Raw genomic sequence first — 576,716 nt, 5'->3', positions numbered from 1 at the left:
TCCACATGCATGTTTTAGCTGAAGGAAGAATCCCTTAAACCTGCAGAGTTGAGACCCATGGAATGGGTACCATGCAATGTCACTTCATAGGGTCTGCATGTGTTCACCGAACCTCACCAAACCTATCACTGCTGCATTTATGCCGCTGTACACACGCTAGATTCTCTTTCGGAGACATATAAATCGATAGGTTTTAATATTCTTACTAGTCAGGTATATTCTTAGGCGTTTAATATGGGGTGTAGAGTCCAGTTCGTTGAGCAAGGAGTAGCTCTTGTCTATTACATATTTGGCTTATGGAACGATATCTGTGCTAATTTCAATCTCTGGTTTTATGCAGCACCCCAACTCACCTTTCCCCTTAAGCAAGCATAAGTTGCTTTTCTACATTTGAGACCCTCTTCTGTTTTGTAATTCAGTTCCTTTGTAGCCAAGTTTACAAGCCGTGTATTAGTGATATCTTATGGTGTTTCTTTTTCTGTGTAACTTATCTCACTTAGAATCATCGTACCTTAATCCACTCATTATGCTGCTATGGGCCTGATGACATAGATTTCATTGCTGAGTGACATTGCATTGTACGTAAGTACCACAACTTCTTTATCCATTTTTCGCTTTCTGTGATATTGAACATGTACCGTAAACGAGGTTTTTGTAAACAGAGCCGTCCCAAACTTTGGGGTGGCTGTGTCTTTTTGATTTTAATTTCCCTAAGCTATAGGACCATAAGTGGAAGTGCCCTAGGCTCTGATGCTTTGTTTTTTAGATGTTTCAGGAAACACCATACACTTCTCCAGAGTGGCTGTTGGCAATTTACATCCCGCCCATCAGCATAACAAGGCTCCAAGTTCTCCATGGCCTGTCCTGCCTTTCTGGATTTTACACTTTTCTCAGATGGCCCTTTTGACCGGGGGGCAGTGAGACTTCATTGTAGTGCAGATTTCCTTTGCAAGCTTGCTTGGTTGGCCAAAAAGGGCGTATGCGTTTTTTCCTGAGGAAAAAACGCATATGCCATTTTTGGCCAAGTGCATCATTGTGGACGTTCTGCCTCTTTTCCTATGCTTTACATGCAATTCCAGTCTACCTCCTGAAATCGGTTTCCTGCAATTCTGCCCCACTTTCAAGTCCTCTTGGCAGCCTTACTTCAATATATTTTTGGACGATAGCTGTCATTTATAACTCTGCAGGCTTGTGAATGACAGTGCCCATGAGCTCCTTTCTTCAACTCGCTTTCTTGTGAGCTGGCCGCAACACCGCAGCATTGCTTCAGGCCCTAGTGTGGTTCCGGCATGGCACACTGAGCCTTTGTTTAATTACTCTTCCTGGTGGGAAATGAGAGTTAAATTTGCCCGTCCAGACACCTCCAGCTAGTCTCTCATTGGTTCTCCCTATTCCTGTTCATTTTCCGCAGAAATTGCAAACTGGGCCAAAGAGGAGGTTAAAGGCACTGACTCTCCAAGTGGGGAGAGTGTTAGTAAAGCGTCTGGAATGTGTCACCCGAGTACCAGGGGATGAAAACTGACACAACTGAACACGTTTCCCGATCACATGGTGGATCATACTCTGGGTTCCACATGCATGTTTTAGCTGAAGGAAGAATCCCTTAAACCTGGAGAGTTGAGACCCATGGAATGGGTACCATGCAATATGACTTCAAAGGGTCTGCATTTGCTCACCGAACCTCACCAATCCTATCACTGCTGCGTTTATGCCGCTGTACACACGATTGATTCTCTTTCGGAGACATAGAAATCCATAGGTTTTAAGATTCTTACTAGTCAGGTATATTCTTAGGCGTTTAATATGGGGTGTAGAGTCCACTTCGTTGAGCAAGGAGTAGCTCTTGTCCATTACATATTTGGCTTATGGAACGGTATGTGTGCTAATTTCAATCTCTGGTTTTATGCAGCACCCCAACTCACCTTTCCCCTTAAGCAAGCATAAGTCGGTTTTCTACATTTGAGACCCTTTTCTGTTTTGTAATTCAGTTCCTGTGTAGCCAAGTTTACATTCCATGTGGTAGAGATATCTTATGATGTTTCTTTTTCTGTGTGACTTATTTCACTTAGAATCATCGTACCTGAATCCACTCATTATGCTGCTACGGGCCTGATGACATAGATTTCATTGCTGAGTGATATTGCATTGTACGTAAGTACCACAACTTCTTTATCCATTTTGCGCTTTCTGTGATATTGAACTTGTACCGTAAACGAGGTTCTTGTAAACAGAGCTGTCCCAAACATTTGGGTGGTTGTGTCTTTTTGATTTTAATTTCCCTAAGCTATAGGACCATAAGTGGAAGTGCCCTAGGCTCTGTTGCTTTGTTTTTTAGATGTTTCAGGAAACACCATACACTTCTCCAGAGTGGCTGTTGGCAATTTACATCCCGCCCATCAGCATAACAAGGCTCCCAGTTCTCCATGGCCTGTCCTGTCTTTCTGGATTTTACACTTTTTTCAGATGGCCCTTTTGACCGGGGGGCAGTGAGACTTCATTGTAGTGCAGATTTCCTTTGCAAGCTTGCTTGGTTGGCCAAAAAGGGTGTATGCGTTTTTTCCTGAATATATTAAGGAAAAAACGCATATGCCCTTTTTGGCCAAGTGCATCATTGTGGACGTTCTGCCTCTTTTCCTATGCTTTACATGCAATTCCAGTCTACCTCCTGAAATCGGTTTCCTGCAATTCTGCCCCGCTTTCAAGTCCTCTTGGCAGCCTTACTTCAATATATTTTTGGACGATAGCTGTCATTTATAACTCTGCAGGTTTGTGAATGACAGTGCCCCTGAGCTCCTTTCTTCAACTCGCTTTCATGTGAGCTGGCCGAAACACCGCAGCATTGCTTCAGGCCCTAGTGTGGTTCTGGCATGGCACGCTGAGCCTTTGGTTAATTCCTCTTCCTGGTGGGAAATGAGAGTTAAATTTGCCCGTCCAGACACCTCCAGCTAGTCTCTCATTGGTTCTCCCTATTCCTGTTCATTTTCCGTAGAAATTGCAAACTGGGCCAAACAGGAGGTTACAGGCACTGACTCACCAAGTGGGGAGAGTGTTAGTAAAGCGTCTGGAATGTTGCCCCCGAGTACCGGGGGACGAAACCTGAGACACCTTTGAACATGTTTCCCGATCACACGGTGGATCATACTCTGGGTTCCACATACATGTTTTAGCTGAAGGAAGAATCCCTTAAACCTGGAGAGTTGAGACCCATGGAATGGGTACCATACAATATGATTTCAAAGGGTCTGCATTTGCTCACCGAACCTCACCAATCCTATCACTGCTGCGTTTATGCCGCTGAATATATTCAGGAAAAAACACATACGCCCTTTTTGGCCAAGTGCATCATTGTGGACGTTCTGCCTCTTTTCCTATGCTTTACATGCAATTCCAGTCTACCTCCTGCAATCGGTTTCCTGCAATTCTGCCCCGCTTTCAACTCCACTTGGCGGCATTACTTCAATATATTTTTGGACGATAGCTGTCATTTATAACTCTGCAGGTTTGTGAATGACAGTGCCCCTGAGCTCCTTTCTTCAACTCGCTTTCTTGTGAGCTGGCCGCAACACCGCAGCATTGCTTCAGGCCCTAGTGTGGTTCCGGCATGGCACGCTGAGCCTTTGGTTAATTCCTCTTCCTGGTGGGAAATGAGAGTTAAATTTGCCCGTCCAGACACCTCCAGCTAGTCTCTCATTGGTTCTCCCTATTCCTGTTCATTTTCCGCAGAAATTGCAAACTGGGCCAAACAGGAGGTTAAAGGCACTGACTCTCCAAGTGGGGAGAGTGTTAGTAAAGCGTCTGGAATGTTGCACCCGAGTACCGGGGGACGAAACCTGACACCTTTGAACACGTTTCCTGATCACACGGTGGATCATACTCTGGGTTCCACATGCATGTTTTAGCTGAAGGAAGAATCCCTTAAACCTGGAGAGTTGAGACCCATGGAATGGGTACCATGCAATATGACTTCAAAGGGTCTGCATTTGCTCACCGATCCTCACCAATCCTATCACTGCTGCGTTTATGCCGCTGTACACACGCTTGATTCTCTTTCGGAGACATATAAATCCATAAGTTTTAAGATTCTTACTAGTCAGTTATATTCTTAGGCGTTTAATATGGGGTGTTGAGTCCACTTCGTTGAGCAAGGAGTAGCTCTTGTCTATTACATATTTGGCTTATGGAACGGTATCTGTGCTAATTTCAATCTCTGGTTTTATGCAGCACCCCAACTCACATTTCCCCTTAAGCAAGCATAAGTTGGTTTTCTACATTTGAGACACTGTTCTGTTTTATAATCCAGTTCCTGTGTAGCCAAGTTTACATTCCGTGTAGTAGTGATATCTTATGATGTTTCTTTTTCTCTGTGACTTATTTCACTTAGAATCATCGTACCTGAATCCACTCGTTATGCTTCTCCGGGCCTGACGACATAGATTTCATTGCTGAGTGATATTGCATTGTACGTAAGTACCACAACTTCTTTATCCATTTTTCGCTTTCTGTGATATTGAACTTCTACCGTAAACGAGGTTCTTGTAAACAGAACCGTCCCAAACTTTGGGGTGGCTGTCTTTTTGAATTTAATTTCCCTAAGCTATAGGACCATAAGTGGAATTGCCCTAGGCTCTGTTGCTTTGTTTTTTAGATGTTTCAGGAAACACCATACACTTCTCCAGAGTGGCTGTTGGCAATATACATCCTGCCCATGAGCATAACAAGGCTCCCAGTTCTCCATGGCCTGTCCTGTCTTTCTGGATTTTACACTTTTTTCAGATGGCCCTTTTGACCGGGGGGCAGTGAGACTTCATTGTAGTGAAGATTTCCTTTGCAAGCTTGCTTGGTTGGCCAAAAAGGGCGTATGCGTTTTTTCCTGAATATATTCAGGAAAAAACGCATACACCCTTTTTGGCCAAGTGCATCATTGTGGACGTTCTGCCTCTTTTCCTGTGGTTTACATGCAAATCCAGTCTACCTCCTGAAATCGGTTTCCTGCAATTCTGCCCCGCTTTCAAGTCCTCTTGGCAGCCTTACTTCAATATATTTTTGGACGATAGCTGTCAATTTTAACTCTGCAGGTTTGTGAATGACAGTGCCCCTGAGCTCCTTTCTTCAACTCGCTTTCTTGTGAGCTGGCCGCAACACCGCAGGATTGCTTCAGGTCCCAGTGTGGTTCCGGCATGGCACGCTGAGCCTTTGGTTAATTCCTCTTCCTGGTGGGAAATGAGAGTTAAATTTGCCCGTCCAGACACCTCCAGCTAGTCTCTCATTGGTTCTCCCTATTCCTGTTCATTTTCCGCAGAAATTGCAAACTGGGCCAAAGAGGAGGTTAAAGGCACTGACTCTCCAAGTGGGGAGAGTGTTAGTAAAGCTTCTGGAATGTTGCATCCGAGTACCAGGGGACGAAAACTGAGACACATTTGAACACGTTTCCCGATCACATGGTGGATCATACTCTGGGTTCCACATGCATGTTTTAGCTGAAGGAAGAATCCCTTAAACCTGGAGAGTTGAGACCCCTGCAATGGGTACCATGCAATATGACTTCAAAGGGTCTGCATTTGCTCACCGAACCTCACCAATCCTATCACTGCTGCATTTATGCCACTGTACACACGCTTGATTCTCTTTCTGAGACATATAAATCCATAGGTTTTAAGATTCTTACTAGTCAGGTATATTCTTAGGCGTTTAATATGGGGTGTAGAGTCCACTTCGTTGAGCAAGGAGTAGCTCTTGTCTATTACATATTTGGCTTATGGAACGGTATCTGTGCTAATTTCAATCTCTGGTTTTATGCAGCACCCCAACTCACCTTTCCCCTTAAGCAAGCATAAGTCGGTTTTCTACATTTGAGACCCTGTTCTGTTTTGTAATTCAGTTCCTGTGTAGCCAAGTTTACATTCCATGTGGTAGAGATATCTTATGATGTTTCTTTTTCTGTGTGACTTATTTCACTTAGAATCATCGTACCTCAATCCACTCATTATGCTGCTATGGGCCTGATGACATAGATTTCATTGCTGAGTGATATTGCATTGTACGTAAGTACCACAACTTCTTTATCCATTTTTCACTTTCTGTGATTTTGAACTTATACTGTAAACGAGGTTCCTGTAAACAGAGCCTTCCCAAACTTTGGGGTGGCTGTGTCTTTTTGATTTTAATTTCCCTAAGCTATAGGACCATAAGTGGAAGTGCCCTAGGCTCTGTTGCTTTGTTTTGTAGATGTTTCAGGAAACACCATACACTTCTCCAGAGTGGCTGTTCGCAATTTACATCCCGCCCATCAGCATAACAAGGCTCCCAGTTCTCCATGGCCTGTCCTGCCTTTCTGGATTTTACAATTTTTTCAGATGGCCCTTTTGACCGGGGGGCAGTGAGACTTCATTGTAGTGCAGATTTGATTTGCAAGCTTGCTTGGTTGGCCAAAAAGGGCGTATGCATTTTTTCCTGAATATATTAAGGAAAAAACGCATACGCCCTTTTTGGCCAAGTGCATCATTGTGGACGTTCTGCCTCTTTTCCTATGCTTTACATGCAATTCCAGTCTACCTCCTGAAATCGGTTTCCTGCAATTCTGCCCCGCTTTCAAGTCCTCTTGGCAGGCTTACTTCAATGTATTTTTGGACGATAGCTATCATTTATAACTCTGCAGGTTTGTGAATGACAGTGCCCCTGAGCTCCTTTCTTCAACTTGCTTTCTTGTGAGCTGGCCGCAACACCGAAGGATTGCTTCAGGCCCTAGTGTGGTTCCGGCATGGCACGCTGAGCCTTTGTTTAATTCCTCTTCCTGGTGGGAAATGAGAGTTAAATTTGCCCGTCCAGACACCTCCAGCTAGTCTCTCATTGGTTCTCCCTATTCCTGTTCATTTTCCGCAAAAATTGCAAACTGGGCCAAACAGGAGGTTAAAGGCACTGACTCTCCAAGTGGGGAGAGTGTTAGTAAAGCGTCTGGAATGTTGCACCCGAGTACCAGGGGACGAAAACTGAGACACATTTGAACACGTTTCCCGATCACATGGTGGATCATACTCTGGGTCCCACATGCATGTTTTAGCTGAAGGAAGAATCCCTTAAACCTGGAGAGTTGAGTCCCCTGCAATGGGTACCATGCAATATGACTTCAAAGGGTCTGCATTTGCTCACCGAACCTCACCAATCCTATCACTGCTGCATTTATGCCACTGTACACACGCTTGATTCTCTTTCTGAGACATATAAATCCATAGGTTTTAAGATTCTTACTAGTCAGGTATATTCTTAGGCGTTTAATATGGGGTGTAGAGTCCACTTCGTTGAGCAAGGAGTAGCTCTTGTCTATTACATATTTGGCTTATGGAACGGTATCTGTGCTAATTTCAATCTCTGGTTTTATGCAGCACCCCAACTCACCTTTCCCCTTAAGCAAGCATAAGTCGGTTTTCTACATTTGAGACCCTGTTCTGTTTTGTAATTCAGTTCCTGTGTAGCCAAGTTTACATTCCATGTGGTAGAGATATCTTATGATGTTTCTTTTTCTGTGTGACTTATTTCACTTAGAATCATCGTACCTCAATCCACTCATTATGCTGCTATGGGCCTGATGACATAGATTTCATTGCTGAGTGATATTGCATTGTACGTAAGTACCACAACTTCTTTATCCATTTTTCACTTTCTGTGATTTTGAACTTATACTGTAAACGAGGTTCCTGTAAACAGAGCCTTCCCAAACTTTGGGGTGGCTGTGTCTTTTTGATTTTAATTTCCCTAAGCTATAGGACCATAAGTGGAAGTGCCCTAGGCTCTGTTGCTTTGTTTTTTAGATGTTTCAGGAAACACCATACACTTCTCCAGAGTGGCTGTTCGCAATTTACATCCCGCCCATCAGCATAACAAGGCTCCCAGTTCTCCATGGCCTGTCCTGCCTTTCTGGATTTTACAATTTTTTCAGATGGCCCTTTTGACCGGGGGGCAGTGAGACTTCATTGTAGTGCAGATTTCCTTTGCAAGCTTGCTTGGTTGGCCAAAAAGGGCGTATGCATTTTTTCCTGAATATATTAAGGAAAAAACGCATACGCCCTTTTTGGCCAAGTGCATCATTGTGGACGTTCTGCCTCTTTTCCTATGCTTTACATGCAATTCCAGTCTACCTCCTGCAATCGGTTTCCTGCAATTCTGCCCCGCTTTCAAGTCCTCTTGGCAGGCTTACTTCAATGTATTTTTGGACGATAGCTATCATTTATAACTCTGCAGGTTTGTGAATGACAGTGCCCCTGAGCTCCTTTCTTCAACTCGCTTTCTTGTGAGCTGGCCGCAACACCGAAGGATTGCTTCAGGCCCTAGTGTGGTTCCGGCATGGCACGCTGAGCCTTTGTTTAATTCCTCTTCCTGGTGGGAAATGAGAGTTAAATTTGCCCGTCCAGACACCTCCAGCTAGTCTCTCATTGGTTCTCCCTATTCCTGTTCATTTTCCGCAGAAAGTGCAAACTGGGCCAAACAGGAGGTTAAAGGCACTGACTCTCCAAGTGGGGAGAGTGTTAGTAAAGCGTCTGGAATGTTGCACCCGAGTACCAGGGGACGAAAACTGAGACACATTTGAACACGTTTCCCGATCACATGGTGGATCATACTCTGGGTTCCACATGCATGTTTTAGCTGAAGGAAGAATCCCTTAAACCTGGAGAGTTGAGTCCCCTGCAATGGGTACCATGCAATATGACTTCAAAGGGTCTGCATTTGCTCACCGAACCTCACCAATCCTATCACTGCTGCATTTATGCCACTGTACACACGCTTGATTCTCTTTCTGAGACATATAAATCCATAGGTTTTAAGATTCTTACTAGTCAGGTATATTCTTAGGCGTTTAATATGGGGTGTAGAGTCCACTTCGTTGAGCAAGGAGTAGCTCTTGTCTATTACATATTTGGCTTATGGAACGGTATCTGTGCTAATTTCAATCTCTGGTTTTATGCAGCACCCCAACTCACCTTTCCCCTTAAGCAAGCATAAGTCGGTTTTCTACATTTGAGACCCTGTTCTGTTTTGTAATTCAGTTCCTGTGTAGCCAAGTTTACATTCCATGTGGTAGAGATATCTTATGATGTTTCTTTTTCTGTGTGACTTATTTCACTTAGAATCATCGTACCTGAATCCACTCATTATGCTGCTATGGGCCTGATGACATAGATTTCATTGCTGAGTGATATTGCATTGTACGTAAGTACCACAACTTCTTTATCCATTTTTCACTTTCTGTGATTTTGAACTTATGCTGTAAACGAGGTTCTTGTAAACAGAGCCTTCCCAAACTTTGGGGTGGCTGTGTCTTTTTGATTTTAATTTCCCTAAGCTATAGGACCATAAGTGGAAGTGCCCTAGGCTCTGTTGCTTTGTTTTTTAGATGTTTCAGGAAACACCATACACTTCTCCAGAGTGGCTGTTGGCAATTTACATCCCGCCCATCAGCATAACAAGGCTCCCAGTTCTCCATGGCCTGTCCTGCCTTTGTGGATTTTACACTTTTTTCAGATGGCCCTTTTGACTGGGGGGCAGTGAGACTTCATTGTAGTGCAGATTTCCTTTGCAAGCTTGCTTGGTTGGCCAAAAAGGGCGTATGCGTTTATTCCTGAATATATTCAGGAAAAAACGCATACGCCCTTTTTGGCCAAGTGCATCATTGTGGACGTTCTGCCTCTTTTCCTATGCTTTACATGCAATTCCAGTCTACCTCCTGAAATCCGTTTCCTGCAATTCTGCCCCGCTTTCAAGTCCTCTTGGCAGCCTTACTTCAATATATTTTTGGACGATAGCTGTCATTTATAACTCTGCAGGTGTGTGAATGACAGTGCCCCTGAGCTCCTTTCTTCAACTCGCTTTCTTGTGAGCTGGCCGCAACACCGCATGATTGCTTCAGGCCCTAGTGTGGTTCTGGCATGTCACGCTGAGCCTTTGTTTAATTCCTCTTCCTGGTGGGAAATGAGAGTTAAATTTGCCCGTCCAGACACCTCCAGCTAGTCTCTCATTGGTTCTCCCTATTCCTGTTCATTTTCCGCAGAAATTGCAAACTGGGCCAAACAGGAGGTTAAAGGCACTGACTCTCCAAGTGGGGAGAGTGTTAGTAAAGCGTCTGGAATGTTGCACCCGAGTACCAGGGGACGAAAACTGAGACACATTTGAACACGTTTCCCGATCACATGGTGGATCATACTCTGGGTTCCACATGCATGTTTTAGCTGAAGGAAGAATCCCTTAAACCTGGAGAGTTGAGACCCCTGCAATGGGTACCATGCAATATGACTTCAAAGGGTCTGCATTTGCTCACCGAACCTCACCAATCCTATCACTGCTGCATTTATGCCACTGTACACACGCTTGATTCTCTTTCTGAGACATATAAATCCATAGGTTTTAAGATTCTTACTAGTCAGGTGTATTCTTAGGCGTTTAATATGGGGTGTAGAGTCCACTTCGTTGAGCAAGGAGTAGCTATTGTCTATTACATATTTGGCTTATGGAACGGTATCTGTGCTAATTTCAATCTCTGGTTTTATGCAGCACCCCAACTCACCTTTCCCCTTAAGCAAGCATAAGTCGGTTTTCTACATTTGAGACCTTGTTCTGTTTTGTAATTCAGTTCCTGTGTAGCCAAGTTTACATTCCATGTGGTAGAGATATCTTATGATGTTTCTTTTTCTGTGTGACTTATTTCACTTAGAATCATCGTACCTCAATCCACTCATTATGCTGCTATGGGCCTGATGACATAGATTTCATTGCTGAGTGATATTGCATTGTACGTAAGTACCACAACTTCTTTATCCATTTTTCACTTTCTGTGATTTTGAACTTGTACTGTAAACGAGGTTCTTGTAAACAGAGCCTTCCCAAACTTTGGGGTGGCTGTGTCTTTTTGATTTTAATTTCCCTAAGCTATAGGACCATAAGTGGAAGAGCCCTAGGCTCTGTTGCTTTGTTTTTTAGATGTTTCAGGAAACACCATACACTTCTCCAGAGTGGCTGTTGGCAATTTACATCCCACCCATCAGCATAACAAGGCTCCCAGTTCTCCATGGCCTGTCCTGCCTTTCTGGATTTTACAATTTTTTCAGATGGCCCTTTTGACCGGGGGGCAGTGAGACTTCATTGTAGTGCAGATTTCCTTTGCAAGCTTGCTTGGTTGGCCAAAAAGGGCGTATGCATTTTTTCCTGAATATATTAAGGAAAAAACGCATACGCCCTTTTTGGCCAAGTGCATCATTGTGGACGTTCTGCCTCTTTTCCTATGCTTTACATGCAATTCCAGTCTACCTCCTGCAATCGGTTTCCTGCAATTCTGCCCCGCTTTCAAGTCCTCTTGGCAGGCTTACTTCAATGTATTTTTGGACGATAGCTATCATTTATAACTCTGCAGGTTTGTGAATGACAGTGCCCCTGAGCTCCTTTCTTCAACTCGCTTTCTTGTGAGCTGGCCGCAACACCGAAGGATTGCTTCAGGCCCTAGTGTGGTTCCGGCATGGCACGCTGAGCCTTTGTTTAATTCCTCTTCCTGGTGGGAAATGAGAGTTAAATTTGCCCGTCCAGACACCTCCAGCTAGTCTCTCATTGGTTCTCCCTATTCCTGTTCATTTTCCGCAGAAAGTGCAAACTGGGCCAAACAGGAGGTTAAAGGCACTGACTCTCCAAGTGGGGAGAGTGTTAGTAAAGCGTCTGGAATGTTGCACCCGAGTACCAGGGGACGAAAACTGAGACACATTTGAACACGTTTCCCGATCACATGGTGGATCATACTCTGGGTTCCACATGCATGTTTTAGCTGAAGGAAGAATCCCTTAAACCTGGAGAGTTGAGTCCCCTGCAATGGGTACCATGCAATATGACTTCAAAGGGTCTGCATTTGCTCACCGAACCTCACCAATCCTATCACTGCTGCATTTATGCCACTGTACACACGCTTGATTCTCTTTCTGAGACATATAAATCCATAGGTTTTAAGATTCTTACTAGTCAGGTATATTCTTAGGCGTTTAATATGGGGTGTAGAGTCCACTTCGTTGAGCAAGGAGTAGCTCTTGTCTATTACATATTTGGCTTATGGAACGGTATCTGTGCTAATTTCAATCTCTGGTTTTATGCAGCACCCCAACTCACCTTTCCCCTTAAGCAAGCATAAGTCGGTTTTCTACATTTGAGAACCTGTTCTGTTTTGTAATTCAGTTCCTGTGTAGCCAAGTTTACATTCCATGTGGTAGAGATATCTTATGATGTTTCTTTTTCTGTGTGACTTATTTCACTTAGAATCATCGTACCTGAATCCACTCATTATGCTGCTATGGGCCTGATGACATAGATTTCATTGCTGAGTGATATTGCATTGTACGTAAGTACCACAACTTCTTTATCCATTTTTCACTTTCTGTGATTTTGAACTTATGCTGTAAACGAGGTTCTTGTAAACAGAGCCTTCCCAAACTTTGGGGTGGCTGTGTCTTTTTGATTTTAATTTCCCTAAGCTATAGGACCATAAGTGGAAGTGCCCTAGGCTCTGTTGCTTTGTTTTTTAGATGTTTCAGGAAACACCATACACTTCTCCAGAGTGGCTGTTGGCAATTTACATCCCGCCCATCAGCATAACAAGGCTCCCAGTTCTCCATGGCCTGTCCTGCCTTTGTGGATTTTACACTTTTTTCAGATGGCCCTTTTGACTGGGGGGCAGTGAGACTTCATTGTAGTGCAGATTTCCTTTGCAAGCTTGCTTGGTTGGCCAAAAAGGGCGTATGCGTTTATTCCTGAATATATTCAGGAAAAAACGCATACGCCCTTTTTGGCCAAGTGCATCATTGTGGACGTTCTGCCTCTTTTCCTATGCTTTACATGCAATTCCAGTCTACCTCCTGAAATCCGTTTCCTGCAATTCTGCCCCGCTTTCAAGTCCTCTTGGCAGCCTTACTTCAATATATTTTTGGACGATAGCTGTCATTTATAACTCTGCAGGTGTGTGAATGACAGTGCCCCTGAGCTCCTTTCTTCAACTCGCTTTCTTGTGAGCTGGCCGCAACACCGCATGATTGCTTCAGGCCCTAGTGTGGTTCCGGCATGTCACGCTGAGCCTTTGTTTAATTCCTCTTCCTGGTGGGAAATGAGAGTTAAATTTGCCCGTCCAGACACCTCCAGCTAGTCTCTCATTGGTTCTCCCTATTCCTGTTCATTTTCCGCAGAAATTGCAAACTGGGCCAAACAGGAGGTTAAAGGCACTGACTCTCCAAGTGGGGAGAGTGTTAGTAAAGCGTCTGGAATGTTGCACCCGAGTACCAGGGGACGAAAACTGAGACACATTTGAACACGTTTCCCGATCACATGGTGGATCATACTCTGGGTTCCACATGCATGTTTTAGCTGAAGGAAGAATCCCTTAAACCTGGAGAGTTGAGACCCCTGCAATGGGTACCATGCAATATGACTTCAAAGGGTCTGCATTTGCTCACCGAACCTCACCAATCCTATCACTGCTGCATTTATGCCACTGTACACACGCTTGATTCTCTTTCTGAGACATATAAATCCATAGGTTTTAAGATTCTTACTAGTCAGGTGTATTCTTAGGCGTTTAATATGGGGTGTAGAGTCCACTTCGTTGAGCAAGGAGTAGCTATTGTCTATTACATATTTGGCTTATGGAACGGTATCTGTGCTAATTTCAATCTCTGGTTTTATGCAGCACCCCAACTCACCTTTCCCCTTAAGCAAGCATAAGTCGGTTTTCTACATTTGAGACCTTGTTCTGTTTTGTAATTCAGTTCCTGTGTAGCCAAGTTTACATTCCATGTGGTAGAGATATCTTATGATGTTTCTTTTTCTGTGTGACTTATTTCACTTAGAATCATCGTACCTGAATCCACTCATTATGCTGCTATGGGCCTGATGACATAGATTTCATTGCTGAGTGATATTGCATTGTACGTAAGTACCACAACTTCTTTATCCATTTTTCACTTTCTGTGATTTTGAACTTGTACTGTAAACGAGGTTCTTGTAAACAGAGCCTTCCCAAACTTTGGGGTGGCTGTGTCTTTTTGATTTTAATTTCCCTAAGCTATAGGACCATAAATGGAAGAGCCCTAGGCTCTGTTGCTTTGTTTTTTAGATGTTTCAGGAAACACCATACACTTCTCCAGAGTGGCTGTTGGCAATTTACATCCCACCCATCAGCATAACAAGGCTCCCAGTTCTCCATGGCCTGTCCTGACTTTCTGGATTTTACACTTTTTTCAGATGGCCCTTTTGACCGGGAGGCAGTGAGACTTCATTGTAGTGCAGATTTCCTTTGCAAGCTTGCTTGGTTGGCCAAAAAGGGCGTATGCGTTTTTTCCTGAATATATTCAGGAAAAAACGCATACGCCCTTTTTGGCCAAGTGCATCATTGTGGACGTTCTGCCTCTTTTCCTTTGCTTTACATGCAATTCCAGTCTACCTCCTGAAATCGGTTTCCTGCAATTCTGCCCAGCGTTCAAGTCCTCTTGGCAGCCTTACTTCAATATATTTTTGGACGATAGCTGTCATTTTTAACTCTGCAGGTTTGTGAATGACAGTTCCCCTGAGCTCCTTTCTTCAACTCGCTTTCTTGTGAGCTGGCCGCAATACCGCAGCATTGCTTCAGGCCCTAGTGTGGTTCCGGCATGACATGCTGAGCCTTTGGTTAATTCCTCTTCCTGGTGGGAAATGAGAGTTAAATTTGCCCGTCCAGACACCTCCAGCTAGTCTCTCATTGGTTCTCCCTATTCCTCTACATTTTCCGCAGAAATTGCAAACTGGGCCAAACAAGAGGTTAAAGGCACTGACTCTCCAAGTGGGGAGAGTGTTAGTAAAGCGTCTGGAATGTTGCACCCGAGGACCAGGGGATGAAAACTGACACAATTAAACACGTTTCCCGATCACACGGTGGATCATACTCTGGGTTCCACATGCATGTTTTAGCTGAAGGAAGAATCCCTTAAACCTGGAGAGTTGAGACCCATGGAATGGGTACCATGCAATATGACTTCAAAGGTTCTGCATTTGCTCACCGAACCTCACCAATCCTATCACTGCTGCGTTTATGACACTGTACACACGCTTGATTCTCTTTCGGAGACATATAAATCCATAGGTTTTAAGATTCTTTCTAGTCAGGTATATTCTTACGCGTTTAATATGGGGTGTAGAGTCCACTTCGTTGAGCAAGGAGTAGCTCTTGTCTATTAAATATTTGGCTTATGGAACGGTATCTGTTCTAATTTCAATCTCTGGTTTTATGCAGCACCCCAACTCACCTTTCGCCTTAAGCAAGCATAAGTTGGTTTTCTACATTTGAGACCCTGTTCTGTTTTGTAATTCAGTTCCTGTGTAGCCAAGTTTACATTCCTTGTAGTAGTGATATCTTATGATGTTTGTTTTTCTGTGTGACTTATTTCACTTAGAATCATCGTACCTGAATCCAGTCATTATGCTGCTACGGGCCTGATGACATAGATTTCATTGCTGAGTGATATTTCATTGTACGTAAGTACCACAACTTCTTTATCCATTTTTCGCTTTCTGTGATATTGAACTTGGACCATAAATGAGGTTCTTGTAAACAGAGCTGTCCCTAACTTTGGGGTGGCTGAGTCTTTTTGATTTTAATTTCCCTAAGCTATAGGACCATAAGTGGAAGTGCCCTAGGCTCTGTTGCTTTGTTTTTTAGATGTTTCAGGAAACACCATACACTTCTCCAGAGTGGCTGTTGGCAATTTACATCCCGCCCATCAGCATAACAAGGCTCCCAGTTCTCCATGGCCTGTCCTGCCTTTCTGGATTTTACACTTTTTTCAGATGGCCCTTTTGACCGGGGAGCAGTGAGACTTCATTGTAGTGCAGATTTCCTTTGCAAGCTTGCTTGGTTGGCCAAAAAGTGCGTATGCGTTTTTTCCTGAATATATTCAGGAAAAAACGCATACGCCCTTTTTGGCCAAGTGCATCATTGTGGACGTTCTGCCTCTTTTCCTATGCTTTACATGCAATTCCAGTCTACCTCCTGAAATCGGTTTCCTGCAATTCTGCCCCGCTTTCAAGTCCTCTTGGCAGCCTTACTTCAATATATTTTTGGACGATAGCTATCATTTATAACTCTGCAGGTATGTGAATGACAGTGTCCCTGAGCTCCTTTCTTCAACTCGCTTTCTTGTGAGCTGGCCGCAACACCGCAGGATTGCTTCAGGCCCTAGTGTGGTTCCGGCATGGCACGCTGAGCCTTTGGTTAATTCCTCTTCCTGGTGGGAAATGAGAGTTAAATTTGCCCGTCCAGACACCTCCAGCTAGTCTCTCATTGGTTCTCCCTATTCCTGTTCATTTTCCGCAGAAATTGCAAACTGGGCCAAACAGGAGGTTAAAGGCACTGACTCTCCAAGTGGGGAGAGTGTTAGTAAAGCGTCTGGAATGTTGCACCCGAGTACCAGGGGACGAAAACTGAGACACATTTGAACACGTTTCCCGATCACATGGTGGATCATACTCTGGATTCCACATGCATGTTTTAGCTGAAGGAAGAATCCCTTAAACCTGGAGAGTTGCGACCCCTGCAATGGGTACCATGCAATATGACTTCAAAGGGTCTGCATTTGCTCACCGAACCTCACCAATCCTAGCACTGCTGCATTTATGCCACTGTACACACGTTTGATTCTCTTTCGGAGACATATAAATCCATAGGTTTAAAGATTCTTACTAGTCAGGTATATTCTTAGGCGTTTAATATGGGGTGTAGAGTCCACTTCGTTGAGCAAGGAGTAGCTCTTGTCTATTACATATTTGGCTTATGGAACGGTATCTGTGCTAATTTCAATCTCTGGTTTTATGCAGCACCCCAACTCACCTTTCGCCTTAAGCAAGCATAAGTTGGTTTTCTACATTTGAGACCCTGTTCTGTTTTGTAATTCAGTTCCTGTGTAGCCAAGTTTACATTTCGTGTAGTAGTGATATCTTATGATGTTTCTTTTTCTGTGTGACTTATTTCACTTAGAATCATCGTACCTGAATCCACTCATTATGCTGCTATGGGCCTGATGACATAGATTTCATTGCTGCGTGATATTGCATTGTACGTAAGTACCACAACTTCATTATCCATTTTTCACTTTCTGTGATTTTGAACTTGTACTGTAAACGAGGTTCTTGTAAACAGAGCCTTCCCAAACTTTGGGGTGGCTGTGTCTTTTTGATTTTAATTTCCCTAAGCTATAGGACCATAAGTGGAAGTGCCCTAGGCTCTGTTGCTTTGTTTTTTAGATGTTTCAGGAAACACCATACACTTCTCCAGAGTGGCTGTTGGCAATTTACATCCCGCCCATCAGCATAACAAGGCTCCCAGTTCTCCATGGCCTGTCCTGCCTTTCTGGATTTTACACTTTTTTCAGATGGCCCTTTTGACCGGGGGGCAGTGAGACTTCATTGTAGTGCAGATTTCCTTTGCAAGCTTGCTTGGTTGGCCAAAAAGGGCGTATTTGTTTTTTCCTGTATATATTCAGGAAAAAACGCATACGCCCTTTTTGGCCAAGTGCATCATTGTGGACGTTCTGCCTCTTTTCCTTTGCTTTACATGCAATTCCAGTCTACCTCCTGAAATTGGTTTCCTGCAATTCTGACCAGCGTTCAAGTCCTCTTGGCAGCCTTACTTCAATATATTTTTGGACGATAGCTGTCATTTATAACTCTGCAGGTTTGTGAATGACAGTGCCCCTGAGCTCCTTTCTTCAACTCGCTTTCTTGTGAGCTGGCCGCAACACCGCAGCATTGCTTCAGGCCCTAGTGTGGTTCCGGCATGACATGCTGAGCCTTTGGTTAATTCCTCTTCCTGGTGGGAAATGAGAGTTAAATTTGCCCGTCCAGACACCTCCAGCTAGTCTCTCATTGGTTCTCCGTATTCCTGTTCATTTTCCGCAGAAATTGCAAACTGGGCCAAACAAGAGGTTAAAGGCACTGACTCTCCAAGTGGGGAGAGTGTTAGTAAAGCGTCTGGAATGTTGCACCCGAGTACCGGGGGATGAAAACTGACACAATTAAACACATTTCCCGATCACACGGTGGATCATACACTGGGTTCCACATGCATGTTTTAGCTGAAGGAAGAATCCCTTAAACCTGGAGAGTTGAGACCCATGGAATGGGTACCATGCAATATGACTTCAAAGGGTCTGCATTTGCTCACCGAACCTCACCAATCCTATCACTGCTGCGTTTATGACACTGTACACACGCTTGATTCTCTTTCGGAGACATATAAATCCATAGGTTTTAAGATTCTTTCTAGTCAGGTATATTCTTAGGCGTTTAATATGGGGTGTAGAGTCCACTTCGTTGAGCAAGGAGTAGCTCTTGTCTATTACATATTTGGCTTATGGAACGGTATCTGTGCTAATTTCAATCTCTGGTTTTATGCAGCACCCCAACTCACCTTTCCCCTTAAGCAAGCATAAGTCGGTTTTCTACATTTGAGACCCTGTTCTGTTTTGTAATTCAGTTCCTGTGTAGCCAAGTTTACATTCCATGTGGTAGAGATATCTTATGATGTTTCTTTTTCTGTGTGACTTATTTCACTTAGAATCATCGTACCTGAATCCACTCATTATGCTGCTATGGGCCTGATGACATAGATTTCATTGCTGAGTGATATTGCATTGTACGTAAGTACCACAACTTCTTTATCCATTTTTCACTTTCTGTGATTTTGAACTTGTACTGTAAACGAGGTTCTTGTAAACAGAGCCTTCCCAAACTTTGGGGTGGCTGTGTCTTTTTGATTTTAATTTCCCTAAGCTATAGGACCATAAGTGGAAGTGCCCTAGGCTCTGTTGCTTTGTTTTTTAGATGTTTCAGGAAACACCATACACTTCTCCAGAGTGGCTGTTGGCAATTTACATCCCACCCATCAGCATAACAAGGCTCCCAGTTCTCCATGGCCTGTCCTGCCTTTCTGGATTTTACACTTTTTTCAGATGGCCCTTTTGACCGGGGGGCAGTGAGACTTCATTGTAGTGCAGATTTCCTTTGCAAGCTTGCTTGGTTGGCTAAAAAGGGCGTATGCGTTTTTTCCTGAATATATTCAGGAAAAAACGCATACGCCCTTTTTGGCCAAGTGCATCATTGTGGACGTTCTGCCTCTTTTCCTTTGCTTTACATGCAATTCCAGTCTACCTCCTGAAATCGGTTTCCTGCAATTCTGCCCAGCGTTCAAGTCCTCTTGGCAGCCTTACTTCAATATATTTTTGGACGATAGCTGTCATTTATAACTCTGCAGGTTTGTGAATGACAGTGCCCCTGAGCTCCTTTCTTCAACTCGTTTTCTTGTGAGCTGGCCGCAACACCGCAGCATTGCTTCAGGCCCTAGTGTGGTTCCGGCATGACATGCTGAGCCTTTGGTTAATTCCTCTTCCTGGTGGAAAATGAGAGTTAAATTTGCCCGTCCAGACACCTCCAGCTAGTCTCTCATTGGTTCTCCCTATTCCTGTTCATTTTCCGCAGAAATTGCAAACTGGGCCAAACAAGAGGTTAAAGGCACTGACTCTCCAAGTGGGGAGAGTGTTAGTAAAGCGTCTGGAATGTTGCACCCGAGTACCAGGGGACGAAAACTGAGACACATTTGACCACGTTTCCCGATCACATGGTGGATCATACTCTGCGTTCCACATGCATGTTTTAGCTGAAGGGAGAATCCCTTAAACCTGGAGAGTTGAGACCCCTGCAATGGGTACCATGCAATATGACTTCAAAGGGTCTGCATTTGCTCACCGAACCTCACCAATCCTAGCACTGCTGCATTTATGTCACTGTACACACGCTTGATTCTCTTTCGGAGACATATAAATCCATAGGTTTTAAGATTCTTACTAGTCAGGTATATTCTTAGGCGTTTAATATGGGGTGTAGAGTCCACTTCGTTGAGCAAGGAGTAGCTCTTGTCTATTACATATTTGGCTTATGGAACCGTATCTGTGCTAATTTCAATCTTTGGTTTATGCAGCACCCCAACTCACCTTTACTCTTAAGCAAGCATAAGTCGGTTTTCTACATTTGAGACACTGTTCTGTTTTGTAATTCAGTTCCTGTGTAGCCAAGTTTACATTCCATGTGGTAGAGATATCTTATGATGTTTCTTTCTCTGTGTGACTTATTTCACTTAGAATCATCGTACCTGAATCCACTCATTATGCTGCTACGGGCCTGATGACACAGATTTCATTGCTGAGTGATATTGCATTGTACGTAAGTACCACAACTTCTTTATCCATTTTTCACTTTCTGTGATTTTGAACTTATGCTGTAAACGAGGTTCTTGTAAACAGAGCCTTCCCAAATTTTGGGGTGGCTGTGTCTTTTTGATTTTAATTTCCCTAAGCTATAGGACCATAAGTGGAAGTGCCCTAAGCTCTGTTGCTTTGTTTTTCAGATGTTTCAGGAAACACCATACACTTCTCCAGAGTGGCTGTTGGCAATTTACATCCCGCCCATCAGCATAACAAGGCTCCCAGTTCTCCATGGCCTGTCCTGCCTTTCTGGATTTTACACTTTTTTCAGATGGCCCTTTTGACCGGGGGGCAGTGAGACTTCATTGTAGTGCAGATTTCCTTTGCAAGCTTGCTTGGTTGGCCAAAAAGGGCGTATGCGTTTTTTCCTGAATATATTCAGGAAAAAACGCATACGCCCTTTTTGGCCAAGTGCATCATTGTGGACGTTCTGCCTCTTTTCCTATGCTTTACATGCAATTCCAGTCTACCTCCTGAAATCGGTTTCCTGCAATTCTGCCCGGCATTCAAGTCCTCTTGGCAGCCTTACTTCAATATCTTTTTGGACGATAGCTGTCATTTATAACTCTGCAGGTATGTGAATGACAGTGCCCCTGAGCTCCTTTCTTCAACTCGCTTTCTTATGAGCTGGCCGCAACACCGCTGCATTGCTTCAGGCCCTAGTGTGGTTCCGGCATGGCACACTGAGCCTTTGTTTAATTCCTCTTCCTGGTGGGAAATGAGAGTTAAATTTGCCCGTCCAGACACCTCCAGCTAGTCTCTCATTGGTTCTCCCTATTCCTGTTCATTTTCCGCAGAAATTGCAAACTGGTCCAAACAGGAGGTTAAAGGCACTGACTCTCCAAGTGGGGAGAGTGTTAGTAAAGCGTCTGGAATGTTGCACCCGAGTACCGGGGGATGAAAACTGACACAATTAAACACATTTCCCGATCACACGGTGGATCATACTCTGGGTTCCACATGCATGTTTTAGCTGAAGGAAGAATCCCTTAAACCTGGAGAGTTGAGACCCATGGAATGGGTACCATGCAATATGACTTCAAAGGGTCTGCATTTGCTCACCGAACCTCACCAATCCTATCACTGCTGCGTTTATGACACTGTACACACGCTTGATTCTCTTTCAGAGACATATAAATCCATAGGTTTTAAGATTCTTTCTAGTCAGGTATATTCTTACGCGTTTAATATGGGGTATAGAGTCCACTTCGTTGAGCAAGGAGTAGCTCTTGTCTATTACATATTTGGCTTATGGAACGGTATCTGTGCTAATTTCAATCTCTGGTTTTATGCAGCACCCCAACTCACCTTTCCCCTTAAGCAAGCATAAGTCGGTTTTCTACATTTGAGACCCTGTTCTGTTTTGTAATTCAGTTCCTGTGTAGCCAAGTTTACATTCCATGTGGTAGAGATATCTTATGATGTTTCTTTTTCTGTGTGACTTATTTCACTTAGAATCATCGTACCTGAATCCACTCATTATGCTGCTACGGGCCTGATGACATAGATTTCATTGCTGAGTGATATTGCATTGTACGTAAGTACCACAACTTCTTTATCCATTTTTCACTTTCTGTGATTTTGAACTTATACTGTAAACGAGGTTCTTGTAAACAGAGCCTTCCCAAATTTTGGGGTGGCTGTGTCTTTTTGATTTTAATTTCCCTAAGCTATAGGACCATAAGTGGAAGTGCCCTAAGCTCTGTTGCTTTGTTTTTCAGATGTTTCAGGAAACACCATACACTTCTCCAGAGTGGCTGTTGGCAATTTACATCCCGCCCATCAGCATAACAAGGCTCCCAGTTCTCCATGGCCTGTCCTGCCTTTCTGGATTTTACACTTTTTTCAGATGGCCCTTTTGACCGGGGGGCAGTGAGACTTCATTGTAGTGCAGATTTCCTTTGCAAGCTTTCTTGGTTGGCCAAAAAGGGCGTATGCGTTTTTTCCTGAATATATTCAGGAAAAAACGCATACGCCCTTTTTGGCCAAGTGCATCATTGTGGACGTTCTGCCTCTTTTCCTATGCTTTACATGCAATTCCAGTCTACCTCCTGAAATCGGTTTCCTGCAATTCTGCCCCGCATTCAAGTCCTCTTGGCAGCCTTACTTCAATATCTTTTTGGACGATAGCTGTCATTTATAACTCTGCAGTTTTGTGAATTACAGTGCCCCTGAGCTCCTTTCTTCAACTCGCTTTCTTGTGAGCTGGCCGCAACACCGCTGCATTGCTTCAGGCCCTAGTGTGGTTCCGGCATGGCACACTGAGCCTTTGTTTAATTCCTCTTCCTGGTGGGAAATGAGAGTTAAATTTGCCCGTCCAGACACCTCCAGCTAGTCTCTCATTGGTTCTCCCTATTCCTGTTCATTTTCCGCAGAAATTGCAAACTGGGCCAAACAGGAGGTTAAAGGCACTGACTCTCCAAGTGGGGAGAGTGTTAGTAAAGCGTCTGGAATGTTGCACCCGAGTACCGGGGGATGAAAACTGACACAATTAAACACATTTCCCGATCACACGGTGGATCATACTCTGGGTTCCACATGCATGTTTTAGCTGAAGGAAGAATCCCTTAAACCTGGAGAGTTGAGACCCATGGAATGGGTACCATGCAATATGACTTCAAAGGGTCTGCATTTGCTCACCGAACCTCACCAATCCTATCACTGCTGCGTTTATGACACTGTACACACGCTTGATTCTCTTTCGGAGACATATAAATCCATAGGTTTTAAGATTCTTTCTAGTCAGGTATATTCTTACGCGTTTAATATGGGGTGTAGAGTCCACTTCGTTGAGCAAGGAGTAGCTCTTGTCTATTACATATTTGGCTTATGGAACGGTATCTGTGCTAATTTCAATCTCTGGTTTTATGCAGCACCCCAACTCACCTTTCCCCTTAAGCAAGCATAAGTCGGTTTTCTACATTTGAGACCCTGTTCTGTTTTGTAATTCAGTTCCTGTGTAGCCAAGTTTACATTCCATGTGGTAGAGATATCTTATGATGTTTCTTTTTCTGTGTGACTTATTTCACTTAGAATCATCGTACCTGAATCCACTCATTATGCTGCTACGGGCCTGATGACATAGATTTCATTGCTGAGTGATATTGCATTGTACGTAAGTACCACAACTTCTTTATCCATTTTTCACTTTCTGTGATTTTGAACTTATACTGTAAACGAGGTTCTTGTAAACAGAGCCTTCCCAAATTTTGGGGTGGCTGTGTCTTTTTGATTTTAATTTCCCTAAGCTATAGGACCATAAGTGGAAGTGCCCTAAGCTCTGTTGCTTTGTTTTTCAGATGTTTCAGGAAACACCATACACTTCTCCAGAGTGGCTGTTGGCAATTTACATCCCGCCCATCAGCATAACAAGGCTCCCAGTTCTCCATGGCCTGTCCTGCCTTTCTGGATTTTACACTTTTTTCAGATGGCCCTTTTGACCGGGGGGCAGTGAGACTTCATTGTAGTGCAGATTTCCTTTGCAAGCTTTCTTGGTTGGCCAAAAAGGGCGTATGCGTTTTTTCCTGAATATATTCAGGAAAAAACGCATACGCCCTTTTTGGCCAAGTGCATCATTGTGGACGTTCTGCCTCTTTTCCTATGCTTTACATGCAATTCCAGTCTACCTCCTGAAATCGGTTTCCTGCAATTCTGCCCCGCATTCAAGTCCTCTTGGCAGCCTTACTTCAATATCTTTTTGGACGATAGCTGTCATTTATAACTCTGCAGTTTTGTGAATTACAGTGCCCCTGAGCTCCTTTCTTCAACTCGCTTTCTTGTGAGCTGGCCGCAACACCGCTGCATTGCTTCAGGCCCTAGTGTGGTTCCGGCATGGCACACTGAGCCTTTGTTTAATTCCTCTTCCTGGTGGGAAATGAGAGTTAAATTTGCCCGTCCAGACACCTCCAGCTAGTCTCTCATTGGTTCTCCCTATTCCTGTTCATTTTCCGCAGAAATTGCAAACTGGGCCAAACAGGAGGTTAAAGGCACTGACTCTCCAAGTGGGGAGAGTGTTAGTAAAGCGTCTGGAATGTTGCACCCGAGTACCGGGGGATGAAAACTGACACAATTAAACACATTTCCCGATCACACGGTGGATCATACTCTGGGTTCCACATGCATGTTTTAGCTGAAGGAAGAATCCCTTAAACCTGGAGAGTTGAGACCCATGGAATGGGTACCATGCAATATGACTTCAAAGGGTCTGCATTTGCTCACCGAACCTCACCAATCCTATCACTGCTGCGTTTATGACACTGTACACACGCTTGATTCTCTTTCGGAGACATATAAATCCATAGGTTTTAAGATTCTTTCTAGTCAGGTATATTCTTACGCGTTTAATATGGGGTGTAGAGTCCACTTCGTTGAGCAAGGAGTAGCTCTTGTCTATTACATATTTGGCTTATGGAACGGTATCTGTGCTAATTTCAATCTCTGGTTTTATGCAGCACCCCAACTCACCTTTCCCCTTAAGCAAGCATAAGTCGGTTTTCTACATTTGAGACCCTGTTCTGTTTTGTAATTCAGTTCCTGTGTAGCCAAGTTTACATTCCATGTGGTAGAGATATCTTATGATGTTTCTTTTTCTGTGTGACTTATTTCACTTAGAATCATCGTACCTGAATCCACTCATTATGCTGCTACGGGCCTGATGACATAGATTTCATTGCTGAGTGATATTGCATTGTACGTAAGTACCACAACTTCTTTATCCATTTTTCACTTTCTGTGATTTTGAACTTATACTGTAAACGAGGTTCTTGTAAACAGAGCCTTCCCAAATTTTGGGGTGGCTGTGTCTTTTTGATTTTAATTTCCCTAAGCTATAGGACCATAAGTGGAAGTGCCCTAAGCTCTGTTGCTTTGTTTTTCAGATGTTTCAGGAAACACCATACACTTCTCCAGAGTGGCTGTTGGCAATTTACATCCCGCCCATCAGCATAACAAGGCTCCCAGTTCTCCATGGCCTGTCCTGCCTTTCTGGATTTTACACTTTTTTCAGATGGCCCTTTTGACCGGGGGGCAGTGAGACTTCATTGTAGTGCAGATTTCCTTTGCAAGCTTTCTTGGTTGGCCAAAAAGGGCGTATGCGTTTTTTCCTGAATATATTCAGGAAAAAACGCATACGCCCTTTTTGGCCAAGTGCATCATTGTGGACGTTCTGCCTCTTTTCCTATGCTTTACATGCAATTCCAGTCTACCTCCTGAAATCGGTTTCCTGCAATTCTGCCCCGCATTCAAGTCCTCTTGGCAGCCTTACTTCAATATCTTTTTGGACGATAGCTGTCATTTATAACTCTGCAGTTTTGTGAATTACAGTGCCCCTGAGCTCCTTTCTTCAACTCGCTTTCTTGTGAGCTGGCCGCAACACCGCTGCATTGCTTCAGGCCCTAGTGTGGTTCCGGCATGGCACACTGAGCCTTTGTTTAATTCCTCTTCCTGGTGGGAAATGAGAGTTAAATTTGCCCGTCCAGACACCTCCAGCTAGTCTCTCATTGGTTCTCCCTATTCCTGTTCATTTTCCGCAGAAATTGCAAACTGGGCCAAACAGGAGGTTAAAGGCACTGACTCTCCAAGTGGGGAGAGTGTTAGTAAAGCGTCTGGAATGTTGCACCCGAGTACCGGGGGATGAAAACTGACACAATTAAACACATTTCCCGATCACACGGTGGATCATACTCTGGGTTCCACATGCATGTTTTAGCTGAAGGAAGAATCCCTTAAACCTGGAGAGTTGAGACCCATGGAATGGGTACCATGCAATATGACTTCAAAGGGTCTGCATTTGCTCACCGAACCTCACCAATCCTATCACTGCTGCGTTTATGACACTGTACACACGCTTGATTCTCTTTCGGAGACATATAAATCCATAGGTTTTAAGATTCTTTCTAGTCAGGTATATTCTTACGCGTTTAATATGGGGTGTAGAGTCCACTTCGTTGAGCAAGGAGTAGCTCTTGTCTATTACATATTTGGCTTATGGAACGGTATCTGTGCTAATTTCAATCTCTGGTTTTATGCAGCACCCCAACTCACCTTTCCCCTTAAGCAAGCATAAGTCGGTTTTCTACATTTGAGACCCTGTTCTGTTTTGTAATTCAGTTCCTGTGTAGCCAAGTTTACATTCCATGTGGTAGAGATATCTTATGATGTTTCTTTTTCTGTGTGACTTATTTCACTTAGAATCATCGTACCTGAATCCACTCATTATGCTGCTACGGGCCTGATGACATAGATTTCATTGCTGAGTGATATTGCATTGTACGTAAGTACCACAACTTCTTTATCCATTTTTCACTTTCTGTGATTTTGAACTTATACTGTAAACGAGGTTCTTGTAAACAGAGCCTTCCCAAATTTTGGGGTGGCTGTGTCTTTTTGATTTTAATTTCCCTAAGCTATAGGACCATAAGTGGAAGTGCCCTAAGCTCTGTTGCTTTGTTTTTCAGATGTTTCAGGAAACACCATACACTTCTCCAGAGTGGCTGTTGGCAATTTACATCCCGCCCATCAGCATAACAAGGCTCCCAGTTCTCCATGGCCTGTCCTGCCTTTCTGGATTTTACACTTTTTTCAGATGGCCCTTTTGACCGGGGGGCAGTGAGACTTCATTGTAGTGCAGATTTCCTTTGCAAGCTTGCTTGGTTGGCCACAAAGGGCGTATGCGTTTTTTCCTGAATATATTCAGGAAAAAACGCATACGCCCTTTTTGGCCAAGTGCATCATTGTGGACGTTCTGCCTCTTTTCCTATGCTTTACATGCAATTCCAGTCTACCTCCTGAAATCGGTTTCCTGCAATTCTGCCCCGCTTTCAAGTCCTCTTGGCAGCCTTACTTCAATATATTTTTGGACGATAGCTATCATTTATAACTCTGCAGGTATGTGAATGACAGTGTCCCTGAGCTCCTTTCTTCAACTCGCTTTCTTGTGAGCTGGCCGCAACACCGCAGGATTGCTTCAGGCCCTAGTGTGGTTCCGGCATGGCACGCTGAGCCTTTGTTTAATTACTCTTCCTGGTGGGAAGTGAGAGTTAAATTTGCCCATCCAGACACCTCCAGTTAGTCTCTCATTGGTTCTCTCTATTCCTGTTCATTTTCCTCAGAAATTGCAAACTGGGCCAAACAGGAGGTTAAAGGCACTGACTCTCCAATTGGGGAGAGTGTTAGTAAAGCGTCTGGAATGTTGCACCCGAGTACCAGGGGACGAAAACTGAGACACATTTGAACACGTTTCCCGATCACATGGTGGATCATACTCTGGGTTCCACATGCATGTTTTAGCTGAAGGAAGAATCCCTTAAACCTGGAGAGTTGAGACCCCTGCAATGGGTACCATGCAATATGACTTCAAAGGGTCTGCATTTGCTCACCGAACCTCACCAATCCTATCACTGCTGCATTTATGCCACTGTACACACGCTTGATTCTCTTTCTGAGACATATAAATCCATAGGTTTTAAGATTCTTACTAGTCAGGTATATTCTTAGGCGTTTAATATGGGGTGTAGAGTCCACTTCGTTGAGCAAGGAGTAGCTCTTGTCTATTACATATTTGGCTTATGGAACGGTATCTGTGCTAATTTCAATCTCTGGTTTTATGCAGCACCCCAACTCACCTTTCCCCTTAAGCAAGCATAAGTCGGTTTTGTACATTTGAGAACCTGTTCTGTTTTGTAATTCAGTTCCTGTGTAGCCAAGTTTACATTCCATGTGGTAGAGATATCTTATGATGTTTCTTTTTCTGTGTGACTTATTTCACTTAGAATCATCGTACCTGAATCCACTCATTATGCTGCTATGGGCCTGATGACATAGATTTCATTGCTGAGTGATATTGCATTGTACGTAAGTACCACAACTTCTTTATCCATTTTTCACTTTCTGTGATTTTGAACTTGTACTGTAAACGAGGTTCTTGTAAACAGAGCCTTCCCAAACTTTGGGGTGGCTGTGTCTTTTTGATTTTAATTTCCCTAAGCTATAGGACCATAAGTGGAAGTGCCCTAGGCTCTGTTGCTTTGTTTTTTAGATGTTTCAGGAAACACCATACACTTCTCCAGAGTGGCTGTTGGCAATTTTCATCCCGCCCATGAGCATAACAAGGCTCCCAGTTCTCCATGGCCTGTCCTGCCTTTCTGGATTTTACACTTTTTTCAGATGGCCCTTTTGACCGGGGGGCAGTGAGACTTCATTGTAGTGCAGATTTCCTTTGCAAGCTTGCTTGGTTGGCCACAAAGGGCGTATGCGTTTTTTCCTGAATATATTCAGGAAAAAACGCATACGCCCTTTTTGGCCAAGTGCATCATTGTGGACGTTCTGCCTCTTTTCCTATGCTTTACATGCAATTCCAGTCTACCTCCTGAAATCGGTTTCCTGCAATTCTGCCCCGCTTTCAAGTCCTCTTGGCAGCCTTACTTCAATATATTTTTGGACGATAGCTATCATTTATAACTCTGCAGGTATGTGAATGACAGTGTCCCTGAGCTCCTTTCTTCAACTCGCTTTCTTGTGAGCTGGCCGCAACACCGCAGGATTGCTTCAGGCCCTAGTGTGGTTCCGGCATGGCACGCTGAGCCTTTGTTTAATTACTCTTCCTGGTGGGAAGTGAGAGTTAAATTTGCCCATCCAGACACCTCCAGTTAGTCTCTCATTGGTTCTCTCTATTCCTGTTCATTTTCCTCAGAAATTGCAAACTGGGCCAAACAGGAGGTTAAAGGCACTGACTCTCCAATTGGGGAGAGTGTTAGTAAAGCGTCTGGAATGTTGCACCCGAGTACCAGGGGACGAAAACTGAGACACATTTGAACACGTTTCCCGATCACATGGTGGATCATACTCTGGGTTCCACATGCATGTTTTAGCTGAAGGAAGAATCCCTTAAACCTGGAGAGTTGAGACCCCTGCAATGGGTACCATGCAATATGACTTCAAAGGGTCTGCATTTGCTCACCGAACCTCACCAATCCTATCACTGCTGCATTTATGCCACTGTACACACGCTTGATTCTCTTTCTGAGACATATAAATCCATAGGTTTTAAGATTCTTACTAGTCAGGTATATTCTTAGGCGTTTAATATGGGGTGTAGAGTCCACTTCGTTGAGCAAGGAGTAGCTCTTGTCTATTACATATTTGGCTTATGGAACGGTATCTGTGCTAATTTCAATCTCTGGTTTTATGCAGCACCCCAACTCACCTTTCCCCTTAAGCAAGCATAAGTCGGTTTTGTACATTTGAGAACCTGTTCTGTTTTGTAATTCAGTTCCTGTGTAGCCAAGTTTACATTCCATGTGGTAGAGATATCTTATGATGTTTCTTTTTCTGTGTGACTTATTTCACTTAGAATCATCGTACCTGAATCCACTCATTATGCTGCTATGGGCCTGATGACATAGATTTCATTGCTGAGTGATATTGCATTGTACGTAAGTACCACAACTTCTTTATCCATTTTTCACTTTCTGTGATTTTGAACTTGTACTGTAAACGAGGTTCTTGTAAACAGAGCCTTCCCAAACTTTGGGGTGGCTGTGTCTTTTTGATTTTAATTTCCCTAAGCTATAGGACCATAAGTGGAAGTGCCCTAGGCTCTGTTGCTTTGTTTTTTAGATGTTTCAGGAAACACCATACACTTCTCCAGAGTGGCTGTTGGCAATTTTCATCCCGCCCATGAGCATAACAAGGCTCCCAGTTCTCCATGGCCTGTCCTGCCTTTCTGGATTTTACACTTTTTTCAGATGGCCCTTTTGACCGGGGGGCAGTGAGACTTCATTGTAGTGCAGATTTCCTTTGCAAGCTTGCTTGGTTGGCCACAAAGGGCGTATGCGTTTTTTCCTGAATATATTCAGGAAAAAACGCATACGCCCTTTTTGGCCAAGTGCATCATTGTGGACGTTCTGCCTCTTTTCCTATGCTTTACATGCAATTCCAGTCTACCTCCTGAAATCGGTTTCCTGCAATTCTGCCCCGCTTTCAAGTCCTCTTGGCAGCCTTACTTCAATATATTTTTGGACGATAGCTATCATTTATAACTCTGCAGGTATGTGAATGACAGTGCCCCTGAGCTCCTTTATTCAACTCGCTTTCTTGTGAGCTGGCCGCAACACCGCAGGATCGCTTCAGGCCCTAGTGTGGTTCCGGCATGGCACGCTGAGCCTTTGTTTAATTCCTCTTCCTGGTGGGAAATGAGAGTTAAATTTGCCCGTCCAGACACCTCCAGCTAGTCTCTCATTGGTTCTCCCTATTCCTGTTCATTTTCCGCAGAAATTGCAAACTGGGCCAAACAGGAGGTTAAAGGCACTGACTCTCCAAGTGGGGAGAGTGTTAGTAAAGCATCTGTAATGTTGCACCCGAGTACCGGGGGACGAAAACTGAGTCACATTTGAACACGTTTCCCGATCACATGGTGGATCATACTCTGGGTTCCACATGCATGTTTTAGCTGAAGGAAGAATCCCTTAAACCTGGAGAGTTGAGACCCATGGAATGGGTACCATGCAATATGACTTCAAAGGGTCTGCATTTGCTCACCGAACCTCACCAATCCTATCACTGCTGCGTTTATGCCACTGTACACACGCTTGATTCTCTTTTGGAGACATATAAATCCATAGGTTTTAAGATTCTTTCTAGTCAGGTATACTCTTAGGCGTTTAATATGGGGTGTAGAGTCCACTTCGTTGAGCAAGGAGTAGCTCTTGTCTATTACATATTTGGCTTATGGAACCGTATCTGTGCTAATTTCAATCTTTGGTTTTATGCAGCACCCCAACTCACCTTTACTCTTAAGCAAGCATAAGTCGGTTTTCTACATTTGAGACCCTGTTCTGTTTTGTAATTCAGTTCTTGTGTAGCCAAGTTTACATTCCATGTGGTAGAGATATCTTATGATGTTTCTTTCTCTGTGTGACTTATTTCACTTACAATCATCGTACCTGAATCCACTCATTATGCTGCTACGGGCCTGATGACACAGATTTCATTGCTGAGTGATATTGCATTGTACGTAAGTACCACAACTTCTTTATCCATTTTGCGCTTTCTGTGATATTGAACTTGTACCGTAAACGAGGTTCTTGTAAACAGAGCTGTCCCAAAGATTGGGGTGGTTGTGTCTTTTTGATTTTAATTTCCCTAAGCTATAGGACCATAAGTGGAAGTGCCCTAGGCTCTGTTACTTTGTTTTTTAGATGTTTCAGGAAACACCATACACTTCTCCAGAGTGACTGTGGGCAATTTACATCCCGCCCATCAGCATAACAAGGCTCCCAGTTCTCCATGGCCTGTCCTGCCTTTCTGGATTTTACACTTTTTTCAGATGGCCCTTTTGACCGGGGGGCAGTGAGACTTCATTGTAGTGCAGATTTCCTTTGCAAGCTTGCTTGGTTGGCCAAAGAGGGCGTATGCGTTTATTCCTGAATATATTCAGGAAAAAACGCATACGCCCTTTTTGGCCAAGTGCATCATTGTGGACGTTCTGCCTCTTTTCCTATGCTTTACATGCAATTCCAGTCTACCTCCTGAAATCGGTTTCCTGCAATTCTGCCCCGCTTTCAAGTCCTCTTGGCAGCCTTACTTCAATATATTTTTGGACGATAGCTGTCATTTATAACTCTGCAGTTTTGTGAATTACAGTGCCCCTGAGCTCCTTTCTTCAACTTGCTTTCTTGTGAGCTGGCCGCAACACCGCAGCATCGCTTCAGGCCCTAGTGTTGTTCCGGCATGGCACGCTGAGCCTTTGTTTAATTCCTCTTCCTGGTGGGAAATGAGAGTTAAATTTGCCCGTCCAGACACCTCCAGCTAGTCTCTCATTGGTTCTCCCTATTCCTGTTCATTTTCCGCAGAAATTGCAAACTGGGCCAAACAGGAGGTTAAAGTCACTGACTCTCCAAGTGGGGAGAGTGTTAGTAAAGCGTCTGGAATGTTGCACCCGAGTACCAGGGGACGAAAACTGACACATTTGAACACGTTTCCCGATCACACGGTGGATCATACTCTGGGTTCCACATGCATGTTTTAGCTGAAGGAAGAATCCCTTAAACCTGGAGAGTTGAGACCCATGGAATGGGTACCATGCAATATGACTTCAAAGGGTCTGCATTTGCTCACCGAACCTCATCAATCCTATCACTGCTGCGTTTATGCCGCTATACACACGCTTGATTCTCTTTCGGAGATATATAAATCCATAGGTTTTAAGATTCTTACTAGTCAGGTATATTCTTAGGCGTTTAATATGGGGTGTTGAGTCCACTTCGTTGAGCAAGGTGTAGCTCTTGTCTATTACATATTTGGCTTATGGAACGATATCTGTGCTAATTTCAATGTCTGGTTTTATACAGCACCCCAACTCACCTTTCCCCTTAAGGAAGCATAAGTTGGTTTTCTACATTTGAGACCCTGTTCTGTTTTGTAATTCAGTTCCTGTGTAGCCAAGTTTATATTCCGTGTAGTAGTGATATCTTATGATGTTTCTTTTTCTGTGTGACTTATTTCACTTAGAATCATCGTACCTGAATCCACTCATTATGCTGCTATGGGCCTGATGACATAGATTTCATTGCTGAGTGATATTGCATTGTAGGTAAGTACCACAACTTCTTTATCCATTTTTCACTTTCTGTGATATTGAACTTGTACCGTAAACGAGGTTCCTGTAAACAGAACCGTCCCAAACTTTGGGGTGGCTGTGTCTTTTTGATTTTAATTTCCCTAAGCTATAGGACCATAAGTGGAAGTGCCCTAGGCTCTGTTGTTTTGTTTTTTAGATGTTTCAGGAAACACCATACACTTCTCCAGAGTGGCTGTTGGCAATTTACATCCCGCCCATCAGCATAACAAGGCTCCCAGTTCTCCATGGCCTGTCCTGCTTTGCTGGATTTTATACTTTTTTCAGATGGCCCTTTTGCCCGCGGGGTAGTGAGACTTCATTGTAGTGCAGATTCCCTTTGCAAGCTTGCTTGGTTGGCCAAAAAGGGCGTATGCGTTTTTTTCTGAATATATTCAGGAAAAAACGCATACGCCCTTTTTGGCCAAGTGCATCATTGTGGACGTTCTGCCTCTTTTCCTATGCTTTACATGCAATTCCAGTCTACCTCCTGAAATCGGTTTCCTGCAATTCTGCCCCGCTTTCAAGTCCTCTTGGCAGCCTTACTTCAATATATTTTTGGACGATAGCTGTCATTTATAACTCTGCAGGATTGTGAATTACAGTGCCCCTGAGCTCCTTTCTTCAACTCGTTTTCTTGTGAGCTGGCCGCAACACCGCAGCATTGCTTCAGGCCCTAGTGTGGTTCCAGAATGGCACGCTGAGCCTTTGGTTAATTCCTCTTCCTGGTGGGCAATGAGAGTTAAATTTGCCCGTCCAGACACCTCCAGCTAGTCTCTCTTGGTTCTCCCTATTTCTGTTCATTTTCCGCAGAAATTGCAAACTGGGCCAAACAGGAGGTTAAAGGCACTGACTCACCAAGTGGGGAGAGTGTTAGTAAAGCGTCTGGAATGTTGCACCCGAGTACCGGGGGACGAAAACTGAGACACATTTGAACACGTTTCCCGATCACACGGTGGATCATACTCTGGGTTCCACATGCATGTTTTAGCTGAAGGAAGAATCCCTTAAACCTGGAGAGTTGAGACCCATGGAATGGGTACCATGCAATATGACTTCAAAGGGTCTGCATTTGCTCACCGATCCTCACCAATCCTATCACTGCTGCATTTATGCCGCTGTAAACACGCTTGATTCTCTTGCAGAGACATATAAATCCATAGGTTTTAAGATTCTTACTAGTCAGTTATATTCTTAGGCGTTTAATATGTGGTGTTGAGTCCACTTCGTTGAGCAAGGAGAAGCTCTTGTCTATTACATATTTGGCTTATGGAACGGTATCTGTGCTAATTTCAATATCTGGTTTTATGCAGCACCCCAACTCACCTTTCCCCTTAAGGAAGCATAAGTTGGTTTTCTACATTTGAGACCCTGTTCTGTTTTGTAATTCAGTTCCTGTGTAGCCAAGTTTACATTCCGTGTAGTAGTGATATCTTATGATGTTTCTTTTTTTCTGTGACTTATTTCACTTAGAATCATCGTACCTGAATCCACTCATTATGCTGCTACGGGCCTGATGACATAGATTTCATTGCTGAGTGATATTGCATTGTACGTAAGTACCACAACTTCTTTATCCATTTTTCGCTTTCTGTGATATTGAACTTGTACCGTAAATGAGGTTCTTGTAAACAGAGCCGTCCCAAACTTTGGGGTGGCTGTGTCTTTTTGATTTTAATTTCCCTAAGCTATAGGACCATAAGTGGAAGTGCCCTAGGCTCTGTTGCTTTGTTTTTTAGATGTTTCGGGAAACACCATACACTTCTCCATTGTCGCTGTTGGCAATTTACATCCCGCCCATCAGCATAACAAGGCTCTCACGTCTCCATGGCCTGTCCTGCCTTTCTGGATTTTACACTTTTATCAGATGGCCCTTTTGACTGGGGGCCAGTGAGACTTCATTGTAGTGCAGATTTCGTTTGCAAGCTTGCTTGCTTGGCCAAAAAGGGCGTATGCGTTTTTTCTTGAATATATTCAGGAAAAAACGCATACACCACTTTTGGCCAAGTGCATCATTGTGGACGTTCTGCCTCTTTTCCTATGCTTTACATGCAATTCCAGTCTACCTCCTGAAATCGGTTTCCTGCAATTCTGCCCCGCTTTCAAGTCCTCTTGGCAGCCTTACTTCAATATATTTTTGGACGATAGCTGTCATTTATAACTCTGCAGGTTTGTGAATTACAGTGCCCCTGAGCTCCTTTCTTCAACTCGCTTTCTTGTGAGCTGGCCGCAACACCGCAGGATTGCTTCAGTCCCTAGTGTGGTTCCGGCATGGCACGCTCAGCATTTGTTTAATTCCTCTTCCTGGTGGGAAATGAGAGTTAAATTTGCCCATCCAGACACCTCCAGCTAGTCTCTCATTTGTTCTCTCTATTCCTGTTCATTTTCCGCAGAAATTGCAAACTGGGCCAAACAGGAGGTTAAAGGCACTGACTCTCCAAGTGGGGAGAGTGTTAGTAAAGCGTCTGGAATGTTGCACCCGAGTACCAGGGGACGAAAACTGAGACACATTTGAACACGTTTCCCGATCACATGGTGGATCATACTCTAGGTTCCACATGCATGTTTTAGCTGAAGGAAGAATCCCTTAAACCTGGAGAGTTGAGACCCATGGAATGGGTACCATGCAATATGACTTCAAAGGGTCTGCATTTGCTCACCGAACCTCACCAATCCTATCACTGCTGCATTTATGCCACTGTACACACGCTTGATTCTCTTTCTGAGCCATATAAATCCATAGGTTTTAAGATTCTTACTAGTCAGGTATATTCTTAGGCGTTTAATATGGGGTGTAGAGTCCACTTCGTTGAGCAAGGAGTAGCTCTTGTCTATTAAATATTTGGCTTATGGAATGGTATCTGTTCTAATTTCAATTTCTGGTTTTATGCAGCACCCCAACTCACCTTTCGCCTTAAGCAAGCATAAGTTGGATTTCTACATTTGAGACCCTGTGCTGTTTTGTAATTCAGTTCCTGTGTAGCCAAGTTTACATTCCTTGTAGTAGTGATATCTTATGATGTTTCTTTTTCTGTGTGACTTATTTCACTTAGAATCATCGTACCTGAATCCACTCATTATGCTGCTACGGGCCTGATGACATAGATTTCATTGCTGAGTGATATTGCATTGTACGTAAGTACCACAACTTCTTTATCCATTTTTCGCTTTCTGTGATATTGAACTTGTACCATAAATGAGGTTCTTGTAAACAGAGCTGTCCCTAACTTTGGGGTGGCTGAGTCTTTTTGATTTTAATTTCCCTAAGCTATAGGACCATAAGTGGAAGTGCCCTAGGCTCTGTTGCTTTGTTTTTTAGATGTTTCAGGAAACACCATACACTTCTCCAGAGTGGCTGTTGGCAATTTACATCCCGCCCATCAGCATAACAAGGCTCCCAGTTCTCCATGGCCTGTCCTGCCTTTCTGGATTTTACACTTTTTTCAGATGGCCCTTTTGACCGGGGGGCAGTGAGACTTCATTGTAGTGCAGATTTCGTTTGCAAGCTTGCTTGCTTGGCCAAAAAGGGCGTATGCGTTTTTTCTTGAATATATTCAGGAAAAAACGCATACGCCACTTTTGGCCAAGTGCATCATTGTGGACGTTCTGCCTCTTTTCCTATGCTTTACATGCAATTCCAGTCTACCTCCTGAAATCGGTTTCCTGCAATTCTGCCCCGCTTTCAAGTCCTCTTGGCAGCCTTACTTCAATATATTTTTGGACGATAGCTGTCATTTATAACTCTGCAGGTTTGTGAATTACAGTGCCCCTGAGCTCCTTTCTTCAACTCGCTTTCTTGTGAGCTGGCCGCAACACCGCAGGATTGCTTCAGGCCCTAGTGTGGTTCCGGCATGGCACGCTCAGCCTTTGTTTAATTCCTCCTCCTGGTGGGAAATGAGAGTTAAATTTGCCCATCCAGACACCTCCAGCTAGTCTCTCATTTGTTCTCTCTATTCCTGTTCATTTTCCGCAGAAATTGCAAACTGGGCCAAACAGGAGGTTAAAGGCACTGACTCTCCAAGTGGGGAGAGTGTTAGTAAAGCGTCTGGAATGTTGCACCCGAGTACCAGGGGACGAAAACTGAGACACATTTGAACACGTTTCCCGATCACATGGTGGATCATACTCTGGGTTCCACATGCATGTTTTAGCTGAAGGAAGAATCCCTTAAACCTGGAGAGTTGAGACCCATGGAATGGGTACCATACAATATGACTTCAAAGGGTCTGCATTTGCTCACCGAACCTCACCAATCCTATCACTGCTGCATTTATGCCACTGTACACACGCTTGATTCTCTTTCTGAGCCATATAAATCCATAGGTTTTAAGATTCTTACTAGTCAGGTATATTCTTAGGCGTTTAATATGGGGTGTAGAGTCCACTTCGTTGAGCAAGGAGTAGCTCTTGTCTATTACATATTTGGCTTATGGAACGGTATCTGTGCTAATTTCAATCTCTGGTTTTATGCAGCACCCCAACTCACCTTTCCCCTTAAGCAAGCATAAGTCGGTTTTGTACATTTGAGAACCTGTTCTGTTTTGTAATTCAGTTCCTGTGTAGCCAAGTTTACATTCCATGTGGTAGAGATATCTTATGATGTTTCTTTTTCTGTGTGACTTATTTCACTTAGAATCATCGTACCTGAATCCACTCATTATGCTGCTATGGGCCTGATGACATAGATTTCATTGCTGAGTGATATTGCATTGTACGTAAGTACCACAACTTCTTTATCCATTTTTCACTTTCTGTGATTTTGAACTTGTACTGCAAACGAGGTTCTTGTAAACAGAGCGTTCCCAAACTTTGGGGTGGCTGTGTCTTTTTGATTTTAATTTCCCTAAGCTATAGGACCATAAGTGGAAGTGCCCTAGGCTCTGTTGCTTTGTTTTTTAGATGTTTCAGGAAACACCATACACTTCTCCAGAGTGGCTGTTGGCAATTTACATCCCGCCCATGAGCATAACAAGGCTCCCAGTTCTCCATGGCCTGTCCTGCCTTTCTGGATTTTACACTTTTTTCAGATGGCCCTTTTGACCGGGGGGCAGTGAGACTTCATTGTAGTGCAGATTTCCTTTGCAAGCTTGCTTGGTTGGCCACAAAGGGCGTATGCGTTTTTTCCTGAATATATTCAGGAAAAAACGCATACGCCCTTTTTGGCCAAGTGCATCATTGTGGACGTTCTGCCTCTTTTCCTATGCTTTACATGCAATTCCAGTCTACCTCCTGAAATCGGTTTCCTGCAATTCTGCCCCGCTTTCAAGTCCTCTTGGCAGCCTTACTTCAATATATTTTTGGACGATAGCTATCATTTATAACTCTGCAGGTATGTGAATGACAGTGCCCCTGAGCTCCTTTATTCAACTCGCTTTCTTGTGAGCTGGCCGCAACACCGCAGGATCGCTTCAGGCCCTAGTGTGGTTCCGGCATGGCACGCTGAGCCTTTGTTTAATTCCTCTTCCTGGTGGGAAATGAGAGTTAAATTTGCCCGTCCAGACACCTCCAGCTAGTCTCTCATTGGTTCTCCCTATTCCTGTTCATTTTCCGCAGAAATTGCAAACTGGGCCAAACAGGAGGTTAAAGGCACTGACTCTCCAAGTGGGGAGAGTGTTAGTAAAGCGTCTGGAATGTTGCACCCGAGTACCAGGGGACGAAAACTGAGACACATTTGAACACGTTTCCCGATCACATGGTGGATCATACTCTGGGTTCCACATGCATGTTTTAGCTGAAGGAAGAATCCCTTAAACCTGGAGAGTTGAGACCCCTGCAATGGGTACCATGCAATATGACTTCAAAGGGTCTGCATTTGCTCACCGAACCTCACCAATCCTATCACTGCTGCATTTATGCCACTGTACACACGCTTGATTCTCTTTCTGAGACATATAAATCCATAGGTTTTAAGATTCTTACTAGTCAGGTATATTCTTAGGCGTTTAATATGGGGTGTAGAGTCAACTTCGTTGAGCAAGGAGTAGCTCTTGTCTATTACATATTTGGCTTATGGAACGGTATCTGTGCTAATTTCAATCTCTGGTTTTATGCAGCACCCCAACTCACCTTTCCCCTTAAGCAAGCATAAGTCGGTTTTCTACATTTGAGACCCTGTTCTGTTTTGTAATTCAGTTCCTGTGTAGCCAAGTTTACATTCCATGTGGTAGAGATATGTTATGATGTTTCCTTCTCTGTGTGACTTATTTCACTTACAATCATCGTACCTGAATCCACTCATTATGCTGCTACGGGCCTGATGACACAGATTTCATTGCTGAGTGATATTGCATTGTACGTAAGTACCACAACTTCTTTACCCATTTTTCACTTTCTGTGATTTTGAACTTATACTGTAAACGAGGTTCTTGTAAACAGAGCCTTCCCAAATTTTGGGGTGGCTGTGTCTTTTTGATTTTAATTTCCCTAAGCTATAGGACCATAAGTGGAAGTGCCCTAAGCTCTGTTGCTTTGTTTTTCAGATGTTTCAGGAAACACCATACACTTCTCCAGAGTGGCTGTTGGCAATTTACATCCCGCCCATCAGCATAACAAGGCTCCCAGTTCTCCATGGCCTGTCCTGCCTTTCTGGATTTTACACTTTTTTCAGATGGCCCTTTTGACCGGGGGGCAGTGAGACTTCATTGTAGTGCAGATTTCCTTTGCAAGCTTGCTTGGTTGGCCAAAAAGGGCGTATGCGTTTTTTCCTGAATATATTCAGGAAAAAACGCATACGCCCTTTTTGGCCAAGTGCATCATTGTGGACGTTCTGCCTCTTTTCCTTTGCTTTACATGCAATTCCAGTCTACCTCCTGAAATCGGTTTCCTGCAATTCTGCCCAGCGTTCAAGTCCTCTTGGCAGCCTTACTTCAATATATTTTTGGACGATAGCTGTCATTTATAACTCTGCAGGTTTGTGAATGACAGTGCCCCTGATCTCCTTTCTTCAACTCGCTTTCTTGTGAGCTGGCCGCAACACCGCAGCATTGCTTCAGGCCCTAGTGTGGTTCCGGCATGACATGCTGAGCCTTTGGTTAATTCCTCTTCCTGGTGGGAAATGAGAGTTAAATTTGCCCGTCCAGACACCTCCAGCTAGTCTCTCATTGGTTCTCCCTATTCCTGTTCATTTTCCGCAGAAATGGCAAACTGGGCCAAACAGGAGGTTAAAGGCACTGACTCTCCAAGTGGGGAGAGTGTTAGTAAAGCATCTGTAATGTTGCCCCCGAGTACCGGGGGACGAAAACTGAGTCACATTTGAACACGTTTCCCGATCACATGGTGGATCATACTCTGGGTTCCACATGCATGTTTTAGCTGAAGGAAGAATCCCTTAAACCTGGAGAGTTGAGACCCATGGAATGGGTACCATGCAATATGACTTCAAAGGGTCTGCATTTGCTCACCGAACCTCACCAATCCTATCACTGCTGCGTTTATGCCACTGTACACACGCTTGATTCTCTTTTGGAGACATATAAATCCATAGGTTTTAAGATTCTTTCTAGTCAGGTATACTCTTAGGCGTTTAATATGGGGTGTAGAGTCCACTTCGTTGAGCAAGGAGTAGCTCTTGTCTATTACATATTTGGCTTATGGAACCGTATCTGTGCTAATTTCAATCTTTGGTTTTATGCAGCACCCCAACTCACCTTTACTCTTAAGCAAGCATAAGTCGGTTTTCTACATTTGAGACCCTGTTCTGTTTTGTAATTCAGTTCTTGTGTAGCCAAGTTTACATTCCATGTGGTAGAGATATCTTATGATGTTTCTTTCTCTGTGTGACTTATTTCACTTACAATCATCGTACCTGAATCCACTCATTATGCTGCTACGGGCCTGATGACACAGATTTCATTGCTGAGTGATATTGCATTGTACGTAAGTACCACAACTTCTTTATCCATTTTGCGCTTTCTGTGATATTGAACTTGTACCGTAAACGAGGTTCTTGTAAACAGAGCTGTCCCAAAGATTGGGGTGGTTGTGTCTTTTTGATTTTAATTTCCCTAAGCTATAGGACCATAAGTGGAAGTGCCCTAGGCTCTGTTACTTTGTTTTTTAGATGTTTCAGGAAACACCATACACTTCTCCAGAGTGACTGTGGGCAATTTACATCCCGCCCATCAGCATAACAAGGCTCCCAGTTCTCCATGGCCTGTCCTGCCTTTCTGGATTTTACACTTTTTTCAGATGGCCCTTTTGACCGGGGGGCAGTGAGACTTCATTGTAGTGCAGATTTCCTTTGCAAGCTTGCTTGGTTGGCCAAAAAGGGCGTATGCGTTTATTCCTGAATATATTCAGGAAAAAACGCATACGCCCTTTTTGGCCAAGTGCATCATTGTGGACGTTCTGCCTCTTTTCCTATGCTTTACATGCAATTCCAGTCTACCTCCTGAAATCGGTTTCCTGCAATTCTGCCCTGCTTTCAAGTCCTCTTGGCAGCCTTACTTCAATATATTTTTGGACGATAGCTGTCATTTATAACTCTGCAGGTATGTGAATGACAGTGCCCCTGAGCTCCTTTCTTCAACTCGCTTTCTTGTGAGCTGGCCGCAACACCGCTACATTGCTTCAGGCCCTAGTGTTGTTCCGGCATGGCACACTGAGCCTTTGGTTAATTCCTCTTCCTGGTGGGAAATGAGAGTTAAATTTGCCCGTCCAGACACCTCCAGCTAGTCTCTCATTGGTTCTCCCTATTACTGTTCAATTTCCACAGAAATTGCAAACTGGGCCAAACAGGAGGTTAAAGGCACTGACTCTCCAAGTGGGGAGAGTGTTAGTAAACCATCTGGAATATTGCACCCGAGTACCAGGGGACGAAACCTGACACAATTGAACACGTTTCCCGATCACACGGTGGATCATACTCTGGGTTCCACATGCATGTTTTAGCTGAAGGAAGAATCCCTTAAACCTGGAGAGTTGAGACCCATGGAATGGGTACCATGCAATATGACTTCAAAGGGTCTGCATTTGTCCACCGAACCTCACCAATCCTATCACTGCTGCGTTTATGCCGCTGTACACACGCTTGATTCTCTTTCGGAGACATATAAATCCATAGGTTTTAAGATTCTTCCTAGTCAGGTATATTCTTAGGCGTTTATTATGGGGTGTAGAGTCCACTTCGTTGAGCAAGGAGTAGCTCTTGTCTATTACATATTTGGCTTATGGAACGGTATCTGTGCTAATTTCAATCTCTGGTTTTATGCAGCACCCCAACTCACCTTTCGCCTTAAGCAAGCATAAGTTGGTTTTCTACATTTGAGACCCTGTTCTGTTTTGTAATTCAGTTCCTGTGTAGCCAAGTTTACATTCCGTGTAGTAGTGATATCTTATGATGTTTCTTTTTCTGTGTGACTTATTTCACTTAGAATCATCGTACCTGAATCCACTCATTATGCTGCTATGGGCCTGATGACATAGATTTCATTGCTGCGTGATATTGCATTGTACGTAATTACCACAACTGCTTTATCCATTTTTCACTTTCTGTGATATTGAACTTGTACCGTAAATGAGGTTCTTGTAAACAGAGCCGTCCCAAACTTTGGGGTGGCTGTGTCTTTTTGATTTTAATTTCCCTAAGCTATAGGACCATAAGTGGAAGTGCCCTAGGCTCTGTTGCTTTGCTTTTTAGATGTTTCAGGAAACACCATACAGTTCTCCAGAGTGGCTGTTCACAATTTACATCCCGCACATCAGCATAACAAGGTTCCCAATTCTCCATGGCCTGTCCTGCCTTTCTGGATTTTACACTTTTTCCAGATGGCCCTTTTGACCGGGGGCAGTGAGACTTCATTTTAGTGCAGATTTCCTTTGCAAGCTTGCTTGGTTGGCCAAAAAGGGCGTATGCGTTTTTTCCTGAATATATTCAGGAAAAAACGCATACGCCCTTTTTGGCCAAGTGCATCATTGTGGACGTTCTGCCTCTTTTCCTATGCTTTACATGCTATTCCAGTCTACCTCCTGAAATCGGTTTCCTGCAATTCTGCCCCGCTTTCAAGTCCTCTTGGCAGCCTTACTTCAATATATTTTTGGACGATAGCTGTCATTTATAACTCTGCAGGTATGTGAATGACAGTGCCCCTGAGCTCCTTTCTTCAACTCGTTTTCTTGTGAGCTGGCCGCAACACCGCAGCATTGCTTCAGGCCCTAGTGTGGTTCCGGCATGGCACGCTGAGCCTTTGGTTAATTCCTCTTCCTGGTGGGAAATGAGAGTTAAATTTGCCCGTCCAGACACCTCCAGCTAGTCTCTCATTGGTTCTCCCTATTCCTGTTCATTTTCCGCAGAAATTGCAAACTGGGCCAAACAGGAGGTTAAAGGCACTGACTCTCCAAGTGGGGAGAGTGTTAGTAAAGCGTCTGGAATGTTGCACCCGAGTACCGGGGGACGAAAAGTGAGTCACATTTGAACACGTTTCCCGATCACACGGTGGATCATACTCTGGGTTCCACATGCATGTTTTAGCTGAAGGAGGAATCCCTTAAACCTCGAGAGTTGAGACCCATGGAATGGGTACCATGCAATATGACTTGAAAGGGTCTGTATTTGCTCACCGAACCTCACCAATCCTAACACTGCTGCGTTTATGCCGCTGTACACACGCTTGATTCTCTTTCGGAGACATATAAATCCATAGGTTTTAAGATTCTTGCTAGTCAGGTATATTCTTAGGCGTTTAATATGGGGTGTTGAGTCCACTTCGTTGAGCCAGGAGTAGCTCTTGTCTATTACATATTTGGCTTATGGAACGGTATGTGTGCTAATTTCAATCTCTGGTTTTATGCAGCACCCCAACTCACCTTTCCCCTTAAGCAAGCATAAGTTGGTTTTCTATATTTGAGACCCTGTTCTGTTTTGTAATTCAGTTCCTTTGTAGCAAAGTTTACATTCCGTGTAGTAGTGATATCTTATGATGTTTCTTTTTCTGTGTGACTTATTTCACTTAGAATCATCATACCTGAATCCACTCATTATGCTGCTACGGGCCTGATGACATAGATTTCATTGCTGAGTGATATTGCATTGTACGTAAGTACCACAACTTCTTTATCCATTTTTTGCTTTCTGCGATATTGAACTTGTACCGTAAACGAGGTTCTTGTAAACAGAGCCATACCAAACTTTGGGGTGGCTGTGTCTTTTTCGTTTTAATTTCCCTAAGCTATAGGACCATAAGTGGAAGTGCCCTAGGCTCTGTTGCTTTGTTTTTTAGATGTTTCAGGAAGCACCATACACTTCTTCAGAGTGGCTGTTGGCAATATACATCCCGCCCATCAGCATAACAAGGCTCCCAGTTCTCCATGGCCTATCCTGCCTTTCTGGATTTTACACTTTTTTCAGATGGCCCTTTTGACCAGGGGGCGGTGAGACTTCATTGTAGTGCAGATTTCCTTTGCAAGCTTGCTTGGTTGGCCAAAAAGGGCGTATGCGTTTTTTCCTGAATATATTCAGGAAAAAACGCATATGCCCTTTTTGGCCATGTGCATCATTGTGGACGTTCTCCCTCTTTTCCTATGCTTTACATGCAATTCCAGTCTACCTCCTGAAATCGGTTTCCTGCAATTCTGCCCCGCTTTCAAGTCCTCTTGGCAGCCTTACTTCAATATATTTTTGGACGGTAGCTGTCATTTATAACTCTGCAGGTATGTGAATTACAGTGCCCCTGAGCTCCTTTCTTCAACTCGCTTTCTTGTGAGCTGGCCGCAACACCGCAGCATTGCTTCAGGCCCTAGTGTGGTTCCGGCATGGTACACTGAGCCTTTGGTTAATTCCTCTTCCTGGTGGGAAATGAGAGTTAAATTTGCCCGTCCAGACACCTCCAGCTAGTCTCTCATTGGTTCTCCCTATTCCTGTTCATTTTCCGCAGAAATTGCAAACTGGGCCAAACAGGAGGTTAAAGGCACTGACTCTCCAAGTGGGGAGAGTGTTAGTAAAGCGTCTGGAATGTTGCACCCGAGTACCAGGGGACGAAAACTGACACAATTGAACACGTTTCCCTATCACACGGTGGATCATACTCTGGGTTCCACATGCATGTTTTAGCTGAAGGAAGAATCCCTTAAACCTGGAGAGTTGAGACCCATGGAATGGGTACCATGCAATATGACTTCAAAGGGTCTGCATTTGTCCACCGAACCTCACCAATAATATCACTGCTGCGTTTATGCCACTGTACACATGCTTGATTCTCTTTCGGAGACATATAAATCCATAGGTTTTAAGATTCTTACTAGTCAGGTATATTCTTAGGCGTTTAATATGGGGTGTAGAGTCCACTTCGTTGAGCAAGGAGTAGCTCTTGTCTATTACATATTTGGCTTATGGAATGGTATCTGTGCTAATTTCAATCTTTGGTTTTATGTAGCACCCCAACTCAACTTTCCTCTTAAGCAAGCATAAGTCGGTTTTCTACATTTGAGGCCCTGTTCTGTTTTGTAATTCAGTTCCTGTGTAGCCAGGTTTACATTCCATGTGGTAGAGATATCTTATGATGTTTCTTTTTCTGTGTGACTTATTTCACTTAGAATCATCGTACCTGAATCCACTCATTATGCTGCTATGGGCCTGATGACATAGATTTCATTGCTGAGTGATATTGCATTGTACGTAAGTACCACAACTTCTTGATCCATTTTTCGCTTTCTGTGATATTGAACTTGTACCGTAAACGAGGTTCTTGTAAACAGAGCTGTCCCTAACTTTGGGGTGGCTGAGTCTTTTTGATTTTAATTTCCCTAAGCTATAGGACCATAAGTGGAAGTGCCCTAGGCTCTGTTGCTTTGTTTTTTAGATGTTTCAGGAAACACCATACACTTCTCCAGATTGGCTGTTGGCAATTTACATCCCGCCCATCAGCATAACAAGGCTCCCAGTTCTCCATGGCCTGTCCTGCCTTTCTGGATTTTACACTTTTTTCAGATGGCCCTTTTGACCGGGGGGCAGTGAGACTTCATTGTAGTGCAGATTTCCTTTGCAAGCTTGCTTGTTTGGCCAAAAAGGGCGTAGGCTTTTTTTCTTGAGGAAAAATCGCATATGCCCTTTTTGGCCAAGTGCATCATTGTGGACGTTCTGCCTCTTTTCCTATGCTTTACATGCAATTCCAGTCTACCTCCTGAAATCGGTTTCCTGCAATTCTGCCCCGCTTTCAAGTCCTCTTGGCAGCCTTACTTCAATATATTTTTGGACGATAGCTGTCATTTATAACTCTGCAGTTTTGTGAATTACAGTGCCCCTGAGCTCCTTTCTTCAACTTGCTTTCTTGTGAGCTGGCCGCAACACCGCAGCATCGCTTCAGGCCCTAGTGTTGTTCCGGCATGGCACGCTGAGCCTTTGGTTAATTCCTCTTCCTGGTGGGAAATGAGAGTTAAATTTGCCCGTCCAGACACCTCCAGCTAGTCTCTCATTGGTTCTCCCTATTCCTGTTCATTTTCCGCAGAAATTGCAAACTGGGCCAAACAGGAGGTTAAAGTCACTGACCCTCCAAGTGGGGAGAGTGTTAGTAAAGCGTCTGGAATGTTGCACCCGAGTACCAGGGGACGAAAACTGACACATTTGAACACGTTTCCCGATCACACGGTGGATCATACTCTGGGTTCCACATGCATGTTTTAGCTGAAGGAAGAAACCCTTAAACCTGGAGAGTTGAGACCCATGGAATGGGTACCATGCAATATGACTTCAAAGGGTCTGTATTTGCTCACCGAACCTCATCAATCCTATCACTGCTGCGTTTATGCCGCTATACACACGCTTGATTCTCTTTCGGAGATATATAAATCCATAGGTTTTAAGATTCTTACTAGTCAGGTATATTCTTAGGCGTTTAATATGGGGTGTTGAGTCCACTTCGTTGAGCAAGGTGTAGCTCTTGTCTATTACATATTTGGCTTATGGAACGATATCTGTGCTAATTTCAATGTCTGGTTTTATACAGCACCCCAACTCACCTTTCCCCTTAAGGAAGCATAAGTTGGTTTTCTACATTTGAGACCCTGTTCTGTTTTGTAATTCAGTTCCTGTGTAGCCAAGTTTATATTCCGTGTAGTAGTGATATCTTATGATGTTTCTTTTTCTCTGTGACTTATTTCACTTAGAATCATCGTACCTGAATCCACTCATTATGCTGCTATGGGCCTGATGACATAGATTTCATTGCTGAGTGATATTGCATTGTAGGTAAGTACCACAACTTCTTTATCCATTTTTCACTTTCTGTGATATTGAACTTGTACCGTAAACGAGGTTCCTGTAAACAGAACCGTCCCAAACTTTGGGGTGGCTGTGTCTTTTTGATTTTAATTTCCCTAAGCTATAGGACCATAAGTGGAAGTGCCCTAGGCTCTGTTGTTTTGTTTTTTAGATGTTTCAGGAAACACCATACACTTCTCCAGAGTGGCTGTTGGCAATTTACATCCCGCCCATCAGCATAACAAGGCTCCCAGTTCTCCATGGCCTGTCCTGCTTTGCTGGATTTTATACTTTTTTCAGATGGCCCTTTTGCCCGCGGGGTAGTGAGACTTCATTGTAGTGCAGATTCCCTTTGCAAGCTTGCTTGGTTGGCCAAAAAGGGCGTATGCGTTTTTTTCTGAATATATTCAGGAAAAAACGCATACGCCCTTTTTGGCCAAGTGCATCATTGTGGACGTTCTGCCTCTTTTCCTATGCTTTACATGCAATTCCAGTCTACCTCCTGAAATCGGTTTCCTGCAATTCTGCCCCGCTTTCAAGTCCTCTTGGCAGCCTTACTTCAATATATTTTTGGACAATAGCTGTCATTTATAACTCTGCAGGATTGTGAATTACAGTGCCCCTGAGCTCCTTTCTTCAACTCGTTTTCTTGTGAGCTGGCCGCAACACCGCAGCATTGCTTCAGGACCTAGTGTGGTTCCAGAATGGCACGCTGAGCCTTTGGTTAATTCCTCTTCCTGGTGGGCAATGAGAGTTAAATTTGCCCGTCCAGACACCTCCAGCTAGTCTCTCTTGGTTCTCCCTATTTCTGTTCATTTTCCGCAGAAATTGCAAACTGGGCCAAACAGGAGGTTAAAGGCACTGACTCACCAAGTGGGGAGAGTGTTAGTAAAGCGTCTGGAATGTTGCACCCGAGTACCGGGGGACGAAAACTGAGACACATTTGAACACGTTTCCCGATCACACGGTGGATCATACTCTGGGTTCCACATGCATGTTTTAGCTGAAGGAAGAATCCCTTAAACCTGGAGAGTTGAGACCCATGGAATGGGTACCATGCAATATGACTTCAAAGGGTCTGCATTTGCTCACCGATCCTCACCAATCCTATCACTGCTGCATTTATGCCGCTGTAAACACGCTTGATTCTCTTGCAGAGACATATAAATCCATAGGTTTTAAGATTCTTACTAGTCAGTTATATTCTTAGGCGTTTAATATGTGGTGTTGAGTCCACTTCGTTGAGCAAGGAGAAGCTCTTGTCTATTACATATTTGGCTTATGGAACGGTATCTGTGCTAATTTCAATATCTGGTTTTATGCAGCACCCCAACTCACCTTTCCCCTTAAGGAAGCATAAGTTGGTTTTCTACATTTGAGACCCTGTTCTGTTTTGTAATTCAGTTCCTGTGTAGCCAAGTTTACATTCCGTGTAGTAGTGATATCTTATGATGTTTCTTTTTTTCTGTGACTTATTTCACTTAGAATCATCGTACCTGAATCCACTCATTATGCTGCTACGGGCCTGATGACATAGATTTCATTGCTGAGTGATATTGCATTGTACGTAAGTACCACAACTTCTTTATCCATTTTTCGCTTTCTGTGATATTGAACTTGTACCGTAAATGAGGTTCTTGTAAACAGAGCCCTCCCAAACTTTGGGGTGGCTGTGTCTTTTTGATTTTAATTTCCCTAAGCTATAGGACCATAAGTGGAAGTGCCCTAGGCTCTGTTGCTTTGTTTTTTAGATGTTTCGGGAAACACCATACACTTCTCCATTGTCGCTGTTGGCAATTTACATCCCGCCCATCAGCATAACAAGGCTCTCACGTCTCCATGGCCTGTCCTGCCTTTCTGGATTTTACACTTTTATCAGATGGCCCTTTTGACTGGGGGCCAGTGAGACTTCATTGTAGTGCAGATTTCGTTTGCAAGCTTGCTTGCTTGGCCAAAAAGGGCGTATGCGTTTTTTCTTGAATATATTCAGGAAAAAACGCATACACCACTTTTGGCCAAGTGCATCATTGTGGACGTTCTGCCTCTTTTCCTATGCTTTACATGCAATTCCAGTCTACCTCCTGAAATCGGTTTCCTGCAATTCTGCCCCGCTTTCAAGTCCTCTTGGCAGCCTTACTTCAATATATTTTTGGACGATAGCTGTCATTTATAACTCTGCAGGTTTGTGAATTACAGTGCCCCTGAGCTCCTTTCTTCAACTCGCTTTCTTGTGAGCTGGCCGCAACACCGCAGGATTGCTTCAGGCCCTAGTGTGGTTCCGGCATGGCACGCTCAGCATTTGTTTAATTCCTCTTCCTGGTGGGAAATGAGAGTTAAATTTGCCCATCCAGACACCTCCAGCTAGTCTCTCATTTGTTCTCTCTATTCCTGTTCATTTTCCGCAGAAATTGCAAACTGGGCCAAACAGGAGGTTAAAGGCACTGACTCTCCAAGTGGGGAGAGTGTTAGTAAAGCGTCTGGAATGTTGCACCCGAGTACCAGGGGACGAAAACTGAGACACATTTGAACACGTTTCCCGATCACATGGTGGATCATACTCTAGGTTCCACATGCATGTTTTAGCTGAAGGAAGAATCCCTTAAACCTGGAGAGTTGAGACCCATGGAATGGGTACCATGCAATATGACTTCAAAGGGTCTGCATTTGCTCACCGAACCTCACCAATCCTATCACTGCTGCATTTATGCCACTGTACACACGCTTGATTCTCTTTCTGAGCCATATAAATCCATAGGTTTTAAGATTCTTCCTAGTCAGGTATATTCTTAGGCGTTTAATATGGGGTGTAGAGTCCACTTCGTTGAGCAAGGAGTAGCTCTTGTCTATTAAATATTTGGCTTATGGAATGGTATCTGTTCTAATTTCAATTTCTGGTTTTATGCAGCACCCCAACTCACCTTTCGCCTTAAGCAAGCATAAGTTGGATTTCTACATTTGAGACCCTGTGCTGTTTTGTAATTCAGTTCCTGTGTAGCCAAGTTTACATTCCTTGTAGTAGTGATATCTTATGATGTTTGTTTTTCTGTGTGACTTATTTCACTTAGAATCATCATACCTGAATCCACTCATTATGCTGCTATGGGCCTGATGACATAGATTTCATTGCTGAGTGATATTGCATTGTACGTAAGTACCACAACTTCTTTATCCATTTTTCGCTTTCTGTGATATTGAACTTGTACCGTAAATGAGGTTCTTGTAAACAGAGCTGTCCCTAACTTTGGGGTGGCTGAGTCTTTTTGATTTTAATTTCCCTAAGCTATAGGACCATAAGTGGAAGTGCCCTAGGCTCTGTTGCTTTGTTTTTTAGATGTTTCAGGAAACACCATACACTTCTCCAGAGTGGCTGTTGGCAATTTACATCCCGCCCATCAGCATAACAAGGCTCCCAGTTCTCCATGGCCTGTCCTGCCTTTCTGGATTTTACACTTTTTTCAGATGGCCCTTTTGACCGGGGGGCAGTGAGACTTCATTGTAGTGCAGATTTCGTTTGCAAGCTTGCTTGCTTGGCCAAAAAGGGCGTATGCGTTTTTTCTTGAATATATTCAGGAAAAAACGCATACACCACTTTTGGCCAAGTGCATCATTGTGGACGTTCTGCCTCTTTTCCTATGCTTTACATGCAATTCCAGTCTACCTCCTGAAATCGGTTTCCTGCAATTCTGCCCCGCTTTCAAGTCCTCTTGGCAGCCTTACTTCAATATATTTTTGGACGATAGCTGTCATTTATAACTCTGCAGGTTTGTGAATTACAGTGCCCCTGAGCTCCTTTCTTCAACTCGCTTTCTTGTGAGCTGGCCGCAACACCGCAGCCTTGCTTCAGGCCCTAGTGTGGTTCCGGCATGGCACGCTCAGCCTTTGTTTAATTCCTCTTCCTGGTGGGAAATGAGAGTTAAATTTGCCCATCCAGACACCTCCAGCTAGTCTCTCATTTGTTCTCTCTATTCCTGTTCATTTTCCGCAGAAATTGCAAACTGGGCCAAACAGGAGGTTAAAGGCACTGACTCTCCAAGTGGGGAGAGTGTTAGTAAAGCGTCTGGAATGTTGCACCCGAGTACCAGGGGACGAAAACTGAGACACATTTGAACACGTTTCCCGATCACATGGTGGATCATACTCTGGGTTCCACATGCATGTTTTAGCTGAAGGAAGAATCCCTTAAACCTGGAGAGTTGAGACCCATGGAATGGGTACCATACAATATGACTTCAAAGGGTCTGCATTTGCTCACCGAACCTCACCAATCCTATCACTGCTGCATTTATGCCACTGTACACACGCTTGATTCTCTTTCTGAGCCATATAAATCCATAGGTTTTAAGATTCTTACTAGTCAGGTATATTCTTAGGCGTTTAATATGGGGTGTAGAGTCCACTTCGTTGAGCAAGGAGTAGCTCTTGTCTATTAAATATTTGGCTTATGGAATGGTATCTGTTCTAATTTCAATTTCTGGTTTTATGCAGCACCCCAACTCACCTTTCGCCTTAAGCAAGCATAAGTTGGATTTCTACATTTGAGACCCTGTGCTGTTTTGTAATTCAGTTCCTGTGTAGCCAAGTTTACATTCCTTGTAGTAGTGATATCTTATGATGTTTGTTTTTCTGTGTGACTTATTTCACTTAGAATCATCGTACCTGAATCCACTCATTATGCTGCTACGGGCCTGATGACATAGATTTCATTGCTGAGTGATATTGCATTGTACGTAAGTACCACAACTTCTTTATCCATTTTTCGCTTTCTGTGATATTGAACTTGTACCGTAAATGAGGTTCTTGTAAACAGAGCTGTCCCTAACTTTGGGGTGGCTGAGTCTTTTTGATTTTAATTTCCCTAAGCTATAGGACCATAAGTGGAAGTGCCCTAGGCTCTGTTGCTTTGTTTTTTAGATGTTTCAGGAAACACCATACACTTCTCCAGAGTGGCTGTTGGCAATTTACATCCCGCCCATCAGCATAACAAGGCTCCCAGTTCTCCATGGCCTGTCCTGCCTTTCTGGATTTTACACTTTTTTCAGATGGCCCTTTTGACCGGGGGGCAGTGAGACTTCATTGTAGTGCAGATTTCCTTTGCAAGCTTGCTTGGTTGGCCAAAAAGGGCGTATGCATTTTTTCCTGAATATATTCAGGAAAAAACGCATACGCCCTTTTTGGCCAAGTGCATCATTGTGGACGTTCTGCCTCTTTTCCTTTGCTTTACATGCAATTCCAGTCTACCTCCTGAAATCAGTTTCCTGCAATTCTTCCCAGCGTTCAAGTCCTCTTGGCAGCCTTACTTCAATATATTTTTGGACGATAGCTGTCATTTATAACTCTGCAGGTCTGTGAATGACAGTGCCCCAGAGCTCCTTTCTTCAACTCGCTTTCTTGTGAGATGGCCGCAACACCGCAGCATTGCTTCAGGCCCTAGTGTGGTTCCGGCATGACATGCTGAGCCTTTGGTTAATTCCTCTTCCTGGTGGGAAATGAGAGTTAACTTTGCCCGTCCAGACACCTCCAGCTAGTCTCTCATTGGTTCTCCCTATTCCTGTTCATTTTCCGCAGAAATTGCAAACTGGGCCAAACAAGAGGTTAAAGGCACTGACTCTCCAAGTGGGGAGAGTGTTAGTAAAGCGTCTGGAATGTTGCACCCGAGTACCGGGGGACGAAAACTGAGACACATTTGAACACATTTCCCAATCACACGGTGGATCATACTCTGGGTTCCACATGCATGTTTTAGCTGAAGGAAGAATCCCTTAAACCTGGAGAGTTGAGACCCATGGAATGGGTACTATGCAATATGACTTCAAAGGGTCTGCATTTGCTCACCGATCCTCAACAATCCTATCACTGCTGCGTTTATGCCGCTCTACACATGCTTGATTCTCTTTCGGAGACATATAAATCCATAGGTTTTAAGATTCTTACTAGTCAGGTATATTCTTAGGTGTTTAATATGGGGTGTTGAGTCTACTTCGTTGAGCAAGGTGTAGCTCTTGTCTATTACATATTTGTCTTATTGAACGGTATCTGTGCTAATTTCAATCTCTGGTTTTATGCAGCACCCCAACTCACCTTTCCCCTTAAGCAAGCATAAGTTGGTTTTCTACATTTGAGACCCTGTTCTGTTTTGTAATTCAGTTCCTGTGTAGCCAACTTTACATTCCGTGTACTAGTGATACCTTATGATGTTTCTTTTTCTCTGTGACTTATTTCACTTAGAATCATCGTACCTGGATCCACTCATTAGGCTGCTGCGGGCCTGATGACATAGATTTCATTGCTGAGTGATATTGCATTGTACGTAAGTACCACAACTTCTTTATCCATTTTTCGCTTTCTGCGATTTTGAACTTGTACCGTAAACGAGGTTCTTGTAAACAGAACCGTCCCAAACATTGGGGTGGCTGTGTCTTTTTGATTTTAATTTCCCTAAGCTATAGGACCATAAGTGGAAGTGCCCTAGGCTCTGTTGCTTTGTTTTTTAGATGTTTCAGGAATCACCATACACTTCTCCAGAGTGGCTGGTGGCAATTTACATCCCGCCCATCAGCATAACAAGGCTCCCAGTTCTCCATGGCCTGTCCTGCCTTTCTGGATTTTACACTTTTTTCAGATGACCCTTTTGACTGGGGGGCAGTGAGACTTCATTGTAGTGCAGATTTCCTTTGCAAGCTTGCTTGGTTGGCCAAAAAGGGTGTATGCTTTTTTTCCTGAATATATTCAGGAAAAAACGCATACGCCCTTTTTGGCCAAGTGCATCATTGTGGACGTTCTGCCTCTTTTCCTATGCTTTACATGCAATTCCAGTCTACCTCCTGAAATCGGTTTCCTGCAATTCTGCCCCGCTTTCAAGTCCACTTGGCAGCCTACTTCAATATATTTTTGGACGATAGCTGTCATTTATAACTCTGCAGGTTTGTGAATGACAGTGCCCCTGAGCTCCTTTCTTCAACTCGCTTTCTTGTGAGCTGGCCGCAACACCGCAGGATTGCTTCAGGCCCCAGTGTGGTTCTGTAACGGCACGCTGAGCCTTTGTTTAATTCCTCTTATTGGTGGGAAATGAGAGTTAAATTTGCCCGTCCAGACACCTCCAGCTAGTCTCTCATTGGTTCTCCCTATTCCTGTTCATTTTCCGCAGAAATTGCAAACTGGGCCAAACAGGAGGTTAAAGGCACTGACTCTCCAAGTGGGGAGAGTGTTAGTAAAGCGTCTGGAATGTTGCACCCGAGTACCAAGGGATGAAAACTGAGTCACATTTGAACACGTTTCCCGATCACACGGTGGATCATACTCTGGGTTCCACATGCATGTTTTAGCTGAAGGAAGAATCCCTTAAACCTGGAGAGTTGAGACCCATGGAATGGGTACCATGCAATATGACTTCAAAGGGTCTGCATTTGCTCACCGATCCTCACCAATCCTATCACTGCTGCGTTTATGCCGCTGTACACACGCTTGATTCTCTTTCGGAGACATATAAATCCATAGGTTTTAAGATTCTTGCTAGTCAGGTATATTCTTAGGCGTTTAATATGGGGTGTTGAGTCCACTTCGTTGAGCCAGGAGTAGCTCTTGTCTATTACATATTTGGCTTATGGAACGGTATGTGTGCTAATTTCAATCTCTGGTTTTATGCAGCACCCCAACTCACCTTTCCCCTTAAGCAAGCATAAGTTGGTTTTCTACATTTGAGACCCTGTTCTGTTTTGTAATTCAGTTCCTTTGTAGCAAAGTTTACATTCCGTGTAGTAGTGATATCTTATGAAGTTTCTTTTTCTGTGTGACTTATTTCACTTAGAATCATCATACCTGAATCCACTCATTATGCTGCTATGGGCCTGATGACATAGATTTCATTGCTGAGTGATATTGCATTGTACGTAAGTACCACAAGTTCTTTATCCATTTTTCGCTTTCTGCGATATTGAACTTGTACCGTAAACGAGGTTCTTGTAAACACAGCCATACCAAACTTTGGGGTTGCTGTGTCTTTTTCGTTTTAATTTCCCTAAGCTATAGGACCATAAGTGGAAGTGCCCTAGGCTCTGTTGCTTTGTTTTTTAGATGTTTCAGGAAGCACCATACACTTCTTCAGAGTGGCTGTTGGCAATTTACATCCCGCCCATCAGCATAACAAGGCTCCCAGTTCTCCATGGCCTATCCTGCCTTTCTGGATTTTACACTTTTTTCAGATGGCCCTTTTGACCAGGGGGCGGTGAGACTTCATTGTAGTGCAGATTTCCTTTGCAAGCTTGCTTGGTTGGCCAAAAAGGGCGTATGCGTTTTTTCCTGAATATATTCAGGAAAAAACGCATACGTCCTTTTTGGCCAAGTTCATCATTGTGGACGTTCTGCCTCTTTTCCTATGCTTTACATGCAATTCCAGTCTACCTCCTGAAATCGGTTTCCTGCAATTCTGCCCCGCTTTCAAGTCCTCTTGGCAGCCTTACTTCAATATATTTTTGGACGATAGCTGTCATTTATAACTCTGCAGGTATGTGAATTACAGTGCCCCTGAGCTCCTTTGTTTAACTCGTTTTCGTGTGAGCTGGCCGCAACACCGCAGCATTGCTTCAGGCCCTAGTGTGGTTCCGGCATGTCATGCTGAGCCTTTGATTAATTCCTCTTACTGGTGGGCAATGAGAGTTAAATTTGCCCGTCCAGACACCTCCAGCTAGTCTCTCATTGGTTCTCCCTATTCCTGTTCATTTTCCGCAGAAATTGCAAACTGGGCCAAACAGGAGGTTAAAGGCACTGACTCTCCAAGTGGGGAGAGTGTTAGTAAAGCGTCTGGAATGTTGTACCCGTGTACCAGGGGACGAAAACTGACTCATTTGTACACGTTTTCCGATCACACGGTGGATCATACTCTGGGTTCCACATGCATGTTTTAGCTGAAGGAAGAATCCCTTAAACCTGGAGAGTTGTGACCCATGGAATGTGTACCATGCAATATGACTTCAAAGGGTCTGCATTTGCTCACCGAACCTCACCAATCCTATCACTGCTGCGTTTATGCTGCTGTACACACGCTTGATTCTCTTTCGGAGACATATATATCCATAGATTTTAAGATTCTTACTAGTCAGGTATATTCTTAGGCGTTTAATATGGGGTGTTGAGTCCACTTCGTTGAGCAAGGAGTAGCTCTTTTCTATTACATATTTGGCTTATGGAACGGTATCTGTGCTAATTTCAATCTCTGGTTTTATGCAGCACCCCAACTCACCTTTCGCCTTAAGCAAGCATAAGTTGGTTTTCTACATTTGAGACCCTGTTCTGTTTTGTAATTCAGTTCCTGTGTAGCCAAGTTTACATTCCGTGTAGTAGTGATATCTTACGATGTTTCTTTTTCTTTGTGACTTATTTCACTTAGAATCATCGTACCTGAATCCACTCATTATGCTGCTATGGGCCTGATGACATAGATTTCATTGCTGAGTGATATTGCATTGTACGTAAGTACCACAACTTCTTTATCCATTTTTAGCTTTCTGCGATATTGAACTTGTACCATAAACGAGGTTCTTGTAAACAGAGCCTTCCCAAACTTTGGGGTGGCTGTGTCTTTTTGATTTTAATTTCCCTAAGCTATAGGACCATAAGTGGAAGTGCCCTAGGCTCTGTTGCTTTGTTTTTTAGATGTTTCAGGAAACACCATACACTTCTTCAGAGTGGCTGTTGCCAATTTACATCCCGCCCACCAGCATAACAAGGCCCCCAGTTCTCCATGGCCTGTCCTGCCTTTCTGGATTTTACACTTTTTCAGATGGCCCTTTTGACCTGGGGGAAGTGAGGCTTCATTGTAGTGCAGATTTCCTTTGCAAGCTTGCTTGGTTGGCCAGAAAGGGCATATGCGTTTCTTCATGAATATATTCAGGAAAAAACGCATGCGCCCTTTTTGGCCAAGTGCATCATTGTCGACGTTCTGAGTCTTTTCATATGTTGTCAATGCAATTCTAGTCTACCTCTTGAAATCGGTTTCCTGCAATTCTACCTTGCTGTCAGTGCCTCTTCATAGCCTTACCTCAATATACTTTTGGAAAATAGTTGGCCTTTATAACTCTGCAGGTTTTTGAATTGCAGTGGCCCTTAGCTCCATTTTTCAGCTCTTATTTTTGTGATCTTGCCTCATATCCACAGGATTTTTTCATGCCCTATTCTTCTTCTGGGGCGCCTTGCTCTGCCTTTGGTTAATTCTTCTTCCTGATGTGAAATTAGAGTGACATGTGCCCATTGAAACCGCTACAGCTATTTTCTCACTGGTTCCCCCTATTCCCATTCATCCTCCGCACTAACTGCAGACTGTGCGATACCAGAACTTAAAGGCATTGACTCTCCGTGTGGGGATGTTGTTAGTAAAGTGGCTGGAATGTTGATCCGGAGCCCCAGGAGAGGAAAATGAGGTGCGTTTTAGAAACCTTTCCCGATCATATGGTATACCATCCGCTGGATTTCCCATGCATGGTTTAGCTGTAGGAAGATTTCCTTCAACCTGGAGGGTTGGGACCCTTGGAATGAGTAGCATGAAGTATTGCATTAAACTTTCGGCAGTTGCTCACCAAAGCTCACCAATCCTCTCAGCCCCAAGTGTCCAGCCTTATGTCTTATCCAGCTGTGGGGTTTATATGTGGTCATTCCATGTTGCATCACAGCCCCTGAGCGAATTTTGTAAGAATTTTTCTCTCTTTCATTGTTTCTGCGTTTTGGTTTTAAAATTTATTTCTATAATGGGGTTTAGCTCATTTTCACTGCTGTGTTTGGCCACTCTGCACACACTTGATTCCCTTATGGAGATATATCAATACATGGGTTTTAAGATTCTTATTACTCAGATATATTTCTCTGCAGTGTATAGGGTGTGTTGAGGTCAGTTCATTGAGCAAGGTGTAGATCTTGTCTAATACCTATTTGGTTTATTGAACGGTATCTGTGCTAATTTCAAACTCTGGTTTTATGCATCACCCCACCTCTCCTTTCCCCTTAAGCTGACATAAGTGTGTTTTCTAAATGTGAGACACTGTTCTGTTTTGTAATTCATTTTTTGTGCAGCCATATTTATCCTCCCTCTATAAGTGATATCTTATGATATGTTTCTTTTTCTGTTTGACTTATTTCAAGTAGTATTATCGGACCTAAATCCACTCTTTATCCTTCTACTAGCCTTATTACATTGATTTCATGGTGAAGAGATATTCCATTGTACATAAGTACCACATTTTCTTTATCCATTGTTCTCTTTCCTGGGATATTTAAGGTGTACTGAAGTTGAGGTTCTTGTAAACAGAGTAGCCCTAAACTGTGGTGTGCTTGTGTCTTGTTGATTTTTAGACTTCCCTAGATATACTTCCATGATTGGAAGTGCCCTATGCTCTGTAGCTCTGTTTTTTAGATGATTTAGGAACCACCATACACTTCTCCAGAGTGGCTCTCGGCAGTTCACACACTGTCCATCAGCGTATAAAGGCTCCCTGTTCTCCATGGCCTGTCCTGCATTTCTGGTTTTTACAATTTTTTCGGATGGCCCTTTTGACCGGTGGGAAATGAGACTTCTTTGTTGTGCACATTTGCATTGCTTGCTTGCTTGGTTGCCCATAAAGTGCGTATGCGTTTTTTCCTGGATATATTCAGGAAAAAACGCATACTCCTTTTTGGGCCAACTGCATCATTGTCGAAATTCTGCCGCTTTTCATGTGCTTTAAAGACGAGTCCAATCTATCTCTTGAAATCTGTTTCTTGCAATTCTGTCTTGCATTCAGATCCTCTTCTTTGCCTTACCTCAACATATTTTTGGACGTTAGTTTTCATTTATAACTCTGCAGGTTTGTGAATTGCAGTGACCCTGAGCTCCATTTTTTAAGTTGCTCTTTTGTGAGCTGGCCTCAAAGCCGCAGGATTGCTTCAGGCCCTATTTTGGCTCCAGCGAGGCGGGCTGAGCCTTTTTTTAATTCTTATTCTTAATTGGAAATTAGAGTGACATATGCCCGTCCAAACCCCTACAACTATTCTCTCATTGGTTCCCCCTCTTCCCGTTCATCCTCCTCACAATTTGCAAAATGTGTGAAACAGAAGTTTAAATGTGCTGATTCTCTAAGTGGGGAGATTCTAAGTAACGTGGCTGGAATGATGAACAGGAGCACGAGGAGAGGATAAATGAGGTGCATTTTAGACACATCTCCCCATCACATGGTGTACAGTCCTCTGGGTTTTCCATGCATGTTTTAGCTGTAGGAAGATCCCTTGAACCTGCAGATTTGGGACCCATTGAATGGGTACCAGGTAGTATTACTTTAAAGGGTGTGCATTTCCTCACCCAACCTCACATTTCTCTTAGCACGAACAGTTTCCAGCCTTATGTGTCATCCTGCTGTGGGTCTAGATGTGTTCAATCCATGTTGCATCACCGTCCCTGAGGAAAAGTTGTAAGAGGTTTTCTCTGTCTCTCTGTCGTTTATTTTTTTCAATTTATTACTATATTGGTTACAGCTGATTTTCAAAGCTCTGTTTCTTGCTGCTGTACATCCACTTGATTCACATACAGAGAGACATCAATAAATTCTTTTTCAGATTCTTACCAGTCATATATATTCTTTTCCGGTGACTTGAGTGTGCTGAGTGCAGTTCTTTTAGCTACCGTGTAGGCCTTGTTGATTATCAGTTTGGTATTTGGAATGGTATCTTTGCTAATTTCAACCTCCTGGATGATGCCTCACCCCTCCCCACCTTTCCCGTTTAGCAGCCTTACGCGTGTTTTCTACATACTTGACTATGTTTTTCTTTTGTAATTTATTTCATGTGTAGCCATTTTGGATTCCACCTTTAAGTGATATCTTATGATATGTGTCTTTTTCTTTTTGAATTATGTCACTTAGAATGATCATACGTAACTCCTCCGGAGTTGTTACAACTGGCCATATTTCATTGATTTCCAGGCTGAGTAATATTCCACTCTACATAAGTACCACATCTCTATCCATTTTTTCCCTCCAGAGACATTTAAGTTATATCCTAGTCGAGGATCTTTTAAACAGAGAGGCAGTAAACATTGGGGTGCCTGTGTCCTCTCGATTTTTGTTTTTCCCAAGACATACGCCCATAAGTGCAAGTGCCCTATGCTCTGTAGCTCATTTTTTAGATGCTTTAGTAAACACAATACACTTCTCCAGAATGGCCGTTGGCAATATACATTTCCACTATAAGCCTCACAGGGCTCCCTCTTCTCCTTGCCCTGTCCTGCATTTCTGGTGTTTACACTTTATGAGGATGGCTCTTCTGACTGATGCGAAGTGATATCTTTTGTAGTATTGATTTCCAGTGCCCACCTGTTTGGTTGGCTAAAAAAGTGTATGCCCTTTTCTTGAATATATACAGAAAAAAACGCATACAGCCTTTTTGGCCAACTGCAATGTTGGCAATGTTCAGCCCCTTTTCTTGTGCTTAATGGCGAGTCCTTCCTACCTCCTCAAATCCCTTTCCTGCCATTCTCCCTTGCTTACCAATCCTTTTCTCTGACTTTCCTCAAGACATTTTTCAGTGATAGATATTTTCAACTCTGCAGTTTCATGAATTTTACTGCCCCTGAGTTCCATTGTTCAACTTGTGTTTATGGGAACTGGCCACAAAGCAGTGGGATTTCCTCAAGCCCTATACTGTTTCCATGGGCAACCCTAGCCTTTGGTCAATTCGTCTTCCTGATTGGAAATTAGAGTGACATGTGCCTGTCTGAACACCTAGGACTTGTCTCTCATTGTTCCTCATCCTTCCGCTTCATCCTCTGGACAAATTCCAAACTGTACGCAACAGGATGTTGACAGTGCTGACATCTCCAAGTGGGGAGACTGTTAGTAAAGACGCTGGAGGGGTGAACCCGAGCACCAGGAGATGAGGAGATGAGATGCCTTTTCCAAACTCTTCCCGATCAGACGGTATACCATCCTCTGGGTGTGACAGACATGTTTTAGCAGTAGGAAGAGTCCCATTCATGTAAGGAGAACACCAGGGCTTTTTCAAAATCAGTGTCTCCCCGAAACCCAAACTGGGGAATTTTTTAAGCTACGGCTACACATATGTTCATTAAGGGCCTTGGGAAGTAGGCAGAGTCCAAACTTTAGATGATTGAAGTCTTCAGGGTCAGAAGCACTCACCACCGGCTTCCCTTAGGTTACACTTTAACTGTCATTGATAGATGATGTCAATAAAAATATCTATTCTTTTTCCGATTATTTCCCCTTATAGGTTATTGCAAAATATTGAGTGTAGTTCCCTGTGCTATACAGTAGTTCCTTGTTGATGATCTATTTTATACATAGCAGTGTGTATGTGTTAATTCCAAACTGTTAATTTATCCCTCCTCCCACCTTTCCCCTTTGGTAATAATAAATTATAAGATTTTATACTTCTCAGAAATGGGGGAGCTGAAAGAGAGGTATCATTTTCAATGGAAAAGCATTTAAAACAAGATTGAAGCTTTAACCAAGATTATTAGGTGTACATCCTTGGAAAGAAATCACTTCATTTCTCTAATATTGACCTGACAAATAAGACAAACCTTTTCACTGAACTTGCTTATAATAAAGTGATGGAAATATCAAATGGAAGTGTTAGAAACATCTTATTTTACCCGAGCCTTATAAACTGTTCTATGTTAACTACAGTTTGGCTCACACATCTGTTCATTGAAGTTACAATAGTCTCAATTTCTGTTACTGATCCTCCAGAGTGGACCCCAACAAGTGTCCCCCTGCCCAGTGTCATTGGGGCCAACAGATCGAGACTGAGTTTGGTTCACAAGCAAAGGAAACTTTATATTTTAAACAGAGAATGGAGAGGTGAGAGCACGCACTACCCCGTGGGCTGTGGGCTGGGCTGCTGTGTAGAGATCCTGTCAGAGTCAGTGGGAGGGAGGGGGCGGAGCACTCGAGAGCCGGGTTGGCTGCAGCTCAGCCTCTATATCTCGGAGTCTGCACTGGGCCCCAGGAGCTGAGGTGTCGACCCAGCCATTCTGCACTAGGAAATCTGGTCTGAAGTGCCGGGTGTGGAACCTCTGCATGCGGGACCCTAGGAGCACGTGAAATTAGACAAAGCACAAAGGATAAAAAAGGTCAGACTTGACTTTATTGCCCAGATTCTATTTTTATCTCCCAGGGATTTTTAATGGGCTTTGCTGGGGACAAACCCCTCCTCTGCCTTTTGTCCCGTTCCTCATTCTTGGAGTGCTGAGGGTGCAGACCCTTCTTCTGTAACTGCTGAGTGCTGAGTTGGGAGCCCTCATACCAGGGGATGAGGGTCAGAACTTCTCCCCAGCAGCCTCCAGGTGACGTTGATTGGCCCCAGGACCCCTGCCTCCCTGCTCGTCCGCCTGAGCACCAGCATTGGAAGTGTTATAGATTCTAATGACCTTTAAGGGTCCAGGAAAGAGATGTGCAGAGACGCTGTGGGGGCCGGTTTCACCCCGCCCCACATTTGTTCGGCCACCTTAGGCTGACCGTTTCTGCCAGCCTAGATGCTCTGACCAGTAGTCTGCTCTTTCTTCAATTAGGCCCCTGAATTAACGTAAAAACAGCACCAGGTGTCAGAGCCCTGCCCGCTCAACTCCCAGACAGTCCAGGGTCAATGGTGATCAAGGACCATGATGGCCACTGAGTCAACAGCCTTTTGAAGTAAACAGGAGTCCAGCCGGTCTTATTGGCCACCATCATCACGGTGTCTGTAGGCTTTTCTATGGTGACAGTGTGATATACGTTTCCCCCGCCAAGATTATTAGCTCCCCTCCGGGTGCAGTAAGTCCTGCAAGCAGTAGTCTACTCCTTCGGGACACACTATTGTTGTTTTATGAGAGAAACTCCAGGTCAAGTGATGTTCACACGAGTCGTCATGGTGCCCTGTTGCCCCTGGTTATCTCTCTGGATGTTGGAGTTGGAGGGCCTCCTCACTCGAGGTCGGTGTGCCCACGGAGCGAACCCTGCAACTTCAGGGCATGGTTGGTGATTAGGATCACCACGTGGGGTCCTTTTCCCTTAGGAGAGAGGTGGCCTTTTGGGCTGCTGATTTTCAGGTTTTTAGATACCGCCAGTATCTTGGCCAGATGTGGCAGTGGGCCAAGCCCCTTGGTGACTGTAGTTTATCCTACCTGGATGGCATTCTTGTGTTGTTCCATTTCAAGTGGTCCCAGTTTTTGCACTAATTCTCCAATGGTGACTCACCTTTCACCGGGAATGGAAAGGTCAAAGGGTTTAGCTCAATTAGGGAGTTCCAGGGCAAGGGTCTGAATTGACTGCTCTTTCCATTCTTGAAAGGCCACTTCTGGATTCTGTTCAAAAGGATCATCATCTTTTCCTTTCAGTGTTTCATATAGAGGCCCAGCTAGTAGACTGTAGTTAGGGATCCAGAAGCAGCAAACCCTGGCCTCCCCAGGAACCCCTAAGCTGTCTTCTAGTTTTAGAAAGGGGTAAGGCTGCAAATGGTTTCTTCCCTTTCCTGGGATGGGCTTCTCCGACCTTCTGTGAGAATGAAGCCCAGGCAGGTCACCGCAGTCTGTGATATTTGAGCTTTTTCTTGGACAACTTCTATCCTTTATTGGCTTGGTAGTTCAGAGGCCTCCTTAGTAGGGCTGGCGATCAGAATGTCGTCTGCATATTGAAGGAGGGTTTCCTTTTCCAGAGGTAGAACTTTTCAGTCTTTAGCTAAGCTTTCCCCAAAGATGGTGTGGGAATTTTTGAACCCTTGGGGCAAGACGGCCCGGAAGTATTGTTTTAGTTGTATGTTGAGTCCTGCCACTCACAAGCCAAAATTTCTTGTGACTCTGGGACTAATGGAATACAAAAGAAGGCATCATTGAGACTAATACAGAATACCATGTCCTGGTGGTTGGTAGAATGACCAGCAGGGTGTAGGAATTAGGAGCAACTGGAGGTATATCCTCAGTGGCTTCACTGACTGTCCTGACATCCTTTACCAGGTCCCCAGCAGCCCATGGGGCTCTCGTGGTCAGGCCAATCCCAGGATATGGAGCTCTCCTGGGCAGGTACCCCACCCCCAACCCAGCCCACGGGGCTCTCGTGGTCAGGCCTCTCCCAGGATACAGAGCTACCCTTGCAGGTACCGTGGCAGGGCTGGGCACACAGGAACCGTGCACATAGCTCTCACTGAAGAGCACCCCCATCTCACCTGTCGCTCAGAGCTGACACAGAGCACCTCAGAGCAGGACTTGAACTAACAAACAGCAGCTGCGACAGGTCTGTGACCCTGGGCATCACTCTGTGTGGCCTCCCTCCACCTGGTCTTCCAGAGACTTCCACTGCACCCGGGGCACCAGGCCTCTGTCTCCAACCACCACCCACCCCTCCTCTCCCTGACTCCTGGGTTCCTCTCATTAGGAGAGGCTTTTCTTGAAGTTGTCTCCCACTCATGGGCCAGATAAAATGATTAGAAAACAAGCCAAAGCTGCAGCCCCTTGTCTATCCTGACTCTCAGGAGCCCACACCTGTTCCTTGGACCTGGCCGGTTCAGCAAGTTCCATTTTCTGCAACTGTGAGCCCCTGAGGGGTGATGATTGGCTGACCTGGGCAGCCTTACCGTGCCGGCCAGCCCTCCCCAGGTGTGCCTGGGTTGAGATCAATATAAATACCACTCCAGGCAGCAAGAGCCCCTGCAGCTGTGCCTGACGCCATTTTCTCTGCCCTGTCAGCAGTCTCGGGGCTGGGCTGGTGGGAGGGAGTGAGAGGCCACGGCTTTGTGGGTGGCCCAGTGTGAGTGGGGCTCTGCTGGACTTTCTGCAGCAGTTGCCAGGCTGCCACCTGCTAAAGAAGAGGATGTGTCACCCATACCTGCTGCTGGAATTTCTCCCTGGGCAGAGGTGAGGAAGGAAAAAAGCAGTGGGAGCAGGGACAGGACGGGTATCTCAGGCAGGGAAATGGAAATCTTCCAGAAGAGCACCCAGGACCAGGGCCATCCTGGCTGGCCTGCAGGCACCAAGTCAGCTGGCATGCTGTCACTCATGTGGCTCCATGGCCCTTCCTCTAGGCTTTCAAGTCCTTGTATATATTCAGGTGTTTTACCTGGGAAGGGTGGGAACAGTTCAGCAGCAACTGGCCTGGGGCTCAGCTCACGTTCACTCACAGATGCCTCGGCACGGTGCCCCAGCTTTGCAATGAGGACGCTTGTTGTGTGGGGGCTGCTGGCTGAATGGGAGACGATTCCCCACCACTGACCAACTTCAGAATTGTTTACAACTGGAGCAAGGGCCCTGATACGGTTTTCCTCTGAGTAACTGGTGGGTTCTGTTTTTTTTTTCTCTTTTTCGTTTTTGGTTCAAGGTAGAATTTATTCCTCTTTTTTGTATTTACAGATATAAGCATGGAAATAATTTATTCATATAAATACATGTATGTGAAGGGAATAATTGTTTTTTCTGTTTTGTTTTTTAAATTTTATTTCTTTTTAATTTTGAATTTTATTTTATATTTTTATACAGCAAGTTCTTATTGGTTATCTATTTTATACATATAAATGTTTACATGCCAATCCCAATCTCTCAACTCCTCCCACCACCACCCCCCCAAGAGCTTTCCCCCCTTGTTGTCCATACGATTGTTGTCTACATCTGTTGCTCTATTTATGCCTTGCAAAACGGTTAATCTGTACAGTTTTTCTAGGTTCCACATATATGCATGAATATACAAGATTTGTTTTTCTCTTTCTGACTTACTTCACTCTGTATGACAGTCTCTAGATCCATCGACGTCTCTACAAATGACCCAATTTCATTCCTTTCATGGCTTAGTAATATTCCATTTTATATATGTACCACATCTTTATGCATTCGTCTGTCTGTGGGCATTTAGGTTGCTTCCATTACCTCGATATTGTAAATAGTGATGCAATGAACATTGCGGTGAATGTCTCTTTTTGATTTATGGTTTTGTCTGGGTATATGTCCAGTACTGGGATTGCTGTATCATATGGTAATTCTATTAATAGTTTCTTAAGAAACTCCATATTGTTCTCCATAGTGACTGTGTCAATTTATATTCCCAACAATAGTGGAAGAGGCTTCCTTTTCTCCACACGCATTCCAGCATTTGTTGTTTGTAGATTTTCAGATGATGCCCATTCTAACAGGTGTGAGGTGATACCTCATTGTTGAGTCCATTTCGTTGAGCAAGGGGTAGGTCTTCTCTATTACATATTTGGCTTATGGAACGGTATCTGTGCTAATTTCAAACTCTGGTTTTATGCAGCACCCCAACTCACCTTTCCCCTTAAGCAAGCATAAGTTGGTTTTCTAAACTTGAGACCCTGTTCTGTTTTGTAATTCAGTTCCTGTGTAGCCAAGTTTACATTCCGTGCATTAGTGATACCTTATGATGTTTCTTTTTCTGTGTGACTTATTTCACTTAGAATCATCGTGCCTCAATCCACTCATTATGCTGGTACAGGCCTGGTGACACAGATTTCATTGCTGAGTGGTATTCTGTTGTACGTAAGTACCGCAACTTCTTTATCAATTATTTGTTCTCTGGGATATTTAACTTGTACCGTAGAAGAGGTTCCTGTAAACAGAGCCATCCCAAATTTTGGGGTGGCTGTGTCTTTTTGATTTTAATTTCCCTAAGCTATAGGACCATAAGTGGAAATGCCCTAGACTCTGTTGCTTTGTTTTTCAGATGTATCAGGAAACACTATACACTTCTCCAGAGTGACTGTTGGCAATTTACATCCCGCCCATCAGCATAACAAGGCTCCCAGTTCTCCATGGCCTGTCCTGCCTTTCTGGATTTTACACTTTTTTCAGATGGCCCTTTAGACCAGGGGGAAGTGACACTTCATAGTAGTTCGGATTTCCATTGCAAGCTTGCTTGGTTTGCCAAAAAGGGCGTATGTGTTTTTTCCTGAATATATTCAGGAACAAACTCATACGCCCTTTTTTGTCACGTGCATCATTGTCGATGTTCTGCCTCTTTTCCTATGCTTTAAATGCAAATCCAGTCTACCTCCTGAAATCGGTTTCCTGAAATTCTGCCCCGCTTTCAAGTCCTCTTCGCAGCCTTACTTCAATATATTTTTGGACATTATCTGTCATTTATAACTCTGCAGGTTTGTGAATTACAGGGCCCCTGAGCTCCTTTCTTCAACTCGCTTTCTTGTGAGCTGGCCGCAAACCCGCAAGACTGCTTCAGGCCCTAATCTGCTTCTGGCAGGGCACGCTGAGCCTTTGGTTAATTCCTCTTCCTGGTGGGAAATGAGTGTTAAATATGCCCGTCCAGACACCTACCTCACTCTCAACCCCTTGGTGATGTGGGTCCTCTGGTTTGTGGCCACCTTTGCTGGGTTCCTCACCTTTCGATGATGTGGTCCCACTAGTGTGAGGACACTCCTGTCTGGTTCTCATCCACGTGGTTATGTGGACCCCCTGGTGAGAGTCTGTTCCTGGCTGTGTTCCTCACCCTTCTGTGAGGGAGACCCTCTGCTGATAGGTCACTCCTGCATGGCTGGCACACATTGCCTTGGTGAAGTCAGCTGTGTGGTGGCAGTTGGAGCGTGCTGGGGATCTCCTGCCCCCGGTGATGAGGGCCCTCTTGCGTCAGGCCCTAACTGCTGGGCTCACCAACTTTTCTTAGTGAGCCCAATGATGCTTGGGCACTCCTCTTAGGACCCCATCTCCATGGGGATGTGGGCCTTCTGCTCTGAGGTCCCAACGGCTGGGTTGTTCACATTTTCATGATGTGGGCTCTCTGGTGTTAGTTCACAGAGGCCTGGATCCCATAGCCTCTGTGCTCTTGGCCGCCTGCTGGGAGGTTCCAACTGCTGGATTCCTCACTTTTTTAATTTTTTAGGCCCTCTGTTGTGAGGATCCTCCTGCCTGCCTCACTCCCAGCCCCTTCGTGATGTGTGTCCTCTGGTTTGAGGTCACATGTGCTGGGTTCCTCACCTTTCGATGATGTGGGACCAATGGTCTTAGGAGACTCCTGCCTGGTTCACATCCCCTTTGTGATGTGGGCCCTCTGGTGAGAGTCTGATCCTGGCTGGGTTCCTCACCCATCTGTGAGGTGGGCCCTCTACTATCAGGTAACTCTTGCCTGGCTTGCTCACCTCGCCTTGTTGACATGAGCCCTCTGGTGGCACTTGGACCCTGCTGGGAGCCTCCTCATCTCTTTGATGAGGGCCCTCTGACGTCAGGCCCTAACTGTTGGGCTCCCCAACTTTTCTTAGTGAGCCCAGTGATGCTCGGGCACTCCTCTTAGGTTCCCATCTCCATGGGGATGTGGGCCTTCTGCTCTGAGGTTCCAACGGCTGGGTTGATCACAGTTTCATGATGTGGGCTCTCTGGTGTTAGTTCACTGTGGCCTGGATCCCATAGCCTCTGTGCTCTTGGCCGCCTGCTGGGAGGTTCCAACTGCTGGATTCCTCACTTTTTAAATTTTTTAGGCCCTCTGTTGTGAGGATCCTCCTGCCTGCCTCACTCCCAGCCCCTTCGTGATGTGTGTCCTCTGGTTTGAGGCCACATGTGCTGGGTTCCTCACCTTTCGATGATGTGGGACCAATGGTCTTAGGAGACTCCTGCCTGGTTCACATCCCCTTGGTGATGTGGGCCCTCTGTTGAGAGTCTGATCCTGGCTGGGTTCCTCACCCTTCTGTGAGGTGGGCCGTCTGCTGTGAGGTCACTCCTGCCTGGCTTGCTCACCTCGCCTTGTGGACATGAGCCCTCTGGTGGCACTTGGAGCCTGCTGGGAGTCTCCTCCCCTCGGTGATGAGGGCCCTCTTGCGTCAGGCCCTAACTGCTGGGCTCACCACATTTTGTGATGTGCGCCCAGTGGTTCGAAGACACTCCATCCAGGTTCACATCCCCATTGGGATGTGGGCCTTCTGCTCTGAGGTCCCAACGGCTGGGTTGTTCACAGTTTCATGATGTGGGCTCTCTGCTGTTAGTTCGCTCTGGCCTGGATGTCATAGCCTCTGTGCTCTGGGCCGCCTGCTGGAAGGTTCCAACTGCTCGATTCCTCAACTTTTGTATTCTATGGGTCCTGTGTTGTGATGCTCCTCCTGCCTGCCTCACTCGCAACCCCTTCTTGATGTGGGTCCTCTGGTTTGAGGCCACATGTGCTGGGTTCCGCAACTTTCAATGATGTGGCCCCACTGGTGTGAGGACACTCCTGCCTGGTTCCCATCCCCTTGGTGATGTGGGCCTTCTGGTGACAGTCTTATCCTGGCTGGGTTCCTCACTCTTCTGTGAGGTAGGCCCTCTGTTGTGAGGTCAATCCTGCCTGACTTGCACACATCACCTTGGTGACGTGGGCCCTCTGTTGGCACATGGAACCTGCTGGGAGCCTCCTGCCCTCGGTGATGACGGCCCTCTAGCATCAGGCCCTAACTGCTGGGCTCCCCACGTTTTCTGATGTGAACCCAGTGATGCCAGGACACTCCTGTCAGGTTCCCATCCCCATGGGGATGTGGGCTTTCTGCTCTGAGGTCCCAACGCCTGGGTGGCTCACAGTTTCATGATGTGGGCTCTCTGGTGTTAGTTCACTCCTGCCTGCATCCCATAGCTTCTGTGCTCTCGGCCGCCTGCTGGGAGGTTCCAAATGCTGGATTCCTCACCTTTTTTATTCTTTGGGCCCTCTGTTTTTAGGCTACTCCTACCTGCCTCACTCCCATCCCCTTTGTGATGTATGTCCTCTGATATGAGGCCGTATGTGCTGGGTTCTTCACCTTTCAATGATGTGGCCCCACTGGTGGGAGGACAGTCCTGACTGGTTCCCATCCCCTTGGTGTTGTGGGCCCTCTGGCAAGAGTCTCATCCTACCTCGGTTCCTCACCCTTCTGTGAGATAGGCCCTCTGCTGTGAGGTCACTACTGCCTGGCTGGCGCATGCCACCTTGTAGACGTGGGCCCTCTGTTGGCAGTTGGAACCTGCTGGGAGTCTCCTCCCCTCAGTTATGAGGGCTCCCTGGCGTCGGGCCCTAACTGCTGGGCTCCTAACATTTTCTGATATGTGCTAAGTGGTGCGAAGCCACTCCTGCCAGGTTCCCATCCCAATGGGGATGTGGGCCTTCTGTTCTGAGGTCCCAACGGCTGGGTTGCTCACAGGTTCATGATGTGGGCCCTCTGCTGTGAGTTCACTGTGGCCTGGATCCCATAGCCTCGGTGCTCTGGGCCACTTGCTGGGAGGTTCCAACTGCTGGATTCCTCAACTTTTATATTCTATGGACCCTGTGTTGTGAGGCCAGTCCTGCCAGCCTCATTCCGAAACCCTTGGTGATGTGGTTCCTCTGGTTTGAGGCTACATGTGCTGGGATCCTCACCTTTCGATGATGTTGTCCCACTGGTGTGGGGACACTCCTGCCTGGTTCCCATCCCCTTGGCGATGTGGGCCCTCTGGTGAGAGTCTGATCCTGGCTGTGTTCCTCAACCTTCTGTGAGGTGGGCCCTCTGCTGTGAGGTCACTCCTGCCGGGCTGGCACACTCTTATTTTGCCTCACTCCCCGCCCCTTGGTGATAGGTGTCCTATGGTTTGAAGCCACATGTTCTGGGTTCCTCACCTTTAGATGATGTGGCCCTACTCATGTGAGGACACTCCTGCCTGGTTCCAATCCATTTGGTGATGTGGGCCCTCTGGTGCAAGTCTGATCCTGACTGGGTTCGTCACACTTCTCTGAGGTGGGCCCTCTGCTGTGAGGTCTTTCGTGCCTGGTTGGCACACATCGCCTTGGTGACGTCAGCCCTCTGGTGGCAGTTGGAGCCTGCTGGGAGCCTCCTTCCCTTGGTGATGAGGGTCCTCTGGCGTCAGGCCCTAACTGCAGGTCTCCCAAAATTTTCTGACATGTTCTCAGTGGTGCGAGGACACTCCTACCAGATTTATATCCCCATGGGGATGTGGGCCTCCTGCTCTGAGGTCCCAATGGCTGGGTTGCTCAGTTTCATGACATGGGCCCTCTTCTGTGAGTTCACTGTGGCCTGGATCCCATAGCCTCGGTGCTCTGGGCCGCCTGCTGGGAGGTTCCAACTGCTGGATTCCTCACTTTTTTATTCTATGGGCCCAGTGTTGTGAGGCTACTCCTGCCTGCCTCACTCCGAGGCCCTTGGTGATGTGGGTCCTCTGGTTTGAGGACACATGTGCTGAGTACGTCACCTTTCGCTGATGTGGCCACACTGGTGTGAAGACACTCCTGCCTGGTTCCCATCCCCTTGGTGATGTGGGCCCTCTGGTGAGAGTCTGATGTTGGCTGGGTTTCTCACCCTTCTGTGAGGTGGGACCTCTGCTGTGAGGTAACTCATGCCTGGCTTGCTTATGTTGCCTTGGCAACGTGAGCACTCAGGTGGCAGTTGGGGCCTGCTGGGAATCTCCTCCCCTCGGTTATGAGAGCTCTGGATAAAACACATATGCCCTTTTTTGCCAAGTGCATTATTTTCCAAGTTCTGTCTCTTTTCCTATGCTTTAAGAGCGACTCCCGTGTACCTTCTGAAATCGGTTTCCAGCAATCCTGCCCCGCATTCAAGTCCTCTTCGCAGCCTTACTTCAGTATAATTTTGGATGATAGCTGTCATTTATAACTCTGCAGGTTTGTGAATAACAGTGTCCCTGAGCTCCTTTCTTCAACTCGCTTTCTTGTGAGCTGGCCGTAAAACTGCAGGATCTCTTCAGGTCCTAATCTGGTCCCAGCATGGCATGCGGAGCCTCTGGTTCATTCGTCTTCCTGGTGGGAAATGAGAGTTAAATTTGCCCGTCCAGACACCTACAGATAGTCTCACATTGGTTCTCCTTATTCCTGTTCATATTCCGCAGAAATTGCAAACTGGGCCAAACAGGAGGTTAAAGGCACTGACTCTCCAAGTGGGGAGAGTGTTAGTAAAGCATCTGGAATGTTGCACCCGAGTGCCAGGGGATGAAAACTGAGACACATTTGAACACGTTTCCCGATCACACGGTGGATCATACTCTGGGTTCCACATGCATGTTTTAGCTGAAGGAAGAATCCCTTAAACCAGGAGAGTTGAGACCCATGGAATGGGTACCATGCAATATGACTTCAAAGGGTCTGCATTTGCTCACCGAACCTCACCAATCCTATCACTGCAGTGTTTATGCCGCTGTACACACGCTTGATTCTCTTTCGGAGACATATAAATCGATAGGTTTTAAGATTCTTACTAGTCAGGTATATTCGTAGGCGTTTAATATGGGGTGTTGAGTCCACTTCGTTGAGCAAGGAGTAGCTCTTGTCTATTACATATTTGGCTTATGGAACGGTATCTGTGCTAATTTCAATCTCTGGTTTTATGCAGCACCCCAACTCACATTTCCCCTCAAGCAAGCATAAGTTGGTTTTCTACATTTGAGACCCTGTTCTGTTTTGTAATTCAGTTCCTGTGTAGCCAAGTTTACATTCCGTGCAGTAGTGATATCTTATGTTGTTTCTTTTTCTGTGTGACTTATTTCACTTAGAATCATTGTACCTGAATCCACTCATTATGCTGCTATGGACCTGATGACATAGATTTCATTGCTGAGTGACATTGCATTGTAAGTAAGTACCACAACTTCTTTATCCATTTTTCGCTTTCTGTGATATTGAACATGTACCGTAAACGAGGTTCTTGTAAACAGAGCCATCCCAAACTTTGGGGTGGCTGTGTCTTTTTGATTTTAATTTCCCTAAGCTATAGGACCATAAGTGGAAGTGCCCTAGGCTCTGTTGCTTTGTTTTTTAGATGTTTCAGGAAACACCATACACTTCTCCAGAGTGGCTGTTGGCAATTTACATCCCGCCCATCAGCATAACAAGGCTCCAAGTTCTCCATGGCCTGTCCTGCCTTTCTGGATTTTACACTTTTCTCAGATGGCCCTTTTGACCGGGGGGCAGTGACACTTCATTGTAGTGCAGATTTCCTTTGCAAGCTTGCTTGGTTGGCCAAAAAGGGCGTATGCGTTTTTTCCTGAGGAAAAAACGCATACGCCCTTTTTGGCCAAGTGCATCATTGTGGACGTTCTGCCTCTTTTCCTATGCTTTACATGCAATTCCAGTCTACCTCCTGAAATCGGTTTCCTGCAATTCTGCCCCGCTTTCAAGTCCTCTTGGCAGCCTTACTTCAATATATTTTTGGACGATAGCTGTCATTTATAACTCTGCAGTTTTGTGAATTACAGTGCCCCTGAGCTCCTTTCTTCAACTTGCTTTCTTGTGAGCTGACCGCAACACCGCAGCATCGCTTCAGGCTCTAGTGTTGTTCCGGCATGGCACGCTGAGCCTTTGGTTAATTCCTCTTCCTGGTGGGAAATGAGAGTTAAATTTGCCCGTCCAGACACCTCCAGCTAGTCTCTCATTGGTTCTCCCTATTCCTGTTCATTTTCCGCAGAAATTGCAAACTGGGCCAAACAGGAGGTTAAAGGCACTGACTCTCCAAGTGGGGAGAGTGTTAGTAAAGCGTCTGGAATGTTGCACCCGAGTACCAGGGGACGAAAACTGACACATTTGAACACGTTTCCCGATCACACGGTGGATCATACTCTGGGTTCCACATGCATGTTTTAGCTGAAGGAAGAATCCCTTAAACCTGGAGAGTTGAGACCCATGGAATGGGTACCATGCAATGTGACTTCAAAGGGTCTGCATTTGCTCACCGAACCTCATCAATCCTATCACTGCTGCGTTTATGCCGCTATACACACGCTTGATTCTCTTTCGGAGATATATAAATCCATAGGTTTTAAGATTCTTACTAGTCAGGTATATTTTTAGGCGTTTAATATGGGGTGTTGAGTCCACTTCGTTGAGCAAAGTGTAGCTCTATTTTATTACATATTTGGCTTATGGAACGATATCTGTGATAATTTCAATGTCTGGTTTTATGCAGCACCCCAACTCACCTTTCCCCTTAAGGAAGCATAAGTTGGTTTTCTACATTTGAGACCCTGTTCTGTTTTGTAATTCAGTTCCTGTGTAGCCAAGTTTACATTCCGTGTAGTAGTGATATCTTATGATGTTTCTTTTTCTGTGTGACTTATTTCACTTAGAATCATCGTACCTGAATCCACTCATTATGCTGCTATGGGCCTGATGACATAGATTTCATTGCTGAGTGATATTGCATTGTACGTAAGTACCACAACTTCTTTATCCATTTTTCACTTTCTGTGATATTGAACTTGTACCGTAAACGAGGTTCCTGTAAACAGAACCGTCCCAAACTTTGGGGTGGCTGTGTCTTTTTGATTTTAATTTCCCTAAGCTATAGGACCATAAGTGGAAGTGCCCTAGGCTCTATTGTTTTGTTTTTTAGATGTTTCAGGAAACACCATACACTTCTCCAGAGTGGCTGTTGGCAATTTACATCCCGCCCATCAGCATAACAAGGCTCCCAGTTCTCCATGGCCTGTCCTGCCTTTCTGGATTTTATACTTTTTTCAGATGGCCCTTTTGCCCGCGGGATAGTGAGACTTCATTGTAGTGCAGATTCCCTTTGCAAGCTTGCTTGGTTGGCCAAAAAGGGCGTATGCGTTTTTTCCTGAATATATTCAGGAAAAAACGCATACGCCCTTTTTGGCCAAGTGCATCATTGTGGACGTTCTGCCTCTTTTCCTATGCTTTACATGCAATTCCAGTCTACCTCCTGAAATCGGTTTCCTGCAATTCTGCCCCGCTTTCAAGTTCTCTTGGCAGCCTTACTTCAATATATTTTTGGACGATAGCTGTCATTTATAACTCTGCAGGTTTGTGAATTACAGTGCCCCTGAGCTCCTTTCTTCAACTCGTTTTCTTGTGAGCTGGCCGCAACACCGCAGCATTGCTTCAGGCCCTAGTGTGGTTCCAGAATGGCACGCTGAGCCTTTGGTTAATTCCTCTTCCTGGTGGGCAATGAGAGTTAAATTTGCCCGTCCAGACACCTCCAGCTAGTCTCTCATTGGTTCTCCCTATTCCTGTTCATTTTCCGCAGAAATTGCAAACTGGGCCAAACAGGAGGTTAAAGGCACTGACTCTCCAAGTGGGGAGAGTGTTAGTAAAGCATCTGGAATGTTGCACCTGAGTACCGGGGGACGAAAACTGAGTCACATTTGAACACGTTTCCCGATCACATGGTGGATCATACTCTGGGTTCCACATGCATGTTTTAGCTGAAGGAAGAATCCCTTAAACCTGGAGAGTTGAGACCCATGGAATTGGTACCATGCAATATGACTTGAAAGGGTCTGCATTTGCTCACCGAACCTCAACAATCCTAACACTGCTGCGTTTATGCCGCTGTACACACGCTTGATTCTCTTTCGGAGACATATAAATCCATAGGTTTTAAGATTCTTACTAGTCAGGTATATTCGTAGGCGTTTAATATGGGGTGTTGAGTCCACTTCGTTGAGCAATGAGTAGCTCTTGTCTATTACATATTTGGCTTATGGAACGGTATCCGTTCTAATTTCAATCTCTGGTTTTATGCAGCACCCCAACTCACCTTTCCCCTTAAGGAAGCATAAGTTGGTTTTCTACATTTGAGACCCTGTTCTGTTTTGTAATTCAGTTCCTGTGTAGCCAAGTTTACATTCCGTGTAGTATTGATATCTTATGATGTTTCTTTTTCTCTGTGACTTATTTCACTTAGAATCATCGTACCTGAATCCACTCATTATGCTGCTATGGGCCTGATGACATAGATTTCATTGCTGAGTGATATTGCATTGTACGTAAGTACCACAACTTCTTTACCCATTTTTCGCTTTCTGTGATATTGAACTTGTATCGTAAACGAGGTTCTTGTAAACAGAGCCGTCCCAAACTTTGGGGTGGCTGTGTCTTTTTGATTTTAATTTCCCTAAGCTATAGGACCATAAGTGGAAGTGCCCTAGGCTCTGTTGCTTTGTTTTTTAGATGTTTCAGGAAACACCATACACTTCTCCAGAGTGGCTGTTGGCAATTTACATCCCGCCCATCAGCATAACAAGGCTCCCAGTTCTCCATGGCCTGTCCTGCCTTTCTGGATTTTACACATTTTTCAGATGGCCCTTTTGACTGGGGGGCAGTGAGACTTCATTGTAGTGCAGATTTCCTTTGCAAGCTTGCTTGGTTGGCCAAAAAGGGCGTATGCGTTTTTTCCTGAATATATTCAGGAAAAAACGCATACGCCCTTTTTGGCCAAGTGCATCATTGTGGACGTTCTGCCTCTTTTCCTATGCTTTACATGCAATTCCAGTCTACCTCCTGAAATCGGTTTCCTGCAATTCTGCCCCGCTTTCAAGTCCTCTTGGCAGCCTTACTTCAATATATTTTTGGATGATAGCTGTCATTTATAACTCTGCATGTCTGTGAATGACAGTGCCCCTGAGCTCCTTTCTTCAACTCGCGTTCTTGTGAGCTGGCCGCAACACAGTAGGATTGCTTCAGGCCCTAGTGTGTTTCCGGCATGGCACGCTGAGCCTTTGGTTAATTCCTCTTCCTGGTGGGTAATGAGAGTTAAATTTGACCGTCCAGACACCTCCAGCTAGTCTCTCTTGGTTCTCCCTATTCCTGTTCATTTTCCGCAGAAATTGCAAACTGGGCCAAAGAGGAGGTTAAAGGCACTGACTCTCCAAGTGGGGAGAGTGTTAGTAAAGCGTCTGGAATGTTGCACCCGAGTACCGGGGGACGAAACCTGAGACACCTTTGAACACGTTTCCCGATCACACGGTGGATCATACTCTGGGTTCCACATGCATGTTTTAGCTGAAGGAAGAATCCCTTAAACCTGGAGAGTTGAGACCCATGGAATGGGTACCATGCAACATGACTTCAAAGGGTCAGCATTTGCTCACCGATCCTCACCAATCCTATCACTGCTGCGTTTATGCCGCTGTACACACGCTTGATTCGCTTTCGGAGACATATAAATCCATAGGTTTTAAGATTCTTACTAGTCAGTTATATTCTTAGGCGTTTAATATGGGGTGTTGAGTCCACTTCGTTGAGCAAGGAGTAGTTCTTGTCTATTATATATTTGGCTTATGGAACGGTATCTGTGCTAATTTCAATCTCTGGATTTTTGCAGCACCCCAACTCACATTTCCCCTTAAGCAAGCATAAGTTGGTTTTCTACATTTGAGACCCTGTTCTGTTTTATAATCCAGTTCCTGTGTAGCCAAGTTTACATTCCGTGTAGTAGTGATATCTTATGATGTTTCTTTTTCTCTGTGACTTATTTCACTTAGAATCATCGTACCTGAATGAACTCGTTATGCTTCTCCGGGCCTGACGACATAGATTTCATTGCTGAGTGATATTGCATTGTACGTAAGTACCACAACTTCTTTATCCATTTTTCGCTTTCTGTGATATTGAACTTGTATCGTAAACGAGGTTCTTGTAAACAGAACCGTCCCAAACTTTGGGGTGGCTGTGTCTTTTTGAATTTAATTTCCCTAAGCTATAGGACCATAAGTGGAATTGCCCTAAGCTCTGTTGCTTTGTTTTTTAGATGTTTCAGGAAACACCATACACTTCTCCAGAGTGGCTGTTGGCAATATACATCCCGCCCATGAGCATAACAAGGCTCCCAGTTCTCCATGGCCTGTCCTGCCTTTCTGGATTTTACACTTTTTTCAGATGGCCCTTTTGACCGGGGGGCAGTGAGACATCATTGTAGTGCAGATTCCGTTTGCAAGCTTGCTTGGTTGGCCAAAAAGGGCGTATGCGTTTTTTCCTGAATATATTCAGGAAAAAACGCATACGCCCTTTTTGGCCAAGTGCATCATTGTGGACGTTCTGCCTCTTTTCCTATGCTTTACATGCAATTCCAGTCTACCTCCTGAAATCGGTTTCCTGCAATTCTGCCCCGCTTTCAAGTCCTCTTGGCAGCCTTACTTCAATATATTTTTGGACGATAGCTGTCATTTATAACTCTGCAGGTTTGTGAATGACAGTGCCCCTGAGCTCCTTTCTTCAACTCGTTTTCTTGTGAGCTGGCCGCAACACCGCAGCATTGCTTCAGGCCCTAGTGTGGTTCCAGAATGGCACACTGAGCCTTTGGTTAATTCCTCTTCCTGGTGGGCAATGAGAGTTAAATTTGCCCGTCCAGACACCTCCAGCTAGTCTCTCATTGGTTCTCCCTATTCCTGTTCATTTTCCGCAGAAATTGCAAACTGGGCCAAACAGGAGGTTAAAGGCACTGACTCTCCAAGTGGGGAGAGTGTTAGTAAAGCGTCTGGAATGTTGCACCCGAGTACCGGGGGACGAAAACTGAGTCACATTTGAACACGTTTCCCGATCACACGGTGGATCATACTCTGGGTTCCACATGCATGTTTTAGCTGAAGGAAGAATCCCTTAAACCTGGAGAGTTGAGACCCATGGAATGGGTACCATGCAATATGACTTCAAAGGGTCTGCATTTGCTCACCGAACCTCACCAATCCTAACACTGCTTCGTTTATGCCGCTGTACACATGGTTGCTTCTCTTTTGGAGACATATAAATCCGTAGGTTTTAAGATTCTTACTAGTCAGGTATATTCTTATGCGTTTAATATGGGGTGTTGAGTCCACTTCGTTGAGCAAGGAGTAGCTCTTGTCTATTACATATTTGGCTTATGGAACGGTATCTGTGCTAATTTCAATCTCTGGTTTTATGCAGCACCCCAACTCACCTTTCCCCTTAAGCAAGCATAAGATGGTTTTCTACATTTGAGACCCTGTTCTGTTTTGTAATTCAGTTCCTGTGTAGCCAAGTTTACATTCCGTGTAGTAGTGATATCTTATGATGTTTCTTTTTCTCTGTGACTTATTTCACTTAGAATCATCGTACCTGAATCCACTCGTTATGCTTCTCCGGGCCTGACGACATAGATTTCATTGCTGAGTGATATTGCATTGTACGTAAGTACCACAACTTCTTTATCCATTTTTCGCTTTCTGTGATATTGAACTTGTATCGTAAACGAAGTTCTTGTAAACAGAACCGTCCCAAACTTTGGGGTGGCTGTGTCTTTTTGAATTTAATTTCCCTAAGCTATAGGACCATAAGTGGAATTGCCCTAAGCTCTGTTGCTTTGTTTTTTAGATGTTTCAGGAAACACCATACACTTCTCCAGAGTGGCTGTTGGCAATATACATCCCGCCCATGAGCATAACAAGGCTCCCAGTTCTCCATGGCCTGTCCTGCCTTTCTGGATTTTACACTTTTTTCAGATGGCCCTTTTGACCGGGGGGCAGTGAGACTTCATTGTAGTGCAGATTTCCTTTGCAAGCTTGCTTGGTTGGCCAAAAAGTGCGTATGCGTTTTTTCCTGAATATATTCAGGAAAAAACGCATACGCCCTTTTTGGCCAAGTGCATCATTGTGGACGTTCTGCCTATTTTCCTGTGGTTTACATGCAAATCCAGTCTACCTCCTGAAATCGGTTTCCTGCAATTCTGCCCCGCTTTCAAGTCCTCTTGGCAGCCTTACTTCAATATATTTTTGGACGATAGCTGTCAATTTTAACTCTGCAGGTTTGTGAATGACAGTGCCCCTGAGCTCCTTTCTTCAACTCGCTTTCTTGTGAGCTGGCCGCAACACCGCAGGATTGCTTCAGGTCCCAGTGTGGTTCCGGCATGGCACGCTGAGCCTTTGGTTAATTCCTCTTCCTGGTGGGAAATGAGAGTTAAATTTGCCCGTCCAGACACCTCCAGCTAGTCTCTTATTTGTTCTCCCTATTCCTGTTCATTTTCCGCAGAAATTGCAAACTGGGCCAAACAGGAGGTTAAAGGCACAGACTCTCCAAGTGGGGAGAGTGTTAGTAAAGCGTCTGGAATGTTGCATCCGAGTACCAGGGGACGAAAACTGAGACACCTTTGAACACGTTTCCCAATCACATGGTGTATCATACTCTGGGTTTCACATGCATGTTTTAGCTGAAGGAAGAATCCCTTAAACCTGGAGAGTTGAGACCCATGGAATGGGTACCATGCAATATGACTTCAAAGGGTCTGCATTTGCTCACCGAACCTCACCAATCCTATCACTGCTGCGTTTATGCCGCTGTACACACGCTTGATTCTCTTTCGGAGACATATAAATCCATAGGTTTTAAGATTCTTACTAGTCAGGTATATTCGTAGGCGTTTAATATGGGGTGTTGAGTTCACTTCATTGAACAAGGAGTAGCTCTTGTCTATTACATATTTGGCTTATGGAACGGTATCTGTGCTTATTTCAATCTCTGGTTTTATGCAGCACCCCAACTCACATTTCCCCTTAGCAAGCATAAGTTGGTTTTCTACATTTGAGACCCTGTTCTGTTTTGTAATTCAGTTCCTGTGTAGCCAAGTTTACATTCCGTGTAGTAGTGATATCTTATGATGTTTGTTTTTCTGTGTGACTTATTTCACTTAGAATCATCGTACCTGAATCCACTCATTATGCTGCTATGGGCCTGATGACATAGATTTCATTGCTGAGTGATATTGCATTGTACGTATGTACCACAACTTCTTTATCCATTTTTCACTTTCTGTGATTTTGAACTTGTACTGTAAACAAGGTTCTTGTAAACAGAGCCGTCCCAAACTTTGGGGTGGCTGTGTCTTTTTGTTTTTAATTTCCCTAAGCTATAGGACCATAAGTGGAAGTGCCCTAGGCTCTGTTGCTTTGTTTTTTAGATGTTTCAGGAAACACCATACACTTCTCCAGAGTGGCTGTTGGCAATTTACATCCCGCCCATGAGCATAACAAGGCTCCCAGTTCTCCATGGCCTGTCCTGCCTTTCTGGATTTTACACTTTTTTCAGATGGCCCTTTTGACCAGGGGACAGTGAGACTTCATTGTAGTGCAGATTTCCTTTGCAAGCTTAATTGGTTGGCCAAAAAGGGCGTATGCGTTTTTTCCTGAATATATTCAGGAAAAAACGCATACGCCCTTTTTGGCCAAGTGCATCATTGTGGACGTTCTGCCTCTTTTCCTATGCTTTACATGCAATTCCAGTCTACCTCCTGAAATCGGTTTCCTGCAATTCTGCCCCGCTTTCAAGTCCTCTTTGTAGCCTTACTTCAATATATTTTTGGATGATAGCTGTCATTTATAACTCTGCATGTCTGTGAATGACAGTGCCCCTGAGCTCCTTTCTTCAACTCGCGTTCTTGTGAGCTGGCTGCAACACCGTAGGATTGCTTCAGGCCCTAGTGTGGTTCCGGCATGGCACGCTGAGTCTTTGGTTAATTCCTCTTCCTGGTGGGTAATGAGAGTTAAATTTGACCGTCCAGACACCTCCAGCTAGTCTCTCTTGGTTCTCCCTATTCCTGTTCATTTTCCGCAGAAATTGCAAACTGGGCCAAAGAGGAGGTTAAAGGCACTGACTCTCCAACTGGGGAGAGTGTTAGTAAAGCGTCTGGAATGTTGCACCCGAGTACCGGGGGACGAAAACTGAGACACATTTGAACACGTTTCCCGATCACACGGTGGATCATACTCTGGGTTCCACATGCATGTTTTAGCTGAAGGAAGAATCCCTTAAACCTGGAGAGTTGAGACCCATGGAATGGGTACCATGCAATATGACTTCAAAGGGTCTGCATTTGCTCACCGATCCTCACCAATCCTATCACTGCTGCATTTATGCCGCTGTAAAAACGCTTGATTCTCTTGCAGAGACATATAAATCCATAGGTTTTAAGATTCTTACTAGTCAGTTATATTCTTAGGCGTTTAATATGTGGTGTTGAGTCCACTTCGTTGAGCAAGGAGAAGCTCTTGTCTATTATATATTTGGCTTATGGAACGGTATCTGTGCTAATTTCAATCTCTGGTTTTATGCAGCACCCCAACTCACCTTTCCCCTTAAGGAAGCATAAGTTGGTTTTCTACATTTGAGACCCTGTTCTGTTTTGTAATTCAGTTCCTGTGTAGCCAAGTTTACATTCCGAGTAGTAGTGATATCTTATGATGTTTCTTTTTTTGTGTGACTTATTTCACTTAGAATCATCGTACCTGAATCCACTCATTATGCTGCTACGGGCCTGATGACATAGATTTCATTGCTGAGTGATATTGCATTGTACGTAAGTACCACAACTTCTTGATCCATTTTTCACTTTCTGTGATATTGAACTTGTACCGTAAATGAGGTTCTTGTAAACTGAGCCGTCCCAAACTTTGGGGTGGCTGTGTCTTTTTTAATTTAATTTCCCTAAGCTATAGGACCATAAGTGGAAGTGCCCTAGGCTCTGTTGCTTTGTTTTTTAGATGTTTCAGGAAACACCATACACTTCTCCATTGTCGCTGTTGGCAATTTACATCCCGCCCATCAGCATAACAAGGCTCTCCCATCTCCATGGCCTGTCCTGCCTTTCTGAATTTTACACTTTTATCAGATGGCCCTTTTGACTGGGGGCCAGTGAGACTTCATTGTAGTGCAGATTTCCTTTGCAAGCTTGCTTGGTTGGCCAAAAAGGGCGTATGCGTTTTTTCTTGAATATATTCAGGAAAAAACGCATACGCACTTTTTGGACAAGTGCATCATTGTGGACGTTCTGCCTCTTTTCCTATGCTTTACATGCAATTCCAGTCTACCTCCTGAAATCGGTTTCCTGCAATTCTGCCCCGCTTTCAAGTCCTCTTGGCAGCCTTACTTCAATATATTTTTGGACGATAGCTATCATTTATAACTCTGCAGGTATGTGAATGACAGTGTCCCTGAGCTCCTTTCTTCAACTCGCTTTCGTGTGAGCTGGCCGCAACACCGCAGGATTGCTTCAGGCCCTAGTGTGGTTCCGGCATGGCACGCTGAGCCTTTGTTTAATTCCTCTTCCTGGTGGGAAATGAGAGTTAAATTTGCCCATCCAGACACCTCCAGCTAGTCTCTCATTGGTTCTCTCTATTCCTGTTCATTTTCCGCAGAAATTGCAAACTGGGCCAAACAGGAGGTTAAAGGCACTGACTCTCCAATTGGGGAGAGTGTTAGTAAAGCGTCTGGAATGTTGCACCCGAGTACCAGGGAACGAAAACTGAGACACATTTGAACACGTTTCCCGATCACATGGTGGATCATACTCTGGGTTCCACATGCATGTTTTAGCTGAAGGAAGAATCCCTTAAACCTGGAGATTTGAGACCCCTGCAATGGGTACCATGCAATATGACTTCAAAGGGTCTGCATTTGCTCACCTAACCTCACCAATCCTATCACTGCTGCATTTATGCCACTGTACACACGCTTGATTCTCTTTCTGAGACATATAAATCCATAGGTTTTAAGATTCTTACTAGTCAGGTATATTCTTAGGCGTATAATATGGGGTGTAGAGTCCACTTCGTTGAGCAAGGAGTAGCTCTTGTCTATTACATATTTGGCTTATGGAACGGTATCTGTGCTAATTTCAATCTCTGGTTTTATGCAGCACCCCAACTCACCTTTCCCCTTAAGCAAGCATAAGTCGGTTTTCTACATTTGAGACCCTGTTCTGTTTTGTAATTCAGTTCCTGTGTAGCCAAGTTTACATTCCGTGTAGTAGTGATATCTTATGATGTTTCTTTTTCTGTGTGACTTATTTCACTTAGAATCATCGTACCTGAATCCACTCATTATGCTGCTATGGGCCTGATGACATAGATTTCATTGCTGCGTGATATTGCATTGTACGTAAGTACCACAACTTCTTTATCCATTTTTCACTTTCTGTGATTTTGAACTTGTACTGTAAACGAGGTTCTTGTAAACAGAGCCTTCCCAAACTTTGGGGTGGCTGTGTCTTTTTGATTTTAATTTCCCTAAGCTATAGGACCATAAGTGGAAGTGCCCTAGGCTCTGTTGCTTTGTTTTTTAGATGTTTCAGGAAACACCATACACTTCTCCAGAGTGGCTGTTGGCAATTTACATCCCGCCCATCAGCATAACAAGGCTCCCAGTTCTCCATGGCCTGTCCTGCCTTTCTGGATTTTACACTTTTTTCAGATGGCCCTTTTGACCGGGGGGCAGTGAGACTTCATTGTAGTGCAGATTTCCTTTGCAAGCTTGCTTGGTTGGCCAAAAAGGGCGTATGCGTTTTTTCCTGAATATATTCAGGAAAAAACGCATACGCCCTTTTTTGCCAAGTGCATCATTGTGGACGTTCTGCCTCTTTTCCTATGCTTTACATGCTATTCCAGTCTACCTCCTGAAATCGGTTTCCTGCAATTCTGCCCCGCTTTCAAGTCCTCTTGGCAGCCTTACTTCAATATATTTTTGGACGATAGCTGTCATTTATAACTCGGCAGGTATGTGAATGACAGTGCCCCTGAGCTCCTTTCTTCAACTCGTTTTCTTGTGAGCTGGCCGCAACACCGCAGCATTGCTTCAGGCCCTAGTGTGGTTCCGGCATGGCACGCTGAGCCTTTGGTTAATTCCTCTTCCTGGTGGGAAATGAGAGTTAAATTTGCCCGTCCAGACACCTCCAGCTAGTCTCTCATTGGTTCTCCCTATTCCTGTTCATTTTCCGCAGAAATTGCAAACTGGGCCAAACAGGAGGTTAAAGGCACTGACTCTCCAAGTGGGGAGAGTGTTAGTAAAGCGTCTGGAATGTTGCACCCGAGTACCGGGGGACGAAAACTGAGTCACATTTGAACACGTTTCCCGATCACACGGTGGATCATACTCTGGGTTCCACATGCATGTTTTAGCTGAAGGAGGAATCCCTTAAACCTGGAGAGTTGAGACCCATGGAATGGGTACCATGCAATATGACTTGAAAGGGTCTGTATTTGCTCACCGAACCTCACCAATCCTAACACTGCTGCGTTTATGCCGCTGTACACATGGTTGATTCTCTTTTGGAGACATATAAATCCATAGGTTTTAAGATTCTTACTAGTCAGGTATATTCTTATGCGTTTAATATGGGGTGTTGAGTCCACTTCGTTGAGCAATGAGTAGCTCTTGTCTATTACATATTTGGCTTATGGAACGGTATCTGTGCTAATTTCAATCTCTGGTTTTATGCAGCACCCCAACTCACCTTTCCCCTTAAGCAAGCATAAGATGGTTTTCTACATTTGAGACCCTGTTCTGTTTTGTAATTCAGTTCCTGTGTAGCCAAGTTTACATTCCGTGTAGTAGTGATATCTTATGATGTTTCTTTTTCTGTGTGACTTATTTCACTTAGAATCATCGTACCTGAATCCACTCATTATGCTGCTATGGGTCTGATGACATAGATTTCATTGCTGAGTGATATTGCATTGTAGGTAAGTACCACAACTTCTTTATCCATTTTTCACTTTCTGTGATATTGAACTTGTACCGTAAACGAGGTTCCTGTAAACAGAACCGTCCCAAACTTTGGGGTGGCTGTGTCTTTTTGATTTTAATTTCCCTAAGCTATAGGACCATAAGTGGAAGTGCCCTAGGCTCTGTTGTTTTGTTTTTTAGATGTTTCAGGAAACACCATACACTTCTCCAGAGTGGCTGTTGGCAATTTACATCCCGCCCATCAGCATAACAAGGCTCCCAGTTCTCCATGGCCTGTCCTGCTTTGCTGGATTTTATACTTTTTTCAGATGGCCCTTTTGCCCGCGGGGTAGTGAGACTTCATTGTAGTGCAGATTCCCTTTGCAAGCTTGCTTGGTTGGCCAAAAAGGGCGTATGCGTTTTTTCCTGAATATATTCAGGAAAAAACGCATACGCCCTTTTTGGCCAAGTGCATCATTGTGGACGTTCTGCCTCTTTTCCTATGCTTTACATGCAATTCCAGTCTACCTCCTGAAATCGGTTTCCTGCAATTCTGCCCCGCTTTCAAGTCCTCTTGGCAGCCTTACTTCAATATATTTTTGGACGATAGCTGTCATTTATAACTCTGCAGGTTTGTGAATGACAGTGCCCCTGAGCTCCTTTCTTCAACTCGTTTTCTTGTGAGCTGGCCGCAACACTGCAGCATTGCTTCAGGCCCTAGTGTGGTTCCAGAATGGCACGCTGAGCCTTTGGTTAATTCCTCTTCCTGGTGGGCAATGAGAGTTAAATTTGCCCGTCCAGACACCTCCAGCTAGTCTCTCATTGGTTCTCCCTATTTCTGTTCATTTTCCGCAGAAATTGCAAACTGGGCCAAACAGGAGGTTAAAGGCACTGACTCACCATGTGGGGAGAGTGTTAGTAAAGCGTCTGGAATGTTGCACCCGAGTACCGGGGGACGAAAACTGAGACACATTTGAACACGTTTCCCGATCACACGGTGGATCATACTCTGGGTTCCACATGCATGTTTTAGCTGAAGGAAGAATCCCTTAAACCTGGAGAGTTGAAACCCATGGAATGGGTACCATGCAATATGACTTCAAAGGGTCTGCATTTGCTCACCGATCCTCACCAATCCTATCACTGCTGCATTTATGCCGCTGTAAACACGCTTGATTCTCTTGCAGAGACATATAAATCCATAGGTTTTAAGATTCTTACTAGTCAGGTATATTCTTAGGCGTTTAATATGTGGTGTTGAGTCCACTTCATTGAGCAAGGAGAAGCTCTTGTCTATTACATATTTGGCTTATGGAACGGTATCTGTGCTAATTTCAATCTCTGGTTTTATGAGCACCCCAACTCACCTTTCCCCTTAAGGAAGCATAAGTTGGTTTTCTACATTTGAGACCATGTTCTGTTTTGTAATTCAGTTCCTGTGTAGCCAAGTTTACATTCCGTGTAGTAGTGATATCTTATGATGTTTCTTTTTCTGTGTGACTTATTTCACTTAGAATCATCGTACCTGAATCCACTCATTATGCTGCTATGGGCCTGATGACATAGATTTCATTGCTGAGTGATATTGCATTGTACGTAAGTACCACAACTTCTTTATCCATTTTTCACTTTCTGTGATATTGAACTTGTACCGTAAACGAGGTTCCTGTAAACAGAACCGTCCCAAACTTTGGGGTGGCTGTGTCTTTTTGATTTTAATTTCCCTAAGCTATAGGACCATAAGTGGAAGTGCCCTAGGCTCTGTTGTATTGTTTTTTAGATGTTTCAGGAAACACCATACACTTCTCCAGAGTGGCTGTTGGCAATATACATCCCGCCCATCAGCATAACAAGGCTCCCAGTTCTCCATGGCCTGTCCTGCTTTGCTGGATTTTACACTTTTTTCAGATGGCCCTTTTGCCCGCGGGGTAGTGAGACTTCATTGTAGTGCAGATTCCCTTTGCAAGCTTGCTTGGTTGGCCAAAAAGGGCGTATGCGTTTTTTTCCTGAATATATTCAGGAAAAAACGCATACGCCCTTTTTGGCCAAGTGCATCATTGTGGACGTTCTGCCTCTTTTCCTATGCTTTACATGCAATTCCAGTCTACCTCCTGAAATCGGTTTCCTGCAATTCTGCCTCGCTTTCAAGTCCTCTTGGCAGCCTTACTTCAATATATTTTTGGACGATAGCTGTCATTTATAACTCTGCAGGTTTGTGAATGACAGTGCCCCTGAGCTCCTTTCTTCAACTCGTTTTCTTGTGAGCTGGCCGCAACACCGCAGCATTGCTTCAGGCCCTAGTGTGGTTCCAGAATGGCACGCTGAGCCTTTGGTTAATTCCTCTTCCTGGTGGGCAATGAGAGTTAAATTTGCCCGTCCAGACACCTCCAGCTAGTCTCTCTTGGTTCTCCCTATTTCTGTTCATTTTCCGCAGAAATTGCAAACTGGGCCAAACAGGAGGTTAAAGGCACTGACTCACCAAGTGGGGAGAGTGTTAGTAAAGCGTCTGGAATGTTGCACCCGAGTACCGGGGGACGAAAACTGAGACACATTTGAACACGTTTCCCGATCACACGGTGGATCATACTCTGGGTTCCACATGCATGTTTTAGCTGAAGGAAGAATCCCTTAAACCTGGAGAGTTGAGACCCATGGAATGGGTACCATGCAATATGACTTCAAAGGGTCTGCATTTGCTCACCGATCCTCACCAATCCTATCACTGCTGCATTTATGCCGCTGTAAACACGCTTGATTCTCTTGCAGAGACATATAAATCCATAGGTTTTAAGATTCTTACTAGTCAGTTATATTCTTAGGCGTTTAATATGTGGTGTTGAGTCCACTTCGTTGAGCAAGGAGAAGCTCTTGTCTATTACATATTTGGCTTATGGAACGGTATCTGTGCTAATTTCAATCTCTGGTTTTATGCAGCACCCCAACTCACCTTTCCCCTTAAGAAAGCATAAGTTGGTTTTCTACATTTGAGACCCTGTTCTGTTGTGTAATTCAGTTCCTGTGTAGCCAAGTTTACATTCCGTGTAGTAGTGATATCTTATGATGTTTCTTTTTTTGTGTGACTTATTTCACTTAGAATCATCGTACCTGAATCCACTCATTATGCTGCTACGGGCCTGATGACATAGATTTCATTGCTGAGTGATATTGCATTGTACGTAAGTACCACAACTTCTTTATCCATTTTTCGCTTTCTTTGATATTGAACTTGTACCGTAAATGAGGTTCTTGTAAACTGAGCCGTCCCAAACTTTGGGGTGGCTGTGTCTTTTTGATTTTAATTTCCCTAAGCTATAGGACCATAAGTGGAAGTGCCCTAGGCTCTGTTGCTTTGTTTTTTAGATGTTTCGGGAAACACCATACACTTCTCCATTGTCACTGTTGGCAATTTACATCCCGCCCATCAGCATAACAAGGCTCTCACGTCTCCATGGCCTGTCCTGCCTTTCTGGATTTTACACTTTTATCAGATGGCCCTTTTGACTGGGGGCCAGTGAGACTTCATTGTAGTGCAGATTTCGTTTGCAAGCTTGCTTCCTTGGCCAAAAAGGGCGTATGCGTTTTTTCTTGAATATATTCAGGAAAAAACGCATACGCCCCTTTTGGCCAAGTGCATCATTGTGGACGTTCTGCCTCTTTTCCTATGCTTTACATGCAATTCCAGTCTACCTCCTGAAATCGGTTTCCTGCAATTCTGCCCCGCTTTCAAGTCCTCTTGGCAGCCTTACTTCAATATATTTTTGGACGATAGCTGTCATTTATAACTCTGCAGGTTTGTGAATGACAGTGCCCCTGAGCTCCTTTCTTCAACTCGCTTTCTTGTGAGCTGGCCGCAACACCGCAGGATTGCTTCAGGCCCTAGTGTGGTTCCGGCATGGCATGCTCAGCCTTTGTTTAATTCCTCTTCCTGGTGGGAAATGAGAGTTAAATTTGCCCATCCAGACACCTCCAGCTGGTCTCTCATTGGTTCTCTCTATTCCTGTTCATTTTCCGCAGAAATTGCAAACTGGGCCAGACAGGAGGTTAAAGGCACTGACTCTCCAAGTGGGGAGAGTGTTAGTAAAGCGTCTGGAATGTTGCACCCGAGTACCAGGGGACGAAAACTGAGACACATTTGAACACGTTTCCCGATCACATGGTGGATCATACTCTGGGTTCCACATGCATGTTTTAGCTGAAGGAAGAATCCCTTAAACCTGGAGAGTTGAGACCCCTGCAATGGGTACCATGCAATATGACTTCAAAGGGTCTGCATTTGCTCACCAAACCTCACCAATCCTATCACTGCTGCATTTATGCCACTGTACACACGCTTGATTCTCTTTCTGAGACATATAAATCCATAGGTTTTAAGATTCTTACTAGACAGGTATATTCTTAGGCGTTTAATATGGGGTGTAGAGTCCACTTCGTTGAGCAAGGAGTAGCTCTTGTCTATTAAATATTTGGCTTATGGAATGGTATCTGTTCTAATTTCAATCTCTGGTTTTATGCAGCACCCCAACTCACCTTTCGCCTTAAGCAAGCATAAGTTGGATTTCTACATTTGAGACCCTGTTCTGTTTTGTAATTCAGTTCCTGTGTAGCCAAGTTTACATTCCTTGTAGTAGTGATATCTTATGATGTTTGTTTTTCTGTGTAACTTATTTCACTTAGAATCATCGTACCTGAATCCACTCATTATGCTGTTATGGGCCTGATGACATAGATTTCATTGCTGAGTGATATTGCATTGTACGTAAGTACCACAACTTCTTTATCCATTTTTCACTTTCTGTGATTTTGAACTTATACTGTAAAGGAGGTTCTTGTAAACAGAGCCTTCCCAAACTTTGGGGTGGCTGTGTCTTTTTGATTTTAATTTCCCTAAGCTATAGGACCATAAGTGGAAGTGCCCTAGGCTCTGTTGCTTTGTTTTGTAGATGTTTCAGGAAACACCATACACTTCTCCAGAGTGGCTGTTGGCAATTTACATCCCGCCCATCAGCATAACAAGGCTCCCAGTTCTCCATGGCCTGTCCTGCCTTTCTGGATTTTACACTTTTTTCAGATGGCCCTTTTGACCGGGGGGCAGTGAGACTTCATTGTAGTGCAGATTTCCTTTGCAAGCTTGCTTGGTTGGCCAAAAAGGGCGTATGCGTTTTTTCCTGAATATATTCAGGAAAAAACGCATACGCCCTTTTTGGCCAAGTGCATCATTGTGGACGTTCTGCCTCTTTTCCTATGCTTTACATGCAATTCCAGTTTACCTCCTGAAATCGGTTTCCTGCAATTCTGCCCCGCTTTCAAGTCCTCTTGGCAGCCTTACTTCAATATATTTTTGGACGATAGCTGTCATTTATAACTCTGCAGGTATGTGAATGACAGTGCCCCTGAGCTCCTTTCTTCAACTCGCTTTCTTGTGAGCTGGCCGCAACACCGCAGCATTGCTTCAGGCCCTAGTGTTGTTCCGGCATGGCACGCTCAGCCTTTGTTTAATTCCTCTTCCTGGTGGGAAATGAGAGTTAAATTTGCCCATCCAGACACCTCCAGCTAGTCTCTCATTGGTTCTCTCTATTCCTGTTCATTTTCCGCAGAAATTGCAAACTGGGCCAAACAGGAGTTTAAAGGCACTGACTCTCCAAGTGGGGAGAGTGTTAGTAAAGCGTCTGGAATGTTGCACCCGAGTACCGGGGGATGAAAACTGACACAATTAAACACGTTTCCCGATCACACGGTGGATCATACTCTGGGTTCCACATGCATGTTTTAGCTGAAGGAAGAATCCCTTAAACCTGGAGAGTTGAGACCCATGGAATGTGTACCATGCAATATGACTTCAAAGGGTCTGCATTTGCTCACCGATCCTCACCAATCCTATCACTGCTGCGTTTATGCCGCTGTACACATGCTTGATTCTCTTTCGGAGACATATAAATCCATAGGTTTTAAGATTCTTAATAGTCAGGAATATTCTTAGGTGTTTAATATGGGGTGTTGAGTCTACTTCGTTGAGCTAGGTGTAGCTCTGGTCTATTACATATTTGTCTTATTGAACGGTATCTGTGCTAATTTCAATCACTGGTTTTATGCAGCACCCCAACTCACCTTTCCCCTTAAGCAAGCATAAGTTGGTTTTCTATATTTGAGACCCTGTTCTGTTTTGTAATTCAGTTCCTGTGTAGCCAACTTTACATTCCGTGTACTAGTGATACCTTATGATGTTTCTTTTTCTCTGTGACTTATTTCACTTAGAATCATCGTACCTGGATCCACTCATTAGGCTGCTACGGGCCTGATGACATAGATTTCATTGCTGAGTGATATTGCATTGTACGTAAGTACCACAACTTCTTTATCCATTTTTCGCTTTCTGTGATATTGAACTTGTACCGTAAACGAGGTTCTTGTAAACAGAACCGTCCCAAACATTGGGGTGGCTGTGTCTTTTTGATTTTAATTTCCCTAAGCTATAGGACCATAAGTGGAAGTGCCCTAGGCTCTGTTGCTTTGTTTTTTAGATGTTTCAGGAATCACCATACACTTCTCCAGAGTGGCTGGTGGCAATGTACATCCCGCCCATCAGCATAACAAGGCTCCCAGTTCTCCATGACCTGTCCTGCCTTTCTGGATTTTACACTTTTTTCAGATGACTCTTTTGACCGGGGGGCAGTGAGACTTCATTGTAGTGCAGATTTCCTTTGCAAGCTTGCTTGTTTGGCCAAAAAGGGTGTATGCTTTATTTCCTGAATATATTCAGGAAAAAACGCATACGCCCTTTTTGGCCAAGTGCATCATTGTGGACGTTCTGCCTCTTTTCCTATGCTTTACATGCAATTCCAGTCTACCTCCTGAAATCGGTTTCCTGCAATTCTGCCCCGCTTTCAAGTCCACTTGGCAGCCTACTTCAATATATTTTTGGACGATAGCTGTCATTTATAACTCTGCAGGTTTGTGAATGACAGTGCCCCTGAGCTCCTTTCTTCAACTCGCTTTCTTGTGAGCTGGCCGCAACACCGCAGGATTGCTTCAGGCCCCAGTGTGGTTCTGGAACGGCACGCTGAGCCTTTGTTTAATTCCTCTTATTGGTGGGAAATGAGAGTTAAATTTGCCCGTCCAGACACCTCCAGCTAGTCTCTCATTGGTTCTCCCTATTCCTGTTCATTTTCCGCAGAAATTGCAAACTGGGCCAAACAGGAGGTTAAAGGCACTGACTCTCCAAGTGGGGAGAGTGTTAGTAAAGCGTCTGGAATGTTGCACCCGAGTACCAAGGGACGAAAACTGAGTCACATTTGAACACGTTTCCCGATCACACGGTGGATCATACTCTGGGTTCCACATGCATGTTTTAGCTGAAGGAAGAATCCCTTAAACCTGGAGAGTTGAGACCCATGGAATGGGTACCATGCAATATGACTTCAAAGGGTCTGCATTTGCTTACCGATCCTCACCAATCCTATCACTGCTGCGTTTATGCCGCTGTACAAACGCTTGATTCTCTTTCGGAGACATATAAATCCATAGGTTTTAAGATTCTTGCTAGTCAGGTATATTCTTAGGCGTTTAATATGAGGTGTTGAGTCCACTTCGTTGAACAAGGAGTAGCTCTTGTCTATTACATATTTGGCTTATGGAACGGTATGTGTGCTAATTTCAATCTCTGGTTTTATGCAGCACCCCAACTCACCTTTCCCCTTAAGCAAGCAAAAGTTGGTTTTCTACATTTGAGACCCTGTTCTGTTTTGTAATTCAGTTCCTTTGTAGCGACGTTTACATTCCGTGTAGTAGTGATATCTTATGATGTTTCTTTCTCTGTGTGACTTATTTCACATAGAATCATCATACCTGAATCCACTCACTATGCTGCTACGGGCCTGATGACATAGATTTCATTGCTGAGTGATATTGCATTGTACGTAAGTACCACAACTTCTTTATCCATTTTTCGCTTTCTGCGATATTGAACTTGTCCCGTAAACGAGGTTCTTGTAAACAGAGCCATACCAAACTTTGGGGTGGCTGTGTCTTTTTCGTTTTAATTTCCCTAAGCTATAGGACCATAAGTGGAAGTGCCCTAGGCTCTGTTGCTTTGTTTTTTAGATGTTTCAGGAAGCACCATACACTTCTTCAGAGTGGCTGTTGGCAATTTACATCCCGCCCATCAGCATAACAAGGCTCCCAATTCTCCATGGCCTATCCTGCCTTTCTGGATTTTACACTTTTTTCAGATGGCCCTTTTGACCAGGGGGCAGTGAGACTTCATTGTAGTGCAGATTTCCTTTGCAAGCTTGCTTGGTTGGCCAAAAAGGGCGTATGCGTTTTTTCCTGAATATATTCAGGAAAAAACGCATACGCCCTTTTTGGCCAAGTGCATCATTGTGGACGTTCTGCCTCTTTTCCTATGCTTTACATGCAATTCCAGTCTACCTACTGAAATCGGTTTCCTGCAATTCTGCCCCGCTTTCAAGTCCTCTTGGCAGCCTTACTTCAATATATTTTTGGACGATAGCTATCATTTATAACTCTGCAGGTATGTGAATGACAGTGCCCCAGAGCTCCTTTCTACAACTCGCTTTCTTTTGAGATGGCCGCAACACCGCTGGATTGTTTCAGGCACTAGTTTGGGTCCGGCACGGCATGCTGAGCCTTTGGTTAATTCCTCTTCCTGGTGGGAAATGAGAGTTAAATTTGCCCTTCCAGACACCTCCAGCTAGTCTCTCATTGGTTCTCCCTATTCCTGTTCATTTTCCACAGAAATTGCAAACTGGGCCAAACAGGAGGTTAAAGGCACTGACTCTCCAAGTGGGGAGAGTGTTAGTAAAGCGTCTGGAATGTTGCACCCGAGTACCAGGGGACGAAAACTGACACATTTGAACACGTTTCCCGATCACACGGTGGATCATACTCTGGGTTCCACATGCATGTTTTAGCTGAAGGAAGAATCCCTTAAACCTGGAGAGTTGAGACCCATGGAATGGGTACCATGCAATATGACTTCAAAGGGTCTGCATTTGCACACCGAACCTCACCAATCCTATCACTGCTGCGTTTATGCCGCTGTACACACGCTTGATTCTCTTTCTGAGACATATAAATCCATAGGTTTTAAGATTCTTACTAGTCAGGTATATTCTTAGGCGTTTAATATGGGGTTTTGTGTCCACTTCGTTGAGCAAGGAGTAGCTCTTGTCTATTACATATTTCGCTTATGGAATGGTATCTGTGCTAATTTCAATCTCTGGATTTATGAGCACCCCAACTCACCTTTCCCTTAAGGAAGCATAAGTTGGTTTTCTCCATTTGAGACCCTGTTCTGTTTTGTAATTCAGTTCCTGTGTAGCCAAGTTTACATTCCGTGTAGTAGTGATATCTTATGATGTTTCTTTTTTTGTGTGACTTATTTCACTTAGAATCATCGTACCTGAATCCACTCATTATGCTGCTATGGGCAGATGACATAGATTTCATTGCTGAGTGATATTGCATTGTACGTAAGTACCACAACTTCTTTATCCATTTTTCACTTTCTGCGATATTAAACTTGTACCGTAAACGAGGTTCTTGTAAACAGAGCCGTCCCAAACTTTGGGGTGGCTGTGTCTTTTTGATTTTAATTTCCCTAAGCTATAGGACCATAAGTGGAAGTGCCCTAGGCTCTGTTGCTTTGTTTTTTAGATGTTTCAGGAAACACCATACACTTCTCCAGAGTGGCTGTTGGCAATTTACATCCCGCCCATGAGCATAACAAGGCTCCCAGTTCTCCATGGCCTGTCCTGCCTTTCTGGATTTTACACTTTTTTCAGATGGCCCATTTGACCGGGGCGCAGTGAGACCTTACTGTAGTGCAGATTTCCTTTTCAAGCTTGATTGGTTGGCCAAAAAGGGCATATGCATGTTTTCCTGAATACATTCAGGAAAAAACGCGTATGCCCTTTTTGGCCAAGTCCATCATTGTGGACGTTCTGCCTCTTTTCCTATGCTTTACATGCAATTCCAGTCTACCTCCTGAAATCGGTTTCCTGCAATTCTGCCCCGCTTTCAAGTCCTCTTGGCAGCCTTACTTCAATATATTTTTGGACGATAGCTGTCATTTATAACTCTGCAGGTCTGTGAATTACAGTGCCCCTGAGCTCCTTTCTTCAACTCGCTTTCTTGTGAGCTGGCCACAACACCGCAGGATTGCTTCAGGCCCTAGTGTTGTTCTGGCACAGCATGCTGAGCCTTTGGTTAATTCCTCTTCCTGGTGGGAAATGAGAGTTAAATTTGCCCGTTCAGACACCTCCAGCTAGTCTCTCATTGGTTCTCCCTATTCCTGTTCATTTTCCGCAGAAATTGCAAACTGGGACAAACAGGAGGTTAAAGGCACTGACTCTCCAAGTGGGGAGAGTGTTAGTAAAGCGTCTGGAATGTTGCACCCGAGTACCAGGACACGAAAACTGAGACACATTTGAACACGTTTCCTGATCACACGGTGGATCATACTCTGGGTTCCACATGCATGTTTTAGCTGAAGGAAGAATCCCTTAAACCTGGAGAGTTGAGACCCATGGAATGGGTACCATGCAATATGACTTCAAAGGGTCTGCATTTGCTCACCGATCCTCACCAATCCTATCACTGCTGCGTTTATGCCGCTGTACACACGCTTGATTCTCTTGCAGAGACATATAAATCCATAGGTTTTAAGATTCTTACTAGTCAGGTATATTCTTAGGCGTTTAATATGTGGTGTTGAGTCCACTTCGTTGAGCAAGGAGAAGCTCTTGTCTATTACATATTTGGCTTATGGAACGGTATCTGTGCTAATTTCAATCTCTGGTTTTATGCAGCACCCCAACTCACGTTTCCCCTTAAGGAAGCATAAGTTGGTTTTCTACATTTGAGACCCTGTTCTGTTTTGTAATTCAGTTCCTGTGTAGCCAAGTTTACATTCCGTGTAGTAGTGATATCTTATGATGTTTCTTTTTTTGTGTGACTTATTTCACTTAGAATCATCGTACCTGAATCCACTCATTATGCTGCTACGGGCCTGATGACATAGATTTCATTGCTGAGTGATATTGCATTGTACGTAAGTACCACAACTTCTTTATCCATTTTTCGCTTTCTGTGATATTGAACTTGTACCGTAAACGAGGTTCTTGTAAACTGAGCTGTCCCAAACTTTGGGGTGGCTGTGTCTTTTTGATTTTAATTTCCCTAAGCTATAGGACCATAAGTGGAAGTGCCCTAGGCTCAGTTGCTTTGTTTTTTAGATGTTTCAGGAAACACCATACACTTCTCCATTGTCGCTGTTGGCAATTTACATCCCGCCCATCAGCATAACAAGGCTCTCACTTCTCCATGGCCTGTTCTGCCTTTCTGGATTTTACACTTTTATCAGATGGCCCTTTTGACTGGGGGCCAGTGAGACTTCATTGTAGTGCAGATTTCCTTTGCAAGCTTGCTTGGTTGGCCAAAAAGTGCGTATGCGTTTTTTCCTGAATATATTCAGGAAAAAACGCATACGCACCTTTTGGCCAAGTGCATCATTGTGGACGTTCTGCCTCTTTTCCTATGCTTTACATGCAATTCCAGTCTACCTCCTGAAATCGGTTTCCTGCAATTCTGCCCCGCTTTCAAGTCCTCTTGGCAGCCTTACTTCAATATATTTTTGGACGGTAGCTGTCATTTATAACTCTGCAGGTTTGTGAATGACAGTGCCCCTGAGCTCCTTTCTTCAACTCGCTTTCTTGTGAGCTGGCCACAACACCGCAGGATTGCTTCAGGCCCTAGTGTGGTTCCGGCACGGCACGCTTAGCCTTTGGTTAATTCCTCTTCCTGGTGGGAAACGAGAGTTAAATTTGTGCGTCCAGACACCTCCAGCTAGTTTCTCATTGGTTCTCCCTATTCCTGTTCATTTTCCATAGAAATTGCAAACTGGGCCAAACAGGAGGTTAAAGGCACTGACTCTCCAAGTGGGGAGAGTGTTAGTAAAGCGTGTGGAATGTTGCACCCGAGAACCGGGGGACGAAAACTGAGACACATTTGAACACGTTTCCGATCACACAGTGGATCATACTCTGGGTTCCACATGCATGTTTTAGCTGAAGGAGAATCCCATAAACCTGGAGAGTTGAGACCCATGGAATGGGTACCATGCAATATGACTTCAAAGGGTCTGCATTTGCTCACCGAACCTCACCAATCCTATCACTGCTGCGTTTATGCCGCTGTACACACGCTTGATTCTCTTTCGGAGACATATAAATCCATAGGTTTTAAGATTCTTACTAGTCAGGTATATTCTTAGGCGTTTAATATGGGGTGTTGAGTCCACTTCGTTGAGCAAGGAGTAGCTCTTGTCTATTACATATTTGGCTTATGGAACGGTATCTGTGCTAATTTCAATCTATGGATTTATGTAGCACCCCAAATCACCTTTCCCCTTAAGCAAGCATAAGTTGGTTTTCTACATTTGAGACCCTGTTCTGTTTTGTAATTCAGTTCCTGTGTAGCCAAGTTTACATTCCGTTTAGTAGTGATATCTTATGATGTTTCTTTTTCTGTGTGACTTATTTCACTTAGAATCATCGTACCTGAATCCACTCATTATGCTGCTACGGGCAGATGACATAGATTTCATTGCTGAGTGATATTGCATTGTACGTAAGTACCACAACTTCTTTATCCATTTTTCACTTTCTGCGATATTGAACTTGTACCGTAAACGAGGTTCTTGTAAACACAGCCGTCCCAAACTTTGGGGTGGCTGTGTCTTTTTGATTTTAATTTCCCTAAGCTATAGGACCATAAGTGGAAGTGCCCTAGGCTCTGTTGCTTTGTTTTTTAGATGTTTCAGGAAACACCATACACTTCTCCAGAGTGGCTGTTGGCAATTTACATCCCGCCCATGAGCATAACAAGGCTCCCAGTTCTCCATGGCCTGTCCTGCCTTTCTGGATTTTACACTTTTTTCAGATGGCCCATTTGACCGGGGCGCAGTGAGACCTTACTGTAGTGCAGATTTCCTTTTCAAGCTTGATTGGTTGGCCAAAAAGGGCATATGCATGTTTTCCTGAATACATTCAGGAAAAAACGCGTATGCCCTTTTTGGCCAAGTCCATCATTGTGGACGTTCTGCCTCTTTTCCTATGCTTTACATGCAATTCCAGTCTACCTCCTGAAATCGGTTTCCTGCAATTCTGCCCCGCTTTCAAGTCCTCTTGGCAGCCTTACTTCAATATATTTTTGGACGATAGCTGTCATTTATAACTCTGCAGGTTTGTGAATTACAGTGCCCCTGAGCTCCTTTCTTCAACTCGCTTTCTTGTGAGCTGGCCACAACACCGCAGGATTGCTTCAGGCCCTAGTGTTGTTCTGGCACAGCATGCTGAGCCTTTGGTTAATTCCTCTTCCTGGTGGGAAATGAGAGTTAAATTTGCCCGTTCAGACACCTCCAGCTAGTCTCTCATTGGTTCTCCCTATTCCTGTTCATTTTCCGCAGAAATTGCAAACTGGGACAAACAGGAGGTTAAAGGCACTGACTCTCCAAGTGGGGAGAGTGTTAGTAAAGCGTCTGGAATGTTGCACCCGAGTACCAGGACACGAAAACTGAGACACATTTGAACACGTTTCCTGATCACACGGTGGATCATACTCTGGGTTCCACATGCATGTTTTAGCTGAAGGAAGAATCCCTTAAACCTGGAGAGTTGAGACCCATGGAATGGGTACCATGCAATATGACTTCAAAGGGTCTGCATTTGCTCACCGAACCTCACCAATCCTATCACGGCTGCGTTTATGCCGCTGTACACACGCTTGATTCTCTTTCGGGGCATATAAATCCATAGGTTTTAAGATTCTTACTAGTCAGGTATATTCGTAGGCGTTTAATATGGGGTGTTGAGTCCACTTCATTGAGCAAGGAGTAGCTCTTGTATATTACATATTTGGCTTATGGAACTGTATCTGTGCTTATTTCAATCTCTGGTTTTATGCAGCACCCCAACTCACATTTCCCTTTAAGCAAGCATAAGTTGGTTTTCTACATTTGAGACCCTGTTCTGTTTTGTAATTCAGTTCCTGTGTAGCCAAGTTTACATTCCGTGTAGTAGTGATATCTTATGATGTTTCTTTTTCTGTGTGACTTATTTCACTTAAAATCATCGTACCTGAATCCACTTATTATGCTGCTACAGGCCTGATGACATAGATTTCATTGCTGAGTGATATTGCATTGTACGTAAGTACCACAACTTCTTTATCCATTTTTCACTTTCTGTGATATTAAACTTGTACCGTAAACGAGGTTCTTGTAAACAGAGCTGTCCCAAACTTTTGGGTGGCTGTGTGTTTTTGATTTTAATTTCCCTAAGCTATAGGACCATAAGTGGAAGTGCCCTAGGCTCTGTTGCTTTGTTTTTTAGATGTTTCAGGAAACACCATACACTTCTCCAGAGTGGCTGTTGGCAATTTACATCCCGCCCATCAGCATAACAAGGCTCCCAGTTCTCCATGGCTTGTCCTGCCTTTCTGGATTTTACACTTTTTTCAGATGGCCCTTTTGACTGGGGGGCAGTGAGACTTCATTGTAGTGCAGATTTCCTTTGCAAGCTTGCTTGGTTCGCCAAAAAGTGCGTATGCGTTTTTTCCTGAATATATTCAGGAAAAAACGCATACGCCCTTTTTGGCCAAGTGCATCATTGTGGACGTTCTGCCTCTTTTCCTGTGGTTTACATGCAAATCCAGTCTACCTCCTGAAATCGGTTTCCTGCAATTCTGCCCCGCTTTCAAGTCCTCTTGGCAGCCTTACTTCAATATATTTTTGGACGATAGCTGTCATTTTTAACTCTGCAGGTTTGTGAATGACAGTGCCCCTGAGCTCCTTTCTTCAACTCGCTTTCTTGTGAGCTGGCCGAAACACCGCAGGATTGCTTCAGGCTCCAGTGTGGTTCCGGCATGGCACGCTGAGCCTTTGGTTAATTCCTCTTCCTGGTGGGAAATGAGAGTTAAATTTGCCCGTCCAGACACCTCCAGCTAGTCTCTTATTGGTTCTCCCTATTCCTGTTCATTTTCCGCAGAAATTGCAAACTGGGCCAAACAGGAGGTTAAAGGCACTGACTCTCCAAGTGGGGAGAGTGTTAGTAAAGCGTCTGGAATGTTGCATCCGAGTACCAGGGGACGAAAACTGAGACACCTTTGAACACGTTTCCCAATCACATGGTGTATCATACTCGGTTCCACATGCATGTTTTAGCTGAAGGAAGAATCCCTTAAACCTGGAGAGTTGAGACCCCTGGAATGGGTACCATGCAATATGACTTCAAAGGGTCTGCATTTGCTCACCGATCCTCACCAATCCTATCACTGCTGCGTTTATGCCGCTGTACACACTCTTGATTCTCTTTCGGAAACATATAAATCCATAGGTTTTAAGATTCTTACTAGTCAGGTATATTCGTAGGCGTTTAATATGGGGTGTTGAGTCCACTTCATTGAGCAAGGAGTAGCTCTTGTCTATTAAATATTTGGCTTATGGAACGGTATCTGTGCTTATTTCAATCTCTGGTTTTATGCAGCCCCCCAACTCACATTTCCCCTTAAGCAAAAATAAGTTGGTTTTCTACATTTGAGACCCTGTTCTGTTTTGTAATTCAGTTCCTGTGTAGCCAAGTTTACATTCCGTGTAGTAGTGATATCTTATGATGTTTCTTTTTCTGTGTGACTTATTTCACTTAGAATCATCATACCTGAATCCACTCATTATGCTGCTACGGGCCTGATGACATAGATTTCATTGCTGAGTGATATTGCATTGTACGTAAGTACCACAACTTCTTTATCCATTTTTCCCTTTCTGCAATATTAAACTTGTACCGTAAACGAGGTTCTTGTAAACAGAGCTGTCCCAAACTTTTGGGTGGCTGTGTCTTTTTGATTTTAATTTCCCTAAGCTATAGGACCATAAGTGGAAGTGCCCTAGGCTCTGTTGCTTTGTTTTTTAGATGTTTCAGGAAACACCATACACTTCTCCAGAGTGGCTGTTGGCAATTTACATCCCGCCCATCAGCATAACAAGGCTCCCAGTTCTCCATGGCTTGTCCTGCCTTTCTGGATTTTACACTTTTTTCAGATGGCCCTTTTGACCGGGGGGCAGTGAGACTTCATTGTAGTGCAGATTTCCTTTGCAAGCTTGCTTGGTTGGCCAAAAAGGGCGTATGCGTTTTTTCCTGAATATATTCAGGAAAAAACGCATACGCCCTTTTTGGCCAAGTGCATCATTGTGGACGTTCTGCCTCTTTTCCTATGCTTTACATGCAATTCCAGTCTACCTCCTGAAATCGGTTTCCTGCAATTCTGCCCCGCTTTCAAGTCCTCTTGGCAGCCTTACTTCAATATATTTTTGGACGATAGCTGTCATTTATAACTCTGCAGGTTTGTGAATGACAGTGCCCCTGAGCTCCTTTCTTCAACTCGTTTTCTTGTGAGCTGGCCGCAACACCGCAGCATTGCTTCAGGCCCTAGAGTGGTTCCAGAATGGCACGCTGAGCCTTTGGTTAATTCCTCTTCCTGGTGGGCAATGAGAGTTAAATTTGCCCGTCCAGACACCTCCAGCTAGTCTCTCATTGGTTCTCCCTATTCCTCTTCATTTTCCGCAGAAATTGCAAACTGGGCCAAAGAGGAGGTTAAAGGCACTGACTCTCCAAGTGGGGAGAGTGTTAGTAAAGCGTCTGGAATGTTGCACCCGAGTACCGGGGGACGAAAACTGAGTCACATTTAAACATGTTTCCCGATCACACGGTGGATCATACTCTGCGTTCCATATGCATGTTTTAGCTGAAGGAAGAATCCCTTAAACCTGGAGAGTTGAGACCCATGGAATGGCTACCATGCAATATGACTTGAAAGGGTCTGCATTTGCTCACCGAACCTCACCAATCCTAACACTGCTGCGTTTATGCCGCTGTACACACGCTTGATTCTCTTTCGGAGACATATAAATCCATAGGTTTTAAGATTCTTACTAGTCAGGTATATTCTTATGCGTTTAATATGGGGTGTTGAGTCCACTTCGTTGAGCAATGAGTAGCTCTTGTCTATTACATATTTGGCTTATGGAACGGTATCTGTGCTTATTTCAATCTCTGGTTTTATGCAGCACCCCAACTCACATTTCCGCTTAAGCAAGCATAAGTTGGTTTTCTACATTTGAGACCCTGTTCTGTTTTGTAATTCAGTTCCTGTGTAGCCAAGTTTACATTCCGTGTAGTAGTGATATCTTATGATGTTTCTTTTTCTGTGTGACTTATTTCACTTAGAATCATCGTACCTGAATCCACTCATTATGCTGCTATGGGCCTGATGACATAGATTTCATTGCTGAGTGATATTGCATTGTACGTAAGTACCACAACTTCTTTATCCATTTTTCGCTTTCTGCAATATTAAACTTGTACCGTAAACGAGGTTCTTGTAAACAGAGCCGTCCCAAATTTGGGTTGGCTGTGTCTTTTTGATTTTAATTTCCCTAAACTATAGGACCATAAGTGGAAGTGCCCTAGGCTCTGTTACTTTGTTTTTTAGATGTTTCAGGAAACACCATACACTTCTCCAGAGTGGCTGTTGGCAATTTACATCCCGCCCATCAGCATAACAAGGCTCCCAGTTCTCCATGGCCTGTCCTGCCTTTCTGGATTTTACACTTTTTTCAGATGACCCTTTTTACCGGGGGGCAGTGAGACTTCATTGTAGTGCAGATTTCCTTTGCAAGCTTGCTTGCTTGGCCAAAAAGTGCGTAGGCTTTTTTTCTTGAGGAAAAAACGCATATGCCCTTTTTGGCCAAGTGCATCATTGTGGACGTTCTGCCTCTTTTCCTATGCTTTACATGCAATTCCAGTCTACCTCCTGAAATCGGTTTCCTGCAATTCTGCCCCGCTTTCAAGTCCTCTTGGCAGCCTTACTTCAATATATTTTTGGACGATATCTGTCATTTATAACTCTGCAGTTTTGTGAATTACAGTGCCCCTGAGCTCCTTTCTTCAACTCACTTTCTTGTGAGCTGGCCGCAACACCGCAGGATTGCTTCAGGCCCTAGTGTGGTTCCGGCACGGCACGCTTAGCCTTTGGTTAATTCCTCTTCCTGGTGGGAAACGAGAGTTAACTTTGCGTGTCCAGACACCTCCAGCTAGTTTCTCATTGGTTCTCCCTATTCCTGTTCATTTTCCGTAGAAATTGCAAACTGGGCCAAACAGGAGGTTAAAGGCACTGACTCTCCAAGTGGGGAGAGTGTTAGTAAAGCGTCTGGAATGTTGCACCCGAGAACCGGAGGACGAAAACTGAGACACATTTGAACACGTTTCCGATCACACAGTGGATCATACTCTGGGTTCCACATGCATGTTTTAGCTGAAGGAAGAATCCCTTAAACCTGGAGAGTTGAGATCCATGGAATGGGTACCATGCAATATGACTTCAAAGGGTTTGCATTTGCTCACCGAACCTCACCAATCCTATCACTGCTGCGTTTATGCCGCTGTACACACACTTGATTCTCTTTCGGAGACATATAAATCCATAGGTTTTAAGATTCTTACTAGTCAGGTATATTCTTAGGCGTTTAATATGGGGTGTTGAGTCCACTTCGTTGAGCAAGGAGTAGCTCTTGTCTATTACATATTTGGCTTATGGAACGGTATCTGTGCTAATTTCAATCTCTGGTTTTATGTAGCACCCCAACTCACCTTTCCCCTTAAGGAAGCATAAGTTGGTTTTCTACATTTGAGACCCTGTTCTGTTTTGTAATTCAGTTCCTGTGTAGCCAAGTTTACATTCCGTGTAGTAGTGATATCTTATGATGTTTCTTTTTCTGTGTGACTTATTTCACTTAGAATCATCGTACCTGAATCCACTCATTATGCTGCTACGGGCAGATGACATAGATTTCATTGCTGAGTGATATTGCATTGTACGTAAGTACCACAACTTCTTTATCCATTTTTCACTTTCTGCGATATTGATCTTGTACCGTAAACGAGGTTCTTGTAAACAGAGCCGTCCCAAACTTTGGGGTGGCTGTGTCTTTTTGATTTTAATTTCCCTAAGCTATAGGACCATAAGTGGAAGTGCCCTAGGCTCTGTTGCTTTGTTTTGTAGATGTTTCAGGAAACACCATACACTTCTCCAGAGTGGCTGTTGGCAATTTACATCCCGCCCATGAGCATAACAAGGCTCCCAGTTCTCCATGGCCTGTCCTGCCTTTCTGGATTTTACACTTTTTTCAGATGGCCCATTTGACCGGGGCGCAGTGAGACCTTATTGTAGTGCAGATTTCCTTTTCAAGCTTGATTGGTTGGCCAAAAGGGGCATATGAATGTTTTCCTGTATATATTCAGGAAAAAACGCGTATGCCCTTTTTGGCCAAGTCCATCATTGTGGATGTTCTGCCTCTTTTCCTATGCTTTACATGCAATTCCAGTCTACCTCCTGAAATCGGTTTCCTGCAATTCTGCCCCGCTTTCAAGTCCTCTTGGCAGCCTTACTTCAATATATTTTTGGACGGTAGCTGTCATTTATAACTCTGCAGGTTTGTGAATTACAGTGCCCCTGAGCTCCTTTCTTCAACTCGCTTTCTTGTGAGCTGGCCGCAACACCGCAGGATAGCTTCAGGCCCTAGTGTGGTTTCGGTATGGCCCGCTGAGGCTTTGGTTAATTCCTCTTCCTGGTGGGAAATGAGAGTTAAATTTGCCCGTTCAGACACCTCCAGCTAGTCTCTCATTGGTTCTCCCTATTCCTGTTCATTTTCCGCAGAAATTGCAAACTGGGCCAAACAGGAGGTTAAAGGCACTGACTCTCCAAGTGGGGAGAGTGTTAGTAAAGCGTCTGGAATGTTGCACCCGAGTACCAGGACACGAAAACTGAGACACATTTGAACTCGTTTCCCGATCACACGGTGGATCATACTCTGGGTTCCACATGCATGTTTTAGCTGAAGGAAGAATCCCTTAAACCTGGAGAGTTGAGACCCATGGAATGGGTACCATGCAATATGACTTCAAAGGGTCTGCATTTGCTCACCGAACCTCACCAATCCTATCACTGCTGCATTTATGCCGCTGTACACACGCTTGATTCTCTTTTGGAGCATATAAATCCATAGGTTTTAAGATTCTTACTAGTCAGGTATATTCTTATGCGTTTAATATGGGGTATTGAGTCCACTTCGTTGAGCAAGGAGTAGCTCTTGTCTATGACATATTTGGCTTATGGAACGGTATCTGTGCTAATTTCAATCTCTGGTTTTATGCAGCCCCCCAACTCACGTTTCCCCTTAAGCAAGCATAAGTTGGTTTTCTACATTTGAGACCATGTTCTGTTTTGTAATTCAGTTCCTGTGTAGCCAAGTTTACATTCCGTGTAGTAGTGATATCTTATGATGTTTCTTTTTCTGTGTGACTTATTTCACTTAGAATCATCGTACCTGAATCCACTCATTATGCTGCTATGGGCCTGATGACATAGATTTCATTGCTGCGTGATATTGCATTGTACGTAATTACCACAACTTCTTTATCCATTTTTCACTTTCTGTGATACTGAACTTGTACCGTAAACGAGGTTCTTGTAAACAGAGCCGTCCCAAACTTTGGGGTGGCTGTGTCTTTTTGATTTTAATTTCCCTAAGCTATAGGACCATAAGTGGAAGTGCCCTAGGCTCTGTTGCCTTGTTTTTTAGATGTTTCAGGAAACACCATACACTTCTCCAGAGTGGCTGTTGGCAATTTACATCCCGCCCATGAGCATAACAAGGCTCCCAGTTCTCCATGGCCTGTCCTGCCTTTCTGGATTTTACACTTTTTTCAGATGGCCCCTTTGACCGGGGGGCAGTGACACTCCATTGTAGTGCAGATTTCCTTTGCAAGCTTGCTTGCTTGGCCAAAAAGGGCGTATGCGTTTTTTCCTGAATATATTCAGGAAAAAACGCATATGCCCTTTTTGGCCAAGTGCATCATTGTGGACGTTCTGCCTCTTTTCCTATGCTTTACATGCAATTCCAGTCTACCTCCTGAAATCGGTTTCCTGCAATTCTGCCCCGCTTTCAAGTTCCTCTTGGCAGCCTTACTTCAATATATTTTTGGACGATAGCTGTCATTTTTAACTCTGCAGGTTTGTGAATGACAGTGCCCCTGAGCTCCTTTCTTCAACTCGCTTTCTTGTGAGCTGGCCGCAACACCGCAGCATTGCTTCAGGCCCTAGTGTGGTTCCGGCATGACATGCTGAGCCTTTGGTTAATTCCTCTTCCTGGTGGGAAATGAGAGTTAAATTTGCCCGTCCAGACACCTCCAGCTAGTCTCTCATTGGTTCTCCCTATTCCTGTTCATTTTCCGCAGAAATTGCAAACTGGGCCAAACAAGAGGTTAAAGGCACTGACTCTCCAAGTGGGGAGAGTGTTAGTAAAGCGTCTGGAATGTTGCACCCGAGTACCAGGGGATGAAAACTGACACAATTAAACACGTTTCCCGATCACACGGTGGATCATACTCTGGGTTCCACATGCATGTTTTAGCTGAAGGAAGAATCCCTTAAACCTGGAGAGTTGAGACCCATGGAATGGGTACCATGCAATATGACTTCAAAGGGTCTGCATTTGCTCTCCGAACCTCACCAATCCTATCACTGCTGCGTTTATGACACTGTACACACGCTTGATTCTCTTTCGGAGACATATAAATCCATAGGTTTTAAGATTCTTTCTAGTCAGGTATATTCTTACGCGTTTAATATGGGGTGTAGAGTCCACTTCGTTGAGCAAGGAGTAGCTCTTGTCTATTAAATATTTGGCTTATGGAACGGTATCTGTTCTAATTTCAATCTCTGGTTTTATGCAGCACCCCAACTCACCTTTCGCCTTAAGCAAGCATAAGTTGGTTTTCTACATTTGAGACCCTGTTCTGTTTTGTAATTCAGTTCCTGTGTAGCCAAGTTTACATTCCTTGTAGTAGTGATATCTTATGATGTTTGTTTTTCTGTGTGACTTATTTCACTTAGAATCATCGTACCTGAATCCACTCATTATGCTGCTACGGGCCTGATGACATAGATTTCATTGCTGAGTGATATTGCATTGTACGTAAGTACCACAACTTCTTTATCCATTTTTCGCTTTCTGTGATATTGAACATGGACCATAAATGAGGTTCTTGTAAACAGAGCTGTCCCTAACTTTGGGGTGGCTGAGTCTTTTTGATTTTAATTTCCCTAAGCTATAGGACCATAAGTGGAAGTGCCCTAGGCTCTGTTGCTTTGTTTTTTAGATGTTTCAGGAAACACCATACACTTCTCCAGAGTGGCTGTTGGCAATTTACATCCCGCCCATCAGCATAACAAGGCTCCCAGTTCTCCATGGCCTGTCCTGCCTTTCTGGATTTTACACTTTTTTCAGATGGCCCTTTTGACCGGGGAGCAGTGAGACTTCATTGTAGTGCAGATTTCCTTTGCAAGCTTGCTTGGTTGGCCAAAAAGTGCGTATGTGTTTTTTCCTGAATATATTCAGGAAAAAACGCATACGCCCTTTTTGGCCAAGTGCATCATTGTGGACGTTCTGCCTCTTTTCCTATGCTTTACATGCAATTCCAGTCTACCTCCTGAAATCGGTTTCCTGCAGTTCTGCCCGCTTTCAAGTCCTCTTGGCAGCCTTACTTCAATATATTTTTGGACGACAGCTATCATTTATAACTCTGCAGGTATGTGAATGACAGTGTCCCTGAGCTCCTTTCTTCAACTCGCTTTCTTGTGAGCTGGCCGCAACACCGCAGGATTGCTTCAGGCCCTAGTGTGGTTCCAGCATGGCACGCTGAGCCTTTGTTTAATTCCTCTTCCTGGTGGGAAATGAGAGTTAAATTTGCCCGTCCAGACACCTCCAGCTAGTCTCTCATTGGTTCTCCCTATTCCTGTTCATTTTCCGCAGAATTTGCAAACTGGGCCAAACAGGAGGTTAAAGGCACTGACTCTCCAAGTGGGGAGAGTGTTAGTAAAGCGTCTGGAATGTTGCACCCGAGTACCAGGGGACGAAAACTGAGACACATTTGAACACGTTTCCCGATCACACGGTGGATCATACTCTGGGTTCCACATGCATGTTTTAGCTGAAGGAAGAATCCCTTAAACCTGGAGAGTTGAGACCCCTGCAATGGGTACCATGCAATATGACTTCAAAGGGTCTGCATTTGCTCACCGAACCTCACCAATCCTATCACTGCTGCGTTTATGCCGCTGTACACACGCTTGATTCTCTTTCGGAGACATATAAATCCATAGGTTTTAAGATTCTTCCTAGTCAGGTATATTCTTAGGCGTTTATTATGGGGTGTAGAGTCCACTTCGTTGAGCAAGGAGTAGCTCTTGTCTATTAAATATTTGGCTTATGGAACGGTATCTGTTCTAATTTCAATCTCTGGTTTTATGCAGCACCCCAACTCACCTTTCGCCTTAAGCAAGCATAAGTTGGTTTTCTACATTTGAGACCATGTTCTGTTTTGTAATTCAGTTCCTGTGTAGCCAAGTTTACATTCCGTGTAGTAGTGATATCTTATGATATTTCTTTTTCTGTGTGACTTATTTCACTTAGAATCATCGTACCTGAATCCACTCATTATGCTGCTACGGGCCTGATGACATAGATTTCATTGCTGAGTGATATTGCATTGTACGTAAGTACCACAACTTCTTTATCCATTTTTCGCTTTCTGTGATATTGAATTTGTACCGTAAACGAGGTTATTGTAAACAGAGCCGTCCCAAACTTTGTGGTGGCTGTGTGTTTTAGATTTTAATTTCCCTAAGCTATAGGACCATAAGTGGAAGTGCCCTAGGCTCTGTTGCCTTGTTTTTTAGATGTTTCAGGAAACACCATACACTTCTCCAGAGTGGCTGTTGGCAATTTACATCCCGCCCATCAGCATAACAAGGCTCCCAGTTCTCCATGGCCTGTCCTGCCTTTCTGGATTTTACACTTTTTTCAGATGGCCCTTTTGACCGGGGGGCAGTGAGACTTCATTGTAGTGCAGATTTCCTTTGCAAGCTTGCTTGCTTGGCCAAAAAGGGCGTATGCGTTTTTTCCTGAATATATTCAGGAAAAAACGCATACGCCCTTTTTGGCCAAGTGCATCATTGTGGACGTTCTGCCTCTTTTCCTATGCTTTACATGCAATTCCAGTCTACCTCCTGAAATCAGTTTCCTGCAATTCTGCCCCGCTTTCAAGTCCTCTTGGCAGCCTTACTTCAATATATTTTTGGACGATAGCTGTCATTTATAACTCTGTAGGTTTGCAAATGACAGTGGCCCTGAGCTCCTTTCTTCAACTCGCTTTCTTGTGAGCTGGCCGCAACACCGCAGGATTGCTTCAGGCCCTAGTGTGGTTCAGGCATGACACACTGAGTCTTTGGTTAATTCCTCTTCCTGGTGGGAAATGAGAGTTAAATTTGCCCGTCCAGACACCTCCAGCTAGTCTCTCATTGGTTCTCCCTATTCCTGTTCATTTTCCACGGAAATTGCAAAACTGGGCCAAAGAGGAGGTTAAAGGCACTGACTCTCCAAGTGGGGAGAGTGTTAGTAAAGCGTCTGGAATGTTGCACCCGAGTACCAGGGGACGAAAACTGAGACACATTTGAACACGTTTCCTGATCACATGGTGGATGATACTCTGGGTTCCACATGCATGTTTTAGCTGAAGGAAGAATCCCTTAAACCTGGAGAGTTGAGATCCATGGAATGGGTACCATGCAATATGACTTCAAAGGGTCTGCATTTGCTCACCGAACCTCACCAATCCTATCACTGCTGCATTTATGCCGCTGTACACACGCTTGATTCTCTTTCGGAGACATATAAATCCATAGGATTTAAGATTCTTACTAGTCAGGTATATTCTTAGGCGTTTAATATGGGGTGTTGAGTCCACTTCGTTGAGCAAGGAGTAGCTCTTGTCTATTACATATTTGGCTTATGGAACGGTATCTGTGCTAATTTCAATCTCTGGTTTTATGCAGCACCCCAACTCACCTTTCCCCTTAAGCAAGCATAAGATGGTTTTCTACATTTGAGACCCTTTTCTGTTTTGTAATTCAGTTCCTGTGTAGCCAAGTTTACATTCCGTGTAGTAGTGATATCTTATGAAGTTTCGTTTTCTGTGTGACTTATTTCACTTAGAATCATCGTACCTGAATCCACTCATTATGCTGTTACGGGCCTGATGACATAGATTTCATTGCTGAGTGATATTGCATTGTACGTAAGTACCACAACTTCTATATCCATTTTTCGTTTTCTGCGATATTGAACTTGTACCGTAAACGAGGTTCTTGTAAACAGAGCCGTCCCAAATTTGGAGTGGCTGTGTCTTTTTGATTATAAGTTCCCTAAGCTATAGGACCATAAGTGGAAGTGCCCTAGGCTCTGTTGCTTTGTTTTGTAGATATTTCAGGAAACACCATACACTTCTCCAGAGTGGCTGTTGGCAATTTACATCCCGCCCATCAGCATAACAAGGCTCCCAGTTCTCCATGGCCTGTCCTGCCTTTCTGGATTTTACACTTTTTTCAGATGGCCCTTTTGACCGGGGGGCAGTGAGACTTCATTTTAGTGCAGATTTCCTTTGTAAGCTTGCTTGGTTGACCAAAAAGGGCGTATGCGTTTTTTCCTGAATATATTCAGGAAAAAACGCATACGCCCTTTTTGGCCAAGTGCATCATTGTGGACGTTCTGCCTCTTTTCCTATGCTTTACATGCAATTCCAGTCTACCTCCTGAAATCGGTTTCCTGCAATTCTGCCCCGCTTTCAAGACCTCTTGGCAGCCTTACTTCAATATATTTTTGGACGATAGCTGTCATTTATAACTCTGCTGGTTTGTGAATGACAGTGCCCCTGAGCTCCTTTCTTCAACTCGCTTTCTTGTGAGCTGGCTGCAACACCGCAGGATTGCTTCAGGCCCTACTGTGGTTCCGGCATGGCACGCTGAGCCTTTGGTTAATTCCTATTCCTGGTGGGAAATGAGAGTTAAATTTGCCCGTCCAGACACCTCCAGCTAGTCTCTCATTGGTTCTCCCTATTCCTGTTCATTTTCTGCAGAAATTGCAAACTGGGCCAAACAGGAGTTTAAAGGCACTGACTCTCCAAGTGGGGAGAGTGTTAGTAAAGCGTCTGGAATGTTGTACCCGAGTACGAGGGGACGAAAACTGAGACACATTTGAACACGTTTCCCAATCACACGGTGGATCATACTCTGGGTTCCACATGCATGTTTTAGCTGAAGGAAGAATCCCTTAAACCTGGAGAGTTGAGACCCATGGAATGGGTACCATGCAATATGACTTCAAAGGGTCTGCATTTGCTCACCAAACCTCACCAATCCTATCACTGCTGCATTTATGCCGCTGTACACACGCTTGATTCTCTTTCGGAGCATATAAATCCATAGGTTTTAAGATTCTTACTAGTCAGGTATATTCTTAGGCGTTTAATATGGGGTGTTGAGTCCACTTCGTTGAGCAAGGAGTAGCTCTTGTCTATGACATATTTGGCTTATGGAACGGTATCTGTGCTAATTTCAATCTCTGGTTTTATGCAGCCCCCCAACTCACGTTTCCCCTTAAGCAAGCATAAGTTGGTTTTCTACATTTGAGACCCTGTTCTGTTTTGTAATTCAGTTCCTGTGTAGCCAAGTTTACATTCCGGGTAGTAGTGATATCTTATGATGTTTCTTTTTCTGTGTGACTTATTTCACTTAGAATCATCGTACCTGAATCCACTCATTATGCTGCTACGGGCCTGATGACATAGATTTCATTGCTGAGTGATATTGCATTGTACGTAAGTACCACAACTTCTTTATCCATTTTTCGCTTTCTGCACTATTAAACTTGTACCGTAAACGAGGTTCTTGTAAACTGAGCCGTCCCAAATTTGGGGTGGCTGATTCTTTTTGATTTTAATTTCCCTAAACTATAGGACCATAAGTGGAAGTGCCCTAGGCTCTGTTGCTTTGTTTTTTAGATGTTTCAGGAAACACCATACACTTCTCCAGAGTGGCTGTTGGCAATTTACATCCCGCCCATCAGCATAACAAGGCTCCCAGTTCTCCATGGCCTGTCCTGCCTTTCTGGATTTTACACTTTTTTCAGATGGCCCTTTTGACCGGGGGGCAGTGAGACTTCATTGTAGTGCAGATTTCCTTTGCAAGCTTGCTTGGTTGGCCAAAAAGGGCGTATGCGTTTTTTCCTGAATATATTCAGGAAAAAACGCGTACGCCCTTTTTGGCCAAGTGCATCATTGTGGACGTTCTGCCTCTTTTCCTTTGCTTTACATGCAATTCCAGTCTACCTCCTGAAATCGGTTTCCTGCAATTCTGCCCAGCGTTCAAGTCCTCTTGGCAGCCTTACTTCAATATATTTTTGGAAGATAGCTGTCATTTATAACTCTGCAGGTTTGTGAATGACAGTGCCCCTGAGCTCCTTTCTTCAACTCGCTTTCTTGTGAGCTGGCCGCAACACCGCAGGATTGCTTCAGGCCCTAGTGTGGTTCCAGCATGGCACGCTGAGCCTTTGTTTAATTCCTCTTCCTGGTGGGAAATGAGAGTTAAATTTGCCCGTCCAGACACCTCCAGCTAGTCTCTCATTGGTTCTCCCTATTCCTGTTCATTTTCCGCAGAATTTGCAAACTGGGCCAAACAGGAGGTTAAAGGCACTGACTCTCCAAGTGGGGAGAGTGTTAGTAAAGCGTCTGGAATGTTGCACCCGAGTACCAGGGGACGAAAACTGAGACACATTTGAACACGTTTCCCGATCACATGGTGGATCATACTCTGGGTTCCACATGCATGTTTTAGCTGAAGGAAGAATCCCTTAAACCTGGAGAGTTGAGACCCCTGCAATGGGTACCATGCAATATGACTTCAAAGGGTCTGCATTTGCTCACCGAACCTCACCAATCCTATCACTGCTGCGTTTATGCCGCTGTACACACGCTTGATTCTCTTTCGGAGACATATAAATCCATAGGTTTTAAGATTCTTCCTAGTCAGGTATATTCTTAGGCGTTTATTATGGGGTGTAGAGTCCACTTCGTTGAGCAAGGAGTAGCTCTTGTCTATTAAATATTTGGCTTATGGAACGGTATCTGTTCTAATTTCAATCTCTGGTTTTATGCAGCACCCCAACTCACCTTTCGCCTTAAGCAAGCATAAGTTGGTTTTCTACATTTGAGACCCTGTTCTGTTTTGTAATTCAGTTCCTGTGTAGCCAAGTTTACATTCCGTGTAGTAGTGATATCTTATGCTATTTCTTTTTCTGTGTGACTTATTTCACTTCGAATCATCGTACCTGAATCCACTCATTATGCTGCTATGGGCCTGATGACATAGATTTCATTGCTGAGTGATATTGCATTGTACGTAATTATCACAAATTCTTTATCCATTTTTCACTTTCTGTGATACTGAACTTGTACCGTAAACGAGGTTCTTGTAAACAGAGCCGTCCCAAACTTTGGGGTGGCTGTGTCTTTTTGATTTTAATTTCCCTAAGCTATAGGACCATAAGTTGAAGTGCCCTAGGCTCTGTTGCTTTGCTTTTTAGATGTTTCAGGAAACACCATACACTTCTCCAGAGTGGCTGTTCGCAGTTTACATCCCGCACATCAGCATAACAAGGTTCCCAATTCTCCATGGCCTGTCCTTTCTTTCTGGTTTTTACACTTTTTTCAGATGGCCCTTTTGACCGGGGGCAGTGAGACTTCATTGTAGTGCAGATTTCCTTTGCAAGCTTGCTTGCTTGGCCAAAAAGGGCGTAGGCTTTTTTTCTTGAGGAAAAAACGCATATGCCCTTTTTGGCCAAGTGCATCATTGTGGACGTTCTGCCTCTTTTCCTATGCTTTACATGCAATTCCAGTCTACCTCCTGAAATCGGTTTCCTGCAATTCTGCCCCGCTTTCAAGTCCTCTTGGCAGCCTTACTTCAATATATTTTTGGACGATATCTGTCATTTATAACTCTGCAGTTTTTTGAATTACAGTGCCCCTGAGCTCCTTTCTTCAACTTGCTTTCTTGTGAGCTGGCCGCAACACCGCATCATCGCTTCAGGCCCTAGTGTTGTTCCGGCATGGCACGCTGAGCCTTTGGTTAATTCCTCTTCCTGGTGGGAAATGAGAGTTAAATTTGCCCGTCCAGACACCTCCAGCTAGTCTCTCATTGGTTCTCCCTATTCCTGTTCATTTTCCGCAGAAATTGCAAACTGGGCCAAACAGGAGGTTAAAGGCACTGACTCTCCAAGTCGGGAGAGTGTTAGTAAAGCGTCTGGAATGTTGCACCCGAGTACCAGTCGACGAAAACTGACACATTTGAACACGTTTCCCGATCACACGGTGGATCATACTCTGCGTTCCACATGCATGTTTTAGCTGAAGGAAGAATCCCTTAAACCTGGAGAGTTGAGACCCATGGAATGGGTACCATGCAATATGACTTCAAAGGGTCTGCATTTGCTCACCGAACCTCATCAATCCTATCACTGCTGCATTTATGCCGCTATACACACGCTTGATTCTCTTTCGGAGATATATAAATCCATAGGTTTTAAGATTCTTACTAGTCAGGTATATTCTTAGGCGTTTAATATGGGGTGTTGAGTCCACTTCGTTGAGCAAGGTGTAGCTCTTTTCTATTACATATTTGGCTTATGGAACGATATCTGTGCTAATTTCAATGTCTGGTTTCATGCAGCACCCCAACTCACCTTTCCCCTTAAGCAAGCATAAGTTGGTTTTCTACATTTGAGACCCTTTTCTGTTTTGTAATTCAGTTCCTGTGTAGCCAAGTTTACATTCCGTGTAGTAGTGATATCTTATGAAGTTTCTTTTTCTGTGTGACTTATTTCACTTAGAATCATCGTACCTGAATCCACTCATTATGCTGTTACGGGCCTGATGACATAGATTTCATTGCTGAGTGATATTGCATTGTACGTAAGTACCACAACTTCTTTATCCATTTTTCGCTTTCTGTGATATTGAACTTGGACCATAAATGAGGTTCTTGTAAACAGAGCTGTCCCTAACTTTGGGGTGGCTGAGTCTTTTTGATTTTAATTTCCCTAAGCTATAGGACCATAAGTGGAAGTGCCCTAGGCTCTGTTGCTTTGTTTTTTAGATGTTTCAGGAAACACCATACACTTCTCCAGAGTGGCTGTTGGCAATTTACATCCCGCCCATCAGCATAACAAGGCTCCCAGTTCTCCATGGCCTGTCCTGCCTTTCTGGATTTTACACTTTTTTCAGATTGCCCTTTTGACCGGGGGGCAGTGACACTCCAGTGTAGTGCAGACTTCCTTTGCAAGCTTGCTTGGTTGGCCAAAAAGGGCGTATGCGTTTTTTCCTGAATATATTCAGGAAAAAACGCATACGCCCTTTTTGGCCGAGTGCATCATTGTGGACTTTCTGCCTCTTTTCCTATGCTTTACATGCAATTCCAGTCTACCTCCTGAAATCGGTTTCCTGCAATTCTGCCCCGCTTTCAAGTCCTCTTGGCAGCCTTACTTCAATATATTTTTGGACGATAGCTGTCATTTATAACTCTGCAGGTTTGTGAATGACAGTGCCCCTGAGCTCCTTTCTTCAACTCGCTTTCTTGTGAGCTGGCCGCAACACCGCAGGATTGCTTCAGGCCCTAGTGTGGTTCCGGCATGGCACTTTGAGCCTTTGGTTAATTCCTCTTCCTGGTGGGAAATGAGAGTTAAATTTGCCCGTCCAGACACCTCCAGCTAGTCTATCATTGGTTCTCCCTCTTCCTGTTCATTTTCGCCAGAAATTGCAAACTGGGCCAAACAGGAGGTTAAAGGCACTGACTCTCCAAGTGGGGAGAGTGTTAGTAAAGCGTCTGGAATGTTGCACCCGAGTACCAGGGGACGAAAACTGGCACATTTGAACACGTTTTCCGATCACACGGTGGATGATACTCTGGGTTCCACATGCATGTTTTAGCTGAAGGAAGAATCCCTTAAACCTGGAGAGTTGAGATCCATGGAATGGGTACCATGCAATATGACTTCAAAGGGTCTGCATTTGCTCACCGAACCTCACCAATCCTATCACTGCTGCATTTATGCCGCTGTACACACACTTGATTCTCTTTCGGAGCATATAAATCCATAGGTTTTAAGATTCTTACTACTCAGATATATTCTTAGGAGTTTAATATGGGGTGTTGAGTCCACTTCGTTGAGCAAGGAGTAGCTCTTGTCTATTACATATTTGGCTTATGGAACGGTATCTGTGCTAATTTCAATCTCTGGTTTTATGCAGCCCCCCAACTCACCTTTCCCCTTAAGCAAGCATAAGTTGGTTTTCAACATTTGAGACCCTGTTCTGTTTTGTAATTCAGTTCCTGTGTAGCCAAGTTTACATTCCATGTAGTAGTGATATCTTATGATGTTTCTTTTTCTGTGTGACTTATTTCACTTAGAATCTTCGTACCTGAATCCACTCATTATGCTGCTACGGGCCTGATGACATAGATTTCATTGCTGAGTGATATTGCAATGTACGTAAGTACCACAATTTCTTTATCCATTTTTCGCTTTCTGTGATATTGAATTTGTACCGTAAACGAGGTTCTTGTAAACACAGCCGTCCCAAACTTTGGGGTGGCTGTGTGTTTTAGATTTTAATTTCCCTAAGCTATAGGACCATAAGTGGAAGTGCCCTAGGCTCTGTTGCCTTGTTTTTTAGATGTTTCAGGAAACACCATACACTTCTCCAGAGTGGCTGTTGGCAATTTACATCCCACCCATCAGCATAACAAGGCTCCCAGTTCTCCATGGCCTGTCCTGCCTTTCTGGATTTTACACTTTTTTCAGATGGCCCTTTTGACCGGGGGGCAGTGAGACTTCATTGTAGTGCAGATTTCCTTTGCAAGCTTGCTTGGTTGACCAAAAAGGGCGTATGCGTTTTTTCCTGAATATATTCAGGAAAAAACGCATACGCCCTTTTTGGCCAAGTGCATCATTGTGGACGTTCTGCCTCTTTTCCTATGCTTTACATGCAATTCCAGTCTACCTCCTGAAATCGGTTTCCTGCAATTCTGCCCCGCTTTCAAGTCCTCTTGGCAGCCTTACTTCAATATATTTTTGGACGATAGCTGTCATTTATAACTCTGCAGGTTTGTGAATGACAGTGCCCCTGAGCTCCTTTCTTCAACTCGCTTTCTTGTGAGCTCGCTGCAACACCACAGGATTGCTTCAGGCCCTACTGTGGTTCCGGCATGGCACGATGAGCCTTTGGTTAATTCCTATTCCTGATGGGAAATGAGAGTTAAATTTACCCGTCCAGACACCTCCAGCTAGTCTCTCATTGGTTCTCCCTATTCCTGTTCATTTTCCGCAGAAATTGCAAACTGGGCCAAACAGGAGGTTAAAGGCACTGACTCTCCAATGGGGAGAGTGTTAGTAAAGCGTCTGGAATGTTGCACCCGAGTACCAGGGGACGAAAACTGAGACACATTTGAACACGTTTCCCGATCACATGGTGGATCATACTCTGGGTTCCACATGCATGTTTTAGCTGAAGGAAGAATCCCTTAAACCTGGAGAGTTGAGACCCCTGCAATGGGTACCATGCAATATGACTTCAAAGGGTCTGCATTTGCTCACCGAACCTCACCAATCCTATCACTGCTGCATTTATGCCACTGTACACACGCTTGATTCTCTTTCTGAGACATATAAATCCATAGGTTTTAAGATTCTTACTAGTCAGGTATATTCTTAGGCGTTAATATGGGGTGTAGAGTCCACTTCGTTGAGCAAGGAGTAGCTCTTGTCTATTACATATTTGGCTTATGGAAAGGTTTCTGTGCTAATTTCAATCTCTGGTTTTATGCAGCACCCCAACTCACCTTTCCCCTTAAGCAAGCATAAGTCGGTTTTCTACATTTGAGACCCTGTTCTGTTTTGTAATTCAGTTCCTGTGTAGCCAAGTTTACATTCCATGTGGTAGAGATATCTTATGATGTTTCTTTTTCTGTGTGACTTATTTCACTTAGAATCATCGTACCTGAATCCACTCATTATGCTGCTATGGGCCTGATGACATAGATTTCATTACTGAGTGATATTGCATTGTACGTAAGTACCACAACTTCTTTATCCATTTTTCACTTTCTGTGATTTTGAACTTGTACTGTAAACGAGGTTGTTTTAAACAGAGCCTTCCCAAACTTTGGGGTGGCTGTGTCTTTTTGATTTTAATTTCCCTAAGCTATAGGACCATAAGTGGAAGTGCCCTAGGCTCTGTTGCTTTGTTTTTTAGATGTTTCAGGAAACACCATACACTTCTCCAGAGTGGCTGTTGGCAATTTACATCCCGCCCATCAGCATAACAAGGCTCCCAGTTCTCCATGGCCTGTCCTGCCTTTCTGGATTTTACACTTTTTTCAGATGGCCCTTTTGACCGGGGGGCAGTGAGACTTCATTGTAGTGCAGATTTGCTTTGCAAGCTTGCTTGGTTGGCCAAAAAGGGCGTATGCGTTTTTTCCTGAATATATTCAGGAAAAAACGCATACGCCCTTTTTGGCCAAGTGCATCATTGTGGACGTTCTGCCTCTTTTCCTTTGCTTTACATGCAATTCCAGTCTACCTCCTGAAATCGGTTTCCTGCAATTCTGCCCAGCGTTCAACTCCTCTTGGCAGCCTTACTTCAATATATTTTTGGACGATAGCTGTCATTTATAACTCTGCAGGTTTGTGAATGACAGCGCCCCTGAGCTCCTTTCTTCAACTCGCTTTCTTGTGAGCTGGCCGCAACACCGCAGCATTGCTTCAGGCCCTAGTGTGGTTCCGGCATGACATGCTGAGCCTTTGGTTAATTCCTCTTCCTGGTGGGAAATGAGAGTTAAATTTGCCCGTCCAGACACCTCCAGCTAGTCTCTCATTGGTTCTCCCTATTCCTGTTCATTTTCCGCAGAAATTGCAAACTGGGCCAAACAAGAGGTTAAAGGCACTGACTCTCCAAGTGGGGAGAGTGTTAGTATAGCGTCTGGAAAGTTGCACCCGAGTACCGGGGGATGAAAACTGACACAATTAAACACGTTTCCCGATCACACGGTGGATCATACTCTGGGTTCCACATGCATGTTTTAGCTGAAGGAAGAATCCCTTAAACCTGGAGAGTTGAGACCCATGGAATGGGTACCATGCAATATGACTTCAAAGGGTCTGCATTTGCTCACCAAACCTCACCAATCCTATCACTGCTGCATTTATGCCGCTGTACACACGCTTGATTCTCTTTCGGAGCATATAAATCCATAGGTTTTAAGATTCTTACTAGTCAGGTATATTCTTAGGCGTTTAATATGGGGTGTTGAGTCCACTTCGTTGAGCAATGAGTAGCTCTTGTCTATTACATATTTGGCTTATGGAACGGTATCTGTGCTAATTTCAATCTCTGGTTTTATGCAGCCCCCCAACTCACGTTTCCCCTTAAGCAAGCATAAGTTGGTTTTCTACATTTGAGACCCTGTTCTGTTTTGTAATTCAGTTCATGTGTAGCCAAGTTTACATTCCGTGTAGTAGTGATATCTTATGATGTTTCTTTTTCTGTGTGACTTATTTCACTTAGAATCATCGTACCTGAATCCAGTCATTATGCTGCTACGGGCCTGATGACATAGATTTCATTGCTGAGTGATATTGCATTGTACGTAAGTACCACAAGTTCTTTATCCATTTTTCGCTTTCTGTGATATTGAATTTGTACCGTAAACGAGGTTCTTGTAAACACAGCCGTCCCAAACTTTGGGGTGGCTGTGTGTTTTAGATTTTAATTTCCCTAAACTATAGGACCATAAGTGGAAGTGCCCTAGGCTCTGTTGCCTTGTTTTTTAGATGTTTCAGGAAACACCATACACTTCTCCAGAGTGGCTGTTGGCAATTTACATCCCGCCCATCAGCATAACAAGGCTCCCAGTTCTCCATGGCCTGTCCTGCCTTTCTGGATTTTACACTTTTTTCAGATGGCCCTTTTGACCGGGGGGCAGTGAGACTTCATTGTAGTGCAGATTTCCTTTGCAAGCTTGCTAGCTTGGCCAAAAAGGGCATATGCGTTTTTTCCTGAATATATTCAGGAAAAAACGCATATGCCCTTTTTGGCCAAGTGCATCATTGTGGACGTTCTGCCTCTTTTCCTATGCTTTACATGCAATTCCAGTCTACCTCCTGAAATCGGTTTCCTGCAATTCTGCCCCGCTTTCAAGTTCCTCTTGGCAGCCTTACTTCAATATATTTTTGGACGATAGCTGTCATTTTTAACTCTGCAGGTTTGTGAATGACAGTGCCCCTGAGCTCCTTTCTTCAACTCGCTTTCTTGTGAGCTGGCCGCAACACCGCAGGATTGCTTCAGGCCCTAGTGTGGTTCCGGCATGACACACTGAGTCTTTGGTTAATTCCTCTTCCTGGTGGGAAATGAGAGTTAAATTTGCCCGTCCAGACACCTCCAGCTAGTCTCTCATTGGTTCTCCCTATTCCTGTTCATTTTCCGCAGAAATTGCAAACTGGGCCAAACAGGAGGTTAAAGGCACTGACTCTCCAATGGGGAGAGTGTTAGTAAAGCGTCTGGAATGTTGCACCCGAGTACCAGGGGACGAAAACTGAGACACATTTGAACACGTTTCCCGATCACATGGTGGATCATACTCTGGGTTCCACATGCATGTTTTAGCTGAAGGAAGAATCCCTTAAACCTGGAGAGTTGAGACCCCTGCAATGGGTACCATGCAATATGACTTCAAAGGGTCTGCATTTGCTCACCGAACCTCACCAATCCTATCACTGCTGCATTTATGCCACTGTACACACGCTTGATTCTCTTTCTGAGACATATAAATCCATAGGTTTTAAGATTCTTACTAGTCAGGTATATTCTTAGGCGTTAATATGGGGTGTAGAGTCCACTTCGTTGAGCAAGGAGTAGCTCTTGTCTATTACATATTTGGCTTATGGAACGGTATCTGTGCTAATTTCAATCTCTGGTTTTATGCAGCACCCCAACTCACCTTTCCCCTTAAGCAAGCATAAGTCGGTTTTCTACATTTGAGACCCTGTTCTGTTTTGTAATTCAGTTCCTGTGTAGCCAAGTTTACATTCCATGTGGTAGAGATATCTTATGATGTTTCTTTTTCTGTGTGACTTATTTCACTTAGAATCATCGTACCTGAATCCACTCATTATGCTGCTATGGGCCTGATGACATAGATTTCATTACTGAGTGATATTGCATTGTACGTAAGTACCACAACTTCTTTATCCATTTTTCACTTTCTGTGATTTTGAACTTGTACTGTAAACGAGGTTGTTTTAAACAGAGCCTTCCCAAACTTTGGGGTGGCTGTGTCTTTTTGATTTTAATTTCCCTAAGCTATAGGACCATAAGTGGAAGTGCCCTAGGCTCTGTTGCTTTGTTTTTTAGATGTTTCAGGAAACACCATACACTTCTCCAGAGTGGCTGTTGGCAATTTACATCCCGCCCATCAGCATAACAAGGCTCCCAGTTCTCCATGGCCTGTCCTGCCTTTCTGGATTTTACACTTTTTTCAGATGGCCCTTTTGACCGGGGGGCAGTGAGACTTCATTGTAGTGCAGATTTGCTTTGCAAGCTTGCTTGGTTGGCCAAAAAGGGCGTATGCGTTTTTTCCTGAATATATTCAGGAAAAAACGCATACGCCCTTTTTGGCCAAGTGCATCATTGTGGACGTTCTGCCTCTTTTCCTTTGCTTTACATGCAATTCCAGTCTACCTCCTGAAATCGGTTTCCTGCAATTCTGCCCAGCGTTCAAGTCCTCTTGGCAGCCTTACTTCAATATATTTTTGGACGATAGCTGTCATTTATAACTCTGCAGGTTTGTGAATGACAGCGCCCCTGAGCTCCTTTCTTCAACTCGCTTTCTTGTGAGCTGGCCGCAACACCGCAGCATTGCTTCAGGCCCTAGTGTGGTTCCGGCATGACATGCTGAGCCTTTGGTTAATTCCTCTTCCTGGTGGGAAATGAGAGTTAAATTTGCCCGTCCAGACACCTCCAGCTAGTCTCTCATTGGTTCTCCCTATTCCTGTTCATTTTCCGCAGAAATTGCAAACTGGGCCAAACAAGAGGTTAAAGGCACTGACTCTCCAAGTGGGGAGAGTGTTAGTATAGCGTCTGGAAAGTTGCACCCGAGTACCGGGGGATGAAAACTGACACAATTAAACACGTTTCCCGATCACACGGTGGATCATACTCTGGGTTCCACATGCATGTTTTAGCTGAAGGAAGAATCCCTTAAACCTGGAGAGTTGAGACCCATGGAATGGGTACCATGCAATATGACTTCAAAGGGTCTGCATTTGCTCACCAAACCTCACCAATCCTATCACTGCTGCATTTATGCCGCTGTACACACGCTTGATTCTCTTTCGGAGCATATAAATCCATAGGTTTTAAGATTCTTACTAGTCAGGTATATTCTTAGGCGTTTAATATGGGGTGTTGAGTCCACTTCGTTGAGCAATGAGTAGCTCTTGTCTATTACATATTTGGCTTATGGAACGGTATCTGTTCTAATTTCAATCTCTGGTTTTATGCAGCACCCCAACTCACCTTTCGCCTTAAGCAAGCATAAGTTGGTTTTCTACATTTGAGACCCTGTTCTGTTTTGTAATTCAGTTCCTGTGTAGCCAAGTTTACATTCCTTGTAGTAGTGATATCTTATGATGTTTGTTTTTCTGTGTGACTTATTTCACTTAGAATCATCGTACCTGAATCCACTCATTATGCTGCTACGGGCCTGATGACATAGATTTCATTGCTGAGTGATATTGCATTGTACGTAAGTACCACAACTTCTTTATCCATTTTTCGCTTTCTGTGATATTGAACTTGGACCATAAATGAGGTTCTTATAAACAGAGCTGTCCCTAACTTTGGGGTGGCTGAGTCTTTTTGATTTTAATTTCCCTAAGCTATAGGACCATAAGTGGAAGTGCCCTAGGCTCTGTTGCTTTGTTTTTTAGATGTTTCAGGAAACACCATACACTTCTCCAGAGTGGCTGTTGGCAATTTACATCCCGCCCATCAGCATAACAAGGCTCCCAGTTCTCCATGGCCTGTCCTGCCTTTCTGGATTTTACACTTTTTTCAGATGGCCCTTTTGACCGGGGAGCAGTGAGACTTCATTGTAGTGCAGATTTCCTTTGCAAGCTTGCTTGGTTGGCCAAAAAGGGCGTATGCGTTTTTTCCTGAATATATTCAGGAAAAAACGCATACGCCCTTTTTGGCCAAGGGCATCATTGTGGACGTTCTGCCTCTTTTCCTATGCTTTACATGCAATTCCAGTCTACCTCCTGAAATCGGTTTCCTGCAATTCTGCCCCGCTTTCAAGTCCTCTTGGCAGCCTTACTTCAATATATTTTTGGACGATAGCTATCATTTATAACTCTGCAGGTATGTGAATGACAGTGCCCCTGAGCTCCTTTCTTCAACTCGCTTTCTTGTGAGCTGGCCGCAACACCGCAGGATTGCTTCAGGCCCTAGTGTGGTTCCGGCATGGCACGCTTAGCCTTTGTTTAATTCCTCTTCCTGGTGGGAAATGAGAGTTAAATTTGCCCGTCCAGACACCTCCAGCTAGTCTCTCATTGGTTCTCCCTATTCCTGTTCATTTTCCGCAGAAATTGCAAACTGGGCCAAACAGGAGGTTAAAGGCACTGACTCTCCAAGTGGGGAGAGTGTTAGTAAAGCGTCTGGAATGTTGTACCCGAGTACCAGGGGACGAAAACTGAGACACATTTGAACACGTTTCCCGATCACATGGTGGATCATACTCTGGGTTCCACATGCATGTTTTAGCTGAAGGAAGAATCCCTTAAACCTGGAGAGTTGAGACCCATGGAATGGGTACCATGCAATATGACTTCAAAGGGTCTGCATTTGCTCACCGAACCTCACCAATCCTATCACTGCTGCGTTTATGACACTGTACACACGCTTGATTCTCTTTCGGAGACATATAAATCCATAGGTTTTAAGATTCTTTCTAGTCAGGTATATTCTTAGGCGTTTAATATGGGGTGTAGAGTCCACTTCGTTGAGCAAGGAGTAGCTCTTGTCTATTAAATATTTGGCTTATGGAACGGTATCTGTTCTAATTTCAATCTCTGGTTTTATGCAGCACCCCAACTCACCTTTCGCCTTAAGCAAGCATAAGTTGGTTTTCTACATTTGAGACCCTGTTCTGTTTTGTAATTCAGTTCCTGTGTAGCCAAGTTTACATTCCTTGTAGTAGTGATATCTTATGATGTTTGTTTTTCTGTGTGACTTATTTCACTTAGAATCATCGTACCTGAATCCACTCATTATGCTGCTACGGGCCTGATGACATAGATTTCATTGCTGAGTGATATTGCATTGTACGTAAGTACCACAACTTCTTTATCCATTTTTCGCTTTCTGTGATATTGAACATGGACCATAAATGAGGTTCTTGTACACAGAGGTGTCCCTAACTTTGGGGTGGCTGAGTCTTTTTGATTTTAATTTCCCTAAGCTATAGGACCATAAGTGGAAGTGCCCTAGGCTCTGTTGCTTTGTTTTTTAGATGTTTCAGGAAACACCATACACTTCTCCAGAGTGGCTGTTGGCAATTTACATCCCGCCCATCAGCATAACAAGGCTCCCAGTTCTCCATGGCCTGTCCTGCCTTTCTGGATTTTACACTTTTTTCAGATGGCCCTTTTGACCGGGGAGCAGTGAGACTTCATTGTAGTGCAGATTTCCTTTGCAAGCTTGCTTGGTTGGCCAAAAAGGGCGTATGTGTTTTTTCCTGAATATATTCAGGAAAAAACGCATACGCCCTTTTTGGCCAAGTGCATCATTGTGGACGTTCTGCCTCTTTTCCTATGCTTTACATGCAATTCCAGTCTACCTCCTGAAATCGGTTTCCTGCAGTTCTGCCTGCTTTCAAGTCCTCTTGGCAGCCTTACTTCAATATATTTTTGGACGATAGCTATCATTTATAACTCTGCAGGTATGTGAATGACAGTGTCCCTGAGCTCCTTTCTTCAACTCGCTTTCTTGTGAGCTGGCCGCAACACCGCAGGATTGCTTCAGGCCCTAGTGTGGTTCCAGCATGGCACGCTGAGCCTTTGTTTAATTCCTCTTCCTGGTGGGAAATGAGAGTTAAATTTGCCCGTCCAGACACCTCCAGCTAGTCTCTCATTGGTTCTCCCTATTCCTGTTCATTTTCCGCAGAATTTGCAAACTGGGCCAAACAGGAGGTTAAAGGCACTGACTCTCCAAGTGGGGAGAGTGTTAGTAAAGCGTCTGGAATGTTGCACCCGAGTACCAGGGGACGAAAACTGAGACACATTTGAACACGTTTCCCGATCACACGGTGGATCATACTCTGGGTTCCACATGCATGTTTTAGCTGAAGGAAGAATCCCTTAAACCTGGAGAGTTGAGACCCCTGCAATGGGTACCATGCAATATGACTACAAAGGGTCTGCATTTGCTCACCGAACCTCACCAATCCTATCACTGCTGCGTTTATGCCGCTGTACACACGCTTGATTCTCTTTCTGAGACATATAAATCCATAGGTTTTAAGATTCTTCCTAGTCAGGTATATTCTTAGGCGTTTATTATGGGGTGTAGAGTCCACTTCGTTAAGCAAGGAGTAGCTCTTGTCTATTAAATATTTGGCTTATGGAACGGTATCTGTTCTAATTTCAATCTCTGGTTTTATGCAGCACCCCAACTCACCTTTCGCCTTAAGCAAGCATAAGTTGCTTTTCTACATTTGAGACCCCGTTCTGTTTTGTAATTCAGTTCCTGTGTAGCCAAGTTTACATTCCGTGTAGTAGTGATATCTTATGATGTTTCTTTTTCTGTGTGACTTATTTCACTTCGAATCATCGTACCTGAATCCACTCATTATGCTGCTATGGGCCTGATGACATAGATTTCATTGCTGAGTGATATTGCATTGTACGTAATTATCACAAATTCTTTATCCATTTTTCACTTGCTGTGATACTGAACTTGTACCGTAAACGAGGTTCTTGTAAACAGAGCCGTCCCAAACTTTGGGGTGGCTGTGTCTTTTTGATTTTAATTTCCCTAAGCTATAGGACCATAAGTTGAAGTGCCCTAGGCTCTGTTGCTTTGCTTTTTAGATGTTTCAGGAAACACCATACACTTCTCCAGAGTGGCTGTTCGCAATTTACATCCCGCACATCAGCATAACAAGGTTCCCAATTCTCCATGGCCTGTCCTTTCTTTCTGGATTTTACACTTTTTTCAGATGGCCCTTTTGACCGGGGGCAGTGAGACTTCATTGTAGTGCAGATTTCCTTTGCAAGCTTGCTTGCTTGGCCAAAAAGGGCGTAGGCTTTTTTTCTTGAGGAAAAAACGCATATGCCCTTTTTGGCCAAGTGCATCATTGTGGACGTTCTGCCTCTTTTCCTATGCTTTACATGCAATTCCAGTCTACCTCCTGAAATCGGTTTCCTGCAATTCTGCCCACTTTCAAGTCCTCTTAGCAGCCTTACTTCAATATATTTTTGGACGATAGCTGTCATTTATAACTCTGCAGGTTTGTGAATTACAGTGCCCCTGAGCTCCTTTCTTCAACTTGCTTTCTTGTGAGCTGGCCGCAACACCGCAGCATCGCTTCAGGCCCTAGTGTTGTTCCGGCATGGCACGCTGAGCCTTTGGTTAATTCCTCTTCCTGTTGGGAAATGAGAGTTAAATTTGCCCGTCCAGACACCTCCAGCTAGTCTCTCATTTGTTCTCCCTATTCCTGTTCATTTTCCGCAGAAATTGCAAACTGGGCCAAACAGGAGGTTAAAGGCACTGACTCTCCAAGTGGGGAGAGTGTTAGTAAAGCGTCTGGAATGTTGCACCCGAGTACCAGGGGACGAAAACTGACACATTTGAACACGTTTCCCGATCACACGGTGGATCATACTCTGCATTCCACATGCATGTTTTAGCTGAAGGAAGAATCCCTTAAACCTGGAGAGTTGAGACCCATGGAATGGGTACCATGCAATATGACTTCAAAGTGTCTGCATTTGCTCACCGAACCTCATCAATCCTATCACTGCTGCATTTATGCTGCTCTACACATGCTTGATTCCCTTTCGGAGATATATAAATCCATAGGTTTTAAGATTCTTACTAGTCAGGTATATTCTTAGGCGTTTAATATGTGGTGTTGAGTCCACTTCGTTGAGCAAGGTGCAGCTCTTTTCTATTACATATTTGGCTTATGGAACGATATCTGTGCTAATTTCAATGTCTGGTTTTATGCAGCACCCCAACTCACCTTTCCCCTTAAGGAAGCATAAGTTGGTTTTCTTCATTTGAGACCCTGTTCTGTTTTGTAATTCAGTTCCTGTGTAACCAAGTTTACATTCCATGTAGTAGTGATATCTTATGATGTTCCTTTTTCTCTGTGACTTATTTCACTTAGAATCATCGTACCTGAATCCACTCATTATGCTGCTATGGGTCTCGTGACATAGATTTCATTGCTGAGTGATATTGCATTGTACGTAAGTACCACAACTTCTTTATCCATTTTTCGCTTTCTGCGATATTGAACTTGTACCGTAAACGAGGTTCTTGTTAACAGAGCCATCCCAAACTTTGGGGTGGCTGTGTCTTTTTGATTTTAATTTCCCTAAGCTATAGGACCATAAGTGGAAGTGCCCTAGGCTCTATTGCTTTGTTTTTTAGATGTTTCAGGAAACACCATACACTTCCCCAGAGTGGCTGTTGGCAATTTACATCCCGCCCATCAGCATAACAAGGCTCCCAGTTCTCCATGGCCTGTCCTGCCTTTCTGGATTTTACACTTTTTTCAGATGGCCCTTTTTACCGGGGAGCAGTGAGACTTCATTTTAGTGCAGATTTCCATTGTAAGCTTGCTTGGTTGACCAAAAAGTGCGTATGCGTTTTTTCCTGAATATATTCAGGAAAAAGCGCATACGCTCTTTTTGGCCAAGTGCATCATTGTGGCCGTTCTGCCTCTTTTCCTATGCTTTACATGCAATTCCAGTCTACCTCCTGAAATCGGTTTCCTGCAATTCTGCCCCGCTTTCAAGTCCTCTTGGCAGCCTTACTTCAATATATTTTTGGATGATAGCTGTCATTTATAACTCTGCATGTCTGTGAATGACAGTGCCCCTGAGCTCCTTTCTTCAACTCGCTTTCTTGTGAGCTGGCCGCAACACCGCAGGATTGCTTCAGGCCCTAGTGTGGTTCCGGCACGGCACGCTGAGCCTTTGGTTAATTCCTCTTCCTGGTGGGTAATGAGAGTTAAATTTGCCCGTCCAGACACCTCCAGCTAGTCTCTCTTGGTTCTCCCTATTCATGTTCATTTTCCGCAGAAATTGCAAACTGGGCCAAACAGGAGGTTAAAGGCACTGACTCTCCAAGTGGGGAGAGTGTTAGTAAAGCGTCTGGAATGTTGCACCCGAGTACCGGGGGACGAAAACTGAGACACATTTAAACACGTTTCCCGATCACACGGTGGATCATACTCTGGGTTCCACATGCATGTTTTAGCTGAAGGAAGAATCCCTTAAACCTGGAGAGTTGAGACCCATGGAATGGGTACCATGCAATATGACTTCAAAGGGTCTGCATTTGCTCACCGAACCTCACCAATCCTATCACTGCTGCATTTATGCCGCTGTACACACGCTTGATTCTCTTTTGGAGCATATAAATCCATACGTTTTAAGATTCTTACTAGTCAGGTATATTCTTAGGCGTTTAATATGGGGTGTTGAGTCCACTTCGTAAAGCAAGGAGTAGCTGTTGTCTATGACATATTTGGCTTATGGAACGGTATCTGTGCTAATTTCAATCTCTGGTTTTATGCAACCCCCCAACTCACGTTTCCCCTTAAGCAAGCATAAGTTGGTTTTCTACGTTTGAGACCCTGTTCTGTTTTGTAATTCAGTTCCTGTGTAGCCAAGTTTACATTCCGTGTAGTAGTGATATCTTATGATATTTCTTTTTCTGTGTGACTTATTTCACTTAGAATCATCGTACCTGAATCCACTCATTATGCTGCTACGGGCCTGATGACATAGATTTCATTGCTGAGTGATATTGCATTGTACGTAAGTACCACAAGTTCTTTATCTATTTTTCGCTTTCTGTGATATTGAATTTGTACCGTAAACGAGGTTATTGTAAACAGAGCCGTCCCAAACTTTGGGGTGGCTGTGTGTTTTAGATTTTAATTTCCCTAAGCTATAGGACCATAAGTGGAAGTGCCCTAGGCTCTGTTGCTTTGTTTTTTAGATGTTTCAGGAAACACCATACACTTCTCCAGAGTGGCTGTTGGCAATTTACATCCCACCCATCAGCATAACAAGGCTCCCAGTTCTCCATGGCCTGTCCTGCCTTTCTGGATTTTACACTTTTTTCAGATGGCCCTTTTGACCGGGGGGCAGTGAGACTTCATTGTAGTGCAGATTTCCTTTGCAAGCTTGCTTGCTTGGCCAAAAAGGGCGTATGCGTTTTTTCCTGAATATATTCAGGAAAAAACGCATACGCCATTTTTGGCCAAGTGCATCATTGTGGACGTTCTGCCTCTTTTCCTATGCTTTACATGCAATTCCAGTCTACCTCCTGAAATCAGTTTCCTGCAATTCTGCCCCGCTTTCAAGTCCTCTTGGCAGCCTTACTTCAATATATTTTTGGACGATAGCTGTCATTTATAACTCTGTAGGTTTGCAAATGACAGTGGCCCTGAGCTCCTTTCTTCAACTCGCTTTCTTGTGAGCTGGCCGCAACACCGCAGGATTGCTTCAGGCCCTAGTGTGGTTCCGGCATGACACACTGAGTCTTTGGTTAATTCCTCTTCCTGGTGGGAAATGAGAGTTAAATTTGCCCGTCCAGACACCTCCAGCTAGTCTCTCATTGGTTCTCCCTATTCCTGTTCATTTTCCACGGAAATTGCAAAACTGGGCCAAAGAGGAGGTTAAAGGCACTGACTCTCCAAGTGGGGAGAGTGTTAGTAAAGCGTCTGGAATGTTGCACCCAAGTACCAGGGGACGAAAACTGAGACACATTTGAACACGTTTCCTGATCACATGGTGGATCATACTCTGGGTTCCACATGCATGTTTTAGCTGAAGGAAGAATCCCTTAAACCTGGAGAGTTGAGATCCATGGAATGGGTACCATGCAATATGACTTCAAAGGGTCTGCATTTGCTCACCGAACCTCACCAATCCTATCACTGCTGCATTTATGCCGCTGTACACACGCTTGATTCTCTTTCGGAGACATATAAATCCATAGGATTTAAGATTCTTACTAGTCAGGTATATTCTTAGGCGTTTAATATGGGGTGTTGAGTCCACTTCGTTGAGCAAGGAGTAGCTCTGGTCTATTACATATTTGCCTTATGGAACGGTATCTGTGCTAATTTCAATCTCTGGTTTTATGCAGCACCCCAACTCACCTTTCCCCTTAAGCAAGCATAAGATGGTTTTCTACATTTGAGACCCTTTTCTGTTTTGTAATTCAGTTCCTGTGTAGCCAAGTTTACATTCCGTGTAGTAGTGATATCTTATGAAGTTTCGTTTTCTGTGTGACTTATTTCACTTAGAATCATCGTACCTGAATCCACTCATTATGCTGTTACGGGCCTGATGACATAGATTTCATTGCTGAGTGATATTGCATTGTACGTAAGTACCACAACTTCTATATCCATTTTTCGTTTTCTGCGATATTGAACTTGTACCGTAAACGAGGTTCTTGTAAACAGAGCCGTCCCAAATTTGGAGTGGCTGTGTCTTTTTGATTATAAGTTCCCTAAGCTATAGGACCATAAGTGGAATTGCCCTAGGCTCTGTTGCTTTGTTTTGTAGATATTTCAGGAAACACCATACACTTCTCCAGAGTGGCTGTTGGCAATTTACATCCCGCCCATCAGCATAACAAGGCTCCCAGTTCTCCATGGCCTGTCCTGCCTTTCTGGATTTTACACTTTTTTCAGATGGCCCTTTTGACCGGGGGGCAGTGAGACTTCATTGTAGTGCAGATTTCCTTTGCAAGCTTGCTTGGTTGGCCAAAAAGGGCGTATGCGTTTTTTCCTGAATATATTAAGGAAAAAACGCATACGCCCTTTTTGGCCAAGTGCATCATTGTGGACGTTCTGCCTCTTTTCCTATGCTTTACATGCAATTCCAGTCTACCTCCTGAAATCGGTTTCCTGCAATTCTGCCCCGCTTTCAAGTCCTCTTGGCAGCCTTACTTCAATATATTTTTGGACGATAGCTGTCATTTATAACTCTGCAGGTTTGTGAATGATAGTGCCCCTGAGCTCCTTTCTTCAACTCGCTTTCTTGTGAGCTGGCCGCAACACCGCAGGATTGCTTCAGGCCCTAGTGTGGTTCCGGCATGGCACATTGAGCCTTTGGTTAATTCCTCTTCCTGGTGGGAAATGAGAGTTAACTTTGCGTGTCCAGACACCTCCAGCTAGTCTCTCATTGGTTCTCCCTCTTCCTGTTCATTTTCGCCAAAAATTGCAAACTGGGCCAAACAGGAGGTTAAAGGCACTGACTCTCCAAGTGGGGAGAGTGTTAGTAAAGCGTCTGGAATGTTGCACCCGAGTACCAGGGGACGAAAACTGGCACATTTGAACACGTTTTCCGATCACACGGTGGATGATACTCTGGGTTCCACATGCATGTTTTAGCTGAAGGAAGAATCCCTTAAACCTGGAGAGTTGAGATCCATGGAATGGGTACCATGCAATATGACTTCAAAGGGTCTGCATTTGCTCACCGAACCTCACCAATCCTATCACTGCTGCATTTATGCCGCTGTACACACGCTTGATTCTCTTTCGGAGCATATAAATCCATAGGTTTTAAGATTCTTACTAGTCAGATATATTCTTAGGAGTTTAATATGGGGTGTTGAGTCCACTTCGTTGAGCAAGGAGTAGCTCTTGTCTATTACATATTTGGCTTATGGAACGGTATCTGTGCTAATTTCAATCTCTGGTTTTATGCAGCCCCCCAACTCACCTTTCCCCTTAAGCAAGCATAAGTTTGTTTTCTACATTTGAGACCCTGTTCTGTTTTGTAATTCAGTTCCTGTGTAGCCAAGTTTACATTCCATGTAGTAGTGATATCTTATGATGATTCTTTTTCTCTGTGACTTATTTCACTTAGAATCATCGTACCTGAATCCACTCATTATGCTGCTACGGGTCTCATGACATAGATTTCATTGCTGAGTGATATTGCATTGTACGTAAGTACCACAACTTCTTTATCCATTTTTCGCTTTTTGCGATATTGAACTTGTACCGTAAACGAGGTTCTTGTAAACAGAGCCGTCCCAAACATTGGGGTGGCTGTGTCTTTTTGATTTTAATTTCCCTAAGCTATGGGACCATAAGTGGAAGTGCCCTAGGCTCTGTTGCTTTGTTTTTTAGATGTTTCAGGAAACACCATACACTTCTCCAGAGTGGCTGTTGGCAATTTACATCCCGCCCATCAGCATAACAAGGCTCCCAGTTCTCCATGGCCTGTCCTGCCTTTCTGGATTTTACACTTTTTTCAGATGGCCCTTTTGACCGGGGGGCAGTGAGACTTCATTTTAGTGCAGATTTCCTTTGTAAGATTGCTTGGTTGACCAAAAAGGGCGTATGCGTTTTTTCCTGAATATATTCAGGAAAAAACGCATACGCACTTTTTGGCCAAGTGCATCATTGTGGACGTTCTGCCTCTTTTCCTATGCTTTACATGCAATTCCAGTCTACCTCCTGAAATCGGTTTCCTGCAATTCTGCCCCGCTTTCAAGTCCTCTTGGCAGCCTTACTTCAATATATTTTTGGACGATAGCTGTCATTTATAACTCTGCAGGTTTGTGAATGACAGTGCCCCTGAGCTCCTTTCTTCAACTCGCTTTCTTGTGAGCTGGCCGCAACACCGCAGGATTGCTTCAGGCCCTACTGTGGTTCCGGCATGGCACGCTGAGCCTTTGGTTAATTCCTATTCCTGGTGGGAAATGAGAGTTAAATTTGCCCGTCCAGACACCTCCAGCTAGTCTCTCATTGGTTCTCCCTATTCCTGTTCATTTTCCACAGAAATTGCAAAACTGGGCCAAACAGGAGGTTAAAGGCACTGACTATCCACGTGGGGAGAGTGTTAGTAAAGCGTCTGGAATGTTGCATCCGAATACCAGGGGACGAAAACTGAGACACCTTTGAACACATTTCCCAATCACATGGTGTATCATACTCTGGTTTCCACATGCATGTTTTAGCTGAAGGAAGAATCCCTTAAACCTGGAGAGTTGAGACCCATGCAATGGGTACAATGAAATATGACTTCAAAGGGTCTGCATTTGCTCACCGATCCTCACCAATCCTATCACTGCTGCGTTTATGCCGCTGTACACACACTTGATTCTCTTTCGGAGACATATAAATCCATAGGTTTTAAGATTCTTACTAGTCAGGTATATTCGTAGGCGTATAATATGGGGTGTTGAGAACACTTCATTGAGCAAGGAGTAGCTCTTGTCTATTATATATTTTGCTTATGGAACGGTATCTGTGCTTATTTCAATCTCTGGTTTTATGCAGCACCCCAACTCACATTTCCCCTTAAGCAAGCATAAGTTGGTTTTCTACATTTGAGACCCTGTTCTGTTTTGTAATTCAGTTCCTGTGTAGCCAAGTTTACATTCCTTGTAGTAGTGATATCTTATGATGTTTCTTTTTCTGTGTGACTTATTTCACTTAGAATCATCGTACCTGAATCCACTCATTATGCTGCTATGGGCCTGATGACATAGATTTCATTGCTGAGTGATATTGCATTGTACGTAAGTACCACAACTTCTTTATCCATTTTTCGCTTTCTGCAATATTAAACTTGTACCGTAAACGAGGTTCTTGTAAACTGAGCCGTCCCAAATTTGGGTTGGCTGATTCTTTTTGATTTTAATTTCCCTAAACTATAGGACCATAAGTGGAAGTGCCCTAGGCTCTGTTGCTTTGTTTTTTAGATGTTTCAGGAAACACCATACACTTCTCCAGAGTGGCTGTTGGCAATTTACATCCCGCCCATCAGCATAACAAGGCTCCCAGTTCTCCATGGCCTGTCCTGCCTTTCTGGATTTTACACTTTTTTCAGATGGCCCTTTTGACCGGGGGGCAGTGAGACTTCATTGTAGTGCAGATTTCCTTTGCAAGCTTGCTTGGTTGGCCAAAAAGGGCGTATGCGTTTTTTCCTGAATATATTCAGGAAAAAACGCGTACGCCCTTTTTGGCCAAGTGCATCATTGTGGACGTTCTGCCTCTTTTCCTTTGCTTTACATGCAATTCCAGTTTACCTCCTGAAATCGGTTTCCTGCAATTCTGCCCAGCGTTCAAGTCCTCTTGGCAGCCTTACTTCAATATATTTTTGGAAGATAGCTGTCATTTATAACTCTGCAAGTTTGTGAATGACAGTGCCCCTGAGCTCCTTTCTTCAACTCGCTTTCTTGTGAGCTGCCCGCAACACCGCAGGATTGCTTCAGGCCCTACTGTGGTTCCGGCATGGCACGCTGAGCCTTTGGTTAATTCCTCTTCCTGGTGGGAAATGAGAGTTAAATTTGCCCGTCCAGACACCTCCAGCTAGTCTCTCATTGGTTCTCCCTATTCCTGTTCATTTTCCGCAGAAATTGCAAACTGGGCCAAACAAGAGGTTAAAGCCACTGACTCTCCAAGTGGGGAGAGTGTTAGTAAAGCGTCTGGAATGTTGCACCCGAGTACCAGGGGATGAAAACTGACACAATTAAACACGTTTCCCGATCACACGGTGGATCATACTCTGGGTTCCACATGCATGTTTTAGCTGAAGGAAGAATCCCTTAAACCTGGAGATTTGAGACCCATGGAATGGGTACCATGCAATATGACTTCAAAGGTTCTGCATTTGCTCACTGAACCTCACCAATCCTATCACTGCTGCGTTTATGACACTGTACACATGCTTGATTCTCTTTCGGAGACATATAAATCCATAGGTTTTAAGATTCTTTATAGTCAGGTATATTCTTACGCGTTTAATATGGGGTGTAGAGTCCACTTCGTTGAGCAAGGAGTAGCTCTTGTCTATTAAATATTTGGCTTATGGAACGGTATCTGTTCTAATTTCAATCTCTGGTTTTATGCAGCACCCCAACTCACCTTTCGCCTTAAGCAAGCATAAGTTGGTTTTCTACATTTGAGAACCTGTTCTGTTTTGTAATTCAGTTCCTGTGTAGCCAAGTTTACATTCCTTGTAGTAGTGATATCTTATGATGTTTGTTTTTCTGTGTGACTTATTTCACTTAGAATCATCGTACCTGAATCCACTCATTATGCTGCTACGGGCCTGATGACACAGATTTCATTGCTGAGTGATATTGCATTGTACGTAAGTACCACAACTTCTTTATCCATTTTTCGCTTTCTGTGATATTGAACTTGGACCATAAATGAGGTTCTTGTAAACAGAGCTGTCCCTAACTTTGGGGTGGCTGAGTCTTTTTGATTTTAATTTCCCTAAGCTATAGGACCATAAGTGGAAGTGCCCTGGGCTCTGTTGCTTTGTTTTTTAGATGTTTCAGGAAACACCATACACTTCTCCAGAGTGGCTGTTGGCAATTTACATCCCGCCCATCAGCATAACAAGGCTCCCAGTTCTCCATGGCCTGTCCTGCCTTTCTGGATTTTACACTTTTTTCAGATGGCTCTTTTGACCGGGGAGCAGTGAGACTTCATTGTAGTGCAGATTTCCTTTGCAAGCTTGCTTGGTTAGCCAAAAAGTGCGTATGCGTTTTTTCCTGAATATATTCAGGAAAAAACGCATACGCCCTTTTTGGCCAAGTGCATCATTGTGGACGTTCTGCCTCTTTTCCTATGCTTTACATGCAATTCCAGTCTACATCCTGAAATCGGTTTCCTGCAATTCTGCCCCGCTTTCAAGTCCTCTTGGCAGCCTTACTTCAATATATTTTTGGACGATAGCTATCATTTATAACTCTGCAGGTTTGTGAATGACAGTGCCCCTGAGCTCCTTTCTTCAACTCGCTTTCTTGTGAGCTGGCCGCAACACCTCAGGATTGCTTCAGGCCCTAGTGTGGTTCCGGCATGGCACGCTGAGCCTTTGGTTAATTCCTCTTCCTGTTGGGAAATGAGAGTTAAATTTGCCCGTCCAGACACCTCCAGCTAGTCTCTCATTGGTTCTCCCTATTCCTGTTCATTTTCCGCAGAAATTGCAAACTGGGCCAAACAGGAGGTTAAAGGCACTGACTCTCCAAGTGGGGAGAGTGTTAGTAAAGCGTCTGGAATGTTGCACCCGAGTACCAGGGGATGAAAACTGACACAATTAAACACGTATCCCGATCACACGGTGGATCATACTCTGGGTTCCACATGCATGTTTTATCTGAAGGAAGAATCCCTTAAACCTGGAGAGTTGAGACCCCTGGAATGGGTACCATGCAATATGACTTCAAAGGGTTTGCATTTGCTCACCGAACCTCACCAATCCTATCACTGCTGCATTTATGCCACTGTACACACGCTTGATTCTCTTTCTGAGACATATAAATCCATAGGTTTTAAGATTCTTACTAGTCAGGTATATTCTTAGGCGTTTAATATGGGGTGTAGAGTCCACTTCGTTGAGCAAGGAGTAGCTCTTGTCTATTACATATTTGGCTTATGGAACCGTATCTGTGCTAATTTCAATCTTTGGTTTTATGCAGCACCCCAACTCACCTTTCCTCTTAAGCAAGCATAAGTCGGTTTTCTACATTTGAGACCCTGTTCTGTTGTGTAATTCAGTTCCTGTGTAGCCAAGTTTACATTCCATGTGGTAGAGATATCTTATGATGTTTCTTTCTCTGTGTGACTTATTTCACTTACAAACATCGTACCTGAATCCACTCATTATGCTGCTACGGGCCTGATGACATAGATTTCATTGCTGAGTGATATTGCATTGTACGTAAGTACCACAACTTCTTTATCCATTTTGCGCTTTCTGTGATATTGAACTTGTACCGTAAACGAGGTTCTTGTAAACAGAGCTGTCCCAAAGATTGGGGTGGTTGTGTCTTTTTGATTTTAATTTCCCTAAGCTATAGGACCATAAGTGGAAGTGCCCTAGGCTCTGTTGCTTTGTTTTTTAGATGTTTCAGGAAACACCATACACTTCTCCAGAGTGACTGTTGGCAATTTACATCCCGCCCATCAGCATAACAAGGCTCCCAGTTCTCCATGGCCTGTCCTGCCTTTGTGGATTTTACACTTTTTTCAGATGGCCCTTTTGACCGCGGGGCAGTGAGACTTCATTGTAGTGCAGATTTCCTTTGCAAGCTTGCTTGGTTGGCCAAAAAGTGCGTATGCGTTTATTCCTGAATATATTCAGGAAAAAACGCATACGCCCTTTTTGGCCAAGTGCATCATTGTGGACGTTCTGCCTCTTTTCCTATGCTTTACATGCAATTCCAGACTACCTCCTGAAATTGGTTTCCTGCAATTCTGCCCCGCTTTCAAGCCCTCTTGGCAGCCTTACTTCAATATATTTTTGGACGATAGCTGTCATTTATAACTCTGCAGGTATGTGAATGACAGTGCCCCTGAGCTCCTTTCTTCAACTCGCTTTCTTGTGAGCTGGCCGCAACACCGCAGCATTGCTTCAGGCCCTAGTGTGGTTCCGGCATGGCACACTGAGCCGTTGGTTAATTCCTCTTCCTGGTGGGAAATGAGAGTTAAATTTGCCCGTCCAGACACCTCCACCTAGTCTCTCATTGGTTCTCCCTATTCCTGTTCATTTTCCGCAGAAATTGCAAACTGGGCCAAACAGGAGGTTAAAGGCACTGACTCTCCAAGTGGGTAGAGTGTTAGTAAAGCATCTGGAATGTTGCACCCGAGTACCAGGGGACGAAAACTGACACAATTGAACACGTTTCCCGAGCACACGGTGGATCATACTCTGGGTTCCACATGCATGTTTTAGCTGAAGGAAGAATCCCTTAAACCTGGAGAGTTGAGACCCATGGAATGGGTACCATGCAATATGACTTCAAAGGGTCTGCATTTGTCCACCGAACCTCACCAATCCTATCACTGCTGCGTTTATGCCACTGTACACACGCTTGATTCTCTTTCGGAGACATATAAATCCATAGGTTTTAAGATTCTTCCTAGTCAGGTATATTCTTAGGCGTTTATTATGGGGTGTAGAGTCCACTTCGTTGAGCAAGGAGTAGCTCTTGTCTATTAAATATATGGCTTATGGAACGGTATCTGTTCTAATTTCAATCTCTGGTTTTATGCAGCACCCCAACTCACCTTTCGCCTTAAGCAAGCATAAGTTGGTTTTCTACATTTGAGACCCTGTTCTGTTTTGTAATTCAGTTCCTGTGTAGCCAAGTTTACCTTCCTTGTAGTAGTGATATCTTATGATGTTTGTTTTTCTGTGTGACTTATTTCACTTAGAATCATCGTACCTGAATCCACTCATTATGCTTCTACGGGCCTGATGACATAGATTTCATTGCTGAGTGATATTGCATTGTACGTAAGTACCACAACTTCTTTATCCATTTTTCGCTTTCTGTGATATTGAACTTGGACCATAAATGAGGTTCTTGTAAACAGAGCTGTCCCTAACTTTGGGGTGGCTGAGTCTTTTTGATTTTAATTTCCCTAAGCTATAGGACCATAAGTGGAAGTGCCCTGGGCTCTGTTGCTTTGTTTTTTAGATGTTTCAGGAAACACCATACACTTCTCCAGAGTGGCTGTTGGCAATTTACATCCCGCCCATCAGCATAACAAGGCTCCCAGTTCTCCATGGCCTGTCCTGCCTTTCTGGACTTTACACTTTTTTCAGATGGCTCTTTTGACCGGGGAGCAGTGAGACTTCATTTTAGTGCAGATTTCCTTTGCAAGCTTGCTTGGTTGGCCAAAAAGAGCGTATGCGTTTTTTCCTGAATATATTCAGGAAAAAACGCATACGCCCTTTTTGGCCAAGTGCATCATTGTGGACGTTCTGCCTCTTTTCCTATGCTTTACATGCTATTCCAGTCTACCTCCTGAAATCGGTTTCCTGCAATTCTGCCCCGCTTTCAAGTCCTCTTGGCAGCCTTACTTCAATATATTTTTGGACGATAGCTGTCATTTATAACTCTGCAGGTATGTGAATGTCAGTGCCCCTGAGCTCCTTTCTTCAACTCGTTTTCTTGTGAGCTGGCCGCAACACCGCAGCATTGCTTCAGGCCCTAGTGTGGTTTCGGCATGGCATGCTGAGCCTTTGGTTAATTCCTCTTCCTGGGGGGAAATGAGAGTTAAATTTGCCCGTCCAGACACCTCCAGCTAGTCTCTCATTGGTTCTCCCTATTCCTGTTCATTTTCCGCAGAAATTGCAAACTGGGCCAAACAGGAGGTTAAAGGCACTGACTCTCCAAGTGGGGAGAGTGTTAGTAAAGCGTCTGGAATGTTGCACCCGAGTACCGGGGGACGAAAACTGAGACACATTTGAACACGTTTCCCGATCACACGGTGGATCATACTCTGGGTTCCACATGCATGTTTTAGCTGAAGGAAGAATCCCTTAAACCTGGAGAGTTGAGACCCATGGAATGGGTACCATGCAATATGACTTCAAAGGGTCTGCATTTGCTCACCGATCCTCACCAATCCTATCACTGCTGCATTTATGCTGCTGTACACACGCTTGATTCTCTTGCAGAGACATATAAATCCATAGGTTTTAAGATTCTTACTAGTCAGGTATATTCTTAGGCGTTTAATATGAGGTGTTGAGTCCACTTCGTTGAGCAAGGAGAAGCCCTTGTCTATTACATATTTGGCTTATGGAACGGTATCTGTGTTAATTTCAATCTCTGGTTTTATGCAGCACCCCAACTCACCTTTCCCCTTAAGGAAGCATAAGTTGGTTTTCTACATTTGAGACCCTGTTCTGTTTTGTAATTCAGTTCCTGTGTAGCCAAGTTTACATTCCGTGTAGTAGTGATATCTTATGATGTTTCTTTTTTTGTGTGACTTATTTCACTTAGAATCATCGTACCTGAATCCACTCATTATGCTGCTACGGGCCTGATGACATAGATTTCATTGCTGAGTGATATTGCATTGTACGTAAGTACCACAACTTCTTTATCCATTTTTCGCTTTCTGTGATATTGAACTTGTACCGTAAACGAGGTTCTTGTAAACAGAGCCGTCCCAAACTTTGGGGTGGCTGTGTCTTTTTGATTTTAATTTCCCTAAGCTATAGGACCATAAGTGGAAGTGCCCTAGGCTCTGTTGCTTTGTTTTGTAGATGTTTCAGGAAACACCATACACTTCTCCAGAGTGGCTGTTGGCAATTTACATCCCGCCCATCAGCATAACAAGGCTCCCAGTTCTCCATGGCCTGTCCTGCTTTGCTGGATTTTATACTTTTTTCAGATGGCCCTTTTGCCCGCGGTGTAGTGAGACTTCATTGTAGTGCAGATTTCCTTTGCAAGCTTGCTTGGTTGGCCAAAAAGAGCGTATGCGTTTTTTCCTGAATATATTCAGGAAAAAACGCATACGCCCTTTTTGGACAAGTGCATCATTGTGGACGTTCTGCCTCTTTTCCTATGCTTTACATGCAATTCCAGTCTACCTCCTGAAATCGGATTCCTGCAATTCTGCCCCGCTTTCAAGTCCTCTTGGCAGCCTTACTTCAATATATTTTTGGACGATAGCTGTCATTTATTACTCTGCAGGTATGTGAATGTCAGTGCCCCTGAGCTCCTTTCTTCAACTCGTTTTCTTGTGAGCTGGCCGCAACACCGCAGCATTGCTTCAGGCCCTAGTGTGGTTTCGGCATGGCATGCTGAGCCTTTGGTTAATTCCTCTTCCTGGGGGGAAATGAGAGTTAAATTTGCCCGTCCAGACACCTCCAGCTAGTCTCTCATTGGTTCTCCCTATTCCTGTTCATTTTCCGCAGAAATTGCAAACTGGGCCAAACAGGAGGTTAAAGGCACTGACTCTCCAAGTGGGGAGAGTGTTAGTAAAGCGTCTGGAATGTTGCACCCGAGTACCGGGGGACGAAAACTGAGACACATTTGAACACGTTTCCCGATCACACGGTGGATCATACTCTGGGTTCCACATGCATGTTTTAGCTGAAGGAAGAATCCCTTAAACCTGGAGAGTTGAGACCCATGGAATGGGTACCATGCAATATGACTTCAAAGGGTCTGCATTTGCTCACCGATCCTCACCAATCCTATCACTGCTGCATTTATGCCGCTATACACACACTTGATTCTCTTGCAGAGACATATAAATCCATAGGTTTTAAGATTCTTACTAGTCAGGTATATTCTTAGGCGTTTAATATGAGGTGTTGAGTCCACTTCGTTGAGCAAGGAGAAGCCCTTGTCTATTACATATTTGGCTTATGGAACGGTATCTGTGCTAATTTCAATCTCTGGTTTTATGCAGCACCCCAACTCACCTTTCCCCTTAAGGAAGCATAAGTTGGTTTTCTACATTTGAGACCCTGTTCTGTTTTGTAATTCAGTTCCTGTGTAGCCAAGTTTACATTCCGTGTAGTAGTGATATCTTATGATGTTTCTTTTTTTGTGTGACTTATTTCACTTAGAATCATCGTACCTGAATCCACTCATTATGCTGCTACGGGCCTGATGACATAGATTTCATTGCTGAGTGATATTGCATTGTACGTAAGTACCACAACTTCTTTATCCATTTTTCGCTTTCTGTGATATTGAACTTGTACCGTAAACGAGGTTCTTGTAAACAGAGCCGTCCCAAACTTTGGGGTGGCTGTGTCTTTTTGATTTTAATTTCCCTAAGCTATAGGACCATAAGTGGAAGTGCCCTAGGCTCTGTTGCTTTGTTTTGTAGATGTTTCAGGAAACACCATACACTTCTCCAGAGTGGCTGTTGGCAATTTACATCCCGCCCATCAGCATAACAAGGCTCCCAGTTCTCCATGGCCTGTCCTGCTTTGCTGGATTTTATACTTTTTTCAGATGGCCCTTTTGCCCGCGGTGTAGTGAGACTTCATTGTAGTGCAGATTTCCTTTGCAAGCTTGCTTGGTTGGCCAAAAAGAGCGTATGCGTTTTTTCCTGAATATATTCAGGAAAAAACGCATACGCCCTTTTTGGACAAGTGCATCATTGTGGACGTTCTGCCTCTTTTCCTATGCTTTACATGCAATTCCAGTCTACCTCCTGAAATCGGTTTCCTGCAATTCTGCCCTGCTTTCAAGTCCTCTTGGCAGCCTTACTTCAATATATTTTTGGACGATAGCTGTCATTTATAACTCTGCAGGTTTGTGAATGACAGTGCCCCTGAGCTCCTTTCTTCAACTCGCTTTCTTTTGAGCTGACTGCAACACCGCAGGATAGCTTCAGGCCCTAGTGTGGTTTCGGCATGGCCCGCTGAGGCTTTGGTTAATTCCTCTTCCTGGTGGGAAATGAGAGTTAAATTTGCCCGTTCAGACATCTCCAGCTAGTCTCTCATTGGTTCTCCCTATTCCTGTTCATTTTCCGCAGAAATTGCAAACTGGGACAAACAGGAGGTTAAAGGCACTGACTCTCCAAGTGGGGAGAGTGTTAGTAAAGCGTCTGGAATGTTGCACCCGAGTACCAGGACACGAAAACTGAGACACATTTGAACACGTTTCCTGATCACACGGTGGATCATACTCTGGGTTCCACATGCATGTTTTAGCTGAAGGAAGAATCCCTTAAACCTGGAGAGTTGAGACCCATGGAATGGGTACCATGCAATATGACTTCAAAGGGTCTGCATTTGCTCACCAAACCTCACCAATCCTATCACTGCTGCATTTATGCCACTGTACACACGCTTGATTCTCTTTTGGAGCATATAAATCCATAGGTTTTAAGATTCTTACTAGTCAGGTATATTCTTAGGCGTTTAATATGGGGTGTTGAGTCCACTTCGTAAAGCAAGGAGTAGCTCTTGTCTATGACATATTTGGCTTATGGAACGGTATCTGTGCTAATTTCAATCTCTGGTTTTATGCAGCCCCCCAACTCACGTTTCCCCTTAAGCAAGCATAAGTTGGTTTTCTACATTTGAGACCCTGTTCTGTTTTGTAATTCAGTTCCTGTGTAGCCAAGTTTACATTCCGTGTAGTAGTGATATCTTATGATGTTTCTTTTTCTGTGTGACTTATTTCACTTAGAATCATCGTACCTGAATCCACTCATTATGCTGCTACGGGCCTGATGACATAGATTTCATTGCTGAGTGATATTGCATTGTACGTAAGTACCACAACTTCTTTATCCATTTTTCGCTTTCTGTGATATTGAATTTGTACCGTAAACGAGGTTCTTGTAAACAGAGCCGTCCCAAACTTTGGGGTGGCTGTGTCTTTTTGATTTTAATTTCCCTAAACTATAGGACCATAAGTGGAAGTGCCCTAGGCTCTGTTGCTTTGTTTTTTAGATGTTTCAGGAAACACCATACACTTCTCCAGAGTGGCTGTTGGCAATTTACATCCCGCCCATCAGCATAACAAGGCTCCCAGTTCTCCATGGCCTGTCCTGCCTTTCTGGATTTTACACTTTTTTCAGATGGCCCTTTTGACCGGGGGGCAGTGAGACTTCATTGTAGTGCAGATTTCCTTTGCAAGCTTGCTAGCTTGGCCAAAAAGGGCGTAGGCTTTTTTTCTTGAGGAAAAAACGCATACGCCCTTTTTGGCCAAGTGCATCATTGTGGACGTTCTGCCTCTTTTCCTATGCTTTACATGCAATTCCAGTCTACCTCCTGAAATCGGTTTCCTGTAATTCTGCCCCGCTTTCAAGTCCTCTTGGCAGCCTTACTTCAATATATTTTTGGACGATATCTGTCATTTATAACTCTGCAGTTTTGTGAATTACAGTGCCCCTGAGCTCCTTTCTTCAACTTGCTTTCTTGTGAGCTGGCCGCAACACCGCAGCATCGCTTCAGGCCCTAGTGTTGTTCCGGCATGGCACGCTTAGCCTTTGGTTAATTCCTCTTCCTGGTGGGAAATGAGAGTTAAATTTGCCCGTCCAGACACCTCCAGCTAGTCTCTCATTGGTTCTCCCTATTCCTGTTCATTTTCCGCAGAAATTGCAAACTGGGCCAAACAGGAGGTTAAAGGCACTGACTCTCCAAGTGGGGAGAGTGTTAGTAAAGCGTCTGGAATGTTGCACCCGAATACCAGTCGACGAAAACTGACACATTTGAACACGTTTCCCGATCAAACGGTGGATCATACTCTGCGTTCCACATGCATGTTTTAGCTGAAGGAAGAATCCCTTAAACCTGGAGAGTTGAGACCCATGGAATGGGTACCATGCAATATGACTTCAAAGGGTCTGCATTTGCTCACCGAACCTCATCAATCCTATCACTGCTGCATTTATGCCGCTATACACACGCTTGATTCTCTTTCGGAGATATATAAATCCATAGGTTTTAAGATTCTTACTAGTCAGGTATATTCTTAGGCTTTTAATATGGGGTGTTGAGTCCACTTCGTTGAGCAAGGTGTAGCTCTTTTCTATTACATATTTGGCTTATGGAACGATATCTGTGCTAATTTCAATGTCTGGTTTTATGCAGCACCCCAACTCACCTTTCCCCTTAAGCAAGCATAAGTTGGTTTTCTACATTTGAGACCCTTTTCTGTTTTGTAATTCAGTTCCTGTGTAGCCAAGTTTACATTCCGTGTAGTAGTGATATCTTATGAAGTTTCTTTTTCTGTGTGACTTATTTCACTTAGAATCATCGTACCTGAATCCACTCATTATGCTGTTACGGGCCTGATGACATAGATTTCATTGCTGAGTGATATTGCATTGTACGTAAGTACCACAACTTCTTTATCCATTTTACGTTTTCTGCGATATTGAACTTGTACCATAAACGAGGTTCTTGTAAACAGAGCCGTCCCAAATTTGGGGTGGCTGTGTCTTTTTGATTATAAGTTCCCTAAGCTATAGGACCATAAGTGGAAGTGCCCTAGGCTCTGTTGCTTTGTTTTGTAGATATTTCAGGAAACACCATACACTTCTCCAGAGTGGCTGTTGGCAATTTACATCCCGCCCATCAGCATAACAAGGCTCCCAGTTCTCCATGGCCTGTCCTGCCTTTCTGGATTTTACACTTTTTTCAGATGGCCCTTTTGACCGGGGGGCAGTGACACTCCAGTGTAGTGCAGACTTCCTTTGCAAGCTTGCTTGGTTGGCCAAAAAGGGCGTATGCGTTTTTTCCTGAATATATTCAGGAAAAAACGCATACGCCCTTTTTGGCCGAGTGCATCATTGTGGACGTTCTGCCTCTTTTCCTATGCTTTACATGCAATTCCAGTCTACCTCCTGAAATCAGTTTCCTGCAATTCTGCCCCGCTTTCAAGTCCTCTGGGCAGCCTTACTTCAATATATTTTTGGACGATAGCTGTCATTTATAACTCTGCAGGTTTGTGAATGACAGTGCCCCTGAGCTCCTTTCTTCAACTCGCTTTCTTGTGAGCTGGCTGCAACACCACAGGATTGCTTCAGGCCCTACTGTGGTTCCGGCATGGCACGATGAGCCTTTGTTTAATTCCTATTCCTGGTGGGAAATGAGAGTTAAATTTACCCGTCCAGACACCTCCAGCTAGTCTCTCATTGGTTCTCCCTATTCCTGTTCATTTTCCGCAGAAATTGCAAACTGGGCCAAACAGGAGGTTAAAGGCACTGACTCTCCAAGTGGGTAGAGTGTTAGTAAAGCGTCTGGAATGTTGTACCCGAGTACCAGGGGACGAAAACTGAGACACATTTGAACACGTTTGCCAATCACACGGTGGATCATACTCTGGGTTCCACATGCATGTTTTAGCTGAAGGAAGAATCCCTTAAACCTGGAGAGTTGAGACCCATGGAATGGGTACCATGCAATATGACTTCAAAGGGTCTGCATTTGCTCACCAAACCTCACCAATCCTATCACTGCTGCATTTATGCCGCTGTACACACGCTTGATTCTCTTTCGGAGCATATAAATCCATAGGTTTTAAGATTCTTACTAGTCAGGTATATTCTTAGGCGTTTAATATGGGGTGTTGAGTCCACTTCGTTGAGCAATGAGTAGCTCTTGTCTATTACATATTTGGCTTATGGAACGGTATCTGTGCTAATTTCAATCTCTGGTTTTATGCAGCCCCCCAACTCACGTTTCCCCTTAAGCAAGCATAAGTTGGTTTTCTACATTTGAGACCCTGTTCTGTTTTGTAATTCAGTTCCTGTGTAGCCAAGTTTACATTCCGTGTAGTAGTGATATCTTATGATGTTTCTTTTTCTGTGTGACTTATTTCACTTAGAATCATCGTACCTGAATCCACTCATTATGCTGCTACGGGCCTGATGACATAGATTTCTTTGCTGAGTGATATTGCATTGTACGTAAGTACCACAAGTTCTTTATCCTTTTTTCGCTTTCTGTGATATTGAATTTGTACCGTAAACGAGGTTCTTGTAAACACAGCCGTCCCAAACTTTGGGGTGGCTGTGTGTTTTAGATTTTAATTTCCCTAAACTATAGGACCATAAGTGGAAGTGCCCTAGGCTCTGTTGCCTTGTTTTTTAGATGTTTCAGGAAACACCATACACTTCTCCAGAGTGGCTGTTGGCAATTTACATCCCGCCCATCAGCATAACAAGGCTCCCAGTTCTCCATGGCCTGTCCTGCCTTTCTGGATTTTACACTTTTTTCAGATGGCCCTTTTGACCGGGGGGCAGTGAGACTTCATTGTAGTGCAGATTTCCTTTGCAAGCTTGCTTGGTTGACCAAAAAGGGCGTATGCGTTTTTTCCTGAATATATTCAGGAAAAAACGCATATGCCCTTTTTGGCCAAGTGCATCATTGTGGACGTTCTGCCTCTTTTCCTATGCTTTACATGCAATTCCAGTCTACCTCCTGAAATCGGTTTCCTGCAATTCTGCCCCGCTTTCAAGTTCCTCTTGGCAGCCTTACTTCAATATATTTTTGGACGATAGCTGTCATTTTTAACTCTGCAGGTTTGTGAATGACAGTGCCCCTGAGCTCCTTTCTTCAACTCGCTTTCTTGTGAGCTGGCCGCAACACCGCAGGATTGCTTCAGGCCCTAGTGTGGTTCTGGCATGACACACTGAGTCTTTGGTTAATTCCTCTTCCTGGTGGGAAATGAGAGTTAAATTTGCCCGTCCAGACACCTCCAGCTAGTCTCTCATTGGTTCTCCCTATTCCTGTTCATTTTCCGCAGAAATTGCAAACTGGGCCAAACAGGAGGTTAAAGGCACTGACTCTCCAATGGGGAGAGTGTTAGTAAAGCGTCTGGAATGTTGCACCCGAGTACCAGGGGACGAAAACTGAGACACATTTGAACACGTTTCCCGATCACATGGTGGATCATACTCTGGGTTCCACATGCATGTTTTAGCTGAAGGAAGAATCCCTTAAACCTGGAGAGTTGAGACCCCTGCAATGGGTACCATGCAATATGACTTCAAAGGGTCTGCATTTGCTCACCGAACCTCACCAATCCTATCACTGCTGCATTTATGCCACTGTACACACGCTTGATTCTCTTTCTGAGACATATAAATCCATAGGTTTTAAGATTCTTACTAGTCAGGTATATTCTTAGGCGTTAATATGGGGTGTAGAGTCCACTTCGTTGAGCAAGGAGTAGCTCTTGTCTATTACATATTTGGCTTATGGAACGGTATCTGTGCTAATTTCAATCTCTGGTTTTATGCAGCACCCCAACTCACCTTTCCCCTTAAGCAAGCATAAGTCGGTTTTCTACATTTGAGACCCTGTTCTGTTTTGTAATTCAGTTCCTGTGTAGCCAAGTTTACATTCCATGTGGTAGAGATAACTTATGATGTTTCTTTTTCTGTGTGACTTATTTCACTTAGAATCATCGTACCTGAATCCACTCATTATGCTGCTATGGGCCTGATGACATAGATTTCATTGCTGAGTGATATTGCATTGTACGTAAGTACCACAACTTCTTTATCCATTTTTCACTTTCTGTGATTTTGAACTTGTACTGTAAACGAGGTTCTTTTAAACAGAGCCTTCCCAAACTTTGGGGTGGCTGTGTCTTTTTGATTTTAATTTCCCTAAGCTATAGGACCATAAGTGGAAGTGCCCTAGGCTCTGTTGCTTTGTTTTTTAGATGTTTCAGGAAACACCATACACTTCTCCAGAGTGGCTGTTGGCAATTTACATCCCGCCCATCAGCATAACAAGGCTCCCAGTTCTCCATGGCCTGTCCTGCCTTTCTGGATTTTACACTTTTTTCAGATGGCCCTTTTGACCGGGGGGCAGTGAGACTTCATTGTAGTGCAGATTTCCTTTGCAAGCTTGCTTGGTGGGCCAAAAAGGGCGTATGCGTTTTTTCCTGAATATATTCAGGAAAAAACGCATACGCCCTTTTTGGCCAAGTGCATCATTGTGGACGTTCTGCCTCTTTTCCTTTGCTTTACATGCAATTCCAGTCTACCTCCTGAAATCGGTTTCCTGCAATTCTGCCCAGCGTTCAAGTCCTCTTGGCAGCCTTACTTCAATATATTTTTGGACGATAGCTGTCATTTATAACTCTGCAGGTTTGTGAATGACAGCGCCCCTGAGCACCTTTCTTCAACTCGCTTTCTTGTGAGCTGGCCGCAACACCGCAGCATTGCTTCAGGCCCTAGTGTGGTTCCGGCATGACATGCTGAGCCTTTGGTTAATTCCTCTTCCTGGTGGGAAATGAGAGTTAAATTTGCCCGTCCAGACACCTCCAGCTAGTCTCTCATTGGTTCTCCCTATTCCTGTTCATTTTCCGCAGAAATTGCAAACTGGGCCAAACAGGAGGTTAAAGGCACTGACTCTCCAAGTGGGTAGAGTGTTAGTAAAGCGTCTGGAATGTTGTACCCGAGTACCAGGGGACGAAAACTGAGACACATTTGAACACGTTTGCCAATCACACGGTGGATCATACTCTGGGTTCCACATGCATGTTTTAGCTGAAGGAAGAATCCCTTAAACCTGGAGAGTTGAGACCCATGGAATGGGTACCATGCAATATGACTTCAAAGGGTCTGCATTTGCTCACCAAACCTCACCAATCCTATCACTGCTGCATTTATGCCGCTGTACACACGCTTGATTCTCTTTCGGAGCATATAAATCCATAGGTTTTAAGATTCTTACTAGTCAGGTATATTCTTAGGCGTTTAATATGGGGTGTTGAGTCCACTTCGTTGAGCAATGAGTAGCTCTTGTCTATTACATATTTGGCTTATGGAACGGTATCTGTGCTAATTTCAATCTCTGGTTTTATGCAGCCCCCCAACTCACGTTTCCCCTTAAGCAAGCATAAGTTGGTTTTCTACATTTGAGACCCTGTTCTGTTTTGTAATTCAGTTCCTGTGTAGCCAAGTTTACATTCCGTGTAGTAGTGATATCTTATGATGTTTCTTTTTCTGTGTGACTTATTTCACTTAGAATCATCGTACCTGAATCCACTCATTATGCTGCTACGGGCCTGATGACATAGATTTCTTTGCTGAGTGATATTGCATTGTACGTAAGTACCACAAGTTCTTTATCCTTTTTTCGCTTTCTGTGATATTGAATTTGTACCGTAAACGAGGTTCTTGTAAACACAGCCGTCCCAAACTTTGGGGTGGCTGTGTGTTTTAGATTTTAATTTCCCTAAACTATAGGACCATAAGTGGAAGTGCCCTAGGCTCTGTTGCCTTGTTTTTTAGATGTTTCAGGAAACACCATACACTTCTCCAGAGTGGCTGTTGGCAATTTACATCCCGCCCATCAGCATAACAAGGCTCCCAGTTCTCCATGGCCTGTCCTGCCTTTCTGGATTTTACACTTTTTTCAGATGGCCCTTTTGACCGGGGGGCAGTGAGACTTCATTGTAGTGCAGATTTCCTTTGCAAGCTTGCTTGGTTGACCAAAAAGGGCGTATGCGTTTTTTCCTGAATATATTCAGGAAAAAACGCATATGCCCTTTTTGGCCAAGTGCATCATTGTGGACGTTCTGCCTCTTTTCCTATGCTTTACATGCAATTCCAGTCTACCTCCTGAAATCGGTTTCCTGCAATTCTGCCCCGCTTTCAAGTTCCTCTTGGCAGCCTTACTTCAATATATTTTTGGACGATAGCTGTCATTTTTAACTCTGCAGGTTTGTGAATGACAGTGCCCCTGAGCTCCTTTCTTCAACTCGCTTTCTTGTGAGCTGGCCGCAACACCGCAGGATTGCTTCAGGCCCTAGTGTGGTTCCGGCATGACACACTGAGTCTTTGGTTAATTCCTCTTCCTGGTGGGAAATGAGAGTTAAATTTGCCCGTCCAGACACCTCCAGCTAGTCTCTCATTGGTTCTCCCTATTCCTGTTCATTTTCCGCAGAAATTGCAAACTGGGCCAAACAGGAGGTTAAAGGCACTGACTCTCCAATGGGGAGAGTGTTAGTAAAGCGTCTGGAATGTTGCACCCGAGTACCAGGGGACGAAAACTGAGACACATTTGAACACGTTTCCCGATCACATGGTGGATCATACTCTGGGTTCCACATGCATGTTTTAGCTGAAGGAAGAATCCCTTAAACCTGGAGAGTTGAGACCCCTGCAATGGGTACCATGCAATATGACTTCAAAGGGTCTGCATTTGCTCACCGAACCTCACCAATCCTATCACTGCTGCATTTATGCCACTGTACACACGCTTGATTCTCTTTCTGAGACATATAAATCCATAGGTTTTAAGATTCTTACTAGTCAGGTATATTCTTAGGCGTTAATATGGGGTGTAGAGTCCACTTCGTTGAGCAAGGAGTAGCTCTTGTCTATTACATATTTGGCTTATGGAACGGTATCTGTGCTAATTTCAATCTCTGGTTTTATGCAGCACCCCAACTCACCTTTCCCCTTAAGCAAGCATAAGTCGGTTTTCTACATTTGAGACCCTGTTCTGTTTTGTAATTCAGTTCCTGTGTAGCCAAGTTTACATTCCATGTGGTAGAGATAACTTATGATGTTTCTTTTTCTGTGTGACTTATTTCACTTAGAATCATCGTACCTGAATCCACTCATTATGCTGCTATGGGCCTGATGACATAGATTTCATTGCTGAGTGATATTGCATTGTACGTAAGTACCACAACTTCTTTATCCATTTTTCACTTTCTGTGATTTTGAACTTGTACTGTAAACGAGGTTCTTTTAAACAGAGCCTTCCCAAACTTTGGGGTGGCTGTGTCTTTTTGATTTTAATTTCCCTAAGCTATAGGACCATAAGTGGAAGTGCCCTAGGCTCTGTTGCTTTGTTTTTTAGATGTTTCAGGAAACACCATACACTTCTCCAGAGTGGCTGTTGGCAATTTACATCCCGCCCATCAGCATAACAAGGCTCCCAGTTCTCCATGGCCTGTCCTGCCTTTCTGGATTTTACACTTTTTTCAGATGGCCCTTTTGACCGGGGGGCAGTGAGACTTCATTGTAGTGCAGATTTCCTTTGCAAGCTTGCTTGGTGGGCCAAAAAGGGCGTATGCGTTTTTTCCTGAATATATTCAGGAAAAAACGCATACGCCCTTTTTGGCCAAGTGCATCATTGTGGACGTTCTGCCTCTTTTCCTTTGCTTTACATGCAATTCCAGTCTACCTCCTGAAATCGGTTTCCTGCAATTCTGCCCAGCGTTCAAGTCCTCTTGGCAGCCTTACTTCAATATATTTTTGGACGATAGCTGTCATTTATAACTCTGCAGGTTTGTGAATGACAGCGCCCCTGAGCTCCTTTCTTCAACTCGCTTTCTTGTGAGCTGGCCGCAACACCGCAGCATTGCTTCAGGCCCTAGTGTGGTTCCGGCATGACATGCTGAGCCTTTGGTTAATTCCTCTTCCTGGTGGGAAATGAGAGTTAAATTTGCCCGTCCAGACACCTCCAGCTAGTCTCTCATTGGTTCTCCCTATTCCTGTTCATTTTCCGCAGAAATTGCAAACTGGGCCAAACAAGAGGTTAAAGGCACTGACTCTCCAAGTGGGGAGAGTGTTAGTAAAGCGTCTGGAAAGTTGCACCCGAGTACCGGGGGATGAAAACTGACACAATTAAACACGTTTCCCGATCACACGGTGGATCATACTCTGGGTTCCACATGCATGTTTTAGCTGAAGGAAGAATCCCTTAAACCTGGAGAGTTGAGACCCATGGAATGGGTACCATGCAATATGACTTCAAAGGGTCTGCATTTGCTCACCAAACCTCACCAATCCTATCACTGCTGCATTTATGCCGCTGTACACACGCTTGATTCTCTTTCGGAGCATATAAATCCATAGGTTTTAAGATTCTTACTAGTCAGGTATATTCTTAGGCGTTTAATATGGGGTGTTGAGTCCACTTCGTTGAGCAATGAGTAGCTCTTGTCTATTACATATTTGGCTTATGGAACGGTATCTGTGCTAATTTCAATCTCTGGTTTTATGCAGCCCCCCAACTCACGTTTCCCCTTAAGCAAGCATAAGTTGGTTTTCTACATTTGAGACCCTGTTCTGTTTTGTAATTCAGTTCATGTGTAGCCAAGTTTACATTCCGTGTAGTAGTGATATCTTATGATGTTTCTTTTTCTGTGTGACTTATTTCACTTAGAATCATCGTACCTGAATCCACTCATTATGCTGCTACGGGCCTGATGACATAGATTTCATTGCTGAGTGATATTGCATTGTACGTAAGTACCACAAGTTCTTTATCCATTTTTCGCTTTCTGTGATATTGAATTTGTACCGTAAACGAGGTTCTTGTAAACACAGCCGTCCCAAACTTTGGGGTGGCTGTGTGTTTTAGATTTTAATTTCCCTAAACTATAGGACCATAAGTGGAAGTGCCCTAGGCTCTGTTGCCTTGTTTTTTAGATGTTTCAGGAAACACCATACACTTCTCCAGAGTGGCTGTTGGCAATTTACATCCCGCCCATCAGCATAACAAGGCTCCCAGTTCTCCATGGCCTGTCCTGCCTTTCTGGATTTTACACTTTTTTCAGATGGCCCTTTTGACCGGGGGGCAGTGAGACTTCATTGTAGTGCAGATTTCCTTTGCAAGCTTGCTAGCTTGGCCAAAAAGGGCGTATGCGTTTTTTCCTGAATATATTCAGGAAAAAACGCATATGCCCTTTTTGGCCAAGTGCATCATTGTGGACGTTCTGCCTCTTTTCCTATGCTTTACATGCAATTCCAGTCTACCTCCTGAAATCGGTTTCCTGCAATTCTGCCCCGCTTTCAAGTTCCTCTTGGCAGCCTTACTTCAATATATTTTTGGACGATAGCTGTCATTTTTAACTCTGCAGGTTTGTGAATGACAGTGCCCCTGAGCTCCTTTCTTCAACTCGCTTTCTTGTGAGCTGGCCGCAACACCGCAGGATTGCTTCAGGCCCTAGTGTGGTTCCGGCATGACACACTGAGTCTTTGGTTAATTCCTCTTCCTGGTGGGAAATGAGAGTTAAATTTGCCCGTCCAGACACCTCCAGCTAGTCTCTCATTGGTTCTCCCTATTCCTGTTCATTTTCCGCAGAAATTGCAAACTGGGCCAAACAGGAGGTTAAAGGCACTGACTCTCCAATGGGGAGAGTGTTAGTAAAGCGTCTGGAATGTTGCACCCGAGTACCAGGGGACGAAAACTGAGACACATTTGAACACGTTTCCCGATCACATGGTGGATCATACTCTGGGTTCCACATGCATGTTTTAGCTGAAGGAAGAATCCCTTAAACCTGGAGAGTTGAGACCCCTGCAATGGGTACCATGCAATATGACTTCAAAGGGTCTGCATTTGCTCACCGAACCTCACCAATCCTATCACTGCTGCATTTATGCCACTGTACACACGCTTGATTCTCTTTCTGAGACATATAAATCCATAGGTTTTAAGATTCTTTCTAGTCAGGTATATTCTTAGGCGTTAATATGGGGTGTAGAGTCCACTTCGTTGAGCAAGGAGTAGCTCTTGTCTATTACATATTTGGCTTATGGAACGGTATCTGTGCTAATTTCAATCTCTGGTTTTATGCAGCACCCCAACTCACCTTTCCCCTTAAGCAAGCATAAGTCGGTTTTCTACATTTGAGACCCTGTTCTGTTTTGTAATTCAGTTCCTGTGTAGCCAAGTTTACATTCCATGTGGTAGAGATATCTTATGATGTTTCTTTTTCTGTGTGACTTATTTCACTTAGAATCATCGTACCTGAATCCACTCATTATGCTGCTATGGGCCTGATGACATAGATTTCATTGCTGAGTGATATTGCATTGTACGTAAGTACCACAACTTCTTTATCCATTTTTCACTTTCTGTGATTTTGAACTTGTACTGTAAACGAGGTTCTTTTAAACAGAGCCTTCCCAAACTTTGGGGTGGCTGTGTCTTTTTGATTTTAATTTCCCTAAGCTATAGGACCATAAGTGGAAGTGCCCTAGGCTCTGTTGCTTTGTTTTTTAGATGTTTCAGGAAACACCATACACTTCTCCAGAGTGGCTGTTGGCAATTTACATCCCGCCCATCAGCATAACAAGGCTCCCAGTTCTCCATGGCCTGTCCTGCCTTTCTGGATTTTACACTTTTTTCAGATGGCCCTTTTGACCGGGGGGCAGTGAGACTTCATTGTAGTGCAGATTTCCTTTGCAAGCTTGCTTGGTTGGCCAAAAAGGGCGTATGCGTTTTTTCCTGAATATATTCAGGGAAAAACGCATACGCCCTTTTTGGCCAAGTGCATCATTGTGGACGTTCTGCCTCTTTTCCTTTGCTTTACATGCAATTCCAGTCTACCTCCTGAAATCGGTTTCCTGCAATTCTGCCCAGCGTTCAAGTCCTCTTGGCAGCCTTACTTCAATATATTTTTGGACGATAGCTGTCATTTATAACTCTGCAGGTTTGTGAATGACAGCGCCCCTGAGCTCCTTTCTTCAACTCGCTTTCTTGTGAGCTGGCCGCAACACCGCAGCATTGCTTCAGGCCCTAGTGTGGTTCCGGCATGACATGCTGAGCCTTTGGTTAATTCCTCTTCCTGGTGGGAAATGAGAGTTAAATTTGCCCGTCCAGACACCTCCAGCTAGTCTCTCATTGGTTCTCCCTATTCCTGTTCATTTTCCGCAGAAATTGCAAACTGGGCCAAACAAGAGGTTAAAGGCACTGACTCTCCAAGTGGGGAGAGTGTTAGTAAAGCGTCTGGAAAGTTGCACCCGAGTACCGGGGGATGAAAACTGACACAATTAAACACGTTTCCCGATCACACGGTGGATCATACTCTGGGTTCCACATGCATGTTTTAGCTGAAGGAAGAATCCCTTAAACCTGGAGAGTTGAGACCCATGGAATGGGTACCATGCAATATGACTTCAAAGGGTCTGCATTTGCTCACCAAACCTCACCAATCCTATCACTGCTGCATTTATGCCGCTGTACACACGCTTGATTCTCTTTCGGAGCATATAAATCCATAGGTTTTAAGATTCTTACTAGTCAGGTATATTCTTAGGCGTTTAATATGGGGTGTTGAGTCCACTTCGTTGAGCAATGAGTAGCTCTTGTCTATTACATATTTGGCTTATGGAACGGTATCTGTGCTAATTTCAATCTCTGGTTTTATGCAGCCCCCCAACTCACGTTTCCCCTTAAGCAAGCATAAGTTGGTTTTCTACATTTGAGACCCTGTTCTGTTTTGTAATTCAGTTCATGTGTAGCCAAGTTTACATTCCGTGTAGTAGTGATATCTTATGATGTTTCTTTTTCTGTGTGACTTATTTCACTTAGAATCATCGTACCTGAATCCACTCATTATGCTGCTACGGGCCTGATGACATAGATTTCATTGCTGAGTGATATTGCATTGTACGTAAGTACCACAAGTTCTTTATCCATTTTTCGCTTTCTGTGATATTGAATTTGTACCGTAAACGAGGTTCTTGTAAACACAGCCGTCCCAAACTTTGGGGTGGCTGTGTGTTTTAGATTTTAATTTCCCTAAACTATAGGACCATAAGTGGAAGTGCCCTAGGCTCTGTTGCCTTGTTTTTTAGATGTTTCAGGAAACACCATACACTTCTCCAGAGTGGCTGTTGGCAATTTACATCCCGCCCATCAGCATAACAAGGCTCCCAGTTCTCCATGGCCTGTCCTGCCTTTCTGGATTTTACACTTTTTTCAGATGGCCCTTTTGACCGGGGGGCAGTGAGACTTCATTGTAGTGCAGATTTCCTTTGCAAGCTTGCTAGCTTGGCCAAAAAGGGCGTATGCGTTTTTTCCTGAATATATTCAGGAAAAAACGCATATGCCCTTTTTGGCCAAGTGCATCATTGTGGACGTTCTGCCTCTTTTCCTATGCTTTACATGCAATTCCAGTCTACCTCCTGAAATCGGTTTCCTGCAATTCTGCCCCGCTTTCAAGTTCCTCTTGGCAGCCTTACTTCAATATATTTTTGGACGATAGCTGTCATTTTTAACTCTGCAGGTTTGTGAATGACAGTGCCCCTGAGCTCCTTTCTTCAACTCGCTTTCTTGTGAGCTGGCCGCAACACCGCAGGATTGCTTCAGGCCCTAGTGTGGTTCCGGCATGACACACTGAGTCTTTGGTTAATTCCTCTTCCTGGTGGGAAATGAGAGTTAAATTTGCCCGTCCAGACACCTCCAGCTAGTCTCTCATTGGTTCTCCCTATTCCTGTTCATTTTCCGCAGAAATTGCAAACTGGGCCAAACAGGAGGTTAAAGGCACTGACTCTCCAATGGGGAGAGTGTTAGTAAAGCGTCTGGAATGTTGCACCCGAGTACCAGGGGACGAAAACTGAGACACATTTGAACACGTTTCCCGATCACATGGTGGATCATACTCTGGGTTCCACATGCATGTTTTAGCTGAAGGAAGAATCCCTTAAACCTGGAGAGTTGAGACCCCTGCAATGGGTACCATGCAATATGACTTCAAAGGGTCTGCATTTGCTCACCGAACCTCACCAATCCTATCACTGCTGCATTTATGCCACTGTACACACGCTTGATTCTCTTTCTGAGACATATAAATCCATAGGTTTTAAGATTCTTTCTAGTCAGGTATATTCTTAGGCGTTAATATGGGGTGTAGAGTCCACTTCGTTGAGCAAGGAGTAGCTCTTGTCTATTACATATTTGGCTTATGGAACGGTATCTGTGCTAATTTCAATCTCTGGTTTTATGCAGCACCCCAACTCACCTTTCCCCTTAAGCAAGCATAAGTCGGTTTTCTACATTTGAGACCCTGTTCTGTTTTGTAATTCAGTTCCTGTGTAGCCAAGTTTACATTCCATGTGGTAGAGATATCTTATGATGTTTCTTTTTCTGTGTGACTTATTTCACTTAGAATCATCGTACCTGAATCCACTCATTATGCTGCTATGGGCCTGATGACATAGATTTCATTGCTGAGTGATATTGCATTGTACGTAAGTACCACAACTTCTTTATCCATTTTTCACTTTCTGTGATTTTGAACTTGTACTGTAAACGAGGTTCTTTTAAACAGAGCCTTCCCAAACTTTGGGGTGGCTGTGTCTTTTTGATTTTAATTTCCCTAAGCTATAGGACCATAAGTGGAAGTGCCCTAGGCTCTGTTGCTTTGTTTTTTAGATGTTTCAGGAAACACCATACACTTCTCCAGAGTGGCTGTTGGCAATTTACATCCCGCCCATCAGCATAACAAGGCTCCCAGTTCTCCATGGCCTGTCGTGCCTTTCTGGATTTTACACTTTTTTCAGATGGCCCTTTTGACCGGGGGGCAGTGAGACTTCATTGTAGTGCAGATTTCCTTTGCAAGCTTGCTTGGTGGGCCAAAAAGGGCGTATGCGTTTTTTCCTGAATATATTCAGGGAAAAACGCATACGCCCTTTTTGGCCAAGTGCATCATTGTGGACGTTCTGCCTCTTTTCCTTTGCTTTACATGCAATTCCAGTCTACCTCCTGAAATCGGTTTCCTGCAATTCTGCCCAGCGTTCAAGTCCTCTTGGCAGCCTTACTTCAATATATTTTTGGACGATAGCTGTCATTTATAACTCTGCAGGTTTGTGAATGACAGCGCCCCTGAGCTCCTTTCTTCAACTCGCTTTCTTGTGAGCTGGCCGCAACACCGCAGCATTGCTTCAGGCCCTAGTGTGGTTCCGGCATGACATGCTGAGCCTTTGGTTAATTCCTCTTCCTGGTGGGAAATGAGAGTTAAATTTGCCCGTCCAGACACCTCCAGCTAGTCTCTCATTGGTTCTCCCTATTCCTGTTCATTTTCCGCAGAAATTGCAAACTGGGCCAAACAAGAGGTTAAAGGCACTGACTCTCCAAGTGGGGAGAGTGTTAGTAAAGCGTCTGGAAAGTTGCACCCGAGTACCGGGGGATGAAAACTGACACAATTAAACACGTTTCCCGATCACACGGTGGATCATACTCTGGGTTCCACATGCATGTTTTAGCTGAAGGAAGAATCCCTTAAACCTGGAGAGTTGAGACCCATGGAATGGGTACCATGCAATATGACTTCAAAGGGTCTGCATTTGCTCACCAAACCTCACCAATCCTATCACTGCTGCATTTATGCCGCTGTACACACGCTTGATTCTCTTTCGGAGCATATAAATCCATAGGTTTTAAGATTCTTACTAGTCAGGTATATTCTTAGGCGTTTAATATGGGGTGTTGAGTCCACTTCGTTGAGCAATGAGTAGCTCTTGTCTATTACATATTTGGCTTATGGAACGGTATCTGTGCTAATTTCAATCTCTGGTTTTATGCAGCCCCCCAACTCACGTTTCCCCTTAAGCAAGCATAAGTTGGTTTTCTACATTTGAGACCCTGTTCTGTTTTGTAATTCAGTTCCTGTGTAGCCAAGTTTACATTCCGTGTAGTAGTGATATCTTATGATGTTTCTTTTTCTGTGTGACTTATTTCACTTAGAATCATCGTACCTGAATCCACTCATTATGCTGCTACGGGCCTGATGACATAGATTTCATTGCTGAGTGATATTGCATTGTACGTAAGTACCACAAGTTCTTTATCCATTTTTCGCTTTCTGTGATATTGAATTTGTACCGTAAACGAGGTTCTTGTAAACACAGCCGTCCCAAACTTTGGGGTGGCTGTGTGTTTTAGATTTTAATTTCCCTAAACTATAGGACCATAAGTGGAAGTGCCCTAGGCTCTGTTGCCTTGTTTTTTAGATGTTTCAGGAAACACCATACACTTCTCCAGAGTGGCTGTTGGCAATTTACATCCCGCCCATCAGCATAACAAGGCTCCCAGTTCTCCATGGCCTGTCCTGCCTTTCTGGATTTTACACTTTTTTCAGATGGCCCTTTTGACCGGGGGGCAGTGAGACTTCATTGTAGTGCAGATTTCCTTTGCAAGCTTGCTAGCTTGGCCAAAAAGGGCGTATGCGTTTTTTCCTGAATATATTCAGGAAAAAACGCATATGCCCTTTTTGGCCAAGTGCATCATTGTGGACGTTCTGCCTCTTTTCCTATGCTTTACATGCAATTCCAGTCTACCTCCTGAAATCGGTTTCCTGCAATTCTGCCCCGCTTTCAAGTTCCTCTTGGCAGCCTTACTTCAATATATTTTTGGACGATAGCTGTCATTTTTAACTCTGCAGGTTTGTGAATGACAGTGCCCCTGAGCTCCTTTCTTCAACTCGCTTTCTTGTGAGCTGGCCGCAACACCGCAGGATTGCTTCAGGCCCTAGTGTGGTTCCGGCATGACACACTGAGTCTTTGGTTAATTCCTCTTCCTGGTGGGAAATGAGAGTTAAATTTGCCCGTCCAGACACCTCCAGCTAGTCTCTCATTGGTTCTCCCTATTCCTGTTCATTTTCCGCAGAAATTGCAAACTGGGCCAAACAGGAGGTTAAAGGCACTGACTCTCCAATGGGGAGAGTGTTAGTAAAGCGTCTGGAATGTTGCACCCGAGTACCAGGGGACGAAAACTGAGACACATTTGAACACGTTTCCCGATCACATGGTGGATCATACTCTGGGTTCCACATGCATGTTTTAGCTGAAGGAAGAATCCCTTAAACCTGGAGAGTTGAGACCCCTGCAATGGGTACCATGCAATATGACTTCAAAGGGTCTGCATTTGCTCACCGAACCTCACCAATCCTATCACTGCTGCATTTATGCCACTGTACACACGCTTGATTCTCTTTCTGAGACATATAAATCCATAGGTTTTAAGATTCTTACTAGTCAGGTATATTCTTAGGCGTTAATATGGTGTGTAGAGTCCACTTCGTTGAGCAAGGAGTAGCTCTTGTCTATTACGTATTTGGCTTATGGAACGGTATCTGTGCTAATTTCAATCTCTGGTTTTATGCAGCACCCCAACTCACCTTTCCCCTTAAGCAAGCATAAGTCGGTTTTCTACATTTGAGACCCTGTTCTGTTTTGTAATTCAGTTCCTGTGTAGCCAAGTTTACATTCCATGTGGTAGAGATATCTTATGATGTTTCTTTTTCTGTGTGACTTATTTCACTTAGAATCATCGTACCTGAATCCACTCATTATGCTGCTATGGGCCTGATGACATAGATTTCATTGCTGAGTGATATTGCATTGTACGTAAGTACCACAACTTCTTTATCCATTTTTCACTTTCTGTGATTTTGAACTTGTACTGTAAACGAGGTTCTTTTAAACAGAGCCTTCCCAAACTTTGGGGTGGCTGTGTCTTTTTGATTTTAATTTCCCTAAGCTATAGGACCATAAGTGGAAGTGCCCTAGGCTCTGTTGCTTTGTTTTTTAGATGTTTCAGGAAACACCATACACTTCTCCAGAGTGGCTGTTGGCAATTTACATCCCGCCCATCAGCATAACAAGGCTCCCAGTTCTCCATGGCCTGTCCTGCCTTTCTGGATTTTACACTTTTTTCAGATGGCCCTTTTGACCGGGGGGCAGTGAGACTTCATTGTAGTGCAGATTTCCTTTGCAAGCTTGCTTGGTTGGCCAAAAAGGGCGTATGCGTTTTTTCCTGAATATATTCAGGAAAAAACGCATACGCCCTTTTTGGCCAAGTGCATCATTGTGTACGTTCTGCCTCTTTTCCTTTGCTTTCCATGCAATTCCAGTCTACCTCCTGAAATCGGTTTCCTGCAATTCTGCCCAACGTTCAAGTCCTCTTGGCAGCCTTACTTCAATATATTTTTGGACGATAGCTGTCATTTATAACTCTGCAGGTTTGTGAATGACAGCGCCCCTGAGCTCCTTTCTTCAACTCGCTTTCTTGTGAGCTGGCCGCAACACCGCAGCATTGCTTCAGGCCCTAGTGTGGTTCCGGCATGACATGCTGAGCCTTTGGTTAATTCCTCTTCCTGGTGGGAAATGAGAGTTAAATTTGCCCGTCCAGACACCTCCAGCTAGTCTCTCATTGGTTCTCCCTATTCCTGTTCATTTTCCGCAGAAATTGCAAACTGGGCCAAACAAGAGGTTAAAGGCACTGACTCTCCAAGTGGGGAGAGTGTTAGTAAAGCGTCTGGAATGTTGCACCCGAGTACCGGGGGATGAAAACTGACACAATTAAACACGTTTCCCGATCACACGGTGGATCATACTCTGGGTTCCACATGCATGTTTTAGCTGAAGGAAGAATCCCTTAAACCTGGAGAGTTGAGACCCATGGAATGGGTACCATGCAATATGACTTCAAAGGGTCTGCATTTGCTCACCGAACCTCACCAATCCTATCACTGCTGCGTTTATGACACTGTACACACGCTTGATTCTCTTTCGGAGACATATAAATCCATAGGTTTTAAGATTCTTTCTAGTCAGGTATATTCTTACGCGTTTAATATGGGGTGTAGAGTCCACTTCGTTGAGCAAGGAGTAGCTCTTGTCTATTAAATATTTGGCTTATGGAACGGTATCTGTTCTAATTTCAATCTCTGGTTTTATGCAGCACCCCAACTCACCTTTCGCCTTAAGCAAGCATAAGTTGGTTTCCTACATTTGAGACCCGGTTCTGTTTTGTAATTCAGTTCCTGTGTAGCCAAGTTTACATTCCTTGTAGTAGTGATATCTTATGATGTTTGTTTTTCTGTGTGACTTATTTCACTTAGAATCATCGTACCTGAATCCACTCATTATGCTGCTACGGGCCTGATGACATAGATTTCATTGCTGAGTGATATTGCATTGTACGTAAGTACCACAACTTCTTTATCCATTTTTCGCTTTCTGTGATATTGAACTTGGACCATAAATGAGGTTCTTGTAAACAGAGCTGTCCCTAACTTTGGGGTGGCTGAGTCTTTTTGATTTTAATTTCCCTAAGCTATAGGACCATAAGTGGAAGTGCCCTAGGCTCTGTTGCTTTGTTTTTTAGATGTTTCAGGAAACACCATACACTTCTCCAGAGTGGCTGTTGGCAATTTACATCCCGCCCATCAGCATAACAAGGCTCCCAGTTCTCCATGGCCTGTCCTGCCTTTCTGGATTTTACACTTTTTTCTGATGGCCCTTTTGACCGGGGAGCAGTGAGACTTCATTGTAGTGCAGATTTCCTTTGCAAGCTTGCTTGGTTGGCCAAAAAGGGCGTATGCGTTTTTTCCTGAATATATTCAGGAAAAAACGCATACGCCCTTTTTGGCCAAGGGCATCATTGTGGACGTTCTGCCTCTTTTCCTATGCTTTACATGCAATTCCAGTCTACCTCCTGAAATCGGTTTCCTGCAATTCTGCCCCGCTTTCAAGTCCTCTTGGCAGCCTTACTTCAATATATTTTTGGACGATAGCTATCATTTATAACTCTGCAGGTTTGTGAATGACAGTGCCCCTGAGCTCCTTTCTTCAACTCGCTTTCTTGTGAGCTGGCCGCAACACCGCAGGATTGCTTCAGGCCCTAGTGTGGTTCCGGCATGGCACGCTTAGCCTTTGTTTAATTCCTCTTCCTGGTGGGAAATGAGAGTTAAATTTGCCCGTCCAGACACCTCCAGCTAGTCTCTCATTGGTTCTCCCTATTCCTGTTCATTTTCCGCAGAAATTGCAAACTGGGCCAAACAGGAGGTTAAAGGCACTGACTCTCCAAGTGGGGAGAGTGTTAGTAAAGCGTCTGGAATGTTGCACCCGAGTACCAGGGGACGAAAACTGAGACACATTTGAACACGTTTCCCGATCACATGGTGGATCATACTCTGGGTTCCACATGCATGTTTTAGCTGAAGGAAGAATCCCTTAAACCTGGAGAGTTGAGACCCCTGCAATGGGTACCATGCAATATGACTTCAAAGGGTCTGCATTTGCTCACCGAACCTCACCAATCCTATCACTGCTGCATTTATGCCACTGTACACACGCTTGATTCTCTTTCTGAGACATATAAATCCATAGGTTTTAAGATTCTTACTAGTCAGGTATATTCTTAGGCGTTTAATATGGGGTGTAGAGTCCACTTCGTTGAGCAAGGAGTAGCTCTTGTCTATTACATATTTGGCTTATGGAACGGTATCTGTGCTAATTTCAATCTCTGGTTTTATGCAGCACCCCAACTCACCTTTCCCCTTAAGCAAGCATAAGTCGGTTTTCTACATTTGAGACCCTGTTCTGTTTTGTAATTCAGTTCCTGTGTAGCCAAGTTTACATTCCATGTGGTAGAGATATCTTATGATGTTTCTTTTTCTGTGTGACTTATTTCACTTAGAATCATCGTACCTGAATCCACTCATTATGCTGCTATGGGCCTGATGACATAGATTTCATTGCTGAGTGATATTGCATTGTACGTAAGTACCACAACTTCTTTATCCATTTTTCACTTTCTGTGATTTTGAACTTATACTGTAAACGAGGTTCTTGTAAACAGAGCCTTCCCAAATTTTGGGGTGGCTGTGTCTTTTTGATTTTAATTTCCCTAAGCTATAGGACCATAAGTGGAAGTGCCCTAGGCTCTGTTGCTTTGTTTTTTAGATGTTTCAGGAAACACCATACACTTCTCCAGAGTGGCTGTTGGCAATTTACATCCCGCCCATCAGCATAACAAGGCTCCCAGTTCTCCATGGCCTGTCCTGCCTTTCTGGATTTTACACTTTTTTCAGATGGCCCTTTTGACCGGGGGGCAGTGAGACTTCATTGTAGTGCAGATTTCCTTTGCAAGCTTGCTTGGTGGGCCAAAAAGGGCGTATGCGTTTTTTCCTGAATATATTCAGGAAAAAACGCATACGCCCTTTTTGGCCAAGTGCATCATTGTGGACGTTCTGCCTCTTTTCCTTTGCTTTACATGCAATTCCAGTCTACCTCCTGAAATCGGTTTCCTGCAATTCTGCCCAGCGTTCAAGTCCTCTTGGCAGCCTTACTTCAATATATTTTTGGACGATAGCTGTCATTTATAACTCTGCAGGTTTGTGAATGACAGTGCCCCTTAGCTCCTTTCTTCAACTCGCTTTCTTGTGAGCTGGCCGCAACACCGCAGCATTGCTTCAGGCCCTAGTGTGGTTCCGGCATGACATGCTGAGCCTTTGGTTAATTCCTCTTCCTGGTGGGAAATGAGAGTTAAATTTGCCCGTCCAGACACCTCCAGCTAGTCTCTCATTGGTTCTCCCTATTCCTGTTCATTTTCCGCAGAAATTGCAAACTGGGCCAAACAGGAGGTTAAAGGCACTGACTCTCCAAGTGGGGAGAGTGTTAGTAAAGCGTCTGGAATGTTGCACCCGAGTACCGGGGGATGAAAACTGACACAATTAAACACGTTTCCCGATCACACGGTGGATCATACTCTGGGTTCCACATGCATGTTTTAGCTGAAGGAAGAATCCCTTAAACCTGGAGAGTTGAGACCCATGGAATGGGTACCATGCAATATGACTTCAAAGGGTCTGCATTTGCTCACCGAACCTCACCAATCCTATCACTGCTGCGTTTATGACACTGTACACACGCTTGATTCTCTTTCGGAGACATATAAATCCATAGGTTTTAAGATTCTTTCTAGTCAGGTATATTCTTACGCGTTTAATATGGGGTGTAGAGTCCACTTCGTTGAGCAAGGAGTAGCTCTTGTCTATTAAATATTTGGCTTATGGAACGGTATCTGTTCTAATTTCAATCTCTGGTTTTATGCAGCACCCCAACTCACCTTTCGCCTTAAGCAAGCATAAGTTGGTTTTCTACATTTGAGACCCTGTTCTGTTTTGTAATTCAGTTCCTGTGTAGCCAAGTTTACATTCCTTGTAGTAGTGATATCTTATGATGTTTGTTTTTCTGTGTGACTTATTTCACTTAGAATCATCGTACCTGAATCCACTCATTATGCTGCTACGGGCCTGATGACATAGATTTCATTGCTGAGTGATATTGCATTGTACGTAAGTACCACAACTTCTTTATCCATTTTTCGCTTTCTGTGATATTGAACTTGGACCATAAATGAGGTTCTTGTAAACAGAGCTGTCCCTAACTTTGGGGTGGCTGAGTCTTTTTGATTTTAATTTCCCTAAGCTATAGGACCATAAGTGGAAGTGCCCTAGGCTCTGTTGCTTTGTTTTTTAGATGTTTCAGGAAACACCATACACTTCTCCAGAGTGGCTGTTGGCAATTTACATCCCGCCCATCAGCATAACAAGGCTCCCAGTTCTCCATGGCCTGTCCTGCCTTTCTGGATTTTACACTTTTTTCAGATGGCCCTTTTGACCGGGGGGCAGTGAGACTTCATTGTAGTGCAGATTTCCTTTGCAAGCTTGCTTGGTTGGCCAAAAAGGGCGTATGCGTTTTTTCCTGAATATATTCAGGAAAAAACGCATACGCCCTTTTTGGCCAAGTGCATCATTGTGGACGTTCTGCCTCTTTTCCTATGCTTTACATGCAATTCCAGTCTACCTCCTGAAATCCGTTTCCTGCAATTCTGCCCCGCTTTCAAGTCCTCTTGGCAGCCTTACTTCAATATATTTTTGGACGATAGCTATCATTTATTACTCTGCAGGTATGTGAATGACAGTGCCCCTGAGCTCCTTTCTTCAACTCGCTTTCTTGTGAGCTGGCCGCAACACCGCAGGATTGCTTCAGGCCCTAGTGTGGTTCCGGCATGGCACGCTGAGCCTTTGTTTAATTCCTCTTCCTGGTGGGAAATGAGAGTTAAATTTGCCCGTCCAGACACCTCCAGCTAGTCTCTCATTGGTTCTCCCTATTCCTGTTCATTTTCCGCAGAAATTGCAAACTGGGCCAAACAGGAGGTTAAAGGCACTGACTCTCCAAGTGGGGAGAGTGTTAGTAAAGCGTCTGGAATGTTGCACCCGAGTACCAGGGGATGAAAACTGAGACACATTTGAACACGTTTCCCGATCACATGGTGGATCATACTCTGGGTTCCACATGCATGTTTTAGCTGAAGGAAGAATCCCTTAAACCTGGAGAGTTGAGACCCCTGCAATGGGTACCATGCAATATGACTTCAAAGGGTCTGCATTTGCTCACCGAACCTCACCAATCCTATCACTGCTGCATTTATGCCACTGTACACACGCTTGATTCTCTTTCTGAGACATATAAATCCATAGGTTTTAAGATTCTTCCTAGTCAGGTATATTCTTAGGCGTTTAATATGGGGTGTAGAGTCCACTTCGTTGAGCAAGGAGTAGCTCTTGTCTATTACATATTTGGCTTATGGAACGGTATCTGTGCTAATTTCAATCTCTGGTTTTATGCAGCACCCCAACTCACCTTTCCCCTTAAGCAAGCATAAGTCGGTTTTCTACATTTGAGACCCTGTTCTGTTTTGTAATTCAGTTCCTGTGTAGCCAAGTTTACATTCCATGTGGTAGAGATATCTTATGATGTTTCTTTTTCTGTGTGACTTATTTGACTTAGAATCATCGTACCTGAATCCACTCATTATGCTGCTATGGGCCTGATGACATAGATTTCATTGCTGAGTGATATTGCATTGTACGTAAGTACCACAACTTCTTTATCCATTTTTCACTTTCTGTGATTTTGAACTTATACTGTAAACGAGGTTCTTGTAAACAGAGCCTTCCCAAATTTTGGGGTGGCTGTGTCTTTTTGATTTTAATTTCCCTAAGCTATAGGACCATAAGTGGAAGTGCCCTAGGCTCTGTTGCTTTGTTTTTTAGATGTTTCAGGAAACACCATACACTTCTCCAGAGTGGCTGTTGGCAATTTACATCCCGCCCATCAGCATAACAAGGCTCCCAGTTCTCCATGGCCTGTCCTGCCTTTCTGGATTTTACACTTTTTTCAGATGGCCCTTTTGACCGGGGGGCAGTGAGACTTCATTGTAGTGCAGATTTCCTTTGCAAGCTTGCTTGGTGGGCCAAAAAGGGCGTATGCGTTTTTTCCTGAATATATTCAGGAAAAAACGCATACGCCCTTTTTGGCCAAGTGCATCATTGTGGACGTTCTGCCTCTTTTCCTTTGCTTTACATGCAATTCCAGTCTACCTCCTGAAATCGGTTTCCTGCAATTCTGCCCAGCGTTCAAGTCCTCTTGGCAGCCTTACTTCAATATATTTTTGGACGATAGCTGTCATTTATAACTCTGCAGGTTTGTGAATGACAGTGCCCCTTAGCTCCTTTCTTCAACTCGCTTTCTTGTGAGCTGGCCGCAACACCGCAGCATTGCTTCAGGCCCTAGTGTGGTTCCGGCATGACATGCTGAGCCTTTGTTTAATTCCTCTTCCTGGTGGGAAATGAGAGTTAAATTTGCCCGTCCAGACACCTCCAGCTAGTCTCTCATTGGTTCTCCCTATTCCTGTTCATTTTCCGCAGAAATTGCAAACTGGGCCAAACAGGAGGTTAAAGGCACTGACTCTCCAAGTGGGGAGAGTGTTAGTAAAGCGTCTGGAATGTTGCACCCGAGTACCGGGGGATGAAAACTGACACAATTAAACACGTTTCCCGATCACACGGTGGATCATACTCTGGGTTCCACATGCATGTTTTAGCTGAAGGAAGAATCCCTTAAACCTGGAGAGTTGAGACCCATGGAATGGGTACCATGCAATATGACTTCAAAGGGTCTGCATTTGCTCACCGAACCTCACCAATCCTATCACTGCTGCGTTTATGACACTGTACACACGCTTGATTCTCTTTCGGAGACATATAAATCCATAGGTTTTAAGATTCTTTCTAGTCAGGTATATTCTTACGCGTTTAATATGGGGTGTAGAGTCCACTTCGTTGAGCAAGGAGTAGCTCTTGTCTATTAAATATTTGGCTTATGGAACGGTATCTGTTCTAATTTCAATCTCTGGTTTTATGCAGCACCCCAACTCACCTTTCGCCTTAAGCAAGCATAAGTTGGTTTTCTACATTTGAGACCCTGTTCTGTTTTGTAATTCAGTTCCTGTGTAGCCAAGTTTACATTCCTTGTAGTAGTGATATCTTATGATGTTTGTTTTTCTGTGTGACTTATTTCACTTAGAATCATCGTACCTGAATCCACTCATTATGCTGCTACGGGCCTGATGACATAGATTTCATTGCTGAGTGATATTGCATTGTACGTAAGTACCACAACTTCTTTATCCATTTTTCGCTTTCTGTGATATTGAACTTGGACCATAAATGAGGTTCTTGTAAACAGAGCTGTCCCTAACTTTGGGTTGGCTGAGTCTTTTTGATTTTAATTTCCCTAAGCTATAGGACCATAAGTGGAAGTGCCCTAGGCTCTGTTGCTTTGTTTTTTAGATGTTTCAGGAAACACCATACACTTCTCCAGAGTGGCTGTTGGCAATTTACATCCCGCCCATCAGCATAACAAGGCTCCCAGTTCTCCATGGCCTGTCCTGCCTTTCTGGATTTTACACTTTTTTCAGATGGCCCTTTTGACCGGGGAGCAGTGAGACTTCATTGTAGTGCAGATTTCCTTTGCAAGCTTGCTTGGTTGGCCAAAAAGGGCGTATGCGTTTTTTCCTGAATATATTCAGGAAAAAACGCATACGCCCTTTTGGCCAAGTGCATCATTGTGGACGTTCTGCCTCTTTTCCTATGCTTTACATGCAATTCCAGTCTACCTCCTGAAATCGGTTTCCTGCAATTCTGCCCCGCTTTCAAGTCCTCTTGACAGCCTTACTTCAATATATTTTTGGACGATAGCTATCATTTATAACTCTGCAGGTATGTGAATGACAGTGCCCCTGAGCTCCTTTCTTCAACTCGCTTTCTTGTGAGCTGGCCGCAACACCGCAGGATTGCTTCAGGCCCTAGTGTGGTTCCGGCATGGCACGCTGAGCCTTTGTTTAATTCCTCTTCCTGGTGGGAAATGAGAGTTAAATTTGCCCGTCCAGACACCTCCAGCTAGTCTCTCATTGGTTCTCCCTATTCCTGTTCATTTTCCGCAGAAATTGCAAACTGGGCCAAACAGGAGGTTAAAGGCACTGACTCTCCAAGTGGGGAGAGTGTTAGTAAAGCGTCTGGAATGTTGCCCCCGAGTACCAGGGGACGAAAACTGAGACACATTTGAACACGTTTCCCGATCACATGGTGGATCATACTCTGGGTTCCACATGCATGTTTTAGCTGAAGGAAGAATCCCTTAAACCTGGAGAGTTGAGACCCCTGCAATGGGTACCATGCAATATGACTTCAAAGGGTCTGCATTTGCTCACCGAACCTCACCAATCCTATCACTGCTGCATTTATGCCACTGTACACACGCTTGATTCTCTTTCTGAGACATATAAATCCATAGGTTTTAAGATTCTTACTAGTCAGGTATATTCTTAGGCGTTTAATATGGGGTGTAGAGTCCACTTCGTTGAGCAAGGAGTAGCTCTTGTCTATTACATATTTGGCTTATGGAACGGTATCTGTGCTAATTTCAATCTCTGGTTTTATGCAGCACCCCAACTCACCTTTCGCCTTAAGCAAGCATAAGTCGGTTTTCTACATTTGAGACCCTGTTCTGTTTTGTAATTCAGTTCCTGTGTAGCCAAGTTTACATTCCATGTGGTAGAGATATCTTATGATGTTTCTTTTTCTGTGTGACTTATTTCACTTAGAATCATCGTACCTGAATCCACTCATTATGCTGCTATGGGCCTGATGACATAGATTTCATTGCTGAGTGATATTGCATTGTACGTAAGTACCACAACTTCTTTATCCATTTTTCACTTTCTGTGATTTTGAACTTATACTGTAAACGAGGTTCTTGTAAACAGAGCCTTCCCAAATTTTGGGGTGGCTGTGTCTTTTTGATTTTAATTTCCCTAAGCTATAGGACCATAAGTGGAAGTGCCCTAGGCTCTGTTGCTTTGTTTTCTAGATGTTTCAGGAAACACCATACACTTCTCCAGAGTGGCTGTTGGCAATTTACATCCCGCCCATCAGCATAACAAGGCTCCCAGTTCTCCATGGCCTGTCCTGCCTTTCTGGATTTTACACTTTTTTCAGATGGCCCTTTTGACCGGGGGGCAGTGAGACTTCATTGTAGTGCAGATTTCCTTTGCAAGCTTGCTTGGTTGGCCAAAAAGGGCGTATGCGTTTTTTCCTGAATATATTCAGGAAAAAACGCATACGCCCTTTTTGGCCAAGTGCATCATTGTGGACGTTCTGCCTCTTTTCCTTTGCTTTACATGCAATTCCAGTCTACCTCCTGAAATCGGTTTCCTGCAATTCTGCCCAGCGTTCAAGTCCTCTTGGCAGCCTTACTTCAATATATTTTTGGACGATAGCTGTCATTTATAACTCTGCAGGTTTGTGAATGACAGTGCCCCTTAGCTCCTTTCTTCAACTCGCTTTCTTGTGAGCTGACCGCAACACCGCAGCATTGCTTCAGGCCCTAGTGTGGTTCCGGCATGACATGCTGAGCCTTTGGTTAATTCCTCTTCCTGGTGGGAAATGAGAGTTAAATTTGCCCGTCCAGACACCTCCAGCTAGTCTCTCATTTGTTCTCCCTATTCCTGTTCATTTTCCGCAGAAATTGCAAACTGGGCCAAACAAGAGGTTAAAGGCACTGACTCTCCAAGTGGGGAGAGTGTTAGTAAAGCGTCTGGAATGTTGCACCCGAGTACCGGGGGATGAAAACTGACACAATTAAACACGTTTCCCGATCACACGGTGGATCATACTCTGGGTTCCACATGCATGTTTTAGCTGAAGGAAGAATCCCTTAAACCTGGAGAGTTGAGACCCATGGAATGGGTACCATGCAATATGACTTCAAAGGGTCTGCATTTGCTCACCGAACCTCACCAATCCTATCACTGCTGCGTTTATGACACTGTACACACGCTTGATTCTCTTTCGGAGACATATAAATCCATAGGTTTTAAGATTCTTTCTAGTCAGGTATATTCTTACGCGTTTAATATGGGGTGTAGAGTCCACTTCGTTGAGCAAGGAGTAGCTCTTGTCTATTAAATATTTGGCTTATGGAACGGTATCTGTTCTAATTTCAATCTCTGGTTTTATGCAGCACCCCAACTCACCTTTCGCCTTAAGCAAGCATAAGTTGGTTTTCTACATTTGAGACCCTGTTCTGTTTTGTAATTCAGTTCCTGTGTAGCCAAGTTTACATTCCTTGTAGTAGTGATATCTTATGATGTTTGTTTTTCTGTGTGACTTATTTCACTTAGAATCATCGTACCTGAATCCACTCATTATGCTGCTACGGGCCTGATGACATAGATTTCATTGCTGAGTGATATTGCATTGTACGTAAGTACCACAACTTCTTTATCCATTTTTCGCTTTCTGTGATATTGAACTTGGACCATAAATGAGGTTCTTGTAAACAGAGCTGTCCCTAACTTTGGGGTGGCTGAGTCTTTTTGATTTTAATTTCCCTAAGCTATAGGACCATAAGTGGAAGTGCCCTAGGCTCTGTTGCTTTGTTTTTTAGATGTTTCAGGAAACACCATACACTTCTCCAGAGTGGCTGTTGGCAATTTACATCCCGCCCATCAGCATAACAAGGCTCCCAGTTCTCCATGGCCTGTCCTGCCTTTCTGGATTTTACACTTTTTTCAGATGGCCCTTTTGACCGGGGGGCAGTGAGACTTCATTGTAGTGCAGATTTCCTTTGCAAGCTTGCTTGGTTGGCCAAAAAGGGCGTATGCGTTTTTTCCTGAATATATTCAGGAAAAAACGCATACGCCCTTTTTGGCCAAGTGCATCATTGTGGACGTTCTGCCTCTTTTCCTTTGCTTTACATGCAATTCCAGTCTACCTCCTGAAATCCGTTTCCTGCAATTCTGCCCCGCTTTCAAGTCCTCTTGGCAGCCTTACTTCAATATATTTTTGGACGATAGCTATCATTTATAACTCTGCAGGTATGTGAATGACAGTGCCCCTGAGCTCCTTTCTTCAACTCGCTTTCTTGTGAGCTGGCCGCAACACCGCAGGATTGCTTCAGACCCTAGTGTGGTTCCGGCATGGCACGCTGAGCCTTTGTTTAATTCCTCTTCCTGGTGGGAAATGAGAGTTAAATTTGCCCGTCCAGACACCTCCAGCTAGTCTCTCATTGGTTCTCCCTATTCCTGTTCATTTTCCGCAGAAATTGCAAACTGGGCCAAACAGGAGGTTAAAGGCACTGACTCTCCAAGTGGGGAGAGTGTTAGTAAAGCGTCTGGAATGTTGCACCCGAGTTCCAGGGGACGAAAACTGAGACACATTTGAACACGTTTCCCGATCACATGGTGGATCATACTCTGGGTTCCACATGCATGTTTTAGCTGAAGGAAGAATCCCTTAAACCTGGAGAGTTGAGACCCCTGCAATGGGTACCATGCAATATGACTTCAAAGGGTCTGCATTTGCTCACCGAACCTCACCAATCCTATCACTGCTGCATTTATGCCACTGTACACATGCTTGATTCTCTTTCTGAGACATATAAATCCATAGGTTTTAAGATTCTTACTAGTCAGGTATATTCTTAGGCGTTTAATATGGGGTGTAGAGTCCACTTCGTTGAGCAAGGAGTAGCTCTTTTCTATTACATATTTGGCTTATGGAACGGTATCTGTGCTAATTTCAATCTCTGGTTTTATGCAGCACCCCAACTCACCTTTCCCCTTAAGCAAGCATAAGTAGGTTTTCTACATTTGAGACCCTGTTCTGTTTTGTAATTCAGTTCCTGTGTAGCCAAGTTTACATTCCATGTGGTAGAGATATCTTATGATGTTTCTTTTTCTGTGTGACTTATTTCACTTAGAATCATCGTACCTGAATCCACTCATTATGCTGCTATGGGCCTGATGACATAGATTTCATTGCTGAGTGATATTGCATTGTACGTAAGTACCACAACTTCTTTATCCATTTTTCACTTTCTGTGATTTTGAACTTATACTGTAAACGAGGTTCTTGTAAACAGAGCCTTCCCAAATTTTGGGGTGGCTGTGTCTTTTTGATTTTAATTTCCCTAAGCTATAGGACCATAAGTGGAAGTGCCCTAGGCTCTGTTGCTTTGTTTTTTAGATGTTTCAGGAAACACCATACACTTCTCCAGAGTGGCTGTTGGCAATTTACATCCCGCCCATCAGCATAACAAGGCTCCCAGTTCTCCATGGCCTGTCCTGCCTTTCTGGATTTTACACTTTTTTCAGATGGCCCTTTTGACCGGGGGGCAGTGAGACTTCATTGTAGTGCAGATTTCCTTTGCAAGCTTGCTTGGTGGGCCAAAAAGGGCATATGCGTTTTTTCCTGAATATATTCAGGAAAAAACGCATACGCCCTTTTTGGCCAAGTGCATCATTGTGGACGTTCTGCCTCTTTTCCTTTGCTTTACATGCAATTCCAGTCTACCTCCTGAAATCGGTTTCCTGCAATTCTGCCCAGCGTTCAAGTCCTCTTGGCAGCCTTACTTCAATATATTTTTGGACGATAGCTGTCATTTATAACTCTGCAGGTTTGTGAATGACAGTGCCCCTTAGCTCCTTTCTTCAACTCGCTTTCTTGTGAGCTGGCCGCAACACCGCAGCATTGCTTCAGGCCCTAGTGTGGTTCCGGCATGACATGCTGAGCCTTTGGTTAATTCCTCTTCCTGGTGGGAAATGAGAGTTAAATTTGCCCGTCCAGACACCTCCAGCTAGTCTCTCATTGGTTCTCCCTATTCCTGTTCATTTTCCGCAGAAATTGCAAACTGGGCCAAACAAGAGGTTAAAGGCACTGACTCTCCAAGTGGGGAGAGTGTTAGTAAAGCGTCTGGAATGTTGCACCCGAGTACCGGGGGATGAAAACTGACACAATTAAACACGTTTCCCGATCACACGGTGGATCATACTCTGGGTTCCACATGCATGTTTTAGCTGAAGGAAGAATCCCTTAAACCTGGAGAGTTGAGACCCATGGAATGGGTACCATGCAATATGACTTCAAAGGGTCTGCATTTGCTCACCGAACCTCACCAATCCTATCACTGCTGCGTTTATGACACTGTACACACGCTTGATTCTCTTTCGGAGACATATAAATCCATAGGTTTTAAGATTCTTTCTAGTCAGGTATATTCTTACGCGTTTAATATGGGGTGTAGAGTCCACTTCGTTGAGCAAGGAGTAGCTCTTGTCTATTAAATATTTGGCTTATGGAACGGTATCTGTTCTAATTTCAATCTCTGGTTTTATGCAGCACCCCAACTCACCTTTCGCCTTAAGCAAGCATAAGTTGGTTTTCTACATTTGAGACCCTGTTCTGTTTTGTAATTCAGTTCCTGTGTAGCCAAGTTTACATTCCTTGTAGTAGTGATATCTTATGATGTTTGTTTTTCTGTGTGACTTATTTCACTTAGAATCATCGTACCTGAATCCACTCATTATGCTGCTATGGGCCTGATGACATAGATTTCATTGCTGAGTGATATTGCATTGTACGTAAGTACCACAACTTCTTTATCCATTTTTCGCTTTCTGTGATATTGAACTTGGACCATAAATGAGGTTCTTGTAAACAGAGCTGTCCCTAACTTTGGGGTGGCTGAGTCTTTTTGATTTTAATTTCCCTAAGCTATAGGACCATAAGTGGAAGTGCCCTAGGCTCTGTTGCTTTGTTTTTTAGATGTTTCAGGAAACACCATACACTTCTCCAGAGTGGCTGTTGGCAATTTACATCCCGCCCATCAGCATAACAAGGCTCCCAGTTCTCCATGGCCTGTCCTGCCTTTCTGGATTTTACACTTTTTTCAGATGGCCCTTTTGACCGGGGAGCAGTGAGACTTCATTGTAGTGCAGATTTCCTTTGCAAGCTTGCTTGGTGGGCCAAAAAGGGCGTATGCGTTTTTTCCTGAATATATTCAGGAAAAAACGCATACGCCCTTTTTGGCCAAGTGCATCATTGTGGACGTTCTGCCTCTTTTCCTATGCTTTACATGCAATTCCAGTCTACCTCCTGAAATCGGTTTCCTGCAATTCTGCCCCGCTTTCAAGTCCTCTTGGCAGCCTTACTTCAATATATTTTTGGACGATAGCTATCATTTATAACTCTGCAGGTATGTGAATGACAGTGCCCCTGAGCTCCTTTCTTCAACTCGGTTTCTTGTGAGCTGGCCGCAACACCGCAGGATTGCTTCAGGCCCTAGTGTGGTTCCGGCATGGCACGCTGAGCCTTTGTTTAATTCCTCTTCCTGGTGGGAAATGAGAGTTAAATTTGCCCGTCCAGACACCTGCATCTAGTCTCTCATTGGTTCTCCCTATTCCTGTTCATTTTCTGCAGAAATTGCAAACTGGGCCAAACAGGAGGTTAAAAGCACTGACTCTCCAAGTGGGGAGAGTGTTAGTAAAGCGTCTGGAATGTTGCACCCGAGTACCGGGGGATGAATACTGAGACACATTTGAACACGTTTCCCGATCACACGGTGGATCATACTCTGGGTTCCACATGCATGTTTTAGCTGAAGGAAGAATCCCTTAAACCTGGAGAGTTGAGACCCATGGAATGGGTACCATGCAATATGACTTGAAAGGGTCTGCATTTGCTCACCGAACCTCACCAATCCTAACACTGCTGCGTTTATGCCGCTGTACACACGCTTGATTCTCTTTCGGAGACATATAAATCCATAGGTTTTAAGATTCTTACTAGTCAGGTATATTCTTATGCGTTTAATATGGGGTGTTGAGTCCACTTCGTTGAGCAATGTGTAGCTCTTGTCTATTACATATTTGGCTTATGGAATGGTATCTGTGCTAATTTCAATCTCTGGTTTTATGCAGCACCCCAACTCACCTTTCCCCTTAAGCAAGCATAAGTTTGTTTTCTACATTTGAGACCCTGTTCTGTTTTGTAATTCAGTTCCTGTGTAGCCAAGTTTACATTCCGTGTAGTAGTGATATCTTATGATGTTTCTTTTTCTCTGTGAATTATTTCACTTAGAATCATCGTACCTGAATCCACTCATTATGCTGCTACGGGCCTGATGACATAGATTTCATTGCTGAGTGATATTGCATTGTACGTAAGTACCACAACTTCTTTACCCATTTTTCGCTTTCTGCGATATTGAACTTGTACCGTAAACGAGGTTCTTGTAAACAGAGCCATCCCAAACTTTGGGTTGGCTGTGTCTTTTTGATTTTACTTTCCCTAAGCTATAGGACCATAAGTGGAAGTGCCCTAGGCTCTGTTGCTTTGTTTTTTAGATGTTTCAGGAAACACCATACACTTCTCCAGAGTGGCTGTTGGCAATTTACATCCCGCCCATCAGCATAACAAGGCTCCCAGTTCTCCATGGCCTGTCCTGCCTTTCTGGATTTTACACTTTTTTCAGATGGCCCTTTTGACCGGGGGGCAGTGAGACTTCATTGTAGTGCAGATTTCCTTTGCAAGCTTGCTTGGTTGGCCAAAAAGGGCGTATGCGTTTTTTCCTGAATATATTCAGGAAAAAATGCATACGCCCTTTTTGGCCAAGTGCATCATTGTGGACGTTCTGCCTCTTTTCCTATGCTTTACATGCAATTCCAGTCTACCTCCTGAAATCGGTTTCCTGCAATTCTGCCCCGTTTTCAAGTCCTCTTGGCAGCCTTACTTCAATATATTTTTGGATGATAGCTGTCATTTATAACTCTGCATGTCTGTGAATGACAGTGCCCCTGAGCTCCTTTCTTCAACTTGTTTTCTTGTGAGCTGGCCGCAACACCATAGGATTGCTTCAGGCCCTAGTGTGGTTCCGGCATGGCACGCTGAGCCTTTGGTTAATTCCTCTTCCTGGTGGGTAATGAGAGTTAAATTTGCCCGTCCAGACACCTCCAGCTAGTCTCTCTTGGTTCTCCCTATTCCTGTTCATTTTCCGCAGAAATTGCAAACTGGGCCAAACAGGAGGTTAAAGGCACTGACTCTCCAAGTGGGGAGGGTGTTAGTAAAGCGTCTGGAATGTTGCACCCGAGTAACGGGGGACGAAAACTGAGACACATTTGAACACGTTTCCCGATCACACGGTGGATCATACTCTGGGTTCCACATGCATGTTTTAGCTGAAGGAAGAATCCCTTAAACCTGGAGAGTTGAGACCCATGGAATGGGTACCATGCAATATGACTTCAAAGGGTCTGCATTTGCCCACCGATCCTTACCAATCCTATCACTGCTGCATTTATGCCGGTGTACACACGCTTGATTCTCTTGCAGAGACATATAAATCCATAGGTTTTAAGATTCTTACTAGTCAGGTATATTCTTAGGCGTTTAATATGTGGTGTTGAGTCCACTTCGTTGAGCAAGGAGAAGCTCTTGTCTATTACATATTTGGCTTATGGAACGGTATCTGTGCTAATTTCAATCTCTGGTTTTATGCAGCACCCCAACTCACCTTTCCCCTTAAGGAAGCATAAGTTGGTTTTCTACATTTGAGACCCTGTTCTGTTTTGTAATTCAGTTCCTCTGTAGCCAAGTTTACATTCCGTGTAGTAGTGATATCTTATGATGTTTCTTTTTTTGTGTGACTTATTTCACTTAGAATCATCGTACCTGAATCCACTCATTATGCTGCTACGGGCCTGATGACATAGATTTCATTGCTGAGTGATATTGCATTGTACGTAAGTACCACAACTTCTTTATCCATTTTTCGCTTTCTGTGATATTGAACTTGTACCGTAAACGAGGTTCTTGTAAACTGAGCCATCCCAAACTTTGGGGTGGCTGTGTCTTTTTGATTTTAATTTCCCTAAGCTATAGGACCATAAGTGGAAGTGCCCTAGGCTCTGTCGCTTTGTTTTTTAGATGTTTCAGGAAACACCATACACTTCTCAATTGTCGCTGTTGGCAATTTACATCCCGCCCATCAGCATAACAAGGCTCTCACGTCTCCATGGCCTGTCCTGCCTTTCTGGATTTTACACTTTTATCAGATGCCCCTTTTGACTGTGGGCCAGTGAGACTTCATTGTAGTGCAGATTTCCTTTTCAAGCTTGATTGGTTGGCCAAAAAGGGCATATGCATGTTTTCCTGAATATATTCAGGAAAAAACGCGTATGCCCTTTTTGGCCAAGTGCATCATTGTGGACGTTCTGCCTCTTTTCCTATGCTTTACATGCAATTCCAGTCTACCTCCTGAAATCGGTTTCCTGCAATTCTGCCCCGCTTTCAAGTCCTCTTGGCAGCCTTACTTCAATATATTTTTGGACGATAGCTGTCATTTATAACTCTGCAGGTTTGTGAATGACAGTGCCCCTGAGCTCCTTTCTTCAACTCGCTTTCTTGTGAGCTGGCCACAAAACCGCAGGATTGCTTCAGGCCCTAGTGTTGTTCCGGCACAGCACGCTGAGCCTTTGGTTAATTCCTCTTCCTTGTGGGTAATGAGAGTTAAATTTGCCCGTTCAGACACCTCAAGCTAGTCTCTCTTGTTTCTCCCTATTCCTGTTCATTTTCTGCAGAAATTGCAAACTGGGCCAAACAGGAGGTTAATAGCACTGACTCTCCAAGTGGGGAGAGTGTTAGTAAAGCGTCTGGAATGTTGCACCCGAGTACCAGGGGACGAATACTGAGACACATTTGAACACGTTTCCCGATCACACGGTGGATCATACTCTGGGTTCCACATGCATGTTTTAGCTGAAGGAAGAATCCCTTAAACCTGGAGAGTTGAGACACATGGAATGGGTACCATGCAGTATGACTTCAAAGGGTCTGCATTTGCTCAACGAACCTCACCAATCCTATCACTGCTACGTTTATGCCACTGTACACACGCTTGATTCTCTTTCGGAGCATATAAATCCATAAGTTTTAAGATTATTACTAGTCAGGTATATTCTTAGGAGTTTAATATGGGGTGTTGAGTCCACTTCGTTGAGCAAGGAGTAGCTCTTGTCTATTACATATTTGGCTTATGGAACGGTATCTGTGCTAATTTCAATCTCTGGTTTTATGCAGCCCCCCAACTCACCTTTCCGCTTAAGCAAGCATAAGTTGGTTTTCTACATTTGAGACCCTGTTCTGTTTTGTAATTCAGTTCCTGTGTAGCCAAGTTTACATTCCATGTAGTAGTGATATCTTATGATGTTTCTTTTTCTCTGTGACTTATTTCACTTAGAATCATCGTACCTGAATCCACTCATTATGCTGCTACGGGCCTCATGACATAGATTTCATTGCTGAGTGATATTGCATTGTACGTAAGTACCACAACTTCTTTATCCATTTTTCGCTTTCTGCGATATTGAACTTGTACCGTAAACGAGGTTCTTGTAAACAGAGCCGTCCCAAACTTTGGGGTGGCTGTGTCTTTTTGATTTTAATTTCCCTAAGCTATAGGACCATAAGTGGAAGTGCCCTAGGCTCTGTTGCTTTGTTTTTTAGATGTTTCAGGAAACACCATACACTTCTCCAGAGTGGCTGTTGGCAATTTACATCCCGCCCATCAGCATAACAAGGCTCCCAGTTCTCCATGGCCTGTCCTGCCTTTCTGGATTTTACACTTTTTTCAGATGGCCCTTTTGACCAGGGGGCAGTGAGACTTCATTTTAGTGCAGATTTCCTTTGTAAGCTTGCTTGGTTGACCAAAAAGGGCGTATGCGTTTTTTCCTGAATGTATTCAGGAAAAAACGCATACGCCCTTTTTGGCCAAGTGCATCATTGTGGACGTTCTGCCTCTTTTCCTATGCTTTACATGCAATTCCAGTCTACCTCCTGAAATCGGTTTCCTGCAATTCTGCCCCGCTTTCAAGTCCTCTTGGCAGCCTTACTTCAATATATTTTTGGACGATAGCTGTCATTTATAACTCTGCAGGTTTGTGAATGACAGTGCCCCTGAGCTCCTTTCTTCAACTCGCTTTCTTGTGAGCTGCCCGCAACACCGCAGGATTGCTTCAGGCCCTACTGTGGTTCCGGCATGGCACGCTGAGCCTTTGGTTAATTCCTATTCCTGGTGGGAAATGAGAGTTAAATTTGCCCGTCCAGACACCTCCAGCTAGTCTCTCATTGGTTCTCCCTATTCCTGTTCATTTTCCGCAGAAATTGCAAACTGGGCCAAACAGGAGGTTAAAGGCACTGACTCTCCAAGTGGGGAGAGTGTTAGTAAAGCGTCTGGAATGTTGTACCCGAGTACCAGGGGACGAAAACTGAGACACATTTGAACACGTTTCCCAATCACACGGTGGACCATACTCTGGGTTCCACATGCATGTGTTAGCTGAAGGAAGAATCCCTTAAACCTGGAGAGTTGAGACCCATGGAATGGGTACCATGCAATATGACTTCAAATGGTCTGCATTTGCTCACCTATCCTCACCAATCCTATCACTGCTGCGTTTATGCCGCTGTACACATGCTTGATTCTCTTTCGGAGACATATAAATCCATAGGTTTTAAGATTCTTACTAGTCAGGTATATTCTTACGCGTTTAATGTGGGGTGTTGGGTCCACTTCGTTGAGCAAGGAGTAGCTCTTGTCTATTACATATTTGGCTTATGGAACGGTATCTGTGCTAATTTCAATCTCTAGTTTTATGCAGCACCCCAACTCACATTTCCCCTTAAGCAAGCATAAGTTGGTTTTCTACATTTGAGACCCTGTTCTGTTTTGTAATTCAGTTCCTGTGTAGCCAAGTTTACATTCCGTGTAGTAGTGATATCTGATGATGTTTCTTTTTTTGTGTGACTTATTTCACTTAGAATCATCGTACCTGAATCCACTCATTATGCTGCTACGGGCCTGATGACATAGATTTCATTGCTGAGTGATATTGCATTGTACGTAAGTACCACAACTTCTTTATCCATTTTTCGCTTTCTGCGATATTAAACTTGTACCGTAAACGAGGTTCTTGTAAACAGAGCTGTCCCTAACTTTGGGGTGGCTGTGTCTTTTTGATTTTAATTTCCCTAAGCTATAGGACCATAAGTGGAAGTGCCCTAGGCTCTGTTGCTTTGTTTTTTAGATGTTTCAGGAAACACCATACACTTCTCCAGGGTGGCTGTTGGCAATTTACATCCCGCCCATCAGCATAACAAGGCTCCCAGTTCTCCATGGCCTGTCCTGCCTTTCTGGATTTTACACTTTTTTCAGATGGCCCTTTTGACCGGGGGGCAGTGAGACTTCATTGTAGTGCAGATTTCCTTTGCAAGCTTGCTAGCTTGGCCAAAAAGGGCGTATGCGTTTTTTCCTGAATATATTCAGGAAAAAACGCATATGCCCTTTTTGGCCAAGTGCATCATTGTGGACGTTCTGCCTCTTTTCCTATGCTTTACATGCAATTCCAGTCTACCTCCTGAAATCGGTTTCCTGCAATTCTGCCCCGCTTTCAAGTTCCTCTTGGCAGCCTTACTTCAATATATTTTTGGACGATAGCTGTCATTTTTAACTCTGCAGGTTTGTGAATGACAGTGCCCCTGAGCTCCTTTCTTCAACTTGCTTTCTTGTGAGCTGGCCGCAACACCGCAGGATTGCTTCAGGCCCTAGTGTGGTTCCGGCATGACACACTGAGTCTTTGGTTAATTCCTCTTCCTGGTGGGAAATGAGAGTTAAATTTGCCCGTCCAGACACCTCCAGCTAGTCTCTCATTGGTTCTCCCTATTCCTGTTCATTTTCCGCAGAAATTGCAAACTGGGCCAAACAGGAGGTTAAAGGCACTGACTCTCCAATGGGGAGAGTGTTAGTAAAGCGTCTGGAATGTTGCACCCGAGTACCAGGGGACGAAAACTGAGACACATTTGAACACGTTTCCCGATCACATGGTGGATCATACTCTGGGTTCCACATGCATGTTTTAGCTGAAGGAAGAATCCCTTAAACCTGGAGAGTTGAGACCCCTGCAATGGGTACCATGCAATATGACTTCAAAGGGTCTGCATTTGCTCACCGAACCTCACCAATCCTATCACTGCTGCATTTATGCCACTGTACACACGCTTGATTCTCTTTCTGAGACATATAAATCCATAGGTTTTAAGATTCTTACTAGTCAGGTATATTCTTAGGCGTTAATATGGGGTGTAGAGTCCACTTCGTTGAGCAAGGAGTAGCTCTTGCCTATTACATATTTGGCTTATGGAACGGTATCTGTGCTAATTTCAATCTCTGGTTTTATGCAGCACCCCAACTCACCTTTCCCCTTAAGCAAGCATAAGTCGGTTTTCTACATTTGAGACCCTGTTCTGTTTTGTAATTCAGTTCCTGTGTAGCCAAGTTTACATTCCATGTGGTAGAGATATCTTATGATGTTTCTTTTTCTGTGTGACTTATTTCACTTAGAATCATCGTACCTGAATCCACTCATTATGCTGCTATGGGCCTGATGACATAGATTTCATTGCTGAGTGATATTGCATTGTACGTAAGTACCACAACTTCTTTATCCATTTTTCACTTTCTGTGATTTTGAACTTGTACTGTAAACGAGGTTCTTTTAAACAGAGCCTTCCCAAACTTTGGGGTGGCTGTGTCTTTTTGATTTTAATTTCCCTAAGCTATAGGACCATAAGTGGAAGTGCCCTAGGCTCTGTTGCTTTGTTTTTTAGATGTTTCAGGAAACACCATACACTTCTCCAGAGTGGCTGTTGGCAATTTACATCCCGCCCATCAGCATAACAAGGCTCCCAGTTCTCCATGGCCTGTCCTGCCTTTCTGGATTTTACACTTTTTTCAGATGGCCCTTTTGACCGGGGGGCAGTGAGACTTCATTGTAGTGCAGATTTCCTTTGCAAGCTTGCTTGGTGGGCCAAAAAGGGCGTATGCGTTTTTTCCTGAATATATTCAGGAAAAAACGCATACGCCCTTTTTGGCCAAGTGCATCATTGTGGACGTTCTGCCTCTTTTCCTTTGCTTTACATGCAATTCCAGTCTACCTCCTGAAATCAGTTTCCTGCAATTCTGCCCAGCGTTCAAGTCCTCTTGGCAGCCTTACTTCAATATATTTTTGGACGATAGCTGTCATTTATAACTCTGCAGGTTTGTGAATGACAGCGCCCCTTAGCTCCTTTCTTCAACTCGCTTTCTTGTGAGCTGGCCGCAACACCGCAGCATTGCTTCAGGCCCTAGTGTGGTTCCGGCATGACATGCTGAGCCTTTGGTTAATTCCTCTTCCTGGTGGGAAATGAGAGTTAAATTTGCCCGTCCAGACACCTCCAGCTAGTCTCTCATTGGTTCTCCCTATTCCTGTTCATTTTCCGCAGAAATTGCAAACTGGGCCAAACAAGAGGTTAAAGGCACTGACTCTCCAAGTGGGGAGAGTGTTAGTAAAGCGTCTGGAAAGTTGCACCCGAGTACCGGGGGATGAAAACTGACACAATTAAACACGTTTCCCGATCACACGGTGGATCATACTCTGGGTTCCACATGCATGTTTTAGCTGAAGGAAGAATCCCTTAAACCTGGAGAGTTGAGACCCATGGAATGGGTACCATGCAATATGACTTCAAAGGGTCTGCATTTGCTCACCAAACCTCACCAATCCTATCACTGCTGCATTTATGCCGCTGTACACACGCTTGATTCTCTTTCGGAGCATATAAATCCATAGGTTTTAAGATTCTTACTAGTCAGGTATATTCTTAGGCGTTTAATATGGGGTGTTGAATCCACTTCGTTGAGCAATGAGTAGCTCTTGTCTATTACATATTTGGCTTATGGAACGGTATCTGTGCTAATTTCAATCTCTGGTTTTATGCAGCCCCCCAACTCACGTTTCCCCTTAAGCAAGCATAAGTTGGTTTTCTACATTTGAGACACTGTTCTGTTTTGTAATTCAGTTCCTGTGTAGCCAAGTTTACATTCCGTGTAGTAGTGATATCTTATGATGTTTCTTTTTCTGTGTGACTTATTTCACTTAGAATCATCGTACCTGAATCCACTCATTATGCTGCTACGGGCCTGATGACATAGATTTCATTGCTGAGTGATATTGCATTGTACGTAAGTACCACAAGTTCTTTATCCATTTTTCGCTTTCTGTGATATTGAATTTGTACCGTAAACGAGGTTCTTGTAAACACAGCTGTCCCAAACTTTGGGGTGGCTGTGTGTTTTAGATTTTAATTTCCCTAAACTATATGACCATAAGTGGAAGTGCCCTAGGCTCTGTTGCCTTGTTTTTTAGATGTTTCAGGAAACACCATACACTTCTCCAGAGTGGCTGTGGGCAATTTACATCCCGCCCATCAGCATAACAAGGCTCCCAGTTCTCCATGGCCTGTCCTGCCTTTCTGGATTTTACACTTTTTTCAGATGGCCCTTTTGACCGGGGGGCAGTGAGACTTCATTGTAGTGCAGATTTCCTTTGCAAGCTTGCTAGCTTGGCCAAAAAGGGCGTATGCGTTTTTTCCTGAATATATTCAGGAAAAAACGCATATGCCCTTTTTGGCCAAGTGCATCATTGTGGACGTTCTGCCTCTTTTCCTATGCTTTACATGCAATTCCAGTCTACCTCCTGAAATCGGTTTCCTGCAATTCTGCCCCGCTTTCAAGTTCCTCTTGGCAGCCTTACTTCAATATATTTTTGGACGATAGCTGTCATTTTTAACTCTGCAGGTTTGTGAATGACAGTGCCCCTGAGCTCCTTTCTTCAACTCGCTTTCTTGTGAGCTGGCCGCAACACCGCAGGATTGCTTCAGGCCCTAGTGTGGTTCCGGCATGACACACTGAGTCTTTGGTTAATTCCTCTTCCTGGTGGGAAATGAGAGTTAAATTTGCCCGTCCAGACACCTCCAGCTAGTCTCTCATTGGTTCTCCTTATTCCTGTTCATTTTCCGCAGAAATTGCAAACTGGGCCAAACAGGAGGTTAAAGGCACTGACTCTCCAATGGGGAGAGTGTTAGTAAAGCGTCTGGAATGTTGCACCCGAGTACCAGGGGACGAAAACTGAGACACATTTGAACACGTTTCCCGATCACATGGTGGATCATACTCTGGGTTCCACATGCATGTTTTAGCTGAAGGAAGAATCCCTTAAACCTGGAGAGTTGAGACCCCTGCAATGGGTACCATGCAATATGACTTCAAAGGGTCTGCATTTGCTCACCGAACCTCACCAATCCTATCACTGCTGCATTTATGCCACTGTACACACGCTTGATTCTCTTTCTGAGACATATAAATCCATAGGTTTTAAGATTCTTACTAGTCAGGTATATTCTTAGGCGTTAATATGGGGTGTAGAGTCCACTTCGTTGAGCAAGGAGTAGCTCTTGTCTATTACATATTTGGCTTATGGAACGGTATCTGTGCTAATTTCAATCTCTGGTTTTATGCAGCACCCCAACTCACCTTTCCCCTTAAGCAAGCATAAGTCGGTTTTCTACATTTGAGACCCTGTTCTGTTTTGTAATTCAGTTCCTGTGTAGCCAAGTTTACATTCCATGTGGTAGAGATATCTTATGATGTTTCTTTTTCTGTGTGACTTATTTCACTTAGAATCATCGTACCTGAATCCACTCATTATGCTGCTATGGGCCTGATGACATAGATTTCATTGCTGAGTGATATTGCATTGTACGTAAGTACCACAACTTCTTTATCCATTTTTCACTTTCTGTGATTTTGAACTTGTACTGTAAATGAGGTTCTTTTAAACAGAGCCTTCCCAAACTTTGGGGTGGCTGTGTCTTTTTGATTTTAATTTCCCTAAGCTATAGGACCATAAGTGGAAGTGCCCTAGGCTCTGTTGCTTTGTTTTTTAGATGTTTCAGGAAACACCATACACTTCTCCAGAGTGGCTGTTGGCAATTTACATCCCGCCCATCAGCATAACAAGGCTCCCAGTTCTCCATGGCCTGTCCTGCCTTTCTGGATTTTACACTTTTTTCAGATGGCCCTTTTGACCGGGGGGCAGTGAGACTTCATTGTAGTGCAGATTTCCTTTGCAAGCTTGCTTGGTTGGCCAAAAAGGGCGTATGCGTTTTTTCCTGAATATATTCAGGGAAAAACGCATACGCCCTTTTTGGCCAAGTGCATCATTGTGGACGTTCTGCCTCTTTTCCTTTGCTTTACATGCAATTCCAGTCTACCTCCTGAAATCGGTTTCCTGCAATTCTGCCCAGCGTTCAAGTCCTCTTGGCAGCCTTACTTCAATATATTTTTGGACGATAGCTGTCATTTATAACTCTGCAGGTTTGTGAATGACAGCGCCCCTGAGCTCCTTTCTTCAACTCGCTTTCTTGTGAGCTGGCCGCAACACCGCAGCATTGCTTCAGGCCCTAGTGTGGTTCCGGCATGACATGCTGAGCCTTTGGTTAATTCCTCTTCCTGGTGGGAAATGAGAGTTAAATTTGCCCGTCCAGACACCTCCAGCTAGTCTCTCATTGGTTCTCCCTATTCCTGTTCATTTTCCGCAGAAATTGCAAACTGGGCCAAACAAGAGGTTAAAGGCACTGACTCTCCAAGTGGGGAGAGTGTTAGTAAAGCGTCTGGAAAGTTGCACCCGAGTACCGGGGGATGAAAACTGACACAATTAAACACGTTTCCCGATCACACGGTGGATCATACTCTGGGTTCCACATGCATGTTTTAGCTGAAGGAAGAATCCCTTAAACCTGGAGAGTTGAGACCCATGGAATGGGTACCATGCAATATGACTTCAAAGGGTCTGCATTTGCTCACCAAACCTCACCAATCCTATCACTGCTGCATTTATGCCGCTGTACACACGCTTGATTCTCTTTCGGAGCATATAAATCCATAGGTTTTAAGATTCTTACTAGTCAGGTATATTCTTAGGCGTTTAATATGGGGTGTTGAGTCCACTTCGTTGAGCAATGAGTAGCTCTTGTCTATTACATATTTGGCTTATGGAACGGTATCTGTGCTAATTTCAATCTCTGGTTTTATGCAGCACCCCAACTCACGTTTCCCCTTAAGCAAGCATAAGTTGGTTTTCTACATTTGAGACCCTGTTCTGTTTTGTAATTCAGTTCCTGTGTAGCCAAGTTTACATTCCGTGTAGTAGTGATATCTTATGATGTTTCTTTTTCTGTGTGACTTATTTCACTTAGAATCATCGTACCTGAATCCACTCATTATGCTGCTACGGGCCTGATGACATAGATTTCATTGCTGAGTGATATTGCATTGTACGTAAGTACCACAAGTTCTTTATCCATTTTTCGCTTTCTGTGATATTGAATTTGTACCGTAAACGAGGTTCTTGTAAACACAGCCGTCCCAAACTTTGGGGTGGCTGTGTGTTTTAGATTTTAATTTCCCTAAACTATAGGACCATAAGTGGAAGTGCCCTAGGCTCTGTTGCCTTGTTTTTTAGATGTTTCAGGAAACACCATACACTTCTCCAGAGTGGCTGTTGGCAATTTACATCCCGCCCATCAGCATAACAAGGCTCCCAGTTCTCCATGGCCTGTCCTGCCTTTCTGGATTTTACACTTTTTTCAGATGGCCCTTTTGACCGGGGGGCAGTGAGACTTCATTGTAGTGCAGATTTCCTTTGCAAGCTTGCTAGCTTGGCCAAAAAGGGCGTATGCGTTTTTTCCTGAATATATTCAGGAAAAAACGCATATGCCCTTTTTGGCCAAGTGCATCATTGTGGACGTTCTGCCTCTTTTCCTATGCTTTACATGCAATTCCAGTCTACCTCCTGAAATCGGTTTCCTGCAATTCTGCCCCGCTTTAAAGTTCCTCTTGGCAGCCTTACTTCAATATATTTTTGGACGATAGCTGTCATTTTTAACTCTGCAGGTTTGTGAATGACAGTGCCCCTGAGCTCCTTTCTTCAACTCGCTTTCTTGTGAGCTGGCCGCAACACCGCAGGATTGCTTCAGGCCCTAGTGTGTTTCCGGCATGACACACTGAGTCTTTGGTTAATTCCTCTTCCTGGTGGGAAATGAGAGTTAAATTTGCCCGTCCAGACACCTCCAGCTAGTCTCTCATTGGTTCTCCCTATTCCTGTTCATTTTCCGCAGAAATTGCAAACTGGGCCAAACAGGAGGTTAAAGGCACTGACTCTCCAATGGGGAGAGTGTTAGTAAAGCGTCTGGAATGTTGCACCCGAGTACCAGGGGACGAAAACTGAGACACATTTGAACACGTTTCCCGATCACATGGTGGATCATACTCTGGGTTCCACATGCATGTTTTAGCTGAAGGAAGAATCCCTTAAACCTGGAGAGTTGAGACCCCTGCAATGGGTACCATGCAATATGACTTCAAAGGGTCTGCATTTGCTCACCGAACCTCACCAATCCTATCACTGCTGCATTTATGCCACTGTACACACGCTTGATTCTCTTTCTGAGACATATAAATCCATAGGTTTTAAGATTCTTACTAGTCAGGTATATTCTTAGGCGTTAATATGGTGTGTAGAGTCCACTTCGTTGAGCAAGGAGTAGCTCTTGTCTATTACGTATTTGGCTTATGGAACGGTATCTGTGCTAATTTCAATCTCTGGTTTTATGCAGCACCCCAACTCACCTTTCCCCTTAAGCAAGCATAAGTCGGTTTTCTACATTTGAGACCCTGTTCTGTTTTGTAATTCAGTTCCTGTGTAGCCAAGTTTACATTCCATGTGGTAGAGATATCTTATGATGTTTCTTTTTCTGTGTGACTTATTTCACTTAGAATCATCGTACCTGAATCCACTCATTATGCTGCTATGGGCCTGATGACATAGATTTCATTGCTGAGTGATATTGCATTGTACGTAAGTACCACAACTTCTTTATCCATTTTTCACTTTCTGTGATTTTGAACTTGTACTGTAAACGAGGTTCTTTTAAACAGAGCCTTCCCAAACTTTGGGGTGGCTGTGTCTTTTTGATTTTAATTTCCCTAAGCTATAGGACCATAAGTGGAAGTGCCCTAGGCTCTGTTGCTTTGTTTTTTAGATGTTTCAGGAAACACCATACACTTCTCCAGAGTGGCTGTTGGCAATTTACATCCCGCCCATCAGCATAACAAGGCTCCCAGTTCTCCATGGCCTGTCCTGCCTTTCTGGATTTTACACTTTTTTCAGATGGCCCTTTTGACCGGGGGGCAGTGAGACTTAATTGTAGTGCAGATTTCCTTTGCAAGCTTGCTTGGTTGGCCAAAAAGGGCGTATGCGTTTTTTCCTGAATATATTCAGGAAAAAACGCATACGCCCTTTTTGGCCAAGTGCATCATTGTGTACGTTCTGCCTCTTTTCCTTTGCTTTACATGCAATTCCAGTCTACCTCCTGAAATCGGTTTCCTGCAATTCTGCCCAGCGTTCAAGTCCTCTTGGCAGCCTTACTTCAATATATTTTTGGACGATAGCTGTCATTTATAACTCTGCAGGTTTGTGAATGACAGCGCCCCTGAGCTCCTTTCTTCAACTCGCTTTCTTGTGAGCTGGCCGCAACACCGCAGCATTGCTTCAGGCCCTAGTGTGGTTCCGGCATGACATGCTGAGCCTTTGGTTAATTCCTCTTCCTGGTGGGAAATGAGAGTTAAATTTGCCCGTCCAGACACCTCCAGCTAGTCTCTCATTGGTTCTCCCTATTCCTGTTCATTTTCCGCAGAAATTGCAAACTGGGCCAAACAAGAGGTTAAAGGCACTGACTCTCCAAGTGGGGAGAGTGTTAGTAAAGCGTCTGGAATGTTGCACCCGAGTACCGGGGGATGAAAACTGACACAATTAAACACGTTTCCCGATCACACGGTGGATCATACTCTGGGTTCCACATGCATGTTTTAGCTGAAGGAAGAATCCCTTAAACCTGGAGAGTTGAGACCCATGGAATGGGTACCATGCAATATGACTTCAAAGGGTCTGCATTTGCTCACCGAACCTCACCAATCCTATCACTGCTGCGTTTATGACACTGTACACACGCTTGATTCTCTTTCGGAGACATATAAATCCATAGGTTTTAAGATTCTTTCTAGTCAGGTATATTCTTACGCGTTTAATATGGGGTGTAGAGTCCACTTCGTTGAGCAAGGAGTAGCTCTTGTCTATTAAATATTTGGCTTATGGAACGGTATCTGTTCTAATTTCAATCTCTGGTTTTATGCAGCACCCCAACTCACCTTTCGCCTTAAGCAAGCATAAGTTGGTTTTCTACATTTGAGACCCTGTTCTGTTTTGTAATTCAGTTCCTGTGTAGCCAAGTTTACATTCCTTGTAGTAGTGATATCTTATGATGTTTGTTTTTCTGTGTGACTTATTTCACTTAGAATCATCGTACCTGAATCCACTCATTATGCTGCTACGGGCCTGATGACATAGATTTCATTGCTGAGTGATATTGCATTGTACGTAAGTACCACAACTTCTTTATCCATTTTTCGCTTTCTGTGATATTGAACTTGGACCATAAATGAGGTTCTTGTAAACAGAGCTGTCCCTAACTTTGGGGTGGCTGAGTCTTTTTGATTTTAATTTCCCTAAGCTATAGGACCATAAGTGGAAGTGCCCTAGGCTCTGTTGCTTTGTTTTTTAGATGTTTCAGGAAACACCATACACTTCTCCAGAGTGGCTGTTGGCAATTTACATCCCGCCCATCAGCATAACAAGGCTCCCAGTTCTCCATGGCCTGTCCTGCCTTTCTGGATTTTACACTTTTTTCTGATGGCCCTTTTGACCGGGGAGCAGTGAGACTTCATTGTAGTGCAGATTTCCTTTGCAAGCTTGCTTGGTTGGCCAAAAAGGGCGTATGCGTTTTTTCCTGAATATATTCAGGAAAAAACGCATACGCCCTTTTTGGCCAAGGGCATCATTGTGGACGTTCTGCCTCTTTTCCTATGCTTTACATGCAATTCCAGTCTACCTCCTGAAATCGGTTTCCTGCAATTCTGCCCCGCTTTCAAGTCCTCTTGGCAGCCTTACTTCAATATATTTTTGGACGATAGCTATCATTTATAACTCTGCAGGTATGTGAATGACAGTGCCCCTGAGCTCCTTTCTTCAACTCGCTTTCTTGTGAGCTGGCCGCAACACCGCAGGATTGCTTCAGGCCCTAGTGTGGTTCCGGCATGGCACGCTTAGCCTTTGTTTAATTCCTCTTCCTGGTGGGAAATGAGAGTTAAATTTGCCCGTCCAGACACCTCCAGCTAGTCTCTCATTGGTTCTCCCTATTCCTGTTCATTTTCCGCAGAAATTGCAAACTGGGCCAAACAGGAGGTTAAAGGCACTGACTCTCCAAGTGGGGAGAGTGTTAGTAAAGCGTCTGGAATGTTGCACCCGAGTACCAGGGGACGAAAACTGAGACACATTTGAACACGTTTCCCGATCACATGGTGGATCATACTCTGGGTTCCACATGCATGTTTTAGCTGAAGGAAGAATCCCTTAAACCTGGAGAGTTGAGACCCCTGCAATGGGTACCATGCAATATGACTTCAAAGGGTCTGCATTTGCTCACCGAACCTCACCAATCCTATCACTGCTGCATTTATGCCACTGTACACACGCTTGATTCTCTTTCTGAGACATATAAATCCATAGGTTTTAAGATTCTTACTAGTCAGGTATATTCTTAGGCGTTTAATATGGGGTGTAGAGTCCACTTCGTTGAGCAAGGAGTAGCTCTTGTCTATTACATATTTGGCTTATGGAACGGTATCTGTGCTAATTTCAATCTCTGGTTTTATGCAGCACCCCAACTCACCTTTCCCCTTAAGCAAGCATAAGTCGGTTTTCTACATTTGAGACCCTGTTCTGTTTTGTAATTCAGTTCCTGTGTAGCCAAGTTTACATTCCATGTGGTAGAGATATCTTATGATGTTTCTTTTTCTGTGTGACTTATTTCACTTAGAATCATCGTACCTGAATCCACTCATTATGCTGCTATGGGCCTGATGACATAGATTTCATTGCTGAGTGATATTGCATTGTACGTAAGTACCACAACTTCTTTATCCATTTTTCACTTTCTGTGATTTTGAACTTATACTGTAAACGAGGTTCTTGTAAACAGAGCCTTCCCAAATTTTGGGGTGGCTGTGTCTTTTTGATTTTAATTTCCCTAAGCTATAGGACCATAAGTGGAAGTGCCCTAGGCTCTGTTGCTTTGTTTTTTAGATGTTTCAGGAAACACCATACACTTCTCCAGAGTGGCTGTTGGCAATTTACATCCCGCCCATCAGCATAACAAGGCTCCCAGTTCTCCATGGCCTGTCCTGCCTTTCTGGATTTTACACTTTTTTCAGATGGCCCTTTTGACCGGGGGGCAGTGAGACTTCATTGTAGTGCAGATTTCCTTTGCAAGCTTGCTTGGTGGGCCAAAAAGGGCGTATGCGTTTTTTCCTGAATATATTCAGGAAAAAACGCATACGCCCTTTTTGGCCAAGTGCATCATTGTGGACGTTCTGCCTCTTTTCCTTTGCTTTACATGCAATTCCAGTCTACCTCCTGAAATCGGTTTCCTGCAATTCTGCCCAGCGTTCAAGTCCTCTTGGCAGCCTTACTTCAATATATTTTTGGACGATAGCTGTCATTTATAACTCTGCAGGTTTGTGAATGACAGTGCCCCTTAGATCCTTTCTTCAACTCGCTTTCTTGTGAGCTGGCCGCAACACCGCAGCATTGCTTCAGGCCCTAGTGTGGTTCCGGCATGACATGCTGAGCCTTTGGTTAATTCCTCTTCCTGGTGGGAAATGAGAGTTAAATTTGCCCGTCCAGACACCTCCAGCTAGTCTCTCATTGGTTCTCCCTATTCCTGTTCATTTTCCGCAGAAATTGCAAACTGGGCCAAACAGGAGGTTAAAGGCACTGACTCTCCAAGTGGGGAGAGTGTTAGTAAAGCGTCTGGAATGTTGCACCCGAGTACCGGGGGATGAAAACTGACACAATTAAACACGTTTCCCGATCACACGGTGGATCATACTCTGGGTTCCACATGCATGTTTTAGCTGAAGGAAGAATCCCTTAAACCTGGAGAGTTGAGACCCATGGAATGGGTACCATGCAATATGACTTCAAAGGGTCTGCATTTGCTCACCGAACCTCACCAATCCTATCACTGCTGCGTTTATGACACTGTACACACGCTTGATTCTCTTTCGGAGACATATAAATCCATAGGTTTTAAGATTCTTTCTAGTCAGGTATATTCTTACGCGTTTAATATGGGGTGTAGAGTCCACTTCGTTGAGCAAGGAGTAGCTCTTGTCTATTAAATATTTGGCTTATGGAACGGTATCTGTTCTAATTTCAATCTCTGGTTTTATGCAGCACCCCAACTCACCTTTCGCCTTAAGCAAGCATAAGTTGGTTTTCTACATTTGAGACCCTGTTCTGTTTTGTAATTCAGTTCCTGTGTAGCCAAGTTTACATTCCTTGTAGTAGTGATATCTTATGATGTTTGTTTTTCTGTGTGACTTATTTCACTTAGAATCATCGTACCTGAATCCACTCATTATGCTGCTACGGGCCTGATGACATAGATTTCATTGCTGAGTGATATTGCATTGTACGTAAGTACCACAACTTCTTTATCCATTTTTCGCTTTCTGTGATATTGAACTTGGACCATAAATGAGGTTCTTGTAAACAGAGCTGTCCCTAACTTTGGGGTGGCTGAGTCTTTTTGATTTTAATTTCCCTAAGCTATAGGACCATAAGTGGAAGTGCCCTAGGCTCTGTTGCTTTGTTTTTTAGATGTTTCAGGAAACACCATACACTTCTCCAGAGTGGCTGTTGGCAATTTACATCCCGCCCATCAGCATAACAAGGCTCCCAGTTCTCCATGGCCTGTCCTGCCTTTCTGGATTTTACACTTTTTTCAGATGGCCCTTTTGACCGGGGGGCAGTGAGACTTCATTGTAGTGCAGATTTCCTTTGCAAGCTTGCTTGGTTGGCCATAAAGGGCGTATGCGTTTTTTCCTGAATATATTCAGGAAAAAACGCATACGCCCTTTTTGGCCAAGTGCATCATTGTGGACGTTCTGCCTCTTTTCCTATGCTTTACATGCAATTCCAGTCTACCTCCTGAAATCGGTTTCCTGCAATTCTGCCCCGCTTTCAAGTCCTCTTGGCAGCCTTACTTCAATATATTTTTGGACGATAGCTATCATTTATTACTCTGCAGGTATGTGAATGACAGTGCCCCTGAGCTCCTTTCTTCAACTCGCTTTCTTGTGAGCTGGCCGCAACACCGCAGGATTGCTTCAGGCCCTAGTGTGGTTCCGGCATGGCACGCTGAGCCTTTGTTTAATTCCTCTTCCTGGTGGGAAATGAGAGTTAAATTTGCCCGTCCAGACACCTCCAGCTAGTCTCTCATTGGTTCTCCCTATTCCTGTTCATTTTCCGCAGAAATTGCAAACTGGGCCAAACAGGAGGTTAAAGGCACTGACTCTCCAAGTGGGGAGAGTGTTAGTAAAGCGTCTGGAATGTTGCACCCGAGTACCGGGGGATGAAAACTGACACAATTAAACACGTTTCCCGATCACACGGTGGATCATACTCTGGGTTCCACATGCATGTTTTAGCTGAAGGAAGAATCCCTTAAACCTGGAGAGTTGAGACCCATGGAATGGGTACCATGCAATATGACTTCAAAGGGTCTGCATTTGCTCACCGAACCTCACCAATCCTATCACTGCTGCGTTTATGACACTGTACACACGCTTGATTCTCTTTCGGAGACATATAAATCCATAGGTTTTAAGATTCTTTCTAGTCAGGTATATTCTTACGCGTTTAATATGGGGTGTAGAGTCCACTTCGTTGAGCAAGGAGTAGCTCTTGTCTATTAAATATTTGGCTTATGGAACGGTATCTGTTCTAATTTCAATCTCTGGTTTTATGCAGCACCCCAACTCACCTTTCGCCTTAAGCAAGCATAAGTTGGTTTTCTACATGTGAGACCCTGTTCTGTTTTGTAATTCAGTTCCTGTGTAGCCAAGTTTACATTCCTTGTAGTAGTGATATCTTATGATGTTTGTTTTTCTGTGTGACTTATTTCACTTAGAATCATCGTACCTGAATCCACTCATTATGCTGCTACGGGCCTGATGACATAGATTTCATTGCTGAGTGATATTGCATTGTACGTAAGTACCACAACTTCTTTATCCATTTTTCGCTTTCTGTGATATTGAACTTGGACCATAAATGAGGTTCTTGTAAACAGAGCTGTCCCTAACTTTGGGGTGGCTGAGTCTTTTTGATTTTAATTTCCCTAAGCTATAGGACCATAAGTGGAAGTGCCCTAGGCTCTGTTGCTTTGTTTTTTAGATGTTTCAGGAAACACCATACACTTCTCCAGAGTGGCTGTTGGCAATTTACATCCCGCCCATCAGCATAACAAGGCTCCCAGTTCTCCATGGCCTGTCCTGCCTTTCTGGATTTTACACTTTTTTCAGATGGCCCTTTTGACCGGGGAGCAGTGAGACTTCATTGTAGTGCAGATTTCCTTTGCAAGCTTGCTTGGTGGGCCAAAAAGGGCGTATGCGTTTTTTCCTGAATATATTCAGGAAAAAACGCATACGCCCTTTTTGGCCAAGTGCATCATTGTGGACGTTCTGCCTCTTTTCCTATGCTTTACATGCAATTCCAGTCTACCTCCTGAAATCTGTTTCCTGCAATTCTGCCCCGCTTTCAAGTCCTCTTGGCAGCCTTACTTCAATATATTTTTGGACGATAGCTATCATTTATAACTCTGCAGGTATGTGAATGACAGTGCCCCTGAGCTCCTTTCTTCAACTCGCTTTCTTGTGAGCTGGCCGCAACACCGCAGGATTGCTTCAGACCCTAGTGTGGTTCCGGCATGGCACGCTGAGCCTTTGTTTAATTCCTCTTCCTGGTGGGAAATGAGAGTTAAATTTGCCCGTCCAGACACCTCCAGCTAGTCTCTCATTGGTTCTCCCTATTCCTGTTCATTTTCCGCAGAAATTGCAAACTGGGCCAAACAGGAGGTTAAAGGCACTGACTCTCCAAGTGGGGAGAGTGTTAGTAAAGCGTCTGGAATGTTGCACCCGAGTTCCAGGGGACGAAAACTGAGACACATTTGAACACGTTTCCCGATCACATGGTGGATCATACTCTGGGTTCCACATGCATGTTTTAGCTGAAGGAAGAATCCCTTAAACCTGGAGAGTTGAGACCCCTGCAATGGGTACCATGCAATATGACTTCAAAGGGTCTGCATTTGCTCACCGAACCTCACCAATCCTATCACTGCTGCATTTATGCCACTGTACACACGCTTGATTCTCTTTCTGAGACATATAAATCCATAGGTTTTAAGATTCTTACTAGTCAGGTATATTCTTAGGCGTTTAATATGGGGTGTAGAGTCCACTTCGTTGAGCAAGGAGTAGCTCTTTTCTATTACATATTTGGCTTATGGAACGGTATCTGTGCTAATTTCAATCTCTGGTTTTATGCAGCACCCCAACTCACCTTTCCCCTTAAGCAAGCATAAGTCGGTTTTCTACATTTGAGACCCTGTTCTGTTTTGTAATTCAGTTCCTGTGTAGCCAAGTTTACATTCCATGTGGTAGAGATATCTTATGATGTTTCTTTTTCTGTGTGACTTATTTCACTTAGAATCATCGTACCTGAATCCACTCATTATGCTGCTATGGGCCTGATGACATAGATTTCATTGCTGAGTGATATTGCATTGTACGTAAGTACCACAACTTCTTTATCCATTTTTCACTTTCTGTGATTTTGAACTTATACTGTAAACGAGGTTCTTGTAAACAGAGCCTTCCCAAATTTTGGGGTGGCTGTGTCTTTTTGATTTTAATTTCCCTAAGCTATAGGACCATAAGTGGAAGTGCCCTAGGCTCTGTTGCTTTGTTTTTTAGATGTTTCAGGAAACACCATACACTTCTCCAGAGTGGCTGTTGGCAATTTACATCCCGCCCATCAGCATAACAAGGCTCCCAGTTCTCCATGGCCTGTCCTGCCTTTCTGGATTTTACACTTTTTTCAGATGGCCCTTTTGACCGGGGGGCAGTGAGACTTCATTGTAGTGCAGATTTCCTTTGCAAGCTTGCTTGGTGGGCCAAAAAGGGCGTATGCGTTTTTTCCTGAATATATTCAGGAAAAAACGCATACGCCCTTTTTGGCCAAGTGCATCATTGTGGACGTTCTGCCTCTTTTCCTTTGCTTTACATGCAATTCCAGTCTACCTCCTGAAATCGGTTTCCTGCAATTCTGCCCAGCGTTCAAGTCCTCTTGGCAGCCTTACTTCAATATATTTTTGGACGATAGCTGTCATTTATAACTCTGCAGGTTTGTGAATGACAGTGCCCCTTAGCTCCTTTCTTCAACTCGCTTTCTTGTGAGCTGGCCGCAACACCGCAGCATTGCTTCAGGCCCTAGTGTGGTTCCGGCATGACATGCTGAGCCTTTGGTTAATTCCTCTTCCTGGTGGGAAATGAGAGTTAAATTTGCCCGTCCAGACACCTCCAGCTAGTCTCTCATTGGTTCTCCCTATTCCTGTTCATTTTCCGCAGAAATTGCAAACTGGGCCAAACAAGAGGTTAAAGGCACTGACTCTCCAAGTGGGGAGAGTGTTAGTAAAGCGTCTGGAATGTTGCACCCGAGTACCGGGGGATGAAAACTGACACAATTAAACACGTTTCCCGATCACACGGTGGATCATACTCTGGGTTCCACATGCATGTTTTAGCTGAAGGAAGAATCCCTTAAACCTGGAGAGTTGAGACCCATGGAATGGGTACCATGCAATATGACTTCAAAGGGTCTGCATTTGCTCACCGAACCTCACCAATCCTATCACTGCTGCGTTTATGACACTGTACACACGCTTGATTCTCTTTCGGAGACATATAAATCCATAGGTTTTAAGATTCTTTCTAGTCAGGTATATTCTTACGCGTTTAATATGGGGTGTAGAGTCCACTTCGTTGAGCAAGGAGTAGCTCTTGTCTATTAAATATTTGGCTTATGGAACGGTATCTGTTCTAATTTCAATCTCTGGTTTTATGCAGCACCCCAACTCACCTTTCGCCTTAAGCAAGCATAAGTTGGTTTTCTACATTTGAGACCCTGTTCTGTTTTGTAATTCAGTTCCTGTGTAGCCAAGTTTACATTCCTTGTAGTAGTGATATCTTATGATGTTTGTTTTTCTGTGTGACTTATTTCACTTAGAATCATCGTACCTGAATCCACTCATTATGCTGCTACGGGCCTGATGACATAGATTTCATTGCTGAGTGATATTGCATTGTACGTAAGTACCACAACTTCTTTATCCATTTTTCGCTTTCTGTGATATTGAACTTGGACCATAAATGAGGTTCTTGTAAACAGAGCTGTCCCTAACTTTGGGGTGGCTGAGTCTTTTTGATTTTAATTTCCCTAAGCTATAGGACCATAAGTGGAAGTGCCCTAGGCTCTGTTGCTTTGTTTTTTAGATGTTTCAGGAAACACCATACACTTCTCCAGAGTGGCTGTTGGCAATTTACATCCCGCCCATCAGCATAACAAGGCTCCCAGTTCTCCATGGCCTGTCCTGCCTTTCTGGATTTTACACTTTTTTCAGATGGCCCTTTTGACCGGGGAGCAGTGAGACTTCATTGTAGTGCAGATTTCCTTTGCAAGCTTGCTTGGTGGGCCAAAAAGGGCGTATGCGTTTTTTCCTGAATATATTCAGGAAAAAACGCATACGCCCTTTTTGGCCAAGTGCATCATTGTGGACGTTCTGCCTCTTTTCCTATGCTTTACATGCAATTCCAGTCTACCTCCTGAAATCGGTTTCCTGCAATTCTGCCCCGCTTTCAAGTCCTCTTGGCAGCCTTACTTCAATATATTTTTGGACGATAGCTATCATTTATAACTCTGCAGGTATGTGAATGACAGTGCCCCTGAGCTCCTTTCTTCAACTCGGTTTCTTGTGAGCTGGCCGCAACACCGCAGGATTGCTTCAGGCCCTAGTGTGGTTCCGGCATGGCACGCTGAGCCTTTGTTTAATTCCTCTTCCTGGTGGGAAATGAGAGTTAAATTTGCCCGTCCAGACACCTCCAGCTAGTCTCTCATTGGTTCTCCCTATTCCTGTTCATTTTCCGCAGAAATTGCAAACTGGGCCAAACAGGAGGTTAAAGGCACTGACTCTCCAAGTGGGGAGAGTGTTAGTAAAGCGTCTGGAATGTTGCACCCGAGTACCAGGGGACGAAAACTGAGACACATTTGAACACGTTTCCCGATCACATGGTGGATCATACTCTGGGTTCCACATGCATGTTTTAGCTGAAGGAAGAATCCCTTAAACCTGGAGAGTTGAGACCCATGGAATGGGTACCATGCAATATGACTTGAAAGGGTCTGCATTTGCTCACCGAACCTCACCAATCCTAACACTGCTGTGTTTATGCCGCTGTACACACGCTTGATTCTCTTGCAGAGACATATAAATCCATAGGTTTTAAGATTCTTACTAGTCAGGTATATTCTTAGGCGTTTAATATGTGGTGTTGAGTTCACTTCGTTGAGCAAGGAGAAGCTCTTGTCTATTACATATTTGGCTTATGGAACGGTATCTGTGCTAATTTCAATCTCTGGTTTTATGCAGCACCCCAACTCACCTTTCCCCTTAAGGAAGCATAAGTTGGTTTTCTACATTTGAGACCCTGTTCTGTTTTGTAATTCAGTTCCTCTGTAGCCCAGTTTACATTCCGTGTAGTAGTGATATCTTATGATGTTTCTTTTTTTGTGTGACTTATTTCACTTAGAATCATCGTACCTGAATCCACTCATTATGCTGCTACGGGCCTGATGACATAGATTTCATTGCTGAGTGATATTGCATTGTACGTAAGTACCACAACTTCTTTATCCATTTTTCGCTTTCTGTGATATTGAACTTGTACCGTAAACGAGGTTCTTGTAAACAGAGCCATCCCAAACTTTGGGGTGGCTGTGTCTTTTTGATTTTAATTTCCCTAAGCTATAGGACCATAAGTGGAAGTGCCCTAGGCTCTGTCGCTTTGTTTTTTAGATGTTTCAGGAAACACCATACACTTCTCAATTGTCGCTGTTGGCAATTTACATCCCGCCCATCAGCATAACAAGGCTCTCACGTCTCCATGGCCTGTCCTGCCTTTCTGGATTTTACACTTTTATCAGATGGCCCTTTTGACTGTGGGCCAGTGAGACTTCATTGTAGTGCAGATTTCCTTTTCAAGCTTGATTGGTTGGCCAAAAAGGGCATATGCATGTTTTCCTGAATATATTCAGGAAAAAACGCGTATGCCCTTTTTGGCCACGTGCATCATTGTGGACGTTCTGCCTCTTTTCCTATGCTTTACATGCAATTCCAGTCTACCTCCTGAAATCGGTTTCCTGCAATTCTGCCCCGCTTTCAAGTCCTCTTGGCAGCCTTACTTCAATATATTTTTGGACGGTAGCTGTCATTTATAACTCTGCAGGTTTGTGAATGACAGTGCCCCTGAGCTCCTTTCTTCAACTCGCTCTCTTGTGAGCTGGCCACAACACCGCAGGATTGCTTCAGGCCCTAGTGTTGTTCCGGCACAGCACGCTGAGCCTTTGGTTAATTCCTCTTCCTTGTGGGTAATGAGAGTTAAATTTGCCCGTTCAGACACCTCAAGCTAGTCTCTCTTGTTTCTCCCTATTCCTGTTCATTTTCTGCAGAAATTGCAAACTGGGCCAAACAGGAGGTTAAAAGCACTGACTCTCCAAGTGGGGAGAGTGTTAGTAAAGCGTCTGGAATGTTGCACCCGAGTACCGGGGGATGAATACTGAGACACATTTGAACACGTTTCCCGATCACACGGTGGATCATACTCTGGGTTCCACATGCATGTTTTAGCTGAAGGAAGAATCCCTTAAACCTGGAGAGTTGAGACCCATGGAATGGGTACCATGCAATATGACTTGAAAGGGTCTGCATTTGCTCACCGAACCTCACCAATCCTAACACTGCTGCGTTTATGCCGCTGTACACACGCTTGATTCTCTTTCGGAGACATATAAATCCATAGGTTTTAAGATTCTTACTAGTCAGGTATATTCTTATGCGTTTAATATGGGGTGTTGAGTCCACTTCGTTGAGCAATGTGTAGCTCTTGTCTATTACATATTTGGCTTATGGAATGGTATCTGTGCTAATTTCAATCTCTGGTTTTATGCAGCACCCCAACTCACCTTTCCCCTTAAGCAAGCATAAGTTTGTTTTCTACATTTGAGACCCTGTTCTGTTTTGTAATTCAGTTCCTGTGTAGCCAAGTTTACATTCCGTGTAGTAGTGATATCTTATGATGTTTCTTTTTCTCTGTGAATTATTTCACTTAGAATCATCGTACCTGAATCCACTCATTATGCTGCTACGGGCCTGATGACATAGATTTCATTGCTGAGTGATATTGCATTGTACGTAAGTACCACAACTTCTTTACCCATTTTTCGCTTTCTGCGATATTGAACTTGTACCGTAAACGAGGTTCTTGTAAACAGAGCCATCCCAAACTTTGGGTTGGCTGTGTCTTTTTGATTTTACTTTCCCTAAGCTATAGGACCATAAGTGGAAGTGCCCTAGGCTCTGTTGCTTTGTTTTTTAGATGTTTCAGGAAACACCATACACTTCTCCAGAGTGGCTGTTGGCAATTTACATCCCGCCCATCAGCATAACAAGGCTCCCAGTTCTCCATGGCCTGTCCTGCCTTTCTGGATTTTACACTTTTTTCAGATGGCCCTTTTGACCGGGGGGCAGTGAGACTTCATTGTAGTGCAGATTTCCTTTGCAAGCTTGCTTGGTTGGCCAAAAAGGGCGTATGCGTTTTTTCCTGAATATATTCAGGAAAAAATGCATACGCCCTTTTTGGCCAAGTGCATCATTGTGGACGTTCTGCCTCTTTTCCTATGCTTTACATGCAATTCCAGTCTACCTCCTGAAATCGGTTTCCTGCAATTCTGCCCCGTTTTCAAGTCCTCTTGGCAGCCTTACTTCAATATATTTTTGGATGATAGCTGTCATTTATAACTCTGCATGTCTGTGAATGACAGTGCCCCTGAGCTCCTTTCTTCAACTTGTTTTCTTGTGAGCTGGCCGCAACACCATAGGATTGCTTCAGGCCCTAGTGTGGTTCCGGCATGGCACGCTGAGCCTTTGGTTAATTCCTCTTCCTGGTGGGTAATGAGAGTTAAATTTGCCCGTCCAGACACCTCCAGCTAGTCTCTCTTGGTTCTCCCTATTCCTGTTCATTTTCCGCAGAAATTGCAAACTGGGCCAAACAGGAGGTTAAAGGCACTGACTCTCCAAGTGGGGAGGGTGTTAGTAAAGCGTCTGGAATGTTGCACCCGAGTACCGGGGGACGAAAACTGAGACACATTTGAACACGTTTCCCGATCACACGGTGGATCATACTCTGGGTTCCACATGCATGTTTTAGCTGAAGGAAGAATCCCTTAAACCTGGAGAGTTGAGACCCATGGAATGGGTACCATGCAATATGACTTCAAAGGGTCTGCATTTGCCCACCGATCCTTACCAATCCTATCACTGCTGCATTTATGCCGGTGTACACACGCTTGATTCTCTTGCAGAGACATATAAATCCATAGGTTTTAAGATTCTTACTAGTCAGGTATATTCTTAGGCGTTTAATATGTGGTGTTGAGTCCACTTCGTTGAGCAAGGAGAAGCTCTTGTCTATTACATATTTGGCTTATGGAACGGTATCTGTGCTAATTTCAATCTCTGGTTTTATGCAGCACCCCAACTCACCTTTCCCCTTAAGGAAGCATAAGTTGGTTTTCTACATTTGAGACCCTGTTCTGTTTTGTAATTCAGTTCCTCTGTAGCCAAGTTTACATTCCGTGTAGTAGTGATATCTTATGATGTTTCTTTTTTTGTGTGACTTATTTCACTTAGAATCATCGTACCTGAATCCACTCATTATGCTGCTACGGGCCTGATGACATAGATTTCATTGCTGAGTGATATTGCATTGTACGTAAGTACCACAACTTCTTTATCCATTTTTCGCTTTCTGTGATATTGAACTTGTACCGTAAACGAGGTTCTTGTAAACTGAGCCATCCCAAACTTTGGGGTGGCTGTGTCTTTTTGATTTTAATTTCCCTAAGCTATAGGACCATAAGTGGAAGTGCCCTAGGCTCTGTCGCTTTGTTTTTTAGATGTTTCAGGAAACACCATACACTTCTCAATTGTCGCTGTTGGCAATTTACATCCCGCCCATCAGCATAACAAGGCTCTCACGTCTCCATGGCCTGTCCTGCCTTTCTGGATTTTACACTTTTATCAGATGCCCCTTTTGACTGTGGGCCAGTGAGACTTCATTGTAGTGCAGATTTCCTTTTCAAGCTTGATTGGTTGGCCAAAAAGGGCATATGCATGTTTTCCTGAATATATTCAGGAAAAAACGCGTATGCCCTTTTTGGCCAAGTGCATCATTGTGGACGTTCTGCCTCTTTTCCTATGCTTTACATGCAATTCCAGTCTACCTCCTGAAATCGGTTTCCTGCAATTCTGCCCCGCTTTCAAGTCCTCTTGGCAGCCTTACTTCAATATATTTTTGGACGATAGCTGTCATTTATAACTCTGCAGGTTTGTGAATGACAGTGCCCCTGAGCTCCTTTCTTCAACTCGCTTTCTTGTGAGCTGGCCACAAAACCGCAGGATTGCTTCAGGCCCTAGTGTTGTTCCGGCACAGCACGCTGAGCCTTTGGTTAATTCCTCTTCCTTGTGGGTAATGAGAGTTAAATTTGCCCGTTCAGACACCTCAAGCTAGTCTCTCTTGTTTCTCCCTATTCCTGTTCATTTTCTGCAGAAATTGCAAACTGGGCCAAACAGGAGGTTAAAAGCACTGACTCTCCAAGTGGGGAGAGTGTTAGTAAAGCGTCTGGAATATTGCACCCGAGTACCAGGGGACGAATACTGAGACACATTTGAACACGTTTCCCGATCACACGGTGGATCATACTCTGGGTTCCACATGCATGTTTTAGCTGAAGGAAGAATCCCTTAAACCTGGAGAGTTGAGACCCATGGAATGGGTACCATGCAGTATGACTTCAAAGGGTCTGCATTTGCTCAACGAACCTCACCAATCCTATCACTGCTACGTTTATGCCACTGTACACACGCTTGATTCTCTTTCGGAGCATATAAATCCATAAGTTTTAAGATTCTTACTAGTCAGGTATATTCTTAGGAGTTTAATATGGGGTGTTGAGTCCACTTCGTTGAGCAAGGAGTAGCTCTTGTCTATTACATATTTGCCTTATGGAACGGTATCTGTTCTAATTTCAATCTCTGGTTTTATGCAGCACCCCAACTCACCTTTCCCCTTAAGCAAGCATAAGTCGGTTTTCTACATTTGAGACCCTGTTCTGTTTTGTAATTCAGTTCCTGTGTAGCCAAGTTTACATTCCGTGTAGTAGTGATATCTTATGATGTTTCTTTTTCTCTGTGACTTATTTCACTTAGAATCATCGTACCTGAATCCACTCATTATGCTGCTATGGGCCTGATGACATAGATTTCATTGCTGAGTGATATTGCATTGTACGTAAGTACCACAACTTCTTTACCCATTTTTCGCTTTCTGCGATATTGAACTTGTACCGTAAACGAGGTTCTTGTAAACAGAGCCGTCCCAAACTTTGGGTTGGCTGTGTCTTTTTGATTTTACTTTCCCTAAGCTATAGGACCATAAGTGGAAGTGCCCTAGGCTCTGTTGCTTTGTTTTTTAGATGTTTCAGGAAACACCATACACTTCTCCAGAGTGGCTGTTGGCAATTTACATCCCGCCCATCAGCATAACAAGGCTCCCAGTTCTCCATGGCCTGTCCTGCCTTTCTGGATTTTACACTTATTTCAGATGGCCCTTTTGACCGGGGGGCAGTGAGACTTCATTGTAGTGCAGATTTCCTTTGCAAGCTTGCTTGGTTGGCCAAAAAGTGCGTATGCGTTTTTTCCTGAATATATTCAGGAAAAAACGCATACGCCCTTTTTGGCCAAGTGCATCATTGTGGACGTTCTGCCTCTTTTCCTATGCTTTACATGCAATTCCAGTCTACCTCCTGAAATCGGTTTCCTGCAATTCTGCCCCGCTTTCAAGTCCTCTTGGCAGCCTTACTTCAATATATTTTTGGATGATAGCTGTCATTTATAACTCTGCATGTCTGTGAATGACAGTGCCCCTGAGCTCCTTTCTTCAACTCGCTTTCTTGTGAGCTGGCCGCAACACCGTAGGATTGCTTCAGGCCCTAGTGTGGTTCCGGCACGGCACGCTGAGCCTTTGGTTAATTCCTCTTCCTGGTGGGTAATGAGAGTTAAATTTGCCGGTCCAGACACCTCCAGCTAGTCTCTCTTGGTTCTCCCTATTCCTGTTCATTTTCCGCAGAAATTGCAAACTGGGCCAAACAGGAGGTTAAAGGCACTGACTCTCCAAGTGGGGAGAGTGTTAGTAAAGCGTCTGGAATGTTGCACCCGAGTACCGTGGGACGAAAACTGAGACTCATTTGAACACGTTTCCCGATCACACGGTGGATCATACTCTGGGTTCCACATGCATGTTTTAGCTGAAGGAAGAATCCCTTAAACCTGGAGAGTTGAGACCCATGGAATGGGTACCATGCAATATGACTTCAAAGGGTCTGCATTTGCTCACCGATCCTCACCAATCCTATCACTGCTGCATTTATGCCGCTGTAAACACGCTTGATTCTCTTGCAGAGACATATAAATCCATAGGTTTTAAGATTCTTACTAGTCAGGTATATTCTTAGGCGTTTAATATGTGGTGTTGAGTCCACTTCGTTGAGCAAGGAGAAGCTCTTGTCTATTACATATTTGACTTATGGAACGGTATCTGTGCTAATTTCAATCTCTGGTTTTATGCAGCACCCCAACTCACCTTTCCCCTTAAGGAAGCATAAGTTGGTTTTCTACATTTGAGACCCTGTTCTGTTTTGTAATTCAGTTCCTGTGTAGCCAAGTTTACATTCCGTGTAGTAGTGATATCTTATGATGTTTCTTTTTCTGTGTGACTTATTTCACTTAGAATCATCGTACCTGAATCCACTCATTATGCTGCTACGGGCCTGATGACATAGATTTCATTGCTGAGTGATATTGCATTGTACGTAAGTACCACAACTTCTTTATCCATTTTTCACTTTCTGTGATTTTGAACTTGTACCGTAAACGAGGTTCTTGTAAACTGAGCCTTCCCAAACTTTGGGGTGGCTGTGTCTTTTTGATTTTAATTTCCCTAAGCTATAGGACCATAAGTGGAAGTGCCCTAGGCTCTGTTGCTTTGTTTTTTAGATGTTTCAGGAAACACCATACACTTCTCCAGAGTGGCTGTTGGCAATTTACATCCCGCCCATCAGCATAACAAGGCTCCCAGTTCTCCATGGCCTGTCCTGCCTTTCTAGATTTTACACTTTTTTCAGATGGCCCTTTTGACCGGGGGGCAGTGAGACTTCATTGTAGTGCAGATTTCCTTTGCAAGCTTGCTTGGTTGGCCAAAAAGGGCGTATGCGTTTTTTCCTGAATATATTCAGGAAAAAACGCATACGCACTTTTTGGCCAAGTGCATCATTGTGGACGTTCTGCCTCTTTTCCTATGCTTTACATGCAATTCCAGTCTACCTCCTGAAATCGGTTTCCTGCAATTCTGCCCCGCTTTCAAGTCCTCTTGGCAGCCTTACTTCAATATATTTTTGGACGATAGCTATCATTTATAACTCTGCAGGTTTGTGAATGACAGTGCCCCTGAGCTCCTTTCTTCAACTCGCTTTCTTGTGAGCTGGCCGCAACACCGCAGGATTGCTTCAGGCCCTAGTGTGGTTCTGGCACGGCACGCTTAGCCTTTGGTTAATTCCTCTTCCTGGTGGGAAACGAGAGTTAACTTTGCGCGTCCAGACACCTCCAGCTAGGTTCTCATTGGTTCTCCCTATTCCTGTTCATTTTCCGTAGAAATTGCAAACTGGGCCAAACAGGAGGTTAAAGGCACTGACTCTCCAAGTGGGGAGAGTGTTAGTAAAGCATCTGGAATGTTGCATGCAAGAACCGGGGGACGAAAACTGAGACACATTTGAACACGTTTCCGATCACACAGTGGATCATACTCTGGGTTCCACATGCATGTTTTAGCTGAAGGAAGAATCCCTTAAACCTGGAGAGTTGAGACCCATGAAATGGGTTCCATGCAATATGACTTCAAAGGGTCTGCATTTGCTCACCGAACCTCACCAATCCTATCACTGCTGCGTTTATGCCGCTGTACACACGCTTGATTCTCTTTCGGAGACATATAAATCCATAGGTTTTAAGATTCTTACTAGTCAGGTATATTCTTAGGCGTTTAATATGGGGTGTTGAGTCCACTTCGTTGAGCAAGGAGTAGCTCTTGTCTATTACATATTTGGCTTATGGAACGGTATCTGTGCTAATTTCAATCTCTGGTTTTATGTAGCACCCCAACTCACCTTTCCCCTTAAGCAAGCATAAGTTGGTTTTCTACATTTGAGACCCTGTTCTGTTTTGTAATTCAGTTCCTGTGTAGCCAAGTTTACATTCCGTGTAGTAGTGATATCTGATGATGTTTCTTTTTTTGTGTGACTTATTTCACTTAGAATCATCGTACCTGAATCCACTCATTATGCTGCTACGGGCCTGATGACATAGATTTCATTGCTGAGTGATATTGCATTGTACGTAAGTACCACAACTTCTTTATCCATTTTTCGCTTTCTGCGATATTAAACTTGTACCGTAAACGAGGTTCTTGTAAACAGAGCTGTCCCTAACTTTGGGGTGGCTGTGTCTTTTTGATTTTAATTTCCCTAAGCTATAGGACCATAAGTGGAAGTGCCCTAGGCTCTGTTGCTTTGTTTTTTAGATGTTTCAGGAAACACCATACACTTCTCCAGGGTGGCTGTTGGCAATTTACATCCCGCCCATCAGCATAACAAGGCTCCCAGTTCTCCATGGCCTGTCCTGCCTTTCTGGATTTTACACTTTTTTCAGATGGCCCTTTTGACCGGGGGGCAGTGAGACTTCATTGTAGTGCAGATTTCCTTTGCAAGCTTGCTTGGTTGACCAAAAAGGGCGTATGCGTTTTTTCCTGAATATATTCAGGAAAAAACGCATACGCCCTTTTTGGCCAAGTGCATCATTGTGGACGTTCTGCCTCTTTTCCTATGCTTTACATGCAATTCCAGTCTACCTCCTGAAATCGGTTTCCTGCAATTCTGCCCCGCTTTCAAGTCCTCTTGGCAGCCTTACTTCAATATATTTTTGGACGATAGCTGTCATTTATAACTCTGCAGGTTTGTGAATGACAGTGCCCCTGAGCTCCTTTCTTCAACTCGCTTTCTTGTGAGCTGGCCGCAACACCGCAGGATTGCTTCAGGCCCTAGTGTGGTTCCGGCACGGCACGCTTAGCCTTTGGTTAATTCCTCTTCCTGGTGGGAAATGAGAGTTCAATTTGCCCGTCCAGACACCTCCAGCTAGTCTCTTATTGGTTCTCCCTATTCCTGTTCATTTTCCGCAGAAATTGCAATCTGGGCCAAAGAGGAGGTTAAAGGCACTGACTCTCCAAGTGGGGAGAGTGTTAGTAAAGCGTCTGGAATGTTGCATCCGAGTACCAGGGGACGAAAACTGAGACACGTTTGAACACGTTTCCCAATCACATGGTGTATCATACTCTGGGTTCCACATGCATGTTTTAGCTGAAGGAAGAATCCCTTAAACCTGGAGAGTTGAGATCCATGCAATGGGTACCATGAAATATGACTTCAAAGGGTCTGCATTTGCTCACCGATCCTCACCAATCCTATCACTGCTGCGTTTATGCCGCTGTACACATGCTTGATTCTCTTTCGGAGACATATAAATCCATAGGTTTTAAGATTCTTACTAGTCAGGTATATTCGTAGGCGTTTAATATGGGGTGTTGAGTCCACTTCGTTGAGCAATGAGTAGCTCTTGTCTATTACATATTTGCCTTATGGAACGGTATCTGTTCTAATTTCAATCTCTGGTTTTATGCAGCACCCCAACTCACCTTTCCCCTTAAGCAAGCATAAGTCGGTTTTCTACATTTGAGACCCTGTTCTGTTTTGTAATTCAGTTCCTGTGTAGCCAAGTTTACATTCCGTGTAGTAGTGATATCTTATGATGTTTCTTTTTCTCTGTGACTTATTTCACTTAGAATCATCGTACCTGAATCCACTCATTATGCTGCTATGGGCCTGATGACATAGATTTCATTGCTGAGTGATATTGCATTGTACGTAAGTACCACAACTTCTTTACCCATTTTTCGCTTTCTGCGATATTGAACTTGTACCGTAAACGAGGTTCTTGTAAACAGAGCCGTCCCAAACTTTGGGTTGGCTGTGTCTTTTTGATTTTACTTTCCCTAAGCTATAGGACCATAAGTGGAAGTGCCCTAGGCTCTGTTGCTTTGTTTTTTAGATGTTTCAGGAAACACCATACACTTCTCCAGAGTGGCTGTTGGCAATTTACATCCCGCCCATCAGCATAACAAGGCTCCCAGTTCTCCATGGCCTGTCCTGCCTTTCTGGATTTTACACTTATTTCAGATGGCCCTTTTGACCGGGGGGCAGTGAGACTTCATTGTAGTGCAGATTTCCTTTGCAAGCTTGCTTGGTTGGCCAAAAAGTGCGTATGCGTTTTTTCCTGAATATATTCAGGAAAAAACGCATACGCCCTTTTTGGCCAAGTGCATCATTGTGGACGTTCTGCCTCTTTTCCTATGCTTTACATGCAATTCCAGTCTACCTCCTGAAATCGGTTTCCTGCAATTCTGCCCCGCTTTCAAGTCCTCTTGGCAGCCTTACTTCAATATATTTTTGGATGATAGCTGTCATTTATAACTCTGCATGTCTGTGAATGACAGTGCCCCTGAGCTCCTTTCTTCAACTCGCTTTCTTGTGAGCTGGCCGCAACACCGTAGGATTGCTTCAGGCCCTAGTGTGGTTCCGGCACGGCACGCTGAGCCTTTGGTTAATTCCTCTTCCTGGTGGGTAATGAGAGTTAAATTTGCCGGTCCAGACACCTCCAGCTAGTCTCTCTTGGTTCTCCCTATTCCTGTTCATTTTCCGCAGAAATTGCAAACTGGGCCAAACAGGAGGTTAAAGGCACTGACTCTCCAAGTGGGGAGAGTGTTAGTAAAGCGTCTGGAATGTTGCACCCGAGTACCGTGGGACGAAAACTGAGACTCATTTGAACACGTTTCCCGATCACACGGTGGATCATACTCTGGGTTCCACATGCATGTTTTAGCTGAAGGAAGAATCCCTTAAACCTGGAGAGTTGAGACCCATGGAATGGGTACCATGCAATATGACTTCAAAGGGTCTGCATTTGCTCACCGATCCTCACCAATCCTATCACTGCTGCATTTATGCCGCTGTAAACACGCTTGATTCTCTTGCAGAGACATATAAATCCATAGGTTTTAAGATTCTTACTAGTCAGGTATATTCTTAGGCGTTTAATATGTGGTGTTGAGTCCACTTCGTTGAGCAAGGAGAAGCTCTTGTCTATTACATATTTGACTTATGGAACGGTATCTGTGCTAATTTCAATCTCTGGTTTTATGCAGCACCCCAACTCACCTTTCCCCTTAAGGAAGCATAAGTTGGTTTTCTACATTTGAGACCCTGTTCTGTTTTGTAATTCAGTTCCTGTGTAGCCAAGTTTACATTCCGTGTAGTAGTGATATCTTATGATGTTTCTTTTTCTGTGTGACTTATTTCACTTAGAATCATCGTACCTGAATCCACTCATTATGCTGCTACGGGCCTGATGACATAGATTTCATTGCTGAGTGATATTGCATTGTACGTAAGTACCACAACTTCTTTATCCATTTTTCACTTTCTGTGATTTTGAACTTGTACCGTAAACGAGGTTCTTGTAAACTGAGCCATCCCAAACTTTGGGGTGGCTGTGTCTTTTTGATTTTAATTTCCCTAAGCTATAGGACCATAAGTGGAAGTGCCCTAGGCTCTGTTGCTTTGTTTTTTAGATGTTTCAGGAAACACCATACACTTCTCCAGAGTGGCTGTTGGCAATTTACATCCCGCCCATCAGCATAACAAGGCTCCCAGTTCTCCATGGCCTGTCCTGCCTTTCTAGATTTTACACTTTTTTCAGATGGCCCTTTTGACCGGGGGGCAGTGAGACTTCATTGTAGTGCAGATTTCCTTTGCAAGCTTGCTTGGTTGGCCAAAAAGGGCGTATGCGTTTTTTCCTGAATATATTCAGGAAAAAACGCATACGCACTTTTTGGCCAAGTGCATCATTGTGGACGTTCTGCCTCTTTTCCTATGCTTTACATGCAATTCCAGTCTACCTCCTGAAATCGGTTTCCTGCAATTCTGCCCCGCTTTCAAGTCCTCTTGGCAGCCTTACTTCAATATATTTTTGGACGATAGCTATCATTTATAACTCTGCAGGTTTGTGAATGACAGTGCCCCTGAGCTCCTTTCTTCAACTCGCTTTCTTGTGAGCTGGCCGCAACACCGCAGGATTGCTTCAGGCCCTAGTGTGGTTCTGGCACGGCACGCTTAGCCTTTGGTTAATTCCTCTTCCTGGTGGGAAACGAGAGTTAACTTTGCGCGTCCAGACACCTCCAGCTAGGTTCTCATTGGTTCTCCCTATTCCTGTTCATTTTCCGTAGAAATTGCAAACTGGGCCAAACAGGAGGTTAAAGGCACTGACTCTCCAAGTGGGGAGAGTGTTAGTAAAGCATCTGGAATGTTGCATGCAAGAACCGGGGGACGAAAACTGAGACACATTTGAACACGTTTCCGATCACACAGTGGATCATACTCTGGGTTCCACATGCATGTTTTAGCTGAAGGAAGAATCCCTTAAACCTGGAGAGTTGAGACCCATGAAATGGGTTCCATGCAATATGACTTCAAAGGGTCTGCATTTGCTCACCGAACCTCACCAATCCTATCACTGCTGCGTTTATGCCGCTGTACACACGCTTGATTCTCTTTCGGAGACATATAAATCCATAGGTTTTAAGATTCTTACTAGTCAGGTATATTCTTAGGCGTTTAATATGGGGTGTTGAGTCCACTTCGTTGAGCAAGGAGTAGCTCTTGTCTATTACATATTTGGCTTATGGAACGGTATCTGTGCTAATTTCAATCTCTGGTTTTATGTAGCACCCCAACTCACCTTTCCCCTTAAGCAAGCATAAGTTGGTTTTCTACATTTGAGACCCTGTTCTGTTTTGTAATTCAGTTCCTGTGTAGCCAAGTTTACATTCCGTGTAGTAGTGATATCTTATGATGTTTCTTTTTCTGTGTGACTTATTTCACTTAGAATCATCGTACCTGAATCCACTCATTATGCTGCTACGGGCAGATGACATAGATTTCATTGCTGAGTGATATTGCATTGTACGTAAGTACCACAAATTCTTTATCCATTTTTCACTTTCTCTGATATTGAACTTGTACCGTAAACTAGGTTCTTGGAAACAGAGCTGTCCCAAACATTTGGGTGGATGTGTCTTTTTGATTTTAATTTCCCTAAGCTATAGGACCATAAGTGGAAGTGCCCTAGGCTCTGTTGCTTTGTTTTGTAGATGTTTCAGGAAACACCATACACTTCTCCAGAGTGGCTGTTGGCAATTTACATCCCGCCCATCAGCATAACAAGGCTCCCAGTTCTCCATGGCCTGTCCTGCCTTTCTGGATTTTACACTTTTTTCAGATGGCCCTTTTGACCGGGGGGCAGTGAGACTTCATTTTAGTGCAGATTTCCTTTGTAAGCTTGCTTGGTTGACCAAAAAGGGCGTATGCGTTTTTTCCTGAATATATTCAGGATAAAACGCATACGCCCTTTTTGGCCAAGTGCATCATTGTGGACGTTCTGCCTCTTTTCCTATGCTTTACATGCAATTCCAGTCTACCTCCTGAAATCGGTTTCCTGCAATTCTGCCCCGCTTTCAAGTCCTCTTGGCAGCCTTACTTCAATATATTTTTGGACGATAGCTGTCATTTATAACTCTGCAGGTTTGTGAATGACAGTGCCCCTGAGCTCCTTTCTTCAACTCGCTTTCTTGTGAGCTGGCCGCAACACCGCAGGATTGCTTCAGGCCCTAGTGTGGTTCCGGCACGGCACGCTTAGCCTTTGGTTAATTCCTCTTCCTGGTGGGAAATGAGAGTTAAATTTGCCCGTCCAGACACCTCCAGCTAGTCTCTTATTGGTTCTCCCTATTCCTGTTCATTTTCCGCAGAAATTGCAATCTGGGCCAAAGAGGAGGTTAAAGGCACTGACTCTCCAAGTGGGGAGAGTGTTAGTAAAGCGTCTGGAATGTTGCATCCGAGTACCAGGGGACGAAAACTGAGACACGTTTGAACACGTTTCCCAATCACATGGTGTATCATACTCTGGGTTCCACATGCATGTTTTAGCTGAAGGAAGAATCCCTTAAACCTGGAGAGTTGAGATCCATGCAATGGGTACCATGAAATATGACTTCAAAGGGTCTGCATTTGCTCACCGATCCTCACCAATCCTATCACTGCTGCGTTTATGCCGCTGTACACATGCTTGATTCTCTTTCGGAGACATATAAATCCATAGGTTTTAAGATTCTTACTAGTCAGGTATATTCGTAGGCGTTTAATATGGGGTGTTGAGTCCACTTCGTTGAGCAATGTGTAGCTCTTGTCTATTACATATTTGCCTTATGGAACGGTATCTGTTCTAATTTCAATCTCTGGTTTTATGCAGCACCCCAACTCACCTTTCCCCTTAAGCAAGCATAAGTCGGTTTTCTACATTTGAGACCCTGTTCTGTTTTGTAATTCAGTTCCTGTGTAGCCAAGTTTACATTCCGTGTAGTAGTGATATCTTATGATGTTTCTTTTTCTCTGTGACTTATTTCACTTAGAATCATCGTACCTGAATCCACTCATTATGCTGCTATGGGCCTGATGACATAGATTTCATTGCTGAGTGATATTGCATTGTACGTAAGTACCACAACTTCTTTACCCATTTTTCGCTTTCTGCGATATTGAACTTGTACCGTAAACGAGGTTCTTGTAAACAGAGCCGTCCCAAACTTTGGGTTGGCTGTGTCTTTTTGATTTTACTTTCCCTAAGCTATAGGACCATAAGTGGAAGTGCCCTAGGCTCTGTTGCTTTGTTTTTTAGATGTTTCAGGAAACACCATACACTTCTCCAGAGTGGCTGTTGGCAATTTACATCCCGCCCATCAGCATAACAAGGCTCCCAGTTCTCCATGGCCTGTCCTGCCTTTCTGGATTTTACACTTATTTCAGATGGCCCTTTTGACCGGGGGGCAGTGAGACTTCATTGTAGTGCAGATTTCCTTTGCAAGCTTGCTTGGTTGGCCAAAAAGTGCGTATGCGTTTTTTCCTGAATATATTCAGGAAAAAACGCATACGCCCTTTTTGGCCAAGTGCATCATTGTGGACGTTCTGCCTCTTTTCCTATGCTTTACATGCAATTCCAGTCTACCTCCTGAAATCGGTTTCCTGCAATTCTGCCCCGCTTTCAAGTCCTCTTGGCAGCCTTACTTCAATATATTTTTGGATGATAGCTGTCATTTATAACTCTGCATGTCTGTGAATGACAGTGCCCCTGAGCTCCTTTCTTCAACTCGCTTTCTTGTGAGCTGGCCGCAACACCGTAGGATTGCTTCAGGCCCTAGTGTGGTTCCGGCACGGCACGCTGAGCCTTTGGTTAATTCCTCTTCCTGGTGGGTAATGAGAGTTAAATTTGCCGGTCCAGACACCTCCAGCTAGTCTCTCTTGGTTCTCCCTATTCCTGTTCATTTTCCGCAGAAATTGCAAACTGGGCCAAACAGGAGGTTAAAGGCACTGACTCTCCAAGTGGGGAGAGTGTTAGTAAAGCGTCTGGAATGTTGCACCCGAGTACCGTGGGACGAAAACTGAGACTCATTTGAACACGTTTCCCGATCACACGGTGGATCATACTCTGGGTTCCACATGCATGTTTTAGCTGAAGGAAGAATCCCTTAAACCTGGAGAGTTGAGACCCATGGAATGGGTACCATGCAATATGACTTCAAAGGGTCTGCATTTGCTCACCGATCCTCACCAATCCTATCACTGCTGCATTTATGCCGCTGTAAACACGCTTGATTCTCTTGCAGAGACATATAAATCCATAGGTTTTAAGATTCTTACTAGTCAGGTATATTCTTAGGCGTTTAATATGTGGTGTTGAGTCCACTTCGTTGAGCAAGGAGAAGCTCTTGTCTATTACATATTTGACTTATGGAACGGTATCTGTGCTAATTTCAATCTCTGGTTTTATGCAGCACCCCAACTCACCTTTCCCCTTAAGGAAGCATAAGTTGGTTTTCTACATTTGAGACCCTGTTCTGTTTTGTAATTCAGTTCCTGTGTAGCCAAGTTTACATTCCGTGTAGTAGTGATATCTTATGATGTTTCTTTTTCTGTGTGACTTATTTCACTTAGAATCATCGTACCTGAATCCACTCATTATGCTGCTACGGGCCTGATGACATAGATTTCATTGCTGAGTGATATTGCATTGTACGTAAGTACCACAACTTCTTTACCCATTTTTCGCTTTCTGCGATATTGAACTTGTACCGTAAACGAGGTTCTTGTAAACAGAGCCGTCCCAAACTTTGGGTTGGCTGTGTCTTTTTGATTTTAATTTCCCTAAGCTATAGGACCATAAGTGGAAGTGCCCTAGGCTCTGTTGCTTTGTTTTTTAGATGTTTCAGGAAACACCATACACTTCTCCAGAGTGGCTGTTGGCAATTTACATCCCGCCCATCAGCATAACAAGGCTCCCAGTTCTCCATGGCCTGTCCTGCCTTTCTAGATTTTACACTTTTTTCAGATGGCCCTTTTGACCGGGGGGCAGTGAGACTTCATTGTAGTGCAGATTTCCTTTGCAAGCTTGCTTGGTTGGCCAAAAAGGGCGTATGCGTTTTTTCCTGAATATATTCAGGAAAAAACGCATACGCACTTTTTGGCCAAGTGCATCATTGTGGACGTTCTGCCTCTTTTCCTATGCTTTACATGCAATTCCAGTCTACCTCCTGAAATCGGTTTCCTGCAATTCTGCCCCGCTTTCAAGTCCTCTTGGCAGCCTTACTTCAATATATTTTTGGACGATAGCTATCATTTATAACTCTGCAGGTTTGTGAATGACAGTGCCCCTGAGCTCCTTTCTTCAACTCGCTTTCTTGTGAGCTGGCCGCAACACCGCAGGATTGCTTCAGGCCCTAGTGTGGTTCTGGCACGGCACGCTTAGCCTTTGGTTAATTCCTCTTCCTGGTGGGAAACGAGAGTTAACTTTGCGCGTCCAGACACCTCCAGCTAGGTTCTCATTGGTTCTCCCTATTCCTGTTCATTTTCCGTAGAAATTGCAAACTGGGCCAAACAGGAGGTTAAAGGCACTGACTCTCCAAGTGGGGAGAGTGTTAGTAAAGCATCTGGAATGTTGCATGCAAGAACCGGGGGACGAAAACTGAGACACATTTGAACACGTTTCCGATCACACAGTGGATCATACTCTGGGTTCCACATGCATGTTTTAGCTGAAGGAAGAATCCCTTAAACCTGGAGAGTTGAGACCCATGAAATGGGTTCCATGCAATATGACTTCAAAGGGTCTGCATTTGCTCACCGAACCTCACCAATCCTATCACTGCTGCGTTTATGCCGCTGTACACACGCTTGATTCTCTTTCGGAGACATATAAATCCATAGGTTTTAAGATTCTTACTAGTCAAGTATATACTTAGGCGTTTAAAATGGGGTGTTGAGTCCACTTCGTTGAGCAAGGAGTAGCTCTTGTCTATTACATATTTGGCTTATGGAACGGTATCTGTGCTAATTTCAATCTCTGGTTTTATGCAGCACCCCAACTCACCTTTCCCCTTAAGCAAGCATAAGTTGGTTTTCTACATTTGAGATGCTGTTCTGTTTTGTAATTCAGTTCCTGTGTAGCCAAGTTTACATTCCATGTATTAGTGATATCTTATGATGATTCTTTTCTGTGTGATTTATTTCACTTAGAATCATCGTACCTGAATCCACTCATTATGCAGCTACGGGCCTGATAACATAGAATTCATTGCTGAGTGATATTGCATTCAAAGTAAGTACCACAACTTCTTTATCCATTTCTCGCTTTATCTGATATTGAACTTGTACCGTAAACGAGCTTCTTGTAAACACAGCTGTCCCAAACTTTGGGGTGGCTGTGTCTTTTTGATTTTAATTTCCCTAAGCTATAGGACCATAAGTGGAAGTGCCCTAGGCTCTGTTGCTTTGTTTTTTAGATGTTTCAGGAAACACCATATACTTCTCCAGAGTGACTGTTGGCAATTTACATCCCGCCCATCAGCATAACAAGGCTCCCAGTTCTCCATGGCCTGTCCTGCCTTTGTGGATTTTACACTTTTTTCAGATGGCCCTTTTGACCGGGGGGCAGTGAGACTTCATTGTAGTGCAGATTTCCTTTTCAAGCTTCCTTGGTTGGCCAAAAAGGGCGTATGCGTTTTTTCCTGAATATATTCAGGAAAAAACGCATACGCCCTTTTTGGCCAAGTGCATCATTGTGGACGTTCTGCCTCTTTTCCTATGCTTTACATGCAATTCCAGTCTACCTCCTGAAATCGGTTTCCTGCAATTCTGCCCCGCTTTCAAGTCCTCTTGGCAGCCTTACTTCAATATCTTTTTGGACGATAGCTGTCATTTATAACTCTGCAGGTTTGTGAATTACAGTGCCCCTGAGCTCCTTTCTTCAACTCGCTTTGTTGTGAGCTGGCCGCAACACCGCAGCATTGCGTCAGGCCCTAGTGTGGTTCCGGCATGGCACGCTGAGCCTTTGGTTAATTCCTCTTCCTGGTGGGAAATGAGAGTTAAATTTGCCTGTCCAGACACCTCCAGCTAGTCTCTCATTGGTTCTCCCTATTCCTGTTCATTTTCCGCAGAAATTGCAAACTGGGCCAAACAGGAGGTTAAAGGCACTGACTCTCCAAGTGGGGAGAGTGTTAGTAAAGCGTCTGGAATGTTGCACCCGAGTACCGGGGTACAAAAACTGACTCACATTTGAACACGTTTCCCGATCACACGGTGGATCATACTCTGGGTTCCACATGCATGTTTTAGCTGAAGGAAGAATCCCTTAAACCTGGAGAGTTGAGACCCATGGAATGGGTACCATGCAATATGACTTCAAAGGGTCTGCATTTGCTCACCGATCCTCACCAATACTATCACTGCTGCGTTTATGCCGCTGTACACTCACTTGATTCTCTTTCGGAGACATATAAATCCATAGGTTTTAAGATTCTTACTAGTCAGGTATATTATTAGGCGTTTAATATGGGGTGTTGAGTCCACTTCGTTGAGCAAGGTTTAGCTCTTGTCTATTACATATTTGTCTTATGGAACGGTATCTGTGCTAATTTCAATCTCTGGTTTTGTGCAGCACCCCAACTCACCTTTCCCGTTAGCAAGCATAAGTTGGTTTTCTACATTTGAGACCCTGTTCTGTTTTGTAATTCAGTACCTGTGTAGCCAAGTTTACATTCCGTGTAGTAGTGATATTTTATGATGTTTCTTTTTCTGTGTGACTTATTTCTCTTAGAATCATCGTACCTGAATCCACTCATTATGCTGCTACGGGCCTGATGACATAGATTTCATTGTTGAGTGAGATTGCATTGTACGTAAGTACCACAACTTCTTTATCCATTTTTCGCTTTTTGTGATATTGAACTTGTACCGTAAACGAGGTTCTTGTAAACAGAACCGTCCCAAATTTTGGGGTGGCTTTGTCTTTTTGATTTTAATTTCCCTAAGCTATAGGACCATAAGTGGAAGTGCCCCAGGCTCTGTTGCTTTTTTTTTAGATGTTTCAGGAAACACCATACACTTCTCCAGAGTGGCTGTTGGCAATTTACATCCCGCCCATGAGCATAACAAGGCTCCCAGTTCTCCATGGCCTGTCCTGCCTTTCTGGATTTTACACTTTTTTCAGATGGCCCTTTTGACCGGGGGGCAGTGAGACTTCATTGTAGTCCAGATTTCCTTTGCAAGCTTGCTTGGTTGGCCAAAAAGGGCGTATGCGTTTTTTCCTGAATATATTCAGGAAAAAACGCATACGCCCTTTTTGGCCAAGTGCATCATTGTGGACGTTCTGCCTCTTTTCCTATGCTTTACATGCAATTCCAGTCTACCTCCTGAAATCGGTTTTCTGCAATTCTGCCCCGCTTTCAAGTCCTCTTGGCAGCCTTACTTCAATATATTTTTGGACGATAGCTGTCATTTATAACTCTGCAGGTCTGTGAATGACAGTGCCCCTGAGCTCCTGTCTTCAACTCGCTTTCTTGTGAGCTGGCCACAACACCGCAGGATTGCTTCAGGCCCTAGTGTGGTTCCGGCACGGCACGCTGAGCCTTTGGTTAATTCCACTTCCTGGTGGGAAATGAGAGTTAAATTTGCCCGTCCAGACACCTCCAGCTAGTCTCTCATTGGTTCTCCCTATTCCTGTTCATTTTCCGCAGAAATTGCAAACTGGGCCAAACAGGAGGTTAAAGTCACTGACTCTCCAAGTGGGGAGAGTGTTAGTAAAGTGTCTGGAAAGTTGCACCCGAGTACCGGGGGACGAAAACTGAGACACATTTGAACACATTTCCCAATCACACGGTGGATCATACTCTGGGTTCCACATGCATGTTTTAGCTGAAGGAAGAATCCCTTAAACCTGGAGAGTTGAGACCCATGGAATGGGTACCATGCAATATGACTTCAAAGGGTCTGCATTTGCTCACAGATCCTCACCAATCCTATCACTGCTGCGTTTATGCCGCTGTACACACACTTGATTCTCTTTCGGAGACATATAAATCCATAGGTTTTAAGATTCTTACTAGTCAGGTATATTCTTAGGCGTTTAGTATGGGGTGTTGAGTCCACTTCGTTGAGCAAGGAGTAGCTCTTGTCTATTACATATTTGGCTTATGGAACGGTATCTGTGCTAATTTCAATCTCTGTTTTTATGCAGCACCCCAACTCACCTTTCCCCTTAAGCAAGCATAAGTTGGTTTTCTACATTTGAGACCCTGTTCTGTTTTGTAATTCAGTTCCTGTGCAGCCAACTTTACATTCCGTGTACTAGTGATACCTTATGATGTTTCTTTTTCTCTGTGACTTATTTCACTTAGAATCATCGTACCTGGATCCACTCATTACGCTGCTACGGGCCTGATGACATAGATTTCATTGCTGAGTGATATTGCATTGTACGTAAGTACCACAACTTCTTTATCCATTTTTCGCTTTCTTCGATTTTGAACTTGTACCGTAAATGAGGTTCTTGTAAACAGAACCGTCCCAAACATTGGGTTGGCTGTGTCTTTTTGATTTTAATTTCCCTAAGCTATAGGACCATATGTGGAAGTGCCCTAGGCTCTGTTGCTTTGATTTTTAGATATTTCAAGAATCACCATACACTTCTCCAGAGTGGCTGGTGGCAATGTACATCCCGCCCATCAGCATAACAAGGCTCCCAGGTCTCCATGACCTGTCCTGCCTTTCTGGATTTTACACTTTTTTCAGATGACCCTTTTGACCGGGGGTCAGTGAGACTTCATTGTAGTGCAGATTTCCTTTGCAAGCTTGCTTGGTTGGCCAAAAAGGGCGTATGCGTTTTTTCCTGAATATATTCAGGAAAAAACGCATACGCCCTTTTTGGACAAGTGCATCATTGTGGACGTTCTGCCTCTTTACCTATGCTTTACATGCAATTCCAGTCTACCTCCTGAAATCGGTTTCCTGCAATTCTGCCCCGCTTTCAAGTCTACTTGGCAGCCTACTTCAATATATTTTTGGACGATAGCTGTCATTTATAACTCTGCAGGTTTGTGAATGACAGTACCCCTGAGCTCCTTTCTTCAACTCGCTTTCTTGTGAGCTGGCCGCAACACCGCAGGATTGCTTCAGGCCCCAGTGTGGTTCCGGCACGGCACGCTGAGCCTTTGGTTAATTCCTCTTCCTGGTGGGAAATGAGAGTTAAATTTGCCCGTCCAGACACCTCCAGCTAGTCTCTCATTGGTTCTCCCTATTCCTGCTCATTTTCCGCAGAAATTGCAAACTGGGCCAAACAGGAGGTTAAAGGCACAGACTCTCCAAGTGGGGAGAGTGTTAGTAAAGCGTCTGGAATGTTGCACCCGAGTACCAGCGGACGAAAACTGAGTCACATTTGAACACGTTTCCCGATAACACGGTGGATCATACTCTGGGTTCCACATGCATGTTTTAGCTGAAGGAAGAATCCCTTAAACCTGGAGAGTTGAGACCCATGGAATGGGTACCATGCAATATGACTTCAAAGGGTCTGCATTTGCTTACCGATCCTCACCAATCCTATCACTGCTGCGTTTATGCCGCTGTACACACGCTTGATTCTCTTTCGGAGACATATAAATCCATAGGTTTTAAGATTCTTGCTAGTCAGGTATATTCTTAGGCGTTTAATATGGGGTGTTGTGTCCACTTCGTTGAGCAAGGAGTAGCTCTTGTCTATTATATATTTCGCTTATGGAATGGTATCTGTGCTAATTTCAATCTCTGGTTTTATGAGCACCCCAACTCACCTTTCCCTTAAGCAAGCATAAGTTGGTTTTCTCCATTTGAGACCCTGTTCTGTTTTGTAATTCAGTTCCTGTGTAGCCAAGTTTACATTCCGTGTAGTAGTGATAACTTATGATGTTTCTTTTTCTGTGTGACTTATTTCACTTAGAATCATCGTACCTGAATCAACTCATCATGTTGCTATGGGCCTGATGTCATAGATTTCATTGCTGAGTGATATTGCATTGTACATAAGTACCACAACTTCTCTATCCATTTTTCACTTTCTGTGATATTGAACTTGTACCGTAAACGAGGTTCTTGTAAACAGAACCGTCCCAAACTTTGAGGTGGCTCTGTCTTTTTGATTTTAATTTCCCTAAGCTATAGGACCATAAGTGGAATTGCCCTAGGCTCTGTTGCTTTGTTTTTTAGATGTTTCAGGAAACACCATACACTTCTCCAGAGTGGCTGTTGGCAATTTACATCCCGCCCATCAGCATAACAAGGCTCCCCGTTCTCCATGGCCTGTCCTGACTTTCTGGATTTTACATTTTTTTCAGATGGCCCTTTTGACCGGGGGCAGTGAGACTTCATTGTAGTGCAGATTTCCTTTGCAAGCTTGCTTGGTTGGCCAAAAAGGGCGTATGCGTTTTTTCCTGAATATATTCAGGAAAAAACGCATACGCCCTTTTTGGCCAAGTGCATCATTGTGGACGTTCTGCCTCTTTTCCTATGCTTTACATGCAATTCCAGTCTACCACCTGAAATCGGTTTCCGGCAATTCTGCCCCGCTTTCAAGTCCTCTTGGCAGCCTTACTTCAATATATTTTTGGACGATAGCTGTCATTTATAACTCTGAAGTTTTGTGAATTACAGTGTCCCTGAGCTCCTTTCTTCAACTTGCTTTCTTGTGAGCTGGCCGCAACACCGCAGCCTTGCTTCAGGCCCTAGTGTGGTTCCGGCTTGGCACGTTGAGCCTTTGGTTAATTCCTCTTCCTGGTGGGAAATGAGAGTTAAATTTTCCCTCCAGACACCTCCATCTATTCTCTCATTGGTTCTACCTATTCCTGTTCATTTCCCGCAGAAATTGCAAACTGGGCCAAACAGAAGTTTAAAGGCACTGACTCTCCAAGTGGAAAGAGTGTTAGTAAAACGTCTGGAATGTTGCACCCGAGTACCAGGGGACGAAACCTGAGACACATTTGAATACGTTTCTCGATCACACGGTGGATCATACTCTGGGTTCCACATGCATGTTTTAGCTGAAGGAAGAATCCCTTAAACCTGGAGAGTTGTGACCCATGGAATGGGTACCATGCAATATGACTTCAAAGGGTCTGCATTTGCTCACCGAACCTCACCAATCCTATCACTGCTCCGTTTATGCCGCTGTACACACGCTTGATTCTCTTTCGGAGACATATATATCCATAAATTTTAAGATTCTTACTAGTCAGGTATATTCTTAGGCGTTTAATATGGGGTGTTGAGTCCACTTTGTTGAGCAAGGAGTAGCTCTCGTCTATTACATATTTGGCTTATGGAACGGTATCTGTGCTAATTTCAATCTCTGGTTTTATGCAGCACCCCAACTCACCTTTCGCCTTAAGCAAGCATAAGTTGGTTTTCTACATTTGAGACCCTGTTCTGTTTTGTAATTCAGTTCCTGTGTAGCCAAGTTTACATTCCGTGTAGTAGTGATATCGTATGATGTTTCTTTTTCTTTGTGACTTATTTCACTTAGAATCATCGTACCTGAATCCACTCATTATGCTGCTATGGGCCTGATGACATAGATTTCATTGCTGAGTGATATTGCATTGTACGTAAGTACCACAACTTCTTTATCCATTTTTCGCTTTCTGCGATATTGAACTTGTACCGTAAACGAGGTTCTTGTAAACAGAGCCGTCCCAAACTTTGGGGTGGCTGTGTCTTTTTGATTTTAATTTCCCTAAGCTATAGGACCATAAGTGGAAGTGCCCTAGGCTCTGTTGCTTTGTTTTTTAGATGTTTCAGGAAACACCATACACTTCTTCAGAGTGGCTGTTGCCAATTTACATCCCGCCCACCAGCATAACAAGGCTCCCAGTTCTCCATGGCCTGTCCTGCCTTTCTGGATTTTACACTTTTTCAGATGGCCCTTTTGACCTGGGGGAAGTGAGACTTCATTGTAGTGCAGATTTCCTTTGCAAGCTTGCTTGGTTGGCCAGGAAGGGTATATGCGTTTCTTCCTGAATATATTCAGGAAAAAACGCATGCGCCCTTTTTGGCCAAGTGCATCATTGTCGACGTTCTGAGTCTTTTCATATGTTGTCAATGCAATTCTAGTCTACCTCTTGAAATCGGTTTCCTGCAATTCTACCTTGCTGTCAGTGCTTCTTCATAGCCTTACCTCAATATACTTTTGGAAAATAGTTGGCCTTTATAACTCTGCAGGTTTTTGAATTGCAGTGGCCCTTAGCTCCATTTTTCAGCTCTTATTTTTGTGATCTTGCCTCATATCCACAGGATTTTTTCATGCCCTATTCTTCTTCTGGGGCGCCTTGCTCTGCCTTTGGTTAATTCTTCTTCCTGATGTGAAATTAGAGTGACATGTGCCCATTGAAACCGCTACAGCTATTTTCTCACTGGTTCCCCCTATTCCCATTCATCCTCCGCACTAACTGCAGACTGTGCGATACCGGAACTTAAAGGCATTGACTCTCCGTGTGGGGATGTTGTTAGTAAAGTGGCTGGATTGTTGATCCGGAACCCCAGGAGAGGAAAATGAGGTGCGTTTTAGAAACCTTTCCCGATCATATGGTATACCATCCGCTGGATTTCCCATGCATGGTTTAGCTGTAGGAAGATTCCCTTCAACCTGGAGTGTTGGGACCCTTGGAATGAGTAGCATGAAGTATTGCATTAAACTTTCGGCAGTTGCTCACCAAAGCTCACCAATCCTCTCAGCCCCAAGTGTCCAGCCTTATGTCTTATCCAGCTGTGGGTTTATATGTGGTCATTCCAGGTTGCATCACAGCCCCTGAGCGAATTTTGTAAGAATTTTTCTCTCTTTCATTGTTTCTGCGTTTTGGTTTTAAAATTTATTTCTATAATGGGGTTTAGCTCATTTTCACTGCTGTGTTTGGCCACTCTGCACACACTTGATTCCCTTATGGAGATATATCAATACATGGGTTTTAAGATTCTTATTACTCAGATATATTTCTCTGCAGTGTATAGGGTGTGTTGAGGCCAGTTCATTGAGCAAGGTGTAGATCTTGTCTAATACCTATTTGGTTTATTGAACGGTATCTGTGCTAATTTCAAACTCTGGTTTTATGCATCACCCCACCTCTCCTTTCCCCTTAAGCTGACATAAGTGTGTTTTCTAAATGTGAGACACTGTTCTGTTTTGTAATTCATTTTTTGTGCAGCCATATTTATCCTCCCTCTATAAGTGATATCTTATGATATGTTTCTTTTTCTGTTTGACTTATTTCAAGTAGTATTATCGGACCTAAATCCACTCTTTATCCTTCTACTAGCCTTATTACATTGATTTCATGGTGAAGAGATATTCCATTGTACATAAGTACCACATTTTCTTTATCCATTGTTCTCTTTCCTGGGATATTTAAGGTGTACTGAAGTTGAGGTTCTTGTAAACAGAGTAGCCCTAAACTGTGGTGTGCTTGTGTCTTGTTGATTTTTAGACTTCCCTAGATATACTTCCATGATTGGAAGTGCCCTATGCTCTGTAGCTCTGTTTTTTAGATGATTTAGGAACCACCATACACTTCTCCAGAGTGGCTCTCGGCAGTTCACACACTGTCCATCAGCGTATAAAGGCTCCCTGTTCTCCATGGCCTGTCCTGCATTTCTGGTTTTTACAATTTTTTCGGATGGCCCTTTTGACCGGTGGGAAATGAGACTTCTTTGTTGTGCACATTTGCATTGCTTGCTTGCTTGGTTGCCCATAAAGTGCGTATGCGTTTTTTCCTGGATATATTCAGGAAAAAACGCATACTCCTTTTTGGGCCAACTGCATCATTGTCGAAATTCTGCCGCTTTTCATGTGCTTTAAAGACGAGTCCAATCTATCTCTTGAAATCTGTTTCTTGCAATTCTGTCTTGCATTCAGATCCTCTTCTTTGCCTTACCTCAACATATTTTTGGACGTTAGTTTTCATTTATAACTCTGCAGGTTTGTGAATTGCAGTGACCCTGAGCTCCATTTTTTAAGTTGCTCTTTTGTGAGCTGGCCTCAAAGCCGCAGGATTGCTTCAGGCCCTATTTTGGCTCCAGCGAGGCGGGCTGAGCCTTTTTTTACTTCTTATTCTTAATGGGAAATTAGAGTGACATGTGCCCGTCCAAACCCCTACAACTATTCTCTCATTGGTTCCCCCTCTTCCCGTTCATCCTCCTCACAATTTGCAAAATGTGTGAAACAGAAGTTTAAATGTGCTGATTCTCTAAGTGGGGAGATTCTAAGTAACGTGGCTGGAATGATGAACAGGAGCACCAGGAGAGGATAAATGAGGTGCATTTTAGACACATCTCCCCATCACATGGTGTACAGTCCTCTGGGTTTTCCATGCATGTTTTAGCTGTAGGAAGATCCCTTGAACCTGCAGATTTGGGACCCATTGAATGGGTACCAGGTAGTATTACTTTAAAGGGTGTGCATTTCCTCACCCAACCTCACATTTCTCTTAGCACGAACAGTTTCCAGCCTTATGTGTCATCCTGCTGTGGGTCTAGATGTGTTCAATCCATGTTGCATCACCGTCCCTGAGGAAAAGTTGTAAGAGGTTTTCTCTGTCTCTCTGTCGTTTATTTTTTTCAATTTATTACTATATTGGTTACAGCTGATTTTCAAAGCTCTGTTTCTTGCTGCTGTACATCCACTTGATTCACATACAGAGAGACATCAATAAATTCTTTTTCAGATTCTTACCAGTCATATATATTCTTTTCCGGTGACTTGAGTGTGCTGAGTGCAGTTCTTTTAGCTACCGTGTAGGCCTTGTTGATTATCAGTTTGGTATTTGGAATGGTATCTTTGCTAATTTCAACCTCCTGGATGATGCCTCACCCCTCCCCACCTTTCCCGTTTAGCAGCCTTACGCGTGTTTTCTACATACTTGACTATGTTTTTCTTTTGTAATTTATTTCATGTGTAGCCATTTTGGATTCCACCTTTAAGTGATATCTTATGATATGTGTCTTTTTCTTTTTGAATTATGTCACTTAGAATGATCATACGTAACTCCTCCGGAGTTGTTACAACTGGCCATATTTCATTGATTTCCAGGCTGAGTAATATTCCACTCTACATAAGTACCACATCTCTATCCATTTTTTCCCTCCAGAGACATTTAAGTTATATCCTAGTCGAGGATCTTTTAAACAGAGAGGCAGTAAACATTGGGGTGCCTGTGTCCTCTCGATTTTTGTTTTTCCCAAGACATACGCCCATGAGTGCAAGTGCCCTATGCTCTGTAGCTCATTTTTTAGATGCTTTAGTAAACACAATACACTTCTCCAGAATGGCCGTTGGCAATATACATTTCCACTATAAGTCTCACAGGGCTCCCTCTTCTCCTTGCCCTGTCCTGCATTTCTGGTGTTTACACTTTATGAGGATGGCTCTTCTGACTGATGCGAAGTGATATCTTTTGTAGTATTGATTTCCAGTGCCCACCTGTTTGGTTGGCTAAAAAAGTGTATGCCCTTTTCTTGAATATATACAGAAAAAAACGCATACAGCCTTTTTGGCCAACTGCAATGTTGGCAATGTTCAGCCCCTTTTCTTGTGCTTAATGGCGAGTCCTTTCTACCTCCTCAAATCCCTTTCCTGCCATTCTCCCTTGCTTACCAATCCTTTTCTCTGACTTTCCTCAAGACATTTTTCAGTGATAGATATTTTCAACTCTGCAGTTTCATGAATTTTACTGCCCCTGAGTTCCATTGTTCAACTTGTGTTTATGGGAACTGGCCACAAAGCAGTGGGATTTCCTCAAGCCCTATACTGTTTCCATGGGCAACCCTAGCCTTTGGTCAATTCGTCTTCCTGATTGGAAATTAGAGTGACATGTGCCTGTCTGAACACCTAGGACTTGTCTCTCATTGTTCCTCATCCTTCCGCTTCATCCTCTGGACAAATTCCAAACTGTACGCAACAGGATGTTGACAGTGCTGACATCTCCAAGTGGGGAGACTGTTAGTAAAGACGCTGGAGGGGTGAACCCGAGCACCAGGAGATGAGGAGATGAGATGCCTTTTCCAAACTCTTCCCGATCAGACAGTATACCATCCTCTGGGTGTGACAGACATGTTTTAGCAGTAGGAAGAGTCCCATTCATGTAAGGAGAACACCAGGGCTTTTTCAAAATCAGTGTCTCCCCGAAACCCAAACTGGGGAATTTTTTAAGCTACGGCTACACATATGTTCATTAAGGGCCTTGGGAAGTAGGCAGAGTCCAAACTTTAGATGTTTGAAGTCTTCAGGGTCAGAAGCACTCACCACCGGCTTCCCTTAGGTTACACTTTAACTGTCATTGATAGATGATGTCAATAAAAATATCTATTCTTTTTCCGATTATTTCTCCTTATAGGTTATTGCAAAATATTGAGTGTAGTTCCCTCTGCTATACAGTAGTTCCTTGTTGATGATCTATTTTATACATAGCAGTGTGTATGTGTTAATTCCAAACTGTTAATTTATCCCTCCTCCCACCTTTCCCCTTTGGTAATAATAAATTATAAGATTTTATACTTCTCAGAAATGGGGGAGCTGAAAGAGAGGTATCATTTTCAATGGAAAAGCATTTAAAACAAGATTGAAGCTTTAACCAAGATTATTAGGTGTACATCCTTGGAAAGAAATCACTTCATTTCTCTAATATTGACCTGACAAATAAGACAAACCTTTTCACTGAACTTGCTTATAATAAAGTGATGGAAATATCAAATGGAAGTGTTAGAAACATCTTATTTTACCCGAGCCTTATAAACTGTTCTATGTTAACTACAGTTTGGCTCACACATCTGTTCATTGAAGTTACAATAGTCTCAATTTCTGTTACTGATCCCCAGAGTGGACCCCAACAAGTGTCCCCCTGCCCAGTGTCATTGGGGCCAACAGATCGAGACTGAGTTTGGTTCACAAGCAAAGGAAACTTTATATTTTAAACAGAGAATGGAGAGGTGAGAGCACGCACTACCCCGTGGGCTGTGGGCTGGGCTGCTGTGTAGAGATCCTGTCAGAGTCAGTGGGAGGGAGGGGGCGGAGCACTCGAGGGCCGGGTTGGCTGCAGCTCAGCCTCTATATCTCGGAGTCTGCACTGGGCCCCAGGAGCTGAGGTGTCGACCCAGCCATTCTGCACTAGGAAATCTGGTCTGAAGTGCCGGGTGTGGAACCTCTGCATGCGGGACCCTAGGAGCACGTGAAATTAGACAAAGCACAAAGGATAAAAAAGGTCAGACTTGACTTTATTGCCCAGATTCTATTTTTATCTCCCAGGGATTTTTAATGGGCTTTGCTGGGGACAAACCCCTCCTCTGCCTTTTGTCCCGTTCCTCATTCTTGGAGTGCTGAGGGTGCAGACCCTTCTTCTGTAACTGCTGAGTGCTGAGTTGGGAGCCCTCATACCAGGGGACGAGGGTCAGAACTTCTCCCCAGCAGCCTCCAGGTGACGTTGATTGGCCCCAGGACCCCTGCCTCCCTGCTCGTCCGCCTGAGCACCAGCATTGGAAGTGTTATAGATTCTAATGACCTTTAAGGGTCCAGGAAAGAGATGTGCAGAGACGCTGTGGGGGCCGGTTTCACCCCGCCCCACATTTGTTCGGCCACCTTAGGCTGACCGTTTCTGCCAGCCTAGATGCTCTGACCAGTAGTCTGCTCTTTCTTCAATTAGGCCCCTGAATTAACGTAAAAACAGCACCAGGTGTCAGAGCCCTGCCCGCTCAACTCCCAGACAGTCCAGGGTCAATGGTGATCAAGGACCATGATGGCCACTGAGTCAACAGCCTTTTGAAGTAAACAGGAGTCCAGCCGGTCTTATTGGCCACCATCATCACGGTGTCTGTAGGCTTTTCTATGGTGACAGTGTGATATACGTTTCCCCCGCCAAGATTATTAGCTCCCCTCCGGGTGCAGTAAGTCCTGCAAGCAGTAGTCTACTCCTTCGGGACACACTATTGTTGTTTTATGAGAGAAACTCCAGGTCAAGTGATGTTCACACGAGTCGTCATGGTGCCCTGTTGCCCCCGGTTATCTCTCTGGATGTTGGAGTTGGAGGGCCTCCTCACTCGAGGTCGGTGTGCCCACGGAGTGAACCCTGCAACTTCAGGGCATGGTTGGTGATTAGGATCACCACGTGGGGTCCTTTTCCCTTAGGAGAGAGGTGGCCTTTTGGGCTGCTGATTTTCAGGTTTTTAGATACCGCCAGTATCTTGGCCAGATGTGGCAGTGGGCCAAGCCCCTTGGTGACTGTAGTTTATCCTACCTGGATGGCATTCTTGTGTTGTTCCATTTCAAGTGGTCCCAGTTTTTGCACTAATTCTCCAATGGCGACTCACCTTTCACCGGGAATGGAAAGGTCAAAGGGTTTAGCTCAATTAGGGAGTTCCAGGGCAAGGGTCTGAATTGACTGCTCTTTCCATTCTTGAAAGGCCACTTCTGGATTCTGTTCAAAAGGATCATCATCTTTTCCTTTCAGTGTTTCATATAGAGGCCCAGCTAGTAGACTGTAGTTAGGGATCCAGAAGCAGCAAACCCTGGCCTCCCCAGGAACCCCTAAGCTGTCTTCTAGTTTTAGAAAGGGGTAAGGCTGCAAATGGTTTCTTCCCTTTCCTGGGATGGGCTTCTCTGACCTTCTGTGAGAATGAAGCCCAGGCAGGTCACCGCAGTCTGTGATATTTGAGCTTTTTCTTGGACAACTTCTATCCTTTATTGGCTTGGTAGTTCAGAGGCCTCCTTAGTAGGGCTGGCGATCAGAATGTCATCTGCATATTGAAGGAGGGTTTCCTTTTCCAGAGGTAGAACTTTTTGGTCTTTAGCTAAGCTTTCCCCAAAGATGGTGTGGGAATTTTTGAACCCTTGGGGCAAGACGGCCCGGAAGTATTGTTTTAGTTGTATGTTGAGTCCTGCCACTCACAAGCCAAAATTTCTTGTGACTCTGGGACTAATGGAATACAAAAGAAGGCATCATTGAGACTAATACAGAATACCATGTCCTGGTGGTTGGTAGAATGACCAGCAGGGTGTAGGAATTAGGAGCAACTGGAGGTATATCCTCGGTGGCTTCACTGACTGTCCTGACATCCTTTACCAGGTCCCCAGCAGCCCATGGGGCTCTCGTGGTCAGGCCAATCCCAGGATATGGAGCTCTCCTGGGCAGGTACCCCACCCCCAACCCAGCCCACGGGGCTCTCGTGGTCAGGCCTCTCCCAGGATACAGAGCTACCCTTGCAGGTACCGTGGCAGGGCTGGGCACACAGGAACCGTGCACATAGCTCTCACTGAAGAGCACCCCCATCTCACCTGTCGCTCAGAGCTGACACAGAGCACCTCAGAGCAGGACTTGAACTAACAAACAGCAGCTCCGACAGGTCTGTGACCCTGGGCATCACTCTGTGTGGCCTCCCTCCACCTGGTCTTCCAGAGACTTCCACTGCACCCGGGGCACCAGGCCTCTGTCTCCAACCACCACCCACCCCTCCTCTCCCTGACTCCTGGGTTCCTCTCATTAGGAGAGGCTTTTCTTGAAGTTGTCTCCCACTCATGGGCCAGATAAAATGATTAGAAAACAAGCCAAAGCTGCAGCCCCTTGTCTATCCTGACTCTCAGGAGCCCACACCTGTTCCTTGGACCTGGCCGGTTCAGCAAGTTCCATTTTCTGCAACTGTGAGCCCCTGAGGGGTGATGATTGGCTGACCTGGGCAGCCTTACCGTGCCGGCCAGCCCTCCCCAGGTGTGCCTGGGTTGAGATCAATATAAATACCACTCCAGGCAGCAAGAGCCCCTGCAGCTGTGCCTGACGCCATTTTCTCTGCCCTGTCAGCAGTCTCGGGGCTGGGCTGGTGGGAGGGAGTGAGAGGCCACGGCTTTGTGGGTGGCCCAGTGTGAGTGGGGCTCTGCTGGACTTTCTGCAGCAGTTGCCAGGCTGCCACCTGCTAAAGAAGAGGATGTGTCACCCATACCTGCTGCTGGAATTTCTCCCTGGGCAGAGGTGAGGAAGGAAAAAAGCAGTGGGAGCAGGGACAGGACGGGTATCTCAGGCAGGGAAATGGAAATCTTCCAGAAGAGCACCCAGGACCAGGGCCATCCTGGCTGGCCTGCAGGCACCAAGTCAGCTGGCATGCTGTCACTCATGTGGCTCCATGGCCCTTCCTCTAGGCTTTCAAGTCCTTGTATATATTCAGGTGTTTTACCTGGGAAGGATGGGAACAGTTCAACAGCAACTGGCCTGGGGCTCAGCTCACGTTCACTCACAGATGCCTCGGCACGGTGCCCCAGCTTTGCAATGAGGACGCTTGTTGTGTGGGGGCTGCTGGCTGAATGGGAGACGATTCCCCACCACTGACCAACTTCAGAATTGTTTACAACAGGAGCAAGGGCCCTGATACGGTTTTCCTCTGAGTAACTGGTGGGTTCTGTTTTTTTTTTCTCTTTTTCGTTTTTGGTTCAAGGTAGAATTTATTCCTCTTTTTTGTATTTACAGATATAAGCATGGAAATAATTTATTCATATAAATACATGTATGTGAAGGGAATAATTGTTTTTTCTGTTTTGTTTTTTAAATTTTATTTCTTTTTAATTTTGAATTTTATTTTATATTTTTATACAGCAAGTTCTTATTGGTTATCTATTTTATACATATAAATGTTTACATGCCAATCCCAATCTCTCAACTCCTCCCACCACCACCCCCCCAAGAGCTTTCCCCCCTTGTTGTCCATACGATTGTTGTCTACATCTGTTGCTCTATTTATGCCTTGCAAAACGGTTAATCTGTACAGTTTTTCTAGGTTCCACATATATGCATGAATATACAAGATTTGTTTTTCTCTTTCTGACTTACTTCACTCTGTATGACAGTCTCTAGATCCATCGACGTCTCTACAAATGACCCAATTTCATTCCTTTCATGGCTTAGTAATATTCCATTTTATATATGTACCACATCTTTATGCATTCGTCTGTCTGTGGGCATTTAGGTTGCTTCCATTACCTCGATATTGTAAATAGTGATGCAATGAACATTGCGGTGAATGTCTCTTTTTGATTTATGGTTTTGTCTGGGTATATGTCCAGTACTGGGATTGCTGTATCATATGGTAATTCTATTAATAGTTTCTTAAGAAACTCCATATTGTTCTCCATAGTGACTGTGTCAATTTATATTCCCAACAATAGTGGAAGAGGCTTCCTTTTCTCCACACCCTTTCCAGCATTTGTTGTTTGTAGATTTTCAGATGATGCCCATTCTAACAGGTGTGAGGTGATACCTCATTGTTGAGTCCATTTCGTTGAGCAAGGGGTAGGTCTTGTCTATTACATATTTGGATTATGGAACGGTATCTGTGCTAATTTCAAACTCTGGTTTTATGCAGCACCCCAACTCACCTTTCCCCTTAAGCAAGCATAAGTTGGTTTTCTAAACTTGAGACCCTGTTCTGTTTTGTAATTCAGTTCCTGTGTAGCCAAGTTTACATTCCGTGCATTAGTGATACCTTATGATGTTTCTTTTTCTGTGTGACTTATTTCACTTAGAATCATCGTGCCTCAATCCACTCATTATGCTGGTACAGGCCTGGTGACACAGATTTCATTGCTGAGTGGTATTCTGTTGTACGTAAGTACCGCAACTTCTTTATCAATTATTTGTTCTCTGGAATATTTAACTTGTACCGTAGAAGAGGTTCCTATAAACAGAGCCATCCCAAATTTTGGGGTGGCTGTGTCTTTTTGATTTTAATTTCCCTAAGCTATAAGACCATAAGTGGAAATGCCCTAGACTCTGTTGCTTTGTTTTTCAGATGTATCAGGAAACACTATACACTTCTCCAGAGTGACTGTTGGCAATTTACATCCCGCCCATCAGCATAACAAGGCTCCTAGTTCTCCATGGCCTGTCCTGCCTTTCTGGATTTTACACTTTTTTCAGATGGCCCTTTAGACCGGGGGGAAGTGACACTTCATAGTAGTTCGGATTTCCATTGCAAGCTTGCTTGGTTTGCCAAAAAGGGCGTATGTGTTTGTTCCTGAATATATTCAGGAACAAACTCATACGCCCTTTTTTGTCACGTGCATCATTGTCGATGTTCTGCCTCTTTTCCTATGCTTTAAATGCAAATCCAGTCTACCTCCTGAAATCGGTTTCCTGAAATTCTGCCCCGCTTTCAAGTCCTCTTCGCAGCCTTACTTCAATATATTTTTGGACATTATCTGTCATTTATAACTCTGCAGGTTTGTGAATTACAGGGCCCCTGAGCTCCTTTCTTCAACTCGCTTTCTTGTGAGCTGGCTGCAAACCCGCAAGACTGCTTCACGCCCTAATCTGCTTCTGGCAGGGCACGCTGAGCCTTTGGTTAATTCCTCTTCCTGGTGGGAAATGAGTGTTAAATATGCCCGTCCAGACACCTACCTCACTCTCAACCCCTTGGTGATGTGGGTCCTCTGGTTTGTGGCCACCTTTGCTGGGTTCCTCACCTTTCGATGATGTGTCCCCACTAGTGTGAGGACACTCCTGCCTGGTTCTCATCCACGTGGTTATGTGGACCCCCTGGTGAGAGTCTGTTCCTGGCTGTGTTCCTCACCCTTCTGTGAGGGAGACCCTCTGCTGATAGGTCACTCCTGCATGGCTGGCACACATTGCCTTGGTGAAGTCAGCTGTGTGGTGGCAGTTGGAGCATGCTGGGGATCTCCTGCCCCCGGTGATGAGAGCCCTCTTGCGTCAGGCCCTAACTGCTGGGCTCACCAACTTTTCTTAGTGAGCCCAATGATGCTTGGGCACTCCTCTTAGGACCCCATCTCCATGGGGATGTGGGCCTTCTGCTCTGAGGTCCCAACGGCTGGGTTGTTCACATTTTCATGATGTGGGCTCTCTGGTGTTAGTTCACAGAGGCCTGGATCCCATAGCCTCTGTGCTCTTGGCCGCCTGCTGGGAGGTTCCAACTGCTGGATTCCTCACTTTTTTAATTTTTTAGGCCCTCTGTTGTGAGGATCCTCCTGCCTGCCTCACTCCCAGCCCCTTCGTGATGTGTGTCCTCTGGTTTGAGGTCACATGTGCTGGGTTCCTCACCTTTCGATGATGTGGGACCAATGGTCTTAGGAGACTCCTGCCTGGTTCACATCCCCTTTGTGATGTGGGCCCTCTGGTGAGAGTCTGATCCTGGCTGGGTTCCTCACCCATCTGTGAGGTGGGCCCTCTACTATCAGGTAACTCTTGCCTGGCTTGCTCACCTCGCCTTGTTGACATGAGCCCTCTGGTGGCACTTGGACCCTGCTGGGAGCCTCCTCACCTCTGTGATGAGGGCCCTCTGACGTCAGGCCCTAACTGTTGGGCTCCCCAACTTTTCTTAGTGAGCCCAGTGATGCTCGGGCACTCCTCTTAGGTTCCCATCTCCATGGGGATGTGGGCCTTCTGCTCTGAGGTTCCAACGGCTGGGTTGATCACAGTTTCATGATGTGGGCTCTCTGGTGTTAGTTCACTGTGGCCTGGATCCCATAGCCTCTGTGCTCTTGGCCGCCTGCTGGGAGGTTCCAACTGCTGGATTCCTCACTTTTTAAATTTTTTAGGCCCTCTGTTGTGAGGATCCTCCTGCCTGCCTCACTCCCAGCCCCTTCGTGATGTGTGTCCTCTGGTTTGAGGCCACATGTGCTGGGTTCCTCACCTTTCGATGATGTGGGACCAATGGTCTTAGGAGACTCCTGCCTGGTTCACATCCCCTTGGTGATGTGGGCCCTCTGTTGAGAGTCTGATCCTGGCTGGGTTCCTCACCTTCTGTGAGGTGGGCCGTCTGCTGTGAGGTCACTCCTGCCTGGCTTGCTCACCTCGCCTTGTGGACATGAGCCCTCTGGTGGCACTTGGAGCCTGCTGGGAGTCTCCTCCCCTCGGTGATGAGGACCCTCTGGCATCAGGCCCTAACTGCTGGGCTCCCCACATTTTGTGATGTGCGCCCAGTGGTTCGAAGACACTCCATCCAGGTTCACATCCCCATTGGGATGTGGGCCTTCTGCTCTGAGGTCCCAACGGCTGGGTTGTTCACAGTTTCATGATGTGGGCTCTCTGCTGTTAGTTCGCTCTGGCCTGGATGTCATAGCCTCTGTGCTCTGGGCCGCCTGCTGGAAGGTTCCAACTGCTCGATTCCTCAACTTTTGTATTCTATGGGTCCTGTGTTGCGATGCTCCTCCTGCCTGCCTCACTCGCAACCCCTTCTTGATGTGGGTCCTCTGGTTTGAGGCCACATGGGCTGGGTTCCGCAACTTTCAATGATGTGGCCCCACTGGTGTGAGGACACTCCTGCCTGGTTCCCATCCCCTTGGTGATGTGGGCCTTCTGGTGACAGTCTTATCCTGGCTGGGTTCCTCACTCTTCTGTGAGGTAGGCCCTCTGCTGTGAGGTCAATCCTGCCTGACTTGCACACATCACCTTGGCGACGTGGGCCCTCTGTTGGCACATGGAGCCTGCTGGGAGCCTCCTGCCCTCGGTGATGACGGCCCTCTAGCATCAGGCCCTAACTGCTGGGCTCCCCACGTTTTCTGATGTGAACCCAGTGATGCCAGGACACTCCTGTCAGGTTCCCATCCCCATGGGGATGTGGGCTTTCTGCTCTGAGGTCCCAACGCCTGGGTGGCTCACAGTTTCATGATGTGGGCTCTCTGCTGTTAGTTCACTCCTGCCTGCATCCCATAGCTTCTGTGCTCTCGGCCGCCTGCTGGGAGGTTCCAACTGCTGGATTCCTCAACTTTTATATTCTATGGACCCTGTGTTGTGAGGCCAGTCCTGCCAGCCTAATTCCGAAACCCTTGGTGATGTGGTTCCTCTGGTTTGAGGCTACATGTGCTGGGATCCTCACCTTTCGATGATGTTGTCCCACTGGTGTGGGGACACTCCTGCCTGGTTCCCATCCCCTTGGTGATGTGGGCCCTCTGGTGAGAGTCTGATCCTGGCTGTGTTCCTCACCCTTCTGTGAGGTGGGCCCTCTGCTGTGAGGTCACTCCTGCCGGGCTGGCACACATCGCCTTGGTGACATTGGCCCTCTGGTGGCAGTTGGAGCCTGCTGGGAGCCTCCTCCCCTTGGTGATGAGTGCCCTCTAGCGTCAGGCCCTAACTTCTGAGCACCCCACGTTTTCTGATGTGAGCCCAGTGATGCCAGGACACTCCTGTCATGTTCCCATCACCATGGGGATGTGGGCCTTCTGCTCTGAGGTCCCAATGTCTGGGTTGCTCACAGTTTCATGATGTGGGCTGTCTGGTGTTAGTTCACTCTGGCTTGGATCCCCTAGCCTCTGTGCTCTGGGCCGCCTGCTGGGAGGTTCCAACTGCTGGATTCCTCACCTTTCTTATTTTTGGGCCCTCTGTTGTGAGGCTCCTCCTGCCTGCCTCACTCCCAGCCCCTTGGTGATGGGTGTCCTATGGTTTGAAGCCACATGTTCTGGGTTCCTCACCTTTAGATGATGTGGCCCTACTCATGTGAGGACACTCCTGCCTGGTTCCAATCCATTTGGTGATGTGGGCCCTCTGGTGCACGTCTGATCCTGACTGGGTTCGTCACACTTCTCTGAGGTGGGCCCTCTGCTGTGAGGTCATTCGTGCCTGGTTGGCACACATCGCCTTGGTGACGTCAGCCCTCTGGTGGCAGTTGGAGCCTGCTGGGAGCCTCCTTCCCTTGGTGATGAGGGTCCTCTGGCGTCAGGCCCTAACTGCAGGTCTCCCAAAATTTTCTGACATGTTCTCAGTGGTGCGAGGACACTCCTACCAGATTTATATCCCCATGGGGATGTGGGCCTCCTGCTCTGAGGTCCCAATGGCTGGGTTGCTCAGTTTCATGACATGGGCCCTCTTCTGTGAGTTCACTGTGGCCTGGATCCCATAGCCTCGGTGCTCTGGGCCACCTGCTGGGAGGTTCCAACTGCTGGATTCCTCACTTTTTTATTCTATGGGCCCAGTGTTGTGAGGCTACTCCTGCCTGCCTCACTCCAAGGCCCTTGGTGATGTGGGTCCTCTGGTTTGAGGACACATGTGCTGAGTACGTCACCTTTCACTGATGTGGCCCCACTGGTGTGAAGACACTCCTGCCTGGTTCCCATCCCCTTGGTGATGTGGGCCCTCTGGTGAGAGTCTGATGTTGGCTGGGTTTCTCACCCTTCTGTGAGGTGGGACCTCTGCTGTGAGGTAACTCATGCCTGGCTTGCTCATGTTGCCTTGGCAACGTGAGCACTCAGGTGGCAGTTGGGGCCTGCTGGGAATCTCCTCCCCTCAGTTATGAGAGCTCTGGATAAAACACATATGCCCTTTTTTGCCAAGTGCATTATTTTCCAAGTTCTGTCTCTTTTCCTATGCTTTAAGAGCGACTCCCGTGTACCTTCTGAAATCGGTTTCCAGCAATTCTGCCCCGCATTCAAGTCCTCTTCGCAGCCTTACTTCAGTATAATTTTGGATGATAGCTGTCATTTATAACTCTGCAGGTTTGTGAATAACAGTGTCCCTGAGCTCCTTTCTTCAACTCGCTTTCTTGTGAGCTGGCCGTAAAACTGCAGGATCTCTTCAGGTCCTAATCTGGTCCCAGCATGGCATGCGGAGCCTCTGGTTCATTCGTCTTCCTGGTGGGAAATGAGAGTTAAATTTGCCCGTCCAGACACCTACAGATAGTCTCTCATTGGTTCTCCTTATTCCTGTTCATATTCCGAAGAAATTGCAAACTGGGCCAAACAGGAGGTTAAAGGCACTGACTCTCCAAGTGGGGAGAGTGTTAGTAAAGCGTCTGGAATGTTGCACCCGAGTACCAGGGGATGAAAACTGACCCATCTGAACACGTTTCCTGATCACACGGTGGATCATACACTGGGTTCCACATGCATGTTTTAGCTGAAGGAAGAATCCCTTAACCCTGGAGAGTTGAGACCCATGGAATGGGTACCATGCAATATGACTTCAAAGGGTCTGCATTTGCTCACCGAACCTCACCAATCTTATCACTGATGCGTTTATGCCGCTGTACACACGCTTGATTCTCTTTCGGAGACATATAAATCCATAGGTTTTAAGATTCTTACTTGTCAGGTATATTCTTAGGCGTTTAATATGGGGCGTTGAGTCCACTTCGTTGAGCAAGGAGTAGCTCATGTCTATTACATATTTGGTTTATGGAACGGTATCTGTGCTAATTTCAATCTCTGTTTTTATGCAGCACCCCAACTCACCTTTCCCCTTAAGCAAGCATAAGTTGGTTTTCTACATTTGAGACCCTGTTCTGTTTTGTAATTCAGTTCCTGTGTAGCCAAGTTTACATTCCGTGTAGTAGTGATATCTTATGATGTTTCTTTTTCTGTGTGATTTATGTCACTTAGAATCATCGTACCTGAATCCACTCATTATGCTGCTATGGGCCTGATGACATAGATTTCATTGCTGAGTTATATTGCATTGTACGTAAGTACCACAAATTCTTTATCCATTTTTCGCTTTCTGTGATATTGAACTTGTACCGTAAACGAGGTTCTTGTAAACAGAGCTGTCCCAAACATTGGGGTGGCTGTGTCTTTTTGATTTTAAATTCCCTAAGCTATAGGACCATAAGTGGAAGTGCCCTAGGCTCTATTGCTTTGTTTTTTAGATGTTTCAGGAAACACCATACACTTCTCCAGAGTGGCTGTTGGCAATTTACATCCCGCCCATGAGCATAACAAGGCTCCCAGTTCTCCATGGCCTGTCCTGCCTTTCTGGATTTTACACTTTTTTCAGATGGCCCTTTTGACCGGGGGGCAGTGAGACTTCATTGTAGTGAAGATTTCCTTTGCAAGCTTGCTTGGTTGGCCAAAAAGGGCGTATGCGTTTTTTCCTGAGGAAAAAACGCATATGCCCTTTTTGGCCAAGTGCATCATTGTGGACGTTCTGCCTCTTTTCCTATGCTTTACATGCAATTCCAGTCTACCTCCTGCAATCGGTTTCCTGCAATTCTGCCCCGTTTTCAAGTCCTCTTGGCAGCCTTACTTCAATATATTTTTGGACGATAGCTGTCATTTATAACTCTGCAGGTTTGTGAATTACAGTGCCCCTGAGCTCCTTTCTTCAACTCGCTTTCTTGTGAGCTGGCCGCAACACCGCAGCTTTGCTTCAGGCCCTAGTGTGGTTCCGGAATGGCATGCTGAACCTTTGGTTAATTCCTCTTCCTGGTGGGAAATGAGAGTTAAATTTGCCCGTCCAGACACCTCCAGCTAGTCTCTCATTGGTTCTCCTTATTCCTGTTCATTTTTCGCAGAAATTGCAAACTGGGCCAAACAGGAGGTTAAAGGCACTGACTCTCCAAGTGGGGACAGTGTTAGTAAAGCGTCTGGAATGTTGCACCCGAGTACCAGGGGACAAAAAGTGACACATTTGAACACGTTTCCCGATCACACGGTGGATCATACTCTGGGTTCCACATGCATGTTTTAGCTGAAGGAAGAATCCCTTAAACCTGCAGAGTTGAGACCCATGGAATGGGTACCATGCAATGTCACTTCATAGGGTCTGCATGTGTTCACCGAACCTCACCAAACCTATCACTGCTGCATTTATGCCACTGTACACACGCTTGATTCTCTTTCGGAGACATACAAATCGATAGGTTTTAAGATTCTTACTAGTCAGGTATATTCTTAGGCGTTTAATATGGGGTGTAGAGTCCAGTTCGTTGAGAAAGGAGTAGCTCTTGTCTATTACATATTTGGCTTATGGAACGATATCTGTGCTAATTTCAATCTCTGGTTTTATGCAGCACCCCAACTCAGCTTTCCCCTTAAGCAAGCATAAGTTGGTTTTCTACATTTGAGACCCTCTTCTGTTTTGTAATTCAGTTCCTTTGTAGCCAAGTTTACAAGCCGTGTATTAGTGATATCTTATGATGTTTCTTTTTCTGTGTGACTTATCTCACTTAGAATCATCGTACCTGAATCCACTCATTATGCTGCTATGGGCCTGATGACATAGATTTCATTGCTGAGTGACATTGCATTGTACGTAAGTACCACAACTTCTTTATCCATTTTTCGCTTTCTATGATATTGAACATGTACCGTAAACGAGGTTCTTGTAAACAGAGCCATCCCAAATTTGGGGTGGCTGTGTCTTTTTGATTTTAATTTCCCTAAGCTATAGGACCATAAGTGGAAGTGCCCTAGGCTCTGTTGCTTTGTTTTTTAGATGTTTCAGGAAACACCATACACTTCTCCAGAGTGGCTGTTGGCAATTTACATCCCGCCCATCAGCATAACAAGGCTCCCAGTTCTCCATGGCCTGTCCTGCCTTTCTGGATTTTACACTTTTATCAGATGGCCCTTTTGACCGGGGGGCAGTGAGACTTCATTGTAGTGCAGATTTCCTTTGCAAGCTTGCTTGGTTGGCCAAAAAGGGCGTATGCATTTTTTCCTGAATATATTCAGGAAAAAACGCATACACACTTTTTGGCCAAGTGCATCATTGTGGACATTCTGCCTCTTTTCCTATACATTACATGCAATTACAGTCTACCTCCTGAAATCGGTTTCCTGCAATTCTGCCCCGCTTTCAAGTCCTCTTGGCAGCCTTACTTCAATATATTTTTGGACGATAGCTGTCATTTATAACTCTGCAGGTTTGTGCATTACAGTGCCCCTGAGCTCCTTTCTTCAACTCGCTTTCTTGTGAGCTGGCCGCAACACTGCCGTGTTGCTTCAGGCCCTAGTGTGGTTCCGGCATGGCACGCTGAGCCTTTGGTTAATTCCTCTTCCTGGTGGGAAATGAGAGTTAAATTTGCCCGTCCAGACACCTCCAGCTAGTCTCTCATTTGTTCTCCCTATTCCTGTTCATTTTCCGCAGAAATTGCAAACTGGGCCAAACAGGAGGTTAAAGGCACTGAATCTCCAAGTGGGGAGAGTGTTAGTAAAGCGTCTGGAATGTTGCACCCGAGTACCGGGGGACGAAAACTGACTCACATTTGAACACGTTTCCCGATCACATGGTGGATCATACTCTGGGATCCACATGCATGTTTTAGCTGAAGGAAGAATCCCTTAAACCTGGAGAGTTGAGACCCATGGAATGGGTACCATGCAATATGACTTCAAAGGGTCTGCATTTGCTCACCAAACCTCACCAATCCTATCACTGCTGCGTTTATGCCGCTGTACACACGCTTGATTCTCTTTCGGAGACATATAAATCCATAGGTTTTAAGATTCTTACTAGTCAGGTATATTCTTAGGCGTTTAATATGGGGTGTTGAGTCCACTTCGTTGAGCAAGGTGTAGCTCTTGTCTATTACATATTTGGCTTATGGAACGGTATCTGTGCTAATTTAAATCTCTGGATTTTTGCAGCACCCCAACTCACATTTCCCCTTAAGCAAGCATAAGTTGGTTTTCTACATTTGAGACCCTGTTCTGTTTTATAATACAGTTCCTGTGTAGCCAAGTTTACATTCCATGTAGTAGTGATATCTTATGATGTTTCTTTTTCTCTGTGACTTATTTCACTTAGAATCATCGTACCTGAATCCACTCGTTATGCTTCTCTGGGACTGACGACATAGATTTCATTGCTGAGTGATATTGCATTGTACGTAAGTACCACAACTTCTTTATCCATTTTGCGCTTTCTGTGATATTGAACTTGTACCGTAAACGAGGTTTTTGTAAACAGAACTGTCCCAAACTTTGGGGTGGCTGTGTCTTTTTGAATTTAATTTCCCTAAGCTATAGGACCATAAGTGGAATTGCCCTAGGCTCTGTTGCTTTGTTTTTTAGATGTTTCAGGAAACACCATACACTTCTCCAGAGTGGCTGTTGGCAATATACATCCCGCCCATCAGCATAACAAGGCTCCCAGTTCTCCATGGCCTGTCCTGTCTTTCTGGATTTTACACTTTTTTCAGATGGCCCTTTTGACCGGGGGGCAGTGAGACTTCATTGTAGTGCAGATTTCCTTTGCAAGCTTGCTTGGTTGTCCAAAAAGGGCGTATGCATTTTTTCCTGAATATATTCAGGAAAAAAAGCATACGCCCTTTTTGGCCAAGTGCATCATTGTGGACGTTCTGCCTCTTTTCATGTGGTTTACATGCAAATCCAGTCTACCTCCTGAAATCGGTTTCCTGCAATTCTGCCCCGCTTTCAAGTCCTCTTGGCAGCCTTACTTCAATATATTTTTGGACGATACCTGTCAATTTTAACTCTGCAGGTTTGTGAATGACAGTGCCCCTGAGCTCCTTTCTTCAACTCGCTTTCTTGTGAGCTGGCCGCAACACCGCAGGATTGCTTCTGGCCCCAGTGTGGTTCCGGCATGGCACGCTGAGCCTTTGGTTAATTCCTCTTCTTGATGAGAAATGAGAGTTAAATTTGCCCGTCCAGACACCTCCAGCTAGTCTCTTATTGGTTCTCCCTATTCCTGTTCATTTTCCGCAGAAATTGAAAACTGGGCCAAACAAGAGGTTAAAGGCACAGACTCTCCAAGTGGGGAGAGTGTTAGTAAAGCGTCTGGAATGTTGCATCTGAGTACCAGGGGACGAAAACTGAGACAACTTTGAACACGTTTCCCAATCACATGGTGTATCATACTCTGGGTTTCACATGCATGTTTTAGCTGAAGGAAGAATCCCTTAAACCTGGAGAGTTGAGACCCATGGAATGGGTACCATGCAATATGACTTCAAAGGGTCTGCATTTGCTCACCGAACCTCACCAATCCTATCACTGCTGCGTTTATGCCGCTGTACACACGCTTGATTCTCTTTCGGAGCCATATAAATCCATAGGTTTTAAGATTCTTACTAGTCAGGTATATTCGTAGTCGTTTAATATGGGGTGTTGAGTCCACTTCATTGAGCAAGGAGTACCTCTTGTCTATTACATATTTGGCTTATGGAACGGTATCTGTGCTTATTTCAATCTCTGGTTTTATGCAGCACCCCAACTCACATTTCCCCTTAAGCAAGCATAAGTTGGTTTTCTACATTTGAGACCCTGTTCTGTTTTGTAATTCAGTTCCAGTGTAGCCAAGTTTACATTCCGTGTAGTAGTGATATCTTATGATGTTTCTTTTTCTGTGTGACTTATTTCACTTAGAATCATCGTACCTGAATCCACTCATTATGCTGCTACGGGCCTGATGACATAGATTTCATTGCTGAGTGATATTGCATTGTACGTAAGTACCACAACTTCTTTATCCATTTTTCGCTTTCTGTGATATTGAACTTGGACCATAAATGAGGTTCTTGTAAACAGAGCTGTCCCTAACTTTGGGGTGGCTGAGTCTTTTTGATTTTAATTTCCCTAAGCTATAGGACCATAAGTGGAAGTGCCCTAGGCTCTGTTGCTTTGTTTTTTAGATGTTTCAGGAAACACCATACACTTCTCCAGAGTGGCTCTTGGCAATTTACATCCCGCCCATCAGCATAACAAGGCTCCCAGTTCTCCATGGCCTGTCCTGCCTTTCTGGATTTTACACTTTTTTCAGATGGCCCTTTTGACCGGGGAGCAGTGAGACTTCATTGTAGTGCAGATTTCCTTTGCAAGCTTGCTTGGTTGGCCAAAAAGGGCGTATGCGTTTTTTCCTGAATATATTAAGGAAAAAACGCATACGCCCTTTTTGGCCAAGTGCATCATTGTGGACGTTCTGCCTCTTTTCCTATGCTTTACATGCAATTCCAGTCTACCTCCTGAAATCGGTTTCCTGCAATTCTGCCCCGCTTTCAAGTCCTCTTGGCAGCCTTACTTCAATATATTTTTGGACGATAGCTGTCATTTATAACTCTGCAGGTATGTGAATGACAGTGCCCCTGAGCTCCTTTCTTCAACTCGCTTTCTTGTGAGCTGGCCGCAACACCGCAGGATTGTTTCAGGCCGTAGTGTGGTTCCGGCATGGCACGCTGAGCCTTTGTTTAATTCCTCTTCCTGGTGGGAAATGAGAGTTAAATTTGACGGTCCAGACACCTCCAGCTAGTCTCTCATTGGTTCTCCCTATTCCTGTTCATTTTCCGCAGAAATTGCAAACTGGGCCAAATAGGAGGTTAAAGGCACTGACTCTCCAAGTGGGGAGAGTGTTAGTAAAGCGTCTGGAATGTTGCACCCGAGTACCAGGGGACGAAAACTGAGACACATTTGAACACGTTTCCCGATCACATGGTGTATCATACTCTGGGTTCCACATGCATGTTTTAGCTGAAGGAAGAATCCCTTAAACCTGGAGAGTTGAGACCCCTGCAATGGGTACCATGCAATATGACTTCAAAGGGTCTGCATTTGCTCACCGAACCTCACCAATCCTATCACTGCTGCATTTATGCCACTGTACACACGCTTGATTCTCTTTCTGAGACATATAAATCCATAGGTTTTAAGATTCTTACTAGTCAGGTATATTCTTAGGCGTTTAATATGGGGTGTAGAGTCCACTTCGTTGAGCAAGGAGTAGCTCTTGTCTATTACATATTTGGCTTATGGAACGGTATCTGTGCTAATTTCAATCTCTGGTTTTATGCAGCACCCCAACTCACCTTTCCCCTTAAGCAAGCATAAGTCGGTTTTCTACATTTGAGACCCTGTTCTGTTTTGTAATTCAGTTCCTGTGTAGCCAAGTTTACATTCCATGTGGTAGAGATATCTTATGATGTTTCTTTTTCTGTGTGACTTATTTCACTTAGAATCATCGTACCTGAATCCACTCATTATGCTGCTATGGGCCTGATGACATAGATTTCATTGCTGAGTGATATTGCATTGTACGTAAGTACCACAACTTCTTTATCCATTTTTCACTTTCTGTGATTTTGAACTTGTACTGTAAACGAGGTTCTTGTAAACAGAGCCTTCCCAAACTTTGGGGTGGCTGTGTCTTTTTGATTTTAATTTCCCTAAGCTATAGGACCATAAGTGGAAGTGCCCTAGGCTCTGTCGCTTTGTTTTTTAGATGTTTCAGGAAACACCATACACTTCTCCAGAGTGGCTGTTGGCAATTTACATCCCACCCATCAGCATAACAAGGCTCCCAGTTCTCCATGGCCTGTCCTGCCTTTCTGGATTTTACACTTTTTTCAGATGGCCCTTTTGACCGGGGGGCAGTGAGACTTCCTTTTAGTGCAGATTTCCTTTGCAAGCTTGCTTGGTTGGCCAAAAAGTGTGTATGCGTTTATTCCTGAATATATTCAGGAAAAAACGCATACGCCCTTTTTGGCCAAGTGCATCATTGTGGACGTTCTGCCTCTTTTCCTATGCTTTACATGCAATTCCAGTCTACCTCCTGAAATCGGTTTCCTGCAATTCTGCCCCGCTTTCAAGTCCTCTTGGCAGCCTTACTTCAATATATTTTTGGACGATAGCTGTCATTTATAACTCTGCAGGTATGTGAATGACAGTGCCCCTGAGCTCCTTTCTTCAACTCGCTTTCTTGTGAGCTGGCCGCAACACCGCAGCATTGCTTCAGGCCCTAGTGTGGTTCCGGCATGGCACACTGAGCCTTTGGTTAATTCCTCTTCCTGGTGGGAAATGAGAGTTAAATTTGCCCGTCCAGACACCTCCAGCTAGTCTCTCATTGGTTCTCCCTATTCCTGTTCATTTTCCGCAGAAATTGCAAACTGGGCCAAACAGGAGGTTAAAGGCACTGACTCTCCAAGTGGGGAGAGTGTTAGTAAAGCATCTGGAATGTTGCACCCGAGTACCAGGGGACGAAAACTGACACAATTGAACACGTTTCCCGATCACACGGTGGATCATACTCTGGGTTCCACATGCATGTTTTAGCTGAAGGAAGAATCCCTTAAACCTGGAGAGTTGAGACCCATGGAATGGGTACCATGCAATATGACTTCAAAGGGTCTGCATTTGTCCACCGAACCTCACCAATCCTATCACTGCTGCGTTTATGCCGCTGTACACATGCTTGATTCTCTTTCGGAGACATATAAATCCATAGGTTTTAAGATTCTTCCTAGTCAGGTATATGCTTAGGCGTTTATTATGGGGTGTAGAGTCCACTTCGTTGAGCAAGGAGTAGCTCTTGTCTATTACATATTTGGCTTATGGAACGGTATCTGTGCTAATTTCAATCTCTGGTTTTATGCAGCACCCCAACTCACCTTTCGCCTTAAGCAAGCATAAGTTGGTTTTCTACATTTGAGACCCTGTTCTGTTTTGTAATTCAGTTCCTGTGTAGACAAGTTTACATTCCGTGTAGTAGTGATATCTTATGATGTTTCTTTTTCTGTGTGACTTATTTCACTTAGAATCATCGTACCTGAATCCACTCATTATGCTGCTATGGGCCTGATGACATAGATTTCATTGCTGCGTGATATTGCATTGTACGTAATTACCACAAATTCTTTATCCATTTTTCACTTGCTGTGATACTGAACTTGTACCGTAAACGAGGTTCTTGTAAACAGAGCCGTCCCAAACTTTGGGGTGGCTGTGTCTTTTTGATTTTAATTTCCCTAAGCTATAGGACCATAAGTTGAAGTGCCCTAGGCTCTGTTGCTTTGTTTTTTAGATGTTTCAGGAAACACCATACACTTCTCCAGAGTGGCTGTTCACAATTTACATCCCGCACATCAGCATAACAAGGTTCCCAATTCTCCATGGCCTGTCCTGCCTTTCTGGATTTTACACTTTTTTCAGATGGCCCTTTTGACCGGGGGCAGTGAGACTTCATTGTAGTGCAGATTTCCTTTTCAAGCTTGCTTGGTTGGCCAAAAAGAGCGTATGCGTTTTTTCCTGAATATATTCAGGAAAAAACGCATACGCCCTTTTTGGCCAAGTGCATCATTGTGGACGTTCTGCCTCTTTTCCTATGCTTTACATGCTATTCCAGTCTACCTCCTGAAATCGGTTTCCTGCAATTCTGCCCCTCTTTCAAGTCCTCTTGGCAGCCTTACTTCAATATATTTTTGGACGATATCTGTCATTTATAACTCTGCAGGTATGTGAATGTCAGTGCCCCTGAGCTCCTTTCTTCAACTCGTTTTCTTGTGAGCTGGCCGCAACACCGCAGCATTGCTTCAGGCCCTAGAGTGGTTCCGGCATGGCACGCTGAGCCTTTGGTTAATTCCTCTTCCTGGTGGGAAATGAGAGATAAATTTGCCCGTCCAGACACCTCCAGCTAGTCTCTCATTGGTTCTCCCTATTCCTGTTCATTTTCCGCAGAAATTGCAAACTGGGCCAAACAGGAGGTTAAAGGCACTGACTCTCCAACTGGGGAGAGTGTTAGTAAAGCGTCTGGAATGTTGCACCCGAGTACCAGGGGACGAAAACTGAGACACATTTGAACACGTTTCCCGATCACATGGTGGATCATACTCTGGGTTCCACATGCATGTTTTAGCTGAAGGAAGAATCCCTTAAACCTGGAGAGTTGAGACCCCTGCAATGGGTACCATGCAATATGACTTCAAAGGGTCTGCATTTGCTCACCGAACCTCACCAATCCTAGCACTGCTGCATTTATGCCACTGTACACACGCTTGATTCTCTTTCGGAGACATATAAATCCATAGGTTTTAAGATTCTTACTAGTCAGGTATATTCTTAGGCGTTTAATATGGGGTGTAGAGTCCACTTCGTTGAGCAAGGAGTAGCTCTTGTCTATTACATATTTGGCTTATGGAACGGTATCTGTGCTAATTTCAATCTCTGGTTTTATGCAGCACCCCAACTCACCTTTCCTCTTAAGCAAGCATAAGTCGGTTTTCTACATTTGAGACCCTGTTCTGTTTTGTAATTCAGTTCCTGTGTAGCCAAGTTTACATTCCATGTGGTAGAGATATCTTATGATGTTTCTTTTTCTGTGTGACTTATTTCACTTAGAATCATCGTACCTGAATCCACTCATTATGCTGCTATGGGCCTGATGACATAGATTTCATTGCTGCGTGATATTGCATTGTACGTAATTACCACAAATTCTTTATCCATTTTTCACTTGCTGTGATACTGAACTTGTACCGTAAACGAGGTTCTTGTAAACAGAGCCATCCCAAACTTTGGGGTGGCTGTGTCTTTTTGATTTTAATTTCCCTAAGCTATAGGACCATATGTTGAAGTGCCCTAGGCTCCGTTGCTTTGCTTTTTAGATGTTTCAGGAAACACCATACACTTCTCCAGAGTGGCTGTTCGCAATTTACATCCCGCACATCAGCATAACAAGGTTCCCAATTCTCCATGGCCTGTCCTGCCTTTCTGGATTTTACACTTTTTTCAGATGGCCCTTTTGACCGGGGGCAGTGAGACTTCATTGTAGTGCAGATTTCCTTTGCAAGCTTGTTTGTTTGGCCAAAAAGGGCGTAGGCTTTTTTTCTTGAGGAAAAATCTGATATGCCCTTTTTGGCCAAGTGCATCATTGTGGACGTTCTGCCTCTTTTCCTATGCTTTACATGCCATTCCAGTCTACCTCCTGAAATCGGTTTCCTGCAATTCTGCCCCACTTTCAAGTCCTCTTGGCAGCCTTACTTCAATATATTTTTGGACGATAGCTGTCATTTATAACTCTGCAGGTTTGTGAATTACAGTGCCCCTGAGCTCCTTTCTTCAACTCGTTTTCTTGTGAGCTGGCCGCAACACAGCAGCATTGCTTCAGGCCCTAATGTGGTTCCAGAATGGCACGCTGAGCCTTTGGTTAATTCCTCTTCCTGGTGGGTAATGAGAGTTAAATTTGCCCGTCCAGACACCTCCAGCTAGTCTCTCATTGGTTCTCCCTATTCCTGTTCATTTTCCGCAGAAATTGCAAACTGGGCCAAACAGGAGGTTAAAGGCACTGACTCTCCAAGTGGGGAGAGTGTTAGTAAAGCGTCTGGTATGTTGCACCCGAGTACCGGGGGACGAAAACTGAGACACATTTGAACACGTTTCCCGATCACACGGTGGATCATACTCTGGGTTCCACATGCATGTTTTAGCTGAAGGAAGAATCCCTTAAACCTGGAGAGTTGAGACCCATGGAATGGGTACCATGCAATATGACTTCAAAGGGTCTGCATTTGCTCACCGATCCTTACCAATCCTATCACTGCTGCATTTATGCCGCTGTACACACGCTTGATTCTCTTGCAGAGACATATAAATCCATAGGTTTTAAGATTCTTACTAGTCAGGTATATTCTTAGGCGTTTAATATGTGGTGTTGAGTCCACTTCGTTGAGCAAGGAGAAGCTCTTGTCTATTACATGTTTGACTTATGGAACGGTATCTGTGCTAATTTCAATCTCTGGTTTTATGCAGCACCCCAACTCACCTTTCCCCTTAAGGAAGCATAAGTTGGTTTTCTACATTTGAGACCCTGTTCTGTTTTGTAATTCAGTTCCTGTGTAGCCAAGTTTACATTCCATGTGGTAGAGATATCTTATGATGTTTCTTTTTCTGTGTGACTTATTTCACTTAGAATCATCGTACCTGAATCCACTCATTATGCTGCTATGGGCCTGATGACATAGATTTCATTGCTGAGTGATATTGCATTGTACGTAAGTACCACAACTTCTTTATCCATTTTTCACTTTCTGTGATTTTGAACTTATACTGTAAACGAGGTTCTTGTAAACAGAGCCTTCCCAAATTTTGGGGTGGCTGTGACTTTTTGATTTTAATTTCCCTAAGCTATAGGACCATAAGTGGAAGTGCCCTAGGCTCTGTTGCTTTGTTTTTTAGATGTTTCAGGAAACACCATACACTTCTCCAGAGTGGCTGTTGGCAATTTACATCCCGCCCATCAGCATAACAAGGCTCCCAGTTCTCCATGGCCTGTCCTGCCTTTCTGGATTTTACACTTTTTTCAGATGGCCCTTTTGACCGGGGGGCAGTGAGACTTCATTGTAGTGCAGATTTCCTTTGCAAGCTTGCTTCGTGGGCCAAAAAGTGCGTATGCGTTTTTTCCTGAATATATTCAGGAAAAAACGCATACGCCCTTTTTGGCCAAGTGCATCATTGTGGACGTTCTGCCTCTTTTCCTTTGCTTTACATGCAATTCCAGTCTACCTCCTGAAATCGGTTTCCTGCAATTCTGCCCAGCGTTCAAGTCCTCTTGGCAGCCTTACTTCAATATATTTTTGGACGATAGCTGTCATTTATAACTCTGCAGGTTTGTGAATGACAGTGCCCCTTAGCTCCTTTCTTCAACTCGCTTTCTTGTGAGCTGGCCGCAACACCGCAGCATTGCTTCAGGCCCTAGTGTGGTTCCGGCATGACATGCTGAGCCTTTGGTTAATTCTTCTTCCTGGTGGGAAATGAGAGTTAAATTTGCCCGTCCAGACACCTCCAGCTAGTCTCTCATTGGTTCTCCTTATTCCTGTTCATTTTCCGCAGAAATTGCAAACTGGGCCAAACAAGACGTTAAAGGCACTGACTCTCCAAGTGGGGAGAGTGTTAGTAAAGCGTCTGGAATGTTGCACCCGAGTACCGGGGGATGAAAACTGACACAATTAAACACGTTTCCCGATCACACGGTGGATCATACTCTGGGTTCCACATGCATGTTTTAGCTGAAGGAAGAATCCCTTAAACCTGGAGAGTTGAGACCCATGGAATGGGTACCATGCCATATGACTTCAAAGGGTCTGCATTTGCTCACCGAACCTCACCAATCCTATCACTGCTGCGTTTATGACACTGTACACACGCTTGATTCTCTTTCGGAGACATATAAATCCATAGGTTTTAAGATTCTTTCTAGTCAGGTATATTCTTACGCGTTTAATATGGGGTGTAGAGTCCACTTCGTTGAGCAAGGAGTAGCTCTTGTCTATTAAATATTTGGCTTATGGAACGGTATCTGTTCTAATTTCAATCTCTGGTTTTATGCAGCACCCCAACTCACCTTTCCCCTTAAGCAAGCATAAGTTGATTTTCTACATTTGAGACCCTGTTCTGTTTTGTAATTCAGTTCCTGTGTAGCCAAGTTTACATTCCTTGTAGTAGTGATATCTTATGATGTTTGTTTTTCTGTGTGACTTATTTCACTTAGAATCATCGTACCTGAATCCACTCATTATGCTGCTACGGGCCTGATGACATAGATTTCATTGCTGAGTGATATTGCATTGTACGTAAGTACCACAACTTCTTTATCCATTTTTCGCTTTCTGTGATATTGAACTTGGACCATAAATGAGGTTCTTGTAAACAGAGCTGTCCCTAACTTTGGGGTGGCTGAGTCTTTTTGATTTTAATTTCCCTAAGCTATAGGACCATAAGTGGAAGTGCCCTAGGCTCTGTTGCTTTGTTTTTTAGATGTTTCAGGAAACACCATACACTTCTCCAGAGTGGCTGTGGGCAATTTACATCCCGCCCATCAGCATAACAAGGCTCCCAGTTCTCCATGGCCTGTCCTGCCTTTCTGGATTTTACACTTTTTTCAGATGGCCCTTTTGACCGGGGAGCAGTGAGACTTCATTGTAGTGCAGATTTCCTTTGCAAGCTTGCTTGGTTGGCCAAAAAGGGCGTATGCGTTTTTTCCTGAATATATTCAGGAAAAAACGCATACGCCCTTTTTGGCCAAGTGCATCATTGTGGACGTTCTGCCTCTTTTCCTATGCTTTACATGCAATTCCAGTCTACCTCCTGAAATCGGTTTCCTGCAATTCTGCCCCGCTTTCAAGTCCTCTTGGCAGCCTTACTTCAATATATTTTTGGACGATAGCTATCATTTATAACTCTGCAGGTATGTGAATGACAGTGCCCCTGAGCTCCTTTCTTCAACTCGCTTTCTTGTGAGCTGGCCGCAACACCGCAGGATTGCTTCAGGCCCTAGTGTGGTTCCGGCATGGCACGCTGAGCCTTTGTTTAATTCCTCTTCCTGGTGGGAAATGAGAGTTAAATTTGCCCGTCCAGACACCTCCAGCTAGTCTCTCATTGGTTCTCCCTATTCCTGTTCATTTTCCGCAGAAATTGCAAACTGGGCCAAACAGGAGGTTAAAGGCACTGACTCTCCAAGTGGGGAGAGTGTTAGTAAAGCGTCTGGAATGTTGCACCCGAGTACCAGGGGACGAAAACTGAGACACATTTGAACACGTTTCCCGATCACATGGTGGATCATACTCTGGGTTCCACATGCATGTTTTAGCTGAAGGAAGAATCCCTTAAACCTGGAGAGTTGAGACCCCTGCAATGGGTACCATGCAATATGACTTCAAAGGGTCTGCATTTGCTCACCGAACCTCACCAATCCTATCACTGCTGCATTTATGCCACTGTACACACGCTTGATTCTCTTTCTGAGACATATAAATCCATAGGTTTTAAGATTCTTCCTAGTCAGGTATATTCTTAGGCGTTTAATATGGGGTGTAGAGTCCACTTCGTTGAGCAAGGAGTAGCTCTTGTCTATTACATATTTGGCTTATGAAACGGTATCTGTGCTAATTTCAATCTCTGGTTTTATGCAGCACCCCAACTCACCTTTCCCCTTAAGCAAGCATAAGTCGGTTTTCTACATTTGAGACCCTGTTCTGTTTTGTAATTCAGTTCCTGTGTAGCCAAGTTTACATTCCATGTGGTAGAGATATCTTATGATGTTTCTTTTTCTGTGTGACTTATTTCACTTAGAATCATCGTACCTGAATCCACTCATTATGCTGCTATGGGCCTGATGACATAGATTTCATTGCTGAGTGATATTGCATTGTACGTAAGTACCACAACTTCTTTATCCATTTTTCACTTTCTGTGATTTTGAACTTATACTGTAAACGAGGTTCTTGTAAACAGAGCCTTCCCAAATTTTGGGGTGGCTGTGTCTTTTTGATTTTAATTTCCCTAAGCTATAGGACCATAAGTGGAAGTGCCCTAGGCTCTGTTGCTTTGTTTTTTAGATGTTTCAGGAAACACCATACACTTCTCCAGAGTGGCTGTTGGCAATTTACATCCCGCCCATCAGCATAACAAGGCTCCCAGTTCTCCATGGCCTGTCCTGCCTTTCTGGATTTTACACTTTTTTCAGATGGCCCTTTTGACCGGGGGCAGTGAGACTTCATTGTAGTGCAGATTTCCTTTGCAAGCTTGCTTGGTTGGCCAAAAAGGGCGTATGCGTTTTTTCCTGAATATATTCAGGAAAAAACGCATACGCCCTTTTTGGCCAAGTGCATCATTGTGGACGTTCTGCCTCTTTTCCTTTGCTTTACATGCAATTCCAGTCTACCTCCTGAAATCGGTTTCCTGCAATTCTGCCCAGCGTTCAAGTCCTCTTGGCAGCCTTACTTCAATATATTTTTGGACGATAGCTGTCATTTATAACTCTGCAGGTTTGTGAATGACAGTGCCCCTTAGCTCCTTTCTTCAACTCGCTTTCTTGTGAGCTGGCCGCAACACCGCAGCATTGCTTCAGGCCCTAGTGTGGTTCCGGCATGACATGCTGAGTCTTTGGTTAATTCCTCTTCCTGGTGGGAAATGAGAGTTAAATTTGCCCGTCCAGACACCTCCAGCTAGTCTCTCATTGGTTCTCCCTATTCCTGTTCATTTTCCGCAGAAATTGCAAACTGGGCCAAACAAGAGGTTAAAGGCACTGACTCTCCAAGTGGGGAGAGTGTTAGTAAAGCGTCTGGAATGTTGCACCCGAGTACCGGGGGATGAAAACTGACACAATTAAACACGTTTCCCGATCACACGGTGGATCATACTCTGGGTTCCACATGCATGTTTTAGCTGAAGGAAGAATCCCTTAAACCTGGAGAGTTGAGACCCATGGAATGGGTACCATGCAATATGACTTCAAAGGGTCTGCATTTGCTCACCGAACCTCACCAATCCTATCACTGCTGCGTTTATGCCACTGTACACACGCTTGATTCTCTTTCTGAGACATATAAATCCATAGGTTTTAAGATTCTTTCTAGTCAGGTATATTCTTAGGCGTTTAATATGGGGTGTAGAGTCCACTTCGTTGAGCAAGGAGTAGCTCTTGTCTATTACATATTTGGCTTATGGAACGGTATCTGTGCTAATTTCAATCTCTGGTTTTATGCAGCACCCCAACTCACCTTTCCCCTTAAGCAAGCATAAGTCGGTTTTCTACATTTGAGACCCTGTTCTGTTTTGTAATTCAGTTCCTGTGTAGCCAAGTTTACATTCCATGTGGTAGAGATATCTTATGATGTTTCTTTTTCTGTGTGACTTATTTCACTTAGAATCATCGTACCTGAATCCACTCATTATGCTGCTATGGGCCTGATGACATAGATTTCATTGCTGAGTGATATTGCATTGTACGTAAGTACCACAACTTCTTTATCCATTTTTCACTTTCTGTGATTTTGAACTTTTACTGTAAACGAGGTTCTTGTAAACAGAGCCTTCCCAAATTTTGGGGTGGCTGTGTCTCATTGATTTTAATTTCCCTAAGCTATAGGACCATAAGTGGAAGTGCCCTAGGCTCTGTTGCTTTGTTTTTTAGATGTTTCAGGAAACACCACACACTTCTCCAGAGTGGCTGTTGGCAATTTACATCCCGCCCATCAGCATAACAAGGCTCCCAGTTCTCCATGGCCTGTCCTGCCTTTCTGGATTTTACACTTTTTTCAGATGGCCCTTTTGACCGGGGAGCAGTGAGACTTCATTGTAGTGCAGATTTCCTTTGCAAACTTGCTTGGTTGGCCAAAAAGGGCGTATGCGTTTTTTCCTGAATATATTCAGGAAAAAACGCATACGCCCTTTTTGGCCAAGTGCATCATTGTGGACGTTCTGCCTCTTTTCCTATGCTTTACATGCAATTCCAGTCTACCTCCTGAAATCGGTTTCCTGCAATTCTGCCCCGCTTTCAAGTCCTCTTGGCAGCCTTACTTCAATATATTTTTGGACGATAGCTATCATTTATAACTCTGCAGGTATGTGAATGACAGTGCCCCTGAGCTCCTTTCTTCAACTCGCTTTCTTGCGAGCTGGCCGCAACACCGCAGCATTGCTTCAGGCCCTAGTGTGGTTCCGGCATGACATGCTGAGCCTTTGGTTAATTCCTCTTCCTGGTGGGAAATGAGAGTTAAATTTGCCCGTCCAGACACCTCCAGCTAGTCTCTCATTGGTTCTCCCTATTCCTGTTCATTTTCCGCAGAAATTGCAAACTGGGCCAAACAAGAGGTTAAAGGCACTGTCTCTCCAAGTGGGGAGAGTGTTAGTAAAGCGTCTGGAATGTTGCACCCGAGTACCGGGGGATGAAAACTGACACAATTAAACACGTTTCCCGATCACACGGTGGATCATACTCTGGGTTCCACATGCATGTTTTAGCTGAAGGAAGAATCCCTTAAACCTGGAGAGTTGAGACCCATGGAATGGGTACCATGCAATATGACTTCAAAGGGTCTGCATTTGCTCACCGAACCTCACCAATCCTATCACTGCTGCGTTTATGACACTGTACACACGCTTGATTCTCTTTCGGAGACATATAAATCCATAGGTTTTAAGATTCTTTCTAGTCAGGTATATTCTTACGCGTTTAATATGGGGTGTAGAGTCCACTTCGTTGAGCAAGGAGTAGCTCTTGTCTATTAAATATTTGGCTTATGGAACGATATCTGTTCTAATTTCAATCTCTGGTTTTATGCAGCACCCCAACTCACCTTTCGCCTTAAGCAAGCATAAGTTGGTTTTCTACATTTGAGACCCTGTTCTGTTTTGTAATTCAGTTCCTGTGTAGCCAAGTTTACATTCCTTGTAGTAGTGATATCTTATGATGTTTGTTTTTCTGTGTGACTTATTTCACTTAGAATCATCGTACCTGAATCCACTCATTATGCTGCTACGGGCCTGATGACATAGATTTCATTGCTGAGTGATATTGCATTGTACGTAAGTACCACAACTTCTTTATCCATTTTTCGCTTTCTGTGATATTGAACTTGGACCATAAATGAGGTTCTTGTAAACAGAGTTGTCCCTAACTTTGGGGTGGCTGAGTCTTTTTGATTTTAATTTCCCTAAGCTATAGGACCATAAGTGGAAGTGCCCTAGGCTCTGTTGCTTTGTTTTTTAGATGTTTCAGGAAACACCATACACTTCTCCAGAGTGGCTGTTGGCAATTTACATCCCGCCCATCAGCATAACAAGGCTCCCAGTTCTCCATGGCCTGTCCTGCCTTTCTGGATTTTACACTTTTTTCAGATGGCCCTTTTGACCGGGGAGCAGTGAGACTTCATTGTAGTGCAGAGTTCCTTTGCAAGCTTGCTTTGTTGGCCAAAAAGGGCGTATGCGTTTTTTCCTGAATATATTCAGGTAAAAACGCATACGCACTTTTTGGCCAAGTGCATCATTGTGGACGTTCTGCCTCTTTTCCTATGCTTTACATGCAATTCCAGTCTACCTCCTGAAATCGGTTTCCTGCAATTCTGCCCCGCTTTCAAGTCCTCTTGGCAGCCTTACTTCAATATATTTTTGGACGATAGCTATCATTTATAACTCTGCAAGTATGTGAATGACAGTGCCCCTGAGCTCCTTTCTTCAACTCGCTTTCTTGTGAGCTGGCCGCAACACCGCAGCATTGCTTCAGGCCCTAGTGTGGTTCCGGCATGGCACGCTGAGCCTTTGTTTAATTCCTCTTCCTGGTGGGAAATGAGAGTTAAATTTGCCCGTCCAGACACCTCCAGCTAGTCTCTCATTGGTTCTCCCTATTCCTGTTCATTTTCCGCAGAAATTGCAAACTGGGCCAAACAGGAGGTTAAAGGCACTGACTCTCCAAGTGGGGAGAGTGTTAGTAAAGCGTCTGGAATGTTGCACCCGAGTACCAGGGGACGAAAACTGAGACACATTTGAACACGTTTCCCGATCACATGGTGGATCATACTCTGGGTTCCACATGCATGTTTTAGCTGAAGGAAGAATCCCTTAAACCTGGAGAGTTGAGACCCATGGAATGGGTACCATGCAATATGACTTCAAAGGGTCTGCATTTGCTCACCGAACCTCAACAATCCTATCACTGCTGCGTTTATGCCGCTGTACACACGCTTGATTCTCTTTCGGAGACATATAAATCCATAGGTTTTAAGATTCTTCCTAGTCAGGTATATTCTTAGGCGTTTATTATGGGGTGTAGAGTCCACTTCGTTGAGCAAGGAGTAGCTCTTGTCTATTACATATTTGGCTTATGGAACGGTATCTGTGCTAATTTCAATCTCTGGTTTTATGCAGCACCCCAACTCACCTTTCGCCTTAAGCAAGCATAAGTTGGTTTTCTACATTTGAGACCCTGTTCTGTTTTGTAATTCAATTCCTGTGTAGCCAAGTTTACATTCCGTGTGGTAGTGATATCTTATGATGTTTGTTTTTCTGTGTGACTTATTTCACTTAGAATCATCGTACCTGAATCCACTCATTATGCTGCTATGGGCCTGATGACATAGATTTCATTGCTGCGTGATATTGCATTGTACGTAATTACCACAAATTCTTTATCCATTTTTCACTTGCTGTGATACTGAACTTGTACCGTAAACGAGGTTCTTGTAAACAGAGCCGTCCCAAACTTTGGGGTGGCTGTGTCTTTTTGATTTTAATTTCCCTAAGGTATAGGACCATATGTGGAAGTGCCCTAGGCTCCGTTGCTTTGCTTTTTAGATGTTTCAGGAAACACCATACACTTCTCCAGAGTGGCTGTTGGCAATTTACATCCCGCCCATCAGCATAACAAGGCTCCCAGTTCTCCATGGCCTGTCCTGCTTTGCTGGATTTTATACTTTTTTCAGATGGCCCTTTTGCCCGCGGGGTAGTGAGACTTCATTGTAGTGCAGATTCCCTTTGCAAGCTTGCTTGGTTGGCCAAAAAGGGCGTATGCGTTTTTTCCTGAATATATTCAGGAAAAAACGCATACGCCCTTTTTGGCCAAGTGCATCATTGTGGACGTTCTGCCTCTTTTCCTATGCTTTACATGCCATTCCAGTCTACCTCCTGAAATCGGTTTCCTGCAATTCTGCCCCACTTTCAAGTCCTCTTGGCAGCCTTACTTCAATATATTTTTGGACGATAGCTGTCATTTATAACTCTGCAGGTTTGTGAATGACAGTGCCCCTGAGCTCCTTTCTTCAACTCGTTTTCTTGTGAGCTGGCCGCAACACAGCAGCATTGCTTCAGGCCCTAATGTGGTTCCAGAATGGCACGCTGAGCCTTTGGTTAATTCCTCTTCCTGGTGGGTAATGAGAGTTAAATTTGCCCGTCCAGACACCTCCAGCTAGTCTCTCATTGGTTCTCCCTATTCCTGTTCATTTTCCGCAGAAATTGCAAACTGGGCCAAACAGGAGGTTAAAGGCACTGACTCTCCAAGTGGGGAGAGTGTTAGTAAAGCATCTGGAATGTTGCACCCGAGTACCGGGGGACGAAAACTGAGTCACATTTGAACACGTTTCCCGATCACACGGTGGATCATACTCTGGGTTCCACATGCATGTTTTAGCTGAAGGAAGAATCCCTTAAACCTGGAGAGTTGAGACCCATGGAATGGGTACCATGCAATATGACTTCAAAGGGTCTGCATTTGCTCACCGATCCTCACCAATCCTATCACTGCTGCATTTATGCCGCTGTAAACACGCTTGATTCTCTTGCAGAGACATATAAATCCATAGGTTTTAAGATTCTTACTAGTCAGTTATATTCTTAGGCGTTTAATATGTGGTGTTGAGTCCACTTCGTTGAGCAAGGAGAAGCTCTTGTCTATTACATATTTGGCTTATGGAACGGTATCTGTGCTAATTTCAATCTCTGGTTTTATGCAGCACCCCAACTCACCTTTCCCGTTAAGGAAGCATAAGTTGGTTTCCTACATTTGAGACCCTGTTCTGTTTTGTAATTCAGTTCCTCTGTAGCCAAGTTTACATTCCGTGTAGTAGTGATATCTTATGATGTTTCTTTTTTTGTGTGACTTATTTCACTTAGAATCATCGTACCTGAATCCACTCATTATGCTGCTACGGGCCTGATGACATAGATTTCATTGCTGAGTGATATTGCATTGTACGTAAGTACCACAACTTCTTTATCCATTTTTCGCTTTCTGTGATATTGAACTTGTACCGTAAATGAGGTTCTTGTAAACTGAGCCGTCCCAAACTTTGGGGTGGCTGTGTCTTTTTGATTTTAATTTCCCTAAGCTATAGGACCATAAGTGGAAGTGCCCTAGGCTCTGTTGCTTTGTTTTTTAGATGTTTCAGGAAACACCATACACTTCTCCATTGTCGCTGTTGGCAATTTACATCCCGCCCATCAGCATAACAAGGCTCTCACATCTCCATGGCCTGTCCTGCCTTTCTGGATTTTACACTTTTATCAGATGGCCCTTTTGACTGGGGGCCAGTGAGACTTCATTTTAGTGCAGATTTCCTTTGCAAGCTTGCTTGGTTGGCCAAAAAGGGCGTATGCGTTTTTTCTTGAATATATTCAGGAAAAAACGCATACGCCCCTTTTGGACAAGTGCATCATTGTGGACGTTCTGCCTCTTTACCTATGCTTTACATGCAATTCCAGTCTACCTCCTGAAATCGGTTTCCTGCAATTCTGCCCCGCTTTCAAGTCCTCTTGGCAGCCTTACTTCAATATATTTTTGGACGATAGCTGTCATTTATAACTCTGCAGGTTTGTGAATGACAGTGCCCCTTAGCTCCTTTCTTCAACTCGCTTTCTTGTGAGCTGGCCGCAACACCGCAGCATTGCTTCAGGCCCTAGTGTGGTTCCGGCATGACATGCTGAGCCTTTGGTTAATTCTTCTTCATGGTGGGAAATGAGAGTTAAATTTGCCCGTCCAGACACCTCCAGCTAGTCTCTCATTGGTTCTCCTTATTCCTGTTCATTTTCCGCAGAAATTGCAAACTGGGCCAAACAAGACGTTAAAGGCACTGACTCTCCAAGTGGGGAGAGTGTTAGTAAAGCGTCTGGAATGTTGCACCCGAGTACCGGGGGATGAAAACTGACACAATTAAACACGTTTCCCGATCACACGGTGGATCATACTCTGGGTTCCACATGCATGTTTTAGCTGAAGGAAGAATCTCTTAAACCTGGAGAGTTGAGACCCATGGAATGGGTACCATGCAATATGACTTCAAAGGGTCTGCATTTGCTCACCGAACCTCACCAATCCTATCACTGCTGCGTTTATGACACTGTACACACGCTTGATTCTCTTTCGGAGACATATAAATCCATAGGTTTTAAGATTCTTTCTAGTCAGGTATATTCTTAGGCGTTTAATATGGGGTGTAGAGTCCACTTCGTTGAGCAAGGAGTAGCTCTTGTCTATTACATATTTGGCTTATGGAACGGTATCTGTTCTAATTTCAATCTCTGGTTTTATGCAGCACCCCAACTCACTTTTCGCCTTAAGCAAGCATAAGTTGGTTTTCTACATTTGAGACCCTGTTCTGTTTTGTAATTCAGTTCCTGTGTAGCCAAGTTTACATTACTTGTAGTAGTGATATCTTATGATGTTTGTTTTTCTGTGTGACTTATTTCACTTAGAATCATCGTACCTGAATCCACTCATCATGCTGCTACGGGCCTGATGACATAGATTTCATTGCTGAGTGATATTGCATTGTACGTAAGTACCACAACTTCTTTATCCATTTTTCACTTTCTGTGATTTTGAACTTTTACTGTAAACGAGGTTCTTGTAAACAGAGCTGTCCCTAACTTTGGGATGGCTGAGTCTTTTTGATTTTAATTTCCCTAAGCTATAGGACCATAAGTGGAAGTGCCCTAGGCTCTGTTGCTTTGTTTTTTAGATGTTTCAGGAAACACCATACACTTCTCCAGAGTGGCTGTTGGCAATTTACATCCCGCCCATCAGCATAACAAGGCTCCCAGTTCTCCATGGCCTGTCCTGCCTTTCTGGATTTTACACTTTTTTCAGATGGCCCTTTTGACCGGGGAGCAGTGAGACTTCATTGTAGTGCAGATTTCCTTTGCAAACTTGCTTGGTTGGCCAAAAAGGGCGTATGCGTTTTTTCCTGAATATATTCAGGAAAAAACGCATACGCCCTTTTTGGCCAAGTGCATCATTGTGGACGTTCTGCCTCTTTTCCTATGCTTTACATGCAATTCCAGTCTACCTCCTGAAATCGGTTTCCTGCAATTCTGCCCCGCTTTCAAGTCCTCTTGGCAGCCTTACTTCAATATATTTTTGGACGATAGCTATCATTTATAACTCTGCAAGTATGTGAATGACAGTGCCCCTGAGCTCCTTTCTTCAACTCGCTTTCTTGTGAGCTGGCCGCAACACCGCAGGATTGCTTCAGGCCCTAGTGTGGTTCCGGCATGGCACGCTGAGCCTTTGTTTAATTCCTCTTCCTGGTGGGAAATGAGAGTTAAATTTGCCCGTCCAGACACCTCCAGCTAGTCTCTCATTGGTTCTCCCTATTCCTGTTCATTTTCCGCAGAAATTGCAAACTGGGCCAAACAGGAGGTTAAAGGCACTGACTCTCCAAGTGGGGAGAGTGTTAGTAAAGCGTCTGGAATGTTGCACCCGAGTACCAGGGGACGAAAACTGAGACACATTTGAACACGTTTCCCGATCACATGGTGGATCATACTCTGGGTTCCACATGCATGTTTTAGCTGAAGGAAGAATCCCTTAAACCTGGAGAGTTGAGACCCCTGCAATGGGTACCATGCAATATGACTTCAAAGGGTCTGCATTTGCTCACCGAACCTCACCAATCCTATCACTGCTGCATTTATGCCACTGTACACACGCTTGATTCTCTTTCTGAGACATATAAATCCATAGGTTTTAAGATTCTTACTAGTCAGGTATATTCTTAGGCGTTTAATATGGGGTGTAGAGTCCACTTCGTTGAGCAAGGAGTAGCTCTTGTCTATTACATATTTGGCTTATGGAACGGTATCTGTGCTAATTTCAATCTCTGGTTTTATGCAGCACCCCAACTCACCTTTCCCCTTAAGCAAGCATAAGTCGGTTTTCTACATTTGAGACCCTGTTCTGTTTTGTAATTCAGTTCCTGTGTAGCCAAGTTTACATTCCATGTGGTAGAGATATCTTATGATGTTTCTTTTTCTGTGTGACTTATTTCACTTAGAATCATCGTACCTGAATCCACTCATTATGCTGCTATGGGCCTGATGACATAGATTTCATTGCTGAGTGATATTGCATTGTACGTAAGTACCACAACTTCTTTATCCATTTTTCACTTTCTGTGATTTTGAACTTATACTGTAAACGAGGTTCTTGTAAACAGAGCCTTCCCAAATTTTGGGGTGGCTGTGTCTTTTTGATTTTAATTTCCCTAAGCTATAGGACCATAAGTGGAAGTGCCCTAGGCTCTGTTGCTTTGTTTTTTAGATGTTTCAGGAAACACCATACACTTCTCCAGAGTGGCTGTTGGCAATTTACATCCCGCCCATCAGCATAACAAGGCTCCCAGTTCTCCATGGCCTGTCCTGCCTTTCTGGATTTTACACTTTTTTCAGATGGCCCTTTTGACCGGGGGGCAGTGAGACTTCATTGTAGTGCAGATTTCCTTTGCAAGCTTGCTTGGTGGGCCAAAAAGGGCGTATGCGTTTTTTCCTGAATATATTCAGGAAAAAACGCATACGCCCTTTTTGGCCAAGTGCATCATTGTGGACGTTCTGCCTCTTTTCCTTTGCTTTACATGCAATTCCAGTCTACCTCCTGAAATCGGTTTCCTGCAATTCTTCCCAGCGTTCAAGTCCTCTTGGCAGCCTTACTTCAATATATTTTTGGACGATAGCTGTCATTTATAACTCTGCAGGTATGTGAATGACAGTGCCCCTGAGCTCCTTTCTTCAACTCGCTTTCTTGTGAGCTGGCCGCAACACCGCAGCATTGCTTCAGGCCCTAGTGTGGTTCCGGCATGACATGCTGAGCCTTTGGTTAATTCCTCTTCCTGGTGGGAAATGAGAGTTAAATTTGCCCGTCCAGACACCTCCAGCTAGTCTCTCATTGGTTCTCCCTATTCCTGTTCATTTTCCGCAGAAATTGCAAACTGGGCCAAACAAGAGGTTAAAGGCACTGACTCTCCAAGTGGGGAGAGTGTTAGTAAAGCGTCTGGAATGTTGCACCCGAGTACCGGGGGATGAAAACTGACACAATTAAACACGTTTCCCGATCACACGGTGGATCATACTCTGGGTTCCACATGCATGTTTTAGCTGAAGGAAGAATCCCTTAAACCTGGAGAGTTGAGACCCATGGAATGGGTACCATGCAATATGACTTCAAAGGGTCTGCATTTGCTCACCGAACCTCACCAATCCTATCACTGCTGCGTTTATGCCACTGTACACACGCTTGATTCTCTTTCTGAGACATATAAATCCATAGGTTTTAAGATTCTTTCTAGTCAGGTATATTCTTAGGCGTTTAATATGGGGTGTAGAGTCCACTTCGTTGAGCAAGGAGTAGCTCTTGTCTATTACATATTTGGCTTATGGAACGGTATCTGTGCTAATTTCAATCTCTGGTTTTATGCAGCACCCCAACTCACCTTTCCCCTTAAGCAAGCATAAGTCGGTTTTCTACATTTGAGACCCTGTTCTGTTTTGTAATTCAGTTCCTGTGTAGCCAAGTTTACATTCCATGTGGTAGAGATATCTTATGATGTTTCTTTTTCTGTGTGACTTATTTCACTTAGAATCATCGTACCTGAATCCACTCATTATGCTGCTATGGGCCTGATGACATAGATTTCATTGCTGAGTGATATTGCATTGTACGTAAGTACCACAACTTCTTTATCCATTTTTCACTTTCTGTGATTTTGAACTTTTACTGTAAACGAGGTTCTTGTAAACAGAGCTGTCCCTAACTTTGGGATGGCTGAGTCTTTTTGATTTTAATTTCCCTAAGCTATAGGACCATAAGTGGAAGTGCCCTAGGCTCTGTTGCTTTGTTTTTTAGATGTTTCAGGAAACACCATACACTTCTCCAGAGTGGCTGTTGGCAATTTACATCCCGCCCATCAGCATAACAAGGCTCCCAGTTCTCCATGGCCTGTCCTGCCTTTCTGGATTTTACACTTTTTTCAGATGGCCCTTTTGACCGGGGAGCAGTGAGACTTCATTGTAGTGCAGATTTCCTTTGCAAACTTGCTTGGTTGGCCAAAAAGGGCGTATGCGTTTTTTCCTGAATATATTCAGGAAAAAACGCATACGCCCTTTTTGGCCAAGTGCATCATTGTGGACGTTCTGCCTCTTTTCCTATGCTTTACATGCAATTCCAGTCTACCTCCTGAAATCGGTTTCCTGCAATTCTGCCCCGCTTTCAAGTCCTCTTGGCAGCCTTACTTCAATATATTTTTGGACGATAGCTATCATTTATAACTCTGCAAGTATGTGAATGACAGTGCCCCTGAGCTCCTTTCTTCAACTCGCTTTCTTGTGAGCTGGCCGCAACACCGCAGGATTGCTTCAGGCCCTAGTGTGGTTCCGGCATGGCACGCTGAGCCTTTGTTTAATTCCTCTTCCTGGTGGGAAATGAGAGTTAAATTTGCCCGTCCAGACACCTCCAGCTAGTCTCTCATTGGTTCTCCCTATTCCTGTTCATTTTCCGCAGAAATTGCAAACTGGGCCAAACAGGAGGTTAAAGGCACTGACTCTCCAAGTGGGGAGAGTGTTAGTAAAGCGTCTGGAATGTTGCACCCGAGTACCAGGGGACGAAAACTGAGACACATTTGAACACGTTTCCCGATCACATGGTGGATCATACTCTGGGTTCCACATGCATGTTTTAGCTGAAGGAAGAATCCCTTAAACCTGGAGAGTTGAGACCCCTGCAATGGGTACCATGCAATATGACTTCAAAGGGTCTGCATTTGCTCACCGAACCTCACCAATCCTATCACTGCTGCATTTATGCCACTGTACACACGCTTGATTCTCTTTCTGAGACATATAAATCCATAGGTTTTAAGATTCTTACTAGTCAGGTATATTCTTAGGCGTTTAATATGGGGTGTAGAGTCCACTTCGTTGAGCAAGGAGTAGCTCTTGTCTATTACATATTTGGCTTATGGAACGGTATCTGTGCTAATTTCAATCTCTGGTTTTATGCAGCACCCCAACTCACCTTTCCCCTTAAGCAAGCATAAGTCGGTTTTCTACATTTGAGACCCTGTTCTGTTTTGTAATTCAGTTCCTGTGTAGCCAAGTTTACATTCCATGTGGTAGAGATATCTTATGATGTTTCTTTTTCTGTGTGACTTATTTCACTTAGAATCATCGTACCTGAATCCACTCATTATGCTGCTATGGGCCTGATGACATAGATTTCATTGCTGAGTGATATTGCATTGTACGTAAGTACCACAACTTCTTTATCCATTTTTCACTTTCTGTGATTTTGAACTTATACTGTAAACGAGGTTCTTGTAAACAGAGCCTTCCCAAATTTTGGGGTGGCTGTGTCTTTTTGATTTTAATTTCCCTAAGCTATAGGACCATAAGTGGAAGTGCCCTAGGCTTTGTTGCTTTGTTTTTTAGATGTTTCAGGAAACACCATACACTTCTCCAGAGTGGCTGTTGGCAATTTACATCCCGCCCATCAGCATAACAAGGCTCCCAGTTCTCCATGGCCTGTCCTGCCTTTCTGGATTTTACACTTTTTTCAGATGGCCCTTTTGACCGGGGGGCAGTGAGACTTCATTGTAGTGCAGATTTCCTTTGCAAGCTTGCTTGGTTGGCCAAAAAGGGCGTATGCGTTTTTTCCTGAATATATTCAGGAAAAAACGCATACGCCCTTTTTGGCCAAGTGCATCATTGTGGACGTTCTGCCTCTTTTCCTATGCTTTACATGCAATTCCAGTCTACCTCCTGAAATCGGTTTCCTGCAATTCTGCCCCGCTTTCAAGTCCTCTTGGCAGCCTTACTTCAATATATTTTTGGACGATAGCTATCATTTATAACTCTGCAGGTTTGTGAATGACAGTGCCCCTGAGCTCCTTTCTTCAACTCGCTTTCTTGTGAGCTGGCCACAACACCGCAGCATTGCTTCAGGCCCTAGTGTGGTTCCGGCATGGCACGCTGAGCCTTTGGTTAATTCCTCTTCCTGGTGGGAAATGAGAGTTAAATTTGCCCGTCCAGACACCTCCAGCTAGTCTCTCTTGGTTCTCCCTATTCCTGTTCATTTTCCGCAGAAATTGTAAACTGGGCCAAACAGGAGGTTAAAGGCACTGACTCTCCAAGTGGGGAGAGTGTTAGTAAAGCATCTGTAATGTTGCACCCGAGTACCAAGGTTCGAAAACTGACACAATTGAACACGTTTCCCGATCACACGGTGGATCATACTCTGGGTTCCACATGCATGTTTTAGCTGAAGGAAGAATCCCTTAAAGCTGGAGAGTTGAGACCCATGGAATGGGTACCATGCAATATGACTTCAAAGGGTCTGCATTTGCTCACCGAACCTCACCAATCCTAGCACTGCTGCATTTATGCCACTGTACACACGCTTGATTCTCTTTCGGAGACATATAAATCCATAGGTTTTAAGATTCTTCCTAGTCAGGTATATTCTTAGGCGTTTAATATGGGCTGTAGAGTCCACTTCGTTGAGCAAGGAGTAGCTGTTGTCTATTACATATTTGGCTTATGGAACCGTATCTGTGCTAATTTCAATGTCTGGTTTTATGCAGCACCCCAACTCACCTTTACTCTTAAGCAAGCATAAGTCGGTTTTCTACATTTGAGACCCTGTTCTGTTTTGTAATTCAGTTCCTGTGTAGCCAAGTTTACATTCCATGTGGTAGTGATATCTTATGATGTTTGTTTTTCTGTGTGACTTATTTCACTTAGAATCATCGTACCTGAATCCACTCATTATGCTGCTATGGGCCTGATGACATAGATTTCATTGCTGCGTGATATTGCATTGTACGTAATTACCACAAATTCTTTATCCATTTTTCACTTGCTGTGATACTGAACTTGTACCGTAAACGAGGTTCTTGTAAACAGAGCCGTCCCAAACTTTGGGGTGGCTGTGTCTTTTTGATTTTAATTTCCCTAAGCTATAGGACTATATGTTGAAGTGCCCTAGGCTCCGTTGCTTTGCTTTTTAGATGTTTCAGGAAACACCATACACTTCTCCAGAGTGGCTGTTCGCAATTTACATCCCGCCCATCAGCATAACAAGGCTCTCACATCTCCATGGCCTGTCCTGCCTTTCTGGATTTTACACTTTTATCAGATGGCCCTTTTGACTGGGGGCCAGTGAGACTTCATTTTAGTGCAGATTTCCTTTGCAAGCTTGCTTGGTTGGCCAAAAAGGGCGTATGCGTTTTTTCTTGAATATATTCAGGAAAAAACGCATACGCCCCTTTTGGACAAGTGCATCATTGTGGACGTTCTGCCTCTTTACCTATGCTTTACATGCAATTCCAGTCTACCTCCTGAAATCGGTTTCCTGCAATTCTGCCCCGCTTTCAAGTCCTCTTGGCAGCCTTACTTCAATATATTTTTGGACGATAGCTGTCATTTATAACTCTGCAGGTTTGTGAATGACAGTGCCCCTTAGCTCCTTTCTTCAACTCACTTTCTTGTGAGCTGGCCGCAACACCGCAGCATTGCTTCAGGCCCTAGTGTGGTTCCGGCATGACATGCTGAGCCTTTGGTTAATTCTTCTTCCTGGTGGGAAATGAGAGTTAAATTTGCCCGTCCAGACACCTCCAGCTAGTCTCTCATTGGTTCTCCTTATTCCTGTTCATTTTCCGCAGAAATTGCAAACTGGGCCAAACAAGACGTTAAAGGCACTGACTCTCCAAGTGGGGAGAGTGTTAGTAAAGCGTCTGGAATGTTGCACCCGAGTACCGGGGGATGAAAACTGACACAATTAAACACGTTTCCCGATCACACGGTGGATCATACTCTGGGTTCCACATGCATGTTTTAGCTGAAGGAAGAATCCCTTAAACCTGGAGAGTTGAGACCCATGGAATGGGTACCATGCAATATGACTTCAAAGGGTCTGCATTTGCTCACCGAACCTCACCAATCCTATCACTGCTGCGTTTATGACACTGTACACACGCTTGATTCTCTTTCGGAGACATATAAATCCATAGGTTTTAAGATTCTTTCTAGTCAGGTATATTCTTACGCGTTTAATATGGGGTGTAGAGTCCACTTCGTTGAGCAAGGAGTAGCTCTTGTCTATTAAATATTTGGCTTATGGAACGGTATCTGTTCTAATTTCAATCTCTGGTTTTATGCAGCACCCCAACTCACTTTTCGCCTTAAGCAAGCATAAGTTGGTTTTCTACATTTGAGACCCTGTTCTGTTTTGTAATTCAGTTCCTGTGTAGCCAAGTTTACATTCCTTGTAGTAGTGATATCTTATGATGTTTGTTTTTCTGTGTGACTTATTTCACTTAGAATCATCGTACCTGAATCCACTCATTATGCTGCTACGGGCCTGATGACATAGATTTCATTGCTGAGTGATATTGCATTGTACGTAAGTACCACAACTTCTTTATCCATTTTTCGCTTTCTGTGATATTGAACTTGGACCATAAATGAGGTTCTTGTAAACAGAGCTGTCCCTAACTTTGGGGTGGCTGAGTCTTTTTGATTTTAATTTCCCTAAGCTATAGGACCATAAGTGGAAGTGCCCTAGGCTCTGTTGCTTTGTTTTTTAGATGTTTCAGGAAACACCATACACTTCTCCAGAGTGGCTGTTGGCAATTTACATCCCGCCCATCAGCATAACAAGGCTCCCAGTTCTCCATGGCCTGTCCTGCCTTTCTGGATTTTACACTTTTTTCAGATGGCCCTTTTGACCGGGGAGCAGTGAGACTTCATTGTAGTGCAGATTTCCTTTGCAAGCTTGCTTGGTTGGCCAAAAAGGGCGTATGCGTTTTTTCCTGAATATATTCAGGAAAAAACGCATACGCCCTTTTTGGCCAAGTGCATCATTGTGGACGTTCTGCCTCTTTTCCTATGCTTTACATGCAATTCCAGTCTACCTCCTGAAATCGGTTTCCTGCAATTCTGCCCAGCGTTCAAGTCCTCTTGGCAGCCTTACTTCAATATATTTTTGGACGATAGCTGTCATTTATAACTCTGCAGGTTTGTGAATGACAGTGCCCCTTAGCTCCTTTCTTCAACTCGCTTTCTTGTGAGCTGGCCGCAACACCGCAGCATTGCTTCAGGCCCTAGTGTGGTTCCGGCATGACATGCTGAGTCTTTGGTTAATTCCTCTTCCTGGTGGGAAATGAGAGTTAAATTTGCCCGTCCAGACACCTCCAGCTAGTCTCTCATTGGTTCTCCCTATTCCTGTTCATTTTCCGCAGAAATTGCAAACTGGGCCAAACAAGAGGTTAAAGGCACTGACTCTCCAAGTGGGGAGAGTGTTAGTAAAGCGTCTGGAATGTTGCACCCGAGTACCGGGGGATGAAAACTGACACAATTAAACACGTTTCCCAATCACACGGTGGATCATACTCTGGGTTCCACATGCATGTTTTAGCTGAAGGAAGAATCCCTTAAACCTGGAGAGTTGAGACCCATGGAATGGGTACCATGCAATATGACTTCAAAGGGTCTGCATTTGCTCACCGAACCTCACCAATCCTATCACTGCTGCGTTTATGCCACTGTACACACACTTGATTCTCTTTCTGAGACATATAAATCCATAGGTTTTAAGATTCTTTCTAGTCAGGTATATTCTTAGGCGTTTAATATGGGGTGTAGAGTCCACTTCGTTGAGCAAGGAGTAGCTCTTGTCTATTACATATTTGGCTTATGGAACGGTATCTGTGCTAATTTCAATCTCTGGTTTTATGCAGCACCCCAACTCACCTTTCCCCTTAAGCAAGCATAAGTCGGTTTTCTACATTTGAGACCCTGTTCTGTTTTGTAATTCAGTTCCTGTGTAGCCAAGTTTACATTCCATGTGGTAGAGATATCTTATGATGTTTCTTTTTCTGTGTGACTTATTTCACTTAGAATCATCGTACCTGAATCCACTCATTATGCTGCTATGGGCCTGATGACATAGATTTCATTGCTGAGTGATATTGCATTGTACGTAAGTACCACAACTTCTTTATCCATTTTTCACTTTCTGTGATTTTGAACTTTTACTGTAAACGAGGTTCTTGTAAACAGAGCCTTCCCAAATTTTGGGGTGGCTGTGTCTCTTTGATTTTAATTTCCCTAAGCTATAGGACCATAAGTGGAAGTGCCCTAGGCTCTGTTGCTTTGTTTTTTAGATGTTTCAGGAAACACCATACACTTCTCCAGAGTGGCTGTTGGCAATTTACATCCCGCCCATCAGCATAACAAGGCTCCCAGTTCTCCATGGCCTGTCCTGCCTTTCTGGATTTTACACTTTTTTCAGATGGCCCTTTTGACCGGGGAGCAGTGAGACTTCATTGTAGTGCAGATTTCCTTTGCAAACTTGCTTGGTTGGCCAAAAAGGGCGTATGCGTTTTTTCCTGAATATATTCAGGAAAAAACGCATACGCCCTTTTTGGCCAAGTGCATCATTGTGGACGTTCTGCCTCTTTTCCTATGCTTTACATGCAATTCCAGTCTACCTCCTGAAATCGGTTTCCTGCAATTCTGCCCCGCTTTCAAGTCCTCTTGGCAGCCTTACTTCAATATATTTTTGGACGATAGCTATCATTTATAACTCTGCAGGTATGTGAATGACAGTGCCCCTGAGCTCCTTTCTTCAACTCGCTTTCTTGTGAGCTGGCCGCAACACCGCAGCATTGCTTCAGGCCCTAGTGTGGTTCCGGCATGACATGCTGAGCCTTTGGTTAATTCCTCTTCCTGGTGGGAAATGAGAGTTAAATTTGCCCGTCCAGACACCTCCAGCTAGTCTCTCATTGGTTCTCCCTATTCCTGTTCATTTTCCGCAGAAATTGCAAACTGGGCCAAACAAGAGGTTAAAGGCACTGTCTCTCCAAGTGGGGAGAGTGTTAGTAAAGCGTCTGGAATGTTGCACCCGAGTACCGGGGGATGAAAACTGACACAATTAAACACGTTTCCCGATCACACGGTGGATCATACTCTGGGTTCCACATGCATGTTTTAGCTGAAGGAAGAATCCCTTAAACCTGGAGAGTTGAGACCCATGGAATGGGTACCATGCAATATGACTTCAAAGGGTCTGCATTTGCTCACCGAACCTCACCAATCCTATCACTGCTGCGTTTATGACACTGTACACACGCTTGATTCTCTTTCGGAGACATATAAATCCATAGGTTTTAAGATTCTTTCTAGTCAGGTATATTCTTACGCGTTTAATATGGGGTGTAGAGTCCACTTCGTTGAGCAAGGAGTAGCTCTTGTCTATTACATATTTGGTTTATGGAACGGTATCTGTGCTAATTTCAATCTCTGGTTTTATGCAGCACCCCAACTCACCTTTCGCCTTAAGCAAGCATAAGTTGGTTTTCTACATTTGAGACCCTGTTCTGTTTTGTAATTCAGTTCCTGTGTAGCCAAGTTTACATTCCTTGTAGTAGTGATATCTTATGATGTTTGTTTTTCTGTGTGACTTATTTCACTTAGAATCATCGTACCTGAATCCACTCATTATGCTGCTACGGGCCTGATGACATAGATTTCATTGCTGAGTGATATTGCATTGTACGTAAGTACCACAACTTCTTTATCCATTTTTCGCTTTCTGTGATATTGAACTTGGACCATAAATGAGGTTCTTGTAAACAGAGCTGTCCCTAACTTTGGGATGGCTGAGTCTTTTTTATTTTAATTTCCCTAAGCTATAGGACCATAAGTGGAAGTGCCCTAGGCTCTGTTGCTTTGTTTTTTAGATGTTTCAGGAAACACCATACACTTCTCCAGAGTGGCTGTTGGCAATTTACATCCCGCCCATCAGCATAAAAAGGCTCCCAGTTCTCCATGGCCTGTCCTGCCTTTCTGGATTTTACACTTTTTTCAGATGGCCCTTTTGACCGGGGAGCAGTGAGACTTCATTGTAGTGCAGATTTCCTTTGCAAGCTTGCTTGGTTGGCCAAAAAGGGCGTATGCGTTTTTTCCTGAATATATTCAGGAAAAAACGCATACGCCCTTTTTGGCCAAGTGCATCATTGTGGACGTTCTGCCTCTTTTCCTATGCTTTACATGCAATTCCAGTCTACCTCCTGAAATCGGTTTCCTGCAATTCTGCCCCGCTTTCAAGTCCTCTTGGCAGCCTTACTTCAATATATTTTTGGACGATAGCTGTCATTTATAACTCTGCAGGTTTGAAAATGACAGTGGCCCTGAGCTCCTTTCTTCAACTCGCTTTCTTGTGAGCTGGCCGCAACACCGCAGGATTGCTTCAGGCCCTAGTTTGGTTCCGGCATGACACACTGAGTATTTGGTTAATTCCTCTTCCTGGTGGGAAATGACAGTTAAATTTGCCCGTCCAGACACCTCCAGCTAGTCTCTCATTGCTTCTCCCTATTCCTGTTCATTTTCCACAGAAATTGCAAAACTGGGCCAAACAGGAGGTTAAAGGCACTGACTTTCCAAGTGGGGAGAGTGTTAGTAAAGCGTCTTCAATGTTGCCCCCGAATACCAGGGGACGAAAACTGAGACACATTTGAACACGTTTCCTGATCACACGGTGGATGATACTCTGAGTTCCACATGCATGTTTTAGCTGAAGGAAGAATCCCTTAAACCTGGAGAGTTGAGACCCATGGAATGGGTACCATGCAATATGACTTCAAATGGTCTGCATTTGCTCACCTATCCTCAACAATCCTATCACTGCTGCGTTTATGCCGCTGTACACATGCTTGATTCTCTTTCGGAGACATATAAATCCATAGGTTTTAAGATTCTTACTAGTCAGGTATATTCTTACGCGTTTAATGTGGGGTGTTGGGTCCACTTCGTTGAGCAAGGAGTAGCTCTTGTCTATTACATATTTGGCTTATGGAACGGTATCTGTGCTAATTTCAATCTCTAGTTTTATGCAGCACCCCAACTCACATTTCCCCTTAAGCAAGCATAAGTTGGTTTTCTACATTTGAGACCCTGTTCTGTTTTGTAATTCAGTTCCTGTGTAGCCAAGTTTACATTCCGTGTAGTAGTGATATCTGATGATGTTTCTTTTTTTGTGTGACTTATTTCACTTAGAATCATCGTACCTGAATCCACTCATTATGCTGCTATGGGCCTGATGACATAGATTTCATTGCTGAGTGATATTGCATTGTACGTAAGTACCACAACTTCTTTATCCATTTTTCGCTTTCTGCGATATTAAACTTGTACCGTAAACGAGGTTCTTGTAAACAGAGCTGTCCCAAACTTTGGGGTGGCTGTGTCTTTTTGATTTTAATTTCCCTAAGCTATAGGACCATAAGTGGAAGTGCCCTAGGCTCTGTTGCTTTGTTTTTTAGATGTTTCAGGAAACACCATACACTTCTCCAGAGTGGCTGTTGGCAATTTACATCCCGCCCATCAGCATAACAAGGCTCCCAGTTCTCCATGGCTTGTCCTGCCTTTCTGGATTTTACACTTTTTTCAGATGGCCCTTTTGACCGGGGGGCAGTGAAACTTCATTGTAGTGCAGATTTCCTTTGCAAACGTGCTTGGTTGGCCAAAAAGTGCGTATGCGTTTTTTCCTGAATATATTCAGGAAAAAACGCATACGCCCTTTTTGGCCAAGTGCATCATTGTGGACGTTCTGCCTCTTTTCCTGTGGTTTACATGCAAATCCAGTCTACCTCCTGAAATCGGTTTCCTGCAATTCTGCCCCACTTTCAAGTCCTCTTGGCAGCTTTATTTCAATATATTTTTGGACGATAGCTGTCATTTTTAACTCTGCAGTTTTGTGAATGACAGTGCCCCTGAGCTCCTTTCTTCAACTCGCTTTCTTGTGAGCTGGCCTCAACACCGCAGGATTGCTTTAGGCACCATTGTGGTTCCGGCATGGCACGCTGAGCCTTTGGTTAATTCCTCTTCCTGGTGGGAAATGAGAGTTAAATTTGCCCGTCCAGACACCTCCAGCTAGTCTCTTATTGGTTCTCCCTATTCCTGTTCATTTTCCGCAGAAATTGCAATCTGGGCCAAAGAGGAGGTTAAAGGCACTGACTCTCCAAGTGGGGAGAGTGTTAGTAAAGCGTCTGGAATGTTGCATCCGAGTACCAGGGGACGAAAACTGAGACACATTTGAACACGTTTCCCGATCACATGGTGTATCATACTCTGGGTTCCACATGCATGTTTTAGCTGAAGGAAGAATCCCTTAAACCTGGAGAGTTGAGACCCATGGAATGGGCACCATGCAATATGACTTCAAAGGGTCTGCATTTGCTCACCGAACCTCACCAATCCTATCACTGCTGCGTTTATGCCGCTGTACACACTCTTGATTATCTTTCGGAGACATATAAATCCATAGGTTTTAAGATTCTTACTAGTCAGGTATATTCGTAGGCGTTTAATATGGGGTGTTGAGTCCACTTCATTGAGCAAGGAGTAGCTCTTGTCTATTACATATTTGGCTTATGGAACCGTATCTGTGCTTATTTCAATCTCTGGTTTTATGCAGCACCCCAACTCACCTTTCCCCTTAAGCAAGCATAAGTTGGTTTTCTACATTTGAGACCCTGTTCTGTTTTGTAATTCAGTTCCTGTGTAGCCAAGTTTACATTCCGTGTAGTAGTGACATCTTATGATGTTTCTTTTTCTGTGTGACTTATTTCACTTAGAATCATCGTACCTGAATCCACTCATTATGCTGCTACGGGCCTGATGACATAGATTTCATTGCTGAGTGATATTGCATTGTACGTAAGTACCACAAGTTCTTTATCCATTTTTCGCTTTCTGTGATATTGAATTTGTACCGTAAACGAGGTTCTTGTAAACAGAGCCATCCCAAACTTTGGGGTGGCTGTGTGTTTTAGATTTTAATTTCCCTAAGCTATAGGACCAATAAGTGGAAGTGCCCTAGGCTCTGTTGCCTTGTTTTTTAGATGTTTCAGGAAACACCATACACTTCTCCAGAGTGGCTGTTGGCAATTTACATCCCGCCCATCAGCATAACAAGGCTCCCAGTTCTCCATGGCCTGTCCTGCCTTTCTGGATTTTACACTTTTTTCAGATGGCCCTTTTGACCGGGGGGCAGTGAGACTTCATTGTAGTGCAGAATTCCTTTGCAAGCTTGCTTGGTTGGCCAAAAAGGGCGTATGCGTTTTTTCCTGAATATATTCAGGAAAAAACGCATACGCCCTTTTTGGCCAAGTGCATCATTGTGGACGTTCTGCCTCTTTTCCTATGCTTTACATGCAATTCCAGTCTACCTCCTGAAATCGGTTTCCTGCAATTCTGCCCCGCTTTCAAGTCCTCTTGGCAGCCTTACTTCAATATATTTTTGGACGATAGCTGTCATTTATAACTCTGCAGGTTTGAAAATGACAGTGGCCCTGAGCTCCTTTCTTCAACTCGCTTTCTTGTGAGCTGGCCGCAACACCGCAGGATTGCTTCAGGCCCTAGTTTGGTTCCGGCATGACACACTGAGTATTTGGTTAATTCCTCTTCCTGGTGGGAAATGACAGTTAAATTTGCCCGTCCAGACACCTCCAGCTAGTCTCTCATTGCTTCTCCCTATTCCTGTTCATTTTCCACAGAAATTGCAAAACTGGGCCAAACAGGAGGTTAAAGGCACTGACTTTCCAAGTGGGGAGAGTGTTAGTAAAGCGTCTTCAATGTTGCCCCCGAATACCAGGGGACGAAAACTGAGACACATTTGAACACGTTTCCTGATCACACGGTGGATGATACTCTGAGTTCCACATGCATGTTTTAGCTGAAGGAAGAATCCCTTAAACCTGGAGAGTTGAGACCCATGGAATGGGTACCATGCAATATGACTTCAAATGGTCTGCATTTGCTCACCTATCCTCAACAATCCTATCACTGCTGCGTTTATGCCGCTGTACACATGCTTGATTCTCTTTCGGAGACATATAAATCCATAGGTTTTAAGATTCTTACTAGTCAGGTATATTCTTACGCGTTTAATGTGGGGTGTTGGGTCCACTTCGTTGAGCAAGGAGTAGCTCTTGTCTATTACATATTTGGCTTATGGAACGGTATCTGTGCTAATTTCAATCTCTAGTTTTATGCAGCACCCCAACTCACATTTCCCCTTAAGCAAGCATAAGTTGGTTTTCTACATTTGAGACCCTGTTCTGTTTTGTAATTCAGTTCCTGTGTAGCCAAGTTTACATTCCGTGTAGTAGTGATATCTGATGATGTTTCTTTTTTTGTGTGACTTATTTCACTTAGAATCATCGTACCTGAATCCACTCATTATGCTGCTATGGGCCTGATGACATAGATTTCATTGGTGAGTGATATTGCATTGTACGTAAGTACCACAACTTCTTTATCCATTTTTCGCTTTCTGCGATATTAAACTTGTACCGTAAACGAGGTTCTTGTAAACAGAGCTGTCCCAAACTTTGGGGTGGCTGTGTCTTTTTGATTTTAATTTCCCTAAGCTATAGGACCATAAGTGGAAGTGCCCTAGGCTCTGTTGCTTTGTTTTTTAGATGTTTCAGGAAACACCATACACTTCTCCAGAGTGGCTGTTGGCAATTTACATCCCGCCCATCAGCATAACAAGGCTCCCAGTTCTCCATGGCTTGTCCTGCCTTTCTGGATTTTACACTTTTTTCAGATGGCCCTTTTGACCGGGGGGCAGTGAAACTTCATTGTAGTGCAGATTTCCTTTGCAAACGTGCTTGGTTGGCCAAAAAGTGCGTATGCGTTTTTTCCTGAATATATTCAGGAAAAAACGCATACGCCCTTTTTGGCCAAGTGCATCATTGTGGACGTTCTGCCTCTTTTCCTGTGGTTTACATGCAAATCCAGTCTACCTCCTGAAATCGGTTTCCTGCAATTCTGCCCCACTTTCAAGTCCTCTTGGCAGCTTTATTTCAATATATTTTTGGACGATAGCTGTCATTTTTAACTCTGCAGTTTTGTGAATGACAGTGCCCCTGAGCTCCTTTCTTCAACTCGCTTTCTTGTGAGCTGGCCTCAACACCGCAGGATTGCTTTAGGCACCATTGTGGTTCCGGCATGGCACGCTGAGCCTTTGGTTAATTCCTCTTCCTGGTGGGAAATGAGAGTTAAATTTGCCCGTCCAGACACCTCCAGCTAGTCTCTTATTGGTTCTCCCTATTCCTGTTCATTTTCCGCAGAAATTGCAATCTGGGCCAAAGAGGAGGTTAAAGGCACTGACTCTCCAAGTGGGGAGAGTGTTAGTAAAGCGTCTGGAATGTTGCATCCGAGTACCAGGGGACGAAAACTGAGACACATTTGAACACGTTTCCCGATCACATGGTGTATCATACTCTGGGTTCCACATGCATGTTTTAGCTGAAGGAAGAATCCCTTAAACCTGGAGAGTTGAGACCCATGGAATGGGCACCATGCAATATGACTTCAAAGGGTCTGCATTTGCTCACCGAACCTCACCAATCCTATCACTGCTGCGTTTATGCCGCTGTACACACTCTTGATTATCTTTCGGAGACATATAAATCCATAGGTTTTAAGATTCTTACTAGTCAGGTATATTCGTAGGCGTTTAATATGGGGTGTTGAGTCCACTTCATTGAGCAAGGAGTAGCTCTTGTCTATTACATATTTGGCTTATGGAACCGTATCTGTGCTTATTTCAATCTCTGGTTTTATGCAGCACCCCAACTCACCTTTCCCCTTAAGCAAGCATAAGTTGGTTTTCTACATTTGAGACCCTGTTCTGTTTTGTAATTCAGTTCCTGTGTAGCCAAGTTTACATTCCGTGTAGTAGTGACATCTTATGATGTTTCTTTTTCTGTGTGACTTATTTCACTTAGAATCATCGTACCTGAATCCACTCATTATGCTGCTACGGGCCTGATGACATAGATTTCATTGCTGAGTGATATTGCATTGTACGTAAGTACCACAAGTTCTTTATCCATTTTTCGCTTTCTGTGATATTGAATTTGTACCGTAAACGAGGTTCTTGTAAACAGAGCCATCCCAAACTTTGGGGTGGCTGTGTGTTTTAGATTTTAATTTCCCTAAGCTATAGGACCAATAAGTGGAAGTGCCCTAGGCTCTGTTGCCTTGTTTTTTAGATGTTTCAGGAAACACCATACACTTCTCCAGAGTGGCTGTTGGCAATTTACATCCCGCCCATCAGCATAACAAGGCTCCCAGTTCTCCATGGCCTGTCCTGCCTTTCTGGATTTTACACTTTTTTCAGATGGCCCTTTTGACCGGGGGGCAGTGAGACTTCATTGTAGTGCAGATTTCCTTTGCAAGCTTGCTTGGTTGACCAAAAAGGGCGTATGCGTTTTTTCCTGAATATATTCAGGAAAAAACGCATACGCCCTTTTTGGCCAAGTGCATCATTGTGGACGTTCTGCCTCTTTTCCTATGCTTTACATGCAATTCCAGTCTACCTCCTGAAATCGGTTTCCTGCAATTCTGCCCCGCTTTCAAGTCCTCTTGGCAGCCTTACTTCAATATATTTTTGGACGATAGCTGTCATTTATAACTCTGCAGGTTTGAAAATGACAGTGGCCCTGAGCTCCTTTCTTCAACTCGCTTTCTTGTGAGCTGGCCGCAACACCGCAGGGTTGCTTCAGGCCCTAGTTTGGTTCCGGCATGACACACTGAGTATTTGGTTAATTCCTCTTCCTGGTGGGAAATGACAGTTAAATTTGCCCGTCCAGACACCTCCAGCTAGTCTCTCATTGCTTCTCCCTATTCCTGTTCATTTTCCGTAGAAATTGCAAAACTGGGCCAAACAGGAGGTTAAAGGCACTGACTTTCCAAGTGGGGAGAGTGTTAGTAAAGCGTCTTCAATGTTGCCCCCGAATACCAGGGGACGAAAACTGAGACACATTTGAACACGTTTCCTGATCACACGGTGGATGATACTCTGAGTTCCACATGCATGTTTTAGCTGAAGGAAGAATCCCTTAAACCTGGAGAGTTGAGACCCATGGAATGGGTACCATGCAATATGACTTCAAAGGGTCTGCATTTGCTCACCTATCCTCAACAATCCTATCACTGCTGCGTTTATGCCGCTGTACACATGCTTGATTCTCTTTCGGAGACATATAAATCCATAGGTTTTAAGATTCTTACTAGTCAGGTATATTCTTACGTGTTTAATGTGGGGTGTTGGGTCCACTTCGTTGAGCAAGGAGTAGCTCTTGTCTATTACATATTTGGCTTATGGAATGGTATCTGTGCTAATTTCAATCTCTAGTTTTATGCAGCACCCCAACTCACATTTCCCCTTAAGCAAGCATAAGTTGGTTTTCTACATTTGAGACCCTGTTCTGTTTTGTAATTCAGTTCCTGTGTAGCCAAGTTTACATTCCGTGTAGTAGTGATATCTGATGATGTTTCTTTTTTTGTGTGACTTATTTCACTTAGAATCATCGTACCTGAATCCACTCATTATGCTGCTACGGGCCTGATGACATAGATTTCATTGGTGAGTGATATTGCATTGTACGTAAGTACCACAACTTCTTTATCCATTTTTCGCTTTCTGCGATATTAAACTTGTACCGTAAACGAGGTTCTTGTAAACAGAGCTGTCCCAAACTTTGGGGTGGCTGTGTCTTTTTGATTTTAATTTCCCTAAGCTATAGGACCATAAGTGGAAGTGCCCTAGGCTCTGTTGCTTTGTTTTTTAGATGTTTCAGGAAACACCATACACTTCTCCAGAGTGGCTGTTGGCAATTTACATCCCGCCCATCAGCATAACAAGGCTCCCAGTTCTCCATGGCTTGTCCTGCCTTTCTGGATTTTACACTTTTTTCAGATGGCCCTTTTGACCGGGGGGCAGTGAAACTTCATTGTAGTGCAGATTTCCTTTGCAAACGTGCTTGGTTGGCCAAAAAGTGCGTATGCGTTTTTTCCTGAATATATTCAGGAAAAAACGCATACGCCCTTTTTGGCCAAGTGCATCATTGTGGACGTTCTGCCTCTTTTCCTGTGGTTTACATGCAAATCCAGTCTACCTCCTGAAATCGGTTTCCTGCAATTCTGCCCCACTTTCAAGTCCTCTTGGCAGCTTTATTTCAATATATTTTTGGACGATAGCTGTCATTTTTAACTCTGCAGTTTTGTGAATGACAGTGCCCCTGAGCTCCTTTCTTCAACTCGCTTTCTTGTGAGCTGGCCTCAACACCGCAGGATTGCTTTAGGCACCATTGTGGTTCCGGCATGGCACGCTGAGCCTTTGGTTAATTCCTCTTCCTGGTGGGAAATGAGAGTTAAATTTGTCCGTCCAGACACCTCCAGCTAGTCTCTTATTGGTTCTCCCTATTCCTGTTCATTTTCCGCAGAAATTGCAATCTGGGCCAAAGAGGAGGTTAAAGGCACTGACTCTCCAAGTGGGGAGAGTGTTAGTAAAGCGTCTGGAATGTTGCATCCGAGTACCAGGGGACGAAAACTGAGACACATTTGAACACGTTTCCCGATCACATGGTGTATCATACTCTGGGTTCCACATGCATGTTTTAGCTGAAGGAAGAATCCCTTAAACCTGGAGAGTTGAGACCCATGGAATGGGCACCATGCAATATGACTTCAAAGGGTCTGCATTTGCTCACCGAACCTCACCAATCCTATCACTGCTGCGTTTATGCCGCTGTACACACTCTTGATTATCTTTCGGAGACATATAAATCCATAGGTTTTAAGATTGTTACTAGTCAGGTATATTCGTAGGCGTTTAATATGGGGTGTTGAGTCCACTTCATTGAGCAAGGAGTAGCTCTTGTCTATTACATATTTGGCTTATGGAACCGTATCTGTGCTTATTTCAATCTCTGGTTTTATGCAGCACCCCAACTCACCTTTCCCCTTAAGCAAGCATAAGTTGGTTTTCTACATTTGAGACCCTGTTCTGTTTTGTAATTCAGTTCCTGTGTAGCCAAGTTTACATTCCGTGTAGTAGTGATATCTGATGATGTTTCTCTTTCTGTGTGACTTATTTCACTTAGAATCATCGTACCTGAATCCACTCATTATGCTGCTACAGGCCTGATGACATAGATTTCATTGCTGAGTGATATTGCATTGTACGTAAGTACCACAACTTCTTTATCCATTTTTCGCTTTCTGAGATATTAAACTTGTACCGTAAAGGAGGTTCTTGTAAACAGAGCTGTCCCAAACATTTGGGTGGCTGTGTCTTTTTGATTTTAATTTCCCTAAGCTATAGGACCATAAGTGGAAGTGCCCTAGGCTCTGTTGCTTTGTTTTTTAGATGTTTCAGGAAACACCATACACTTCTCCAGGGTGGCTGTTGGCAATTTACATCCTGCCCATCAGCATAACAAGGCTCCCAGTTCTCCATGGCTTGTCCTGCCTTTCTGGATTTTACACTTTTTTCAGATGGCCCTTTTGACCGGGGGGCAGTGAGACTTCATTGTAGTGCAGATTTCCTTTGCAAGCTTGCTTGGTTGGCCAAAAAGGGCGTATGCGTTTTTTCCTGAATATATTCAGGAAAAAACGCATACGCCCTTTTTGGCCAAGTGCATCATTGTGGACGTTCTGCCTCTTTTCCTATGCTTTACATGCAATTCCAGTCTACCTCCTGAAATCGGTTTCCTGCAATTCTGCCCCGCTTTCAAGTCCTCTTGGCAGCCTTACTTCAATATATTTTTGGACGATAGCTGTCATTTTTAACTCTGCAGGTTTGTGAATTACAGTGCCCCTGAGCTCCTTTCTTCAACTCGCTTTCTTGTGAGCTGGCCGCAACACCGCAGGATTGCTTCAGGCCCTACTGTGGTTCCGGTATGGCACGCTGAGCCTTTGGTTAATTCCTATTCCTGGTGGTAAATGAGAGTTAAATTTGCCCGTCCAGACACCTCCAGCTAGTCTCTCATTGGTTCTCCCTATTCCTGTTCATTTTCCGCAGAAATTGCAAACTGGGACAAACAGGAGGTTAAAGGCACTGACTCTCCAAGTGGGGAGAGTGTTAGTAAAGCCTCTGGAATGTTGTACCCGAGTACCAGGGGACGAAAACTGAGAGACATTTGAACACGTTTCCCAATCACACGGTGGATCATACTCTGGGTTCCACATGCATGTTTTAGCTGAAGGAAGAATCCCTTAAACCTGGAGAGTTGAGACCCATGGAATGGGTACCATGCAATATGACTTCAAAGGGTCTGCATTTGCTCACCGAACCTCACCAATCCTATCACTGCTGCATTTATGCCGCTGTACACACGCTTGATTCTCTTTCGGAGCATATAAATCCATAGGTTTTAAGATTCTTAATAGTCAGGTATATTCTTAGGCGTTTAGTATGGGGTGTTGAGTCCACTTCGTTGAGCAAGGAGTAGCTCTTGTCTATGACATATTTGGCTTATGGAACGGTATCTGTGCTAATTTCAATCTCTGGTTTTATGCAGCCTCCCAACTCACGTTTCCCCTTAAGCAAGCATAAATTGGTTTTCTGCATTTGAGACCCTGTTCTGTTTTGTAATTCAGTTCCTGTGTAGCCAAGTTTACATTCCGTGTAGTAGTGATATCTTAAGATGTTTCTTTTTCTGTGTGACTTATTTCACTTAGAATCATCGTACCTGAATCCACTCATTATGCTGCTACGGGCCTGATGACATAGATTTCATTGCTGAGTGATATTGCATTGTACGTAAGTACCACAACTTCTTTATCCATTTTTCGCTTTCTGTGATATTGAATTTGTACCGTAAACGAGGTTCTTGTAAACAGAGCCGTCCCAAAATTTGGGGTGGCTGTGTGTTTTAGATTTTAATTTCCCTAAGCTATAGGACCATAAGTGGAATTGCCCTAGGCTCTGTTGCTTTGTTTTTTACATGTTTCAGGAAACACCATACACTTCTCCAGAGTGGCTGTTGGCAATTTACATCCCGCCCATCAGCATAACAAGGCTCCCAGTTCTCCATGGCCTGTCCTGCCTTTCTGGATTTTACACTTTTTTCAGATGGCCCTTTTAACCGGGGGGCAGTGAGACTTCATTGTAGTGCAGATTTCCTTTGCAAGCTTGCTTGCTTGGCCAAAAAGGGCGTAGGCTTTTTTTCTTGAGGAAAAAACGCATATGCCCTTTTTGGCCAAGTGCATCATTGTGGACGTTCTGCCTCTTTTCCTATGCTTTACATGCAATTCCAGTCTACCTCCTGAAATCGGTTTCCTGCAATTCTGCCCCGCTTTCAAGTCCTCTTGGCAGCCTTACTTCAATATATTTTTGGACGATATCTGTAATTTATAACTCTGCAGTTTTGTGAATTACAGTGCCCCTGAGCTCCTTTCTTCAACTTGCTTTCTTGTGAGCTGGCCGCAACACCGCAGCATCGCTTCAGGCCCTAGTGTTGTTCCGGCATGGCACGCTGAGCCTTTGGTTAATTCCTCTTCCTGGTGGGAAATGAGAGTTAAATTTGCCCTTCCAGACACCTCCAGCTAGTCTCTCATTGGTTCTCCCTATTCCTGTTCATTTTCCACAGAAATTGCAAACTGGGCCAAACAGGAGGTTAAAGGCACTGACTCTCCAAGTGGGGAGAGTGTTAGTAAAGCGTCTGGAATGTTGCACCCGAGTACCAGTGGACGAAAACTGACACATTTGAACACGTTTCCCGATCACACGGTGGATCATACTCTGCATTCCACATGCATGTTTTAGCTGAAGGAAGAATCCCTTAAACCTGGAGAGTTGAGACCCATGGAATGGGTACCATGCAATATGACTTCAAAGGGTCTGCATTTGCTCACCGAACCTCATCAATCCTAACACTGCTGCATTTATGCCGCTATACACACGCTTGATTCTCTTTCGGAGATATATAAATCCATAGGTTTTAAGATTCTTACTAGTCAGGTATATTCTTAGGTGTTTAATATGGGGTGTTGAGTCCACTTCGTTGAGCAAGGAGTAGCTCTTGTCTATTACATATTTGGCTTATGGAACGATATCTGTGCTAATTTCAATGTCTGGTTTTATGCAGCACCCCAACTCACCTTTCCCCTTAAGGAAGCATAAGTTGGTTTTCTACATTTGAGACCCTGTTCTGTTTTGTAATTCAGTTCCTGTGTAGCCAAGTTTACATTCCATGTAGTAGTGATATCTTATGATGTTTCTTTTTCTCTGTGACTTATTTCACTTAGAATCATCGTACCTGAATCCACTCATTATGCTGCTACGGGTCTCGTTACATAGATTTCATTGCTGAGTGATATTGCATTGTACGTAAGTACCACAACTTCTTTATCCATTTTTCGCTTTCTGCGATATTGAACTTGTACCGTAAACGAGGTTCTTGTAAACAGAGCCTTCCCAAACTTTGGGGTGGCTGTGTCTTTTTGATTTTAATTTCCCTAAGCTATAGGACCATAAGTGGAAGTGCCCTAGGCTCTGTTGCTTTGTTTTTTAGATGTTTGAAGAAACACCATACACTTCTCCAGAGTGGCTGTTGGCAATTTACATCCCGCCCATCAGCATAACAAGGCTCCCAGTTCTCCATGGCCTGTCCTGCCTTTCTGGATTTTACACTTTTTTCAGATGGCCCTTTTGACCGGGGGGCAGTGAGACTTCATTTTAGTGCAGATTTCCTTTGTAAGCTTGCTTGGTTGACCAAAAAGGGCGTATGCGTTTTTTCCTGAATATATTCAGGAAAAAACGCATACGCCCTTTTTGGCCAAGTGCATCATTGTGGACGTTCTGCCTCTTTTCCTATGCTTTACATGCAATTCCAGTCTACCTCCTGAAATCGGTTTCCTGCAATTCTGCCCCACTTTCAAGTCCTCTTGGCAGCCTTACTTCAATATATTTTTGGACGATAGCTGTCATTTATAACTCTGCATGTCTGTGAATGACAGTGCCCCTGAGCTCCTTTCTTCAACTCGCTTTCTTGTGAGCTGGCCGCAACACCGCAGGATTGCTTCAGGCCCTAGTGTGGTTCCGGCATGACATGCTGAGCCTTTGGTTAATTCCTCTTCCTGGTGGGAAATGAGAGTTAAATTTGCCCGTCCAGACACCTCCAGCTAGTCTCTCATTGGTTCTCCCTATTCCTGTTCATTTTCCGCAGAAATTGCAAACTGGGCCAAACAAGAGGTTAAAGCCACTGACTCTCCAAGTGGGGAGAGTGTTAGTAAAGCGTCTGGAATGTTGCACCCGAGAACCGGGGGACGAAAACTGAGACACATTTGAACACGTTTCCGATCACACAGTGGATCATACTCTGGGTTCCACATGCATGTTTTAGCTGAAGGAAGAATCCCTTAAACCTGGAGAGTTGAGATCCATGGAATGGGTACCATGCAATATGACTTCAAAGGGTCTGCATTTGCTCACCGAACCTCACCAATCCTATCACTGCTGAGTTTATGCCGCTGTACACACGCTTGATTCTCTTTCGGAGACATATAAATCCATAGGTTTTAAGATTCTTACTAGTCAGGTATATTCTTAGGCGTTTAATATGGGGTGTTGAGTCCACTTCGTTGAGCAAGGAGTAGCTCTTGTCTATTACATATTTGGCTTATGGAACGGTATCTGTGCTAATTTCAATCTCTGGTTTTATGTAGCACCCCAACTCACCTTTCCCCTTAAGCAAGTATAAGTTGGTTTTCTACATTTGAGACCCTGTTCTGTTTTGTAATTCAGTTCCTGTGTAGCCAAGTTTACATTCCGTGTAGTAGTGATATCTTATGATGTTTCTTTTTCTGTGTGACTTATTTCACTTAGAATCATCGTACCTGAATCCACTCATTATGCTGCTACGGGCCTGATGACATAGATTTCATTGCTGAGTGATATTGCATTGTACGTAAGTACCACAACTTCTTTATCCATTTTTCGCTTTCTGTGATATTGAATTTGTACCGTAAACGAGGTTCTTGTAAACAGAGCCATCCCAAACTTTGGGGTGGCTGTGTGTTTTAGATTTTAATTTCCCTAAGCTATAGGACCATAAGTGGAATTGCCCTAGGCTCTGTTGCTTTGTTTTTTAGATGTTTCAGGAAACACCATACACTTCTCCAGAATGGCTGTTGGCAATTTACATTCCGCCCATCAGCATAACAAGGCTCCCAGTTCTCCATGGCCTGTCCTGCCTTTCTGGATTTTACACTTTTTTCAGATGGCCCTTTTAACCGGGGGGCAGTGAGACTTCATTGTAGTGCAGATTTCCTTTGCAAGCTTGCTTGCTTGGCCAAAAAGGGCGTAGGCTTTTTTTCTTGAGGAAAAAAACGCATATGCCCTTTTTGGCCAAGTGCATCATTGTGGACGTTCTGCCTCTTTTCCTATGCTTTACATGCAATTCCAGTCTACCTCCTGAAATCGGTTTCCTGCAATTCTGCCCTGCTTTCAAGTCCTCTTGGCAGCCTTACTTCAATATATTTTTGGACGATATCTGTAATTTATAACTCTGCAGTTTTGTGAATTACAGTGCCCCTGAGCTCCTTTCTTCAACTTGCTTTCTTGTGAGCTGGCCGCAACACCGCAGCATCGCTTCAGGCCCTAGTGTTGTTCCGGCATGGCACGCTGAGCCTTTGGTTAATTCCTCTTCCTGGTGGGAAATGAGAGTTAAATTTGCCCTTCCAGACACCTCCAGCTAGTCTCTCATTGGTTCTCCCTATTCCTGTTCATTTTCCACAGAAATTGCAAACTGGGCCAAACAGGAGGTTAAAGGCACTGACTCTCCAAGTGGGGAGAGTGTTAGTAAAGCGTCTGGAATGTTGCACCCGAGTACCAGTGGACGAAAACTGACACATTTGAACACGTTTCCCGATCACACGGTGGATCATACTCTGCATTCCACATGCATGTTTTAGCTGAAGGAAGAATCCCTTAAACCTGGAGAGTTGAGACCCATGGAATGGGTACCATGCAATATGACTTCAAAGGGTCTGCATTTGCTCACCGAACCTCATCAATCCTAACACTGCTGCATTTATGCCGCTATACACACGCTTGATTCTCTTTCGGAGATATATAAATCCATAGGTTTTAAGATTCTTACTAGTCAGGTATATTCTTAGGCGTTTAATATGGGGTGTTGAGTCCACTTCGTTGAGCAAGGAGTAGCTCTTGTCTATTACATATTTGGCTTATGGAACGATATCTGTGCTAATTTCAATGTCTGGTTTTATGCAGCACCCCAACTCACCTTTCCCCTTAAGGAAGCATAAGTTGGTTTTCTACATTTGAGACCCTGTTCTGTTTTGTAATTCAGTTCCTGTGTAGCCAAGTTTACATTCCATGTAGTAGTGATATCTTATGATGTTTCTTTTTCTCTGTGACTTATTTCACTTAGAATCATCGTACCTGAATCCACTCATTATGCTGCTACGGGTCTCGTTACATAGATTTCATTGCTGAGTGATATTGCATTGTACGTAAGTACCACAACTTCTTTATCCATTTTTCGCTTTCTGCGATATTGAACTTGTACCATAAACGAGGTTCTTGTAAACAGAGCCTTCCCAAACTTTGGGGTGGCTGTGTCTTTTTGATTTTAATTTCCCTAAGCTATAGGACCATAAGTGGAAGTGCCCTAGGCTCTGTTGCTTTGTTTTTTAGATGTTTCAGGAAACACCATACACTTCTCCAGAGTGGCTGTTGGCAATTTACATCCCGCCCATCAGCATAACAAGGCTCCCAGTTCTCCATGGCCTGTCCTGCCTTTCTGGATTTTACACTTTTTTCAGATGGCCCTTTTGACCGGGGGGCAGTGAGACTTCATTTTAGTGCAGATTTCCTTTGTAAGCTTGCTTGGTTGACCAAAAAGGGCGTATGCGTTTTTTCCTGAATATATTCAGGAAAAAACGCATACGCCCTTTTTGGCCAAGTGCATCATTGTGGACGTTCTGCCTCTTTTCCTATGCTTTACATGCAATTCCAGTCTACCTCCTGAAATCGGTTTCCTGCAATTCTGCCCCACTTTCAAGTCCTCTTGGCAGCCTTACTTCAATATATTTTTGGACGATAGCTGTCATTTATAACTCTGCATGTCTGTGAATGACAGTGCCCCTGAGCTCCTTTCTTCAACTCGCTTTCTTGTGAGCTGGCCGCAACACCGCAGGATTGCTTCAGGCCCTAGTGTGGTTCCGGCATGACATGCTGAGCCTTTGGTTAATTCCTCTTCCTGGTGGGAAATGAGAGTTAAATTTGCCCGTCCAGACACCTCCAGCTAGTCTCTCATTGGTTCTCCCTATTCCTGTTCATTTTCCGCAGAAATTGCAAACTGGGCCAAACAAGAGGTTAAAGCCACTGACTCTCCAAGTGGGGAGAGTGTTAGTAAAGCGTCTGGAATGTTGCACCCGAGAACCGGGGGACGAAAACTGAGACACATTTGAACACGTTTCCGATCACACAGTGGATCATACTCTGGGTTCCACATGCATGTTTTAGCTGAAGGAAGAATCCCTTAAACCTGGAGAGTTGAGATCCATGGAATGGGTACCATGCAATATGACTTCAAAGGGTCTGCATTTGCTCACCGAACCTCACCAATCCTATCACTGCTGCGTTTATGCCGCTGTACACACGCTTGATTCTCTTTCGGAGACATATAAATCCATAGGTTTTAAGATTCTTACTAGTCAGGTATATTCTTAGGCGTTTAATATGGGGTGTTGAGTCCACTTCGTTGAGCAAGGAGTAGCTCTTGTCTATTACATATTTGGCTTATGGAACGGTATCTGTGCTAATTTCAATCTCTGGTTTTATGTAGCACCCCAACTCACCTTTCCCCTTAAGCAAGTATAAGTTGGTTTTCTACATTTGAGACCCTGTTCTGTTTTGTAATTCAGTTCCTGTGTAGCCAAGTTTACATTCCGTGTAGTAGTGATATCTTATGATGTTTCTTTTTCTGTGTGACTTATTTCACTTAGAGTCATCGTACCTGAATCCACTCATTATGCTGCTACAGGCAGATGACATAGATTTCATTGCTGAGTGATATTGCATTGTACGTAAGTACCACAACTTCTTTATCCATTTTTCACTTTCTGCGATATTGAACTTGTACCGTAAACGAGGTTCTTGTAAACAGAGCCGTCCCAAACTTTGGGGTGGCTGTGTCTTTTTGATTTTAATTTCCCTAAGCTATAGGACCATAAGTGGAAGTGCCCTAGGCTCTGTTGCTTTGTTTTGTAGATGTTTCAGGAAACACCATACACTTCTCCAGAGTGGCTGTTGGCAATTTACATCCCGCCCATGAGCATAACAAGGCTCCCAGTTCTCCATGGCCTGTCCTGCCTTTCTGGATTTTACACTTTTTTCAGATGGCCCATTTGACCGGGGCGCAGTGAGACCTTATTGTAGTGCAGATTTCCTTTTCAAGCTTGATTGGTTGGCCAAAAAGGGCATATGCATGTTTTCCTGAATATATACAGGAAAAAACGCGTATGCCCTTTTTGGCCAAGTCCATCATTGTGGACGTTCTGCCTCTTTTCCTATGCTTTACATGCAATTCCAGTCTACCTCCTGAAATCGGTTTCCTGCAATTCTGCCCCGCTTTCAAGTCCTCTTGGCAGCCTTACTTCAATATATTTTTGGATGATAGCTGTCATTTATAACTCTGCAGGTTTGTGAATGACAGTGCGCCTGAGCTCCTTTCTTCAACTCGCTTTCTTGTGAGCTGGTCACAACACCGCAGGATTGCTTCAGGCCCTAGTGTTGTTCCGGCACAGCACGCTGAGCCTTTGGTTAATTCCTCTTCCTGGTGGGTAATGAGAGTTAAATTTGCCCGTCCAGACACCTGAAGCAAGTCTATCTTGTTTCTCCCTATTCCTGTTCATTTTCTGCAGAAATTGCAAACTGGGCCAAACAGGAGGTTAAAGGCACTGACTCTCCAAGTGGGGAGAGTGTTAGTAAAGCGTCTGGAATGTTGCACCCGAGTACCGGGGGACGAATACTGAGACACATTTGAACACGTTTCCCGATCACACGGTGGATCATACTCTGGGTTCCACATGCATGTTTTAGCTGAAGGAAGAATCCCTTAAACCTGGAGAGTTGAGACCCATGGAATGGGTACCATGCAATATGACTTCAAAGGGTCTGCATTTGCTCACCGCTCCTCACCAATCCTATCACTGCTGCGTTTATGCCACTGTACACACACTTGATTCTCTTTCGGAGACATATAAATCCATAGGTTTTAAGATTCTTACTAATCAGGTATATTTTTACGCATTTAATATGGGGTGTTGAGTCCACTTCGTTGAGCAAGGAGTAGCTCTTGTCTATTACATATTTGGCTTATGGAACGGTATCTGTGCTAATTTCAATGTCTGGTTTTATGCAGCACCCCAACTCACCTTTCCCCTTAAGCAAGCATACGTTGGTTTTCTACATTTGAGACCCCATTCTGTTTTGTAATTCAGTTCCTGTGTAGCCAAGTTTACATTCCGTGTAGTAGTGATATCTTATGATGTTTCTTTTTCTGTGTGACTTATTTCACTTCGAATCATCGTACCTGAATCCACTCATTATGCTGCTATGGGCCTGATGACATAGATTTCATTGCTGAGTGATATTGCATTGTACGTAAGTACCACAAATTCTTTATCCATTTTTGGCTTTCTGCGATATTGAACTTGTACCGTAAACGAGGTTCTTGTAAACAGAACCGTCCCAAACTTTGGGGTGGCTGTGTCTTTTTGATTTTAATTTCCCTAAGCTATAGGACCATAAGTGGAAGTGCCCTAGGCTCTGTTGCTTTGTTTTTTTGATGTTTCAGGAAACAACATACACTTCTCCAGAGTGGCTGTTGGCAATTTACATCCCGCCCATCAGCATAACAAGGCTCCCAGTTCTCCATGGCCTGTCCTGCCTTTCTGGATTTTACACTTTTTTCAGATGGCCCTTTTGACCGGGGGGCAGTGAGACTTCATTGTAGTGCAGATTTCCATTGCAAGCTTGCTTGCTTGGCCAAAAAGTGCGTATGCGTTTTTTCCTGAATATATTCAGGAAAAAACGCATATGCCCTTTTTGGCCAAGTGCATCATTGTGGACGTTCTGCCTCTTTTCCTATGCTTTACATGCAATTCCAGTCTACCTCCTGAAATCGGTTTCCTGCAATTCTGCCCCGCTTTCAAGTCCTCTTGGCAGCCTTACTTCAATATATTTTTGGACGATAGGTGTCATTTATAACTCTGCAGTTTTGAAAATGACAGTGGCCCTGACCTCCTTTCTTCAACTCGCTTTCTTGTGAGCTGGCCGCAACACCGCAATATTGCTTCAGGCCCTAGTGTGGTTCCGGCATGACACACTGAGTCTTTGGTTAATTCCTCTTCCTGGTGGGAAATGAGAGTTAAATTTGCCCATCCAGACACCTCCAGCTAGTCTCCCATTGGTTCTCCTTATTCCTGTTTGTCTTACACAGAAATTGCAAACTGGGTCAAAGAGGAGGTTAAAGGCACTGACTCTCCAAGTGGGGAGAGTGTTAGTAAAGCATCTGGAATGTTGCACCCGAGTACCAGGGCATGAAAACTGAGACACATTTGAACACGTTTCCCGATCACATGGTGGATCATACTCTGGGTTCCACATGCATGTTTTAGCTGAAGGAAGAATCCCTTCAACCTGGAGAGTTGAGACCCATGGAATGGGTACCATGCAATATGACTTCAAAGGGTCTGCATTTGCTCACCAAATCTCACCAATCCTATCACTGCTGCGTTTATGCCGCTGTACACACGCTTGATTCTCTTTCAGAGACATATAAATCCATAGGTTTTAAGATTCTTACTAGTCAGGTATATTCTTAGGCGTTTAATATGGGCTGTAGAGTCCACTTCGTTGAGCAAGGTGTAGCTCTTGTCTATTACATATTTGGCTTATGGAATGGTATCTGTGCTAATTTCAATCTCTGGTTTTATACAGCACCCCAACTCACAATTCCCCTTAAGCAAGCATAAGTTGATTTTCTACATTTGAGACCCTGTTCTGTTTTGTAATTCAGTTCCTGTTTAGCCAAGTTTACATTCCATGTATTAGTGATATCTTATGATATTTCTTTTCTGTGTGATTTATTTCACTTAGAATCATCGTACTGAATCCACTCATTATGCTGCTATGGGCCTGATGACATAGATTTCATTGCTGAGTGATATTGCATTGTACGTAAGTACCACAACTTCGTTATCCATTTCTTGCTTTCTGTGATATTGAACTTGTACCGTAAACGAGGTATTGTAAACAGAGCAGTCCCAAACATTGCGGTGGCTGTGTCTTTTTGATTTTAATTTCCCTAAGCTATAGGACCATAAGTGGAAGTGCCCTAGGCTCCGTTGCTTTGTTTTTTAGATGTTTCAGGAAACACCATACACTTCTCCAGAGTGCCTGTTGGCAAATTACAACCCGCCCATCAGCATAACAAGGCTCCCAGTTCTCCATGGCCTCTCCTGCCTTTCTGGATTTTACACTTTTTTCAGATGGCCCTTTTGACCGGTGGGCAGTGAAACTTCATTGTAGTGCAGATTTCCTTTGCAAGCTTGCTTGGTTGGCCAAAAAGTGCGTATGCGTTTTTTCCTGAATATATTCAGGAAAAAACGCATACGCCCTTTTTGGCCAAGTGCATCATTGTGGACGTTCTGCCTCTTTTCCTATGCTTTACATGCAATTCCAGTCTACCTCCTGAAATCGGTTTCCTGCAATTCTGCCCCGCTTTCAAGTCCTCTTGGCAGCCTTACTTCAATATATTTTTGGACGATAGCTGTCATTTATAACTCTGCAGGTTTGTGAATGACAGTGCCCCTGAGCTCCTTGCTTCAACTCGGTTTCTTGTGAGCTGGCCGCAACACCGCAGCATCGCTTCAGGCCCTAGTGTTGTTCCGGCATGGCACGCTGAGCCTTTGGTTAATTCCTCTTCCTGGTGGGAAATGAGAGTTAAATTTGCCCTTCCAGACACCTCCAGCTAGTCTCTCATTGGTTCTCCCTATTCCTGTTCATTTTCCACAGAAATTGCAAACTGGGCCAAACAGGAGGTTAAAGGCACTGACTCTCCAAGTGGGGAGAGTGTTAGTAAAGCGTCTGGAATGTTGCACCCGAGTACCAGTGGACGAAAACTGACACATTTGAACACGTTTCCCGATCACACGGTGGATCATACTCTGCATTCCACATGCATGTTTTAGCTGAAGGAAGAATCCCTTAAACCTGGAGAGTTGAGACCCATGGAATGGGTACCATGCAATATGACTTCAAAGGGTCTGCATTTGCTCACCGAACCTCATCAATCCTAACACTGCTGCATTTATGCCGCTATACACACGCTTGATTCTCTTTCGGAGATATATAAATCCATAGGTTTTAAGATTCTTACTAGTCAGGTATATTCTTAGGCGTTTAATATGGGGTGTTGAGTCCACTTCGTTGAGCAAGGAGTAGCTCTTGTCTATTACATATTTGGCTTATGGAACGATATCTGTGCTAATTTCAATGTCTGGTTTTATGCAGCACCCCAACTCACCTTTCCCCTTAAGGAAGCATAAGTTGGTTTTCTACATTTGAGACCCTGTTCTGTTTTGTAATTCAGTTCCTGTGTAGCCAAGTTTACATTCCATGTAGTAGTGATATCTTATGATGTTTCTTTTTCTCTGTGACTTATTTCACTTAGAATCATCGTACCTGAATCCACTCATTATGCTGCTACGGGTCTCGTTACATAGATTTCATTGCTGAGTGATATTGCATTGTACGTAAGTACCACAACTTCTTTATCCATTTTTCGCTTTCTGCGATATTGAACTTGTACCGTAAACGAGGTTCTTGTAAACAGAGCCTTCCCAAACTTTGGGGTGGCTGTGTCTTTTTGATTTTAATTTCCCTAAGCTATAGGACCATAAGTGGAAGTGCCCTAGGCTCTGTTGCTTTGTTTTTTAGATGTTTCAGGAAACACCATACACTTCTCCAGAGTGGCTGTTGGCAATTTACATCCCGCCCATCAGCATAACAAGGCTCCCAGTTCTCCATGGCCTGTCCTGCCTTTCTGGATTTTACACTTTTTTCAGATGGCCCTTTTGACCGGGGGGCAGTGAGACTTCATTTTAGTGCAGATTTCCTTTGTAAGCTTGCTTGGTTGACCAAAAAGGGCGTATGCGTTTTTTCCTGAATATATTCAGGAAAAAACGCATACGCCCTTTTTGGCCAAGTGCATCATTGTGGACGTTCTGCCTCTTTTCCTATGCTTTACATGCAATTCCAGTCTACCTCCTGAAATCGGTTTCCTGCAATTCTGCCCCACTTTCAAGTCCTCTTGGCAGCCTTACTTCAATATATTTTTGGACGATAGCTGTCATTTATAACTCTGCATGTCTGTGAATGACAGTGCCCCTGAGCTCCTTTCTTCAACTCGCTTTCTTGTGAGCTGGCCGCAACACCGCAGGATTGCTTCAGGCCCTAGTGTGGTTCCGGCATGACATGCTGAGCCTTTGGTTAATTCCTCTTCCTGGTGGGAAATGAGAGTTAAATTTGCCCGTCCAGACACCTCCAGCTAGTCTCTCATTGGTTCTCCCTATTCCTGTTCATTTTCCGCAGAAATTGCAAACTGGGCCAAACAAGAGGTTAAAGCCACTGACTCTCCAAGTGGGGAGAGTGTTAGTAAAGCGTCTGGAATGTTGCACCCGAGAACCGGGGGACGAAAACTGAGACACATTTGAACACGTTTCCGATCACACAGTGGATCATACTCTGGGTTCCACATGCATGTTTTAGCTGAAGGAAGAATCCCTTAAACCTGGAGAGTTGAGATCCATGGAATGGGTACCATGCAATATGACTTCAAAGGGTCTGCATTTGCTCACCGAACCTCACCAATCCTATCACTGCTGCGTTTATGCCGCTGTACACACGCTTGATTCTCTTTCGGAGACATATAAATCCATAGGTTTTAAGATTCTTACTAGTCAGGTATATTCTTAGGCGTTTAATATGGGGTGTTGAGTCCACTTCGTTGAGCAAGGAGTAGCTCTTGTCTATTACATATTTGGCTTATGGAACGGTATCTGTGCTAATTTCAATCTCTGGTTTTATGTAGCACCCCAACTCACCTTTCCCCTTAAGCAAGTATAAGTTGGTTTTCTACATTTGAGACCCTGTTCTGTTTTGTAATTCAGTTCCTGTGTAGCCAAGTTTACATTCCGTGTAGTAGTGATATCTTATGATGTTTCTTTTTCTGTGTGACTTATTTCACTTAGAATCATCGTACCTGAATCCACTCATTATGCTGCTACGGGCCTGATGACATAGATTTCATTGCTGAGTGATATTGCATTGTACGTAAGTACCACAACTTCTTTATCCATTTTTCGCTTTCTGTGATATTGAATTTGTACCGTAAACGAGGTTCTTGTAAACAGAGCCGTCCCAAACTTTGGGGTGGCTGTGTGTTTTAGATTTTAATTTCCCTAAGCTATAGGACCATAAGTGGAATTGCCCTAGGCTCTGTTGCTTTGTTTTTTAGATGTTTCAGGAAACACCATACACTTCTCCAGAGTGGCTGTTGGCAATTTACATTCCGCCCATCAGCATAACAAGGCTCCCAGTTCTCCATGGCCTGTCCTGCCTTTCTGGATTTTACACTTTTTTCAGATGGCCCTTTTAACCGGGGGGCAGTGAGACTTCATTGTAGTGCAGATTTCCTTTGCAAGCTTGCTTGCTTGGCCAAAAAGGGCGTAGGCTTTTTTTCTTGAGGAAAAAACGCATATGCCCTTTTTGGCCAAGTGCATCATTGTGGACGTTCTGCCTCTTTTCCTATGCTTTACATGCAATTCCAGTCTAACTCCTGAAATCGGTTTCCTGCAATTCTGCCCTGCTTTCAAGTCCTCTTGGCAGCCTTACTTCAATATATTTTTGGACGATATCTGTAATTTATAACTCTGCAGTTTTGTGAATTACAGTGCCCCTGAGCTCCTTTCTTCAACTTGCTTTCTTGTGAGCTGGCCGCAACACCGCAGCATCGCTTCAGGCCCTAGTGTTGTTCCGGCATGGCACGCTGAGCCTTTGGTTAATTCCTCTTCCTGGTGGGAAATGAGAGTTAAATTTGCCCTTCCAGACACCTCCAGCTAGTCTCTCATTGGTTCTCCCTATTCCTGTTCATTTTCCACAGAAATTGCAAACTGGGCCAAACAGGAGGTTAAAGGCACTGACTCTCCAAGTGGGGAGAGTGTTAGTAAAGCGTCTGGAATGTTGCACCCGAGTACCAGTGGACGAAAACTGACACATTTGAACACGTTTCCCGATCACACGGTGGATCATACTCTGCATTCCACATGCATGTTTTAGCTGAAGGAAGAATCCCTTAAACCTGGAGAGTTGAGACCCATGGAATGGGTACCATGCAATATGATTTCAAAGGGTCTGCATTTGCTCACCGAACCTCATCAATCCTAACACTGCTGCATTTATGCCACTATACACACGCTTGATTCTCTTTCGGAGATATATAAATCCATAGGTTTTAAGATTCTTACTAGTCAGGTATATTCTTAGGCGTTTAATATGGGGTGTTGAGTCCACTTCGTTGAGCAAGGAGTAGCTCTTGTCTATTACATATTTGGCTTATGGAACGATATCTGTGCTAATTTCAATGTCTGGTTTTATGCAGCACCCCAACTCACCTTTCCCCTTAAGGAAGCATAAGTTGGTTTTCTACATTTGAGACCCTGTTCTGTTTTGTAATTCAGTTCCTGTGTAGCCAAGTTTACATTCCATGTAGTAGTGATATCTTATGATGTTTCTTTTTCTCTGTGACTTATTTCACTTAGAATCATCGTACCTGAATCCACTCATTATGCTGCTACGGGTCTCGTTACATAGATTTCATTGCTGAGTGATATTGCATTGTACGTAAGTACCACAACTTCTTTATCCATTTTTCGCTTTCTGCGATATTGAACTTGTACCGTAAACGAGGTTCTTGTAAACAGAGCCTTCCCAAACTTTGGGGTGGCTGTGTCTTTTTGATTTTAATTTCCCTAAGCTATAGGACCATAAGTGGAAGTGCCCTAGGCTCTGTTGCTTTGTTTTTTAGATGTTTCAGGAAACACCATACACTTCTCCAGAGTGGCTGTTGGCAATTTACATCCCGCCCATCAGCATAACAAGGCTCCCAGTTCTCCATGGCCTGTCCTGCCTTTCTGGATTTTACACTTTTTTCAGATGGCCCTTTTGACCGGGGGGCAGTGAGACTTCATTTTAGTGCAGATTTCCTTTGTAAGCTTGCTTGGTTGACCAAAAAGGGCGTATGCGTTTTTTCCTGAATATATTCAGGAAAAAACGCATACGCCCTTTTTGGCCAAGTGCATCATTGTGGACGTTCTGCCTCTTTTCCTATGCTTTACATGCAATTCCAGTCTACCTCCTGAAATCGGTTTCCTGCAATTCTGCCCCACTTTCAAGTCCTCTTGGCAGCCTTACTTCAATATATTTTTGGACGATAGCTGTCATTTATAACTCTGCATGTCTGTGAATGACAGTGCCCCTGAGCTCCTTTCTTCAACTCGCTTTCTTGTGAGCTGGCCGCAACACCGCAGGATTGCTTCAGGCCCTAGTGTGGTTCCGGCATGACATGCTGAGCCTTTGGTTAATTCCTCTTCCTGGTGGGAAATGAGAGTTAAATTTGCCCGTCCAGACACCTCCAGCTAGTTTCTCATTGGTTCTCCCTATTCCTGTTCATTTTCCGCAGAAATTGCAAACTGGGCCAAACAAGAGGTTAAAGCCACTGACTCTCCAAGTGGGGAGAGTGTTAGTAAAGCGTCTGGAATGTTGCACCCGAGAACCGGGGGACGAAAACTGAGACACATTTGAACACGTTTCCGATCACACAGTGGATCATACTCTGGGTTCCACATGCATGTTTTAGCTGAAGGAAGAATCCCTTAAACCTGGAGAGTTGAGATCCATGGAATGGGTACCATGCAATATGACTTCAAAGGGTCTGCATTTGCTCACCGAACCTCACCAATCCTATCACTGCTGCGTTTATGCCGCTGTACACACGCTTGATTCTCTTTCGGAGACATATAAATCCATAGGTTTTAAGATTCTTACTAGTCAGGTATATTCTTAGGCGTTTAATATGGGGTGTTGAGTCCACTTCGTTGAGCAAGGAGTAGCTCTTGTCTATTACATATTTGGCTTATGGAACGGTATCTGTGCTAATTTCAATCTCTGGTTTTATGTAGCACCCCAACTCACCTTTCCCCTTAAGCAAGTATAAGTTGGTTTTCTACATTTGAGACCCTGTTCTGTTTTGTAATTCAGTTCCTGTGTAGCCAAGTTTACATTCCGTGTAGTAGTGATATCTTATGATGTTTCTTTTTCTGTGTGACTTATTTCACTTAGAGTCATCGTACCTGAATCCACTCATTATGCTGCTACAGGCAGATGACATAGATTTCATTGCTGAGTGATATTGCATTGTACGTAAGTACCACAACTTCTTTATCCATTTTTCACTTTCTGCGATATTGAACTTGTACCGTAAACGAGGTTCTTGTAAACAGAGCCGTCCCAAACTTTGGGGTGGCTGTGTCTTTTTGATTTTAATTTCCCTAAGCTATAGGACCATAAGTGGAAGTGCCCTAGGCTCTGTTGCTTTGTTTTGTAGATGTTTCAGGAAACACCATACACTTCTCCAGAGTGGCTGTTGGCAATTTACATCCCGCCCATGAGCATAACAAGGCTCCCAGTTCTCCATGGCCTGTCCTGCCTTTCTGGATTTTACACTTTTTTCAGATGGCCCATTTGACCGGGGCGCAGTGAGACCTTATTGTAGTGCAGATTTCCTTTTCAAGCTTGATTGGTTGGCCAAAAAGGGCATATGCATGTTTTCCTGAATATATACAGGAAAAAACGCGTATGCCCTTTTTGGCCAAGTCCATCATTGTGGACGTTCTGCCTCTTTTCCTATGCTTTACATGCAATTCCAGTCTACCTCCTGAAATCGGTTTCCTGCAATTCTGCCCCGCTTTCAAGTCCTCTTGGCAGCCTTACTTCAATATATTTTTGGATGATAGCTGTCATTTATAACTCTGCAGGTTTGTGAATGACAGTGCGCCTGAGCTCCTTTCTTCAACTCGCTTTCTTGTGAGCTGGTCACAACACCGCAGGATTGCTTCAGGCCCTAGTGTTGTTCCGGCACAGCACGCTGAGCCTTTGGTTAATTCCTCTTCCTGGTGGGTAATGAGAGTTAAATTTGCCCGTCCAGACACCTGAAGCAAGTCTATCTTGTTTCTCCCTATTCCTGTTCATTTTCTGCAGAAATTGCAAACTGGGCCAAACAGGAGGTTAAAGGCACTGACTCTCCAAGTGGGGAGAGTGTTAGTAAAGCGTCTGGAATGTTGCACCCGAGTACCGGGGGACGAATACTGAGACACATTTGAACACGTTTCCCGATCACACGGTGGATCATACTCTGGGTTCCACATGCATGTGTTAGCTGAAGGAAGAATCCCTTAAACCTGGAGAGTTGAGACCCATGGAATGGGTACCATGCAATATGACTTCAAAGGGTCTGCATTTGCTCACCGCTCCTCACCAATCCTATCACTGCTGCGTTTATGCCACTGTACACACACTTGATTCTCTTTCGGAGACATATAAATCCATAGGTTTTAAGATTCTTACTAATCAGGTATATTTTTACGCATTTAATATGGGGTGTTGAGTCCACTTCGTTGAGCAAGGAGTAGCTCTTGTCTATTACATATTTGGCTTATGGAACGGTATCTGTGCTAATTTCAATCTCTGGTTTTATGCAGCACCCCAACTCACCTTTCCCCTTAAGCAAGCATACGTTGGTTTTCTACATTTGAGACCCCATTCTGTTTTGTAATTCAGTTCCTGTGTAGCCAAGTTTACATTCCGTGTAGTAGTGATATCTTATGATGTTTCTTTTTCTGTGTGACTTATTTCACTTCGAATCATCGTACCTGAATCCACTCATTATGCTGCTATGGGCCTGATGACATAGATTTCATTGCTGAGTGATATTGCATTGTACGTAAGTACCACAACTTCTTTATCCATTTTTGGCTTTCTGCGATATTGAACTTGTACCGTAAACGAGGTTCTTGTAAACAGAACCGTCCCAAACTTTGGGGTGGCTGTGTCTTTTTGATTTTAATTTCCCTAAGCTATAGGACCATAAGTGGAAGTGCCCTAGGCTCTGTTGCTTTGTTTTTTTGATGTTTCAGGAAACAACATACACTTCTCCAGAGTGGCTGTTGGCAATTTACATCCCGCCCATCAGCATAACAAGGCTCCCAGTTCTCCATGGCCTGTCCTGCCTTTCTGGATTTTACACTTTTTTCAGATGGCCCTTTTGACCGGGGGGCAGTGAGACTTCATTGTAGTGCAGATTTCCATTGCAAGCTTGCTTGCTTGGCCAAAAAGTGCGTATGCGTTTTTTCCTGAATATATTCAGGAAAAAACGCGTATGCCCTTTTTGGCCAAGTGCATCATTGTGGACGTTCTGCCTCTTTTCCTATGCTTTACATGCAATTCCAGTCTACCTCCTGAAATCGGTTTCCTGCAATTCTGCCCCGCTTTCAAGTCCTCTTGGCAGCCTTACTTCAATATATTTTTGGACGATAGGTGTCATTTATAACTCTGCAGTTTTGAAAATGACAGTGGCCCTGACCTCCTTTCTTCAACTCGCTTTCTTGTGAGCTGGCCGCAACACCGCAAGATTGCTTCAGGCCCTAGTGTGGTTCCGGCATGACACACTGAGTCTTTGGTTAATTCCTCTTCCTGGTGGGAAATGAGAGTTAAATTTGCCCATCCAGACACCTCCAGCTAGTCTCCCATTGGTTCTCCTTATTCCTGTTTGTCTTACACAGAAATTGCAAACTGGGTCAAAGAGGAGGTTAAAGGCACTGACTCTCCAAGTGGGGAGAGTGTTAGTAAAGCATCTGGAATGTTGCACCCGAGTACCAGGGCATGAAAACTGAGACACATTTGAACACGTTTCCCGATCACATGGTGGATCATACTCTGGGTTCCACATGCATGTTTTAGCTGAAGGAAGAATCCCTTCAACCTGGAGAGTTGAGACCCATGGAATGGGTACCATGCAATATGACTTCAAAGGGTCTGCATTTGCTCACCAAATCTCACCAATCCTATCACTGCTGCGTTTATGCCGCTGTACACACGCTTGATTCTCTTTCAGAGACATATAAATCCATAGGTTTTAAGATTCTTACTAGTCAGGTATATTCTTAGGCGTTTAATATGGGCTGTAGAGTCCACTTCGTTGAGCAAGGAGTAGCTCTTGTCTATTACATATTTGGCTTATGGAATGGTATCTGTGCTAATTTCAATCTCTGGTTTTATACAGCACCCCAACTCACAATTCCCCTTAAGCAAGCATAAGTTGATTTTCTACATTTGAGACCCTGTTCTGTTTTGTAATTCAGTTCCTGTTTAGCCAAGTTTACATTCCATGTATTAGTGATATCTTATGATATTTCTTTTCTGTGTGATTTATTTCACTTAGAATCATCGTACTGAATCCACTCATTATGCTGCTACGGGCCTGATGACATAGATTTCATTGCTGAGTGATATTGCATTGTACGTAAGTACCACAACTTCGTTATCCATTTCTTGCTTTCTGTGATATTGAACTTGTACCGTAAACGAGGTATTGTAAACAGAGCCGTCCCAAACATTGCGGTGGCTGTGTCTTTTTGATTTTAATTTCCCTAAGCTATAGGACCATAAGTGGAAGTGCCCTAGGCTCCGTTGCTTTGTTTTTTAGATGTTTCAGGAAACACCATACACTTCTCCAGAGTGCCTGTTGGCAAATTACAACCCGCCCATGAGCATAACAAGGCTCCCAGTTCTCCATGGCCTCTCCTGCCTTTCTGGATTTTACACTTTTTTCAGATGGCCCTTTTGACCGGTGGGCAGTGAAACTTCATTGTAGTGCAGATTTCCTTTGCAAGCTTGCTTGGTTGGCCAAAAAGTGCGTATGCGTTTTTTCCTGAATATATTCAGGAAAAAACGCATACGCCCTTTTTGGCCAAGTGCATCATTGTGGACGTTCTGCCTCTTTTCCTATGCTTTACATGCAATTCCAGTCTACCTCCTGAAATCGGTTTCCTGCAATTCTGCCCCGCTTTCAAGTCCTCTTGGCAGCCTTACTTCAATATATTTTTGGACGATAGCTGTCATTTATAACTCTGCAGGTTTGTGAATGACAGTGCCCCTGAGCTCCTTTCTTCAACTCGGTTTCTTGTGAGCTGGCCGCAACACCGCAGCATCGCTTCAGGCCCTAGTGTTGTTCCGGCATGGCACGCTGAGCCTTTGGTTAATTCCTCTTCCTGGTGGGAAATGAGAGTTAAATTTGCCCTTCCAGACACCTCCAGCTAGTCTCTCATTGGTTCTCCCTATTCCTGTTCATTTTCCACAGAAATTGCAAACTGGGCCAAACAGGAGGTTAAAGGCACTGACTCTCCAAGTGGGGAGAGTGTTAGTAAAGCGTCTGGAATGTTGCACCCGAGTACCAGTGGACGAAAACTGACACATTTGAACACGTTTCCCGATCACACGGTGGATCATACTCTGCATTCCACATGCATGTTTTAGCTGAAGGAAGAATCCCTTAAACCTGGAGAGTTGAGACCCATGGAATGGGTACCATGCAATATGACTTCAAAGGGTCTGCATTTGCTCACCGAACCTCATCAATCCTAACACTGCTGCATTTATGCCGCTATACACACGCTTGATTCTCTTTCGGAGATATATAAATCCATAGGTTTTAAGATTCTTACTAGTCAGGTATATTCTTAGGCGTTTAATATGGGGTGTTGAGTCCACTTCGTTGAGCAAGGAGTAGCTCTTGTCTATTACATATTTGGCTTATGGAACGATATCTGTGCTAATTTCAATGTCTGGTTTTATGCAGCACCCCAACTCACCTTTCCCCTTAAGGAAGCATAAGTTGGTTTTCTACATTTGAGACCCTGTTCTGTTTTGTAATTCAGTTCCTGTGTAGCCAAGTTTACATTCCATGTAGTAGTGATATCTTATGATGTTTCTTTTTCTCTGTGACTTATTTCACTTAGAATCATCGTACCTGAATCCACTCATTATGCTGCTACGGGTCTCGTTACATAGATTTCATTGCTGAGTGATATTGCATTGTACGTAAGTACCACAACTTCTTTATCCATTTTTCGCTTTCTGCGATATTGAACTTGTACCGTAAACGAGGTTCTTGTAAACAGAGCCTTCCCAAACTTTGGGGTGGCTGTGTCTTTTTGATTTTAATTTCCCTAAGCTATAGGACCATAAGTGGAAGTGCCCTAGGCTCTGTTGCTTTGTTTTTTAGATGTTTCAGGAAACACCATACACTTCTCCAGAGTGGCTGTTGGCAATTTACATCCCGCCCATCAGCATAACAAGGCTCCCAGTTCTCCATGGCCTGTCCTGCCTTTCTGGATTTTACACTTTTTTCAGATGGCCCTTTTGACTGGGGGGCAGTGAGACTTCATTTTAGTGCAGATTTCTTTTGTAAGCTTGCTTGGTTGACCAAAAAGGGCGTATGCGTTTTTTCCTGAATATATTCAGGAAAAAACGCATACGCCCTTTTTGGCCAAGTGCATCATTGTGGACGTTCTGCCTCTTTTCCTATGCTTTACATGCAATTCCAGTCTACCTCCTGAAATCGGTTTCCTGCAATTCTGCCCCACTTTCAAGTCCTCTTGGCAGCCTTACTTCAATATATTTTTGGACGATAGCTGTCATTTATAACTCTGCATGTCTGTGAATGACAGTGCCCCTGAGCTCCTTTCTTCAACTCGCTTTCTTGTGAGCTGGCCGCAACACCGCAGGATTGCTTCAGGCCCTAGTGTGGTTCCGGCATGACATGCTCAGCCTTTGGTTAATTCCTCTTCCTGGTGGGAAATGAGAGTTAAATTTGCCCGTCCAGACACCTCCAGCTAGTCTCTCATTGGTTCTCCCTATTCCTGTTCATTTTCCGCAGAAATTGCAAACTGGGCCAAACAAGAGGTTAAAGCCACTGACTCTCCAAGTGGGGAGAGTGTTAGTAAAGCGTCTGGAATGTTGCACCCGAGAACCGGGGGACGAAAACTGAGACACATTTGAACACGTTTCCGATCACACAGTGGATCATACTCTGGGTTCCACATGCATGTTTTAGCTGAAGGAAGAATCCCTTAAACCTGGAGAGTTGAGATCCATGGAATGGGTACCATGCAATATGACTTCAAAGGGTCTGCATTTGCTCACCGAACCTCACCAATCCTATCACTGCTGCGTTTATGCCGCTGTACACACGCTTGATTCTCTTTCGGAGACATATAAATCCATAGGTTTTAAGATTCTTACTAGTCAGGTATATTCTTAGGCGTTTAATATGGGGTGTTGAGTCCACTTCGTTGAGCAAGGAGTAGCTCTTGTCTATTACATATTTGGCTTATGGAACGGTATCTGTGCTAATTTCAATCTCTGGTTTTATGTAGCACCCCAACTCACCTTTCCCCTTAAGCAAGTATAAGTTGGTTTTCTACATTTGAGACCCTGTTCTGTTTTGTAATTCAGTTCCTGTGTAGCCAAGTTTACATTCCGTGTAGTAGTGATATCTTATGATGTTTCTTTTTCTGTGTGACTTATTTCACTTAGAGTCATCGTACCTGAATCCACTCATTATGCTGCTACAGGCAGATGACATAGATTTCATTGCTGAGTGATATTGCATTGTACGTAAGTACCACAACTTCTTTATCCATTTTTCACTTTCTGCGATATTGAACTTGTACCGTAAACGAGGTTCTTGTAAACAGAGCCGTCCCAAACTTTGGGGTGGCTGTGTCTTTTTGATTTTAATTTCCCTAAGCTATAGGACCATAAGTGGAAGTGCCCTAGGCTCTGTTGCTTTGTTTTGTAGATGTTTCAGGAAACACCATACACTTCTCCAGAGTGGCTGTTGGCAATTTACATCCCGCCCATGAGCATAACAAGGCTCCCAGTTCTCCATGGCCTGTCCTGCCTTTCTGGATTTTACACTTTTTTCAGATGGCCCATTTGACCGGGGCGCAGTGAGACCTTATTGTAGTGCAGATTTCCTTTTCAAGCTTGATTGGTTGGCCAAAAAGGGCATATGCATGTTTTCCTGAATATATACAGGAAAAAACGCGTATGCCCTTTTTGGCCAAGTCCATCATTGTGGACGTTCTGCCTCTTTTCCTATGCTTTACATGCAATTCCAGTCTACCTCCTGAAATCGGTTTCCTGCAATTCTGCCCCGCTTTCAAGTCCTCTTGGCAGCCTTACTTCAATATATTTTTGGATGATAGCTGTCATTTATAACTCTGCAGGTTTGTGAATGACAGTGCGCCTGAGCTCCTTTCTTCAACTCGCTTTCTTGTGAGCTGGTCACAACACCGCAGGATTGCTTCAGGCCCTAGTGTTGTTCCGGCACAGCACGCTGAGCCTTTGGTTAATTCCTCTTCCTGGTGGGTAATGAGAGTTAAATTTGCCCGTCCAGACACCTGAAGCAAGTCTATCTTGTTTCTCCCTATTCCTGTTCATTTTCTGCAGAAATTGCAAACTGGGCCAAACAGGAGGTTAAAGGCACTGACTCTCCAAGTGGGGAGAGTGTTAGTAAAGCGTCTGGAATGTTGCACCCGAGTACCGGGGGACGAATACTGAGACACATTTGAACACGTTTCCCGATCACACGGTGGATCATACTCTGGGTTCCACATGCATGTTTTAGCTGAAGGAAGAATCCCTTAAACCTGGAGAGTTGAGACCCATGGAATGGGTACCATGCAATATGACTTCAAAGGGTCTGCATTTGCTCACCGCTCCTCACCAATCCTATCACTGCTGCGTTTATGCCACTGTACACACACTTGATTCTCTTTCGGAGACATATAAATCCATAGGTTTTAAGATTCTTACTAATCAGGTATATTTTTACGCATTTAATATGGGGTGTTGAGTCCACTTCGTTGAGCAAGGAGTAGCTCTTGTCTATTACATATTTGGCTTATGGAACGGTATCTGTGCTAATTTCAATCTCTGGTTTTATGCAGCACCCCAACTCACCTTTCCCCTTAAGCAAGCATACGTTGGTTTTCTACATTTGAGACCCCGTTCTGTTTTGTAATTCAGTTCCTGTGTAGCCAAGTTTACATTCCGTGTAGTAGTGATACCTTATGATGTTTCTTTTCTGTGTGATTTATTTCACTTAGAATCATCGTACTGAATCCACTCATTATGCTGCTACGGGCCTGATGACATAGATTTCATTGCTGAGTGATATTGCATTGTACGTAAGTACCACAACTTCGTTATCCATTTCTTGCTTTCTGTGATATTGAACTTGTACCGTAAACGAGGTATTGTAAACAGAGCCGTCCCAAACATTGCGGTGGCTGTGTCTTTTTGATTTTAATTTCCCTAAGCTATAGGACCATAAGTGGAAGTGCCCTAGGCTCCGTTGCTTTGTTTTTTAGATGTTTCAGGAAACACCATACACTTCTCCAGAGTGCCTGTTGGCAAATTACAACCCGCCATCAGCATAACAAGGCTCCCAGTTCTCCATGGCCTCTCCTGCCTTTCTGGATTTTACACTTTTTTCAGATGGCCCTTTTGACCGGTGGGCAGTGAAACTTCAGTGTAGTGCAGATTTCCTTTGCAAGCTTGCTTGGTTGGCCAAAAAGTGCGTATGCGTTTTTTCCTGAATATATTCAGGAAAAAACGCATACGCCCTTTTTGGCCAAGTGCATCATTGTGGACGTTCTGCCTCTTTTCTTATGCTTTACATGCAATTCCAGTCTACCTCCTGAAATTGCTTTCCTGCAATTCTGCCACGCATTCAAGTCCTCTTGGCAGCCTTACTTCAATATATTTTTGGACGATAGCTGTCATTTATAACTCTGCAGGTTTGTGAATGACAGTGCCCCTGAGCTCCTTTCTTCAACTCGGTTTCTTGTGAGCTGACCGCAACACCGCACGACTGCTTCAGGCCCTAGTTTGGTTCCGGCATGACATGCTGAGCCTTTGGTTAATTCCTCTTCCTGGTGGGAAATGAGAGTTAAATTTGCCCGTCCAGACACCTCCATCTAGTCTCTCATTGGTTCTCCCTATTCCTGTTCATTTTCTGCAGAAATTGCAAACTGGGCCAAACAGAAGTTTAAAGGCACTGACTCTCCAAATGGGGAGAGTCTTAGTAAAGCATCTGGAATGTTGCACCCGAGTACCAGGGGATGAAAACTGAGACACATTTGAACACGTTTCCCGATCACACGGTGGATCATACTCTGGGTTCCACATGCATGTTTTAGCTGAAGGAAGAATCCCTTAAACCTGGAGAGTTGAGACCCATGGAAAGGGTACCATGCAATATGACTTCAAAGGGTCTGCATTTGCTCACCGAACCTCACCAATCCTATCACTGCTGCGTTTATGCCGTTGTACACACGCTTGACTCTCTTTCGGAGAGATATAAATCCATAGGTTTTAAGATTCTTACTAGTCAGGTATATTCTTAGGCGTTTAATATGGGGTGTTGAGTCCACTTCGTTGAGCAAGGAGTAGCTCTTGTCTATTACATATTTGGCTTATGGAACGGTATCTGTGCTAATTTCAATCTCTGGTTTTATGTAGCACCCCAACTCACCTTTCCCCTTAAGCAAGCATAAGTTGGTTTTCTACATTTGAGACCCTGTTCTGTTTTGTAATTCAGTTCCTGTGTAGCCAAGTTTACATTCCGTGTAGTAGTGATATCTTATGATGTTTCTTTTCTGTGTGATTTATTTCACTTAGAATCATCGTACCTGAATCCACTCATTATGCTGCTACAGGCAGATGACATAGATTTCATTGCTGAGTGATATTGCATTGTACGTAAGTACCACAACTTCTTTATCCATTTTTCACTTTCTGTGATATTGAACTTGTACCGTAAACGAGGTTCTTGTAAACAGAGCCGTCCCAAACTTTGGGGTGGCTGTGTCTTTTTGATTTTAATTTCCCTAAGCTATAGGACCATAAGTGGAAGTGCCCTAGGCTCTGTTGCTTTGTTTTGTAGATGTTTCAGGAAACACCATACACTTCTCCAGAGTGGCTGTTGGCAATTTACATCCCGCCCATGAGCATAACAAGGCTCCCAGTTCTCCATGGCCTGTCCTGCCTTTCTGGATTTTACACTTTTTTCAGATGGCCCATTTGACCGGGGCGCAGTGAGACCTTATTGTAGTGCAGATTTCCTTTTCAAGCTTGATTGGTTGGCCAAAAAGGGCATATGCATGTTTTCCTGAATATATACAGGAAAAAACGCGTATGCCCTTTTTGGCCAAGTCCATCATTGTGGACGTTCTGCCTCTTTTCCTATGCTTTACATGCAATTCCAGTCTACCTCCTGAAATCGGTTTCCTGCAATTCTGCCCCGCTTTCAAGTCCTCTTGGCAGCCTTACTTCAATATATTTTTGGATGATAGCTGTCATTTATAACTCTGCAGGTTTGTGAATGACAGTGCGCCTGAGCTCCTTTCTTCAACTCGCTTTCTTGTGAGCTGGTCACAACACCGCAGGATTGCTTCAGGCCCTAGTGTTGTTCCAGCACAGCACGCTGAGCCTTTGGTTAATTCCTCTTCCTGGTGGGTTATGAGAGTTAAATTTGCCCGTCCAGACACCTGAAGCAAGTCTATCTTGTTTCTCCCTATTCCTGTTCATTTTCTGCAGAAATTGCAAACTGGGCCAAACAGGAGGTTAAAGGCACTGACTCTCCAAGTGGGGAGAGTGTTAGTAAAGCGTCTGGAATGTTGCACCCGAGTACCGGGGGACGAATACTGAGACACATTTGAACACGTTTCCCGATCACACGGTGGATCATACTCTGGGTTCCACATGCATGTTTTAGCTGAAGGAAGAATCCCTTAAACCTGGAGAGTTGAGACCCATGGAATGGGTACCATGCAATATGACTTCAAAGGGTCTGCATTTGCTCACCGCTCCTCACCAATCCTATCACTGCTGCGTTTATGCCACTGTACACACACTTGATTCTCTTTCGGAGACATATAAATCCATAGGTTTTAAGATTCTTACTAATCAGGTATATTTTTACGCATTTAATATGGGGTGTTGAGTCCACTTCGTTGAGCAAGGAGTAGCTCTTGTCTATTACATATTTGGCTTATGGAATGGTATCTGTGCTAATTTCAATCTCTGGTTTTATGCAGCACCCCAACTCACCTTTCCCCTTAAGCAAGCATACGTTGGTTTTCTACATTTGAGACCCCGTTCTGTTTTGTAATTCAGTTCCTGTGTAGCCAAGTTTACATTCCGTGTAGTAGTGATATCTTATGATGTTTCTTTTTCTGTGTGACTTATTTCACTTCGAATCATCGTACCTGAATCCACTCATTATGCTGCTATGGGCCTGATGACATAGATTTCATTGCTGAGTGATATTGCATTGTACGTAAGTACCACAACTTCTTTATCCATTTTTGGCTTTCTGCGATATTGAACTTGTACCGTAAACGAGGTTCTTGTAAACAGAACCGTCCCAAACTTTGGGGTGGCTGTGTCTTTTTGATTTTAATTTCCCTAAGCTATAGGACCATAAGTGGAAGTGCCCTAGGCTCTGTTGCTTTGTTTTTTTGATGTTTCAGGAAACAACATACACTTCTCCAGAGTGGCTGTTGGCAATTTACATCCCGCCCATCAGCATAACAAGGCTCCCAGTTCTCCATGGCCTGTCCTGCCTTTCTGGATTTTACACTTTTTTCAGATGGCCCTTTTGACCGGGGGGCAGTGAGACTTCATTGTAGTGCAGATTTCCATTGCAAGCTTGCTTGCTTGGCCAAAAAGGGCGTATGCGTTTTTTCCTGAATATATTCAGGAAAAAACGCATATGCCCTTTTTGGCCAAGTGCATCATTGTGGACGTTCTGCCTCTTTTCCTATGCTTTACATGCAATTCCAGTCTACCTCCTGAAATCGGTTTCCTGCAATTCTGCCCCGCTTTCAAGTCCTCTTGGCAGCCTTACTTCAATATCTTTTTGGACGATAGCTGTCATTTATAACTCTGCAGGTTTGTGAATTACAGTGCCCCTGAGCTCCTTTCTTCAACTCGCTTTGTTGTGAGCTGGCCGCAACACCGCAGCATTGCGTCAGGCCCTAGTGTGGTTCCGGCATGGCACGCTGAGCCTTTGGTTAATTCCTCTTCCTGGTGGGAAATGAGAGTTAAATTTGCCTGTCCAGACACCTCCAGCTAGTCTCTCATTGGTTCTCCCTATTCCTGTTCATTTTCCGCAGAAATTGCAAACTGGGCCAAACAGGAGGTTAAAGGCACTGACTCTCCAAGTGGGGAGAGTGTTAGTAAAGCGTCTGGAATGTTGCACCCGAGTACCGGGGTACGAAAACTGACTCACATTTGAACACGTTTCCCGATCACACGGTGGATCATACTCTGGGTTCCACATGCATGTTTTAGCTGAAGGAAGAATCCCTTAAACCTGGAGAGTTGAGACCCATGGAATGGGTACCATGCAATATGACTTCAAAGGGTCTGCATTTGCTCACCGATCCTCACCAGTCCTATCACTGCTGCGTTTATGCCGCTGTACACACACTTGATTCTCTTTCGGAGACATATAAATCCATAGGTTTTAAGATTCTTACTAGTCAGGTATATTATTAGGCGTTTAATATGGGGTGTTGAGTCCACTTCGTTGAGCAAGGTTTAGCTCTTGTCTATTACATATTTGTCTTATGGAACGGTATCTGTGCTAATTTCAATCTCTGGTTTTGTGCAGCACCCCAACTCACCTTTCCCCTTAAGCAAGCATACGTTGGTTTTCTACATTTGAGACCCTGTTCAGTTTTGTAATTCAGTTCCTGTGTAGCCAAGTTTACATTCCGTGTAGTAGTGATATTTTATGATGTTTCTTTTTCTGTGTGACTTATTTCTCTTAGAGTCATCGTACCTGAATCCACTCATTATGCTGCTACGGGCCTGATGACATAGATTTCATTGTTGAGTGAGATTGCATTGTACGTAAGTACCACAACTTCTTTATCCATTTTTCGCTTTTTGTGATATTGAACTTGTACCGTAAACGAGGTTCTTGTAAACAGAACCGTCCCAAATTTTGGGGTGGCTTTGTCTTTTTGATTTTAATTTCCCTAAGCTATAGGACCATAAGTGGAAGTGCCCCAGGCTCTGTTGCTTTTTTTTTAGATGTTTCAGGAAACACCATACACTTCTCCAGAGTGGCTGTGGGCAATTTACATCCCGCCCATGAGCATAACAAGGCTCCCAGTTCTCCATGGCCTGTCCTGCCTTTCTGGATTTTACATTTTTTTCAGATGGCCCTTTTGACCGGGGGGCAGTGAGACTTCATTGTAGTGCAGATTTCCTTTGCAAGCTTGCTTGGTTGGCCAAAAAGGGCGTATGCGTTTTTTCCTGAATATATTCAGGAAAAAACGCATACGCCCTTTTTGGCCAAGTGCATCATTGTGGACGTTCTGCCTCTTTTCCTATGCTTTACATGCAATTCCAGTCTACCACCTGAAATCGGTTTCCGGCAATTCTGCCCCGCTTTCAAGTCCTCTTGGCAGCCTTACTTCAATATACTTTTGGACGATAGCTGTCATTTATAACTCTGAAGTTCTGTGAATTACAGTGTCCCTGAGCTCCTTTCTTCAACTTGCTTTCTTGTGAGCTGGCCGCAACACCGCAGCCTTGCTTCAGGCCCTAGTGTGGTTCCGGCTTGGCACGTTGAGCCTTTGGTTAATTCCTCTTCCTGGTGGGAAATGAGAGTTAAATTTTCCCTCCAGACACCTCCATCTATTCTCTCATTGGTTCTACCTATTCCTGTTCATTTCCCGCAGAAATTGCAAACTGGGCCAAACAGAAGTTTAAAGGCACTGACTCTCCAAGTGGAAAGAGTGTTAGTAAAACGTCTGGAATGTTGCACCCGAGTACCAGGGGACGAAACCTGAGACACATTTGAATACGTTTCTCGATCACACGGTGGATCATACTCTGGGTTCCACATGCATGTTTTAGCTGAAGGAAGAATCCCTTAAACCTGGAGAGTTGTGACCCATGGAATGTGTACCATGCAATATGACTTCAAAGGGTCTGCATTTGCTCACCGATCCTCACCAATCCTATCACTGCTGCGTTTATGCCGCTGTACACACGCTTGATTCTCTTTCGGAGACATATATATCCATAGATTTTAAGATTCTTACTAGTCAGGTATATTCTTAGGCGTTTAATATGGGGTGTTGAGTCCACTTCGTTGAGCAAGGAGTAGCTCTTGTCTATTACATATTTGGCTTATGGAACGGTATCTGTGCTAATTTCAATCTCTGGTTTTATGCAGCACCCCAACTCACCTTTCCCCTTAAGCAAGCATAAGTTCGTTTTCTACATTTGAGACCCTGTTCTGTTTTGTAATTCAGTTCCTGTGTAGCCAAGTTTACATTCCGTGTAGTAGTGATATCTTATGATGTTTCTTTTTCTTTGTGACTTATTTCACTTAGAATCATCGTACCTGAATCCACTCATTATGCTGCTATGGGCCTGATGACATAGATTTCATTGCTGAGTGATATTGCATTGTACGTAAGTACCACAACTTCTTTATCCATTTTTCGCTTTCTGCGATATTGAACTTGTACCGTAAACGAGGTTCTTGTAAACAGAGCCGTCCCAAACTTTGGGGTGGCTGTGTCTTTTTTATTTTAAGTTCCCTAAGCTATAGGACCATAAGTGGAAGTGCCCTAGGCTCTGTTGCTTTGTTTTTTAGATGTTTCAGGAAACACCATACACTTCTTCAGAGTGGCTGTTGCCAATTTACATCCCGCCCACCTGCATAACAAGGCTCCCAGTTCTCCATGGCCTGTCCTGCCTTTCTGGATTTTACACTTTTTCAGATGGCCCTTTTGACCTGGGGGAAGTGAGACTTCATTGTAGTGCAGATTTCCTTTGCAAGCTTCCTTGGTTGGCCAGAAAGGGCATATGCGTTTCTTCCTGAATATATTCAGGAAAAAACGCATGCGCCCTTTTTGGCCAAGTGCATCATTGTCGACGTTCTGAGTCTTTTCATATGTTGTCAATGCAATTCTAGTCTACCTCTTGAAATCGGTTTCCTGCAATTCTACCTTGCTGTCAGTGCTTCTTCATAGCCTTACCTCAATATACTTTTGGAAAATAGTTGGCCTTTATAACTCTGCAGGTTTTTGAATTGCAGTGGCCCTTAGCTCCATTTTTCAGCTCTTATTTTTGTGATCTTGCCTCATATCCACAGGATTTTTTCATGCCCTATTCTTCATCTGGGGCGCCTTGCTCTGCCTTTGGTTAATTCTTCTTCCTGATGTGAAATTAGAGTGGCATGTGCCCATTGAAACCGCTACAGCTATTTTCTCACTGGTTCCCCCTATTCCCATTCATCCTCCGCACTAACTGCAGACTGTGCGATACCGGAACTTAAAGGCATTGACTCTCCGTGTGGGGATGTTGTTAGTAAAGTGGCTGGAATGTTGATCCGGAACCCCAGGAGAGGAAAATGAGGTGCGTTTTAGAAACCTTTCCCGATCATATGATATACCATCCGCTGGATTTCCCATGCATGGTTTAGCTGTAGGAAGATTCCCTTCAACCTGGAGTGTTGGGACCCTTGGAATGAGTAGCATGAAGTATTGCATTAAACTTTCGGCAGTTGCTCACCAAAGCTCACCAATCCTCTCAGCCCCAAGTGTCCAGCCTTATGTCTTATCCAGCTGTGGGTTTATATGTGGTCATTCCAGGTTGCATCACAGCCCCTGAGCGAATTTTGTAAGAATTTTTCTCTCTTTCATTGTTTCTGCGTTTTGGTTTTAAAATTTATTTCTATAATGGGGTTTAGCTCATTTTCACTGCTGTGTTTGGCCACTCTGCACACACTTGATTCCCTTATGGAGATATATCAATACATGGGTTTTAAGATTCTTATTACTCAGATATATTTCTCTGCGGTGTATAGGGTGTGTTGAGGCCAGTTCATTGAGCAAGGTGTAGATCTTGTCTAATACCTATTTGGTTTATTGAACGGTATCTGTGCTAATTTCAAACTCTGGTTTTATGCATCACCCCACCTCTCCTTTCCCCTTAAGCTGACATAAGTGTGTTTTCTAAATGTGAGACACTGTTCTGTTTTGTAATTCATTTTTTGTGCAGCCATATTTATCCTCCCTCTATAAGTGATATCTTATGATATGTTTCTTTTTCTGTTTGACTTATTTCAAGTAGTATTATCGGACCTAAATCCACTCTTTATCCTTCTACTAGCCTTATTACATTGATTTCATGGTGAAGAGATATTCCATTGTACATAAGTACCACATTTTCTTTATCCATTGTTCTCTTTCCTGGGATATTTAAGGTGTACTGAAGTTGAGGTTCTTGTAAACAGAGTAGCCCTAAACTGTGGTGTGCTTGTGTCTTGTTGATTTTTAGACTTCCCTAGATATACTTCCATGATTGGAAGTGCCCTATGCTCTGTAGCTCTGTTTTTTAGATGATTTAGGAACCACCATACACTTCTCCAGAGTGGCTCTCGGCAGTTCACACACTGTCCATCAGCGTATAAAGGCTCCCTGTTCTCCATGGCCTGTCCTGCATTTCTGGTTTTTACAATTTTTTCGGATGGCCCTTTTGACCGGTGGGAAATGAGACTTCTTTGTTGTGCACATTTGCATTGCTTGCTTGCTTGGTTGCCCATAAAGTGCGTATGCGTTTTTTCCTGGATATATTCAGGAAAAAACGCATACTCCTTTTTGGGCCAACTGCATCATTGTCAAAATTCTGCCGCTTTTCATGTGCTTTAAAGACGAGTCCAATCTATCTCTTGAAATCTGTTTCTTGCAATTCTGTCTTGCATTCAGATCCTCTTCTTTGCCTTACCTCAACATATTTTTGGACGTTAGTTTTCATTTATAACTCTGCAGGTTTGTGAATTGCAGTGACCCTGAGCTCCATTTTTTAAGTTGCTCTTTTGTGAGCTGGCCTCAAAGCCGCAGGATTGCTTCAGGCCCTATTTTGGCTCCAGCGAGGCGGGCTGAGCCTTTTTTTACTTCTTATTCTTAATGGGAAATTAGAGTGACATGTGCCCGTCCAAACCCCTACAACTATTCTCTCATTGGTTCCCCCTCTTCCCGTTCATCCTCCTCACAATTTGCAAAATGTGTGAAACAGAAGTTTAAATGTGCTGATTCTCTAAGTGGGGAGATTCTAAGTAACGTGGCTGGAATGATGAACAGGAGCACCAGGAGAGGATAAATGAGGTGCATTTTAGACACATCTCCCCATCACATGGTGTACAGTCCTCTGGGTTTTCCATGCATGTTTTAGCTGTAGGAAGATCCCTTGAACCTGCAGATTTGGGACCCATTGAATGGGTACCAGGTAGTATTACTTTAAAGGGTGTGCATTTCCTCACCCAACCTCACATTTCTCTTAGCACGAACAGTTTCCAGCCTTATGTGTCATCCTGCTGTGGGTCTAGATGTGTTCAATCCATGTTGCATCACCGTCCCTGAGGAAAAGTTGTAAGAGGTTTTCTCTGTCTCTCTGTCGTTTATTTTTTTCAATTTATTACTATATTGGTTACAGCTGATTTTCAAAGCTCTGTTTCTTGCTGCTGTACATCCACTTGATTCACATACAGAGAGACATCAATAAATTCTTTTTCAGATTCTTACCAGTCATATATATTCTTTTCCGGTGACTTGAGTGTGCTGAGTGCAGTTCTTTTAGCTACCGTGTAGGCCTTGTTGATTATCAGTTTGGTATTTGGAATGGTATCTTTGCTAATTTCAACCTCCTGGATGATGCCTCACCCCTCCCCACCTTTCCCGTTTAGCAGCCTTACGCGTGTTTTCTACATACTTGACTATGTTTTTCTTTTGTAATTTATTTCATGTGTAGCCATTTTGGATTCCACCTTTAAGTGATATCTTATGATATGTGTCTTTTTCTTTTTGAATTATGTCACTTAGAATGATCATACGTAACTCCTCCGGAGTTGTTACAACTGGCCATATTTCATTGATTTCCAGGCTGAGTAATATTCCACTCTACATAAGTACCACATCTCTATCCATTTTTTCCCTCCAGAGACATTTAAGTTATATCCTAGTCGAGGATCTTTTAAACAGAGAGGCAGTAAACATTGGGGTGCCTGTGTCCTCTCGATTTTTGTTTTTCCCAAGACATACGCCCATGAGTGCAAGTGCCCTATGCTCTGTAGCTCATTTTTTAGATGCTTTAGTAAACACAATACACTTCTCCAGAATGGCCGTTGGCAATATACATTTCCACTATAAGCCTCACAGGGCTCCCTCTTCTCCTTGCCCTGTCCTGCATTTCTGGTGTTTACACTTTATGAGGATGGCTCTTCTGACTGATGCGAAGTGATATCTTTTGTAGTATTGATTTCCAGTGCCCACCTGTTTGGTTGGCTAAAAAAGTGTATGCCCTTTTCTTGAATATATACAGAAAAAAACGCATACAGCCTTTTTGGCCAACTGCAATGTTGGCAATGTTCAGCCCCTTTTCTTGTGCTTAATGGCGAGTCCTTTCTACCTCCTCAAATCCCTTTCCTGCCATTCTCCCTTGCTTACCAATCCTTTTCTCTGACTTTCCTCAAGACATTTTTCAGTGATAGATATTTTCAACTCTGCAGTTTCGTGAATTTTACTGCCCCTGAGTTCCATTGTTCAACTTGTGTTTATGGGAACTGGCCACAAAGCAGTGGGATTTCCTCAAGCCCTATACTGTTTCCATGGGCAACCCTAGCCTTTGGTCAATTCGTCTTCCTGATTGGAAATTAGAGTGACATGTGCCTGTCTGAACACCTAGGACTTGTCTCTCATTGTTCCTCATCCTTCCGCTTCATCCTCTGGACAAATTCCAAACTGTACGCAACAGGATGTTGACAGTGCTGACATCTCCAAGTGGGGAGACTGTTAGTAAAGACGCTGGAGGGGTGAACCCGAGCACCAGGAGATGAGGAGATGAGATGCCTTTTCCAAACTCTTCCCGATCAGACGGTATACCATCCTCTGGGTGTGACAGACATGTTTTAGCAGTAGGAAGAGTCCCATTCATGTAAGGAGAACACCAGGGCTTTTTCAAAATCAGTGTCTCCCCGAAACCCAAACTGGGGAATTTTTTAAGCTACGGCTACACATATGTTCATTAAGGGCCTTGGGAAGTAGGCAGAGTCCAAACTTTAGATGTTTGAAGTCTTCAGGGTCAGAAGCACTCACCACCGGCTTCCCTTAGGTTACACTTTAACTGTCATTGATAGATGATGTCAATAAAAATATCTATTCTTTTTCCGATTATTTCCCCTTATAGGTTATTGCAAAATATTGAGTGTAGTTCCCTCTGCTATACAGTAGTTCCTTGTTGATGATCTATTTTATACATAGCAGTGTGTATGTGTTAATTCCAAACTGTTAATTTATCCCTCCTCCCACCTTTCCCCTTTGGTAATAATAAATTATAAGATTTTATACTTCTCAGAAATGGGGGAGCTGAAAGAGAGGTATCATTTTCAATGGAAAAGCATTTAAAACAAGATTGAAGCTTTAACCAAGATTATTAGGTGTACATCCTTGGAAAGAAATCACTTCATTTCTCTAATATTGACCTGACAAATAAGACAAACCTTTTCACTGAACTTGCTTATAATAAAGTGATGGAAATATCAAATGGAAGTGTTAGAAACATCTTATTTTACCCGAGCCTTATAAACTGTTCTATGTTAACTACAGTTTGGCTCACACATCTGTTCATTGAAGTTACAATAGTCTCAATTTCTGTTACTGATCCTCCAGAGTGGACCCCAACAAGTGTCCCCCTGCCCAGTGTCATTGGGGCCAACAGATCGAGACTGAGTTTGGTTCACAAGCAAAGGAAACTTTATATTTTAAACAGAGAATGGAGAGGTGAGAGCACGCACTACCCCGTGGGCTGTGGGCTGGGCTGCTGTGTAGAGATCCTGTCAGAGTCAGTGGGAGGGAGGGGGCGGAGCACTCGAGGGCCGGGTTGGCTGCAGCTCAGCCTCTATATCTCGGAGTCTGCACTGGGCCCCAGGAGCTGAGGTGTCGACCCAGCCATTCTGCACTAGGAAATCTGGTCTGAAGTGCCGGGTGTGGAACCTCTGCATGCGGGACCCTAGGAGCACGTGAAATTAGACAAAGCACAAAGGATAAAAAAGGTCAGACTTGACTTTATTGCCCAGATTCTATTTTTATCTCCCAGGGATTTTTAATGGGCTTTGCTGGGGACAAACCCCTCCTCTGCCTTTTGTCCCGTTCCTCATTCTTGGAGTGCTGAGGGTGCAGACCCTTCTTCTGTAACTGCTGAGTGCTGAGTTGGGAGCCCTCATACCAGGGGACGAGGGTCAGAACTTCTCCCCAGCAGCCTCCAGGTGACGTTGATTGGCCCCAGGACCCCTGCCTCCCTGCTCGTCCGCCTGAGCACCAGCATTGGAAGTGTTATAGATTCTAATGACCTTTAAGGGTCCAGGAAAGAGATGTGCAGAGACGCTGTGGGGGCCGGTTTCACCCCGCCCCACATTTGTTCGGCCACCTTAGGCTGACCGTTTCTGCCAGCCTAGATGCTCTGACCAGTAGTCTGCTCTTTCTTCAATTAGGCCCCTGAATTAACGTAAAAACAGCACCAGGTGTCAGAGCCCTGCCCGCTCAACTCCCAGACAGTCCAGGGTCAATGGTGATCAAGGACCATGATGGCCACTGAGTCAACAGCCTTTTGAAGTAAACAGGAGTCCAGCCGGTCTTATTGGCCACCATCATCACGGTGTCTGTAGGCTTTTCTATGGTGACAGTGTGATATACGTTTCCCCCGCCAAGATTATTAGCTCCCCTCCGGGTGCAGTAAGTCCTGCAAGCAGTAGTCTACTCCTTCGGGACACACTATTGTTGTTTTATGAGAGAAACTCCAGGTCAAGTGATGTTCACACGAGTCGTCATGGTGCCCTGTTGCCCCCGGTTATCTCTCTGGATGTTGGAGTTGGAGGGCCTCCTCACTCGAGGTCGGTGTGCCCACGGAGTGAACCCTGCAACTTCAGGGCATGGTTGGTGATTAGGATCACCACGTGGGGTCCTTTTCCCTTAGGAGAGAGGTGGCCTTTTGGGCTGCTGATTTTCAGGTTTTTAGATACCGCCAGTATCTTGGCCAGATGTGGCAGTGGGCCAAGCCCCTTGGTGACTGTAGTTTATCCTACCTGGATGGCATTCTTGTGTTGTTCCATTTCAAGTGGTCCCAGTTTTTGCACTAATTCTCCAATGGCGACTCACCTTTCACCGGGAATGGAAAGGTCAAAGGGTTTAGCTCAATTAGGGAGTTCCAGGGCAAGGGTCTGAATTGACTGCTCTTTCCATTCTTGAAAGGCCACTTCTGGATTCTGTTCAAAAGGATCATCATCTTTTCCTTTCAGTGTTTCATATAGAGGCCCAGCTAGTAGACTGTAGTTAGGGATCCAGAAGCAGCAAACCCTGGCCTCCCCAGGAACCCCTAAGCTGTCTTCTAGTTTTAGAAAGGGGTAAGGCTGCAAATGGTTTCTTCCCTTTCCTGGGATGGGCTTCTCTGACCTTCTGTGAGAATGAAGCCCAGGCAGGTCACCGCAGTCTGTGATATTTGAGCTTTTTCTTGGACAACTTCTATCCTTTATTGGCTTGGTAGTTCAGAGGCCTCCTTAGTAGGGCTGGCGATCAGAATGTCATCTGCATATTGAAGGAGGGTTTCCTTTTCCAGAGGTAGAACTTTTTGGTCTTTAGCTAAGCTTTCCCCAAAGATGGTGTGGGAATTTTTGAACCCTTGGGGCAAGACGGCCCGGAAGTATTGTTTTAGTTGTATGTTGAGTCCTGCCACTCACAAGCCAAAATTTCTTGTGACTCTGGGACTAATGGAATACAAAAGAAGGCATCATTGAGACTAATACAGAATACCATGTCCTGGTGGTTGGTAGAATGACCAGCAGGGTGTAGGAATTAGGAGCAACTGGAGGTATATCCTCGGTGGCTTCACTGACTGTCCTGACATCCTTTACCAGGTCCCCAGCAGCCCATGGGGCTCTCGTGGTCAGGGCAATCCCAGGATATGGAGCTCTCCTGGGCAGGTACCCCACCCCCAACCCAGCCCACGGGGCTCTCGTGGTCAGGCCTCTCCCAGGATACAGAGCTACCCTTGCAGGTACCGTGGCAGGGCTGGGCACACAGGAACTGTGCACATAGCTCTCACTGAAGAGCACCCCCATCTCACCTGTCGCTCAGAGCTGACACAGAGCACCTCAGAGCAGGACTTGAACTAACAAACAGCAGCTGCGACAGGTCTGTGACCCTGGGCATCACTCTGTGTGGCCTCCCTCCACCTGGTCTTCCAGAGACTTCCACTGCACCCGGGGCACCAGGCCTCTGTCTCCAACCACCACCCACCCCTCCTCTCCCTGACTCCTGGGTTCCTCTCATTAGGAGAGGCTTTTCTTGAAGTTGTCTCCCACTCATGGGCCAGATAAAATGATTAGAAAACAAGCCAAAGCTGCAGCCCCTTGTCTATCCTGACTCTCAGGAGCCCACACCTGTTCCTTGGACCTGGCCGGTTCAGCAAGTTCCATTTTCTGCAACTGTGAGCCCCTGAGGGGTGATGATTGGCTGACCTGGGCAGCCTTACCGTGCCGGCCAGCCCTCCCCAGGTGTGCCTGGGTTGAGATCAATATAAATACCACTCCAGGCAGCAAGAGCCCCTGCAGCTGTGCCTGACGCCATTTTCTCTGCCCTGTCAGCAGTCTCGGGGCTGGGCTGGTGGGAGGGAGTGAGAGGCCACGGCTTTGTGGGTGGCCCAGTGTGAGTGGGGTTCTGCTGGACTTTCTGCAGCAGTTGCCAGGCTGCCACCTGCTAAAGAAGAGGATGTGTCACCCATACCTGCTGCTGGAATTTCTCCCTGGGCAGAGGTGAGGAAGGAAAAAAGCAGTGGGAGCAGGGACAGGACGGGTATCTCAGGCAGGGAAATGGAAATCTTCCAGAAGAGCACCCAGGACCAGGGCCATCCTGGCTGGCCTGCAGGCACCAAGTCAGCTGGCATGCTGTCACTCATGTGGCTCCATGGCCCTTCCTCTAGGCTTTCAAGTCCTTGTATATATTCAGGTGTTTTACCTGGGAAGGGTGGGAACAGTTCAACAGCAACTGGCCTGGGGCTCAGCTCACGTTCACTCACAGATGCCTTGGCACGGTGCCCCAGCTTTGCAATGAGGACGCTTGTTGTGTGGGGGCTGCTGGCTGAATGGGAGACGATTCCCCACCACTGACCAACTTCAGAATTGTTTACAACAGGAGCAAGGGCCCTGATACGGTTTTCCTCTGAGTAACTGGTGGGTTCTGTTTTTTTTTTCTCTTTTTCGTTTTTGGTTCAAGGTAGAATTTATTCCTCTTTTTTGTATTTACAGATATAAGCATGGAAATAATTTATTCATATAAATACATGTATGTGAAGGGAATAATTGTTTTTTCTGTTTTGTTTTTTAAATTTTATTTCTTTTTAATTTTGAATTTTATTTTATATTTTTATACAGCAAGTTCTTATTTGTTATCTATTTTATACATATAAATGTTTACATGCCAATCCCAATCTCTCAACTCCTCCCACCACCACCCCCCCAAGAGCTTTCCCCCCTTGTTGTCCATACGATTGTTGTCTACATCTGTTGCTCTATTTATGCCTTGCAAAACGGTTAATCTGTACAGTTTTTCTAGGTTCCACATATATGCATGAATATACAAGATTTGTTTTTCTCTTTCTGACTTACTTCACTCTGTATGACAGTCTCTAGATCCATCGACGTCTCTACAAATGACCCAATTTCATTCCTTTCATGGCTTAGTAATATTCCATTTTATATATGTACCACATCTTTATGCATTCGTCTGTCTGTGGGCATTTAGGTTGCTTCCATTACCTCGATATTGTAAATAGTGATGCAATGAACATTGCGGTGAATGTCTCTTTTTGATTTATGGTTTTGTCTGGGTATATGTCCAGTACTGGGATTGCTGTATCATATGGTAATTCTATTAATAGTTTCTTAAGAAACTCCATATTGTTCTCCATAGTGACTGTATCAATTTATATTCCCAACAATAGTGGAAGAGGCTTCCTTTTCTCCACACCCTTTCCAGCATTTGTTGTTTGTAGATTTTCAGATGATGCCCATTCTAACAGGTGTGAGGTGATACCTCATTGTTGAGTCCATTTCGTTGAGCAAGGGGTAGGTCTTGTCTATTACATATTTGGATTATGGAACGGTATCTGTGCTAATTTCAAACTCTGGTTTTATGCAGCACCCCAACTCACCTTTCCCCTTAAGCAAGCATAAGTTGGTTTTCTAAACTTGAGACCCTGTTCTGTTTTGTAATTCAGTTCCTGTGTAGCCAAGTTTACATTCCGTGCATTAGTGATACCTTATGATGTTTCTTTTTCTGTGTGACTTATTTCACTTAGAATCATCGTGCCTCAATCCACTCATTATGCTGGTACAGGCCTGGTGACACAGATTTCATTGCTGAGTGGTATTCTGTTGTACGTAAGTACCGCAACTTCTTTATCAATTATTTGTTCTCTGGAATATTTAACTTGTACCGTAGAAGAGGTTCCTATAAACAGAGCCATCCCAAATTTTGGGGTGGCTGTGTCTTTTTGATTTTAATTTCCCTAAGCTATAAGACCATAAGTGGAAATGCCCTAGACTCTGTTGCTTTGTTTTTCAGATGTATCAGGAAACACTATACACTTCTCCAGAGTGACTGTTGGCAATTTACATCCCGCCCATCAGCATAACAAGGCTCCTAGTTCTCCATGGCCTGTCCTGCCTTTCTGGATTTTACACTTTTTTCAGATGGCCCTTTAGACCGGGGGGAAGTGACACTTCATAGTAGTTCGGATTTCCATTGCAAGCTTGCTTGGTTTGCCAAAAAGGGCGTATGTGTTTTTTCCTGAATATATTCAGGAACAAACTCATACGCCCTTTTTTGTCACGTGCATCATTGTCGATGTTCTGCCTCTTTTCCTATGCTTTAAATGCAAATCCAGTCTACCTCCTGAAATCGGTTTCCTGAAATTCTGCCCCGCTTTCAAGTCCTCTTCGCAGCCTTACTTCAATATATTTTTGGACATTATCTGTCATTTATAACTCTGCAGGTTTGTGAATTACAGGGCCCCTGAGCTCCTTTCTTCAACTCGCTTTCTTGTGAGTTGGCCGCAAACCCGCAAGACTGCTTCACGCCCTAATCTGCTTCTGGCAGGGCATGCTGAGCCTTTGGTTAATTCCTCTTCCTGGTGGGAAATGAGTGTTAAATATGCCCGTCCAGACACCTACCTCACTCTCAACCCCTTGGTGATGTGGGTCCTCTGGTTTGTGGCCACCTTTGCTGGGTTCCTCACCTTTCGATGATGTGTCCCCACTAGTGTGAGGACACTCCTGCCTGGTTCTCATCCACGTGGTTATGTGGACCCCCTGGTGAGAGTCTGTTCCTGGCTGTGTTCCTCACCCTTCTGTGAGGGAGACCCTCTGCTGATAGGTCACTCCTGCATGGCTGGCACACATTGCCTTGGTGAAGTCAGCTGTGTGGTGGCAGTTGGAGCGTGCTGGGGATCTCCTGCCCCCGGTGATGAGAGCCCTCTTGCGTCAGGCCCTAACTGCTGGGCTCACCAACTTTTCTTAGTGAGCCCAATGATGCTTGGGCACTCCTCTTAGGACCCCATCTCCATGGGGATGTGGGCCTTCTGCTCTGAGGTCCCAACGGCTGGGTTGTTCACATTTTCATGATGTGGGCTCTCTGGTGTTAGTTCACAGAGGCCTGGATCCCATAGCCTCTGTGCTCTTGGCCGCCTGCTGGGAGGTTCCAACTGCTGGATTCCTCACTTTTTTAATTTTTTAGGCCCTCTGTTGTGAGGATCCTCCTGCCTGCCTCACTCCCAGCCCCTTCGTGATGTGTGTCCTCTGGTTTGAGGTCACATGTGCTGGGTTCCTCACCTTTCGATGATGTGGGGCCAATGGTCTTAGGAGACTCCTGCCTGGTTCACATCCCCTTTGTGATGTGGGCCCTCTGGTGAGAGTCTGATCCTGGCTGGGTTCCTCACCCATCTGTGAGGTGGGCCCTCTACTATCAGGTAACTCTTGCCTGGCTTGCTCACCTCGCCTTGTTGACATGAGCCCTCTGGTGGCACTTGGACCCTGCTGGGAGCCTCCTCACCTCTGTGATGAGGGCCCTCTGACGTCAGGCCCTAACTGTTGGGCTCCCCAACTTTTCTTAGTGAGCCCAGTGATGCTCGGGCACTCCTCTTAGGTTCCCATCTCCATGGGGATGTGGGCCTTCTGCTCTGAGGTTCCAACGGCTGGGTTGATCACAGTTTCATGATGTGGGCTCTCTGGTGTTAGTTCACTGTGGCCTGGATCCCATAGCCTCTGTGCTCTTGGCCGCCTGCTGGGAGGTTCCAACTGCTGGATTCCTCACTTTTTAAATTTTTTAGGCCCTCTGTTGTGAGGATCCTCCTGCCTGCCTCACTCCCAGCCCCTTCGTGATGTGTGTCCTCTGGTTTGAGGCCACATGTGCTGGGTTCCTCACCTTTCGATGATGTGGGACCAATGGTCTTAGGAGACTCCTGCCTGGTTCACATCCCCTTGGTGATGTGGGCCCTCTGTTGAGAGTCTGATCCTGGCTGGGTTCCTCACGTTCTGTGAGGTGGGCCGTCTGCTGTGAGGTCACTCCTGCCTGGCTTGCTCACCTCGCCTTGTTGACATGAGCCCTCTGGTGGCACTTGGAGCCTGCTGGGAGTCTCCTCCCCTCGGTGATGAGGACCCTCTGGCATCAGGCCCTAACTGCTGGGCTCACCACATTTTGTGATGTGCGCCCAGTGGTTCGAAGACACTCCATCCAGGTTCACATCCCCATTGGGATGTGGGCCTTCTGCTCTGAGGTCCCAACGGCTGGGTTGTTCACAGTTTCATGATGTGGGCTCTCTGCTGTTAGTTCGCTCTGGCCTGGATGTCATAGCCTCTGTGCTCTGGGCCGCCTGCTGGAAGGTTCCAACTGCTCGATTCCTCAACTTTTGTATTCTATGGGTCCTGTGTTGCGATGCTCCTCCTGCCTGCCTCACTCGCAACCCCTTCTTGATGTGGGTCCTCTGGTTTGAGGCCACATGTGCTGGGTTCCGCAACTTTCAATGATGTGGCCCCACTGGTGTGAGGACACTCCTGCCTGGTTCCCATCCCCTTGGTGATGTGGGCCTTCTGGTGACAGTCTTATCCTGGCTGGGTTCCTCACTCTTCTGTGAGGTAGGCCCTCTGCTGTGAGGTCAATCCTGCCTGACTTGCACACATCACCTTGGCGACGTGGGCCCTCTGTTGGCACATGGAGCCTGCTGGGAGCCTCCTGCCCTCGGTGATGACGGCCCTCTAGCATCAGGCCCTAACTGCTGGGCTCCCCACGTTTTCTGATGTGAACCCAGTGATGCCAGGACACTCCTGTCAGGTTCCCATCCCCATGGGGATGTGGGCTTTCTGCTCTGAGGTCCCAACGCCTGGGTGGCTCACAGTTTCATGATGTGGGCTCTCTGCTGTTAGTTCACTCCTGCCTGCATCCCATAGCTTCTGTGCTCTCGGCCGCCTGCTGGGAGGTTCCAAATGCTGGATTCCTCACCTTTTTTATTCTTTGGGCCCTCTGTTTTTAGGCTACTCCTACCTGCCTCACTCCCATCCCCTTTGTGATGTATGTCCTCTGATATGAGGCCGCATGTGCTGGGTTCTTCACCTTTCAATGATGTGGCCCCACTGGTGGGAGGACAGTCCTGACTGGTTCCCATCCCCTTGGTGTTGTGGGCCTTCTGGCAAGAGTCTCATCCTACCTCGGTTCCTCACCCTTCTGTGAGATAGGCCCTCTGCTGTGAGGTCACTACTGCCTGGCTGGCGCATGCCACCTTGTAGACGTGGGCCCTCTGTTGGCAGTTGGAACCTGCTGGGAGTCTCCTCCCCTCAGTTATGAGGGCTCCCTTGCGTCGGGCCCTAACTGCTGGGCTCCTAACATTTTCTGATATGTGCTAAGTGGTGCGAAGCCACTCCTGCCAGGTTCCCATCCCAATGGGGATGTGGGCCTTCTGTTCTGAGGTCCCAACGGCTGGGCTGCTCACAGGTTCATGATGTGGGCCCTCTGCTGTGAGTTCACTGTGGCCTGGATCCCATAGCCTCGGTGCTCTGGGCCACTTGCTGGGAGGTTCCAACTGCTGGATTCCTCAACTTTTATATTCTATGGACCCTGTGTTGTGAGGCCAGTCCTGCCAGCCTAATTCCGAAACCCTTGGTGATGTTGTTCCTCTGGTTTGAGGCTACATGTGCTGGGATCCTCACCTTTCGATGATGTTGTCCCACTGGTGTGGGGACACTCCTGCCTGGTTCCCATCCCCTTGGCGATGTGGGCCCTCTGGTGAGAGTCTGATCCTGGCTGTGTTCCTCACCCTTCTGTGAGGTGGGCCCTCTGCTGTGAGGTCACTCCTGCCGGGCTGGCACACATCGCCTTGGTGACATTGGCCCTCTGGTGGCAGCTGGAGCCTGCTGGGAGCCTCCTCCCCTTGGTGATGAGTGCCCTCTAGCGTCAGGCCCTAACTTCTGAGCACCCCACGTTTTCTGATGTGAGCCCAGTGATGCCAGGACACTCCTGTCATGTTCCCATCACCATGGGGATGTGGGCCTTCTGCTCTGAGGTCCCAATGTCTGGGTTGCTCACAGTTTCATGATGTGGGCTGTCTGGTGTTAGTTCACTCTGGCTTGGATCCCCTAGCCTCTGTGCTCTGGGCCACCTGCTGGGAGGTTCCAACTGCTGGATTCCTCACCTTTCTTATTTTGGGGCCCTCTGTTGTGAGGCTCCTCCTGCCTGCCTCACTCCCAGCCCCTTGGTGATGGGTGTCCTATGGTTTGAAGCCACATGTTCTGGGTTCCTCACCTTTAGATGATGTGGCCCTACTCATGTGAGGACACTCCTGCCTGGTTCCAATCCATTTGGTGATGTGGGCCCTCTGGTGCACGTCTGATCCTGACTGGGTTCGTCACACTTCTCTGAGGTGGGCCCTCTGCTGTGAGGTCATTCGTGCCTGGTTGGCACACATCGCCTTGGTGACGTCAGCCCTCTGGTGGCAGTTGGAGCCTGCTGGGAGCCTCCTTCCCTTGGTGATGAGGGTCCTCTGGCGTCAGGCCCTAACTGCAGGTCTCCCAAAATTTTCTGACATGTTCTCAGTGGTGCGAGGACACTCCTACCAGCTTTATATCCCCATGGGGATGTGGGCCTCCTGCTCTGAGGTCCCAATGGCTGGGTTGCTCAGTTTCATGACATGGGCCCTCTTCTGTGAGTTCACTGTGGCCTGGATCCCATAGCCTCGGTGCTCTGGGCCACCTGCTGGGAGGTTCCAACTGCTGGCTTCCTCACTTTTTTATTCTATGGGCCCAGTGTTGTGAGGCTACTCCTGCCTGCCTCACTCCAAGGCCCTTGGTGATGTGGGTCCTCTGGTTTGAGGACACATGTGCTGAGTACGTCACCTTTCGCTGATGTGGCCACACTGGTGTGAAGACACTCCTGCCTGGTTCCCATCCCCTTGGTGATGTGGGCCCTCTGGTGAGAGTCTGATGTTGGCTGGGTTTCTCACCCTTCTGTGAGGTGGGACCTCTGCTGTGAGGTAACTCATGCCTGGCTTGCTCATGTTGCCTTGGCAACGTGAGCACTCAGGTGGCAGTTGGGGCCTGCTGGGAATCTCCTCCCCTCGGTTATGAGAGCTCTGGATAAAACACATATGCCCTTTTTTGCCAAGTGCATTATTTTCCAAGTTCTGTCTCTTTTCCTATGCTTTAAGAGCGACTCCCGTGTACCTTCTGAAATCGGTCTCCAGCAATTCTGCCCCGCATTCAAGTCCTCTTCGCAGCCTTACTTCAATATATTTTTGGACGATAGCTGTCATTTATAACTCTGCAGGTTTGTGCATTACAGTGCCCCTGAGCTCCTTTCTTCAACTCGCTTTCTTGTGAGCTGGCCGCAACACTGCCGTCTTGCTTCAGGCCCTAGTGTGGTTCCGGCATGGCACGCTGAGCCTTTGGTTAATTCCTCTTCCTGGTGGGAAATGAGAGTTAAATTTGCCCGTCCAGACACCTCCAGCTAGTCTCTCATTGGTTCTCCCTATTCCTGTTCATTTTCCGCAGAAATTGCAAACTGGGCCAAACAGGAGGTTAAAGGCACTGAATCTCCAAGTGGGGAGAGTGTTAGTAAAGCGTCTGGAATGTTGCACCCGAGTACCGGGGGACGAAAACTGAGACACATTTGAACACGTTTCCCGATCACACGGTGGATCATACTCTGGGTTCCACATGCATGTTTTAGCTGAAGGAAGAATCCCTTAAACCTGGAGAGTTGAGACCCATGGAATGGGTACCATGCAATATGACTTCAAAGGGTCTGCATTTGCTCACCAAACCTCACCAATCCTATCACTGCTGCGTTTATGCTGCTGTACACACGCTTGATTCTCTTTCGGAGACATATAAATCCATAGGTTTTAAGATTCTTACTTGTCACGTATATTCTTAGGCGTTTAATATGGGGCGTTGAGTCCACTTCGTTGAGCAAGGAGTAGCTCATGTCTATTACATATTTGGTTTATGGAACGGTATCTGTGCTAATTTCAATCTCTGGTTTTATGCAGCACCCAAACTCAGCTTTCCCCTTAAGCAAGCATAAGTTGGTTTTCTACATTTGAGACCCTGTTCTGTTTTGTAATTCAGTTCCTGTGTAGCCAAGTTTAAATTCCGTGTAGTAGTGATATCTTATGATGTTTCTTTTTCTGTGTGACTTATGTCACTTAGAATCATCGTACCTGAATCCACTCATTATGCTGCTATGGGCCTGATGACATAGATTTCATTGCTGAGTTATATTGCATCGTACGTAAGTACGACAAATTCTTTATCCATTTTTCGCTTTCTGTGATATTGAACTTGTACCGTAAACGAGGTTTTTGTAAACAGAGCTGTCCCAAACTTTGGGGTGGCTGTGTCTTTTTGATTTTAAATTCCCTAATCTATAGAACCATAAGTGGAAGTGCCCTAGGCTCTGTTGCTTTGTTTTTTAGATGTTTCAGGAAACACCATACTCTTCTCCAGAGTGGCTATTGGCAATTTACATCCCGCCCATCAGCATAACAAGGCTCCCAGTCCTCCATGGCCTGTCCTGCCTTTCTGGATTTTACACTTTTTTCAGATGGCCCTTTTGACCGGGGGGCAGTGAGACTTCATTGTAGTGCAGATTTCCTTTGCAAGCTTGCTTGGTTGGCCAAAAAGGGCGTATGCGTTTTTTCCTGAGGAAAAAACGCATACGCCCTTTTTGGCCAAGTGCATCATTGTGGACGGTCTGCCTCTTTACCTATGCTTTACATGCAATTCCAGTCTACCTCCTGCAATCGGTTTCCTGCAATTCTGCCCCGCTTTCAACTCCACTTGGCGGCCTTACTTCAATATATTTTTGGACGATAGCTGTCATTTATAACTCTGCAGGTCTGTGAATGACAGTGCCCCTGAGCTCCTTTCTTCAACTCGCTTTCTTGTGAGCTGGCCGCAACACCGCAGGATTGCTTCAGGCCCTAGTGTGGTTCCGGCATGGCACGCTGAGCCTTTGTTTAATTCCTCTTCCTGGTGGGAAATGAGAGTTAAATTTGCCCGTCCAGACACCTCCAGCTAGTCTCTCATTGGTTCTCCCTATTCCTGTTCATTTTCCGCAGAAATTGCAAACTGGGCCAAACAGGAGGTTAAAGGCACTGACTCTCCAAGTGGGGAGAGTGTTAGTAAAGCGTCTGGAATGTTGCACCCGAGTACCGGGGGACGAAACCTGAGACAACTTTGAACACGTTTCCCGATCACACGGTGGATCATACTCTGGGTTCCACATGCATGTTTTAGCTGAAGGAAGAATCCCTTAAACCTGGAGAGTTGAGACCCATGGAATGGGTACCATGCAATATGACTTCAAAGGGTCTGCATTTGCTCACCGAACCTCACTAATCCTATCACTGCTGCGTTTATGCCGCTGTACACACGCTTGATTCTCTTTTGGAGACATATAAATCCATAGGTTTTAAGATTCTTACTAGTCAGGTATATTCGTAGGCGTTTAATATGGGGTGTTGAGTCCACTTCGTTGAGCAAGGAGTAGCTCTTGTCTATTACATATTTGGCTTATGGAACGGTATCTGTGCTAATTTCAATCTCTGGATTTTTGCAGCACCCCAACTCACATTTCCCCTTAAGAAAGCATAAGTTGGTTTTCTACATTTGAGACCCTGTTCTGTTTTATAATCCAGTTCCTGTGTAGCCAAGTTTACATTCCGTGTAGTAGTGATATCTTATGATGTTTCTTTTTCTCTGTGACTTATTTCACTTAGAATCATCGTACCTGAATCCACTCGTTATGCTTCTCTGGGCCTGACGACATAGATTTCATTGCTGAGTGATATTGCATTGTACATAAGTACCACAACTTCTTTATCCATTTTGCGCTTTCTGTGATATTGAACTTGTACCGTAAACGAGGTTTTTGTAAACAGAACCGTCCCAAACTTTGGGGTGGCTGTGTCTTTTTGAATTTAATTTCCCTAAGCTATAGGACCATAAGTGGAATTGCCCTAGGCTCTGTTGCTTTGTTTTTTAGATGTTTCAGGAAACACCATACACTTCTCCAGAGTGGCTCTTGGCAATATACATCCCGCCCATGAGCATAACAAGGCTCCCAGTTCTCCATGGCCTGTCCTGTCTTTCTGGATTTTACACTTTTTTCAGAAGGCCCTTTTGACCGGGGGGCAGTGAGACTTCATTGTAGTGCAGATTTCCTTTGCAAACTTGCTTGGTTGTCCAAAAAGGGCGTATGCGTTTTTTCCTGAATATATTCAGGAAAAAACGCATACGCCCTTTTTGGCCAAGTGCATCATTGTGGACGTTCTGCCTCTTTTCCTGTGGTTTACATGCAAATCCAGTCTACCTCCTGAAATCGGTTTCCTGCAATTCTGCCCCGCTTTCAAGTCCTCTTGGCAGCCTTACTTCAATATATTTTTGGACGATAGCTGTCAATTTTAACTCTGCAGGTTTGTGAATGACAGTGCCCCTGAGCTCCTTTCTTCAACTCGCTTTCTTGTGAGCTGGCCGCAACACCGCAGGATTGCTTCAGGCCCCAGTGTGGTTCCAGCATGGCACGCTGAGCCTTTGGTTAATTCCTCTTCCTGGTGGGAAATGAGAGTTAAATTTGCCCGTCCAGACACCTCCAGCTAGTCTCTCATTGGTTCTCCCTATTCCTGTTCATTTTCCGCAGAAATTGCAAACTGGGCCAAACAGGAGGTTAAAGGCACTGACTCTCCAAGTGGGGAGAGTCTTAGTAAAGCGTCTGGAATGTGTCACCCGAGTACCAGGGGATGAAAACTGACACAATTGAACACGTTTCCCGATGACACGGGGGATCATACTCTGGGTTCCACATGCATGTTTTAGCTGAAGGAAGAATCCCTTAAACCTGGAGAGTTGAGACCCATGGAATGGGTACCATGCAATATGACTTCAAAGGGTCTGCATTTGCTCACCGAACCTCACCAGTCCTATCACTGCTGCGTTTATACCGCTGTACACACGCTTGATTCTCTTTCGGAGACATATAAATCCATAGGTTTTAAGATTCTTACTAGTCAGGTATATTCGTAGTCGTTTAATATGGGGTGTTGAGTCCACTTCATTGAGCAAGGAGTAGCTCTTGTCTATTACATATTTGGCTTATGGAACGGTATCTGTGCTTATTTCAATCTCTGGTTTTATGCAGCACCCCAACTCACATTTCCCCTTAAGCAAGCATAAGTTGGTTTTCTACATTTGAGACCCTGTTCTGTTTTGTAATTCAGTTCCTGTGTAGCCAAGTTTACATTCCGTGTAGTAGTGATATCTTATGATGTTTCTTTTTCTGTGTGACTTATTTCACTTAGAATCATCGTACCTGAATCCACTCATTATGCTGCTACGGGCCTGATGACATAGATTTCATTGCTGAGTGATATTGCATTGTACGTAAGTACCACAAATTCTTTATCCATTTTTCGCTTTCTGCAATATTAAACTTGTACCGTAAACGAGGTTCTTGTAAACAGAGCTGCCCCAAACTTTGGGGTGGCTGTGTCTTTTAGATTTTAATTTCCCTAAGCTATAGGACCATAAGTGGAAGTGCCCTAGGCTCTGTTGCTTTGTTTTTTAGATGTTTCAGGAAACACCATACACTTCTCCAGAGTGGCTGTTGGCAATTTACATCCCGCCCATCAGCATAACAAGGCTCCCAGTTCTCCATGGCCTGTCCTGCCTTTCTGGATTTTACACTTTTTTCAGATGGCCCTTTTGACTGGGGGGCAGTGAGACTTCATTGTAGTGCAGATTTCCTTTGCAAGCTTGCTTGGTTGGCCAAAAAGTGCGTATGCGTTTTTTCCTCAATATATTCAGGAAAAAACGCATACGCCCTTTTTGGCCAAGTGCGTCATTGTGGACGTTCTGCCTCTTTTCCTGTGGTTTACCTGCAAATCCAGTCTACCTCCTGAAATCGGTTTCCTGCAATTCTGCCCCGCTTTCAAGTCCTCTTGGCAGCCTTACTTCAATATATTTTTGGACGATAGCTGTCATTTATAACTCTGCAGGTATGTGAATGACAGTGCCCCTGAGCTCCTTTCTTCAACTCGCTTTCTTGTGAGCTGGCCGCAACACCGCTGCATTGCTTTAGTCCCTAGTGTGGTTCAGGCATGGCACGCTGAGCCTTTGGTTAATTCCTCTTCCTGGTGGGAAATGAGAGTTAAATTTGCCCGTCCAGACACCTCCAGCTAGTCTCTCATTGGTTCTCCCTATTCCTGTTCATTTTCCGCAGAAATTGCAAACTGGGCCAAACAGGAGGTTAAAGGCACTGACTCTCCAAGTGGGGAGAGTGTTAGTAAAGCGTCTGGAATGTTGCACCCGAGTACCAGGGGACAAAAACTGACACATTTGAACACGTTTACCGATCACACGGTGGATCATACTCTGCGTTCCACATGCATGTTTTAGCTGAAGGAAGAATCCCTTCAACCTGGAGAGTTGAGACCCATGGAATGGGTACCATGCAATATGACTTCAAAGGGTCTGCATTTGTCCACCGAACCTCACCAATCCTATCACTGCTGCATTTATGCCACTGTACACACGCTTGATTCTCTTTCGGAGACATATAAATCCATAGGTTTTAAGATTCTTCCTAGTCAGGTATATTCTTAGGCGTTTAATATGGGGTGTAGAGTCCACTTCGTTGAGCAAGGAGTAGCTCTTGTCTATTACATATTTGGCTTATGGAACGGTATCTGTGCTAATTTCAATCTCTTGTTTTATGCAGCACCCCAACTCACCTTTCCCCTTAAGCAAGCATAAGTTGGTTTTCTACATTTGAGACCCTGTTCTGCTTTGTAATTCAGTTCCTGTGTAGCCAAGTTTACATTCCGTGTAGTAGTGATATCTTATGATGTTTCTTTTTCTGTGTGACTTATTTCACTTAGAATCATCGTACCTGAATCCACTCATTTTGTTGCTATGGGCCTGATGACATAGATTGCATTGCTGAGTGATATTGCATTGTACGTATGTACCACAACTTCTTTATCCATTTTTCGCTTTCTGCGATATTTAACTTGTACCGTAAACTAGGTTCTTTTAAACAGAACCGTTCCAAACATTGGGGTGGCTGTGGCTTTTTGATTTTAATTTCCCTAAGCTATAGGACCATAAGTGGAAGTGCCCTAGGCTCTGTTGCTTTGTTTTTTAGATGTTACAGGAAACACCAAACACTTCTCCAGAGTGGCTGTTGGCAATTTACATCCCGCCCATGAGCATAACAAGGCTCCCAGTTCTCCATGGCCTGTCCTGCCTTTCTGGATTTTACACTTTTTTCAGATGGCCCTTTTGACCGGGGGGCAGTGAGACTTCATTGTAGTGCAGATTTCCTTTGCAAGCTTGCTTGGTTGGCCAAAAAGGGCGTATGCATTTTTTCCTGAATATATTCAGGAAAAAACGCATACGCCCTTTTTGGCCAAGTGCATCATTGTGGACGTTCTGCCTCTTTTCCTATGCTTTACATGCAATTCCAGTCTACCTCCTGAAATCGGTTTCCTGCAATTCTGCCCCGCTTTCAAGTCCTCTTAGCAGCCTTACTTCAATATATTTTTGGATGATAGCTGTCATTTATAACTCTGCAGGTGCGTGAATGACAGTGCCCCTGAGCTCCTTTCTTCAACTCGCTTTCTTGTGAGCTGGCCGCAACACCGCAGGATTGCTTCAGGCCCCAGTGTGGTTCCGGCACGGCACGCTGAGCCTTTGGTTAATTCCTCTTCCTGCTGGGAAATGAGAGTTAAATTTGCCCGTCCAGACACCTCCAGCTAGTCTCTCATTTGTTCTCCCTATTCCTGTTCATTTTCCGCAGAAATTGCAAACTGGGCCAAACAGGAGGTTAAAGGCACTGACTCTCCAAGTGGGGAGAGTTTTAGTAAAGCGTCTGGAATGTTGCACCCGAGTACCAGGGGACGAAAACTGAGTCACATTTGAACACGTTTCCCGGTCACACGGTGGATCATACTCTGGGTTCCACATGCATGTTTTAGCTGAAGGAAGAATCCCTTAAACCTGGAGAGTTGAGACCCATGGAATGGGTACCATGCAATATGACTTCAAAGGGTCTGCATTTGCTCACCGATCCTCACCAATCCTATCACTGCTGCGTTTACGCCGCTGTACACACGCTTGATTCTCTTTCGGAGACATATAAATCCATAGGTTTTAAGATACTTGCTAGTCAGGTATATTGTTAGGCGTTTAATATGGGGTTTTGAGTCCACTTCGTTGAGCAAGGAGTAGCTCTTGTCTATTACATATTTGGCTTATGGAACGGTTTGTGTGCTAATTTCAATCTCTGGCTTTATGCAGCACCCCAACTCACCTTTCCCCTTAAGCAAGCATAAGTTTGTTTTCTACATTTGAGACCCTGTTCTGTTTTGTAATTCAGTTCCTGTGTAGCCAAGTTTCATTCCGTGTAGTAGTGATATCTTAGGATGTTTCTTTTTCTCTGTGACTTATTTCACTTAGAATCATCGTACCTGAATCCACTCATTATGCTGCTACGGGCCTGATGACATAGATTTCATTGCTGAGTGATACTGCATTGTACGTAAGTACCACAACTTGTTTATCCATTTTTCCCTTTCTGCGATATTGGACTTGTACCGTAAACAAGGTTCTTGTAAACAGAACCATCCCAAACTTTGGGGTGGCTGTGTCTTTTTGATTTTAATTTCCCTAAGCTATAGGACCATAAGTGGAAGTGCCCTAGGCTCTGTTGCTTTGTTTTTTAGATGTTTCAGGAATCACCATACACTTCTCCAGAGTGGCTGTTGGCAATTTACATCCCGCCCATCAGCATAACAAGGCTCCCAGTTCTCCATGACCTGTCCTGACTTTCTGTATTTTACACTTTTTTCAGATGGCCCTTTTTACCGGGGGGCAGTGAGACTTCATTGTAGTGCAGATTTCCTTTGCAAGCTTGCTTGGTTGGCCAAAAAGGGCATATGCGTTTTTTCCTGAATATATTCAGGAAAAAACGTATAAGCCCTTTTTGTCCAAGTGCATCATTGTGGACGTTCTGCCTCTTTTCCTATGCTTTACATGCAATTCCAGTCTACCTCCTGAAATCGGTTTCCTGCAAGTCTGCCCCGCTTTCAAGTCCTCTTGGCAGCCTACTTCAATATATTTTTGGACGATAGCTGTCATTTATAACTCTGCAGGTTTGGGAATTACAGTGCCCCTGAGCTCCTTTCTTAAACTCGCTTTCTTGTGAGCTGGCCGCAACACCGCAAGATTGCTTCAGGCCCCAGTGTGGTTCCGGCACGGCACGCTGAGCCTTTGGTTAATTCCTCTTCCTGGTGGGAAATGAGAGTTAAATTTGCCCGTTCAGACACCTCCAGCTAGTCTCTCATTGGTTCTCCCTATTCCTGTTCATTTTCTGCAGAAATTGCAAACTGTGCCAAACAGGAGGTTAAAGGCACTGACTCTCCAAGTGGGGAGAGTTTTAGTAAAGCGTCTGGAATGTTGCACCCGAGTACCGGGGGACGAAATCTGAGTCACATTTGAACACGTTTCCCAATCACACGGTGGATCATACTCTGGGTTCCACATGCATGTTTTAGCTGAAGGAAGAATCTCTTAAACCTGGAGAGTTGAGACCCCTGGAATGGGTACCATGCAATATGACTTCAAAGGGTCTGCATTTGCTCACCGAACCTCACCAATCCTATCACTGCTGCGTTTATGCCGCTGTACACACGCTTGATTCTCTTTCGGAGACATATAAATCCATAGGTTTTAAGATTCTTGCTAGTCAGGTATATTGTTAGGCATTTAATATGGGGTTTTGAGTCCACTTCGTTGAGCAAGGAGTAGCTCTTGTCTATTACATATTTGGCTTATGGAACGGTATGTGTGCTAATTTCAATCTCTGGTTTTATGCAGCACCCCAACTCACCTTTCCCCTTAAGCAAGCATAAGTTGGTTTTCTACATTTGAGACCCTGTTCTGTTTTGTAATTCAGTTCCTGTGTAGCCAAGTTTCATTCCGTGTAGTAGTGATATCATATGATGTTTCTTTTTCTCTGTGACTTATTTCACTTAGAATCATCGTACCTGAATGCACTCATTATGCTGCTACGGGCCTGATGACATAGATTTCATTGCTGAGTGATATTGCATTGTACGTAAGTACCACAAATTCTTTATCCATTTTTCGCTTTCTGCAATATTAAACTTGTACCGTAAACGAGGTTCTTGTAAACAGAGCTGCCCCAAACTTTGGGGTGGCTGTGTCTTTTAGATTTTAATTTCCCTAAGCTATAGGACCATAAGTGGAAGTGCCCTAGGCTCTGTTGCTTTGTTTTTTAGATGTTTCAGGAAACACCATACACTTCTCCAGAGTGGCTGTTGGCAATTTACATCCCGCCCATCAGCATAACAAGGCTCCCAGTTCTCCATGGCTTGTCCTGCCTTTCTGGATTTTACACTTTTTTCAGATGGCACTTTTGACTGGGGGGCAGTGAGACTTCATTGTAGTGCAGATTTCCTTTGCAAGCTTGCTTGGTTGGCCAAAAAGTGCGTATGCGTTTTTTCCTCAATATATTCAGGAAAAAACGCATACGCCCTTGTTGGCCAAGTGCATCATTGTGGACGTTCTGCCTCTTTTCCTGTGGTTTACCTGCAAATCCAGTCTACCTCCTGAAATCGGTTTCCTGCAATTCTGCCCCGCTTTCAAGTCCTCTTGGCAGCCTTACTTCAATATATTTTTGGACGATAGCTGTCATTTATAACTCTGCAGGTATGTGAATGACAGTGCCCCTGAGCTCCTTTCTTCAACTCGCTTTCTTGTGAGCTGGCCGCAACACCGCTGCATTGCTTTAGTCCCTAGTGTGGTTCAGGCATGGCACGCTGAGCCTTTGGTTAATTCCTCTTCCTGGTGGGAAATGAGAGTTAAATTTGCCCGTCCAGACACCTCCAGCTAGTCTCTCATTGGTTCTCCCTATTCCTGTTCATTTTCCGCAGAAATTGCAAACTGGGCCAAACAGGAGGTTAAAGGCACTGACTCTCCAAGTGGGGAGAGTGTTAGTAAAGCGTCTGGAATGTTGCACCCGAGTACCAGGGGACAAAAACTGACACATTTGAACACGTTTACCGATCACACGGTGGATCATACTCTGCGTTCCACATGCATGTTTTAGCTGAAGGAAGAATCCCTTCAACCTGGAGAGTTGAGACCCATGGAATGGGTACCATGCAATATGACTTCAAAGGGTCTGCATTTGTCCACCGAACCTCACCAATCCTATCACTGCTGCATTTATGCCACTGTACACACGCTTGATTCTCTTTCGGAGACATATAAATCCATAGGTTTTAAGATTCTTCCTAGTCAGGTATATTCTTAGGCGTTTAATATGGGGTGTAGAGTCCACTTCGTTGAGCAAGGAGTAGCTCTTGTCTATTACATATTTGGCTTATGGAACGGTATCTGTGCTAATTTCAATCTCTTGTTTTATGCAGCACCCCAACTCACCTTTCCCCTTAAGCAAGCATAAGTTTGTTTTCTACATTTGAGACCCTGTTCTGCTTTGTAATTCAGTTCCTGTGTAGCCAAGTTTACATTCCGTGTAGTAGTGATATCTTATGATGTTTCTTTTTCTGTGTGACTTATTTCACTTAGAATCATCGTACCTGAATCCACTCATTTTGTTGCTATGGGCCTGATGACATAGATTGCATTGCTGAGTGATATTGCATTGTACGTATGTACCACAACTTCTTTATCCATTTTTCGCTTTCTGCGATATTTAACTTGTACCGTAAACTAGGTTCTTTTAAACAGAACCGTTCCAAACATTGGGGTGGCTGTGGCTTTTTGATTTTAATTTCCCTAAGCTATAGGACCATAAGTGGAAGTGCCCTAGGCTCTGTTGCTTTGTTTTTTAGATGTTACAGGAAACACCAAACACTTCTCCAGAGTGGCTGTAGGCAATTTACATCCCACCCATGAGCATAACAAGGCTCCCAGTTCTCCATGGCCTGTCCTGCCTTTCTGGATTTTACACTTTTTTCAGATGGCCCTTTTGACCGGGGGGCAGTGAGACTTCATTGTAGTGCAGATTTCCTTTGCAAGCTTGCTTGGTTGGCCAAAAAGGGCGTATGCATTTTTTCCTGAATATATTCAGGAAAAAACGCATACGCCCTTTTTGGCCAAGTGCATCATTGTGGACGTTCTGCCTCTTTTCCTATGCTTTACATGCAATTCCAGTCTACCTCCTGAAATCGGTTTCCTGCAATTCTGCCCCGCTTTCAAGTCCTCTTAGCAGCCTTACTTCAATATATTTTTGGATGATAGCTGTCATTTATAACTCTGCAAGTGCGTGAATGACAGTGCCACTGAGCTCCTTTCTTCAACTCGCTTTCTTGTGAGCTGGCCGCAACACCGCAGGATTGCTTCAGGCCCCAGTGTGGTTCCGGCACGGCACGCTGAGCCTTTGGTTAATTCCTCTTCCTGGTGGGAAATGAGAGTTAAATTTGCCCGTCCAGACACCTCCAGCTAGTCTCTCATTTGTTCTCCCTATTCCTGTTCATTTTCCGCAGAAATTGCAAACTGGGCCAAACAGGAGTTTAAAGGCACTGACTCTCCAAGTGGGGAGAGTTTTAGTAAAGCATCTGGAATGTTGCACCCGAGTACCAGGGGACGAAAACTTAGTCACATTTGAACACGTTTCCCGGTCACACGGTGGATCATACTCTGGGTTCCACATGCATGTTTTAGCTGAAGGAAGAATCCCTTAAACCTGGAGAGTTGAGACCCATGGAATGGGTACCATGCAATATGACTTCAAAGGGTCTGCATTTGCTCACCGATCCTCACCAATCCTATCACTGCTGCGTTTACGCCACTGTACACACGCTTGATTCTCTTTCGGAGACATATAAATCCATAGGTTTTAAGATACTTGCTAGTCAGGTATATTGTTAGGCGTTTAATATGGGGTTTTGAGTCCACTTCGTTGAGCAAGGAGTAGCTCTTGTCTATTACATATTTGGCTTATGGAACGGTTTGTGTGCTAATTTCAATCTCTGGTTTTATGCAGCACCCCAACTCACCTTTCCCCTTAAGCAAGCATAAGTTTGTTTTCTACATTTGAGACCCTGTTCTGTTTTGTAATTCAGTTCCTGTGTAGCCAAGTTTCATTCCGTGTAGTAGTGATATCTTATGATGTTTCTTTTTCTCTGTGACTTATTTCACTTAGAATCATCGTACCTGAATGCACTCATTATGCTGCTACGGGCCTGATGACATAGATTTCATTGCTGAGTGATATTGCATTGTACGTAAGTACCACAACTTGTTTATCCATTTTTCCCTTTCTGCGATATTGAACTTGTACCGTAAACAAGGTTCTTGTAAACAGAACCATCCCAAACTTTGGGGTGGCTGTGTCTTTTTGATTTTAATTTCCCTAAGCTATAGGACCATAAGTGGAAGTGCCCTAGGCTCTGTTGCTTTGTTTTTTAGATGTTTCAGGAATCACCATACACTTCTCCAGAGTGGCTGTTGGCAATTTACATCCCGCCCATCAGCATAACAAGGCTCCCAGTTCTCCATGACCTGTCCTGACTTTCTGTATTTTACACTTTTTTCAGATGGCCCTTTTGACCGGGGGGCAGTGAGACTTCATTGTAGTGCAGATTTCCTTTGCAAGCTTGCTTGGTTGGCCAAAAAGGGCATATGCGTTTTTTCCTGAATATATTCAGGAAAAAACGTATAAGCCCTTTTTGTCCAAGTGCATCATTGTGGACGTTCTGCCTCTTTTCCTATGCTTTACATGCAATTCCAGTCTACCTCCTGAAATCGGTTTCCTGCAAGTCTGCCCCGCTTTCAAGTCCTCTTGGCAGCCTACTTCAATATATTTTTGGACGATAGCTGTCATTTATAACTCTGCAGGTTTGGGAATTACAGTGCCCCTGAGCTCCTTTCTTAAACTCGCTTTCTTGTGAGCTGGCCGCAACACCGCAAGATTGCTTCAGGCCCCAGTGTGGTTCCGGCACGGCACGCTGAGCCTTTCGTTAATTCCTCTTCCTGGTGGGCAATGAGAGTTAAATTTGCCCGTCCAGACACCTCCAGCTAGTCTCTCATTGGTTCTCCCTATTCCTGTTCATTTTCCGCAGAAATTGCAAACTGTGCCAAACAGGAGGTTAAAGGCACTGACTCTCCAAGTGGGGAGAGTTTTAGTAAAGCGTCTGGAATGTTGCACCCGAGTACCGGGGGACGAAATCTGAGTCACATTTGAACACGTTTCCCAATCACACGGTGGATCATACTCTGGGTTCCACATGCATGTTTTAGCTGAAGGAAGAATCTCTTAAACCTGGAGAGTTGAGACCCATGGAATGGGTACCATGCAATATGACTTCAAAGGGTCTGCATTTGCTCACCGAACCTCACCAATCCTATCACTGCTGCGTTTATGCCGCTGTACACACGCTTGATTCTCTTTCGGAGACATATAAATCCATAGGTTTTAAGATTCTTGCTAGTCAGGTATATTGTTAGGCATTTAATATGGGGTTTTGAGTCCACTTCGTTGAGCAAGGAGTAGCTCTTGTCTATTACATATTTGGCTTATGGAACGGTATGTGTGCTAATTTCAATCTCTGGTTTTATGCAGCACCCCAACTCACCTTTCCCCTTAAGCAAGCATAAGTTGGTTTTCTACATTTGAGACCCTGTTCTGTTTTGTAATTCAGTTCCTGTGTAGCCAAGTTTCATTCCGTGTAGTAGTGATATCATATGATGTTTCTTTTTCTCTGTGACTTATTTCACTTAGAATCATCGTACCTGAATGCACTCATTATGCTGCTACGGGCCTGATGACATAGATTTCATTGCTGAGTGATATTGCATTGTACGTAAGTACCACAACTTCTTTATCCATTTTTCCCTTTCTGCGATATTGAACTTGTACCGTAAACGAGGTTCTTGTAAACAGAACCGTCCCAAACTTTGGGGTGGCTGTGTCTTTTTGATTTTAATTTCCCTAAGCTATAGGACCATAAGTGGAAGTGCCCTAGGCTCTGTTGCTTTGTTTTTTAGATGTTTCAGGAAACACCATACACTTCTCCAGAGTGGCTGTTGGCAATTTACATCCCGACCATCAGCATAACAAGGCTCCCAGTTCTCCATGGCCTGTCCTGCCTTTCTGGATTTTACACTATTTTCAGATAGCCCTTTTGACCGGGGGGCAGGGAGACTTCATTGTAGTGCAGATTTCCTTTGCAAGCTTGCTTGGTTGGCCAAAAAGTGCGTATGCGTTTTTTCCTGAATATATTCAGGAAAAAACGCATACGCCCTTTTTGGCCAAGTGCATCATTGTGGACGTTCTGCCTCTTTTCCTATCCTTTACATGCAATTCCAGTCTACCTCCTGAAATCGGTTTCCTGCAATTCTGTCCCGCTTTCAAGTCCTCTTGGCAGCCTTACTTCAATATATTTTTGGACGATAGCTGTCATTTATAACTCTGCAGGTTTGTGAATTACAGTGCCCCTGAGCTCCTTTCTTCAACTCGCTTTCTTGTGAGCTGGCCGCAACACCGCAGGATTGCTTCAGGCGCTAGTGTGGTTCCGGCATGACACGCTGAGCCTTTGGTTAATTCCTCTTCCTGATCGGAAATGAGAGTTAAATTTGCCCGTCCAGACACCTCCAGCTAGTCTCTCATTGGTTCCCTCTATTCCTGTTCATTTTCGACAGAAATTGCAAACTGGCCCAAACAGGAGGTTAAAGGCACTGACTCTCCAAGTGGGGACAGTGTTAGTAAAGTGTCTGGAATGTTGCACCCGAGTACCGGGGGATGAAAACTGAGTCACATTTAAACACGTTTCCCGATCACACGGTGGATCATACTCTGGGTTCCACATGTATGTTTTAGCTGAAGGAAGAATCCCTTAAACCTGGAGAGTTGAGAACCCTGCAATGGGTACCATGCAATATGACTTCAAAGGGTCTGCATTTGCTCACCGAACCTCACCAATCCTATCACTGCTGCATTTATGCTGCTGTACACACGCTTGATTCTCTTTCGGAGACATATAAATCCATAGGTTTTAAGATTCTTACTAGTCAGGTATATTCTTAGGCGTTTAATATGGGGTGTTGAGTCCACTTCGTTGAGCAAGGAGTAGCTCTTGTCTATTACATATTTGGCTTATGGAACGGTATCTGTGCTAATTTCAATCTCTGGTTTTATGCAGCACCCCAACTCACCTTTCCCCTTAAACAAGCATACGTTGGTTTTCTACATTTGAGACCCTGTTCTGTTTTGTAATTCAGTTCCTGTGTAGCCAAGTTTACATTCCGTGTACTAGTGATATCTTATGATGTTTCTTTTTCTGTGTGACTTATTTCACTTAGAATAATCGTACCTGAATCCACTCATTATGCTGCTACGGGCCTGATGACATAGATTTCATTGCTGAGTGATATTGCATTGTACGTAAGTACCACAACTTCTTTATCCATTTTTCCCTTTCTGCGATATTGAACTTGTACTGTAAACGAGGTTCTTGTAAACAGAACCGTCCCAAACTTTGGGGTGGCTGTGTCTTTTTGATTTTAATTTCCCTAAGCTATAGGACCATAAGTGGAAGTGCCCTAGGCTCTGTTGCTTTGTTTTTTAGATGTTTCAGGAAACACCATACACTTCTCCAGAGTGGCTGTTGGCAATTTACATCCCGCCCATCAGCATAACAAGGCTCCCAGTTCTCCATGGCCTGTCCGGCCTTTCTGGATTTTACACTTTTTTCAGATGGCCCTTTTGACCGGGGGGCAGGGAGACTTCATTGTAGTGCAGATTTCCTTTGCAAGCTTGCTTGTTTGGCCAAAAAGGGCGTATGCGTTTTTTCCTGAATATATTCAGGAAAAAACGCATACGCCCTTTTTGGCCAAGTGCATCATTGTGGACGTTCTGCCTCTTTTCCTATCCTTTACATGCAATTCCAGTCTACCTCCTGAAATCGGTTTCCTGCAATTCTGTCCCGCTTTCAAGTCCTCTTGGCAGCCTTACTTCAATATATTTTTGGACGATAGCTGTCATTTATAACTCTGCAGGTTTGTGAATTACAGTGCCCCTGAGCTCCTTTCTTCAACTCGCTTTCTTCTGAGCTGGCCGCAACACCGCAGGATTGCTTCAGGTCCTAGTGTGGTTCCGGCATGGCATGCTGAGCCTTTGGTTAATTCCTCTTCCTGGTGGGAAATGAGAGTTAAATTTGCCCATCCAGACACCTCCAGCTAGTCTCCCTTTGGTTCTCCCTCTTCCTGTTCGTCTTACAGAGAAATTGCAAACTGGGCCAAACAGGAGGTTAAAGGCACTGACTCTCCAAGTGGGGAGAGTCTTAGTAAAGCGTCTCTAATGTTGCACCCGAGTACCAGGGCATGAAAACTGAGACACATTTGAACACGTTTCCCGATCATACGGTGGATCATACTCTGGGTTCCACATGCATGTTTTAGCTGAAGGAAGAATCCCTTAAACCTGGAGAGATGAGACCCATGGAATGTGTACCATGCAATATGACTTCAAAGGGTCTGCATTTGCACACTGAACCTCACCAATCCTATCACTGCTGCCTTATGCCACTGTACACACGCTTGATTCTCTTTTGGAGACATATAAATCCATAGGTTTTAAGATTCTTACCAGTCAGGTATATTCTTAGGCGATTAATATGGGGTGTTGAGTCCACTTCGTTAAGCAAGGAGTAGCTCTTGTCTATTACAAATTTGGCTTATGGAACGGTATCTGTGCTAATTTCAATCTCTGGTTTTATGCAGCACCCCAACTCACCTTTCCCCTTAAGCAAGCATAAGTTGGTTTTCTACATTTGAGATGCTGTTCTGTTTTGTAATTCAGTAGCTGTGTAGCCAACTTTACATTCCGTGTAGTAGTGATATCTTATGATGTTTCTTTTCTGTGTGATTTATTTCACTTAGAATCATCGTACCTGAATGCACTCATTATGCTGCTACGGGCCTGATGACATAGATTTCATTGCTGAGTGATATTGCATTGTACGTAAGTACCATAACTTCTTTATCCATTTTTCGCTTTCTGTGATATTGAACTTGTACTGTAAACGAGGTTCTTGTAAACAGAGCCGTCCCAAACTTTGGGGTGGCTGTGTCTTTTTGATTTTAATTTCCCTAAGCTATAGGACCATAAGTGGAAGTGCCCTAGGCTCTGTTGCTTTGTTTTTTAGATGTTTCAGGAAACACCATACACTTCTCCAGAGTGGCTGTTGGCAATTTACATCCCGCCCATCAGCTTAACAAGGCCCCCAGTTCTCCATGGCCTGTCTTGCCTTTCTGGATTTTACACTTTTTTCAGGTGGCCCTTTTGACCGGGGGACTGTGAGACTTCATTGTATTGCAGATTTCCTTAGCAAGCTTGCTTGGTTGGCCAAAAAGGGCGTATGCGTTTTTTCCTGAATATATTCAGGATAAAACGCATACGCCCTTTTTGGCCAAGTGCATCATTGTGGACGTTCTGCCTCTTTTCCTATGCTTTACATGCAATTCCAGTCTACCTCCTGAAATCGGTTTCTTGAAATTCTGCCCCGCTTTCAAGTCCACTTGGCAGCCTTACTTCAATATATTTTTGGACGATAGCTGTCATTTATAACTCTGCAGGTTTGTGAATTACAGTGCCCCTGAGCTCCTTTATTCAACTCGCTTTTTTGTGAGCTGGCCGCAACACCGCAGGATTGCTTCAGGCGCTAGTGTGGTTCCGGCATGACACGCTGAGCCTTTGGTTAATTCCTCTTCCTGATCGGAAATGAGAGTTAAATTTGCCCGTCCAGACACCTCCAGCTAGTCTCTCATTGGTTCCCTCTATTCCTGTTCATTTTCCGTAGAAATTGCAAACTGGCCCAAACAGGAGGTTAAAGGCACTGACTCTCCAAGTGGGGACAGTGTTAGTAAAGTGTCTGGAATGTTGCACCCAAGTACCGGGGGATGAAAACTGAGTCACATTTAAACACGTTTCCCGATCACACGGTGGATCATACTCTGGGTTCCACATGTATGTTTTAGCTGAAGGAAGAATCCCTTAAACCTGGAGAGTTGAGACCCCTGCAATGGGTACCATGCAATATGACTTCAAAGGGTCTGCATTTGCTCACCGAACCTCACCAATCCTATCACTGCTGCATTTATGCTGCTGTACACACGCTTGATTCTCTTTCGGAGACATATAAATCCATAGGTTTTAAGATTCTTACTAGTCAGGTATATTCTTAGGCGTTTAATATGGGGTGTTGAGTCCACTTCGTTGAGCAAGGAGTAGCTCTTGTCTATTACATATTTGGCTTATGGAACGGTATCTGTGCTAATTTCAATCTCTGGTTTTATGCAGCACCCCAACTCACCTTTCCCCTTAAACAAGCATACGTTGGTTTTCTACATTTGAGACCATGTTCTGTTTTGTAATTCAGTTCCTGTGTAGCCAAGTTTACATTCCGTGTACTAGTGATATCTTATGATGTTTCTTTTTCTGTGCGACTTATTTCACTTAGAATCATCGTACCTGAATCCACTCATTATGCTGCTACGGGCCTGATGACATAGATTTCATTGCTGAGTGATATTGCATTGTACGTAAGTACCACAACTTCTTTATCCATTTTTCACTTTCTGTGATATTGAATTTGTACCGTAAACGAGGTTCTTGTAAACAGAACCGTCTCAAACTTTGGGGTGGCTGTGTCTTTTTGATTTTAATTTCCCTAAGCTATAGGACCATAAGTGGAAGTGCCCTAGGCTCTGTTGCTTTGTTTTGTAGATGTTTCAGGAAACACCATACACTTCTCCAGAGTGGCTGTTGGCTATTAACATCCCGCCCATGAGCATAATAAGGCTCCCATGTCTCCATGGCCTGTCCTGCCTTTCTGGATTTTACACTTTTTTCAGATGGCCCTTTTAACCGGGAGGCAGTGAGACTTCATTGTAGTACAGATTTCCTTTGCAAGCTTGCTTGGTTGGCCAAAAAGGGCATATGCGTTTTTTCCTGAATATATTCAGGAAAAAACGCATACGCCCTTTTTGGCCAAGTGCATCATTGTGGACGTTCTGCCTCTTTTCCTATGCTTTACATGCAATTCCAGTCTACCTCCTGAAATCGGTTTCCTGCAATTCTGCCCCGCTTTCAAGTCCACTTGGCAGCCTACTTCAATATATTTTTGGACGATAGCTGTCATTTATAACTCTGCAGGTTTGTGAATTACAGTGCCCCTGAGCTCCTTTCTTCAACTCGCTTTCTTGTGAGCTGGCCGCAACACCGCAGGATTGCTTCAGGCCCCAGTGTGGTTCCGGCACGGCACGCTGAGCCTTTGGTTAATTCCTCTTCCTGGTGGGAAATGAGAGTTAAATTTGCCCGTCCAGACACGTCCAGCTAGTCTCTCATTGGTTCTCCCTATTCCTGTTCATTTTCCGCAGAAATTGCAAACTGGGCCAAACAGGAGGTTAGAGGCACTGACTCTCCAAGTGGGGAGAGTGTTAGTAAAGCGTCTGGAATGTTGCACCCGAGTACCGGGGGACGAAAGCTGAGTCACATTTGAACACGTTTCCCGATCACACGGTGGATCATACTCTGGGTTCCACATGCATGTTTTAGCTGAAGGAAGAATCCCTTAAAGCTGGAGATTTGAGACCCATGGAATGGGTACCATGCAATATGATTTCAAAGGGTCTGCATTTGCTCACCGATCCTCACCAATCCTATCACTGCTGCGTTTATGCCGCTGTACACACGTTTGATTCTCTTTCGGAGACATATATATCCATAGGTTTTAAGATTCTTGCTAGTCAGGTATATTCTTAGGCGTTTAATATGGGGTGTTGAGTCCACTTCGTTGAGCAAGGAGTAGCTCTTGTCTATTACAAATTTGGCTTATGGAACGGTATCTGTGCTAATTTCAATCTCTGGTTTTATGCAGCACCCCAACTCACCTTTCCCCTTAAGCAAGCATAAGTTGGTTTTCTACATTTGAGATGCTGTTCTGTTTTGTAATTCAGTAGCTGTGTAGCCAACTTTACATTCCGTGTAGTAGTGATATCTTATGATGTTTCTTTTCTGTGTGATTTATTTCACTTAGAATCATCGTACCTGAATGCACTCAATATGCTGCTACGGGCCTGATGACATAGATTTCATTGCTGAGTGATATTGCATTGTACGTAAGTACCACAACTTCTTTATCCATTTTTCGCTTTCTGTGATATTGAACTTGTACTGTAAACGAGGTTCTTGTAAACAGAGCCGTCCCAAACTTTGGGGTGGCTGTGTCTTTTTGATTTTAATTTCCCTAAGCTATAGGACCATAAGTGGAAGTGCCCTAGGCTCTGTTGCTTTGTTTTTTAGATGTTTCAGGAAACACCATACACTTCTCCAGAGTGGCTGTTGGCAATTTACATCCCGCCCATCAGCTTAACAAGGCCCGCAGTTCTCCATGGCCTGTCCTGCCTTTCTGGATTTTACACTTTTTTCAGGTGGCCCTTTTGACCGGGGGACTGTGAGACTTCATTGTAGTGCAGATTTCCTTAGCAAGCTTGCTTGGTTGGCCAAAAAGGGCGTATGCGTTTTTTCCTGAATATATTCAGGATAAAACGCATACGCCCTTTTTGGCCAAGTGCATCATTGTGGACGTTCTGCCTCTTTTCCTATGCTTTACATGCAATTCCAGTCTACCTCCTGAAATCGGTTTCCTGCAATTCTGCCCCGCTTTCAAATCCTCTTGGCAGCCTTACTTCAATATATTTTTGGACGATAGCTATCATTTATAACTCTGCAGGTATGTGAATGACAGTGCCCCTGAGCTCCTTTCTTCAACTCGCTTTCTTGTGAGCTGGCCGCAACACCGCAGGATTGCTTCAGGCACTAGTGTGGTACCGGCACGGCACGCTGAGCCTTTGGTTAATTCCTCTTCGTGGTGGGAAATGAGAGTTAAATTTGCCCTTCCAGACACCTCCAGCTAGTCTCTCATTGGTTCTCCCTATTCCTGTTCATTTTCCGCAGAAATTGCAAACTGGGCCAAACTGGAAGTTAAAGGCACTGACTCTCCAAGTGGGGAGAGTGTTAGTAAAGCGTCTGGAATGTTGCACCCGAGTACCGAGGGACGAAAACTGAGTCACATTTGAACGCGTTTCCCGATCACACGGTGGATCATACTCTGGGTTCCACATGCATGTTTTAGCTGAAGGAAGAATCCCTTAAACCTGGAGAGTTGAGACCCATGGAATGGGTACCATGCAATATGACTTCAAAGGGTCTGCATTTGCTCACCGATCCTCACCAATCCTATCACTGCTGCGTTTATGTCGCTGTACACACGCTTGATTCTCTTTCGGAGACATATAAATCCATAGGTTTTAAGATTCTTTCTAGTCAGGTATATTCTTAGGCGTTTAATATGTGGTGTTGAGTCCACTTCGTTGAGCAAGGAGTAGCTCTTGTCTATTACATATTTGGCTTATGGAACGGTATCTGTGCTAATTTCAATCTCTGGTTTTATGCAGCACCCCAACTCACCTTTCCCCTTAAGCAAGCATACGTTGGTTTTCTACATTTGAGACCCTGTTCAGTTTTGTAATTCAGTTCCTGTGTAGCCAAGTTTACATTCCGTGTACTAGTGATATCTTATTATGTTTCTTTTTCTGTGCGACTTATTTCACTTAGAATCATCGTACCTGAATCCACTCATTATGCTGCTACGGGCCTGATGACATAGATTTCATTGCTGAGTGATATTGCATTGTACGTAATTACCACAACTTCTTTATCCATTTTTCACTTTCTGTGATACTGAACTTGTACCGTAAACGAGGTTCTTGTAAACAGAGCCGTCCCAAGCTTTGGGGTTGCTGTGTCTTTTTGATTTTAATTTCCCTAAGCTATAGGACCATAAGTGGAAGTGCCCTAGGCTCTGTTGCTTTGCTTTTTAGATGTTTCAGGAAACACCATACACTTCTCCAGAGTGGCTGTTCGCAATTTACATCCCGCACATCAGCATAACAAGGTTCCCAATTCTCCATGGCCTGTCCTGCCTTTCTGGATTTTACACTTTTTTCAGATGGCCCTTTTGACCGGGGGCAGTGAGACTTCATTGTAGTGCAGATTTCCTTTGCAAGCTTGCTTGGTTGGCCAAAAAGGGCGTATCCGTTTTTTCCTGAATATATTCAGGAAAAAACGCATACGCCCTCTTTGGCCAAGTGCATCATTGTGGACGTTCTGCCTCTTTTCCTATGCTTTACATGCTATTCCAGTCTACCTCCTGAAATCGGTTTCCTGCAATTCTGCCCCGCTTTCAAGTCCTCTTGGCAGCCTTACTTCAATATATTTTTGGACGATAGCTGTCATTTATAACTCTGCAGGTATGTGAATGACAGTGCCCCTGAGCTCCTTTCTTCAACTCGCTTTCTTGTGAGCTGGCCGCAACACCGCAGGATTGCTTCAGGCCCTACTGTGGTTCCGGCATGGCACGCTGAGCCTGTGGTTAATTCCTATTCCTGGTGGGAAATGAGAGTTAAATTTGCCCGTCCAGACACCTCCAGCTAGTCTCTCATTGGTTCTCCCTTTTCCTGTTCATTTTCCGCAGAAATTGCAAACTGGGCCAAACAGGAGGTTAAAGGCACTGACTCTCCAAGTGGGGAGAGTGTTAGTAAAGCGTCTGGAATGTTGCACCCGAGTATCGGGGGATGAAACCTGAGACACCTTTGAACACGTTTCCCGATCACACGGTGGATCATACTCTGGGTTCCACATGCATGTTTTAGCTGAAGGAAGAATCCCTTAAACCTGGAGAGTTGAGACCCATGGAATGGGTACCATGAAATATGACTTCAAAGGGTCTGCATTTGCTCACCGATCCTCACCAATCCTATCACTGCTGCGTGTATGCTGCTGTACACACGCTTGATTCTCTTTCTGAGACATATAAATCCATAGGTTTTAAGATTCTTACTAGTCAGGTATATTCTTAGGCGTTTAATATGGGGTGTAGAGTCCACTTCGTTGAGCAAGGAGTAGCTCTTGTCTATTACATATTTGGCTTATGGAACGGTATCTGTGCTAATTTCAATCTCTGGTTTTATGCAGCACCCCAACTCACCTTTCCCCTTAAGCAAGCATAAGTCGGTTTTCTACATTTGAGACCCTGTTCTGTTTTGTAATTCAGTTCCTGTGTAGCCAAGTTTACATTCCATGTGGTAGAGATATCTTATGATGTTTCTCTTTTTGTGTGACTTATTTCACTTAGAATCATCGTACCTGAATCCACTCATTATGCTGCTATGGGCCTGATGACATAGATTTCATTGCTGAGTGATATTGCATTGTACGTAAGTACCACAACTTCTTTATCCATTTTGCGCTTTCTGTGATATTGAACTTGTACCGTAAACGAGGTTCTTGTAAACAGAGCTGTCCCAAAGATTGGGGTGGTTGTGTCTTTTTGATTTTAATTTCCCTAAGCTATAGGACCATAAGTGGAAGTGCCCTAGGCTCTGTTGCTTTGTTTTTTAGATGTTTCAGGAAACACCATACACTTCTCCAGAGTGACTGTTGGCAATTTACATCCCGCCCATCAGCATAACAAGGCTCCCAGTTCTCCATGGCCTGTCCTGCCTTTGTGGATTTTACACTTTTTTCAGATGGCCCTTTTGACCGGGGGGCAGTGAGACTTCATTGTAGTGCAGATTTCCTTTGCAAGCTTGCTTGGTTGGCCAAAAAGGGCGTATGCGTTTATTCCTGAATATATTCAGGAAAAAACGCATACGCCCTTTTTGGCCAAGTGCATCATTGTGGACGTTCTGCCTCTTTTCTATGCTTTACATGCAATTCCAGTCTACCTCCTGAAATCGGTTTCCTGCAATTCTGCCCCGCTTTCAAGTCCTCTTGGCAGCCTTACTTCAATATATTTTTGGACGATAGCTGTCATTTATAACTCTGCAGGTATGTGAATTACAGTGCCCCTGAGCTCCTTTCTTCAACTCGCTTTCTTGTGAGCTGGCCGCAACACCGCAGCATTGCTTCAGGCCCTAGTGTGGTTCCGGCATGGCACACTGAGCCTTTGGTTAATTCCTCTTCCTGGTGGGAAATGAGAGTTAAATTTGCCCGTCCAGACACCTCCAGCTAGTCTCTCATTGGTTCTCCCTATTCCTGTTCATTTTCCGCAGAAATTGCAAACTGGGCCAAACAGGAGGTTAAAGGCACTGACTCTCCAAGTGGGGAGAGTGTTAGTAAAGCGTCTGGAATGTTGCACCCGAGTACCAGGGGACGAAAACTGAGACACATTTGAACACGTTTCCCGATCACATGGTGGATCATACTCTGGGTTCCACAAGCATGTTTTAGCTGAAGGAAGAATCCCTTAAACCTGGAGAGTTGAGACCCCTGCAATGGGTACCATGCAATATGACTTCAAAGGGTCTGCATTTGCTCACCGAACCTCACCAATCCTATCACTGCTGCATTTATGCCACTGTACACACGCTTGATTCTCTTTCTGAGACATATAAATCCATAGGTTTTAAGATTCTTACTAGTCAGGTATATTCTTAGGCGTTTAATATGGGGTGTAGAGTCCACTTCGTTGAGCAAGGAGTAGCTCTTGTCTATTACATATTTGGCTTATGGAACGGTATCTGTGCTAATTTCAATCTCTGGTTTTATGCAACACCCCAACTTAGCTTTCCCCTTAAGCAAGCATAAGTCGGTTTTCTACATTTGAGACCCTGTTCTGTTTTGTAATTCAGTTCCTGTGTAGCCAAGTTTACATTCCATGTGGTAGAGATATCTTATGATGTTTCTTTCTCTGAGTGACTTATTTCACTTACAATCATCGTACCTGAATCCACTCATTATGCTGCTACGGGCCTGATGACATAGATTTCATTGCTGAGTGATATTGCATTGTACGTAAGTACCACAACTTCTTTATCCATTTGGTGCTTTCTGTGATACTGAACTTGTACCGTAAACGAGGTTCTTGTAAACAGAGCTGTCCCAAAGATTGGGGTGGTTGTGTGTTTTAGATGTTAATTTCCCTAAGCTATAGGACCATAAGTGGAAGTGCACTAGGCTCTGTTGCCTTGTTTTTTAGATGTTTCAGGAAACACCATACACTTCTCCAGAGTGGCTGTTGGCAATTTACATCCCACCCATCAGCATAACAAGGCTCCCAGTTCTCCATGGCCTGTCCTGCCTTTGTGGATTTTACACTTTGTTCAGATGGCCCTTTTGACCGGGGGACTGTGAGTCTTCATTGTAGTGCAGATTTCTTTGCAAGCTTGCTTGGTTGGCCAAAATGGGCGTATGCGTTTTTTCCTGAATATATTCAGGAAAAAACGCATACGCCCTTTTTGGCCAAGTGCATCATTGTGGACGTTCTGCCTCTTTTCCTATGCTTTACATGCAATTCCAGTCTACCTCCTGAAATCGGTTTCCTGCAATTCTGCCCCGCTTTCAAGTCCTCTTGGCAGCCTTACTTCAATATATTTTTGGACGATAGCTATCATTTATAACTCTGCAGGTATGTGAATGACAGTGTCCCTGAGCTCCTTTCTTCAACTCGCTTTCTTGTGAGCTGGCCGCAACACCGCAGGATTGCTTCAGGCCCTAGTGTGGTTCCGGCATGGCATGCTGAACCTTTGTTTAATTCCTCTTCCTGGTGGGAAATGAGAGTTAAATTTGCCCGTCCAGACACCTCCAGCTAGTCTCTCATTGGTTCTCCCTATTCCTGTTCATTTTCCGCAGAAATTGCAAACTGGGCCAAACAGGAGGTTAAAGGCACTGACTCTCCAAGTGGGGAGAGTGTTAGTAAAGCGTCTGGAATGTTGCACCCGAGTACCAGGGGATGAAAACTGAGACACATTTGAACACGTTTCCCGATCACATGGTGGATCATACTCTGGGTTCCACACGCATGTTTTAGCTGAAGGAAGAATCCCTTAAACCTGGAGAGTTGAGACCCCTGCAATGGGTACCATGCAATATGACTTCAAAGGGTCTGCATTTGCTCACCGAACCTCACCAATCCTATCACTGCTGCATTTATGCCACTGTACACACGCTTGATTCTCTTTCTGAGACATATAAATCCATAGGTTTTAAGATTCTTACTAGTCAGGTATATTCTTAGGCGTTTAATATGGGGTGTAGAGTCCACTTCGTTGAGCAAGGAGTAGCTCTTGTCTATTACATATTTGGCTTATGGAACGGTATCTGTGCTAATTTCAATCTCTGGATTTATGCAGCACCCCAACTCACCTTTCCCCTTAAGCAAGCATAAGTCGGTTTTCTACATTTGAGACCCTGTTCTGTTTTGTAATTCAGTTCCTGTGTAGCCAAGTTTACATTCCATGTGGTAGAGATATCTTATGATGTTTCTTTTTCTGTGTGACTTATTTCTCTTACAATCATCGTACCTGAATCCACTCATTATGCTGCTACGGGCCTGATGACATAGATTTCATTGCTGAGTGATATTGCATTGTACGTAAGTACCACAACTTCTTTATCCATTTTTCACTTTCTGTGATTTTGAACTTGTACTGTAAACGAGGTTCTTTTAAACAGAGCCTTCCCAAACTTTGGGGTGGCTGTGTCTTTTTGATTTTAATTTCCCTAAGCTATAGGTCCATAAGTGGAAGTGCCCTAGGCTCTGTTGCTTTGTTTTTTAGATGTTTCAGGAAACACCATACACTTCTCCAGAGTGGCTGTTGGCAATTTACATCCCGCCCATCAGCATAACAAGGCTCCCAGTTCTCCATGGCCTGTCCTGCCTTTCTGGATTTTACACTTTTTTCAGATGGCCCTTTTGACCGGGGGGCAGTGAGACTTCATTGTAGTGCAGATTTCCTTTTCAAGCTTGCTTGGTTGGCCAAAAAGGGCATATCCGTTTTTTCCTGAATATATTCAGGAAAAAACGCATTCGCCCTTTTTGGCCAAGTGCATCATTGTGGACGTTCTGCCTCTTTTCCTTTGCTTTACATGCAATTCCAGTCTACCTCCTGAAATCGGTTTCCTGCAATTCTGCCCAGCGTTCAAGTCCTCTTGGCAGCCTTACTTCCATATATTTTTGGACGATAGCTGTCATTTATAACTCTGCAGGTTTGTGAATGACAGTGCCCCTGAGCTCCTTTCTTCAACTCGCTTTCTTGTGAGCTGGCCGCAACACCGCAGCATTGCTTCAGGCCCTAGTGTGGTTCCGGCATGACATGCTGAGCCTTTGTTTAATTCCTCTTCCTGGTGGGAAATGAGAGTTAAATTTGCCCGTCCAGACACCTCCAGCTAGTCTCTCATTGGTTCTCCCTACTCCTGTTCATTTTCCGCAGAAATTGCAAACTGGGCCAAACAAGAGGTTAAAGGCACTGACTCTCCAAGTGGGGAGAGTGTTAGTAAAGCATCTGGAATGTTGCACCCGAGTACCAGGGGATGAAAACTGAAACAATTAAACACGTTTCCCGATCACACGGTGGATCATACTCTGGGTTCCACATGCATGTTTTAGCTGAAGGAAGAATCCCTTAAACCTGGAGAGTTGAGACCCATGGAATGGGTACCATGCAATATGACTTCAAAGGTTCTGCATTTGCTCACCGAACCTCACCAATCCTATCACTGCTGCATTTATGACACTGTACACACGCTTGATTCTCTTTCGGAGACATATAAATCCATAGGTTTTAAGATTCTTTCTAGTCAGATATATTCTTACGCGTTTAATATGGGGTGTAGAGTCCACTTCGTTGAGCAAGGAGTAGCTCTTGTCTATTACATATTTGGCTTATGGAACGGTATCTGTGCTAATTTCAATCTCTGGTTTTATGCAGCACCCCAACTCACCTTTCGCCTTAAGCAAGCATAAGTTGGTTTTCTACATTTGAGACCCTGTTCTGTTTTGTAATTCAGTTCCTGTGTAGCCAAGTTTACATTCCTTGTAGTAGTGATATCTTATGATGTTTGTTTTTCTGTGTGACTTATTTCACTTAGAATTATCGTACCTGAATCCACTCATTATGCTGCTACGGGCCTGATGACATAGATTTCATTGCTGAGTGATATTGCATTGTACGTAAGTACCACAACTTCTTTATCCATTTTTCGCTTTCTGTGATATTGAACTTGGACCATAAATGAGGTTCTTGTAAACAGAGCTGTCCCTAACTTTGGGGTGGCTGAGTCTTTTTGATTTTAATTTCCCTAAGCTATAGGACCATAAGTGGAAGTGCCCTAGGCTCTGTTGCTTTGTTTTTTAGATCTTTCAGGAAACACCATACACTTCTCCAGATTGGCTGTTGGCAATTTACATCCCGCCCATCAGCATAACAAGGCTCCCAGTTCTCCATGGCCTGTCCTGCCTTTCTGGATTTTACACTTTTTTCAGATGGCCCTTTTGACCGGGGAGCAGTGAGACTTCATTGTAGTGCAGATTTCCTTTGCAAGCTTGCTTCGTTGGCCAAAAAGTGCGTATGCGTTTTTTCCGGAATATATTCAGAAAAAACGCATACGCCCTTTTTGGCCAAGTGCATCATTGTGGACGTTCTGCCTCTTTTCCTATGCTTTACATGCAATTCCAGTCTACCTCCTGAAATCGGTTTCCTGCAACTCTGCCCCGCTTTCAAGTCCTCTTGGCAGCCTTACTTCAATATATTTTTGGACGATAGCTATCATTTATAACTCTGCAGGTATGTGAATGACAGTGTCCCTGAGCTCCTTTCTTCAACTCGCTTTCTTGTGAGCTGGCCGCAACACCGCAGGATTGCTTCAGGCCCTAGTGTGGTTCCGGCATGGCACGCTGAACCTTTGTTTAATTCCTCTTCCTGGTGGGAAATGAGAGTTAAATTTGCCCGTCCAGACACCTCCAGCTAGTCTCTCATTGGTTCTCCCTATTCCTGTTCATTTTCCGCAGAAATTGCAAACTGGGCCAAACAGGAGGTTAAAGGCACTGACTCTCCAAGTGGGGAGAGTGTTAGTAAAGCGTCTGGAATGTTGCACCCGAGTACCAGGGGATGAAAACTGAAACAATTAAACACGTTTCCCGATCACACGGTGGATCATACTCTGGGTTCCACATGCATGTTTTAGCTGAAGGAAGAATCCCTTAAACCTGGAGAGTTGAGACCCATGGAATGGGTACCATGCAATATGACTTCAAAGGTTCTGCATTTGCTCACCGAACCTCACCAATCCTATCACTGCTGCGTTTATGACACTGTACACACGCTTGATTCTCTTTCGGAGACATATAAATCCATAGGTTTTAAGATTCTTTCTAGTCAGATATATTCTTACGTGTTTAATATGGGGTGTTGAGTCCACTTCGTTGAGCAAGGAGTAGCTCTTGTCTATTAAATATTTGGCTTATGGAACGGTATCTGTGCTAATTTCAATCTCTGGTTTTATGCAGCACCCCAACTCACCTTTCGCCTTAAGCAAGCACAAGTTGGTTTTCTACATTTGAGACCCTGTTCTGTTTTGTAATTCAGTTCCTGTGTAGCCAAGTTTACATTCCTTGTAGTAGTGATATCTTATGATGTTTGTTTTTCTGTGTGACTTATTTCACTTAGAATTATCGTACCTGAATCCACTCATTATGCTGCTACGGGCCTGATGACATAGATTTCATTGCTGAGTGATATTGCATTGTACGTAAGTACCACAACTTCTTTATCCATTTTTCGCTTTCTGTGATATTGAACTTGGACCATAAATGAGGTTCTTGTAAACAGAGCTGTCCCTAACTTTGGGGTGGCTGAGTCTTTTTGATTTTAATTTCCCTAAGCTATAGGACCATAAGTGGAAGTGCCCTAGGCTCTGTTGCTTTGTTTTTTAGATGTTTCAGGAAACACCATACACTTCTCCAGAGTGGCTGTTGGCAATTTACATCCCGCCCATCAGCATAACAAGGCTCCCAGTTCTCCATGGCCTGTCCTGCCTTTCTGGATTTTACACTTTTTTCAGATGGCCCTTTTGACCAGGGAGCAGTGAGACTTCATTGTAGTGCAGATTTCCTTTGCAAGCTTGCTTGGTTGGCCAAAAAGTGCGTATGCGTTTTTTCCGGAATATATTCAGGAAAAAACGCATACGCCCTTTTTGGCCAAGTGCATCATTGTGGACGTTCTGCCTCTTTTCCTATGCTTTACATGCAATTCCAGTCTACCTCCTGAAATCGGTTTCCTGCAATTCTGCCCCGCTTTCAAGTCCTCTTGGCAGCCTTACTTCAATATATTTTTGGACGATAGCTATCATTTATAACTCTGCATGTCTGTGAATGACAGTGCCCCTCAGCTCCTTTCTTCAACTCGCGTTCTTGTGAGCTGGCCGCAACACCGTAGGATTGCTTCAGGCCCTAGTGTGGTTCCGGCACGGCACGCTGAGCCTTTGGTTAATTCCTCTTCCTGGTGGGTAATGAGAGTTAAATTTCCCCGTCCAGACACCTCCAGCTAGTCTCTCTTGGTTCTCCCTATTTCTGTTCATTTTCCGCAGAAATTGCAAACTGGGCCAAACAGGAGGTTAAAGGCACTGACTCTCCAAGTGGGGAGAGTGTTAGTAAAGCGTCTGGAATGTTGCACCCGAGTACCGGGGGTGAAAACTGAGACACATTTGAACACGTTTCCCGATCACATGGTGGATCATACTCTGGGTTCCACATGCATGTTTTAGCTGAAGGAAGAATCCCTTAAACCTGGAGAGTTGAGACCCATGGAATGGGTACCATGCAATATGACTTCAAACGGTCTGCATTTGCTCACCGAACCTCACCAATCCTATCACTGCTGTGTTTATGCCGCTGTACACACGCTTGATTCTCTTTCGGAGACATATAAATCCATAGGTTTTAAGATTCTTACTAGTCAGGTATATTCTTACGCGTTTAATATGGGGTGTTGAGTCCACTTCGTCGAGCAAGGAGTAGCTCTTGTCTATGACATATTTGGCTTATGGAACGGTATCTGTGCTAATTTCAATCTCTGGTTTTATGCAGCACCCCAACTCACCTTTCCCCTTAAGCAAGCATAAGTTGGTTTTCTACATTTGAGACCCTTTTCTGTTTTGTAATTCAGTTCCTGTGTAGCCAAGTTTACATTCCGTGTAGTAGTGATATCTTATGATGTTTCTTTTTTTGTGTGACTTATTTCACTTAGAATCATCGTACCTGAATCCACTCATTATGCTGCTATGGGCCTGATGACATAGATTTCATTGCTGAGTGATATTGCATTGTACGTAAGTACCACAACTTCTTTATCCATTTTTCGCTTTCTGTGATATTGAACTTGTACCGTAAACGAGGTTCTTGTAAACTGAGCCGTCCCAAACTTTGGGGTGGCTGTGTCTTTTTGATTTTAATTTCCCTAAGCTATAGGACCATAAGTGGAAGTGCCCTAGGCTCTGTTGCTTTGTTTTTTAGATGTTTCAGGAAACACCATACACTTCTCCAGAGTGGCTGTTGGCAATTTACATCCCGCCCATCAGCATAACAAGGCTCCCAGTTCTCCATGGCCTGTCCTGCCTTTCTGGATTTTACACTTTTTTCAGATGGCCCTTTTGACCGGGGGGCAGTGAGACTTCATTTTCGTGCAGATTTCCTTTGTAAGCTTGCTTGGTTGACCAAAAAGGGCGTATGCGTTTTTTCCTGAATATATTCAGGAAAAAACGCATACGCCCTTTTTGGCCAAGTGCATCATTGTGGACGTTCTGCCTCTTTTCCTATGCTTTACATGCAATTCCAGTCTACCTCCTGAAATCGGTTTACTGCCATTCTGCCCCGCTTTCAAGTCCTCTTGGCAGCCTTACTTCAATATATTTTTGGACGATAGCTGTCATTTATAACTCTGCAGGTTTGTGAATGACAGTGCCCCTGAGCTCCTTTCTTCAACTCGATTTCTTGTGAGCTGCCCGCAACACCGCAGCATTGCTTCAGGCCCTAGTGTGGTTCCGGCATGGCACGCAGAGCCTTTGGTTAATTCCTCTTCCTGGTGGGAAATGAGAGTTAAATTTGCCCGTCCAGACACCTCCAGCTAGTCTCTCATTGGTTCTCCCTATTCCTGTTCATTTTCCGCAGAAATTGCAAACTGGGCCAAACAGGAGGTTAAAGGCACTGACTCTCCAAGTGGGGAGGGTGTTAGTAAAGCGTCTGGAATGTTGCACCCGAGTACCAGGGGACGAAAACTGAGACACATTTGAACACGTTTCCCGATCACACGGTGGATCATACTCTGGGTTCCACATGCATGTTTTAGCTGAAGGAAGAATCCCTTAAACCTGGAGAGTTGAGACCCATGGAATGGGTACCATGCAATATGACTTCAAAGGGTCTGCATTTGCTCACCGATCCTCACCAATCCTATCACTGCTGCATTTATGCCGCTGTACACACGGTTGATTCTCTTGCAGAGGCATATAAATCCATAGGTTTTAAGATTCTTACTAGTCAGGTATATTCTTAGGCGTTTAATATGTGGTGTTGAGTCCACTTCGTTGAGCAAGGAGAAGCTCTTGTCTATTACATATTTTGCTTATGGAACGGTATCTGTGCTAATTTCAATCTCTGGTTTTATGCAGCACCCCAACTCACCTTTCCCCTTAAGGAAGCATAAGTTGGTTTTCTACATTTGAGACCCTGTTCTGTTTTGTAATTCAGTTCCTGTGTAGCCAAGTATACATTCCGTGTAGTAGTGATATCTTATGATTTTTGTTTTTCTGTGTGACTTATTTCACTTAGAATCATCGTACCTGAATCCACTCATTATGCTGCTACGGGCCTGATGACATAGATTTCATTGCTGAGTGATATTGCATTGTACGTAAGTACCACATCTTCTTTATCCATTTTTCGCTTTCTGTGATATTGAACTTGTACCGTAAATGAGGTTCTTGTAAACTGAGCCGTCCCAAACTTTGGGGTGGCTGTGTCTTTTTGATTTTAATTTCCCTAAGCTATAGGACCATAAGTGGAAGTGCCCTAGTCTCTGTTGCTTTGTTTTTTAGATGTTTCAGGAAACACCATACACTTCTCCATTGTCGCTGTTGGCAATTTACATCCCGCCCATCAGCATAACAAGGCTCTCACTTCTCCATGGCCTGTCCTGCCTTTCTGGATTTTACACTTTTATCAGATGGCTCTTTTGACTGGGGGCCAGTGAGACTTCATTGTAGTGCAGATTTCCTTTGCAAGCTTGCTTGGTTGGCCAAAAAGGGGCGTATGCGTTTTTTCCTGAATATATTCAGGAAAAAACGCATACGCCCCTTTTGGCCAAGTGCATCATTGTGGACGTTCTGCCTCTTTTCCTATGCTTTACATGCAATTCCAGTCTACCTCCTGAAATCGGTTTCCTGCAATTCTGCCCCGCTTTCAAGTCCTCTTGGCAGCCTTACTTCAATATATTTTTGGACGATAGCTGTCATTTATAACTCTGCAGGTTTGTGAATGAGAGTGCCCCTGAGCTCCTTTCTTCAACTCGTTTTCTTGTGAGCTGGCTGCAAAACCGCAGGATTGCTTCAGGCCCTAGTGTGGTTCCGGCACGGCACGCTTAGCCTTTGGTTAATTCCTCTTCCTGGTGGGAACGAGAGTTAACTTTGCGCATCCAGACACCTCCAGCTAGTTTCTCATTGGTTCTCCCTATTCCTGTTCATTTTCCGTAGAAATTGCAAACTGGGACAAACAGGAGGTTAAAGGCACTGACTCTCCAAGTGGGGAGAGTGTTAGTAAAGCGTCTGGAATGTTGCACCCGAGTACCGGGGGACGAATACTGAGACACATTTGAACACGTTTCCTGATCACACGGTGGATCATACTCTGGGTTCCACATGCATGTTTTAGCTGAAGGAAGAATCCCTTAAACCTGGAGAGTTGAGACCCATGGAATGGGTACCATGCAATATGACTTCAAAGGGTCTGCATTTGCTCACCGATCCTCACCAATCCTATCACTGCTGCGTTTATGCCACTGTACACACGCTTGATTCTCTTTCGGAGACATATAAATCCATAGGTTTTAAGATTCTTACTAATCAGGTATATTTTTAAGCGTTTAATATGGGGTGTTGAGTCCACTTCGTTGAGCAAGGAGTAGCTCTTGTCTATTACATATTTGGCTTATGGAACGGTATCTGTGCTAATTTCAATCTCTGGTTTTATGCAGCACCCCAACTCACCTTTCCCCTTAAGCAAGCATAAGTTGGTTTTCTACATTTGAGACCCCGTTCTGTTTTGTAATTCAGTTCCTGTGTAGCCAAGTTTACATTCCGTGTAGTAGTGATATCTTATGATGTTTCTTTTTCTCTGTGACTTATTTCACTTAGTATCATCGTACCTGAATCCACTCATTATGCTGCTACGGGCCTGATGACATAGATTTCATTGCTGAGTGATATTGCATTGTACGTAAGTACCACAACTTCTTTATCCATTTTTCGCTTTCTGCGATATTGAACTTGTACCGTAAACGAGGTTCTTGTAAACAGAACCGTCCCAAACTTTGGGGTGGCTGTGTCTTTTTGATTTTAATTTCCCTAAGCTATAGGACCATAAGTGGAAGTGCCCTAGGCTCTGTTGCTTTGTTTTTTGGATGTTTCAGGAAACACCATACACTTCTCCAGAGTGGTTGTTGGCAATTTACATCCCGCCCATCAGCATAACAAGGCTCCCAGTTCTCCATGGCCTCTCCTGCCTTTCTGGATTTTACACTTTTTTCAGATGGCCCTTTTGACCGGGGGGCAGTGAGACTTCATTGTAGTGCAGATTTCCTTTGCAAGCTTGCTTGGTTGGCCAAAAAGGGCGTATGTGTTTTTTCCTGAATATATTCAGGAAAAAACGCATACTCCCTTTTTGGCCAAGTGCATCATTGTGGACCTTCTGCCTCTTTTCCTATGCTTAACATGCAATTCCAGTCTACCTCCTGAAATCGGTTTCCTGCAATTCTGCCCCGCTTTCAAGTCCTCTTGGCAGCCTTACTTCAATATATTTTTTGACGATAGCTGTCATTTATAACTCTGCAGGTTTTTGAATGACAGTGCCCCTGAGCTCCTTTCTTCAACTCGCTTTCTTGTGAGCTGGCCGCAACACCGCAGGATAGCTTCAGGCCCTAGTGTGGTTTCAGCATGGCCCGCTGAGGCTTTGGTTAATTCCTCTTCCTGGTGGGAAATGAGAGTTAAATTTGCCCGTTCAGACACCTCCAGCTAGTCTCTCATTGGTTCTCCCTATTCCTGTTCATTTTCCGCAGAAATTGCAAACTGGGCCAAACAGGAGGTTAAAGGCACTGACTCTCCAAGTGGGGAGAGTGTTAGTAAAGCGTCTGGAATGTTGCACCCGAGTACCAGGACACGAAAACTGAGACACATTTGAACACGTTTCCCAATCACACGGTGGATCATACTCTGGGTTCCACATGCATGTGTTAGCTGAAGGAAGAATCCCTTAAACCTGGAGAGTTGAGACCCATGGAATGGGTACCATGCAATATGACTTCAAATGGTCTGCATTTGCTCACCTATCCTCACCAATCCTATCACTGCTGCGTTTATGCCGCTGTACACATGCTTGATTCTCTTTCGGAGACATATAAATCCATAGGTTTTAAGATTCTTACTAGTCAGGTATATTCTTACGCGTTTAATATGGGGTGTTGGGTCCACTTCGTTGAGCAAGGAGTAGCTCTTGTCTATTACATATTTGGCTTATGGAACGGTATCTGTGCTAATTTCAATCTCTGGTTTTATGCAGCCCCCCAACTCACCTTTCCCCTTAAGCAAGCATAAGTTGGTTTTCTACATTTGAGACCCTGTTCTGTTTTGTAATTCAGTTCCTGTGTAGCCAAGTATACATTCCGTGTAGTAGTGATATCTTATGATTTTTGTTTTTTTGTGTGACTTATTTCACTTAGAATCATCGTACCTGAATCCACTCATTATGCTGCTACGGGCCTGATGACATAGATTTCATTGCTGAGTGATATTGCATTGTACGTAAGTACCACATCTTCTTTATCCATTTTTCGCTTTCTGTGATATTGAACTTGTACCGTAAACGAGGTTCTTGTAAACTGAGCCGTCCCAAACTTTGGGGTGGCTGTGTCTTTTTGATTTTAATTTCCCTAAGCTATAGGACCATAAGTGGAAGTGCCCTAGGCTCTGTTGCTTTGTTTTTTAGATGTTTCAGGAAACACCATACACTTCTCCATTGTCGCTGTTGGCAATTTACATCCGGCCCATCAGCATAACAAGGCTCTCACTTCTCCATGGCCTGTCCTGCCTTTCTGGATTTTACACTTTTATCAGATGGCCCTTTTGACTGGGGGCCAGTGAGACTTCATTGTAGTGCAGATTTCCTTTGCAAGCTTGCTTGGTTGGCCAAAAAGGGCGTATGCGTTTTTTCCTGAATATATTCAGGAAAAAACGCATACGCCCTTTTTGGCCAAGTGCATCATTGTGGACGTTCTGCCTCTTTTCCTATGCTTTACATGCAATTCCAGTCTACCTCCTGAAATCGGTTTCCTGCAATTCTGCCCCGCTTTCAAGTCCTCTTGGCAGCCTTACTTCAATATATTTTTGGACGATAGCTGTCATTTATAACTCTGCAGGTTTGTGAATGACAGTGCCCCTGAGCTCCTTTCTTCAACTCGCTTTCTTGTGAGCTGGCCGCAAAACCGCAGGATTGCTTCAGGCCCTAGTGTGGTTCCGGCACGGCACGCTTAGCCTTTGGTTAATTCCTCTTCCTGGTGGGAACGAGAGTTAACTTTGCGCATCCAGACACCTCCAGCTAGTTTCTCATTGGTTCTCCCTATTCCTGTTCATTTTCCGTAGAAATTGCAAACTGGGACAAACAGGAGGTTAAAGGCACTGACTCTCCAAGTGGGGAGAGTGTTAGTAAAGCGTCTGGAATGTTGCACCCGAGTACCGGGGGACGAATACTGAGACACATTTGAACACGTTTCCTGATCACACGGTGGATCATACTCTGGGTTCCACATGCATGTTTTAGCTGAAGGAAGAATCCCTTAAACCTGGAGAGTTGAGACCCATGGAATGGGTACCATGCAATATGATTTCAAAGGGTCTGCATTTGCTCACCGATCCTCACCAATCCTATCACTGCTGCGTTTATGCCACTGTACACACGCTTGATTCTCTTTCGGAGACATATAAATCCATAGGTTTTAAGATTCTTACTAATCAGGTATATTTTTAGGCGTTTAATATGGGGTGTTGAGTCCACTTCGTTGAGCAAGGAGTAGCTCTTGTCTATTACATATTTGGCTTATGGAACGGTATCTGTGCTAATTTCAATCTCTGGTTTTATGCAGCACCCCAACTCACCTTTCCCCTTAAGCAAGCATAAGTTGGTTTTCTACATTTGAGACCCCGTTCTGTTTTGTAATTCAGTTCCTGTGTAGCCAAGTTTACATTCCGTGTAGTAGTGATATCTTATGATGTTTCTTTTTCTCTGTGACTTATTTCACTTAGTATCATCGTACCTGAATCCACTCATTATGCTGCTACGGGCCTGATGACATAGATTTCATTGCTGAGTGATATTGCATTGTACGTAAGTACCACAACTTCTTTATCCATTTTTCGCTTTCTGCGATATTGAACTTGTACCGTAAACGAGGTTCTTGTAAACAGAACCGTCCCAAACTTTGGGGTGGCTGTGTCTTTTTGATTTTAATTTCCCTAAGCTATAGGACCATAAGTGGAAGTGCCCTAGGCTCTGTTGCTTTGTTTTTTGGATGTTTCAGGAAACACCATACACTTCTCCAGAGTGGTTGTTGGCAATTTACATCCCGCCCATCAGCATAACAAGGCTCCCAGTTCTCCATGGCCTCTCCTGCCTTTCTGGATTTTACACTTTTTTCAGATGGCCCTTTTGACCGGCGGGCAGTGAGACTTCATTGTAGTGCAGATTTCCTTTGCAAGCTTGCTTGGTTGGCCAAAAAGGGCGTATGTGTTTTTTCCTGAATATATTCAGGAAAAAACGCATACGCCCTTTTTGGCGAAGTGCATCATTGTGGACGTTCTGCCTCTTTTCCTATGCTTAACATGCAATTCCAGTCTACCTCCTGAAATTGGTTTCCTGCAATTCTGCCCCGCTTTCAAGTCCTCTTGGCAGCCTTACTTCAATATATTTTTTGACGATAGCTGTCATTTATAACTCTGCAGGTTTTTGAATGACAGTGCCCCTGAGCTCCTTTCTTCAACTCGCTTTCTTGTGAGCCGGCCGCAACACCGCAGGATTGCTTCAGGCCCTAGTGTGGTTTCAGCATGGCCCGCTGAGGCTTTGGTTAATTCCTCTTCCTGGTGGGAAATGAGAGTTAAATTTGCCCGTTCAGACACCTCCAGCTAGTCTCTCATTGGTTCTCCCTATTCCTGTTCATTTTCCGCAGAAATTGCAAACTGGGACAAACAGGAGGTTAAAGGCACTGACTCTCCAAGTGGGGAGAGTGTTAGTAAAGCGTCTGGAATGTTGCACCCGAGTACCAGGACACGAAAACTGAGACACATTTGAACACGTTTCCCAATCACACGGTGGATCATACTCTGGGTTCCACATGCATGTGTTAGCTGAAGGAAGAATCCCTTAAACCTGGAGAGTTGAGACCCATGGAATGGGTACCATGCAATATGACTTCAAATGGTCTGCATTTGCTCACCTATCCTCACCAATCCTATCACTGCTGCGTTTATGCCGCTGTACACATGCTTGATTCTCTTTCGGAGACATATAAATCCATAGGTTTTAAGATTCTTACTAGTCAGGTATATTCTTACGCGTTTAATATGGGGTGTTGGGTCCACTTCGTTGAGCAAGGAGTAGCTCTTGTCTATTACATATTTGGCTTATGGAACGGTATCTGTGCTAATTTCAATCTCTGGTTTTATGCAGCCCCCCAACTCACCTTTCCCCTTAAGCAAGCATAAGTTGGTTTTCTACATTTGAGACCCTGTTCTGTTTTGTAATTCAGTTCCTGTGTAGCCAAGTATACATTCCGTGTAGTAGTGATATCTTATGATTTTTGTTTTTCTGTGTGACTTATTTCACTTAGAATCATCGTACCTGAATCCACTCATTATGCTGCTATGGGCCTGATGACATAGATTTCATTGCTGAGTGATATTGCATTGTACGTAAGTACCACATCTTCTTTATCCATTTTTCGCTTTCTGTGATATTGAACTAGTACCGTAAACGAGGTTCTTGTAAACTGAGCCGTCCCAAACTTTGGGGTGGCTGTGTCTTTTTGATTTTAATTTCCCTAAGCTATAGGACCATAAGTGGAAGTGCCCTAGGCTCTGTTGCTTTGTTTTTTAGATGTTTCAGGAAACACCATACACTTCTCCATTGTCGCTGTTGGCAATTTACATCCCGCCCATCAGCATAACAAGGCTCTCACTTCTCCATGGCCTGTCCTGCCTTTCTGGATTTTACACTTTTATCAGATGGCCCTTTTGACTGGGGGCCAGTGAGACTTCATTGTAGTGCAGATTTCCTTTGCAAGCTTGCTTGGTTGGCCAAAAAGTGCGTATGCGTTTTTTCCTGAATATATTCAGGAAAAAACGCATACGCCCTTTTTGGCCAAGTGCATCATTGTGGACGTTCTGCCTCTTTTCCTATGCTTTACATGCAATTCCAGTCTACCTCCTGAAATCGGTTTCCTGCAATTCTGCCCCGCTTTCAAGTCCTCTTGGCAGTCTTACTTCAATATATTTTTGGACGATAGCTGTCATTTATAACTCTGCAGGTTTGTGAATGACAGTGCCCCTGAGCTCCTTTCTTCAACTCGCTTTCTTGTGAGCTGGCCGCAAAACCGCAGGATTGCTTCAGGCCCTAGTGTGGTTCCGGCACGGCACGCTTAGCCTTTGGTTAATTCCTCTTCCTGGTGGGAACGAGAGTTAACTTTGCGCATCCAGACACCTCCAGCTAGTTTCTCATTGGTTCTCCCTATTCCTGTTCATTTTCCGTAGAAATTGCAAACTGGGCCAAACAGGAGGTTAAAGGCACTGACTCTCCAAGTGGGGAGAGTGTTAGTAAAGCGTCTGGAATGTTGCACCCGAGTACCGGGGGACGAATACTGAGACACATTTGAACACGTTTCCTGATCACACGGTGGATCATACTCTGGGTTCCACATGCATGTTTTAGCTGAAGGAAGAATCCCTTAAACCTGGAGAGTTGAGACCCATGGAATGGGTACCATGCAATATGACTTCAAAGGGTCTGCATTTGCTCACCGATCCTCACCAATCCTATCACTGCTGCGTTTATGCCACTGTACACACGCTTGATTCTCTTTCGGAGACATATAAATCCATAGGTTTTAAGATTCTTACTAATCAGGTATATTTTTAGGCGTTTAATATGGGGTGTTGAGTCCACTTCGTTGAGCAAGGAGTAGCTCTTGTCTATTACATATTTGGCTTATGGAACGGTATCTGTGCTAATTTCAATCTCTGGTTTTATGCAGCACCCCAACTCACCTTTCCCCTTAAGCAAGCATAAGTTGGTTTTCTACATTTGAGACCCCGTTCTGTTTTGTAATTCAGTTCCTGTGTAGCCAAGTTTACATTCCGTGTAGTAGTGATATCTTATGATGTTTCTTTTTTTGTGTGACTTATTTCACTTAGAATCATCGTACCTGAATCCACTCATTATGCTGCTATGGGCCTGATGACATAGATTTCATTGCTGAGTGATATTGCATTGTACGTAAGTACCACAACTTCTTTATCCATTTTTCGCTTTCTGTGATATTGAACTTGTACCGTAAACGAGGTTCTTGTAAACTGAGCCGTCCCAAACTTTGGGGTGGCTGTGTCTTTTTTATTTTAATTTCCCTAAGCTATAGGACCATAAGTGGAAGTGCCCTAGGCTCTGTTGCTTTGTTTTTTAGATGTTTCAGGAAACACCATACACTTCTCCAGAGTGGCTGTTGGCAATTTACATCCCGCCCATCAGCATAACAAGGCTCCCAGTTCTCCATGGCCTGTCCTGCCTTTCTGGATTTTACACTTTTTTCAGATGGCCCTTTTGACCGGGGGGCAGTGAGACTTCATTTTCGTGCAGATATCCTTTGTAAGCTTGCTTGGTTGACCAAAAAGGGCGTATGCGTTTTTTCCTGAATATATTCAGGAAAAAACGCATACGCCCGTTTTGGCCAAGTGCATCATTGTGGACGTTCTGCCTCTTTTGCTATGCTTTACATGCAATTCCAGTCTACCTCCTGAAATCGGTTTCCTGCAATTCTGCCCCGCTTTCAAGTCCTCTTGGCAGCCTTACTTCAATATATTTTTGGACGATAGCTGTCATTTATAACTCTGCAGGTTTGTGAATGACAGTGCCCCTGAGCTCCTTTCTTCAACTCGATTTCTTGTGAGCTGCCCGCAACACCGCAGGATTGCTTCAGGCCCTACTGTGGTTCCGGCATGGCACGCAGAGCCTTTGGTTAATTCCTCTTCCTGGTGGGAAATGAGAGTTAAATTTGCCCGTCCAGACACCTCCAGCTAGTCTCTCATTGGTTCTCCCTATTCCTGTTCATTTTCCGCAGAAATTGCAAACTGGGCCAAACAGGAGGTTAAAGGCACAGACTCTCCAAGTGGGGAGAGTGTTAGTAAAGCGTCTGGAATGTTGTACCAGAGTACCATGGGACGAAAACTGAGACACATTTGAACACGTTTCCCAATCACACGGTGGATCATACTCTGGGTTCCACATGCATGTGTTAGCTGAAGGAAGAATCCCTTAAACCTGGAGAGTTGAGACCCATGGAATGGGTACCATGCAATATGACTTCAAATGGTCTGCATTTGCTCACCTATCCTCACCAATCCTATCACTGCTGCGTTTATGCCGCTGTACACATGCTTGATTCTCTTTCGGAGACATATAAATCCATAGGTTTTAAGATTCTTACTAGTCAGGTATATTCTTACGCGTTTAATATGGGGTGTTGGGTCCACTTCGTTGAGCAAGGAGTAGCTCTTGTCTATTACATATTTGGCTTATGGAAAGGTATCTGTGCTAATTTCAATCTCTGGTTTTATGCAGCCCCCCAACTCACCTTTCCCCTTAAGCAAGCATAAGTTGGTTTTCTACATTTGAGACCCTGTTCTGTTTTGTAATTCAGTTCCTGTGTAGCCAAGTTTACATTCCGTGTAGTAGTGATATCTTATGATATTTCTTTTTTTGTGTGACTTATTTCACTTAGAATCATCGTACCTGAATCCACTCATTATGCTGCTATGGGCCTGATGACATAGATTTCATTGCTGAGTGATATTGCATTGTACGTAAGTACCACAACTTCTTTATCCATTTTTCGCTTTCTATGATATTGAACTTGTACCGTAAACGAGGTTCTTGTAAACTGAGCCGTCCCAAACTTTGGGGTGGCTGTGTCTTTTTGATTTTAATTTCCCTAAGCTATAGGACCATAAGTGGAAGTGCCCTAGGCTCTGTTGCTTTGTTTTTTAGATGTTTCAGGAAACACCATACACTTGTCCAGAGTGGTTGTTGGCAATTTACATCCCGCCCATCAGCATAACAAGGCTCTCACTTCTCCATGGCCTGTCCTGCCTTTCTGGATTTTACACTTTTATCAGATGGCCCTTTTGACTGGGGGCCAGTGAGACTTCATTGTAGTGCAGATTTCCTTTGCAAGCTTGCTTGGTTGGCCAAAAAGTGCGTATGCGTTTTTTCCTGAATATATTCAGGAAAAAACGCATATGCCCCTTTTGGCCAAGTGCATCATTGTGGACGTTCTGCCTCTTTTCCTATGCTTTACATGCAATTCCAGTCTACCTCCTGAAATCGGTTTCCTGCAATTCTGCCCCGCTTTCAAGTCCTCTTGGCAGCCTTACTTCAATATATTTTTGGACGATAGCTGTCATTAATAACTCTGCAGGTTTGTGAATGACAGTGCCCCTGAGCTCCTTTCTTCAACTCGCTTTCTTGTGAGCTGGCCGCAACACCGCAAGATTGCTTCAGGCCCTAGTGTGGTTCCGGCACGGCACGCTTAGCCTTTGGTTAATTCCTCTTCCTGGTGGGAAACGAGAGTTAACTTTGCGCGTCCAGACACCTCCAGCTAGTTTCTCATTGGTTCTCCCTATTCCTGTTCATTTTCCGTAGAAATTGCAAACTGGGCCAAACAGGAGGTTAAAGGCACTGACGCTCCAAGTGGGGAGAGTGTTAGTAAAGCGTCTGGAATGTTGCACCCGAGTACCAGGACACGAAAACTGAGACACATTTGAACACGTTTCCTGATCACACGGTGGATCATACTCTGGGTTCCACATGCATGTTTTAGCTGAAGGAAGAATCCCTTAAACCTGGAGAGTTGAGACCCATGGAATGGGTACCATGCAATATGACTTCAAAGGGTCTGCATTTGCTCACCGAACCTCACCAATCCTATCACTGCTGCGTTTATGCCGCTGTACACACGCTTGATTCTCTTTCGGAGCATATAAATCCATAGGTTTTAAGATTCTTACTAGTCAGGTATATTCTTAGGAGTTTAATATGGGGTGTTGAGTCCACTTCGTTGAGCAAGGAGTAGCTCTTGTCTATTACATATTTGGCTTATGGAACGGTATCTGTGCTAATTTCAATCTCTGGTTTTATGCAGCCCCCCAACTCACCTTTCCCCTTAAGCAAGCATAAGTTGGTTTTCTACATTTGGGACCCTGTTCTGTTTTGTAATTCAGTTCCTGTGTAGCCAAGTTTACATTCCATGTAGTAGTGATATCTTATGATGTTTCTTTTTCTCTGTGACTTATTTCACTTAGAATCATCGTACCTGAATACACTCATTATGCTGCTACGGGCCTCATGACATAGACTTCATAACTGAGTGATATTGCATTGTACGTAAGTACCACAACTTCTTTATCCATTTTTCGCTTTCTGCGATATTGAACTTGTACCGTAAACGAGGTTCTTGTAAACAGAGCCGTCCCAAACTTTGGGGTGGCTGTGTCTTTTTGATTTTAATTTCCCTAAGCTATAGGACCATAAGTGGAAGTGCCCTAGGCTCTGTTGCTTTGTTTTTTAGATGTTTCAGGAAACACCATACACTTCTCCAGAGTGGCTGTTGGCAATTTACATCCCGCCCATCAGCATAACAAGGCTCCCAATTCTCCATGGCCTGTCCTGCCTTTCTGGATTTTACACTTTTTTCAGATGGCCCTTTTGACCGGGGAGCAGTGAGACTTCATTTTCGTGCAGATTTCCTTTGTAAGCTTGCTTGGTTGACCAAAAAGGGCGTATGCGTTTTTTCCTGAATATATTCAGGAAAAAACGCATACGCCCTTTTTGGCCAAGTGCATCATTTTGGACGTTCTGCCTCTTTTCCTATGCTTTACATGCAATTCCAGTCTACCTCCTGAAATCGGTTTCCTGCAATTCTGCCCCGCTTTCAAGTCCTCTTGGCAGCCTTACTTCAATATATTTTTAGACGATAGCTGTCATTTATAACTCTGCAGGTTTGTGAATGACAGTGACCCTGAGCTCCTTTCTTCAACTCGCTTTCTTGTGAGCTGCCCGCAACACCGCAGGATTGCTTCAGGCCCTACTGTGGTTCCGGCATGGCACGCAGAGCCTTTTGTTAATTCCTCTTCCTGGTGGGAAATGAGAGTTAAATTTGCCCGTCCAGACACCTCCAGCTAGTCTCTCATTGGTTCTCCCTATTCCTGTTCATTTTCCGCAGAAATTGCAAACTGGGACAAACAGGAGGTTAAAGGCACTGACTCTCCAAGTGGGGAGAGTGTTAGTAAAGCGTCTGGAATGTTGCACCCGAGTACCAGGGGACGAAAACTGAGACACATTTGAACACGTTTCCCAATCACACGGTGGATCATACTCTGGGTTCCACATGCGTGTGTTAGCTGAAGGAAGAATCCCTTAAACCTGGAGAGTTGAGACCCATGGAATGGGTACCATGCAATATGACTTCAAAGGGTCTGCATTTGCTCACCTATCCTCACCAATCCTATCACTGCTGCGTTTATGCCGCTGTACACATGCTTGATTCTCTTTCGGAGACATATAAATCCATAGGTTTTAAGATTCTTACTAGTCAGGTATATTCTTACGCGTTTAATATGGGGTGTTGGGTCCACTTCGTTGAGCAAGGAGTAGCTCTTGTCTATTACATATTTGGCTTATGGAACGGTATCTGTGCTAATTTCAATCTCTGGTTTTATGCAGCCCCCCAACTCACCTTTCCCCTTAAGCAAGCATAAGTTGGTTTTCTACATTTGAGACCCTGTTCTGTTTTGTAATTCAGTTCCTGTGTAGCCAAGTTTACATTCCGTGTAGTAGTGATATCTTATGATGTTTCTTTTTTTGTGTGACTTATTTCACTTAGAATCATCGTACCTTAATCCACTCATTATGCTGCTACGGGCCTGATGACATAGATTTCATTGCTGAGTGATATTGCATTGTACGTAAGTACCACAACTTCTTTTTCCATTTTTCGCTTTCTGTGATATTGAACTTGTACCGTAAATGAGGTTCTTGTAAACTGAGCCGTCCCAAACTTTGGGGTGGCTGTGTCTTTTTGATTTTAATTTCCCTAAGCTATAGGACCATAAGTGGAAGTGCCCTAGGCTCTGTTTCTTTGTTTTTTAGATGTTTCAGGAAACACCATACACTTCTCCATTGTCGCTGTTGGCAATTTATATCCCGCCCATCAGCATAACAAGGCTCTCACTTCTCCATGGCCTGTCCTGCCTTTCTGGATTTTACACTTTTATCAGATGGCCCTTTTGACTGGGGGCCAGGGAGACTTCATTGTAGTGCAGATTTCCTTTGCAAGCTTGCTTGGTTGGCCAAAAAGTGCGTATGCGTTTTTTCCTGAATATATTCAGGAAAAAACGCATATACCCCTTTTGGCCAAGTGCATCATTGTGGACGTTCTGCCTCTTTTCCTATGCTTTACATGCAATTCCAGTCTACCTCCTGAAATCGGTTTCCTGCAATTCTGCCCCGCTTTCAAGTCCTCTTGGCAGCCTTACTTCAATATATTTTTGGACGATAGCTGTCTTTTATAACTCTGCAGGTTTGTGAATGACAGTGCCCCTGAGCTCCTTTCTTCAACTCGCTTTCTTGTGAGCTGGCCGCAACACCGCAAGATTGCTTCAGACCCTAGTGTGGTTCCGGCACGGCACGCTTAGCCTTTGGTTAATTCCTCTTCCTGGTGGGAAACGAGAGTTAACTTTGCGCGTCCAGACACCTCCAGCTAGTTTCTCATTGGTTCTCCCTATTCCTGTTCATTTTCCGTAGAAAATGCAAACTTGGCCAAACAGGAGGTTAAAGGCACTGACTCTCCAAGTGGGGAGAGTGTTAGTAAAGCGTCTGGAATGTTGCACCCGAGAACCGGGGGACGAAAACTGAGACACATTTGAACACGTTTCCGATCACACAGTGGATCATACTCTGGGTTCCACATGCATGTTTTAGCTGAAGGAAGAATCCCTTAAACCTGGAGAGTTGAGACCCATGGAATGGGTACCATGCAATATGATTTCAAAGGGTCTGCATTTGCTCACCGAACCTCACCAATCCTATCACTGCTGCGTTTATGCCGCTGTACACACGCTTGATTCTCTTTCGGAGACATATAAATCCATAGGTTTTAAGATTCTTACTAGTCAGGTATATTCTTAGGCGTTTAATATGGGGTGTTGAGTCCACTTCGTTGAGCAAGGAGTAGCTCTTGTCTATTACATATTTGGCTTATGGAACGGTATCTGTGCTAATTTCAATCTCTGGTTTTATGTAGCACCCCAACTCACCTTTCCCCTTAAGCAAGCATAAGTTGGTTTTCTACATTTGAGACCCTGTTCTGTTTTGTAATTCAGTTCCTGTGTAGCCAAGTTTACATTCCGTTTAGTAGTGATATCTTATGATGTTTCTTTTTCTGTGTGACTTATTTCACTTAGAATCATCGTACCTGAATCCACTCATTATGCTGCTACGGGCAGATGACATAGATTTCATTGCTGAGTGATATTGCATTGTACGTAAGTACCACAACTTCTTTATCCATTTTTCACTTTCTGCGATATTGAACTTGTACCGTAAACGAGGTTCTTGTAAACAGAGGCGTCCCAAACTTTGGGGTGGCTGTGTCTTTTTGATTTTAATTTCCCTAAGCTATAGGACCATAAGTGGAAGTGCCCTAGGCTCTGTTGTTTTGTTTTTTAGATGTTTCAGGAAACGCCATACACTTCTCCAGAGTGGTTGTTGGCAATTTACATCCCGCCCATGAGCATAACAAGGCTCCCAGTTCTCCATGGCCTCTCCTGCCTTTCTGGATTTTACACTTTTTTCAGATGGCCCATTTGACCGGGGCGCAGTGAGACCTTATTGTAGTGCAGATTTCCTTTTCAAGCTTGATTGGTTGGCCAAAAAGGGCATATGCATGTTTTCCTGAATATATTCAGGAAAAAACGCGTATGCCCTTTTTGGCCAAGTGCATCATTGTGGACGTTCTGCCTCTTTTCCTCTGCTTTACATGCAATTCCAGTCTACCTCCTGAAATCGGTTTCCTGCAATTCTGCCCCGCTTTCAAGTCCTCCTGGCAGCCTTACTTCAATATATTTTTGGACGATAGCTGTCATTTATAACTCTGCAGGTTTGTGAATGACAGTGCCCCTGAGCTCCTTTCTTCAACTCGCTTTCTTGTGAGCTGGCCACAACACCGCAGGATTGCTTCAGGCCCTAGTGTGGTTCTGGAACAGCACGCTGAGCCTTTGGTTAATTCCTCTTCCTGGTGGGTAATGAGAGTTAAATTTGCCCGTCCAGACACCTCAAGCTAGTCTCTCATTGGTTCTCCCTGTTCCTGTTCATTTTCTGCAGAAATTGCAAACTGGGCCAAACAGGAGGTTAAAGGCACTGACTCTCCAAGTGGGGAGAGTGTTAGTAAAGCGTCTGGAATGTTGCACCCGAGTACCGAGGGATGAATACTGAGACACATTTGAACACGTTTCCCGATCACACGGTGGATCATACTCTGGGTTCCACATGCATGTTTTAGCTGAAGGAAGAATCCCTTAAACCTGGAGAGTTGAGACCCATGGAATGGGTACCATGCAATATGACTTCAAAGGGTCTGCATTTGCTCACCGATCCTCACCAATCCTATCACTGCTGCGTTTATGCCACTGTACACACGCTTGATTCTCTTTCGGAGACATATAAATCCATAGGTTTTAAGATTCTTACTAATCAGGTATATTTTTAGGCGTTTAATATGGGGTGTTGAGTCCACTTCGTTGAGCAAGGAGTAGCTCTTGTCTATTACATATTTGGCTTATGGAACGGTATCTGTGCTAATTTCAATCTCTGGTTTTATGCAGCACCCCAACTCACCTTTCCCCTTAAGCAAGCATAAGTTGGTTTTCTACATTTGAGACCCCGTTCTGTTTTGTAATTCAGTTCCTGTGTAGCCAAGTTTACATTCCGTGTAGTAGTGATATCTTATGATGTTTCTTTTTCTCTGTGACTTATTTCACTTAGTATCATCGTACCTGAATCCACTCATTATGCTGCTACGGGCCTGATGACATAGATTTCATTGCTGAGTGATATTGCATTGTACGTAAGTACCACAACTTCTTTATCCATTTTTCGCTTTCTGCGATATTGAACTTGTACCGTAAACGAGGTTCTTGTAAACAGAACCGTCCCAAACTTTGGGGTGGCTGTGTCTTTTTGATTTTAATTTCCCTAAGCTATAGGACCATAAGTGGAAGTGCCCTAGGCTCTGTTGCTTTGTTTTTTGGATGTTTCAGGAAACACCATACACTTCTCCAGAGTGGCTGTTGGCAATTTACATCCCGCCCATCAGCATAACAAGGCTCCCAGTTCTCCATGGCCTCTCCTGCCTTTCTGGATTTTACACTTTTTTCAGATGGCCCTTTTGACCGGGGGGCAGTGAGACTTCATTGTAGTGCAGATTTCCTTTGCAAGCTTGCTTGGTTGGCCAAAAAGTGCGTATGCGTTTTTTCCTGAATATATTCAGGAAAAAACGCATACGCCCTTTTTGGCCAAGTGCATCATTGTGGACGTTCTGCCTCTTTTCCTATGCTTAACATGCAATTCCAGTCTACCTCCTGAAATTGGTTTCCTGCAATTCTGCCCCGCTTTCAAGTCCTCTTGTCAGCCTTACTTCAATATATTTTTGGACGATAGCTGTCTTTTATAACTCTGCAGGTTTTTGAATGACAGTGCCCCTGAGCTCCTTTCTTCAACTCGCTTTCTTGTGAGCTGGCCGCAACACCGCAGGATAGCTTCAGGTCCTAGTGTGGTTTCAGCATGGCCCGCTGAGGCTTTGGTTAATTCCTCTTCCTGTTGGGAAATGAGAGTTAAATTTGCCCGTTCAGACAGCTCCAGCTAGTCTCTCATTGTTTCTCCCTATTCCTGTTCATTTTCCGCAGAAATTGCAAACTGGGACAAACAGGAGGTTAAAGGCACTGACTCTCCAAGTGGGGAGAGTGTTAGTAAAGCGTCTGGAATGTTGCACCCGAGTACCAGGACACGAAAACTGAGACACATTTGAACACGTTTCCCAATCACACGGTGGATCATACTCTGGGTTCCACATGCATGTGTTAGCTGAAGGAAGAATCCCTTAAACCTGGAGAGTTGAGACCCATGGAATGGGTACCATGCAATATGACTTCAAATGGTCTGCATTTGCTCACCTATCCTCACCAATCCTATCACTGCTGCGTTTATGCCGCTGTACACATGCTTGATTCTCTTTCGGAGACATATAAATCCATAGGTTTTAAGATTCTTACTAGTCAGGTATATTCTTACGCGTTTAATATGGGGTGTTGGGTCCACTTCGTTGAGCAAGGAGTAGCTCTTGTCTATTACATATTTGGCTTATGGAACGGTATCTGTGCTAATTTCAATCTCTGGTTTTATGCAGCCCCCCAACTCACCTTTCCCCTTAAGCAAGCATAAGTTGGTTTTCTACATTTGAGACCCTGTTCTGTTTTGTAATTCAGTTCCTGTGTAGCCAAGTTTACATTCCGTGTAGTAGTGATATCTTATGATGTTTCTTTTTTTGTGTGACTTATTTCACTTAGAATCATCGTACCTGAATCCACTCATTATGCTGCTACAGGCCTGATGACATAGATTTCATTGCTGAGTGATATTGCATTGTACGTAAGTACCACAACTTCTTTATCCATTTTTCGCTTTCTGTGATATTGAACTTGTACCGTAAATGAGGTTCTTGTAAACTGAGCCGTCCCAAACTTTGGGGTGGCTGTGTCTTTTTGATTTTAATTTCCCTAAGCTATAGGACCATAAGTGGAAGTGCCCTAGGCTCTGTTGCTTTGTTTTTTAGATGTTTCAGGAAACACCATACACTTCTCCATTGTCGCTGTTGGCAATTTATATCCCGCCCATCAGCATAACAAGGCTCTCACTTCTCCATGGCCTGTCCTGCCTTTCTGGATTTTACACTTTTATCAGATGGCCCTTTTGACTGGGGGCCAGGGAGACTTCATTGTAGTGCAGATTTCCTTTGCAAGCTTGCTTGGTTGGCCAAAAAGTGCGTATGTGTTTTTTCCTGAATATATTCAGGAAAAAACGCATATGCCCCTTTTGGCCAAGTGCATCATTGTGGACGTTCTGCCTCTTTTCCTATGCTTTACATGCAATTCCAGTCTACCTCCTGAAATCGGTTTCCTGCAATTCTGCCCCGCTTTCAAGTCCTCTTGGCAGCCTTACTTCAATATATTTTTGGACGATAGCTGTCTTTTATAACTCTGCAGGTTTGTGAATGACAGTGCCCCTGAGCTCCTTTCTTCAACTCGCTTTCTTGTGAGCTGGCCGCAACACCGCAAGATTGCTTCAGGCCCTAGTGTGGTACCGGCACGGCACGCTTAGCCTTTGGTTAATTCCTCTTCCTGGTGGGAAACGAGAGTTAACTTTGCGCGTCCAGACACCTCCAGCTAGTTTCTCATTGGTTCTCCCTATTCCTGTTCATTTTCCGTAGAAATTGCAAACTTGGCCAAACAGGAGGTTAAAGGCACTGACTCTCCAAGTGGGGAGAGTGTTAGTAAAGCGTCTGGAATATTGCACCCGAGAACCGGGGGACGAAAACTGAGACACATTTGAACACGTTTCCGATCACACAGTGGATCATACTCTGGGTTCCACATGCATGTTTTAGCTGAAGGAAGAATCCCTTAAACCTGGAGAGTTGAGACCCATGGAATGGGTACCATGCAATATGATTTCAAAGGGTCTGCATTTGCTCACCGAACCTCACCAATCCTATCACTGCTGCGTTTATGCCGCTGTACACACGCTTGATTCTCTTTCGGAGACATATAAATCCATAGGTTTTAAGATTCTTACTAGTCAGGTATATTCTTAGGCGTTTAATATGGGGTGTTGAGTCCACTTCGTTGAGCAAGGAGTAGCTCTTGTCTATTACATATTTGGCTTATGGAACGGTATCTGTGCTAATTTCAATCTCTGGTTTTATGTAGCACCCCAACTCACCTTTCCCCTTAAGCAAGCATAAGTTGGTTTTCTACATTTGAGACCCTGTTCTGTTTTGTAATTCAGTTCCTGTGTAGCCAAGTTTACATTCCGTTTAGTAGTGATATCTTATGATGTTTCTTTTTCTGTGTGACTTATTTCACTTAGAATCATCGTACCTGAATCCACTCATTATGCTGCTACGGGCAGATGACATAGATTTCATTGCTGAGTGATATTGCATTGTACGTAAGTACCACAACTTCTTTATCCATTTTTCACTTTCTGCGATATTGAACTTGTACCGTAAACGAGGTTCTTGTAAACAGAGGCGTCCCAAACTTTGCGGTGGCTGTGTCTTTTTGATTTTAATTTCCCTAAGCTATAGGACCATAAGTGGAAGTGCCCTAGGCTCTGTTGTTTTGTTTTTTAGATGTTTCAGGAAACACCATACACTTCTCCAGAGTGGCTGTTGGCAATTTACATCCCGCCCATGAGCATAACAAGGCTCCCAGTTCTCCATGGCCTCTCCTGCCTTTCTGGATTTTACACTTTTTTCAGATGGCCCATTTGACCGGGGCGCAGTGAGACCTTATTGTAGGGCAGATTTCCTTTTCAAGCTTGATTGGTTGGCCAAAAAGGGCATATGCATGTTTTCCTGAATATATTCAGGAAAAAACGCGTATGCCCTTTTTGGCCAAGTGCATCATTGTGGACGTTCTGCCTCTTTTCCTATGCTTTACATGCAATTCCAGTCTACCTCCTGAAATCGGTTTCCTGCAATTCTGCCCCGCTTTCAAGTCCTCTTGGCAGCCTTACTTCAATATATTTTTGGACGATAGCTGTCATTTATAACTCTGCAGGTTTGTGAATGACAGTGCCCCTGAGCTCCTTTCTTCAACTCGCTTTCTTGTGAGCTGGCCACAACACCGCAGGATTTCTTCAGGCCCTAGTGTGGTTCCGGAACAGCACGCTGAGCCTTTGGTTAATTCCTCTTCCTGGTGGGTAATGAGAGTTAAATTTGCCCGTCCAGACACCTCAAGCTAGTCTCTCATTGGTTCTCCCTGTTCCTGTTCATTTTCTGCAGAAATTGCAAACTGGGCCAAACAGGAGGTTAAAGGCACTGACTCTCCAAGTGGGGAGAGTGTTAGTAAAGCGTCTGGAATGTTGCACCCGAGTACCGGGGGACGAATACTGAGACACATTTGAACACGTTTCCCGATCACACGGTGGATCATACTCTGGGTTCCACATGCATGTTTTAGCTGAAGGAAGAATCCCTTAAACCTGGAGAGTTGAGACCCATGGAATGGGTACCATGCAATATGACTTCAAAGGGTCTGCATTTGCTCACCGATCCTCACCAATCCTATCACTGCTGCGTTTATGCCACTGTACACACGCTTGATTCTCTTTCGGAGACATATAAATCCATAGGTTTTAAGATTCTTACTAATCAGGTATATTTTTAGGCGTTTAATATGGGGTGTTGAGTCCACTTCGTTGAGCAAGGAGTAGCTCTTGTCTATTACATATTTGGCTTATGGAACGGTATCTGTGCTAATTTCAATCTCTGGTTTTATGCAGCACCCCAACTCACCTTTCCCCTTAAGCAAGCATAAGTTGGTTTTCTACATTTGAGACCCCGTTCTGTTTTGTAATTCAGTTCCTGTGTAGCCAAGTTTACATTCCGTGTAGTAGTGATATCTTATGATGTTTCTTTTTCTCTGTGACTTATTTCACTTAGTATCATCGTACCTGAATCCACTCATTATGCTGCTACGGGCCTGATGACATAGATTTCATTGCTGAGTGATATTGCATTGTACGTAAGTACCACAACTTCTTTATCCATTTTTCGCTTTCTGCGATATTGAACTTGTACCGTAAACGAGGTTCTTGTAAACAGAACCGTCCCAAACTTTGGGGTGGCTGTGTCTTTTTTATTTTAATTTCCCTAAGCTATAGGACCATAAGTGGAAGTGCCCTAGGCTCTGTTGCTTTGTTTTTTGGATGTTTCAGGAAACACCATACACTTCTCCAGAGTGGTTGTTGGCAATTTACATCCCGCCCATCAGCATAACAAGGCTCCCAGTTCTCCATGGCCTCTCCTGCCTTTCTGGATTTTACACTTTTTTCAGATGGCCCTTTTGACCGGGGGGCAGTGAGACTTCATTGTAGTGCAGATTTCCTTTGCAAGCTTGCTTGGTTGGCCAAAAAGGGCGTATGCGTTTTTTCCTGAATATATTCAGGAAAAAACGCATACGCCCTTTTTGGCCAAGTGCATCATTGTGGACGTTCTGCCTCTTTTCCTATGCTTAACATGCAATTCCAGTCTACCTCCTGAAATTGGTTTCCTGCAATTCTGCCCGCTTTCAAGTCCTCTTGGCAGCCTTACTTCAATATATTTTTTGACGATAGCTGTCATTTATAACTCTGCAGGTTTTTGAATGACAGTGCCCCTGAGCTCCTTTCTTCAACTCGCTTTCTTGTGAGCTGGCCGCAACACCGCAGGATAGCTTCAGGTCCTAGTGTGGTTTCAGCATGGCCCGCTGAGGCTTTGGTTAATTCCTCTTCCTGTTGGGAAATGAGAGTTAAATTTGCCCGTTCAGACAGCTCCAGCTAGTCTCTCATTGTTTCTCCCTATTCCTGTTCATTTTCCGCAGAAATTGCAAACTGGGACAAACAGGAGGTTAAAGGCACTGACTCTCCAAGTGGGGAGAGTGTTAGTAAAGCGTCTGGAATGTTGCACCCGAGTACCAGGACACGAAAACTGAGACACATTTGAACACGTTTCCCAATCACACGGTGGATCATACTCTGGGTTCCACATGCATGTGTTAGCTGAAGGAAGAATCCCTTAAACCTGGAGAGTTGAGACCCATGGAATGGGTACCATGCAATATGACTTCAAATGGTCTGCATTTGCTCACCTATCCTCACCAATCCTATCACTGCTGCGTTTATGCCGCTGTACACATGCTTGATTCTCTTTCGGAGACATATAAATCCATAGGTTTTAAGATTCTTACTAGTCAGGTATATTCTTACGCGTTTAATATGGGGTGTTGGGTCCACTTCGTTGAGCAAGGAGTAGCTCTTGTCTATTACATATTTGGCTTATGGAACGGTATCTGTGCTAATTTCAATCTCTGGTTTTATGCAGCCCCCCAACTCACCTTTCCCCTTAAGCAAGCATAAGTTGGTTTTCTACATTTGAGACCCTGTTCTGTTTTGTAATTCAGTTCCTGTGTAGCCAAGTTTACATTCCGTGTAGTAGTGATATCTTATGATGTTTCTTTTTTTGTGTGACTTATTTCACTTAGAATCATCGTACCTGAATCCACTCATTATGCTGCTACGGGCCTGATGACATGATTTCATTGCTGAGTGATATTGCATTGTATGTAAGTACCACAAATTCTTTATCCATTTTTCGCTTTCTGCGATATTGAACTTGTACCGTAAACGATGTTCATGTAAACAGAGCCGTCCCAAACTTTGGGGTGGCTGTGTCTTTTTGATTTTAATTTCCCTAAGCTATAGGACCATAAGTGGAAGTGCCCTAGGCTCTGTTGCTTTGTTTTTTAGATGTTTCAGGAAACACCATACACTTCTCCATTGTCGCTGTTGGCAATTTATATCCCGCCCATCAGCATAACAAGGCTCCCAGTTCTCCATGGCCTGTCCTGCCTTTCTGGATTTTACACTTTTATCAGATGGCCCTTTTGACTGGGGGCCAGGGAGACTTCATTGTAGTGCAGATTTCCTTTGCAAGCTTGCTTGGTTGGCCAAAAAGTGCGTATGCGTTTTTTCCTGAATATATTCAGGAAAAAACGCATATGCCCCTTTTGGCCAAGTGCATCATTGTGGACGTTCTGCCTCTTTTCCTATGCTTTACATGCAATTCCAGTCTACCTCCTGAAATCGGTTTCCTGCAATTCTGCCCCGCTTTCAAGTCCTCTTGGCAGCCTTACTTCAATATATTTTTGGACGATAGCTGTCTTTTATAACTCTGCAGGTTTGTGAATGACAGTGCCCCTGAGCTCCTTTCTTCAACTCGCTTTCTTGTGAGCTGGCCGCAACACCACAAGATTGCTTCAGGCCCTAGTGTGGTTCCGGCACGGCACGCTTAGCCTTTGGTTAATTCCTCTTCCTGGTGGGAAACGAGAGTTAACTTTGCGCGTCCAGACACCTCCAGCTAGTTTCTCATTGGTTCTCCCTATTCCTGTTCATTTTCCGTAGAAATTGCAAACTTGGCCAAACAGGAGGTTAAAGGCACTGACTCTCCAAGTGGGGAGAGTGTTAGTAAAGCGTCTGGAATGTTGCACCCGAGAACCGGGGGACGAAAACTGAGACCCATTTGAACACGTTTCCGATCACACAGTGGATCATACTCTGGGTTCCACATGCATGTTTTAGCTGAAGGAAGAATCCCTTAAACCTGGAGAGTTGAGACCCATGGAATGGGTACCATGCAATATGATTTCAAAGGGTCTGCATTTGCTCACCGAACCTCACCAATCCTATCACTGCTGCGTTTATGCCGCTGTACACACGCTTGATTCTCTTTCGGAGACATATAAATCCATAGGTTTTAAGATTCTTACTAGTCAGGTATATTCTTAGGCGTTTAATATGGGGTGTTGAGTCCACTTCGTTGAGCAAGGAGTAGTTCTTGTCTATTACATATTTGGCTTATGGAACGGTATCTGTGCTAATTTCAATCTCTGGTTTTATGTAGCACCCCAACTCACCTTTCCCCTTAAGCAAGCATAAGTTGGTTTTCTACATTTGAGACCCTGTTCTGTTTTGTAATTCAGTTCCTGTGTAGCCAAGTTTACATTCCGTTTAGTAGTGATATCTTATGATGTTTCTTTTTCTGTGTGACTTATTTCACTTAGAATCATCGTACCTGAATCCACTCATTATGCTGCTACGGGCAGATGACATAGATTTCATTGCTGAGTGATATTGCATTGTACGTAAGTACCACAACTTCTTTATCCATTTTTCACTTTCTGCGATATTGAACTTGTACCGTAAACGAGGTTCTTGTAAACAGAGGCGTCCTAAACTTTGGGGTGGCTGTGTCTTTTTGATTTTAATTTCCCTAAGCTATAGGACCATAAGTGGAAGTGCCCTAGGCTCTGTTGTTTTGTTTTTTAGATGTTTCAGGAAACACCATACACTTCTCCAGAGTGGCTGTTGCAATTTACATCCCGCCCATGAGCATAACAAGGCTCCCAGTTCTCCATGGCCTGTCCTGCCTTTCTGGATTTTACACTTTTTTCAGATGGCCCATTTGACCGGGGCGCAGTGAGACCTTATTGTAGTGCAGATTTCCTTTTCAAGCTTGATTGGTTGGCCAAAAAGGGCATATGCATGTTTTCCTGAATATATTCAGGAAAAAACGCGTATGCCCTTTTTGGCCAAGTGCATCATTGTGGACGTTCTGCCTCTTTTCCTCTGCTTTACATGCAATTCCGTCTACCTCCTGAAATCGGTTTCCTGCAATTCTGCCCCGCTTTCAAGTCCTCTTGGCAGCCTTACTTCAATATATTTTTGGACGATAGCTGTCATTTATAACTCTGCAGGTTTGTGAATGACAGTGCCCCTGAGCTCCTTTCTTCAACTCGCTTTCTTGTGAGCTGGCCACAACACCGCAGGATTGCTTCAGGCCCTAGTGTTGTTCCGGTACAGCACGCTGAGTCTTTGGTTAATTCCTCTTCCTTGTGGGTAATGAGAGTTAAATTTGCCCGTCCAGAAACCTCAAGCTAGTCTCTCTTGTTTCTCCCTATTCCTGTTCATTTTCTGCAGAAATTGCAAACTGGGCCAAACAGGAGGTTAAAGGCACTGACTCTCCAAGTGGGGAGAGTGTTAGTAAAGCGTCTGGAATGTTGCACCCGAGTACCGGGGGACGAATACTGAGACACATTTGAACACGTTTCCTGATCACACGGTGGATCATACTCTGGGTTCCACATGCATGTTTTAGCTGAAGGAAGAATCCCTTAAACCTGGAGAGTTGAGACCCATGCAAAGGGTACCATGAAATATGACTTCAAAGGGTCTGCATTTGCTCACCCATCCTCACCAATCCTATCACTGCTGCGTTTATGCCGCTGTACACACTCTTGATTCTCTTTCGGAGACATATAAATCCATAGGTTTTAAGATTCTTACTTGTCAGGTATATTCTTAGGCGTTTAATATGGAGTGTTGAGTCCACTTCGTTGAGCAAGGTGTAGCTCTTTTCTATTACATATTTGGCTTATGGAACGGTATCTGTGCTAATTTCAATCTCTGGTTTTATGCAGCACCCCAACTCACCTTTCCCCTTAAGCAAGCATAAGTTGGTTTTCTACATTTGAGACCCTGTTCTGTTTTGTAATTCAGTTCCTGTGTAGCCAAGTTTACATTCCTTGTAGTAGTGATATCTTATGATGTTTCTTTTTCTCTGTGACTTATTTCACTTAGAATCATCGTACCTGAATCCACTCATTATGCTGCTATGGGCCTGATGACATAGATTTCATTGCTGAGTGATATTGCATTGTACGTAAGTACCACAACTTCTTTATCCATTTTTCGCTTTCTGTGATATTGAACTTGTATCGTAAACGAGGTTCTTATAAACAGAGCCGTCCCAAACTTTGGGGTGGCTGTGTCTTTTAGATTTTAATTTCCCTAAGCTATAGGACCATAAGTGGAATTGCACTAGGCTCTGTTGCTTTGTTTTGTAGATGTTTCAGGAAACACCATACACTTCTCCAGAGTGGCTGTTGGCAATTTACATCCCGCCCATGAGCATAACAAGGCTCCCAGTTCTCCATGGCCTGTCCTGCCTTTCTGAATTTTACACTTTTTTCAGATGGCCCATTTGACCGGGGCGCAGTGAGACCTTATTGTAGTGCAGATTTCCTTTTCAAGCTTGATTGGTTGGCCAAAAAGGGCATATGCATGTTTTCCTGAATATATTCAGGAAAAAACGCGTATGCCCTTTTTGGCCAAGTGCATCATTGTGGACGTTCTGCCTCTTTTCCTCTGCTTTACATGCAATTCCAGTCTACCTCCTGAAATCGGTTTCCTGCAATTCTGCCCCGCTTTCAAGTCCTCTTGGCAGCCTTACTTCAATATATTTTTGGACGATAGCTGTCATTTATAACTCTGCAGGTTTGTGAATGACAGTGCCCCTGAGCTCCTTTCTTCAACTCGCTTTCTTGTGAGCTGGCCGCAACACCGCAGGATTTCTTAAGGACCCAGTGTGGTTCCGGCATGGCACGGTGAGCCTTTGGTTAATTCCTCTTCCTGGTGGGAAATGAGAGTTAAATTTGCCCGTCCAGACACCTCCAGCTAGTCTCTCATTGGTTCTCCCTATTCCTGTTCATTTTCCGCAGAAATTGCAAACTGGGACAAACAGGAGGTTAAAGGCACTGACTCTCCAAGTGGGGAGAGTGTTAGTAAACAGTCTGGAATGTTGCACCCGAGTACCACGGGACGAAAACTGAGACACCTTTGAACACGTTTCCCGATCACACGGTGGATGATACTCTGGGTTCCACATGCATGTTTTAGCTGAAGGAAGAATCCCTTAAACCTGGAGAGTTGAGACCCATGGAATGGGTACCATGCAATATGACTTCAAAGGGTCTGCATTTGCTCACCGAACCTCACCAATCCTATCACTGCTGCGTTTATGCCGCTGTACACACGCTTGATTCTCTTTCGGAGCATATAAATCCATAGGTTTTAAGATTCTTACTAGTCAGGTATATTCTTAGACGTTTAATATGGGGTGTTGAGTCCCCTTCGTTGAGCATGGAGTAGCTCTTGTCTATTACATATTTGGCTTATGGAACGGTATCTGTGCTAATTTCAATCTCTGGTTTTATGTAGCACCCCAACTCACCTTTCCCCTTAAGCAAGCATAAGTTGGTTTTCTACATTTGAGACCCTGTTCTGTTTTGTAATTCAGTTCCTGTGTAGCCAAGTTTACATTCCGTGTAGTAGTGATATCTTATAATGTTTCTTTTTCTGTGTGACTTATTTCACTTAGAATCATCGTACCTGAATCCACTCATTATGCTGCTACGGGCCTGATGACATAGATTTCATTGCTGAGTGATATTGCATTGTACGTAAGTACCACAACTTCTTTATCCATTTTTCGCTTTTTGTGATATTGAACTTGTATCGTAAACCAGGTTCTTGTAAACAGAGCCGTCCCAAACTTTGGGGTGGCTGTGTCTTTTAGATTTTAATTTCCCTAAGCTATAGGACCATAAGTGGAAATACACTAGGCTCTGTTGCCTTGTTTTGTAGATGTTTCAGGAAACACCATACACTTCTCCAGAGTGGCTGTTGGCAATTTAGATCCCGCCCATCAGCATAACAAGGCTTCCAGTTCTCCATGGCCTCTCCTGCCTTTCTGGATTTTACACTTTTTTCAGATGGCCCTTTTGACCGGGGGGCAGTGACACTCCATTGTAGTGCAGATTTCCTTTGCAAGCTTGCTTGGTTGGCCAAAAAGGGCGTATGCGTTTTTTCCTGAATATATTCAGGAAAAAACGCATACGCCCTTTTTGGCCAAGTGCATCATTGTGGACGTTCTGCCTCATTTCCTATGCTTTACATGCAATTCCAGTCTACCTCCTGAAATCGGTTTCCTGCAATTCTGCCCCGCTTTCAAGTCCTCTTGGCAGCCTTACTTCAATATTTTTTTGGACGATAGCTGTCATTTATAACTCTGCAGGTCTGTGAATGATAGTGCCCCTGAGCTCCTTTCTTCAACTCGCTTTCTTGTGAGCTGGCCGCAACACCGCAGGATTTCTTAAGGACCCAGTGTGGTTCCGGCATGGCACGCTGAGCCTTTGGTTAATTCCTCTTCCTGGTGGGAAATGAGAGTTAAATTTGCCCGTCCAGACACCTCCAGCTAGTCTCTCATTGGTTCTCCCTATTCCTGTTCATTTTCCGCAGAAATTGCAAACTGGGCCAAACAGGAGGTTAAAGGCACTGACTCTCCAAGTGGGGAGAGTGTTAGTAAACAGTCTGGAATGTTGCACCCGAGTGCCAGGGGACGAAAACTGAGACACCTTTGAACACGTTTCCCGATCACACGGTGGATGATACTCTGGGTTCCACATGCATGTTTTAGCTGAAGGAAGAATCCCTTAAACCTGGAGAGTTGAGATCCATGGAATGGGTACCATGCAATATGACTTCAAAGGGTCTGCATTTGCTCACCGAACCTCACCAATCCTATCACTGCTGCGTTTATGCCGCTGTACACACGCTTGATTCTCTTTCGGAGCATATAAATCCATAGGTTTTAAGATTCTTACTAGTCAGGTATATTCTTAGGAGTTTAATATGGGGTGTTGAGTCCACTTCGTTGAGCAAGGAGTAGCTCTTGTCTATTACATATTTGGCTTATGGAACGGTATCTGTGCTAATTTCAATCTCTGGTTTTATGCAGCACCCCAACTCACCTTTCCCCTTAAGCAAGCATAAGTTGGTTTTCTACATTTGAGACCCTGTTCTGTTTTGTAATTCAGTTCCTGTGTAGCCAAGTTTACATTCCATGTAGTAGTGATATCTTATGATGTTTCTTTTTCTCTGTGACTTATTTCACTTAGAATCATCGTACCTGAATCCACTCATTATGCTGCTACGGGCCTCATGACATAGATTTCATTGCTGAGTGATATTGCATTGTACGTAAGTACCACAAATTCTTTATCCATTTTTCGCTTTCTGCGATATTGAACTTGTACCGTAAACGATGTTCATGTAAACAGAGCCGTCCCAAACTTTGGGGTGGCTGTGTCTTTTTGATTTTAATTTCCCTAAGGTATAGGACCATAAGTGGAAGTGCCCTAGGCTCTGTTGCTTTGTTTTTTAGATGTTTCAGGAAACACCATACACTTCTCCAGAGTGGCTGTTGGCAATTTACATCCCGCCCATCAGCATAACAAGGCTCCCAGTTCTCCATGGCCTGTCCTGCCTTTCTGGATTTTACACTTTTTTCAGATGGCCCTTTTGACCGGGGGGCAGTGAGACTTCATTTTAGTGCAGATTTCCTTTGTAAGCTTGCTTGGTTGACCAAAAAGGGCGTATGCGTTTTTTCCTGAATATATTCAGGAAAAAACGCATACGCCCTTTTTGGCCAAGTGCATCATTGTGGACGTTCTGCCTCTTTTCCTATGCTTTACATGCAATTCCAGTCTACCTCCTGAAATTGGTTTCCTGCAATTCTGCCCCACTTTCAAGTCCTCTTGGCAGCGTTATTTCAATATATTTTTGGACGATAGCTGTCATTTATAACTCTGCAGGTTTGTGAATGACAGTGCCCCTGAGCTCCTTTCTTCAACTCGCTTTCTTGTGAGCTGCCCGCAACACCGCAGGATTGCTTCAGGCCCTACTGTGGTTCCGGCATGGCACGCTGAGCCTTTGGTTAATTCCTATTCCTGGTGGGAAATGAGAGTTAAATTTGCCCGTCCAGACACCTCCAGCTAGTCTCTCATTGGTTCTCCCTATTCCTGTTCATTTTCCGCAGAAATTGCAAACTGGGCCAAACAGGAGGTTAAAGGCACTGACTCTCCAAGTGGGGAGAGTGTTAGTAAAGCGTCTGGAATGTTGTACCCGAGTACCAGGGGACGAAAACTGAGACACATTTGAACACGTTTCCCAATCACACGGTGGATCATACTCTGGGTTCCACATGCATGTGTTAGCTGAAGGAAGAATCCCTTAAACCTGGAGAGTTGAGACCCATGGAATGGGTACCATGCAATATGACTTCAAATGGTCTGCATTTGCTCACCTATCCTCACCAATCCTATCACTGCTGCGTTTATGCCACTGTACACATGCTTGATTCTCTTTCGGAGACATATAAATCCATAGGTTTTAAGATTCTTACTAGTCAGGTATATTCTTACGCGTTTAATATGGGGTGTTGGGTCCACTTCGTTGAGCAAGGAGTAGCTATTGTCTATTACATATTTGGCTTATGGAACGGTATCTGTGCTTATTTCAATCTCTGGTTTTATGCAGCACCCCAACTCACATTTCCCCTTAAGCAAGCATAAGTTGGTTTTCTACATTTGAGACCCTGTTCTGTTTTGTAATTCAGTTCCTGTGTAGCCAAGTTTACATTCCGTGTAGTAGTGATATCTTATGATGTTTCTTTTTCTGTGTGACTTATTTCACTTAGAATCATCGTACCTGAATCCACTCATTATGCTGCTACGGGCCTGATGACATAGATTTCATTGCTGAGTGATATTGCATTGTACGTAAGTACCACAACTTCTTTATCCATTTTTCGCTTTCTGCGATATTAAACTTGTACCGTAAACGAGGTTCTTGTAAACAGAGCTGTCCCAAACTTTTGGGTGGCTGTGTCTTTTTGATTTTAATTTCCCTAAGCTATAGAACCATAAGTGGAAGTGCCCTAGGCTCTGTTGCTTTGTTTTTTAGATGTTTCAGGAAACACCATACACTTCTCCAGAGTGGCTGTTGGCAATTTACATCCCGCCCATCAGCATAACAAGGCTCCCAGTTCTCCATGGCTTGTCCTGCCTTTCTGGATTTTACACTTTTTTCAGATGGCCCTTTTGACCAGGGGGCAGTGAGACTTCATTGTAGTGCAGATTTCCTTTGCAAGCTTGCTTGGTTGGCCAAAAAGGGCGTATGCGTTTTTTCCTGAATATATTCAGGAAAAAACGCATACGCCCTTTTTGGCCAAGTGCATCATTGTGGACGTTCTGCCTCTTTTCCTGTGGTTTACATGCAAATCCAGTCTACCTCCTGAAATCGGTTTCCTGCAATTCTGCCCCGCTTTCAAGTCCTCTTGGCAGCCTTACTTCAATATATTTTTGGACGATAGCTGTCATTTTTAACTCTGCAGGTTTGTGAATGACAGAGCCCCTGAGCTCCTTTCTTCAACTCGCTTTCTTGTGAGCTGGCCGCAACACCGCAGGATTGCTTCAGGCTCCAGTGTGGTTGCAGCATGGCACGCTGAGCCTTTGGTTAATTCCTCTTCCTGGTGGGAAATGAGAGTTAAATTTGCCCGTCCAGACACCTCCAGCTAGTCTCTTATTGGTTCTCCCTATTCCTGTTCATTTTCCGCAGAAATTGCAAACTGGACCAAACAGGAGGTTAAAGGCACTGACTCTCCAAGTGGGGAGAGTGTTAGTAAAGCCTCTGGAATGTTGCATCCGAGTACCATGGGATGAAAACTGAGACACCTTTGAACACGTTTCCCAATCACATGGTGTATCATACTCTGGGTTCCACATGCATGTTTTAGCTGAAGGAAGAATCCCTTAAACCTGGAGAGTTGAGACCCATGGAATGGGTACCATGCAATATGACTTGAAAGGGTCTGCATTTGCTCACCGAACCTCACCAATCCTAACACTGCTGCGTTTATGCCGCTGTACACACGCGTGATTCTCTTTCGGAGACATATAAATCCATAGGTTTTAAGATTCTTACTAGTCAGGTATATTCTTAGGCGTTTAATATGGGGTGTTGTGTCCACTTCGTTGAGCAATGAGTAGCTCTTGTCTATTACATATTTGGCTTATGGAACGGTATCTGTTCTAATTTCAATCTCTGGTTTTATGCAGCACCCCAACTCACCTTTCCCCTTAAGCAAGCATAAGTCGGTTTTCTACATTTGAGACCCTGTTCTGTTTTGTAATTCAGTTCCTGTGTAGCCAAGTTTACATTCCGTGTAGTACAGATATCTTATGATGTTTCTTTTTCTGTGTGACTTATTTCACTTAGAATCATCGTACCTGAATCCACTCATTATGCAGCTACGGGCCTGATGACATAGATTTCATTGCTGAGTGATATTGCATTGTACGTAAGTACCACAACTTCTTTATCCATTTTTCGCTTTCTGTGATATTGAACTTGTACCGTAAACGAGGTTCTTGTAAACAGAGCTGTCCCAAACTTTGGGGTGGCTGTGTCTTTTTGATTTTAATTTCCCTAAGCTATAGGACCATAAGTGGAAGTGCCCTAGGCTCTTTTGCTTTGTTTTCTAGATGTTTCAGGAAACACCATACACTTCTCCAGAGTGGCTCTTGGCAATTTACATCCCGCCCATGAGCATAACAAGGCTCCCACGTCTCCATGGCCTGTCCTGCCTTTCTGGATTTTACACTTTTTTCAGATGGCCCTTTTGACCGGGAGGCAGTGAGACTTCATTGTAATGAAGATTTCCTTTGCAAGCTTGCTTGGTTGGCCAAAAACGGCGTATGCGTTTTTTCCTGAATATATTCAGGAAAGAACGCATACGCCCTTTTTGGCCAAGTGCATCATTGTGGACGTTCTGCCTCTTTTCCTATGCTTTACATGCAATTCTAGTCTACCTCCTGAAATCGGATTCCTGCAATTCTGCCCCGCTTTCAAGTCCTCTTGGCAGCCTTACTTCAATATATTTTTGGACGATAGCTGTCATTTATAACTCTGCAGGTTTGTGAATTACAGTTCCCCTGAGCTCCTTTTTTCAACTCGCTTTCTTGTGAGCTGGCTGCAACACCGCAGGATTGCTTCAGGCCCTAGTGTGGTTCCGGCATGGCACGCTGAGCCTTTGTTTAATTCCTCTTCCTGGTGGGAAATGAGAGTTAAATTTGCCCGTCCAGACACCTCCAGCTAGGCTCTCATTGGTTCTCCCTATTCCTGTTCATTTTCCGCAGAAATTGCAAACTGGGCCAAACAGGAGGTTAAAGGCACTGACTCTCCAGGTGGGGAGAGTGTTAGGAAAGTGTCTGCAATGTTGCACCCGAGTACCAGGGGACGAAAACTGAGACACATTTGAACACGTTTCCCGATCACACAGTGGATCATTCTCTGGGTTCCACATGCATGTTTTAGCTGAAGGAAGAATCCCTTAAACCTCGAGAGTTGAGACCCATGGAACGGGTACCATGCAATATGACTTCAAAGGGTCTGCATTTGCTCACCGAATCTCACCAAACCTATCACTGCTGCGTTTATGCCGCTGTACACACGCTTGATTCTCTTTTGGAGACATATCAATCCATAGGTTTTAAGATTCTTCCTAGTCAGGTATATTCTTAGGCGTTTAATATGGGGTGTTGAGTCCACTTCGTTGAGCAAGGAGTAGCTCTTGTCTATTACATATTTGGCTTATGGAACGGTATCTGTTCTAATTTCAATCTGTGGTTTTATGCAGCACCCCAACTCACCTTTCCCCTTAAGCAAGCATACGTTGGTTTTCTACATTTGAGACCCTGTTCTGTTTTGTAATTCAGTTCCTGTGTAGCCAAGTTTACATTCCGTGTAGTATTGATATCTTATGATGTTTCTTTTTCTGTGTGACTTATTTCACTTAGAATCATCGTACCTGAATCCACTCATTATGCAGCTACGGGCCTGATGACATAGATTTCATTGCTGAGTGATATTGCATTGTACGTAAGTACCACAACTTCTTTATCCATTTTTCCCTTTCTGCGATATTGAACTTGTACCGTAAACGAGGTTCTTGTAAACAGTGCCGTCCCAAACTTTGGGGTGGCTGTGTCTTTTTGATTTTAATTTCCCTAAGCTATAGGACCATAAGTGGAAGTGCCCTAGGCTCTGTTGCTTTGTTTTTTAGATGTTTCAGGAAACACCATACACTTCTCCAGAGTGGCTGTTGGCAATTTACATCCCGCCCACCAGCATAACAAGGCTCCCAGTTCTCCATGGCCTGTCCTTCCTTTCTGGATTTTATACTTTTTTCAGATGGCCCTTTTGACCGGGGGGAAGTGAGACTTCATTGTAGTGCAGATTTCCTTTGCAAGGTTGTTTGGTTGGCCAGAAAGGGCATATGCGTTTCTTCCTGAATATATTAAGGAAAAAACGCATGCGCCCTTTTTGGCCAAGTGCATCATTGTCGACGTTCTGAGTCTTTTCATATGTTGTCAATGCAATTCTAGTCTACCTCTTGAAATCGGTTTCCTGCAATTCTGCCTTGCTGTCAGTGCCTCTTCATAGCCTTACCTCAATATACTTTTGGAAAATAGTTGGCCTTTATAACTCTGCAGGTTTTTGAATTGCAGTGGCCCTTAGCTCCATTTTTCAGCTCTTATTTTTGTGTTCTTGCCTCATATCCACAGGATTTTTTCATGCCCTATTCTTCTTCTGGGGCGCCTTGCTCTGCCTTTGGTTAATTCTTCTTCCTGATGTGAAATTAGAGTGACATGTGCCCATTGAAACCGCTACAGCTATTTTCTCACTGGTTCCCCCTATTCCCATTCATCCTCCGCACTAACTGCAGACTGTGCGATATCGGAACTTAAAGGCATTGACTCTCCGTGTGGGGATGTTGTTAGTAAAGTGGCTGGAATGTTGATCCGGAGCCCCAGGAGAGGAAAATGAGGTGCGTTTTAGAAACCTTTCCCGATCATATGGTATACCATCCGCTGGATTTCCCATGCATGGTTTAGCTGTAGGAAGATTCCCTTCAACCTGGAATGTTGGGACCCTTGGAATGAGTAGCATGAAGTATTGCATTAAACTTTCGGCAGTTGCTCACCAAAGCTCACCAATCCTCTCAGCCCCAAGTGTCCAGCCTTATGTCTTATCCAGCTGTGGGTGTATATGTGGTCATTCCAGGTTGCATCACAGCCCCTGAGCGAATTTTGTAAGAATTTTTCTCTCTTTCATTGTTTCTGCGTTTTGGTTTTAAAATTTATTTCTATAATGGGGTTTAGCTCATTTTCACTGCTGTGTTTGGCCACTCTGCACACACTTGATTCCCTTATGGAGATATATCAATACATGGGTTTTAAGATTCTTATTACTCAGATATATTTCTCTGCGGTGTATAGGGTTTGTTGAGGCCAGTTCATTGAGCAAGGTGTAGATCTTGTCTAATACCTATTTGGTTTATTGAACGGTATCTGTGCTAATTTCAAACTCTGGTTTTATGCATCACCTCACCTCTCCTTTCCCCTTAAGCTGACATAAGTGTGTTTTCTAAATGTGAGACACTGTTCTGTTTTGTAATTCATTTTCTGTGCAGCCATATTTATCTTCCCTCTATAAGTGATATCTTATGATATGTTTCTTTTTCTGTTTGACTTATTTCAAGTAGTATTATCGGACCTAAATCCACTCTTTATCCTTCTACTAGCCTTATTACATTGATTTCATGGTGAAGAGATATTCCATTGTACATAAGTACCACATTTTCTTTATCCATTGTTCTCTTTCCTGGGATATTTAAGGTGTACTGAAGTTGAGGTTCTTGTAAACAGAGTAGCCCTAAACTGTGGTGTGCTTGTGTCTTGTTGATTTTTAGACTTCCCTAGATATACTTCCATGATTGGAAGTGCCCTATGCTCTGTAGCTCTGTTTTTTAGATGATTTAGGAACCACCATACACTTCTCCAGAGTGGCTCTCGGCAGTTCACACACTGTCCATCAGCGTATAAAGGCTCCCTGTTCTCCATGGCCTGTCCTGCATTTCTGGTTTTTACAATTTTTTCGGATGGCCCTTTTGACCGGTGGGAAATGAGACTTCTTTGTTGTGCACATTTGCATTGCTTGCTTGCTTGGTTGCCCATAAAGTGCGTATGCGTTTTTTCCTGGATATATTCAGGAAAAAACGCATACTCCTTTTTGGGCCAACTGCATCATTGTCGAAATTCTGCCGCTTTTCTTGTGCTTTAAAGACGAGTCCAATCTATCTCTTGAAATCTGTTTCTTGCAATTCTGTCTTGCATTCAGATCCTCTTCTTTGCCTTACCTCAACATATTTTTGGACGTTAGTTTTCATTTATAACTCTGCAGGTTTGTGAATTGCAGTGACCCTGAGCTCCATTTTTTAAGTTGCTCTTTTGTGAGCTGGCCTCAAAGCCGCAGGATTGCTTCAGGCCCTATTTTGGCTCCAGCGAGGCGGGCTGAGCCTTTTTTTACTTCTTATTCTTAATGGGAAATTAGAGTGACATATGCCCGTCCAAACCCCTACAACTATTCTCTCATTGGTTCCCCCTCTTCCCGTTCATCCTCCTCACAATTTGCAAAATGTGTGAAACAGAAGTTTAAATGTGCTGATTCTCTAAGTGGGGAGATTCTAAGTAACGTGGCTGGAATGATGAACAGGAGCACCAGGAGAGGATAAATGAGGTGCATTTTAGACACATCTCCCCATCACATGGTGTACAGTCCTCTGGGTTTTCCATGCATGTTTTAGCTGTAGGAAGATCCCTTGAACCTGCAGATTTGGGACCCATTGAATGGGTACCAGGTAGTATTACTTTAAAGGGTGTGCATTTCCTCACCCAACCTCACATTTCTCTTAGCACGAACAGTTTCCAGCCTTATGTGTCATCCTGCTGTGGGTCTAGATGTGTTCAATCCATGTTGCATCACCGTCCCTGAGGAAAAGTTGTAAGAGGTTTTCTCTGTCTCTCTGTCGTTTATTTTTTTCAATTTATTACTATATTGGTTACAGCTGATTTTCAAAGCTCTGTTTCTTGCTGCTGTACATCCACTTGATTCACATACAGAGAGACATCAATAAATTCTTTTTCAGATTCTTACCAGTCATATATATTCTTTTCCGGTGACTTGAGTGTGCTGAGTGCAGTTCTTTTAGCTACCGTGTAGGCCTTGTTGATTATCAGTTTGGTATTTGGAATGGTATCTTTGCTAATTTCAACCTCCTGGATGATGCCTCACCCCTCCCCACCTTTCCCGTTTAGCAGCCTTACGCATGTTTTCTACATACTTGACTATGTTTTTCTTTTGTAATTTATTTCATGTGTAGCCATTTTGGATTCCACCTTTAAGTGATATCTTATGATATGTGTCTTTTTCTTTTTGAATTATGTCACTTAGAATGATCATACGTAACTCCTCCGGAGTTGTTACAACTGGCCATATTTCATTGATTTCCAGGCTGAGTAATATTCCACTCTACATAAGTACCACATCTCTATCCATTTTTTCCCTCCAGAGACATTTAAGTTATATCCTAGTCGAGGATCTTTTAAACAGAGAGGCAGTAAACATTGGGGTGCCTGTGTCCTCTCGATTTTTGTTTTTCCCAAGACATACGCCCATGAGTGCAAGTGCCCTATGCTCTGTAGCTCATTTTTTAGATGCTTTAGTAAACACAATACACTTCTCCAGAATGGCCGTTGGCAATATACATTTCCACTATAAGCCTCACAGGGCTCCCTCTTCTCCTTGCCCTGTCCTGCATTTCTGGTGTTTACACTTTATGAGGATGGCTCTTCTGACTGATGCGAAGTGATATCTTTTGTAGTATTGATTTCCAGTGCCCACCTGTTTGGTTGGCTAAAAAAGTGTATGCCCTTTTCTTGAATATATACAGAAAAAAACGCATACAGCCTTTTTGGCCAACTGCAATGTTGGCAATGTTCAGCCCCTTTTCTTGTGCTTAATGGCGAGTCCTTTCTACCTCCTCAAATCCCTTTCCTGCCATTCTCCCTTGCTTACCAATCCTTTTCTCTGACTTTCCTCAAGACATTTTTCAGTGATAGATATTTTCAACTCTGCAGTTTCGTGAATTTTACTGCCCCTGAGTTCCATTGTTCAACTTGTGTTTATGGGAACTGGCCACAAAGCAGTGGGATTTCCTCAAGCCCTATACTGTTTCCATGGGCAACCCTAGCCTTTGGTCAATTCGTCTTCCTGATTGGAAATTAGAGTGACATGTGCCTGTCTGAACACCTAGGACTTGTCTCTCATTGTTCCTCATCCTTCCGCTTCATCCTCTGGACAAATTCCAAACTGTACGCAACAGGATGTTGACAGTGCTGACATCTCCAAGTGGGGAGACTGTTAGTAAAGACGCTGGAGGGGTGAACCCGAGCACCAGGAGATGAGGAGATGAGATGCCTTTTCCAAACTCTTCCCGATCAGACGGTATACCATCCTCTGGGTGTGACAGACATGTTTTAGCAGTAGGAAGAGTCCCATTCATGTAAGGAGAACACCAGGGCTTTTTCAAAATCAGTGTCTCCCCGAAACCCAAACTGGGGAATTTTTTAAGCTACGGCTACACATATGTTCATTAAGGGCCTTGGGAAGTAGGCAGAGTCCAAACTTTAGATGATTGAAGTCTTCAGGGTCAGAAGCACTCACCACCGGCTTCCCTTAGGTTACACTTTAACTGTCATTGATAGATGATGTCAATAAAAATATCTATTCTTTTTCCGATTATTTCCCCTTATAGGTTATTGCAAAATATTGAGTGTAGTTCCCTCTGCTATACAGTAGTTCCTTGTTGATGATCTATTTTATACATAGCAGTGTGTATGTGTTAATTCCAAACTGTTAATTTATCCCTCCTCCCACCTTTCCCCTTTGGTAATAATAAATTATAAGATTTTATACTTCTCAGAAATGGGGGAGCTGAAAGAGAGGTATCATTTTCAATGGAAAAGCATTTAAAACAAGATTGAAGCTTTAACCAAGATTATTAGGTGTACATCCTTGGAAAGAAATCACTTCATTTCTCTAATATTGACCTGACAAATAAGACAAACCTTTTCACTGAACTTGCTTATAATAAAGTGATGGAAATATCAAATGGAAGTGTTAGAAACATCTTATTTTACCCGAGCCTTATAAACTGTTCTATGTTAACTACAGTTTGGCTCACACATCTGTTCATTGAAGTTACAATAGTCTCAATTTCTGTTACTGATCCCCAGAGTGGACCCCAACAAGTGTCCCCCTGCCCAGTGTCATTGGGGCCAACAGATCGAGACTGAGTTTGGTTCACAAGCAAAGGAAACTTTATATTTTGATCAGAGAATGGAGAGGTGAGAGCATGCACTACCCCGTGGGCTGTGGGCTGGGCTGCTGTGTAGAGATCCTGTCAGAGTCAGTGGGAGGGAGGGGGCGGAGCACTCGAGGGCCGGGTTGGCTGCAGCTCAGCCTCTATATCTCGGAGTCTGCACTGGGCCCCAGGAGCTGAGGTGTCGACCCAGCCATTCTGCACTAGGAAATCTGGTCTGAAGTGCCGGGTGTGGAACCTCTGCATGCGGGACCCTAGGAGCACGTGAAATTAGACAAAGCACAAAGGATAAAAAAGGTCAGACTTGACTTTATTGCCCAGATTCTATTTTTATCTCCCAGGGATTTTTAATGGGCTTTGCTGGGGACAAACCCCTCCTCTGCCTTTTGTCTCGTTCCTCATTCTTGGAGTGCTGAGGGTGCAGACCCTTCTTCTGTAACTGCTGAGTGCTGAGTTGGGAGCCCTCATACCAGGGGACGAGGGTCAGAACTTCTCCCCAGCAGCCTCCAGGTGACGTTGATTGGCCCCAGGACCCCTGCCTCCCTGCTCGTCCGCCTGAGCACCAGCATTGGAAGTGTTATAGATTCTAATGACCTTTAAGGGTCCAGGAAAGAGATGTGCAGAGACGCTGTGGGGGCCGGTTTCACCCCGCCCCACATTTGTTTGGCCACCTTAGGCTGACCGTTTCTGCCAGCCTAGATGCTCTGACCAGTAGTCTGCTCTTTCTTCAATTAGGCCCCTGAATTAACGTAAAAACAGCACCAGGTGTCAGAGCCCTGCCCGCTCAACTCCCAGACAGTCCAGGGTCAGTGGTGATCAAGGACCATGATGGCCACTGAGTCAACAGCCTTTTGAAGTAAACAGGAGTCCAGCCGGTCTTATTGGCCACCATCATCACGGTGTCTGTAGGCTTTTCTATGGTGACAGTGTGATATACGTTTCCCCCGCCAAGATTATTAGCTCCCCTCCGGGTGCAGTAAGTCCTGCAAGCAGTAGTCTACTCCTTCGGGACACACTATTGTTGTTTTATGAGAGAAACTCCAGGTCAAGTGATGTTCACACGAGTCGTCATGGTGCCCTGTTGCCCCCGGTTATCTCTCTGGATGTTGGAGATGGAGGGCCTCCTCACTCGAGGTCGGTGTGCCCACGGAGCGAACCCTGCAACTTCAGGGCATGGTTGGTGATTAGGATCACCACGTGGGGTCCTTTTCCCTTAGGAGGGAGGTGGCCTTTTGGGTTGCTGATTTCCACGTTTTTAGATACCGCCAGTATCTTGGCCAGATGTGGCAGTGGGCCAAGCCCCTTGGTGACTGTAGTTTATCCTACCTGGATGGCATTCTTGCGTTGTTCCATTTCAAGTGGTCCCAGTTTTTGCACTAATTCTCCAATGGCGATTCACCTTTCACCGGGAATGGAAAGGTCAAAGGGTTTAGCTCAATTAGGGAGTTCCAGGGCAAGGGTCTGAATTGACTGCTCTTTCCATTCTTGAAAGGCCACTTCTGGATTCTGTTCAAAAGGATCATCATCTTTTCCTTTCAGTGTTTCATATAGAGGCCCAGCTAGTAGACTGTAGTTAGGGATCCAGAAGCAGCAAACCCTGGCCTCCCCAGGAACCCCTAAGCTGTCTTCTAGTTTTAGAAAGGGGTAAGGCTGCAAATGGTTTCTTCCCTTTCCTGGGATGGGCTTCTCCGACCTTCTGTGAGAATGAAGCCCAGGCAGGTCACCGCAGTCTGTGATATTTGAGCTTTTTCTTGGACAACTTCTATCCTTTATTGGCTTGGTAGTTCAGAGGCCTCCTTAGTAGGGCTGGCGATCAGAATGTCATCTGCATATTGAAGGAGGGTTTCCTTTTCCAGAGGTAGAACTTTTCGGTCTTTAGCTAAGCTTTCCCCAAAGATGGTGTGGGAATTTTTGAACCCTTGGGGCAAGACGGCCCGGAAGTATTGTTTTAGTTGTATGTTGAGTCCTGCCACTCACAAGCCAAAATTTCTTGTGACTCTGGGACTAATGGAATACAAAAGAAGGCATCATTGAGACTAATACAGAATACCATGTCCTGGTGGTTGGTAGAATGACCAGCAGGGTGTAGGAATTAGGAGCAACTGGAGGTATATCCTCGGTGGCTTCACTGACTGTCCTGACATCCTTTACCAGGTCCCCAGCAGCCCATGGGGCTCTCGTGGTCAGGGCAATCCCAGGATATGGAGCTCTCCTGGGCAGGTACCCCACCCCCAACCCAGCCCACGGGGCTCTCGTGGTCAGGCCTCTCCCAGGATACAGAGCTACCCTTGCAGGTACCGTGGCAGGGCTGGGCACACAGGAACCGTGCACATAGCTCTCACTGAAGAGCACCCCCATCTCACCTGTCGCTCAGAGCTGACACAGAGCACCTCAGAGCAGGACTTGAACTAACAAACAGCAGCTCCGACAGGTCTGTGACCCTGGGCATCACTCTGTGTGGCCTCCCTCCACCTGGTCTTCCAGAGACTTCCACTGCACCCGGGGCACCAGGCCTCTGTCTCCAACCACCACCCACCCCTCCTCTCCCTGACTCCTGGGTTCCTCTCATTAGGAGAGGCTTTTCTTGAAGTTGTCTCCCACTCATGGGCCAGATAAAATGATTAGAAAACAAGCCAAAGCTGCAGCCCCTTGTCTATTCTGACTCTCAGGAGCCCACACCTGTTCCTTGGACCTGGCCGGTTCAGCAAGTTCCATTTTCTGCAACTGTGAGCCCCTGAGGGGTGATGATTGGCTGACCTGGGCAGCCTTACCGTGCCGGCCAGCCCTCCCCAGGTGTGCCTGGGTTGAGATCAATATAAATACCACTCCAGGCAGCAAGAGCCCCTGCAGCTGTGCCTGACGCCATTTTCTCTGCCCTGTCAGCAGTCTCGGGGCTGGGCTGGTGGGAGGGAGTGAGAGGCCACGGCTTTGTGGGTGGCCCAGTGTGAGTGGGGCTCTGCTGGACTTTCTGCAGCAGTTGCCAGGCTGCCACCTGCTAAAGAAGAGGATGTGTCACCCATACCTGCTGCTGGAATTTCTCCCTGGGCAGAGGTGAGGAAGGAAAAAAGCAGTGGGGGCAGGGACAGGACGGGTATCTCAGGCAGGGAAATGGAAATCTTCCAGAAGAGCACCCAGGGCCAGGGCCATCCTGGCTGGCCTGCAGGCACCAAGTCAGCTGGCATGCTGTCACTCATGTGGCTCCATGGCCCTTCCTCTAGGCTTTCAAGTCCTTGTATATATTCAGGTGTTTTACCTGGGAAGGGTGGGAACAGTTCAGCAGCAACTGGCCTGGGGCTCAGCTCACGTTCACTCACAGATGCCTCGGCACGGTGCCCCAGCTTTGCAATGAGGACGCTTGTTGTGTGGGGGCTGCTGGCTGAATGGGAGACGATTCCCCACCACTGACCAACTTCAGAATTGTTTACAACTGGAGCAAGTGCCCTGATACGGTTTTCCTCTGAGTAACTGGTGGGTTCTGTTTTTTTTTCTCTTTTTCGTTTTTGGTTCAAGGTAGAATTTATTCCTCTTTTTTGTATTTACAGATATAAGCATGGAAATAATTTATTCATATAAATACATGTATGTGAAGGGAATAATTGTTTTTTCTGTTTTGTTTTTTAAATTTTATTTCTTTTTAATTTTGAATTTTATTTTATATTTTTATACAGCAAGTTCTTATTGGTTATCTATTTTATACATATAAATGTTTACATGCCAATCCCAATCTCTCAACTCCTCCCACCACCACCCCCCCAAGAGCTTTCCCCCCTTGTTGTCCATACGATTGTTGTCTACATCTGTTGCTCTATTTATGCCTTGCAAAACGGTTAATCTGTACAGTTTTTCTAGGTTCCACATATATGCACGAATATACAAGATTTGTTTTTCTCTTTCTGACTTACTTCACTCTGTATGACAGACTCTAGATCCATCGACGTCTCTACAAATGACCCAATTTCATTCCTTTCATGGCTTAGTAATATTCCATTTTATATATGTACCACATCTTTATGCATTCGTCTGTCTGTGGGCATTTAGGTTGCTTCCATTACCTCGATATTGTAAATAGTGATGCAATGAACATTGCGGTGAATGTCTCTTTTTGATTTATGGTTTTGTCTGGGTATATGTCCAGTACTGGGATTGCTGTATCATATGGTAATTCTATTATTAGTTTCTTAAAAAACTCCATATTGTTCTCCATAGTGACTGTATCAATTTATATTCCCAACAATAGTGGAAGAGGCTTCCTTTTCTCCACACCCTTTCCAGCATTTGTTGTTTGTAGATTTTCAGATGATGCCCATTCTAACAGGTGTGAGGTGATACCTCATTGTTGAGTCCATTTCGTTGAGCAAGGGGTAGGTCTTGTCTATTACATATTTGGCTTATGGAACGGTATCTGTGCTAATTTCAATCTCTGGTTTTATGCAGAACCCCAACTCACCTTTCCCCTTAAGCAAGCATAAGTTGGTTTTCTAAACTTGAGACCCTGTTCTGTTTCGTAATTCAGTTCCTGTGTAGCCAAGTTTACATTCCGTGCATTAGTGATACCTTATGAGGTTTCTTTTTCTGTGTGACTTATTTCACTTAGAATCATCGTACCTGAATCCACTCATTATGCTGCTACGGGCCTGGTGACACAGATTTCATTGCTGAGTGGTATTCTGTTGTACGTAAGTACCGCAACTTCTTTATCAATTATTTGTTCTCTGGGATATTTAACTTGTACCGTAGAAGAGGTTCCTGTAAACAGAGCCATCCCAAATTTTGGGGTGGCTGTGTCTTTTTGATTTTAATTTCCCTAAGCTATAGGACCATAAGTGGAAATGCCCTAGACTCTGTTGCTTTGTTTTTCAGATGTATCAGGAAACACCATACACTTCTCCAGAGTGGCTGTTGGCAATTTACATCCCGCCCATCAGCATAACAAGGCTCCTTTTTCCCCATGGCCTGTCTTGCCTTTCTGGATTTTACACTTTTTTCAGATGGCCCTTTAGACCGGGGGGAAGTGACACTTCATAGTAGTTCGGATTTCCATTGCAAGCTTGCTTGGTTTGCCAAAAAGGGCGTATGTGTTTTTTCCTGAATATATTCAGGAACAAACTCATACGCCCTTTTATGTCACGTGCATCATTGTCGATGTTCTGCCTCTTTTCCTATGCTTTAAATGCAAATCCAGTCTACCTCCTGAAATCGGTTTCCTGAAATTCTGCCCCGCTTTCAAGTCCTCTTCGCAGCCTTACTTCAATATATTTTTGGACGTTATCTGTCATTTATAACTCTGCAGGTTTGTGAATTACAGGGCCCCTGAGCTCCTTTCTTCAACTCGCTTTCTTGTGAGCTGGCCGCAAACCTGCAAGACTGCTTCACGCCCTAATCTGCTTCTGGCAGGGCACGCTGAGCCTTTGGTTAATTCCTCTTCCTGGTGGGAAATGAGTGTTAAATATGCCCGTCCAGACACCTACCTCACCCTCAACCCCTTGCTGATGTGGGTCCTCTGGTTTGTGGCCACCTTTGCTGGGTTCCTCACCTTTCGATGAAGTGGCCCCACTAGTGTGAGGACACTCCTGCCTGGTTCTCATTCACGTGGTTATGTGGACCCCCTGGTGAGAGTCTGTTCCTGGCTTTGTTCCTCACCCTTCTGTGAGGGAGACCCTCTGCTGATAGGTCACTCCTGCATGGCTGGCACACATTGCCTTGGTGAAGTCAGCTGTGTGGTGGCAGTTGGAGCGTGCTGGGAATCTCCTCCCCCCGGTGATGAGGGCCCTCTTGCGTCAGGCCCTAACTGCTGGGCTCACCAACTTTTCTTAGTGAGCCCAATGATGCTTGGGCACTCCTCTTAGGACCCCATCTCCATGGGGATGTGGGCCTTCTGCTCTGAGGTCCCAACGGCTGGGTTGTTCACATTTTCATGATGTGGGCTCTCTGGTGTTAGTTCACTGTGGCCTGGATCCCATAGCCTCTGTGCTCTTGGCCGCCTGCTGGGAGGTTCCAACGGCTGGATTCCTCACTTTTTTAATTTTTTGGGCCCTCTGTTGTGAGTATCCTCCTGCCTGCCTCACTCCCAGCCCCTTCGTGATGTGTGTCCTCTGGTTTGAGGCCACATGTGCTGGGTTCCTCACCTTTCGATGATGTGGGACCAATGGTCTTAGGAGACTCCTGCCTGGTTCACATCCCCTTGGTGATGTGGGCCCTCTGTTGAGAGTCTGATCCTGGCTGGGTTCCTCACCCATCTGTGAGGTGGGCCGTCTGCTGTGAGGTCACTCCTGCCTGGCTTGCTCACCTCGCCTTGTGGACATGAGCCCTCTGGTGGCACTTGGAGCCTGCTGGGAGCCTCCTCCCCTCGGTGATGAGGGCCCTCTGGCGTCAGGCCCTAACGGCTGGGCTCCCCACATTTTGTGATGTGCGCCCAGTGTTGCGAGGACACTCCATCCAGGTTCACATCCCCATTGGGATGTGGGCCTTCTGCTCTGAGGTCCCAATGCCTGGGTTGCTCACAGTTTCATGATGTGGGCTCTCTGCTGTTAGTTCACTCCTGCCTGCATCCCATAGCTTCTGTGCTCTCGGCCGCCTGCTGGGAGGTTCTAACTGCTGGATTCCTCATCTTTCTTATTCTTTGGGCCCTCTGTTTTTAGGCTACTCCTGCCTGCCTCACTCCCATTCCCTTTGTGATATGTGTCCTCTGATTTGAGGCCACATGTGCTAGGTTCCACACCTTTTGATGATGTGGCCCCACTGGAGGGAAGATAGTCCGAACTGGTTCCCATCCCCTTGCTGATGTGGGCCCTCAGGTGAGAGTCTGATCCTGGCTGGGTTCCTCACCCATCTGTGAGGTGGGCCCTCTACTATCAGGTAACTCTTGCCTGGCTTGCTCATCTCGCCTTGTTGACATGAGCCCTCTGGTGGCACTTGGACCCAGCTGGGAGCCTCCTCACCTCTGTGATGAGGGCCCTCTGACGTCAGGCCCTAACTGCTGGGCTCACCAACTTTTCTTAGTGAGCCCAGTGATGCTCGGGCACTCCTCTTAGGTTCCCATCTCCATGGGGTTGTGGGCCTTCTGCTCTGAGGTTCCAACGGCTGGGTTGATCACAGTTTCATGATGTGGGCTCTCTGGTGTTAGTTCACTGTGGCCTGGATCCCATAGCCTCTGTGCTCTTGGCCGCCTGCTGGGAGGTTCCAACGGCTGGATTCCTCACTTTTTTAATTTTTTAGGCCCTCTGTTGTGAGGATCCTCCTGCCTGCCTCACTCCCAGCCCCTTCGTGATGTGTGTCCTCTGGTTTGAGGCCACATGTGCTGGGTTCCTCACCTTTCGATGATGTGGGACCAATGGTCTTAGGAGACTCCTGCCTGGTTCACATCCCCTTGGTGATGTGGGCCCTCTGTTGAGAGTCTGATCCTGGCTGGGTTCCTCACGTTCTGTGAGGTGGGCCGTCTGCTGTGAGGTCACTCCTGCCTGGCTTGCTCACCTCGCCTTGTGGACATGAGCCCTCTGGTGGCACTTGGAGCCTGCTGGGAGCCTCCTCCCCTCGGTGATGAGGGCCCTCTGGCATCAGGCCCTAACGGCTGGGCTCCCCACATTTTGTGATGTGCGCCCAGTGGTTTGAAGACACTCCATCCAGGTTCACAACCCCATTGGGATGTGGGCCTTCTGCTCTGAGGTCCCAACGGCTGGGTTGTTCACAGTTTCATGATGTGGGCTCTCTGCTGTTAGTTCGCTCTGGCCTGGATGCCATAGCCTCTGTGCTCTGGGCCGCCTGCTGGAAGGTTCCAACTGCTCGATTCCTCAACTTTTGTATTCTATGGGTCCTGTGTTGCGATGCTCCTCCTGCCTGCCTCACTCGCAACCCCTTCGTGATGTGGGTCCTCTGGTTTGAGGCCACATGTGCTGGGTTCCGCAACTTTCAATGATGTGGCCCCAATGGTGTGAGGACACTCCTGCCTGGTTCCCGTTCCCTTGGTGATGTGGGCCTTCTGGTGACAGTCTTATCCTGGCTGGGTTCTTCACTCTTCTGTGAGGTAGGCCCTCTGTTGTGAGGTCAATCCTGCCTGACTTGCACACATCACCTTGGCGACGTGGGCTCTCTGTTGGCACATGGAACCTGCTGGGAGCCTCCTGCCCTCGGTGATGAGGGCCCTCTAGCATCAGGCCCTAACTGCTGGGCTCCCCACGTTTTCTGATGTGAGCCCAGTGATGCCAGGACACTCTTGTCAGGTTCCCATCCCCATGGGGATGTGGGCTTTCTGCTCTGAGGTCCCAACGCCTGGGTTGCTCACAGTTTCATGATGTGGGCTCTCTGCTGTTAGTTCACTCCTGCCTGCATCCCATAGCTTCTGTGCTCTCGGCCGCCTGCTGGGAGGTTCCAAATGCTGGATTCCTCACCTTTTTTATTCTTTGGGCCCTCTGTTTTTAGCCTACTCCTACCTGCCTCACTCCCATCCCCTTTGTGATGTATGTCCTCTGATATGAGGCCACATGTGCTGGGTTCTTCACCTTTCGATGATGTGGCCCCACTGGCGGGAGGACAGTCCTGACTGGTTCCCATCCCCTTGGTGTTGTGGGCCCTCTGGCAAGAGTCTCATCCTACCTCATTTCCTCACCCTTCTGTGAGATAGGCCCTCTGCTGTGAGGTCGCTACTGCCTGGCTGGCGCATGCCACCTTGTAGACGTGGGCCCTCTGTTGGCAGTTGGAACCTGCTGGGAGTCTCCTCCCCTCAGTTATGAGGGCCCCCTGGCGTCAGGCCCTAACTGCTGGGCTCCTAACATTTTCTGATATGTGCTAAGTGGTGCGAAGCCACTCCTGCCAGGTTCCCATCCCAATGGGGATGTGGGCCTTCTGTTCTGAGGTCCCAACGGCTGGGCTGCTCACAGGTTCATGATGTGGGCCCTCTGCTGTGAGTTCACTGCGGCCTAGATCCCATAGCCTCGGTGCTCTGGGCCACTTGCTGGGATGTTCCAACTGCTGGATTCCTCAACTTTTATATTCTATGGACCCTGTGTTGTGAGGCCGGTCCTGCCAGCCTCATTCCGAACCCCTTGGTGATGTGGTTCCTCTGGTTTGAGACTACATGTGCTGGGATCCTCACTTTTCGATGATGTTGTCCCACTGGTGTGGGGACACGCCTGCCTGGTTCCCATCCCCTTGGTGATGTGGGCCCTCTGGTGAGAGTCTGATCCTGGCTGTGTTCCTCACCCTTCTGTGAGGTGGGCCCTCTGCTGTGAGGTCACTCCTGCCGGGCTGGCACACATCGCCTTGGTGAAGTTGGCCCTCTGGTGGCAGCTGGAGCCTGCTGGGAGCCTCCTCCCCTCGGTGATGAGTGCCCTCTAGCGTCAGGCCCTAACTTCTGAGCACCCCACGTTTTCTGATGTGAGCCCAGTGATGCCAGGACACTCCTGTCATGTTCCCATCACTATGGGGATGTGGGCCTTCTGCTCTGAGGTCCCAATGTCTGGGTTGCTCACAGTTTCATGATGTGGGCTGTCTGGTGTTAGTTCACTCTGGCTTGGATCCCCTAGCCTCTGTGCTCTGGGCCGCCTGCTGGGAGGTTCCAACTGCTGGATTCCTCACCTTTCTTATTTTTGGGCCCTCTGTTGTGAGGCTCCTCCTGCCTGCCTCACTCCCAGCCCCTTGGTGATGGGTGTCCTATGGTTTGAAGCCACATGTTCTGGGTTCCTCACCTTTAGATGATGTGGCCCTACTCATGTGAGGACACTCCTGTCTGGTTCCAATCCATTTGGTGATGTGGGCCCTCTGGTGCGAGTCTGATCCTAACTGGGTTCGTCACACTTCTCTGAGGTGGGCCCTCTGCTGTGAGGTCATTCGTGCCTAGTTGGCACACATCGCCTTGGCGACGTCAGCCCTCTGGTGGCAGTTGGAGCCTGCTGGGAGCCTCCTTCCTTTGGTGATGAGGGTCCTCTGGCGTCAGGCCCTAACTGCTGGTCTCCCAAAATTTTCTGATACGTTCTCAGTGGTGCGAGGACACTCCTACCAGATTTATATCCCCATGGGGATGTGGGCCTCCTGCTCTGAGGTCCCAATGGCTGGGTTGCTCAGTTTCATGACATGGGCCCTCTTCTGTGAGTTCACTGTGGCTTGGATCCCATAGCCTCGGTGCTCTGGGCCGCCTGCTGGGAGGTTCCAACTGCTGGCTTCCTCACTTTTTTATTCTATGGGCCCAGTGTTGTGAGGCTACTCCTGCCTGCCTCACTCCGAGGCCCTTGGTGATGTGGGTCCTCTGGTTTGAGGACACATGTGCTGAGTAGCTCACCTTTTGTTGATGTGACCCCACTGGTGTGAAGACACTCCTGCCTGGTTCCCATCCTCTTAGTGATGCGGGCCCTCTGGTGAGAGTCTGATATTGGCTGGGTTTCTCAACCTTCTGTGAGGTGGGACCTCTGCTGTGAGGTAACTCCTGCCTGGCTTGCTCACGTTGCCTTGGCAACGTGAGCCCTCAGGTGGCAGTTGGGGCCTGCTGGGAATCTCCTCCCCTCGGTTATGAGAGCTTTGGATAAAACACATATGCCCTTTTTTGCCAAGTGCATTATTTTTCAAGTTCTGTCTCTTTTCCTATGCTTTAAGAGCGACTCCCGTGTACCTTCTGAAATCGGTTTCCAGCAATCGTGCCCCGCATTCAAGTCCTCTTCGCAGCCTTACTTCAGTATAATTTTGGATGATAGCTGTCATTTATAACTCTGCAGGTTTGTGAATTACAGTGCCCCTGAGCTCCTTTCTTCAACTCGCTTTCTTGTGAGCTGGCCGCAACACCCCAAGATTGCTTCAGGCCCTAGTGTAGTTCCGGCATGGCACGTTGAGCCTTTGGTTAATTCCTCTTCCTGGTGGGAAATGAGAGTTAAATTTGCCCATCCAGACACCTCCAGCTAGTCTCTCATTGGTTCTCCTTATTCCTGTTCATTTTCCGCAGAAATTGCAAACTGGGCCAAACAGGAGTTTAAAGTCACTGACTCTCCAAGTGGGGAGAGTGTTAGTAAAGCCTCTGAAATGTTGCACCCGAGTACCAGGGGACGAAAACTGAGACACATTTGAACACGTTTCCCGATCACACGGTGGATCATACTCTGGGTTCCACATGCATGTTTTAGCTGAAGGAAGAATCCCTTAAAACTGGAGAGTTGAGACGCATGGAATGGGTACCATGCATTATGACTTCAAAGGGTCTGCATTTGCTCACCGATCCTCACCAATCCTATCACTGCTGCGTTTATGCCGCTGTACACACACTTGATTCTCTTTCTGAGACATATAAATCCATAGGTTTTAAGATTCTTACTAGTCAGGTATATTCTTAGGCATTTAATATGGGGCGTTGAGTCCACTTCGTTGAGCAAGGTGTGGCTCTGGTCTATTATATATTTGGCTTATGGAATGGTATCTGTGGTAAATTAATCGCTGGTTTTATGCAGAACCCCAACTCACCTTTCGCCTTAAGCAAGCATAACTTGGTTTTCTACATTTGAGACCCTGTTCTGTTTTGTAATTCAGTTCCTGGGTAGCCAAGTTTACATTACGTGTAGTAGTGATATCTTATTATGTTTGTTTTTCTGTGCGACTTATTTCACTTAGAATCATCGTACCTGAATCCACTCATTATGCTGCTACGGGCCTGATGACATAGATTTCATTGCTGAGTGATATTGCATTGTACGTAGGTACCACAACTTCTTTATCCATTTTTCACTTTCTGTGATATTGAACTTGTACTGTAAACGAGGTTCTTGTAAACAGAGCTGTCCCAAACTTTGGGGTGGCTGTGTCTTTTTGATTTTAATTTCCCTAAGCTATAGGACCATAAGTGGAAGTGCCCTAGGCTCTGTTGCTTTGTTTTTTAGATGTTTCAGGAAACACCATACACTTCTCCAGAGTGGCTGTTGGCAATTTACATCCCGCCCATCAGCATAACAAGGCTCCCAGTTCTCCATGGCCTGTCCTGCCTTTCTGGATTTTATACTTTTTTCAGATGGCCCGTTTGACCGGGGGGGCAGTGACACTTCATTTTAGTACAGATTTCCTTTGCAAGCTTGCTTGGTTGGCCAAAAAGGGCATATGATTTTTTCCTGAAGAAAAAACGCATATGCCCTTTTTGGCCAAGTGCATCATTGTGGACGTTCTGCCTCTTTTCCTATGCTTTACATGCAATTCCAGTCTACCTCCTGAAATCGGTTTCCTGCAATTCTGCCCCGCTTTCAAGTCCTCTTGGCAGCCTTACTTCAATATATTTTTGGACGATAGCTGTCATTTATAACTCTGCAGGTATGTGAATTACAGTGCCCCTGAGCTCCTTTCTTCAACTCGCTTTCTTGTGAGCTGGCCGCAACACCGCAGCATTGCTTCAGGCCCTAGTGTGGTTCCGGCATGGCACACTGAGCCTTTGGTTAATTCCTCTTCCTGGTGGGAAATGAGAGTTAAATTTGCCCGTCCAGACACCTCCAGCTAGTCTCTCATTGGTTCTCCCTATTCCTGTTCATTTTCCGCAGAAATTGCAAACTGGGCCAAACAGGATGTTAAAGGCACTGACTCTCCAAGTGGGGAGAGTGTTAGTAAAGCATCTGGAATGTTGCACCCGAGTACCAGGGGACGAAAACTGACACAATTGAACACGTTTCCCGATCACACGGTGGATCATACTCTGGGTTCCACATGCATGTTTTAGCTGAAGGAAGAATCCCTTAAACCTGGGGAGTTGAGACCCATGGAATGGGTACCATGGAATATGACTTCAAAGGGTCTGCATTTGTCCACCGAACCTCACCAATCCTATCACTGCTGCGTTTATGCCGCTGTACACACGCTTGATTCTCTTTCGGAGACATATAAATCCATAGGTTTTAAGATTCTTCCTAGTCAGGTATATTCTTAGGCGTTTAATATGGGGTGTAGAGTCCACTTCGTTGATCAAGGAGTAGCTCTTGTCTATTACATATTTGGCTTATGGAACGGTATATGTGCTACTTTCAATCTCTGGTTTTATGCAGCACCCCAACTCACCTTTCCCCTTAAGCAAGCATAAGTCGGTTTTCTACATTAGAGACCCTGTTCTGTTTTGTAATTCAGTTCCTGTGTAGCCAAGTTTACATTCCATGTGGTAGAGATATCTTATGATGTTTCTTTTTCTGTGTGACTTATTTCACTTAGAATCATCGTACCTGAATCCATTCATTATGCTGCTACGGGCCTGATGACATAGATTTCATTGCTGAGTGATATTGCATTGTACGTAAGTACCACAACTTCTTTATCCATTTTGCGCTTTCTGTGATATTGAACTTGTATCGTAAACGAGGTTCTTGTAAACAGAGCTGTTCCAAAGATTGGGGTGGTTGTGTGTTTTAGATTTTAATTTCCCTAAGCTATAGGACCATAAGTGGAAGTGCCCTAGGCTCTGTTGCTTTGTTTTTTAGATGTTTCAGGAAACACCATACACTTCTCCAGAGTGCCAGTTGGCAATTTACATCCCGCCCATGAGCATAACAAGGCTCCCAGTTCACCATGGCCTGTCCTGCCTTTCTGGATTTTACACTTTTTTCAGATGGCCCTTTTGACCAGGGGACAGTGAGACTTCATTGTAGTGCAGATTTCATTGCAAGCTTGCTTGGTTGGCCAAAAAGGGCATATGCGTTTTTTCCTGAATGTATTCAGGAAAAAACGCATACGCCCTTTTTGGCCAAGTGCATCATTGTGGACGTTCTGCCTCTTTTCCTATGCTTTACATGCAATTCCAGTCTACCTCCTGAAATCGGTTTCCTGCAATTCTGCCCCGCTTTCAAGTCCTCTTGGCAGCCTTACTTCAATATATTTTTGGACGATAGCTGTCATTTATAACTCTGCAGGTTTGTGAATGACAGTGCCCCTGAGCTCCTTTCTTCAACTCGCTTTCTTGTGAGCTGGCCGCAACACCACAGCATTGCTTCAGGCCCTAGTGTGGTTCCGGCATGGCACGCTGAGCCTTTGGTTAATTCCTCTTCCTGGTGGGAAATGAGAGTTAAATTTGCCCGTCCAGACACCTCCAGCTAGTCTCTCATTGGTTCTCCCTATTCCTGTTCATTTTCCGCAGAAATTGCAAACTGGGCCAAACAGGAGGTTAAAGGCACTGACTCTCCAAGTGGGGAGAGTGTTAGTAAAGCATCTGGAATGTTGCACCCGAGTACCAGGGGGCGAAAACTGACACAATTGAACACGTTTCCCGATCACACGGTGGATCATACTCTGGGTTCCACATGCATGTTTTAGCTGAAGGAAGAATCCCTTAAACCTGGAGAGTTGAGACCCATGGAATGGGTACCATGCAATATGACTTGAAAGGGTCTGCATTTGCTCACCGAACCTCACCAATCCTAACACTGCTGCGTTTATGCCGCTGTACACACGCTTGATTCTCTTTCGGAGACATATAAATCCATAGGTTTTAAGATTCTTACTAGTCAGGTATATTCTTATGCGTTTAATATGGGGTGTTGAGTCCACTTCGTTGAGCAATGAGTAGCTCTTGTCTATTACATATTTGGCTTATGGAATGGTATCTGTGCTAATTTCAATCTCTGGTTTTATGCAGCACCCCAACTCACCTTTCCCCTTAAGCAAGCATAAGTTGGTTTTCTACATTTGAGACCCTGTTCTGTTTTGTAATTCAGTTCCTGTGTAGCCAAGTTTACATTCCGTGTAGTAGTGATATCTTATGATGTTTCTTTTTCTCTGTGAATTTTTTCACTTAGAATCATCGTACCTGAATCCACTCATTATGCTGCTACGGGCCTGATGACATAGATTTCATTGCTGAGTGATATTGCATTGTACGTAAGTACCACAACTTCTTTACCCATTTTTCGCTTTCTGCGATATTGAACTTGTACCGTAAACGAGGTTCTTGTAAACAGAGCCGTCCCAAACTTTGGGGTGGCTGTGTCTTTTTGATATTAATTTCCCTAAGCTATAGGACCATAAGTGGAAGTGCCCTAGGCTCTGTTGCTTTGTTTTTTTGATGTTTCAGGAAACACCATACACTTCTCCAGAGTGGCTGTTGGCAATTTACATCCCGCCCATCAGCATAACAAGGCTCCCAGTTCTCCATGGCCTCTCCTGCCTTTCTGGATTTTACACTTTTTTCAGATGGCCCTTTTGACCGGGGGGCAGTGAGACTTCATTGTAGTGCAGATTTCCTTTGCAAGCTTGCTTGGTTGGCCAAAAAGGGCGTATGCGTTTTTTCCTGAATATATTCAGGAAAAAACGCATACGCCCTTTTTGGCCAAGTGCATCATTGTGGACGTTCTGCCTCTTTTCCTATGCTTTACATGCAATTCCAGTCTACCTCCTGAAATCGGTTTCCTGCAATTCTGCCCCGCTTTCAAGTCCTCTTGGCAGCCTTACTTCAATATATTTTTGGATGATAGCTGTCATTTATAACTCTGCATGTCTGTGAATGACAGTGCCCCTGAGCTCCTTTCTTCAACTTGTTTTCTTGTGAGCTGGCCGCAACACCATTGGATTGCTTCAGGCCCTAGTGTGGTTCCGGCATGGCACGCTGAGCCTTTGGTTAATTCCTCTTCCTGGTGGGTAATGAGAGTTAAATTTGCCCGTCCAGACACCTCCAGCTAGTCTCTCTTGGTTCTCCCTATTCCTGTTCATTTTCCGCAGAAATTGCAAACTGGGCCAAACAGGAGGTTAAAGGCACTGACTCTCCAAGTGGGGAGAGTGTTAGTAAAGCGTCTGGAATGTTGCACCCGAGTACCGGGGGACGAAAACTGAGACACATTTGAACTCGTTTGCCGATCACACAGTGGATCATACTCTGGGTTCCACATGCATGTTTTAGCTGAAGGAAGAATCCCTTAAACCTGGAGAGTTGAGACCCATGGAATGGGTACCATGCAATATGACTTCAAAGGGTCTGCATTTGCTCACCGATCCTTACCAATCCTATCACTGCTGCATTTATGCCGCTGTACACACGCTTGATTCTCTTGCAGAGACATATAAATCCATAGGTTTTAAGATTCTTACTAGTCAGGTATATTCTTACGCGTTTAATATGTGGTGTTGAGTCCACTTCATTGAGCAAGGAGAAGCTCTTGTCTATTACATATTTGGCTTATGGAACGGTATCTGTGCTAATTTCAATCTCTGGTTTTATGCAGCACCCCAACTCACCTTTCCCCTTAAGGAAGCATAAGTTGGTTTTCTACATTTGAGACCCTGTTCTGTTTTGTAATTCAGTTCGTCTGTAGCCAAGTTTACATTCCGTGTAGTAGTGATATCTTATGATGTTTCTTTTTTTGTGTGACTTATTTCACTTAGAATCATCGTACCTGAATCCACTCATTATGCTGCTACGGGCCTGATGACATAGATTTCATTGCTGAGTGATATTGCATTGTACGTAAGTACCACAACTTCTTTATCCATTTTTCGCTTTCTGTGATATTGAACTTGTACCGTAAACGAGGTTCTTGTAAACTGAGCCATCCCAAACTTTGGGGTGGCTGTGTCTTTTTGATTTTAATTTCCCTAAGCTATAGGACCATAAGTGGAAGTGCCCTAGGCTCTGTCGCTTTGTTTTTTAGATGTTTCAGGAAACACCATACACTTCTCCATTGTCGCTGTTGGCAATTTACATCCCGCCCATCAGCATAACAAGGCTCTCACGTCTCCATGGCCTGTCTTGCCTTTCTGGATTTTACACTTTTATCAGATGGCCCTTTTGACTGGGGGCCAGTGAGACTTCATTGTAGTGCAGATTTACTTTTCAAGCTTGATTGGTTGGCCAAAAAGGTCGTATGCATATTTTCCTGAATATATTCAGGAAAAATCGCGTATGCCCTTTTTGGCCAAGTGCATCATTGTGGACGTTCTGCCTCTTTTCCTATGCTTTACATGCAATTCCAGTCTACCTCCTGAAATCGGTTTCCTGCAATTCTGCCCCGCTTTCAAGTCCTCTTGGCAGCCTTACTTCAATATATTTTTGGACGATAGCTATCATTTATAACTCTGCAGGTATGTGAATGACAGTGCCCCTGAGCTCCTTTCTTCAACTCGCTTTCTTGTGAGCTGGCCACAACACCGCAGGATTGCTTCAGGCCCTAGTGTTGTTCCGGCACAGCACGCTGAGCCTTTGTTTAATTCCTCTTCCTTGTGGGTAATGAGAGTTAAATTTGCCCGTTCAGACACCTCAAGCTAGTCTCTCTTGTTTCTCCCTATTCCTGTTCATTTTCTGCAGAAATTGCAAACTGGGCCAAACAGGAGGTTAAAAGCACTGACTCTCCAAGTGGGGAGAGTGTTAGTAAAGCGTCTGGAATGTTGCACCCGAGTACCGGGGGACGAATACTGAGACACATTTGAACACGTTTCCCGATCACACGGTGGATCATACTCTGGGTTCCACATGCATGTTTTAGCTGAAGGAAGAATCCCTTAAACCTGGAGAGTTGAGACCCATGGAATGGGTACCATGCAGTATGACTTCAAAGGGTCTGCATTTGCTCACCGATCCTCACCAATCCTATCACTGCTGCATTTATGCCACTGTACACATGCTTGATTCTCTTTCGGAGACATATAAATCCATAGGTTTTAAGATTCTTACTAATTAGTTATATTATTAGGCGTTTAATATGGGGTGTTGAGTCCACTTCGTTGAGCAAGGAGTAGCTCTTGTCTATTACATATTTGGCTTATGGAACGGTATCTGTGCTAATTTCAATCTCTGGTTTTATGCAGCACCCCAACTCACCTTTCCCCTTAAGCAAGCATAAGTTGGTTTTCTACATTTGAGACCCTGTTCTGTTTTGTAATCCAGTTCCTGTGTAGCCAAGTTTACATTCCGTGTAGTAGTGATATCTTATGATGTTTCCTTTTCTCTTTGACTTATTTCACTTAGAGTCATCGTACCTGGATCCACTCGTTATGCTTCTACGGGCCTGATGACATAGATTTCATTGCTGAGTGATATTGCATTGTACGTAAGTACCACAACTTCTTTATCCATTTTTCGCTTTCTGCGATATTGAACTTGTACCGTAAACGAGGTTCTTGTAAACAGAGCCGTCCCAAATTTTAGGGTGGCTGTGTCTTTTTGATTTAAGTTCCCTAAGCTATAGGACCATAAGTGGAAGTGCCCTAGGCTCTGTTGCTTTGTTTTTTAGATGTTTCAGGAAACACCATACACTTCTCCAGAGTGGCTGTTGGCAATTTACATCCCGCCCATCAGCATAACAAGGCTCCCAGTTCTCCATGGCCTCTCCTGCCTTTCTGGATTTTACACTTTTTTCAGATGGCCCTTTTGACCGGGGGGCAGTGACACTCCATTGTAGTGAAGATTTCCTTTGCAAGCTTGCTTGGTTGGCCAAAAAGGGCGTATGCGTTTTTTCCTGAATATATTCAGGAAAAAACGCATACGCCCTTTTTGGCCAAGTGCATCATTGTGGACGTTCTGCCTCATTTCCTATTCTTTACATGCAATTCCAGTCTACCTCCTGAAATCGGTTTCCTGCAATTCTGCCGCACTTTCAAGTCCTCTTGGCAGCCTTACTTCAATATATTTTTGGACGATAGCTGTCATTTATAACTCTGCAGGTCTGTGAATGACAGTGCCCCTGAGCTCCTTTCTTCAACTTGTTTTCTTGTGAGCTGGCCGCAACACCGCAGGATTTCTTCAGGCCCCAGTGTGGTTACGGCATGGCACGCTGAGCCTTTGGTTAATTCCTCTTCCTGGTGGGAAATGAGAGTTAAATTTGCCCGTCCAGACACCTCCATCTAGTCTCTCATTGGTTCTCCCTATTCCTGTTCATTTTCCGCAGAAATTGCAAACTGGGCCAAACAGGAGGTTAAAGGCACTGACTCTCCAAGTGGGGAGAGTGTTAGTAAACCGTCAAGAATGTTGCACCCGAGTACCAGGGGACGAAAACTGAGACACATTTGAACACGTTTCCCGATCACACGGTGGATGATACTCTGGGTTCCACATGCATGTTTTAGCTGAAGGAAGAATCCCTTAAACCTGGAGAGTTGAGACCCATGGAATGGGTACCATGCAATATGACTTCAAAGGGTCTGCATTTGCTCACAGAACCTCACCAATCCTATCACTGCTGCATTTATGCCGCTGTACACACGCTTGATTCTCTTTCGGAGCATATAAATCCATAGGTTTTAAGATTCTTACTAGTCAGGTATATTCTTAGGCGTTTAATATGGGGTGTTGAGTCCACTTCGTTGAGCAAGGAGTAGCTCTTGTCTATGACATATTTGGCTTATGGAACGGTATCTGTGCTAATTTCAATCTCTGGTTTTATGCAGCCCCCCAACTCAAGTTTCCCCTTAAGCAAGCATAAGTTGGTTTTCTACATTTGAGACCCTGTTCTGTTTTGTAATTCAGTTCCTGTGTAGCCAAGTTTACATTCCGTGTAGTAGTGATATCTTATGATGTTTCTTTTTCTGTGTGACTTATTTCACTTAGAATCTTCGTACCTAAATCCACTCATTATCCTGCTATGGGCCTGATGACATAGATTTCATTGCTGAGTGATATTGCATTGTACGTAAGTACCACAATTTCTTTATCCATTTTTCGCTTTCTGTGATATTGAATTTGTACCGTAAATGAGGTTCTTGTAAACAGAGCCGTCCCAAATTTTGGGGTGGCTGTGTGTTTTAGATTTTAATTTCCCTAAGCTATAGGACCATAAGTGGAAGTGCCCTAGGCTCTGTTGCCTTGTTTTTTAGATGTTTCAGGAAACACCATACACTTCTCCAGAGTGGCTGTTGGCAATTTACATCCCGCCCATCAGCATAACAAGGCTCCCAGTTCTCCATGGCTTGTCCTGCCTTTCTGGATTTTACACTTTTTTCAGATGGCCCTTTTGACCGGGGGGCAGTGAGACTTCATTGTAGTGAACATTTCCTTTGCAAACTTGCTTGGTTGGCCAAAAAGTGCGTATGCGTTTTTTCCTCAATATATTCAGGAAAAAACGCATACGCCCTTTATGGCCAAGTGCATCATTGTGGACGTTCTGCCTCTTTTCCTGTGGTTTACATGCAAATCCAGTCTACCTCCTGAAATCGGTTTCCTGCAATTCTGCCCCACTTTCAAGTCCTCTTGGCAGCTTTATTTCAATATATTTTTGGACGATAGCTGTCATTTTTAACTCTGCAGGTTTGTGAATGACAGTGCCCCTGAGCTCCTTTCTTCAACTCACTTTCTTGTGAGCTGGCCTCAACACCGCAGGATTGCTTTAGGCCCCAGTGTGGTTCCGGCATGGCACGCTGAGCCTTTGGTTAATTCCTCTTCCTGGTGGGAAATGAGAGTTAAATTTGCCCGTCCAGACACCTCCAGCTAGTCTCTTATTGGTTCTCCCTATTCCTGTTCATTTTCCGCAGAAATTGCAATCTGGGCCAAAGAGGAGGTTAAAGGCACTGACTCTCCAAGTGGGGAGAGTGTTAGTAAAGCGTCTGGAATGTTGCATCCGAGTACCAGGGGACGAAAACTGAGACACGTTGGAAAACGTTTCCCAATCACATGGTGTATCATACTCTGGGTTCCACATGCATGTTTTAGCTGAAGGAAGAATCCCTTAAACCTGGAGAGTTGAGACCCATGCAAAGGGTACCATGAAATATGACTTCAAAGGGTCTGCATTTGCTCACCGATCTTCACCAATCCTATCACTGCTGCGTTTATGCCACTGTACACACGCTTGATTCTCTTTCGGAGACATATAAATCCATAGGTTTTAAGATTCTTACTAGTCAGGTATATTCTTAGGCGTTTAATATGGGGTGTTGAGTCCACTTTGTTGAGCAAGGAGTAGCTCTTGTCTATTACATATTTGGCTTATGGAACGGTATCTGTGCTAATTTCAATCTCTGGTTTTATGCAGCACCCCAACTCACCTTTCCCCTTAAGCAAGCATAACTTGGTTTTCTACATTTGAGACCCTGTTCTGTTTTGTAATTCAGTTCCTGTGTAGCCAAGTTTACATTCCGTGTAGTAGTGATATCTTATGATGTTTCTTTTTCTGTGTGACTTATTTCACTTAGAATCATCGTACCTGAATCCACTCATTATGCTGCTACAGGCAGATGACATAGATTTCATTGCTGAGTGATATTGCATTGTACGTAAGTACCACAACTTCTTTATCCATTTTTCACTTTCTGCGATATTGAACTTGTACCGTAAACGAGATTCTTGTAAACAGAGCCGTTCCAAACATTGGGGTGGCTGTGTCTTTTTCATTTTAATTTCCCTAAGCTATAGGACCATAAGTGGAAGTGCCCTAGGCTCTGTTGCTTTGTTTTGTAGATGTTTCAGGAAACACCATACACTTCTCCAGAGTGGCTGTTGGCAATTTACATCCCGCCCATGAGCATAACAAGGCTCCCAGTTCTCCATGGCCTGTCCTGCCTTTCTGGATTTTACACTTTTTTCAGATGGCCCATTTGACCGGGGCACAGTGAGACCTTATTGTAGTGCAGATTTCCTTTTCAAGCTTGATTGGTTGGCCAAAAAGGGCATATGCATGTTTTCCTGAATACATACAGGAAAAAACGTGTATGCCCTTTTTGGCCAAGTCCATCATTGTGGACGTTCTGCCTCTTTTCCTATGCTTTACATGCAATTCCAGTCTACCTCCTGAAATCGGTTTCCTGCAATTCTGCCCCGCTTTCAAGTCCTCTTGGCAGCCTTACTTCAATATATTTTTGGATGATAGGTGTCATTTATAACTCTGCAGGTTTGTGAATGACAGTGCGCCTGAGCTCCTTTCTTCAACTCGCTTTCTTGTGAGCTGGTCACAACACCGCAGGATTGCTTCAGGCCCTAGTGTTGTTCCGGCACAGCACGCTGAGCCTTTGGTTAATTCCTCTTCCTGGTGGGTAATGAGAGTTAAATTTGCCCGTCCAGACACCTGAAGCAAGTCTCTCTTGTTTCTCCCTATTCCTGTTCATTTTCTGCAGAAATTACAAACTGGGCCAAACAGGAGGTTAAAGGCACTGACTCTCCAAGTGGGGAGAGTGTTAGTAAAGCGTCTGGAATGTTGCACCCGAGTACCGGGGGACGAATACTGAGACACATTTGAACACGTTTCCCGATCACACGGTGGATCATACTCTGGGTTCCACATGCATGTTTTAGCTGAAGGAAGAATCCCTTAAACCTGGAGAGTTGAGACCCATGGAATGGGTACCATGCAATATGACTTCAAAGGGTCTGCATTTGCTCACCGCTCCTCACCAATCCTATCAATGCTGCGTTTATGCCACTGTACACACACTTGATTCTCTTTCGGAGACATATAAATCCATAGGTTTTAAGATTCTTACTAATCAGGTATATTTTTACGCATTTAATATGGGGTGTTGAGTCCACTTCGTTGAGCAAGGAGTAGCTCTTGTCTATTACATATTTGGCTTATGGAACGGTATCTGTGCTAATTTCAATCTCTGGTTTTATGCAGCACCCCAACTCACCTTTCCCCTTAAGCAAGCATACGTTGGTTTTCTACATTTGAGACCCTGTTCTGTTTTGTAATTCAGTTCCTGTGCAGCCAACTTTACATTCCGTGTACTAGTGATACCTTATGATGTTTCTTTTTCTCTGTGACTTATTTCACTTAGAATCATCGTACCTGGATCCACTCATTATGCTGCTACGGGCCTGATGACATAGATTTCATTGCTGAGTGATATTGCATTGTACGTAAGTACCACAACTTCTTTATCCATTTTTCGCTTTCTGCGATTTTGAACTTGTACCGTAAACGAGGTTCTTGTAAACAGAACCGTCCCAAACATTGGGGTGGCTGTGTCGTTTTGATTTTAATTTCCCTAAGCTATAGGACCATAAGTGGAAGTGCCCTAGGCTCTGTTGCTTTGATTTTTAGATATTTCAAGAATCACCATACACTTCTCCAGAGTGGCTAGTGGCAATGTACATCCCGCCCATCAGCATAACAAGGCTCCCAGTTCTCCATGACCTGTCCTGCCATTCTGGATTTTACACTTTTTTCAGATGACCCTTTTGACCGGGGGTCAGTGAGACTTCATTGTAGTGCAGATTTCCTTTGCAAGCTTGCTTGGTTGGCCAAAAAGTGCGTATGCTTTTTTTCCTGAATATATTCAGGAAAAAACGCATACGCCCTTTTTGGCCAAGTGCATCATTGTGGACGTTCTGCCTCTTTTCCTATGCTTTACATGCAATTCCAGTCTACCTCCTGAAATCGGTTTCCTGCAATTCTGCCCCGCTTTCAAGTCCACTTGGCAGCCTACTTCAATATATTTTTGGACGATAGCTGTCATTTATAACTCTGCAGGTTTGTGAATGACAGTGCCCCTGAGCTCCTTTCTTCAACTCGCTTTCTTGTGAGCTGGCCGCAACACCGCAGGATTGCTTCAGGCCCCAGTGTGGTTCCGGCACGGCACGCTGAGCCTTTGGTTAATTCCTCTTCCTGGTGGGAAATGAGAGTTAAATTTGCCCGTCCAGACACCTCCAGCTAGTCTCTCATTGGTTCTCCCTATTCCTGTTCATTTTCCGCAGAAATTGCAAACTGGGCCAAACAGGAGGTTAAAGGCACTGACTCTCCAAGTGGGGAGAGTGTTAGTAAAGCATCTGGAATGTTGCACCCGAGTACCAGGGGACGAAAACTGACACAATTGAACACGTTTCCCGAGCACACGGTGGATCATACTCTGGGTTCCACATGCATGTTTTAGCTGAAGGAAGAATCCCTTAAACCTGGAGAGTTGAGACCCATGGAATGGGTACCATGCAATATGACTTCAAAGGGTCTGCATTTGTCCACCGAACCTCACCAATCCTATCACTGCTGCGTTTATGCCGCTGTACACACGCTTGATTCTCTTTCGGAGACATATAAATCCATAGGTTTTAAGATTCTTCCTAGTCAGGTATATTCTTAGGCGTTTATTATGGGGTGTAGAGTCCACTTCGTTGAGCAAGGAGTAGCTCTTCTCTATTACATATTTGGCTTATGGAACGGTATCTGCGCTAATTTCAATCTCTGGTTTTATGCAGCACCCCAACTCACCTTTTGCCTTAAGCAAGCATAAGTTGGTTTTCTACATTTGAGACCCTGTTCTGTTTTGTAATTCAGTTCCTGTGTAGCCAAGTTTACATTCCGTGTAGTAGTGATATCTTATGATGTTTCTTTTTCTGTGTGACTTATTTCACTTAGAATCATCGTACCTGAATCCACTCATTATGCTGCTATGGGCCTGATGACATACATTTCATTGCTGCGTGATATTGCATTGTACGTAATTACCACAAATTCTTTATCCATTTTTCACTTTCTGTGATACTGAACTTGTACCGTAAACGAGGTTCTTGTAAACAGAGCCGTCCCAAACTTTGGGGTGGCTGTGTCTTTTTGATTTTAATTTCCCTAAGCTATAGGACCATAAGTGGAAGTGCCCTAGGCTCTGTTGCTTTGCTTTTTAGATGTTTCAGGAAACACCATACACTTCTCCAGAGTGGCTGTTCGCAATTTACATCCTGCACATCAGCATAACAAGGTTCCCAATTCTCCATGGCCTGTCCTGCCTTTCTGGATTTTACACTTTTTTCAGATGGCCCTTTTGACCGGGGGCAGTGAGACTTCATTGTAGTGCAGATATCCTTTGCAAGCTTGCTTGGTTGGCCAAAAAGGGCGTATGCGTTTTTTCCGGAATATATTCAGGAAAAAACGCATACGCCCTTTTTGGCCAAGTGCGTCATTGTGGACGTTCTTCCTCTTTTCCTATGCTTTACATGCTATTCCAGTCTACCTCCTGAAATCGGTTTCCTGCAATTCTGCCCCGCTTTCAAGTCCTCTTGGCAGCCTTACTTCAATATATTTTTGGACGATAGCTGTCATTTATAACTCTGCAGGTATGTGAATGACAGTGCCCTTGAGCTCCTTTCTTCAACTCGTTTTCTTGTGAGCTGGCCGCAACACCGCAGCATTGCTTCAGGCCCTAGTGTGGTTCTGGCATGGCACGCTGAGCCTTTGGTTAATTCCTCTTCCTGGTGGGAAATGAGAGTTAAATTTGCCCGTCCAGACACCTCCAGCTAGTCTCTCATTGGTTCTCCCTATTCCTGTTCATTTTCCACAGAAATTGCAAACTGGGCCAAACAAGAGGTTAAAGGCACTGACTCTCCAAGTGGGGAGAGTGTTAGTAAAGCGTCTGGAATGTTACACCCGAGTCCCGGGGGATGAAAACTGACACAATTAAACACATTTCCCGATCACACGGTGGATCATACTCTGGGTTCCACATGCATGTTTTAGCTGAAGGAAGAATCCCTTAAACCTGGAGAGTTGAGACCCATGGAATGGGTACCATGCAATATGACTTCAAAGGTTCTGCATTTGCTCACCAAACCTCACCAATCCTATCACTGCTGTGTTTATGACACTGTACACACGCTTGATTCTCTTTCGGAGACATATAAATCCATAGGTTTTAAGATTCTTTCTAGTCATGTATATTCTTACGCGTTTAATATGGGGTGTAGAGTCCACTTCGTTGAGCAAGGAGTAGCTCTTGTGTATTAAATATTTGGGTTATGGAACGGTATCTGTTCTAATTTCAATCTCTGGTTTTATGCAGCACCCCAACTCACCTTTCGCCTTAAGCAAGCATAAGTTGGTTTTCTACATTTGAGACCCTGTTCTGTTTTGTAATTCAGTTCCTGTGTAGCCAAGTTTACATTCCGTGTAGTAGTGATATCTTATGATGTTTCTTTTTCTGTGTGACTTATTTCACTTAGAATCATCGTACCTGAATCCACTCATTATGCTGCTACGGGCCTGATGACATAGATTTCATTGCTGAGTGATATTGCATTGTACGTAAGTACCACAACTTCTTTATCCATTTTTCGCTTTCTGTGATATTGAACTTGGACCATAAATGAGGTTCTTGTAAACAGAGCTGTCCCTAACTTTGGGGTGGCTGAGTCTTTTTGATTTTAATTTCCCTAAGCTATAGGACCATAAGTGGAAGTGCCCTAGGCTCTGTTGCTTTGTTTTTTAGATGTTTCAGGAAACACCATACACTTCTCCAGAGTGGCTGTTGGCAATTTACATCCCGCCCATCAGCATAACAAGGCTCCCAGTTCTCCATGGCCTGTCCTGCCTTTCTGTATTTTACAGTTTTTTCAGATGGCCCTTTTGACCGGGGAGCAGTGAGACTTCATTGTAGTGCAGATTTCCTTTGCAAGCTTGCTTGGTTGGCCAAAAAGGGCGTATGCGTTTTTTCCGGAATATATTCAGGAAAAAACGCATACGCCCTTTTTGGCCAAGTGCATCATTGTGGACGTTCTGCCTCTTTTCCTATGCTTTACATGCAATTCCAGTCTACCTCCTGAAATCGGTTTCCTGCAATTCTGCCCCGCTTTCAAGTCCTCTTGGCAGCCTTACTTCAATATATTTTTGGACGATAGCTGTCATTTATAACTCTGCAGGTATGTGAATGACAGTGCCCCTGAGCTCCTTTCTTCAACTCGCTTTCTTGTGAGCTGGCCGCAACACCGCAGGATTGCTTCAGGCCCTAGTGTGGTTCCGGCATGGCATGCTGAGCCTTTGTTTAATTCCTCTTCCTGGTGGGAAATGAGAGTTAAATTTGCCCGTCCAGACACCTCCAGCTAGTCTCTCATTGGTTCTCACTATTCCTGTTCATTTTCCGCAGAAATTGCAAACTGGGCCAAACAGGAGGTTAAAGGCACTGACTCTCCAAGTGGGGAGAGTGTTAGTAAAGTGTCTGGAATGTTGCACCCGAGTACCAGGGGACGAAAACTGAGACACATTTGAACACGTTTCCCGATTACATGGTGGATCATACTCTGGGTTCCACATGCATGTTTTAGCTGAAGGAAGAATCCCTTAAACCTGGAGAGTTGAGACCCCTGCAATGGGTACCATGCAATATGACTTCAAAGGGTCTGCATTTGCTCACCGAACCTCACCAATCCTATCACTGCTGCATTTATGCCACTGTACACACGCTTGATTCTCTTTCTGAGACATATAAATCCATAGGTTTTAAGATTCTTACTAGTCAGGTATATTCTTAGGCGTTTAATATGGGGTGTAGAGTCCACTTCGTTGAGCAAGGAGTAGCTCTTGTCTATTACATATTTGGCTTATGGAACGGTATCTGTGCTAATTTCAATCTCTGGTTTTATGCAGCACCCCAACTTAGCTTTCCCCTTAAGCAAGCATAAGTCGGTTTTCTACATTTGAGACCCTGTTCTGTTTTGTAATTCAGTTCCTGTGTAGCCAAGTTTACATTCCATGTGGTAGAGATATCTTATGATGTTTCTTTCTCTGTGTGACTTATTTCACTTACAATCATCGTACCTGAATCCACTCATTATGCTGCTACGGGCCTGATGACATAGATTTCATTGCTGAGTGATATTGCATTGTACGTAAGTACCACAACTTCTTTATCCATTTTGCGCTTTCTGTGATATTGAACATGTACCGTAAACGAGGTTCTTGTAAACAGAGCTGTTCCAAAGATTGGGGTGGTTGTGTGTTTTAGATTTTAATTTCCCTAAGCTATAGGACCATAAGTGGAAGTGCCCTAGGCTCTGTTGCCTTGTTTTTTAGATGTTTCAGGAAACACCATACACTTCTCCAGAGTGACTTTTGGCAATTTACATCCCGCCCATCAGCATAACAAGGCTCCCAGTTCTCCATGGCCTGTCCTGCCTTTCTGGATTTTACACTTTTTTCAGATGGCCCTTTTGACCGGGGGGCAGTGAGACTTCATTGTAGTGCAGATTTCCTTTGCAAGCTTGCTTGGTTGGCCAAAAAGGGCGTATGCGTTTATTCCTGAATATATTCAGGAAAAAACGCATACGCCCTTTTTGGCCAAGTGCATCATTGTGGACGTTCTGCCTCTTTTCCTATGCTTTACATGCAATTCCAGTCTACCTCCTGAAATCGGTTTCCTGCAATTCTGCCCCGCTTTCAAGTCCTCTTGGCAGCCTTACTTCAATATATTTTTGGACGATAGCTGTCATTTATATCTCTGCAGGTCTGTGAATGACAGTGCCCCTGAGCTCCTTTCTTCAACTCGCTTTCTTGTGAGCTGGCCGCAACACCGCAGCATTGCGTCAGGCCCTAGTATGGTTCCGGCATGGCACACTGAGCCTTTGGTTAATTCCTCTTCCTGGTGGGAAATGAGAGTTAAATTTGCCCGTCCAGACACCTCCAGCTAGTCTCTCATTGGTTCTCACTATTCCTGTTCATTTTCCGCAGAAATTGCAAACTGGGCCAAACAGGAGGTTAAAGGCACTGACTCTCCAAGTGGGGAGAGTGTTAGTAAAGCATCTGGAATGTTGCACCCGAGTCCCGGGGGATGAAAACTGACACAATTAAACACGTTTCCCGATCACACGGTGGATCATACTCTGGGTTCCACATGCATGTTTTAGCTGAAGGAAGAATCCCTTAAACCTGGAGAGTTGAGACCCATGGAATGGGTACCATGCAATATGACTTCAAAGGGTCTGCATTTGCTCACCGAACCTCACCAATCCTATCACTGCTGCGTTTATGACACTGTACACACGCTTGATTCTCTTTCGGAGACATATAAAACCATAGGTTTTAAAATTCTTTCTAGTCATGTATATTCTTACGCGTTTAATATGGGGTGTAGAGTCCACTTCGTTGAGCAAGGAGTAGCTCTTGTCTATTAAATATTTGGCTTATGGAACGGTATCTGTTCTAATTTCAATCTCTGGTTTTATGCAACACCCCAACTCACCTTTCGCCTTAAGCAAGCATAAGTTGGTTTTCTACATTTGAGACCCTGTTCTGTTTTGTAATTCAGTTCCTGTGTAGCCAAGTTTACATTCCTTGTAGTAGTGATATCTTATGATGTTTGTTTTTCTGTGTGACTTATTTCACTTAGAATCATCGTACCTGAATCCACTCATTATGCTGCTACAGGCCTGATGACATAGATTTCATTGCTGAGTGATATTGCATTGTACGTAAGTACCACAACTTCTTTATCCATTTTTCGCTTTCTGTGATATTGAACTTGGACCATAAATGAGGTTCTTGTAAACAGAGCTGTCCCTAACTTTGGGGTGGCTGAGTCTTTTTGATTTTAATTTCCCTAAGCTATAGGACCATAAGTGGAAGTGCCCTAGGCTCTGTTGCTTTGTTTTGTAGATGTTTCAGGAAACACCATACACTTCTCCAGAGTGGCTGTTGGCAATTTACATCCCGCCCATCAGCATAACAAGGCTCCCAGTTCTCCATGGCCTGTCCTGCCTTTCTGGATTTTACACTTTTTTCAGATGGCCCTTTTGACCGGGGGCAGTGAGACTTCATTGTAGTGCAGATTTCCTTTGCAAGCTTGCTTGGTTGGCCAAAAAGGGCGTATGCGTTTTTTCCTGAATATATTAAGGAAAAAACGCATACGCCCTTTTTGGCCAAGTGCATCATTGTGGACGTTCTGCCTCTTTTCCTATGCTTTACATGCAATTCCAGTCTACCTCCTGAAATCGGTTTCCTGCAATTCTGCCCCGCTTTCAAGTCCTCTTGGCAGCCTTACTTCAATATATTTTTGGACGATAGCTATCATTTATAACTCTGCAGGTATGTGAATGACAGTGTCCCTGAGCTCCTTTCTTCAACTCGCTTTCTTGTGAGCTGGCCGCAACACCGCAGGATTGCTTCAGGCCCTAGTGTGGTTCCGGCATGGCACGCTGAACCTTTGTTTAATTCTTCTTCCTGGTGGGAAATGAGAGTTAAATTTGCCCGTCCAGACACCTCCAGCTAGTCTCTCATTGGTTCTCCCTATTCCTGTTCATTTTCAACAGAAATTGCAAACTGGGCCAAACAGGAGGTTAAAGGCACTGACTCTCCAAGTGGGGAGAGTGTTAGTAAAGCGTCTGGAATGTTGCACCCGAGTACCAGGCGACGAAAACTGAGACACATTTGAACACGTTTCCCGATCACATGGTGGATCATACTCTGGGTTCCACATGCATGTTTTAGCTGAAGGAAGAATCCCTTAAACCTGGAGAGTTGAGACCCCTGCAATGGGTACCATGCAATATGACTTCAAAGGGTCTGCATTTGCTCACCGAACCTCACCAATCCTATCACTGCTGCATTTATGCCACTGTACACACGCTTGATTCTCTTTCGGAGACATATAAATCCATAGGTTTAAAGATTCTTACTAGTCAGGTATATTCTTAGGCGTTTAATATGGGGTGTAGAGTCCACTTCGTTGAGCAAGGAGTAGCTCTTGTCTATTACATATTTGGCTTATGGAACGGTATCTGTGCTAATTTCAATCTCTGGTTTTATGCAGCACCCCAACTCACCTTTCCCCTTAAGCAAGCATAAGTCGGTTTTCTACATTTGAGACCCTGTTCTGTTTTGTAATTCAGTTCCTGTGTAGCCAAGTTTACATTCCATGTGGTAGAGATATCTTATGATGTTTCTTTTTCTGTGTGACTTATTTCACTTAGAATCATCGTACCTGAATCCACTCATTATGCTGCTACGGGCCTGATGACATAGATTTCATTGCTGAGTGATATTGCATTGTACGTAAGTACCACAACTTCTTTATCCATTTTTCACTTTCTGTGATTTTGAACTTATACTGTAAACGAGGTTCTTGTAAACAGAGCCTTCCCAAACTTTGGGGTGGCTGTGTCTTTTTGATTTTAATTTCCCTAAGCTATAGGACCATAAGTGGAAGTGCCCTAGGCTCTGTTGCTTTGTTTTGTAGATGTTTCAGGAAACACCATACACTTCTCCAGAGTGGCTGTTGGCAATTTACATCCCACCCATCATCATAACAAGGCTCCCAGTTCTCCATGGCTTGTCCTGCCTTTCTGGATTTTACACTTTTTTCAGATGGCCCTTTTGACCGGGGGGCAGTGAGACTTCATTGTAGTGCAGATTTCCTTTGCAAGCTTGCTTGGTTGGCCAAAAAGGGCGTATGCGTTTTTTCCTGAATATATTCAGGAAAAAACGCATACGCACTTTTTGGCCAAGTGCATCATTGTGGACGTTCTGCCTCTTTTCCTGTGGTTTACATGCAAATCCAGTCTACCTCCTGAAATCGGTTTCCTGCAATTCTGCCCCGCTTTCAAGTCCTCTTGGCAGCCTTACTTCAATATATTTTTGGACGATAGCTGTCATTTTTAACTCTGCAGGTTTGTGAATGACAGAGCCCCTGAGCTCCTTTCTTCAACTCGCTTTCTTGTGAGCTGGCCGCAACACCGCAGGATTGCTTCAGGCCCTAGTGTGGTTCCGGCCCGGCATGCTGAGCCTTTGGTTAATTCCTCTTCCTGGTGGGAAATGAGAGTTAATTTTTCCCGTCCAGACACCTCCAGCTAGTCTCTCATTGGTTCTCCCTATTCCTGTTCATTTTCCGCAGAAATTGAAAACTGGGACAAACAGGAGGTTAAAGGCACTGACTCTGCAAGTGGAGAGAGTGTTAGTAAAGCGTCTGGAATGTTGCACCCGAGTACCAGGGGACGAAAACTGAGACACCTTTGAACACGTTTCCGGATCACAAGGTGGATCATACTCTGGGTTCCACATGCACGTTTTAGCTGAAGGAAGAATCCCTTAAACCTGGAGAGTTGAGACCCATGGAATGGGTACCATGCAATATGACTTCAAAGGGTCTGCATTTGCTCACCGAACCTCACCAATCCTATCACTGCTGTGTTTATGCCGTTGTACACACACTTGATTCTCTTTCGGAGACATATAAATCCATAGGTTTTAAGATTCTTACTAGTCAGGTATATTCTTAGGCGTTTAATATGGGGTGTTGAGTCCACTTCGTTGAGGAAGGAGTAGCTCATGTCTATTACATATTTGGCTTATGGAACGGTATCTGTGCTAATTTCAATCTCTGGTTTTATGCAGCCCCCCAACTCACCTTTCCCCTTATGCAAGCATAAGTTGGTTTTCTACATTTGAGACCCTGTTCTGTTTTGTAATTCAGTTCCTGTGTAGCCAAGTTTACATTCCCTGTAGTAGTGATATCTTATGATGTTTCTTTTTCTGTGTGACTTATTTTACTTAGAATCATCGTACCTGAATCCACTCATTATTCTGCTACGGGCCTGATGACATAGATTTCATTGCTGAGTGATATTGCATTGTACGTAAGTACCACAACTTCTTTATCCATTTTTCACTTTCTGCGATATTGAACTTGTACCGTAAACGAGGTTCTTGTAAACAGAGCCGTCCTAAACTTTAGGGTGGCTGTGTCTTTTTGATTTTAATTTCCCTAAGCTATAGGACCATAAGAGGAAGAGCCCTAGGCTCTGTTGCTTTGTTTTGTACATGTTTCAGGAAACACCATACACTTCTCCAGAGTGGCTGTTGGCAATTTACATCCCAACCATCAGCATAACAAGGCCTCCAGTTCTCCATGGCCTGTCCTGCCTTTCTAGATTTTATATATTTTTCACATGGCCCTTTTGACTGGGGGGCAGTGAGACTTCATTGTAGTGCAGATTTCCTTTGCAAGCTTGCTTGGTTGCCCAAAAAGTGCGTATGCGTTTTTTCCTGTATTCAGGAAAATAAGCATACGCCCTTTTTGGCCAAGTGCATCATTGTGGACGTTCTGCCTCTTTTCCTATTCTTTACATGCAATTCCAGTCTACCTCCTGAAATCGGTTTCCTGCAATTCTGCCCCGCTTTCAAGTCCTCTTGGCAGCCTTACTTCAATATATTTTTGGACGATAGCTGTCATTTATAACTCTGCAGGTTTGTGAATGACAGTGCCCCTGAGCTCCTTTTTTCAACTCGCTTTCTTGTGAGCTGGCCGCAACACCGCAGGATTGCTTCAGGCCCTAGTTTGGTTCCGGCATGACATGCTGAGCCTTTGGTTAATGCCTCTTCCTGGTGGGAAATGAGAGTTAAATTTGCCCGTCCAGACACCTCCAGCTAGTCTCTCATTGGTTCTCCCTATTCCTGTTCATTTTCCGCAGAAATTGCAAACTGGGCCAAACAGGAGGTTAAAGGCACTGACTCTCCAAGTGGGGAGAGTGTTAGGAAAGTGTCTGGAATGTTGCATCCGAGTACCAGGGGACGAAAACTGAGACACATTTGAACACGTTTCCCGATCACACGGTGGATCATTCTCTGGGTTCCACATGCATGTTTTAGCTGAAGGAAGAATCCCTTAAACCTGGAGAGTTGAGACCCATGGAACGGGTACCATGCAATATGACTTCAAAGGGTCTGCATTTGTTCACTGAACCTCACCAATCCTATCACTGCTGCGTTTATTCCGCTGTACACACGCTTGATTCTCTTTCGGAGACATATAAATCCATAGGTTTTAAGATTCTTACTAGTGAGGTATATTCTTAGGCGTTTAATATGGGGTGTTCAGTCCACTTCGTTGAGCAAGGAGTAACTCTTGTCTATTACATATTTGGCTTATGGAACGGTATCTGTGCTAATTTCAATCTCTGGTTTTATGCAGCACCCCAACTCACCTTTCACGTTAAGCAAGCATAAGTTGGTTTTCTACATTTGACACCCTGTTCTGTTTTGTAATTCAGTTCCTGTGTAGCCAAGTTTACATTCCGTGTAGTAGTGATATCTTATGATGTTTCTTTTTCTGTGTGACTTATTTCACTTAGAATCATCGTACCTGAATCCACTCATTATGCTTCTACGGGCCTGATGACATAGATTTCCTTGTTGAGTGATATTGCATTGTATGTAAGTACCACAACTTCTTTATCCATTTTTCGCTTTCTGTGATATTGAACTTGTACCGTAAACGAGGTTCCTGTAAACAGTGCCGTCCCAAACTTTGGGGTGGCTGTGTCTTTTTGATTTTAATTTCCCTAAGCTATAGGACCATAAGTGGAAGTGCCCTAGGCTCTGTTGCTTTGTTTTTTAGATGTTTCAGGAAACACCATACACTTCTCCAGAGTGGCTGTTGCCAATTTACATCCCGCCCACCAGCATAACAAGGCTCCCAGTTCTCCATGGCCTGTCCTGCCTTTCCGGATTTTATACTTTTTCAGATGGCCCTTTTGACCGGGGGGAAGTGAGACTTCATTGTAGTGCAGATTTCCTTTGCAAGCTTGTTTGGTTGGCCAGAAAGGGCATATGCGTTTCTTCCTGAATATATTAAGGAAAAAACGCATGTGCCCGTTTTGGCCAAGTGCATCATTGTCGACGTTCTGAGTCTTTTCATATGTTGTCAATGCAATTCTAGTCTACCTCTTGAAATCGGTTTCCTGCAATTCTGCCTTGCTGTCAGTGCCTCTTCATAGCCTTACCTCAATATACTTTTGGAAAATAGTTGGCCTTTATAACTCTGCAGGTTTTTGAATTGCAGTGGCCCTTAGCTCCATTTTTCAGCTCTTATTTTTGTGATCTTGCCTCATATCCACAGGATTTTTTCATGCCCTATTCTTCTTCTGGGGCGCCTTGCTCTGCTTTTGGTTAATTCTTCTTCCTGATGTGAAATTAGAGTGACATGTGCCCATTGAAACCGCTACAGCTATTTTCTCACTAGTTTCCCCTATTCCCATTCATCCTCCGCACTAACTGCAGACTGTGCGATACCGGAACTTAAAGGCATTGACTCTCCGTGTGGGGATGTTGTTAGTAAAGTGGCTGGAATGTTGATCCGGAGCCCCAGGAGAGGAAAATGAGGTGCGTTTTAGAAACCTTTCCCGATCATATGGTATACCATCCCCTGGATTTCCCATGCATGGTTTAGCTGTAGGAAGATTCCCTTCAACCTGGAATGTTGGGACCCTTGGAATGAGTAGCATGAAGTATTGCATTAAACTTTCGGCAGTTGCTCACCAAAGCTCACCAATCCTCTCAGCCCCAAGTGTCCAGCCTTATGTCTTATCCAGCTGTGGGTTTATATGTGGTCATTCCAGGTTGCATCACAGCCCCTGAGCGAATTTTGTAAGAATTTTTCTCTCTTTCATTGTTTCTGCGTTTTGGTTTTAAAATTTATTTCTATAATGGGGTTTAGCTCATTTTCACTGCTGTGTTTGGCCACTCTGCACACACTTGATTCCCTTATGGAGATATATCAATACATGGGTTTTAAGATTCTTATTACTCAGATATATTTCTCTGCGGTGTATAGGGTGTGTTGAGGCCAGTTCATTGAGCAAGGTGTAGATCTTGTCTAATACCTATTTGGTTTATTGAACGGTGTCTGTGCTAATTTCAAACTCTGGTTTTATGCATCACCCCACCTCTCCTTTCCCCTTAAGCTGACATAAGTGTGTTTTCTAAATGTGAGACACTGTTCTGTTTTGTAATTCATTTTTTGTGCAGCCATATTTATCCTCCCTCTATAAGTGATATCTTATGATATGTTTCTTTTTCTGTTTGACTTATTTCAAGTAGTATTATCGGACCTAAATCCACTCTTTATCCTTCTACTAGCCTTATTACATTGATTTCATGGTGAAGAGATATTCCATTGTACATAAGTACCACATTTTCTTTATCCATTGTTCTCTTTCCTGGGATATTTAAGGTGTACTGAAGTTGAGGTTCTTGTAAACAGAGTAGCCCTAAACTGTGGTGTGCTTGTGTCTTGTTGATTTTTAGACTTCCCTAGATATACTTCCATGATTGGAAGTGCCCTATGCTCTGTAGCTCTGTTTTTTAGATGATTTAGGAACCACCATACACTTCTCCAGAGTGGCTCTCGGCAGTTCACACACTGTCCATCAGCGTATAAAGGCTCCCTGTTCTCCATGGCCTGTCCTGCATTTCTGGTTTTTACAATTTTTTCGGATGGCCCTTTTGACCGGTGGGAAATGAGACTTCTTTGTTGTGCACATTTGCATTGCTTGCTTGCTTGGTTGCCCATAAAGTGCGTATGCGTTTTTTCCTGGATATATTCAGGAAAAAATGCATACTCCCTTTTGGGCCAACTGCATCATTGTCGAAATTCTGCCGCTTTTCATGTGCTTTAAAGACGAGTCCAATCTATCTCTTGAAATCTGTTTCTTGCAATTCTGTCTTGCATTCAGATCCTCTTCTTTGCCTTACCTCAACATATTTTTGGACGTTAGTTTTCATTTATAACTCTGCAGGTTTGTGAATTGCAGTGACCCTGAGCTCCATTTTTTAAGTTGCTCTTTTGTGAGCTGGCCTCAAAGCCGCAGGATTGCTTCAGGCCCTATTTTGGCTCCGGCGAGGCGGGCTGAGCCTTTTTTTAATTCTTATTCTTAATGGGAAATTAGAGTGACATGTGCCCGTCCAAACCCCTACAACTATTCTCTCATTGGTTCCCCCTCTTCCCGTTCATCCTCCTCACAATTTGCAAAATGTGTGAAACAGAAGTTTAAATGTGCTGATTCTCTAAGTGGGGAGATTCTAAGTAACGTGGCTGGAATGATGAACAGGAGCACCAGGAGAGGATAAATGAGGTGCATTTTAGACACATCTCCCCATCACATGGTGTACAGTCCTCTGGGTTTTCCATGCATGTTTTAGCTGTAGGAAGATCCCTTGAACCTGCAGATTTGGGACCCATTGAATGGGTACCAGGTAGTATTACTTTAAAGGGTGTGCATTTCCTCACCCAACCTCACATTTCTCTTAGCACGAACAGTTTCCAGCCTTATGTGTCATCCTGCTGTGGGTCTAGATGTGTTCAATCCATGTTGCATCACCGTCCCTGAGGAAAAGTTGTAAGAGGTTTTCTCTTTCTCTCTGTCGTTTATTTTTTTCAATTTATTACTATATTGGTTACAGCTGATTTTCAAAGCTCTGTTTCTTGCTGCTGTACATCCACTTGATTCACATACAGAGAGACATCAATAAATTCTTTTTCAGATTCTTACCAGTCATATATATTCTTTTCCGGTGACTTGAGTGTGCTGAGTGCAGTTCTTTTAGCTACCGTGTAGGCCTTGTTGATTATCAGTTTGGTATTTGGAATGGTATCTTTGCTAATTTCAACCTCCTGGATGATGCCTCACCCCTCCCCACCTTTCCCGTTTAGCAGCCTTACGCGTGTTTTCTACATACTTGACTATGTTTTTCTTTTGTAATTTATTTCATGTGTAGCCATTTTGGATTCCACCTTTAAGTGATATCTTATGATATGTGTCTTTTTCTTTTTGAATTATGTCACTTAGAATGATCATACGTAACTCCTCCGGAGTTGTTACAACTGGCCATATTTCATTGATTTCCAGGCTGAGTAATATTCCACTCTACATAAGTACCACATCTCTATCCATTTTTTCCCTCCAGAGACATTTAAGTTATATCCTAGTCGAGGATCTTTTAAACAGAGAGGCAGTAAACATTGGGGTGCCTGTGTCCTCTCGATTTTTGTTTTTCCCAAGACATACGCCCATGAGTGCAAGTGCCCTATGCTCTGTAGCTCATTTTTTAGATGCTTTAGTAAACACAATACACTTCTCCAGAATGGCCGTTGGCAATATACATTTCCACTATAAGCCTCACAGGGCTCCCTCTTCTCCTTGCCCTGTCCTGCATTTCTGGTGTTTACACTTTATGAGGATGGCTCTTCTGACTGATGCGAAGTGATATCTTTTGTAGTATTGATTTCCAGTGCCCACCTGTTTGGTTGGCTAAAAAAGTGTATGCCCTTTTCTTGAATATATACAGAAAAAAACGCATACAGCCTTTTTGGCCAACTGCAATGTTGGCAATGTTCAGCCCCTTTTCTTGTGCTTAATGGCGAGTCCTTTCTACCTCCTCAAATCCCTTTCCTGCCATTCTCCCTTGCTTACCAATCCTTTTCTCTGACTTTCCTCAAGACATTTTTCAGTGATAGATATTTTCAACTCTGCAGTTTCGTGAATTTTACTGCCCCTGAGTTCCATTGTTCAACTTGTGTTTATGGGAACTGGCCACAAAGCAGTGGGATTTCCTCAAGCCCTATACTGTTTCCATGGGCAACCCTAGCCTTTGGTCAATTCGTCTTCCTGATTGGAAATTAGAGTGACATGTGCCTGTCTGAACACCTAGGACTTGTCTCTCATTGTTCCTCATCCTTCCGCTTCATCCTCTGGACAAATTCCAAACTGTACGCAACAGGATGTTGACAGTGCTGACATCTCCAAGTGGGGAGACTGTTAGTAAAGACGCTGGAGGGGTGAACCCGAGCACCAGGAGATGAGGAGATGAGATGCCTTTTCCAAACTCTTCCCGATCAGACGGTATACCATCCTCTGGGTGTGACAGACATGTTTTAGCAGTAGGAAGAGTCCCATTCATGTAAGGAGAACACCAGGGCTTTTTCAAAATCAGTGTCTCCCCGAAACCCAAACTGGGGAATTTTTTAAGCTACGGCTACACATATGTTCATTAAGGGCCTTGGGAAGTAGGCAGAGTCCAAACTTTAGATGTTTGAAGTCTTCAGGGTCAGAAGCACTCACCACCGTCTTCCCTTAGGTTACACTTTAACTGTCATTGATAGATGATGTCAATAAAAATATCTATTCTTTTTCCGATTATTTCCCCTTATAGGTTATTGCAAAATATTGAGTGTAGTTCCCTCTGCTATACAGTAGTTCCTTGTTGATGATCTATTTTATACATAGCAGTGTGTATGTGTCAATTCCAAACTGTTAATTTATCCCTCCTCCCACCTTTCCCCTTTGGTAATAATAAATTATAAGATTTTATACTTCTCAGAAATGGGGGAGCTGAAAGAGAGGTATCATTTTCAATGGAAAAGCATTTAAAACAAGATTGAAACTTTAACCAAGATTATTAGGTGTACATCCTTGGAAAGAAATCACTTCATTTCTCTAATATTGACCTGACAAATAAGACAAACCTTTTCACTGAACTTGCTTATAATAAAGTGATGGAAATATCAAATGGAAGTGTTAGAAACATCTTATTTTACCCGAGCCTTATAAACTGTTCTATGTTAACTACAGTTTGGCTCACACATCTGTTCATTGAAGTTACAATAGTCTCAATTTCTGTTACTGATCCTCCAGAGTGGACCCCAACAAGTGTCCCCCTGCCCAGTGTCATTGGGGCCAACAGATCAAGACTGAGTTTGGTTCACAAGCAAAGGAAACTTTATATTTTAAACAGAGAATGGAGAGGTGAGAGCATGCACTACCCCGTGGGCTGTGGGCTGGGCTGCTGTGTAGAGATCCTGTCAGAGTCAGTGGGAGGGAGGGGGCGGAGCACTCGAGGGCCGGGTTGGCTGCAGCTCAGGCTCTATATCTCGGAGTCTGCACTGGGCCCCAGGAGCTGAGGTGTCGACCCAGCCATTCTGCACTAGGAAATCTGGTCTGAAGTGCCGGGTGTGGAACCTCTGCATGCGGGACCCTAGGAGCACGTGAAATTAGACAAAGCACAAAGGATAAAAAAGGTCAGACTTGACTTTATTGCCCAGATTCTATTTTTATCTCCCAGGGATTTTTAATGGGCTTTGCTGGGGACAAACCCCTCCTCTGCCTTTTGTCCCGTTCCTCATTCTTGGAGTGCTGAGGGTGCAGACCCTTCTTCTGTAACTGCTGAGTGCTGAGTTGGGAGCCCTCATACCAGGGGACGAGGGTCAGAACTTCTCCCCAGCAGCCTCCAGGTGACGTTGATTGGCCCCAGGACCCCTGCCTCCCTGCTCGTCCACCTGAGCACCAGCATTGGAAGTGTTATAGATTCTAATGACCTTTAAGGGTCCAGGAAAGAGATGTGCAGAGACGCTGTGGGGGCCGGTTTCACCCCGCCCCACATTTGTTCGGCCACCTTAGGCTGACCGTTTCTGCCAGCCTAGATGCTCTGACCAGTAGTCTGCTCTTTCTTCAATTAGGCCCCTGAATTAACGTAAAAACAGCACCAGGTGTCAGAGCCCTGCCCGCTCAACTCCCAGACAGTCCAGGGTCAGTGGTGATCAAGGACCATGATGGCCACTGAGTCAACAGCCTTTTGAAGTAAACAGGAGTCCAGCCGGTCTTATTGGCCACCATCATCACGGTGTCTGTAGGCTTTTCTATGGTGACAGTGTGATATACGTTTCCCCCGCCAAGATTATTAGCTCCCCTCCGGGTGCAGTAAGTCCTGCAAGTAGTAGTCTACTCCTTCGGGACACACTATTGTTGTTTTATGAGAGAAACTCCAGGTCAAGTGATGTTCACACGAGTCGTCATGGTGCCCTGTTGCCCCCGGTTATCTCTCTGGATGTTGGAGTTGGAGGGCCTCCTCACTCGAGGTCGGTGTGCCCACGGAGCGAACCCTGCAACTTCAGGGCATGGTTGGTGATTAGGATCACCACGTGGGGTCCTTCTCCCTTAGGAGGGAGGTGGCCTTTTGGGTTGCTGATTTCCACGTTTTTAGATACCGCCAGTATCTTGGCCAGATGTGGCAGTGGGCCAAGCCCCTTGGTGACTGTAGTTTATCCTACCTGGATGGCATTCTTGCATTGTTCCATTTCAAGTGGTCCCAGTTTTTGCACTAATTCTCCAATGGCGATTCACCTTTCACCGGGAATGGAAAGGTCAAAGGGTTTAGCTCAATTAGGGAGTTCCAGGGCAAGGGTCTGAATTGACTGCTCTTTCCATTCTTGAAAGGCCACTTCTGGATTCTGTTCAAAAGGATCATCATCTTTTCCTTTCAGTGTTTCATATAGAGGCCCAGCTAGTAGACTGTAGTTAGGGATCCAGAAGCAGCAAACCCTGGCCTCCCCAGGAACCCCTAAGCTGTCTTCTAGTTTTAGAAAGGGGTAAGGCTGCAAATGGTTTCTTCCCTTTCCTGGGATGGACTTCTCCGACCTTCTGTGAGAATGAAGCCCAGGCAGGTCACCGCAGTCTGTGATATTTGAGCTTTTTCTTGGACAACTTCTATCCTTTATTGGCTTGGTAGTTCAGAGGCCTCCTTAGTAGGGCTGGCGATCAGAATGTCATCTGCATATTGAAGGAGGGTTTCCTTTTCCAGAGGTAGAACTTTTCGGTCTTTAGCTAAGCTTTCCCCAAAGATGGTGTGGGAGTTTTTGAACCCTTGGGGCAAGACGGCCCGGAAGTATTGTTTTAGTTGTATGTTGAGTCCTGCCACTCACAAGCCAAAATTTCTTGTGACTCTGGGACTAATGGAATACAAAAGAAGGCATCATTGAGACTAATACAGAATACCATGTCCTGGTGGTTGGTAGAATGACCAGCAGGGTGTAGGAATTAGGAGCAACTGGAGGTATATCCTCGGTGGCTTCACTGACTGTCCTGACATCCTTTACCAGGTCCCCAGCAGCCCATGGGGCTCTCGTGGTCAGGCCAATCCCAGGATATGGAGCTCTCCTGGGCAGGTACCCCACCCCCAACCCAGCCCACGGGGCTCTCGTGGTCAGGCCTCTCCCAGGATACAGAGCTACCCTTGCAGGTACTGTGGCAGGGCTGGGCACACAGGAACCGTGCACATAGCTCTCACTGAAGAGCACCCCCATCTCACCTGTCACTCAGAGCTGACACAGAGCACCTCAGAGCAGGACTTGAACTAACAAACAGCAGCTCCGACAGGTCTGTGACCCTGGGCATCACTCTGTGTGGCCTCCCTCCACCTGGTCTTCCAGAGACTTCCACTGCACCCGGGGCACCAGGCCTCTGTCTCCAACCACCACCCACCCCTCCTCTCCCTGACTCCTGGTTTCCTCTCATTAGGAGAGGTTTTTCTTGAAGTTGTCTCCCACTCATGGGCCAGATAAAATGATTAGAAAACAAGCCAAAGCTGCAGCCCCTTGTCTATCCTGACTCTCAGGAGCCCACACCTGTTCCTTGGACCTGGCCGGTTCAGCAAGTTCCATTTTCTGCAACTGTGAGCCCCTGAGGGGTGATGATTGGCTGACCTGGGCAGCCTTACCGTGCCGGCCAGCCCTCCCCAGGTGTGCCTGGGTTGAGATCAATATAAATACCACTCCAGGCAGCAAGAGCCCCTGCAGCTGTGCCTGACGCCATTTTCTCTGCCCTGTCAGCAGTCTCGGGGCTGGGCTGGTGGGAGGGAGTGAGAGGCCACGGCTTTGTGGGTGGCCCAGTGTGAGTGGGGCTCTGCTGGACTTTCTGCAGCAGTTGCCAGGCTGCCACCTGCTAAAGAAGAGGATGTGTCACCCATACCTGCTGCTGGAATTTCTCCCTGGGCAGAGGTGAGGAAGGAAAAAAGCAGTGGGAGCAGGGACAGGACGGGTATCTCAGGCAGGGAAATGGAAATCTTCCAGAAGAGCACCCAGGACCAGGGCCATCCTGGCTGGCCTGCAGGCACCAAGTCAGCTGGCATGCTGTCACTCATGTGGCTCCATGGCCCTTCCTCTAGGCTTTCAAGTCCTTGTATATATTCAGGTGTTTTACCTGGGAAGGGTGGGAACAGTTCAGCAGCAACTGGCCTGGGGCTCAGCTCATGTTCACTCACAGATGCCTCGGCACGGTGCCCCAGCTTTGCAATGAAGACGCTTGTTGTGTGGGGGCTGCTGGCTGAATGGGAGACGATTCCCCACCACTGACCAACTTCAGAATTGTTTACAACTGGAGCAAGTGCCCTGATACGGTTTTCCTCTGAGTAACTGGTGGGTTCTGTTTTTTTTTTCTCTTTTTCGTTTTTGGTTCAAGGTAGAATTTATTCCTCTTTTTTGTATTTACAGATATAAGCATGGAAATAATTTATTCATATAAATACATGTATGTGAAGGGAATAATTGTTTTTTCTGTTTTGTTTTTTAAATTTTATTTCTTTTTAATTTTGAATTTTATTTTATATTTTTATACAGCAGGTTCTTATTGGTTATCTATTTTATACATATAAATGTTTACATGCCAATCCCAATCTCTCAACTCCTCCCACCACCACCCCCCCAAGAGCTTTCCCCCCTTGTTGTCCATACGATTGTTGTCTACATCTGTTGCTCTATTTATGCCTTGCAAAACGGTTAATCTGTACAGTTTTTCTAGGTTCCACATATATGCACGAATATACAAGATTTGTTTTTCTCTTTCTGACTTACTTCACTCTGTATGACAGACTCTAGATCCATCGACGTCTCTACAAATGACCCAATTTCATTCCTTTCATGGCTTAGTAATATTCCATTTTATATATGTACCACATCTTTATGCATTCGTCTGTCTGTGGGCATTTAGGTTGCTTCCATTACCTCGATATTGTAAATAGTGATGCAATGAACATTGCGGTGAATGTCTCTTTTTGATTTATGGTTTTGTCTGGGTATATGTCCAGTACTGGGATTGCTGTATCATATGATAATTCTATTATTAGTTTCTTAAAAAACTCCATATTGTTCTCCATAGTGACTGTATCAATTTATATTCCCAACAATAGTGGAAGAGGCTTCCTTTTCTCCACACCCTTTCCAGCATTTGTTGTTTGTAGATTTTCAGATGATGCCCATTCTAACAGGTGTGAGGTGATACATCATTGTTGAGTCCATTTCGTTGAGCAAGGGGTAGGTCTTGTCTATTACATATTTGGATTATGGAACGGTATCTGTGCTAATTTCAAACTCTGGTTTTATGCAGAACCCCAACTCACCTTTCCCCTTAAGCAAGCATAAGTTGGTTTTCTAAACTTGAGACCCTGTTCTGTTTTGTAATTCAGTTCCTGTGTAGCCAAGTTTACATTCCGTGCATTAGTGATACCTTATGATGTTTCTTTTGCTGTGTGACTTATTTCACTTAGAATCATCGTGCCTCAATCCACTCATTATGCTGGTACAGGCCTGGTGACACAGATTTCATTGCTGAGTGGTATTCTGTTGTACGTAAGTACCGCAACTTCTTTATCAATTATTTGTTCTCTGGGATATTTAACTTGTACCGTAGAAGAGGTTCCTGTAAACAGAGCCATCCCAAATTTTGGGGTGGCTGTGTCTTTTTGATTTTAATTTCCCTAAGCTATAGGACCATAAGTGGAAATGCCCTAGACTCTGTTGCTTTGTTTTTCAGATGTATCAGGAAACACCATACACTTCTCCAGAGTGGCTTTTGGTAATTTACATCCCGCCCATCAGCATAACAAGGCTCCTTTTTCCCCATAGCCTGTCTTGCCTTTCTGGATTTTACACTTTTTTCAGATGGCCCTTTAGACCGGGGGGAAGTGACACTTCATAGTAGTTCGGATTTCCATTGCAAGCTTGCTTGGTTTGCCAAAAAGGGCGTATGTGTTTTTTCCTGAATATATTCAGGAACAAACTCATACGCCCTTTTATGTCACGTGCATCATTGTCGATGTTCTGCCTCTTTTCCTATGCTTTAAATGCAAATCCAGTCTACCTCCTGAAATCGGTTTCCTGAAATTCTGCCCCGCTTTCAAGTCCTCTTCGCAGCCTTACTTCAATATATTTTTGGACGTTATCTGTCATTTATAACTCTGCAGGTTTGTGAATTACAGGGCCCCTGAGCTCCTTTCTTCAACTCGCTTTCTTGTGAGCTGGCCGCAAACCCGCAAGACTGCTTCAGGCCCTAATCTGCTTCTGGCAGGGCACGCTGAGTCTTTGGTTAATTCCTCTTCCTGGTGGGAAATGAGTGTTAAATATGCCCGTCCAGACACCTACCTCACCCTCAACCCCTTGGTGATGTGGGTCCTCTGGTTTGTGGCCACGTTTGCTGGGTTCCTCACCTTTCGATGATGTGGCCCCACTAGTGTGAGGACACTCCTGCCTGGTTCTCATTCACGTGGTTATGTGGACCCCCTGGTGAGAGTCTGTTCCTGGCTGTGTTCCTCACCCTTCTGTGAGGGAGACCCTCTGCTGATAGGTCACTCCTGCATGGCTGGCACACATTGCCTTGGTGAAGTCAGCTGTGTGGTGGCAGTTGGAGCGTGCTGGGAATCTCCTCCCCCCGGTGATGAGGGCCCTCTTGCGTCAGGCCCTAACTGCTGGGCTCACCAACTTTTCTTAGTGAGCCCAATGATGCTTGGGCACTCCTCTTAGGATCCCATCTCCATGGGGATGTGGGCCTTCTGCTCTGAGGTCCCAACGGCTGGGTTGTTCACATTTTCATGATGTGGGCTCTCTGGTGTTAGTTCACAGAGGCCTGGATCCCATAGCCTCTGTGCTCTTGGCCGCCTGCTGGGAGGTTCCAACGGCTGGATTCCTCACTTTTTTAATTTTTTGGGCCCTCTGTTGTGAGTATCCTCCTGCCTGCCTCACTCCCAGCCCCTTCATGATGTGTGTCCTCTGGTTTGAGGCCACATATGCTGTGTTCCTCACCTTTCGATGATGTGGGACCAATGGTCTTAGGAGACTCCTGCCTGGTTCACATCCCCTTGGTGATGTGGGCCCTCTGTTGAGAGTCTGATCCTGGCTGGGTTCCTCACCCATCTGTGAGGTGGGCCGTCTGCTGTGAGGTCACTCCTGCCTGGCTTGCTCACCTCGCCTTGTGGACATGAGCCCTCTGGTGGCACTTGGAGCCTGCTGGGAGCCTCCTCCCCTTGGTGATGAGGGCCCTCTGGCGTCAGGCCCTAACGGCTGGGCTCCCCACATTTTGTGATGTGCGCCCAGTGGTGCGAGGACACTCCAGCCAGGTTCACATCCCCATTGGGATGTGGGCCTTCTGCTCTGAGGTCCCAATGCCTGGGTTGCTCACAGTTTCATGATGTAGGCTCTCTGCTGTTAGTTCACTCCTGCCTGCATCCCATAGCTTCTGTGCTCTCGGCCGCCTGCTGGGAGGTTCTAACTGCTGGATTCCTCACCTTTCTTATTCTTTGGGCCCTCTGTTTTTAGGCTACTCCTGCATGCCTCACTCCCATTCCCTTTGTGATATGTGTCCTCTGATTTGAGGCCACATGTGCTGGGTTCCGCACCTTTTGATGATGTGGCCCCACTGGAGGGAAGATAGTCCGGACTGGTTCCCATCCCCTTGCTGTTGTGGGTCCTCAGGTGAGAGTCTGATCCTGGCTGGGTTCCTCACCCTTCTGTGAGGTGGGCCCTCTGCTGTGAGGTCAATCATGCCTGTCTGGCACACGTCACCTTGGCGACGTGGGCCCTCTGGTGGCAGTTGGAGTGTGCTGGGATCCTCCTCCCCTCGGTGATGAGGGCCCTCTTGCCTTAGGCCATAACTGCTGGGCTCCCCACATTTTCTGATGTGCGCCAAGTGAGTGAGGACACTCTTGCCAGGTTCCCATCCCCATGAGGATATGGGCCTTCTGCTCTGAGGTCAAAACGGCTGGCTTGCTCACAGTACCATGATGTGGGCCCTCTGCTGTGAGTTCACTCCGGCAAGGATCCCTTATCATCGGTGCTCTTAGCCACCTGCTGGGAGGTTCCAACTGCTGGATTCCTCAACTTTTTTATTCTATGTGCCCTCTGTTGTGAGGCTCCTCCTGCCTGCCTCACTGCCAGCCCCTTGGTGATGACTGTCCTATGGCTTGAGGCCACATGTGCTGCGTTCCTCACCTTTCGATGATGTGGCCCCACTCGTGTGAGGACACTCCTGCCTGGTTCCCATCCCCTTGGTGAGGTGGGCCCTCTGGCGAGAGTCTAATCCTGGCTGGGTTCCTCAACGTTCTGTGAGGTAGGCCCTCTTCTGTGAGGTCACTCCTGCCTGGCTGGCACACGTCACCTTGGAGACGTGAGCCCTCTGGTGGCAGTTGGAGCATGCAGGGTGCCTCCTCCTCTCGGTGATGACGGCCCTCTGGCGTCAGGCCCTAAATGGTGGGCTCCCCACATTTTCTGATGTGCGCCCAGTGGTGCGAGGACACTCCAGCCAGGTTCCCATTCCCATGGGGATGTGGGCCTTCTGCGCTGAGGTCCCAACGCCTGGGTTGCTCACAGTTTAATGATGTGGGCCCTCTGTTGTGAGTTCACTGCGGCCTGGATCCCATAGCCTCGGTGTTCTGAGCCGCCTGCTGGAAGGTCTAAATGCTGGAATCCTCACGTTTTTTATATTATGTGCCCTGTGTTGTGAGGCTACTCCTGCCTGCCTCACTCCAAGGCCCTTGGTGATGTGGGTCCTCTGGTTTGAGGACACATGTGCTGGCTTCCTCACCTTAAGATGATGAGGCCCCAGAGGTGTGAGGATAATCCTGACTGGTTCCCATCCCCTTTGTGATGTGGGCCCTCTGGTGAGAGTCTGATCCTGGCTGGGTTCCTCACCCATCTGTGAGGTGGGCCCTCTACTATCAGGTAACTCTTGCCTGGCTTGCTCACCTCGCCTTGTTGACATGAGCCCTCTGGTGGCACTTGGACCCTGCTGGGAGCCTCCTCACCTCTGTGATGAGGGCCCTCTGATGTCAGGCCCTAACTGCTGGGCTCACCAACTTTTCTTAGTGAGCCCAGTGATGCTCGGGCACTCCTCTTAGGTTCCCATCTCCATGGGGATGTGGGCCTTCTGCTCTGAGGTTCCAACGGCTGGGTTGATCACAGTTTCATGATGTGGGCTCTCTGGTGTTAGTTCACTGTGGCCTGGATCCCATAGCCTCTGTGCTCTTGGCCGCCTGCTGGGAGGTTCCAACGGCTGGATTCCTCACTTTTTTAATTTTTTAGGCCCTCTGTTGTGAGGATCCTCCTGCCTGCCTCACTCCCAGCCCCTTCGTGATGTGTGTCCTCTGGTTTGAGGCCACATGTGCTGTGTTCCTCACCTTTCGATGATGTGGGACCAATGGTCTTAGGAGACTCCTGCCTGGTTCACATCCCCTTGGTGATGTGGGCCCTCTGTTGAGAGTCTGATCCTGGCTGGGTTCCTCACCCTTCTGTGAGGTGGGCCGTCTGCTGTGAGGTCACTCCTGCCTGGCTTGCTCACCTCGCCTTGTGGACATGAGCCCTCTGGTGGCACTTGGAGCCTGATGGGAGCCTCCTCCCCTCGGTGATGAGGGCCCTCTGGCATCAGGCCCTAACGGCTGGGCTCCCCACATTTTGTGATGTGCGCCCAGTCGTTTGAAGACACTCCATCCAGGTTCACATCCCCATTGGGATGTGGGCCTTCTGCTCTGAGGTCCCAAAGGCTGGGTTGTTCACAGTTTCATGATGTGGGCTCTCTGCTGTTAGTTCGCTCTGGCCTGGATGCCATAGCCTCTGTGCTCTGGGCCGCCTGCTGGAAGGTTCTAACTGCTCGATTCCTCAACTTTTGTATTCTATGGGTCCTGTGTTGTGATGCTCCTCCTGCCTGCCTCACTCGCAACCCCTTCTTGATGTGGGTCCTCTGGTTTGAGGCCACATGTGCTGGGTTCCGCAACTTTCAATGATGTGGCCCCACTGGTGTGAGGACACTCCTGCCTGGTTCCCATCCCCTTGGTGATGTGGGCCTTCTGGTGACAGTCTTATCCTGGCTGGGTTCCTCACTCTTCTGTGAGGTAGGCCCTCTGCTGTGAGGTCAATCCTGCCTGACTTGCACACATCACCTTGGCGACGTGGGCCCTCTGTTGGCACATGGAACCTGCTGGGAGCCTCCTGCCCTCGGTGATGACGGCCCTCTAGCATCAGGCCCTAACTGCTGGGCTCCCCACGTTTTCTGATGTGAGCCCAGTGATGCCAGGACACTCCTGTCAGGTTCCCATCCCCATGGGGATGTGGGCTTTCTGCTCTGAGGTCCCAACGCCTGGGTGGCTCACAGTTTCATGATGTGGGCTCTCTGGTGTTAGTTCACTCCTGCCTGCATCCCATAGCTTCTGTGCTCTCGGCCGCCTGCTGGGAGGTTCCAAATGCTGGATTCCTCACCTTTTTTATTCTTTGGGCCCTCTGTTTTTAGGCTACTCCTACCTGCCTCACTCCCATCCCCTTTGTGATGTATGTCCTCTGATATGAGGCCGCATGTGCTGGGTTCCTCACCTTTCGATGATGTGGCCCCACTGGTGGGAGGACAGTCCTGACTGGTTCCCATCCCCTTGGTGTTGTGGGCCCTCTGGCACTAGTCTCATCCTACCTCGGTTCCTCACCCTTCTGTGAGATAGGCCCTCTGCTGTGAGGTCGCTACTGCCTGGCTGGCGCATGCCACCTTGTAGACGTGGGCCCTCTGTTGGCAGTTGGAACCTGCTGGGAGTCTCCTCCCCTCAGTTATGAGGGCCCCCTGGCGTCAGGCCCTAACTGCTGGGCTCCTAACATTTTCTGATATGTGCTAAGTGGTGCGAAGCCACTCCTGCCAGGTTCCCATCCCAATGGGGATGTGGGCCTTCTGTTCTGAGGTCCCAACGGCTGGGCTGCTCACAGGTTCATGATGTGGGCCCTCTGCTGTGAGTTCACTGCGGCCTAGATCCCATAGCCTCGGTGCTCTGGGCCGCTTGCTGGGAGGTTCCAACTGCTGGATTCCTCAACTTTTATATTCTATGGACCCTGTGTTGTGAGGCCGGTCCTGCCATCCTCATTCCGAACCCCTTGGTGATGTGGTTCCTCTGGTTTGAGGCTACATGTGCTGGGATCCTCACCTTTCGATGATGTTGTTCCACTGGTGTGGGGACACGCCTGCCTGGTTCCCATCCCCTTGGTGATGTGGGCCCTCTGGTGAGAGTCTGATCCTGGCTGTGTTCCTCACCCTTCTGTGAGGTGGGCCCTCTGCTGTGAGGTCACTCCTGCCGGGCTGGCACACATCGCCTTGGTGACGTTGGCCCTCTGGTGGCAGCTGGAGCCTGCTGGGAGCCTCCTCCCCTCGGTGATGAGTGCCCTCTAGCGTCAGGCCCTAACTTCTGAGCACCCCACGTTTTCTGATGTGAGCCCAGTGATGCCAGGACACTCCTGTCATGTTCCCATCACCATGGGGATGTGGGCCTTCTGCTCTGAGGTCCCAATGTCTGGGTTGCTCACAGTTTCATGATGTGGGCTGTCTGGTGTTAGTTCACTCTGGCTTGGATCCCCTAGCCTCTGTGCTCTGGGCCGCCTGCTGGGAGGTTCCAACTGCTGGATTCCTCACCTTTCTTATTTTGGGGCCCTCTGTTGTGAGGCTCCTCCTGCCTGCCTCACTCCCAGCCCCTTGGTGATGGGTGTCCTATGGTTTGAAGCCACATGTTCTGGGTTCCTCACCTTTAGATGATGTGGCCCTACTCATGTGAGGACACTCCTGTCTGGTTCCAATCCATTTGGTGATGTGGGCCCTCTGGTGCGAGTCTGATCCTAACTGGGTTCGTCACACTTCTCTGAGGTGGGCCCTCTGCTGTGAGGTCATTCGTGCCTGGTTGGCACACATCGCCTTGGCGACGTCAGCCCTCTGGTGGCAGTTGGAGCCTGCTGGGAGCCTCCTTCCCTTGGTGATGAGGGTCCTCTGGCGTCAGGCCCTAACTACTGGTCTCCCAAAATTTTCTGATACGTTCTCAGTGGTGCGAGGACACTCCTACCAGATTTATATCCCCATGGGGATGTGGGCCTCCTGCTCTGAGGTCCCAATGGCTGGGTTGCTCAGTTTCATGACATGGGCCCTCTTCTGTGAGTTCACTGTGGCTTGGATCCCATAGCCTCGGTGCTCTGGGCCGCCTGCTGGGAGGTTCCAACTGCTGGATTCCTCACTTTTTTATTCTATGGGCCCAGTGTTGTGAGGCTACTCCTGCCTGCCTCACTCCGAGGCCCTTGGTGATGTGGGTCCTCTGGTTTGAGGACACATGTGCTGAGTAGCTCACCTTTCGATGATGTGACCCCACTGGTGTGAAGACACTCCTGCCTGGTTCCCATCCTCTTGGTGATGTGGGCCCTCTGGTGAGAGTCTGATATTGGCTGGGTTTCTCAACCTTCTGTGAGGTGGGACCTCTGCTGTGAGGTAACTCCTGCCTGGCTTGCTCACGTTGCCTTGGCAACGTGAGCCCTCAGGTGGCAATTGGAGCCTGCTGGGAATCTCCTCCCCTCGGTTATGAGAGCTCTGGATAAAACACATATGCACTTTTTTGCCAAGTGCATTATTTTCCAAGTTCTGCCTCTTTTCCTATGCTTTAAGAGCGACTCCCGTGTACCTTCTGAAATCGATTTCCAGCAATTGTGTCCCGCATTCAAGTCCTCTTCGCAGCCTTACTTCAGTATAATTTTGGATGATAGCTGTCATTTATAACTCTGCAGGTTTGTGAATTACAGTGCCCCTGAGCTCCTTTCTTCAACTCGCTTTCTTGTGAGCTGGCCGCAACACCGCAAGATTGCTTCAGGCCCTAGTGTGGTTCCGGCATGGCATGTTGAGCCTTTGGTTAATTCCTCTTCCTGGTGGGAAATGAGAGTTAAATTTGCCCGTCCAGACACCTCCAGCTAGTCTCTCATTGGTTCTCCCTATTCCTGTTCATTTTCCTCAGAAATTGCAAACTGGGCCAAACAGGAGGTTAAAGGCACTGACTCTCCAAGTGGGGAGAGTGTTAGTAAAGCGTCTGGAATGTTGCCCCCGAGTACCAGGGGACGAAAACTGAGACACATTTGAACACGTTTCCCGATCACACGGTGGATCATACTCTGGATTCCACATGCATGTTTTAGCTGAAGGAAGAATCCCTTAAAACTGGAGAGTTGAGACACATGGGTACCATGCATTATGACTTCAAAGGGTCTGCATTTGCTCACCGATCCTCACCAATCCTATCACTGCTGCGTTTATGCCACTGTACACACGCTTGATTCTCTTTCGTAGACATATAAATCCATAGGTTTTAAGATTCTTACTAGTCAGGTATAATCTTAGGCATTTAATATGGGGCGTTAAGTCCACTTCGTTGAGCAAGGTGTGGCTCTGGTCTATTACATATTTGGCTTATGGAACGGTATCTGTGCTAATTTCAATCGCTGGTTTTATGCAGAACCCCAACTCACCTTTCCCCTTAAGCAAGCATAAGTTGGTTTTCTACATTTGAGACCCTGTTCTGTTTTGTAATTCAGTTCCTGTGTAGCCAAGTTTACATTCCGTGTAGTAGTGATATCTTATGATGTTTGTTTTTCTGTGCGACTTATTTCACTTAGAATCATCGTACCTGAATCCACTCATTATGCTGCTATGGGCCTGATGACATAGATTTCATTGCTGAGTGATATTGCATTGTACGTAAGTACCACAACTTCTTTATCCATTTTTCACTTTCTGTGATATTGAACTTGTACCGAAAACAAGGTTCTTGTAAACAGAGCTGTCCCAAAGATTGGGGTGGTTGTGTCTTTTTGATTTTAATTTCCCTAAGCTATAGGACCATAAGTGGAAGTGCCCTAGGCTCTGTTGCTTTGTTTTTTAGATGTTTCAGGAAACACCATACACTTCTCCAGAGTGGCTGTTGGCAATTTACATCCCGCCCATCAGCATAACAAGGCTCCCAGTTCTCCATGGCCTGTCCTGCCTTTCTGGATTTTATACTTTTTTCAGATGGCCCTTTTGACCGGGGGGCAGTGAGACTTCATTGTAGTGCAGATTTTCTTTGCTAGCTTGCTTGGTTGGCCAAAAAGGGCATATGATTTTTTTCCTGAGGAGAAAACGCATATGCCCTTTTTGGCCAAGTGCATCATTGTGGACGTTCTGCCTCTTTTGCTATGCTTTACATGCAATTCCAGTCTACCTCCTGAAATCGGTTTCCTGCAATTCTGCCCCGCTTTCAAGTCTTCTTGGCAGCCTTACTTCAATATATTTTTGGACGATAGCTGTCATTTATAACTCTGCAGGTTTGTGAATTACAGTGCCCCTGAGCTCCTTTCTTCAACTCGCTTTCATGTGAGCTGGCCGCAACACCGCAGCATTGCTTCAGGCCCTAGTGTGGTTCCGGCATGGCATGCTGTGCCTTTGGTTAATTCCTCTTCCTGGTGGGAAATGAGAGTTAAATTTGCCCGTCCAGACACCTCCAGCTACTCTCTCATTGGTTCTCCCTATTCCTGTTCATTTTCCGCAGAAATTGCAAACTGGGCCAAACAGGAGGTTAAAGGCACTGACTCTCCAAGTGGGGAGAGTGTTAGTAAAGCGTCTGGAATGTTGCACCCGAGTACCAGGGGACGAAAACTGACACCTTTGAACACGTTTCCCGATCACACGGTGGATGATACTCTGGGTTCCACATGCATGTTTTAGCTGAAGGAAGAATCCCTTAAACCTGGAGAGTTGAGACCCATGGAATGGGTACCATGCAATATGACTTCAAAGGGTCTGCATTGGCTCAGCGCACCTCACCAATCCTATCACTGCTGCGTTTATGCCACTGTACACACGCTTGATTCTCTTTCGGAGACATATAAATCCATAGGTTTTAAGATTCTTACTTGTCAGGTATATTCTTAGGCGTTTAATATGGGGCGTTGAGTCCACTTCGTTGAGCAAGGAGTAGATAATGTCTATTACATATTTGGCTTATGGAACGGTATCTGTGCTAATTTCAATCTCTGGTTTTATGCAGCACCCCAACTCACCTTTCCCCTTAGCAAGCATAAGTTGGTTTTCTACATTTGAGACCCTGTTCTGTTTTGTCATTCATTTCCTGTGTAGCCAAGATTACATTCCGTGTAGTAGTGATATCTTATGATGTTTCTTTTTCTGTGTGACTTATGTCACTTAGAATCATCGTACCTGAATCCACTCATTATGCTGCTATGGGCCTGATGACATAGATTTCATTGCTGAGTTATATTGCATTGTACATAAGTACCACAAATTCTTTATCCATTTTTCGCTTTCTGTGATATTGAACTTGTACCGTAAACGAGGTTCTTGTAAACAGAGCTGTCCCAAACTTTGGGGTGGCTGTGTCTTTTTGATTTTAAATTCCCTAATCTATAGGACCATAAGTGGAAGTGCCCTAGGCTCTGTTGCTTTGTTTTTTAGATGTTTCAGGAAACACCATACACTTCTCCAGAGTGGCTGTTGGCAATTTACATCCCGCCCATCAGCATAACAAGGCTCCCAGTTCTCCATGGCCTGTCCTGCCTTTCTGGATTTTACACTTTTTTCAGATGGCCCTTTTGACCGGGGGGCAGTGAGACTTCATTGTAGTGCAGATTTCCTTTGCAAGCTTGCTTGGTTGGCCAAAAAGGGCGTATGCGTTTTTTCCTGAATATATTCAGGAAAAAACGCATACGCCCTTTTTGGCCAAGTGCATCATTGTGGACGTTCTGCCTCTTTTCCTATGCTTTACATGCAATTCCAGTCTACCTCCTGCAATCCCTTTCCTGCAATTCTGCCCCTCTTTCACGTCCTCTTGGCAGCCTTACTTCAATATATTTTTGGACGATAGCTGTCATTTATAACTCTGCAGGTTTGTGAATGACAGTGCCCCTGACCTCCTTTCTTCAACTCGCTTTCTTGTGAGCTGGCCGCAACACCGCAGGATTGCTTCAGGCCCTACTGTGGTTCCGGCATGGCATGCTGAGCCTTTGGTTAATTCCTCTTCCTGGTGGGAAATGAGAGTTAAATTTGCCCGTCCAGACACCTCCAGCTAGTCTCTCATTGGTTCTCCCTATTCCTGTTCATTTTCCGTATAAATTGCAAACTGGGCCAAACAGGAGGTTAAGGCACTGACTCTCCAAGTGGGGAGAGTGTTAGTAAGCGTCTGGAATGTTGCACCCGAGTACCAGGGGACGAAAACTGAGACACCTCTGAAAACGTTTCCCAATCACACGGTGGATCATACTCTGGGTTCCACATGCATGTTTTAGCTGAAGTAAGAATCCCTTAAACCTGGAGAGTTGAGACCCATGGAATGGGTACCATGCAATATGACTTCAAAGGGTCTGCATTTGCTCACCGAATCTCACCAATCCTATCACTGCTGCGTTTATGCCGCTGTACACACACTTGATTCTCTTTTGGAGCATATAAATCCATAGGTTTTAAGATTCTTACTTGTCAGGTATATTCTTAGGCGTTTAATATGGGGTGTTGAGTCCACTTCGTTGAGCAAGGAGTAGCTCTTGTCTATTACATATTTGGCTTATGGAACGGTATCTGTGCTAATTTCAATCTCTGGTTTTATGCAGCACCCCAACTCACCTTTCCCCTTAAGCAAGCATAAGTTGGTTTTCTACATTGGAGACCCTGTTCTGTTTTGTAATTCAGTTCCTGTGTAGCCAAGTTTACATTCCGTGTAGTAGTGATATCTTATGACGTTTCTTTTTCTGTGTGACTTATTTCACTTAGAATCATCGTATCTGAATCCACTCATTATGTTGCTACGGGCCTGATGACATAGATTTCATTGCTGAGTGATATTGCATTGTACGTAAGTACCACAAGTTCTTTAGCCATTTTTCGCGATCTGTGATATTGAACTTGTAACGTAAACGAGGTTGTTGTAAACAGAGCCGTCCCAAACATTGGGGTGGCGGTGTCTTTTAGATTTTAATTTCCCTAAGCTATAGGACCATAAGTGGAAGTGCACTAGGCTCTGTTGCCTTGTTTTTTAGATGTTTCAGGAAACACCATACACTTCTCCAGAGTGGCTGTTGGCAATTTACATCCCGCCCATCAGCATAACAAGGCTCCCAGTTCTCCATGGCCTGTCCTGCCTTTCTGGATTTTACATTTTTTTCAGATGGCCCTTTTGACCTGGGGGCTGTGAGATTTCATTGTAGTGCAGATTTCCTTTGCAAGCTTGCTTGGTTGGCCAAAAAGTGCATATGCGTTTTTTCCGGAATATATTCAGGAAAAAACGCATACGCCCTTTTTGGCCAAGTGCATCATTGTGGACGTTCTGCCTCTTTTCCTATGCTTTACATGCAATTCCAGTCTACCTCCTGAAATCGGTTTCCTGCAATTCTGCCCCGCTTTCAAGTCCTCTTGGCAGCCTTACTTCAATATATTTTTGGACGATAGCTGTCATTTATAACTCTGCAGGTTTGTGAATGACAGTGCCCCTGAGGTCCTTTCTTCAACTCGCTTTCTTGTGAGCTGGCCGCAACACCGCAGCATTGCTTCAGACCCCAGTGTGGTTCCGGCATGGCACGCTGAGCCTTTGGTTAATTCCTCTTCCTGGTGGGAAACGAGAGTTAAATATGCCCGTCCAGACACCTCCAGCTAGTCTCTCATTGGTTCTCCCTATTCCTGTTCATTTTCCGCAGAAATTGCAAACTGGGCCAAACAGGAGGTTAAAGGCACTGACTCTCCAAGTGGGGAGAGTGTTAGTAAAGCGTCTGGAATGTTGCACCCGAGTACCAGGGGACGAAAACTGAGACACCTTTGAACACGTTTCCCGATCACACGGTGGATCATACTCTGGGTTCCACATGCATGTTTTAGCTGAAGGAAGAATCCCTTAAACCTTGAGAGTTGAGACCCATGGAATGGGTACCATGCAATATGACTTCAAAGGGTCTGCATTTGTCCACCGAACCTCACCAATCCTATCACTGCTGCGTTTATGCCACTGTACACACGCTTGATTCTCTTTCGGAGACATATAAATCCATAGGTTTTAAGATTCTTACTTGTCAGGTATATTCTTAGGCGTTTAATATGGGGCGTTGAGTCCACTTCGTTGAGCAAGGAGTAGCTCATGTCTATTACATATTTGGCTTATGGAACGGTATCTGTGCTAATTTCAATCTCTGGTTTTATGCAGCACCCCAACTCACCTTTCCCCTTAGCAAGCATAAGTTGGTTTTCTACATTTGAGACCCTGTTCTGTTTTGTCATTCATTTCCTGTGTAGCCAAGATTACATTCCGTGTAGTAGTGATATCTTATGATGTTTCTTTTTCTGTGTGACTATGTCACTTAGAATCATCGTACCTGAATCCACTCATTATGCTGCTATGGGCCTGATGACATAGATTTCATTGCTGAGTGATATTGCATTGTACATAAGTACCACAAATTCTTTATCCATTTTTCGCTTTCTGTGATATTGAACTTGTACCGTAAACGAGGTTCTTGTAAACAGAGCTGTCCCAAACTTTGGGGTGGCTGTGTGTTTTTGATTTTAATTTCCCTAAGCTATAGGACCATAAGTGGAAGTGCCCTAGGCTCTGTTGCTTTGTTTTTTAGATGTTTCAGGAAACACCATACACTTCTCCAGAGTGGCTGTTGGCAATTTACATCCCGCCCAGCAGCATAACAAGGCTCCCAGTTCTCCATGGCCTGTCCTGCCTTTCTGGATTTTACACTTTTTTCAGATGGCCCTTTTGACCGGGGGGCAGTGAGACTTCATTGTAGTGCAGATTTCCTTTGCAAGCTTGCTTGGTTGGCCAAAAAGGGCGTATGCGTTTTTTCCTGAATATATTCAGGAAAAAACGCATACGCCCTTTTTGGCCAAGTGCATCATTGTGGACCTTCTGCCTCTTTTCCTATGCTTTACATGCAATTCCAGTCTACCTCCTGCAATCCATTTCCTGCAGTTCTGCCAGCGTTCAAGTCCTCTTGGCAGCCTTACTTCAATAGTTTTTTGGACGATAGCTGTCATTTATAACTCTGCAGGTTTGTGAATGACAGTGCCCCTGACCTCCTTTCTTCAACTCGCTTTCTTGTGAGCTGGCCGCAACACCGCAGGATTGCTTCAGGCCCTACTGTGGTTCCGGCATGGCATGCTGAGCCTTTGGTTAATTCCTCTTCCTGGTGGGAAATGAGAGTTAAATTTGCCCGTCCAGACACCTCCAGCTAGTCTCTCATTGGTTCTCCCTATTCCTGTTCATTTTCCGTATAAATTGCAAACTGGGCCAAACAGGAGGTTAAATGCACTGACTCTCCAAGTGGGGAGAGTGTTAGTAAAGCGTCTGGAATGTTGCACCCGAGTACCAGGGGATGAAAACTGAGACACCTCTCAACACGTTTCCCAATCACACGGTGGATCATACTCTGGGTTCCACATGCATGTTTTAGCTGAAGTAAGAATCCCTTAAACCTGGAGAGTTGAGACCCATGGAATGGGTACCATGCAATATGACTTCAAAGGGTCTGCATTTGCTCACCGAATCTCACCAATCCTATCACTGCTGCGTTTATGCCGCTGTACACACGCTTGATTCTCTTTTGGAGCATATAAATCCATAGGTTTTAAGATTCTTACTTGTCAGGTATATTCTTAGGCGTTTAATATGGGGTGTTGAGTCCACTTCGTTGAGCAAGGAGTAGCTCTTGTCTATTACATATTTGGCTTATGGAACGGTATCTGTGCTAATTTCAATCTCTGGTTTTATGCAGCACCCCAACTCACCTTTCCCCTTAAGCAAGCATAAGTTGGTTTTCTACATTGGAGACCCTGTTCTGTTTTGTAATTCAGTTCCTGTGTAGCCAAGTTTACATTCCGTGTAGTAGTGATATCTTATGACGTTTCTTTTTCTGTGTGACTTATTTCACTTAGAATCATCGTACCTGAATCCACTCATTATGCTGCTACGGGCCTGATGACATAGATTTCATTGCTGAGTGATATTGCATTGTACGTAAGTACCACAAGTTCTTTAGCCATTTTTCGCGTTCTGTGATATTGAACTTGTAACGTAAACGAGGTTCTTGTAAACAGAGCCGTCCCAAACATTGGGGTGGCGGTGTCTTTTAGATTTTAATTTCCCTAAGCTATAGGACCATAAGTGGAAGTGCACTAGGCTCTGTTGCCTTGTTTTTTAGATGTTTCAGGAAACACCATACACTTCTCCAGTGTGGCTGTTGGCAATTTACATCCCGCCCATCAGCATAACAAGGCTCCCAGTTCTCCATGGCCTCTCCTGCCTTTCTGGATTTTACACTTTTTTCAGATGGCCCTTTTGACCAGGGGGCGGTGAGACTTCATTGTAGTGCAGATTTCCTTTGCAAGCTTGCTTGGTTGGCCAAAAAGGGCGTATTCGTTTTTTCCTCAATATATTCAGGAAAAAACGCATACGCCCTTTTTGGCCAAGTGCATCATTGTGGACGTTCTGCCTCTTTTCCTATGCTTTACATGCAATTCCAGTCTACCTCCTGAAATCGGTTTCCTGCAATTCTGCCCCGCTTTCAAGTCCTCTTGGCAGCCTTACTTCAATATATTTTTGGACGATAGCTGTCATTTATAACTCTGCAGGTTTGTGAATGACAGTGCCCCTGAGCTCGTTTCTTCAACTCGCTTTCTTGTGAGCTGGCCGCAACACCGCAGCATTGCTTCAGAACCCAGTGTGGGTCCGGCATGGCACGCTGAGCCTTTGGTTAATTCCTCTTCCTGGTGGGAAATGAGAGTTAAATATGCCCGTCCAGACACCTCCAGCTAGTCTCTCATTGGTTCTCCCTATTCCTGTTCATTTTCCGCAGAAATTGCAAACTGGGCCAAACAGGAGGTTAAAGGCACTGACTCTCCAAGTGGGGAGAGTGTTAGTAATGCGTCTGGAATGTTGCACCCGAGTACCAGGGGAAGAAAACTGAGACACCTTTGAACACGTTTCCCGATCACACGGTGGATCATACTCTGGGTTCCACATGCATGTTTTAGCTGAAGGAAGAATCCCTTAAACCTGGAGAGTTGAGACCCATGGAATGGGTACCATGCAATATGACTTCAAAGGGTCTGCATTGGCTCAGCGCACCTCACCAATCCTATCACTGCTGCGTTTATGCCACTGTACACACGCTTGATTCTCTTTCGTAGACATATAAATCCATAGGTTTTAAGATTCTTACTTGTCAGGTATATTCTTAGGCGTTTAATATGGGGCGTTGAGTCCACTTCGTTGAGCAAGGAGTAGCTCATGTCTATTACATATTTGGCTTATGGAACGGTATCTGTGCTAATTTCAATCTCTGGTTTTATGCAGCACCCCAACTCACCTTTCCCCTTAGCAAGTATAAGTTGGTTTTCTACATTTGAGACCCTGTTCTGTTTTGTCATTCATTTCCTGTGTAGCCAAGATTACATTCCGTGTAGTAGTGATATCTTATGATGTTTCTTTTTCTGTGTGACTATGTCACTTAGAATCATCGTACCTGAATCCACTCCTTATGCTGCTATGGGCCTGATGACATAGATTTCATTGCTGAGTTATATTGCATTGTACGTAAGTACCACAAATTCTTTATCCATTTTTCGCTTTCTGTGATATTGAACTTGTACCGTAAACGAGGTTCTTGTAAACAGAGCTGTCCCAAACTTTGGGGTGGCTGTGTCTTTTTGATTTTAAATTCCCTAATCTATAGGACCATAAGTGGAAGTGCCCTAGGCTCTGTTGCTTTGTTTTTTAGATGTTTCAGGAAACACCATACACTTCTCCAGAGTGGCTGTTGGCAATTTACATCCCGCCCATCAGCATAACAAGGCTCCCAGTTCTCCGTGGCCTGTCCTGCCTTTCTGGATTTTACACTTTTTTCAGATGGCCCTTTTGACCGGGGGCAGTGAGACTTCATTGTAGTGCAGATTTCCTTTGCAAGCTTGCTTGGTTGGCCAAAAAGGGCGTATGCGTTTTTTCCTGAATATATTCAGGAAAAAACGCATACGCCCTTTTTGGCCAAGTGCATCATTGTGGACGTTCTGCCTCTTTTCCTATGCTTTACATGCAATTCCAGTCTACCTCCTGCAATCCCTTTCCTGCAATTCTGCCCCTCTTTCACGTCCTCTTGGCAGCCTTACTTCAATATATTTTTGGACGATAGCTGTCATTTATAACTCTGCAGGTTTGTGAATGACAGTGCCCCTGACCTCCTTTCTTCAACTCGCTTTCTTGTGAGCTGGCCGCAACACCGCAGGATTGCTTCAGGCCCTACTGTGGTTCCGGTATGGCATGCTGAGCCTTTGGTTAATTCCTCTTCCTGGTGGGAAATGAGAGTTAAATTTGCCCGTCCAGACACCTCCAGCTAGTCTCTCATTGGTTCTCCCTATTCCTGTTCATTTTCCGTATAAATTGCAAACTGGGCCAAACAGGAGGTTAAAGGCACTGACTCTCCAAGTGGGGAGAGTGTTAGTAAAGCGTCTGGAATGTTGCACCCGAGTACCAGGGGACGAAAACTGAGACACATTTGAACACGTTTCCCGATCACATGGTGGATCATACTCTGGGTTCCACATGCATGTTTTAGCTGAAGGAAGAATCCCTTAAACCTGGAGAGTTGAGACCCCTGCAATGGGTACCATGCAATATGACTTCAAAGGGTCTGCATTTGCTCACCGAACCTCACCAATCCTATCACTGCTGCGTTTATGCCACTGTACACACGCTTGATTCTCTTTCGGAGACATATAAATCCATAGGTTTTAAGATTCTTACTAGTCAGGTATATTCTTAGGCGTTTAATATGGGGTGTAGAGTCCACTTCGTTGAGCAAGGAGTAGCTCTTGTCTATTACATATTTGGCTTATGGAACGGTATCTGTGCTAATTTCAATGTCTGGTTTTATGCAGCACCCCAACTCACCTTTCCCCTTAAGCAAGCATAAGTTGGTTTTGTACATTTGAGACCCTGTTCTGTTTTGTAATTCAGTTCCTGTGTAGCCAAGTTTACATTCCGTGTAGTAGTGATATCTTATGATGTTTCTTTTTCTGTGTGACTTATTTCACTTCGAATCATCGTACCTGAATCCACTCATTATGCTGCTACGGGCCTGATGACATAGATTTCATTGCTGTGTGATATTGCATTGTACGTAAGTACTACAACTTCTTTATCCATTTTGTGCTTTCTGTGATATTGAACTTGTACCGTAAACGAGGTTTTTGTAAACAGAACCGTCCCAAACTTTGGGGTGGCTGTGTCTTTTTGAATTTAATTTCCCTAAGCTATGGGACCATAAGTGGAATTGCCCTAGGCTCTGTTGCTTTGTTTTCTAGATGTTTCAGGAAACACCATACACTTCTCCAGAGTGGCTGTTGGCAATATACATCCCGCCCATGAGCATAACAAGGCTCCCAGTTCTCCATGGCCTGTCCTGTCTTTCTGGATTTTACACTTTTTTCAGAAGGCCCTTTTGACCGGGGGGCAGTGAGACTTCATTGTAGTGCAGATTTCCTTTGCAAACTTGCTTGGTTGTCCAAAAAGGGCGTATGCATTTTTTCCTGAATATATTCAGGAAAAAACGCATACGCCCTTTTTGGCCAAGTGCATCATTGTGGACGTTCTGCCTCTTTTCCTGTGGTTTACATGCAAATCCAGTCTACCTCCTGAAATCGGTTTCCTGCAATTCTGCCCCGCTTTCAAGTCCTCTTGGCAGCCTTACTTCAATATATTTTTGGACGATAGCTGTCAATTTTAACTCTGCAGGTTTGTGAATGACAGTGCCCCTGAGCTCCTTTCTTCAACTCGCTTTCTTGTGAACTGACCGCAACACCGCAGGATTGCTTCAGGCCCCAGTGTGGTTCCGGCATGGCACGCTGAGCCTTTTGTTAATTCCTCTTCTTGATGGGAAATGAGAGTTAAATTTGCCCGTCCAGACACCTCCAGCTAGTCTCTTATTTGTTCTCCCTATTCCTGTTCATTTTCCGCAGAAATTGAAAACTGGGCCAAACAGGAGGTTAAAGGCACAGACTCTCCAAGTGGGGAGAGTGTTAGTAAAGCGTCTGGAATGTTGCATCCGAGTACCAGGGGACGAAAACTGAGACACCTTTGAAAACGTTTCCCAATCACATGGTGTATCATACTCTGGGTTTCACATGCATGTTTTAGCTGAAGGAAGAATCCCTTAAACCTGGAGAGTTGAGACCCATGGAATGGGTACCATGCAATATGACTTCAAAGGGTCTGCATTTGCTCACCAAACCTCACCAATCCTATCACTGCTGCGTTTATGCCGCTGTACACACTCTTGATTCTCTTTCGGAGCCATATAAATCCATAGGTTTTAAGATTCTTACTAGTCAGGTATATTCGTAGTCGTTTAATATGGGGTGTTGAGTCCACTTCATTGAGCAAGGAGTAGCTCTTGTCTATTACATATTTGGCTTATGGAACGGTATCTGTGCTTATTTCAATCTCTGGTTTTATGCAGCACCCCAACTCACATTTCCCCTTAAGCAAGCATAAGTTGGTTTTCTACATTTGAGACCCTGTTCTGTTTTGTAATTCAGTTCCTGTGTAGCCAAGTTTACATTCCGTGTAGTAGTGATATCTTATGATGTTTCTTTTTCTGTGTGACTTATTTCACTTAGAATCATCGTACCTGAATCCACTCATTATGCTGCTACGGGCCTGATGACATAGATTTCATTGCTGAGTGATATTGCATTGTACGTAAGTACCACAACTTCTTTATCCATTTTTCACTTTCTGCAATATTAAACTTGTACCGTAAACGAGGTTCTTGTAAACAGAGCTGTCCCAAACTTTGGGGTGGCGGTGTCTTTTAGATTTTAATTTCCCTAAGCTATAGGACCATAAGTGGAAGTGCCCTAGGCTCTGTTGCTTTGTTTTTTAGATGTTTCAGGAAACACCATACACTTCTCCAGAGTGGCTGTTGGCAATTTACATCCCGCCCATCAGCATAACAAGGCTCCCAGTTCTCCATGGCTTGTCCTGCCTTTCTGGATTTTACACTTTTTTCAGATGGCCCTTTTGACCGGGGGGCAGTGAGACTTCATTGTAGTGCAGATTTCCTTTGCAAGCTTGCTTGGTTGGCCAAAAAGGGCGTATGCGTTTTTTCCTCAATATATTCAGGAAAAAACGCATACGCCCTTTTTGGCCAAGTGCATCATTGTGGACGTTCTGCCTCTTTTCCTGTGGTTTACATGCAAATCCAGTCTACCTCCTGAAATCGGTTTCCTGCAATTCTGCCCCGCTTTCAAGTCCTCTTGGCAGCCTTACTTCAATATATTTTTGGACGATAGCTGTCATTTATAACTCTGCAGGTTTGTGAATGACAGTGCCCCTGAGCTCCTTTCTTCAACTCGCTTTCTTGTGAGCTGGCCGCAACACCTCAGGATTGCTTCAGGCCCTAGTGTGGTTCCGGCATGGCACGCTGAGCCTTTGGTTAATTCCTCTTCCTGGTGGGAAATGAGAGTTAAATTTGCCCGTCCAGACACCTCCAGCTAGTCTCTCATTGGTTCTCCCTATTCCTGTTCATTTTCCGCAGAAATTGCAAACTGGGCCAAACAGGAGGTTAAAGGCACTGACTCTCCAAGTGGGGAGAGTGTTAGTAAAGCATCTGGAATGTGTCACCCGAGTACCAGGGGATGAAAACTGACACAATTGAACACGTTTCCCGATGACACGGGGGATCATACTCTGGGTTCCACATGCATGTTTTAGCTGAAGGAAGAATCCCTTAAACCTGGAGAGTTGAGACCCATGGAATGGGTACCATGCAATATGACTTCAAAGGGTCTGCATTTGCTCACCGAACCTCACCAGTCCTATCACTGCTGCGTTTATGCCGCTGTACACACGCTTGATTCTCTTTCAGAGACATATAAATCCATAGGTTTTAAGATTCTTACTAGTCAGGTATATTCTTAGGCGTTTAATATGGGGTGTAGAGTCCACTTCGTTGATCAAGGAGTAGCTCTTGTCTATTACATATTTGGCTTATGGAACGGTATCTGTGCTAATTTCAATCTCTGGTTTTATGCAGCACCCCAACTCACCTTTCCCCTTAAGCAAGCATAAGTTTTTTTTCTACATTTGAGACCCTGTTCTGTTTTGTAATTCAGTTCCTGTGTAGCCAAGTTTACATTCCATGTGGTAGAGATATCTTATGATGTTTCTTTTTCTGTGTGACTTATTTCACTTAGAATCATCGTACCTGAATCCACTCATTATGCTGCTACGGGCCTGATGACATAGATTTCATTGCTGAGTGATATTGCATTGTACGTAAGTACCACAACTTCTTTATCCATTTTGCGCTTTCTGTGATATTGAACTTGTACCGTAAACGAGGTTCTTGTAAACAGAGCCGTTCCAAACTTTGGGGGGCGGTGTCTTTTTGATTTTAATTTCCCTAAGTATAGGACCATAAGTGGAAGTGCCCTAGGCTCTGTTGCTTTGTTTTTTGTATGTTTCAGGAAACACCATACACTTCTCCAGAGTGGCTGTTGGCAATTTACATCCCGCCCATCAGCATAACAAGGCTCCCAGTTCTCCGTGGCCTGTCCTGCCTTTCTGGATTTTACACTTTTTTCAGATAGCCCTTTTGACCGGGGGGCAGTGAGACTTCATTGTAGTGCAGATTTCCTTTGCAAGCTTGCTTGGTTGGCCATATAGTGCGTATGCGTTTTTTCCTGAGGAAAAAAAGCATATGCACTTTTTTGCCAAGTGCATCATTGTGGACGTTCTGCCTCTTTTCCTATGCTTTACATGCAATTCCAGTCTACCTCCTGAAATCGGTTTCCTGCAATTCTGCCCCGCTTTCAAGTCCTCTTGGCAGCCTTACTTCAATATATTTTTGGACGATAGCTGTCATTTATAACTCTGCAGGTTTGTGAATTACAGTGCCCCTAAGCCCCTTTCTTCAACTCGCTTTCTTGTGAGCTGGCCGCAACACCGCAGGATTGCTTCAGGCCCTAGTGTGGTTCCGGCATGGCACGTTGAGCCTTTGTTTAATTCCTCTTCCTGGTGGGAAATGAGAGTTAAATTTGCCCGTCCAGACACCTCCAGCTAGTCTCTCATTGGTTCTCCCTATTCCTGTTCATTTTCCGCAGAAATTGCAAACTGGGCCAAACAGGAGGTTAAAGGCACTGACTTTCCAAGTGGGGAGAGTCTTAGTAAAGCGTCTGGAATGTTGAACCCGAGTACCAGGGGACGAATACTGAGACACATTTGAACACGTTTCCCGATCACACGGTGGATCATACTCTGGGTTCCACATGCATGTTTTAGCTGAAGGAAGAATCCCTTAAACCTGGAGAGTTGAGACCCATGGAATGGGTACCATGCAATATGACTTCAAAGGGTCTGCATTTGCTCACCGAACCTCACCAGTCCTATCACTGCTGCGTTTATGCTGCTGTACACACGCTTGATTCTCTTTCAGAGACATATAAATCCATAGGTTTTAAGATTCTTACTAGTCAGGTATATTCTTAGGCGTTTAATATGGGGTGTAGAGTCCACTTCGTTGAGCAAGGAGTAGCTCTTGTCTATTACATATTTGGCTTATGGAACGGTATCTGTGCTAATTTCAATCTCTGGTTTTATGCAGCACCCCAACTCACCATTCCCCTTAAGCAAGCATAAGTCGGTTTTCTACATTTGAGAACCTGTTCTGTTTTGTAATTCAGTTCCTGTGTAGCCAAGTTTACATTCCTTGTAGTAGTGATATCTTATGATGTTTGTTTTTCTGTGTGACTTATTTCACTTAGAATCATCGTACCTGAATCCACTCATTATGCTGCTACGGGCCTGATGACATAGATTTCATTGCTGAGTGATATTGCATTGTACGTAAGTACCACAACTTCTTTATCCATTTTGCGCTTTCTGTGATATTGAACTTGTACCGTAAACGAGGTTCTTGTAAACAAGCTGTCCCAAAGATTGGGGTGGTTGTGTGTTTTAGATTTTAATTTCCCTAAGCTATAGGACCATAAGTGGAAGTGCACTAGGCTCTGTTGCCTTGTTTTTTAGATGTTTCAGGAAACAACATACACTTCTCCAGAGTGACTGTTGGCAATTTACATCCCGCCCATCAGCATAACAAGGCTCCCAGTTCTCCATGGCCTGTCCTGCCTTTCTGGATTTTACACATTTTTCAGATGGCCCTTTTGACCAGGGGCAGTGAGACTTCATTGTAGTGCAGATTTCCTTTGCAAGCTTGCTTGGTTGGCCAAAAAGGACGTATGCGTTTTTTCCTGAATATATTCAGGAAAAAACGCATACGCCCTTTTTGGCCAAGTGCATCATTGTGGACGTTCTGCCTCTTTTCCTATGCTTTACATGCAATTCCAGTCTACCTCCTGAAATCGGTTTCCTGCAATTCTGCCCCGCTTTCAAGTCCTCTTGGCAGCCTTACTTCAATATATTTTTGGACGATAGCTGTCATTTATAACTCTGCAGGTATGTGAATGACAGTGCCCCTGAGCTCCTTTCTTCAACTCGCTTTCTTGTGAGCTGGCCGCAACACCGCAGCATTGCTTCAGGCCCTAGTGTGGTTCCGGCATGGCACGCTGAGCCTTTGGTTAATTCCTCTTCCTGGTGGGAAATGAGAGTTAAATTTGCCCGTCCAGACACCTCCAGCTAGTCTCTCATTGGTTCTCCCTATTCCTGTTCATTTTCCGCAGAAATTGCAAACTTGGCCAAACAGGAGGTTAAAGGCACTGACTCTCCAAGTGGGGAGAGTGTTAGTAAAGCGTCTGGAATGTTGCACCCGAGTACCAGGGGACGAAAACTGAGACACATTTGAACACGTTTCCCGATCACATGGTGGATCATACTCTGGGTTCCACATGCATGTTTTAGCTGAAGGAAGAATCCCTTAAACCTGGAGAGTTGAGACCACTGCAATGGGTACCATGCAATATGACTTCAAAGGGTCTGCATTTGCTCACCGAACCTCACCAATCCTATCACTGCTGCATTTATGCCACTGTACACACGCTTGATTCTCTTTCTGAGACATATAAATCCATAGGTTTTAAGATTCTTACTAGTCAGGTATATTCTTAGGCGTTTAATATGGGGTGTAGAGTCCACTTCGTTGAGCAAGGAGTAGCTCTTGTCTATTACATATTTGGCTTATGGAACGGTATCTGTGCTAATTTCAATCTCTGGTTTTATGCAGCACCCCAACTCACCTTTCCCCTTAAGCAAGCATAAGTCGGTTTTCTACATTTGAGACCCTGTTCTGTTTTGTAATTCAGTTCCTGTGTAGCCAAGTTTACATTCCATGTGGTAGAGATATCTTATGATGTTTCTTTTTCTGTGTGACTTATTTCACTTAGAATCATCGTACCTGAATCCACTCATTATGCTGCTACGGGCCTGATGACATAGATTTCATTGCTGAGTGATATTGCATTGTACGTAAGTACCACAACTTCTTTATCCATTTTTCACTTTCTGTGATTTTGAACTTATACTGTAAACGAGGTTCTTGTAAACAGAGCCTTCCCAAACTTTGGGGTGGCTGTGTCTTTTTGATTTTAATTTCCCTAAGCTATAGGACCATAAGTGGAAGTGCCCTAGGCTCTGTTGCTTTGTTTTGTAGATGTTTCAGGAAACACCATACACTTCTCCAGAGTGGCTGTTGGCAATTTACATCCCGCCCATCAGCATAACAAGGCTCCCAGTTCTCCATGGCCTGTCCTGCCTTTCTGGATTTTACACTTTTTTCAGATGGCCCTTTTGACCGGGGGGCAGTGAGACTTCATTGTAGTGCAGATTTCCTTTGCAAGCTTGCTTGTTTGGCCAAAAAGTGCGTATGCGTTTTTTCCGGAATATATTCAGGAAAAAACGCATACGCCCTTTTTGGCCAAGTGCATCATTGTGGACGTTCTGCCTCTTTTCCTTTGCTTTATATGCAATTCCAGTCTACCTCCTGAAATCGGTTTCCTGCAATTCTGCCCAGCGTTCAAGTTCTCTTGGCAGCCTTACTTCAATATATTTTTGGACGATAGCTGTCATTTATAACTCTGCAGGTTTGTGAATGACAGTGCCCCTGAGCTCCTTTCTTCAACTCGCTTTCTTGTGAGCTGGCCGCAACACCGCAGCATTGCTTCAGGCCCTAGTGTGGTTCCGGCATGACATGCTGAGCCTTTGGTTAATTCCTCTTCCTGGTGGGAAATGAGAGTTAAATTTGCCCGTCCAGACACCTCCAGCTAGTCTCTCATTGGTTCTCCCTATTCCTGTTCATTTTCCGCAGAAATTGCAAACTGGGCCAAACAAGAGGTTAAAGGCACTGACTCTCCAAGTGGGGAGAGTGTTAGTAAAGCATCTGGAATGTTGCACCCGAGTCCCGGGGGATGAAAACTGACACAATTAAACACGTTTCCCGATCACACGGTGGATCATACTCTGGGTTCCACATGCATGTTTTAGCTGAAGGAAGAATCCCTTAAACCTGGAGAGTTGAGACCCATGGAATGGGTACCATGCAATATGACTTCAAAGGGTCTGCATTTGCTCACCGAACCTCACCAATCCTATCACTGCTGCGTTTATGACACTGTACACACGCTTGATTCTCTTTCGGAGACATATAAATCCATAGGTTTTAAGATTCTTTCTAGTCATGTATATTCTTACGCGTTTAATATGGGGTGTAGAGTCCACTTCGTTGAGCAAGGAGTAGCTCTTGTCTATTAAATATTTGGCTTATGGAATGGTATCTGTTCTAATTTCAATCTCTGGTTTTATGCAGCACCCCAACTCACCTTTCCCCTTAAGCAAGCATAAGTCGGTTTTCTACATTTGAGACCCTGTTCTGTTTTGTAATTCAGTTCCTGTGTAGCCAAGTTTACATTCCATGTGGTAGAGATATCTTATGATGTTTCTTTTTCTGTGTGACTTATTTCACTTAGAATCATCGTACCTGAATCCACTCATTATGCTGCTACGGGCCTGATGACATAGATTTCATTGCTGAGTGATATTGCATTGTACGTAAGTACCACAACTTCTTTATCCATTTTTCGCTTTCTGTGATATTGAACTTGGACCATAAATGAGGTTCTTGTAAACAGAGCTGTCCCTAACTTTGGGGTGGCTGAGTCTTTTTGATTTTAATTTCCCTAAGCTATAGGACCATAAGTGGAAGTGCCCTAGGCTCTGTTGCTTTGTTTTGTAGATGTTTCAGGAAACACCATACACTTCTCCAGAGTGGCTGTTGGCAATTTACATCCCGCCCATCAGCATCACAAGGCTCCCAGTTCTCCATGGCCTGTCCTGCCTTTCTGGATTTTACACTTTTTTCAGATGGCCCTTTTGACCGGGGAGCAGTGAGACTTCATTGTAGTGCAGATTTCCTTTGCAAGCTTGCTTGGTTGGCCAAAAAGGGCGTATGCGTTTTTTCCTGAATATATTCAGGAAAAAACGCATACGCCCTTTTTGGCCAAGTGCATCATTGTGGACGTTCTGCCTCTTTTCCTATGCTTTACATGCAATTCCAGTCTACCTCCTGAAATCGGTTTCCTGCAATTCTGCCCCGCTTTCAAGTCCTCTTGGCAGCCTTACTTCAATATATTTTTGGACGATAGCTATCATTTATAACTCTGCAGGTATGTGAATGACAGTGCCCCTGAGCTCCTTTCTTCAACTCGCTTTCTTGTGAGCTGGCCGCAACACCGCAGGATTGCTTCAGGCCCTAGTGTGGTTCCGGCATGGCACGCTGAGCCTTTGTTTAATTCCTCTTCCTGGTGGGAAATGAGAGTTAAATTTGCCCGTCCAGACACCTCCAGCTAGTCTCTCATTGGTTCTCCCTATTCCTGTTCATTTTCCGCAGAAATTGCAAACTGGGCCAAACAGGAGGTTAAAGGCACTGACTCTCCAAGAGGGGAGAGTGTTAGTAAAGCGTCTGGAATGTTGCACCCGAGTACCAGGGGACGAAAACTGAGACACATTTGAACACGTTTCCCGATCACATGGTGGATCATACTCTGGGTTCCACATGCATGTTTTAGCTGAAGGAAGAATCCCTTAAACCTGGAGAGTTGAGACCCCTGCAATGGGTACCATGCAATATGACTTCAAAGGGTCTGCATTTGCTCACCGAACCTCACCAATCCTATCACTGCTGCATTTATGCCACTGTACACACGCTTGATTCTCTTTCGGAGACATATAAACCCATAGGTTTTAAGATTCTTACTAGTCAGGTATATTCTTAGGCGTTTAATATGGGGTGTAGAGTCCACTTCGTTGAGCAAGGAGTAGCTCTTGTCTATTACATATTTGGCTTATGGAACGGTATCTGTGCTAATTTCAATCTCTGGTTTTATGCAGCACCCCAACTTAGCTTTCCCCTTAAGCAAGCATAAGTCAGTTTTCTACATTTGAGACCCTGTTCTGTTTTGTAATTCAGTTCCTGTGTAGCCAAGTTTACATTCCATGTGGTAGAGATATCTTATGATGTTTCTTTCTCTGTGTGACTTATTTCACTTACAATCATCGTACCTGAATCCACTCATTATGCTGCTACGGGCCTGATGACATAGATTTCATTGCTGAGTGATATTGCATTGTACGTAAGTACCACAACTTCTTTATCCATTTTGCGCTTTCTGTGATATTGAACTTGTACCGTAAACGAGGTTCTTGTAAACAGAGCTGTTCCAAAGATTGGGGTGGTTGTGTGTTTTAGATTTTAATTTCCCTAAGCTATAGGACCATAAGTGGAAGTGCCCTAGGCTCTGTTGCCTTGTTTTTTAGATGTTTCAGGAAACACCATACACTTCTCCAGAGTGACTTTTGGCAATTTACATCCCGCCCATCAGCATAACAAGGCTCCCAGTTCTCCATGGCCTGTCCTGCCTTTCTGGATTTTACACTTTTTTCAGATGGCCCTTTTGACCGGGGGGCAGTGAGACTTCATTGTAGTGCAGATTTCCTTTGCAAGCTTGCTTGGTTGGCCAAAAAGGGCGTATGCGTTTATTCCTGAATATATTCAGGAAAAAACGCATACGCCCTTTTTGGCCAAGTGCATCATTGTGGACGTTCTGCCTCTTTTCCTATGCTTTACATGCAATTCCAGTCTACCTCCTGAAATCGGTTTCCTGCAATTCTGCCCCGCTTTCAAGTCCTCTTGGCAGCCTTACTTCAATATATTTTTGGACGATAACTGTCATTTATAACTCTGCAGGTCTGTGAATGACAGTGCCCCTGAGCTCCTTTCTTCAACTCGCTTTCTTGTGAGCTGGCCGCAACACCGCAGCATTGCGTCAGGCCCTAGTGTGGTTCCGGCATGGCACACTGAGCCTTTGGTTAATTCCTCTTCCTGGTGGGAAATGAGAGTTAAATTTGCCCGTCCAGACACCTCCAGCTAGTCTCTCATTGGTTCTCCCTATTCCTGTTCATTTTCCGCAGAAATTGCAAACTGGGCCAAACAGGAGTTTAAAGGCACTGACTCTCCAAGAGGGGAGAGTGTTAGTAAAGCATCTGGAATGTTGCACCCGAGTCCCGGGGGATGAAAACTGACACAATTAAACACGTTTCCCGATCACACGGTGGATCATACTCTGGGTTCCACATGCATGTTTTAGCTGAAGGAAGAATCCCTTAAACCTGGAGAGTTGAGACCCATGGAATGGGTACCATGCAATATGACTTCAAAGGGTCTGCATTTGCTCACCGAACCTCACCAATCCTATCACTGCTGCGTTTATGACACTGTACACACGCTTGATTCTCTTTCGGAGACATATAAATCCATAGGTTTTAAGATTCTTTCTAGTCATGTATATTCTTACGCGTTTAATATGGGGTGTAGAGTCCACTTCGTTGAGCAAGGAGTAGCTCTTGTCTATTAAATATTTGGCTTATGGAATGGTATCTGTTCTAATTTCAATCTCTGGTTTTATGCAGCACCCCAACTCACCTTTCGCCTTAAGCAAGCATAAGTTGGTTTTCTACATTTGAGACCCTGTTCTGTTTTGTAATTCAGTTCCTGTGTAGCCAAGTTTACATTCCTTGTAGTAGTGATATCTTATGATGTTTGTTTTTCTGTGTGACTTATTTCACTTAGAATCATCGTACCTGAATCCACTCATTATGCTGCTACGGGCCTGATGACATAGATTTCATTGCTGAGTGATATTGCATTGTACGTAAGTACCACAACTTCTTTATCCATTTTTCGCTTTCTGTGATATTGAACTTGGACCATAAATGAGGTTCTTGTAAACAGAGCTGTCCCTAACTTTGGGGTGGCTGAGTCTTTTTGATTTTAATTTCCCTAAGCTATAGGACCATAAGTGGAAGTGCCCTAGGCTCTGTTGCTTTGTTTTGTAGATGTTTCAGGAAACACCATACACTTCTCCAGAGTGGCTGTTGGCAATTTACATCCCGCCCATCAGCATAACAAGGCTCCCAGTTCTCCATGGCCTGTCCTGCCTTTCTGGATTTTACACTTTTTTCAGATGGCCCTTTTGACCGGGGAGCAGTGAGACTTCATTGTAGTGCAGATTTCCTTTGCAAGCTTGCTTGGTTGGCCAAAAAGGGCGTATGCGTTTTTTCCTGAATATATTCAGGAAAAAACGCATACGCCCTTTTTGGCCAAGTGCATCATTGTGGACGTTCTGCCTCTTTTCCTATGCTTTACATGCAATTCCAGTCTACCTCCTGAAATCGGTTTCCTGCAATTCTGCCCCGCTTTCAAGTCCTCTTGGCAGCCTTACTTCAATATATTTTTGGACGATAGCTATCATTTATAACTCTGCAGGTATGTGAATGACAGTGTCCCTGAGCTCCTTTCTTCAACTCGCTTTCTTGTGAGCTGGCCGCAACACCGCAGGATTGCTTCAGGCCGTAGTGTGGCTCCGGCATGGCACGCTGAACCTTTGTTTAATTCCTCTTCCTGGTGGGAAATGAGAGTTAAATTTGCCCGTCCAGACACCTCCAGCTAGTCTCTCATTGGTTCTCCCTATTCCTGTTCATTTTCCGCAGAAATTGCAAACTGGGCCAAACAGGAGGTTAAAGGCACTGACTCTCCAAGTGGGGAGAGTGTTAGTAAAGCGTCTGGAATGTTGCACCCGAGTACCAGGGGACGAAAACTGAGACACATTTGAACACGTTTCCCGATCACATGGTGGATCATACTCTGGGTTCCACATGCATGTTTTAGCTGAAGGAAGAATCCCTTAAACCTGGAGAGTTGAGACCCCTGCAATGGGTACCATGCAATATGACTTCAAAGGGTCTGCATTTGCTCACCGAACCTCACCAATCCTATCACTGCTGCATTTATGCCACTGTACACACGCTTGATTCTCTTTCGGAGACATATAAATCCATAGGTTTTAAGATTCTTACTAGTCAGGTATATTCTTAGGCGTTTAATATGGGGTGTAGAGTCCACTTCGTTGAGCAAGGAGTAGCTCTTGCCTATTACATATTTGGCTTATGGAACGGTATCTGTGCTAATTTCAATCTCTGGTTTTATGCAGCACCCCAACTTAGCTTTCCCCTTAAGCAAGCATAAGTCGGTTTTCTACATTGGAGACCCTGTTCTGTTTTGTAATTCAGTTCCTGTGTAGCCAAGTTTACATTCCATGTGGTAGAGATATCTTATGATGTTTCTTTTTCTGTGTGACTTATTTCACTTACAATCATCGTACCTGAATCCACTCATTATGCTGCTACGGGCCTGATGACATAGATTTCATTGCTGAGTGATATTGCATTGTACGTAAGTACCACAACTTCTTTATCCATTTTGCGCTTTCTGTGATATTGAACTTGTACCGTAAACGAGGTTCTTGTAAACAGAGCTGTTCCAAAGATTGGGGTGGTTGTGTGTTTTAGATTTTAATTTCCCTAAGCTATAGGACCATAAGTGGAAGTGCCCTAGGCTCTGTTGCCTTGTTTTTTAGATGTTTCAGGAAACACCATACACTTCTCCAGAGTGACTGTTGGCAATTTACATCCCGCCCATCAGCATAACAAGGCTCCCAGTTCTCCATGGCCTGTCCTGCCTTTCTGGATTTTACACTTTTTTCAGATGGCCCTTTTGACCGGGGGGCAGTGAGACTTCATTGTAGTGCAGATTTCCTTTGCAAGCTTGCTTGGTTGGCCAAAAAGGGCGTATGCGTTTATTCCTGAATATATTCAGGAAAAAACGCATACGCCCTTTTTGGCCAAGTGCATCATTGTGGACGTTCTGGCTCTTTTCCTATGCTTTACATGCAATTCCAGTCTACCTCCTGAAATCGGTTTCCTGCAATTCTGCCCCGCTTTCAAGTCCTCTTGGCAGCCTTACTTCAATATATTTTTGGACGATAGCTGTCATTTATAACTCTGCAGGTCTGTGAATGACAGTGCCCCTGAGCTCCTTTCTTCAACTCGCTTTCTTGTGAGCTGGCCGCAACACCGCAACATTGCGTCAGGCCCTAGTGTGGTTCCGGCATGGCACACTGAGCCTTTGGTTAATTCCTCTTCCTGGTGGGAAATGAGAGTTAAATTTGCCCGTCCAGACACCTCCAGCTAGTCTCTCATTGGTTCTCACTATTCCTGTTCATTTTCCGCAGAAATTGCAAACTGGGCCAAACAAGAGGTTAAAGGCACTGACTCTCCAAGTGGGGAGAGTGTTAGTAAAGCATCTGGAATGTTGCACCCGAGTCCCGGGGGATGAAAACTGACACAATTAAACACGTTTCCCGATCACACGGTGGATCATACTCTGGGTTCCACATGCATGTTTTAGCTGAAGGAAGAATCCCTTAAACCTGGAGAGTTGAGACCCATGGAATGGGTACCATGCAATATGACTTCAAAGGGTCTGCATTTGCTCACCGAACCTCACCAATCCTATCACTGCTGCGTTTATGCCGCTGTACACACGCTTGATTCTCTTTCGGAGACATATAAATCCATAGGTTTTAAGATTCTTACTAGTCAGGTATATTCTTAGGCGTTTAATATGGGGTGTAGAGTCCACTTCGTTGAGCAAGGAGTAGCTCTTGTCTATTACATATTTGGCTTATGGAACGGTATCTGTGCTAATTTCAATCTCTGGTTTTATGCAGCACCCCAACTCACCTTTCGCCTTAAGCAAGCATAAGTTGGTTTTCTACATTTGAGACCCTGTTCTGTTTTGTAATTCAGTTCCTGTGTAGCCAAGTTTACATTCCTTGTAGTAGTGATATCTTATGATGTTTGTTTTTCTGTGTGACTTATTTCACTTAGAATCATCGTACCTGAATCCACTCATTATGCTGCTACGGGCCTGATGACATAGATTTCATTGCTGAGTGATATTGCATTGTACGTAAGTACCACAACTTCTTTATCCATTTTTCGCTTTCTGTGATATTGAACTTGGACCATAAATGAGGTTCTTGTAAACAGAGCTGTCCCTAACTTTGGGGTGGCTGAGTCTTTTTGATTTTAATTTCCCTAAGCTATAGGACCATAAGTGGAAGTGCCCTAGGCTCTGTTGCTTTGTTTTGTAGATGTTTCAGGAAACACCATACACTTCTCCAGAGTGGCTGTTGGCAATTTACATCCCGCCCATCAGCATAACAAGGCTCCCAGTTCTCCATGGCCTGTCCTGCCTTTCTGGATTTTACACTTTTTTCAGATGGCCCTTTTGACCGGGGGCAGTGAGACTTCATTGTAGTGCAGATTTCCTTTGCAAGCTTGCTTGGTTGGCCAAAAAGGGCGTATGCGTTTTTTCCTGAATATATTAAGGAAAAAACGCATACGCCCTTTTTGGCCAAGTGCATCATTGTGGACGTTCTGCCTCTTTTCCTATGCTTTACATGCAATTCCAGTCTACCTCCTGAAATCGGTTTCCTGCAATTCTGCCCCGCTTTCAAGTCCTCTTGGCAGCCTTACTTCAATATATTTTTGGACGATAGCTATCATTTATAACTCTGCAGGTATGTGAATGACAGTGTCCCTGAGCTCCTTTCTTCAACTCGCTTTCTTGTGAGCTGGCCGCAACACCGCAGGATTGCTTCAGGCCCTAGTGTGGTTCAGGCATGGCACGCTGAACCTTTGTTTAATTCCTCTTCCTGGTGGGAAATGAGAGTTAAATTTGCCCGTCCAGACACCTCCAGCTAGTCTCTCATTGGTTCTCCCTATTCCTGTTCATTTTCCGCAGAAATTGCAAACTGGGCCAAACAGGAGGTTAAAGGCACTGACTCTCCAAGTGGGGAGAGTGTTAGTAAAGCGTCTGGAATGTTGCACCCGAGTACCAGGGGACGAAAACTGAGACACATTTGAACACGTTTCCCGATCACATGGTGGATCATACTCTGGGTTCCACATGCATGTTTTAGCTGAAGGAAGAATCCCTTAAACCTGGAGAGTTGAGACCCCTGCAATGGGTACCATGCAATATGACTTCAAAGGGTCTGCATTTGCTCACCGAACCTCACCAATCCTATCACTGCTGCGTTTATGACACTGTACACATGCTTGATTCTCTTTCGGAGACATATAAATCCATAGGTTTTAAGATTCTTTCTAGTCATGTATATTCTTACGCGTTTAATATGGGGTGTAGAGTCCACTTCGTTGAGCAAGGAGTAGCTCTTGTCTATTAAATATTTGGGTTATGGAACGGTATCTGTTCTAATTTCAATCTCTGGTTTTATGCAGCACCCCAACTCACCTTTCGACTTAAGCAAGCATAAGTTGGTTTTCTACATTTGAGACCCTGTTCTGTTTTGTAATTCAGTTCCTGTGTAGCCAAGTTTACATTCCTTGTAGTAGTGATATCTTAAGATGTTTGTTTTTCTGTGTGACTTATTTCACTTAGAATCATCGTACCTGAATCCACTCATTATGCTGCTACGGGCCTGATGACATAGATTTCATTGCTGAGTGATATTGCATTGTACGTAAGTACCACAACTTCTTTATCCATTTTTCGCTTTCTGTGATATTGAACTTGGACCATAAATGAGGTTCTTGTAAACAGAGCTGTCCCTAACTTTGGGGTGGCTGAGTCTTTTTGATTTTAATTTCCCTAAGCTATAGGACCATAAGTGGAAGTGCCCTAGGCTCTGTTGCTTTGTTTTGTAGATGTTTCAGGAAACACCATACACTTCTCCAGAGTGGCTGTTGGCAATTTACATCCCGCCCATCAGCATAACAAGGCTCCCAGTTCTCCATGGCCTGTCCTGCCTTTCTGGATTTTACACTTTTTTCAGATGGCCCTTTTGACCGGGGGGCAGTGAGACTTCATTGTAGTGCAGATTTCCTTTGCAAGCTTGCTTGGTTGGCCAAAAAGGGCGTATGCGTTTTTTCCTGAATATATTAAGGAAAAAACGCATACGCCCTTTTTGGCCAAGTGCATCATTGTGGACGTTCTGCCTCTTTTCCTATGCTTTACATGCAATTCCAGTCTACCTCCTGAAATCGGTTTCCTGCAATTCTGCCCCGCTTTCAAGTCCTCTTGGCAGCCTTACTTCAATATATTTTTGGACGATAGCTATCATTTATAACTCTGCAGGTATGTGAATGACAGTGTCCCTGAGCTCCTTTCTTCAACTCGCTTTCTTGTGAGCTGGCCGCAACACCGCAGGATTGCTTCAGGCCCTAGTGTGGTTCCGGCATGGCACGCTGAACCTTTGTTTAATTCCTCTTCCTGGTGGGAAATGAGAGTTAAATTTGCCCGTCCAGACACCTCCAGCTAGTCTCTCATTGGTTCTCCCTATTCCTGTTCATTTTCCGCAGAAATTGCAAACTGGGCCAAACAGGAGGTTAAAGGCACTGACTCTCCAAGTGGGGAGAGTGTTAGTAAAGCGTCTGGAATGTTGCACCCGAGTACCAGGGGACGAAAACTGAGACACATTTGAACACGTTTCCCGATCACATGGTGGATCATACTCTGGGTTCCACATGCATGTTTTAGCTGAAGGAAGAATCCCTTAAACCTGGAGAGTTGAGACCCCTGCAATGGGTACCATGCAATATGACTTCAAAGGGTCTGCATTTGCTCACCGAACCTCACCAATCCTATCACTGCTGCATTTATGCCACTGTACACACGCTTGATTCTCTTTCTGAGACATATAAATCCATAGGTTTTAAGATTCTTACTAGTCAGGTATATTCTTAGGCGTTTAATATGGGGTGTAGAGTCCACTTCGTTGAGCAAGGAGTAGCTCTTGTCTATTACATATTTGGCTTATGGAACGGTATCTGTGCTAATTTCAATCTCTGGTTTTATGCAGCACCCCAACTCACCTTTCCCCTTAAGCAAGCATAAGTCGGTTTTCTACATTTGAGACCCTGTTCTGTTTTGTAATTCAGTTCCTGTGTAGCCAAGTTTACATTCCATGTGGTAGAGATATCTTATGATGTTTCTTTCTCTGTGTGACTTATTTCACTTACAATCATCGTACCTGAATCCACTCATTATGCTGCTACGGGCCTGATGACATAGATTTCATTGCTGAGTGATATTGCATTGTACGTAAGTACCACAACTTCTTTATCCATTTTTCACTTTCTGTGATTTTGAACTTGTACTGTAAACGAGGTTCTTTTAAACAGAGCCTTCCCAAACTTTGGGGTGGCTGTGTCTTTTTGATTTTAATTTCCCTAAGCTATAGGACCATAAGTGGAAGTGCCCTAGGCTCTGTTGCTTTGTTTTTTAGATGTTTCAGGAAACACCATACACTTCTCCAGAGTGGCTGTTGGCAATTTACATCCCGCCCATGAGCATAACAAGGCTCCCAGTTCTCCATGGCCTGTCCTGCCTTTCTGGATTTTACACTTTATTCAGATGGCCCTTTTGACCGGGGGGCAGTGAGACTTCATTGTAGTGCAGATTTCCTTTTCAAGCTTGCTTGGTTGGCCAAAAAGTGCGTATCCGTTTTTTCCTGAATATATTCAGGAAAAAACGCATACGCCCTTTTTGGCCAAGTGCATCATTGTGGACGTTCTGCCTCTTTTCCTTTGCTTTACATGCAATTCCAGTCTACCTCCTGAAATCGGTTTCCTGCAATTCTGCCCAGCGTTCAAGTCCTCTTGGCAGCCTTACTTCAATATATTTTTGGACGATAGCTGTCATTTATAACTCTGCAGGTTTGTGAATGACAGTGCCCCTGAGCTCCTTTCTTCAACTCGCTTTCTTGTGAGCTGGCCGCAACACCGCAGCATTGCTTCAGGCCCTAGTGTGGTTCCGGCATGACATGCTGAGCCTTTGGTTAATTCCTCTTCCTGGTGGGAAATGAGAGTTAAATTTGCCCGTCCAGACACCTCCAGCTAGTCTCTCATTGGTTCTCCCTATTCCTGTTCATTTTCCGCAGAAATTGCAAACTGGGCCAAACAAGAGGTTAAAGGCACTGACTCTCCAAGTGGGGAGAGTGTTAGTAAAGCGTCTGGAATGTTGCACCCGAGTCCCGGGGGATGAAAACTGACACAATTAAACACGTTTCCCGATCACACGGTGGATCATACTCTGGGTTCCACATGCATGTTTTAGCTGAAGGAAGAATCCCTTAAACCTGGAGAGTTGAGACACATGGAATGGGTACCATGCAATATGACTTCAAAGGGTCTGCATTTGCTCACCGCACCTCACCAATCCTATCACTGCTGCGTTTATGACACTGTACACACGCTTGATTCTCTTTCGGAGACATATAAATCCATAGGTTTTAAGATTCTTTCTAGTCATGTATATTCTTACGCGTTTAATATGGGGTGTAGAGTCCACTTCGTTGAGCAAGGAGTAGCTCTTGTGTATTAAATATTTGGGTTATGGAACGGTATCTGTTCTAATTTCAATCTCTGGTTTTATGCAGCACCCCAACTCACCTTTCGCCTTAAGCAAGCATAAGTTGGTTTTCTACATTTGAGACCCTGTTCTGTTTTGTAATTCAGTTCCTGTGTAGCCAAGTTTACATTCCTTGTAGTAGTGATATCTTATGATGTTTGTTTTTCTGTGTGACTTATTTCACTTAGAATCATCGTACCTGAATCCACTCATTATGCTGCTACGGGCCTGATGACATAGATTTCATTGCTGAGTGATATTGCATTGTACGTAAGTACCACAACTTCTTTATCCATTTTTCGCTTTCTGTGATATTGAACTTGGACCATAAATGAGGTTCTTGTAAACAGAGCTGTCCCTAACTTTGGGGTGGCTGAGTCTTTTTGATTTTAATTTCCCTAAGCTATAGGACCATAAGTGGAAGTGCCCTAGGCTCTGTTGCTTTGTTTTTTAGATGTTTCAGGAAACACCATACACTTCTCCAGAGTGGCTGTTGGCAATTTACATCCCGCCCATCAGCATAACAAGGCTCCCAGTTCTCCATGGCCTGTCCTGCCTTTCTGGATTTTACACTTTTTTCAGATGGCCCTTTTGACCGGGGAGCAGTGAGACTTCATTGTAGTGCAGATTTCCTTTGCAAGCTTGCTTGGTTGGCCAAAAAGGGCGTATGCGTTTTTTCCTGAATATATTCAGGAAAAAACGCATACGCCCTTTTTGGCCAAGTGCATCATTGTGGACGTTCTGCCTCTTTTCCTATGCTTTACATGCAATTCCAGTCTACCTCCTGAAATCGGTTTCCTGCAATTCTGCCCCGCTTTCAAGTCCTCTTGGCAGCCTTACTTCAATATATTTTTGGACGATAGCTATCATTTATAACTCTGCAGGTATGTGAATGACAGTGTCCCTGAGCTCCTTTCTTCAACTCGCTTTCTTGTGAGCTGGCCGCAACACCGCAGGATTGCTTCAGGCCCTAGTGTGGTTCCGGCATGGCACGCTGAGCCTTTGGTTAATTCCTCTTCCTGGTGGGAAATGAGAGTTAAATTTGCCCGTCCAGACACCTCCAGCTAGTCTCTCATTGGTTCTCCCTATTCCTGTTCATTTTCCGCAGAAATTGCAAACTGGGCCAAACAGGAGGTTAAAGGCACTGACTCTCCAAGTGGGGAGAGTGTTAGTAAAGCGTCTGGAATGTTGCACCCGAGTACCAGGGGACGAAAACTGAGACACATTTGAACACGTTTCCCGATCACATGGTGGATCATACTCTGGGTTCCACATGCATGTTTTAGCTGAAGGAAGAATCCCTTAAACCTGGAGAGTTGAGACCCCTGCAATGGGTACCATGCAATATGACTTCAAAGGGTCTGCATTTGCTCACCGAACCTCACCAATCCTATCACTGCTGCATTTATGCCACTGTACACACGCTTGATTCTCTTTCTGAGACATATAAATCCATAGGTTTTAAGATTCTTACTAGTCAGGTATATTCTTAGGCGTTTAATATGGGGTGTAGAGTCCACTTCGTTGAGCAAGGAGTAGCTCTTGTCTATTACATATTTGGCTTATGGAACGGTATCTGTGCTAATTTCAATCTCTGGTTTTATGCAGCACCCCAACTCACCTTTCCCCTTAAGCAAGCATAAGTCGGTTTTCTACATTTGAGACCCTGTTCTGTTTTGTAATTCAGTTCCTGTGTAGCCAAGTTTACATTCCATGTGGTAGAGATATCTTATGATGTTTCTTTCTCTGTGTGACTTATTTCACTTACAATCATCGTACCTGAATCCACTCATTATGCTGCTACGGGCCTGATGACATAGATTTCATTGCTGAGTGATATTGCATTGTACGTAAGTACCACAACTTCTTTATCCATTTTTCACTTTCTGTGATTTTGAACTTGTACTGTAAACGAGGTTCTTTTAAACAGAGCCTTCCCAAACTTTGGGGTGGCTGTGTCTTTTTGATTTTAATTTCCCTAAGCTATAGGACCATAAGTGGAAGTGCCCTAGGCTCTGTTGCTTTGTTTTTTAGATGTTTCAGGAAACACCATACACTTCTCCAGAGTGGCTGTTGGCAATTTACATCCCGCCCATGAGCATAACAAGGCTCCCAGTTCTCCATGGCCTGTCCTGCCTTTCTGGATTTTACACTTTATTCAGATGGCCCTTTTGACCGGGGGGCAGTGAGACTTCATTGTAGTGCAGATTTCCTTTTCAAGCTTGCTTGGTTGGCCAAAAAGTGCGTATCCGTTTTTTCCTGAATATATTCAGGAAAAAACGCATACGCCCTTTTTGGCCAAGTGCATCATTGTGGACGTTCTGCCTCTTTTCCTTTGCTTTACATGCAATTCCAGTCTACCTCCTGAAATCGGTTTCCTGCAATTCTGCCCAGCGTTCAAGTCCTCTTGGCAGCCTTACTTCAATATATTTTTGGACGATAGCTGTCATTTATAACTCTGCAGGTTTGTGAATGACAGTGCCCCTGAGCTCCTTTCTTCAACTCGCTTTCTTGTGAGCTGGCCGCAACACCGCAGCATTGCTTCAGGCCCTAGTGTGGTTCCGGCATGACATGCTGAGCCTTTGGTTAATTCCTATTCCTGGTGGGAAATGAGAGTTAAATTTGCCCGTCCAGACACCTCCAGCTAGTCTCTCATTGGTTCTCCCTATTCCTGTTCATTTTCCGCAGAAATTGCAAACTGGGCCAAACAAGAGGTTAAAGGCACTGACTCTCCAAGTGGGGAGAGTGTTAGTAAAGCGTCTGGAATGTTGCACCCGAGTCCCGGGGGATGAAAACTGACACAATTAAACACGTTTCCCGATCACACGGTGGATCATACTCTGGGTTCCACATGCATGTTTTAGCTGAAGGAAGAATCCCTTAAACCTGGAGAGTTGAGACACATGGAATGGGTACCATGCAATATGACTTCAAAGGGTCTGCATTTGCTCACCGCACCTCACCAATCCTATCACTGCTGCGTTTATGACACTGTACACACGCTTGATTCTCTTTCGGAGACATATAAATCCATAGGTTTTAAGATTCTTTCTAGTCATGTATATTCTTACGCGTTTAATATGGGGTGTAGAGTCCACTTCGTTGAGCAAGGAGTAGCTCTTGTGTATTAAATATTTGGGTTATGGAACGGTATCTGTTCTAATTTCAATCTCTGGTTTTATGCAGCACCCCAACTCACCTTTCGCCTTAAGCAAGCATAAGTTGGTTTTCTACATTTGAGACCCTGTTCTGTTTTGTAATTCAGTTCCTGTGTAGCCAAGTTTACATTCCTTGTAGTAGTGATATCTTATGATGTTTGTTTTTCTGTGTGACTTATTTCACTTAGAATCATCGTACCTGAATCCACTCATTATTCTGCTACGGGCCTGATGACATAGATTTCATTGCTGAGTGATATTGCATTGTACGTAAGTACCACAACTTCTTTATCCATTTTTCGCTTTCTGTGATATTGAACTTGGACCATAAATGAGGTTCTTGTAAACAGAGATGTCCCTAACTTTGGGGTGGCTGAGTCTTTTTGATTTTAATTTCCCTAAGCTATAGGACCATAAGTGGAAGTGCCCTAGGCTCTGTTGCTTTGTTTTTTAGATATGTCAGGAAACACCATACACTTCTCCAGAGTGGCTGTTGGCAATTTACATCCCGCCCATCAGCATAACAAGGCTCCCAGTTCTCCATGGCCTGTCCTGCCTCTCTGGATTTTACACTTTTTAAAGATGGCCCTTTTGACCGGGGGGCAGTGAGACTTCATTGTAGTGCAGATTTCCTTTGCAAGCTTGCTTGGTTGGCCAAAAAGGGCGTATGCGTTTTTTCCTGAATATATTAAGGAAAAAACGCATACGCCCTTTTTGGCCAAGTGCATCATTGTGGACGTTCTGCCTCTTTTCCTATGCTTTACATGCAATTCCAGTCTACCTCCTGAAATCGGTTTCCTGCAATTCTGCCCCGCTTTCAAGTCCTCTTGGCAGCCTTACTTCAATATATTTTTGGACGATAGCTGTCATTTATAACTCTGCAGGTATGTGAATGACAGTGTCCCTGAGCTCCTTTCTTCAACTCGCTTTCTTGTGAGCTGGCCGCAACACCGCAGGATTGCTTCAGGCCCTAGTGTGGTTCAGGCATGGCACGCTGAGCCTTTGTTTAATTCCTCTTCCTGGTGGGAAATCAGAGTTAAATTTGCCCGTCCAGACACCTCCAGCTAGTCTCTCATTGGTTCTCCCTATTCCTGTTCATTTTCCGCAGAAATTGCAAACTGGGCCAAACAGGAGGTTAAAGGCACTGACTCTCCAAGTGGGGAGAGTGTTAGTAAAGCGTCTGGAATGTTGCACCCGAGTACCAGGGGACGAAAACTGAGACACATTTGAACACGTTTCCCGATTACATGGTGGATCATACTCTGGGTTCCACATGCATGTTTTAGCTGAAGGAAGAATCCCTTAAACCTGGAGAGTTGAGACCCCTGCAATGGGTACCATGCAATATGACTTCAAAGGGTCTGCATTTGCTCACCGAACCTCACCAATCCTATCACTGCTGCATTTATGCCACTGTACACACGCTTGATTCTCTTTCTGAGACATATAAATCCATAGGTTTTAAGATTCTTACTAGTCAGGTATATTCTTAGGCGTTTAATATGGGGTGTAGAGTCCACTTCGTTGAGCAAGGAGTAGCTCTTGTCTATTACATATTTGGCTTATGGAACGGTATCTGTGCTAATTTCAATCTCTGGTTTTATGCAGCACCCCAACTTAGCTTTCCCCTTAAGCAAGCATAAGTCGGTTTTCTACATTTGAGACGCTGTTCTGTTTTGTAATTCAGTTCCTGTGTAGCCAAGTTTACATTCCATGTGGTAGAGATATCTTATGATGTTTCTTTCTCTGTGTGACTTATTTCACTTACAATCATCGTACCTGAATCCACTCATTATGCTGCTACGGGCCTGATGACATAGATTTCATTGCTGAGTGATATTGCATTGTACGTAAGTACCACAACTTCTTTATCCATTTTGCGCTTTCTGTGATATTGAACTTGTACCGTAAACGAGGTTCTTGTAAACAGAGCTGTTCCAAAGATTGGGGTGGTTGTGTGTTTTAGATTTTAATTTCCCTAAGCTATAGGACCATAAGTGGAAGTGCCCTAGGCTCTGTTGCCTTGTTTTTTAGATGTTTCAGGAAACACCATACACTTCTCCAGAGTGACTTTTGGCAATTTACATCCCGCCCATCAGCATAACAAGGCTCCCAGTTCTCCATGGCCTGTCCTGCCTTTCTGGATTTTACACTTTTTTCAGATGGCCCTTTTGACCGGGGGGCAGTGAGACTTCATTGTAGTGCAGATTTCCTTTGCAAGCTTGCTTGGTTGGCCAAAAAGGGCGTATGCGTTTATTCCTGAATATATTCAGGAAAAAACGCATACGCCCTTTTTGGCCAAGTGCATCATTGTGGACGTTCTGCCTCTTTTCCTATGCTTTACATGCAATTCCAGTCTACCTCCTGAAATCGGTTTCCTGCAATTCTGCCCCGCTTTCAAGTCCTCTTGGCAGCCTTACTTCAATATATTTTTGGACGATAACTGTCATTTATAACTCTGCAGGTCTGTGAATGACAGTGCCCCTGAGCTCCTTTCTTCAACTCGCTTTCTTGTGAGCTGGCCGCAACACCGCAGCATTGCGTCAGGCCCTAGTGTGGTTCCGGCATGGCACACTGAGCCTTTGGTTAATTCCTCTTCCTGGTGGGAAATGAGAGTTAAATTTGCCCGTCCAGACACCTCCAGCTAGTCTCTCATTGGTTCTCCCTATTCCTGTTCATTTTCCGCAGAAATTGCAAACTGGGCCAAACAAGAGGTTAAAGGCACTGACTCTCCAAGTGGGGAGAGTGTTAGTAAAGCATCTGGAATGTTGCATCCGAGTCCCGGGGGATGAAAACTGAGACACATTTGAACACGTTTCCCGATCACACGGTGGATCATACTCTGGGTTCCACATGCATGTTTTAGCTGAAGGAAGAATCCCTTAAACCTGGAGAGTTGAGACCCATGGAATGGGTACCATGCAATATGACTTCAAAGGGTCTGCATTTGCTCACCGAACCTCACCAATCCTATCACTGCTGCGTTTATGACACTGTACACACGCTTGATTCTCTTTCGGAGACATATAAATCCATAGGTTTTAAGATTCTTTCTAGTCATGTATATTCTTACGCGTTTAATATGGGGTGTAGAGTCCACTTCGTTGAGCAAGGAGTAGCTCTTGTCTATTAAATATTTGGGTTATGGAACGGTATCTGTTCTAATTTCAATCTCTGGTTTTATGCAGCACCCCAACTCACCTTTCGCCTTAAGCAAGCATAAGTTGGTTTTCTACATTTGAGACCCTGTTCTGTTTTCTAATTCAGTTCCTGTGTAGCCAAGTTTACATTCCTTGTAGTAGTGATATCTTATGATGTTTGTTTTTCTGTGTGACTTATTTCACTTAGAATCATCGTACCTGAATCCACTCATTATGCTGCTATGGGCCTGATGACATAGATTTCATTGCTGAGTTATATTGCATTGTACGTAAGTACCACAACTTCTTTATCCATTTTTCGCTTTCTGTGATATTGAACTTGGACCATAAATGAGGTTCTTGTAAACAGAGCTGTCCCTAACTTTGGGGTGGCTGAGTCTTTTTGATTTTAATTTCCCTAAGCTATAGGACCATAAGTGGAAGTGCCCTAGGCTCTGTTGCTTTGTTTTGTAGATGTTTCAGGAAACACCATACACTTCTCCAGAGTGGCTGTTGGCAATTTACATCCCGCCCATCAGCATAACAAGGCTCCCAGTTCTCCATGGCCTGTCCTGCCTTTCTGGATTTTACACTTTTTTCAGATGGCCCTTTTGACCGGGGGAAGTGAGACTTCATTGTAGTGCAGATTTCCTTTGCAAGCTTGCTTGGTTGGCCAAAAAGGGCGTATGCGTTTTTTCCTGAATATATTAAGGAAAAAACGCATACGCCCTTTTTGGCCAAGTGCATCATTGTGGACGTTCTGCCTCTTTTCCTATGCTTTACATGCAATTCCAGTCTACCTCCTGAAATCGGTTTCCTGCAATTCTGCCCCGCTTTCAAGTCCTCTTGGCAGCCTTACTTCAATATATTTTTGGACGATAGCTATCATTTATAACTCTGCAGGTATGTGAATGACAGTGTCCCTGAGCTCCTTTCTTCAACTCGCTTTCTTGTGAGCTGGCCGCAACACCGCAGGATTGCTTCAGGCCCTAGTGTGGTTCCGGCATGGCACGCTGAACCTTTGTTTAATTCCTCTTCCTGGTGGGAAATGAGAGTTAAATTTGCCCGTCCAGACACCTCCAGCTAGTCTCTCATTGGTTCTCCCTATTCCTGTTCATTTTCCGCAGAAATTGCAAACTGGGCCAAACAGGAGGTTAAAGGCACTGACTCTCCAAGTGGGGAGAGTGTTAGTAAAGCATCTGGAATGTTGCACCCGAGTACCAGGGGACGAAAACTGAGACACATTTGAACACGTTTCCCGATCACATGGTGGATCATACTCTGGGTTCCACATGCATGTTTTAGCTGAAGGAAGAATCCCTTAAACCTGGAGAGTTGAGACCACTGCAATGGGTACCATGCAATATGACTTCAAAGGGTCTGCATTTGCTCACCGAACCTCACCAATCCTATCACTGCTGCATTTATGCCACTGTACACACGCTTGATTCTCTTTCTGAGACATATAAATCCATAGGTTTTAAGATTCTTACTAGTCAGGTATATTCTTAGGCGTTTAATATGGGGTGTAGAGTCCACTTCGTTGAGCAAGGAGTAGCTCTTGTCTATTACATATTTGGCTTATGGAACGGTATCTGTGCTAATTTCAATCTCTGGTTTTATGCAGCACCCCAACTTAGCTTTCCCCTTAAGCAAGCATAAGTCGGTTTTCTACATTTGAGACGCTGTTCTGTTTTGTAATTCAGTTCCTGTGTAGCCAAGTTTACATTCCATGTGGTAGAGATATCTTATGATGTTTCTTTCTCTGTGTGACTTATTTCACTTAGAATCATCGTACCTGAATCCACTCATTATGCTGCTACGGGCCTGATGACATAGATTTCATTGCTGAGTGATATTGCATTGTACGTAAGTACCACAACTTCTTTATCCATTTTTCACTTTCTGTGATTTTGAACTAGTACTGTAAACGAGGTTCTTGTAAACAGAGCCTTCCCAAACTTTGGGGTGGCTATGTCTTTTTGATTTTAATTTCCCTAAGCTATAGGACCATAAGTGGAAGTGCCCTAGGCTCTGTTGCTTTGTTTTTTAGATGTTTCAGGAAACACCATACACTTCTCCAGAGTGGCTGTTGGCAATTTACATCCAGCCCATGAGCATAACAAGGCTCCCAGTTCTCCATGGCCTGTCCTGCCTTTCTGGATTTTACACTTTATTCAGATGGCCCTTTTGACCGGGGGGCAGTGAGACTTCATTGTAGTGCAGATTTCCTTTTCAAGCTTGCTTGGTTGGCCAAAAAGTGCGTATCCGTTTTTTCCTGAATATATTCAGGAAAAAACGCATACGCCCTTTTTGGCCAAGTGCATCATTGTGGACGTTCTGCCTCTTTTCCTTTGCTTTACATGCAATTCCAGTCTACCTCCTGAAATCGGTTTCCTGCAATTCTGCCCAGCGTTCAAGTCCTCTTGGCAGCCTTACTTCAATATATTTTTGGACGATAGCTGTCATTTATAACTCTGCAGGTTTGTGAATGACAGTGCCCCTGAGCTCCTTTCTTCAACTCGCTTTCTTGTGAGCTGGCCGCAACACCGCAGCATTGCTTCAGGCCCTAGTGTGGTTCCGGCATGACATGCAGAGCCTTTGGTTAATTCCTCTTCCTGGTGGGAAATGAGAGTTAAATTTGCCCGTCCAGACACCTCCAGCTAGTCTCTCATTGGTTCTCCCTATTCCTGTTCATTTTCCGCAGAAATTGCAAACTGGGCCAAACAAGAGGTTAAAGGCACTGACTCTCCAAGTGGGGAGAGTGTTAGTAAAGCGTCTGGAATGTTGCACCCGAGTCCCGGGGGATGAAAACTGACACAATTAAACACGTTTCCCGATCACACGGTGGATCATACTCTGGGTTCCACATGCATGTTTTAGCTGAAGGAAGAATCCCTTAAACCTGGAGAGTTGAGACCCATGGAATGGGTACCATGCAATATGACTTCAAAGGGTCTGCATTTGCTCACCGAACCTCACCAATCCTATCAGTGCTGCGTTTATGACACTGTACACACGCTTGATTCTCTTTCGGAGACATATAAATCCATAGGTTTTAAGATTCTTTCTAGTCATGTATATTCTTACGCGTTTAATATGGGGTGTAGAGTCCACTTCGTTGAGCAAGGAGTAGCTCTTGTCTATTAAATATTTGGCTTATGGAACGGTATCTGTTCTAATTTCAATCTCTGGTTTTATGCAGCACCCCAACTCACCTTTCGCCTTAAGCAAGCATAAGTTGGTTTTCTACATTTGAGACCCTGTTCTGTTTTGTAATTCAGTTCCTGTGTAGCCAAGTTTACATTCCTTGTAGTAGTGATATCTTATGATGTTTGTTTTTCTGTGTGACTTATTTCACTTAGAATCATCGTACCTGAATCCACTCATTATGCTGCTACGGGCCTGATGACATAGATTTCATTGCTGAGTGATATTGCATTGTACGTAAGTACCACAACTTCTTTATCCATTTTTCGCTTTCTGTGATATTGAACTTGGACCATAAATGAGGTTCTTGTAAACAGAGCTGTCCCTAACTTTGGGGTGGCTGAGTCTTTTTGATTTTAATTTCCCTAAGCTATAGGACCATAAGTGGAAGTGCCCTAGGCTCTGTTGCTTTGTTTTGTAGATGTTTCAGGAAACACCATACACTTCTCCAGAGTGGCTGTTGGCAATTTACATCCCGCCCATCAGCATAACAAGGCTCCCAGTTCTCCATGGCCTGTCCTGCCTTTCTGGATTTTACACTTTTTTCAGATGGCCCTTTTGACCGGGGAGCAGTGAGACTTCATTGTAGTGCAGATTTCCTTTGCAAGCTTGCTTGGTTGGCCAAAAAGGGCGTATGCGTTTTTTCCTGAATATATTCAGGAAAAAACGCATACGCCCTTTTTGGCCAAGTGCATCATTGTGGACGTTCTGCCTCTTTTCCTATGCTTTACATGCAATTCCAGTCTACCTCCTGAAATCGGTTTCCTGCAATTCTGCCCCGCTTTCAAGTCCTCTTGGCAGCCTTACTTCAATATATTTTTGGACGATAGCTATCATTTATAACTCTGCAGGTATGTGAATGACAGTGTCCCTGAGCTCCTTTCTTCAACTCGCTTTCTTGTGAGCTGGCCGCAACACCGCAGGATTGCTTCAGGCCCTAGTGTGGTTCCGGCATGGCACGCTGAGCCTTTGGTTAATTCCTCTTCCTGGTGGGAAATGAGAGTTAAATTTGCCCGTCCAGACACCTCCAGCTAGTCTCTCATTGGTTCTCCCTATTCCTGTTCATTTTCCGCAGAAATTGCAAACTGGGCCAAACAGGAGGTTAAAGGCACTGACTCTCCAAGTGGGGAGAGTGTTAGTAAAGCGTCTGGAATGTTGCACCCGAGTACCAGGGGACGAAAACTGAGACACATTTGAACACGTTTCCCGATCACATGGTGGATCATACTCTGGGTTCCACATGCATGTTTTAGCTGAAGGAAGAATCCCTTAAACCTGGAGAGTTGAGACCCCTGCAATGGGTACCATGCAATATGACTTCAAAGGGTCTGCATTTGCTCACCGAACCTCACCAATCCTATCACTGCTGCATTTATGCCACTGTACACACGCTTGATTCTCTTTCTGAGACATATAAATCCATAGGTTTTAAGATTCTTACTAGTCAGGTATATTCTTAGGCGTTTAATATGGGGTGTAGAGTCCACTTCGTTGAGCAAGGAGTAGCTCTTGTCTATTACATATTTGGCTTATGGAACGGTATCTGTGTTAATTTCAATCTCTGGTTTTATGCAGCACCCCAACTCACCTTTCCCCTTAAGCAAGCATAAGTCGGTTTTCTACATTTGAGACCCTGTTCTGTTTTGTAATTCAGTTCCTGTGTAGCCAAGTTTACATTCCATGTGGTAGAGATATCTTATGATGTTTCTTTCTCTGTGTGACTTATTTCACTTACAATCATCGTACCTGAATCCACTCATTATGCTGCTACGGGCCTGATGACATAGATTTCATTGCTGAGTGATATTGCATTGTACGTAAGTACTACAACTTCTTTATCCATTTTGCGCTTTCTGTGATATTGAACTTGTACCGTAAACGAGGTTCTTGTAAACAGAGCTGTTCCAAAGATTGGGGTGGTTGTGTGTTTTAGATTTTAATTTCCCTAAGCTATAGGACCATAAGTGGAAGTGCCCTAGGCTCTGTTGCCTTGTTTTTTAGATGTTTCAGGAAACACCATACACTTCTCCAGAGTGGCTGTTGGCAATTTACATCCCGCCCATCAGCATAACAAGGCTCCCAGTTCTCCATGGCCTGTCCTGCCTTTCTGGATTTTACACTTTTTTCAGATGGCCCTTTTGACCGGGGGGCAGTGAGACTTCATTGTAGTGCAGATTTCCTTTGCAAGCTTGCTTGGTTGGCCAAAAAGGGCGTATGCGTTTATTCCTGAATATATTCAGGAAAAAACGCATACGCCCTTTTTGGCCAAGTGCATCATTGTGGACGTTCTGCCTCATTTCCTATGCTTTACATGCAATTCCAGTCTACCTCCTGAAATCGGTTTCCTGCAATTCTGCCCCGCTTTCAAGTCCTCTTGGCAGCCTTACTTCAATATATTTTTGGACGATAGCTGTCATTTATAACTCTGCAGGTCTGTGAATGATAGTGCCCCTGAGCTCCTTTCTTCAACTCGCTTTCTTGTGAGCTGGCCGCAACACCGCAGGATTTCTTAAGGCCCCAGTGTGGTTACGGCATGGCACGCTGAGCCTTTGGTTAATTCCTCTTCCTGGTGGGAAATGAGAGTTAAATTTGCCCGTCCAGACACCTCCAGCTAGTCTCTCATTGGTTCTCCCTATTCCTGTTCATTTTCCGCAGAAATTGCAAACTGGGCCAAACAGGAGGTTAAAGGCACTGACTCTCCAAGTGGGGAGAGTGTTAGTAAACAGTCTGGAATGTTGCACCCGAGTACCAGGGGACGAAAACTGAGACACCTTTGAACACGTTTCCCGATCACACGGTGGATGATACTCTGGGTTCCACATGCATGTTTTAGCTGAAGGAAGAATCCCTTAAACCTGGAGAGTTGAGATCCATGGAATGGGTACCATGCAATATGACTTCAAAGGGTCTGCATTTGCTCACCGAACCTCACCAATCCTATCACTGCTGCGTTTATGCCGCTGTACACACGCTTGATTCTCTTTCGGAGCATATAAATCCATAGGTTTTAAGATTCTTACTAGTCAGGTATATTCTTAGGAGTTTAATATGGGGTGTTGAGGCCACTTCGTTGAGCAAGGAGTAGCTCTTGTCTATTACATATTTGGCTTATGGAACGGTATCTGTGCTAATTTCAATCTCTGTTTTTATGCAGCACCCCAACTCACCTTTCCCCTTAAGCAAGCATAAGTTGGTTTTCTACATTTGAGACCCTGTTCTGTTTTGTAATTCAGTTCCTGTGTAGCCAAGTTTACATTCCATGTAGTAGTGATATCTTATGATGTTTCTTTTTCTCTGTGAGTTATTTCACTTAGAATCATCGTACCTGAATCCACTCATTATGCTGCTACGGGCCTCATGACATAGATTTCATTGCTGAGTGATATTGCATTGTACGTAAGTACCACAACTTCTTTATCCATTTTTCGCTTTCTGCGATATTGAACTTGTACCATAAACGAGGTTCTTGTAAACAGAGCCGTCCCAAACTTTGGGGTGGCTGTGTCTTTTTGATTTTAATTTCCCTAAGCTATAGGACCATAAGTGGAAGTGCCCTAGGCTCTGTTGCTTTGTTTTTTAGATGTTTCAGGAAACACCATACACTTTTCCAAAGTGGCTGTTGGCAATTTACATCCCGCCCATCAGCATAACAAGGCTCCCAGTTCTCCATGGCTTCTCCTGCCTTTCTGGATTTTACACTTTTTTCAGATGGCCCTTTTGACCGGGGGGCAGTGAGACTTCATTTTAGTGCAGATTTCCTTTGTAAGCTTGCTTGGTTGACCAAAAAGCGCATATGCGTTTTTTCCTGAATATATTCAGGAAAAAACGCATACGCCCTTTTTGGCCAAGTGCATCATTGTGGACGTTCTGCCTCTTTTCCTATGCTTTACATGCAATTCCAGTCTACCTCCTGAAATTGGTTTCCTGCAATTCTGCCCCGCTTTCAAGTCCTCTTGGCAGCCTTACTTCAATATATTTTTGGACGATAGCTGTCATTTATAACTCTGCAGGTTTGTGAATGACAGTGCCCCTGAGCTCCTTTCTTCAACTCGCTTTCTTGTGAGCTGCCCGCAACACTGCAGGATTGCTTCAGGCCCTACTGTGGTTCCGGCATGGCACGCTGAGCCTTTGGTTAATTCCTATTCCTGGTGGGAAATGAGAGTTAAATTTGCCCGTCCAGACACCTCCAGCTAGTCTCTCATGGATTCTCCCTATTCCTGTTCATTTTCCGCAGAAATTGCAAACTGGGCCAAACAGGAGGTTAAAGGCACTGACTCTCCAAGTGGGGAGAGTGTTAGTAAAGCGTCTGGAATGTTGTACCCGAGTACCAGGGGACAAAAACTGAGACACATTTGAACACGTTTCCCAATCACACGGTGGATCATACTCTGGGTTCCACATGCATGTGTTAGCTGAAGGAAGAATCCCTTAAACCTGGAGAGTTGAGACCCATGGAATGGGTACCATGCGATATGACTTCAAATGGTCTGCATTTGCTCACCTATCCTCACCAATCCTATCACTGCTGCGTTTATGCCGCTGTACACATGCTTGATTCTCTTTCGGAGACATATAAATCCATAGGTTTTAAGATTCTTACTAGTCAGGTATATTCTTACGTGTTTAATATGGGGTGGTGGGTCCACTTCGTTGAGCAAGGAGTAGCTCTTGTCTATTACATATTTGGCTTATGGAACGGTATCTGTGCTTATTTCAATCTCTGTTTTTATGCAGCACCCCAACTCACATTTCCCCTTAAGCAAGCATAAGTTGGTTTTCTACATTTGAGACCCTGTTCTGTTTTGTAATTCAGTTCCTGTGTAGCCAAGTTTACATTCCGTGTAGTAGTGATATCTGATGATGTTTCTTTTTTTGTGTGACTTATTTCACTTAGAATCATCGTACCTGAATCCACTCATTATGCTGCTACGGGCCTGATGACATAGATTTCATTGCTGAGTGATATTGCATTGTACGTAAGTACCACAACTTCTTTATCCATTTTTCGCTTTCTGCGATATTAAACTTGTACCGTAAACGAGGTTCTTGTAAACAGAGCTGTCCCAAACTTTGGGGTGGCTGTGTCTTTTTGATTTTAATTTCCCTAAGCTATAGGACCATAAGTGGAAGTGCCCTAGGCTCTGTTGCTTTGTTTTTTAGATGTTTCAGGAAACACCATACACTTCTCCAGAGTGGCTGTTGGCAATTTACATCCCGCCCATCAGCATAACAAGGCTCCCAGTTCTCCATGGCTTGTCCTGCCTTTCTGGATTTTACACTTTTTTCAGATGGCCCTTTTGACCGGGGGGCAGTGAGACTTCATTCTAGTGCAGATTTCCTTTGCAAGCTTGCTTGGTTGGCCAAAAAGTGCGTATGCGTTTTTTCCTCAATATATTCAGGAAAAAACGCATACGCCCTTTTTGGCCAAGTGCATCATTGTGGACGTTCTGCCTCTTTTCCTATGCTTTACATGCAATTCCAGTCTACCTCCTGAAATCGGTTTCCTGCAATTCTGCCCCGCTTTCAAGTCCTCTTGGCAGCCTTACTTCAATATATTTTTGGACGATAGCTATCATTTATAACTCTGCAGGTATGTGAATGACAGTGTCCCTGAGCTCCTTTCTTCAACTCGCTTTCTTGTGAGCTGGCCGCAACACCGCAGGATTGCTTCAGGCCCTAGTGTGGTTCCGGCATGGCACGCTGAGCCTTTGGTTAATTCCTCTTCCTGGTGGGAAATGAGAGTTAAATTTGCCCGTCCAGACACCTCCAGCTAGTCTCTCATTGGTTCTCCCTATTCCTGTTCATTTTCCGCAGAAATTGCAAACTGGGCCAAACAGGAGGTTAAAGGCACTGACTCTCCAAGTGGGGAGAGTGTTAGTAAAGCGTCTGGAATGTTGCACCCGAGTACCAGGGGACGAAAACTGAGACACATTTGAACACGTTTCCCGATCACATGGTGGATCATACTCTGGGTTCCACATGCATGTTTTAGCTGAAGGAAGAATCCCTTAAACCTGGAGAGTTGAGACCCCTGCAATGGGTACCATGCAATATGACTTCAAAGGGTCTGCATTTGCTCACCGAACCTCACCAATCCTATCACTGCTGCATTTATGCCACTGTACACACGCTTGATTCTCTTTCTGAGACATATAAATCCATAGGTTTTAAGATTCTTACTAGTCAGGTATATTCTTAGGCGTTTAATATGGGGTGTAGAGTCCACTTCGTTGAGCAAGGAGTAGCTCTTGTCTATTACATATTTGGCTTATGGAACGGTATCTGTGCTAATTTCAATCTCTTGTTTTATGCAGCACCCCAACTCACCTTTCCCCTTAAGCAAGCATAAGTCGGTTTTCTACATTTGAGACCCTGTTCTGTTTTGTAATTCAGTTCCTGTGTAGCCAAGTTTACATTCCATGTGGTAGAGATATCTTATGATGTTTCTTTCTCTGTGTGACTTATTTCACTTACAATCATCGTACCTGAATCCACTCATTATGCTGCTACGGGCCTGATGACATAGATTTCATTGCTGAGTGATATTGCATTGTACGTAAGTACTACAACTTCTTTATCCATTTTGCGCTTTCTGTGATATTGAACTTGTACCGTAAACGAGGTTCTTGTAAACAGAGCTGTTCCAAAGATTGGGGTGGTTGTGTGTTTTAGATTTTAATTTCCCTAAGCTATAGGACCATAAGTGGAAGTGCCCTAGGCTCTGTTGCCTTGTTTTTTAGATGTTTCAGGAAACACCATACACTTCTCCAGAGTGGCTGTTGGCAATTTACATCCCGCCCATCAGCATAACAAGGCTCCCAGTTCTCCATGGCCTGTCCTGCCTTTCTGGATTTTACACTTTTTTCAGATGGCCCTTTTGACCGGGGGGCAGTGAGACTTCATTGTAGTGCAGATTTCCTTTGCAAGCTTGCTTGGTTGGCCAAAAAGGGCGTATGCGTTTATTCCTGAATATATTCAGGAAAAAACGCATACGCCCTTTTTGGCCAAGTGCATCATTGTGGACGTTCTGCCTCATTTCCTATGCTTTACATGCAATTCCAGTCTACCTCCTGAAATCGGTTTCCTGCAATTCTGCCCCGCTTTCAAGTCCTCTTGGCAGCCTTACTTCAATATATTTTTGGACGATAGCTGTCATTTATAACTCTGCAGGTCTGTGAATGATAGTGCCCCTGAGCTCCTTTCTTCAACTCGCTTTCTTGTGAGCTGGCCGCAACACCGCAGGATTTCTTAAGGCCCCAGTGTGGTTACGGCATGGCACGCTGAGCCTTTGGTTAATTCCTCTTCCTGGTGGGAAATGAGAGTTAAATTTGCCCGTCCAGACACCTCCAGCTAGTCTCTCATTGGTTCTCCCTATTCCTGTTCATTTTCCGCAGAAATTGCAAACTGGGCCAAACAGGAGGTTAAAGGCACTGACTCTCCAAGTGGGGAGAGTGTTAGTAAACAGTCTGGAATGTTGCACCCGAGTACCAGGGGACGAAAACTGAGACACCTTTGAACACGTTTCCCGATCACACGGTGGATGATACTCTGGGTTCCACATGCATGTTTTAGCTGAAGGAAGAATCCCTTAAACCTGGAGAGTTGAGATCCATGGAATGGGTACCATGCAATATGACTTCAAAGGGTCTGCATTTGCTCACCGAACCTCACCAATCCTATCACTGCTGCGTTTATGCCGCTGTACACACGCTTGATTCTCTTTCGGAGCATATAAATCCATAGGTTTTAAGATTCTTACTAGTCAGGTATATTCTTAGGAGTTTAATATGGGGTGTTGAGGCCACTTCGTTGAGCAAGGAGTAGCTCTTGTCTATTACATATTTGGCTTATGGAACGGTATCTGTGCTAATTTCAATCTCTGTTTTTATGCAGCACCCCAACTCACCTTTCCCCTTAAGCAAGCATAAGTTGGTTTTCTACATTTGAGACCCTGTTCTGTTTTGTAATTCAGTTCCTGTGTAGCCAAGTTTACATTCCATGTAGTAGTGATATCTTATGATGTTTCTTTTTCTCTGTGAGTTATTTCACTTAGAATCATCGTACCTGAATCCACTCATTATGCTGCTACGGGCCTCATGACATAGATTTCATTGCTGAGTGATATTGCATTGTACGTAAGTACCACAACTTCTTTATCCATTTTTCGCTTTCTGCGATATTGAACTTGTACCATAAACGAGGTTCTTGTAAACAGAGCCGTCCCAAACTTTGGGGTGGCTGTGTCTTTTTGATTTTAATTTCCCTAAGCTATAGGACCATAAGTGGAAGTGCCCTAGGCTCTGTTGCTTTGTTTTTTAGATGTTTCAGGAAACACCATACACTTTTCCAAAGTGGCTGTTGGCAATTTACATCCCGCCCATCAGCATAACAAGGCTCCCAGTTCTCCATGGCTTCTCCTGCCTTTCTGGATTTTACACTTTTTTCAGATGGCCCTTTTGACCGGGGGGCAGTGAGACTTCATTTTAGTGCAGATTTCCTTTGTAAGCTTGCTTGGTTGACCAAAAAGCGCATATGCGTTTTTTCCTGAATATATTCAGGAAAAAACGCATACGCCCTTTTTGGCCAAGTGCATCATTGTGGACGTTCTGCCTCTTTTCCTATGCTTTACATGCAATTCCAGTCTACCTCCTGAAATTGGTTTCCTGCAATTCTGCCCCGCTTTCAAGTCCTCTTGGCAGCCTTACTTCAATATATTTTTGGACGATAGCTGTCATTTATAACTCTGCAGGTTTGTGAATGACAGTGCCCCTGAGCTCCTTTCTTCAACTCGCTTTCTTGTGAGCTGCCCGCAACACTGCAGGATTGCTTCAGGCCCTACTGTGGTTCCGGCATGGCACGCTGAGCCTTTGGTTAATTCCTATTCCTGGTGGGAAATGAGAGTTAAATTTGCCCGTCCAGACACCTCCAGCTAGTCTCTCATGGATTCTCCCTATTCCTGTTCATTTTCCGCAGAAATTGCAAACTGGGCCAAACAGGAGGTTAAAGGCACTGACTCTCCAAGTGGGGAGAGTGTTAGTAAAGCGTCTGGAATGTTGTACCCGAGTACCAGGGGACGAAAACTGAGACACATTTGAACACGTTTCCCAATCACACGGTGGATCATACTCTGGGTTCCACATGCATGTGTTAGCTGAAGGAAGAATCCCTTAAACCTGGAGAGTTGAGACCCATGGAATGGGTACCATGCGATATGACTTCAAATGGTCTGCATTTGCTCACCTATCCTCACCAATCCTATCACTGCTGCGTTTATGCCGCTGTACACATGCTTGATTCTCTTTCGGAGACATATAAATCCATAGGTTTTAAGATTCTTACTAGTCAGGTATATTCTTACGTGTTTAATATGGGGTGGTGGGTCCACTTCGTTGAGCAAGGAGTAGCTCTTGTCTATTACATATTTGGCTTATGGAACGGTATCTGTGCTTATTTCAATCTCTGTTTTTATGCAGCACCCCAACTCACATTTCCCCTTAAGCAAGCATAAGTTGGTTTTCTACATTTGAGACCCTGTTCTGTTTTGTAATTCAGTTCCTGTGTAGCCAAGTTTACATTCCGTGTAGTAGTGATATCTGATGATGTTTCTTTTTTTGTGTGACTTATTTCACTTAGAATCATCGTACCTGAATCCACTCATTATGCTGCTACGGGCCTGATGACATAGATTTCATTGCTGAGTGATATTGCATTGTACGTAAGTACCACAACTTCTTTATCCATTTTTCGCTTTCTGCGATATTAAACTTGTACCGTAAACGAGGTTCTTGTAAACAGAGCTGTCCCAAACTTTGGGGTGGCTGTGTCTTTTTGATTTTAATTTCCCTAAGCTATAGGACCATAAGTGGAAGTGCCCTAGGCTCTGTTGCTTTGTTTTTTAGATGTTTCAGGAAACACCATACACTTCTCCAGAGTGGCTGTTGGCAATTTACATCCCGCCCATCAGCATAACAAGGCTCCCAGTTCTCCATGGCTTGTCCTGCCTTTCTGGATTTTACACTTTTTTCAGATGGCCCTTTTGACCGGGGGGCAGTGAGACTTCATTCTAGTGCAGATTTCCTTTGCAAGCTTGCTTGGTTGGCCAAAAAGTGCGTATGCGTTTTTTCCTCAATATATTCAGGAAAAAACGCATACGCCCTTTTTGGCCAAGTGCATCATTGTGGACGTTCTGCCTCTTTTCCTATGCTTTACATGCAATTCCAGTCTACCTCCTGAAATCGGTTTCCTGCAATTCTGCCCCGCTTTCAAGTCCTCTTGGCAGCCTTACTTCAATATATTTTTGGACGATAGCTATCATTTATAACTCTGCAGGTATGTGAATGACAGTGTCCCTGAGCTCCTTTCTTCAACTCGCTTTCTTGTGAGCTGGCCGCAACACCGCAGGATTGCTTCAGGCCCTAGTGTGGTTCCGGCATGGCACGCTGAGCCTTTGGTTAATTCCTCTTCCTGGTGGGAAATGAGAGTTAAATTTGCCCGTCCAGACACCTCCAGCTAGTCTCTCATTGGTTCTCCCTATTCCTGTTCATTTTCCGCAGAAATTGCAAACTGGGCCAAACAGGAGGTTAAAGGCACTGACTCTCCAAGTGGGGAGAGTGTTAGTAAAGCGTCTGGAATGTTGCACCCGAGTACCAGGGGACGAAAACTGAGACACATTTGAACACGTTTCCCGATCACATGGTGGATCATACTCTGGGTTCCACATGCATGTTTTAGCTGAAGGAAGAATCCCTTAAACCTGGAGAGTTGAGACCCCTGCAATGGGTACCATGCAATATGACTTCAAAGGGTCTGCATTTGCTCACCGAACCTCACCAATCCTATCACTGCTGCATTTATGCCACTGTACACACGCTTGATTCTCTTTCTGAGACATATAAATCCATAGGTTTTAAGATTCTTACTAGTCAGGTATATTCTTAGGCGTTTAATATGGGGTGTAGAGTCCACTTCGTTGAGCAAGGAGTAGCTCTTGTCTATTACATATTTGGCTTATGGAACGGTATCTGTGCTAATTTCAATCTCTGGTTTTATGCAGCACCCCAACTCACCTTTCCCCTTAAGCAAGCATAAGTCGGTTTTCTACATTTGAGACCCTGTTCTGTTTTGTAATTCAGTTCCTGTGTAGCCAAGTTTACATTCCATGTGGTAGAGATATCTTATGATGTTTCTTTCTCTGTGTGACTTATTTCACTTACAATCATCGTACCTGAATCCACTCATTATGCTGCTACGGGCCTGATGACATAGATTTCATTGCTGAGTGATATTGCATTGTACGTAAGTACTACAACTTCTTTATCCATTTTGCGCTTTCTGTGATATTGAACTTGTACCGTAAACGAGGTTCTTGTAAACAGAGCTGTTCCAAAGATTGGGGTGGTTGTGTGTTTTAGATTTTAATTTCCCTAAGCTATAGGACCATAAGTGGAAGTGCCCTAGGCTCTGTTGCCTTGTTTTTTAGATGTTTCAGGAAACACCATACACTTCTCCAGAGTGGCTGTTGGCAATTTACATCCCGCCCATCAGCATAACAAGGCTCCCAGTTCTCCATGGCCTGTCCTGCCTTTCTGGATTTTACACTTTTTTCAGATGGCCCTTTTGACCGGGGGGCAGTGAGACTTCATTGTAGTGCAGATTTCCTTTGCAAGCTTGCTTGGTTGGCCAAAAAGGGCGTATGCGTTTATTCCTGAATATATTCAGGAAAAAACGCATACACCCTTTTTGGCCAAGTGCATCATTGTGGACGTTCTGCCTCATTTCCTATGCTTTACATGCAATTCCAGTCTACCTCCTGAAATCGGTTTCCTGCAATTCTGCCCCGCTTTCAAGTCCTCTTGGCAGCCTTACTTCAATATATTTTTGGACGATAGCTGTCATTTATAACTCTGCAGGTCTGTGAATGATAGTGCCCCTGAGCTCCTTTCTTCAACTGGCTTTCTTGTGAGCTGGCCGCAACACCGCAGGATTTCTTAAGGCCCCAGTGTGGTTACGGCATGGCACGCTGAGCCTTTGGTTAATTCCTCTTCCTGGTGGGAAATGAGAGTTAAATTTGCCCGTCCAGACACCTCCAGCTAGTCTCTCATTGGTTCTCCCTATTCCTGTTCATTTTCCGCAGAAATTGCAAACTGGGCCAAACAGGAGGTTAAAGGCACTGACTCTCCAAGTGGGGAGAGTGTTAGTAAACAGTCTGGAATGTTGCACCCGAGTACCAGGGGACGAAAACTGAGACACCTTTGAACACGTTTCCCGATCACACGGTGGATGATACTCTGGGTTCCACATGCATGTTTTAGCTGAAGGAAGAATCCCTTAAACCTGGAGAGTTGAGATCCATGGAATGGGTACCATGCAATATGACTTCAAAGGGTCTGCATTTGCTCACCGAACCTCACCAATCCTATCACTGCTGCGTTTATGCCGCTGTACACACGCTTGATTCTCTTTCGGAGCATATAAATCCATAGGTTTTAAGATTCTTACTAGTCAGGTATATTCTTAGGAGTTTAATATGGGGTGTTGAGGCCACTTCGTTGAGCAAGGAGTAGCTCTTGTCTATTACATATTTGGCTTATGGAACGGTATCTGTGCTAATTTCAATCTCTGGTTTTATGCAGCACCCCAACTCACCTTTCCCCTTAAGCAAGCATAAGTTGGTTTTCTACATTTGAGACCCTGTTCTGTTTTGTAATTCAGTTCCTGTGTAGCCAAGTTTACATTCCATGTAGTAGTGATATCTTATGATGTTTCTTTTTCTCTGTGAGTTATTTCACTTAGAATCATCGTACCTGAATCCACTCATTATGCTGCTACGGGCCTCATGACATAGATTTCATTGCTGAGTGATATTGCATTGTACGTAAGTACCACAACTTCTTTATCCATTTTTCGCTTTCTGCGATATTGAACTTGTACCATAAACGAGGTTCTTGTAAACAGAGCCGTCCCAAACTTTGGGGTGGCTGTGTCTTTTTGATTTTAATTTCCCTAAGCTATAGGACCATAAGTGGAAGTGCCCTAGGCTCTGTTGCTTTGTTTTTTAGATGTTTCAGGAAACACCATACACTTTTCCAAAGTGGCTGTTGGCAATTTACATCCCGCCCATCAGCATAACAAGGCTCCCAGTTCTCCATGGCTTCTCCTGCCTTTCTGGATTTTACACTTTTTTCAGATGGCCCTTTTGACCGGGGGGCAGTGAGACTTCATTTTAGTGCAGATTTCCTTTGTAAGCTTGCTTGGTTGACCAAAAAGCGCATATGCGTTTTTTCCTGAATATATTCAGGAAAAAACGCATACGCCCTTTTTGGCCAAGTGCATCATTGTGGACGTTCTGCCTCTTTTCCTATGCTTTACATGCAATTCCAGTCTACCTCCTGAAATTGGTTTCCTGCAATTCTGCCCCGCTTTCAAGTCCTCTTGGCAGCCTTACTTCAATATATTTTTGGACGATAGCTGTCATTTATAACTCTGCAGGTTTGTGAATGACAGTGCCCCTGAGCTCCTTTCTTCAACTCGCTTTCTTGTGAGCTGCCCGCAACACTGCAGGATTGCTTCAGGCCCTACTGTGGTTCCGGCATGGCACGCTGAGCCTTTGGTTAATTCCTATTCCTGGTGGGAAATGAGAGTTAAATTTGCCCGTCCAGACACCTCCAGCTAGTCTCTCATGGATTCTCCCTATTCCTGTTCATTTTCCGCAGAAATTGCAAACTGGGCCAAACAGGAGGTTAAAGGCACTGACTCTCCAAGTGGGGAGAGTGTTAGTAAAGCGTCTGGAATGTTGTACCTGAGTACCAGGGGACGAAAACTGAGACACATTTGAACACGTTTCCCAATCACACGGTGGATCATACTCTGGGTTCCACATGCATGTGTTAGCTGAAGGAAGAATCCCTTAAACCTGGAGAGTTGAGACCCATGGAATGGGTACCATGCGATATGACTTCAAATGGTCTGCATTTGCTCACCTATCCTCACCAATCCTATCACTGCTGCGTTTATGCCGCTGTACACATGCTTGATTCTCTTTCGGAGACATATAAATCCATAGGTTTTAAGATTCTTACTAGTCAGGTATATTCTTACGTGTTTAATATGGGGTGGTGGGTCCACTTCGTTGAGCAAGGAGTAGCTCTTGTCTATTACATATTTGGCTTATGGAACGGTATCTGTGCTTATTTCAATCTCTGTTTTTATGCAGCACCCCAACTCACATTTCCCCTTAAGCAAGCATAAGTTGGTTTTCTACATTTGAGACCCTGTTCTGTTTTGTAATTCAGTTCCTGTGTAGCCAAGTTTACATTCCGTGTAGTAGTGATATCTGATGATGTTTCTTTTTTTGTGTGACTTATTTCACTTAGAATCATCGTACCTGAATCCACTCATTATGCTGCTACGGGCCTGATGACATAGATTTCATTGCTGAGTGATATTGCATTGTACGTAAGTACCACAACTTCTTTATCCATTTTTCGCTTTCTGCGATATTAAACTTGTACCGTAAACGAGGTTCTTGTAAACAGAGCTGTCTCAAACTTTGGGGTGGCTGTGTCTTTTTGATTTTAATTTCCCTAAGCTATAGGACCATAAGTGGAAGTGCCCTAGGCTCTGTTGCTTTGTTTTTTAGATGTTTCAGGAAACACCATACACTTCTCCAGAGTGGCTGTTGGCAATTTACATCCCGCCCATCAGCATAACAAGGCTCCCAGTTCTCCATGGCTTGTCCTGCCTTTCTGGATTTTACACTTTTTTCAGATGGCCCTTTTGACCGGGGGGCAGTGAGACTTCATTCTAGTGCAGATTTCCTTTGCAAGCTTGCTTGGTTGGCCAAAAAGTGCGTATGCGTTTTTTGCTCAATATATTCAGGAAAAAACGCATACGCCCTTTTTGGCCAAGTGCATCATTGTGGACGTTCTGCCTCTTTTCCTATGCTTTACATGCAATTCCAGTCTACCTCCTGAAATCGGTTTCCTGCAATTCTGCCCCGCTTTCAAGTCCTCTTGGCAGCCTTACTTCAATATATTTTTGGACGATAGCTATCATTTATAACTCTGCAGGTATGTGAATGACAGTGTCCCTGAGCTCCTTTCTTCAACTCGCTTTCTTGTGAGCTGGCCGCAACACCGCAGGATTGCTTCAGGCCCTAGTGTGGTTCCGGCATGGCACGCTGAGCCTTTGGTTAATTCCTCTTCCTGGTGGGAAATGAGAGTTAAATTTGCCCGTCCAGACACCTCCAGCTAGTCTCTCATTGGTTCTCCCTATTCCTGTTCATTTTCCGCAGAAATTGCAAACTGGGCCAAACAGGAGGTTAAAGGCACTGACTCTCCAAGTGGGGAGAGTGTTAGTAAAGCGTCTGGAATGTTGCACCCGAGTACCAGGGGACGAAAACTGAGACACATTTGAACACGTTTCCCGATCACATGGTGGATCATACTCTGGGTTCCACATGCATGTTTTAGCTGAAGGAAGAATCCCTTAAACCTGGAGAGTTGAGACCCCTGCAATGGGTACCATGCAATATGACTTCAAAGGGTCTGCATTTGCTCACCGAACCTCACCAATCCTATCACTGCTGCATTTATGCCACTGTACACACGCTTGATTCTCTTTCTGAGACATATAAATCCATAGGTTTTAAGATTCTTACTAGTCAGGTATATTCTTAGGCGTTTAATATGGGGTGTAGAGTCCACTTCGTTGAGCAAGGAGTAGCTCTTGTCTATTACATATTTGGCTTATGGAACGGTATCTGTGCTAATTTCAATCTCTGGTTTTATGCAGCACCCCAACTCACCTTTCCCCTTAAGCAAGCATAAGTCGGTTTTCTACATTTGAGACCCTGTTCTGTTTTGTAATTCAGTTCCTGTGTAGCCAAGTTTACATTCCATGTGGTAGAGATATCTTATGATGTTTCTTTCTCTGTGTGACTTATTTCACTTACAATCATCGTACCTGAATCCACTCATTATGCTGCTACGGGCCTGATGACATAGATTTCATTGCTGAGTGATATTGCATTGTACGTAAGTACTACAACTTCTTTATCCATTTTGCGCTTTCTGTGATATTGAACTTGTACCGTAAACGAGGTTCTTGTAAACAGAGCTGTTCCAAAGATTGGGGTGGTTGTGTGTTTTAGATTTTAATTTCCCTAAGCTATAGGACCATAAGTGGAAGTGCCCTAGGCTCTGTTGCCTTGTTTTTTAGATGTTTCAGGAAACACCATACACTTCTCCAGAGTGGCTGTTGGCAATTTACATCCCGCCCATCAGCATAACAAGGCTCCCAGTTCTCCATGGCCTGTCCTGCCTTTCTGGATTTTACACTTTTTTCAGATGGCCCTTTTGACCGGGGGGCAGTGAGACTTCATTGTAGTGCAGATTTCCTTTGCAAGCTTGCTTGGTTGGCCAAAAAGGGCGTATGCGTTTATTCCTGAATATATTCAGGAAAAAACGCATACGCCCTTTTTGGCCAAGTGCATCATTGTGGACGTTCTGCCTCATTTCCTATGCTTTACATGCAATTCCAGTCTACCTCCTGAAATCGGTTTCCTGCAATTCTGCCCCGCTTTCAAGTCCTCTTGGCAGCCTTACTTCAATATATTTTTGGACGATAGCTGTCATTTATAACTCTGCAGGTCTGTGAATGATAGTGCCCCTGAGCTCCTTTCTTCAACTCGCTTTCTTGTGAGCTGGCCGCAACACCGCAGGATTTCTTAAGGCCCCAGTGTGGTTACGGCATGGCACGCTGAGCCTTTGGTTAATTCCTCTTCCTGGTGGGAAATGAGAGTTAAATTTGCCCGTCCAGACACCTCCAGCTAGTCTCTCATTGGTTCTCCCTATTCCTGTTCATTTTCCGCAGAAATTGCAAACTGGGCCAAACAGGAGGTTAAAGGCACTGACTCTCCAAGTGGGGAGAGTGTTAGTAAACAGTCTGGAATGTTGCACCCGAGTACCAGGGGACGAAAACTGAGACACCTTTGAACACGTTTCCCGATCACACGGTGGATGATACTCTGGGTTCTACATGCATGTTTTAGCTGAAGGAAGAATCCCTTAAACCTGGAGAGTTGAGATCCATGGAATGGGTACCATGCAATATGACTTCAAAGGGTCTGCATTTGCTCACCGAACCTCACCAATCCTATCACTGCTGCGTTTATGCCGCTGTACACACGCTTGATTCTCTTTCGGAGCATATAAATCCATAGGTTTTAAGATTCTTACTAGTCAGGTATATTCTTAGGAGTTTAATATGGGGTGTTGAGGCCACTTCGTTGAGCAAGGAGTAGCTCTTGTCTATTACATATTTGGCTTATGGAACGGTATCTGTGCTAATTTCAATCTCTGTTTTTATGCAGCACCCCAACTCACCTTTCCCCTTAAGCAAGCATAAGTTGGTTTTCTACATTTGAGACCCTGTTCTGTTTTGTAATTCAGTTCCTGTGTAGCCAAGTTTACATTCCATGTAGTAGTGATATCTTATGATGTTTCTTTTTCTCTGTGAGTTATTTCACTTAGAATCATCGTACCTGAATCCACTCATTATGCTGCTACGGGCCTCATGACATAGATTTCATTGCTGAGTGATATTGCATTGTACGTAAGTACCACAACTTCTTTATCCATTTTTCGCTTTCTGCGATATTGAACTTGTACCATAAACGAGGTTCTTGTAAACAGAGCCGTCCCAAACTTTGGGGTGGCTGTGTCTTTTTGATTTTAATTTCCCTAAGCTATAGGACCATAAGTGGAAGTGCCCTAGGCTCTGTTGCTTTGTTTTTTAGATGTTTCAGGAAACACCATACACTTTTCCAAAGTGGCTGTTGGCAATTTACATCCCGCCCATCAGCATAACAAGGCTCCCAGTTCTCCATGGCCTGTCCTGCCTTTCTGGATTTTACACTTTTTTCAGATGGCCCTTTTGACCGGGGGACAGTGAGACTTCATTGTAGTGCAGATTTCCTTTGCAAGCTTGCTTGGTTGGCCAAAAAGTGCGTATGCGTTTTTTCCTGAATATATTCAGGAAAAAACGCATACGCCCTTTTTGGCCAAGTGCATCATTGTGGACGTTCTGCCTCTTTTCCTATGCTTAACATGCAATTCCAGTCTACCTCCTGAAATTGGTTTCCTGCAATTCTGCCCCGCTTTCAAGTCCTCTTGGCAGCCTTACTTCAATATATTTTTTGACGATAGCTGTCATTTATAACTCTGCAGATTTTTGAATGACAGTGCCCCTGAGCTCCTTTCTTCAACTCGCTTTCTTGTGAGCTGGCCGCAACACCGCAGGATTTCTTAAGGCCCCAGTGTGGTTCCGGCATGGCACGCTGAGCCTTTGGTTAATTCCTCTTCCTGGTGGGAAATGAGAGTTAAATTTGCCCGTCCAGACACCTCCAGCTAGTCTCTCATTGGTTCTCCCTATTCCTGTTCATTTTCCGCAGAAATTGCAAACTGGGCCAAACAGGAGGTTAAAGGCACTGACTCTCCAAGTGGGGAGAGTGTTAGTAAAGCGTCTGGAATGTTGCATCCGAGTACCAGGGGACGAAAACTGAGACACCTTTGAACACGTTTCCCAATCACATGGTGTATCATACTCTGGGTTCCTCATGCATGTTTTAGCTGAAGGAAGAATCCCTTAAACCTGGAGAGTTGAGACCCATGCAAAGGGTACCATGAAATATGACTTCAAAGGGTCTGCATTTGCTCACCGATCCTCACCAATCCTATCACTGCTGCGTTTATGCCGCTGTACACACTCTTGATTCTCTTTCGGAGACATATAAATCCATAGGTTTTAAGATTCTTACTAGTCAGGTATATTCTTAGGCGTTTAATATGGGGTGTTGAGTCCACTTCGTTGAGCAAGGTGTAGCTCTTTTCTATTACTTATATGGCTTATGGAACGGTATCTGTGCTAATTTCAATCTCTGGTTTTATGCAGCACCCCAACTCACCTTTCCCCTTAAGCAAGCATAAGTTGGTTTTCTACATTTGAGACCCCGTTCTGTTTTCTAATTCAGTTCCTGTGTAGCCAAGTTTACATTCCGTGTAGTAGTGATATCTTATGATGTTTCTTTTTCTCTGTGACTTATTTCACTTAGAATCATCGTATCTGAATCCACTCATTATGCTGCTACGGGCCTGATGACATAGATTTCATTGCTGAGTGATATTGCATTGTAGGTAAGTACCACAACTTCTTTATCCATTTTTCGCTTTCTGCGATATTGAACTTGTACCGTAAACGAGGTTCTTGTAAACAGAACCGTCCCAAACTTTGGGGTGGCTGTGTCTTTTTGATTTTAATTTCCCTAAGCTATAGGACCATAAGTGGAAGTGCCCTAGGCTCTGTTGCTTTGTTTTTTGGATGTTTCAGGAAACACCATACACTTCTCCAGAGTGGTTGTTGGCAATTTACATCCCGCCTATCAGCATAACAAGGCTCCCAGTTCTCCATGGCCTGTCCTGCCTTTCTGGATTTTACACTTTTTTCAGATGGCCCTTTTGACCGGGGGACAGTGAGACTTCATTGTAGTGCAGATTTCCTTTGCAAGCTTGCTTGGTTGGCCAAAAAGGGCGTATGCGTTTTTTCCTGAATATATTCAGGAAAAAACGCATACGCCCTTTTTGGCCAAGTGCATCATTGTGGACGTTCTGCCTCTTTTCCTATGCTTAACATGCAATTCCAGTCTACCTCCTGAAATTGGTTTCCTGCAATTCTGCCCCGCTTTCAAGTCCTCTTGGCAGCCTTACTTCAATATATTTTTTGACGATAGCTGTCATTTATAACTCTGCAGATTTTTGAATGACAGTGACCCTGAGCTCCTTTCTTCAACTCGCTTTCTTGTGAGCTGGCCGCAACACCGCAGGATTTCTTAAGGCCCCAGTGTGGTTCCGGCATGGCACGCTGAGCCTTTGGTTAATTCCTCTTCCTGGTGGGAAACGAGAGTTAACTTTGCGCGTCCAGACACCTCCAGCTAGTTTCTCATTGGTTCTCCCTATTCCTGTTCATTTTCCGTAGAAATTGCAAACTGGGCCAAACAGGAGGTTAAAGGCACTGACTCTCCAAGTGGGGAGAGTGTTAGTAAAGCGTCTGGAATGTTGCATCCGAGTACCAGGGGACGAAAACTGAGACACCTTTGAACACGTTTCCCAATCACATGGTGTATCATACTCTGGGTTCCTCATGCATGTTTTAGCTGAAGGAAGAATCCCTTAAACCTGGAGAGTTGAGACCCATGGAATGGGTTCCATGCAATATGACTTCAAAGGGTCTGCATTTGCTCACCGAACCTCACCAATCCTATCACTGCTGCGTTTATGCCGCTGTACACACGCTTGATTCTCTTTCGGAGACATATAAATCCATAGGTTTTAAGATTCTTCCTAGTCAGGTATATTCTTAGGCGTTTAATATGGGGTGTTGAGTCCACTTCGTTGAGCAAGGAGTAGCTCTTGTCTATTACATATTTGGCTTATGGAACGGTATCTGTGCTAATTTCAATCTCTGGTTTTATGTAGCACCCCAACTCACCTTTCCCCTTAAGCAAGCATAAGTTGGTTTTCTACATTTGAGACCCTGTTCTGTTTTGTAATTCAGTTCCTGTGTAGCCAAGTTTACATTCCGTGTAGTAGTGATATCTTATGATGTTTCTTTTTCTGTGTGACTTATTTCACTTAGAATCATCGTACCTGAATCCACTCATTATGCTGCTACGGGCAGATGACATAGATTTCATTGCTGAGTGATATTGCATTGTACGTAAGTACCACACTTCTTGATCCATTTTTCGCTTTCTGCGATATTGAACTTGTACCGTAAACGAGGTTCTTGTAAACAGAGCTGTCCCAAACATTTGGGTGGTTGTGTCGTTTTGATTTTAATTTCCCTAAGCTATAGGACCATAAGTGGAAGTGCCCTAGGCTCTGTTGCTTTGTTTTGTAGATGTTTCAGGAAACACCATACACTTCTCCAGAGTGGCTGTTGGCAATTTACATCCCGCCCATCAGCATAACAAGGCTCCCTGTTCTCCATGGCCTGTCCTGCCTTTCTGGATTTTACACATTTTTCTGATGGCCCTTTTGACCGGGGGGCAGTGACACTCCATTGTAGTGCAGATTTCCTTTGCACGCTTGCTTGATTGGCCAAAAATGGCGTATGCGTTTTTTCCTGAATATATTCAGGAAAAAACGCATAAGCACTTTTTGGCCGAGTGCATCATTGTGGACGTTCTGCCTCTTTTCCTATGCTTTACATGCAATTCCAGTCTACCTCCTGAAATCGGTTTCCTGCAATTCTGCCCCGCTTTCAAGTCCTCTTGGCAGCCTTACTTCAATATATTTTTGGACGATAGCTGTCATTTATAACTCTGCAGGTTTGTGAATGACAGTGCCCCTGAGCTCCTTTCTTCAACTCGCTTTCTTGTGAGCTGGCCGCAACACCGCAGGATTGCTTCAGGCCCTAGTGTGGTTCCGGCATGGCACATTGAGCCTTTGGTTAATTCCTCTTCCTGGTGGGAAATGAGAGTTAAATTTGCCCGTCCAGACACCTCCAGCTAGTCTCTCATTGGTTCTCCCTATTCCTGTTCATCTTCCACAGAAATTGCAAACTGGGCCAAACTGGAGGTTAAAGGCACTGACTCTCCAAGTGGGGAGAGTGTTAGTAAAGCGTCTGGAATGTTGCACCCTAGTACCAGGGGACGAAAACTGGCACATTTGAACAAGTTTCCCGATCACACGGTGGATGATACTCTGGGTTCCACATGCATGTTTTAGCTGAAGGAAGAATCCCTTAAACCTGGAGAGTTGAGATCCATGGAATGGGTACCATGCAATATGACTTCAAAGGGTCTGCATTTGCTCACCGAACCTCACCAATCCTATCACTGCTGCGTTTATGCCGCTGTACACACGCTTGATTCTCTTTCGGAGCATATAAATCCATAGGTTTTAAGATTCTTACTAGTCAGGTATATTCTTAGGAGTTTAATATGGGGTGTTGAGTCCACTTCGTTGAGCAAGGAGTAGCTCTTGTCTATTACATATTTGGCTTATGGAACGGTATCTGTGCTAATTTCAATCTCTGGTTTTATGCAGCACCCCAACTCACCTTTCCCCTTAAGCAAGCATAAGTCGGTTTTCTACATTTGAGACCCTGTTCTGTTTTGTAATTCAGTTCCTGTGTAGCCAAGTTTACATTCCATGTAGTAGTGATATCTTATGATGTTTCTTTTTCTCTGTGAGTTATTTCACTTAGAATCATCGTACCTGAATCCACTCATTATGCTGCTACAAGTCTCATGACATAGATTTCATTGCTGAGTGATATCGCATTGTACGTAAGTACCACAACTTCTTTATCCATTTTTCGCTTTCTGCGATATTGAACTTGTACCGTAAACGAGGTTCTTGTAAACAGAGCCGTCCCAAACTTTGGGGTGGCTGTGTCTTTTTGTTTTAATTTCCCTAAGCTATAGGACCATAAGTGGAAGTGCCCTAGGCTCTGTTGCTTTGTTTTTTAGATGTTTCAGGAAACACCATACATTTCTCCAGAGTGGCTGTTGGCAATTTACATCCCGCCCATCAGCATAACAAGGCTCCCAGTTCTCCATGGCCTGTCCTGCCTTTCTGGATTTTACACTTTTTTCAGATGGCCCTTTTGACCGGGGGGCAGTGAGACTTCATTTTAGTGAAGATTTACTTTGTAAGCTTGCTTGGTTGACCAAAAAGGGCGTATGCGTTTTTTCCTGAATATATTCAGGAAAAAACGCATACGCCCTTTTTGGCCAAGTGCATCATTGTAGACGTTCTGCCTCTTTTCCTATGCTTTACATGCAATTCCAGTCTACCTCCTGAAATCGGTTTCCTGCAATTCTGCCCCGCTTTCAAGTCCTCTTGGCAGCCTTACTTCAATATATTTTTGGACGATAGCTGTCATTTATAACTCTGCAGGTTTGTGAATGACAGTGCCCCTGAGCTCCTTTCTTCAACTCGCTTTCTTGTGAGCTGGCCGCAACACCGCAGGATTGCTTCAGGCCCTACTGTGGTTCCGGCATGGCACGCTGAGCCTTTGGTTAATTCCTATTCCTAGTGGGAAATGAGAGTTAAATTTGCCCGTCCTGACACCTCCAGCTAGTCTCTCATTGGTTCTCCCTATTCCTGTTCATTTTCCGCAGAAATTGCAAACTGGGCCAAACAGGAGGTTAAAGGCACTGACTCTCCAAGTGGGGAGAGTGTTAGTAAAGCCTCTGGAATGTTGTACCCGAGTACCAGGGGACGAAAACAGAGACACATTTGAACACGTTTCCCAATCACACGGTGGATCATACTCTGGGTTCCACATGCATGTTTTAGCTGAAGGAAGAATCCCTTAAACCTGGAGAGTTGAGACCCATGGAATGGGTACCATGCAATATGACTTCAAAGGGTCTGCATTTGCTCACCGAACCTCACCAATCCTATCACTGCCGCATTTATGCCGCTGTACACACGCTTGATTCTCTTTCGGAGCATATAAATCCATAGGTTTTAAGATTCTTACTAGTCAGGTATATTCTTAGGCGTTTAATATGGGGTGTTGAGTCCACTTCGTTGAGCAAGGAGTAGCTCTTGTCTATGACATATTTGGCTTATGGAACGGTATCTGTGCTAATTTCAATCTCTGGTTTTATGCAGCCCCCCAACTCACGTTTCCCCTTAAGCAAGCATAAGTTGGTTTTCTACATTTGAGACACTGTTCTGTTTTGTAATTCAGTTCCTGTGTAGCCAAGTTTACATTCCGTGTAGTAGTGATATCTTATGATGTTTCTTTTTCTGTGTGACTTATTTCACTTAGAATCATCGTACCTGAATCCACTCATTATGCTGCTACGGGCCTGATGACATAGATTTCATTGCTGAGTGATATTGCATTGTACGTAAGTACCACAACTTCTTTATCCATTTTTCGCTTTCTGTGATATTGAATTTGTACCGTAAACGAGGTTCTTGTAAACAGAGCCGTCCCAACCTTTGGGGTGGCTGTGTGTTTTAGATTTTAATTTCCCTAAGCTATAGGACCATAAGTGGAAGTGCCCTAGGCTCTGTTGCCTTGTTTTTTAGATGTTTCAGGAAACACCATACACTTCTCCAGAGTGGCTGTTGGCAATTTACATCCCGCCCATGAGCATAACAAGGCTCCCAGTTCTCCATGGCCTGTCCTGCCTTTCTGGATTTTACATTTTTTTCAGATGGCCCATTTGACCGGGGCGCAGTGAGACCTTATTGTAGTGCAGATTTCGTTTTCAAGCTTGATAGGTTGGCCAAAAAGGGCATATGCATGTTTTCCTGAATATATTCAGGAAAAAACGCGTATGCCATTTTTGGCCAAGTCCATCATTGTGGACGTTCTGCCTCTTTTCCTATGCTTTACATGCAATTCCAGTCTACCTCCTGAAATCGGTTTCCTGCAATTCTGCCCCGCTTTCAAGTCCTCTTGGCAGCCTTACTTCAATATATTTTTGGACGATAGCTGTCATTTATAACTCTGCAGGTTTGAAAACGACAGTGCCCCTGAGCTCCTTTCTTCAACTCGCTTTCTTGTGAGCTGGCCGCAACACCGCAGGATAGCTTCAGGCCCTAGTGTGGTTTCGGCATGGCCCGCTGAGGCTTTGGATAATTCCTCTTCCTGGTGGGAAATGAGAGTTAAATTTGCCCGTTCAGACATCTCCAGCTAGTCTCTCATTGGTTCTCCCTATTCCTGTTCATTTTCCGCAGAAATTGCAAACTGGGACAAACAGGAGGTTAAAGGCACTGACTCTCCCAGTGGGGAGAGTGTTAGTAAAGCGTCTGGAATGTTGCACCCGAGTACCAGGACACGAAAACTGAGACACATTTGAACACGTTTCCTGATCACACGGTGGATCATACTCTGGGTTCCACATGCATGTTTTAGCTGAAGGAAGAATCCCTTAAACCTGGAGAGTTGAGACCCATGGAATGGGTACCATGCAATATGACTTCAAACGGTCTGTATTTGCTCACTGAACCTCACCAATCCTATCAGGGCTGCATTTATGCCGCTGTACACACGCTTGATTCTCTTTCGGAGCATATAAATCCATAGGTTTTAAGATTGTTACTAGTAAGGTATATACTTAGGCGTTTAATATGGGGTGTTGAGTCCACTTCGTTGAGCAAGGAGTAGCTCTTGTCTATGACATATTTGGCTTATGGAACGGTATCTGTGCTAATTTCAATCTCTGGTTTTATGCAGCCCCCCAACTCACGTTTCCCCTTAAGCAAGCATAAGTTGGTTTTCTACATTTGAGACCCTGTTCTGTTTTGTAATTCAGTTCCTGTGTAGCCAAGTTTACATTCCGTGTAGTAGTGATATCTTATGATGTTTCTTTTTCTGTGTGACTTATTTCACTTAGAATCATCGTACCTGAATCCACTCATTATGCTGCTACGGGCCTGATGACATAGATTTCATTGCTGAGTGATATTGCATTGTACGTAAGTACCACAAGTTCTTTATCCATTTTTCACTTTCTGTGATATTGAATTTGTACGGTAAACGAGGTTCTTGTAAACAGAGCCGTCCCAAACTTTGGGGTGGCTGTGTGTTTTAGATTATAATTTCCCTAAGCTATAGGACCATAAGTGGAAGTGCCCTAGGCTCTGATGCCTTGTTTTTTAGATGTTTCAGGAAACACCATACACTTCTCCAGAGTGGCTGTTGGCAATTTACATCCCGCCCATCAGCATAACAAGGCTCCCAGTTCTCCATGGCCTGTCCTGCCTTTCTGGATTTTACACTTTTTTCAGATGGCCCTTTTGACCGGGGAGCAGTGACACTCCATTGTAGTGCAGACTTCCTTTGCACGCTTGCTTGGTTGGCCAAAAAGTGCGTATGCGTTTTTTCCTGAATATATTCAGGAAAAAACGCATACGCACTTTTTGGCCGAGTGCATCATTGTGGACGTTCTGCCTCTTTTCCTATGCTTTACATGCAATTCCTGTCTACCTCCTGAAATCAGTTTCCTGCAATTCTGCCCCGCTTTCAAGTCCTCTTGGCAGCCTTACTTCAATATATTTTTGGACGATAGCTGTCATTTATAACTCTGCAGGTTTGTGAATGACAGTGCCCCTGAGCTCCTTTCTTCAACTCGCTTTCTTGTGAGCTGGCCGCAACACCGCAGGATTGCTTCAGGCCCTAGTGTGGTTCTGGCATGGCACATTGAGCCTTTGGTTAATTCCTCTTCCTGGTGGGAAATGAGAGTTAAATTTGCCCATCCAGACACCTCCAGCTAGTCTCTCATTGGTTCCCTCTATTCCTGTTCATTTTCCACAGAAATTGCAAACTGTGCCAAACAAGAGGTTAAAGGCACTGACTCTCCAAGTGGGGAGAGTGTTAGTAAAGCGTCTGGAATGTTGCACCCGAGTACCAGGGGACGAAAACTGGCACATTTGAACACGTTTTCTGATCACACGGTGGATGATACTCTGGGTTCCACATGCATGTTTTAGCTGAAGGAAGAATCCCTTAAACCTGGAGAGTTGAGATCCATGGAATGGGTACCATGCAATATGACTTCAAAGGGTCTGCATTTGCTCACCGAACCTCACCAATCCTATCACTGCTGCGTTTATGCCGCTGTACACACGCTTGATTCTCTTTCGGAGCATATAAATCCATAGGTTTTAAGATTCTTACTAGTCAGGTATATTCTTAGGAGTTTAATATGGGGTGTAGAGTCCACTTCGTTGAGCAAGGAGTAGCTCTTGTCTATTACATATTTGGCTTACGGAACGGTATCTGTGCTAATTTCAATCTCTGGTTTTATGCAGCACCCCAACTCACCTTTCCCTTTAAGGAAGCATAAGTTGGTTTTCTACATTTGAGACCCTGTTCTGTTTTGTAATTCAGTTCCTGTGTAGCCAAGTTTACATTCCGTGTAGTAGTGATATCTTATGATGTTTCTTTTTCTCTGTGACTTATTTCACTTAGAATCATCGTACCTGAATCCACTCATTATGCTGCTACGGGCCTGATGACATAGATTTCATTGCTGAGTGATATTGCATTGTACGTAAGTACCAAAACTTCTTTATCCATTTTTCGCTTTCTGTGATATTGAACTTGTATCGTAAACGAGGTGCTTGTAAACAGAGCCGTCCCAAACTTTGTTGTGGCTGTGTCTTTTAGATTTTAATTTCCCTAAGCTATAGGACCATAAGTGGAATTGCACTACGCTCTGTTGCTTTATTTTGTAGATGTTTCAGGAAACACCATAAACTTCTCCAGAGTGGCTGTTGGCAATTTACATCCCGCCCATCAGCATAACAAGGCTCCCAGTTCTCCATGGCCTGTCCTGCCTTTCTGGATTTTACACTTTTTTCAGATGGCCCTTTTGACCGGGGGCAGTGAGACTTCATTGTAGTGCAGATTTCCTTTGCAAGCTTTCTTGGTTGGCCAAAAAGGGCGTATGCATTTTTTCCTGAATATATTCAGGAAAATACGCATACGCCCTTTTTGGCCAAGTGCATCATTGTGGACGTTCTGCCTCTTTTCCTATGCTTTACATGCAATTCCAGTCTACCTCCTGAAATCGGTTTCCTGAAATTCTGCCCCGCTTTCAACTCCACTTGGTGGCCTTACTTCAATATATTTTTGGACGATAGCTGTCATTTATAACTCTGCAGGTTTGTGAATGACAGTGCCCCTGAGCTCCTTTCTTTTACTTGCTTTCTTGTGAGCTGGCCGCAACACCGCAGGATTTCTTCAGGCCCTAGTGTGGTTCCGGTATTGCACGCTGAACCTTTGGTTAATTCCTCTTCCTGGTGTTAAATGAGAGTTAAATTTGCCCGTTCAGACACCTCCAGCTTGTCTCTCATTGGTTCTCCCTATTCCTGTTCATTTTCCTCAGAAATTGCAAACTGGGCCAAACAGGAGGTTAAAGGCACTGACTCTCCAAGTGGGGAGAGTGTTAGTAAAGCGCCTGGAATGTTGCGCCCGAGTACCAGGGGACGAAAACTGGCACATTTGAACACGTTTCCTGATCACACGGTGGATGATACTCTGGGTTCCACATGCATGTTTTAGCTGAAGGAAGAATCCCTTAAACCTGGAGAGTTGAGATCCATGGAATGGGTACCATGCAATATGATTTCAAAGGGTCTGCATTTGCTCACCGAACCTCACTAATCCTATCACTGCTGCGTTTATGCCGCTGTACACACCCTTGATTCTCTTTCGGAGACATATAAATCCATAGGTTTTAAGATTCTTACTAGTCAGGTATATTCTTAGGCGTTTAATATGGGGTGTTGAGTCCACTTCGTTGAGCAAGGAGTAGCTCTTGTCTATTACATATTTGGCTTATGGAACGGTATCTGTGATAATTTCAATCTCTGGATTTATGCAGCACCCCAACTCACCTTTCCCCTTAAGCAAGCATAAGTTGGTTTTCTACATTTTAGACCCTGTTCTGTTTTGTAATCCAGTTCCTGTGTAGCCAAGTTTACATTCCGTGTAGTAGTGATATCTTATGATGTTTCTTTTTCTCTGTGACTTATTTCACTTAGAATCATCGTACCTGGATCCACTCGTTATGCTTCTACGGGCCTGACGACATAGATTTCATTGCTGAGTGATATTGCATTGTACGTAAGTACCACAACTTCTTTATCCATTTTTCGCTTTCTGCGATATTGAACTTGTACCGTAAACGAGGTTCTTGTAAACAGAGCCGTCCCAAATTTTGGGGTGGCTGTGTCTTTTTGATTTTAAGTTCCCTAAGCTATAGGACCATAAGTGGTAGTGCCCTAGGCTCTGTTGCTTTGTTTTGTAGATGTTTCAGGAAACACCATACACTTCTCCAGAGTGGCTGTTGGCAAGTTACATCCCATCCAATAGCATAACAAGGCCTCCAGTTCTCCATTGCCTGTCCTACCTTTCTGGATTTTATACTTTTTTCAGATGGCCCTTTTGACCGGGGGGCAGTGAGACTTCATTTTAGTGCAGATTTCCTTTGCAAGCTTGCTTGGTTGGCCAAAAAGGGCGTATGCGTTTTTTCCTGTATTCCGGAAAAAACGCATACGCCCTTTTTGGCCAAGTGCATCATTGTGGACGTTCTGCCTCTTTTCCTATGCTTTACATGCAATTCCAGTCTACCTCCTGAAATCGGTTTCCTGCAATTCTGCCCCTCTTTCAAGTCCTCTTGGCAGCCTTACTTCAATATCTTTTTGGACGATAGCTGTCATTTATAACTCTGCAGGTTTGTGAATTACAATTCCCCTGAGCTTCTTTTTTCAACTCGCTTTCTTGTGAGCTGGCCGCAACACCGCAGGATTGCTTCAGGCCCTAGTGTGGTTCCGGCATGGCACGCTGAGCCTTTGGTTAATTCCTCTTACTGGTGGGAAATGAGATTTAAATTTGCCCGTCCAGACACCTCCAGCTAGTCTCTCATTGGTTCTCCCTATTCCTGTTCATTTTCCGCAGAAATTGCAAACTGGGCCAAACAGGAGGTTAAAGGCACTGACTCTCCAAGTGGGGAGAGTGTTAGGAAAGTGTCTGCAATGTTGCACCCGAGTACCAGGGGACGAAAACTGAGACACATTTGAACACGTTTCCCGATCACACAGTGGATCATTCTCTGGGTTCCACATGCATGTTTTAGCTGAATGAAGAATCCCTTAAACCTCGAGAGTTGAGACCCATGGAACGGGTACCATGCAATATGACTTCAAAGGGTCTGCATTTGCTCACCGAACCTCACCAAACCTATCACTGCTGCGTTTATGCCGCTGTACACACGCTTGATTCTCTTTCGGAGACATATCAATCCATAGGTTTTAAGATTCTTCCTAGTCAGGTATATTCTTAGGCGTTTAATATGGTGTGTTGAGTCCACTTCGTTGAGCAAGGAGTAGCTCTTGTCTATTACATATTTGGCTTATGGAAAGGTATCTGTGCTAATTTCAATCTGTGGTTTTATGCAGCACCCCAACTCACCTTTCCCCTTAAGCAAGCATACGTTGGTTTTCTACATTTGAGACCCTGTTCTGTTTTGTAATTCAGTTCCTGTGTAGCCAAGTTTACATTCCGTGTAGTAGTGATATCTTATGATGTTTCTTTTTCTGTGTGACTTATTTCACTTAGAATCATCGTACCTGAATCCACTCATTATGCTGCTACGGGCCTGATGACATAGATTTCATTGCTGAGTGATATTGCATTGTACGTAAGTAGCACAACTTCTTTATCCATTTTTCCCTTTCTGCAATATTGAACTTGTACCGTAAACGAGGTTCTTGTAAACAGTGCCGTCCCAAACTTTGGGGTGGCTGTGTCTTTTTGATTTTAATTTCCCTAAGCTATAGGACCATAAGTGGAAGTGCCCTAGGCTCTGTTGCTTTGTTTTTTAGATGTTTCAGGAAACACCATACACTTCTCTAGAGTGGCTGTTGCCAATTTACATCCCGCCCACCAGCATAACAAGGCTCCCAGTTCTCCATGGCCTGTCCTGCCTTTCCGGATTTTATACTTTTTTCAGATGGCCCTTTTGACCGGGGGGAAGTGAAACTTCATTGTAGTGCAGATTTCCTTTGCAAGGTTGTTTGGTTGGCCAGAAAGGGCATATGCGTTTCTTCCTGAATATATTAAGGAAAAAACGCATGCGCCCTTTTTGGCCAAGTGCATCATTGTCGACGTTCTGAGTCTTTTCATATGTTGTCAATGCAATTCTAGTCTACCTCTTGAAATCGTTTTCCTGCAATTCTGCCTTGCTGTCAGTGCCTCTTCATAGCCTTACCTCAATATACTTCTGGAAAATAGTTGGCCTTTATAACTCTGCAGGTTTTTGAATTGCAGTGGCCCTTAGCTCCATTTTTCAGCTCTTATTTTTGTGATCTTGCCTCATATCCACAGGATTTTTTCATGCCCTATTCTTCTTCTGGGGCGCCTTGCTCTGCCTTTGGTTAATTCTTCTTCCTGATGTGAAATTAGAGTGACATGTGCCCATTGAAACCGCTACAGCTATTTTCTCACTGGTTCCCCCTATTCCCATTCATCCTCCGCACTAACTGCAGACTGTGCGATACCGGAACTTAAAGGCATTGACTCTCCGTGTGGGGATGTTGTTAGTAAAGTGGCTGGAATGTTGATCCGGAGCCCCAGGAGAGGAAAATGAGGTGCGTTTTAGAAACCTTTCCCGATCATATGGTATACCATCCCCTGGATTTCCCATGCATGGTTTAGCTGTAGGAAGATTCCCTTCAACCTGGAATGTTGGGACCCTTGGAATGAGTAGCATGAAGTATTGCATTAAACTTTCGGCAGTTGCTCACCAAAGCTCACCAATCCTCTCAGCCCCAAGTGTCCAGCCTTATGTCTTATCCAGCTGTGGGTTTATATGTGGTCATTCCAGGTTGCATCACAGCCCCTGAGCGAATTTTGTAAGAATTTTTCTCTCTTTCATTGTTTCTGCGTTTTGGTTTTAAAATTTATTTCTATAATGGGGTTTAGCTCATTTTCACTGCTGTGTTTGGCCACTCTGCACACACTTGATTCCCTTATGGAGATATATCAATACATGGGTTTTAAGATTCTTATTACTCAGATATATTTCTCTGCGGTGTATAGGGTGTGTTGAGGCCAGTTCATTGAGCAAGGTGTAGATCTTGTCTAATACCTATTTGGTTTATTGAACGGTGTCTGTGCTAATTTCAAACTCTGGTTTTATGCATCACCCCACCTCTCCTTTCCCCTTAAGCTGACATAAGTGTGTTTTCTAAATGTGAGACACTGTTCTGTTTTGTAATTCATTTTTTGTGCAGCCATATTTATCCTCCCTCTATAAGTGATATCTTATGATATGTTTCTTTTTCTGTTTGACTTATTTCAAGTAGTATTATCGGACCTAAATCCACTCTTTATCCTTCTACTAGCCTTATTACATTGATTTCATGGTGAAGAGATATTCCATTGTACATAAGTACCACATTTTCTTTATCCATTTTTCTCTTTCCTGGGATATTTAAGGTGTACTGAAGTTGAGGTTCTTGTAAACAGAGTAGCCCTAAACTGTGGTGTGCTTGTGTCTTGTTGATTTTTAGACTTCCCTAGATATACTTCCATGATTGGAAGTGCCCTATGCTCTGTAGCTCTGTTTTTTAGATGATTTAGGAACCACCATACACTTCTCCAGAGTGGCTCTCGGCAGTTCACACACTGTCCATCAGCGTATAAAGGCTCCCTGTTCTCCATGGCCTGTCCTGCATTTCTGGTTTTTACAATTTTTTCGGATGGCCCTTTTGACCGGTGGGAAATGAGACTTCTTTGTTGTGCACATTTGCATTGCTTGCTTGCTTGGTTGCCCATAAAGTGCGTATGCGTTTTTTCCTGGATATATTCAGGAAAAAATGCATACTCCCTTTTGGGCCAACTGCATCATTGTCGAAATTCTGCCGCTTTTCATGTGCTTTAAAGACGAGTCCAATCTATCTCTTGAAATCTGTTTCTTGCAATTCTGTCTTGCATTCAGATCCTCTTCTTTGCCTTACCTCAACATATTTTTGGACGTTAGTTTTCATTTATAACTCTGCAGGTTTGTGAATTGCAGTGACCCTGAGCTCCATTTTTTAAGTTGCTCTTTTGTGAGCTGGCCTCAAAGCCGCAGGATTGCTTCAGGCCCTATTTTGGCTCCGGCGAGGCGGGCTGAGCCTTTTTTTAATTCTTATTCTTAATGGGAAATTAGAGTGACATGTGCCCGTCCAAACCCCTACAACTATTCTCTCATTGGTTCCCCCTCTTCCCGTTCATCCTCCTCACAATTTGCAAAATGTGTGAAACAGAAGTTTAAATGTGCTGATTCTCTAAGTGGGGAGATTCTAAGTAACGTGGCTGGAATGATGAACAGGAGCACGAGGAGAGGATAAATGAGGTGCATTTTAGACACATCTCCCCATCACATGGTGTACAGTCCTCTGGGTTTTCCATGCATGTTTTAGCTGTAGGAAGATCCCTTGAACCTGCAGATTTGGGACCCATTGAATGGGTACCAGGTAGTATTACTTTAAAGGGTGTGCATTTCCTCACCCAACCTCACATTTCTCTTAGCACGAACAGTTTCCAGCCTTATGTGTCATCCTGCTGTGGGTCTAGATGTGTTCAATCCATGTTGCATCACCGTCCCTGAGGAAAAGTTGTAAGAGGTTTTCTCTGTCTCTCTGTCGTTTATTTTTTTCAATTTATTACTATATTGGTTACAGCTGATTTTCAAAGCTCTGTTTCTTGCTGCTGTACATCCACTTGATTCACATACAGAGAGACATCAATAAATTCTTTTTCAGATTCTTACCAGTCATATATATTCTTTTCCGGTGACTTGAGTGTGCTGAGTGCAGTTCTTTTAGCTACCGTGTAGGCCTTGTTGATTATCAGTTTGGTATTTGGAATGGTATCTTTGCTAATTTCAACCTCCTGGATGATGCCTCACCCCTCCCCACCTTTCCCGTTTAGCAGCCTTACGCGTGTTTTCTACATACTTGACTATGTTTTTCTTTTGTAATTTATTTCATGTGTAGCCATTTTGGATTCCACCTTTAAGTGATATCTTATGATATGTGTCTTTTTCTTTTTGAATTATGTCACTTAGAATGATCATACGTAACTCCTCCGGAGTTGTTACAACTGGCCATATTTCATTGATTTCCAGGCTGAGTAATATTCCACTCTACATAAGTACCACATCTCTATCCATTTTTTCCCTCCAGAGACATTTAAGTTATATCCTAGTCGAGGATCTTTTAAACAGAGAGGCAGTAAACATTGGGGTGCCTGTGTCCTCTCGATTTTTGTTTTTCCCAAGACATACGCCCATGAGTGCAAGTGCCCTATGCTCTGTAGCTCATTTTTTAGATGCTTTAGTAAACACAATACACTTCTCCAGAATGGCCGTTGGCAATATACATTTCCACTATAAGCCTCACAGGGCTCCCTCTTCTCCTTGCCCTGTCCTGCATTTCTGGTGTTTACACTTTATGAGGATGGCTCTTCTGACTGATGCGAAGTGATATCTTTTGTAGTATTGATTTCCAGTGCCCACCTGTTTGGTTGGCTAAAAAAGTGTATGCCCTTTTCTTGAATATATACAGAAAAAAACGCATACAGCCTTTTTGGCCAACTGCAATGTTGGCAATGTTCAGCCCCTTTTCTTGTGCTTAATGGCGAGTCCTTTCTACCTCCTCAAATCCCTTTCCTGCCATTCTCCCTTGCTTACCAATCCTTTTCTCTGACTTTCCTCAAGACATTTTTCAGTGATAGATATTTTCAACTCTGCAGTTTCGTGAATTTTACTGCCCCTGAGTTCCATTGTTCAACTTGTGTTTATGGGAACTGGCCACAAAGCAGTGGGATTTCCTCAAGCCCTATACTGTTTCCATGGGCAACCCTAGCCTTTGGTCAATTCGTCTTCCTGATTGGAAATTAGAGTGACATGTGCCTGTCTGAACACCTAGGACTTGTCTCTCATTGTTCCTCATCCTTCCGCTTCATCCTCTGGACAAATTCCAAACTGTACGCAACAGGATGTTGACAGTGCTGACATCTCCAAGTGGGGAGACTGTTAGTAAAGACGCTGGAGGGGTGAACCCGAGCACCAGGAGATGAGGAGATGAGATGCCTTTTCCAAACTCTTCCCGATCAGACGGTATACCATCCTCTGGGTGTGACAGACATGTTTTAGCAGTAGGAAGAGTCCCATTCATGTAAGGAGAACACCAGGGCTTTTTCAAAATCAGTGTCTCCCCGAAACCCAAACTGGGGAATTTTTTAAGCTACGGCTACACATATGTTCATTAAGGGCCTTGGGAAGTAGGCAGAGTCCAAACTTTAGATGTTTGAAGTCTTCAGGGTCAGAAGCACTCACCACCGTCTTCCCTTAGGTTACACTTTAACTGTCATTGATAGATGATGTCAATAAAAATATCTATTCTTTTTCCGATTATTTCCCCTTATAGGTTATTGCAAAATATTGAGTGTAGTTCCCTCTGCTATACAGTAGTTCCTTGTTGATGATCTATTTTATACATAGCAGTGTGTATGTGTCAATTCCAAACTGTTAATTTATCCCTCCTCCCACCTTTCCCCTTTGGTAATAATAAATTATAAGATTTTATACTTCTCAGAAATGGGGGAGCTGAAAGAGAGGTATCATTTTCAATGGAAAAGCATTTAAAACAAGATTGAAACTTTAACCAAGATTATTAGGTGTACATCCTTGGAAAGAAATCACTTCATTTCTCTAATATTGACCTGACAAATAAGACAAACCTTTTCACTGAACTTGCTTATAATAAAGTGATGGAAATATCAAATGGAAGTGTTAGAAACATCTTATTTTACCCGAGCCTTATAAACTGTTCTATGTTAACTACAGTTTGGCTCACACATCTGTTCATTGAAGTTACAATAGTCTCAATTTCTGTTACTGATCCTCCAGAGTGGACCCCAACAAGTGTCCCCCTGCCCAGTGTCATTGGGGCCAACAGATCAAGACTGAGTTTGGTTCACAAGCAAAGGAAACTTTATATTTTAAACAGAGAATGGAGAGGTGAGAGCATGCACTACCCCGTGGGCTGTGGGCTGGGCTGCTGTGTAGAGATCCTGTCAGAGTCAGTGGGAGGGAGGGGGCGGAGCACTCGAGGGCCGGGTTGGCTGCAGCTCAGGCTCTATATCTCGGAGTCTGCACTGGGCCCCAGGAGCTGAGGTGTCGACCCAGCCATTCTGCACTAGGAAATCTGGTCTGAAGTGCCGGGTGTGGAACCTCTGCATGCGGGACCCTAGGAGCACGTGAAATTAGACAAAGCACAAAGGATAAAAAAGGTCAGACTTGACTTTATTGCCCAGATTCTATTTTTATCTCCCAGGGATTTTTAATGGGCTTTGCTGGGGACAAACCCCTCCTCTGCCTTTTGTCCCGTTCCTCATTCTTGGAGTGCTGAGGGTGCAGACCCTTCTTCTGTAACTGCTGAGTGCTGAGTTGGGAGCCCTCATACCAGGGGACGAGGGTCAGAACTTCTCCCCAGCAGCCTCCAGGTGACGTTGATTGGCCCCAGGACCCCTGCCTCCCTGCTCGTCCACCTGAGCACCAGCATTGGAAGTGTTATAGATTCTAATGACCTTTAAGGGTCCAGGAAAGAGATGTGCAGAGACGCTGTGGGGGCCGGTTTCACCCCGCCCCACATTTGTTCGGCCACCTTAGGCTGACCGTTTCTGCCAGCCTAGATGCTCTGACCAGTAGTCTGCTCTTTCTTCAATTAGGCCCCTGAATTAACGTAAAAACAGCACCAGGTGTCAGAGCCCTGCCCGCTCAACTCCCAGACAGTCCAGGGTCAGTGGTGATCAAGGACCATGATGGCCACTGAGTCAACAGCCTTTTGAAGTAAACAGGAGTCCAGCCGGTCTTATTGGCCACCATCATCATGGTGTCTGTAGGCTTTTCTATGGTGACAGTGTGATATACGTTTCCCCCGCCAAGATTATTAGCTCCCCTCCGGGTGCAGTAAGTCCTGCAAGTAGTAGTCTACTCCTTCGGGACACACTATTGTTGTTTTATGAGAGAAACTCCAGGTCAAGTGATGTTCACACGAGTCGTCATGGTGCCCTGTTGCCCCCGGTTATCTCTCTGGATGTTGGAGTTGGAGGGCCTCCTCACTCGAGGTCGGTGTGCCCACGGAGCGAACCCTGCAACTTCAGGGCATGGTTGGTGATTAGGATCACCACGTGGGGTCCTTTTCCCTTAGGAGGGAGGTGGCCTTTTGGGTTGCTGATTTCCACGTTTTTAGATACCGCCAGTATCTTGGCCAGATGTGGCAGTGGGCCAAGCCCCTTGGTGACTGTAGTTTATCCTACCTGGATGGCATTCTTGCGTTGTTCCATTTCAAGTGGTCCCAGTTTTTGCACTAATTCTCCAATGGCGATTCACCTTTCACCGGGAATGGAAAGGTCAAAGGGTTTAGCTCAATTAGGGAGTTCCAGGGCAAGGGTCTGAATTGACTGCTCTTTCCATTCTTGAAAGGCCACTTCTGGATTCTGTTCAAAAGGATCATCATCTTTTCCTTTCAGTGTTTCATATAGAGGCCCAGCTAGTAGACTGTAGTTAGGGATCCAGAAGCAGCAAACCCTGGCCTCCCCAGGAACCCCTAAGCTGTCTTCTAGTTTTAGAAAGGGGTAAGGCTGCAAATGGTTTCTTCCCTTTCCTGGGATGGACTTCTCCGACCTTCTGTGAGAATGAAGCCCAGGCAGGTCACCGCAGTCTGTGATATTTGAGCTTTTTCTTGGACAACTTCTATCCTTTATTGGCTTGGTAGTTCAGAGGCCTCCTTAGTAGGGCTGGCGATCAGAATGTCATCTGCATATTGAAGGAGGGTTTCCTTTTCCAGAGGTAGAACTTTTCAGTCTTTAGCTAAGCTTTCCCCAAAGATGGTGTGGGAATTTTTGAACCCTTGGGGCAAGACGGCCCGGAAGTATTGTTTTAGTTGTATGTTGAGTCCTGCCACTCACAAGCCAAAATTTCTTGTGACTCTGGGACTAATGGAATACAAAAGAAGGCATCATTGAGACTAATACAGAATACCATGTCCTGGTGGTTGGTAGAATGACCAGCAGGGTGTAGGAATTAGGAGCAACTGGAGGTATATCCTTGGTGGCTTCACTGACTGTCCTGACATCCTTTACCAGGTCCCCAGCAGCCCATGGGGCTCTCGTGGTCAGGCCAATCCCAGGATATGGAGCTCTCCTGGGCAGGTACCCCACCCCCAACCCAGCCCACGGGGCTCTCGTGGTCAGGCCTCTCCCAGGATACAGAGCTACCCTTGCAGGTACCGTGGCAGGGCTGGGCACACAGGAACCGTGCACATAGCTCTCACTGAAGAGCACCCCCATCTCACCTGTCGCTCAGAGCTGACACAGAGCACCTCAGAGCAGGACTTGAACTAACAAACAGCAGCTGCGACAGGTCTGTGACCCTGGGCATCACTCTGTGTGGCCTCCCTCCACCTGGTCTTCCAGAGACTTCCACTGCACCCGGGGCACCAGGCCTCTGTCTCCAACCACCACCCACCCCTCCTCTCCCTGACTCCTGGGTTCCTCTCATTAGGAGAGGCTTTTCTTGAAGTTGTCTCCCACTCATGGGCCAGATAAAATGATTAGAAAACAAGCCAAAGCTGCAGCCCCTTGTCTATCCTGACTCTCAGGAGCCCACACCTGTTCCTTGGACCTGGCCGGTTCAGCAAGTTCCATTTTCTGCAACTGTGAGCCCCTGAGGGGTGATGATTGGCTGACCTGGGCAGCCTTACCGTGCCGGCCAGCCCTCCCCAGGTGTGCCTGGGTTGAGATCAATATAAATACCACTCCAGGCAGCAAGAGCCCCTGCAGCTGTGCCTGACGCCATTTTCTCTGCCCTGTCAGCAGTCTCGGGGCTGGGCTGGTGGGAGGGAGTGAGAGGCCACAGCTTTGTGGGTGGCCCAGTGTGAGTGGGGCTCTGCTGGACTTTCTGCAGCAGTTGCCAGGCTGCCACCTGCTAAAGAAGAGGATGTGTCACCCATACCTGCTGCTGGAATTTCTCCCTGGGCAGAGGTGAGGAAGGAAAAAAGCAGTGGGGGCAGGGACAGGACGGGTATCTCAGGCAGGGAAATGGAAATCTTCCAGAAGAGCACCCAGGACCAGGGCCATCCTGGCTGGCCTGCAGGCACCAAGTCAGCTGGCATGCTGTCACTCATGTGGCTCCATGGCCCTTCCTCTAGGCTTTCAAGTCCTTGTATATATTCAGGTGTTTTACCTGGGAAGGGTGGGAACAGTTCAGCAGCAACTGGCCTGGGGCTCAGCTCACGTTCACTCACAGATGCCTCGGCACGGTGCCCCAGCTTTGCAATGAGGACGCTTGTTGTGTGGGGGCTGCTGGCTGAATGGGAGACGATTCCCCACCACTGACCAACTTCAGAATTGTTTACAACTGGAACAAGGGCCCTGATACGGTTTTCCTCTGAGTAACTGGTGGGTTCTGTTTTTTTTTTCTCTTTTTCATTTTTGGTTCAAGGTAGAATTTATTCCTCTTTTTTGTATTTACAGATATAAGCATGGAAATAATTTATTCATATAAATACATGTATGTGAAGGGAATAATTGTTTTTTCTGTTTTGTTTTTTAAATTTTATTTCTTTTTAATTTTGAATTTTATTTTATATTTTTATACAGCAAGTTCTTATTGGTTATCTATTTTATACATATAAATGTTTACATGCCAATCCCAATCTCTCAACTCCTCCCACCACCACCACCCCAAGAGCTTTCCCCCCTTGTTGTCCATACGATTGTTGTCTACATCTGTTGCTCTATTTATGCCTTGCAAAACGGTTAATCTGTACAGTTTTTCTAGGTTCCACATATATGCACGAATATACAAGATTTGTTTTTCTCTTTCTGACTTACTTCACTCTGTATGACAGACTCTAGATCCATCGACGTCTCTACAAATGACCCAATTTCATTCCTTTCATGGCTTAGTAATATTCCATTTTATATATGTACCACATCTTTATGCATTCGTCTGTCTGTGGGCATTTAGGTTGCTTCCATTACCTCGATATTGTAAATAGTGATGCAATGAACATTGCGGTGAATGTCTCTTTTTGATTTATGGTTTTGTCTGGGTATACGTCCAGTACTGGGATTGCTGTATCATATGGTAATTCTATTAATAGTTTCTTAAGAAACTCCATATTGTTCTCCATAGTGACTGTATCAATTTATATTCCCAACAATAGTAGAAGAGGCTTCCTTTTCTCCACACCCTTTCCAGCATTTGTTGTTTGTAGATTTTCAGATGATGCCGATTCTAACAGGTGTGAGGTGATACCTCATTGTTGAGTCCATTTCGTTGAGCAAGGGGTAGGTCTTCTCTATTACATATTTGGCTTATGGAACGGTATCTGTGCTAATTTCAAACTCTGGTTTTATGCAGCACCCCAACTCACCTTTCCCCTTAAGCAAACATAAGTTGGTTTTCTAAACTTGAGACCCTGTTCTGTTTTGTAATTCAGTTCCTGTGTAGCCAAGTTTACATTCCGTGCATTAGTGATACCTTATGATGTTTCTTTTTCTGTGTGACTTATTTCACTTAGAATCATCGTGCCTCAATCCACTCATTATGCTGGTACAGGCCTGGTGACACAGATTTCATTGCTGAGTGGTATTCTGTTGTACATAAGTACCGCAACTTCTTTATCAATTATTTGTTCTCTGGGATATTTAACTTGTACCGTAGAAGAGGTTCCTGTAAACAGAGCCATCCCAAATTTTGGGGTGGCTGTGTCTTTTTGATTTTAATTTCCCTAAGCTATAGGACCATAAGTGGAAATGCCCTAGACTCTGTTGCTTTGTTTTTCAGATGTATCAGGAAACACTATACACTTCTCCAGAGTGGCTGTTGGCAATTTACATCCCGCCCATCAGCATAACAAGGCTCCCAGTTCTCCATGGCCTGTCCTGCCTTTCTGGATTTTACACTTTTTTCAGATGGCCCTTTAGACCGGGGGGAAGTGACACTTCATAGAAGTTCGGATTTCCATTGCAAGCTTGCTTGGTTTGCCAAAAAGGGCGTATGTGTTTTTTCCTGAATATATTCAGGAACAAACTCATACGCCCTTTTTTGTCACGTGCATCATTGTCGATGTTCTGCCTCTTTTCCTATGCTTTAAATGCAAATCCAGTCTACCTCCTGAAATCAGTTTCCTGAAATTCTGCCCCGCTTTCAAGTCCTCTTGGCAGCCTTACTTCAATATATTTTTGGACGTTATCTGTCATTTATAACTCTGCAGGTTTGTGAATGACAGTGCCCCTGAGCTCCTTTCTTCAACTCGCTTTCTTGTGAGCTGGCCGCAAACCCGCAAGACTGCTTCAGGCCCTAATCTGCTTCTGGCAGGGCACGCTGAGCCTTTGGTTAATTCCTCTTCCTGTTGGGAAATGAGTGTTAAATATGCCCGTCCAGACACCTACCTCACTCTCAACCCCTTGGTAATGTGGGTCCTCTGGTTTGTGGCCACCTTTGCTGGGTTCCTCACCTTTTGATGATGTGGCCCCACTAGTGTGAGGACACTCCTGCCTGGTTCTCATCCACGTGGTTATGTGGACCCCCTGGTGAGAGTCTGTTCCTGGCTGTGTTCCTCACCCTTCTGTGAGGGAGACCCTCTGCTGATAGGTCACTCCTGCATGGCTGGCACACATTGCCTTGGTGAAGTCAGCTGTGTGGTGGCAGTTGAAGCGTGCTGGGGATCTCCTGCCCCCGGTGATGAGGGCCCTCTTGCGTCAGGCCCTAACTGCTGGGCTCACCAACTTTTCTTAGTGAGCCCAATGATGCTTGGGCACTCCTCTTAGGACCCCATCTCCATGGGGATGTGGGCCTTCTGCTCTGAGGTCCCAACGGCTGGGTTGTTCACATTTTCATGATGTGGGCTCTCTGGTGTTAGTTCACAGAGGCCTGGATCCCATAGCCTCTGTGCTCTTGGCCGCCTGCTGGGAGGTTCCAACGGCTAGATTCCTCACTTTTTTAATTTTTTGGGCCCTCTGTTGTGAGTATCCTCCTGCCTGCCTCACTCCCAGCCCCTTCGTGTTGTGTGTCCTCTGGTTTGAGGCCACATGTGCTGGGTTCCTCACCTTTCGATGATGTGGGACCAATGGTCTTAGGAGACTCCTGCCTGGTTCACATCCCCTTGGTGATGTGGGCCCTCTGTTGAGAGTCTGATCCTGGCTGGGTTCCTCACCCATCTGTGAGGTGGGCCGTCTGCTGTGAGGTCACTCCTGCCTGGCTTGCTCACCTCGCCTTGTGGACATGAGCCCTCTGGTGGCACTTGGAGCCTGCTGGGAGCCTCCTCCCCTCGGTGATGAGGGCCCTCTGGCGTCAGGCCCTAACGGCTGGGCTCCCCACATTTTGTGATGTGCGCCCAGTGGTGCGAGGACACTCCATCCAGGTTCACATCCCCATTGGGATGTGGGCCTTCTGCTCTGAGGTCCCAATGCCTGGGTTACTCACAGTTTCATGATGTGGGCTCTCTGCTGTTAGTTCACTCCTGCCTGCATCCCATAGCTTCTGTGCTCTCGGCCGCCTGCTGGGAGGTTCTAACTGCTGGATTCCTCACCTTTCTTATTCTTTGGGCCCTCTGTTTTTAGGCTACACCTGCCTGCCTCACTCCCATTCCCTTTGTGATATGTGTCCTCTGATTTGAGGCCACATGTGCTGGGTTCCGCACCTTTCGATGATGTGGCCCCACTGGAGGGAAGATAGTCCGGACTGGTTCCCATCCCCTTGCTGATGTGGGCCCTCAGGTGAGAGTCTGATCCTGGCTGGGTTCCTCACCCTTCTGTGAGGTGGGCCCTCTGCTGTGAGGTCAATCATGCCTGTCTGGCACACGTCACCTTGGCGACGTGGGCCCTCTGGTGGCAGTTGGAGTGTGCTGGGATCCTCCTCCCCTCGGTGATGAGGGCCCTCTTGCCTTAGGCCATAACTGCTGGGCTCCCCACATTTTCTGATGTGCGCCAAGTGAGTGAGGACACTCTTGCCAGGTTCCCATCCCCATGGGGATATGGGCCTTCTGCTCTGAGGTCAAAACGGCTGGCTTGCTCACAGTACCATGATGTGGGCCCTCTGCTGTGAGTTCACTCCGGCAAGGATCCCTTATCATCGGTGCTCTGAGCCGCCTCCTGGGAGGTTCCAACTGCTGGATTCCTCAACATTTTATTCTATGTGCCCTCTGTTGTGAGGCTCCTCCTGCCTGCCTCACTGCCAGCCCCTTGGTGATGACTGTCTTATGGCTTGAGGCCACATGTGCTGCGTTCCTCACCTTTCGATGATGTGGCCCCACTCGTGTGAGGACACTCCTGCCTGGTTCCCATCCCCTTGGTGAGGTGGGCCCTCTGGCGAGAGTCTAATCCTGGCTGGGTTCCTCAACGTTCTGTGAGGTAGGCCCTCTTCTGTGAGGTCACTCCTGCCTGGCTGGCACACGTCACCTTGGAGACGTGAGCCCTCTGGTGGCAGTTGGAGCATGCAGGGTGCCGCTTCCTCTCGGTGATGACGGCCCTCTGGTGTCAGGCCCTAAATGGTGGGCTCCCCACATTTTCTGATGTGCGCCCAGTGGTGCGAGGACACTCCAGCCAGGTTCCCATTCCCATGAGGATGTGGGCCTTCTGCGCTGAGGTCCCAACGCCTGGGTTGCTCACTGTTTAATGATGTGGGCCCTCTGTTGTGAGTTCACTGCGGCCTGGATCCCATAGCCTCGGTGTTCTGAGCCGCCTGCTGGAAGGTCTAAATGCTGGAATCCTCACGTTTTTTATATTATGTGCCCTGTGTTGTGAGGCTACTCCTGCCTGCCTCACTCCAAGGCCCTTGGTGATGTGGGTCCTCTGGTTTGAGGACACGTGTGCTGGCTTCCTCACCTTAAGATGATGAGGCCCCACTGGTGTGAGGATAATCCTGACTGGTTCCCATCCCCTTTGTGATGTGGGCCCTCTGGTGAGAGTCTGATCCTGGCTGGGTTCCTCACCCATCTGTGAGGTGGGCCCTCTACTATCAGGTAACTCTTGCCTGGCTTGCTCATCTCGCCTTGTTGACATGAGCCCTCTGGTGGCACTTGGACCCAGCTGGGAGCCTCCTCACCTCTGTGATGAGGGCCCTCTGACGTCAGGCCCTAACTGCTGGGCTCCCCAACTTTTCTTAGTGAGCCCAGTGATGCTCGGGCACTCCTCTTAGGTTCCCATCTCCATGGGGTTGTGGGCCTTCTGCTCTGAGGTTCCAACGGCTGGGTTGATCACAGTTTCATGATGTGGGCTCTCTGGTGTTAGTTCACTGTGGCCTGGATCCCATAGCCTCTGTGCTCTTGGCCGCCTGCTGGGAGGTTCCAACGGCTGGATTCCTCACTTTTTTAATTTTTTAGGCCCTCTGTTGTGAGGATCCTCCTGCCTGCCTCACTCCCAGCCCCTTCGTGATGTGTGTCCTCTGGTTTGAGGCCACATGTGCTGGGTTCCTCACCTTTCGATGATGTGGGACCAATGGTCTTAGGAGACTCCTGCCTGGTTCACATCCCCTTGGTGATGTGGGCCCTCTGTTGAGAGTCTGATCCTGGCTGGGTTCCTCACCCTTCTGTGAGGTGGGCCGTCTGCTGTGAGGTCACTCCTGCCTGGCTTGCTCACCTCGCCTTGTGGACATGAGCCCTCTGGTGGCACTTGGAGCCTGCTGGGAGCCTCCTCCCCTCGGTGATGAGGGCCCTCTGGCATCAGGCCCTAACGGCTGGGCTCCCCATATTTTGTGATGTGCGCCCAGTGGTTCGAAGACACTCCATCCAGGTTCACATCCCCATTGGGATGTGGGCCTTCTGCTCTGAGGTCCCAATGGCTGGGTTGTTCACAGTTTCATGATGTGGGCTCTCTGCTGTTAGTTCACTCTGGCCTGGATGCCATAGCCTCTGTGCTCTGGGCCGCCTGCTGGAAGGTTCCAACTGCTCGATTCCTCAACTTTTGTATTCTATGGGTCCTGTGTTGCGATGCTCCTCCTGCCTGCCTCACTCGCAACCCCTTCGTGATGTGGGTCCTCTGGTTTGAGGCCACATGTGCTGGGTTCCGCAACTTTCAATGATGTGGCCCCACTGGTGTGAGGACACTCCTGCCTGGTTCCCATCCCCTTGGTGATGTGGGCCTTCTGGTGACAGTCTTATCCTGGCTGGGTTCCTCACTCTTCTGTGAGGTAGGCCCTCTGCTGTGAGGTCAATCCTGCCTGACTTGCACACATCACCTTGGCGATGTGGGCCCTCTGTTGGCACATGGAACCTGCTGGGAACCTCCTGCCCTGGGTGATGACGGCTCTCTAGCATCAGGCCCTAACTGCTGGGCTCCCCACGTTTTCTGATGTGAGCCCAGTGATGCCAGGACACTCCTGTCAGGTTCCCATCCCCATGGGGATGTGGGCTTTCTGCTCTGAGGTCCCAACGCCTGGGTTGCTCACAGTTTCATGATGTGGGCTCTCTGCTGTTAGTTCACTCCTGCCTGCATCCCATAGCTTCTGTGCTCTCGGCCGCCTGCTGGGAGGTTCCAACTGCTGGATTCCTCACCTTTTTTATTCTTTGGGCCCTCTGTTTTTAGGCTACTCCTACCTGCCTCACTCCCATCCCCTTTGTGATGTATGTCCTCTGATATGAGGCCGCATGTGCTGAGTTCCTCACCTTTCGATGATGTGGCCCCGCTGGTGGGAGGACAGTCCTGACTGGTTCCCATCCCCTTGGTGTTGTGGGCCCTCTGGCAAGAGTCTCATCCTACCTCGGTTCCTCACCCTTCTGTGAGATAGGCCCTCTGCTGTGAGGTCGCTACTGCCTGGCTGGCGCATGCCACCTTGTAGACGTGAGCCCTCTGTTGGCAGTTGGAACCTGCTGGGAGTCTCCTCCCCTCAGTTATGAGGGCCCCCTGGCGTCAGGCCCTAACTGCTGGGCTCCTAACATTTTCTGATATGTGCTAAGTGGTGCGAAGCCACTCCTGCCAGGTTCCCATCCCAATGGGGATGTGGGCCTTCTGTTCTGAGGTCCCAACGGCTGGGCTGCTCACAGGTTCATGATGTGGGCCCTCTGCTGTGAGTTCACTGCGGCCTAGATCCCATAGACTCGGTGCTCTGGGCCGCTTGCTGGGAGGTTCCAACTGCTGGATTCCTCAACTTTTATATTCTATGGACCCTGTGTTGTGAGGCCGGTCCTGCCAGCCTCATTCTGAACCCCTTGGTGATGTGGTTCCTCTGGTTTGAGGCTACATGTGCTGGGATCCTCACCTTTCGATGATGTTGTCCCACTGGTGTGGGGACACGCCTGCCTGGTTCCCATCCCCTTGGTGATGTGGGCCCTCTGGTGAGAGTCTGATCCTGGCTGTGTTCCTCACCCTTCTGTGAGGTGGGCCCTCTGCTGTGAGGTCACTCCTGCCGGGCTGGCACAAATCGCCTTGGTGACGTTGGCCCTCTGGTGGCAGCTGGAGCCTGCTGGGAGCCTCCTCCCCTCGGTGATGAGTGCCCTCTAGCGTCAGGCCCTAACTTCTGAGCACCCCACGTTTTCTGATGTGAGCCCAGTGATGCCAGGACACTCCTGTCATGTTCCCATCACCATGGGGATGTGGGCCTTCTGCTCTGAGGTCCCAATGTCTGGGTTGCTCACAGTTTCATGATGTGGGCTGTCTGGTGTTAGTTCACTCTGGCTTGGATCCCCTAGCCTCTGTGCTCTGGGCCGCCTGCTGGGAGGTTCCAACTGCTGGATTCCTCACCTTTCTTATTTTTGGGCCCTCTGTTGTGAGGCTCCTCCTGCCTGCCTCACTCCCAGCCCCTTGGTGATGGGTGTCCTATGGTTTGAAGTCACATGTTCTGGGTTCCTCACCTTTAGATGATGTGGCCCTACTCATGTGAGGACACTCCTGTCTGGTTCCAATCCATTTGGTGATGTGGGCCCTCTGGTGCGAGTCTGACCCTAACTGGGTTCGTCACACTTCTCTGAGGTGGGCCCTCTGCTGTGAGGTCATTCGTGCCTGGTTGGCACACATCACCTTGGCGACGTCAGCCCTCTGGTGGCAGTTGGAGCCTGCTGGGAGCCTCCTTCCCTTGGTGATGAGGGTCCTCTGGCGTCAGGCCCTAACTGCTGGTCTCCCAAAATTTTCTGATACGTTCTCAGTGGGGCGAGGACACTCCTACCAGATTTATATCCCCATGGGGATGTGGGCCTCCTGCTCTGAGGTCCCAATGGCTGGGTTGCTCAGTTTCATGACATGGGCCCTCTTCTGTGAGTTCACTGTGGCTTGGATCCCATAGCCTCGGTGCTCTGGGCCGCCTGCTGGGAGGTTCCAACTGCTGGATTCCTCACTTTTTTATTCTATGGGCCCAGTGTTGTGAGGCTACTCCTGCCTGCCTCACTCCGAGGCCCTTGGTGATGTGGGTCCTCTGGTTTGAGGACACATGTGCTGAGTAGCTCACCTTTCGCTGATGTGGCCCAACTGGTGTGAAGACACTCCTGCCTGGTTCCCATCCTCTTAGTGATGCGGGCCCTCTGGTGAGAGTCTGATATTGGCTGGGTTTCTCAACCTTCTGTGAGGTGGGACCTCTGCTGTGAGGTAACTCCTGCCTGGCTTGCTCACGTTGCCTTGGCAACGTGAGCCCTCAGGTGGCAGTTGGAGCCTGCTGGGATTCTCCTCCCCTCAGTTATGAGAGCTCTGGATAAAACACATATGCCCTTTTTTGCCAAGTGCATTATTTTCCAAGTTCTGTCTCTTTTCCTATGCTTTAAGAGCGACTCCCGTGTACCTTCTGAAATCGGTTTCCAGCAATTGTGCCCCGCATTCAAGTCCTCTTCGCAGCCTTACTTCAGTATAATTTTGGATGATAGCTGTCATTTATAACTCTGCAGGTTTGTGAATTACAGTGTCCCTGAGCTCCTTTCTTCAACTCGCTTTCTTGTGAGCTGGCCGCAACACCGCAAGATTGCTTCAGGCCCTAGTGTAGTTCCGGCATGGCACGTTGAGCCTTTGGTTAATTCCTCTTCCTGGTGGGAAATGAGAGTTAAATTTGCCCGTCCAGACACCTCCAGCTAGTCTCTCATTGGTTCTCCCTATTCCTGTTCAGTTTTCCGCAGAAATTGCAAACTGGGCCAAACAGGAGGTTAAAGGCACTGACTCTCTAAGTGGGGAGAGTGTTAGTAAAGCGTCTGAAATGTTGCACCCGAGTACCGGGGAACGAAAACTGAGACACATTTGAACATGTTTCCCAATCACACGGTGGATCATACTCTGGGTTCCACATGCATGTTTTAGCTGAAGGAAGAATCCCTTAAAACTGGAGAGCTGAGACGCATGGAATGGGTACCATGCATTATGACTTCAAAGGGTCTGCATTTGCTCACCGATTCTCACCAATCCTATCACTGCTGCGTTTATGCCACTGTACACACGCTTGATTCTCTTTCGGAGACATATAAATCCATAGGTTTTAAGATTCTTACTAGTCAGGTATATTCTTAGGCATTTAATATGGGGCGTTGAGTCCACTTCATTGAGCAAGGTGTGGCTCTGGTCTATTATATATTTGGCTTATGGAATGGTATCTGTGCTAATTTCAAACGCTGGTTTTATGCAGCACCCCAACTCACCTTTCCCCTTAAGCAAGCATAAGTTCGTTTTCTACATTTGAGACCCTGTTCTGTTTTGTAATTCAGTTCCTGGGTAGCCAAGTTTACATTCCGTGTAGTAGTGATAATTTATGATGTTTCTTTTTCTGTTTGAATTATTTCACTTAGAATCATCGTACCTGAATCCACTCATTATGCTACTATGGGCCTGATGACATCGATTTCATTGCTGAGTGATATTGCATTGTAGGTAAGTACCACAAATTCTTTATCCATTTTTCACTTTCTGTGATATTGAACTTGAACCGTAAACGAAGTTCTTGTAAACAGAGCCGTCCCAAACTTTGGGGTGGCTGTGTCTTTTTGATTTTAATTTCCCTAAGCTATAGGACCATAAGTAGAAGTGCCCTAGGCTCTGTTGCTTCGTTTTTTATATGTTTCAGGAAACACCATACACTTCTCCAGAGTGGCTGTTGGCAATTTACATCCCGCCCATCAGCATAACAAGGCTCCCAGTTCTCCATGGCCTGTCCTGCCTTTCTGGATTTTACAATTTTTTCAGATGGCCCTTTTGACCGCGGCGCAGTGAGACTTCATTGTAGTGCAGATTTCCTTTGCAAGATTGCTTGGTTGGCCAAAAAGGGCGTATGCGTTTTTTCCTGAATATATTCAGGAAAAAACGCATACGCCCTTTTTGGCCAAGTGCATCATTGTGGACGTTCTGCCTCTTTTCCTATGCTTTACATGCAATTCCAGTCTACCTCCTGAAATCGGTTTCCTGCAATTCTGCCCCACTTTCACGTCCTCTTGGCAGCCTTACTTCAATATATTTTTGGACGATAGCTGTCATTTATAACTCTGCAGGTTTGTGAATGACAGTGCCCCTGACCTCCTTTCTTCAACTCGCTTTCTTGTGAGCTGGCCACAACACTGCAGGATTGCTTCAGGCCCTAGTGTGGTTCCGGCATGGCAAGCTGAGCCTTTGGTTAATTCCTCTTCCTCGTGGGAAATGAGAGTTAAATTTGCCCGTCCAGACACCTCCAGCTAGTCTCTCATTGGTTCTCCCTATTCCTGTTCATTTTCCACAGAAATTGCAAACTGGGTCAACAGGAGTTTAAAGGCACTGACTCTCCAAGTGGGGAGAGTGTTAGTAAAGCGTCTGGAATGTTGCACCCGAGTACCAGGGCACGAAATCTGAGTCATATTTTAACACGTTTCCCGATCACACGGTGGATCATACTCTGGGTTCCACATGCATGTTTTAGCTGAAGGAAGAATCCCTTAAACCTGGACAGTTGAGACCCATGGAATGGGTACCATGCAATATGACTTCAAAGGGTCTGCATTTGCTCACTGATCCTCACCAATCCTATCACTGCTGCGTTTATGCCACTGTACACATGTTTGATTCTCTTTCGGAGACATATAAATCCATAGGTTTTAAGATTCTTTCTAGTCAGGTATATTCTTACGCGTTTAATATGGGGTGTTGAGTCAACTTCGTTGAGCAAGGTGTAGCTCTTTTCTATTACATATTTGGCTTATGGAACGGTATCTGTGCTAATTTCAATGTCTGGTTTTATGCAGCACCCCAACTCACCTTTCCTCTTAATCAAGCATAAGTTGGTTTTCTACATTTGACACCCTGTTCTGTTTTGTAATTCAGTTCCTGTGTAGCCAAGTTTACATTCCGTGTAGTAGTGATATCTTATGATGTTTCTTTTTCTGTGTGACTTATTTCACTTAGAATCATCGTACCTGAATCCACTCGTTATGCTGCTATGGGCCTGATGACATAGATTTCATTGCTGAGTGATATTACATTGTAGGTAAGTACCACAACTTCTTTATCCATTTTTCACTTTCTGTGATATTAAACTTGTACCGTAAACTAGGTTCTTGTAAACAGAGCTGTCCAAAACTTTGGGGTGGCTGTGTCTTTTTGATTTTAATTTCCCTAAGCTATAGGACCATAAGTGGAAGTGCCCTAGGCTCTGTTGCTTTGTTTTTTAGATGTTTCAGGAAACACCATACACTTCTCCAGAGTGGCTGTTGGCAATTTACATCCCGCCCATCAGCATAACAAGGCTCCTAGTTCTCCATGGCCTGTCCTGTCTTTCTGGATTTTATACTTTTTTCAGATGGCCCTTTTGACCAGGGGGTAGTGAGACTTCATTGTAGTGCAGATTTCCTTTGCAAGCTTGCTTGGTTAGCCAAAAAGGGCGTATGCGTTTTTTCCTGAATATATTCAGGAAAAAACGCATACGCCCTTTTTGGCCAAGTGCATCATTGTGGACGTTCTGCCTCTTTTCCTATGCTTTACATGCAATTCCAGTCTACCTCCTGAAATCGGTTTCCTGCAATTCTTCCCCGCTTTCAAATCCTCTTGGCAGCCTTACTTCAATATATTTTTGGACGATAGCTGTCATTTATAACTCTGCATGTTTGTGAATTACAGTGCCCCTGAGCTCCTTTCTTCAACTCATTTTCTTGTGAGCTGGCCGCAACACCGCAGGATTGCTTCAGGCCCAAGTGTGGTTCCAGAATGGCACGCTGAGCCTTTGGTTAATTCCTCTTCCTGGTGGGAAATGAGAGTTAAATTTGCCCGTCCAGACACCTCCAGCTAGTCTCTCATTGGTTCTCCCTATTCCTGTTCATTTTCCACAGAAATTGCAAACTGGGCCAAACAGGAGGTTAAAGGCACTGACTCTCCAAGTGGGGAGAGTGGAGAGTGTTAGTAAAGCGTCTGGAATGTTGCACCCGAGTACCGGGGGACGAAAACTGAGACACATTTGAACACGTTTCCCGATCACACGGTGGATCATACTCTGGGTTCCACATGCATGTTTTAGCTGAAGGAAGAATCCCTTAAACCTGGAGAGTTGAGACCCATGGAATGGGTACCATGAAATATGACTTCAAAGGGTCTGCATTTGCTCACCGATCCTCACGAATCCTATCACTGCTGCATTTATGCCGCTGTACACACGCTTGATTCTCTTTCGGAGACATATAAATCCATAGGTTTTAAGATTCTTACTTGTCAGGTATATTCTTAGGCGTTTATTATGGGGTGTAGAGTCCACTTCGTTGAGCAAGGAGTAGCTCTTGTCTATTACATATTTGGCTTATGGAACGGTATCTGTGCTAATTTCAATCTCTGGTTTTATGCAGCACCCCAACTCACCTTTCCCCTTAAGCAAGCATAAGTTGGTTTTCTACATTTGAGACCCTGTTCTGTTTTGTAATTCAGTTCCTGTGTAGCCAAGTTTACATTCCGTGTAGTAGTGATATCTTATGATGTTTCTTTCTCTCAGTGACTTATTTAACTTAGAATCATCGTATCTGAATCCACTCGTTATGCTGCTACGGGCCTGATGACATAGATTTCATTGCTGAGTGATATTACATTGTAGGTAAGTACCACAACTTCTTTATCCATTTTTCGCTTTCTGCGATATTGAACTTGTACCGTAAACGAGGTTCTTGTAAACAGAGCCGTCCCAAACTTTGGGGTGGCTGTGTCTTTTTGTTTTAATTTCCCTAAGCTATAGGACCATAAGTGGAAGTGCCCTAGGCTCTGTTGCTTTGTTTTTTAGATGTTTCAGGAAACACCATACACTTCTCCAGAGTGGCTGTTGGCAATTTACATCCCGCCCATCAGCATAACAAGGCTCCCAGTTCTCCATGGCCTGTCCTGCCTTTCTGGATTTTACACTTTTTTCAGATGGCCCATTTGACCGGGGGGCAATGAGACTTCATTGTAGTGCAGATTTCCTTTTCAAGCTTGCTTGGTTGGCCAAAAAGTGCGTATGCGTTTTTTCCTCAATATATTCAGGAAAAAACGCATACGCCCTTTTTGGCCAAGTGCATCATTGTGGACGTTCTGCCTCTTTTGCTATGCTTTACATGCAATTCCAGTCTACCTCCTGAAATCGGTTTCCTGCAATTCTGCCCCGCTTTCAAGTCCTCTTGGCAGCCTTACTTCAATATATTTTTGGACGATAGCTGTCATTTATAACTCTGCAGGTTTGTGCATTACAGTGCCCCTGAGCTCCTTTCTTCAACTCGCTTTCTTGTGAGCTGGCCGCAACACTGCAGCCTTGCTTCAGGCCCTAGTGTGGTTCCGGCATGGCACGCTGAGCCTTTGGTTAATTCCTCTTCCTGGTGGGAAATGAGAGTTAAATTTGCCCGTCCAGACACCTCCAGCTAGTCTCTCATTGGTTCTCCCTATTCCTGTTCATTTTCCGCAGAAATTGCAAACTTGGCCAAACAGGAGGTTAAAGGCACTGACTCTCCAAGTGGGGAGAGTGTTAGTAAAGCGTCTGGAATGTTGCACCCGAGTACCAGGGGACGAAAATTGACACATTTGAACACGTTTCCCGATGACACGGTAGATCATACTCTGGGTTCCACATGCATGATTTAGCTGAACGAAGAATCCCTTAAACCTGGAGAGTTGAGACCCATGGAATGGGTACCATGCAATATGACTTCATAGGGTCTGCATGTGTTCACCGAACCTCACCAAACCTATCACTGCTGCGTTTATGCCACTGTACACACGCTTGATTCTCTTTCGGAGACATATAAATCCATAGGTTTTAAGATTCTTACTAGTCAGGTATATTCTTAGGCGTTTAATATGGGGTGTTGAGTCCACTTAGTTGAGCAAGGAGTAGCTCTTGTCTATTACATATTTGGCTTATGGAACGGTATCTGTGCTAATTTCAATCTCTGGTTTTATGCAGCACCCCAACTCACCTTTCCCCTTAAGCAAGCATAAGTCGGTTTTCTACATTTGAGACCCTGTTCTGTTTTGTAATTCAGTTCCTGTGTAGCCAAGTTTACATTCCATGTGGTAGAGATATCTTATGATGTTTCTTTTTCTGTGTGACTTATTTCACTTAGAATCATCGTACCTGAATCCACTCATTATGCTGCTATGGGCCTGATGACATAGATTTCATTGCTGAGTGATATTGCATTGTACGTAAGTACCACAACTTCTTTATCCATTTTTCACTTTCTGTGATTTTGAACTTGTACTGTAAACGAGGTTCTTTTAAACAGAGCCTTCCCAAACTTTGGGGTGGCTGTGTCTTTTTGATTTTAATTTCCCTAAGCTATAGGACCATAAGTGGTAGTGCCCTAGGCTCTGTTGCTTTGTTTTTTAGATGTTTCAGGAAACACCATACACTTCTCCAGATTGCCTGTTGGCAATTTACATCCAGCCCATGAGCATAACAAGGCTCCCAGTTCTCCATGGCCTGTCCTGCCTTTCTGGATTTTACACTTTTTTCAGATGGCCCTTTTGACCGGGGGGCAGTGAGACTTCATTGTAGTGCAGATTTCCTTTTCAAGCTTGCTTGGTTGGCCAAAAAGGGCGTATCCGTTTTTTCCTGAATATATTCAGGAAAAAACGCATACGCCCTTTTTGGCCAAGTGCATCATTGTGGACGTTCTGCCTCTTTTCCTTTGCTTTACATGCAATTCCAGTCTACCTCCTGAAATCGGTTTCCTGCAATTCTGCCCAGCGTTCAAGTCCTCTTGGCAGCCTTACTTCAATATATTTTTGGACGATAGCTGTCATTTATAACTCTGCAGGTTTGTGAATGACAGTGCCCCTGAGCTCCTTTCTTCAACTCGCTTTCTTGTGAGCTGGCCACAACACCGCAGGATTGCTTCAGGCCCTAGTGTTGTTCCGGCACAGCACGCTGAGCCTTTGGTTAATTCCTCTTCCTGGTGCGTAATGAGAGTTAAATTTGCCCGTCCAGACACCTCAAGCTAGTCTCTCTTGTTTCTCCCTATTCCTGTTCATTTTCTGCAGAAATTGCAAACTGGGCCAAACAGGAGGTTAAAGGCACTGACTCTCCAAGTGGGGAGAGTGTTAGTAAAGCGTCTGGAATGTTGCACCCGAGTACCGGGGGATGAATACTGAGACACATTTGAACACGTTTCCCGATCACACGGTGGATCATACTCTGGGTTCCGCATGCATGTTTTAGCTGAAGGAAGAATCCCTTAAACCTGGAGAGTTCAGACCCATGGAATGGGTACCATGCAATATGACTTCAAAGGGTCTGCATTTGCTCACCGATCCTCACCAATCCTATCACTGCTGCGTTTATGCCGCTATACACACGCTTGATTCTCTTTCGGAGACATATAAATCCATAGGTTTTAAGATTCTTACTAGTCAGGTATATTCTTAGGCATTTAATATGGGGCGTTGAGTCCACTTCGTTGAGCAAGGTGTGGCTCTGGTCTATTATATATTTGGCTTATGGAATGGTATCTGTGGTAAATTAATCGCTGGTTTTATGCAGAACCCCAACTCACCTTTCGCCTTAAGCAAGCATAATTTGGTTTTCTACATTTGAGACCCTGTTCTGTGTTGTAATTCAGTTCCTGGGTAGCCAAGTTTACATTCCGTGTAGTAGTGATAACTTATTATGTTTGTTTTTCTGTGCGACTTATTTCACTTAGAATCATCGTACCTGAATCCACTCATTATGCTGCTACGGGCCTGATGACATAGATTTCATTGCTGAGTGATATTGCATTGTACGTAGGTACCACAACTTCTTTATCCATTTTTCACTTTCTGTGATATTGAACTTGTACTGTAAACGAGTTTCTTGTAAACAGAGCTGTCCCAAACTTTGGGGTGGCTGTGTCTTTTTGATTTTAATTTCCCTAAGCTATAGGACCATAAGTGGAAGTGCCCTAGGCTCTGTTGCTTTGTTTTTTAGATGTTTCAGGAAGCACCATACACTTCTCCAGAGTGGCTGTTGGCAATTTACATCCCGCCCATCAGCATTACAAGGCTCCCAGTTCTCCATGGCCTGTCCTGCCTTTCTGGATTTTATACTTTTTTCAGATGGCCCTTTTGACCGGGGGGGCAGTGAGACTTCATTGTAGTACAGATTTCCTTTGCAAGCTTGCTTGGTTGGCCAAAAAGGGCATATGATTTTTTCCTGAAGAAAAAACGCATATGCCCTTTTTGGCCAAGTGCATCATTGTGGACGTTCTGCCTCTTATCCTATGCTTTACATGCAATTCCAGTCTACCTCCTGAAATCGGTTTCCTGCAATTCTGCCCCGCTTTCAAGTCCTCTTGGCAGCCTTACTTCAATATATTTTTGGACGATAGCTGTCATTTATAACTCTGCAGGTTTGTGAATTACAATGACCCTGAGCTCCTTTCTTCAACTCGTTTTCTTGTGAGCTGGCCGCAACACGGCAGGATTGCTTCAGGCCTTAGTGTGGTTCCGGCATGGCACGCTGAGCCTTTGGTTAATTCCTCTTCCTGGTGGGAAATGAGAGTTAAATTTGCCCGTCCAGACACCTCCAGCTAGTCTCTCATTTGTTCTCCCTATTCCTGTTCATTTTCCGCAGAAATTGCAAACTGGGCCAAACAGGAGGTTAAAGGCACTGACTCTCCAAGTGGGGAGAGTGTTAGTAAAGCGTCTGGAACGTTGCACCCGAGTACCAGGGGACGAAAACTGACACCTCTGAACACGTTTCCCGATCACACGGTGGATCATACTCTGGGTTCCACATGCATGTTTTAGCTGAAGGAAGAATCCCTTAAACCTGGAGAGTTGAGACCCATGGAATGGGTACCATGCAATATGATTTCAAAGGGTCTGCATTGGCTCAGCACACCTCACCAATCCTATCACTGCTGTGTTTATGCCACTGTACACACGCTTGATTCTCTTTCAGAGACATATAAATCCATAGGTTTTAAGATTCTTACTAGTCAGGTATATTCTCAGGCATTTAATATGGGGTGTTGAGTCCACTTCGTTGAGCAAGGAGTAGCTCTTGTGTGTTACATGTTTGGCTTATGGAACGGTATCTGTGCTAATTTCAATCTTTGGTTTTATGCAGCACCCCAACTCACCTTTACTCTTAAGCAAGCATAAGTTGGTTTTCTACATTTGAGACCCTGTTCTGTTTTGTAATTCAGTTCCTGTGTAGCCAAGTTTACATTCCGTGTAGTAGTGATATCTTATGATGTTTCTTTTTCTGTGTGACTTATTTCACTTAGAATCATCGTACCTGAATCCACTCATAATGCTGCTACGGGCCTGATGACATAGATTTCATTGCTGAGTGATATTGCATTGTACGTAAGTACCACAACTTCTTTATCCATTTTTCGCTTTCTGTGATATTGAACTTGTACCGTAAACTAGGTTCTTGTAAACAGAGCCATCCCAAACTTTGGGGTGGCTGTGTCTTTTTGATTTTAATTTCCCTAAGCTATAGGACCATAAGTGGAAGTGCCCTAGGCTCTGTTGCTTTGTTTTTTAGATGTTTCAGGAAACACCAAACACTTCTCCAGAGTGGCTGTTGGCAATTTACATCCCACCCATCAGCATAACAAGGCTCCCAGTTCTCCTTAGCCTGTCCTGCCTTTCTGGGTTTTACACATTTTTCAGATGGCCCTTTTGACCGGGGGGCAGTGAGACTTCATTGTAGTGCAGATTTCCTTTGCAAGCTTGCTTGGTTGGCCAAAAAGGGCGTATGCGTTTTTTCCTGAATATATTCAGGAAAAAACGCATACGCCCTTTTTGGCCAAGTGCATCATTGTGGACGTTCTGCCTCTTTTCCTATGCTTTACATGCAATTCCAGTCTACCTCCTGAAATCGGTTTCCTGCAATTCTGCCCCACTTTCAAGTCCTCTTGGCAGCCTTACTTCAATATATTTTTGGACGATAGCTGTCATTTATAACTCTGCAGGTTTGTGAATTACAGTGCCCCTGAGCTCCTTTCTTCAACTCGCTTTCTTGTGAGCTGGCCGAAACACCGCAGCATTGCTTCAGGCCCTAGTGTGGTTCTGGCATGGCACGCTGAGCCTTTGGTTAATTCCTCTTCCTGGTGGGAAATGAGAGTTAAATTTGCCCGTCCAGACACCTCCAGCTAGTCTCTCATTGGTTCTCCCTATTCCTGTTCATTTTCCGCAGAAATTGCAAACTGGGCCAAACAGGAGGTTAAAGGCACTGACTCTCCAAGTGGGGAGAGTGTTAGTAAAGCGTCTGGAATGTTGCACCCGAGTACCAGGGGACGAAACCTGAGACACATTTGAACACGTTTCCCGATCACACGGTGGATCATACTCTGGGTACCACATGCATGTTTTAGCTGAAGGAAGAATCCCTTAAACCTGGAGAGTTGAGACCCATGGAATGGGTACCATGCAATATGACTTCAAAGGGTCTGCATTGGCTCAGCGCACCTCACCAATCCTATCACTGCTGCGTTTATGCCACTGTACACACACTTGATTCTCTTTCGGAGACATATAAATCCATAAGATTTAAGATTCTTACTAGTCAGGTATATTCTCAGGCGTTTAATATGGGGTGTTGAGTCCACTTCGTTGAGCAAGGAGTAGCTCTTGTGTATTACATGTTTGGCTTATGGAACGGTATCTGTGCTAATTTCAATCTCTGGTTTTATGCAGCACGCCAACTCACCTTTCCTCTTAATCAAGCATAAGTTGGTTTTCTACATTTGAGACCCTGTTCTGTTTTGTAATTCAGTTCCTGTGTAGCCAAGTTTACATTCCGTGTAGTAGTGATATCCTATGATGTTTCTTTTTCTGTGTGACTTATTTCACTTAGAATCATTGTACCTGAATCCACTCATTATGCTGCTATGGGCCTGATGACATAGATTTCATTGCTGAGTGATATTGCATTGTACGTAAGTACCACAACTTCTTTATCCATTTTTCGCTTTCAGTGATATTGAACTTTTACCGTAAACTAGGTTCTTGTAAACAGAGCCATCCCAAACTTTGGGGTGGCTGTGTCTTTTTGATTTTAATTTCCCTAAGCTATAGGACCATAAGTGGAAGTGCCCTAGGCTCTGTTGCTTTGTTTTTTAGATGTTTCAGGAAACACCATACACTTCTCCAGAGTGGCTGTTGGCAATTTACATCCCGCCCATCAGCATAACAAGGCTCCCAGTTCTCCATGGCTTGTCCTGCCTTTCTGGATTTTACACTTTTTTCAGATGGCCCTTTTGACCGGGGGGCAGTGAGACTTCATTGTAGTGCAGATTTCCTTTGCATGCTTTCTTGGTTGGCCAAAAAGTGCGTATGCGTTTTTTCCTCAATATATTCAGGAAAAAACGCATACGCCCTTTTTGGCCAAGTGCATCATTGTGGACGTTCTGCCTCTTTTCCTGTGGTTTACATGCAAATCCCGTCTACCTCCTGAAATCGGTTCCCTGCAATTCTGCCCCGCTTTCAAGTCCTCTTGGCAGCCTTACTTCAATATATTTTTGGACGATAGCTGTCATTTATAACTCTGCAGGTATGTGAATGACAGTGCCCCTGAGCTCCTTTCTTCAACTCGCTTTCTTGTGAGCTGGCCGCAACACCGCTGCATTGCTTTAGTCCCTAGTGTGGTTCAGGCATGGCACGCTGAGCCTTTGGTTAATTCCTCTTCCTGGTGGGAAATGAGAGTTAAATTTGCCCGTCCAGACACCTCCAGCTAGTCTCTCATTGGTTCTCCCTATTCCTGTTCATTTTCCGCAGAAATTGCAAACTGGGCCAAACAGGAGGTTAAAGGCACTGACTCTCCAAGTGGGGAGAGTGTTAGTAAAGCGTCTGGAATGTTGCACCCGAGTACCAGAGGACAAAAACTGACACATTTGAACATGTTTACCGATCACACGGTGGATCATACTCTGCGTTCCACATGCATGTTTTAGCTGAAGGAAGAATCCCTTAAACCTGGAGAGTTGAGACCCATGGAATGGGTACCATGCAATATGACTTCAAAGGGTCTGCATTTGTCCACCGAACCTCACCAATCCTATCACTGCTCTGTTTATGCCGCTGTACACACGCTTGATTCTCTTTCGGAGACATATAAATCCATAGGTTTTAAGATTCTTACTAGTCAGGTATATTCTTAGGAGTTTAATATGGGGCGTTGAGTCCACTTCGTTGAGCAAGGAGTAGCTCTTGTCTATTACATATTTGGCTTATGGAACGGTATCTGTGCTAATTTCAATCTCTGGTTTTATGCAGCACCCCAACTCACCTTTCCCCTTAAGCAAGCATAAGTTGGTTTTCTACATTTGAGACCCTGTTCTGTTTTGTAATTCAGTTCCTGTGTAGCCAAGTTTACATTCCGTGTAGTAGTGATAACTTATGATGTTTCTTTTTCTGTGTGACTTATTTCACTTAGAATCATCGTACCTGAATCCACTCATTATGCTGCTATGGGCCTGATGACATAGATTTCATTGCTGAGTGATATTGCATTGTACGTAAGTACCACAACTTCTTTATCCATTTTTCACTTTCTGTGATTTTGAACTTGTACTGTAAACGAGGTTCTTGTAAACAGAGCCGTCCCAAACTTTGGGGTGGCTGTGTCTTTTTGATTTTAATTTCCCTAAGCTATAGGACCATAAATGGAAGTGCCCTAGGCTCTGTTGCTTTGTTTTTTAGATGTTTCAGGAAACACCATACACTTCTCCAGAGTGCCTGTTGGCAATTTTCATCCCGCCCATCAGCATAACAAGGCTCCCAATTCTCCATGGCTTGTCCTGCCTTTCTGGATTTTACACTTTTTTCAGATGGCCCTTTTGTCCGGGGGGCAGTGAGACTTCATTGTAGTGCAGATTTCCTTTGCAAGCTTGCTTGGTTGGCCAAAAAGGGCGTATGCGTTTTTTCCTGAATGTATTCAGGAAAAAACGCATACGCCCTTTTTGGCCAAGTGCATCATTGTGGACGTTCTGCCTCTTTTCCTATGCTTTACATGCAATTCCAGTCTACCTCCTGAAATCGGTTTCCTGCAATTCTGCCCCGCTTTCAAGTCCTCTTGGCAGCCTAACTTCAATATATTTTTGGACGATAGCTGTCATTTATAACTCTGCAGGTATGTGAATTACAGTGCCCCTGAGCTCCTTTCTTCAACTCGCTTTCTTGTGAGCTGGCCGCAACACCGCAGCCTTGCTTCAGGCCCTAGTGTGGTTCCGGCATGGCACGCTGAGCCTTTGGTTAATTCCTCTTCCTGGTGGGAAATGAGAGTTAAATTTGCCCGTCCAGACACCTCCAGCTAGTCTCTCATTGGTTCTCCCTATTCCTGTTCATTTTCCGCAGAAATTGCAAACTGGGCCAAACAGGAGGTTAAAGGCACTGACTCTCCAAGTGGGGAGAGTGTTAGTAAAGCATCTGGAATGTTGCACCCGAGTACCAGGGGACGAAAACTGACACAATTGAACACGTTTCCCGATCACACGGTGGATCATACTCTGGGTTCCACATGCATGTTTTAGCTGAAGGAAGAATCCCTTAAACCTGGAGAGTTGAGACCCATGGAATGGGTACCATGGAATATGACTTCAAACGGTCTGCATTTGTCCACCGAACCTCACCAATCCTATCACTGCTGCATTTATGCCGCTGTACACACGCTTGATTCTCTTTCGGAGACATATAAATCCATAGGTTTTAAGATTCTTCCTAGTCAGGTATATTCTTAGGCGTTTAATATGGGGTGTAGAGTCCACTTCGTTGAGCAAGGAGTAGCTCTTGTCTATTACATATTTGGCTTATGGAACGGTATCTGTGCTAATTTCAATCTCTGGTTTTATGCAGCACCCCAACTCACCTTTCCCCTTAAGCAAGCATAAGTCGGTTTTCTACATTTGAGACCCTGTTCTGTTTTGTAATTCAGTTCCTGTGTAGCCAAGTTTACATTCCATGTGGTAGAGATATCTTATGATGTTTCTTTTTCTGTGTGACTTATTTCACTTACAATCATCGTACCTGAATCCACTCATTATGCTGCTACGGGCCTGATGACATAGATTTCATTGCTGAGTGATATTGCATTGTACGTAAGTACCACAACTTCTTTATGCATTTTGCGCTTTCTGTGATATTGAACTTGTACCGTAAACGAGGTTCTTGTAAACAGAGCTGTCCCAAACATTTGGGTGGTTGTGTCTTTTTGATTTTAATTTCCCTAAGCTATAGGACCATAAGTGGAAGTGCCCTAGGCTCTGTTGCTTTGTTTTTTAGATGTTTCAGGAAACACCATACACTTCTCCAGAGTGGCTGTTGGCAATTTACATCCCGCCCATCAGCATAACAAGGCTCCCAGTTCTCCATGGCCTGTCCTGCCTTTCTGGATTTTACACTTTTTTCAGATGGCCCTTTTGACCGGGGGGCAGTGAGACTTCATTGTAGTGCAGATTTCCTTTGCAAGCTTCCTTGGTTGGCCAAAAAGGGCGTATGCGTTTATTCCTGAATATATTCAGGAAAAAACGCATACGCCCTTTTTGGCCAAGTGCATCATTGTGGACGTTCTGCCTCTTTTCCTATGCTTTACATGCAATTCCAGTCTACCTCCTGAAATCGGTTTCCTGCAATTCTGCCCCGCTTTCAAGTCCTCTTGGCAGCCTTACTTCAATATATTTTTGGACGGTAGCTGTCATTTATAACTCTGCAGGTACGTGAATGACAGTGCCCCTGAGCTCCTTTCTTCAACTCGCATTCTTGTGAGGTGGCCGCAACACCGCAGCCTTGCTTCAGGCCCTAGTGTGGTTCCGGCATGGCAAGCTGAGCCTTTGGTTAATTCCTCTTCCTGGTGGGAAATGAGAGTTAAATTTGCCCGTCCAGACACCTCCAGCTAGTCTCTCATTGGTTCTCCCTATTCCTGTTCATTTTCCGCAGAAATTGCAAACTGGGCCAAACAGGAGGTTAAAGGCACTGACTCTCCAAGTGGGGAGAGTGTTAGTAAAGCATCTGGAATGTTGCACCCGAGTACCAGGGGACGAAAACTGACACAATTGAACACGTTTCCCGATCACACGGTGGATCATACTCTGGGTTCCACATGCATGTTTTAGCTGAAGGAAGAATCCCTTAAACCTGGAGAGTTGAGACCCATGGAATGGGTACCATGGAATATGACTTCAAAGGGTCTGCATTTGTCCACCGAACCTCACCAATCCTATCACTGCTGCGTTTATGCCGCTGTACACACGCTTGATTCTCTTTCGGAGACATATAAATCCATAGGTTTTAAGATTCTTCCTAGTCAGGTATATTCTTAGGCGTTTAATATGGGGTGTAGAGTCCACTTCGTTGATCAAGGAGTAGCTCTTGTCTATTACATATTTGGCTTATGGAACGGTATCTGTGCTAATTTCAATCTCTGGTTTTATGCAGCACCCCAACTCACCTTTCCCCTTAAGCAAGCATAAGTCGGTTTTCTACATTTGAGACCCTGTTCTGTTTTGTAATTCAGTTCCTGTGTAGCCAAGTTTACATTCCATGTGGTAGAGATATCTTATGATGGTTCTTTTTCTGTGTGACTTATTTCACTTAGAATCATCGTACCTGAATCCATTCATTATGCTGCTACGGGCCTGATGACATAGATTTCATTGCTGAGTGATATTGCATTGTACGTAAGTACCACAACTTCTTTATCCATTTTGCGCTTTCTGTGATATTGAACTTGTACCGTAAACGAGGTTCTTGTAAACAGAGCTGTCCCAAACTTTGGGGTGGCTGTGTATTTTTGATTTTAATTTCCGTAAGCTATAGGACCATAAGTGGAAGTGCCCTAGGCTCTGTTGCTTTGTTTTGTAGATGTTTCAGGAAACACCATACACTTCTCCAGAGTGGCTGTTGGCAATTTACATCCCGCCCATGAGCATAACAAGGCTCCCAGTTCTCCATGGCCTGTCCTGCCTTTCTGGATTTTACACATTTTTCAGATGGCCCTTTTGACCGGGGGGCTGTGAGACTTCATTGTAGTGCAGATTTCCTTTGCAAGCTTGCTTGGTTGGCCAAAAAGGGCGTATGCGTTTTTTCCTGAATATATTCAGGAAAAAACGCATACGCCCTTTTTGGCCAAGTGCATCATTGTGGACGTTCTGCCTCTTTTTTTATGCTTTACATGCAATTCCAGTCTACCTCCTGAAATCGGTTTCCTGCAATTCTGCCCCGCTTTCAAGTCCTCTTGGCAGCCTTACTTCAATATATTTTTGGACGATAGCTATCATTTATAACTCTGCAGGTATGTGAATGACAGTGCCCCTGAGCTCCTTTCTTCAACTCGCTTTCTTGTGAGCTGGCCGCAACACCGCAGGATTGCTTCAGGCCCTAGTGTGGTTCCGGCATGGCACACTGAGCCTTTGGTTAATTCCTCTTCCTGGTGGGAAATGAGAGTTAAATTTGCCCGTCCAGACACCTCCAGCTAGTCTCTCATTGGTTCTCCCTATTCCTGTTCATTTTCCGCAGAAATTGCAAACTGGGCCAAACAGGAGGTTAAAGGCACTGACACTCCAAGTGGGGAGAGTGTTAGTAAAGCGTCTGGAATGTTGCACCCGAGTACCAGGGGACGAAAACTGAGACACATTTGAACACGTTTCCCGATCACATGGTGGATCATACTCTGGGTTCCACATGCATGTTTTAGCTGAAGGAAGAATCCCTTAAACCTGGAGAGTTGAGACCCCTGGAATGGGTACCATGCAATATGACTTCAAAGGGTCTGCATTTGCTCACTGAACCTCACCAATCGTAGCACTGCTGCATTTATGCCACTGTACACACGCTTGATTCTCTTTCGGAGACATATAAATCCATAGGTTTTAAGATTCTTCCTAGTCAGGTATATTCTTAGGCGTTTAATATGGGGTGTAGAGTCCACTTCGTTGATCAAGGAGTAGCTCTTGTCTATTACATATTTGGCTTATGGAACGGTATCTGTGCTAATTTCAATCTCTGGTTTTATGCAGCACCCCAACTCACCTTTCCCCTTAAGCAAGCATAAGTCGGTTTTCTACATTTGAGACCCTGTTCTGTTTTGTAATTCAGTTCCTGTGTAGCCAAGTTTACATTCCATGTGGTAGAGATATCTTATGATGTTTCTTTTTCTGTGTGACTTATTTCACTTAGAATCATCGTACCTGAATCCACTCATTATGCTGCTACGGAACTGATGACATAGATTTCATTGCTGAGTGATATTGCATTGTACGTAAGTACCACAACTTCTTTATCCATTTTGCGCTTTCTGTGATATTGAACTTGTACCGTAAACGAGGTTCTTGTAAACAGAGCTGTCCCAAACATTTGGGTGGTTGTGTCTTTTTTATTTTAATTTCCCTAAGCTATAGGACCATAAGTGGAAGTGCCCTAGGCTCTGTTGCTTTGTTTTTTAGATGTTTCAGGAAACACCATACACTTCTCCAGAGTGCCTGTTGGCAATTTACATCCCGCCCATCAGCATAACAAGGCTCCCAGTTCTCCATGGCCTGTCCTGCCTTTCTGGATTTTACACTTTTTTCAGATGGCCCTTTTGACCAGGGGACAGTGAGACTTCATTGTAGTGCAGATTTCCTTTGCAAGCTTGCTTGGTTGGCCAAAAAGGGCGTATGCGTTTTTTCCTGAATGTATTCAGGAAAAAACGCATACGCCCTTTTTGGCCAAGTGCATCATTGTGGACGTTCTGCCTCTTTTCCTATGCTTTACATGCAATTCCAGTCTACCTCCTGAAATCGGTTTCCTGCAATTCTGCCCCGCTTTCAAGTCCTCTTGGCAGCCTTACTTCAATATATTTTTGGACGATAGCTGTCATTTATAACTCTGCAGGTTTGTGAATGACAGTGCCCCTGAGCTCCTTTCTTCAACTCGCTTTCTTGTGAGCTGGCCGCAACACCGCAGCCTTGCTTCAGGCCCTAGTGTGGTTCCGGCATGGCACGCTGAGCCTTTGGTTAATTCCTCTTCCTGGTGGGAAATGAGAGTTAAATTTGCCCGTCCAGACACCTCCAGCTAGTCTCTCATTGGTTCTCCCTATTCCTGTTCATTTTCCGCAGAAATTGCAAACTGGGCCAAACAGGAGGTTAAAGGCACTGACTCTCCAAGTGGGGAGAGTGTTAGTAAAGCATCTGGAATGTTGCACCCGAGTACCAGGGGACGAAAACTGACACAATTGAACACGTTTCCCGATCACACGGTGGATCATACTCTGGGTTCCACATGCATGTTTTAGCTGAAGGAAGAATCCCTTAAACCTGGAGAGTTGAGACCCATGGAATGGGTACCATGGAATATGACTTCAAAGGGTCTGCATTTGTCCACCAAACCTCACCAATCCTATCACTGCTGCGTTTATGCCGCTGTACACACGCTTGATTCTCTTTCGGAGACATATAAATCCATAGGTTTTAAGATTCTTCCTAGTCAGGTATATTCTTAGGCGTTTAATATGGGGTGTAGAGTCCACTTCGTTGAGCAAGGAGTAGCTCTTGTCTATTACATATTTGGCTTATGGAACGGTATCTGTGCTAATTTCAATCTCTGGTTTTATGCAGCACCCCAACTCACCTTTACTCTTAAGCAAGCATAAGTTGGTTTTCTACATTTGAGACCCTGTTCTGTTTTGTAATTCAGTTCCTGTGTAGCCAAGTTTACATTCCGTGTAGTAGTGATATCTTATGATGTTTCTTTTTCTGTGTGACTTATTTCACTTAGAATCATCGTACCTGAATCCACTCATTATGCTGCTATGGGCCTGATGACATAGATTTCATTGCTGAGTGATATTTCATTGTACGTATGTACCACAACTTCTTTATCCATTTTTCACTTTCTGTGATTTTGAACTTGTACTGTAAAGAAGGTTCTTGTAAACAGAGCCGTCCCAAACTTTGGGGTGGCTGTGTATTTTTGATTTTAATTTCCGTAAGCTATAGGACCATAAGTGGAAGTGCCCTAGGCTCTGTTGCTTTGTTTTGTAGATGTTTCAGGAAACACCATACACTTCTCCAGAGTGGCTGTTGGCAATTTACATCCCGCCCATGAGCATAACAAGGCTCCCAGTTCTCCATGGCCTGTCCTGCCTTTCTGGATTTTACACATTTTTCAGATGGCCCTTTTGACCGGGGGGCTGTGAGACTTCATTGTAGTGCAGATTTCCTTTGCAAGCTTGCTTGGTTGGCCAAAAAGGGCGTATGCGTTTTTTCCTGAATATATTCAGGAAAAAACGCATACGCCCTTTTTGGCCAAGTGCATCATTGTGGACGTTCTGCCTCTTTTTTTATGCTTTACATGCAATTCCAGTCTACCTCCTGAAATCGGTTTCCTGCAATTCTGCCCCGCTTTCAAGTCCTCTTGGCAGCCTTACTTCAATATATTTTTGGACGATAGCTATCATTTATAACTCTGCAGGTATGTGAATGACAGTGCCCCTGAGCTCCTTTCTTCAACTCGCTTTCTTGTGAGCTGGCCGCAACACCGCAGGATTGCTTCAGGCCCTAGTGTGGTTCCGGCATGGCACACTGAGCCTTTGGTTAATTCCTCTTCCTGGTGGGAAATGAGAGTTAAATTTGCCCGTCCAGACACCTCCAGCTAGTCTCTCATTGGTTCTCCCTATTCCTGTTCATTTTCCGCAGAAATTGCAAACTGGGCCAAACAGGAGGTTAAAGGCACTGACACTCCAAGTGGGGAGAGTGTTAGTAAAGCGTCTGGAATGTTGCACCCGAGTACCAGGGGACGAAAACTGAGACACATTTGAACACGTTTCCCGATCACATGGTGGATCATACTCTGGGTTCCACATGCATGTTTTAGCTGAAGGAAGAATCCCTTAAACCTGGAGAGTTGAGACCCCTGGAATGGGTACCATGCAATATGACTTCAAAGGGTCTGCATTTGCTCACTGAACCTCACCAATCGTAGCACTGCTGCATTTATGCCACTGTACACACGCTTGATTCTCTTTCGGAGACATATAAATCCATAGGTTTTAAGATTCTTCCTAGTCAGGTATATTCTTAGGCGTTTAATATGGGGTGTAGAGTCCACTTCGTTGAGCAAGGAGTAGCTCTTGTCTATTACATATTTGGCTTATGGAACGGTATCTGTGCTAATTTCAATCTTTGGTTTTATGCAGCACCCCAACTCACCTTTACTCTTAAGCAAGCATAAGTCGGTTTTCTACATTTGAGACCCTGTTCTGTTTTGTAATTCAGTTCCTGTGTAGCCAAGTTTACATTCCATGTGGTAGAGATATCTTATGATGTTTCTTTTTCTGTGTGACTTATTTCACTTAGAATCATCGTACCTGAATCCACTCATTATGCTGCTACGGGCCTGATGACATAGATTTCATTGCTGAGTGATATTGCATTGTACGTAAGTACCACAACTTCTTTATCCATTTTGCGCTTTCTGTGATATTGAACTTGTACCGTAAACGAGGTTCTTGTAAACAGAGCTGTTCCAAAGATTGTGGTGGTTGTGTCTTTTTGATTTTAATTTCCCTAAGCTATAGGACCATAAGTGGAAGTGCCCTAGGCTCTGTTGCTTTGTTTTTTAGATGTTTCAGGAAACACCATACACTTCTCCAGAGTGCCTGTTGGCAATTTACATCCCGCCCATGAGCATAACAAGGCTCCCAGTTCTCCATGGCCTGTCCTGCCTTTCTGGATTTTACACTTTTTTCAGATGGCCCTTTTGACCGGGGGGCAGTGAGACTTCATTGTAGTGCAGATTTCCTTTGCAAGCTTGCTTGGTTGGCCAAAAAGGGCATATGCGTTTATTCCTGAATATATTCAGGAAAAAACGCATATGCCCTTTTTGGCCAAGTGCATCATTGTGGACGTTCTGCCTCTTTTCCTATGCTTTACATGCAATTCCAGTCTATCTCCTGAAATCGGTTTCCTGCAATTCTGCCCCGCTTTCAAGTCCTCTTGGCAGCCTTACTTCAATATATTTTTGGATGATAGCTGTCATTTATAACTCTGCAGGTTTGTGAATGACAGTACCCCTGAGCTCCTTTCTTCAACTGGCTTTCTTGTGAGCTGGCCGCAACACCGCAGCCTTGCTTCAGGCCCTAGTGTGGTTCCGGCATGGCACGCTGAGCCTTTGGTTAATTCCTCTTCCTGGTGGGAAATGAGAGTTAAATTTGCCCGTCCAGACACCTCCAGCTAGTCTCTCATTGGTTCTCCCTATTCCTGTTCATTTTCCGCAGAAATTACAAACTGGGCCAAACAGGAGGTTAAAGGCACTGACTCTCCAAGTGGGGAGAGTGTTAGTAAAGCATCTGGAATGTTGCACCCGAGTACCAGGGGACGAAAACTGACACAATTGAACACGTTTCCCGATCACACGGTGGATCATACTCTGGGTTCCACATGCATGTTTTAGCTGAAGGAAGAATCCCTTAAACCTGGATAGTTGAGACCCATGGAATGGGTACCATGGAATATGACTTCAAAGGGTCTGCATTTGTCCACCGAACCTCACCAAGCCTATCACTGCTGCGTTTATGCCGCTGTACACACGCTTGATTCTCTTTCGGAGACATATAAATCCATAGGTTTTAAGATTCTTCCTAGTCAGGTATATTCTTAGGCGTTTAATATGGGGTGTAGAGTCCACTTCGTTGATCAAGGAGTAGCTCTTGTCTATTACATATTTGGCTTATGGAACGGTATCGGTGCTAATTTCAATCTCTGGTTTTATGCAGCACCCCAACTCACCTTTCCCCTTAAGCAAGCATAAGTCGGTTTTCTACATTTGAGACCCTGTTCTGTTTTGTAATTCAGTTCCTGTGTAGCCAAGTTTACATTCCATGTGGTAGAGATATCTTATGATGTTTCTTTTTCTGTGTGACTTATTTCACTTAGAATCATCGTACCTGAATCCACTCATTATGCTGCTACGGGCCTGATGACATAGATTTTATTGCTGAGTGATATTGCATTGTACGTAAGTACCACAACTTCTTTATCCATTTTGCGCTTTCTGTGATATTGAACTTGTACCGTAAACGAGGTTCTTGTAAACAGAGCTGTCCCAAACATTTGGGTGGTTGTGTCTTTTTGATTTTAATTTCCCTAAGCTATAGGACCATAAGTGGAAGTGCCCTAGGCTCTGTTGCTTTGTTTTTTAGATGTTTCAGGAAACACCATACACTTCTCCAGAGTGGCTGTTGGCAATTTACATCCCGCCCATCAGCATAACAAGGTTCCCAGTTATCCATGGCCTGTCCTGCCTTTCTGGATTTTACACTTTTTTCAGATGGCCCTTTTGACCGGGGGACAGTGAGACTTCATTGTAGTGCAGATTTCCTTTGCAAGCTTGCTTGGTTGGCCAAAAAGGGCGTATGCGTTTTTTCCTGAATGTATTCAGGAAAAAACGCATACGCCCTTTTTGGCCAAGTGCATCATTGTGGACATTCTGCCTCTTTTCCTATGCTTTACATGCAATTCCAGTCTACCTCCTGAAATCGGTTTCTTGCAATTCTGCCCCGCTTTCAAGTCCTCTTGGCAGCCTTACTTCAATATATTTTTGGACGATAGCTGTCATTTATAACTCTGCAGGTTTGTGAATGACAGTGCCCCTGAGCTCCTTTCTTCAACTCGCTTTCTTGTGAGCTGGCCGCAACACCGCAGCCTTGCTTCAGGCCCTAGTGTGGTTCCGGCATGGCACGCTGAGCCTTTGGTTAATTCCTCTTCCTGGTGGGAAATGAGAGTTAAATTTGCCCGTCCAGACACCTCCAGCTAGTCTCTCATTGGTTCTCCCTATTCCTGTTCATTTTCCGCAGAAATTGCAAACTGGGCCAAACAGGAGGTTAAAGGCACTGACTCTCCAAGTGGGGAGAGTGTTAGTAAAGCATCTGGAATGTTGCACCCGAGTACCAGGGGACGAAAACTGACACAATTGAACACGTTTCCCGATCACACGGTGGATCATACTCTGGGTTCCACATGCATGTTTTAGCTGAAGGAAGAATCCCTTAAACCTGGAGAGTTGAGACCCATGGAATGGGTACCATGGAATATGACTTCAAAGGGTCTGCATTTGTCCACCGAACCTCACCAATCCTATCACTGCTGCGTTTATGCCGCTGTACACACGCTTGATTCTCTTTCAGAGACATATAAATCCATAGGTTTTAAGATTCTTCCTAGTCAGGTATATTCTTAGGCGTTTAATATGGGGTGTAGAGTCCACTTCGTTGATCAAGGAGTAGCTCTTGTCTATTACATATTTGGCTTATGGAACGGTATCTGTGCTAATTTCAATCTCTGGTTTTATGCAGCACCCCAACTCACCTTTCCCCTTAAGCAAGCATAAGTCGGTTTTCTACATTTGAGACCCTGTTCTGTTTTGTAATTCAGTTCCTGTGTAGCCAAGTTTACATTCCATGTGGTAGAGATATCTTATGATGTTTCTTTTTCTGTGTGACTTATTTCACTTAGAATCATCGTACCTGAATCCACTCATTATGCTGCTACGGAACTGATGACATAGATTTCATTGCTGAGTGATATTGCATTGTACGTAAGTACCACAACTTCTTTATCCATTTTGCGCTTTCTGTGATATTGAACTCGTACCGTAAACGAGGTTCTTGTAAACAGAGCTGTCCCAAACATTTGGGTGGTTGTGTCTTTTTTATTTTAATTTCCCTAAGCTATAGGACCATAAGTGGAAGTGCCCTAGGCTCTGTTGCTTTGTTTTTTAGATGTTTCAGGAAACACCATACACTTCTCCAGAGTGCCTGTTGGCAATTTACATCCCGCCCATCAGCATAACAAGGCTCCCAGTTCTCCATGGCCTGTCCTGCCTTTCTGGATTTTACACTTTTTTCAGATGGCCCTTTTGACCAGGGGACAGTGAGACTTCATTGTAGTGCAGATTTCCTTTGCAAGCTTGCTTGGTTGGCCAAAAAGGGCGTATGCGTTTTTTCCTGAATGTATTCAGGAAAAAACGCATACGCCCTTTTTGGCCAAGTGCATCATTGTGGACGTTCTGCCTCTTTTCCTATGCTTTACATGCAATTCCAGTCTACCTCCTGAAATCGGTTTCCTGCAATTCTGCCCCGCTTTCAAGTCCTCTTGGCAGCCTTACTTCAATATATTTTTGGACGATAGCTGTCATTTATAACTCTGCAGGTTTGTGAATGACAGTGCCCCTGAGCTCCTTTCTTCAACTCGCTTTCTTGTGAGCTGGCCGCAACACCGCAGCCTTGCTTCAGGCCCTAGTGTGGTTCCGGCATGGCACGCTGAGCCTTTGGTTAATTCCTCTTCCTGGTGGGAAATGAGAGTTAAATTTGCCCGTCCAGACACCTCCAGCTAGTCTCTCATTGGTTCTCCCTATTCCTGTTCATTTTCCGCAGAAATTGCAAACTGGGCCAAACAGGAGGTTAAAGGCACTGACTCTCCAAGTGGGGAGAGTGTTAGTAAAGCATCTGGAATGTTGCACCCGAGTACCAGGGGACGAAAACTGACACAATTGAACACGTTTCCCGATCACACGGTGGATCATACTCTGGGTTCCACATGCATGTTTTAGCTGAAGGAAGAATCCCTTAAACCTGGAGAGTTGAGACCCATGGAATGGGTACCATGGAATATGACTTCAAAGGGTCTGCATTTGTCCACCAAACCTCACCAATCCTATCACTGCTGCGTTTATGCCGCTGTACACACGCTTGATTCTCTTTCGGAGACATATAAATCCATAGGTTTTAAGATTCTTCCTAGTCAGGTATATTCTTAGGCGTTTAATATGGGGTGTAGAGTCCACTTCGTTGAGCAAGGAGTAGCTCTTGTCTATTACATATTTGGCTTATGGAACGGTATCTGTGCTAATTTCAATCTCTGGTTTTATGCAGCACCCCAACTCACCTTTACTCTTAAGCAAGCATAAGTTGGTTTTCTACATTTGAGACCCTGTTCTGTTTTGTAATTCAGTTCCTGTGTAGCCAAGTTTACATTCCGTGTAGTAGTGATATCTTATGATGTTTCTTTTTCTGTGTGACTTATTTCACTTAGAATCATCGTACCTGAATCCACTCATTATGCTGCTATGGGCCTGATGACATAGATTTCATTGCTGAGTGATATTTCATTGTACGTATGTACCACAACTTCTTTATCCATTTTTCACTTTCTGTGATTTTGAACTTGTACTGTAAAGAAGGTTCTTGTAAACAGAGCCGTCCCAAACTTTGGGGTGGCTGTGTATTTTTGATTTTAATTTCCGTAAGCTATAGGACCATAAGTGGAAGTGCCCTAGGCTCTGTTGCTTTGTTTTGTAGATGTTTCAGGAAACACCATACACTTCTCCAGAGTGGCTGTTGGCAATTTACATCCCGCCCATGAGCATAACAAGGCTCCCAGTTCTCCATGGCCTGTCCTGCCTTTCTGGATTTTACACATTTTTCAGATGGCCCTTTTGACCGGGGGGCTGTGAGACTTCATTGTAGTGCAGATTTCCTTTGCAAGCTTGCTTGGTTGGCCAAAAAGGGCGTATGCGTTTTTTCCTGAATATATTCAGGAAAAAACGCATACGCCCTTTTTGGCCAAGTGCATCATTGTGGACGTTCTGCCTCTTTTTTTATGCTTTACATGCAATTCCAGTCTACCTCCTGAAATCGGTTTCCTGCAATTCTGCCCCGCTTTCAAGTCCTCTTGGCAGCCTTACTTCAATATATTTTTGGACGATAGCTATCATTTATAACTCTGCAGGTATGTGAATGACAGTGCCCCTGAGCTCCTTTCTTCAACTCGCTTTCTTGTGAGCTGGCCGCAACACCGCAGGATTGCTTCAGGCCCTAGTGTGGTTCCGGCATGGCACACTGAGCCTTTGGTTAATTCCTCTTCCTGGTGGGAAATGAGAGTTAAATTTGCCCGTCCAGACACCTCCAGCTAGTCTCTCATTGGTTCTCCCTATTCCTGTTCATTTTCCGCAGAAATTGCAAACTGGGCCAAACAGGAGGTTAAAGGCACTGACACTCCAAGTGGGGAGAGTGTTAGTAAAGCGTCTGGAATGTTGCACCCGAGTACCAGGGGACGAAAACTGAGACACATTTGAACACGTTTCCCGATCACATGGTGGATCATACTCTGGGTTCCACATGCATGTTTTAGCTGAAGGAAGAATCCCTTAAACCTGGAGAGTTGAGACCCCTGGAATGGGTACCATGCAATATGACTTCAAAGGGTCTGCATTTGCTCACTGAACCTCACCAATCGTAGCACTGCTGCATTTATGCCACTGTACACACGCTTGATTCTCTTTCGGAGACATATAAATCCATAGGTTTTAAGATTCTTCCTAGTCAGGTATATTCTTAGGCGTTTAATATGGGGTGTAGAGTCCACTTCGTTGAGCAAGGAGTAGCTCTTGTCTATTACATATTTGGCTTATGGAACGGTATCTGTGCTAATTTCAATCTTTGGTTTTATGCAGCACCCCAACTCACCTTTACTCTTAAGCAAGCATAAGTCGGTTTTCTACATTTGAGACCCTGTTCTGTTTTGTAATTCAGTTCCTGTGTAGCCAAGTTTACATTCCATGTGGTAGAGATATCTTATGATGTTTCTTTTTCTGTGTGACTTATTTCACTTAGAATCATCGTACCTGAATCCACTCATTATGCTGCTACGGGCCTGATGACATAGATTTCATTGCTGAGTGATATTGCATTGTACGTAAGTACCACAACTTCTTTATCCATTTTGCGCTTTCTGTGATATTGAACTTGTACCGTAAACGAGGTTCTTGTAAACAGAGCTGTTCCAAAGATTGTGGTGGTTGTGTCTTTTTGATTTTAATTTCCCTAAGCTATAGGACCATAAGTGGAAGTGCCCTAGGCTCTGTTGCTTTGTTTTTTAGATGTTTCAGGAAACACCATACACTTCTCCAGAGTGCCTGTTGGCAATTTACATCCCGCCCATGAGCATAACAAGGCTCCCAGTTCTCCATGGCCTGTCCTGCCTTTCTGGATTTTACACTTTTTTCAGATGGCCCTTTTGACCGGGGGGCAGTGAGACTTCATTGTAGTGCAGATTTCCTTTGCAAGCTTGCTTGGTTGGCCAAAAAGGGCATATGCGTTTATTCCTGAATATATTCAGGAAAAAACGCATATGCCCTTTTTGGCCAAGTGCATCATTGTGGACGTTCTGCCTCTTTTCCTATGCTTTACATGCAATTCCAGTCTATCTCCTGAAATCGGTTTCCTGCAATTCTGCCCCGCTTTCAAGTCCTCTTGGCAGCCTTACTTCAATATATTTTTGGATGATAGCTGTCATTTATAACTCTGCAGGTTTGTGAATGACAGTACCCCTGAGCTCCTTTCTTCAACTGGCTTTCTTGTGAGCTGGCCGCAACACCGCAGCCTTGCTTCAGGCCCTAGTGTGGTTCCGGCATGGCACGCTGAGCCTTTGGTTAATTCCTCTTCCTGGTGGGAAATGAGAGTTAAATTTGCCCGTCCAGACACCTCCAGCTAGTCTCTCATTGGTTCTCCCTATTCCTGTTCATTTTCCGCAGAAATTACAAACTGGGCCAAACAGGAGGTTAAAGGCACTGACTCTCCAAGTGGGGAGAGTGTTAGTAAAGCATCTGGAATGTTGCACCCGAGTACCAGGGGACGAAAACTGACACAATTGAACACGTTTCCCGATCACACGGTGGATCATACTCTGGGTTCCACATGCATGTTTTAGCTGAAGGAAGAATCCCTTAAACCTGGATAGTTGAGACCCATGGAATGGGTACCATGGAATATGACTTCAAAGGGTCTGCATTTGTCCACCGAACCTCACCAAGCCTATCACTGCTGCGTTTATGCCGCTGTACACACGCTTGATTCTCTTTCGGAGACATATAAATCCATAGGTTTTAAGATTCTTCCTAGTCAGGTATATTCTTAGGCGTTTAATATGGGGTGTAGAGTCCACTTCGTTGATCAAGGAGTAGCTCTTGTCTATTACATATTTGGCTTATGGAACGGTATCTGTGCTAATTTCAATCTCTGGTTTTATGCAGCACCCCAACTCACCTTTCCCCTTAAGCAAGCATAAGTCGGTTTTCTACATTTGAGACCCTGTTCTGTTTTGTAATTCAGTTCCTGTGTAGCCAAGTTTACATTCCATGTGGTAGAGATATCTTATGATGTTTCTTTTTCTGTGTGACTTATTTCACTTAGAATCATCGTACCTGAATCCACTCATTATGCTGCTACGGGCCTGATGACATAGATTTTATTGCTGAGTGATATTGCATTGTACGTAAGTACCACAACTTCTTTATCCATTTTGCGCTTTCTGTGATATTGAACTTGTACCGTAAACGAGGTTCTTGTAAACAGAGCTGTCCCAAACATTTGGGTGGTTGTGTCTTTTTGATTTTAATTTCCCTAAGCTATAGGACCATACGTGGAAGTGCCCTAGGCTCTGTTGCTTTGTTTTTTAGATGTTTCAGGAAACACCATACACTTCTCCAGAGTGCCTGTTGGCAATTTACATCCCGCCCATCAGCATAACAAGGTTCCCAGTTATCCATGGCCTGTCCTGCCTTTCTGGATTTTACACTTTTTTCAGATGGCCCTTTTGACCGGGGGACAGTGAGACTTCATTGTAGTGCAGATTTCCTTTGCAAGCTTGCTTGGTTGGCCAAAAAGGGCGTATGCGTTTTTTCCTGAATGTATTCAGGAAAAAACGCATACGCCCTTTTTGGCCAAGTGCATCATTGTGGACGTTCTGCCTCTTTTCCTATGCTTTACATGCAATTCCAGTCTACCTCCTGAAATCGGTTTCTTGCAATTCTGCCCCGCTTTCAAGTCCTCTTGGCAGCCTTACTTCAATATATTTTTGGACGATAGCTGTCATTTATAACTCTGCAGGTTTGTGAATGACAGTGCCCCTGAGCTCCTTTCTTCAACTCGCTTTCTTGTGAGCTGGCCGCAACACCGCAGCCTTGCTTCAGGCCCTAGTGTGGTTCCGGCATGGCACGCTGAGCCTTTGGTTAATTCCTCTTCCTGGTGGGAAATGAGAGTTAAATTTGCCCGTCCAGACACCTCCAGCTAGTCTCTCATTGGTTCTCCCTATTCCTGTTCATTTTCCGCAGAAATTGCAAACTGGGCCAAACAGGAGGTTAAAGGCACTGACTCTCCAAGTGGGGAGAGTGTTAGTAAAGCATCTGGAATGTTGCACCCGAGTACCAGGGGACGAAAACTGACACAATTGAACACGTTTCCCGATCACACGGTGGATCATAGTCTGGGTTCCACATGCATGTTTTAGCTGAAGGAAGAATCCCTTAAACCTGGAGAGTTGAGACCCATGGAATGGGTACCATGGAATATGACTTCAAAGGGTCTGCATTTGGCCACCGAACCTCACCAATCCTATCACTGCTGCACTTATGCCGCTGTACACACGCTTGATTCTCTTTCGGAGACATATAAATCCATAGGTTTTAAGATTCTTCCTAGTCAGGTATATTCTTAGGCGTTTAATATGGGGTGTAGAGTCCACTTCGTTGAGCAAGGAGTAGCTCTTGTCTATTACATATTTGGCTTATGGAACGGTATCTGTGCTAATTTCAATCTCTGGTTTTATGCAGCACCCCAACTCACCTTTCCCCTTAAGCAAGCATAAGTTGGTTTTCTACATTTGAGACCCTGTTCTGTTTTGTAATTCAGTTCCTGTGTAGCCAAGTTTACATTCCGTGTAGCAGTGATATCTTATGATGTTTCTTTTTCTGTGTGACTTATTTCACTTAAAATCATCGTACCTGAATCCACTCATTATGCTGCTACGGGCCTGATGACATAGATTTCATTGCTGAGTGATATTTCATTGTACGTATGTACCACAACTTCTTTATCCATTTTTCACTTTCTGTGATTTTGAACTTGTACTGTAAAGAAGGTTCTTGTAAACAGAGCCGTCCCAAACTTTGGGGTGGCTGTGTCTTTTTGATTTTAATTTCCCTAAGCTATAGGACCATAAGTGGAAGTGCCCTAGGCTCTGTTGCTTTGTTTTGTAGATGTTTCAGGAAACACCATACACTTCTCCAGAGTGGCTGTTGGCAATTTACATCCCGCCCATGAGCATAACAAGGCTCCCAGTTCTCCATGGCCTGTCCTGCCTTTCTGGATTTTACACATTTTTCAGATGGCCCTTTTGACCGGGGGGCTGTGAGACTTCATTGTAGTGCAGATTTCCTTTGCAAGCTTGCTTGGTTGGCCAAAAAGGGCGTATGCGTTTTTTCCTGAATATATTCAGGAAAAAACGCATACGCCCTTTTTGGCCAAGTGCATCATTGTGGACGTTCTGCCTCTTTTCCTATGCTTTACATGCAATTCCAGTCTACCTCCTGAAATCAGTTTCCTGCAATTCTGCCCCGCTTTCAAGTCCTCTTGGCAGCCTTACTTCAATATATTTTTGGACGATAGCTATCATTTATAACTCTGCAGGTATGTGAATGACAGTGCCCCTGAGCTCCTTTCTTCAACTCGCTTTCTTGTGAGCTGGCCGCAACACCGCAGGATTGCTTCAGGCCCTAGTGTGGTTCCGGCATGGCACGCTGAGCCTTTGGTTAATTCCTCTTCCTGGTGGGAAATGAGAGTTAAATTTGCCCGTCCAGACACCTCCAGCTAGTCTCTCATTGGTTCTCCCTATTCCTGTTCATTTTCCGCAGAAATTGCAAACTGGGCCAAACAGGAGGTTAAAGGCACTGACTCTCCAAGTGGGGAGAGTGTTAGTAAAGCGTCTGGAATGTTGCACCTGAGTACCAGGGGACGAAAACTGAGACACATTTGAACACGTTTCCCGATCACATGGTGGATCATACTCTGGGTTCCACATGCATGTTTTAGCTGAAGGAAGAATCCCTTAAACCTGGAGAGTTGAGACCCATGGAATGGGTACCATGGAATATGACTTCAAAGGGTCTGCATTTGTCCACCGAACCTCACCAATCCTATCACTGCTGCGTTTATGCCGCTGTACACACACTTGATTCTCTTTCGGAGACATATAAATCCATAGGTTTTAAGATTCTTACTAGTCAGGTATATTCTTAGGCGTTTAATATGGGGTGTAGAGTCCACTTCGTTGATCAAGGAGTAGCTCTTGTCTATTACATATTTGGCTTATGGAACGGTATCTGTGCTAATTTCAATCTCTGGTTTTATGCAGCACCCCAACTCACCTTTCCCCTTAAGCAAGCATAAGTCGGTTTTCTACATTTGAGACCCTGTTCTGTTTTGTAATTCAGTTCCTGTGTAGCCAAGTTTACATTCCATGTGGTAGAGATATCTTATGATGTTTCTTTTTCTGTGTGACTTATTTCACTTAGAATCATCGAACCTGAATCCACTCATTATGCTGCTACGGGCCTGATGACATAGATTTCATTGCTGAGTGATATTGCATTGTACGTAAGTACCACAACTTCTTTATCCATTTTGCGCTTTCTGTGATATTGAACTTGTACCGTAAACGAGGTTCTTGTAAACAGAGCTGTCCCAAACATTTGGGTGGTTGTGTCTTTTTGATTTTAATTTCCCTAAGCTATAGGACCATAAGTGGAAGTGCCCTAGGCTCTGTTGCTTTGTTTTTTAGATGTTTCAGGAAACACCATACACTTCTCCAGAGTGCCTGTTGGCAATTTACATCCCGCCCATGAGCATAACAAGGCTCCCAGTTCTCCATGGCCTGTCCTGCCTTTCTGGATTTTACACTTTTTTCAGATGGCCCTTTTGACCAGGGGACAGTGAGACTTCATTGTAGTGCAGATTTCCTTTGCAAGCTTGCTTGGTTGGCCAAAAAGGGCGTATGCGTTTTTTCCTGAATGTATTCAGGAAAAATCGCATACGCCCTTTTTGGCCAAGTGCATCATTGTGGACGTTCTGCCTCTTTTCCTATGCTTTACATGCAATTCCAGTCTACCTCCTGAAATCGGTTTCCTGCAATTCTGCCCCGCTTTCAAGTCCTCTTGGCAGCCTTACTTCAATATATTTTTGGACAATAGCTGTCATTTATAACTCTGCAGGTTTGTGAATGACAGTGCCCCTGAGCTCCTTTCTTCAACTCGCTTTCTTGTGAGCTGGCCGCAACACCGCAGCCTTGCTTCAGGCCCTAGTGTGGTTCCGGCATGGCACGCTGAGCCTTTGGTTAATTCCTCTTCCTGGTGGGAAATGAGAGTTAAATTTGCCCGTCCAGACACCTCCAGCTAGTCTCTCATTGGTTCTCCCTATTCCTGTTCATTTTCCGCAGAAATTGCAAACTGGGCCAAACAGGAGGTTAAAGGCACTGACTCTCCAAGTGGGGAGAGTGTTAGTAAAGCATCTGGAATGTTGCACCCGAGTACCAGGGGACGAAAACTGACACAATTGAACACGTTTCCCGATCACACGGTGGATCATACTCTGGGTTCCACATGCATGTTTTAGCTGAAGGAAGAATCCCTTAAACCTGGAGAGTTGAGACCCATGGAATGGGTACCATGGAATATGACTTCAAAGGGTCTGCATTTGTCCACCGAACCTCACCAATCCTATCACTGCTGCGTTTATGCCGCTGTACACACGCTTGATTCTCTTTCGGAGACATATAAATCCATAGGTTTTAAGATTCTTCCTAGTCAGGTATATTCTTAGGCGTTTAATGTGGGGTGTAGAGTCCACTTCGTTGAGCAAGGAGTAGCTCTTGTCTATTACATATTTGGCTTATGGAACGGTATCTGTGCTAATTTCAATCTCTGGTTTTATGCAGCACCCCAACTCACCTTTCCCCTTAAGCAAGCATAAGTTGGTTTTCTACATTTGAGACCCTGTTCTGTTTTGTAATTCAGTTCCTGTGTAGCCAAGTTTACATTCCGTGTAGTAGTGATATCTTATGATGTTTCTTTTTCTGTGTGACTTATTTCACTTAGAATCATCGTACCTGAATCCACTCATTATGCTGCTATGTGCCTGATGACATAGATTTCATTGCTGAGTGATATTGCATTGTACGTATGTACCACAACTTCTTTATCCATTTTTCACTTTCTGTGATTTTGAACTTGTACTGTAAAGAAGGTTCTTGTAAACAGAGCCGTCCCAAACTTTGGGGTGGCTGTGTCTTTTTGATTTTAATTTCCCTAAGCTATAGGACCATAAGTGGAAGTGCCCTAGGCTCTGTTGCTTTGTTTTTTAGATGTTTCAGGAAACACCATACACTTCTCCAGAGTGGCTGTTGGCAATTTACATCCCGCCCATGAGCATAACAAGGCTCCTAGTTCTCCAGGCCCTGTCCTGCCTTTCTGGATTTTACACTCTTTTCAGATGGCCCTTTTGACCGGGGGGCTGTGAGACTTCATTGTAGTGCAGATTTCCTTTGCAAGCTTGCTTGGTTGGCCAAAAAGGGCGTATGCGTTTTTTCCTGAATATATTCAGGAAAAAACGCATACGCCCTTTTTGGCCAAGTGCATCATTGTGGACGTTCTGCCTCTTTTCCTATGCTTTACATGCAATTCCAGTCTACCTCCTGAAATCGGTTTCCTGCAATTCTGCCCCGCTTTCAAGTCCTCTTGGCAGCCTTACTTCAATATATTTTTGGACGATAGCTATCATTTATAACTCTGCAGGTATGTGAATGACAGTGCCCCTGAGCTCCTTTCTTCAACTCGCTTTCTTGTGAGCTGGCCGCAACACCGCAGGATTGCTTCAGGCCCTAGTGTGGTTCCGGCATGGCACGCTGAGCCTTTGTTTAATTCCTCTTCCTGGTGGGAAATGAGAGTTAAATTTGCCCGTCCAGACACCTCCAGCTAGTCTCTCATTGGTTCTCCCTATTCCTGTTCATTTTCCGCAGAAATTGCAAACTGGGCCAAACAGGAGGTTAAAGGCACTGACTCTCCAAGTGGGGAGAGTGTTAGTAAAGCGTCTGGAATGTTGCACCCGAGTACCAGGGGACGAAAACTGAGACACATTTGAACACGTTTCCCGATCACATGGTGGATCATACTCTGGGTTCCACATGCATGTTTTATCTGAGGGAAGAATCCCTTAAACCTGGAGAGTTGAGACCCCTGGAATGGGTACCATGCAATATGACTTCAAAGGGTCTGCATTTGCTCACTGAACCTCACCAATCCTAGCACTGCTGCATTTATGCCACTGTACACACGCTTGATTCTCTTTCGGAGACATATAAATCCATAGGTTTTAAGATTCTTACTAGTCAGGTATATTCTTAGGCGTTTAATATGGGGTGTAGAGTCCACTTCGTTGAGCAAAGAGTAGCTCTTGTCTATTACATATTTGGCTTATGGAACGGTATCTGTGCTAATTTCAATCTTTGGTTTTATGCAGCACCCCAACTCACCTTTACTCTTAAGCAAGCATAAGTCGGTTTTCTACATTTGAGACCCTGTTCTGTTTTGTAATTCAGTTCCTGTGTAGCCAAGTTTACATTCCATGTGGTAGAGATATCTTATGATGTTTATTTTTCTGTGTGACTTATTTCACTCAGAATCATCGTACCTGAATCCACTCATTATGCTGCTACGGGCCTGATGACATAGATTTCATTGCTGAGTGATATTGCATTGTACGTAAGTACCACAACTTCTTTATCCATTTTGCGCTTTCTCTGATATTGAACTTGTACCGTAAACGAGGTTCTTGTAAACAGATCTGGTCCAAAGATTGTGGTGGTTGTGTCTTTTTCATTTTAATTTCCCTAAGCTATAGGACCATAAGTGGAAGTGCCCTAGGCTCTGTTGCTTTGTTTTTTAGATGTTTCAGGAAACACCATACACTTTTCCAGAGTGGCTGTTGGCAATTTACATCCCGCCCATCAGCATAACAAGGCTCCCAGTTCTCCATGGCATGTCCTGCCTTTCTGGATTTTACACTTTTTTCAGATGGCCCTTTTGACCGGGGGGCAGTGAGACTTCATTGTAGTGCAGATTTCCTTTGCAAGCTTCCTTGGTTGGCCAAAAAGGGCGTATGCGTTTATTCCTGAATATATTCAGGAAAAAACGCATACGCCCTTTTTGGCCAAGTGCATCATTGTGGACGTTCTGCCTCTTTTCCTATGCTTTACATGCAATTCCAGTCTACCTCCTGAAATCGGTTTCCTGCAATTCTGCCCCGCTTTCAAGTCCTCTTGGCAGCCTTACTTCAATATATTTTTGGACGGTAGCTGTCATTTATAACTCTGCAGGTATGTGAATGACAGTGCCCCTGAGCTCCTTTCTTCAACTCGCATTCTTTTGAGGTGGCCGCAACACCGCAGCATTGCTTTAGGCCCTAGTGTGGTTCAGGCATGGCACACTGAGCCTTTGGTTAATTCCTCTTCCTGGTGGGAAATGAGAGTTAAATTTGCCCGTCCAGACACCTCCAGCTAGTCTCTCATTGGTTCTCCCTATTCCTGTTCATTTTCCGCAGAAATTGCAAACTGGGCCAAAGAGGAGGTTAAAGGCACTGACTCTCCAAGTTGGGAGAGTGTTAGTAAAGCGTCTGGAATGTTGCACCCGAGTACCAGGAGACGAAAACTGACACATTTGAACAAGTTTCCCGATCACATGGTGGATCATACTCTGGGTTCCACATGCATGTTTTAGCTGAAGGAAGAATCCCTTAAACCTGGAGAGTTGAGACCCCTGCAATGGGTACCATGCAATATGACTTCAAAGGGTCTGCATTTGGCCACCGAACCTCACCAATCCTATCACTGCTGCGTTTATGCCGCTGTACACACGCTTGATTCTCTTTCGGAGACATATAAATCCATAGCTTTTAAGATTCTTCCTAGTCAGGTATATTTTTAGGCGTTTAATATGGGGTGTAGAGTCCACTTCGTTGAGCAAGGAGTAGCTCTTGTCTATTACATATTTGGCTTATGGAACGGTATCTGTGCTAATTTCAATCTCTGGTTTTATGCAGCACCCCAACTCACCTTTCGCCTTAAGCAAGCATAAGTTGGTTTTCTACATTTGAGACCCTGTTCTGTTTTGTAATTCAGTTCCTGTGTAGCCAAGTTTACATTCCGTGTAGTAGTGATATCTTATGATGTTTCTTTTTCTGTGTGACTTATTTCACTTAGAATCATCGTACCTGAATCCACTCATTATGCTGCTATGGGCCTGACGACATAGATTTCATTGCTGAGTGATATTGCATTGTACGTAAGTACCACAACTTCTTTATCCATTTTTCGCTTTCTGTGATTTTGAACTTGTACTGTAAACGAGGTTCTTGTAAACAGAGCCGTCCCAAACTTTGGGGTGGCTGTGTCTTTTTTAATTTAATTTCCCTAAGCTATAGGACCATAAGTGGAAGTGCCCTAGGCTCTGTTGCTTTGTTTTTTAGATGTTTCAGGAAACACCATACACTTCTCCAGAGTGGCTGTTGGCAATTTACATCCCGCCCATCAGCATAACAAGGCTCCCAGTTCTCCATGGCCTGTCCTGCCTTTCTGGATTTTACACTTTTTTCAGATGGCCCTTTTGACCGGGGGGCTGTGAGACTTCATTGTAGTGCAGATTTCCTTTGGAAGCTTGCTTGGTTGGCCAAAAAGGGCGTATGCGTTTTTTCCTGAATATATTCAGGAAAAAACGCATACGCCCTTTTTGGCCAAGTGCATCATTGTGGACGTTCTGCCTCTTTTCCTATGCTTTACATGCAATTCCAGTCTACCTCCTGAAATCGGTTTCCTGCAATTCTGCCCCGCTTTCAAGTCCTCTTGGCAGCCTTACTTCAATATATTTTTGGACGATAGCTATCATTTATAACTCTGCAGGTATGTGAATGACAGTGCCCCTGAGCTCCTTTCTTCAACTCGCTTTCTTGTGAGCTGGTCGCAACACCGCAGGATTGCTTCAGGCCCTAGTGTGGTTCCGGCATGGCACGCTGAGCCTTTGGTTAATTCCTCTTCCTGGTGGGAAATGAGAGTTAAATTTGCCCGTCCAGACACCTCCAGCTAGTCTCTCATTGGTTCTCCCTATTCCTGTTCATTTTCCGCAGAAATTGCAAACTGGGCCAAACAGGAGGTTAAAGGCACTGACTCTCCAAGTGGGGAGAGTGTTAGTAAAGCGTCTGGAATGTTGCACCCGAGTACCAGGGGACGAAAACTGAGACACATTTGAACACGTTTCCCGATCACATGGTGGATCATACTCTGGGTTCCACATGCATGTTTTAGCTGAAGGAAGAATCCCTTAAACCTGCAGAGTTGAGACCCCTGCAATGGGTACCATGCAATATGACTTCAAAGGGTCTGCATTTGCTCACTGAACCTCACCAATCCTAGCACTTCTGCATTTATGCCACTGTACACATGCTTGATTCTCTTTCGGAGACATATAAATCCATAGGTTTTAAGATTCTTACTAGTCAGGTATATTCTTAGGCGTTTAATATGGGGTGTAGAGTCCACTTCGTTGAGCAAGGAGTAGCTCTTGTCTATTACATATTTGGCTTATGGAACGGTATCTGTGCTAATTTCAATCTTTGGTTTTATGCAGCACCTCAACTCACCTTTACTCTTAAGCAAGCATAAGTCGGTTTTCTACATTTGAGACCCTGTTCTGTTTTGTAATTCAGTTCCTCTGTAGCCAAGTTTACATTCCATGTGGTAGAGATATCTTATGATGTTTCTTTTTCTGTGTGACTTATTTCACTTACAATCATCGTACCTGAATCCACTCATTATGCTGCTACGGGCCTGATGACATAGATTTCATTGCTGAGTGATATTGCATTGTAAGTAAGTACCACAACTTCTTTATCCATTTTGCGCTTTCTGTGATATTGAACTTGTACCGTAAACGAGGTTCTTGTAAACAGAGCTGTTCCAAAGATTGGGGTGGTTGTGTCTTTTTGATTTTAATTTCCCTAAGCTATAGGACCATAAGTGGAAGTGCCCTAGGCTCTGTTGCTTTGTTTTTTAGATGTTTCAGGAAACACCATACACTTCTCCAGAGTGGCTGTTGGCAATTTACATCCCGCCCATGAGCATAACAAGGCTCCCAGTTCTCCATGGCCTGTCCTGCCTTTCTGGATTTTACACTTTTTTCAGATGGCCCTTTTGACCGGGGGGCAGTGAGACTTCATTGTAGTGCAGATTTCCTTTGCAAGCTTGCTTGGTTGGCCAAAAAGAGCGTATGCGTTTTTTCCTGAATATATTCAGGAAAAAACGCATACGCCCTTTTTGGCCAAGTGCATCATTGTGGACGTTCTGCCTCTTTTCCTATGCTTTACATGCAATTCCAGTCTACCTCCTGAAATCGGTTTCCTGCAATTCTGCCCCGCTTTCAAGTCCTCTTGGCAGCCTTACTTCAATATATTTTTGGACGATAGCTGTCATTTATAACTCTGCAGGTTTGTGAATGACAGTGCCCCTGAGCTCCTTTCTTCAACTCGCTTTCTTGTGAGCTGGCCGCAACACCGCAGCCTTGCTTCAGGCCCTAGTGTGGTTCCGGCATGGCACGCTGAGCCTTTGGTTAATTCCTCTTCCTGGTGGGAAATGAGAGTTAAATTTGCCCGTCCAGACACCTCCAGCTAGTCTCTCATTGGTTCTCCCTATTCCTGTTCATTTTCTGCAGAAATTGCAAACTGGGCCAAACAGGAGGTTAAAGGAACTGACTCTCCAAGTGGGGATAGTGTTAGTAAAGCATCTGGAATGTTGCACCCGAGTACCAGGGGACGAAAACTGAGACACATTTGAACACGTTTCCCGATCACATGGTGGATCATACTCTGGGTTCCACATGCATGTTTTAGCTGAAGGAAGAATCCCTTAAACCTGGAGAGTTGAGACCCATGGAATGGGTACCATGCAATATGACTTCAAAGGGTCTGCATTTGTCCACCGAACCTCACCAATCCTATCACTGCTGCGTTTATGCCTCTGTACACACGCTTGATTCTCTTTCGGAGACATATAAATCCATAGGTTTTAAGATTCTTCCTAGTCAGGTATATTCTTAGGCGTTTATTATGGGGTGTAGAGTCCACTTCGTTGAGCAAGGAGTAGCTCTTGTCTATTACATATTTGGCTTATGGAACGGTATCTGTGCTAATTTCAATCTCTGGTTTTATGCAGCACCCCAACTCACCTTTCGCCTTAAGCAAGCATAAGTTGGTTTTCTACATTTGAGACCCTGTTCTGTTTTGTGATTCAGTTCCTGTGTAGCCAAGTTTACATTCCGTGTAGTAGTGATATCTTATGATGTTTCTTTTTCTGTGTGACTTATTTCACTTAGAATCATCGTACCTGAATCCACTCATTATGCTGCTACGGGCCTGATGACATAGATTTCATTGCTGAGTGATATTGCATTGTACGTAAGTACCACAAATTCTTTATCCATTTTTCGCTTTCTGTGATATTGAACTTGTACCGTAAATGAGGTTCTTGTAAACAGAGCCGTCCCAAACTTTGTGGTGGCTGTGTCTGTTTGATTTTAATTTCCCTAAGCTATAGGACCATAAGTGGAAGTGCCCTAGGCTCTGTTGCTTTGTTTTGTAGATGTTTCAGGAAACACCATACACTTCTCCAG

This window comes from Pseudorca crassidens, chromosome 4 (assembly GCF_039906515.1).
Source record: "Pseudorca crassidens isolate mPseCra1 chromosome 4, mPseCra1.hap1, whole genome shotgun sequence".
NCBI classification, from domain to species: Eukaryota; Metazoa; Chordata; class Mammalia; order Artiodactyla; family Delphinidae; genus Pseudorca; species Pseudorca crassidens.
This window is presented reverse-complemented; position numbering follows the sequence as displayed.